Consider the following 576716-nt stretch of genomic DNA (forward strand, 5'->3'; position numbering starts at 1 on the left):
TCGTGGACCAGAAACGGAAAATTACCGTGAAACAGAAACACAAAATTATCGTGGACCAGAAACGGAACATTACCGTGAAACAGAAACAGAACATTAGCGTGGACCAGAGACAGAACATTACCGTGAAACAGAAAATTATCATGGACCAGAAACGGAACATTACCGTGAAACAGAAACACAACATTATCGTGGACCAGAGACGGAACATTACCATGAAACAGAAACAGAACATTATCGTGGACCAGAAACGGAACATTACCGTGAAACAGAAACACAAAATTATCGTGGACCAGAAACGGAACATTACCGTGAAACAGAAACAGAACATTATCGTGGACCAGAGACGGAACATTACCGTGAAACCGAACATTATCGTGGACCAGAGATCGAACATTACCGTGGACCAGAGACAGAACATTATCATGGACCAGAAACGGAACATTACAGTGAAACAGAAACAGAACATTAGCGTTGACCAGAGACAGAACATTACCGTGAAACAGAACATTACCGTGAAACAGAACATTATCATGGACCAGAAACGGAACATTACAGTGAAACAGAAAGAGAACATTACCGTGGACCAGAGACAGAACATTACCGTGAAACCGAAACAGAACATTATCGGGGACCAGAAACGGAAAATTACCGTGAAACAGAAACACAACATTATCGTGGACCAGAAACGGAACATTACCGTGAAACAGAAACAGAACATTAGCGTGGACCAGAGACAGAACATTACCGTGAAACAGAACATTACCGTGAAACAGAACATTATCATGGACCAGAAACGGAACATTACAGTGAAACAGAAACAGAACATTACCGTGGACCAGATACAGAACATTACCGTGAAACCGAAACAGAACATTATCGGGGACCAGAAACGGAAAATTACCGTGAAACAGAAACACAACATTATCGTGGACCAGAAACGGAACATTACCGTGAAACAGAAACAGAACATTAGCGTGGACCAGAGACAGAACATTACCGTGTAACAGAACATTACCGTGAAACAGAAACACAACAATATCGTGGACCAGAAACGGAACATTACCGTGAAACAGAAACAGAACATTAGCGTGGACCAGAGACAGAACATTACCGTGAAACAGAAAATTATCATGGACCAGAAACGGAACATTACCGTGAAACAGAAACAGAACATTATCGTGGACCAGAGACGGAACATTACCGTGGACCAGAGACGGAACATTACCGTGAAACCGAAAAAGAACATTATCGTGGACCAGAAACGGAACATTACCGTGAAACCGAAATACAACATTATCGTGGACCAGAAACGGAACATTACCGTGAAACAGAAACAGAACATTATCGTGGATCAGAAACGGAACATTACCGTGAAACAGAAACACAAAATTAATTTGGACCAGAAACGGAACATTACCGTGAAACAGAAACAGAACATTAGCGTGGACCAGAGACAGAACATTACCGTGAAACAGAAAATTATCATGGACCAGATACGGAACATTACCGTGAAACAGAAACAGAACATTATCGTGGACCAGAGACGGAACATTACCGTGGATCAGAGACGGAACAATATCTTGGACCAGAAACGGAACATTACCGTGAAACAGAAACACAAAATTATCGTGGACCAGAAACGGAACATTACCGTGAAACAGAAAAAGAACATTATCGTGGACCAGAGACGGAACATTACCGTGGACCAGAGACGGAACATTACCGTGAAACCGAAAAAGAACATTATCGTGGACCAGAAACGGAACATTACCGTGAAACCGAAACACAACATTATCGTGGACCAGAAACGGAAAATTACCGTGAAACAGAAACACAAAATTATCGTGGACCAGAAACGGAACATTACCGTGAAACAGAAACAGAACATTAGCGTGGACCAGAGACAGAACATTACCGTGAAACAGAAACACAACATTATCGTGGACCAGAGACGGAACATTACCATGAAACAGAAACAGAACATTATCGTGGACCAGAAACGGAACATTACCGTGAAACAGAAACACAAAATTATCGTGGACCAGAAACGGAACATTACCGTGAAACAGAAACAGAACATTATCGTGGACCAGAGACGGAACATTACCGTGAAACCGAACATTATCGTGGACCAGAGATCGAACATTACCGTGGACCAGAGACAGAACATTATCATGGACCAGAAACGGAACATTACAGTGAAACAGAAACAGAACATTAGCGTTGACCAGAGACAGAACATTACCGTGAAACAGAACATTACCGTGGACCAGAGATCGAACATTACCGTGGACCAGAGACAGAACATTATCATGGACCAGAAACGGAACATTACAGTGAAACAGAAAGAGAACATTACCGTGGACCAGAGACAGAACATTACCGTGAAACCGAAACAGAACATTATCGGGGACCAGAAACGGAAAATTACCGTGAAACAGAAACACAACATTATCGTGGACCAGAAACGGAACATTACCGTGAAACAGAAACAGAACATTAGCGTGGACCAGAGACAGAACATTACCGTGAAACAGAACATTACCGTGAAACAGAACATTATCATGGACCAGAAACGGAACATTACAGTGAAACAGAAACAGAACATTACCGTGGACCAGAGACAGAACATTACCGTGAAACCGAAACAGAACATTATCGGGGACCAGAAACGGAAAATTACCGTGAAACAGAAACACAAAATTATCGTGGACCAGAAACGGAACATTACCGTGAAACAGAAACAGAACACTAGCGTGGACCAGAGACAGAACATTACCGTGAAACAGAAAATTATCATGGACCAGAAACGGAACATTACCGTGAAACAGAAACACAACATTATCGTGGACCAGAGACGGAACATTACCATGAAACAGAAACAGAACATTATCGTGGACCAGAAACGGAACATTACCGTGAAACACAAACACAAAATTATCGTGGACCAGAAACGGAACATTACCGTGAAACAGAAACAGAACATTATCGTGGACCAGAAACGGAACATTACCGTGAAACAGAAACACAAAATTATCGTGGACCAGAAACGGAACATTACCGTGAAACAGAACATTATCATGGACCAGAAACGGAACATTACTGTGAAACAGAAACAGAACATTATCGTGGACCAGAAACGGAACATTACCGTGAAACAGAAAAAGAACATTATCGTGGACCAGAAACGGAACATTACCATGAAACAGAAACACAAAATTATCGTGAACCAGAAACGGAACATTACCGTGAAACAGAAACAGAACATTATCGTGGACCAGAGACGGAACATTACCGTGAAACAGAAACAGAACATTAGCGTGGACCAGAGACAGAACATTACCGTGTAACAGAACATTACCGTGAAACAGAAACACAACAATATCGTGGACCAGAAACGGAACATTACCGTGAAACAGAAACAGAACATTAGCGTGGACCAGAGACAGAACATTACCGTGAAACAGAAAATTATCATGGACCAGAAACGGAACATTACCGTGAAACAGAAACAGAACATTATCGTGGACCAGAGACGGAACATTACCGTGGACCAGAGACGGAACATTACCGTGAAACCGAAAAAGAACATTATCGTGGACCAGAAACGGAACATTACCGTGAAACAGAAACACAAAATTAATTTGGACCAGAAACGGAACATTACCGTGAAACAGAAACAGAACATTAGCGTGGACCAGAGACAGAACATTACCGTGAAACAGAAAATTATCATGGACCAGATACGGAACATTACCGTGAAACAGAAACAGAACATTATCGTGGACCAGAGACGGAACATTACCGTGGATCAGAGACGGAACAATATCTTGGACCAGAAACGGAACATTACCGTGAAACAGAAACACAAAATTATCGTGGACCAGAAACGGAACATTACCGTGAAACAGAAAAAGAACATTATCGTGGACCATAGACGGAACATTACCGTGGACCAGAGACGGAACATTACCGTGAAACCGAAAAAGAACATTATCGTGGACCAGAAACGGAACATTACCGTGAAACCGAAACACAACATTATCGTGGACCAGAAACGGAACATTACCGTGAAACAGAAACAGAACATTATCGTGGACCAGAAACGGAAAATTACCGTGAAACAGAAACACAAAATTATCATGGACCAGAAACGGAACATTACCGTGAAACAGAAACAGAACATTAGCGTGGACCAGAAACGGAACATTACCGTGAAACAGAACATTATCATGGACCAGAAACGGAACATTACCGTGAAACAGAAACAGAACATTATCGTGGACCAGAAACGGAACATTACCGTGAAACAGAAAAAGAACATTATCGTGGACCAGAAACGGAACATTACCATGAAACAGAAACACAAAATTATCGTGAACCAGAAACGGAACATTACCGTGAAACAGAAACAGAACATTATCGTGGACCACAGACGGAACATTACCGTGGACCAGAGACGGAACATTACCGTGAAACCGAAAAAGAACATTATCGTGGACCAGAAACGGAACATTACCGTGAAACCGAAACACAACATTATCGTGGACCAGAAACGGAACATTACCGTGAAACAGAAACAGAACATTATCGTGGACCAGAAACGGAAAATTACCGTGAAACAGAAACACAAAATTATCGTGGACCAGAAACGGAACATTACCGTGAAACAGAAACAGAATATTAGCGTGGACCAGAGACAGAACATTACCGTGAAACAGAAAATTATCATGGACCAGAAACGGAACATTACAATGAAACAGAAACACAAAATTATCGTGAACCAGAAACAGAACATTATCGTGGACCAGAGACGGAACATTACCGTGGACCAGAGACGGAACATTACCGTGAAACCGAAAAAGAACATTATCGTGGACCAGAAACGGAACATTACCGTGAAACCGAAACACAACATTATCGTGGACCAGAAACGGAACATTACCGTGAAACAGAAACAGAACATTATCGTGGACCAGAAACGGAAAATTACCGTGAAACAGAAACACAAAATTATCGTGGACCAGAAACGGAACATTACCGTGAAACAGAAACACAAAATTATCGTGGACCAGAAACGGAACATTACCGTGAAACAGAAACAGAACATTATCGTGGACCAGAAACGGAACATTACCGTGAAACAGAAACACAAAATTATCTTGGACCAGAAACGGAACATTACCGTGAAACAGAACATTATCATGGACCAGAAACGGAACATTACCGTGAAACAGAAAAAGAACATTATCGTGGACCAGAAACGGAACATTACCATGAAACAGAAACACAAAATTATCGTGAACCAGAAACGGAACATTACCGTGAAACAGAAACAGAACATTATCGTGGACCAGAGACGGAACATTACCGTGGACCAGAGACGGAACATTACCGTGAAACCGAAAAAGAACATTATCGTGGACCAGAAACGGAACATTATCGTGAAACCAAAACACAACATTATCGTGGACCAGAAACGGAACATTACCGTGAAACAGAAACAGAACATTATCGTGGACCAGAAACGGAAAATTACCGTGAAACAGAAACACAAAATTATCGTGGACCAGAAACGGAACATTACCGTGAAACAGAAACAGAACATTAGCGTGGACCAGAGACAGAACATTACCGTGAAACAGAAAATTATCATGTACCAGAAACGGAACATTACCATGAAACAGAAACACAAAATTATCGTGAACCAGAAACGGAACATTACCGTGAAACAGAAACAGAACATTATCGTGGACCAGAGACGGAACATTACCGTGGACCAGAGACGGAACATTACCGTGAAACCGAAAAAGAACATTATCGTGGACCAGAAACGGAACATTACCGTGAAACCGAAACACAACATTATCGTGGACCAGAAACGGAACATTACCGTGAAACAGAAACAGAACATTATCGTGGACCAGAAATGGAAAATTACCGTGAAACAGAAACACAAAATTATCGTGGACCAGAAACGGAACATTACCGTGAAACAGAAACAGAACATTAGCGTGGACCAGAGACAGAACATTACCGTGAAACAGAAAATTATCATGGACCAGAAACGGAACATTACCGTGAAACAGAAACACAACATTATCGTGGACCAGAAACGGAACATTACCATGAAACAGAAACAGAACATTATCGTGGACCAGAAACGGAACATTACCGTGAAACAGAAACACAAAATTATCGTGGACCAGAAACGGAACATTACCGTGAAACAGAAACAGAACATTATCGTGGACCAGAGACGGAACATTACCGTGAAACCGAACATTATCGTGGACCAGAGATTACCGTGGACCAGAGACAGAACATTATCATGGACCAGAAACGGAACATTACAGTGAAACAGAAACAGAACATTAGCGTTGACCAGAGACAGAACATTACCGTGAAACAGAACATTACCGTGAAACAAAACATTATCATGGACCAGAAACGGAACATTACAGTGAAACAGAAACAGAACATTACCGTGGACCAGAGACAGAACATTACCGTGAAACCGAAACAGAACATTATCGGGGACCAGAAACGGAAAATTACCGTGAAACAGAAACACAACATTATCGTGGACCAGAAATGGAACATTACCGTGAAACAGAAACAGAACATTAGCGTGGACCAGAGACAGAACATTACCGTGAAACAGAACATTACCGTGAAACAGAACATTATCATGGACCAGAAACGGAACATTACAGTGAAACAGAAACAGAACATTACCGTGGACCAGAGACAGAACATTACCGTGAAACCGAAACAGAACATTATCGGGGACCAGAAACGGAAAATTACCGTGAAACAGAAACACAACATTATCGTGGACCAGAAACGGAACATTACCGTGAAACAGAAACAGAACATTAGCGTGGACCAGAGACAGAACATTACCGTGTAACAGAACATTACCGTGAAACAGAAACACAACATTATCGTGGACCAGAAACGGAACATTACCGTGAAACAGAAACAGAACATTAGCGTGGACCAGAGACAGAACATTACCGTGAAACAGAAAATTATCATGGACCAGAAACGGAACATTACCGTGAAACAGAAACAGAACATTATCGTGGACCAGAGACGGAACATTACCGTGGACCAGAGACGGAACATTACCGTGAAACCGAAAAAGAACATTATCGTGGACCAGAAACGGAACATTACCGTGAAACCGAAATACAACATTATCGTGGACCAGAAACGGAACATTACCGTGAAACAGAAACAGAACATTATCGTGGACCAGAAACGGAACATTACCGTGAAATAGAAACACAAAATTAATTTGGACCAGAAACGGAACATTACCGTGAAACAGAAACAGAACATTAGCGTGGACCAGAGACAGAACATTACCGTGAAACAGAAAATTATCATGGACCAGATACGGAACATTACCGTGAAACAGAAACAGAACATTATCGTGGACCAGAGACGGAACATTACCGTGGATCAGAGACGGAACATTATCTTGGACCAGAAACGGAACATTACCGTGAAACAGAAACACAAAATTATCGTGGACCAGAAACGGAACATTACCGTGAAACAGAAACAGAACATTAGCGTGGACCAGAGACAGAACATTACCGTGAAACAGAAAATTATCATGGACCAGAAACGGAACATTACCGTGAAACAGAAACAGAACATTATCGTGGACCAGAAACGGAACATTACCGTGAAACAGAAACACAAAATTAGCGTGGACCAGAAACGGAACATTACCGTGAAACAGAAACAGAACATTAGCGTGGACCAGAGACAGAACATTACCGTGAAACAGAAAATTATCATGGACCAGAGACGGAACATTACCGTGAAACAGAAACAGAACATTATCGTGGACCAGAGACGGAACATTACCGTGGACCAGAGACGGAACATTACCGTGAAACCGAAAAAGAACATTATCGTGGACCAGAAACGGAACATTACCGTGAAACCGAAACACAACATTATCGTGGACCAGAAACGGAACATTACCGTGAAACAGAAACAGAACATTATCGTGGACCAGAAACGGAACATTACCGTGAAACAGAAACACAAAATTAATTTGGACCAGAAACGGAACATTACCGTGAAACAGAAACAGAACATTAGCGTGGACCAGAGACAGAACATTACCGTGAAACAGAAAATTATCATGGACCAGATACGGAACATTACCGTGATACAGAAACAGAAGATTATCGTGGACCAGAGACAGAACATTACCGTGGACCAGAGACGGAACATTATCGTGTACCAGAAACGGAACATTACCGTGAAACAGAAACACAAAATTATCGTGGACCAGAAACGGAACATTACCGTGAAACAGAAACAGAACATTAGCGTGGACCAGAGACAGAACATTACCGTGAAACAGAAAATTATCATGGACCAGAAACGGAACATTACCGTGAAACTGAAACAGAACATTTTGTGGACCAGAAACGGAACATTACCGTGAAACAGAAACACAAAATTATCGTGGACCAGAAACGGAACATTACCGTGAAACAGAAACAGAACATTAGCGTGGACCAGAGACAGAACATTACCGTGAAACAGAAAATTATCATGGACCAGAAACGGAACATTACCGTGAAACAGAAACACAACATTATCGTGGACCAGAGACGGAACATTACCATGAAACAGAAACAGAACATTATCGTGGACCAGAAACGGAACATTACCGTGAAACAGAAACAGAACATTATCGTGGACCAGAAACGGAACATTACCGTGAAACAGAAACACAAAATTAATTTGGACCAGAAACGGAACATTACCGTGAAACAGAAACAGAACATTAGCGTGGACCAGAGACAGAACATTACCGTGAAACAGAAAATTATCATGGACCAGATACGGAACATTACCGTGAAACAGAAACAGAACATTATCGTGGACCAGAGACGGAACATTACCGTGGATCAGAGACGGAACATTATCGTGGACAAGAAACGGAACATTACCGTGAAACAGAAACACAAAATTATCGTGGACCAGAAACGGAACATTACCGTGAAACAGAAACAGAACATTAGCGTGGACCAGAGACAGAACATTACCGTGAAAGAGAAAATTATCATGGACCAGAAACGGAACATTACCGTGAAACAGAAACAGAACATTATCGTGGACCAGAAACGGAACATTACCGTGAAACAGAAACACAAAATTATCGTGGACCAGAAAGGGAACATTACCGTGAAACAGAAACAGAACATTAGCGTGGACCAGAGACAGAACATTACCGTGAAACAGAAAATTATCATGGACCAGATACGGAACATTACCGTGAAACAGAAACAGAACATTATCGTGGACCAGAGACGGAACATTACCGTGGACCAGAGACGGAACATTACCGTGAAACCGAAAAAGAACATTATCGTGGACCAGAAACGGAACATTACCGTGAAACCGAAACACAACATTATCGTGGACCAGAAACGGAACATTACCGTGAAACAGAAACAGAACATTATCGTGAACCAGAAACGGAACATTACCGTGAAACCGAAACACAACATTATCGTGGACCAGAAACGGAACATTACCGTGAAACCGAAACACAACATTATCATGGACCAGAAACGGAACATTATCGTGGACCAGAGACAGAACATTATCGTGGACCAGAGACGGAACCTTATCGTGGACCAGAGACAGAACATTATCGTGGACCAGAAACGAAACATTACCGTGAACCAGAAACAGAACATTAGCGTGGACCAGAGACGGAACATTACCGTGAAACCGAACATTATCGTGGACCAGAGAATGAACATTACCGTGGACCAGAGACAGAACATTACCGTGTACCAGAGACAGAACATTACCGTGGACCAGAGACAGAACATTACCGTGGACCAGAGACAGAACATCACTGTGGACCAGAGACAGAACATTACTGTGGACCAGAGACCGAACTTTACCTTGAAACCGAACATTACCGTGGACCAGAGACAGAACATTACCATGGACCAGAAACAGAACATTACCGTGAAACAGAACATTATCATGGACCAGAAACGGAACATTACCGTGAAACAGAAACACAACATTATCGTGGACCAGAGACGGAACATTACCGTGGACCAAAGACGGAACATTACCGTGAAACCAAAACAGAACATTATCGTGGACCAGAAACGGAACATTACCGTGAAACCGAAACAGAACATTATCGTGGACCAGAAACGGAACATTACCGTGAAACAGAAACACAAAATTATCGTGGACCAGAAATGGAACATTACCGTGAAACAGAAACAGAACATTATCGTGGACCAGAGACGGAACATTACCGTGAAACCGAACATTATCGTGGACCAGAGATCGAACATTACCGTGGACCAGAGACAGAACATTACCGTGGACCAGAGACAGAACATTACCGTGGAACATAGATAGAACATTACCGTGGACCAGAGACAGAACATTACTGTGGACCAGAGACCGAACTTTACCTTGAAACCGAACATTACCGTGAACCAGAGACAGAACATTACCGTGGACCAGAGACAGAACATTACTGTGGACCAGAGACCGAACTTTACCTTGAAACCGAACATCACCGTGGACCAGAGACAGAACATTACCATGGACCAGAAACGGAACATTACCGTGAAACAGAAACACAACATTATCGTGTACCAGAGACGGAACATTACCGTGAAACCGAAACAGAACATTATCGTGAACCAGAAACGGAACATTACCGTGAAACCGAAACACAACATTATCGTGGACCAGAAACGGAACATTACCGTGAAACAGAAACACAACATTATCGTGGACCAGAAACGGAACATTACCGTGAAACAGAAACAGAACATTACCGTGGACCAGAGACAGAAGATTACCGTGAAACCAAAACAGAACATTATCATGGACCAGAAACGGAACATTATCGTGGACCAGAGACAGAACATTATCGTGGACCAGAGACGGAACCTTATCGTGGACCAGAGACAGAACATTATCGTGGACCAGAAACGGAACATTACCGTGAACCAGAAACAGAACATTAGCGTGGACCAGAGACGGAACATTACCGTGAAACCGAACATTATCGTGGACCAGAGAATGAACATTACCATGGACCAGAGACAGAACATTACCGTGTACCAGAGACAGAACATTACCATGGACCAGAGACAGAACATTACCGTGGACCAGAGACAGAACATCACTGTGGACCAGAGACCGAACTTTACCTTGAAACCGAACATTACCGTGGACCAGAGACAGAACATTACCATGGACCAGAAACAGAACATTACCGTGAAACAGAACATTATCATGGACCAGAAATGGAACATTACCGTGAAACAGAAACACAACATTATCGTGGACCAGAGACCGAACATTATCGTGGACCAGAGACCGAACATTATCGTGGACCAGAGACCGAACATTACCGTGAAACAGAAACAGAACATTATCGTGGACCAGAGACCGAACATTATCGTGAAAGCGAACATTATCATGGAACAGAGACAGAACATTACTGTGGACGAGAAACGGAACATTACCGTGAAACATAAAAAGGAACATTATCGTGGACCAGAGACCGAACATTACCGTGAAACAGAAACAGAACATTATCGTGGACCAGAGACCAAACATTATCGTGAAACCGAACATTATCATGGAACAGAGACAGAACAATACCGTGGACCAGAACATTACCGTGGACCAGAACATTACCGTGAAACCGAACATTACCGTGAAACAGAACATTACCGTGGACCAGAGACAGAACATTATCGTGAAACCGAAACAGAACATTATCGTGGACCAGAAACGGAACATTACCTTGAAACAGAAACACAACATTATCGTGGACCAGAGACGGAACATTACCGTGAAACAGAAACAGAACATTACCGTGGACAAGAGACAGAACATTACCGTGAACCAGAGACAGAACATTACCGTGAAACCGAAACAGAACATTATCGTGGACCAGAAACGGAACATTACCGTGAAACAGAAACACAACATTATCGTGGACCAGAAACGGAACATTACCGTGAAACAGAAACAGAACATTACCTTGGACCAGAGACAGAACATTACCGTGAACCAGAGACCGAACATTACCGTGAAACAGAAACAGAACATTATCGTGGACCAAAGACCGAACATTATCGTGAAACCGAACAGTAACGTGAAACCGAACATTAACGTGAAACCGAACATTACCGTGAAACCGAAACCGAACATTAACGTGAAACCGAACATTACCATGAAACCGAAACAGAACATTATCGTGGACCAGAAACAGAGCATTACCGTGAAAATGGAAACACAACATTATCGTGGACCAGAGACCGAACATTATCGTGAAACCGAACATTATCATGGAACAGAGACAGAACATTACTGTGGACCAGAAACGGAACATTACCGTGAAACAGAAACACAACATTATCGTTGACCAGAAACGGAACATTACCGTGAACCAGAAACACAACATTATCGTGGACCAGAGACGGAACATTACCATGAAACCGAAACAGAACATTACCGTGGACCAGAGACAGAACATTACCGTGAAACCGAAACAGAACATTATCGTGAAACAGAACATTATCGTGGACCAGAGACGGAACATTACCGTGAAACTGAACATTATCGTGGACCAGAGATCGAACATTACCGTGGACCAGAGACAGAACATTACCGTGGACCAGAGACAGAACATTACCGTGGACCAGAGACAGAACATTATCGTGGACCAGAGACAGAACATTACCGTTGACCAGAGACAGAACATTACCGTGAAACCGAAACAGAACATTATCGTGTACCAGAAACGGAACATTACGTGAAACAGAAACACAACATTATCGTGGACCAGAAACGGAACATTACCGTGAAACAGAAACAGAACATTAGCGTGGACCAGAAACGGAACATTACCGTGAACCAGAGACCGAACATTATCGTGGACCAGAAACGGAACATTATCGTGGACCAGAGACAGAACATTATCGTGGACCAGAGACGGAACATTATTGTGGACCAGAGACGGAACATTATCGTGGACCAGAGACAGAACATTACCGTGAAACCTAAACAGAACATTATCGTGGACCAGAAACCGAACATTATCGTGAAACCGAACATTATCGTGGACCAGAAACGGAACATTACCGTGAAACAGAAACAGAACATTACCGTGGACCAGAAACAGAACATTACCATGGACCAGAGACAGAACAATACCGTGAAACCGAAACAGAACATTATCGTGGACCAGAAACAGAACATTATCATGGACCAGAGACAGAACATTATTGTGGACCAAAGACGGAACATTATCATGGACCAGAGACGGAACATTACCGTGAAACAGAAAATTATCATGGACCAGAAACGGAACATTATTGTGGACCAGAAACGGAACATTATTGTGGACCAGAGACGGAACATTATCGTGAACCAGAGACAGAACATTACCGTGAAACCTAAACAGAACATTATCGTGGACCAGAAACGGAACATTATCGTGAAACCGAACATTATCGTGTACCAGAGACGGAACATTACCGTGAAACAGAAACACAACATTATCGTGGACCAGAAACGGAACATTACCGTGAAAAAGAAACACAACATTATCGTGGACCAGAAACGGAACATTACCGTGAAACAGAAACAGAACATTACCGTGGACCAGAGACAGAACATTACCGTGGACCAGAGACAGAACATTACCGTGAAACCGAAACAGAACATTATCGTGGACCAGAAACGGAACATTATCATGGACCAGAGACGGAACATTACCGTGAAACCGAACATTATCGTGGACCAGAGACAGAACATTACCGTGAAACCGAAACAGAACATTATCGTGGACCAGAAACGGAACATTACCGTGAAACAGAAACACAAAATTAACTTGGACCAGAAACACAACATTACCGTGAAACAGAAACAGAACATTATCGTGGACCAGAGACGGAACATTACCGTGAAACCGAACATTATCGTGGACCAGAGATCGAGCATTACCGTGAAACCGAACATTATCGTGGACCAGAGATCGAGCATTACCGTGGACCAGAGACAGAAAATTACCGTGGACCAGAGACAGAACATTACCGTGAAACCGAAACAGAACATTATAGTGGACCAGAAACGGAACATTACCGTGAAACAGAAACACAACATTATCGTAGACCAGAAACGGAACATTACCGTGAAACAGAAACAGAACATTACCTTGGACCAGAGACAGAACATTACCGTGAACCAGAGACCGAACATTACCGTGAAACAGAAACAGAACATTATCGTGGACCAAAGACCGAACATTATCGTGAAACCGAACATTAACGTGAAACCGAACATTACCGTGAAACCGAAACAGAACATTACCGTGGACCAGAGACAGAACATTACCATGAAACCGAAACAGAACATTATCGTGGACCAGAAACGGAACATTACCGTGAAACAGAAACACAACATTATCGTGGACCAGAGACCGAACATTATCGTGAAACCGAACATTATCATGGAACAGAGACAGAACATTACTGTGGACCAGAAACGGAACATTATCGTTGACCAGAAACGGAACATTACCGTGAAACAGAAACACAACATTATCGTGGACCAGAGACGGAACATTACCATGAAACCGAAACAGAACATTACCGTGGACCAGAGACAGAACATTACCGTGAAACCGAAACAGAACATTATCGTGAAACAGAAACAGAACATTATCGTGGACCAGAGACGGAACATTACCGTGAAACAGAAACACAACATTATCGTGGACCAGAGACGGAACATTACCGTGAAACAGAAACAGAACATTACCGTGGACAAGAGACAGAACATTACCGTGAACCAGAGACAGAACATTACCGTGAAACCGAAACAGAACATTATCGTGGACCAGAAACGGAACATTACCGTGAAACAGAAACACAACATTATCGTGGACCAGAAACGGAACATTACCGTGAAACAGAAACAGAACATTACCTTGGACCAGAGACAGAACATTACCGTGAACCAGAGACCGAACATTACCGTGAAACAGAAACAGAACATTATCGTGGACCAAAGACCGAACATTATCGTGAAACCGAACATTAACGTGAAACCGAACATTAACGTGAAACCGAACATTACCGTGAAACCGAAACCGAACATTAACGTGAAACCGAACATTACCATGAAACCGAAACAGAACATTATCGTGGACCAGAAACAGAGCATTACCGTGAAACAGAAACACAACATTATCGTGGACCAGAGACCGAACATTATCGTGAAACCGAACATTATCATGGAACAGAGACAGAACATTACTGTGGACCAGAAACGGAACATTACCGTGAAACAGAAACACAACATTATCGTTGACCAGAAACGGAACATTACCGTGAACCAGAAACACAACATTATCGTGGACCAGAGACGGAACATTACCATGAAACCGAAACAGAACATTACCGTGGACCAGAGACAGAACATTACCGTGAAACCGAAACAGAACATTATCGTGAAACAGAAACAGAACATTATCGTGGACCAGAGACGGAACATTACCGTGAAACTGAACATTATCGTGGACCAGAGATCGAACATTACCGTGGACCAGAGACAGAACATTACCGTGGACCAGAGACAGAACATTACCGTGGACCAGAGACAGAACATTATCGTGGACCAGAGACAGAACATTACCGTTGACCAGAGACAGAACATTACCGTGAAACCGAAACAGAACATTATCGTGTACCAGAAACGGAACATTACGTGAAACAGAAACACAACATTATCGTGGACCAGAAACGGAACATTACCGTGAAACAGAAACAGAACATTAGCGTGGACCAGAAACGGAACATTACCGTGAACCAGAGACGGAACATTATCGTGGACCAGAGACGGAACATTATCGTGGACCAGAGACAGAACATTATCGTGGACCAGAGACGGAACATTATTGTGGACCAGAGACGGAACATTATCGTGGACCAGAGACAGAACATTACCGTGAAACCTAAACAGAACATTATCGTGGACCAGAAACGGAACATTATCGTGAAACCGAACATTATCGTGGACCAGAAACGGAACATTACCGTGAAACAGAAACAGAACATTACCGTGGACCAGAAACAGAACATTACCATGGACCAGAGACAGAACAATACCGTGAAACCGAAACAGAACATTATCGTGGACCAGAAACAGAACATTATCATGGACCAGAGACAGAACATTATTGTGGACCAAAGACGGAACATTATCATGGACCAGAGACGGAACATTACCGTGAAACAGAAAATTATCATGGACCAGAAACGGAACATTATTGTGGACCAGAAACGGAACATTATTGTGGACCAGAGACGGAACATTATCGTGAACCAGAGACAGAACATTACCGTGAAACCTAAACAGAACATTATCGTGGACCAGAAACGGAACATTATCGTGAAACCGAACATTATCGTGTACCAGAGACGGAACATTACCGTGAAACAGAAACACAACATTATCGTGGACCAGAAACGGAACATTACCGTGAAAAAGAAAAACAACATTATCGTGGACCAGAAACGGAACATTACCGTGAAACAGAAACAGAACATTACCGTGGACCAGAGACAGAACATTACCGTGGACCAGAGACAGAACATTACCGTGAAACCGAAACAGAACATTATCGTGGACCAGAAACGGAACATTATCATGGACCAGAGACAGAACATTACCGTGAAACTGAACATTATCGTGGACCAGAGATCGAACATTACCGTGGACCAGAGACAGAACATTACCATGAAACCGAAACAGAACATTATCGTGGACCAGAAACGGAACATTACCGTGAAACAGAAACACAACATTATCGTGGACCAGAGACCGAACATTATCGTGAAACCGAACATTATCGTGAAACCGAACATTATCATGGAACAGAGACAGAACATTACTGTGGACCAGAAACGGAACATTATCGTTGACCAGAAACGGAACATTACCGTGAAACAGAAACACAACATTATCGTGGACCAGAGACGGAACATTACCATGAAACCGAAACAGAACATTACCGTGGACCAGAGACAGAACATTACCGTGAAACCGAAACAGAACATTATCGTGAAACAGAAACAGAACATTATCGTGGACCAGAGACGGAACATTACCGTGAAACTGAACATTATCGTGGACCAGAGATCGAACATTACCGTGGACCAGAGACAGAACATTACCGTGGACCAGAGACAGAACATTACCGTGGACCAGAGACAGAACATTACAGTGGACCAGAGACAGAACATTATCGTGGACCAGAGACAGAACATTACCGTTGACAAGAGACAGAACATTACCGTGAAACCGAAACAGAACATTATCGTGGACCAGAAACAGAACATTACGTGAAACAGAAACACAACATTATCGTGGACCAGAAACGGAACATTACCGTGAAACAGAAACAGAACATTAGCGTGGACCAGAAACGGAACATTACCGTGAACCAGAGACCGAACATTATCGTGGACCAGAAACGGAACATTATCGTGGACCAGAGACAGAACATTATCGTGGACCAGAGACGGAACATTATTGTGGACCAGAGACGGAACATTATCGTGGACCAGAGACAGAACATTACCGTGAAACCTAAACAGAACATTATCGTGGACCAGAAACGGAACATTATCGTGAAACCGAACATTATCGTGGACCAGAAACGGAACATTACCGTGAAACAGAAACAGAACATTACCTTGGACCAGAGACAGAACATTACCATGGACCAGAGACAGAACAATACCGTGAAACCGAAACAGAACATTATCGTGGACCAGAAACAGAACATTATCATGGACCAGAGACAGAACATTATCGCGGACCAAAGACGGAACATTTTCGTGGACCAGAGACGGAACATTACCGTGAAACCGAACATTATCGTGGACCAGAGACAGAACATTACCGTGAAACCGAAACAGAACATTATCGTGGACCAGAAACGGAACATTACCGTGAAACAGAAACACAAAATTAACTTCGACCAGAAACACAACATTACCGTGAAACAGAAACAGAACATTATCGTGGACCAGAGACGGAACATTACCGTGAAACCGAACATTATCGTGGACCAGAGATCGAGCATTACCGTGAAACCGAACATTATCGTGGACCAGAGATCGAGCATTACCGTGGACCAGAGACAGAACATTACCGTGGACCAGAGACAGAACATTACCGTGAAACCGAAACAGAACATTATAGTGGACCAGAAACGGAACATTACCGTGAAACAGAAACACAACATTATCGTGGACCAGAGACGGAACATTACCATGAAACCGAAACAGAACATTACCGTGGACCAGAGACAGAACATTACCGTGAAACCGAAACAGAACATTATCGTGAAACAGAAACAGAACATTATCGTGGACCAGAGACGGAACATTACCGTGAAACTGAACATTATCGTGGACCAGAGATCGAACATTACCGTGGACCAGAGACAGAACATTACCGTGGACCAGAGACAGAACATTACCGTGGACCAGAGACAGAACATTATCGTGGACCAGAGACGGAACATTACCGTGAAACAGAAAATTATCATGGACCAGAAACGGAACATTATTGTGGACCAGAAACGGAACATTATTGTGGACCAGAGACGGAACATTATTGTGAACCAGAGACAGAACATTACCGTGAAACCTAAACAAAACATTATCGTGGACCAGAAACGGAACATTACCGTGAAACAGAAACAGAACATTATCGTGGACCAGAGACGGAACATTACCGTGAAACAGAAAAAGAACATTATCGTGGACCAGAAACGGAACATTACCATGAAACAGAAACACAAAATTATCGTGAACCAGAAACGGAACATTACCGTGAAACAGAAACAGAACATTATCGTGGACCAGAGACGGAACATTACCGTGGACCAGAGACGGAACATTACCGTGAAACCGAAAAAGAACATTATCGTGGACCAGAAACGGAACATTACCGTGAAACCGAAACACAACATTATCGTGGACCAGAAACGGAACATTACCGTGAAACAGAAACAGAACATTATCGTGGACCAGAAACGGAAAATTACCGTGAAACAGAAACACAAAATTATCGTGGACCAGAAACGGAACATTACCGTGAAACAGAAACAGAACATTAGCGTGGACCAGAGACAGAACATTACCGTGAAACAGAAAATTATCATGGACCAGAAACGGAACATTACCATGAAACAGAAACACAAAATTATCGTGAACCAGAAACGGAACATTACCGTGAAACAGAAACAGAACATTATCGTGGACCAGAGACGGAACATTACCGTGGACCAGAGACGGAACATTACCGTGAAACCGAAAAAGAACATTATCGTGGACCAGAAACGGAACATTACCGTGGACCAGAAACGGAACATTACCGTGAAACAGAAACAGAACATTATCGTGGACCAGAAACGGAAAATTACCGTGAAACAGAAACACAAAATTATCGTGGACCAGAAACGGAACATTACCGTGAAACAGAAACAGAACATTAGCGTGGACCAGAGACAGAACATTACCGTGAAACAGAAAATTATCATGGACCAGAAACGGAACATTACCGTGAAACAGAAACACAACATTATCGTGGACCAGAGACGGAACATTACCATGAAACAGAAACAGAACATTATCGTGGACCAGAAACGGAACATTACCGTGAAACAGAAACACAAAATTATCGTGGACCAGAAACGGAACATTACCGTGAAACAGAAACAGAACATTATCGTGGACCAGAGACGGAACATTACCGTGAAACCGAACATTATCGTGGACCAGAGATCGAACATTACCGTGGACCAGAGACAGAATATTATCATGGACCAGAAACGGAACATTACAGTGAAACAGAAACAGAACATTAGCGTTGACCAGAGACAGAACATTACCGTGAAACAGAACATTACCGTGAAACAGAACATTATCATGGACCAGAAACGGAACATTACAGTGAAACAGAAAGAGAACATTACCGTGGACCAGAGACAGAACATTACCGTGAAACCGAAACAGAACATTATCGGGGACCAGAAACGGAAAATTACCGTGAAACAGAAACACAACATTATCGTGGACCAGAAACGGAACATTACCGTGAAACAGAAACAGAACATTAGCGTGGACCAGAGACAGAACATTACCGTGAAACAGAACATTACCGTGAAACAGAACATTATCATGGACCAGAAACGGAACATTACAGTGAAAAAGAAACAGAACATTACCGTGGACCAGAGACAGAACATTACCGTGAAACCGAAACAGAACATTATCGGGGACCAGAAACGGAAAATTACCGTGAAACAGAAACACAACATTATCGTGGACCAGAAACGGAACATTACCGTGAAACAGAAACAGAACATTAGCGTGGACCAGAGACAGAACATTACCGTGTAACAGAACATTACCGTGAAACAGAAACACAACAATATCGTGGACCAGAAACGGAACATTACCGTGAAACAGAAACAGAACATTAGCGTGGACCAGAGACAGAACATTACCGTGAAACAGAAAATTATCATGGACCAGAAACGGAACATTACCGTGAAACAGAAACAGAACATTATCGTGGACCAGAGACGGAACATTACCGTGGACCAGAGACGGAACATTACCGTGAAACCGAAAAAGAACATTATCGTGGACCAGAAACGGAACATTACCGTGAAACCGAAATACAACATTATCGTGGACCAGAAACGGAACATTACCGTGAAACAGAAACAGAACATTATCGTGGACCAGAAACGGAACATTACCGTGAAACAGAAACACAAAATTAATTTGGACCAGAAACGGAACATTACCGTGAAACAGAAACAGAACATTAGCGTGGACCAGAGACAGAACATTACCGTGAAACAGAAAATTATCATGGACCAGATACGGAACATTACCGTGAAACAGAAACAGAACATTATCGTGGACCAGAGACGGAACATTACCGTGGATCAGAGACGGAACAATATCTTGGACCAGAAACGGAACATTACCGTGAAACAGAAACACAAAATTATCGTGGACCAGAAACGGAACATTACCGTGAAACAGAAACAGAACATTATCGTGGACCAGAGACGGAACATTACCGTGGACCAGAGACGGAACATTACCGTGAAACCGAAAAAGAACATTATCGTGGACCAGAAACGGAACATTACCGTGAAACCGAAACACAACATTATCGTGGACCAGAAACGGAACATTACCGTGAAACAGAGACGGAACATTACCGTGGACCAGAGACGGAACATTACCGTGAAACAGAAACACAAAATTATCATGGACCAGAAACGGAACATTACCGTGAAACCGAAACACAACATTATCGTGGACCAGAAACGGAGCATTACCGTGAAACAGAAACAGAACATTATCGTGGACCAGAAACGGAAAATTACCGTGAAACAGAAACACAAAATTATCATGGACAAGAAACGGAACATTACCGTGAAACAGAAACAGAACATTAGCGTGGACCAGAAACGGAACATTACCGTGAAACAGAACATTATCATGGACCAGAAACGGAACATTACCGTGAAACAGAAACAGAACATTATCGTGGACCAGAAACGGAACATTACCGTGAAACAGAAAAAGAACATTATCGTGGACCAGAAACGGAACATTACCATGAAACAGAAACACAAAATTATCGTGAACCAGAAACGGAACATTACCGTGAAACAGAACATTATCCTGGACCAGAGACGGAACATTACCGTGGACCAGAGACGGAACTTTACCGTGAAACCGAAAAAGAACATTATCGTGGACCAGAAACGGAACATTACCGTGAAACTAAAACACAAAATTCTCGTGGACCAGAAACGGAACATTAGCGTGAAACAGAACATTATCATGGACCAGAAACGGAACATTACCGTGAAACAGAAACAGAACATTATCGTGGACCAGAAACAGAACATTACCGTGAAACAGAAACAGAACATTATCGTGGACCAGAAACGGAACATTACCGTGAAACAGAAACACAAAATTATCGTGGACCAGAAACGGAACATTACCGTGAAACAGAACATTATCATGGACCAGAAACGGAACATTACCGTGAAACAGAAACAGAACATTATCGTGGACCAGAAACGGAACATTACCGTGAAACAGAAACAGAACATTATCGTGGACCAGAAACGGAACATTACCGTGAAACAGAAACACAAAATTATCGTGGACCAGAAACGGAACATTACCGTGAAACAGAAACAGAACATTAGCGTGGACCAGAGACAGAACATTACCGTGAAACAGAAAATTATCATGGACCATAAACGGAACATTACCGTGAAACAGAAACAGAACATTATCGTGGACCAGAGACGGAACATTACCGTGGACCAGAGACGGAACATTACCGTGAAACCGAAAAAGAACATTATCGTGGACCAGAAACGGAACATTACCGTGAAACAGAAACAGAACATTATCGTGGACCAGAGACGGAACATTACCGTGAAACAAAAACACAAAATTATCGTTGACCAGAAACGGAACAGTACCGTAAAACCGAAACAGAACATTATCGTGGACCAGAAACGGAACATTAACGTGAAACTAAAACACAAAATTCTCGTGGACCAGAAACGGAACATTACCGTGAAACAGAACATTATCATGGACCAGAAACGGAACATTACCGTGAAACAGAAACAGAACATTAGCGTGGACCAGAAACGGAACATTACCGTGAAACAGAACATTATCATGGACCAGAAACGGAACATTACCGTGAAACAGAAACAGAACATTATCGTGGACCAGAAACGGAACATTACCGTGAAACAGAAAAAGAACATTATCGTGGACCAGAAACGGAACATTACCATGAAACAGAAACACAAAATTATCGTGAACCAGAAACGGAACATTACCGTGAAACAGAAACAGAACATTATCGTGGACCAGAGACGGAACATTACCGTGGACCAGAGACGGAACATTACCGTGAAACCGAAAAAGAACATTATCGTGGACCAGAAACGGAACATTACCGTGAAACCGAAACACAACATTATCGTGGACCAGAAACGGAACATTACCGTGAAACAGAAACAGAACATTATCGTGGACCAGAAACGGAAAATTACCGTGAAACAGAAACACAAAATTATCGTGGACCAGAAACGGAACATTACCGTGAAACAGAAACAGAACATTAGCGTGGACCAGAGACAGAACATTACCGTGAAACAGAAAATTATCATGGACCAGAAACGGAACATTACCATGAAACAGAAACACAAAATTATCGTGAACCAGAAACGGAACATTACCGTGAAACAGAAACAGAACATTATCGTGGACCAGAGACGGAACATTACCGTGGACCAGAGACGGAACATTACCGTGAAACCGAAAAAGAACATTATCGTGGACCAGAAACGGAACATTACCGTGGACCAGAAACGGAACATTACCGTGAAACAGAAACAGAACATTATCGTGGACCAGAAACGGAAAATTACCGTGAAACAGAAACACAAAATTATCGTGGACCAGAAACGGAACATTACCGTGAAACAGAAACAGAACATTAGCGTGGACCAGAGACAGAACATTACCGTGAAACAGAAAATTATCATGGACCAGAAACGGAACATTACCGTGAAACAGAAACACAACATTATCGTGGACCAGAGACGGAACATTACCATGAAACAGAAACAGAACATTATCGTGGACCAGAAACGGAACATTACCGTGAAACAGAAACACAAAATTATCGTGGACCAGAAACGGAACATTACCGTGAAACAGAAACAGAACATTATCGTGGACCAGAGACGGAACATTACCGTGAAACCGAACATTATCGTGGACCAGAGATCGAACATTACCGTGGACCAGAGACAGAACATTATCATGGACCAGAAACGGAACATTACAGTGAAACAGAAACAGAACATTAGCGTTGACCAGAGACAGAACATTACCGTGAAACATAACATTACCGTGAAACAGAACATTATCATGGACCAGAAACGGAACATTACAGTGAAACAGAAAGAGAACATTACCATGGACCAGAGACAGAACATTACCGTGAAACCGAAACAGAACATTATCGGGGACCAGAAACGGAAAATTACCGTGAAACAGAAACACAACATTATCGTGGACCAGAAACGGAACATTACCGTGAAACAGAAACAGAACATTAGCGTGGACCAGAGACAGAACATTACCTTGAAACAGAACATTACCGTGAAACAGAACATTATCATGGACCAGAAACGGAACATTACAGTGAAACAGAAACAGAACATTACCGTGGACCAGAGACAGAACATTACCGTGAAACCGAAACAGAACATTATCGGGGACCAGAAACGGAAAATTACCGTGAAACAGAAACACAACATTATCGTGGACCAGAAACGGAACATTACCGTGAAACAGAAACAGAACATTAGCGTGGACCAGAGACAGAACATTACCGTGTAACAGAACATTACCGTAAAACAGAAACACAACAATATCGTGGACCAGAAACGGAACATTACCGTGAAACAGAAACAGAACATTAGCGTGGACCAGAGACAGAACATTACCGTGAAACAGAAAATTATCATGGACCAGAAACGGAACATTACCGTGAAACAGAAACAGAACATTATCGTGGACCAGAGACGGAACATTACCGTGGACCAGAGACGGAACATTACCGTGAAACCGAAAAAGAACATTATCGTGGACCAGAAACGGAACATTACTGTGAAACCGAAATACAACATTATCGTGGACCAGAAACGGAACATTACCGTGAAACAGAAACAGAACATTATCGTGGACCAGAAACGGAACATTACCGTGAAACAGAAACACAAAATTAATTTGGACCAGAAACGGAACATTACCGTGAAACAGAAACAGAACATTAGCGTGGACCAGAGACAGAACATTACCGTGAAACAGAAAATTATCATGGACCAGATACGGAACATTACCGTGAAACAGAAACAGAACATTATCGTGGACCAGAGACGGAACATTACCGTGGATCAGAGACGGAACAATATCTTGGACCAGAAACGGAACATTACCGTGAAACAGAAACACAAAATTATCGTGGACCAGAAACGGAACATTACCGTGAAACAGAAACAGAACATTATCGTGGACCAGAGACGGAACATTACCGTGGACCAGAGACGGAACATTACCGCGAAACCGAAAAAGAACATTATCGTGGACCAGAAACGGAACATTACCGTGAAACCGAAACACAACATTATCGTGGACCAGAAACGGAACATTATCGTGAAACCGAACATTATCGTGGACCAGAAACGGAACATTACCGTGAAACAGAAACAGAACATTACCTTGGACCAGAGACAGAACATTACCATGGACCAGAGACAGAACAATACCGTGAAACCGAAACAGAACATTATCGTGGACCAGAAACAGAACATTATCATGGACCAGAGACAGAACATTATCGCGGACCAAAGACGGAACATTTTCGTGGACCAGAGACGGAACATTACCGTGAAACCGAACATTATCGTGGACCAGAGACAGAACATTACCGTGAAACCGAAACAGAACATTATCGTGGACCAGAAACGGAACATTACCGTGAAACAGAAACACAAAATTAACTTCGACCAGAAACACAACATTACCGTGAAACAGAAACAGAACATTATCGTGGACCAGAGACGGAACATTACCGTGAAACCGAACATTATCGTGGACCAGAGATCGAGCATTACCGTGAAACCGAACATTATCGTGGACCAGAGATCGAGCATTACCGTGGACCAGAGACAGAACATTACCGTGGACCAGAGACAGAACATTACCGTGAAACCGAAACAGAACATTATAGTGGACCAGAAACGGAACATTACCGTGAAACAGAAACACAACATTATCGTGGACCAGAGACGGAACATTACCATGAAACCGAAACAGAACATTACCGTGGACCAGAGACAGAACATTACCGTGAAACCGAAACAGAACATTATCGTGAAACAGAAACAGAACATTATCGTGGACCAGAGACGGAACATTACCGTGAAACTGAACATTATCGTGGACCAGAGATCGAACATTACCGTGGACCAGAGACAGAACATTACCGTGGACCAGAGACAGAACATTACCGTGGACCAGAGACAGAACATTATCGTGGACCAGAGACGGAACATTACCGTGAAACAGAAAATTATCATGGACCAGAAACGGAACATTATTGTGGACCAGAAACGGAACATTATTGTGGACCAGAGACGGAACATTATTGTGAACCAGAGACAGAACATTACCGTGAAACCTAAACAAAACATTATCGTGGACCAGAAACGGAACATTACCGTGAAACAGAAACAGAACATTATCGTGGACCAGAGACGGAACATTACCGTGAAACAGAAAAAGAACATTATCGTGGACCAGAAACGGAACATTACCATGAAACAGAAACACAAAATTATCGTGAACCAGAAACGGAACATTACCGTGAAACAGAAACAGAACATTATCGTGGACCAGAGACGGAACATTACCGTGGACCAGAGACGGAACATTACCGTGAAACCGAAAAAGAACATTATCGTGGACCAGAAACGGAACATTACCGTGAAACCGAAACACAACATTATCGTGGACCAGAAACGGAACATTACCGTGAAACAGAAACAGAACATTATCGTGGACCAGAAACGGAAAATTACCGTGAAACAGAAACACAAAATTATCGTGGACCAGAAACGGAACATTACCGTGAAACAGAAACAGAACATTAGCGTGGACCAGAGACAGAACATTACCGTGAAACAGAAAATTATCATGGACCAGAAACGGAACATTACCATGAAACAGAAACACAAAATTATCGTGAACCAGAAACGGAACATTACCGTGAAACAGAAACAGAACATTATCGTGGACCAGAGACGGAACATTACCGTGGACCAGAGACGGAACATTACCGTGAAACCGAAAAAGAACATTATCGTGGACCAGAAACGGAACATTACCGTGGACCAGAAACGGAACATTACCGTGAAACAGAAACAGAACATTATCGTGGACCAGAAACGGAAAATTACCGTGAAACAGAAACACAAAATTATCGTGGACCAGAAACGGAACATTACCGTGAAACAGAAACAGAACATTAGCGTGGACCAGAGACAGAACATTACCGTGAAACAGAAAATTATCATGGACCAGAAACGGAACATTACCGTGAAACAGAAACACAACATTATCGTGGACCAGAGACGGAACATTACCATGAAACAGAAACAGAACATTATCGTGGACCAGAAACGGAACATTACCGTGAAACAGAAACACAAAATTATCGTGGACCAGAAACGGAACATTACCGTGAAACAGAAACAGAACATTATCGTGGACCAGAGACGGAACATTACCGTGAAACCGAACATTATCGTGGACCAGAGATCGAACATTACCGTGGACCAGAGACAGAATATTATCATGGACCAGAAACGGAACATTACAGTGAAACAGAAACAGAACATTAGCGTTGACCAGAGACAGAACATTACCGTGAAACAGAACATTACCGTGAAACAGAACATTATCATGGACCAGAAACGGAACATTACAGTGAAACAGAAAGAGAACATTACCGTGGACCAGAGACAGAACATTACCGTGAAACCGAAACAGAACATTATCGGGGACCAGAAACGGAAAATTACCGTGAAACAGAAACACAACATTATCGTGGACCAGAAACGGAACATTACCGTGAAACAGAAACAGAACATTAGCGTGGACCAGAGACAGAACATTACCGTGAAACAGAACATTACCGTGAAACAGAACATTATCATGGACCAGAAACGGAACATTACAGTGAAAAAGAAACAGAACATTACCGTGGACCAGAGACAGAACATTACCGTGAAACCGAAACAGAACATTATCGGGGACCAGAAACGGAAAATTACCGTGAAACAGAAACACAACATTATCGTGGACCAGAAACGGAACATTACCGTGAAACAGAAACAGAACATTAGCGTGGACCAGAGACAGAACATTACCGTGTAACAGAACATTACCGTGAAACAGAAACACAACAATATCGTGGACCAGAAACGGAACATTACCGTGAAACAGAAACAGAACATTAGCGTGGACCAGAGACAGAACATTACCGTGAAACAGAAAATTATCATGGACCAGAAACGGAACATTACCGTGAAACAGAAACAGAACATTATCGTGGACCAGAGACGGAACATTACCGTGGACCAGAGACGGAACATTACCGTGAAACCGAAAAAGAACATTATCGTGGACCAGAAACGGAACATTACCGTGAAACCGAAATACAACATTATCGTGGACCAGAAACGGAACATTACCGTGAAACAGAAACAGAACATTATCGTGGACCAGAAACGGAACATTACCGTGAAACAGAAACACAAAATTAATTTGGACCAGAAACGGAACATTACCGTGAAACAGAAACAGAACATTAGCGTGGACCAGAGACAGAACATTACCGTGAAACAGAAAATTATCATGGACCAGATACGGAACATTACCGTGAAACAGAAACAGAACATTATCGTGGACCAGAGACGGAACATTACCGTGGATCAGAGACGGAACAATATCTTGGACCAGAAACGGAACATTACCGTGAAACAGAAACACAAAATTATCGTGGACCAGAAACGGAACATTACCGTGAAACAGAAACAGAACATTATCGTGGACCAGAGACGGAACATTACCGTGGACCAGAGACGGAACATTACCGTGAAACCGAAAAAGAACATTATCGTGGACCAGAAACGGAACATTACCGTGAAACCGAAACACAACATTATCGTGGACCAGAAACGGAACATTACCGTGAAACAGAGACGGAACATTACCGTGGACCAGAGACGGAACATTACCGTGAAACAGAAACACAAAATTATCATGGACCAGAAACGGAACATTACCGTGAAACCGAAACACAACATTATCGTGGACCAGAAACGGAGCATTACCGTGAAACAGAAACAGAACATTATCGTGGACCAGAAACGGAAAATTACCGTGAAACAGAAACACAAAATTATCATGGACAAGAAACGGAACATTACCGTGAAACAGAAACAGAACATTAGCGTGGACCAGAAACGGAACATTACCGTGAAACAGAACATTATCATGGACCAGAAACGGAACATTACCGTGAAACAGAAACAGAACATTATCGTGGACCAGAAACGGAACATTACCGTGAAACAGAAAAAGAACATTATCGTGGACCAGAAACGGAACATTACCATGAAACAGAAACACAAAATTATCGTGAACCAGAAACGGAACATTACCGTGAAACAGAACATTATCGTGGACCAGAGACGGAACATTACCGTGGACCAGAGACGGAACATTACCGTGAAACCGAAAAAGAACATTATCGTGGACCAGAAACGGAACATTACCGTGAAACTAAAACACAAAATTCTCGTGGACCAGAAACGGAACATTAGCGTGAAACAGAACATTATCATGGACCAGAAACGGAACATTACCGTGAAACAGAAACAGAACATTATCGTGGACCAGAAACAGAACATTACCGTGAAACAGAAACAGAACATTATCGTGGACCAGAAACGGAACATTACCGTGAAACAGAAACACAAAATTATCGTGGACCAGAAACGGAACATTACCGTGAAACAGAACATTATCATGGACCAGAAACGGAACATTACCGTGAAACAGAAACAGAACATTATCGTGGACCAGAAACGGAACATTACCGTGAAACAGAAACAGAACATTATCGTGGACCAGAAACGGAACATTACCGTGAAACAGAAACACAAAATTATCGTGGACCAGAAACGGAACATTACCGTGAAACAGAAACAGAACATTAGCGTGGACCAGAGACAGAACATTACCGTGAAACAGAAAATTATCATGGACCATAAACGGAACATTACCGTGAAACAGAAACAGAACATTATCGTGGACCAGAGACGGAACATTACCGTGGACCAGAGACGGAACATTACCGTGAAACCGAAAAAGAACATTATCGTGGACCAGAAACGGAACATTACCGTGAAACAGAAACAGAACATTATCGTGGACCAGAGACGGAACATTACCGTGAAACAAAAACACAAAATTATCGTTGACCAGAAACGGAACAGTACCGTAAAACCGAAACAGAACATTATCGTGGACCAGAAACGGAACATTACCGTGAAACTAAAACACAAAATTCTCGTGGACCAGAAACGGAACATTACCGTGAAACAGAACATTATCATGGACCAGAAACGGAACATTACCGTGAAACAGAAACAGAACATTAGCGTGGACCAGAAACGGAACATTACCGTGAAACAGAACATTATCATGGACCAGAAACGGAACATTACCGTGAAACAGAAACAGAACATTATCGTGGACCAGAAACGGAACATTACCGTGAAACAGAAAAAGAACATTATCGTGGACCAGAAACGGAACATTACCATGAAACAGAAACACAAAATTATCGTGAACCAGAAACGGAACATTACCGTGAAACAGAAACAGAACATTATCGTGGACCAGAGACGGAACATTACCGTGGACCAGAGACGGAACATTACCGTGAAACCGAAAAAGAACATTATCGTGGACCAGAAACGGAACATTACCGTGAAACCGAAACACAACATTATCGTGGACCAGAAACGGAACATTACCGTGAAACAGAAACAGAACATTATCGTGGACCAGAAACGGAAAATTACCGTGAAACAGAAACACAAAATTATCGTGGACCAGAAACGGAACATTACCGTGAAACAGAAACAGAACATTAGCGTGGACCAGAGACAGAACATTACCGTGAAACAGAAAATTATCATGGACCAGAAACGGAACATTACCATGAAACAGAAACACAAAATTATCGTGAACCAGAAACGGAACATTACCGTGAAACAGAAACAGAACATTATCGTGGACCAGAGACGGAACATTACCGTGGACCAGAGACGGAACATTACCGTGAAACCGAAAAAGAACATTATCGTGGACCAGAAACGGAACATTACCGTGGACCAGAAACGGAACATTACCGTGAAACAGAAACAGAACATTATCGTGGACCAGAAACGGAAAATTACCGTGAAACAGAAACACAAAATTATCGTGGACCAGAAACGGAACATTACCGTGAAACAGAAACAGAACATTAGCGTGGACCAGAGACAGAACATTACCGTGAAACAGAAAATTATCATGGACCAGAAACGGAACATTACCGTGAAACAGAAACACAACATTATCGTGGACCAGAGACGGAACATTACCATGAAACAGAAACAGAACATTATCGTGGACCAGAAACGGAACATTACCGTGAAACAGAAACACAAAATTATCGTGGACCAGAAACGGAACATTACCGTGAAACAGAAACAGAACATTATCGTGGACCAGAGACGGAACATTACCGTGAAACCGAACATTATCGTGGACCAGAGATCGAACATTACCGTGGACCAGAGACAGAACATTATCATGGACCAGAAACGGAACATTACAGTGAAACAGAAACAGAACATTAGCGTTGACCAGAGACAGAACATTACCGTGAAACATAACATTACCGTGAAACAGAACATTATCATGGACCAGAAACGGAACATTACAGTGAAACAGAAAGAGAACATTACCATGGACCAGAGACAGAACATTACCGTGAAACCGAAACAGAACATTATCGGGGACCAGAAACGGAAAATTACCGTGAAACAGAAACACAACATTATCGTGGACCAGAAACGGAACATTACCGTGAAACAGAAACAGAACATTAGCGTGGACCAGAGACAGAACATTACCTTGAAACAGAACATTACCGTGAAACAGAACATTATCATGGACCAGAAACGGAACATTACAGTGAAACAGAAACAGAACATTACCGTGGACCAGAGACAGAACATTACCGTGAAACCGAAACAGAACATTATCGGGGACCAGAAACGGAAAATTACCGTGAAACAGAAACACAACATTATCGTGGACCAGAAACGGAACATTACCGTGAAACAGAAACAGAACATTAGCGTGGACCAGAGACAGAACATTACCGTGTAACAGAACATTACCGTAAAACAGAAACACAACAATATCGTGGACCAGAAACGGAACATTACCGTGAAACAGAAACAGAACATTAGCGTGGACCAGAGACAGAACATTACCGTGAAACAGAAAATTATCATGGACCAGAAACGGAACATTACCGTGAAACAGAAACAGAACATTATCGTGGACCAGAGACGGAACATTACCGTGGACCAGAGACGGAACATTACCGTGAAACCGAAAAAGAACATTATCGTGGACCAGAAACGGAACATTACTGTGAAACCGAAATACAACATTATCGTGGACCAGAAACGGAACATTACCGTGAAACAGAAACAGAACATTATCGTGGACCAGAAACGGAACATTACCGTGAAACAGAAACACAAAATTAATTTGGACCAGAAACGGAACATTACCGTGAAACAGAAACAGAACATTAGCGTGGACCAGAGACAGAACATTACCGTGAAACAGAAAATTATCATGGACCAGATACGGAACATTACCGTGAAACAGAAACAGAACATTATCGTGGACCAGAGACGGAACATTACCGTGGATCAGAGACGGAACAATATCTTGGACCAGAAACGGAACATTACCGTGAAACAGAAACACAAAATTATCGTGGACCAGAAACGGAACATTACCGTGAAACAGAAACAGAACATTATCGTGGACCAGAGACGGAACATTACCGTGGACCAGAGACGGAACATTACCGCGAAACCGAAAAAGAACATTATCGTGGACCAGAAACGGAACATTACCGTGAAACCGAAACACAACATTATCGTGGACCAGAAACGGAACATTACCGTGAAACAGAGACGGAACATTACCGTGGACCAGAGACGGAACATTACCGTGAAATAAAAACACAAAATTATCATGGACCAGAAACGGAACATTACCGTGAAACCGAAACACAACATTATCGTGGACCAGAAACGGAACATTACCGTGAAACAGAAACAGAACATTATCGTGGACCAGAAACGGAAAATTACCGTGAAACAGAAACACAAAATTATCATGGACCAGAAACGGAACATTACCGTGAAACAGAAACAGAACATTAGCGTGGACCAGAAACGGAACATTACCGTGAAACAGAACATTATCATGGACCAGAAACGGAACATTACCGTGAAACAGAAACAGAACATTATCGTGGACCAGAAACGGAACATTACCGTGAAACAGAAAAAGAACATTATCGTGGACCAGAAACGGAATATTACCATGAAACAGAAACACAAAATTATCGTGAACCAGAAACGGAACATTACCGTGAAACAGAAACAGAACATTATCGTGGACCAGAGACGGAACATTACCGTGGACCAGAGACGGAACATTACCGTGAAACCGAAAAAGAACATTATCGTGGACCAGAAACGGAACATTACCGTGAAACCGAAACACAACATTATCGTGGACCAGAAACGGAACATTACCGTGAAACAGAAACAGAACATTATCGTGGACCAGAAACGGAAAATTACCGTGAAACAGAAACACAAAATTATCGTGGACCAGAAACGGAACATTACCGTGAAACAGAAACAGAACATTAGCGTGGACCAGAGACAGAACATTACCGTGAAACAGAAAATTATCATGGACCAGAAACGGAACATTACAATGAAACAGAAACACAAAATTATCGTGAACCAGAAACAGAACATTATCGTGGACCAGAGACGGAACATTACCGTGGACCAGAGACGGAACATTACCGTGAAACCGAAAAAGAACATTATCGTGGACCAGAAACGGAACATTACCGTGAAACCGAAACACAACATTATCGTGGACCAGAAACGGAACATTACCGTGAAACAGAAACAGAACATTATCGTGGACCAGAAACGGAAAATTACCGTGAAACAGAAACACAAAATTATCGTGGACCAGAAACGGAACATTACCGTGAAACAGAAACACAAAATTATCGTGGACCAGAAACGGAACATTACCGTGAAACAGAAACAGAACATTATCGTGGACCAGAAACGGAACATTACCGTGAAACAGAAACACAAAATTATCTTGGACCAGAAACGGAACATTACCGTGAAACAGAACATTATCATGGACCAGAAACGGAACATTACCGTGAAACAGAAACAGAACATTATCGTGGACCAGAAACGGAACATTACCGTGAAACAGAAACAGAACATTATCGTGGACCAGAAACGGAACATTACCGTGAAACAGAAACACAAAATTATCGTGGACCAGAAACGGAACATTACCGTGAAACAGAACATTATCATGGACCAGAAACGGAACATTACCGTGAAACAGAAACAGAACATTATCGTGGACCAGAAACGGAACATTACCGTGAAACAGAAAAAGAACATTATCGTGGACCAGAGACGGAACATTACCGTGGACCAGAGACGGAACATTACCGTGAAACCGAAAAAGAACATTATCGTGGACCAGAAACGGAACATTACCGTGAAACCGAAACACAACATTATCGTGGACCAGAAACGGAACATTACCGTGAAACAGAAACAGAACATTATCGTGGACCAGAAACGGAAAATTACCGTGAAACAGAAACACAAAATTATCGTGGACCAGAAACGGAACATTACCGTGAAACAGAAACAGAACATTAGCGTGGACCAGAGACAGAACATTACCGTGAAACAGAAAATTATCATGGACCAGAAACGGAACATTACCATGAAACAGAAACACAAAATTATCGTGAACCAGAAACGGAACATTACCGTGAAACAGAAACAGAACATTATCGTGGACCAGAGACGGAACATTACCGTGGACCAGAGACGGAACATTACCGTGAAACCGAAAAAGAACATTATCGTGGACCAGAAACGGAACATTACCGTGGACCAGAAACGGAACATTACCGTGAAACAGAAACAGAACATTATCGTGGACCAGAAACGGAAAATTACCGTGAAAAAGAAACACAAAATTATCGTGGACCAGAAACGGAACATTACCGTGAAACAGAAACAGAACATTAGCGTGGACCAGAGACAGAACATTACCGTGAAACAGAAAATTATCATGGACCAGAAACGGAACATTACCGTGAAACAGAAACACAACATTATCGTGGACCAGAGACGGAACATTACCATGAAACAGAAACAGAACATTATCGTGGACCAGAAATGGAACATTACCGTGAAACAGAAACACAAAATTATCGTGGACCAGAAACGGAACATTACCGTGAAACAGAAACAGAACATTATCGTGGACCAGAGACGGAACATTACCGTGAAACCGAACATTATCGTGGACCAGAGATCGAACATTACCGTGGACCAGAGACAGAACATTATCATGGACCAGAAACGGAACATTACAGTGAAACAGAAACAGAACATTAGCGTTGACCAGAGACAGAACATTACCGTGAAACCGAACATTACCGTGAAACAGAACATTATCATGGACCAGAAACGGAACATTACAGTGAAACAGAAAGAGAACATTATCGTGGACCAGAAACGGAACATTACCGTGAAACAGAAACACAAAATTATCGTGGACCAGAAACGGAACATTACCGTGAAACAGAAACAGAACATTATCGTGGACCAGAGACGGAACATTACCGTGAAACCGAACATTATCGTGGACCAGAAACGGAACATTACAGTGAAACAGAAACAGAACATTACCGTGGACCAGAGACAGAACATTACCGTGAAACCGAAACAGAACATTATCGGGGACCAGAAACGGAAAATTACCGTGAAACAGAAACACAACATTATCGTGGACCAGAAACGGAACATTACCGTGAAACCGAAACAGAACATTATCGGGGACCAGAAACGGAAAATTACCGTGAAACAGAAACACAACATTATCGTGGACCAGAAACGGAACATTACCGTGAAACAGAAACAGAACATTAGCGTGGACCAGAGACAGAACATTACCGTGTAACAGAACATTACCGTGAAACAGAAACACAACAATATCGTGGACCAGAAACGGAACATTACCGTGAAACAGAAACAGAACATTAGCGTGGACCAGAGACAGAACATTACCGTGAAACAGAAAATTATCATGGACCAGAAACGGAACATTACCGTGAAACAGAAACAGAACATTATCGTGGACCAGAGACGGAACATTACCGTGGACCAGAGACGGAACATTACCGTGAAACCGAAACAGAACATTATCGTGGACCAGAAACGGAAAATTACCGTGAAACAGAAACACAAAATTATCGTGGACCAGAAACGGAACATTACCGTGAAACAGAAACACAAAATTATCGTGGACCAGAAACGGAACATTACCGTGAAACAGAAACAGAACATTATCGTGGACCAGAAACGGAACATTACCGTGAAACAGAAACACAAAATTATCTTGGACCAGAAACGGAACATTACCGTGAAACAGAACATTATCATGGACCAGAAACGGAAAATTACCGTGAAACAGAAACAGAACATTATCGTGGACCAGAAACGGAACATTACCAGAACATTATCGTGGACCAGAAACGGAACATTACCGTGAAACAGAAACACAAAATTATCGTGGACCAGAAACGGAACATTACCGTGAAACAGAACATTATCATGGACCAGAAACGGAACATTACCGTGAAACAGAAACAGAACATTATCGTGGACCAGAAACGGAACATTACCGTGAAACAGAAAAAGAACATTATCGTGGACCAGAAATGGAACATTACCATGAAACAGAAACACAAAATTATCGTGAACCAGAAACGGAACATTACCGTGAAACAGAAACAGAACATTATCGTGGACCAGAGACGGAACATTACCGTGGACCAGAGACGGAACATTACCGTGAAACCGAAAAAGAACATTATCGTGGACCAGAAACGGAACATTACCGTGAAACCGAAACACAACATTATCTTGGACCAGAAACGGAACATTACCGTGAAACAGAAACAGAACATTATCGTGGACCAGAAACGGAAAATTACCGTGAAACAGAAACACAAAATTATCGTGGACCAGAAACGGAACATTACCGTGAAACAGAAACAGAACATTAGCGTGGACCAGAGACAGAACATTACCGTGAAACAGAAAATTATCATGGACCAGAAACGGAACATTACCATGAAACAGAAACACAAAATTATCGTGAACCAGAAACGGAACATTACCGTGAAACAGAAACAGAACATTATCGTGGACCAGAGACGGAACATTACCGTGGACCAGAGACGGAACATTACCGTGAAACCGAAAAAGAACATTATCGTGGACCAGAAACGGAACATTACCGTGGACCAGAAACGGAACATTACCGTGAAACAGAAACAGAACATTATCGTGGACCAGAAACGGAAAATTACCGTGAAACAGAAACACAAAATTATCGTGGACCAGAAACGGAACATTACCGTGAAACAGAAACAGAACATTAGCGTGGACCAGAGACAGAACATTACCGTGAAACAGAAAATTATCATGGACCAGAAACGGAACATTACCGTGAAACAGAAACACAACATTATCGTGGACCAGAGACGGAACATTACCATGAAACAGAAACAGAACATTATCGTGGACCAGAAACGGAACATTACCGTGAAACAGAAACACAAAATTATCGTGGACCAGAAACGGAACATTACCGTGAAACAGAAACAGAACATTATCGTGGACCAGAGACGGAACATTACCGTGAAACCGAACATTATCGTGGACCAGAGATCGAACATTACCGTGGACCAGAGACAGAACATTATCATGGACCAGAAACGGAACATTACAGTGAAACAGAAACAGAACATTAGCGTTGACCAGAGACAGAACATTACCGTGAAACAGAACATTACCGTGAAACAGAACATTATCATGGACCAGAAACGGAACATTACAGTGAAACAGAAAGAGAACATTACCGTGGACCAGAGACAGAACATTACCGTGAAACCGAAACAGAACATTATCGGGGACCAGAAACGGAAAATTACCGTGAAACAGAAACACAACATTATCGTGGACCAGAAACGGAACATTACCGTGAAACAGAAACAGAACATTAGCGTGGACCAGAGACAGAACATTACCGTGAAACAGAACATTACCGTGAAACAGAACATTATCATGGACCAGAAACGGAACATTACAGTGAAACAGAAACAGAACATTACCGTGGACCAGATACAGAACATTACCGTGAAACCGAAACAGAACATTATCGGGGACCAGAAACGGAAAATTACCGTGAAACAGAAACACAACATTATCGTGGACCAGAAACGGAACATTACCGTGAAACAGAAACAGAACATTAGCGTGGACCAGAGACAGAACATTACCGTGTAACAGAACATTACCGTGAAACAGAAACACAACAATATCGTGGACCAGAAACGGAACATTACCGTGAAACAGAAACAGAACATTAGCGTGGACCAGAGACAGAACATTACCGTGAAACAGAAAATTATCATGGACCAGAAACGGAACATTACCGTGAAACAGAAACAGAACATTATCGTGGACCAGAGACGGAACATTACCGTGGACCAGAGACGGAACATTACCGTGAAACCGAAAAAGAACATTATCGTGGACCAGAAACGGAACATTACCGTGAAACCGAAATACAACATTATCGTGGACCAGAAACGGAACATTACCGTGAAACAGAAACAGAACATTATCGTGGATCAGAAACGGAACATTACCGTGAAACAGAAACACAAAATTAATTTGGACCAGAAACGGAACATTACCGTGAAACAGAAACAGAACATTAGCGTGGACCAGAGACAGAACATTACCGTGAAACAGAAAATTATCATGGACCAGATACGGAACATTACCGTGAAACAGAAACAGAACATTATCGTGGACCAGAGACGGAACATTACCGTGGATCAGAGACGGAACAATATCTTGGACCAGAAACGGAACATTACCGTGAAACAGAAACACAAAATTATCGTGGACCAGAAACGGAACATTACCGTGAAACAGAAAAAGAACATTATCGTGGACCAGAGACGGAACATTACCGTGGACCAGAGACGGAACATTACCGTGAAACCGAAAAAGAACATTATCGTGGACCAGAAACGGAACATTACCGTGAAACCGAAACACAACATTATCGTGGACCAGAAACGGAAAATTACCGTGAAACAGAAACACAAAATTATCGTGGACCAGAAACGGAACATTACCGTGAAACAGAAACAGAACATTAGCGTGGACCAGAGACAGAACATTACCGTGAAACAGAAACACAACATTATCGTGGACCAGAGACGGAACATTACCATGAAACAGAAACAGAACATTATCGTGGACCAGAAACGGAACATTACCGTGAAACAGAAACACAAAATTATCGTGGACCAGAAACGGAACATTACCGTGAAACAGAAACAGAACATTATCGTGGACCAGAGACGGAACATTACCGTGAAACCGAACATTATCGTGGACCAGAGATCGAACATTACCGTGGACCAGAGACAGAACATTATCATGGACCAGAAACGGAACATTACAGTGAAACAGAAACAGAACATTAGCGTTGACCAGAGACAGAACATTACCGTGAAACAGAACATTACCGTGGACCAGAGATCGAACATTACCGTGGACCAGAGACAGAACATTATCATGGACCAGAAACGGAACATTACAGTGAAACAGAAAGAGAACATTACCGTGGACCAGAGACAGAACATTACCGTGAAACCGAAACAGAACATTATCGGGGACCAGAAACGGAAAATTACCGTGAAACAGAAACACAACATTATCGTGGACCAGAAACGGAACATTACCGTGAAACAGAAACAGAACATTAGCGTGGACCAGAGACAGAACATTACCGTGAAACAGAACATTACCGTGAAACAGAACATTATCATGGACCAGAAACGGAACATTACAGTGAAACAGAAACAGAACATTACCGTGGACCAGAGACAGAACATTACCGTGAAACCGAAACAGAACATTATCGGGGACCAGAAACGGAAAATTACCGTGAAACAGAAACACAAAATTATCGTGGACCAGAAACGGAACATTACCGTGAAACAGAAACAGAACACTAGCGTGGACCAGAGACAGAACATTACCGTGAAACAGAAAATTATCATGGACCAGAAACGGAACATTACCGTGAAACAGAAACACAACATTATCGTGGACCAGAGACGGAACATTACCATGAAACAGAAACAGAACATTATCGTGGACCAGAAACGGAACATTACCGTGAAACACAAACACAAAATTATCGTGGACCAGAAACGGAACATTACCGTGAAACAGAAACAGAACATTATCGTGGACCAGAAACGGAACATTACCGTGAAACAGAAACACAAAATTATCGTGGACCAGAAACGGAACATTACCGTGAAACAGAACATTATCATGGACCAGAAACGGAACATTACTGTGAAACAGAAACAGAACATTATCGTGGACCAGAAACGGAACATTACCGTGAAACAGAAAAAGAACATTATCGTGGACCAGAAACGGAACATTACCATGAAACAGAAACACAAAATTATCGTGAACCAGAAACGGAACATTACCGTGAAACAGAAACAGAACATTATCGTGGACCAGAGACGGAACATTACCGTGAAACAGAAACAGAACATTAGCGTGGACCAGAGACAGAACATTACCGTGTAACAGAACATTACCGTGAAACAGAAACACAACAATATCGTGGACCAGAAACGGAACATTACCGTGAAACAGAAACAGAACATTAGCGTGGACCAGAGACAGAACATTACCGTGAAACAGAAAATTATCATGGACCAGAAACGGAACATTACCGTGAAACAGAAACAGAACATTATCGTGGACCAGAGACGGAACATTACCGTGGACCAGAGACGGAACATTACCGTGAAACCGAAAAAGAACATTATCGTGGACCAGAAACGGAACATTACCGTGAAACAGAAACACAAAATTAATTTGGACCAGAAACGGAACATTACCGTGAAACAGAAACAGAACATTAGCGTGGACCAGAGACAGAACATTACCGTGAAACAGAAAATTATCATGGACCAGATACGGAACATTACCGTGAAACAGAAACAGAACATTATCGTGGACCAGAGACGGAACATTACCGTGGATCAGAGACGGAACAATATCTTGGACCAGAAACGGAACATTACCGTGAAACAGAAACACAAAATTATCGTGGACCAGAAACGGAACATTACCGTGAAACAGAAAAAGAACATTATCGTGGACCATAGACGGAACATTACCGTGGACCAGAGACGGAACATTACCGTGAAACCGAAAAAGAACATTATCGTGGACCAGAAACGGAACATTACCGTGAAACCGAAACACAACATTATCGTGGACCAGAAACGGAACATTACCGTGAAACAGAAACAGAACATTATCGTGGACCAGAAACGGAAAATTACCGTGAAACAGAAACACAAAATTATCATGGACCAGAAACGGAACATTACCGTGAAACAGAAACAGAACATTAGCGTGGACCAGAAACGGAACATTACCGTGAAACAGAACATTATCATGGACCAGAAACGGAACATTACCGTGAAACAGAAACAGAACATTATCGTGGACCAGAAACGGAACATTACCGTGAAACAGAAAAAGAACATTATCGTGGACCAGAAACGGAACATTACCATGAAACAGAAACACAAAATTATCGTGAACCAGAAACGGAACATTACCGTGAAACAGAAACAGAACATTATCGTGGACCACAGACGGAACATTACCGTGGACCAGAGACGGAACATTACCGTGAAACCGAAAAAGAACATTATCGTGGACCAGAAACGGAACATTACCGTGAAACCGAAACACAACATTATCGTGGACCAGAAACGGAACATTACCGTGAAACAGAAACAGAACATTATCGTGGACCAGAAACGGAAAATTACCGTGAAACAGAAACACAAAATTATCGTGGACCAGAAACGGAACATTACCGTGAAACAGAAACAGAATATTAGCGTGGACCAGAGACAGAACATTACCGTGAAACAGAAAATTATCATGGACCAGAAACGGAACATTACAATGAAACAGAAACACAAAATTATCGTGAACCAGAAACAGAACATTATCGTGGACCAGAGACGGAACATTACCGTGGACCAGAGACGGAACATTACCGTGAAACCGAAAAAGAACATTATCGTGGACCAGAAACGGAACATTACCGTGAAACCGAAACACAACATTATCGTGGACCAGAAACGGAACATTACCGTGAAACAGAAACAGAACATTATCGTGGACCAGAAACGGAAAATTACCGTGAAACAGAAACACAAAATTATCGTGGACCAGAAACGGAACATTACCGTGAAACAGAAACACAAAATTATCGTGGACCAGAAACGGAACATTACCGTGAAACAGAAACAGAACATTATCGTGGACCAGAAACGGAACATTACCGTGAAACAGAAACACAAAATTATCTTGGACCAGAAACGGAACATTACCGTGAAACAGAACATTATCATGGACCAGAAACGGAACATTACCGTGAAACAGAAAAAGAACATTATCGTGGACCAGAAACGGAACATTACCATGAAACAGAAACACAAAATTATCGTGAACCAGAAACGGAACATTACCGTGAAACAGAAACAGAACATTATCGTGGACCAGAGACGGAACATTACCGTGGACCAGAGACGGAACATTACCGTGAAACCGAAAAAGAACATTATCGTGGACCAGAAACGGAACATTATCGTGAAACCAAAACACAACATTATCGTGGACCAGAAACGGAACATTACCGTGAAACAGAAACAGAACATTATCGTGGACCAGAAACGGAAAATTACCGTGAAACAGAAACACAAAATTATCGTGGACCAGAAACGGAACATTACCGTGAAACAGAAACAGAACATTAGCGTGGACCAGAGACAGAACATTACCGTGAAACAGAAAATTATCATGTACCAGAAACGGAACATTACCATGAAACAGAAACACAAAATTATCGTGAACCAGAAACGGAACATTACCGTGAAACAGAAACAGAACATTATCGTGGACCAGAGACGGAACATTACCGTGGACCAGAGACGGAACATTACCGTGAAACCGAAAAAGAACATTATCGTGGACCAGAAACGGAACATTACCGTGAAACCGAAACACAACATTATCGTGGACCAGAAACGGAACATTACCGTGAAACAGAAACAGAACATTATCGTGGACCAGAAATGGAAAATTACCGTGAAACAGAAACACAAAATTATCGTGGACCAGAAACGGAACATTACCGTGAAACAGAAACAGAACATTAGCGTGGACCAGAGACAGAACATTACCGTGAAACAGAAAATTATCATGGACCAGAAACGGAACATTACCGTGAAACAGAAACACAACATTATCGTGGACCAGAAACGGAACATTACCATGAAACAGAAACAGAACATTATCGTGGACCAGAAACGGAACATTACCGTGAAACAGAAACACAAAATTATCGTGGACCAGAAACGGAACATTACCGTGAAACAGAAACAGAACATTATCGTGGACCAGAGACGGAACATTACCGTGAAACCGAACATTATCGTGGACCAGAGATTACCGTGGACCAGAGACAGAACATTATCATGGACCAGAAACGGAACATTACAGTGAAACAGAAACAGAACATTAGCGTTGACCAGAGACAGAACATTACCGTGAAACAGAACATTACCGTGAAACAAAACATTATCATGGACCAGAAACGGAACATTACAGTGAAACAGAAACAGAACATTACCGTGGACCAGAGACAGAACATTACCGTGAAACCGAAACAGAACATTATCGGGGACCAGAAACGGAAAATTACCGTGAAACAGAAACACAACATTATCGTGGACCAGAAATGGAACATTACCGTGAAACAGAAACAGAACATTAGCGTGGACCAGAGACAGAACATTACCGTGAAACAGAACATTACCGTGAAACAGAACATTATCATGGACCAGAAACGGAACATTACAGTGAAACAGAAACAGAACATTACCGTGGACCAGAGACAGAACATTACCGTGAAACCGAAACAGAACATTATCGGGGACCAGAAACGGAAAATTACCGTGAAACAGAAACACAACATTATCGTGGACCAGAAACGGAACATTACCGTGAAACAGAAACAGAACATTAGCGTGGACCAGAGACAGAACATTACCGTGTAACAGAACATTACCGTGAAACAGAAACACAACATTATCGTGGACCAGAAACGGAACATTACCGTGAAACAGAAACAGAACATTAGCGTGGACCAGAGACAGAACATTACCGTGAAACAGAAAATTATCATGGACCAGAAACGGAACATTACCGTGAAACAGAAACAGAACATTATCGTGGACCAGAGACGGAACATTACCGTGGACCAGAGACGGAACATTACCGTGAAACCGAAAAAGAACATTATCGTGGACCAGAAACGGAACATTACCGTGAAACCGAAATACAACATTATCGTGGACCAGAAACGGAACATTACCGTGAAACAGAAACAGAACATTATCGTGGACCAGAAACGGAACATTACCGTGAAATAGAAACACAAAATTAATTTGGACCAGAAACGGAACATTACCGTGAAACAGAAACAGAACATTAGCGTGGACCAGAGACAGAACATTACCGTGAAACAGAAAATTATCATGGACCAGATACGGAACATTACCGTGAAACAGAAACAGAACATTATCGTGGACCAGAGACGGAACATTACCGTGGATCAGAGACGGAACATTATCTTGGACCAGAAACGGAACATTACCGTGAAACAGAAACACAAAATTATCGTGGACCAGAAACGGAACATTACCGTGAAACAGAAACAGAACATTAGCGTGGACCAGAGACAGAACATTACCGTGAAACAGAAAATTATCATGGACCAGAAACGGAACATTACCGTGAAACAGAAACAGAACATTATCGTGGACCAGAAACGGAACATTACCGTGAAACAGAAACACAAAATTAGCGTGGACCAGAAACGGAACATTACCGTGAAACAGAAACAGAACATTAGCGTGGACCAGAGACAGAACATTACCGTGAAACAGAAAATTATCATGGACCAGAGACGGAACATTACCGTGAAACAGAAACAGAACATTATCGTGGACCAGAGACGGAACATTACCGTGGACCAGAGACGGAACATTACCGTGAAACCGAAAAAGAACATTATCGTGGACCAGAAACGGAACATTACCGTGAAACCGAAACACAACATTATCGTGGACCAGAAACGGAACATTACCGTGAAACAGAAACAGAACATTATCGTGGACCAGAAACGGAACATTACCGTGAAACAGAAACACAAAATTAATTTGGACCAGAAACGGAACATTACCGTGAAACAGAAACAGAACATTAGCGTGGACCAGAGACAGAACATTACCGTGAAACAGAAAATTATCATGGACCAGATACGGAACATTACCGTGATACAGAAACAGAAGATTATCGTGGACCAGAGACAGAACATTACCGTGGACCAGAGACGGAACATTATCGTGTACCAGAAACGGAACATTACCGTGAAACAGAAACACAAAATTATCGTGGACCAGAAACGGAACATTACCGTGAAACAGAAACAGAACATTAGCGTGGACCAGAGACAGAACATTACCGTGAAACAGAAAATTATCATGGACCAGAAACGGAACATTACCGTGAAACTGAAACAGAACATTTTGTGGACCAGAAACGGAACATTACCGTGAAACAGAAACACAAAATTATCGTGGACCAGAAACGGAACATTACCGTGAAACAGAAACAGAACATTAGCGTGGACCAGAGACAGAACATTACCGTGAAACAGAAAATTATCATGGACCAGAAACGGAACATTACCGTGAAACAGAAACACAACATTATCGTGGACCAGAGACGGAACATTACCATGAAACAGAAACAGAACATTATCGTGGACCAGAAACGGAACATTACCGTGAAACAGAAACAGAACATTATCGTGGACCAGAAACGGAACATTACCGTGAAACAGAAACACAAAATTAATTTGGACCAGAAACGGAACATTACCGTGAAACAGAAACAGAACATTAGCGTGGACCAGAGACAGAACATTACCGTGAAACAGAAAATTATCATGGACCAGATACGGAACATTACCGTGAAACAGAAACAGAACATTATCGTGGACCAGAGACGGAACATTACCGTGGATCAGAGACGGAACATTATCGTGGACAAGAAACGGAACATTACCGTGAAACAGAAACACAAAATTATCGTGGACCAGAAACGGAACATTACCGTGAAACAGAAACAGAACATTAGCGTGGACCAGAGACAGAACATTACCGTGAAAGAGAAAATTATCATGGACCAGAAACGGAACATTACCGTGAAACAGAAACAGAACATTATCGTGGACCAGAAACGGAACATTACCGTGAAACAGAAACACAAAATTATCGTGGACCAGAAAGGGAACATTACCGTGAAACAGAAACAGAACATTAGCGTGGACCAGAGACAGAACATTACCGTGAAACAGAAAATTATCATGGACCAGATACGGAACATTACCGTGAAACAGAAACAGAACATTATCGTGGACCAGAGACGGAACATTACCGTGGACCAGAGACGGAACATTACCGTGAAACCGAAAAAGAACATTATCGTGGACCAGAAACGGAACATTACCGTGAAACCGAAACACAACATTATCGTGGACCAGAAACGGAACATTACCGTGAAACAGAAACAGAACATTATCGTGGACCAGAAACGGAACATTACCGTGAAACAGAAACACAAAATTAATTTGGACCAGAAACGGAACATTACCGTGAAACAGAAACAGAATATTAGCGTGGACCAGAGACAGAACATTACCGTGAAACAGAAAATTATCATGGACCAGATACGGAACATTACCGTGAAACAGAAACAGAAGATTATCGTGGACCAGAGACAGAACATTACCGTGAACCAGAGACGGAACATTATCGTGTACCAGAAACGGAACATTACCGTGAAACAGAAACACAAAATTATCGTGGACCAGAAACGGAACATTACCGTGAAACAGAAACAGAACATTAGCGTGGATCAGAGACAGAACATTACCGTGAAACAGAAAATTATCATGGACCAGAAACGGAACATTACCGTGAAACAGAAACAGAACATTATCGTGGACCAGAAACGGAACATTACCGTGAAACAGAAACACAAAATTATCGTGGACCAGAAACGGAACATTACCGTGAAACAGAAACAGAACACTAGCGTGGACCAGAGACAGAACATTACCGTGAAACAGAAAATTATCATGGACCAGAAACGGAACATTACCGTGAAACAGAAACACAACATTATCGTGGACCAGAGACGGAACATTACCATGAAACAGAAACAGAACATTATCGTGGACCAGAAACGGAACATTACCGTGAAACACAAACACAAAATTATCGTGGACCAGAAACGGAACATTACCGTGAAACAGAAACAGAACATTATCGTGGACCAGAAACGGAACATTACCGTGAAACAGAAACACAACATTATCGTGGACCAGAAACGGAACATTACCGTGAAACAGAAACAGAACATTAGCGTGGACCAGAGACAGAACATTACCGTGAAACAGAAAATTATCATGGACCAGAAACGGAACATTACCGTGAAACAGAAACAGAACATTATCGTGGACCAGAGACGGAACATTACCGTGAAACCGAAATACAACATTATCGTGGACCAGAAACGGAACATTACCGTGAAACAGAAACAGAACATTATCGTGGACCAGAAACGGAACATTACCGTGAAACAGAAACACAAAATTAATTTGGACCAGAAACGGAACATTACCGTGAAACAGAAACAGAACATTAGCGTGGACCAGAGACAGAACATTACCGTGAAACAGAAAATTATCATGGACCAGATACGGAACATTACCGTGAAACAGAAACAGAACATTATCGTGGACCAGAGACGGAACATTACCGTGGATCAGAGACGGAACATTATCTTGGACCAGAAACGGAACATTACCGTGAAACAGAAACACAAAATTATCGTGGACCAGAAACGGAACATTACCGTGAAACAGAAACAGAACATTAGCGTGGACCAGAGACAGAACATTACCGTGAAACAGAAAATTATCATGGACCAGAAACGGAACATTACCGTGAAACTGAAACAGAACATTTTGTGGACCAGAAACGGAACATTACCGTGAAACAGAAACACAAAATTATCGTGGACCAGAAACGGAACATTACCGTGAAACAGAAACAGAACATTAGCGTGGACCAGAAACGGAACATTACCGTGAAACAGAAACAGAACATTATCGTGGACCAGAAACGGAACATTACCGTGAAACAGAAACACAAAATTAATTTGGACCAGAAACGGAACATTACCGTGAAACAGAAACAGAACATTAGCGTGGACCAGAGACAGAACATTACCGTGAAACAGAAAATTATCATGGACCAGATACGGAACATTACCGTGAAACAGAAACAGAACATTATCGTGGACCAGAAACGGAACATTACCGTGGATCAGAGACGGAACATTATCGTGGACAAGAAACGGAACATTACCGTGAAACAGAAACACAAAATTATCGTGGACCAGAAACGGAACATTACCGTGAAACAGAAACAGAACATTAGCGTGGACCAGAGACAGAACATTACCGTGAAAGAGAAAATTATCATGGACCAGAAACGGAACATTACCGTGAAACAGAAACAGAACATTATCGTGGACCAGAAACGGAACATTACCGTGAAACAGAAACACAAAATTATCGTGGACCAGAAAGGGAACATTACCGTGAAACAGAAACAGAACATTAGCGTGGACCAGAGACAGAACATTACCGTGAAACAGAAAATTATCATGGACCAGATACGGAACATTACCGTGAAACAGAAACAGAACATTATCGTGGACCAGAGACGGAACATTACCGTGGACCAGAGACGGAACATTACCGTGAAACCGAAAAAGAACATTATCGTGGACCAGAAACGGAACATTACCGTGAAACCGAAACACAACATTATCGTGGACCAGAAACGGAACATTACCGTGAAACAGAAACAGAACATTATCGTGGACCAGAAACGGAACATTACCGTGAAACAGAAACACAAAATTAATTTGGACCAGAAACGGAACATTACCGTGAAACAGAAACAGAATATTAGCGTGGACCAGAGACAGAACATTACCGTGAAACAGAAAATTATCATGGACCAGATACGGAACATTACCGTGAAACAGAAACAGAAGATTATCGTGGACCAGAGACAGAACATTACCGTGAACCAGAGACGGAACATTATCGTGTACCAGAAACGGAACATTACCGTGAAACAGAAACACAAAATTATCGTGGACCAGAAACGGAACATTACCGTGAAACAGAAACAGAACATTAGCGTGGATCAGAGACAGAACATTACCGTGAAACAGAAAATTATCATGGACCAGAAACGGAACATTACCGTGAAACAGAAACAGAACATTATCGTGGACCAGAAACGGAACATTACCGTGAAACAGAAACACAAAATTATCGTGGACCAGAAACGGAACATTACCGTGAAACAGAAACAGAACACTAGCGTGGACCAGAGACAGAACATTACCGTGAAACAGATAATTATCATGGACCAGAAACGGAACATTACCGTGAAACAGAAACACAACATTACCGTGGACCAGAGACGGAACATTACCATGAAACAGAAACAGAACATTATCGTGGACCAGAAACGGAACATTACCGTGAAACACAAACACAAAATTATCGTGGACCAGAAACGGAACATTACCGTGAAACAGAAACAGAACATTATCGTGGACCAGAAACGGAACATTACCGTGAAACAGAAACAGAACATTAGCGTGGACCAGAGACAGAACATTACCGTGAAACAGAAAATTATCATGGACCAGAAACGGAACATTACCGTGAAACAGAAACAGAACATTATCGTGGACCAGAGACGGAACATTACCGTGGACCAGAGACGGAACATTACCGTGAAACCGAAAAAGAACATTATCGTGGACCAGAAACGGAACATTACCGTGAAACCGAAATACAACATTATCGTGGACCAGAAACGGAACATTACCGTGAAACAGAAACAGAACATTATCGTGGACCAGAAACGGAACATTACCGTGAAACAGAAACACAAAATTAATTTGGACCAGAAACGGAACATTACCGTGAAACAGAAACAGAACATTAGCGTGGACCAGAGACAGAACATTACCGTGAAACAGAAACAGAACATTATCGTGGACCAGAGACGGAACATTACCGTGGACCAGAGACGGAACATTACCGTGAAACCGAAAAAGAACATTATCGTGGACCAGAAACGGAACATTACCGTGAAACCGAAATACAACATTATCGTGGACCAGAAACGGAACATTACCGTGAAACAGAAACAGAACATTATCGTGGACCAAAAACGGAACATTACCGTGAAACAGAAACACAAAATTAATTTGGACCAGAAACGGAACATTACCGTGAAACAGAAACAGAACATTAGCGTGGACCAGAGACAGAACATTACCGTGAAACAGAAAATTATCATGGACCAGATACGGAACATTACCGTGAAACAGAAACAGAACATTATCGTGGACCAGAGACGGAACATTACCGTGGATAAGAGACGGAACATTATCTTGGACCAGAAACGGAACATTACCGTGAAACAGAAACACAAAATTATCGTGGACCAGAAACGGAACATTACCGTGAAACAGAAACAGAACATTAGCGTGGACCAGAGACAGAACATTACCGTGAAACAGAAAATTATCATGGACCAGAAACGGAACATTACCGTGAAACAGAAACAGAACATTATCGTGGACCAGAAACGGAACATTACCGTGAAACAGAAACACAAAATTAGCGTGGACCAGAAACGGAACATTACCGTGAAACAGAAACAGAACATTAGCGTGGACCAGAGACAGAACATTACCGTGAAACAGAAAATTATCATGGACCAGATACGGAACATTACCGTGAAACAGAAACAGAACATTATCGTGGACCAGAGACGGAACATTACCGTGGACCAGAGACGGAACATTACCGTGAAACCGAAAAAGAACATTATCGTGGACCAGAAACGGAACATTACCGTGAAACCGAAACACAACATTATCGTGGACCAGAAACGGAACATTACCGTGAAACAGAAACAGAACATTATCGTGGACCAGAAACGGAACATTACCGTGAAACAGAAACACAAAATTAATTTGGACCAGAAACGGAACATTACCGTGAAACAGAAACAGAACATTAGCGTGGACCAGAGACAGAACATTACCGTGAAACAGAAAATTATCATGGACCAGATACAGAACATTACCGTGATACAGAAACAGAAGATTATCGTGGACCAGAGACAGAACATTACCGTGGACCAGAGACGGAACATTATCGTGTACCAGAAACGGAACATTACCGTGAAACAGAAACACAAAATTATCGTGGACCAGAAACGGAACATTACCGTGAAACAGAAACAGAACATTAGCGTGGACCAGAGACAGAACATTACCGTGAAACAGAAAATTATCATGGACCAGAAACGGAACATTACCGTGAAACTGAAACAGAACATTTTGTGGACCAGAAACGGAACATTACCGTGAAACAGAAACACAAAATTATCGTGGACCAGAAACGGAACATTACCGTGAAACAGAAACAGAACATTAGCGTGGACCAGAGACAGAACATTACCGTGAAACAGAAAATTATCATGGACCAGAAACGGAACATTACCGTGAAACAGAAACACAACATTATCGTGGACCAGAGACGGAACATTACCATGAAACAGAAACAGAACATTATCGTGGACCAGAAACGGAACATTACCGTGAAACAGAAACAGAACATTATCGTGGACCAGAAACGGAACATTACCGTGAAACAGAAACACAAAATTAATTTGGACCAGAAACGGAACATTACCGTGAAACAGAAACAGAACATTAGCGTGGACCAGAGACAGAACATTACCGTGAAACAGAAAATTATCATGGACCAGATACGGAACATTACCGTGAAACAGAAACAGAACATTATCGTGGACCAGAGACGGAACATTACCGTGGATCAGAGACGGAACATTATCGTGGACAAGAAACGGAACATTACCGTGAAACAGAAACACAAAATCATCGTGGACCAGAAACGGAACATTACCGTGAAATAGAAACAGAACATTAGCGTGGACCAGAGACAGAACATTACTGTGAAAGAGAAAATTATCATGGACCAGAAACGGAACATTACCGTGAAACAGAAACAGAACATTATCGTGGACCAGAAACGGAACATTACCGTGAAACAGAAACACAAAATTATCGTGGACCAGAAAGGGAACATTACCGTGAAACAGAAACAGAACATTAGCGTGGACCAGAGACAGAACATTACCGTGAAACAGAAAATTATCATGGACCAGATACGGAACATTACCGTGAAACAGAAACAGAACATTATCGTGGACCAGAGACGGAACATTACCGTGGACCAGAGACGGAACATTACCGTGAAACCGAAAAAGAACATTATCGTGGACCAGAAACGGAACATTACCGTGAAACCGAAACACAACATTATCGTGGACCAGAAACGGAACATTACCGTGAAACAGAAACAGAACATTATCGTGGACCAGAAACGGAACATTACCGTGAAACAGAAACACAAAATTAATTTGGACCAGAAACGGAACATTACCGTGAAACAGAAACAGAATATTAGCGTGGACCAGAGACAGAACATTACCGTGAAACAGAAAATTATCATGGACCAGATACGGAACATTACCGTGAAACAGAAACAGAAGATTATCGTGGACCAGAGACAGAACATTACCGTGAACCAGAGACGGAACATTATCGTGTACCAGAAACGGAACATTACCGTGAAACAGAAACACAAAATTATCGTGGACCAGAAACGGAACATTACCGTGAAACAGAAACAGAACATTAGCGTGGATCAGAGACAGAACATTACCGTGAAACAGAAAATTATCATGGACCAGAAACGGAACATTACCGTGAAACAGAAACAGAACATTATCGTGGACCAGAAACGGAACATTACCGTGAAACAGAAACACAAAATTATCGTGGACCAGAAACGGAACATTACCGTGAAACAGAAACAGAACACTAGCGTGGACCAGAGACAGAACATTACCGTGAAACAGAAAATTATCATGGACCAGAAACGGAACATTACCGTGAAACAGAAACACAACATTACCGTGGACCAGAGACGGAACATTACCATGAAACAGAAACAGAACATTATCGTGGACCAGAAACGGAACATTACCGTGAAACACAAACACAAAATTATCGTGGACCAGAAACGGAACATTACCGTGAAACAGAAACAGAACATTATCGTGGACCAGAAACGGAACATTACCGTGAAACAGAAACAGAACATTAGCGTGGACCAGAGACAGAACATTACCGTGAAACAGAAAATTATCATGGACCAGAAACGGAACATTACCGTGAAACAGAAACAGAACATTATCGTGGACCAGAGACGGAACATTACCGTGGACCAGAGACGGAACATTACCGTGAAACCGAAAAAGAACATTATCGTGGACCAGAAACGGAACATTACCGTGAAACCGAAATACAACATTATCGTGGACCAGAAACGGAACATTACCGTGAAACAGAAACAGAACATTATCGTGGACCAGAAACGGAACATTACCGTGAAACAGAAACACAAAATTAATTTGGACCAGAAACGGAACATTACCGTGAAACAGAAACAGAACATTAGCGTGGACCAGAGACAGAACATTACCGTGAAACAGAAACAGAACATTATCGTGGACCAGAGACGGAACATTACCGTGGACCAGAGACGGAACATTACCGTGAAACCGAAAAAGAACATTATCGTGGACCAGAAACGGAACATTACCGTGAAACCGAAATACAACATTATCGTGGACCAGAAACGGAACATTACCGTGAAACAGAAACAGAACATTATCGTGGACCAAAAACGGAACATTACCGTGAAACAGAAACACAAAATTAATTTGGACCAGAAACGGAACATTACCGTGAAACAGAAACAGAACATTAGCGTGGACCAGAGACAGAACATTACCGTGAAACAGAAAATTATCATGGACCAGATACGGAACATTACCGTGAAACAGAAACAGAACATTATCGTGGACCAGAGACGGAACATTACCGTGGATCAGAGACGGAACATTATCTTGGACCAGAAACGGAACATTACCGTGAAACAGAAACACAAAATTATCGTGGACCAGAAACGGAACATTACCGTGAAACAGAAACAGAACATTAGCGTGGACCAGAGACAGAACATTACCGTGAAACAGAAAATTATCATGGACCAGAAACGGAACATTACCGTGAAACAGAAACAGAACATTATCGTGGACCAGAAACGGAACATTACCGTGAAACAGAAACACAAAATTAGCGTGGACCAGAAACGGAACATTACCGTGAAACAGAAACAGAACATTAGCGTGGACCAGAGACAGAACATTACCGTGAAACAGAAAATTATCATGGACCAGATACGGAACATTACCGTGAAACAGAAACAGAACATTATCGTGGACCAGAGACGGAACATTACCGTGGACCAGAGACGGAACATTACCGTGAAACCGAAAAAGAACATTATCGTGGACCAGAAACGGAACATTACCGTGAAACCGAAACACAACATTATCGTGGACCAGAAACGGAACATTACCGTGAAACAGAAACAGAACATTATCGTGGACCAGAAACGGAACATTACCGTGAAACAGAAACACAAAATTAATTTGGACCAGAAACGGAACATTACCGTGAAACAGAAACAGAACATTAGCGTGGACCAGAGACAGAACATTACCGTGAAACAGAAAATTATCATGGACCAGATACGGAACATTACCGTGATACAGAAACAGAAGATTATCGTGGACCAGAGACAGAACATTACCGTGGACCAGAGACGGAACATTATCGTGTACCAGAAACGGAACATTACCGTGAAACAGAAACACAAAATTATCGTGGACCAGAAACGGAACATTACCGTGAAACAGAAACAGAACATTAGCGTGGACCAGAGACAGAACATTACCGTGAAACAGAAAATTATCATGGACCAGAAACGGAACATTACCGTGAAACTGAAACAGAACATTTTGTGGACCAGAAACGGAACATTACCGTGAAACAGAAACACAAAATTATCGTGGACCAGAAACGGAACATTACCGTGAAACAGAAACAGAACATTAGCGTGGACCAGAGACAGAACATTACCGTGAAACAGAAAATTATCATGGACCAGAAACGGAACATTACCGTGAAACAGAAACACAACATTATCGTGGACCAGAGACGGAACATTACCATGAAACAGAAACAGAACATTATCGTGGACCAGAAACGGAACATTACCGTGAAACAGAAACAGAACATTATCGTGGACCAGAAACGGAACATTACCGTGAAACAGAAACACAAAATTAATTTGGACCAGAAACGGAACATTACCGTGAAACAGAAACAGAACATTAGCGTGGACCAGAGACAGAACATTACCGTGAAACAGAAAATTATCATGGACCAGATACGGAACATTACCGTGAAACAGAAACAGAACATTATCGTGGACCAGAGACGGAACATTACCGTGGATCAGAGACGGAACATTATCGTGGACAAGAAACGGAACATTACCGTGAAACAGAAACACAAAATCATCGTGGACCAGAAACGGAACATTACCGTGAAATAGAAACAGAACATTAGCGTGGACCAGAGACAGAACATTACTGTGAAAGAGAAAATTATCATGGACCAGAAACGGAACATTACCGTGAAACAGAAACAGAACATTATCGTGGACCAGAAACGGAACATTACCGTGAAACAGAAACACAAAATTATCGTGGACCAGAAAGGGAACATTACCGTGAAACAGAAACAGAACATTAGCGTGGACCAGAGACAGAACATTACCGTGAAACAGAAAATTATCATGGACCAGATACGGAACATTACCGTGAAACAGAAACAGAACATTATCGTGGACCAGAGACGGAACATTACCGTGGACCAGAGACGGAACATTACCGTGAAACCGAAAAAGAACATTATCGTGGACCAGAAACGGAACATTACCGTGAAACCGAAACACAACATTATCGTGGACCAGAAACGGAACATTACCGTGAAACAGAAACAGAACATTATCGTGGACCAGAAACGGAACATTACCGTGAAACAGAAACACAAAATTAATTTGGACCAGAAACGGAACATTACCGTGAAACAGAAACAGAATATTAGCGTGGACCAGAGACAGAACATTACCGTGAAACAGAAAATTATCATGGACCAGATACGGAACATTACCGTGAAACAGAAACAGAAGATTATCGTGGACCAGAGACAGAACATTACCGTGAACCAGAGACGGAACATTATCGTGTACCAGAAACGGAACATTACCGTGAAACAGAAACACAAAATTATCGTGGACCAGAAACGGAACATTACCGTGAAACAGAAACAGAACATTAGCGTGGATCAGAGACAGAACATTACCGTGAAACAGAAAATTATCATGGACCAGAAACGGAACATTACCGTGAAACAGAAACAGAACATTATCGTGGACCAGAAACGGAACATTACCGTGAAACAGAAACACAAAATTATCGTGGACCAGAAACGGAACATTACCGTGAAACAGAAACAGAACACTAGCGTGGACCAGAGACAGAACATTACCGTGAAACAGAAAATTATCATGGACCAGAAACGGAACATTACCGTGAAACAGAAACACAACATTATCGTGGACCAGAGACGGAACATTACCATGAAACAGAAACAGAACATTATCGTGGACCAGAAACGGAACATTACCGTGAAACACAAACACAAAATTATCGTGGACCAGAAACGGAACATTACCGTGAAACAGAAACAGAACATTATCGTGGACCAGAAACGGAACATTACCGTGAAACAGAAACACAAAATTATCGTGGACCAGAAACGGAACATTACCGTGAAACAGAACATTATCATGGACCAGAAACGGAACATTACTGTGAAACAGAAACAGAACATTATCGTGGACCAGAAACGGAACATTACCGTGAAACAGAAAAAGAACATTATCGTGGACCAGAAACGGAACATTACCATGAAACAGAAACACAAAATTATCGTGAACCAGAAACGGAACATTACCGTGAAACAGAAACAGAACATTATCGTGGACCAGAGACGGAACATTACCGTGGACCAGAGACGGAACATTACCGTGAAACCGAAAAAGAACATTATCGTGGACCAGAAACGGAACATTACCGTGAAACAGAAACACAAAATTATCGTGGACCAGAAACGGAACATTACCGTGAAACAGAAAATTATCATGGACCAGAAACGGAACATTACCGTGAAACAGAAACAGAACATTATCGTGGACCAGAAACGGAACATTACCGTGAAACAGAAACACAAAATTATCGTGGACCAGAAACGGAACATTACCGTGAAACAGAAACAGAACACTAGCGTGGACCAGAGACAGAACATTACCGTGAAACAGAAAATTATCATGGACCAGAAACGGAACATTACCGTGAAACAGAAACACAAAATTATCGTGGACCAGAAACGGAACATTACCGTGAAACAGAAACAGAACATTAGCGTGGACCAGAGACAGAACATTACCGTGAAACAGAAAATTATCATGGACCAGAAACGGAACATTACCGTGAAACAGAAACAGAACATTATCGTGGACCAGAAACGGAACATTACCGTGAAACAGAAACACAAAATTAGCGTGGACCAGAAACGGAACATTACCGTGAAACAGAAACAGAACATTAGCGTGGACCAGAGACAGAACATTACCGTGAAACAGAAAATTATCATGGACCAGATACGGAACATTATCGTGGACCAGAAACGGAACATTACCGTGAAACAGAAACACAAAATTAATTTGGACCAGAAACGGAACATTACCGTGAAACAGAAACAGAATATTAGCGTGGACCAGAGACAGAACATTACCGTGAACCAGAGACGGAACATTATCGTGTACCAGAAACGGAACATTACCGTGAAACAGAAACACAAAATTATCGTGGACCAGAAACGGAACATTACCGTGAAACAGAAACAGAACATTAGCGTGGATCAGAGACAGAACATTACCGTGAAACAGAAAATTATCATGGACCAGAAACGGAACATTACCGTGAAACAGAAACAGAACATTATCGTGGACCAGAAACGGAACATTACCGTGAAACAGAAACACAAAATTATCGTGGACCAGAAACGGAACATTACCGTGAAACAGAAACAGAACACTAGCGTGGACCAGAGACAGAACATTACCGTGAAACAGAAAATTATCATGGACCAGAAACGGAACATTACCGTGAAACAGAAACACAACATTATCGTGGACCAGAGACGGAACATTACCATGAAACAGAAACAGAACATTATCGTGGACCAGAAACGGAACATTACCGTGAAACACAAACACAAAATTATCGTGGACCAGAAACGGAACATTACCGTGAAACAGAAACAGAACATTATCGTGGACCAGAAACGGAACATTACCGTGAAACAGAAACAGAACATTAGCGTGGACCAGAGACAGAACATTACCGTGAAACAGAAAATTATCATGGACCAGAAACGGAACATTACCGTGAAACAGAAAAAGAACATTATCGTGGACCAGAAACGGAACATTACCGTGAAACCGAAATACAACATTATCGTGGACCAGAAACGGAACATTACCGTGAAACAGAAACAGAACATTATCGTGGACCAGAAACGGAACATTACCGTGAAACAGAAACACAAAATTAATTTGGACCAGAAACGGAACATTACCGTGAAACAGAAACAGAACATTAGCGTGGACCAGAGACAGAACATTACCGTGAAACAGAAACAGAACATTATCGTGGACCAGAGACGGAACATTACCGTGGACCAGAGACGGAACATTACCGTGAAACCGAAAAAGAACATTATCGTGGACCAGAAACGGAACATTACCGTGAAACCGAAATACAACATTATCGTGGACCAGAAACGGAACATTATCGTGAAACAGAAACAGAACATTATCGTGGACCAGAAACGGAACATTACCGTGAAACAGAAACACAAAATTAATTTGGACCAGAAACGGAACATTACCGTGAAACAGAAACAGAACATTAGCGTGGACCAGAGACAGAACATTACCGTGAAACAGAAAATTATCATGGACCAGATACGGAACATTACCGTGAAACAGAAACAGAACATTATCGTGGACCAGAGACGGAACATTACCGTGGATCAGAGACGGAACATTATCTTGGACCAGAAACGGAACATTACCGTGAAACAGAAACACAAAATTATCGTGGACCAGAAACGGAACATTACCGTGAAACAGAAACAGAACATTAGCGTGGACCAGAGACAGAACATTACCGTGAAACAGAAAATTATCATGGACCAGAAACGGAACATTACCGTGAAACAGAAACAGAACATTATCGTGGACCAGAAACGGAACATTACCGTGAAACAGAAACACAAAATTAGCGTGGACCAGAAACGGAACATTACCGTGAAACAGAAACAGAACATTAGCGTGGACCAGAGACAGAACATTATCGTGAAACAGAAAATTATCATGGACCAGATACGGAACATTACCGTGAAACAGAAACAGAACATTATCGTGGACCAGAGACGGAACATTACCGTGGACCAGAGACGGAACATTACCGTGAAACCGAAAAAGAACATTATCGTGGACCAGAAACGGAACATTACCGTGAAACCGAAACACAACATTATCGTGGACCAGAAACGGAACATTACCGTGAAACAGAAACAGAACATTATCGTGGACCAGAAACGGAACATTACCGTGAAACAGAAACACAAAATTAATTTGGACCAGAAACGGAACATTACCGTGAAACAGAAACAGAACATTAGCGTGGACCAGAGACAAAACATTACCGTGAAACAGAAAATTATCATGGACCAGATACGGAACATTACCGTGATACAGAAACAGAAGATTATCGTGGACCAGAGACAGAACATTACCGTGGACCAGAGACGGAACATTATCGTGTACCAGAAACGGAACATTACCGTGAAACAGAAACACAAAATTATCGTGGACCAGAAACGGAACATTACCGTGAAACAGAAACAGAACATTAGCGTGGACCAGAGACAGAACATTACCGTGAAACAGAAAATTATCATGGACCAGAAACGGAACATTACCGTGAAACTGAAACAGAACATTTTGTGGACCAGAAACGGAACATTACCGTGAAACAGAAACACAAAATTATCGTGGACCAGAAACGGAACATTACCGTGAAACAGAAACAGAACATTAGCGTGGACCAGAGACAGAACATTACCGTGAAACAGAAAATTATCATGGACCAGAAACGGAACATTACCGTGAAACAGAAACACAACATTATCGTGGACCAGAGACGGAACATTACCATGAAACAGAAACAGAACATTATCGTGGACCAGAAACGGAACATTACCGTGAAACAGAAACAGAACATTATCGTGGACCAGAAACGGAACATTACCGTGAAACAGAAACACAAAATTAATTTGGACCAGAAACGGAACATTACCGTGAAACAGAAACAGAACATTAGCGTGGACCAGAGACAGAACATTACCGTGAAACAGAAAATTATCATGGACCAGATACGGAACATTACCGTGAAACAGAAACAGAACATTATCGTGGACCAGAGACGGAACATTACCGTGGATCAGAGACGGAACATTATCGTGGACAAGAAACGGAACATTACCGTGAAACAGAAACACAAAATTATCGTGGACCAGAAACGGAACATTACCGTGAAACAGAAACAGAACATTAGCGTGGACCAGAGACAGAACATTACTGTGAAAGAGAAAATTATCATGGACCAGAAACGGAACATTACCGTGAAACAGAAACAGAACATTATCGTGGACCAGAAACGGAACATTACCGTGAAACAGAAACACAAAATTATCGTGGACCAGAAAGGGAACATTACCGTGAAACAGAAACAGAACATTAGCGTGGACCAGAGACAGAACATTACCGTGAAACAGAAAATTATCATGGACCAGATACGGAACATTACCGTGAAACAGAAACAGAACATTATCGTGGACCAGAGACGGAACATTACCGTGGACCAGAGACGGAACATTACCGTGAAACCGAAAAAGAACATTATCGTGGACCAGAAACGGAACATTACCGTGAAACCGAAACACAACATTATCGTGGACCAGAAACGGAACATTACCGTGAAACAGAAACAGAACATTATCGTGGACCAGAAACGGAACATTACCGTGAAACAGAAACACAAAATTAATTTGGACCAGAAACGGAACATTACCGTGAAACAGAAACAGAATATTAGCGTGGACCAGAGACAGAACATTACCGTGAAACAGAAAATTATCATGGACCAGATACGGAACATTACCGTGAAACAGAAACAGAAGATTATCGTGGACCAGAGACAGAACATTACCGTGAACCAGAGACGGAACATTATCGTGTACCAGAAACGGAACATTACCGTGAAACAGAAACACAAAATTATCGTGGACCAGAAACGGAACATTACCGTGAAACAGAAACAGAACATTAGCGTGGATCAGAGACAGAACATTACCGTGAAACAGAAAATTATCATGGACCAGAAACGGAACATTACCGTGAAACAGAAACAGAACATTATCGTGGACCAGAAACGGAACATTACCGTGAAACAGAAACACAAAATTATCGTGGACCAGAAACGGAACATTACCGTGAAACAGAAACAGAACACTAGCGTGGACCAGAGACAGAACATTACCGTGAAACAGAAAATTATCATGGACCAGAAACGGAACATTACCGTGAAACAGAAACACAACATTATCGTGGACCAGAGACGGAACATTACCATGAAACAGAAACAGAACATTATCGTGGACCAGAAACGGAACATTACCGTGAAACACAAACACAAAATTATCGTGGACCAGAAACGGAACATTACCGTGAAACAGAAACAGAACATTATCGTGGACCAGAAACGGAACATTACCGTGAAACAGAAACACAAAATTATCGTGGACCAGAAACGGAACATTACCGTGAAACAGAACATTATCATGGACCAGAAACGGAACATTACTGTGAAACAGAAACAGAACATTATCGTGGACCAGAAACGGAACATTACCGTGAAACAGAAAAAGAACATTATCGTGGACCAGAAACGGAACATTACCATGAAACAGAAACACAAAATTATCGTGAACCAGAAACGGAACATTACCGTGAAACAGAAACAGAACATTATCGTGGACCAGAGACGGAACATTACCGTGGACCAGAGACGGAACATTACCGTGAAACCGAAAAAGAACATTATCGTGGACCAGAAACGGAACATTACCGTGAAACAGAAACACAAAATTATCGTGGACCAGAAACGGAACATTACCGTGAAACAGAAAATTATCATGGACCAGAAACGGAACATTACCGTGAAACAGAAACAGAACATTATCGTGGACCAGAAACGGAACATTACCGTGAAACAGAAACACAAAATTATCGTGGACCAGAAACGGAACATTACCGTGAAACAGAAACAGAACACTAGCGTGGACCAGAGACAGAACATTACCGTGAAACAGAAAATTATCATGGACCAGAAACGGAACATTACCGTGAAACAGAAACACAAAATTATCGTGGACCAGAAACGGAACATTACCGTGAAACAGAAACAGAACATTAGCGTGGACCAGAGACAGAACATTACCGTGAAACAGAAAATTATCATGGACCAGAAACGGAACATTACCGTGAAACAGAAACAGAACATTATCGTGGACCAGAAACGGAACATTACCGTGAAACAGAAACACAAAATTAGCGTGGACCAGAAACGGAACATTACCGTGAAACAGAAACAGAACATTAGCGTGGACCAGAGACAGAACATTACCGTGAAACAGAAAATTATCATGGACCAGATACGGAACATTACCGTGAAACAGAAACAGAACATTATCGTGGACCAGAGACGGAACATTACCGTGGACCAGAGACGGAACATTACCGTGAAACCGAAAAAGAACATTATCGTGGACCAGAAACGGAACATTACCGTGAAACCGAAACACAACATTATCGTGGACCAGAAACGGAACATTACCGTGAAACAGAAACAGAACATTATCGTGGACCAGAAACGGAACATTACCGTGAAACAGAAACACAAAATTAATTTGGACCAGAAACGGAACATTACCGTGAAACAGAAACAGAACATTAGCGTGGACCAGAGACAGAACATTACCGTGAAACAGAAAATTATCATGGACCAGATACGGAACATTACCGTGATACAGAAACAGAAGATTATCGTGGACCAGAGACAGAACATTACCGTGGACCAGAGACGGAACATTATCGTGTACCAGAAACGGAACATTACCGTGAAACAGAAACACAAAATTATCGTGGACCAGAAACGGAACATTACCGTGAAACAGAAACAGAACATTAGCGTGGACCAGAGACAGAACATTACCGTGAAACAGAAAATTATCATGGACCAGAAACGGAACATTACCGTGAAACTGAAACAGAACATTTTGTGGACCAGAAACGGAACATTACCGTGAAACAGAAACACAAAATTATCGTGGACCAGAAACGGAACATTACCGTGAAACAGAAACAGAACATTAGCGTGGACCAGAGACAGAACATTACCGTGAAACAGAAAATTATCATGGACCAGAAACGGAACATTACCGTGAAACAGAAACACAACATTATCGTGGACCAGAGACGGAACATTACCATGAAACAGAAACAGAACATTATCGTGGACCAGAAACGGAACATTACCGTGAAACAGAAACAGAACATTATCGTGGACCAGAAACGGAACATTACCGTGAAACAGAAACACAAAATTAATTTGGACCAGAAACGGAACATTACCGTGAAACAGAAACAGAACATTAGCGTGGACCAGAGACAGAACATTACCGTGAAACAGAAAATTATCATGGACCAGATACGGAACATTACCGTGAAACAGAAACAGAACATTATCGTGGACCAGAGACGGAACATTACCGTGGATCAGAGACGGAACATTATCGTGGACAAGAAACGGAACATTACCGTGAAACAGAAACACAAAATTATCGTGGACCAGAAACGGAACATTACCGTGAAACAGAAACAGAACATTAGCGTGGACCAGAGACAGAACATTACTGTGAAAGAGAAAATTATCATGGACCAGAAACGGAACATTACCGTGAAACAGAAACAGAACATTATCGTGGACCAGAAACGGAACATTACCGTGAAACAGAAACACAAAATTATCGTGGACCAGAAAGGGAACATTACCGTGAAACAGAAACAGAACATTAGCGTGGACCAGAGACAGAACATTACCGTGAAACAGAAAATTATCATGGACCAGATACGGAACATTACCGTGAAACAGAAACAGAACATTATCGTGGACCAGAAACGGAACATTACCGTGGACCAGAGACGCGACATTACCGTGAAACCGAAAAAGAACATTATCGTGGACCAGAAACGGAACATTACCGTGAAACCGAAACACAACATTATCGTGGACCAGAAACGGAACATTACCGTGAAACAGAAACAGAACATTATCGTGGACCAGAAACGGAACATTACCGTGAAACAGAAACACAAAATTAATTTGGACCAGAAACGGAACATTACCGTGAAACAGAAACAGAATATTAGCGTGGACCAGAGACAGAACATTACCGTGAAACAGAAAATTATCATGGACCAGATACGGAACATTACCGTGAAACAGAAACAGAAGATTATCGTGGACCAGAGACAGAACATTACCGTGAACCAGAGACGGAACATTATCGTGTACCAGAAACGGAACATTACCGTGAAACAGAAACACAAAATTATCGTGGACCAGAAACGGAACATTACCGTGAAACAGAAACAGAACATTAGCGTGGATCAGAGACAGAACATTACCGTGAAACAGAAAATTATCATGGACCAGAAACGGAACATTACCGTGAAACAGAAACAGAACATTATCGTGGACCAGAAACGGAACATTACCGTGAAACAGAAACACAAAATTATCGTGGACCAGAAACGGAACATTACCGTGAAACAGAAACAGAACACTAGCGTGGACCAGAGACAGAACATTACCGTGAAACAGAAAATTATCATGGACCAGAAACGGAACATTACCGTGAAACAGAAACACAACATTATCGTGGACCAGAGACGGAACATTACCATGAAACAGAAACAGAACATTATCGTGGACCAGAAACGGAACATTACCGTGAAACACAAACACAAAATTATCGTGGACCAGAAACGGAACATTACCGTGAAACAGAAACAGAACATTATCGTGGACCAGAAACGGAACATTACCGTGAAACAGAAACACAAAATTATCGTGGACCAGAAACGGAACATTACCGTGAAACAGAACATTATCATGGACCAGAAACGGAACATTACTGTGAAACAGAAACAGAACATTATCGTGGACCAGAAACGGAACATTACCGTGAAACAGAAAAAGAACATTATCGTGGACCAGAAACGGAACATTACCATGAAACAGAAACACAAAATTATCGTGAACCAGAAACGGAACATTACCGTGAAACAGAAACAGAACATTATCGTGGACCAGAGACGGAACATTACCGTGGACCAGAGACGGAACATTACCGTGAAACCGAAAAAGAACATTATCGTGGACCAGAAACGGAACATTACCGTGATACCGAAACACAACATTATCGTGGACCAGAAACGGAACATTACCGTGAAACAGAAACAGAACATTATCGTGGACCAGAAACGGAAAATTACCGTGAAACAGAAACACAAAATTATCGTGGACCAGAAACGGAACATTACCGTGAAACAGAAACAGAACATTAGCGTGGACCAGAGACAGAACATTACCGTGAAACAGAAAATTATCATGGACCAGAAACGGAACATTACCATGAAACAGAAACACAAAATTATCGTGAACCAGAAACGGAACATTACCGTGAAATAGAAACAGAACATTATCGTGGACCAGAAAGGGAACATTACCGTGGACCAGAGACGGAACATTACCGTGAAACCGAAAAAGAACATTATCGTGGACCAGAAACGGAACATTACCGTGAAACCGAAACAGAACATTATCGTGGACCAGAAACGGAAAATTACCGTGAAACAGAAACACAAAATTATCGTGGACCAGAAACGGAACATTACCGTGAAACAGAAACAGAACATTAGCGTGGACCAGAGACAGAACATTACCGTGAAACAGAAAATTATCATGGACCAGAAACGGAACATTACCGTGAAACAGAAACACAACATTATCGTGGACCAGAGACGGAACATTACCATGAAACAGAAACAGAACATTATCGTGGACCAGAAAGGGAACATTACCGTGAAACAGAAACACAAAATTATCGTGGACCAGAAACGGAACATTACCGTGAAACAGAAACAGAACATTATCGTGGACCAGAGACGGAACATTACCGTGAAACCGAACATTATCGTGGACCAGAGATCGAACATTACCGTGGACCAGAGACAGAACATTATCATGGACCAGAAACGGAACATTACAGTGAAACAGAAACAGAACATTAGCGTGGACCAGAGACGGAACATTATCTTGGACCAGAAACGGAACATTACCGTGAAACAGAAACACAAAATTATCGTGGACCAGAAACGGAACATTACCGTGAAACAGAAACAGAACATTAGCGTGGACCAGAGACAGAACATTACCGTGAAACAGAAAATTATCATGGACCAGAAACGGAACATTACCGTGAAACAGAAACAGAACATTATCGTGGACCAGAAACGGAACATTACCGTGAAACAGAAACACAAAATTAGCGTGGACCAGAAACGGAACATTACCGTGAAACAGAAACAGAACATTAGCGTGGACCAGAGACAGAACATTACCGTGAAACAGAAAATTATCATGGACCAGATACGGAACATTACCGTGAAACAGAAACAGAACATTATCGTGGACCAGAGACGGAACATTACCGTGGACCAGAGACGGAACATTACCGTGAAACCGAAAAAGAACATTATCGTGGACCAGAAACGGAACATTACCGTGAAACCGAAACACAACATTATCGTGGACCAGAAACGGAACATTACCGTGAAACAGAAACAGAACATTATCGTGGACCAGAAACGGAACATTACCGTGAAACAGAAACACAAAATTAATTTGGACCAGAAACGGAACATTACCGTGAAACAGAAACAGAACATTAGCGTGGACCAGAGACAAAACATTACCGTGAAACAGAAAATTATCATGGACCAGATACGGAACATTACCGTGATACAGAAACAGAAGATTATCGTGGACCAGAGACAGAACATTACCGTGGACCAGAGACGGAACATTATCGTGTACCAGAAACGGAACATTACCGTGAAACAGAAACACAAAATTATCGTGGACCAGAAACGGAACATTACCGTGAAACAGAAACAGAACATTAGCGTGGACCAGAGACAGAACATTACCGTGAAACAGAAAATTATCATGGACCAGAAACGGAACATTACCGTGAAACTGAAACAGAACATTTTGTGGACCAGAAACGGAACATTACCGTGAAACAGAAACACAAAATTATCGTGGACCAGAAACGGAACATTACCGTGAAACAGAAACAGAACATTAGCGTGGACCAGAGACAGAACATTACCGTGAAACAGAAAATTATCATGGACCAGAAACGGAACATTACCGTGAAACAGAAACACAACATTATCGTGGACCAGAGACGGAACATTACCATGAAACAGAAACAGAACATTATCGTGGACCAGAAACGGAACATTACCGTGAAACAGAAACAGAACATTATCGTGGACCAGAAACGGAACATTACCGTGAAACAGAAACACAAAATTAATTTGGACCAGAAACGGAACATTACCGTGAAACAGAAACAGAATATTAGCGTGGACCAGAGACAGAACATTACCGTGAAACAGAAAATTATCATGGACCAGATACGGAACATTACCGTGAAACAGAAACAGAAGATTATCGTGGACCAGAGACAGAACATTACCGTGAACCAGAGACGGAACATTATCGTGTACCAGAAACGGAACATTACCGTGAAACAGAAACACAAAATTATCGTGGACCAGAAACGGAACATTACCGTGAAACAGAAACAGAACATTAGCGTGGATCAGAGACAGAACATTACCGTGAAACAGAAAATTATCATGGACCAGAAACGGAACATTACCGTGAAACAGAAACAGAACATTATCGTGGACCAGAAACGGAACATTACCGTGAAACAGAAACACAAAATTATCGTGGACCAGAAACGGAACATTACCGTGAAACAGAAACAGAACACTAGCGTGGACCAGAGACAGAACATTACCGTGAAACAGAAAATTATCATGGACCAGAAACGGAACATTACCGTGAAACAGAAACACAACATTATCGTGGACCAGAGACGGAACATTACCATGAAACAGAAACAGAACATTATCGTGGACCAGAAACGGAACATTACCGTGAAACACAAACACAAAATTATCGTGGACCAGAAACGGAACATTACCGTGAAACAGAAACAGAACATTATCGTGGACCAGAAACGGAACATTACCGTGAAACAGAAACACAAAATTATCGTGGACCAGAAACGGAACATTACCGTGAAACAGAACATTATCATGGACCAGAAACGGAACATTACTGTGAAACAGAACATTATCATGGACCAGAAACGGAACATTACTGTGAAACAGAAACAGAACATTATCGTGGACCAGAAACGGAACATTACCGTGAAACAGAAAAAGAACATTATCGTGGACCAGAAACGGAACATTACCATGAAACAGAAACACAAAATTATCGTGAACCAGAAACGGAACATTACCGTGAAACAGAAACAGAACATTATCGTGGACCAGAGACGGAACATTACCGTGGACCAGAGACGGAACATTACCGTGAAACCGAAAAAGAACATTATCGTGGACCAGAAACGGAACATTACCGTGATACCGAAACACAACATTATCGTGGACCAGAAACGGAACATTACCGTGAAACAGAAACAGAACATTATCGTGGACCAGAAACGGAAAATTACCGTGAAACAGAAACACAAAATTATCGTGGACCAGAAACGGAACATTACCGTGAAACAGAAACAGAACATTAGCGTGGACCAGAGACAGAACATTACCGTGAAACAGAAAATTATCATGGACCAGAAACGGAACATTACCATGAAACAGAAACACAAAATTATCGTGAACCAGAAACGGAACATTACCGTGAAATAGAAACAGAACATTATCGTGGACCAGAAAGGGAACATTACCGTGGACCAGAGACGGAACATTACCGTGAAACCGAAAAAGAACATTATCGTGGACCAGAAACGGAACATTACCGTGAAACCGAAACAGAACATTATCGTGGACCAGAAACGGAAAATTACCGTGAAAGAGAAACACAAAATTATCGTGGACCAGAAACGGAACATTACCGTGAAACAGAAACAGAACATTAGCGTGGACCAGAGACAGAACATTACCGTGAAACAGAAAATTATCATGGACCAGAAACGGAACATTACCGTGAAACAGAAACACAACATTATCGTGGACCAGAGACGGAACATTACCATGAAACAGAAACAGAACATTATCGTGGACCAGAAAGGGAACATTACCGTGAAACAGAAACACAAAATTATCGTGGACCAGAAACGGAACATTACCGTGAAACAGAAACAGAACATTATCGTGGACCAGAGACGGAACATTACCGTGAAACCGAACATTATCGTGGACCAGAGATCGAACATTACCGTGGACCAGAGACAGAACATTATCATGGACCAGAAACGGAACATTACAGTGAAACAGAAACAGAACATTAGCGTGGACCAGAGACAGAACATTACCGTGAAACAGAAAATTATCATGGACCAGATACGGAACATTACCGTGAAACAGAAACAGAACATTATCGTGGACCAGAGACGGAACATTACCGTGGACCAGAGACGGAACATTACCGTGAAACCGAAAAAGAACATTATCGTGGACCAGAAACGGAACATTACCGTGAAACCGAAACACAACATTATCGTGGACCAGAAACGGAACATTACCGTGAAACAGAAACAGAACATTATCGTGGACCAGAAACGGAACATTACCGTGAAACAGAAACACAAAATTAATTTGGACCAGAAACGGATCATTACCGTGAAACAGAAACAGAACATTAGCGTGGACCAGAGACAGAACATTACCGTGAAACAGAAAATTATCATGGACCAGATACGGAACATTACCGTGATACAGAAACAGAAGATTATCGTGGACCAGAGACAGAACATTACCGTGGACCAGAGACGGAACATTATCGTGGACAAGAGACGGAACATTACCGTGAAACCGAAAAAGAACATTATCGTGGACCAGAAACGGAACATTACCGTGAAACCGAAACACAACATTATCGTGGACCAGAAACGGAACATTACCGTGAAACAGAAACAGAACATTATCGTGGACCAGAAACGGAACATTACCGTGAAACAGAAACACAAAATTAATTTGGACCAGAAACGGAACATTACCGTGAAACAGAAACAGAACATTAGCGTGGACCAGAGACAGAACATTACCGTGAAACAGAAAATTATCATGGACCAGATACGGAACATTACCGTGATACAGAAACAGAAGATTATCGTGGACCAGAGACAGAACATTACCGTGGACCAGAGACGGAACATTATCGTGTACCAGAAACGGAACATTACCGTGAAACAGAAACACAAAATTATCGTGGACCAGAAACGGAACATTACCGTGAAACAGAAACAGAACATTAGCGTGGACCAGAGACAGAACATTACCGTGAAACAGAAAATTATCATGGACCAGAAACGGAACATTACCGTGAAACTGAAACAGAACATTTTGTGGACCAGAAACGGAACATTACCGTGAAACAGAAACACAAAATTATCGTGGACCAGAAACGGAACATTACCGTGAAACAGAAACAGAACATTAGCGTGGACCAGAGACAGAACATTACCGTGAAACAGAAAATTATCATGGACCAGAAACGGAACATTACCGTGAAACAGAAACACAACATTATCGTGGACCAGAGACGGAACATTACCATGAAACAGAAACAGAACATTATCGTGGACCAGAAACGGAACATTACCGTGAAACAGAAACAGAACATTATAGTGGACCAGAAACGGAACATTACCGTGAAACAGAAACACAAAATTAATTTGGACCAGAAACGGAACATTACCGTGAAACAGAAACAGAACATTAGCGTGGACCAGAGACAGAACATTACCGTGAAACAGAAAATTATCATGGACCAGATACGGAACATTACCGTGAAACAGAAACAGAACATTATCGTGGACCAGAGACGGAACATTACCGTGGATCAGAGACGGAACATTATCGTGGACAAGAAACGGAACATTACCGTGAAACAGAAACACAAAATCATCGTGGACCAGAAACGGAACATTACCGTGAAACAGAAACAGAACATTAGCGTGGACCAGAGACAGAACATTACTGTGAAAGAGAAAATTATCATGGACCAGAAACGGAACATTACCGTGAAACAGAAACAGAACATTATCGTGGACCAGAAACGGAACATTACCGTGAAACAGAAACACAAAATTATCGTGGACCAGAAAGGGAACATTACCGTGAAACAGAAACAGAACATTAGCGTGGACCAGAGACAGAACATTACCGTGAAACAGAAAATTATCATGGACCAGATACGGAACATTACCGTGAAACAGAAACAGAACATTATCGTGGACCAGAGACGGAACATTACCGTGGACCAGAGACGGAACATTACCGTGAAACCGAAAAAGAACATTATCGTGGACCAGAAACGGAACATTACCGTGAAACAGAAACAGAACATTATCGTGGACCAGAAACGGAACATTACCGTGAAACAGAAACACAAAATTAATTTGGACCAGAAACGGAACATTACCGTGAAACAGAAACAGAATATTAGCGTGGACCAGAGACAGAACATTACCGTGAAACAGAAAATTATCATGGACCAGATACGGAACATTACCGTGAAACAGAAACAGAAGATTATCGTGGACCAGAGACAGAACATTACCGTGAACCAGAGACGGAACATTATCGTGTACCAGAAACGGAACATTACCGTGAAACAGAAACACAAAATTATCGTGGACCAGAAACGGAACATTACCGTGAAACAGAAACAGAACATTAGCGTGGATCAGAGACAGAACATTACCGTGAAACAGAAAATTATCATGGACCAGAAACGGAACATTACCGTGAAACAGAAACAGAACATTATCGTGGACCAGAAACGGAACATTACCGTGAAACAGAAACACAAAATTATCGTGGACCAGAAACGGAACATTACCGTGAAACAGAAACAGAACACTAGCGTGGACCAGAGACAGAACATTACCGTGAAACAGAAAATTATCATGGACCAGAAACGGAACATTACCGTGAAACAGAAACACAACATTATCGTGGACCAGAGACGGAACATTACCATGAAACAGAAACAGAACATTATCGTGGACCAGAAACGGAACATTACCGTGAAACACAAACACAAAATTATCGTGGACCAGAAACGGAACATTACCGTGAAACAGAAACAGAACATTATCGTGGACCAGAAACGGAACATTACCGTGAAACAGAAACACAAAATTATCGTGGACCAGAAACGGAACATTACCGTGAAACAGAACATTATCATGGACCAGAAACGGAACATTACTGTGAAACAGAAACAGAACATTATCGTGGACCAGAAACGGAACATTACCGTGAAACAGAAAAAGAACATTATCGTGGACCAGAAACGGAACATTACCATGAAACAGAAACACAAAATTATCGTGAACCAGAAACGGAACATTACCGTGAAACAGAAACAGAACATTATCGTGGACCAGAGACGGAACATTACCGTGGACCAGAGACGGAACATTACCGTGAAACCGAAAAAGAACATTATCGTGGACCAGAAACGGAACATTACCGTGAAACAGAAACACAAAATTATCGTGGACCAGAAACGGAACATTACCGTGAAACAGAAAATTATCATGGACCAGAAACGGAACATTACCGTGAAACAGAAACAGAACATTATCGTGGACCAGAAACGGAACATTACCGTGAAACAGAAACACAAAATTATCGTGGACCAGAAACGGAACATTACCGTGAAACAGAAACAGAACACTAGCGTGGACCAGAGACAGAACATTACCGTGAAACAGAAAATTATCATGGACCAGAAACGGAACATTACCGTGAAACAGAAACACAAAATTATCGTGGACCAGAAACGGAACATTACCGTGAAACAGAAACAGAACATTAGCGTGGACCAGAGACAGAACATTACCGTGAAACAGAAAATTATCATGGACCAGAAACGGAACATTACCGTGAAACAGAAACAGAACATTATCGTGGACCAGAAACGGAACATTACCGTGAAACAGAAACACAAAATTAGCGTGGACCAGAAACGGAACATTACCGTGAAACAGAAACAGAACATTAGCGTGGACCAGAGACAGAACATTACCGTGAAACAGAAAATTATCATGGACCAGATACGGAACATTATCGTGGACCAGAAACGGAACATTACCGTGAAACAGAAACACAAAATTAATTTGGACCAGAAACGGAACATTACCGTGAAACAGAAACAGAATATTAGCGTGGACCAGAGACAGAACATTACCGTGAAACAGAAAATTATCATGGACCAGATACGGAACATTACCGTGAAACAGAAACAGAAGATTATCGTGGACCAGAGACAGAACATTACCGTGAACCAGAGACGGAACATTATCGTGTACCAGAAACGGAACATTACCGTGAAACAGAAACACAAAATTATCGTGGACCAGAAACGGAACATTACCGTGAAACAGAAACAGAACATTAGCGTGGATCAGAGACAGAACATTACCGTGAAACAGAAAATTATCATGGACCAGAAACGGAACATTACCGTGAAACAGAAACAGAACATTATCGTGGACCAGAAACGGAACATTACCGTGAAACAGAAACACAAAATTATCGTGGACCAGAAACGGAACATTACCGTGAAACAGAAACAGAACACTAGCGTGGACCAGAGACAGAACATTACCGTGAAACAGAAAATTATCATGGACCAGAAACGGAACATTACCGTGAAACAGAAACACAACATTATCGTGGACCAGAGACGGAACATTACCATGAAACAGAAACAGAACATTATCGTGGACCAGAAACGGAACATTACCGTGAAACACAAACACAAAATTATCGTGGACCAGAAACGGAACATTACCGTGAAACAGAAACAGAACATTATCGTGGACCAGAAACGGAACATTACCGTGAAACAGAAACAGAACATTAGCGTGGACCAGAGACAGAACATTACCGTGAAACAGAAAATTATCATGGACCAGAAACGGAACATTACCGTGAAACAGAAACAGAACATTATCGTGGACCAGAGACGGAACATTACCGTGGACCAGAGACGGAACATTACCGTGAAACCGAAAAAGAACATTATCGTGGACCAGAAACGGAACATTACCGTGAAACCGAAATACAACATTATCGTGGACCAGAAACGGAACATTACCGTGAAACAGAAACAGAACATTATCGTGGACCAGAAACGGAACATTACCGTGAAACAGAAACACAAAATTAATTTGGACCAGAAACGGAACATTACCGTGAAACAGAAACAGAACATTAGCGTGGACCAGAGACAGAACATTACCGTGAAACAGAAACAGAACATTATCGTGGACCAGAGACGGAACATTACCGTGGACCAGAGACGGAACATTACCGTGAAACCGAAAAAGAACATTATCGTGGACCAGAAACGGAACATTACCGTGAAACCGAAATACAACATTATCGTGGACCAGAAACGGAACATTACCGTGAAACAGAAACAGAACATTATCGTGGACCAGAAACGGAACATTACCGTGAAACAGAAACACAAAATTAATTTGGACCAGAAACGGAACATTACCGTGAAACAGAAACAGAACATTAGCGTGGACCAGAGACAGAACATTACCGTGAAACAGAAAATTATCATGGACCAGATACGGAACATTACCGTGAAACAGAAACAGAACATTATCGTGGACCAGAGACGGAACATTACCGTGGATCAGAGACGGAACATTATCTTGGACCAGAAACGGAACATTACCGTGAAACAGAAACACAAAATTATCGTGGACCAGAAACGGAACATTACCGTGAAACAGAAACAGAACATTAGCGTGGACCAGAGACAGAACATTACCGTGAAACAGAAAATTATCATGGACCAGAAACGGAACATTACCGTGAAACAGAAACAGAACATTATCGTGGACCAGAAACGGAACATTACCGTGAAACAGAAACACAAAATTAGCGTGGACCAGAAACGGAACATTACCGTGAAACAGAAACAGAACATTAGCGTGGACCAGAGACAGAACATTACCGTGAAACAGAAAATTATCATGGACCAGATACGGAACATTACCGTGAAACAGAAACAGAACATTATCGTGGACCAGAGACGGAACATTACCGTGGACCAGAGACGGAACATTACCGTGAAACCGAAAAAGAACATTATCGTGGACCAGAAACGGAACATTACCGTGAAACCGAAACACAACATTATCGTGGACCAGAAACGGAACATTACCGTGAAACAGAAACAGAACATTATCGTGGACCAGAAACGGAACATTACCGTGAAACAGAAACACAAAATTAATTTGGACCAGAAACGGAACATTACCGTGAAACAGAAACAGAACATTAGCGTGGACCAGAGACAGAACATTACCGTGAAACAGAAAATTATCATGGACCAGATACGGAACATTACCGTGATACAGAAACAGAAGATTATCGTGGACCAGAGACAGAACATTACCGTGGACCAGAGACGGAACATTATCGTGTACCAGAAACGGAACATTACCGTGAAACAGAAACACAAAATTATCGTGGACCAGAAACGGAACATTACCGTGAAACAGAAACAGAACATTAGCGTGGACCAGAGACAGAACATTACCGTGAAACAGAAAATTATCATGGACCAGAAACGGAACATTACCGTGAAACTGAAACAGAACATTTTGTGGACCAGAAACGGAACATTACCGTGAAACAGAAACACAAAATTATCGTGGACCAGAAACGGAACATTACCGTGAAACAGAAACAGAACATTAGCGTGGACCAGAGACAGAACATTACCGTGAAACAGAAAATTATCATGGACCAGAAACGGAACATTACCGTGAAACAGAAACACAACATTATCGTGGACCAGAGACGGAACATTACCATGAAACAGAAACAGAACATTATCGTGGACCAGAAACGGAACATTACCGTGAAACAGAAACAGAACATTATCGTGGACCAGAAACGGAACATTACCGTGAAACAGAAACACAAAATTAATTTGGACCAGAAACGGAACATTACCGTGAAACAGAAACAGAACATTAGCGTGGACCACAGACAGAACATTACCGTGAAACAGAAAATTATCATGGACCAGATACGGAACATTACCGTGAAACAGAAACAGAACATTATCGTGGACCAGAGACGGAACATTACCGTGGATCAGAGACGGAACATTATCGTGGACAAGAAACGGAACATTACCGTGAAACAGAAACACAAAATTATCGTGGACCAGAAACGGAACATTACCGTGAAACAGAAACAGAACATTAGCGTGGACCAGAGACAGAACATTACTGTGAAAGAGAAAATTATCATGGACCAGAAACGGAACATTACCGTGAAACAGAAACAGAACATTATCGTGGACCAGAAACGGAACATTACCGTGAAACAGAAACACAAAATTATCGTGGACCAGAAAGGGAACATTACCGTGAAACAGAAACAGAACATTAGCGTGGACCAGAGACAGAACATTACCGTGAAACAGAAAATTATCATGGACCAGATACGGAACATTACCGTGAAACAGAAACAGAACATTATCGTGGACCAGAGACGGAACATTACCGTGGACCAGAGACGGAACATTACCGTGAAACCGAAAAAGAACATTATCGTGGACCAGAAACGGAACATTACCGTGAAACCGAAACACAACATTATCGTGGACCAGAAACGGAACATTACCGTGAAACAGAAACAGAACATTATCGTGGACCAGAAACGGAACATTACCGTGAAACAGAAACACAAAATTAATTTGGACCAGAAACGGAACATTACCGTGAAACAGAAACAGAATATTAGCGTGGACCAGAGACAGAACATTACCGTGAAACAGAAAATTATCATGGACCAGATACGGAACATTACCGTGAAACAGAAACAGAAGATTATCGTGGACCAGAGACAGAACATTACCGTGAACCAGAGACGGAACATTATCGTGTACCAGAAACGGAACATTACCGTGAAACAGAAACACAAAATTATCGTGGACCAGAAACGGAACATTACCGTGAAACAGAAACAGAACATTAGCGTGGATCAGAGACAGAACATTACCGTGAAACAGAAAATTATCATGGACCAGACACGGAACATTACCGTGAAACAGAAACAGAACATTATCGTGGACCAGAAACGGAACATTACCGTGAAACAGAAACACAAAATTATCGTGGACCAGAAACGGAACATTACCGTGAAACAGAAACAGAACACTAGCGTGGACCAGAGACAGAACATTACCGTGAAACAGAAAATTATCATGGACCAGAAACGGAACATTACCGTGAAACAGAAACACAACATTATCGTGGACCAGAGACGGAACATTACCATGAAACAGAAACAGAACATTATCGTGGACCAGAAACGGAACATTACCGTGAAACACAAACACAAAATTATCGTGGACCAGAAACGGAACATTACCGTGAAACAGAAACAGAACATTATCGTGGACCAGAAACGGAACATTACCGTGAAACAGAAACACAAAATTATCGTGGACCAGAAACGGAACATTACCGTGAAACAGAACATTATCATGGACCAGAAACGGAACATTACTGTGAAACAGAAACAGAACATTATCGTGGACCAGAAACGGAACATTACCGTGAAACAGAAAAAGAACATTATCGTGGACCAGAAACGGAACATTACCATGAAACAGAAACACAAAATTATCGTGAACCAGAAACGGAACATTACCGTGAAACAGAAACAGAACATTATCGTGGACCAGAGACGGAACATTACCGTGGACCAGAGACGGAACATTACCGTGAAACCGAAAAAGAACATTATCGTGGACCAGAAACGGAACATTACCGTGAAACAGAAACACAAAATTATCGTGGACCAGAAACGGAACATTACCGTGAAACAGAAAATTATCATGGACCAGAAACGGAACATTACCGTGAAACAGAAACAGAACATTATCGTGGACCAGAAACGGAACATTACCGTGAAACAGAAACACAAAATTATCGTGGACCAGAAACGGAACATTACCGTGAAACAGAAACAGAACACTAGCGTGGACCAGAGACAGAACATTACCGTGAAACAGAAAATTATCATGGACCAGAAACGGAACATTACCGTGAAACAGAAACACAAAATTATCGTGGACCAGAAACGGAACATTACCGTGAAACAGAAACAGAACATTAGCGTGGACCAGAGACAGAACATTACCGTGAAACAGAAAATTATCATGGACCAGAAACGGAACATTACCGTGAAACAGAAACAGAACATTATCGTGGACCAGAAACGGAACATTACCGTGAAACAGAAACACAAAATTAGCGTGGACCAGAAACGGAACATTACCGTGAAACAGAAACAGAACATTAGCGTGGACCAGAGACAGAACATTACCGTGAAACAGAAAATTATCATGGACCAGATACGGAACATTACCGTGAAACAGAAACAGAACATTATCGTGGACCAGAGACGGAACATTACCGTGGACCACAGACGGAACATTACCGTGAAACCGAAAAAGAACATTATCGTGGACCAGAAACGGAACATTACCGTGAAACCGAAACACAACATTATCGTGGACCAGAAACGGAACATTACCGTGAAACAGAAACAGAACATTATCGTGGACCAGAAACGGAACATTACCGTGAAACAGAAACACAAAATTAATTTGGACCAGAAACGGAACATTACCGTGAAACAGAAACAGAACATTAGCGTGGACCAGAGACAGAACATTACCGTGAAACAGAAAATTATCATGGACCAGATACGGAACATTACCGTGATACAGAAACAGAAGATTATCGTGGACCAGAGACAGAACATTACCGTGGACCAGAGACGGAACATTATCGTGTACCAGAAACGGAACATTACCGTGAAACAGAAACACAAAATTATCGTGGACCAGAAACGGAACATTACCGTGAAACAGAAACAGAACATTAGCGTGGACCAGAGACAGAACATTACCGTGAAACAGAAAATTATCATGGACCAGAAACGGAACATTACCGTGAAACTGAAACAGAACATTTTGTGGACCAGAAACGGAACATTACCGTGAAACAGAAACACAAAATTATCGTGGACCAGAAACGGAACATTACCGTGAAACAGAAACAGAACATTAGCGTGGACCAGAGACAGAACATTACCGTGAAACAGAAAATTATCATGGACCAGAAACGGAACATTACCGTGAAACAGAAACACAACATTATCGTGGACCAGAGACGGAACATTACCATGAAACAGAAACAGAACATTATCGTGGACCAGAAACGGAACATTACCGTGAAACAGAAACAGAACATTATCGTGGACCAGAAACGGAACATTACCGTGAAACAGAAACACAAAATTAATTTGGACCAGAAACGGAACATTACCGTGAAACAGAAACAGAACATTAGCGTGGACCAGAGACAGAACATTACCGTGAAACAGAAAATTATCATGGACCAGATACGGAACATTACCGTGAAACAGAAACAGAACATTATCGTGGACCAGAGACGGAACATTACCGTGGATCAGAGACGGAACATTATCGTGGACAAGAAACGGAACATTACCGTGAAACAGAAACACAAAATTATCGTGGACCAGAAACGGAACATTACCGTGAAACAGAAACAGAACATTAGCGTGGACCAGAGACAGAACATTACTGTGAAAGAGAAAATTATCATGGACCAGAAACGGAACATTACCGTGAAACAGAAACAGAACATTATCGTGGACCAGAAACGGAACATTACCGTGAAACAGAAACACAAAATTATCGTGGACCAGAAAGGGAACATTACCGTGAAACAGAAACAGAACATTAGCGTGGACCAGAGACAGAACATTACCGTGAAACAGAAAATTATCATGGACCAGATACGGAACATTACCGTGAAACAGAAACAGAACATTATCGTGGACCAGAGACGGAACATTACCGTGGACCAGAGACGCGACATTACCGTGAAACCGAAAAAGAACATTATCGTGGACCAGAAACGGAACATTACCGTGAAACCGAAACACAACATTATCGTGGACCAGAAACGGAACATTACCGTGAAACAGAAACAGAACATTATCGTGGACCAGAAACGGAACATTACCGTGAAACAGAAACACAAAATTAATTTGGACCAGAAACGGAACATTACCGTGAAACAGAAACAGAATATTAGCGTGGACCAGAGACAGAACATTACCGTGAAACAGAAAATTATCATGGACCAGATACGGAACATTACCGTGAAACAGAAACAGAAGATTATCGTGGACCAGAGACAGAACATTACCGTGAACCAGAGACGGAACATTATCGTGTACCAGAAACGGAACATTACCGTGAAACAGAAACACAAAATTATCGTGGACCAGAAACGGAACATTACCGTGAAACAGAAACAGAACATTAGCGTGGATCAGAGACAGAACATTACCGTGAAACAGAAAATTATCATGGACCAGAAACGGAACATTACCGTGAAACAGAAACAGAACATTATCGTGGACCAGAAACGGAACATTACCGTGAAACAGAAACACAAAATTATCGTGGACCAGAAACGGAACATTACCGTGAAACAGAAACAGAACACTAGCGTGGACCAGAGACAGAACATTACCGTGAAACAGAAAATTATCATGGACCAGAAACGGAACATTACCGTGAAACAGAAACACAACATTATCGTGGACCAGAGACGGAACATTACCATGAAACAGAAACAGAACATTATCGTGGACCAGAAACGGAACATTACCGTGAAACACAAACACAAAATTATCGTGGACCAGAAACGGAACATTACCGTGAAACAGAAACAGAACATTATCGTGGACCAGAAACGGAACATTACCGTGAAACAGAAACACAAAATTATCGTGGACCAGAAACGGAACATTACCGTGAAACAGAACATTATCATGGACCAGAAACGGAACATTACTGTGAAACAGAAACAGAACATTATCGTGGACCAGAAACGGAACATTACCGTGAAACAGAAAAAGAACATTATCGTGGACCAGAAACGGAACATTACCATGAAACAGAAACACAAAATTATCGTGAACCAGAAACGGAACATTACCGTGAAACAGAAACAGAACATTATCGTGGACCAGAGACGGAACATTACCGTGGACCAGAGACGGAACATTACCGTGAAACCGAAAAAGAACATTATCGTGGACCAGAAACGGAACATTACCGTGATACCGAAACACAACATTATCGTGGACCAGAAACGGAACATTACCGTGAAACAGAAACAGAACATTATCGTGGACCAGAAACGGAAAATTACCGTGAAACAGAAACACAAAATTATCGTGGACCAGAAACGGAACATTACCGTGAAACAGAAACAGAACATTAGCGTGGACCAGAGACAGAACATTACCGTGAAACAGAAAATTATCATGGACCAGAAACGGAACATTACCATGAAACAGAAACACAAAATTATCGTGAACCAGAAACGGAACATTACCGTGAAATAGAAACAGAACATTATCGTGGACCAGAAAGGGAACATTACCGTGGACCAGAGACGGAACATTACCGTGAAACCGAAAAAGAACATTATCGTGGACCAGAAACGGAACATTACCGTGAAACCGAAACAGAACATTATCGTGGACCAGAAACGGAAAATTACCGTGAAACAGAAACACAAAATTATCGTGGACCAGAAACGGAACATTACCGTGAAACAGAAACAGAACATTAGCGTGGACCAGAGACAGAACATTACCGTGAAACAGAAAATTATCATGGACCAGAAACGGAACATTACCGTGAAACAGAAACACAACATTATCGTGGACCAGAGACGGAACATTACCATGAAACAGAAACAGAACATTATCGTGGACCAGAAAGGGAACATTACCGTGAAACAGAAACACAAAATTATCGTGGACCAGAAACGGAACATTACCGTGAAACAGAAACAGAACATTATCGTGGACCAGAGACGGAACATTACCGTGAAACCGAACATTATCGTGGACCAGAGATCGAACATTACCGTGGACCAGAGACAGAACATTATCATGGACCAGAAACGGAACATTACAGTGAAACAGAAACAGAACATTAGCGTTGACCAGAGACAGAACATTACCGTGAAACTGAACATTACCGTGAATCAGAAAATTATCATGGACCAGATACGGAACATTACCGTGAAACAGAAACAGAACATTATCGTGGACCAGAGACGGAACATTACCGTGGACCAGAGACGGAACATTACCGTGAAACCGAAAAAGAACATTATCGTGGACCAGAAACGGAACATTACCGTGAAACCGAAACACAACATTATCGTGGACCAGAAACGGAACATTACCGTGAAACAGAAACAGAACATTATCGTGGACCAGAAACGGAACATTACCGTGAAACAGAAACACAAAATTAATTTGGACCAGAAACGGATCATTACCGTGAAACAGAAACAGAACATTAGCGTGGACCAGAGACAGAACATTACCGTGAAACAGAAAATTATCATGGACCAGATACGGAACATTACCGTGATACAGAAACAGAAGATTATCGTGGACCAGAGACAGAACATTACCGTGGACCAGAGACGGAACATTATCGTGTACCAGAAACGGAACATTACCGTGAAACAGAAACACAAAATTATCGTGGACCAGAAACGGAACATTACCGTGAAACAGAAACAGAACATTAGCGTGGACCAGAGACAGAACATTACCGTGAAACAGAACATTATCATGGACCAGAAACGGAACATTACCGTGAAACTGAAACACAACATTTTGTGGACCAGAAACGGAACATTACCGTGAAACAGAAACACAAAATTATCGTGGACCAGAAACGGAACATTACCGTGAAACAGAAACAGAACATTAGCGTGGACCAGAGACAGAACATTACCGTGAAACAGAAAATTATCATGGACCAGAAACGGAACATTACCGTGAAACAGAAACACAACATTATCGTGGACCAGAGACGGAACATTACCATGAAACAGAAACAGAACATTATCGTGGACCAGAAAGGGAACATTACCGTGAAACAGAAACACAAAATTATCGTGGACCAGAAACGGAACATTACCGTGAAACCGAAACACAACATTATCGTGGACCAGAAACGGAACATTACCGTGAAACATAAACAGAACATTATCGTGGACCAGAAACGGAACATTACCGTGAAACAGAAACACAAAATTAATTTGGACCAGAAACGGATCATTACCGTGAAACAGAAACAGAACATTAGCGTGGACCAGAGACAGAACATTACCGTGAAACAGAAAATTATCATGGACCAGATACGGAACATTACCGTGAAACAGAAACAGAACATTATCGTGGACCAGAGACGGAACATTACCGTGGACCAGAGACGGAACATTACCGTGAAACCGAAAAAGAACATTATCGTGGACCAGAAACGGAACATTACCGTGAAACCGAAACACAACATTATCGTGGACCAGAAACGGAACATTACCGTGAAACAGAAACAGAACATTATCGTGGACCAGAAACGGAACATTACCGTGAAACAGAAACACAAAATTAATTTGGACCAGAAACGGAACATTACCGTGAAACAGAAACAGAATATTAGCGTGGACCAGAGACAGAACATTACCGTGAAACAGAAAATTATCATGGACCAGATACGGAACATTACCGTGAAACAGAAACAGAAGATGATCGTGGACCAGAGACAGAACATTACCGTGAACCAGAGACGGAACATTATCGTGTACCAGAAACGGAACATTACCGTGAAACAGAAACACAAAATTATCGTGGACCAGAAACGGAACATTACCGTGAAACAGAAACAGAACATTAGCGTGGATCAGAGACAGAACATTACCGTGAAACAGAAAATTATCATGGACCAGAAACGGAACATTACCGTGAAACAGAAACAGAACATTATCGTGGACCAGAAACGGAACATTACCGTGAAACAGAAACACAAAATTATCGTGGACCAGAAACGGAACATTACCGTGAAACAGAAACAGAACATTATCGTGGACCAGAGACGGAACATTACCGTGAAACCGAACATTATCGTGGACCAGAGATCGAACATTACCGTGGACCAGAGACAGAACATTATCATGGACCAGAAACGGAACATTACAGTGAAACAGAAACAGAACATTAGCGTTGACCAGAGACAGAACATTACCGTGAAACTGAACATTACCGTGAAACAGAAAATTATCATGGACCAGATACGGAACATTACCGTGAAACAGAAACAGAACATTATCGTGGACCAGAGACGGAACATTACCGTGGACCAGAGACGGAACATTACCGTGAAACCGAAAAAGAACATTATCGTGGACCAGAAACGGAACATTACCGTGAAACCGAAACACAACATTATCGTGGACCAGAAACGGAACATTACCGTGAAACAGAAACAGAACATTATCGTGGACCAGAAACGGAACATTACCGTGAAACAGAAACACAAAATTAATTTGGACCAGAAACGGATCATTACCGTGAAACAGAAACAGAACATTAGCGTGGACCAGAGACAGAACATTACCGTGAAACAGAAAATTATCATGGACCAGATACGGAACATTACCGTGATACAGAAACAGAAGATTATCGTGGACCAGAGACAGAACATTACCGTGGACCAGAGACGGAACATTATCGTGTACCAGAAACGGAACATTACCGTGAAACAGAAACACAAAATTATCGTGGACCAGAAACGGAACATTACCGTGAAACAGAAACAGAACATTAGCGTGGACCAGAGACAGAACATTACCGTGCAACAGAACATTATCATGGACCAGAAACGGAACATTACCGTGAAACTGAAACACAACATTTTGTGGACCAGAAACGGAACATTACCGTGAAACAGAAACACAAAATTATCGTGGACCAGAAACGGAACATTACCGTGAAACAGAAACAGAACATTAGCGTGGACCAGAGACAGAACATTACCGTGAAACAGAAAATTATCATGGACCAGAAACGGAACATTACCGTGAAACAGAAACACAACATTATCGTGGACCAGAGACGGAACATTACCATGAAACAGAAACAGAACATTATCGTGGACCAGAAAGGGAACATTACCGTGAAACAGAAACACAAAATTATCGTGGACCAGAAACGGAACATTACCGTGAAACCGAAACACAACATTATCGTGGACCAGAAACGGAACATTACCGTGAAACATAAACAGAACATTATCGTGGACCAGAAACGGAACATTACCGTGAAACAGAAACACAAAATTAATTTGGACCAGAAACGGATCATTACCGTGAAACAGAAACAGAACATTAGCGTGGACCAGAGACAGAACATTACCGTGAAACAGAAAATTATCATGGACCAGATACGGAACATTACCGTGAAACAGAAACAGAACATTATCGTGGACCAGAGACGGAACATTACCGTGGACCAGAGACGGAACATTACCGTGAAACCGAAAAAGAACATTATCGTGGACCAGAAACGGAACATTACCGTGAAACCGAAACACAACATTATCGTGGACCAGAAACGGAACATTACCGTGAAACAGAAACAGAACATTATCGTGGACCAGAAACGGAACATTACCGTGAAACAGAAACACAAAATTAATTTGGACCAGAAACGGAACATTACCGTGAAACAGAAACAGAATATTAGCGTGGACCAGAGACAGAACATTACCGTGAAACAGAAAATTATCATGGACCAGATACGGAACATTACCGTGAAACAGAAACAGAAGATGATCGTGGACCAGAGACAGAACATTACCGTGAACCAGAGACGGAACATTATCGTGTACCAGAAACGGAACATTACCGTGAAACAGAAACACAAAATTATCGTGGACCAGAAACGGAACATTACCGTGAAACAGAAACAGAACATTAGCGTGGATCAGAGACAGAACATTACCGTGAAACAGAAAATTATCATGGACCAGAAACGGAACATTACCGTGAAACAGAAACAGAACATTATCGTGGACCAGAAACGGAACATTACCGTGAAACAGAAACACAAAATTATCGTGGACCAGAAACGGAACATTACCGTGAAACAGAAACAGAACACTAGCGTGGACCAGAGACAGAACATTACCGTGAAACAGAAAATTATCATGGACCAGAAACGGAACATTACCGTGAAACAGAAACAGAACATTATCGTGGACCAGAAACGGAACATTACCGTGAAACAGAAACACAAAATTAATTTGGACCAGAAACGGAACATTACCGTGAAACAGAAACAGAACATTAGCGTGGACCAGAGACAGAACATTACCGTGAAACAGAAAATTATCATGGACCAGATACGGAACATTACCGTGAAACAGAAACAGAACATTATCGTGGACCAGAGACGGAACATTACCGTGGATCAGAGACGGAACATTATCGTGGACAAGAAACGGAACATTACCGTGAAACAGAAACACAAAATTATCGTGGACCAGAAACGGAACATTACCGTGAAACAGAAACAGAACATTAGCGTGGACCAGAGACAGAACATTACTGTGAAAGAGAAAATTATCATGGACCAGAAACGGAACATTACCGTGAAACAGAAACAGAACATTATCGTGGACCAGAAACGGAACATTACCGTGAAACAGAAACACAAAATTATCGTGGACCAGAAAGGGAACATTACCGTGAAACAGAAACAGAACATTAGCGTGGACCAGAGACAGAACATTACCGTGAAACAGAAAATTATCATGGACCAGATACGGAACATTACCGTGAAACAGAAACAGAACATTATCGTGGACCAGAGACGGAACATTACCGTGGACCAGAGACGCGACATTACCGTGAAACCGAAAAAGAACATTATCGTGGACCAGAAACGGAACATTACCGTGAAACCGAAACACAACATTATCGTGGACCAGAAACGGAACATTACCGTGAAACAGAAACAGAACATTATCGTGGACCAGAAACGGAACATTACCGTGAAACAGAAACACAAAATTAATTTGGACCAGAAACGGAACATTACCGTGAAACAGAAACAGAATATTAGCGTGGACCAGAGACAGAACATTACCGTGAAACAGAAAATTATCATGGACCAGATACGGAACATTACCGTGAAACAGAAACAGAAGATTATCGTGGACCAGAGACAGAACATTACCGTGAACCAGAGACGGAACATTATCGTGTACCAGAAACGGAACATTACCGTGAAACAGAAACACAAAATTATCGTGGACCAGAAACGGAACATTACCGTGAAACAGAAACAGAACATTAGCGTGGATCAGAGACAGAACATTACCGTGAAACAGAAAATTATCATGGACCAGAAACGGAACATTACCGTGAAACAGAAACAGAACATTATCGTGGACCAGAAACGGAACATTACCGTGAAACAGAAACACAAAATTATCGTGGACCAGAAACGGAACATTACCGTGAAACAGAAACAGAACACTAGCGTGGACCAGAGACAGAACATTACCGTGAAACAGAAAATTATCATGGACCAGAAACGGAACATTACCGTGAAACAGAAACACAACATTATCGTGGACCAGAGACGGAACATTACCATGAAACAGAAACAGAACATTATCGTGGACCAGAAACGGAACATTACCGTGAAACACAAACACAAAATTATCGTGGACCAGAAACGGAACATTACCGTGAAACAGAAACAGAACATTATCGTGGACCAGAAACGGAACATTACCGTGAAACAGAAACACAAAATTATCGTGGACCAGAAACGGAACATTACCGTGAAACAGAACATTATCATGGACCAGAAACGGAACATTACTGTGAAACAGAAACAGAACATTATCGTGGACCAGAAACGGAACATTACCGTGAAACAGAAAAAGAACATTATCGTGGACCAGAAACGGAACATTACCATGAAACAGAAACACAAAATTATCGTGAACCAGAAACGGAACATTACCGTGAAACAGAAACAGAACATTATCGTGGACCAGAGACGGAACATTACCGTGGACCAGAGACGGAACATTACCGTGAAACCGAAAAAGAACATTATCGTGGACCAGAAACGGAACATTACCGTGATACCGAAACACAACATTATCGTGGACCAGAAACGGAACATTACCGTGAAACAGAAACAGAACATTATCGTGGACCAGAAACGGAAAATTACCGTGAAACAGAAACACAAAATTATCGTGGACCAGAAACGGAACATTACCGTGAAACAGAAACAGAACATTAGCGTGGACCAGAGACAGAACATTACCGTGAAACAGAAAATTATCATGGACCAGAAACGGAACATTACCATGAAACAGAAACACAAAATTATCGTGAACCAGAAACGGAACATTACCGTGAAATAGAAACAGAACATTATCGTGGACCAGAAAGGGAACATTACCGTGGACCAGAGACGGAACATTACCGTGAAACCGAAAAAGAACATTATCGTGGACCAGAAACGGAACATTACCGTGAAACCGAAACAGAACATTATCGTGGACCAGAAACGGAAAATTACCGTGAAACAGAAACACAAAATTATCGTGGACCAGAAACGGAACATTACCGTGAAACAGAAACAGAACATTAGCGTGGACCAGAGACAGAACATTACCGTGAAACAGAAAATTATCATGGACCAGAAACGGAACATTACCGTGAAACAGAAACACAACATTATCGTGGACCAGAGACGGAACATTACCATGAAACAGAAACAGAACATTATCGTGGACCAGAAAGGGAACATTACCGTGAAACAGAAACACAAAATTATCGTGGACCAGAAACGGAACATTACCGTGAAACAGAAACAGAACATTATCGTGGACCAGAGACGGAACATTACCGTGAAACCGAACATTATCGTGGACCAGAGATCGAACATTACCGTGGACCAGAGACAGAACATTATCATGGACCAGAAACGGAACATTACAGTGAAACAGAAACAGAACATTAGCGTTGACCAGAGACAGAACATTACCGTGAAACTGAACATTACCGTGAATCAGAAAATTATCATGGACCAGATACGGAACATTACCGTGAAACAGAAACAGAACATTATCGTGGACCAGAGACGGAACATTACCGTGGACCAGAGACGGAACATTACCGTGAAACCGAAAAAGAACATTATCGTGGACCAGAAACGGAACATTACCGTGAAACCGAAACACAACATTATCGTGGACCAGAAACGGAACATTACCGTGAAACAGAAACAGAACATTATCGTGGACCAGAAACGGAACATTACCGTGAAACAGAAACACAAAATTAATTTGGACCAGAAACGGATCATTACCGTGAAACAGAAACAGAACATTAGCGTGGACCAGAGACAGAACATTACCGTGAAACAGAAAATTATCATGGACCAGATACGGAACATTACCGTGATACAGAAACAGAAGATTATCGTGGACCAGAGACAGAACATTACCGTGGACCAGAGACGGAACATTATCGTGTACCAGAAACGGAACATTACCGTGAAACAGAAACACAAAATTATCGTGGACCAGAAACGGAACATTACCGTGAAACAGAAACAGAACATTAGCGTGGACCAGAGACAGAACATTACCGTGAAACAGAACATTATCATGGACCAGAAACGGAACATTACCGTGAAACTGAAACACAACATTTTGTGGACCAGAAACGGAACATTACCGTGAAACAGAAACACAAAATTATCGTGGACCAGAAACGGAACATTACCGTGAAACAGAAACAGAACATTAGCGTGGACCAGAGACAGAACATTACCGTGAAACAGAAAATTATCATGGACCAGAAACGGAACATTACCGTGAAACAGAAACACAACATTATCGTGGACCAGAGACGGAACATTACCATGAAACAGAAACAGAACATTATCGTGGACCAGAAAGGGAACATTACCGTGAAACAGAAACACAAAATTATCGTGGACCAGAAACGGAACATTACCGTGAAACCGAAACACAACATTATCGTGGACCAGAAACGGAACATTACCGTGAAACATAAACAGAACATTATCGTGGACCAGAAACGGAACATTACCGTGAAACAGAAACACAAAATTAATTTGGACCAGAAACGGATCATTACCGTGAAACAGAAACAGAACATTAGCGTGGACCAGAGACAGAACATTACCGTGAAACAGAAAATTATCATGGACCAGATACGGAACATTACCGTGAAACAGAAACAGAACATTATCGTGGACCAGAGACGGAACATTACCGTGGACCAGAGACGGAACATTACCGTGAAACCGAAAAAGAACATTATCGTGGACCAGAAACGGAACATTACCGTGAAACCGAAACACAACATTATCGTGGACCAGAAACGGAACATTACCGTGAAACAGAAACAGAACATTATCGTGGACCAGAAACGGAACATTACCGTGAAACAGAAACACAAAATTAATTTGGACCAGAAACGGAACATTACCGTGAAACAGAAACAGAATATTAGCGTGGACCAGAGACAGAACATTACCGTGAAACAGAAAATTATCATGGACCAGATACGGAACATTACCGTGAAACAGAAACAGAAGATGATCGTGGACCAGAGACAGAACATTACCGTGAACCAGAGACGGAACATTATCGTGTACCAGAAACGGAACATTACCGTGAAACAGAAACACAAAATTATCGTGGACCAGAAACGGAACATTACCGTGAAACAGAAACAGAACATTAGCGTGGATCAGAGACAGAACATTACCGTGAAACAGAAAATTATCATGGACCAGAAACGGAACATTACCGTGAAACAGAAACAGAACATTATCGTGGACCAGAAACGGAACATTACCGTGAAACAGAAACACAAAATTATCGTGGACCAGAAACGGAACATTACCGTGAAACAGAAACAGAACATTATCGTGGACCAGAGACGGAACATTACCGTGAAACCGAACATTATCGTGGACCAGAGATCGAACATTACCGTGGACCAGAGACAGAACATTATCATGGACCAGAAACGGAACATTACAGTGAAACAGAAACAGAACATTAGCGTTGACCAGAGACAGAACATTACCGTGAAACTGAACATTACCGTGAAACAGAAAATTATCATGGACCAGATACGGAACATTACCGTGAAACAGAAACAGAACATTATCGTGGACCAGAGACGGAACATTACCGTGGACCAGAGACGGAACATTACCGTGAAACCGAAAAAGAACATTATCGTGGACCAGAAACGGAACATTACCGTGAAACCGAAACACAACATTATCGTGGACCAGAAACGGAACATTACCGTGAAACAGAAACAGAACATTATCGTGGACCAGAAACGGAACATTACCGTGAAACAGAAACACAAAATTAATTTGGACCAGAAACGGATCATTACCGTGAAACAGAAACAGAACATTAGCGTGGACCAGAGACAGAACATTACCGTGAAACAGAAAATTATCATGGACCAGATACGGAACATTACCGTGATACAGAAACAGAAGATTATCGTGGACCAGAGACAGAACATTACCGTGGACCAGAGACGGAACATTATCGTGTACCAGAAACGGAACATTACCGTGAAACAGAAACACAAAATTATCGTGGACCAGAAACGGAACATTACCGTGAAACAGAAACAGAACATTAGCGTGGACCAGAGACAGAACATTACCGTGCAACAGAACATTATCATGGACCAGAAACGGAACATTACCGTGAAACTGAAACACAACATTTTGTGGACCAGAAACGGAACATTACCGTGAAACAGAAACACAAAATTATCGTGGACCAGAAACGGAACATTACCGTGAAACAGAAACAGAACATTAGCGTGGACCAGAGACAGAACATTACCGTGAAACAGAAAATTATCATGGACCAGAAACGGAACATTACCGTGAAACAGAAACACAACATTATCGTGGACCAGAGACGGAACATTACCATGAAACAGAAACAGAACATTATCGTGGACCAGAAAGGGAACATTACCGTGAAACAGAAACACAAAATTATCGTGGACCAGAAACGGAACATTACCGTGAAACCGAAACACAACATTATCGTGGACCAGAAACGGAACATTACCGTGAAACATAAACAGAACATTATCGTGGACCAGAAACGGAACATTACCGTGAAACAGAAACACAAAATTAATTTGGACCAGAAACGGAACATTACCGTGAAACAGAAACAGAACATTAGCGTGGACCAGAGACAGAACATTACCGTGAAACAGAAAATTATCATGGACCAGAAACGGAACATTACCGTGAAACAGAAACACAACATTATCGTGGACCAGAGACGGAACATTACCATGAAACAGAAACAGAACATTATCGTGGACCAGAAACGGAACATTACCGTGAAACAGAAACACAAAATTATCGTGGACCAGAAACGGAACATTACCGTGAAACAGAAACAGAACATTATCGTGGACCAGAGACGGAACATTACCGTGAAACCGAACATTATCGTGGACCAGAGATCGAACATTACCGTGGACCAGAGACAGAACATTATCATGGACCAGAAACGGAACATTACAGTGAAACAGAAACAGAACATTAGCGTTGACCAGAGACAGAACATTACCGTGAAACAGAACATTACCGTGAAACAGAAAATTATCATGGACCAGAAACGGAACATTACAGTGAAACAGAAACAGAACATTACCGTGGACCAGAGACAGAACATTACCGTGAAACCGAAAATTATCATGGACCAGATTCGGAACATTACCGTGAAACAGAAACAGAACATTATCGTGGACCAGAGACGGAACATTACCGTGGACCAGAGACGGAACATTACCGTGAAACCGAAAAAGAACATTATCGTGGACCAGAAACGGAACATTACCGTGAAACCGAAACACAACATTATCGTGGACCAGAAACGGAACATTACCGTGAAACAGAAACAGAACATTATCGTGGACCAGAAACGGAACATTACCGTGAAACAGAAACACAAAATTAATTTGGACCAGAAACGGAACATTACCGTGAAACAGAAACAGAACATTAGCGTGGACCAGAGACAGAACATTACCGTGAAACAGAAAATTATCATGGACCAGATACGGAACATTACCGTGAAACAGAAACACAAAATTATCGTGGACCAGAAACGGAACATTACCGTGAAACAGAAACAGAACATTAGCGTGGACCAGAGACAGAACATTACCGTGAAACAGAAAATTATCATGGACCAGAAACGGAACATTACCGTGAAACAGAAACAGAACATTATCGTGGACCAGAAACGGAACATTACCGTGAAACAGAAACACAAAATTATCGTGGACCAGAAACGGAACATTACCGTGAAACAGAAACAGAACATTAGCGTGGACCAGAGACAGAACATTACCGTGAAACAGAAAATTATCATGGACCAGAAACGGAACATTACCGTGAAACAGAAACACAACATTATCGTGGACCAGAGACGGAACATTACCATGAAACAGAAATGGAACATTATCGTGGACCAGAAACGGAACATTACCGTGAAACAGAAACAGAACATTATCGTGGACCAGAAACGGAACATTACCGTGAAACAGAAACAGAACATTAGCGTGGACCAGAGACAGAACATTACCGTGAAACAGAAAATTATCATGGACCAGAAACGGAACATTACCGTGAAACAGAAACAGAACATTATCGTGGACCAGAAACGGAACATTACCGTGAAACAGAAACACAAAATTATCGTGGACCAGAAACGGAACATTACCGTGAAACAGAAACAGAACATTAGCGTGGACCAGAGACAGAACATTACCGTGAAACAGAAAATTATCATGGACCAGATACGGAACATTACCGTGAAACAGAAACAGAACATTATCGTGGACCAGAGACGGAACATTACCGTGGACCAGAGACGGAACATTACCGTAAAACCGAAAAAGAACATTATCGTGGACCAGAAACGGAACATTACCGTGAAACCGAAACACAACATTATCGTGGACCAGAAATGGAACATTACCGTGAAAGAGAAACAGAACATTATCGTGGACCAGAAACGGAACATTACCGTGAAACAGAAACACAAAATTAATTTGGACCAGAAACGGAACATTACCGTGAAACAGAAACAGAACATTAGCGTGGACCAGAGACCGAACATTACCGTGAAACAGAAAATTATCATGGACCAGATACGGAACATTACCGTGAAACAGAAACAGAAGATTATCGTGGACCAGAGACAGAACATTACCGTGGACCAGAGACGGAACATTATCGTGTACCAGAAACGGAACATTACCGTGAAACAGAAACACAAAATTATCGTGGACCAGAAACGGAACATTACCGTGAAACAGAAACAGAACATTAGCGTGGACCAGAGACAGAACATTACCGTGAAACAGAAAATTATCATGGACCAGAAACGGAACATTACCGTGAAACAGAAACAGAACAGTATCGTGGACCAGAAACGGAACATTACCGTGAAACAGAAACACAAAATTATCGTGGACCAGAAACGGAACATTACCGTGAAACAGAAACAGAACACTAGCGTGGACCAGAGACAGAACATTACCGTGAAACAGAAAATTATCATGGACCAGAAACGGAACATTACCGTGAAACAGAAACACAACATTATCGTGGACCAGAGACGGAACATTACCATGAAACAGAAACAGAACATTATCGTGGACCAGAAACGGAACATTACCGTGAAACACAAACACAAAATTATCGTGGACCAGAAACGGAACATTACCGTGAAACAGAAACAGAACATTAGCATGGACCAGAGACAGAACATTACCGTGAAACAGAAAATTATCATGGACCAGAAACGGAACATTACCGTGAAACAGAAACACAACATTATCGTGGACCAGAGACGGAACATTACCATGAAACAGAAACAGAACATTATCGTGGACCAGAAACGGAACATTACCGTGAAACAGAAACACAAAATTATCGTGGACCAGAAACGGAACATTACCGTGAAACAGAAACAGAACATTATCGTGGACCAGAAACGGACTATTACCGTGAAACAGAAACACAAAATTATCGTGGACCAGAAACGGAACATTACCGTGACACAGAACATTATCATGGACCAGAAACGGAACATTACTGTGAAACAGAAACAGAACATTATCGTGGACCAGAAATGGAACATTACCGTGAAACAGAAAAAGAACATTATCGTGGACCAGAAACGGAACATTACCATGAAACAGAAACACAAAATTATCGTGAACCAGAAACGGAACATTACCGTGAAACAGAAACAGAACATTATCGTGGACCAGAGACGGAACATTACCGTGGACCAGAGACGGAACATTACCGTGAAACCGAAAAAGAACATTATCGTGGACCAGAAACGGAACATTACCGTGAAACAGAAACAGAACATTATCGTGGACCAGAAACGGAACATTACCGTGAAACAGAAACACAAAATTAATTTGGACCAGAAACGGAACATTACCGTGAAACAGAAACAGAACATTAGCGTGGACCAGAGACAGAACATTACCGTGAAACAGAAAATTATCATGGACCAGATACGGAACATTACCGTGAAAATGAAACAGAAGATTATCGTGGACCAGAGACAGAACATTACCGTGAACCAGAGACGGAACATTATCGTGTACCAGAAACGGAACATTACCGTGAAACAGAAACACAAAATTATCGTGTACCAGAAACGGAACATTACCGTGAAACAGAAACAGAACATTAGCGTGGACCAGAGACAGAACATTACCGTGAAACAGAAAATTATCATGGACCAGAAACGGAACATTACCGTGAAACAGAAACAGAACATCATCGTGGACCAGAAACGGAACATTACCGTGAAACAGAAACACAAAATTATCGTGGACCAGAAACGGAACATTACCGTGAAACAGAAACAGAACACTAGCGTGGACCAGAGACAGAACATTACCGTGAAACAGAAAATTATCATGGACCAGAAACGGAACATTACCGTGAAACAGAAACACAACATTATCGTGGACCAGAGACGGAACATTACCATGAAACAGAAACATAACATTATCGTGGACCAGAAACGGAACATTACCGTGAAACACAAACACAAAATTATCGTGGACCAGAAACGGAACATTACCGTGAAACAGAAACAGAACATTATCGTGGACCAGAGACGGAACATTACCGTGGACCAGAGACGGAACATTACCGTAAAACCGAAAAAGAACATTATCGTGGACCAGAAACGGAACATTACCGTGAAACCGAAACACAACATTATCGTGGACCAGAAACGGAACATTACCGTGAAACAGAAAAAGAACATTATCGTGGACCAGAAACGGAACATTACCGTGAAACAGAAACACAAAATTATCGTGGACCAGAAACGGAACATTACCGTGAAACAGAAACAGAACATTAGCGTGGACCAGAGACAGAACATTACCGTGAAACAGAAAATTATCATGGACCAGAAACGGAACATTACCGTGAAACAGAAACAGAACATTATCGTGGACCAGAAACGGAACATTACCGTGAAACAGAAACACAAAATTAATTTGGACCAGAAACGGAACATTACCGTGAAACAGAAACAGAACATTAGCGTGGACCAGAGACAGAACATTACCGTGAAACAGAAAATTATCATGGACCAGATACGGAACATTACCGTGAAACAGAAACAGAAGATTATCGTGGACCAGAGACAGAACATTACCGTGGACCAGAGACGGAACATTATCGTGTACCAGAAACGGAACATTACCGTGAAACAGAAACACAAAATTATCGTGGACCAGAAACGGAACATTACCGTGAAACAGAAACAGAACATTAGCGTGGACCAGAGACAGAACATTACCGTGAAACAGAAAATTATCATGGACCAGAAACGGAACATTACCGTGAAACAGAAACAGAACATTATCGTGGACCAGAGACGGAACATTACCGTGGACCAGAGACGGAACATTACAGTGAAACCGAAAAAGAACATTATCGTGGACCAGAAACGGAACATTACCGTGAAACCGAAACACAACATTATCGTGGACCAGAAACGGAACATTACCGTGAAACAGAAACAGAACAATATCGTGGACCAGAAACGGAAAATTACCGTGAAACAGAAACACAAAGTTATCGTGGACCAGAAACGGAACATTACCGTGAAACAGAAACAGAACATTAGCGTGGACCAGAGACAGAACATTACCGTGAAACAGAAAATTATCATGGACCAGAAACGGAACATTACCGTGAAACAGAAACACAACATTATCGTGGACCAGAGACGGAACATTACCATGAAACAGAAACAGAACATTATCGTGGACCAGAAACGGAACATTACCGTGAAACAGAAACACAAAATTATCGTGGACCAGAAACGGAACATTACCGTGAAACAGAAACAGAACATTATCGTGGACCAGAGGCGGAACATTACCGTGAAACCGAACATTATCGTGGACCAGAGATCGAACATTACCGTGGACCAGAGACAGAACATTATCATGGACCAGAAACGGAACATTACAGTGAAACAGAAACAGAACATTAGCGTTGACCAGAGACAGAACATTACCGTGAAACAGAACATTACCGTGAAATAGAAAATTATCATGGACCAGAAACGGAACATTACAGTGAAACAGAAACAGAACATTACCGTGGACCAGAGACAGAACATTACCGTGAAACCGAAAATTATCATGGACCAGATTCGGAACATTACTGTGAAACAGAAACAGAACATTATCGTGGACCAGAGACGGAACATTACCGTGGACCAGAGACGGAACATTACCGTGAAACCGAAAAAGAACATTATCGTGGACCAGAAACGGAACATTACCGTGAAACCGAAACACAACATTATCGTGGACCAGAAACGGAACATTACCGTGAAACAGAAACAGAACATTATCGTGGACCAGAAACGGAACATTACCGTGAAACAGAAACACAAAATTAATTTGGACCAGAAACGGAACATTACCGTGAAACAGAAACAGAACATTAGCGTGGACCAGAGACAGAAAATTACCGTGAAACAGAAAATTATCATGGACCAGATACGGAACATTACCGTGAAACAGAAACACAAAATTATCGTGGACCAGAAACGGAACATTACCGTGAAACAGAAACAGAACATTAGCGTGGACCAGAGACAGAACATTACCGTGAAACAGAAAATTATCATGGACCAGAAACGGAACATTACCGTGAAACAGAAACAGAACATTATCGTGGACCAGAAACGGAACATTACCGTGAAACAGAAACACAAAATTATCGTGGACCAGAAACGGAACATTACCGTGAAACAGAAACAGAACATTAGCGTGGACCAGAGACAGAACATTACCGTGAAACAGAAAATTATCATGGACCAGAAACGGAACATTACCGTGAAACAGAAACACAACATTATCGTGGACCAGAGACGGAACATTACCATGAAACAGAAACGGAACATTATCGTGGACCAGAAACGGAACATTACCGTGAAACAGAAACAGAACATTATCGTGGACCAGAAACGGAACATTACCGTGAAACAGAAAAAGAACATTAGCGTGGACCAGAGACAGAACATTACCGTGAAACAGAAAATTATCATGGACCAGAAACGGAACATTACCGTGAAACAGAAACAGAACATTATCGTGGACCAGAAACGGAACATTACCGTGAAACAGAAACACAAAATTATCGTGGACCAGAAACGGAACATTACCGTGAAACAGAAACAGAACATTAGCGTGGACCACAGACAGAACATTACCGTGAAACAGAAAATTATCATGGACCAGATACGGAACATTACCGTGAAACAGAAACAGAACATTATCGTGGACCAGAGACGGAACATTACCGTGGACCAGAGACGGAACATTACCGTAAAACCGAAAAAGAACATTATCGTGGACCAGAAACGGAACATTACCGTGAAACCGAAACACAACATTATCGTGGACCAGAAACGGAACATTACCGTGAAACAGAAACAGAACATTATCGTGGACCAGAAACGGAACATTACCGTGAAACAGAAACACAAAATTAATTTGGACCAGAAACGGAACATTACCGTGAAACAGAAACAGAACATTAGCGTGGACCAGAGACCGAACATTACCGTGAAACAGAAAATTATCATGGACCAGATACGGAACATTACCGTGAAACAGAAACAGAAGATTATCGTGGACCAGAGACAGAACATTACCGTGGACCAGAGACGGAACATTATCGTGTACCAGAAACGGAACATTACCGTGAAACAGAAACACAAAATTATCGTGGACCAGAAACGGAACATTACCGTGAAACAGAAACAGAACATTAGCGTGGACCAGAGACAGAACATTACCGTGAAACAGAAAATTATCATGGACCAGAAACGGAACATTACCGTGAAACAGAAACAGAACAGTATCGTGGACCAGAAACGGAACATTACCGTGAAACAGAAACACAAAATTATCGTGGACCAGAAACGGAACATTACCGTGAAACAGAAACAGAACACTAGCGTGGACCAGAGACAGAACATTACCGTGAAACAGAAAATTATCATGGACCAGAAACGGAACATTACCGTGAAACAGAAACACAACATTATCGTGGACCAGAGACGGAACATTACCATGAAACAGAAACAGAACATTATCGTGGACCAGAAACGGAACATTACCGTGAAACACAAACACAAAATTATCGTGGACCAGAAACGGAACATTACCGTGAAACAGAAACAGAACATTAGCATGGACCAGAGACAGAACATTACCGTGAAACAGAAAATTATCATGGACCAGAAACGGAACATTACCGTGAAACAGAAACACAACATTATCGTGGACCAGAGACGGAACATTACCATGAAACAGAAACAGAACATTATCGTGGACCAGAAACGGAACATTACCGTGAAACAGAAACAGAACATTATCGTGGACCAGAAACGGACTATTACCGTGAAACAGAAACACAAAATTATCGTGGACCAGAAACGGAACATTACCGTGACACAGAACATTATCATGGACCAGAAACGGAACATTACTGTGAAACAGAAACAGAACATTATCGTGGACCAGAAATGGAACATTACCGTGAAACAGAAAAAGAACATTATCGTGGACCAGAAACGGAACATTACCATGAAACAGAAACACAAAATTATCGTGAACCAGAAACGGAACATTACCGTGAAACAGAAACAGAACATTATCGTGGACCAGAGACGGAACATTACCGTGGACCAGAGACGGAACATTACCGTGAAACCGAAAAAGAACATTATCGTGGACCAGAAACGGAACATTACCGTGAAACAGAAACAGAACATTATCGTGGACCAGAAACGGAACATTACCGTGAAACAGAAACACAAAATTAATTTGGACCAGAAACGGAACATTACCGTGAAACAGAAACAGAACATTAGCGTGGACCAGAGACAGAACATTACCGTGAAACAGAAAATTATCATGGACCAGATACGGAACATTACCGTGAAAATGAAACAGAAGATTATCGTGGACCAGAGACAGAACATTACCGTGAACCAGAGACGGAACATTATCGTGTACCAGAAACGGAACATTACCGTGAAACAGAAACACAAAATTATCGTGTACCAGAAACGGAACATTACCGTGAAACAGAAACAGAACATTAGCGTGGACCAGAGACAGAACATTACCGTGAAACAGAAAATTATCATGGACCAGAAACGGAACATTACCGTGAAACAGAAACAGAACATTATCGTGGACCAGAAACGGAACATTACCGTGAAACAGAAACACAAAATTATCGTGGACCAGAAACGGAACATTACCGTGAAACAGAAACAGAACACTAGCGTGGACCAGAGACAGAACATTACCGTGAAACAGAAAATTATCATGGACCAGAAACGGAACATTACCGTGAAACAGAAACACAACATTATCGTGGACCAGAGACGGAACATTACCATGAAACAGAAACATAACATTATCGTGGACCAGAAACGGAACATTACCGTGAAACACAAACACAAAATTATCGTGGACCAGAAACGGAACATTACCGTGAAACAGAAACAGAACATTATCGTGGACCAGAGACGGAACATTACCGTGGACCAGAGACGGAACATTACCGTAAAACCGAAAAAGAACATTATCGTGGACCAGAAACGGAACATTACCGTGAAACCGAAACACAACATTATCGTGGACCAGAAACGGAACATTACCGTGAAACAGAAACAGAACATTATCGTGGACCAGAAACGGAACATTACCGTGAAACAGAAACACAAAATTAATTTGGACCAGAAACGGAACATTACCGTGAAACAGAAACAGAACATTAGCGTGGACCAGAGACAGAACATTACCGTGAAACAGAAAATTATCATGGACCAGATACGGAACATTACCGTGAAACAGAAACAGAAGATTATCGTGGACCAGAGACAGAACATTACCGTGGACCAGAGACGGAACATTATCGTGTACCAGAAACGGAACATTACCGTGAAACAGAAACACAAAATTATCGTGGACCAGAAACGGAACATTACCGTGAAACAGAAACAGAACATTAGCGTGGACCAGAGACAGAACATTACCGTGAAACAGAAAATTATCATGGACCAGAAACGGAACATTACCGTGAAACAGAAACAGAACATTATCGTGGACCAGAGACGGAACATTACCGTGGACCAGAGACGGAACATTACAGTGAAACCGAAAAAGAACATTATCGTGGACCAGAAACGGAACATTACCGTGAAACAGAAACACAACATTATCGTGGACCAGAGACGGAACATTACCATGAAACAGAAACAGAACATTATCGTGGACCAGAAACGGAACATTACCGTGAAACACAAACACAAAATTATCGTGGACCAGAAACGGAACATTACCGTGAAACAGAAACAGAACATTAGCATGGACCAGAGACAGAACATTACCGTGAAACAGAAAATTATCATGGACCAGAAACGGAACATTACCGTGAAACAGAAACACAACATTATCGTGGACCAGAGACGGAACATTACCATGAAACAGAAACAGAACATTATCGTGGACCAGAAACGGAACATTACCGTGAAACAGAAACACAAAATTATCGTGGACCAGAAACGGAACATTACCGTGAAACAGAAACAGAACATTATCGTGGACCAGAAACGGACTATTACCGTGAAACAGAAACACAAAATTATCGTGGACCAGAAACGGAACATTACCGTGACACAGAACATTATCATGGACCAGAAACGGAACATTACTGTGAAACAGAAACAGAACATTATCGTGGACCAGAAATGGAACATTACCGTGAAACAGAAAAAGAACATTATCGTGGACCAGAAACGGAACATTACCATGAAACAGAAACACAAAATTATCGTGAACCAGAAACGGAACATTACCGTGAAACAGAAACAGAACATTATCGTGGACCAGAGACGGAACATTACCGTGGACCAGAGACGGAACATTACCGTGAAACCGAAAAAGAACATTATCGTGGACCAGAAACGGAACATTACCGTGAAACAGAAACAGAACATTATCGTGGACCAGAAACGGAACATTACCGTGAAACAGAAACACAAAATTAATTTGGACCAGAAACGGAACATTACCGTGAAACAGAAACAGAACATTAGCGTGGACCAGAGACAGAACATTACCGTGAAACAGAAAATTATCATGGACCAGATACGGAACATTACCGTGAAAATGAAACAGAAGATTATCGTGGACCAGAGACAGAACATTACCGTGAACCAGAGACGGAACATTATCGTGTACCAGAAACGGAACATTACCGTGAAACAGAAACACAAAATTATCGTGTACCAGAAACGGAACATTACCGTGAAACAGAAACAGAACATTAGCGTGGACCAGAGACAGAACATTACCGTGAAACAGAAAATTATCATGGACCAGAAACGGAACATTACCGTGAAACAGAAACAGAACATTATCGTGGACCAGAAACGGAACATTACCGTGAAACAGAAACACAAAATTATCGTGGACCAGAAACGGAACATTACCGTGAAACAGAAACAGAACACTAGCGTGGACCAGAGACAGAACATTACCGTGAAACAGAAAATTATCATGGACCAGAAACGGAACATTACCGTGAAACAGAAACACAACATTATCGTGGACCAGAGACGGAACATTACCATGAAACAGAAACATAACATTATCGTGGACCAGAAACGGAACATTACCGTGAAACACAAACACAAAATTATCGTGGACCAGAAACGGAACATTACCGTGAAACAGAAACAGAACATTATCGTGGACCAGAGACGGAACATTACCGTGGACCAGAGACGGAACATTACCGTAAAACCGAAAAAGAACATTATCGTGGACCAGAAACGGAACATTACCGTGAAACCGAAACACAACATTATCGTGGACCAGAAACGGAACATTACCGTGAAACAGAAAAAGAACATTATCGTGGACCAGAAACGGAACATTACCGTGAAACAGAAACACAAAATTATCGTGGACCAGAAACGGAACATTACCGTGAAACAGAAACAGAACATTAGCGTGGACCAGAGACAGAACATTACCGTGAAACAGAAAATTATCATGGACCAGAAACGGAACATTACCGTGAAACAGAAACAGAACATTATCGTGGACCAGAAACGGAACATTACCGTGAAACAGAAACACAAAATTAATTTGGACCAGAAACGGAACATTACCGTGAAACAGAAACAGAACATTAGCGTGGACCAGAGACAGAACATTACCGTGAAACAGAAAATTATCATGGACCAGATACGGAACATTACCGTGAAACAGAAACAGAAGATTATCGTGGACCAGAGACAGAACATTACCGTGGACCAGAGACGGAACATTATCGTGTACCAGAAACGGAACATTACCGTGAAACAGAAACACAAAATTATCGTGGACCAGAAACGGAACATTACCGTGAAACAGAAACAGAACATTAGCGTGGACCAGAGACAGAACATTACCGTGAAACAGAAAATTATCATGGACCAGAAACGGAACATTACCGTGAAACAGAAACAGAACATTATCGTGGACCAGAGACGGAACATTACCGTGGACCAGAGACGGAACATTACAGTGAAACCGAAAAAGAACATTATCGTGGACCAGAAACGGAACATTACCGTGAAACCGAAACACAACATTATCGTGGACCAGAAACGGAACATTACCGTGAAACAGAAACAGAACAATATCGTGGACCAGAAACGGAAAATTACCGTGAAACAGAAACACAAAGTTATCGTGGACCAGAAACGGAACATTACCGTGAAACAGAAACAGAACATTAGCGTGGACCAGAGACAGAACATTACCGTGAAACAGAAAATTATCATGGACCAGAAACGGAACATTACCGTGAAACAGAAACACAACATTATCGTGGACCAGAGACGGAACATTACCATGAAACAGAAACAGAACATTATCGTGGACCAGAAACGGAACATTACCGTGAAACAGAAACACAAAATTATCGTGGACCAGAAACGGAACATTACCGTGAAACAGAAACAGAACATTATCGTGGACCAGAGGCGGAACATTACCGTGAAACCGAACATTATCGTGGACCAGAGATCGAACATTACCGTGGACCAGAGACAGAACATTATCATGGACCAGAAACGGAACATTACAGTGAAACAGAAACAGAACATTAGCGTTGACCAGAGACAGAACATTACCGTGAAACAGAACATTACCGTGAAATAGAAAATTATCATGGACCAGAAACGGAACATTACAGTGAAACAGAAACAGAACATTACCGTGGACCAGAGACAGAACATTACCGTGAAACCGAAAATTATCATGGACCAGATTCGGAACATTACTGTGAAACAGAAACAGAACATTATCGTGGACCAGAGACGGAACATTACCGTGGACCAGAGACGGAACATTACCGTGAAACCGAAAAAGAACATTATCGTGGACCAGAAACGGAACATTACCGTGAAACGGAAACACAACATTATCGTGGACCAGAAACGGAACATTACCGTGAAACAGAAACAGAACATTATCGTGGACCAGAAACGGAACATTACCGTGAAACAGAAACACAAAATTAATTTGGACCAGAAACGGAACATTACCGTGAAACAGAAACAGAACATTAGCGTGGACCAGAGACAGAAAATTACCGTGAAACAGAAAATTATCATGGACCAGATACGGAACATTACCGTGAAACAGAAACACAAAATTATCGTGGACCAGAAACGGAACATTACCGTGAAACAGAAACAGAACATTAGCGTGGACCAGAGACAGAACATTACCGTGAAACAGAAAATTATCATGGACCAGAAACGGAACATTACCGTGAAACAGAAACAGAACATTATCGTGGACCAGAAACGGAACATTACCGTGAAACAGAAACACAAAATTATCGTGGACCAGAAACGGAACATTACCGTGAAACAGAAACAGAACATTAGCGTGGACCAGAGACAGAACATTACCGTGAAACAGAAAATTATCATGGACCAGAAACGGAACATTACCGTGAAACAGAAACACAACATTATCGTGGACCAGAGACGGAACATTACCATGAAACAGAAACGGAACATTATCGTGGACCAGAAACGGAACATTACCGTGAAACAGAAACAGAACATTATCGTGGACCAGAAACGGAACATTACCGTGAAACAGAAAAAGAACATTAGCGTGGACCAGAGACAGAACATTACCGTGAAACAGAAAATTATCATGGACCAGAAACGGAACATTACCGTGAAACAGAAACAGAACATTATCGTGGACCAGAAACGGAACATTACCGTGAAACAGAAACACAAAATTATCGTGGACCAGAAACGGAACATTACCGTGAAACAGAAACAGAACATTAGCGTGGACCACAGACAGAACATTACCGTGAAACAGAAAATTATCATGGACCAGATACGGAACATTACCGTGAAACAGAAACAGAACATTATCGTGGACCAGAGACGGAACATTACCGTGGACCAGAGACGGAACATTACCGTAAAACCGAAAAAGAACATTATCGTGGACCAGAAACGGAACATTACCGTGAAACCGAAACACAACATTATCGTGGACCAGAAACGGAACATTACCGTGAAACAGAAACAGAACATTATCGTGGACCAGAAACGGAACATTACCGTGAAACAGAAACACAAAATTAATTTGGACCAGAAACGGAACATTACCGTGAAACAGAAACAGAACATTAGCGTGGACCAGAGACCGAACATTACCGTGAAACAGAAAATTATCATGGACCAGATACGGAACATTACCGTGAAACAGAAACAGAAGATTATCGTGGACCAGAGACAGAACATTACCGTGGACCAGAGACGGAACATTATCGTGTACCAGAAACGGAACATTACCGTGAAACAGAAACACAAAATTATCGTGGACCAGAAACGGAACATTACCGTGAAACAGAAACAGAACATTAGCGTGGACCAGAGACAGAACATTACCGTGAAACAGAAAATTATCATGGACCAGAAACGGAACATTACCGTGAAACAGAAACAGAACAGTATCGTGGACCAGAAACGGAACATTACCGTGAAACAGAAACACAAAATTATCGTGGACCAGAAACGGAACATTACCGTGAAACAGAAACAGAACACTAGCGTGGACCAGAGACAGAACATTACCGTGAAACAGAAAATTATCATGGACCAGAAACGGAACATTACCGTGAAACAGAAACACAACATTATCGTGGACCAGAGACGGAACATTACCATGAAACAGAAACAGAACATTATCGTGGACCAGAAACGGAACATTACCGTGAAACACAAACACAAAATTATCGTGGACCAGAAACGGAACATTACCGTGAAACAGAAACAGAACATTAGCATGGACCAGAGACAGAACATTACCGTGAAACAGAAAATTATCATGGACCAGAAACGGAACATTACCGTGAAACAGAAACACAACATTATCGTGGACCAGAGACGGAACATTACCATGAAACAGAAACAGAACATTATCGTGGACCAGAAACGGAACATTACCGTGAAACAGAAACACAAAATTATCGTGGACCAGAAACGGAACATTACCGTGAAACAGAAACAGAACATTATCGTGGACCAGAAACGGACTATTACCGTGAAACAGAAACACAAAATTATCGTGGACCAGAAACGGAACATTACCGTGACACAGAACATTATCATGGACCAGAAACGGAACATTACTGTGAAACAGAAACAGAACATTATCGTGGACCAGAAATGGAACATTACCGTGAAACAGAAAAAGAACATTATCGTGGACCAGAAACGGAACATTACCATGAAACAGAAACACAAAATTATCGTGAACCAGAAACGGAACATTACCGTGAAACAGAAACAGAACATTATCGTGGACCAGAGACGGAACATTACCGTGGACCAGAGACGGAACATTACCGTGAAACCGAAAAAGAACATTATCGTGGACCAGAAACGGAACATTACCGTGAAACAGAAACAGAACATTATCGTGGACCAGAAACGGAACATTACCGTGAAACAGAAACACAAAATTAATTTGGACCAGAAACGGAACATTACCGTGAAACAGAAACAGAACATTAGCGTGGACCAGAGACAGAACATTACCGTGAAACAGAAAATTATCATGGACCAGATACGGAACATTACCGTGAAAATGAAACAGAAGATTATCGTGGACCAGAGACAGAACATTACCGTGAACCAGAGACGGAACATTATCGTGTACCAGAAACGGAACATTACCGTGAAACAGAAACACAAAATTATCGTGTACCAGAAACGGAACATTACCGTGAAACAGAAACAGAACATTAGCGTGGACCAGAGACAGAACATTACCGTGAAACAGAAAATTATCATGGACCAGAAACGGAACATTACCGTGAAACAGAAACAGAACATTATCGTGGACCAGAAACGGAACATTACCGTGAAACAGAAACACAAAATTATCGTGGACCAGAAACGGAACATTACCGTGAAACAGAAACAGAACACTAGCGTGGACCAGAGACAGAACATTACCGTGAAACAGAAAATTATCATGGACCAGAAACGGAACATTACCGTGAAACAGAAATACAACATTATCGTGGACCAGAGACGGAACATTACCATGAAACAGAAACATAACATTATCGTGGACCAGAAACGGAACATTACCGTGAAACACAAACACAAAATTATCGTGGACCAGAAACGGAACATTACCGTGAAACAGAAACAGAACATTATCATGGACCAGAGACGGAACATTACCGTGGACCAGAGACGGAACATTACCGTAAAACCGAAAAAGAACATTATCGTGGACCAGAAACGGAACATTACCGTGAAACCGAAACACAACATTATCGTGGACCAGAAACGGAACATTACCGTGAAACAGAAACAGAACATTATCGTGGACCAGAAACGGAACATTACCGTGAAACAGAAACACAAAATTAATTTGGACCAGAAACGGAACATTACCGTGAAACAGAAACAGAACATTAGCGTGGACCAGAGACAGAACATTACCGTGAAACAGAAAATTATCATGGACCAGATACGGAACATTACCGTGAAACAGAAACAGAAGATTATCGTGGACCAGAGACAGAACATTACCGTGGACCAGAGACGGAACATTATCGTGTACCAGAAACGGAACATTACCGTGAAACAGAAACACAAAATTATCGTGGACCAGAAACGGAACATTACCGTGAAACAGAAACAGAACATTAGCGTGGACCAGAGACAGAACATTACCGTGAAACAGAAAATTATCATGGACCAGAAACGGAACATTACCGTGAAACAGAAACAGAACATTATCGTGGACCAGAGACGGAACATTACCGTGGACCAGAGACGGAACATTACAGTGAAACCGAAAAAGAACATTATCGTGGACCAGAAACGGAACATTACCGTGAAACCGAAACACAACATTATCGTGGACCAGAAACGGAACATTACCGTGAAACAGAAACAGAACAATATCGTGGACCAGAAACGGAAAATTACCGTGAAACAGAAACACAAAGTTATCGTGGACCAGAAACGGAACATTACCGTGAAACAGAAACAGAACATTAGCGTGGACCAGAGACAGAACATTACCGTGAAACAGAAAATTATCATGGACCAGAAACGGAACATTACCGTGAAACAGAAACACAACATTATCGTGGACCAGAGACGGAACATTACCATGAAACAGAAACAGAACATTATCGTGGACCAGAAACGGAACATTACCGTGAAACAGAAACACAAAATTATCGTGGACCAGAAACGGAACATTACCGTGAAACAGAAACAGAACATTATCGTGGACCAGAGGCGGAACATTACCGTGAAACCGAACATTATCGTGGACCAGAGATCGAACATTACCGTGTACCAGAGACAGAACATTATCATGGACCAGAAACGGAACATTACAGTGAAACAGAAACAGAACATTAGCGTTGACCAGAGACAGAACATTACCGTGAAACAGAACATTACCGTGAAATAGAAAATTATCATGGACCAGAAACGGAACATTACAGTGAAACAGAAACAGAACATTACCATGGACCAGAGACAGAACATTACCGTGAAACCGAAAATTATCATGGACCAGATTCGGAACATTACTGTGAAACAGAAACAGAACATTATCGTGGACCAGAGACGGAACATTACCGTTGACCAGAGACGGAACATTACCGTGAAACCGAAAAAGAACATTATCGTGGACCAGAAACGGAACATTACCGTGAAACCGAAACACAACATTATCGTGGACCAGAAACGGAACATTACCGTGAAACAGAAACAGAACATTATCGTGGACCAGAAACGGAACATTACCGTGAAACAGAAACACAAAATTAATTTGGACCAGAAACGGAACATTACCGTGAAACAGAAACAGAACATTAGCGTGGACCAGAGACAGAAAATTACCGTGAAACAGAAAATTATCATGGACCAGATACGGAACATTACCGTGAAACAGAAACACAAAATTATCGTGGACCAGAAACGGAACATTACCGTGAAACAGAAACAGAACATTAGCGTGGACCAGAGACAGAACATTACCGTGAAACAGAAAATTATCATGGACCAGAAACGGAACATTACCGTGAAACAGAAACAGAACATTATCGTGGACCAGAAACGGAACATTACCGTGAAACAGAAACACAAAATTATCGTGGACCAGAAACGGAACATTACCGTGAAACAGAAACAGAACATTAGCGTGGACCAGAGACAGAACATTACCGTGAAACAGAAAATTATCATGGACCAGAAACGGAACATTACCGTGAAACAGAAACACAACATTATCGTGGACCAGAGACGGAACATTACCATGAAACAGAAACGGAACATTATCGTGGACCAGAAACGGAACATTACCGTGAAACAGAAACAGAACATTATCGTGGACCAGAAACGGAACATTACCGTGAAACAGAAAAAGAACATTAGCGTGGACCAGAGACAGAACATTACCGTGAAACAGAAAATTATCATGGACCAGAAACGGAACATTACCGTGAAACAGAAACAGAACATTATCGTGGACCAGAAACGGAACATTACCGTGAAACAGAAACACAAAATTATCGTGGACCAGAAACGGAACATTACCGTGAAACAGAAACAGAACATTAGCGTGGACCACAGACAGAACATTACCGTGAAACAGAAAATTATCATGGACCAGATACGGAACATTACCGTGAAACAGAAACAGAACATTATCGTGGACCAGAGACGGAACATTACCGTGGACCAGAGACGGAACATTACCGTAAAACCGAAAAAGAACATTATCGTGGACCAGAAACGGAACATTACCGTGAAACCGAAACACAACATTATCGTGGACCAGAAACGGAACATTACCGTGAAACAGAAACAGAACATTATCGTGGACCAGAAACGGAACATTACCGTGAAACAGAAACACAAAATTAATTTGGACCAGAAACGGAACATTACCGTGAAACAGAAACAGAACATTAGCGTGGACCAGAGACCGAACATTACCGTGAAACAGAAAATTATCATGGACCAGATACGGAACATTACCGTGAAACAGAAACAGAAGATTATCGTGGACCAGAAACGGAACATTACCGTGAAACAGAAACACAAAATTAATTTGGACCAGAAACGGAACATTACCGTGAAACAGAAACAGAACATTAGCGTGGACCAGAGACAGAACATTACCGTGAAACAGAAAATTATCATGGACCAGATACGGAACATTACCGTGAAACAGAAACAGAAGATTATCGTGGACCAGAGACAGAACATTACCGTGAACCAGAGACGGAACATTATCGTGTACCAGAAACGGAACATTACCGTGAAACAGAAACACAAAATTATCGTGTACCAGAAACGGAACATTACCGTGAAACAGAAACAGAACATTAGCGTGGACCAGAGACAGAACATTACCGTGAAACAGAAAATTATCATGGACCAGAAACGGAACATTACCGTGAAACAGAAACAGAACATTATCGTGGACCAGAAACGGAACATTACCGTGAAACAGAAACACAAAATTATCGTGGACCAGAAACGGAACATTACCGTGAAACAGAAACAGAACACTAGCGTGGACCAGAGACAGAACATTACCGTGAAACAGAAAATTATCATGGACCAGAAACGGAACATTACCGTGAAACAGAAACACAACATTATCGTGGACCAGAGACGGAACATTACCATGAAACAGAAACATAACATTATCGTGGACCAGAAACGGAACATTACCGTGAAACACAAACACAAAATTATCGTGGACCAGAAACGGAACATTACCGTGAAACAGAAACAGAACATTATCGTGGACCAGAGACGGAACATTACCGTGGACCAGAGACGGAACATTACCGTGAAACAGAAACACAAAATTATCGTGGACCAGAAACGGAACATTACCGTGAAACAGAAACAGAACACTAGCGTGGACCAGAGACAGAACATTACCGTGAAACAGAAAATTATCATGGACCAGAAACGGAACATTACCGTGAAACAGAAACACAACATTATCGTGGACCAGAGACGGAACATTACCGTGAAACAGAAACAGAACATTATCGTGGACCAAAAACGGAACATTACCGTGAAACAGAAACACAAAATTAATTTGGACCAGAAACGGAACATTACCGTGAAACAGAAACAGAACATTAGCGTGGACCAGAGACAGAACATTACCGTGAAACAGAAAATTATCATGGACCAGAAACGGAACATTACCGTGAAACAGAAACACAACATTATCGTGGACCAGAGACGGAACATTACCATGAAACAGAAACAGAACATTATCGTGGACCAGAAACGGAACATTACCGTGAAACAGAAACACAAAATTATCGTGGACCAGAAACGGAACATTACCGTGAAAAAGAAACAGAACATTATCGTGGACCAGAAACGGACTATTACCGTGAAACAGAAACAGAACATTAGCGTTGACCAGAGACAGAACATTACCGTGAAACAGAAAATTATCATGGACCAGATACGGAACATTACCGTGAAACAGAAACAGAACATTATCGTGGACCAGAGACGGAACATTACCGTGGACCAGAGACGGAACATTACCGTAAAACCGAAAAAGAACATTATCGTGGACCAGAAACGGAACATTACCGTGAAACCGAAACACAACATTATCGTGGACCAGAAACGGAACATTACCGTGAAACAGAAACAGAACATTATCGTGGACCAGAAACGGAACATTACCGTGAAACAGAAACACAAAATTAATTTGGACCAGAAACGGAACATTACCGTGAAACAGAAACAGAACATTAGCGTGGACCAGAGACCGAACATTACCGTGAAACAGAAAATTATCATGGACCAGATACGGAACATTACCGTGAAACAGAAACAGAAGATTATCGTGGACCAGAGACAGAACATTACCGTGGACCAGAGACGGAACATTATCGTGTACCAGAAACGGAACATTACCGTGAAACAGAAACACAAAATTATCGTGGACCAGAAACGGAACATTACCGTGAAACAGAAACAGAACATTAGCGTGGACCAGAGACAGAACATTACCGTGAAACAGAAAATTATCATGGACCAGAAACGGAACATTACCGTGAAACAGAAACAGAACAGTATCGTGGACCAGAAACGGAACATTACCGTGAAACAGAAACACAAAATTATCGTGGACCAGAAACGGAACATTACCGTGAAACAGAAACAGAACACTAGCGTGGACCAGAGACAGAACATTACCGTGAAACAGAAAATTATCATGGACCAGAAACGGAACATTACCGTGAAACAGAAACACAACATTATCGTGGACCAGAGACGGAACATTACCATGAAACAGAAACAGAACATTATCGTGGACCAGAAACGGAACATTACCGTGAAACACAAACACAAAATTATCGTGGACCAGAAACGGAACATTACCGTGAAACAGAAACAGAACATTAGCATGGACCAGAGACAGAACATTACCGTGAAACAGAAAATTATCATGGACCAGAAACGGAACATTACCGTGAAACAGAAACACAACATTATCGTGGACCAGAGACGGAACATTACCATGAAACAGAAACAGAACATTATCGTGGACCAGAAACGGAACATTACCGTGAAACAGAAACAGAACATTATCGTGGACCAGAAACGGACTATTACCGTGAAACAGAAACACAAAATTATCGTGGACCAGAAACGGAACATTACCGTGACACAGAACATTATCATGGACCAGAAACGGAACATTACTGTGAAACAGAAACAGAACATTATCGTGGACCAGAAATGGAACATTACCGTGAAACAGAAAAAGAACATTATCGTGGACCAGAAACGGAACATTACCATGAAACAGAAACACAAAATTATCGTGAACCAGAAACGGAACATTACCGTGAAACAGAAACAGAACATTATCGTGGACCAGAGACGGAACATTACCGTGGACCAGAGACGGAACATTACCGTGAAACCGAAAAAGAACATTATCGTGGACCAGAAACGGAACATTACCGTGAAACAGAAACAGAACATTATCGTGGACCAGAAACGGAACATTACCGTGAAACAGAAACACAAAATTAATTTGGACCAGAAACGGAACATTACCGTGAAACAGAAACAGAACATTAGCGTGGACCAGAGACAGAACATTACCGTGAAACAGAAAATTATCATGGACCAGATACGGAACATTACCGTGAAAATGAAACAGAAGATTATCGTGGACCAGAGACAGAACATTACCGTGAACCAGAGACGGAACATTATCGTGTACCAGAAACGGAACATTACCGTGAAACAGAAACACAAAATTATCGTGTACCAGAAACGGAACATTACCGTGAAACAGAAACAGAACATTAGCGTGGACCAGAGACAGAACATTACCGTGAAACAGAAAATTATCATGGACCAGAAACGGAACATTACCGTGAAACAGAAACAGAACATTATCGTGGACCAGAAACGGAACATTACCGTGAAACAGAAACACAAAATTATCGTGGACCAGAAACGGAACATTACCGTGAAACAGAAACAGAACACTAGCGTGGACCAGAGACAGAACATTACCGTGAAACAGAAAATTATCATGGACCAGAAACGGAACATTACCGTGAAACAGAAACACAACATTATCGTGGACCAGAGACGGAACATTACCATGAAACAGAAACATAACATTATCGTGGACCAGAAACGGAACATTACCGTGAAACACAAACACAAAATTATCGTGGACCAGAAACGGAACATTACCGTGAAACAGAAACAGAACATTATCGTGGACCAGAGACGGAACATTACCGTGGACCAGAGACGGAACATTACCGTAAAACCGAAAAAGAACATTATCGTGGACCAGAAACGGAACATTACCGTGAAACCGAAACACAACATTATCGTGGACCAGAAACGGAACATTACCGTGAAACAGAAACAGAACATTATCGTGGACCAGAAACGGAACATTACCGTGAAACAGAAACACAAAATTAATTTGGACCAGAAACGGAACATTACCGTGAAACAGAAACAGAACATTAGCGTGGACCAGAGACAGAACATTACCGTGAAACAGAAAATTATCATGGACCAGATACGGAACATTACCGTGAAACAGAAACAGAAGATTATCGTGGACCAGAGACAGAACATTACCGTGGACCAGAGACGGAACATTATCGTGTACCAGAAACGGAACATTACCGTGAAACAGAAACACAAAATTATCGTGGACCAGAAACGGAACATTACCGTGAAACAGAAACAGAACATTAGCGTGGACCAGAGACAGAACATTACCGTGAAACAGAAAATTATCATGGACCAGAAACGGAACATTACCGTGAAACAGAAACAGAACATTATCGTGGACCAGAGACGGAACATTACCGTGGACCAGAGACGGAACATTACAGTGAAACCGAAAAAGAACATTATCGTGGACCAGAAACGGAACATTACCGTGAAACAGAAACACAACATTATCGTGGACCAGAGACGGAACATTACCATGAAACAGAAACAGAACATTATCGTGGACCAGAAACGGAACATTACCGTGAAACACAAACACAAAATTATCGTGGACCAGAAACGGAACATTACCGTGAAACAGAAACAGAACATTAGCATGGACCAGAGACAGAACATTACCGTGAAACAGAAAATTATCATGGACCAGAAACGGAACATTACCGTGAAACAGAAACACAACATTATCGTGGACCAGAGACGGAACATTACCATGAAACAGAAACAGAACATTATCGTGGACCAGAAACGGAACATTACCGTGAAACAGAAACACAAAATTATCGTGGACCAGAAACGGAACATTACCGTGAAACAGAAACAGAACATTATCGTGGACCAGAAACGGACTATTACCGTGAAACAGAAACACAAAATTATCGTGGACCAGAAACGGAACATTACCGTGACACAGAACATTATCATGGACCAGAAACGGAACATTACTGTGAAACAGAAACAGAACATTATCGTGGACCAGAAATGGAACATTACCGTGAAACAGAAAAAGAACATTATCGTGGACCAGAAACGGAACATTACCATGAAACAGAAACACAAAATTATCGTGAACCAGAAACGGAACATTACCGTGAAACAGAAACAGAACATTATCGTGGACCAGAGACGGAACATTACCGTGGACCAGAGACGGAACATTACCGTGAAACCGAAAAAGAACATTATCGTGGACCAGAAACGGAACATTACCGTGAAACAGAAACAGAACATTATCGTGGACCAGAAACGGAACATTACCGTGAAACAGAAACACAAAATTAATTTGGACCAGAAACGGAACATTACCGTGAAACAGAAACAGAACATTAGCGTGGACCAGAGACAGAACATTACCGTGAAACAGAAAATTATCATGGACCAGATACGGAACATTACCGTGAAAATGAAACAGAAGATTATCGTGGACCAGAGACAGAACATTACCGTGAACCAGAGACGGAACATTATCGTGTACCAGAAACGGAACATTACCGTGAAACAGAAACACAAAATTATCGTGTACCAGAAACGGAACATTACCGTGAAACAGAAACAGAACATTAGCGTGGACCAGAGACAGAACATTACCGTGAAACAGAAAATTATCATGGACCAGAAACGGAACATTACCGTGAAACAGAAACAGAACATTATCGTGGACCAGAAACGGAACATTACCGTGAAACAGAAACACAAAATTATCGTGGACCAGAAACGGAACATTACCGTGAAACAGAAACAGAACACTAGCGTGGACCAGAGACAGAACATTACCGTGAAACAGAAAATTATCATGGACCAGAAACGGAACATTACCGTGAAACAGAAACACAACATTATCGTGGACCAGAGACGGAACATTACCATGAAACAGAAACATAACATTATCGTGGACCAGAAACGGAACATTACCGTGAAACACAAACACAAAATTATCGTGGACCAGAAACGGAACATTACCGTGAAACAGAAACAGAACATTATCGTGGACCAGAGACGGAACATTACCGTGGACCAGAGACGGAACATTACCGTAAAACCGAAAAAGAACATTATCGTGGACCAGAAACGGAACATTACCGTGAAACCGAAACACAACATTATCGTGGACCAGAAACGGAACATTACCGTGAAACAGAAAAAGAACATTATCGTGGACCAGAAACGGAACATTACCGTGAAACAGAAACACAAAATTATCGTGGACCAGAAACGGAACATTACCGTGAAACAGAAACAGAACATTAGCGTGGACCAGAGACAGAACATTACCGTGAAACAGAAAATTATCATGGACCAGAAACGGAACATTACCGTGAAACAGAAACAGAACATTATCGTGGACCAGAAACGGAACATTACCGTGAAACAGAAACACAAAATTAATTTGGACCAGAAACGGAACATTACCGTGAAACAGAAACAGAACATTAGCGTGGACCAGAGACAGAACATTACCGTGAAACAGAAAATTATCATGGACCAGATACGGAACATTACCGTGAAACAGAAACAGAAGATTATCGTGGACCAGAGACAGAACATTACCGTGGACCAGAGACGGAACATTATCGTGTACCAGAAACGGAACATTACCGTGAAACAGAAACACAAAATTATCGTGGACCAGAAACGGAACATTACCGTGAAATAGAAACAGAACATTAGCGTGGACCAGAGACAGAACATTACCGTGAAACAGAAAATTATCATGGACCAGAAACGGAACATTACCGTGAAACAGAAACAGAACATTATCGTGGACCAGAGACGGAACATTACCGTGGACCAGAGACGGAACATTACAGTGAAACCGAAAAAGAACATTATCGTGGACCAGAAACGGAACATTACCGTGAAACCGAAACACAACATTATCGTGGACCAGAAACGGAACATTACCGTGAAACAGAAACAGAACAATATCGTGGACCAGAAACGGAAAATTACCGTGAAACAGAAACACAAAGTTATCGTGGACCAGAAACGGAACATTACCGTGAAACAGAAACAGAACATTAGCGTGGACCAGAGACAGAACATTACCGTGAAACAGAAAATTATCATGGACCAGAAACGGAACATTACCGTGAAACAGAAACACAACATTATCGTGGACCAGAGACGGAACATTACCATGAAACAGAAACAGAACATTATCGTGGACCAGAAACGGAACATTACCGTGAAACAGAAACACAAAATTATCGTGGACCAGAAACGGAACATTACCGTGAAACAGAAACAGAACATTATCGTGGACCAGAGGCGGAACATTACCGTGAAACCGAACATTATCGTGGACCAGAGATCGAACATTACCGTGGACCAGAGACAGAACATTATCATGGACCAGAAACGGAACATTACAGTGAAACAGAAACAGAACATTAGCGTTGACCAGAGACAGAACATTACCGTGAAACAGAACATTACCGTGAAATAGAAAATTATCATGGACCAGAAACGGAACATTACAGTGAAACAGAAACAGAACATTACCGTGGACCAGAGACAGAACATTACCGTGAAACCGAAAATTATCATGGACCAGATTCGGAACATTACTGTGAAACAGAAACAGAACATTATCGTGGACCAGAGACGGAACATTACCGTGGACCAGAGACGGAACATTACCGTGAAACCGAAAAAGAACATTATCGTGGACCAGAAACGGAACATTACCGTGAAACCGAAACACAACATTATCGTGGACCAGAAACGGAACATTACCGTGAAACAGAAACAGAACATTATCGTGGACCAGAAACGGAACATTACCGTGAAACAGAAACACAAAATTAATTTGGACCAGAAACGGAACATTACCGTGAAACAGAAACAGAACATTAGCGTGGACCAGAGACAGAAAATTACCGTGAAACAGAAAATTATCATGGACCAGATACGGAACATTACCGTGAAACAGAAACACAAAATTATCGTGGACCAGAAACGGAACATTACCGTGAAACAGAAACAGAACATTAGCGTGGACCAGAGACAGAACATTACCGTGAAACAGAAAATTATCATGGACCAGAAACGGAACATTACCGTGAAACAGAAACAGAACATTATCGTGGACCAGAAACGGAACATTACCGTGAAACAGAAACACAAAATTATCGTGGACCAGAAACGGAACATTACCGTGAAACAGAAACAGAACATTAGCGTGGACCAGAGACAGAACATTACCGTGAAACAGAAAATTATCATGGACCAGAAACGGAACATTACCGTGAAACAGAAACACAACATTATCGTGGACCAGAGACGGAACATTACCATGAAACAGAAACGGAACATTATCGTGGACCAGAAACGGAACATTACCGTGAAACAGAAACAGAACATTATCGTGGACCAGAAACGGAACATTACCGTGAAACAGAAAAAGAACATTAGCGTGGACCAGAGACAGAACATTACCGTGAAACAGAAAATTATCATGGACCAGAAACGGAACATTACCGTGAAACAGAAACAGAACATTATCGTGGACCAGAAACGGAACATTACCGTGAAACAGAAACACAAAATTATCGTGGACCAGAAACGGAACATTACCGTGAAACAGAAACAGAACATTAGCGTGGACCACAGACAGAACATTACCGTGAAACAGAAAATTATCATGGACCAGATACGGAACATTACCGTGAAACAGAAACAGAACATTATCGTGGACCAGAGACGGAACATTACCGTGGACCAGAGACGGAACATTACCGTAAAACCGAAAAAGAACATTATCGTGGACCAGAAACGGAACATTACCGTGAAACCGAAACACAACATTATCGTGGACCAGAAACGGAACATTACCGTGAAACAGAAACAGAACATTATCGTGGACCAGAAACGGAACATTACCGTGAAACAGAAACACAAAATTAATTTGGACCAGAAACGGAACATTACCGTGAAACAGAAACAGAACATTAGCGTGGACCAGAGACCGAACATTACCGTGAAACAGAAAATTATCATGGACCAGATACGGAACATTACCGTGAAACAGAAACAGAAGATTATCGTGGACCAGAGACAGAACATTACCGTGGACCAGAGACGGAACATTATCGTGTACCAGAAACGGAACATTACCGTGAAACAGAAACACAAAATTATCGTGGACCAGAAACGGAACATTACCGTGAAACAGAAACAGAACATTAGCGTGGACCAGAGACAGAACATTACCGTGAAACAGAAAATTATCATGGACCAGAAACGGAACATTACCGTGAAACAGAAACAGAACAGTATCGTGGACCAGAAACGGAACATTACCGTGAAACAGAAACACAAAATTATCGTGGACCAGAAACGGAACATTACCGTGAAACAGAAACAGAACACTAGCGTGGACCAGAGACAGAACATTACCGTGAAACAGAAAATTATCATGGACCAGAAACGGAACATTACCGTGAAACAGAAACACAACATTATCGTGGACCAGAGACGGAACATTACCATGAAACAGAAACAGAACATTATCGTGGACCAGAAACGGAACATTACCGTGAAACACAAACACAAAATTATCGTGGACCAGAAACGGAACATTACCGTGAAACAGAAACAGAACATTAGCATGGACCAGAGACAGAACATTACCGTGAAACAGAAAATTATCATGGACCAGAAACGGAACATTACCGTGAAACAGAAACACAACATTATCGTGGACCAGAGACGGAACATTACCATGAAACAGAAACAGAACATTATCGTGGACCAGAAACGGAACATTACCGTGAAACAGAAACACAAAATTATCGTGGACCAGAAACGGAACATTACCGTGAAACAGAAACAGAACATTATCGTGGACCAGAAACGGACTATTACCGTGAAACAGAAACACAAAATTATCGTGGACCAGAAACGGAACATTACCGTGACACAGAACATTATCATGGACCAGAAACGGAACATTACTGTGAAACAGAAACAGAACATTATCGTGGACCAGAAATGGAACATTACCGTGAAACAGAAAAAGAACATTATCGTGGACCAGAAACGGAACATTACCATGAAACAGAAACACAAAATTATCGTGAACCAGAAACGGAACATTACCGTGAAACAGAAACAGAACATTATCGTGGACCAGAGACGGAACATTACCGTGGACCAGAGACGGAACATTACCGTGAAACCGAAAAAGAACATTATCGTGGACCAGAAACGGAACATTACCGTGAAACAGAAACAGAACATTATCGTGGACCAGAAACGGAACATTACCGTGAAACAGAAACACAAAATTAATTTGGACCAGAAACGGAACATTACCGTGAAACAGAAACAGAACATTAGCGTGGACCAGAGACAGAACATTACCGTGAAACAGAAAATTATCATGGACCAGATACGGAACATTACCGTGAAAATGAAACAGAAGATTATCGTGGACCAGAGACAGAACATTACCGTGAACCAGAGACGGAACATTATCGTGTACCAGAAACGGAACATTACCGTGAAACAGAAACACAAAATTATCGTGTACCAGAAACGGAACATTACCGTGAAACAGAAACAGAACATTAGCGTGGACCAGAGACAGAACATTACCGTGAAACAGAAAATTATCATGGACCAGAAACGGAACATTACCGTGAAACAGAAACAGAACATTATCGTGGACCAGAAACGGAACATTACCGTGAAACAGAAACACAAAATTATCGTGGACCAGAAACGGAACATTACCGTGAAACAGAAACAGAACACTAGCGTGGACCAGAGACAGAACATTACCGTGAAACAGAAAATTATCATGGACCAGAAACGGAACATTACCGTGAAACAGAAACACAACATTATCGTGGACCAGAGACGGAACATTACCATGAAACAGAAACATAACATTATCGTGGACCAGAAACGGAACATTACCGTGAAACACAAACACAAAATTATCGTGGACCAGAAACGGAACATTACCGTGAAACAGAAACAGAACATTATCATGGACCAGAGACGGAACATTACCGTGGACCAGAGACGGAACATTACCGTAAAACCGAAAAAGAACATTATCGTGGACCAGAAACGGAACATTACCGTGAAACCGAAACACAACATTATCGTGGACCAGAAACGGAACATTACCGTGAAACAGAAACAGAACATTATCGTGGACCAGAAACGGAACATTACCGTGAAACAGAAACACAAAATTAATTTGGACCAGAAACGGAACATTACCGTGAAACAGAAACAGAACATTAGCGTGGACCAGAGACAGAACATTACCGTGAAACAGAAAATTATCATGGACCAGATACGGAACATTACCGTGAAACAGAAACAGAAGATTATCGTGGACCAGAGACAGAACATTACCGTGGACCAGAGACGGAACATTATCGTGTACCAGAAACGGAACATTACCGTGAAACAGAAACACAAAATTATCGTGGACCAGAAACGGAACATTACCGTGAAACAGAAACAGAACATTAGCGTGGACCAGAGACAGAACATTACCGTGAAACAGAAAATTATCATGGACCAGAAACGGAACATTACCGTGAAACAGAAACAGAACATTATCGTGGACCAGAGACGGAACATTACCGTGGACCAGAGACGGAACATTACAGTGAAACCGAAAAAGAACATTATCGTGGACCAGAAACGGAACATTACCGTGAAACCGAAACACAACATTATCGTGGACCAGAAACGGAACATTACCGTGAAACAGAAACAGAACAATATCGTGGACCAGAAACGGAAAATTACCGTGAAACAGAAACACAAAGTTATCGTGGACCAGAAACGGAACATTACCGTGAAACAGAAACAGAACATTAGCGTGGACCAGAGACAGAACATTACCGTGAAACAGAAAATTATCATGGACCAGAAACGGAACATTACCGTGAAACAGAAACACAACATTATCGTGGACCAGAGACGGAACATTACCATGAAACAGAAACAGAACATTATCGTGGACCAGAAACGGAACATTACCGTGAAACAGAAACACAAAATTATCGTGGACCAGAAACGGAACATTACCGTGAAACAGAAACAGAACATTATCGTGGACCAGAGGCGGAACATTACCGTGAAACCGAACATTATCGTGGACCAGAGATCGAACATTACCGTGTACCAGAGACAGAACATTATCATGGACCAGAAACGGAACATTACAGTGAAACAGAAACAGAACATTAGCGTTGACCAGAGACAGAACATTACCGTGAAACAGAACATTACCGTGAAATAGAAAATTATCATGGACCAGAAACGGAACATTACAGTGAAACAGAAACAGAACATTACCATGGACCAGAGACAGAACATTACCGTGAAACCGAAAATTATCATGGACCAGATTCGGAACATTACTGTGAAACAGAAACAGAACATTATCGTGGACCAGAGACGGAACATTACCGTTGACCAGAGACGGAACATTACCGTGAAACCGAAAAAGAACATTATCGTGGACCAGAAACGGAACATTACCGTGAAACCGAAACACAACATTATCGTGGACCAGAAACGGAACATTACCGTGAAACAGAAACAGAACATTATCGTGGACCAGAAACGGAACATTACCGTGAAACAGAAACACAAAATTAATTTGGACCAGAAACGGAACATTACCGTGAAACAGAAACAGAACATTAGCGTGGACCAGAGACAGAAAATTACCGTGAAACAGAAAATTATCATGGACCAGATACGGAACATTACCGTGAAACAGAAACACAAAATTATCGTGGACCAGAAACGGAACATTACCGTGAAACAGAAACAGAACATTAGCGTGGACCAGAGACAGAACATTACCGTGAAACAGAAAATTATCATGGACCAGAAACGGAACATTACCGTGAAACAGAAACAGAACATTATCGTGGACCAGAAACGGAACATTACCGTGAAACAGAAACACAAAATTATCGTGGACCAGAAACGGAACATTACCGTGAAACAGAAACAGAACATTAGCGTGGACCAGAGACAGAACATTACCGTGAAACAGAAAATTATCATGGACCAGAAACGGAACATTACCGTGAAACAGAAACACAACATTATCGTGGACCAGAGACGGAACATTACCATGAAACAGAAACGGAACATTATCGTGGACCAGAAACGGAACATTACCGTGAAACAGAAACAGAACATTATCGTGGACCAGAAACGGAACATTACCGTGAAACAGAAAAAGAACATTAGCGTGGACCAGAGACAGAACATTACCGTGAAACAGAAAATTATCATGGACCAGAAACGGAACATTACCGTGAAACAGAAACAGAACATTATCGTGGACCAGAAACGGAACATTACCGTGAAACAGAAACACAAAATTATCGTGGACCAGAAACGGAACATTACCGTGAAACAGAAACAGAACATTAGCGTGGACCACAGACAGAACATTACCGTGAAACAGAAAATTATCATGGACCAGATACGGAACATTACCGTGAAACAGAAACAGAACATTATCGTGGACCAGAGACGGAACATTACCGTGGACCAGAGACGGAACATTACCGTAAAACCGAAAAAGAACATTATCGTGGACCAGAAACGGAACATTACCGTGAAACCGAAACACAACATTATCGTGGACCAGAAACGGAACATTACCGTGAAACAGAAACAGAACATTATCGTGGACCAGAAACGGAACATTACCGTGAAACAGAAACACAAAATTAATTTGGACCAGAAACGGAACATTACCGTGAAACAGAAACAGAACATTAGCGTGGACCAGAGACCGAACATTACCGTGAAACAGAAAATTATCATGGACCAGATACGGAACATTACCGTGAAACAGAAACAGAAGATTATCGTGGACCAGAGACAGAACATTACCGTGGACCAGAGACGGAACATTATCGTGTACCAGAAACGGAACATTACCGTGAAACAGAAACACAAAATTATCGTGGACCAGAAACGGAACATTACCGTGAAACAGAAACAGAACATTAGCGTGGACCAGAGACAGAACATTACCGTGAAAAAGAAAATTATCATGGACCAGAAACGGAACATTACCGTGAAACAGAAACAGAACAGTATCGTGGACCAGAAACGGAACATTACCGTGAAACAGAAACACAAAATTATCGTGGACCAGAAACGGAACATTACCGTGAAACAGAAACAGAACATTAGCGTGGACCAGAGACAGAACATTACCGTGAAACAGAAAATTATCATAGACCAGAAACGGAACATTACCGTGAAACAGAAACACAACATTATCGTGGACCAGAGACGGAACATTACCATGAAACAGAAACAGAACATTATCGTGGACCAGAAACGGAACATTACCGTGAAACACAAACACAAAATTATCGTGGACCAGAGACGGAACATTACCATGAAACAGAAACAGAACATTATCGTGGACCAGAAACGGAACATTACCGTGAAACACAAACACAAAATTATCGTGGACCAGAAACGGAACATTACCGTGAAACAGAAACAGAACATTAGCGTGGACCAGAGACAGAACATTACCGTGAAACAGAAAATTATCATGGACCAGAAACGGAACATTACCGTGAAACAGAAACACAACATTATCGTGGACCAGAGACGGAACATTACCATGAAACAGAAACAGAACATTATCGTGGACCAGAAACGGAACATTACCGTGAAACAGAAACACAAAATTATCGTGGACCAGAAACGGAACATTACCGTGAAACAGAAACAGAACATTATCGTGGACCAGAAACGGACTATTACCGTGAAACAGAAACACAAAATTATCGTGGACCAGAAACGGAACATTACCGTGACACAGAACATTATCATGGACCAGAAACGGAACATTACTGTGAAACAGAAACAGAACATTATCGTGGACCAGAAATGGAACATTACCGTGAAACAGAAAAAGAACATTATCGTGGACCAGAAACGGAACATTACCATGAAACAGAAACACAAAATTATCGTGAACCAGAAACGGAACATTACCGTGAAACAGAAACAGAACATTATCGTGGACCAGAGACGGAACATTACCGTGGACCAGAGACGGAACATTACCGTGAAACCGAAAAAGAACATTATCGTGGACCAGAAACGGAACATTACCGTGAAACAGAAACAGAACATTATCGTGGACCAGAAACGGAACATTACCGTGAAACAGAAACACAAAATTAATTTGGACCAGAAACGGAACATTACCGTGAAACAGAAACAGAACATTAGCGTGGACCAGAGACAGAACATTACCGTGAAACAGAAAATTATCATGGACCAGATACGGAACATTACCGTGAAACAGAAACAGAAGATTATCGTGGACCAGAGACAGAACATTACCGTGAACCAGAGACGGAACATTATCGTGTACCAGAAACGGAACATTACCGTGAAACAGAAACACAAAATTATCGTGTACCAGAAACGGAACATTACCGTGAAACAGAAACAGAACATTAGCGTGGACCAGAGACAGAACATTACCGTGAAACAGAAAATTATCATGGACCAGAAACGGAACATTACCGTGAAACAGAAACAGAACATTACCGTGGACCAGAGACGGAACATTATCGTGTACCAGAAACGGAACATTACCGTGAAACAGAAACACAAAATTATCGTGGACCAGAAACGGAACATTACCGTGAAACAGAAACAGAACATTAGCGTGGACCAGAGACAGAACATTACCGTGAAACAGAAAATTATCATGGACCAGAAACGGAACATTACCGTGAAACAGAAACAGAACAGTATCGTGGACCAGAAACGGAACATTACCGTGAAACAGAAACACAAAATTATCGTGGACCAGAAACGGAACATTACCGTGAAACAGAAACAGAACACTAGCGTGGACCAGAGACAGAACATTACCGTGAAACAGAAAATTATCATGGACCAGAAACGGAACATTACCGTGAAACAGAAACACAACATTATCGTGGACCAGAGACGGAACATTACCATGAAACAGAAACAGAACATTATCGTGGACCAGAAACGGAACATTACCGTGAAACACAAACACAAAATTATCGTGGACCAGAAACGGAACATTACCGTGAAACAGAAACAGAACATTAGCATGGACCAGAGACAGAACATTACCGTGAAACAGAAAATTATCATGGACCAGAAACGGAACATTACCGTGAAACAGAAACACAACATTATCGTGGACCAGAGACGGAACATTACCATGAAACAGAAACAGAACATTATCGTGGACCAGAAACGGAACATTACCGTGAAACAGAAACACAAAATTATCGTGGACCAGAAACGGAACATTACCGTGAAACAGAAACAGAACATTATCGTGGACCAGAAACGGACTATTACCGTGAAACAGAAACACAAAATTATCGTGGACCAGAAACGGAACATTACCGTGACACAGAACATTATCATGGACCAGAAACGGAACATTACTGTGAAACAGAAACAGAACATTATCGTGGACCAGAAATGGAACATTACCGTGAAACAGAAAAAGAACATTATCGTGGACCAGAAACGGAACATTACCATGAAACAGAAACACAAAATTATCGTGAACCAGAAACGGAACATTACCGTGAAACAGAAACAGAACATTATCGTGGACCAGAGACGGAACATTACCGTGGACCAGAGACGGAACATTACCGTGAAACCGAAAAAGAACATTATCGTGGACCAGAAACGGAACATTACCGTGAAACAGAAACAGAACATTATCGTGGACCAGAAACGGAACATTACCGTGAAACAGAAACACAAAATTAATTTGGACCAGAAACGGAACATTACCGTGAAACAGAAACAGAACATTAGCGTGGACCAGAGACAGAACATTACCGTGAAACAGAAAATTATCATGGACCAGATACGGAACATTACCGTGAAAATGAAACAGAAGATTATCGTGGACCAGAGACAGAACATTACCGTGAACCAGAGACGGAACATTATCGTGTACCAGAAACGGAACATTACCGTGAAACAGAAACACAAAATTATCGTGTACCAGAAACGGAACATTACCGTGAAACAGAAACAGAACATTAGCGTGGACCAGAGACAGAACATTACCGTGAAACAGAAAATTATCATGGACCAGAAACGGAACATTACCGTGAAACAGAAACAGAACATTATCGTGGACCAGAAACGGAACATTACCGTGAAACAGAAACACAAAATTATCGTGGACCAGAAACGGAACATTACCGTGAAACAGAAACAGAACACTAGCGTGGACCAGAGACAGAACATTACCGTGAAACAGAAAATTATCATGGACCAGAAACGGAACATTACCGTGAAACAGAAACACAACATTATCGTGGACCAGAGACGGAACATTACCATGAAACAGAAACATAACATTATCGTGGACCAGAAACGGAACATTACCGTGAAACACAAACACAAAATTATCGTGGACCAGAAACGGAACATTACCGTGAAACAGAAACAGAACATTATCATGGACCAGAGACGGAACATTACCGTGGACCAGAGACGGAACATTACCGTAAAACCGAAAAAGAACATTATCGTGGACCAGAAACGGAACATTACCGTGAAACCGAAACACAACATTATCGTGGACCAGAAACGGAACATTACCGTGAAACAGAAACAGAACATTATCGTGGACCAGAAACGGAACATTACCGTGAAACAGAAACACAAAATTAATTTGGACCAGAAACGGAACATTACCGTGAAACAGAAACAGAACATTAGCGTGGACCAGAGACAGAACATTACCGTGAAACAGAAAATTATCATGGACCAGATACGGAACATTACCGTGAAACAGAAACAGAAGATTATCGTGGACCAGAGACAGAACATTACCGTGGACCAGAGACGGAACATTATCGTGTACCAGAAACGGAACATTACCGTGAAACAGAAACACAAAATTATCGTGGACCAGAAACGGAACATTACCGTGAAACAGAAACAGAACATTAGCGTGGACCAGAGACAGAACATTACCGTGAAACAGAAAATTATCATGGACCAGAAACGGAACATTACCGTGAAACAGAAACAGAACATTATCGTGGACCAGAGACGGAACATTACCGTGGACCAGAGACGGAACATTACAGTGAAACCGAAAAAGAACATTATCGTGGACCAGAAACGGAACATTACCGTGAAACCGAAACACAACATTATCGTGGACCAGAAACGGAACATTACCGTGAAACAGAAACAGAACAATATCGTGGACCAGAAACGGAAAATTACCGTGAAACAGAAACACAAAGTTATCGTGGACCAGAAACGGAACATTACCGTGAAACAGAAACAGAACATTAGCGTGGACCAGAGACAGAACATTACCGTGAAACAGAAAATTATCATGGACCAGAAACGGAACATTACCGTGAAACAGAAACACAACATTATCGTGGACCAGAGACGGAACATTACCATGAAACAGAAACAGAACATTATCGTGGACCAGAAACGGAACATTACCGTGAAACAGAAACACAAAATTATCGTGGACCAGAAACGGAACATTACCGTGAAACAGAAACAGAACATTATCGTGGACCAGAGGCGGAACATTACCGTGAAACCGAACATTATCGTGGACCAGAGATCGAACATTACCGTGTACCAGAGACAGAACATTATCATGGACCAGAAACGGAACATTACAGTGAAACAGAAACAGAACATTAGCGTTGACCAGAGACAGAACATTACCGTGAAACAGAACATTACCGTGAAATAGAAAATTATCATGGACCAGAAACGGAACATTACAGTGAAACAGAAACAGAACATTACCATGGACCAGAGACAGAACATTACCGTGAAACCGAAAATTATCATGGACCAGATTCGGAACATTACTGTGAAACAGAAACAGAACATTATCGTGGACCAGAGACGGAACATTACCGTTGACCAGAGACGGAACATTACCGTGAAACCGAAAAAGAACATTATCGTGGACCAGAAACGGAACATTACCGTGAAACCGAAACACAACATTATCGTGGACCAGAAACGGAACATTACCGTGAAACAGAAACAGAACATTATCGTGGACCAGAAACGGAACATTACCGTGAAACAGAAACACAAAATTAATTTGGACCAGAAACGGAACATTACCGTGAAACAGAAACAGAACATTAGCGTGGACCAGAGACAGAAAATTACCGTGAAACAGAAAATTATCATGGACCAGATACGGAACATTACCGTGAAACAGAAACACAAAATTATCGTGGACCAGAAACGGAACATTACCGTGAAACAGAAACAGAACATTAGCGTGGACCAGAGACAGAACATTACCGTGAAACAGAAAATTATCATGGACCAGAAACGGAACATTACCGTGAAACAGAAACAGAACATTATCGTGGACCAGAAACGGAACATTACCGTGAAACAGAAACACAAAATTATCGTGGACCAGAAACGGAACATTACCGTGAAACAGAAACAGAACATTAGCGTGGACCAGAGACAGAACATTACCGTGAAACAGAAAATTATCATGGACCAGAAACGGAACATTACCGTGAAACAGAAACACAACATTATCGTGGACCAGAGACGGAACATTACCATGAAACAGAAACGGAACATTATCGTGGACCAGAAACGGAACATTACCGTGAAACAGAAACAGAACATTATCGTGGACCAGAAACGGAACATTACCGTGAAACAGAAAAAGAACATTAGCGTGGACCAGAGACAGAACATTACCGTGAAACAGAAAATTATCATGGACCAGAAACGGAACATTACCGTGAAACAGAAACAGAACATTATCGTGGACCAGAAACGGAACATTACCGTGAAACAGAAACACAAAATTATCGTGGACCAGAAACGGAACATTACCGTGAAACAGAAACAGAACATTAGCGTGGACCACAGACAGAACATTACCGTGAAACAGAAAATTATCATGGACCAGATACGGAACATTACCGTGAAACAGAAACAGAACATTATCGTGGACCAGAGACGGAACATTACCGTGGACCAGAGACGGAACATTACCGTAAAACCGAAAAAGAACATTATCGTGGACCAGAAACGGAACATTACCGTGAAACCGAAACACAACATTATCGTGGACCAGAAACGGAACATTACCGTGAAACAGAAACAGAACATTATCGTGGACCAGAAACGGAACATTACCGTGAAACAGAAACACAAAATTAATTTGGACCAGAAACGGAACATTACCGTGAAACAGAAACAGAACATTAGCGTGGACCAGAGACCGAACATTACCGTGAAACAGAAAATTATCATGGACCAGATACGGAACATTACCGTGAAACAGAAACAGAAGATTATCGTGGACCAGAGACAGAACATTACCGTGGACCAGAGACGGAACATTATCGTGTACCAGAAACGGAACATTACCGTGAAACAGAAACACAAAATTATCGTGGACCAGAAACGGAACATTACCGTGAAACAGAAACAGAACATTAGCGTGGACCAGAGACAGAACATTACCGTGAAAAAGAAAATTATCATGGACCAGAAACGGAACATTACCGTGAAACAGAAACAGAACAGTATCGTGGACCAGAAACGGAACATTACCGTGAAACAGAAACACAAAATTATCGTGGACCAGAAACGGAACATTACCGTGAAACAGAAACAGAACACTAGCGTGGACCAGAGACAGAACATTACCGTGAAACAGAAAATTATCATAGACCAGAAACGGAACATTACCGTGAAACAGAAACACAACATTATCGTGGACCAGAGACGGAACATTACCATGAAACAGAAACAGAACATTATCGTGGACCAGAAACGGAACATTACCGTGAAACACAAACACAAAATTATCGTGGACCAGAGACGGAACATTACCATGAAACAGAAACAGAACATTATCGTGGACCAGAAACGGAACATTACCGTGAAACACAAACACAAAATTATCGTGGACCAGAAACGGAACATTACCGTGAAACAGAAACAGAACATTAGCGTGGACCAGAGACAGAACATTACCGTGAAACAGAAAATTATCATGGACCAGAAACGGAACATTACCGTGAAACAGAAACACAACATTATCGTGGACCAGAGACGGAACATTACCATGAAACAGAAACAGAACATTATCGTGGACCAGAAACGGAACATTACCGTGAAACAGAAACACAAAATTATCGTGGACCAGAAACGGAACATTACCGTGAAACAGAAACAGAACATTATCGTGGACCAGAAACGGACTATTACCGTGAAACAGAAACACAAAATTATCGTGGACCAGAAACGGAACATTACCGTGACACAGAACATTATCATGGACCAGAAACGGAACATTACTGTGAAACAGAAACAGAACATTATCGTGGACCAGAAATGGAACATTACCGTGAAACAGAAAAAGAACATTATCGTGGACCAGAAACGGAACATTACCATGAAACAGAAACACAAAATTATCGTGAACCAGAAACGGAACATTACCGTGAAACAGAAACAGAACATTATCGTGGACCAGAGACGGAACATTACCGTGGACCAGAGACGGAACATTACCGTGAAACCGAAAAAGAACATTATCGTGGACCAGAAACGGAACATTACCGTGAAACAGAAACAGAACATTATCGTGGACCAGAAACGGAACATTACCGTGAAACAGAAACACAAAATTAATTTGGACCAGAAACGGAACATTACCGTGAAACAGAAACAGAACATTAGCGTGGACCAGAGACAGAACATTACCGTGAAACAGAAAATTATCATGGACCAGATACGGAACATTACCGTGAAACAGAAACAGAAGATTATCGTGGACCAGAGACAGAACATTACCGTGAACCAGAGACGGAACATTATCGTGTACCAGAAACGGAACATTACCGTGAAACAGAAACACAAAATTATCGTGTACCAGAAACGGAACATTACCGTGAAACAGAAACAGAACATTAGCGTGGACCAGAGACAGAACATTACCGTGAAACAGAAAATTATCATGGACCAGAAACGGAACATTACCGTGAAACAGAAACAGAACATTATCGTGGACCAGAAACGGAACATTACCGTGAAACAGAAACACAAAATTATCGTGGACCAGAAACGGAACATTACCGTGAAACAGAAACAGAACACTAGCGTGGACCAGAGACAGAACATTACCGTGAAACAGAAAATTATCATGGACCAGAAACGGAACATTACCGTGAAACAGAAACACAACATTATCGTGGACCAGAGACGGAACATTACCATGAAACAGAAACATAACATTATCGTGGACCAGAAACGGAACATTACCGTGAAACACAAACACAAAATTATCGTGGACCAGAAACGGAACATTACCGTGAAACAGAAACAGAACATTATCGTGGACCAGAGACGGAACATTACCGTGGACCAGAGACGGAACATTACCGTGAAACAGAAACACAAAATTATCGTGGACCAGAAACGGAACATTACCGTGAAACAGAAACAGAACACTAGCGTGGACCAGAGACAGAACATTACCGTGAAACAGAAAATTATCATGGACCAGAAACGGAACATTACCGTGAAACAGAAACACAACATTATCGTGGACCAGAGACGGAACATTACCGTGAAACAGAAACAGAACATTATCGTGGACCAGAAACGGAACATTACCGTGAAACAGAAACACAAAATTAATTTGGACCAGAAACGGAACATTACCGTGAAACAGAAACAGAACATTAGCGTGGACCAGAGACAGAACATTACCGTGAAACAGAAAATTATCATGGACCAGAAACGGAACATTACCGTGAAACAGAAACACAACATTATCGTGGACCAGAGACGGAACATTACCATGAAACAGAAACAGAACATTATCGTGGACCAGAAACGGAACATTACCGTGAAACAGAAACACAAAATTATCGTGGACCAGAAACGGAACATTACCGTGAAAAAGAAACAGAACATTATCGTGGACCAGAAACGGACTATTACCGTGAAACAGAAACAGAACATTAGCGTTGACCAGAGACAGAACATTACCGTGAAACAGAACATTACCGTGAAATAGAAAATTATCATGGACCAGAAACGGAACATTACAGTGAAACAGAAACAGAACATTACCGTGGACCAGAGACAGAACATTACCGTGAAACCGAAAATTATCATGGACCAGATTCGGAACATTACCGTGAAACAGAAACAGAACATTATCGTGGACCAGAGACGGAACATTACCGTGGACCAGAGACGGAACATTACCGTGAAACCGAAAAAGAACATTATCGTGGACCAGAAACGGAACATTACCGTGAAACCGAAACACAACATTATCGTGGACCAGAAACGGAACATTACCGTGAAACAGAAACAGAACATTATCGTGGACCAGAAACGGAACATTACCGTGAAACAGAAACACAAAATTAATTTGGACCAGAAACGGAACATTACCGTGAAACAGAAACAGAACATTAGCGTGGACCAGAGACAGAACATTACCGTGAAACAGAAAATTATCATGGACCAGAAACGGAACATTACCGTGAAACAGAAACAGAACATTATCGTGGACCAGAAACGGAACATTACCGTGAAACAGAAACACAAAATTATCGTGGACCAGAAACGGAACATTACCGTGAAACAGAAACAGAACATTAGCGTGGACCAGAGACAGAACATTACCGTGAAACAGAAAATTATCATGGACCAGAAACGGAACATTACCGTGAAACAGAAACACAACATTATCGTGGACCAGAGACGGAACATTACCATGAAACAGAAACACAAAATTATCGTGGACCAGAAACGGAACATTACCGTGAAACAGAAACAGAACACTAGCGTGGACCAGAGACAGAACATTACCGTGAAACAGAAAATTATCATAGACCAGAAACGGAACATTACCGTGAAACAGAAACACAACATTATCGTGGACCAGAGACGGAACATTACCATGAAACAGAAACAGAACATTATCGTGGACCAGAAACGGAACATTACCGTGAAACACAAACACAAAATTATCGTGGACCAGAGACGGAACATTACCATGAAACAGAAACAGAACATTATCGTGGACCAGAAACGGAACATTACCGTGAAACACAAACACAAAATTATCGTGGACCAGAAACGGAACATTACCGTGAAACAGAAACAGAACATTAGCGTGGACCAGAGACAGAACATTACCGTGAAACAGAAAATTATCATGGACCAGAAACGGAACATTACCGTGAAACAGAAACACAACATTATCGTGGACCAGAGACGGAACATTACCATGAAACAGAAACAGAACATTATCGTGGACCAGAAACGGAACATTACCGTGAAACAGAAACACAAAATTATCGTGGACCAGAAACGGAACATTACCGTGAAACAGAAACAGAACATTATCGTGGACCAGAAACGGACTATTACCGTGAAACAGAAACACAAAATTATCGTGGACCAGAAACGGAACATTACCGTGACACAGAACATTATCATGGACCAGAAACGGAACATTACTGTGAAACAGAAACAGAACATTATCGTGGACCAGAGACAGAACATTACCGTGAAACAGAAAATTATCATGGACCAGAAACGGAACATTACCGTGAAACAGAAACACAACATTATCGTGGACCAGAGACGGAACATTACCATGAAACAGAAACACAAAATTATCGTGGACCAGAAACGGAACATTACCGTGAAACAGAAACAGAACACTAGCGTGGACCAGAGACAGAACATTACCGTGAAACAGAAAATTATCATAGACCAGAAACGGAACATTACCGTGAAACAGAAACACAACATTATCGTGGACCAGAGACGGAACATTACCATGAAACAGAAACAGAACATTATCGTGGACCAGAAACGGAACATTACCGTGAAACACAAACACAAAATTATCGTGGACCAGAGACGGAACATTACCATGAAACAGAAACAGAACATTATCGTGGACCAGAAACGGAACATTACCGTGAAACACAAACACAAAATTATCGTGGACCAGAAACGGAACATTACCGTGAAACAGAAACAGAACATTAGCGTGGACCAGAGACAGAACATTACCGTGAAACAGAAAATTATCATGGACCAGAAACGGAACATTACCGTGAAACAGAAACACAACATTATCGTGGACCAGAGACGGAACATTACCATGAAACAGAAACAGAACATTATCGTGGACCAGAAACGGAACATTACCGTGAAACAGAAACACAAAATTATCGTGGACCAGAAACGGAACATTACCGTGAAACAGAAACAGAACATTATCGTGGACCAGAAACGGACTATTACCGTGAAACAGAAACACAAAATTATCGTGGACCAGAAACGGAACATTACCGTGACACAGAACATTATCATGGACCAGAAACGGAACATTACTGTGAAACAGAAACAGAACATTATCGTGGACCAGAAATGGAACATTACCGTGAAACAGAAAAAGAACATTATCGTGGACCAGAAACGGAACATTACCATGAAACAGAAACACAAAATTATCGTGAACCAGAAACGGAACATTACCGTGAAACAGAAACAGAACATTATCGTGGACCAGAGACGGAACATTACCGTGGACCAGAGACGGAACATTACCGTGAAACCGAAAAAGAACATTATCGTGGACCAGAAACGGAACATTACCGTGAAACAGAAACAGAACATTATCGTGGACCAGAAACGGAACATTACCGTGAAACAGAAACACAAAATTAATTTGGACCAGAAACGGAACATTACCGTGAAACAGAAACAGAACATTAGCGTGGACCAGAGACAGAACATTACCGTGAAACAGAAAATTATCATGGACCAGATACGGAACATTACCGTGAAACAGAAACAGAAGATTATCGTGGACCAGAGACAGAACATTACCGTGAACCAGAGACGGAACATTATCGTGTACCAGAAACGGAACATTACCGTGAAACAGAAACACAAAATTATCGTGTACCAGAAACGGAACATTACCGTGAAACAGAAACAGAACATTAGCGTGGACCAGAGACAGAACATTACCGTGAAACAGAAAATTATCATGGACCAGAAACGGAACATTACCGTGAAACAGAAACAGAACATTATCGTGGACCAGAAACGGAACATTACCGTGAAACAGAAACACAAAATTATCGTGGACCAGAAACGGAACATTACCGTGAAACAGAAACAGAACACTAGCGTGGACCAGAGACAGAACATTACCGTGAAACAGAAAATTATCATGGACCAGAAACGGAACATTACCGTGAAACAGAAACACAACATTATCGTGGACCAGAGACGGAACATTACCATGAAACAGAAACATAACATTATCGTGGACCAGAAACGGAACATTACCGTGAAACACAAACACAAAATTATCGTGGACCAGAAACGGAACATTACCGTGAAACAGAAACAGAACATTATCGTGGACCAGAGACGGAACATTACCGTGGACCAGAGACGGAACATTACCGTGAAACAGAAACACAAAATTATCGTGGACCAGAAACGGAACATTACCGTGAAACAGAAACAGAACACTAGCGTGGACCAGAGACAGAACATTACCGTGAAACAGAAAATTATCATGGACCAGAAACGGAACATTACCGTGAAACAGAAACACAACATTATCGTGGACCAGAGACGGAACATTACCGTGAAACAGAAACAGAACATTATCGTGGACCAGAAACGGAACATTACCGTGAAACAGAAACACAAAATTAATTTGGACCAGAAACGGAACATTACCGTGAAACAGAAACAGAACATTAGCGTGGACCAGAGACAGAACATTACCGTGAAACAGAAAATTATCATGGACCAGAAACGGAACATTACCGTGAAACAGAAACACAACATTATCGTGGACCAGAGACGGAACATTACCATGAAACAGAAACAGAACATTATCGTGGACCAGAAACGGAACATTACCGTGAAACAGAAACACAAAATTATCGTGGACCAGAAACGGAACATTACCGTGAAAAAGAAACAGAACATTATCGTGGACCAGAAACGGACTATTACCGTGAAACAGAAACAGAACATTAGCGTTGACCAGAGACAGAACATTACCGTGAAACAGAACATTACCGTGAAATAGAAAATTATCATGGACCAGAAACGGAACATTACAGTGAAACAGAAACAGAACATTACCGTGGACCAGAGACAGAACATTACCGTGAAACCGAAAATTATCATGGACCAGATTCGGAACATTACCGTGAAACAGAAACAGAACATTATCGTGGACCAGAGACGGAACATTACCGTGGACCAGAGACGGAACATTACCGTGAAACCGAAAAAGAACATTATCGTGGACCAGAAACGGAACATTACCGTGAAACCGAAACACAACATTATCGTGGACCAGAAACGGAACATTACCGTGAAACAGAAACAGAACATTATCGTGGACCAGAAACGGAACATTACCGTGAAACAGAAACACAAAATTAATTTGGACCAGAAACGGAACATTACCGTGAAACAGAAACAGAACATTAGCGTGGACCAGAGACAGAACATTACCGTGAAACAGAAAATTATCATGGACCAGAAACGGAACATTACCGTGAAACAGAAACAGAACATTATCGTGGACCAGAAACGGAACATTACCGTGAAACAGAAACACAAAATTATCGTGGACCAGAAACGGAACATTACCGTGAAACAGAAACAGAACATTAGCGTGGACCAGAGACAGAACATTACCGTGAAACAGAAAATTATCATGGACCAGAAACGGAACATTACCGTGAAACAGAAACACAACATTATCGTGGACCAGAGACGGAACATTACCATGAAACAGAAATGGAACATTATCGTGGACCAGAAACGGAACATTACCGTGAAACAGAAACAGAACATTATCGTGGACCAGAAACGGAACATTACCGTGAAACAGAAACAGAACATTAGCGTGGACCAGAGACAGAACATTACCGTGAAACAGAAAATTATCATGGACCAGAAACGGAACATTACCGTGAAACAGAAACAGAACATTATCGTGGACCAGAAACGGAACATTACCGTGAAACAGAAACACAAAATTATCGTGGACCAGAAACGGAACATTACCGTGAAAAAGAAACAGAACATTAGCGTGGACCAGAGACAGAACATTACCGTGAAACAGAAAATTATCATGGGCCAGATACGGAACATTACCGTGAAACAGAAACAGAACATTATCGTGGACCAGAGACGGAACATTACCGTGGACCAGAGACGGAACATTACCGTAAAACCGAAAAAGAACATTATCGTGGACCAGAAACGGAACATTACCGTGAAACCGAAACACAACATTATCGTGGACCAGAAACGGAACATTACCGTGAAACAGAAACAGAACATTATCGTGGACCAGAAACGGAACATTACCGTGAAACAGAAACACAAAATTAATTTGGACCAGAAACGGAACATTACCGTGAAACAGAAACAGAACATTAGCGTGGACCAGAGACCGAACATTACCGTGAAACAGAAAATTATCATGGACCAGATACGGAACATTACCGTGAAACAGAAACAGAAGATTATCGTGGACCAGAGACAGAACATTACCGTGGACCAGAGACGGAACATTATCGTGTACCAGAAACGGAACATTACCGTGAAACAGAAACACAAAATTATCGTGGACCAGAAACGGAACATTACCGTGAAACAGAAACAGAACATTAGCGTGGACCAGAGACAGAACATTACCGTGAAACAGAAAATTATCATGGACCAGAAACGGAACATTACCGTGAAACAGAAACAGAACAGTATCGTGGACCAGAAACGGAACATTACCGTGAAACAGAAACACAAAATTATCGTGGACCAGAAACGGAACATTACCGTGAAACAGAAACAGAACACTAGCGTGGACCAGAGACAGAACATTACCGTGAAACAGAAAATTATCATGGACCAGAAACGGAACATTACCGTGAAACAGAAACACAACATTATCGTGGACCAGAGACGGAACATTACCATGAAACAGAAACAGAACATTATCGTGGACCAGAAACGGAACATTACCGTGAAACACAAACACAAAATTATCGTGGACCAGAAACGGAACATTACCGTGAAACAGAAACAGAACATTAGCATGGACCAGAGACAGAACATTACCGTGAAACAGAAAATTATCATGGACCAGAAACGGAACATTACCGTGAAACAGAAACACAACATTATCGTGGACCAGAGACGGAACATTACCATGAAACAGAAACAGAACATTATCGTGGACCAGAAACGGAACATTACCGTGAAACAGAAACACAAAATTATCGTGGACCAGAAACGGAACATTACCGTGAAACAGAAACAGAACATTATCGTGGACCAGAAACGGAACATTACCGTGAAACAGAAACACAAAATTATCGTGGACCAGAAACGGAACATTACCGTGAAACAGAAACAGAACATTATCGTGGACCAGAAACGGACTATTACCGTGAAACAGAAACACAAAATTATCGTGGACCAGAAACGGAACATTACCGTGACACAGAACATTATCATGGACCAGAAACGGAACATTACTGTGAAACAGAAACAGAACATTATCGTGGACCAGAAATGGAACATTACCGTGAAACAGAAAAAGAACATTATCGTGGACCAGAAACGGAACATTACCATGAAACAGAAACACAAAATTATCGTGAACCAGAAACGGAACATTACCGTGAAACAGAAACAGAACATTATCGTGGACCAGAGACGGAACATTACCGTGGACCAGAGACGGAACATTACCGTGAAACCGAAAAAGAACATTATCGTGGACCAGAAACGGAACATTACCGTGAAACAGAAACAGAACATTATCGTGGACCAGAAACGGAACATTACCGTGAAACAGAAACACAAAATTAATTTGGACCAGAAACGGAACATTACCGTGAAACAGAAACAGAACATTAGCGTGGACCAGAGACAGAACATTACCGTGAAACAGAAAATTATCATGGACCAGATACGGAACATTACCGTGAAACAGAAACAGAAGATTATCGTGGACCAGAGACAGAACATTACCGTGAACCAGAGACGGAACATTATCGTGTACCAGAAACGGAACATTACCGTGAAACAGAAACACAAAATTATCGTGTACCAGAAACGGAACATTACCGTGAAACAGAAACAGAACATTAGCGTGGACCAGAGACAGAACATTACCGTGAAACAGAAAATTATCATGGACCAGAAACGGAACATTACCGTGAAACAGAAACAGAACATTATCGTGGACCAGAAACGGAACATTACCGTGAAACAGAAACACAAAATTATCGTGGACCAGAAACGGAACATTACCGTGAAACAGAAACAGAACACTAGCGTGGACCAGAGACAGAACATTACCGTGAAACAGAAAATTATCATGGACCAGAAACGGAACATTACCGTGAAACAGAAACACAACATTATCGTGGACCAGAGACGGAACATTACCATGAAACAGAAACATAACATTATCGTGGACCAGAAACGGAACATTACCGTGAAACACAAACACAAAATTATCGTGGACCAGAAACGGAACATTACCGTGAAACAGAAACAGAACATTATCGTGGACCAGAGACGGAACATTACCGTGGACCAGAGACGGAACATTACCGTAAAACCGAAAAAGAACATTATCGTGGACCAGAAACGGAACATTACCGTGAAACCGAAACACAACATTATCGTGGACCAGAAACGGAACATTACCGTGAAACAGAAACAGAACATTATCGTGGACCAGAAACGGAACATTACCGTGAAACAGAAACACAAAATTAATTTGGACCAGAAACGGAACATTACCGTGAAACAGAAACAGAACATTAGCGTGGACCAGAGACAGAACATTACCGTGAAACAGAAAATTATCATGGACCAGATACGGAACATTACCGTGAAACAGAAACAGAAGATTATCGTGGACCAGAGACAGAACATTACCGTGGACCAGAGACGGAACATTATCGTGTACCAGAAACGGAACATTACCGTGAAACAGAAACACAAAATTATCGTGGACCAGAAACGGAACATTACCGTGAAACAGAAACAGAACATTAGCGTGGACCAGAGACAGAACATTACCGTGAAACAGAAAATTATCATGGACCAGAAACGGAACATTACCGTGAAACAGAAACAGAACATTATCGTGGACCAGAGACGGAACATTACCGTGGACCAGAGACGGAACATTACAGTGAAACCGAAAAAGAACATTATCGTGGACCAGAAACGGAACATTACCGTGAAACCGAAACACAACATTATCGTGGACCAGAAACGGAACATTACCGTGAAACAGAAACAGAACAATATCGTGGACCAGAAACGGAAAATTACCGTGAAATAGAAACACAAAGTTATCGTGGACCAGAAACGGAACATTACCGTGAAACAGAAACAGAACATTAGCGTGGACCAGAGACAGAACATTACCGTGAAACAGAAAATTATCATGGACCAGAAACGGAACATTACCGTGAAACAGAAACACAACATTATCGTGGACCAGAGACGGAACATTACCATGAAACAGAAACAGAACATTATCGTGGACCAGAAACGGAACATTACCGTGAAACAGAAACACAAAATTATCGTGGACCAGAAACGGAACATTACCGTGAAATAGAAACAGAACATTATCGTGGACCAGAGGCGGAACATTACCGTGAAACCGAACATTATCGTGGACCAGAGATCGAACATTACCGTGGACCAGAGACAGAACATTATCATGGACCAGAAACGGAACATTACAGTGAAACAGAAACAGAACATTAGCGTTGACCAGAGACAGAACATTACCGTGAAACAGAACATTACCGTGAAATAGAAAATTATCATGGACCAGAAACGGAACATTACAGTGAAACAGAAACAGAACATTACCGTGGACCAGAGACAGAACATTACCGTGAAACCGAAAATTATCATGGACCAGATTCGGAACATTACTGTGAAACAGAAACAGAACATTATCGTGGACCAGAGACGGAACATTACCGTGGACCAGAGACGGAACATTACCGTGAAACCGAAAAAGAACATTATCGTGGACCAGAAACGGAACATTACCGTGAAACCGAAACACAACATTATCGTGGACCATAAACGGAACATTACCGTGAAACAGAAACAGAACATTATCGTGGACCAGAAACGGAACATTACCGTGAAACAGAAACACAAAATTAATTTGGACCAGAAACGGAACATTACCGTGAAACAGAAACAGAACATTAGCGTGGACCAGAGACAGAAAATTACCGTGAAACAGAAAATTATCATGGACCAGATACGGAACATTACCGTGAAACAGAAACACAAAATTATCGTGGACCAGAAACGGAACATTACCGTGAAACAGAAACAGAACATTAGCGTGGACCAGAGACAGAACATTACCGTGAAACAGAAAATTATCATGGACCAGAAACGGAACATTACCGTGAAACAGAAACAGAACATTATCGTGGACCAGAAACGGAACATTACCGTGAAACAGAATCACAAAATTATCGTGGACCAGAAACGGAACATTACCGTGAAACAGAAACAGAACATTAGCGTGGACCAGAGACAGAACATTACCGTGAAACAGAAAATTATCATGGACCAGAAACGGAACATTACCGTGAAACAGAAACACAACATTATCGTGGACCAGAGACGGAACATTACCATGAAACAGAAACGGAACATTATCGTGGACCAGAAACGGAACATTACCGTGAAACAGAAACAGAACATTATCGTGGACCAGAAACGGAACATTACCGTGAAACAGAAAAAGAACATTAGCGTGGACCAGAGACAGAACATTACCGTGAAACAGAAAATTATCATGGACCAGAAACGGAACATTACCGTGAAACAGAAACAGAACATTATCGTGGACCAGAAACGGAACATTACCGTGAAACAGAAACACAAAATTATCGTGGACCAGAAACGGAACATTACCGTGAAACAGAAACAGAACATTAGCGTGGACCACAGACAGAACATTACCGTGAAACAGAAAATTATCATGGACCAGATACGGAACATTACCGTGAAACAGAAACAGAACATTATCGTGGACCAGAGACGGAACATTACCGTGAAACCGAAACACAACATTATCGTGGACCAGAAACGGAACATTACCGTGAAACAGAAACAGAACATTATCGTGGACCAGAAACGGAACATTACCGTGAAACAGAAACACAAAATTAATTTGGACCAGAAACGGAACATTACCGTGAAACAGAAACAGAACATTAGCGTGGACCAGAGACCGAACATTACCGTGAAACAGAAAATTATCATGGACCAGATACGGAACATTACCGTGAAACAGAAACAGAAGATTATCGTGGACCAGAGACAGAACATTACCGTGGACCAGAGACGGAACATTATCGTGTACCAGAAACGGAACATTACCGTGAAACAGAAACACAAAATTATCGTGGACCAGAAACGGAACATTACCGTGAAACAGAAACAGAACATTAGCGTGGACCAGAGACAGAACATTACCGTGAAAAAGAAAATTATTATGGACCAGAAACGGAACATTACCGTGAAACAGAAACAGAACAGTATCGTGGACCAGAAACGGAACATTACCGTGAAACAGAAACACAAAATTATCGTGGACCAGAAACGGAACATTACCGTGAAACAGAAACAGAACACTAGCGTGGACCAGAGACAGAACATTACCGTGAAACAGAAAATTATCATGGACCAGAAACGGAACATTACCGTGAAACAGAAACACAACATTATCGTGGACCAGAGACGGAACATTACCATGAAACAGAAACAGAACATTATCGTGGACCAGAAACGGAACATTACCGTGAAACACAAACACAAAATTATCGTGGACCAGAGACGGAACATTACCATGAAACAGAAACAGAACATTATCGTGGACCAGAAACGGAACATTACCGTGAAACACAAACACAAAATTATCGTGGACCAGAAACGGAACATTACCGTGAAACAGAAACAGAACATTAGCGTGGACCAGAGACAGAACATTACCGTGAAACAGAAAATTATCATGGACCAGAAACGGAACATTACCGTGAAACAGAAACACAACATTATCGTGGACCAGAGACGGAACATTACCATGAAACAGAAACAGAACATTATCGTGGACCAGAAACGGAACATTACCGTGAAACAGAAACAGAACACTAGCGTGGACCAGAGACAGAACATTACCGTGAAACAGAAAATTATCATGGACCAGAAACGGAACATTACCGTGAAACAGAAACACAACATTATCGTGGACCAGAGACGGAACATTACCATGAAACAGAAACAGAACATTATCGTGGACCAGAAACGGAACATTACCGTGAAACAGAAACAGAAAAGTATCGTGGACCAGAAACGGAACATTACCGTGAAACAGAAACACAAAATTATCGTGGACCAGAAACGGAACATTACCGTGAAACAGAAACAGAACACTAGCGTGGACCAGAGACAGAACATTACCGTGAAACAGAAAATTATCATGGACCAGAAACGGAACATTACCGTGAAACAGAAACACAACATTATCGTGGACCAGAGACGGAACATTACCATGAAACAGAAACAGAACATTATCGTGGACCAGAAACGGAACATTACCGTGAAACACAAACACAAAATTATCGTGGACCAGAAACGGAACATTACCGTGAAACAGAAACAGAACATTAGCATGGACCAGAGACAGAACATTACCGTGAAACAGAAAATTATCATGGACCAGAAACGGAACATTACCGTGAAACAGAAACACAACATTATCGTGGACCAGAGACGGAACATTACCATGAAACAGAAACAGAACATTATCGTGGACCAGAAACGGAACATTACCGTGAAACAGAAACACAAAATTATCGTGGACCAGAAACGGAACATTACCGTGAAACAGAAACAGAACATTATCGTGGACCAGAAACGGACTATTACCGTGAAACAGAAACACAAAATTATCGTGGACCAGAAACGGAACATTACCGTGACACAGAACATTATCATGGACCAGAAACGGAACATTACTGTGAAACAGAAACAGAACATTATCGTGGACCAGAAATGGAACATTACCGTGAAACAGAAAAAGAACATTATCGTGGACCAGAAACGGAACATTACCATGAAACAGAAACACAAAATTATCGTGAACCAGAAACGGAACATTACCGTGAAACAGAAACAGAACATTATCGTGGACCAGAGACGGAACATTACCGTGGACCAGAGACGGAACATTACCGTGAAACCGAAAAAGAACATTATCGTGGACCAGAAACGGAACATTACCGTGAAACAGAAACAGAACATTATCGTGGACCAGAAACGGAACATTACCGTGAAACAGAAACACAAAATTAATTTGGACCAGAAACGGAACATTACCGTGAAACAGAAACAGAACATTAGCGTGGACCAGAGACAGAACATTACCGTGAAACAGAAAATTATCATGGACCAGATACGGAACATTACCGTGAAACAGAAACAGAAGATTATCGTGGACCAGAGACAGAACATTACCGTGAACCAGAGACGGAACATTATCGTGTACCAGAAACGGAACATTACCGTGAAACAGAAACACAAAATTATCGTGTACCAGAAACGGAACATTACCGTGAAACAGAAACAGAACATTAGCGTGGACCAGAGACAGAACATTACCGTGAAACAGAAAATTATCATGGACCAGAAACGGAACATTACCGTGAAACAGAAACAGAACATTATCGTGGACCAGAAACGGAACATTACCGTGAAACAGAAACACAAAATTATCGTGGACCAGAAACGGAACATTACCGTGAAACAGAAACAGAACACTAGCGTGGACCAGAGACAGAACATTACCGTGAAACAGAAAATTATCATGGACCAGAAACGGAACATTACCGTGAAACAGAAACACAACATTATCGTGGACCAGAGACGGAACATTACCATGAAACAGAAACATAACATTATCGTGGACCAGAAACGGAACATTACCGTGAAACACAAACACAAAATTATCGTGGACCAGAAACGGAACATTACCGTGAAACAGAAACAGAACATTATCGTGGACCAGAGACGGAACATTACCGTGGACCAGAGACGGAACATTACCGTAAAACCGAAAAAGAACATTATCGTGGACCAGAAACGGAACATTACCGTGAAACCGAAACACAACATTATCGTGGACCAGAAACGGAACATTACCGTGAAACAGAAACAGAACATTATCGTGGACCAGAAACGGAACATTACCGTGAAACAGAAACACAAAATTAATTTGGACCAGAAACGGAACATTACCGTGAAACAGAAACAGAACATTAGCGTGGACCAGAGACAGAACATTACCGTGAAACAGAAAATTATCATGGACCAGATACGGAACATTACCGTGAAACAGAAACAGAAGATTATCGTGGACCAGAGACAGAACATTACCGTGGACCAGAGACGGAACATTATCGTGTACCAGAAACGGAACATTACCGTGAAACAGAAACACAAAATTATCGTGGACCAGAAACGGAACATTACCGTGAAACAGAAACAGAACATTAGCGTGGACCAGAGACAGAACATTACCGTGAAACAGAAAATTATCATGGACCAGAAACGGAACATTACCGTGAAACAGAAACAGAACATTATCGTGGACCAGAGACGGAACATTACCGTGGACCAGAGACGGAACATTACAGTGAAACCGAAAAAGAACATTATCGTGGACCAGAAACGGAACATTACCGTGAAACCGAAACACAACATTATCGTGGACCAGAAACGGAACATTACCGTGAAACAGAAACAACAATATCGTGGACCAGAAACGGAAAATTACCGTGAAACAGAAACACAAAGTTATCGTGGACCAGAAACGGAACATTACCGTGAAACAGAAACAGAACATTAGCGTGGACCAGAGACAGAACATTACCGTGAAACAGAAAATTATCATGGACCAGAAACGGAACATTACCGTGAAACAGAAACACAACATTATCGTGGACCAGAGACGGAACATTACCATGAAACAGAAACAGAACATTATCGTGGACCAGAAACGGAACATTACCGTGAAACAGAAACACAAAATTATCGTGGACCAGAAACGGAACATTACCGTGAAATAGAAACAGAACATTATCGTGGACCAGAGGCGGAACATTACCGTGAAACCGAACATTATCGTGGACCAGAGATCGAACATTACCGTGGACCAGAGACAGAACATTATCATGGACCAGAAACGGAACATTACAGTGAAACAGAAACAGAACATTAGCGTTGACCAGAGACAGAACATTACCGTGAAACAGAACATTACCGTGAAATAGAAAATTATCATGGACCAGAAACGGAACATTACAGTGAAACAGAAACAGAACATTACCGTGGACCAGAGACAGAACATTACCGTGAAACCGAAAATTATCATGGACCAGATTCGGAACATTACTGTGAAACAGAAACAGAACATTATCGTGGACCAGAGACGGAACATTACCGTGGACCAGAGACGGAACATTACCGTGAAACCGAAAAAGAACATTATCGTGGACCAGAAACGGAACATTACCGTGAAACCGAAACACAACATTATCGTGGACCAGAAACGGAACATTACCGTGAAACAGAAACAGAAAATTATCATGGACCAGAGACGGAACATTACCATGAAACAGAAACGGAACATTATCGTGGACCAGAAACGGAACATTACCGTGAAACAGAAACAGAACATTATCGTGGACCAGAAACGGAACATTACCGTGAAACAGAAAAAGAACATTAGCGTGGACCAGAGACAGAACATTACCGTGAAACAGAAAATTATCATGGACCAGAAACGGAACATTACCGTGAAACAGAAACAGAACATTATCGTGGACCAGAAACGGAACATTACCGTGAAACAGAAACACAAAATTATCGTGGACCAGAAACGGAACATTACCGTGAAACAGAAACAGAACATTAGCGTGGACCAGAAACGGAACATTACCGTGAAACAGAAACAGAACATTAGCGTGGACCAGAGACAGAAAATTACCGTGAAACAGAAAATTATCATGGACCAGATACGGAACATTACCGTGAAACAGAAACACAAAATTATCGTGGACCAGAAACGGAACATTACCGTGAAACAGAAACAGAACATTAGCGTGGACCAGAGACAGAACATTACCGTGAAACAGAAAATTATCATGGACCAGAAACGGAACATTACCGTGAAACAGAAACAGAACATTATCGTGGACCAGAAACGGAACATTACCGTGAAACAGAAACACAAAATTATCGTGGACCAGAAACGGAACATTACCGTGAAACAGAAACAGAACTTTAGCGTGGACCAGAGACAGAACATTACCGTGAAACAGAAAATTATCATGGACCAGAAACGGAACATTACCGTGAAACAGAAACACAACATTATCGTGGACCAGAGACGGAACATTACCATGAAACAGAAACGGAACATTATCGTGGACCAGAAACGGAACATTACCGTGAAACAGAAACAGAACATTATCGTGGACCAGAAACGGAACATTACCGTGAAACAGAAAAAGAACATTAGCGTGGACCAGAGACAGAACATTACCGTGAAACAGAAAATTATCATGGACCAGAAACGGAACATTACCGTGAAACAGAAACAGAACATTATCGTGGACCAGAAACGGAACATTACCGTGAAACAGAAACACAAAATTATCGTGGACCAGAAACGGAACATTACCGTGAAACAGAAACAGAACATTAGCGTGGACCACAGACAGAACATTACCGTGAAACAGAAAATTATCATGGACCAGATACGGAACATTACCGTGAAACAGAAACAGAACATTATCGTGGACCAGAGACGGAACATTACCGTGGACCAGAGACGGAACATTACCGTAAAACCGAAAAAGAACATTATCGTGGACCAGAAACGGAACATTACCGTGAAACCGAAACACAACATTATCGTGGACCAGAAACGGAACATTACCGTGAAACAGAAACAGAACATTATCGTGGACCAGAAACGGAACATTACCGTGAAACAGAAACACAAAATTAATTTGGACCAGAAACGGAACATTACCGTGAAACAGAAACAGAACATTAGCGTGGACCAGAGACCGAACATTACCGTGAAACAGAAAATTATCATGGACCAGATACGGAACATTACCGTGAAACAGAAACAGAAGATTATCGTGGACCAGAGACAGAACATTACCGTGGACCAGAGACGGAACATTATCGTGTACCAGAAACGGAACATTACCGTGAAACAGAAACACAAAATTATCGTGGACCAGAAACGGAACATTACCGTGAAACAGAAACAGAACATTAGCGTGGACCAGAGACAGAACATTACCGTGAAAAAGAAAATTATCATGGACCAGAAACGGAACATTACCGTGAAACAGAAACAGAACAGTATTGTGGACCAGAAACGGAACATTACCGTGAAACAGAAACACAAAATTATCGTGGACCAGAAACGGAACATTACCGTGAATCAGAAACAGAACACTAGCGTGGACCAGAGACAGAACATTACCGTGAAACAGAAAATTATCATGGACCAGAAACGGAACATTACCGTGAAACAGAAACACAACATTATCGTGGACCAGAGACGGAACATTACCATGAAACAGAAACAGAACATTATCGTGGACCAGAAACGGAACATTACCGTGAAACACAAACACAAAATTATCGTGGACCAGAGACGGAACATTACCATGAAACAGAAACAGAACATTATCGTGGACCAGAAACGGAACATTACCGTGAAACACAAACACAAAATTATCGTGGACCAGAAACGGAACATTACCGTGAAACAGAAACAGAACATTAGCGTGGACCAGAGACAGAACATTACCGTGAAACAGAAAATTATCATGGACCAGAAACGGAACATTACCGTGAAACAGAAACACAACATTATCGTGGACCAGAGACGGAACATTACCATGAAACAGAAACAGAACATTATCGTGGACCAGAAACGGAACATTACCGTGAAACAGAAACACAAAATTATCGTGGACCAGAAACGGAACATTACCGTGAAACAGAAACAGAACATTATCGTGGACCAGAAACGGACTATTACCGTGAAACAGAAACACAAAATTATCGTGGACCAGAAACGGAACATTACCGTGACACAGAACATTATCATGGACCAGAAACGGAACATTACTGTGAAACAGAAACAGAACATTATCGTGGACCAGAAATGGAACATTACCGTGAAACAGAAAAATAACATTATCGTGGACCAGAAACGGAACATTACCATGAAACAGAAACACAAAATTATCGTGAACCAGAAACGGAACATTACCGTGAAACAGAAACAGAACATTATCGTGGACCAGAGACGGAACATTACCGTGGACCAGAGACGGAACATTACCGTGAAACCGAAAAAGAACATTATCGTGGACCAGAAACGGAACATTACCGTGAAACAGAAACAGAACATTATCGTGGACCAGAAACGGAACATTACCGTGAAACAGAAACACAAAATTAATTTGGACCAGAAACGGAACATTACCGTGAAACAGAAACAGAACATTAGCGTGGACCAGAGACAGAACATTACCGTGAAACAGAAAATTATCATGGACCAGATACGGAACATTACCGTGAAACAGAAACAGAAGATTATCGTGGACCAGAGACAGAACATTACCGTGAACCAGAGACGGAACATTATCGTGTACCAGAAACGGAACATTACCGTGAAACAGAAACACAAAATTATCGTGTACCAGAAACGGAACATTACCGTGAAACAGAAACAGAACATTAGCGTGGACCAGAGACAGAACATTACCGTGAAACAGAAAATTATCATGGACCAGAAACGGAACATTACCGTGAAACAGAAACAGAACATTATCGTGGACCAGAAACGGAACATTACCGTGAAACAGAAACACAAAATTATCGTGGACCAGAAACGGAACATTACCGTGAAACAGAAACAGAACACTAGCGTGGACCAGAGACAGAACATTACCGTGAAACAGAAAATTATCATGGACCAGAAACGGAACATTACCGTGAAACAGAAACACAACATTATCGTGGACCAGAGACGGAACATTACCATGAAACAGAAACATAACATTATCGTGGACCAGAAACGGAACATTACCGTGAAACACAAACACAAAATTATCGTGGACCAGAAACGGAACATTACCGTGAAACAGAAACAGAACATTATCGTGGACCAGAGACGGAACATTACCGTGGACCAGAGACGGAACATTACCGTGAAACAGAAACACAAAATTATCGTGGACCAGAAACGGAACATTACCGTGAAACAGAAACAGAACACTAGCGTGGACCAGAGACAGAACATTACCGTGAAACAGAAAATTATCATGGACCAGAAACGGAACATTACCGTGAAACAGAAACACAACATTATCGTGGACCAGAGACGGAACATTACCGTGAAACAGAAACAGAACATTATCGTGGACCAGAAACGGAACATTACCGTGAAACAGAAACACAAAATTAATTTGGACCAGAAACGGAACATTACCGTGAAACAGAAACAGAACATTAGCGTGGACCAGAGACAGAACATTACCGTGAAACAGAAAATTATCATGGACCAGAAACGGAACATTACCGTGAATCAGAAACACAACATTATCGTGGACCAGAGACGGAACATTACCATGAAACAGAAACAGAACATTATCGTGGACCAGAAACGGAACATTACCGTGAAACAGAAACACAAAATTATCGTGGACCAGAAACGGAACATTACCGTGAAAAAGAAACAGAACATTATCGTGGACCAGAAACGGACTATTACCGTGAAACAGAAACAGAACATTAGCGTTGACCAGAGACAGAACATTACCGTGAAACAGAACATTACCGTGAAATAGAAAATTATCATGGACCAGAAACGGAACATTACAGTGAAACAGAAACAGAACATTACCGTGGACCAGAGACAGAACATTACCGTGAAACCGAAAATTATCATGGACCAGATTCGGAACATTACTGTGAAACAGAAACAGAACATTATCGTGGACCAGAGACGGAACATTACCGTGGACCAGAGACGGAACATTACCGTGAAACAGAAAAAGAACATTATCGTGGACCAGAAACGGAACATTACCGTGAAACCGAAACACAACATTATCGTGGACCAGAAACGGAACATTACCGTGAAACAGAAACAGAACATTATCGTGGACCAGAAACGGAACATTACCGTGAAACAGAAACACAAAATTAATTTGGACCAGAAACGGAACATTACCGTGAAACAGAAACAGAACATTAGCGTGGACCAGAGACAGAAAATTACCGTGAAACAGAAAATTATCATGGACCAGATACGGAACATTACCGTGAAACAGAAACACAAAATTATCGTGGACCAGAAACGGAACATTACCGTGAAACAGAAACAGAACATTAGCGTGGACCAGAGACAGAACATTACCGTGGACCAGAGACGGAACATTACCGTGAAACCGAAAAAGAACATTATCGTGGACCAGAAACGGAACATTACCGTGAAACAGAAACAGAACATTATCGTGGACCAGAAACGGAACATTACCGTGAAACAGAAACACAAAATTAATTTTGACCAGAAACGGAACATTACCGTGAAACAGAAACAGAACATTAGCGTGGACCAGAGACAGAACATTACCGTGAAACAGAAAATTATCATGGACCAGATACGGAACATTACCGTGAAACAGAAACAGAAGATTATCGTGGACCAGAGACAGAACATTACCGTGAACCAGAGACGGAACATTATCGTGTACCAGAAACGGAACATTACCGTGAAACAGAAACACAAAATTATCGTGTACCAGAAACGGAACATTACCGTGAAACAGAAACAGAACATTAGCGTGGACCAGAGACAGAACATTACCGTGAAACAGAAAATTATCATGGACCAGAAACGGAACATTACCGTGAAACAGAAACAGAACATTATCGTGGACCAGAAACGGAACATTACCGTGAAACAGAAACACAAAATTATCGTGGACCAGAAACGGAACATTACCGTGAAACAGAAACAGAACACTAGCGTGGACCAGAGACAGAACATTACCGTGAAACAGAAAATTATCATGGACCAGAAACGGAACATTACCGTGAAACAGAAACACAACATTATCGTGGACCAGAGACGGAACATTACCATGAAACAGAAACATAACATTATCGTGGACCAGAAACGGAACATTACCGTGAAACACAAACACAAAATTATCGTGGACCAGAAACGGAACATTACCGTGAAACAGAAACAGAACATTATCGTGGACCAGAGACGGAACATTACCGTGGACCAGAGACGGAACATTACCGTGAAACAGAAACACAAAATTATCGTGGACCAGAAACGGAACATTACCGTGAAACAGAAACAGAACACTAGCGTGGACCAGAGACAGAACATTACCGTGAAACAGAAAATTATCATGGACCAGAAACGGAACATTACCGTGAAACAGAAACACAACATTATCGTGGACCAGAGACGGAACATTACCGTGAAACAGAAACAGAACATTATCGTGGACCAGAAACGGAACATTACCGTGAAACAGAAACACAAAATTAATTTGGACCAGAAACGGAACATTACCGTGAAACAGAAACAGAACATTAGCGTGGACCAGAGACAGAACATTACCGTGAAACAGAAAATTATCATGGACCAGAAACGGAACATTACCGTGAAACAGAAACACAACATTATCGTGGACCAGAGACGGAACATTACCATGAAACAGAAACAGAACATTATCGTGGACCAGAAACGGAACATTACCGTGAAACAGAAACACAAAATTATCGTGGACCAGAAACGGAACATTACAGTGAAACAGAAACAGAACATTACCGTGGACCAGAGACAGAACATTACCGTGAAACCGAAAATTATCATGGACCAGATTCGGAACATTACTGTGAAACAGAAACAGAACATTATCGTGGACCAGAGACGGAACATTACCGTGGACCAGAGACGGAACATTACCGTGAAACAGAAAAAGAACATTATCGTGGACCAGAAACGGAACATTACCGTGAAACCGAAACACAACATTATCGTGGACCAGAAACGGAACATTACCGTGAAACAGAAACAGAACATTATCGTGGACCAGAAACGGAACATTACCGTGAAACAGAAACACAAAATTAATTTGGACCAGAAACGGAACATTACCGTGAAACAGAAACAGAACATTAGCGTGGACCAGAGACAGAAAATTACCGTGAAACAGAAAATTATCATGGACCAGATACGGAACATTACCGTGAAACAGAAACACAAAATTATCGTGGACCAGAAACGGAACATTACCGTGAAACAGAAACAGAACATTAGCGTGGACCAGAGACAGAACATTACCGTGAAACAGAAAATTATCATGGACCAGAAACGGAACATTACCGTGAAACAGAAACAGAACATTATCGTGGACCAGAAACGGAACATTACCGTGAAACAGAAACACAAAATTATCGTGGACCAGAAACGGAACATTACCGTGAAACAGAAACAGAACATTAGCGTGGACCAGAGACAGAACATTACCGTGAAACAGAAAATTATCATGGACCAGAAACGGAACATTACCGTGAAACAGAAACACAACATTATCGTGGACCAGAGACGGAACATTACCATGAAACAGAAACGGAACATTATCGTGGACCAGAAACGGAACATTACCGTGAAACAGAAACAGAACATTATCGTGGACCAGAAACGGAACATTACCGTGAAACAGAAACAGAACATTAGCGTGGACCAGAGACAGAACATTACCGTGAAACAGAAAATTATCATGGACCAGAAACGGAACATTACCGTGAAACAGAAACAGAACATTATCATGGACCAGAAACGGAACATTACCGTGAAACAGAAACACAAAATTATCGTGGACCAGAAACGGAACATTACCGTGAAACAGAAACAGAACATTAGCGTGGACCACAGACAGAACATTACCGTGAAACAGAAAATTATCATGGACCAGATACGGAACATTACCGTGAAACAGAAACAGAACATTAGCGTTGACCAGAGACAGAACATTACCGTGGACCAGAGACGGAACATTACCGTAAAACCGAAAAAGAACATTATCGTGGACCAGAAACGGAACATTACCGTGAAACCGAAACACAACATTATCGTGGACCAGAAACGGAACATTACCGTGAAACAGAAACAGAACATTATCGTGGACCAGAAACGGAACATTACCGTGAAACAGAAACACAAAATTAATTTGGACCAGAAACGGAACATTACCGTGAAACAGAAACAGAACATTAGCGTGGACCAGAGACCGAACATTACCGTGAAACAGAAAATTATCATGGACCAGATACGGAACATTACCGTGAAACAGAAACAGAAGATTATCGTGGACCAGAGACAGAACATTACCGTGGACCAGAGACGGAACATTATCGTGTACCAGAAACGGAACATTACCGTGAAACAGAAACACAAAATTATCGTGGACCAGAAACGGAACATTACCGTGAAACAGAAACAGAACACTAGCGTGGACCAGAGACAGAACATTACCGTGAAACAGAAAATTATCATGGACCAGAAACGGAACATTACCGTGAAACAGAAACACAACATTATCGTGGACCAGAGACGGAACATTACCATGAAACAGAAACAGAACATTATCGTGGACCAGAAACGGAACATTACCGTGAAACACAAACACAAAATTATCGTGGACCAGAGACGGAACATTACCATGAAACAGAAACAGAACATTATCGTGGACCAGAAACGGAACATTACCGTGAAACACAAACACAAAATTATCGTGGACCAGAAACGGAACATTACCGTGAAACAGAAACAGAACATTAGCGTGGACCAGAGACAGAACATTACCGTGAAACAGAAAATTATCATGGACCAGAAACGGAACATTACCGTGAAACAGAAACACAACATTATCGTGGACCAGAGACGGAACATTACCATGAAACAGAAACAGAACATTATCGTGGACCAGAAACGGAACATTACCGTGAAACAGAAACACAAAATTATCGTGGACCAGAAACGGAACATTACCGTGAAACAGAAACAGAACATTATCGTGGACCAGAAACGGACTATTACCGTGAAACAGAAACACAAAATTATCGTGGACCAGAAACGGAACATTACCGTGACACAGAACATTATCATGGACCAGAAACGGAACATTACTGTGAAACAGAAACAGAACATTATCGTGGACCAGAAATGGAACATTACCGTGAAACAGAAAAAGAACATTATCGTGGACCAGAAACGGAACATTACCATGAAACAGAAACACAAAATTATCGTGAACCAGAAACGGAACATTACCGTGAAACAGAAACAGAACATTATCGTGGACCAGAGACGGAACATTACCGTGGACCAGAGACGGAACATTACCGTGAAACCGAAAAAGAACATTATCGTGGACCAGAAAAGGAACATTACCGTGAAACAGAAACAGAACATTATCGTGGACCAGAAACGGAACATTACCGTGAAACAGAAACACAAAATTAATTTGGACCAGAAACGGAACATTACCGTGAAACAGAAACAGAACATTAGCGTGGACCAGAGACAGAACATTACCGTGAAACAGAAAATTATCATGGACCAGATACGGAACATTACCGTGAAACAGAAACAGAAGATTATCGTGGACCAGAGACAGAACATTACCGTGAACCAGAGACGGAACATTATCGTGTACCAGAAACGGAACATTACCGTGAAACAGAAACACAAAATTATCGTGTACCAGAAACGGAACATTACCGTGAAACAGAAACAGAACATTAGCGTGGACCAGAGACAGAACATTACCGTGAAACAGAAAATTATCATGGACCAGAAACGGAACATTACCGTGAAACAGAAACAGAACATTATCGTGGACCAGAAACGGAACATTACCGTGAAACAGAAACACAAAATTATCGTGGACCAGAAACGGAACATTACCGTGAAACAGAAACAGAACACTAGCGTGGACCAGAGACAGAACATTACCGTGAAACAGAAAATTATCATGGACCAGAAACGGAACATTACCGTGAAACAGAAACACAACATTATCGTGGACCAGAGACGGAACATTACCATGAAACAGAAACATAACATTATCGTGGACCAGAAACGGAACATTACCGTGAAACACAAACACAAAATTATCGTGGACCAGAAACGGAACATTACCGTGAAACAGAAACAGAACATTATCGTGGACCAGAGACGGAACATTACCGTGGACCAGAGACGGAACATTACCGTGAAACAGAAACAGAACACTAGCGTGGACCAGAGACAGAACATTACCGTGAAAGAGAAAATTATCATGGACCAGAAACGGAACATTACCGTGAAACAGAAACACAACATTATCGTGGACCAGAGACGGAACATTACCGTGAAACAGAAACAGAACATTATCGTGGACCAGAAACGGAACATTACCGTGAAACAGAAACACAAAATTAATTTGGACCAGAAACGGAACATTACCGTGAAACAGAAACAGAACATTAGCGTGGACCAGAGACAGAACATTACCGTGAAACAGAAAATTATCATGGACCAGAAACGGAACATTACCGTGAAACAGAAACACAACATTATCGTGGACCAGAGACGGAACATTACCATGAAACAGAAACAGAACATTATCGTGGACCAGAAACGGAACATTACCGTGAAACAGAAACACAAAATTATCGTGGACCAGAAACGGAACATTACCGTGAAAAAGAAACAGAACATTATCGTGGACCAGAAACGGACTATTACCGTGAAACAGAAACAGAACATTAGCGTTGACCAGAGACAGAACATTACCGTGAAACAGAACATTACCGTGAAATAGAAAATTATCATGGACCAGAAACGGAACATTACAGTGAAACAGAAACAGAACATTACCGTGGACCAGAGACAGAACATTACCGTGAAACCGAAAATTATCATGGACCAGATTCGGAACATTACTGTGAAACAGAAACAGAACATTATCGTGGACCAGAGACGGAACATTACCGTGGACCAGAGACGGAACATTACCGTGAAACAGAAAAAGAACATTATCGTGGACCAGAAACGGAACATTACCGTGAAACCGAAACACAACATTATCGTGGACCAGAAACGGAACATTACCGTGAAACAGAAACAGAACATTATCGTGGACCAGAAACGGAACATTACCGTGAAACAGAAACACAAAATTAATTTGGACCAGAAACGGAACATTACCGTGAAACAGAAACAGAACATTAGCGTGGACCAGAGACAGAAAATTACCGTGAAACAGAAAATTATCATGGACCAGATACGGAACATTACCGTGAAACAGAAACACAAAATTATCGTGGACCAGAAACGGAACATTACCGTGAAACAGAAACAGAACATTAGCGTGGACCAGAGACAGAACATTACCGTGAAACAGAAAATTATCATGGACCAGAAACGGAACATTACCGTGAAACAGAAACAGAACATTATCGTGGACCAGAAACGGAACATTACCGTGAAACAGAAACACAAAATTATCGTGGACCAGAAACGGAACATTACCGTGAAACAGAAACAGAACATTAGCGTGGACCAGAGACAGAACATTACCGTGAAACAGAAAATTATCATGGACCAGAAACGGAACATTACCGTGAAACAGAAACACAACATTATCGTGGACCAGAGACGGAACATTACCATGAAACAGAAACGGAACATTATCGTGGACCAGAAACGGAACATTACCGTGAAACAGAAACAGAACATTATCGTGGACCAGAAACGGAACATTACCGTGAAACAGAAACAGAACATTAGCGTGGACCAGAGACAGAACATTACCGTGAAACAGAAAATTATCATGGACCAGAAACGGAACATTACCGTGAAACAGAAACAGAACATTATCGTGGACCAGAAACGGAACATTACCGTGAAACAGAAACACAAAATTATCGTGGACCAGAAACGGAACATTACCGTGAAACAGAAACAGAACATTAGCGTGGACCACAGACAGAACATTACCGTGAAACAGAAAATTATCATGGACCAGATACGGAACATTACCGTGAAACAGAAACAGAACATTATCGTGGACCAGTGACGGAACATTACCGTGGACCAGAGACGGAACATTACCGTAAAACCGAAAAAGAACATTATCGTGGACCAGAAACGGAACATTACCGTGAAACCGAAACACAACATTATCGTGGACCAGAAACGGAACATTACCGTGAAACAGAAACAGAACATTATCGTGGACCAGAAACGGAACATTACCGTGAAACAGAAAATTATCATGGACCAGATACGGAACATTACCGTGAAACAGAAACAGAAGATTATCGTGGACCAGAGACAGAACATTACCGTGGACCAGAGACGGAACATTATCGTGTACCAGAAACGGAACATTACCGTGAAACAGAAACACAAAATTATCGTGGACCAGAAACGGAACATTACCGTGAAACAGAAACAGAACATTAGCGTGGACCAGAGACAGAACATTACTGTGAAAAAGAAAATTATCATGGACCAGAAACGGAACATTACCGTGAAACAGAAACAGAACAGTATCGTGGACCAGAAACGGAACATTACCGTGAAACAGAAACACAAAATTATCGTGGACCAGAAACGGAACATTACCGTGAAACAGAAACAGAACATTAGCGTGGACCAGAGACAGAACATTACCGTGAAACAGAAAATTATCATGGACCAGAAATGGAACATTACCGTGAAACAGAAACACAACATTATCGTGGACCAGAGACGGAACATTACCATGAAACAGAAATGGAACATTATCGTGGACCAGAAACGGAACATTACCGTGAAACAGAAACAGAACATTATCGTGGACCAGAAACGGAACATTACCGTGAAACAGAAACAGAACATTAGCGTGGACCAGAGACAGAACATTACCGTGAAACAGAAAATTATCATGGACCAGAAACGGAACATTACCGTGAAACAGAAACAGAACATTATCGTGGACCAGAAACGGAACATTACCGTGAAACAGAAACACAAAATTATCGTGGACCAGAAACGGAACATTACCGTGAAACAGAAACAGAACATTAGCGTGGACCAGAGACAGAACATTACCGTGAAACAGAAAATTATCATGGGCCAGATACGGAACATTACCGTGAAACAGAAACAGAACATTATCGTGGACCAGAGACGGAACATTACCGTGGACCAGAGACGGAACATTACCGTAAAACCGAAAAAGAACATTATCGTGGACCAGAAACGGAACATTACCGTGAAACCGAAACACAACATTATCGTGGACCAGAAACGGAACATTACCGTGAAACAGAAACAGAACATTATCGTGGACCAGAAACGGAACATTACCGTGAAACAGAAACACAAAATTAATTTGGACCAGAAACGGAACATTACCGTGAAACAGAAACAGAACATTAGCGTGGACCAGAGACCGAACATTACCGTGAAACAGAAAATTATCATGGACCAGATACGGAACATTACCGTGAAACAGAAACAGAAGATTATCGTGGACCAGAGACAGAACATTACCGTGGACCAGAGACGGAACATTATCGTGTACCAGAAACGGAACATTACCGTGAAACAGAAACACAAAATTATCGTGGACCAGAAACGGAACATTACCGTGAAACAGAAACAGAACATTAGCGTGGACCAGAGACAGAACATTACCGTGAAACAGAAAATTATCATGGACCAGAAACGGAACATTACCGTGAAACAGAAACAGAACAGTATCGTGGACCAGAAACGGAACATTACCGTGAAACAGAAACACAAAATTATCGTGGACCAGAAACGGAACATTACCGTGAAACAGAAACAGAACACTAGCGTGGACCAGAGACAGAACATTACCGTGAAACAGAAAATTATCATGGACCAGAAACGGAACATTACCGTGAAACAGAAACACAACATTATCGTGGACCAGAGACGGAACATTACCATGAAACAGAAACAGAACATTATCGTGGACCAGAAACGGAACATTACCGTGAAACACAAACACAAAATTATCGTGGACCAGAAACGGAACATTACCGTGAAACAGAAACAGAACATTATCGTGGACCAGAGACGGAACATTACCGTGGACCAGAGACGGAACATTACCGTGAAACAGAAACACAAAATTATCGTGGACCAGAAACGGAACATTACCGTGAAACAGAAACAGAACACTAGCGTGGACCAGAGACAGAACATTACCGTGAAAGAGAAAATTATCATGGACCAGAAACGGAACATTACCGTGAAACAGAAACACAACATTATCGTGGACCAGAGACGGAACATTACCGTGAAACAGAAACAGAACATTATCGTGGACCAGAAACGGAACATTACCGTGAAACAGAAACACAAAATTAATTTGGACCAGAAACGGAACATTACCGTGAAACAGAAACAGAACATTAGCGTGGACCAGAGACAGAACATTACCGTGAAACAGAAAATTATCATGGACCAGAAACGGAACATTACCGTGAAACAGAAACACAACATTATCGTGGACCAGAGACGGAACATTACCATGAAACAGAAACAGAACATTATCGTGGACCAGAAACGGAACATTACCGTGAAACAGAAACACAAAATTATCGTGGACCAGAAACGGAACATTACCGTGAAAAAGAAACAGAACATTATCGTGGACCAGAAACGGACTATTACCGTGAAACAGAAACAGAACATTAGCGTTGACCAGAGACAGAACATTACCGTGAAACAGAACATTACCGTGAAATAGAAAATTATCATGGACCAGAAACGGAACATTACAGTGAAACAGAAACAGAACATTACCGTGGACCAGAGACAGAACATTACCGTGAAACCGAAAATTATCATGGACCAGATTCGGAACATTACTGTGAAACAGAAACAGAACATTATCGTGGACCAGAGACGGAACATTACCGTGGACCAGAGACGGAACATTACCGTGAAACAGAAAAAGAACATTATCGTGGACCAGAAACGGAACATTACCGTGAAACCGAAACACAACATTATCGTGGACCAGAAACGGAACATTACCGTGAAACAGAAACAGAACATTATCGTGGACCAGAAACGGAACATTACCGTGAAACAGAAACACAAAATTAATTTGGACCAGAAACGGAACATTACCGTGAAACAGAAACAGAACATTAGCGTGGACCAGAGACAGAAAATTACCGTGAAACAGAAAATTATCATGGACCAGATACGGAACATTACCGTGAAACAGAAACACAAAATTATCGTGGACCAGAAACGGAACATTACCGTGAAACAGAAACAGAACATTAGCGTGGACCAGAGACAGAACATTACCGTGAAACAGAAAATTATCATGGACCAGAAACGGAACATTACCGTGAAACAGAAACAGAACATTATCGTGGACCAGAAACGGAACATTACCGTGAAACAGAAACACAAAATTATCGTGGACCAGAAACGGAACATTACCGTGAAACAGAAACAGAACATTAGCGTGGACCAGAGACAGAACATTACCGTGAAACAGAAAATTATCATGGACCAGAAACGGAACATTACCGTGAAACAGAAACACAACATTATCGTGGACCAGAGACGGAACATTACCATGAAACAGAAACGGAACATTATCGTGGACCAGAAACGGAACATTACCGTGAAACAGAAACAGAACATTATCGTGGACCAGAAACGGAACATTACCGTGAAACAGAAACAGAACATTAGCGTGGACCAGAGACAGAACATTACCGTGAAACAGAAAATTATCATGGACCAGAAACGGAACATTACCGTGAAACAGAAACAGAACATTATCGTGGACCAGAAACGGAACATTACCGTGAAACAGAAACACAAAATTATCGTGGACCAGAAACGGAACATTACCGTGAAACAGAAACAGAACATTAGCGTGGACCACAGACAGAACATTACCGTGAAACAGAAAATTATCATGGACCAGATACGGAACATTACCGTGAAACAGAAACAGAACATTATCGTGGACCAGTGACGGAACATTACCGTGGACCAGAGACGGAACATTACCGTAAAACCGAAAAAGAACATTATCGTGGACCAGAAACGGAACATTACCGTGAAACCGAAACACAACATTATCGTGGACCAGAAACGGAACATTACCGTGAAACAGAAACAGAACATTATCGTGGACCAGAAACGGAACATTACCGTGAAACAGAAAATTATCATGGACCAGATACGGAACATTACCGTGAAACAGAAACAGAAGATTATCGTGGACCAGAGACAGAACATTACCGTGGACCAGAGACGGAACATTATCGTGTACCAGAAACGGAACATTACCGTGAAACAGAAACACAAAATTATCGTGGACCAGAAACGGAACATTACCGTGAAACAGAAACAGAACATTAGCGTGGACCAGAGACAGAACATTACTGTGAAAAAGAAAATTATCATGGACCAGAAACGGAACATTACCGTGAAACAGAAACAGAACAGTATCGTGGACCAGAAACGGAACATTACCGTGAAACAGAAACACAAAATTATCGTGGACCAGAAACGGAACATTACCGTGAAACAGAAACAGAACATTAGCGTGGACCAGAGACAGAACATTACCGTGAAACAGAAAATTATCATGGACCAGAAACGGAACATTACCGTGAAACAGAAACACAACATTATCGTGGACCAGAGACGGAACATTACCATGAAACAGAAATGGAACATTATCGTGGACCAGAAACGGAACATTACCGTGAAACAGAAAATTATCATGGACCAGATACGGAACATTACCGTGAAACAGAAACAGAAGATTATCGTGGACCAGAGACAGAACATTACCGTGGACCAGAGACGGAACATTATCGTGTACCAGAAACGGAACATTACCGTGAAACAGAAACACAAAATTATCGTGGACCAGAAACGGAACATTACCGTGAAACAGAAACAGAACATTACCGTGGACCAGAGACAGAACATTACCGTGAAACCGAAAATTATCATGGACCAGATTCGGAACATTACTGTGAAACAGAAACAGAACATTATCGTGGACCAGAGACGGAACATTACCGTGGACCAGAGACGGAACATTACCGTGAAACAGAAAAAGAACATTATCGTGGACCAGAAACGGAACATTACCGTGAAACCGAAACACAACATTATCGTGGACCAGAAACGGAACATTACCGTGAAACAGAAACACAAAATTAATTTGGACCAGAAACGGAACATTACCGTGAAACAGAAACAGAACATTAGCGTGGACCAGAGACAGAAAATTACCGTGAAACAGAAAATTATCATGGACCAGATACGGAACATTACCGTGAAACAGAAACACAAAATTATCGTGGACCAGAAACGGAACATTACCGTGAAACAGAAACAGAACATTAGCGTGGACCAGAGACAGAACATTACCGTGGACCAGAGACGGAACATTACCGTGAAACCGAAAAAGAACATTATCGTGGACCAGAAACGGAACATTACCGTGAAACAGAAACAGAACATTATCGTGGACCAGAAACGGAACATTACCGTGAAACAGAAACACAAAATTAATTTTGACCAGAAACGGAACATTACCGTGAAACAGAAACAGAACATTAGCGTGGACCAGAGACAGAACATTACCGTGAAACAGAAAATTATCATGGACCAGATACGGAACATTACCGTGAAACAGAAACAGAAGATTATCGTGGACCAGAGACAGAACATTACCGTGAACCAGAGACGGAACATTATCGTGTACCAGAAACGGAACATTACCGTGAAACAGAAACACAAAATTATCGTGTACCAGAAACGGAACATTACCGTGAAACAGAAACAGAACATTAGCGTGGACCAGAGACAGAACATTACCGTGAAACAGAAAATTATCATGGACCAGAAACGGAACATTACCGTGAAACAGAAACAGAACATTATCGTGGACCAGAAACGGAACATTACCGTGAAACAGAAACACAAAATTATCGTGGACCAGAAACGGAACATTACCGTGAAACAGAAACAGAACACTAGCGTGGACCAGAGACAGAACATTACCGTGAAACAGAAAATTATCATGGACCAGAAACGGAACATTACCGTGAAACAGAAACACAACATTATCGTGGACCAGAGACGGAACATTACCATGAAACAGAAACATAACATTATCGTGGACCAGAAACGGAACATTACCGTGAAACACAAACACAAAATTATCGTGGACCAGAAACGGAACATTACCGTGAAACAGAAACAGAACATTATCGTGGACCAGAGACGGAACATTACCGTGGACCAGAGACGGAACATTACCGTGAAACAGAAACACAAAATTATCGTGGACCAGAAACGGAACATTACCGTGAAACAGAAACAGAACACTAGCGTGGACCAGAGACAGAACATTACCGTGAAACAGAAAATTATCATGGACCAGAAACGGAACATTACCGTGAAACAGAAACACAACATTATCGTGGACCAGAGACGGAACATTACCGTGAAACAGAAACAGAACATTATCGTGGACCAGAAACGGAACATTACCGTGAAACAGAAACACAAAATTAATTTGGACCAGAAACGGAACATTACCGTGAAACAGAAACAGAACATTAGCGTGGACCAGAGACAGAACATTACCGTGAAACAGAAAATTATCATGGACCAGAAACGGAACATTACCGTGAAACAGAAACACAACATTATCGTGGACCAGAGACGGAACATTACCATGAAACAGAAACGGAACATTATCGTGGACCAGAAACGGAACATTACCGTGAAACAGAAACAGAACATTATCGTGGACCAGAAACGGAACATTACCGTGAAACAGAAACAGAACATTAGCGTGGACCAGAGACAGAACATTACCGTGAAACAGAAAATTATCATGGACCAGAAACGGAACATTACCGTGAAACAGAAACAGAACATTATCGTGGACCAGAAACGGAACATTACCGTGAAACAGAAACACAAAATTATCGTGGACCAGAAACGGAACATTACCGTGAAACAGAAACAGAACATTAGCGTGGACCACAGACAGAACATTACCGTGAAACAGAAAATTATCATGGACCAGATACGGAACATTACCGTGAAACAGAAACAGAACATTATCGTGGACCAGTGACGGAACATTACCGTGGACCAGAGACGGAACATTACCGTAAAACCGAAAAAGAACATTATCGTGGACCAGAAACGGAACATTACCGTGAAACCGAAACACAACATTATCGTGGACCAGAAACGGAACATTACCGTGAAACAGAAACAGAACATTATCGTGGACCAGAAACGGAACATTACCGTGAAACAGAAAATTATCATGGACCAGATACGGAACATTACCGTGAAACAGAAACAGAAGATTATCGTGGACCAGAGACAGAACATTACCGTGGACCAGAGACGGAACATTATCGTGTACCAGAAACGGAACATTACCGTGAAACAGAAACACAAAATTATCGTGGACCAGAAACGGAACATTACCGTGAAACAGAAACAGAACATTAGCGTGGACCAGAGACAGAACATTACTGTGAAAAAGAAAATTATCATGGACCAGAAACGGAACATTACCGTGAAACAGAAACAGAACAGTATCGTGGACCAGAAACGGAACATTACCGTGAAACAGAAACACAAAATTATCGTGGACCAGAAACGGAACATTACCGTGAAACAGAAACAGAACATTAGCGTGGACCAGAGACAGAACATTACCGTGAAACAGAAAATTATCATGGACCAGAAACGGAACATTACCGTGAAACAGAAACACAACATTATCGTGGACCAGAGACGGAACATTACCATGAAACAGAAATGGAACATTATCGTGGACCAGAAACGGAACATTACCGTGAAACAGAAAATTATCATGGACCAGATACGGAACATTACCGTGAAACAGAAACAGAAGATTATCGTGGACCAGAGACAGAACATTACCGTGGACCAGAGACGGAACATTATCGTGTACCAGAAACGGAACATTACCGTGAAACAGAAACACAAAATTATCGTGGACCAGAAACGGAACATTACCGTGAAACAGAAACAGAACATTACCGTGGACCAGAGACAGAACATTACCGTGAAACCGAAAATTATCATGGACCAGATTCGGAACATTACTGTGAAACAGAAACAGAACATTATCGTGGACCAGAGACGGAACATTACCGTGGACCAGAGACGGAACATTACCGTGAAACAGAAAAAGAACATTATCGTGGACCAGAAACGGAACATTACCGTGAAACCGAAACACAACATTATCGTGGACCAGAAACGGAACATTACCGTGAAACAGAAACAGAACATTATCGTGGACCAGAAACGGAACATTACCGTGAAACAGAAACACAAAATTAATTTGGACCAGAAACGGAACATTACCGTGAAACAGAAACAGAACATTAGCGTGGACCAGAGACAGAAAATTACCGTGAAACAGAAAATTATCATGGACCAGATACGGAACATTACCGTGAAACAGAAACACAAAATTATCGTGGACCAGAAACGGAACATTACCGTGAAACAGAAACAGAACATTAGCGTGGACCAGAGACAGAACATTACCGTGGACCAGAGACGGAACATTACCGTGAAACCGAAAAAGAACATTATCGTGGACCAGAAACGGAACATTACCGTGAAACAGAAACAGAACATTACCGTGGACCAGAGACGGAACATTACCGTGAAACAGAAACACAAAATTATCGTGGACCAGAAACGGAACATTACCGTGAAACAGAAACAGAACACTAGCGTGGACCAGAGACAGAACATTACCGTGAAACAGAAAATTATCATGGACCAGAAACGGAACATTACCGTGAAACAGAAACACAACATTATCGTGGACCAGAGACGGAACATTACCGTGAAACAGAAACAGAACATTATCGTGGACCAGAAACGGAACATTACCGTGAAACAGAAACACAAAATTAATTTGGACCAGAAACGGAACATTACCGTGAAACAGAAACAGAACATTAGCGTGGACCAGAGACAGAACATTACCGTGAAACAGAAAATTATCATGGACCAGAAACGGAACATTACCGTGAAACAGAAACACAACATTATCGTGGACCAGAGACGGAACATTACCATGAAACAGAAACGGAACATTATCGTGGACCAGAAACGGAACATTACCGTGAAACAGAAACAGAACATTATCGTGGACCAGAAACGGAACATTACCGTGAAACAGAAACAGAACATTAGCGTGGACCAGAGACAGAACATTACCGTGAAACAGAAAATTATCATGGACCAGAAACGGAACATTACCGTGAAACAGAAACAGAACATTATCGTGGACCAGAAACGGAACATTACCGTGAAACAGAAACACAAAATTATCGTGGACCAGAAACGGAACATTACCGTGAAACAGAAACAGAACATTAGCGTGGACCACAGACAGAACATTACCGTGAAACAGAAAATTATCATGGACCAGATACGGAACATTACCGTGAAACAGAAACAGAACATTATCGTGGACCAGTGACGGAACATTACCGTGGACCAGAGACGGAACATTACCGTAAAACCGAAAAAGAACATTATCGTGGACCAGAAACGGAACATTACCGTGAAACCGAAACACAACATTATCGTGGACCAGAAACGGAACATTACCGTGAAACAGAAACAGAACATTATCGTGGACCAGAAACGGAACATTACCGTGAAACAGAAAATTATCATGGACCAGATACGGAACATTACCGTGAAACAGAAACAGAAGATTATCGTGGACCAGAGACAGAACATTACCGTGGACCAGAGACGGAACATTATCGTGTACCAGAAACGGAACATTACCGTGAAACAGAAACACAAAATTATCGTGGACCAGAAACGGAACATTACCGTGAAACAGAAACAGAACATTAGCGTGGACCAGAGACAGAACATTACTGTGAAAAAGAAAATTATCATGGACCAGAAACGGAACATTACCGTGAAACAGAAACAGAACAGTATCGTGGACCAGAAACGGAACATTACCGTGAAACAGAAACACAAAATTATCGTGGACCAGAAACGGAACATTACCGTGAAACAGAAACAGAACATTAGCGTGGACCAGAGACAGAACATTACCGTGAAACAGAAAATTATCATGGACCAGAAACGGAACATTACCGTGAAACAGAAACACAACATTATCGTGGACCAGAGACGGAACATTACCATGAAACAGAAATGGAACATTATCGTGGACCAGAAACGGAACATTACCGTGAAACAGAAAATTATCATGGACCAGATACGGAACATTACCGTGAAACAGAAACAGAAGATTATCGTGGACCAGAGACAGAACATTACCGTGGACCAGAGACGGAACATTATCGTGTACCAGAAACGGAACATTACCGTGAAACAGAAACACAAAATTATCGTGGACCAGAAACGGAACATTACCGTGAAACAGAAACAGAACATTACCGTGGACCAGAGACAGAACATTACCGTGAAACCGAAAATTATCATGGACCAGATTCGGAACATTACTGTGAAACAGAAACAGAACATTATCGTGGACCAGAGACGGAACATTACCGTGGACCAGAGACGGAACATTACCGTGAAACAGAAAAAGAACATTATCGTGGACCAGAAACGGAACATTACCGTGAAACCGAAACACAACATTATCGTGGACCAGAAACGGAACATTACCGTGAAACAGAAACAGAACATTATCGTGGACCAGAAACGGAACATTACCGTGAAACAGAAACACAAAATTAATTTGGACCAGAAACGGAACATTACCGTGAAACAGAAACAGAACATTAGCGTGGACCAGAGACAGAAAATTACCGTGAAACAGAAAATTATCATGGACCAGATACGGAACATTACCGTGAAACAGAAACACAAAATTATCGTGGACCAGAAACGGAACATTACCGTGAAACAGAAACAGAACATTAGCGTGGACCAGAGACAGAACATTACCGTGGACCAGAGACGGAACATTACCGTGAAACCGAAAAAGAACATTATCGTGGACCAGAAACGGAACATTACCGTGAAACAGAAACAGAACATTATCGTGGACCAGAAACGGAACATTACCGTGAAACAGAAACACAAAATTAATTTTGACCAGAAACGGAACATTACCGTGAAACAGAAACAGAACATTAGCGTGGACCAGAGACAGAACATTACCGTGAAACAGAAAATTATCATGGACCAGATACGGAACATTACCGTGAAACAGAAACAGAAGATTATCGTGGACCAGAGACAGAACATTACCGTGAACCAGAGACGGAACATTATCGTGTACCAGAAACGGAACATTACCGTGAAACAGAAACACAAAATTATCGTGTACCAGAAACGGAACATTACCGTGAAACAGAAACAGAACATTAGCGTGGACCAGAGACAGAACATTACCGTGAAACAGAAAATTATCATGGACCAGAAACGGAACATTACCGTGAAACAGAAACAGAACATTATCGTGGACCAGAAACGGAACATTACCGTGAAACAGAAACACAAAATTATCGTGGACCAGAAACGGAACATTACCGTGAAACAGAAACAGAACACTAGCGTGGACCAGAGACAGAACATTACCGTGAAACAGAAAATTATCATGGACCAGAAACGGAACATTACCGTGAAACAGAAACACAACATTATCGTGGACCAGAGACGGAACATTACCATGAAACAGAAACATAACATTATCGTGGACCAGAAACGGAACATTACCGTGAAACACAAACACAAAATTATCGTGGACCAGAAACGGAACATTACCGTGAAACAGAAACAGAACATTATCGTGGACCAGAGACGGAACATTACCGTGGACCAGAGACGGAACATTACCGTGAAACAGAAACACAAAATTATCGTGGACCAGAAACGGAACATTACCGTGAAACAGAAACAGAACACTAGCGTGGACCAGAGACAGAACATTACCGTGAAACAGAAAATTATCATGGACCAGAAACGGAACATTACCGTGAAACAGAAACACAACATTATCGTGGACCAGAGACGGAACATTACCGTGAAACAGAAACAGAACATTATCGTGGACCAGAAACGGAACATTACCGTGAAACAGAAACACAAAATTAATTTGGACCAGAAACGGAACATTACCGTGAAACAGAAACAGAACATTAGCGTGGACCAGAGACAGAACATTACCGTGAAACAGAAAATTATCATGGACCAGAAACGGAACATTACCGTGAAACAGAAACACAACATTATCGTGGACCAGAGACGGAACATTACCATGAAACAGAAACAGAACATTATCGTGGACCAGAAACGGAACATTACCGTGAAACAGAAACACAAAATTATCGTGGACCAGAAACGGAACATTACCGTGAAAAAGAAACAGAACATTATCGTGGACCAGAAACGGACTATTACCGTGAAACAGAAACAGAACATTAGCGTTGACCAGAGACAGAACATTACCGTGAAACAGAACATTACCGTGAAATAGAAAATTATCATGGACCAGAAACGGAACATTACAGTGAAACAGAAACAGAACATTACCGTGGACCAGAGACAGAACATTACCGTGAAACCGAAAATTATCATGGACCAGATTCGGAACATTACTGTGAAACAGAAACAGAACATTATCGTGGACCAGAGACGGAACATTACCGTGGACCAGAGACGGAACATTACCGTGAAACAGAAAAAGAACATTATCGTGGACCAGAAACGGAACATTACCGTGAAACCGAAACACAACATTATCGTGGACCAGAAACGGAACATTACCGTGAAACAGAAACAGAACATTATCGTGGACCAGAAACGGAACATTACCGTGAAACAGAAACACAAAATTAATTTGGACCAGAAACGGAACATTACCGTGAAACAGAAACAGAACATTAGCGTGGACCAGAGACAGAAAATTACCGTGAAACAGAAAATTATCATGGACCAGATACGGAACATTACCGTGAAACAGAAACACAAAATTATCGTGGACCAGAAACGGAACATTACCGTGAAACAGAAACAGAACATTAGCGTGGACCAGAGACAGAACATTACCGTGAAACAGAAAATTATCATGGACCAGAAACGGAACATTACCGTGAAACAGAAACAGAACATTATCGTGGACCAGAAACGGAACATTACCGTGAAACAGAAACACAAAATTATCGTGGACCAGAAACGGAACATTACCGTGAAACAGAAACAGAACATTAGCGTGGACCAGAGACAGAACATTACCGTGAAACAGAAAATTATCATGGACCAGAAACGGAACATTACCGTGAAACAGAAACACAACATTATCGTGGACCAGAGACGGAACATTACCATGAAACAGAAACGGAACATTATCGTGGACCAGAAACGGAACATTACCGTGAAACAGAAACAGAACATTATCGTGGACCAGAAACGGAACATTACCGTGAAACAGAAACAGAACATTAGCGTGGACCAGAGACAGAACATTACCGTGAAACAGAAAATTATCATGGACCAGAAACGGAACATTACCGTGAAACAGAAACAGAACATTATCATGGACCAGAAACGGAACATTACCGTGAAACAGAAACACAAAATTATCGTGGACCAGAAACGGAACATTACCGTGAAACAGAAACAGAACATTAGCGTGGACCACAGACAGAACATTACCGTGAAACAGAAAATTATCATGGACCAGATACGGAACATTACCGTGAAACAGAAACAGAACATTAGCGTTGACCAGAGACAGAACATTACCGTGGACCAGAGACGGAACATTACCGTAAAACCGAAAAAGAACATTATCGTGGACCAGAAACGGAACATTACCGTGAAACCGAAACACAACATTATCGTGGACCAGAAACGGAACATTACCGTGAAACAGAAACAGAACATTATCGTGGACCAGAAACGGAACATTACCGTGAAACAGAAACACAAAATTAATTTGGACCAGAAACGGAACATTACCGTGAAACAGAAACAGAACATTAGCGTGGACCAGAGACCGAACATTACCGTGAAACAGAAAATTATCATGGACCAGATACGGAACATTACCGTGAAACAGAAACAGAAGATTATCGTGGACCAGAGACAGAACATTACCGTGGACCAGAGACGGAACATTATCGTGTACCAGAAACGGAACATTACCGTGAAACAGAAACACAAAATTATCGTGGACCAGAAACGGAACATTACCGTGAAACAGAAACAGAACACTAGCGTGGACCAGAGACAGAACATTACCGTGAAACAGAAAATTATCATGGACCAGAAACGGAACATTACCGTGAAACAGAAACACAACATTATCGTGGACCAGAGACGGAACATTACCATGAAACAGAAACAGAACATTATCGTGGACCAGAAACGGAACATTACCGTGAAACACAAACACAAAATTATCGTGGACCAGAGACGGAACATTACCATGAAACAGAAACAGAACATTATCGTGGACCAGAAACGGAACATTACCGTGAAACACAAACACAAAATTATCGTGGACCAGAAACGGAACATTACCGTGAAACAGAAACAGAACATTAGCGTGGACCAGAGACAGAACATTACCGTGAAACAGAAAATTATCATGGACCAGAAACGGAACATTACCGTGAAACAGAAACACAACATTATCGTGGACCAGAGACGGAACATTACCATGAAACAGAAACAGAACATTATCGTGGACCAGAAACGGAACATTACCGTGAAACAGAAACACAAAATTATCGTGGACCAGAAACGGAACATTACCGTGAAACAGAAACAGAACATTATCGTGGACCAGAAACGGACTATTACCGTGAAACAGAAACACAAAATTATCGTGGACCAGAAACGGAACATTACCGTGACACAGAACATTATCATGGACCAGAAACGGAACATTACTGTGAAACAGAAACAGAACATTATCGTGGACCAGAAATGGAACATTACCGTGAAACAGAAAAAGAACATTATCGTGGACCAGAAACGGAACATTACCATGAAACAGAAACACAAAATTATCGTGAACCAGAAACGGAACATTACCGTGAAACAGAAACAGAACATTATCGTGGACCAGAGACGGAACATTACCGTGGACCAGAGACGGAACATTACCGTGAAACCGAAAAAGAACATTATCGTGGACCAGAAAAGGAACATTACCGTGAAACAGAAACAGAACATTATCGTGGACCAGAAACGGAACATTACCGTGAAACAGAAACACAAAATTAATTTGGACCAGAAACGGAACATTACCGTGAAACAGAAACAGAACATTAGCGTGGACCAGAGACAGAACATTACCGTGAAACAGAAAATTATCATGGACCAGATACGGAACATTACCGTGAAACAGAAACAGAAGATTATCGTGGACCAGAGACAGAACATTACCGTGAACCAGAGACGGAACATTATCGTGTACCAGAAACGGAACATTACCGTGAAACAGAAACACAAAATTATCGTGTACCAGAAACGGAACATTACCGTGAAACAGAAACAGAACATTAGCGTGGACCAGAGACAGAACATTACCGTGAAACAGAAAATTATCATGGACCAGAAACGGAACATTACCGTGAAACAGAAACAGAACATTATCGTGGACCAGAAACGGAACATTACCGTGAAACAGAAACACAAAATTATCGTGGACCAGAAACGGAACATTACCGTGAAACAGAAACAGAACACTAGCGTGGACCAGAGACAGAACATTACCGTGAAACAGAAAATTATCATGGACCAGAAACGGAACATTACCGTGAAACAGAAACACAACATTATCGTGGACCAGAGACGGAACATTACCATGAAACAGAAACATAACATTATCGTGGACCAGAAACGGAACATTACCGTGAAACACAAACACAAAATTATCGTGGACCAGAAACGGAACATTACCGTGAAACAGAAACAGAACATTATCGTGGACCAGAGACGGAACATTACCGTGGACCAGAGACGGAACATTACCGTGAAACAGAAACACAAAATTATCGTGGACCAGAAACGGAACATTACCGTGAAACAGAAACAGAACACTAGCGTGGACCAGAGACAGAACATTACCGTGAAAGAGAAAATTATCATGGACCAGAAACGGAACATTACCGTGAAACAGAAACACAACATTATCGTGGACCAGAGACGGAACATTACCGTGAAACAGAAACAGAACATTATCGTGGACCAGAAACGGAACATTACCGTGAAACAGAAACACAAAATTAATTTGGACCAGAAACGGAACATTACCGTGAAACAGAAACAGAACATTAGCGTGGACCAGAGACAGAACATTACCGTGAAACAGAAAATTATCATGGACCAGAAACGGAACATTACCGTGAAACAGAAACACAACATTATCGTGGACCAGAGACGGAACATTACCATGAAACAGAAACAGAACATTATCGTGGACCAGAAACGGAACATTACCGTGAAACAGAAACACAAAATTATCGTGGACCAGAAACGGAACATTACCGTGAAAAAGAAACAGAACATTATCGTGGACCAGAAACGGACTATTACCGTGAAACAGAAACAGAACATTAGCGTTGACCAGAGACAGAACATTACCGTGAAACAGAACATTACCGTGAAATAGAAAATTATCATGGACCAGAAACGGAACATTACAGTGAAACAGAAACAGAACATTACCGTGGACCAGAGACAGAACATTACCGTGAAACCGAAAATTATCATGGACCAGATTCGGAACATTACTGTGAAACAGAAACAGAACATTATCGTGGACCAGAGACGGAACATTACCGTGGACCAGAGACGGAACATTACCGTGAAACAGAAAAAGAACATTATCGTGGACCAGAAACGGAACATTACCGTGAAACCGAAACACAACATTATCGTGGACCAGAAACGGAACATTACCGTGAAACAGAAACAGAACATTATCGTGGACCAGAAACGGAACATTACCGTGAAACAGAAACACAAAATTAATTTGGACCAGAAACGGAACATTACCGTGAAACAGAAACAGAACATTAGCGTGGACCAGAGACAGAAAATTACCGTGAAACAGAAAATTATCATGGACCAGATACGGAACATTACCGTGAAACAGAAACACAAAATTATCGTGGACCAGAAACGGAACATTACCGTGAAACAGAAACAGAACATTAGCGTGGACCAGAGACAGAACATTACCGTGAAACAGAAAATTATCATGGACCAGAAACGGAACATTACCGTGAAACAGAAACAGAACATTATCGTGGACCAGAAACGGAACATTACCGTGAAACAGAAACACAAAATTATCGTGGACCAGAAACGGAACATTACCGTGAAACAGAAACAGAACATTAGCGTGGACCAGAGACAGAACATTACCGTGAAACAGAAAATTATCATGGACCAGAAACGGAACATTACCGTGAAACAGAAACACAACATTATCGTGGACCAGAGACGGAACATTACCATGAAACAGAAACGGAACATTATCGTGGACCAGAAACGGAACATTACCGTGAAACAGAAACAGAACATTATCGTGGACCAGAAACGGAACATTACCGTGAAACAGAAACAGAACATTAGCGTGGACCAGAGACAGAACATTACCGTGAAACAGAAAATTATCATGGACCAGAAACGGAACATTACCGTGAAACAGAAACAGAACATTATCGTGGACCAGAAACGGAACATTACCGTGAAACAGAAACACAAAATTATCGTGGACCAGAAACGGAACATTACCGTGAAACAGAAACAGAACATTAGCGTGGACCACAGACAGAACATTACCGTGAAACAGAAAATTATCATGGACCAGATACGGAACATTACCGTGAAACAGAAACAGAACATTATCGTGGACCAGTGACGGAACATTACCGTGGACCAGAGACGGAACATTACCGTAAAACCGAAAAAGAACATTATCGTGGACCAGAAACGGAACATTACCGTGAAACCGAAACACAACATTATCGTGGACCAGAAACGGAACATTACCGTGAAACAGAAACAGAACATTATCGTGGACCAGAAACGGAACATTACCGTGAAACAGAAAATTATCATGGACCAGATACGGAACATTACCGTGAAACAGAAACAGAAGATTATCGTGGACCAGAGACAGAACATTACCGTGGACCAGAGACGGAACATTATCGTGTACCAGAAACGGAACATTACCGTGAAACAGAAACACAAAATTATCGTGGACCAGAAACGGAACATTACCGTGAAACAGAAACAGAACATTAGCGTGGACCAGAGACAGAACATTACTGTGAAAAAGAAAATTATCATGGACCAGAAACGGAACATTACCGTGAAACAGAAACAGAACAGTATCGTGGACCAGAAACGGAACATTACCGTGAAACAGAAACACAAAATTATCGTGGACCAGAAACGGAACATTACCGTGAAACAGAAACAGAACATTAGCGTGGACCAGAGACAGAACATTACCGTGAAACAGAAAATTATCATGGACCAGAAACGGAACATTACCGTGAAACAGAAACACAACATTATCGTGGACCAGAGACGGAACATTACCATGAAACAGAAATGGAACATTATCGTGGACCAGAAACGGAACATTACCGTGAAACAGAAACAGAACATTATCGTGGACCAGAAACGGAACATTACCGTGAAACAGAAACAGAACATTAGCGTGGACCAGAGACAGAACATTACCGTGAAACAGAAAATTATCATGGACCAGAAACGGAACATTACCGTGAAACAGAAACAGAACATTATCGTGGACCAGAAACGGAACATTACCGTGAAACAGAAACACAAAATTATCGTGGACCAGAAACGGAACATTACCGTGAAACAGAAACAGAACATTAGCGTGGACCAGAGACAGAACATTACCGTGAAACAGAAAATTATCATGGGCCAGATACGGAACATTACCGTGAAACAGAAACAGAACATTATCGTGGACCAGAGACGGAACATTACCGTGGACCAGAGACGGAACATTACCGTAAAACCGAAAAAGAACATTATCGTGGACCAGAAACGGAACATTACCGTGAAACCGAAACACAACATTATCGTGGACCAGAAACGGAACATTACCGTGAAACAGAAACAGAACATTATCGTGGACCAGAAACGGAACATTACCGTGAAACAGAAACACAAAATTAATTTGGACCAGAAACGGAACATTACCGTGAAACAGAAACAGAACATTAGCGTGGACCAGAGACCGAACATTACCGTGAAACAGAAAATTATCATGGACCAGATACGGAACATTACCGTGAAACAGAAACAGAAGATTATCGTGGACCAGAGACAGAACATTACCGTGGACCAGAGACGGAACATTATCGTGTACCAGAAACGGAACATTACCGTGAAACAGAAACACAAAATTATCGTGGACCAGAAACGGAACATTACCGTGAAACAGAAACAGAACATTAGCGTGGACCAGAGACAGAACATTACCGTGAAACAGAAAATTATCATGGACCAGAAACGGAACATTACCGTGAAACAGAAACAGAACAGTATCGTGGACCAGAAACGGAACATTACCGTGAAACAGAAACACAAAATTATCGTGGACCAGAAACGGAACATTACCGTGAAACAGAAACAGAACACTAGCGTGGACCAGAGACAGAACATTACCGTGAAACAGAAAATTATCATGGACCAGAAACGGAACATTACCGTGAAACAGAAACACAACATTATCGTGGACCAGAGACGGAACATTACCATGAAACAGAAACAGAACATTATCGTGGACCAGAAACGGAACATTACCGTGAAACACAAACACAAAATTATCGTGGACCAGAAACGGAACATTACCGTGAAACAGAAACAGAACATTATCGTGGACCAGAGACGGAACATTACCGTGGACCAGAGACGGAACATTACCGTGAAACAGAAACACAAAATTATCGTGGACCAGAAACGGAACATTACCGTGAAACAGAAACAGAACACTAGCGTGGACCAGAGACAGAACATTACCGTGAAAGAGAAAATTATCATGGACCAGAAACGGAACATTACCGTGAAACAGAAACACAACATTATCGTGGACCAGAGACGGAACATTACCGTGAAACAGAAACAGAACATTATCGTGGACCAGAAACGGAACATTACCGTGAAACAGAAACAGAACATTAGCGTGGACCAGAGACAGAACATTACCGTGAAACAGAAACAGAACATTAGCGTGGACCAGAGACAGAACATTACCGTGAAACAGAAAATTATCATGGACCAGAAACGGAACATTACCGTGAAACAGAAACACAACATTATCGTGGACCAGAGACGGAACATTACCATGAAACAGAAACGGAACATTATCGTGGACCAGAAACGGAACATTACCGTGAAACAGAAACAGAACATTATCGTGGACCAGAAACGGAACATTACCGTGAAACAGAAACAGAACATTAGCGTGGACCAGAGACAGAACATTACCGTGAAACAGAAAATTATCATGGACCAGAAACGGAACATTACCGTGAAACAGAAACAGAACATTATCGTGGACCAGAAACGGAACATTACCGTGAAACAGAAACACAAAATTATCGTGGACCAGAAACGGAACATTACCGTGAAACAGAAACAGAACATTAGCGTGGACCACAGACAGAACATTACCGTGAAACAGAAAATTATCATGGACCAGATACGGAACATTACCGTGAAACAGAAACAGAAGATTATCGTGGACCAGAGACAGAACATTACCGTGAACCAGAGACGGAACATTATCGTGTACCAGAAACGGAACATTACCGTGAAACAGAAACACAAAATTATCGTGTACCAGAAACGGAACATTACCGTGAAACAGAAACAGAACATTAGCGTGGACCAGAGACAGAACATTACCGTGAAACAGAAAATTATCATGGACCAGAAACGGAACATTACCGTGAAACAGAAACAGAACAGTATCGTGGACCAGAAACGGAACATTACCGTGAAACAGAAACACAAAATTATCGTGGACCAGAAACGGAACATTACCGTGAAACAGAAACAGAACACTAGCGTGGACCAGAGACAGAACATTACCGTGAAACAGAAAATTATCATGGACCAGAAACGGAACATTACCGTGAAACAGAAACACAACATTATCGTGGACCAGAGACGGAACATTACCATGAAACAGAAACAGAACATTATCGTGGACCAGAAACGGAACATTACCGTGAAACACAAACACAAAATTATCGTGGACCAGAGACGGAACATTACCATGAAACAGAAACAGAACATTATCGTGGACCAGAAACGGAACATTACCGTGAAACACAAACACAAAATTATCGTGGACCAGAAACGGAACATTACCGTGAAACAGAAACAGAACATTAGCGTGGACCAGAGACAGAACATTACCGTGAAACAGAAAATTATCATGGACCAGAAACGGAACATTACCGTGAAACAGAAACACAACATTATCGTGGACCAGAGACGGAACATTACCATGAAACAGAAACAGAACATTATCGTGGACCAGAAACGGAACATTACCGTGAAACAGAAACACAAAATTATCGTGGACCAGAAACGGAACATTACCGTGAAACAGAAACAGAACATTATCGTGGACCAGAAACGGACTATTACCGTGAAACAGAAACACAAAATTATCGTGGACCAGAAACGGAACATTACCGTGACACAGAACATTATCATGGACCAGAAACGGAACATTACTGTGAAACAGAAACAGAACATTATCGTGGACCAGAAATGGAACATTACCGTGAAACAGAAAAAGAACATTATCGTGGACCAGAAACGGAACATTACCATGAAACAGAAACACAAAATTATCGTGAACCAGAAACGGAACATTACCGTGAAACAGAAACAGAACATTATCGTGGACCAGAGACGGAACATTACCGTGGACCAGAGACGGAACATTACCGTGAAACCGAAAAAGAACATTATCGTGGACCAGAAACGGAACATTACCGTGAAACAGAAACAGAACATTATCGTGGACCAGAAACGGAACATTACCGTGAAACAGAAACACAAAATTAATTTGGACCAGAAACGGAACATTACCGTGAAACAGAAACAGAACATTAGCGTGGACCAGAGACAGAACATTACCGTGAAACAGAAAATTATCATGGACCAGATACGGAACATTACCGTGAAACAGAAACAGAAGATTATCGTGGACCAGAGACAGAACATTACCGTGAACCAGAGACGGAACATTATCGTGTACCAGAAACGGAACATTACCGTGAAACAGAAACACAAAATTATCGTGTACCAGAAACGGAACATTACCGTGAAACAGAAACAGAACATTAGCGTGGACCAGAGACAGAACATTACCGTGAAACAGAAAATTATCATGGACCAGAAACGGAACATTACCGTGAAACAGAAACAGAACATTATCGTGGACCAGAAACGGAACATTACCGTGAAACAGAAACACAAAATTATCGTGGACCAGAAACGGAACATTACCGTGAAACAGAAACAGAACACTAGCGTGGACCAGAGACAGAACATTACCGTGAAACAGAAAATTATCATGGACCAGAAACGGAACATTACCGTGAAACAGAAACACAACATTATCGTGGACCAGAGACGGAACATTACCATGAAACAGAAACATAAAATTATCGTGGACCAGAAACGGAACATTACCGTGAAACACAAACACAAAATTATCGTGGACCAGAAACGGAACATTACCGTGAAACAGAAACAGAACATTATCGTGGACCAGAGACGGAACATTACCGTGGACCAGAGACGGAACATTACCGTGAAACAGAAACACAAAATTATCGTGGACCAGAAACGGAACATTACCGTGAAACAGAAACAGAACACTAGCGTGGACCAGAGACAGAACATTACCGTGAAACAGAAAATTATCATGGACCAGAAACGGAACATTACCGTGAAACAGAAACACAACATTATCGTGGACCAGAGACGGAACATTACCGTGAAACAGAAACAGAACATTATCGTGGACCAGAAACGGAACATTACCTTGAAACAGAAACACAAAATTAATTTGGACCAGAAACGGAACATTACCGTGAAACAGAAACAGAACATTAGCGTGGACCAGAGACAGAACATTACCGTGAAACAGAAAATTATCATGGACCAGAAACGGAACATTACCGTGAAACAGAAACACAACATTATCGTGTACCAGAAACGGAACATTACCGTGAAACAGAAACACAAAATTATCGTGGACAAGAAACGGAACATTACCGTGAAACAGAAACAGAACATTATCGTGGACCAGAAACGGAACATTACCGTGAAACAGAAACACAAAATTAATTTGGACCAGAAACGGAACATTACCGTGAAACAGAAACAGAACATTAGCGTGGACCAGAGACAGAACATTACCGTGAAACAGAAAATTATCATGGACCAGATACGGAACATTACCGTGAAACAGAAACAGAACATTATCGTGGACCAGAGACGGAACATTACCGTGGATCAGAGACGGAACATTATCTTGGACCAGAAACGGAACATTACCGTGAAACAGAAACACAAAATTATCGTGGACCAGAAACGGAACATTACCGTGAAACAGAAACAGAACATTAGCGTGGACCAGAGACAGAACATTACCGTGAAACAGAAACAGAACATTAGCGTGGACCAGAGACAGAACATTACCGTGAAACAGAAAATTATCATGGACCAGATACGGAACATTACCGTGAAACAGAAACAGAACATTATCGTGGACCAGAGACGGAACATTACCGTGGACCAGAGACGGAACATTACCGTGAAACCGAAAAAGAACATTATCGTGGACCAGAAACGGAACATTACCGTGAAACCGAAACACAACATTATCGTGGACCAGAAACGGAACATTACCGTGAAACAGAAACAGAACATTATCGTGGACCAGAAACGGAACATTACCGTGAAACAGAAACACAAAATTAATTTGGACCAGAAACGGAACATTACCGTGAAACAGAAACAGAACATTAGCGTGGACCAGAGACAGAACATTACCGTGAAACAGAAAATTATCATGGACCAGATACGGAACATTACCGTGATACAGAAACAGAAGATTATCGTGGACCAGAGACAGAACATTACCGTGGACCAGAGACGGAACATTATCGTGTACCAGAAACGGAACATTACCGTGAAACAGAAACACAAAATTATCGTGGACCAGAAACGGAACATTACCGTGAAACAGAAACAGAACATTTTGTGGACCAGAAACGGAACATTACCGTGAAACAGAAACACAAAATTATCGTGGACCAGAAACGGAACATTACCGTGAAACAGAAACAGAACATTAGCGTGGACCAGAGACAGAACATTACCGTGAAACAGAAAATTATCATGGACCAGAAACGGAACATTACCGTGAAACAGAAACACAACATTATCGTGGACCAGAGACGGAACATTACCATGAAACAGAAACAGAACATTATCGTGGACCAGAAACGGAACATTACCGTGAAACAGAAACAGAACATTATCGTGGACCAGAAACGGAACATTACCGTGAAACAGAAACACAAAATTAATTTGGACCAGAAACGGAACATTACCGTGAAACAGAAACAGAACATTAGCGTGGACCAGAGACAGAACATTACCGTGAAACAGAAAATTATCATGGACCAGATACGGAACATTACCGTGAAACAGAAACAGAACATTATCGTGGACCAGAGACGGAACATTACCGTGGATCAGAGACGGAACATTATCGTGGACAAGAAACGGAACATTACCGTGAAACAGAAACACAAAATTATCGTGGACCAGAAACGGAACATTACCGTGAAACAGAAACAGAACATTAGCGTGGACCAGAGACAGAACATTACTGTGAAAGAGAAAATTATCATGGACCAGAAACGGAACATTACCGTGAAACAGAAACAGAACATTATCGTGGACCAGAGACGGAACATTACCGTGGACCAGAGACGGAACATTACCGTGAAACCGAAAAAGAACATTATCGTGGACCAGAAACGGAACATTACCGTGAAACAGAAACAGAACATTATCGTGGACCAGAAACGGAACATTACCGTGAAACAGAAACACAAAATTAATTTGGACCAGAAACGGAACATTACCGTGAAACAGAAACAGAACATTAGCGTGGACCAGAGACAGAACATTACCGTGAAACAGAAAATTATCATGGACCAGATACGGAACATTACCGTGAAACAGAAACAGAAGATTATCGTGGACCAGAGACAGAACATTACCGTGAACCAGAGACGGAACATTATCGTGTACCAGAAACGGAACATTACCGTGAAACAGAAACACAAAATTATCGTGTACCAGAAACGGAACATTACCGTGAAACAGAAACAGAACATTAGCGTGGACCAGAGACAGAACATTACCGTGAAACAGAAAATTATCATGGACCAGAAACGGAACATTACCGTGAAACAGAAACAGAACATTATCGTGGACCAGAAACGGAACATTACCGTGAAACAGAAACACAAAATTATCGTGGACCAGAAACGGAACATTACCGTGAAACAGAAACAGAACACTAGCGTGGACCAGAGACAGAACATTACCGTGAAACAGAAAATTATCATGGACCAGAAACGGAACATTACCGTGAAACAGAAACACAACATTATCGTGGACCAGAGACGGAACATTACCATGAAACAGAAACATAACATTATCGTGGACCAGAAACGGAACATTACCGTGAAACACAAACACAAAATTATCGTGGACCAGAAACGGAACATTACCGTGAAACAGAAACAGAACATTATCGTGGACCAGAGACGGAACATTACCGTGGACCAGAGACGGAACATTACCGTGAAACAGAAACACAAAATTATCGTGGACCAGAAACGGAACATTACCGTGAAACAGAAACAGAACACTAGCGTGGACCAGAGACAGAACATTACCGTGAAACACAAAATTATCGTGGACCAGAAACGGAACATTACCGTGAAACAGAAACAGAACATTAGCGTGGACCAGAGACAGAACATTACCGTGAAACAGAAAATTATCATGGACCAGAAACGGAACATTACCGTGAAACTGAAACAGAACATTTTGTGGACCAGAAACGGAACATTACCGTGAAACAGAAACACAAAATTATCGTGGACCAGAAACGGAACATTACCGTGAAACAGAAACAGAACATTAGCGTGGACCAGAAACGGAACATTACCGTGAAACAGAAACAGAACATTATCGTGGACCAGAAACGGAACATTACCGTGAAACAGAAACACAAAATTAATTTGGACCAGAAACGGAACATTACCGTGAAACAGAAACAGAACATTAGCGTGGACCAGAGACAGAACATTACCGTGAAACAGAAAATTATCATGGACCAGATACGGAACATTACCGTGAAACAGAAACAGAACATTATCGTGGACCAGAGACGGAACATTACCGTGGATCAGAGACGGAACATTATCGTGGACAAGAAACGGAACATTACCGTGAAACAGAAACACAAAATTATCGTGGACCAGAAACGGAACATTACCGTGAAACAGAAACAGAACATTAGCGTGGACCAGAGACAGAACATTACCGTGAAAGAGAAAATTATCATGGACCAGAAACGGAACATTACCGTGAAACAGAAACAGAACATTATCGTGGACCAGAAACGGAACATTACCGTGAAACAGAAACACAAAATTATCGTGGACCAGAAAGGGAACATTACCGTGAAACAGAAACAGAACATTAGCGTGGACCAGAGACAGAACATTACCGTGAAACAGAAAATTATCATGGACCAGATACGGAACATTACCGTGAAACAGAAACAGAACATTATCGTGGACCAGAGACGGAACATTACCGTGGACCAGAGACGGAACATTACCGTGAAACCGAAAAAGAACATTATCGTGGACCAGAAACGGAACATTACCGTGAAACCGAAACACAACATTATCGTGGACCAGAAACGGAACATTACCGTGAAACAGAAACAGAACATTATCGTGGACCAGAAACGGAACATTACCGTGAAACAGAAACACAAAATTAATTTGGACCAGAAACGGAACATTACCGTGAAACAGAAACAGAATATTAGCGTGGACCAGAGACAGAACATTACCGTGAAACAGAAAATTATCATGGACCAGATACGGAACATTACCGTGAAACAGAAACAGAAGATTATCGTGGACCAGAGACAGAACATTACCGTGAACCAGAGACGGAACATTATCGTGTACCAGAAACGGAACATTACCGTGAAACAGAAACACAAAATTATCGTGGACCAGAAACGGAACATTACCGTGAAACAGAAACAGAACATTAGCGTGGATCAGAGACAGAACATTACCGTGAAACAGAAAATTATCATGGACCAGAAACGGAACATTACCGTGAAACAGAAACAGAACATTATCGTGGACCAGAAACGGAACATTACCGTGAAACAGAAACACAAAATTATCGTGGACCAGAAACGGAACATTACCGTGAAACAGAAACAGAACACTAGCGTGGACCAGAGACAGAACATTACCGTGAAACAGAAAATTATCATGGACCAGAAACGGAACATTACCGTGAAACAGAAACACAACATTATCGTGGACCAGAGACGGAACATTACCATGAAACAGAAACAGAACATTATCGTGGACCAGAAACGGAACATTACCGTGAAACACAAACACAAAATTATCGTGGACCAGAAACGGAACATTACCGTGAAACAGAAACAGAACATTATCGTGGACCAGAAACGGAACATTACCGTGAAACAGAAACAGAACATTAGCGTGGACCAGAGACAGAACATTACCGTGAAACAGAAAATTATCATGGACCAGAAACGGAACATTACCGTGAAACAGAAACAGAACATTATCGTGGACCAGAGACGGAACATTACCGTGGACCAGAGACGGAACATTACCGTGAAACCGAAAAAGAACATTATCGTGGACCAGAAACGGAACATTACCGTGAAACCGAAATACAACATTATCGTGGACCAGAAACGGAACATTACCGTGAAACAGAAACAGAACATTATCGTGGACCAGAAACGGAACATTACCGTGAAACAGAAACACAAAATTAATTTGGACCAGAAACGGAACATTACCGTGAAACAGAAACAGAACATTAGCGTGTACCAGAGACAGAACATTACCGTGAAACAGAAACAGAACATTATCGTGGACCAGAGACGGAACATTACCGTGGACCAGAGACGGAACATTACCGTGAAACCGAAAAAGAACATTATCGTGGACCAGAAACGGAACATTACCGTGAAACCGAAATACAACATTATCGTGGACCAGAAACGGAACATTACCGTGAAACAGAAACAGAACATTATCGTGGACCAGAAACGGAACATTACCGTGAAACAGAAACACAAAATTAATTTGGACCAGAAACGGAACATTACCGTGAAACAGAAACAGAACATTAGCGTGGACCAGAGACAGAACATTACCGTGAAACAGAAAATTATCATGGACCAGATACGGAACATTACCGTGAAACAGAAACAGAACATTATCGTGGACCAGAGACGGAACATTACCGTGGATCAGAGACGGAACATTATCTTGGACCAGAAACGGAACATTACCGTGAAACAGAAACACAAAATTATCGTGGACCAGAAACGGAACATTACCGTGAAACAGAAACAGAACATTAGCGTGGACCAGAGACAGAACATTACCGTGAAACAGAAAATTATCATGGACCAGAAACGGAACATTACCGTGAAACAGAAACAGAACATTATCGTGGACCAGAAACGGAACATTACCGTGAAACAGAAACACAAAATTAGCGTGGACCAGAAACGGAACATTACCGTGAAACAGAAACAGAACATTAGCGTGGACCAGAGACAGAACATTACCGTGAAACAGAAAATTATCATGGACCAGATACGGAACATTACCGTGAAACAGAAACAGAACATTATCGTGGACCAGAGACGGAACATTACCGTGGACCAGAGACGGAACATTACCGTGAAACCGAAAAAGAACATTATCGTGGACCAGAAACGGAACATTACCGTGAAACCGAAACACAACATTATCGTGGACCAGAAACGGAACATTACCGTGAAACAGAAACAGAACATTATCGTGGACCAGAAACGGAACATTACCGTGAAACAGAAACACAAAATTAATTTGGACCAGAAACGGAACATTACCGTGAAACAGAAACAGAACATTAGCGTGGACCAGAGACAGAACATTACCGTGAAACAGAAAATTATCATGGACCAGATACGGAACATTACCGTGATACAGAAACAGAAGATTATCGTGGACCAGAGACAGAACATTACCGTGGACCAGAGACGGAACATTATCGTGTACCAGAAACGGAACATTACCGTGAAACAGAAACACAAAATTATCGTGGACCAGAAACGGAACATTACCGTGAAACAGAAACAGAACATTAGCGTGGACCAGAGACAGAACATTACCGTGAAACAGAAAATTATCATGGACCAGAAACGGAACATTACCGTGAAACTGAAACAGAACATTTTGTGGACCAGAAACGGAACATTACCGTGAAACAGAAACACAAAATTATCGTGGACCAGAAACGGAACATTACCGTGAAACAGAAACAGAACATTAGCGTGGACCAGAGACAGAACATTACCGTGAAACAGAAAATTATCATGGACCAGAAACGGAACATTACCGTGAAACAGAAACACAACATTATCGTGGACCAGAGACGGAACATTACCATGAAACAGAAACAGAACATTATCGTGGACCAGAAACGGAACATTACCGTGAAACAGAAACAGAACATTATCGTGGACCAGAAACGGAACATTACCGTGAAACAGAAACACAAAATTAATTTGGACCAGAAACGGAACATTACCGTGAAACAGAAACAGAACATTAGCGTGGACCAGAGACAGAACATTACCGTGAAACAGAAAATTATCATGGACCAGATACGGAACATTACCGTGAAACAGAAACAGAACATTATCGTGGACCAGAGACGGAACATTACCGTGGATCAGAGACGGAACATTATCGTGGACAAGAAACGGAACATTACCGTGAAACAGAAACACAAAATTATCGTGGACCAGAAACGGAACATTACCGTGAAACAGAAACAGAACATTAGCGTGGACCAGAGACAGAACATTACTGTGAAAGAGAAAATTATCATGGACCAGAAACGGAACATTACCGTGAAACAGAAACAGAACATTATCGTGGACCAGAAACGGAACATTACCGTGAAACAGAAACACAAAATTATCGTGGACCAGAAAGGGAACATTACCGTGAAACAGAAACAGAACATTAGCGTGGACCAGAGACAGAACATTACCGTGAAACAGAAAATTATCATGGACCAGATACGGAACATTACCGTGAAACAGAAACAGAACATTATCGTGGACCAGAGACGGAACATTACCGTGGACCAGAGACGGAACATTACCGTGAAACCGAAAAAGAACATTATCGTGGACCAGAAACGGAACATTACCGTGAAACCGAAACACAACATTATCGTGGACCAGAAACGGAACATTACCGTGAAACAGAAACAGAACATTATCGTGGACCAGAAACGGAACATTACCGTGAAACAGAAACACAAAATTAATTTGGACCAGAAACGGAACATTACCGTGAAACAGAAACAGAATATTAGCGTGGACCAGAGACAGAACATTACCGTGAAACAGAAAATTATCATGGACCAGATACGGAACATTACCGTGAAACAGAAACAGAAGATTATCGTGGACCAGAGACAGAACATTACCGTGAACCAGAGACGGAACATTATCGTGTACCAGAAACGGAACATTACCGTGAAACAGAAACACAAAATTATCGTGGACCAGAAACGGAACATTACCGTGAAACAGAAACAGAACATTAGCGTGGATCAGAGACAGAACATTACCGTGAAACAGAAAATTATCATGGACCAGAAACGGAACATTACCGTGAAACAGAAACAGAACATTATCGTGGACCAGAAACGGAACATTACCGTGAAACAGAAACACAAAATTATCGTGGACCAGAAACGGAACATTACCGTGAAACAGAAACAGAACACTAGCGTGGACCAGAGACAGAACATTACCGTGAAACAGAAAATTATCATGGACCAGAAACGGAACATTACCGTGAAACAGAAACACAACATTATCGTGGACCAGAAACGGAACATTACCATGAAACAGAAACAGAACATTATCGTGGACCAGAAACGGAACATTACCGTGAAACACAAACACAAAATTATCGTGGACCAGAAACGGAACATTACCGTGAAACAGAAACAGAACATTATCGTGGACCAGAAACGGAACATTACCGTGAAACAGAAACACAAAATTATCGTGGACCAGAAACGGAACATTACCGTGAAACAGAACATTATCATGGACCAGAAACGGAACATTACTGTGAAACAGAAACAGAACATTATCGTGGACCAGAAACGGAACATTACCGTGAAACAGAAAAAGAACATTATCGTGGACCAGAAACGGAACATTACCATGAAACAGAAACACAAAATTATCGTGAACCAGAAACGGAACATTACCGTGAAACAGAAACAGAACATTATCGTGGACCAGAGACGGAACATTACCGTGGACCAGAGACGGAACATTACCGTGAAACCGAAAAAGAACATTATCGTGGACCAGAAACGGAACATTACCGTGAAACAGAAACACAAAATTATCGTGGACCAGAAAGGGAACATTACCGTGAAACAGAAAATTATCATGGACCAGAAACGGAACATTACCGTGAAACAGAAACAGAACATTATCGTGGACCAGAAACGGAACATTACCGTGAAACAGAAACACAAAATTATCGTGGACCAGAAACGGAACATTACCGTGAAACAGAAACAGAACACTAGCGTGGACCAGAGACAGAACATTACCGTGAAACAGAAAATTATCATGGACCAGAAACGGAACATTACCGTGAAACAGAAACACAAAATTATCGTGGACCAGAAACGGAACATTACCGTGAAACAGAAACAGAACATTAGCGTGGACCAGAGACAGAACATTACCGTGAAACAGAAAATTATCATGGACCAGAAACGGAACATTACCGTGAAACAGAAACAGAACATTATCGTGGACCAGAAACGGAACATTACCGTGAAACAGAAACACAAAATTAGCGTGGACCAGAAACGGAACATTACCGTGAAACAGAAACAGAACATTAGCGTGGACCAGAGACAGAACATTACCGTGAAACAGAAAATTATCATGGACCAGATACGGAACATTACCGTGAAACAGAAACAGAACATTATCGTGGACCAGAGACGGAACATTACCGTGAAACCGAAAAAGAACATTATCGTGGACCAGAAACGGAACATTACCGTGAAACCGAAGCACAACATTATCGTGGACCAGAAACGGAACATTACCGTGAAACAGAAACAGAACATTATCGTGGACCAGAAACGGAACATTACCGTGAAACAGAAACACAAAATTAATTTGGACCAGAAACGGAACATTACCGTGAAACAGAAACAGAACATTAGCGTGGACCAGAGACAGAACATTACCGTGAAACAGAAAATTATCATGGACCAGATACGGAACATTACCGTGATACAGAAACAGAAGATTATCGTGGACCAGAGACAGAACATTACCGTGGACCAGAGACGGAACATTATCGTGTACCAGAAACGGAACATTACCGTGAAACAGAAACACAAAATTATCGTGGACCAGAAACGGAACATTACCGTGAAACAGAAACAGAACATTAGCGTGGACCAGAGACAGAACATTACCGTGAAACAGAAAATTATCATGGACCAGAAACGGAACATTACCGTGAAACTGAAACAGAACATTTTGTGGACCAGAAACGGAACATTACCGTGAAACAGAAACACAAAATTATCGTGGACCAGAAACGGAACATTACCGTGAAACAGAAACAGAACATTAGCGTGGACCAGAGACAGAACATTACCGTGAAACAGAAAATTATCATGGACCAGAAACGGAACATTACCGTGAAACAGAAACACAACATTATCGTGGACCAGAGACGGAACATTACCATGAAACAGAAACAGAACATTATCGTGGACCAGAAACGGAACATTACCGTGAAACAGAAACAGAACATTATCGTGGACCAGAAACGGAACATTACCGTGAAACAGAAACACAAAATTAATTTGGACCAGAAACGGAACATTACCGTGAAACAGAAACAGAACATTAGCGTGGACCAGAGACAGAACATTACCGTGAAACAGAAAATTATCATGGACCAGATACGGAACATTACCGTGAAACAGAAACAGAACATTATCGTGGACCAGAGACGGAACATTACCGTGGATCAGAGACGGAACATTATCGTGGACAAGAAACGGAACATTACCGTGAAACAGAAACACAAAATTATCGTGGACCAGAAACGGAACATTACCGTGAAACAGAAACAGAACATTAGCGTGGACCAGAGACAGAACATTACTGTGAAAGAGAAAATTATCATGGACCAGAAACGGAACATTACCGTGAAACAGAAACAGAACATTATCGTGGACCAGAAACGGAACATTACCGTGAAACAGAAACACAAAATTATCGTGGACCAGAAAGGGAACATTACCGTGAAACAGAAACAGAACATTAGCGTGGACCAGAGACAGAACATTACCGTGAAACAGAAAATTATCATGGACCAGATACGGAACATTACCGTGAAACAGAAACAGAACATTATCGTGGACCAGAGACGGAACATTACCGTGGACCAGAGACGGAACATTACCGTGAAACCGAAAAAGAACATTATCGTGGACCAGAAACGGAACATTACCGTGAAACCGAAACACAACATTATCGTGGACCAGAAACGGAACATTACCGTGAAACAGAAACAGAACATTATCGTGGACCAGAAACGGAACATTACCGTGAAACAGAAACACAAAATTAATTTGGACCAGAAACGGAACATTACCGTGAAACAGAAACAGAATATTAGCGTGGACCAGAGACAGAACATTACCGTGAAACAGAAAATTATCATGGACCAGATACGGAACATTACCGTGAAACAGAAACAGAAGATTATCGTGGACCAGAGACAGAACATTACCGTGAACCAGAGACGGAACATTATCGTGTACCAGAAACGGAACATTACCGTGAAACAGAAACACAAAATTATCGTGGACCAGAAACGGAACATTACCGTGAAACAGAAACAGAACATTAGCGTGGATCAGAGACAGAACATTACCGTGAAACAGAAAATTATCATGGACCAGAAACGGAACATTACCGTGAAACAGAAACAGAACATTATCGTGGACCAGAAACGGAACATTACCGTGAAACAGAAACACAAAATTATCGTGGACCAGAAACGGAACATTACCGTGAAACAGAAACAGAACACTAGCGTGGACCAGAGACAGAACATTACCGTGAAACAGAAAATTATCATGGACCAGAAACGGAACATTACCGTGAAACAGAAACACAACATTATCGTGGACCAGAGACGGAACATTACCATGAAACAGAAACAGAACATTATCGTGGACCAGAAACGGAACATTACCGTGAGACACAAACACAAAATTATCGTGGACCAGAAACGGAACATTACCGTGAAACAGAAACAGAACATTATCGTGGACCAGAAACGGAACATTACCGTGAAACAGAAACACAAAATTATCGTGGACCAGAAACGGAACATTACCGTGAAACAGAACATTATCATGGACCAGAAACGGAACATTACTGTGAAACAGAAACAGAACATTATCGTGGACCAGAAACGGAACATTACCGTGAAACAGAAAAAGAACATTATCGTGGACCAGAAACGGAACATTACCATGAAACAGAAACACAAAATTATCGTGAACCAGAAACGGAACATTACCGTGAAACAGAAACAGAACATTATCGTGGACCAGAGACGGAACATTACCGTGGACCAGAGACGGAACATTACCGTGAAACCGAAAAAGAACATTATCGTGGACCAGAAACGGAACATTACCGTGATACCGAAACACAACATTATCGTGGACCAGAAACGGAACATTACCGTGAAACAGAAACAGAACATTATCGTGGACCAGAAACGGAAAATTACCGTGAAACAGAAACACAAAATTATCGTGGACCAGAAACGGAACATTACCGTGAAACAGAAACAGAACATTAGCGTGGACCAGAGACAGAACATTACCGTGAAACAGAAAATTATCATGGACCAGAAACGGAACATTACCATGAAACAGAAACACAAAATTATCGTGAACCAGAAACGGAACATTACCGTGAAATAGAAACAGAACATTATCGTGGACCAGAAAGGGAACATTACCGTGGACCAGAGACGGAACATTACCGTGAAACCGAAAAAGAACATTATCGTGGACCAGAAACGGAACATTACCGTGAAACCGAAACAGAACATTATCGTGGACCAGAAACGGAAAATTACCGTGAAACAGAAACACAAAATTATCGTGGACCAGAAACGGAACATTACCGTGAAACAGAAACAGAACATTAGCGTGGACCAGAGACAGAACATTACCGTGAAACAGAAAATTATCATGGACCAGAAACGGAACATTACCGTGAAACAGAAACACAACATTATCGTGGACCAGAGACGGAACATTACCATGAAACAGAAACAGAACATTATCGTGGACCAGAAAGGGAACATTACCGTGAAACAGAAACACAAAATTATCGTGGACCAGAAACGGAACATTACCGTGAAACAGAAACAGAACATTATCGTGGACCAGAGACGGAACATTACCGTGAAACCGAACATTATCGTGGACCAGAGATCGAACATTACCGTGGACCAGAGACAGAACATTATCATGGACCAGAAACGGAACATTACAGTGAAACAGAAACAGAACATTAGCGTTGACCAGAGACAGAACATTACCGTGAAACTGAACATTACCGTGAAACAGAAAATTATCATGGACCAGATACGGAACATTACCGTGAAACAGAAACAGAACATTATCGTGGACCAGAGACGGAACATTACCGTGGACCAGAGACGGAACATTACCGTGAAACCGAAAAAGAACATTATCGTGGACCAGAAACGGAACATTACCGTGAAACCGAAACACAACATTATCGTGGACCAGAAACGGAACATTACCGTGAAACAGAAACAGAACATTATCGTGGACCAGAAACGGAACATTACCGTGAAACAGAAACACAAAATTAATTTGGACCAGAAACGGATCATTACCGTGAAACAGAAACAGAACATTAGCGTGGACCAGAGACAGAACATTACCGTGAAACAGAAAATTATCATGGACCAGATACGGAACATTACCGTGATACAGAAACAGAAGATTATCGTGGACCAGAGACAGAACATTACCGTGGACCAGAGACGGAACATTATCGTGTACCAGAAACGGAACATTACCGTGAAACAGAAACACAAAATTATCGTGGACCAGAAACGGAACATTACCGTGAAACAGAAACAGAACATTAGCGTGGACCAGAGACAGAACATTACCGTGAAACAGAACATTATCATGGACCAGAAACGGAACATTACCGTGAAACTGAAACACAACATTTTGTGGACCAGAAACGGAACATTACCGTGAAACAGAAACACAAAATTATCGTGGACCAGAAACGGAACATTACCGTGAAACAGAAACAGAACATTAGCGTGGACCAGAGACAGAACATTACCGTGAAACAGAAAATTATCATGGACCAGAAACGGAACATTACCGTGAAACAGAAACACAACATTATCGTGGACCAGAGACGGAACATTACCATGAAACAGAAACAGAACATTATCGTGGACCAGAAAGGGAACATTACCGTGAAACAGAAACACAAAATTATCGTGGACCAGAAACGGAACATTACCGTGAAACCGAAACACAACATTATCGTGGACCAGAAACGGAACATTACCGTGAAACATAAACAGAACATTATCGTGGACCAGAAACGGAACATTACCGTGAAACAGAAACACAAAATTAATTTGGACCAGAAACGGATCATTACCGTGAAACAGAAACAGAACATTAGCGTGGACCAGAGACAGAACATTACCGTGAAACAGAAAATTATCATGGACCAGATACGGAACATTACCGTGAAACAGAAACAGAACATTATCGTGGACCAGAGACGGAACATTACCGTGGACCAGAGACGGAACATTACCGTGAAACCGAAAAAGAACATTATCGTGGACCAGAAACGGAACATTACCGTGAAACCGAAACACAACATTATCGTGGACCAGAAACGGAACATTACCGTGAAACAGAAACAGAACATTATCGTGGACCAGAAACGGAACATTACCGTGAAACAGAAACACAAAATTAATTTGGACCAGAAACGGAACATTACCGTGAAACAGAAACAGAATATTAGCGTGGACCAGAGACAGAACATTACCGTGAAACAGAAAATTATCATGGACCAGATACGGAACATTACCGTGAAACAGAAACAGAAGATTATCGTGGACCAGAGACAGAACATTACCGTGAACCAGAGACGGAACATTATCGTGTACCAGAAACGGAACATTACCGTGAAACAGAAACACAAAATTATCGTGGACCAGAAACGGAACATTACCGTGAAACAGAAACAGAACATTAGCGTGGATCAGAGACAGAACATTACCGTGAAACAGAAAATTATCATGGACCAGAAACGGAACATTACCGTGAAACAGAAACAGAACATTATCGTGGACCAGAAACGGAACATTACCGTGAAACAGAAACACAAAATTATCGTGGACCAGAAACGGAACATTACCGTGAAACAGAAACAGAACACTAGCGTGGACCAGAGACAGAACATTACCGTGAAACAGAAAATTATCATGGACCAGAAACGGAACATTACCGTGAAACAGAAACACAACATTATCGTGGACCAGAGACGGAACATTACCATGAAACAGAAACAGAACATTATCGTGGACCAGAAACGGAACATTACCGTGAAACACAAACACAAAATTATCGTGGACCAGAAACGGAACATTACCGTGAAACAGAAACAGAACATTATCGTGGACCAGAAACGGAACATTACCGTGAAACAGAAACACAAAATTATCGTGGACCAGAAACGGAACATTACCGTGAAACAGAACATTATCATGGACCAGAAACGGAACATTACTGTGAAACAGAAACAGAACATTATCGTGGACCAGAAACGGAACATTACCGTGAAACAGAAAAAGAACATTATCGTGGACCAGAAACGGAACATTACCATGAAACAGAAACACAAAATTATCGTGAACCAGAAACGGAACATTACCGTGAAACAGAAACAGAACATTATCGTGGACCAGAGACGGAACATTACCGTGGACCAGAGACGGAACATTACCGTGAAACCGAAAAAGAACATTATCGTGGACCAGAAACGGAACATTACCGTGATACCGAAACACAACATTATCGTGGACCAGAAACGGAACATTACCGTGAAACAGAAACAGAACATTATCGTGGACCAGAAACGGAAAATTACCGTGAAACAGAAACACAAAATTATCGTGGACCAGAAACGGAACATTACCGTGAAACAGAAACAGAACATTAGCGTGGACCAGAGACAGAACATTACCGTGAAACAGAAAATTATCATGGACCAGAAACGGAACATTACCATGAAACAGAAACACAAAATTATCGTGAACCAGAAACGGAACATTACCGTGAAATAGAAACAGAACATTATCGTGGACCAGAAAGGGAACATTACCGTGGACCAGAGACGGAACATTACCGTGAAACCGAAAAAGAACATTATCGTGGACCAGAAACGGAACATTACCGTGAAACCGAAACAGAACATTATCGTGGACCAGAAACGGAAAATTACCGTGAAACAGAAACACAAAATTATCGTGGACCAGAAACGGAACATTACCGTGAAACAGAAACAGAACACTAGCGTGGACCAGAGACAGAACATTACCGTGAAACAGAAAATTATCATGGACCAGAAACGGAACATTACCGTGAAACAGAAACACAACATTATCGTGGACCAGAGACGGAACATTACCATGAAACAGAAACAGAACATTATCGTGGACCAGAAAGGGAACATTACCGTGAAACAGAAACACAAAATTATCGTGGACCAGAAACGGAACATTACCGTGAAACAGAAACAGAACATTATCGTGGACCAGAGACGGAACATTACCGTGAAACCGAACATTATCGTGGACCAGAGATCGAACATTACCGTGGACCAGAGACAGAACATTATCATGGACCAGAAACGGAACATTACAGTGAAACAGAAACAGAACATTAGCGTTGACCAGAGACAGAACATTACCGTGAAACTGAACATTACCGTGAAACAGAAAATTATCATGGACCAGATACGGAACATTACCGTGAAACAGAAACAGAACATTATCGTGGACCAGAGACGGAACATTACCGTGGACCAGAGACGGAACATTACCGTGAAACCGAAAAAGAACATTATCGTGGACCAGAAACGGAACATTACCGTGAAACCGAAACACAACATTATCGTGGACCAGAAACGGAACATTACCGTGAAACAGAAACAGAACATTATCGTGGACCAGAAACGGAACATTACCGTGAAACAGAAACACAAAATTAATTTGGACCAGAAACGGATCATTACCGTGAAACAGAAACAGAACATTAGCGTGGACCAGAGACAGAACATTACCGTGAAACAGAAAATTATCATGGACCAGATACGGAACATTACCGTGATACAGAAACAGAAGATTATCGTGGACCAGAGACAGAACATTACCGTGGACCAGAGACGGAACATTATCGTGTACCAGAAACGGAACATTACCGTGAAACAGAAACACAAAATTATCGTGGACCAGAAACGGAACATTACCGTGAAACAGAAACAGAACATTAGCGTGGACCAGAGACAGAACATTACCGTGAAACAGAACATTATCATGGACCAGAAACGGAACATTACCGTGAAACTGAAACACAACATTTTGTGGACCAGAAACGGAACATTACCGTGAAACAGAAACACAAAATTATCGTGGACCAGAAACGGAACATTACCGTGAAACAGAAACAGAACATTAGCGTGGACCAGAGACAGAACATTACCGTGAAACAGAAAATTATCATGGACCAGAAACGGAACATTACCGTGAAACAGAAACACAACATTATCGTGGACCAGAGACGGAACATTACCATGAAACAGAAACAGAACATTATCGTGGACCAGAAAGGGAACATTACCGTGAAACAGAAACACAAAATTATCGTGGACCAGAAACGGAACATTACCGTGAAACCGAAACACAACATTATCGTGGACCAGAAACGGAACATTACCGTGAAACATAAACAGAACATTATCGTGGACCAGAAACGGAACATTACCGTGAAACAGAAACACAAAATTAATTTGGACCAGAAACGGATCATTACCGTGAAACAGAAACAGAACATTAGCGTGGACCAGAGACAGAACATTACCGTGAAACAGAAAATTATCATGGACCAGATACGGAACATTACCGTGATACAGAAACAGAAGATTATCGTGGACCAGAGACAGAACATTACCGTGGACCAGAGACGGAACATTATCGTGTACCAGAAACGGAACATTACCGTGAAACAGAAACACAAAATTATCGTGGACCAGAAACGGAACATTACCGTGAAACAGAAACAGAACATTAGCGTGGACCAGAGACAGAACATTACCGTGAAACAGAACATTATCATGGACCAGAAACGGAACATTACCGTGAAACTGAAACACAACATTTTGTGGACCAGAAACGGAACATTACCGTGAAACAGAAACACAAAATTATCGTGGACCAGAAACGGAACATTACCGTGAAACAGAAACAGAACATTAGCGTGGACCAGAGACAGAACATTACCGTGAAACAGAAAATTATCATGGACCAGAAACGGAACATTACCGTGAAACAGAAACACAACATTATCGTGGACCAGAGACGGAACATTACCATGAAACAGAAACAGAACATTATCGTGGACCAGAAACGGAACATTACCGTGAAACAGAAACAGAACATTATCGTGGACCAGAAACGGAACATTACCGTGAAACAGAAACACAAAATTAATTTGGACCAGAAACGGAATATTACCGTGAAACAGAAACAGAACATTAGCGTGGACCAGAGACAGAACATTACCGTGAAACAGAAAATTATCATGGACCAGATACGGAACATTACCGTGAAACAGAAACAGAACATTATCGTGGACCAGAGACGGAACATTACCGTGGATCAGAGACGGAACATTATCGTGGACAAGAAACGGAACATTACCGTGAAACAGAAACACAAAATTATCGTGGACCAGAAACGGAACATTACCGTGAAACAGAAACAGAACATTAGCGTGGACCAGAGACAGAACATTACCGTGAAAGAGAAAATTATCATGGACCAGAAACGGAACATTACCGTGAAACAGAAACAGAACATTATCGTGGACCAGAAACGGAACATTACCGTGAAACAGAAACACAAAATTATCGTGGACCAGAAACGGAACATTACCGTGAAACAGAAACAGAACATTAGCGTGGACCAGAGACAGAACATTACCGTGGACCAGAGACGGAACATTACCGTGAAACCGAAAAAGAACATTATCGTGGACCAGAAACGGAACATTACCGTGATACCGAAACACAACATTATCGTGGACCAGAAACGGAACATTACCGTGAAACAGAAACAGAACATTATCGTGGACCAGAAACGGAAAATTACCGTGAAACAGAAACACAAAATTATCGTGGACCAGAAACGGAACATTACCGTGAAACAGAAACAGAACATTAGCGTGGACCAGAGACAGAACATTACCGTGAAACAGAAAATTATCATGGACCAGAAACGGAACATTACCATGAAACAGAAACACAAAATTATCGTGAACCAGAAACGGAACATTACCGTGAAACAGAAACAGAACATTATCGTGGACCAGAGACGGAACATTACCGTGGACCAGAGACGGAACATTACCGTGAAACCGAAAAAGAACATTATCGTGGACCAGAAACGGAACATTACCGTGAAACCGAAACACAACATTATCGTGGACCAGAAACGGAACATTACCGTGAAACAGAAACAGAACATTATCGTGGACCAGAAACGGAAAATTACCGTGAAACAGAAACACAAAGTTATCGTGGACCAGAAACGGAACATTACCGTGAAACAGAAACAGAACATTAGCGTGGACCAGAGACAGAACATTACCGTGAAACAGAAAATTATCATGGACCAGAAACGGAACATTACCGTGAAACAGAAACAGAACATTATCGTGGACCAGAAACGGAACATTACCGTGAAACAGAAACACAAAATTAATTTGGACCAGAAACGGAACATTACCGTGAAACAGAAACAGAACATTAGCGTGGACCAGAGACAGAACATTACCGTGAAACAGAAAATTATCATGGACCAGATACGGAACATTACCGTGAAACAGAAACAGAACATTATCGTGGACCAGAGACGGAACATTACCGTGGATCAGAGACGGAACATTATCGTGGACAAGAAACGGAACATTACCGTGAAACAGAAACACAAAATTATCGTGGACCAGAAACGGAACATTACCGTGAAACAGAAACAGAACATTAGCGTGGACCAGAGACAGAACATTACTGTGAAAGAGAAAATTATCATGGACCAGAAACGGAACATTACCGTGAAACAGAAACAGAACATTATCGTGGACCAGAAACGGAACATTACCGTGAAACAGAAACACAAAATTATCGTGGACCAGAAAGGGAACATTACCGTGAAACAGAAACAGAACATTAGCGTGGACCAGAGACAGAACATTACCGTGAAACAGAAAATTATCATGGACCAGATACGGAACATTACCGTGAAACAGAAACAGAACATTATCGTGGACCAGAGACGGAACATTACCGTGGACCAGAGACGGAACATTACCGTGAAACCGAAAAAGAACATTATCGTGGACCAGAAACGGAACATTACCGTGAAACCGAAACACAACATTATCGTGGACCAGAAACGGAACATTACCGTGAAACAGAAACAGAACATTATCGTGGACCAGAAACGGAACATTACCGTGAAACAGAAACACAAAATTAATTTGGACCAGAAACGGAACATTACCGTGAAACAGAAACAGAATATTAGCGTGGACCAGAGACAGAACATTACCGTGAAACAGAAAATTATCATGGACCAGATACGGAACATTACCGTGAAACAGAAACAGAAGATTATCGTGGACCAGAGACAGAACATTACCGTGAACCAGAGACGGAACATTATCGTGTACCAGAAACGGAACATTACCGTGAAACAGAAACACAAAATTATCGTGGACCAGAAACGGAACATTACCGTGAAACAGAAACAGAACATTAGCGTGGATCAGAGACAGAACATTACCGTGAAACAGAAAATTATCATGGACCAGAAACGGAACATTACCGTGAAACAGAAACAGAACATTATCGTGGACCAGAAACGGAACATTACCGTGAAACAGAAACACAAAATTATCGTGGACCAGAAACGGAACATTACCGTGAAACAGAAACAGAACACTAGCGTGGACCAGAGACAGAACATTACCGTGAAACAGAAAATTATCATGGACCAGAAACGGAACATTACCGTGAAACAGAAACACAACATTATCGTGGACCAGAGACGGAACATTACCATGAAACAGAAACAGAACATTATCGTGGACCAGAAACGGAACATTACCGTGAGACACAAACACAAAATTATCGTGGACCAGAAACGGAACATTACCGTGAAACAGAAACAGAACATTATCGTGGACCAGAAACGGAACATTACCGTGAAACAGAAACACAAAATTATCGTGGACCAGAAACGGAACATTACCGTGAAACAGAACATTATCATGGACCAGAAACGGAACATTACTGTGAAACAGAAACAGAACATTATCGTGGACCAGAAACGGAACATTACCGTGAAACAGAAAAAGAACATTATCGTGGACCAGAAACGGAACATTACCATGAAACAGAAACACAAAATTATCGTGAACCAGAAACGGAACATTACCGTGAAACAGAAACAGAACATTATCGTGGACCAGAGACGGAACATTACCGTGGACCAGAGACGGAACATTACCGTGAAACCGAAAAAGAACATTATCGTGGACCAGAAACGGAACATTACCGTGATACCGAAACACAACATTATCGTGGACCAGAAACGGAACATTACCGTGAAACAGAAACAGAACATTATCGTGGACCAGAAACGGAAAATTACCGTGAAACAGAAACACAAAATTATCGTGGACCAGAAACGGAACATTACCGTGAAACAGAAACAGAACATTAGCGTGGACCAGAGACAGAACATTACCGTGAAACAGAAAATTATCATGGACCAGAAACGGAACATTACCATGAAACAGAAACACAAAATTATCGTGAACCAGAAACGGAACATTACCGTGAAATAGAAACAGAACATTATCGTGGACCAGAAAGGGAACATTACCGTGGACCAGAGACGGAACATTACCGTGAAACCGAAAAAGAACATTATCGTGGACCAGAAACGGAACATTACCGTGAAACCGAAACAGAACATTATCGTGGACCAGAAACGGAAAATTACCGTGAAACAGAAACACAAAATTATCGTGGACCAGAAACGGAACATTACCGTGAAACAGAAACAGAACATTAGCGTGGACCAGAGACAGAACATTACCGTGAAACAGAAAATTATCATGGACCAGAAACGGAACATTACCGTGAAACAGAAACACAACATTATCGTGGACCAGAGACGGAACATTACCATGAAACAGAAACAGAACATTATCGTGGACCAGAAAGGGAACATTACCGTGAAACAGAAACACAAAATTATCGTGGACCAGAAACGGAACATTACCGTGAAACAGAAACAGAACATTATCGTGGACCAGAGACGGAACATTACCGTGAAACCGAACATTATCGTGGACCAGAGATCGAACATTACCGTGGACCAGAGACAGAACATTATCATGGACCAGAAACGGAACATTACAGTGAAACAGAAACAGAACATTAGCGTTGACCAGAGACAGAACATTACCGTGAAACTGAACATTACCGTGAAACAGAAAATTATCATGGACCAGATACGGAACATTACCGTGAAACAGAAACAGAACATTATCGTGGACCAGAGACGGAACATTACCGTGGACCAGAGACGGAACATTACCGTGAAACCGAAAAAGAACATTATCGTGGACCAGAAACGGAACATTACCGTGAAACCGAAACACAACATTATCGTGGACCAGAAACGGAACATTACCGTGAAACAGAAACAGAACATTATCGTGGACCAGAAACGGAACATTACCGTGAAACAGAAACACAAAATTAATTTGGACCAGAAACGGATCATTACCGTGAAACAGAAACAGAACATTAGCGTGGACCAGAGACAGAACATTACCGTGAAACAGAAAATTATCATGGACCAGATACGGAACATTACCGTGATACAGAAACAGAAGATTATCGTGGACCAGAGACAGAACATTACCGTGGACCAGAGACGGAACATTATCGTGTACCAGAAACGGAACATTACCGTGAAACAGAAACACAAAATTATCGTGGACCAGAAACGGAACATTACCGTGAAACAGAAACAGAACATTAGCGTGGACCAGAGACAGAACATTACCGTGAAACAGAACATTATCATGGACCAGAAACGGAACATTACCGTGAAACTGAAACACAACATTTTGTGGACCAGAAACGGAACATTACCGTGAAACAGAAACACAAAATTATCGTGGACCAGAAACGGAACATTACCGTGAAACAGAAACAGAACATTAGCGTGGACCAGAGACAGAACATTACCGTGAAACAGAAAATTATCATGGACCAGAAACGGAACATTACCGTGAAACAGAAACACAACATTATCGTGGACCAGAGACGGAACATTACCATGAAACAGAAACAGAACATTATCGTGGACCAGAAAGGGAACATTACCGTGAAACAGAAACACAAAATTATCGTGGACCAGAAACGGAACATTACCGTGAAACCGAAACACAACATTATCGTGGACCAGAAACGGAACATTACCGTGAAACATAAACAGAACATTATCGTGGACCAGAAACGGAACATTACCGTGAAACAGAAACACAAAATTAATTTGGACCAGAAACGGATCATTACCGTGAAACAGAAACAGAACATTAGCGTGGACCAGAGACAGAACATTACCGTGAAACAGAAAATTATCATGGACCAGATACGGAACATTACCGTGAAACAGAAACAGAACATTATCGTGGACCAGAGACGGAACATTACCGTGGACCAGAGACGGAACATTACCGTGAAACCGAAAAAGAACATTATCGTGGACCAGAAACGGAACATTACCGTGAAACCGAAACACAACATTATCGTGGACCAGAAACGGAACATTACCGTGAAACAGAAACAGAACATTATCGTGGACCAGAAACGGAACATTACCGTGAAACAGAAACACAAAATTAATTTGGACCAGAAACGGAACATTACCGTGAAACAGAAACAGAATATTAGCGTGGACCAGAGACAGAACATTACCGTGAAACAGAAAATTATCATGGACCAGATACGGAACATTACCGTGAAACAGAAACAGAAGATTATCGTGGACCAGAGACAGAACATTACCGTGAACCAGAGACGGAACATTATCGTGTACCAGAAACGGAACATTACCGTGAAACAGAAACACAAAATTATCGTGGACCAGAAACGGAACATTACCGTGAAACAGAAACAGAACATTAGCGTGGATCAGAGACAGAACATTACCGTGAAACAGAAAATTATCATGGACCAGAAACGGAACATTACCGTGAAACAGAAACAGAACATTATCGTGGACCAGAAACGGAACATTACCGTGAAACAGAAACACAAAATTATCGTGGACCAGAAACGGAACATTACCGTGAAACAGAAACAGAACACTAGCGTGGACCAGAGACAGAACATTACCGTGAAACAGAAAATTATCATGGACCAGAAACGGAACATTACCGTGAAACAGAAACACAACATTATCGTGGACCAGAGACGGAACATTACCATGAAACAGAAACAGAACATTATCGTGGACCAGAAACGGAACATTACCGTGAAACACAAACACAAAATTATCGTGGACCAGAAACGGAACATTACCGTGAAACAGAAACAGAACATTATCGTGGACCAGAAACGGAACATTACCGTGAAACAGAAACACAAAATTATCGTGGACCAGAAACGGAACATTACCGTGAAACAGAACATTATCATGGACCAGAAACGGAACATTACTGTGAAACAGAAACAGAACATTATCGTGGACCAGAAACGGAACATTACCGTGAAACAGAAAAAGAACATTATCGTGGACCAGAAACGGAACATTACCATGAAACAGAAACACAAAATTATCGTGAACCAGAAACGGAACATTACCGTGAAACAGAAACAGAACATTATCGTGGACCAGAGACGGAACATTACCGTGGACCAGAGACGGAACATTACCGTTAAACCGAAAAAGAACATTATCGTGGACCAGAAACGGAACATTACCGTGATACCGAAACACAACATTATCGTGGACCAGAAACGGAACATTACCGTGAAACAGAAACAGAACATTATCGTGGACCAGAAACGGAAAATTACCGTGAAACAGAAACACAAAATTATCGTGGACCAGAAACGGAACATTACCGTGAAACAGAAACAGAACATTAGCGTGGACCAGAGACAGAACATTACCGTGAAACAGAAAATTATCATGGACCAGAAACGGAACATTACCATGAAACAGAAACACAAAATTATCGTGAACCAGAAACGGAACATTACCGTGAAATAGAAACAGAACATTATCGTGGACCAGAAAGGGAACATTACCGTGGACCAGAGACGGAACATTACCGTGAAACCGAAAAAGAACATTATCGTGGACCAGAAACGGAACATTACCGTGAAACCGAAACAGAACATTATCGTGGACCAGAAACGGAAAATTACCGTGAAACAGAAACACAAAATTATCGTGGACCAGAAACGGAACATTACCGTGAAACAGAAACAGAACACTAGCGTGGACCAGAGACAGAACATTACCGTGAAACAGAAAATTATCATGGACCAGAAACGGAACATTACCGTGAAACAGAAACACAACATTATCGTGGACCAGAGACGGAACATTACCATGAAACAGAAACAGAACATTATCGTGGACCAGAAAGGGAACATTACCGTGAAACAGAAACACAAAATTATCGTGGACCAGAAACGGAACATTACCGTGAAACAGAAACAGAACATTATCGTGGACCAGAGACGGAACATTACCGTGAAACCGAACATTATCGTGGACCAGAGATCGAACATTACCGTGGACCAGAGACAGAACATTATCATGGACCAGAAACGGAACATTACAGTGAAACAGAAACAGAACATTAGCGTTGACCAGAGACAGAACATTACCGTGAAACTGAACATTACCGTGAAACAGAAAATTATCATGGACCAGATACGGAACATTACCGTGAAACAGAAACAGAACATTATCGTGGACCAGAGACGGAACATTACCGTGGACCAGAGACGGAACATTACCGTGAAACCGAAAAAGAACATTATCGTGGACCAGAAACGGAACATTACCGTGAAACCGAAACACAACATTATCGTGGACCAGAAACGGAACATTACCGTGAAACAGAAACAGAACATTATCGTGGACCAGAAACGGAACATTACCGTGAAACAGAAACACAAAATTAATTTGGACCAGAAACGGATCATTACCGTGAAACAGAAACAGAACATTAGCGTGGACCAGAGACAGAACATTACCGTGAAACAGAAAATTATCATGGACCAGATACGGAACATTACCGTGATACAGAAACAGAAGATTATCGTGGACCAGAGACAGAACATTACCGTGGACCAGAGACGGAACATTATCGTGTACCAGAAACGGAACATTACCGTGAAACAGAAACACAAAATTATCGTGGACCAGAAACGGAACATTACCGTGAAACAGAAACAGAACATTAGCGTGGACCAGAGACAGAACATTACCGTGAAACAGAACATTATCATGGACCAGAAACGGAACATTACCGTGAAACTGAAACACAACATTTTGTGGACCAGAAACGGAACATTACCGTGAAACAGAAACACAAAATTATCGTGGACCAGAAACGGAACATTACCGTGAAACAGAAACAGAACATTAGCGTGGACCAGAGACAGAACATTACCGTGAAACAGAAAATTATCATGGACCAGAAACGGAACATTACCGTGAAACAGAAACACAACATTATCGTGGACCAGAGACGGAACATTACCATGAAACAGAAACAGAACATTATCGTGGACCAGAAAGGGAACATTACCGTGAAACAGAAACACAAAATTATCGTGGACCAGAAACGGAACATTACCGTGAAACCGAAACACAACATTATCGTGGACCAGAAACGGAACATTACCGTGAAACATAAACAGAACATTATCGTGGACCAGAAACGGAACATTACCGTGAAACAGAAACACAAAATTAATTTGGACCAGAAACGGATCATTACCGTGAAACAGAAACAGAACATTAGCGTGGACCAGAGACAGAACATTACCGTGAAACAGAAAATTATCATGGACCAGATACGGAACATTACCGTGATACAGAAACAGAAGATTATCGTGGACCAGAGACAGAACATTACCGTGGACCAGAGACGGAACATTATCGTGTACCAGAAACGGAACATTACCGTGAAACAGAAACACAAAATTATCGTGGACCAGAAACGGAACATTACCGTGAAACAGAAACAGAACATTAGCGTGGACCAGAGACAGAACATTACCGTGAAACAGAACATTATCATGGACCAGAAACGGAACATTACCGTGAAACTGAAACACAACATTTTGTGGACCAGAAACGGAACATTACCGTGAAACAGAAACACAAAATTATCGTGGACCAGAAACGGAACATTACCGTGAAACAGAAACAGAACATTAGCGTGGACCAGAGACAGAACATTACCGTGAAACAGAAAATTATCATGGACCAGAAACGGAACATTACCGTGAAACAGAAACACAACATTATCGTGGACCAGAGACGGAACATTACCATGAAACAGAAACAGAACATTATCGTGGACCAGAAACGGAACATTACCGTGAAACAGAAACAGAACATTATCGTGGACCAGAAACGGAACATTACCGTGAAACAGAAACACAAAATTAATTTGGACCAGAAACGGAATATTACCGTGAAACAGAAACAGAACATTAGCGTGGACCAGAGACAGAACATTACCGTGAAACAGAAAATTATCATGGACCAGATACGGAACATTACCGTGAAACAGAAACAGAACATTATCGTGGACCAGAGACGGAACATTACCGTGGATCAGAGACGGAACATTATCGTGGACAAGAAACGGAACATTACCGTGAAACAGAAACACAAAATTATCGTGGACCAGAAACGGAACATTACCGTGAAACAGAAACAGAACATTAGCGTGGACCAGAGACAGAACATTACCGTGAAAGAGAAAATTATCATGGACCAGAAACGGAACATTACCGTGAAACAGAAACAGAACATTATCGTGGACCAGAAACGGAACATTACCGTGAAACAGAAACACAAAATTATCGTGGACCAGAAACGGAACATTACCGTGAAACAGAAACAGAACATTAGCGTGGACCAGAGACAGAACATTACCGTGGACCAGAGACGGAACATTACCGTGAAACCGAAAAAGAACATTATCGTGGACCAGAAACGGAACATTACCGTGATACCGAAACACAACATTATCGTGGACCAGAAACGGAACATTACCGTGAAACAGAAACAGAACATTATCGTGGACCAGAAACGGAAAATTACCGTGAAACAGAAACACAAAATTATCGTGGACCAGAAACGGAACATTACCGTGAAACAGAAACAGAACATTAGCGTGGACCAGAGACAGAACATTACCGTGAAACAGAAAATTATCATGGACCAGAAACGGAACATTACCATGAAACAGAAACACAAAATTATCGTGAACCAGAAACGGAACATTACCGTGAAACAGAAACAGAACATTATCGTGGACCAGAGACGGAACATTACCGTGGACCAGAGACGGAACATTACCGTGAAACCGAAAAAGAACATTATCGTGGACCAGAAACGGAACATTACCGTGAAACCGAAACACAACATTATCGTGGACCAGAAACGGAACATTACCGTGAAACAGAAACAGAACATTATCGTGGACCAGAAACGGAAAATTACCGTGAAACAGAAACACAAAGTTATCGTGGACCAGAAACGGAACATTACCGTGAAACAGAAACAGAACATTAGCGTGGACCAGAGACAGAACATTACCGTGAAACAGAAAATTATCATGGACCAGAAACGGAACATTACCGTGAAACAGAAACACAACATTATCGTGGACCAGAGACGGAACATTACCATGAAACAGAAACAGAACATTATCGTGGACCAGAAACGGAACATTACCGTGAAACAGAAACACAAAATTATCGTGGACCAGAAACGGAACATTACCGTGAAACAGAAACAGAACATTATCGTGGACCAGAGACGGAACATTACCGTGAAACCGAACATTATCGTGGACCAGAGATCGAACATTACCGTGGACCAGAGACAGAACATTATCATGGACCAGAAACGGAACATTACAGTGAAACAGAAACAGAACATTAGCGTTGACCAGAGACAGAACATTACCGTGAAACAGAACATTACCGTGAAACAGAAAATTATCATGGACCAGAAACGGAACATTACAGTGAAACAGAAACAGAACATTACCGTGGACCAGAGACAGAACATTACCGTGAAACCGAAAATTATCATGGACCAGATTCGGAACATTACCGTGAAACAGAAACAGAACATTATCGTGGACCAGAGACGGAACATTACCGTGGACCAGAGACGGAACATTACCGTGAAACCGAAAAAGAACATTATCGTGGACCAGAAACGGAACATTACCGTGAAACCGAAACACAACATTATCGTGGACCAGAAACGGAACATTACCGTGAAACAGAAACAGAACATTATCGTGGACCAGAAACGGAACATTACCGTGAAACAGAAACACAAAATTAATTTGGACCAGAAACGGAACATTACCGTGAAACAGAAACAGAACATTAGCGTGGACCAGAGACAGAACATTACCGTGAAACAGAAAATTATCATGGACCAGATACGGAACATTACCGTGAAACAGAAACACAAAATTATCGTGGACCAGAAACGGAACATTACCGTGAAACAGAAACAGAACATTAGCGTGGACCAGAGACAGAACATTACCGTGAAACAGAAAATTATCATGGACCAGAAACGGAACATTACCGTGAAACAGAAACAGAACATTATCGTGGACCAGAAACGGAACATTACCGTGAAACAGAAACAGAACATTAGCGTGGACCAGAGACAGAACATTACCGTGAACCAGAGACGGAACATTATTGTGTACCAGAAACGGAACATTACCGTGAAACAGAAACACAAAATTATCGTGGACCAGAAACGGAACATTACCGTGAAACAGAAACAGAACATTAGCGTGGATCAGAGACAGAACATTACCGTGAAACAGAAAATTATCATGGACCAGAAACGGAACATTACCGTGAAACAGAAACAGAACATTATCGTGGACCAGAAACGGAACATTACCGTGAAACAGAAACACAAAATTATCGTGGACCAGAAACGGAACATTACCGTGAAACAGAAACAGAACACTAGCGTGGACCAGAGACAGAACATTACCGTGAAACAGAAAATTATCATGGACCAGAAACGGAACATTACCGTGAAACAGAAACACAACATTATCGTGGACCAGAGACGGAACATTACCATGAAACAGAAACAGAACATTATCGTGGACCAGAAACGGAACATTACCGTGAAACACAAACACAAAATTATCGTGGACCAGAAACGGAACATTACCGTGAAACAGAAACAGAACATTATCGTGGACCAGAAACGGAACATTACCGTGAAACAGAAACACAAAATTATCGTGGACCAGAAACGGAACATTACCGTAAAACAGAATATTATCATGGACCAGAAACGGAACATTACTGTGAAACAGAAACAGAACATTATCGTGGACCAGAAACGGAACATTACCGTGAAACAGAAAAAGAACATTATCGTGGACCAGAAACGGAACATTACCATGAAACAGAAACACAAAATTATCGTGAACCAGAAACGGAACATTACCGTGAAACAGAAACAGAACATTATCGTGGACCAGAGACGGAACATTACCGTGGACCAGAGACGGAACATTACCGTGAAACCGAAAAAGAACATTATCGTGGACCAGAAACGGAACATTACCGTGATACCGAAACACAACATTATCGTGGACCAGAAACGGAACATTACCGTGAAACAGAAACAGAACATTATCGTGGACCAGAAACGGAAAATTACCGTGAAACAGAAACACAAAATTATCGTGGACCAGAAACGGAACATTACCGTGAAACAGAAACAGAACATTAGCGTGGACCAGAGACAGAACATTACCGTGAAACAGAAAATTATCATGGACCAGAAACGGAACATTACCATGAAACAGAAACACAAAATTATCGTGAACCAGAAACGGAACATTACCGTGAAATAGAAACAGAACATTATCGTGGACCAGAAAGGGAACATTACCGTGGACCAGAGACGGAACATTACCGTGAAACCGAAAAAGAACATTATCGTGGACCAGAAACGGAACATTACCGTGAAACCGAAACAGAACATTATCGTGGACCAGAAACGGAAAATTACCGTGAAACAGAAACACAAAATTATCGTGGACCAGAAACGGAACATTACCGTGAAACAGAAACAGAACACTAGCATGGACCAGAGACAGAACATTACCGTGAAACAGAAAATTATCATGGACCAGAAACGGAACATTACCGTGAAACAGAAACACAACATTATCGTGGACCAGAGACGGAACATTACCATGAAACAGAAACAGAACATTATCGTGGACCAGAAAGGGAACATTACCGTGAAACAGAAACACAAAATTATCGTGGACCAGAAACGGAACATTACCGTGAAACAGAAACAGAACATTATCGTGGACCAGAGACGGAACATTACCGTGAAACCGAACATTATCGTGGACCAGAGATCGAACATTACCGTGGACCAGAGACAGAACATTATCATGGACCAGAAACGGAACATTACAGTGAAACAGAAACAGAACATTAGCGTTGACCAGAGACAGAACATTACCGTGAAACTGAACATTACCGTGAAACAGAAAATTATCATGGACCAGATACGGAACATTACCGTGAAACAGAAACAGAACATTATCGTGGACCAGAGACGGAACATTACCGTGGACCAGAGACGGAACATTACCGTGAAACCGAAAAAGAACATTATCGTGGACCAGAAACGGAACATTACCGTGAAACCGAAACACAACATTATCGTGGACCAGAAACGGAACATTACCGTGAAACAGAAACAGAACATTATCGTGGACCAGAAACGGAACATTACCGTGAAACAGAAACACAAAATTAATTTGGACCAGAAACGGATCATTACCGTGAAACAGAAACAGAACATTAGCGTGGACCAGAGACAGAACATTACCGTGAAACAGAAAATTATCATGGACCAGATACGGAACATTACCGTGATACAGAAACAGAAGATTATCGTGGACCAGAGACAGAACATTACCGTGGACCAGAGACGGAACATTATCGTGTACCAGAAACGGAACATTACCGTGAAACAGAAACACAAAATTATCGTGGACCAGAAACGGAACATTACCGTGAAACAGAAACAGAACATTAGCGTGGACCAGAGACAGAACATTACCGTGAAACAGAACATTATCATGGACCAGAAACGGAACATTACCGTGAAACTGAAACACAACATTTTGTGGACCAGAAACGGAACATTACCGTGAAACAGAAACACAAAATTATCGTGGACCAGAAACGGAACATTACCGTGAAACAGAAACAGAACATTAGCGTGGACCAGAGACAGAACATTACCGTGAAACAGAAAATTATCATGGACCAGAAACGGAACATTACCGTGAAACAGAAACACAACATTATCGTGGACCAGAGACGGAACATTACCATGAAACAGAAACAGAACATTATCGTGGACCAGAAAGGGAACATTACCGTGAAACAGAAACACAAAATTATCGTGGACCAGAAACGGAACATTACCGTGAAACCGAAACACAACATTATCGTGGACCAGAAACGGAACATTACCGTGAAACATAAACAGAACATTATCGTGGACCAGAAACGGAACATTACCGTGAAACAGAAACACAAAATTAATTTGGACCAGAAACGGATCATTACCGTGAAACAGAAACAGAACATTAGCGTGGACCAGAGACAGAACATTACCGTGAAACAGAAAATTATCATGGACCAGATACGGAACATTACCGTGATACAGAAACAGAAGATTATCGTGGACCAGAGACAGAACATTACCGTGAAACTGAAACACAACATTTTGTGGACCAGAAACGGAACATTACCGTGAAACAGAAACACAAAATTATCGTGGACCAGAAACGGAACATTACCGTGAAACAGAAACAGAACATTAGCGTGGACCAGAGACAGAACATTACCGTGAAACAGAAAATTATCATGGACCAGAAACGGAACATTACCGTGAAACAGAAACACAACATTATCGTGGACCAGAGACGGAACATTACCATGAAACAGAAACAGAACATTATCGTGGACCAGAAACGGAACATTACCGTGAAACAGAAACAGAACATTATCGTGGACCAGAAACGGAACATTACCGTGAAACAGAAACACAAAATTAATTTGGACCAGAAACGGAATATTACCGTGAAACAGAAACAGAACATTAGCGTGGACCAGAGACAGAACATTACCGTGAAACAGAAAATTATCATGGACCAGATACGGAACATTACCGTGAAACAGAAACAGAACATTATCGTGGACCAGAGACGGAACATTACCGTGGATCAGAGACGGAACATTATCGTGGACAAGAAACGGAACATTACCGTGAAACAGAAACACAAAATTATCGTGGACCAGAAACGGAACATTACCGTGAAACAGAAACAGAACATTAGCGTGGACCAGAGACAGAACATTACCGTGAAAGAGAAAATTATCATGGACCAGAAACGGAACATTACCGTGAAACAGAAACAGAACATTATCGTGGACCAGAAACGGAACATTACCGTGAAACAGAAACACAAAATTATCGTGGACCAGAAACGGAACATTACCGTGAAACAGAAACAGAACATTAGCGTGGACCAGAGACAGAACATTACCGTGGACCAGAGACGGAACATTACCGTGAAACCGAAAAAGAACATTATCGTGGACCAGAAACGGAACATTACCGTGATACCGAAACACAACATTATCGTGGACCAGAAACGGAACATTACCGTGAAACAGAAACAGAACATTATCGTGGACCAGAAACGGAAAATTACCGTGAAACAGAAACACAAAATTATCGTGGACCAGAAACGGAACATTACCGTGAAACAGAAACAGAACATTAGCGTGGACCAGAGACAGAACATTACCGTGAAACAGAAAATTATCATGGACCAGAAACGGAACATTACCATGAAACAGAAACACAAAATTATCGTGAACCAGAAACGGAACATTACCGTGAAACAGAAACAGAACATTATCGTGGACCAGAGACGGAACATTACCGTGGACCAGAGACGGAACATTACCGTGAAACCGAAAAAGAACATTATCGTGGACCAGAAACGGAACATTACCGTGAAACCGAAACACAACATTATCGTGGACCAGAAACGGAACATTACCGTGAAACAGAAACAGAACATTATCGTGGACCAGAAACGGAAAATTACCGTGAAACAGAAACACAAAGTTATCGTGGACCAGAAACGGAACATTACCGTGAAACAGAAACAGAACATTAGCGTGGACCAGAGACAGAACATTACCGTGAAACAGAAAATTATCATGGACCAGAAACGGAACATTACCGTGAAACAGAAACACAACATTATCGTGGACCAGAGACGGAACATTACCATGAAACAGAAACAGAACATTATCGTGGACCAGAAACGGAACATTACCGTGAAACAGAAACACAAAATTATCGTGGACCAGAAACGGAACATTACCGTGAAACAGAAACAGAACATTATCGTGGACCAGAGACGGAACATTACCGTGAAACCGAACATTATCGTGGACCAGAGATCGAACATTACCGTGGACCAGAGACAGAACATTATCATGGACCAGAAACGGAACATTACAGTGAAACAGAAACAGAACATTAGCGTTGACCAGAGACAGAACATTACCGTGAAACAGAACATTACCGTGAAACAGAAAATTATCATGGACCAGAAACGGAACATTACAGTGAAACAGAAACAGAACATTACCGTGGACCAGAGACAGAACATTACCGTGAAACCGAAAATTATCATGGACCAGATTCGGAACATTACCGTGAAACAGAAACAGAACATTATCATGGACCAGAGACGGAACATTACCGTGGACCAGAGACGGAACATTACCGTGAAACCGAAAAAGAACATTATCGTGGACCAGAAACGGAACATTACCGTGAAACCGAAACACAACATTATCGTGGACCAGAAACGGAACATTACCGTGAAACAGAAACAGAACATTATCGTGGACCAGAAACGGAACATTACCGTGAAACAGAAACACAAAATTAATTTGGACCAGAAACGGAACATTACCGTGAAACAGAAACAGAACATTAGCGTGGACCAGAGACAGAACATTACCGTGAAACAGAAAATTATCATGGACCAGATACGGAACATTACCGTGAAACAGAAACACAAAATTATCGTGGACCAGAAACGGAACATTACCGTGAAACAGAAACAGAACATTAGCGTGGACCAGAGACAGAACATTACCGTGAAACAGAAAATTATCATGGACCAGAAACGGAACATTACCGTGAAACAGAAACAGAACATTATCGTGGACCAGAAACGGAACATTACCGTGAAACAGAAACAGAACATTAGCGTGGACCAGAGACAGAACATTACCGTGAAACAGAAAATTATCATGGACCAGAAACGGAACATTACCGTGAAACAGAAACACAACATTATCGTGGACCAGAAACGGAACATTACCGTGAAACAGAAACACAAAATTATCGTGGACCAGAAACGGAACATTACCGTGAAACAGAAACAGAACATTAGCGTGGACCAGAGACAGAACATTACCGTGAAACAGAAAATTATCATGGACCAGATACGGAACATTACCGTGAAACAGAAACAGAACATTATCGTGGACCAGAGACGGAACATTACCGTGGACCAGAGACGGAACATTACCGTAAAACCGAAAAAGAACATTATCGTGGACCAGAAACGGAACATTACCGTGAAACCGAAACACAACATTATCGTGGACCAGAAACGGAACATTACCGTGAAAGAGAAACAGAACATTATCGTGGACCAGAAACGGAACATTACCGTGAAACAGAAACACAAAATTAATTTGGACCAGAAACGGAACATTACCGTGAAACAGAAACAGAACATTAGCGTGGACCAGAGACCGAACATTACCGTGAAACAGAAAATTATCATGGACCAGATACGGAACATTACCGTGAAACAGAAACAGAAGATTATCGTGGACCAGAGACAGAACATTACCGTGGACCAGAGACGGAACATTATCGTGTACCAGAAACGGAACATTACCGTGAAACAGAAACACAAAATTATCGTGGACCAGAAACGGAACATTACCGTGAAACAGAAACAGAACATTAGCGTGGACCAGAGACAGAACATTACCGTGAAACAGAAAATTATCATGGACCAGAAACGGAACATTACCGTGAAACAGAAACAGAACAGTATCGTGGACCAGAAACGGAACATTACCGTGAAACAGAAACACAAAATTATCGTGGACCAGAAACGGAACATTACCGTGAAACAGAAACAGAACACTAGCGTGGACCAGAGACGGAACATTACCGTGAAACAGAAAATTATCATGGACCAGAAACGGAACATTACCGTGAAACAGAAACACAACATTATCGTGGACCAGAGACGGAACATTACCATGAAACAGAAACAGAACATTATCGTGGACCAGAAACGGAACATTACCGTGAAACACAAACACAAAATTATCGTGGACCAGAAACGGAACATTACCGTGAAACAGAAACAGAACATTAGCATGGACCAGAGACAGAACATTACCGTGAAACAGAAAATTATCATGGACCAGAAACGGAACATTACCGTGAAACAGAAACACAACATTATCGTGGACCAGAGACGGAACATTACCATGAAACAGAAACAGAACATTATCGTGGACCAGAAACGGAACATTACCGTGAAACAGAAACACAAAATTATCGTGGACCAGAAACGGAACATTACCGTGAAACAGAAACAGAACATTATCGTGGACCAGAAACGGACTATTACCGTGAAACAGAAACACAAAATTATCGTGGACCAGAAACGGAACATTACCGTGACACAGAACATTATCATGGACCAGAAACGGAACATTACTGTGAAACAGAAACAGAACATTATCGTGGACCAGAAATGGAACATTACCGTGAAACAGAAAAAGAACATTATCGTGGACCAGAAACGGAACATTACCATGAAACAGAAACACAAAATTATCGTGAACCAGAAACGGAACATTACCGTGAAACAGAAACAGAACATTATCGTGGACCAGAGACGGAACATTACCGTGGACCAGAGACGGAACATTACCGTGAAACCGAAAAAGAACATTATCGTGGACCAGAAACGGAACATTACCGTGAAACAGAAACAGAACATTATCGTGGACCAGAAACGGAACATTACCGTGAAACAGAAACACAAAATTAATTTGGACCAGAAACGGAACATTACCGTGAAACAGAAACAGAACATTAGCGTGGACCAGAGACAGAACATTACCGTGAAACAGAAAATTATCATGGACCAGATACGGAACATTACCGTGAAAATGAAACAGAAGATTATCGTGGACCAGAGACAGAACATTACCGTGAACCAGAGACGGAACATTATCGTGTACCAGAAACGGAACATTACCGTGAAACAGAAACACAAAATTATCGTGTACCAGAAACGGAACATTACCGTGAAACAGAAACAGAACATTAGCGTGGACCAGAGACAGAACATTACCGTGAAACAGAAAATTATCATGGACCAGAAACGGAACATTACCGTGAAACAGAAACAGAACATTATCGTGGACCAGAAACGGAACATTACCGTGAAACAGAAACACAAAATTATCGTGGACCAGAAACGGAACATTACCGTGAAACAGAAACAGAACACTAGCGTGGACCAGAGACAGAACATTACCGTGAAACAGAAAATTATCATGGACCAGAAACGGAACATTACCGTGAAACAGAAACACAACATTATCGTGGACCAGAGACGGAACATTACCATGAAACAGAAACATAACATTATCGTGGACCAGAAACGGAACATTACCGTGAAACACAAACACAAAATTATCGTGGACCAGAAACGGAACATTACCGTGAAACAGAAACAGAACATTATCGTGGACCAGAGACGGAACATTACCGTGGACCAGAGACGGAACATTACCGTAAAACCGAAAAAGAACATTATCGTGGACCAGAAACGGAACATTACCGTGAAACCGAAACACAACATTATCGTGGACCAGAAACGGAACATTACCGTGAAACAGAAACAGAACATTATCGTGGACCAGAAACGGAACATTACCGTGAAACAGAAACACAAAATTATCGTGGACCAGAAACGGAACATTACCGTGAAACAGAAACAGAACATTAGCGTGGACCAGAGACAGAACATTACCGTGAAACAGAAAATTATCATGGACCAGAAACGGAACATTACCGTGAAACAGAAACAGAACATTATCGTGGACCAGAAACGGAACATTACCGTGAAACAGAAACACAAAATTAATTTGGACCAGAAACGGAACATTACCGTGAAACAGAAACAGAACATTAGCGTGGACCAGAGACAGAACATTACCGTGAAACAGAAAATTATCATGGACCAGATACGGAACATTACCGTGAAACAGAAACAGAAGATTATCGTGGACCAGAGACAGAACATTACAGTGGACCAGAGACGGAACATTATCGTGTACCAGAAACGGAACATTACCGTGAAACAGAAACACAAAATTATCGTGGACCAGAAACGGAACATTACCGTGAAACAGAAACAGAACATTAGCGTGGACCAGAGACAGAACATTACCGTGAAACAGAAAATTATCATGGACCAGAAATGGAACATTACCGTGAAACAGAAACAGAACATTATCGTGGACCAGAGACGGAACATTACCGTGGACCAGAGACGGAACATTACAGTGAAACCGAAAAAGAACATTATCGTGGACCAGAAACGGAACATTACCGTGAAACCGAAACACAACATTATCGTGGACCAGAAACGGAACATTACCGTGAAACAGAAACAGAACAATATCGTGGACCAGAAACGGAAAATTACCGTGAAACAGAAACACAAAGTTATCGTGGACCAGAAACGGAACATTACCGTGAAACAGAAACAGAACATTAGCGTGGACCAGAGACAGAACATTACCGTGAAACAGAAAATTATCATGGACCAGAAACGGAACATTACCGTGAAACAGAAACACAACATTATCGTGGACCAGAGACGGAACATTACCATGAAACAGAAACAGAACATTATCGTGGACCAGAAACGGAACATTACCGTGAAACAGAAACACAAAATTATCGTGGACCAGAAACGGAACATTACCGTGAAACAGAAACAGAACATTATCGTGGACCAGAGGCGGAACATTACCGTGAAACCGAACATTATCGTGGACCAGAGATCGAACATTACCGTGGACCAGAGACAGAACATTATCATGGACCAGAAACGGAACATTACAGTGAAACAGAAACAGAACATTAGCGTTGACCAGAGACAGAACATTACCGTGAAACAGAACATTACCGTGAAATAGAAAATTATCATGGACCAGAAACGGAACATTACAGTGAAACAGAAACAGAACATTACCGTGGACCAGAGACAGAACATTACCGTGAAACCGAAAATTATCATGGACCAGATTCGGAACATTACTGTGAAACAGAAACAGAACATTATCGTGGACCAGAGACGGAACATTACCGTGGACCAGAGACGGAACATTACCGTGAAACAGAAAATTATCATGGACCAGAAACGGAACATTACCGTGAAACAGAAACACAACATTATCGTGGACCAGAGACGGAACATTACCATGAAACAGAAACAGAACATTATCGTGGACCAGAAACGGAACATTACCGTGAAACACAAACACAAAATTATCGTGGACCAGAAACGGAACATTACCGTGAAACAGAAACAGAACATTAGCATGGACCAGAGACAGAACATTACCGTGAAACAGAAAATTATCATGGACCAGAAACGGAACATTACCGTGAAACAGAAACACAACATTATCGTGGACCAGAGACGGAACATTACCATGAAACAGAAACAGAACATTATCGTGGACCAGAAACGGAACATTACCGTGAAACAGAAACACAAAATTATCGTGGACCAGAAACGGAACATTACCGTGAAACAGAAACAGAACATTATCGTGGACCAGAAACGGACTATTACCGTGAAACAGAAACACAAAATTATCGTGGACCAGAAACGGAACATTACCGTGACACAGAACATTATCATGGACCAGAAACGGAACATTACTGTGAAACAGAAACAGAACATTATCGTGGACCAGAAATGGAACATTACCGTGAAACAGAAAAAGAACATTATCGTGGACCAGAAACGGAACATTACCATGAAACAGAAACACAAAATTATCGTGAACCAGAAACGGAACATTACCGTGAAACAGAAACAGAACATTATCGTGGACCAGAGACGGAACATTACCGTGGACCAGAGACGGAACATTACCGTGAAACCGAAAAAGAACATTATCGTGGACCAGAAACGGAACATTACCGTGAAACAGAAACAGAACATTATCGTGGACCAGAAACGGAACATTACCGTGAAACAGAAACACAAAATTAATTTGGACCAGAAACGGAACATTACCGTGAAACAGAAACAGAACATTAGCGTGGACCAGAGACAGAACATTACCGTGAAACAGAAAATTATCATGGACCAGATACGGAACATTACCGTGAAAATGAAACAGAAGATTATCGTGGACCAGAGACAGAACATTACCGTGAACCAGAGACGGAACATTATCGTGTACCAGAAACGGAACATTACCGTGAAACAGAAACACAAAATTATCGTGTACCAGAAACGGAACATTACCGTGAAACAGAAACAGAACATTAGCGTGGACCAGAGACAGAACATTACCGTGAAACAGAAAATTATCATGGACCAGAAACGGAACATTACCGTGAAACAGAAACAGAACATTATCGTGGACCAGAGGCGGAACATTACCGTGAAACCGAACATTATCGTGGACCAGAGATCGAACATTACCGTGGACCAGAGACAGAACATTATCATGGACCAGAAACGGAACATTACAGTGAAACAGAAACAGAACATTAGCGTTGACCAGAGACAGAACATTACCGTGAAACAGAACATTACCGTGAAATAGAAAATTATCATGGACCAGAAACGGAACATTACAGTGAAACAGAAACAGAACATTACCGTGGACCAGAGACAGAACATTACCGTGAAACCGAAAATTATCATGGACCAGATTCGGAACATTACTGTGAAACAGAAACAGAACATTATCGTGGACCAGAGACGGAACATTACCGTGGACCAGAGACGGAACATTACCGTGAAACAGAAAATTATCATGGACCAGAAACGGAACATTACCGTGAAACAGAAACACAACATTATCGTGGACCAGAGACGGAACATTACCATGAAACAGAAACAGAACATTATCGTGGACCAGAAACGGAACATTACCGTGAAACAGAAACACAAAATTATCGTGGACCAGAAACGGAACATTACCGTGAAACAGAAACAGAACATTATCGTGGACCAGAGGCGGAACATTACCGTGAAACCGAACATTATCGTGGACCAGAGATCGAACATTACCGTGGACCAGAGACAGAACATTATCATGGACCAGAAACGGAACATTACAGTGAAACAGAAACAGAACATTAGCGTTGACCAGAGACAGAACATTACCGTGAAACAGAACATTACCGTGAAATAGAAAATTATCATGGACCAGAAACGGAACATTACAGTGAAACAGAAACAGAACATTACCGTGGACCAGAGACAGAACATTACCGTGAAACCGAAAATTATCATGGACCAGATTCGGAACATTACTGTGAAACAGAAACAGAACATTATCGTGGACCAGAGACGGAACATTACCGTGGACCAGAGACGGAACATTACCGTGAAACAGAAACAGAACATTATCGTGGACCAGAGACGGAACATTATCGTGGACCAGAAACGGAACATTACCGTGAAACCGAAACACAACATTATCGTGGACCAGAAACGGAACATTACCGTGAAACAGAAACAGAACATTATCGTGGACCAGAAACGGAACATTACCGTGAAACAGAAACACAAAATTAATTTGGACCAGAAACGGAACATTACCGTGAAACAGAAACAGAACATTAGCGTGGACCAGAGACAGAAAATTACCGTGAAACAGAAAATTATCATGGACCAGATACGGAACATTACCGTGAAACAGAAACACAAAATTATCGTGGACCAGAAACGGAACATTACCGTGAAACAGAAACAGAACATTAGCGTGGACCAGAGACAGAACATTACCGTGAAACAGAAAATTATCATGGACCAGAAACGGAACATTACCGTGAAACAGAAACAGAACATTATCATGGACCAGAAACGGAACATTACCGTGAAACAGAAACACAAAATTATCGTGGACCAGAAACGGAACATTACCGTGAAACAGAAACAGAACATTAGCGTGGACCAGAGACAGAACATTACCGTGAAACAGAAAATTATCATGGACCAGAAACGGAACATTACCGTGAAACAGAAACACAACATTATCGTGGACCAGAGACGGAACATTACCATGAAACAGAAACGGAACATTATCGTGGACCAGAAACGGAACATTACCGTGAAACAGAAACAGAACATTATCGTGGACCAGAAACGGAACATTACCGTGAAACAGAAAAAGAACATTAGCGTGGACCAGAGACAGAACATTACCGTGAAACAGAAAATTATCATGGACCAGAAACGGAACATTACCGTGAAACAGAAACAGAACATTATCGTGGACCAGAAACGGAACATTACCGTGAAACAGAAACACAAAATTATCGTGGACCAGAAACGGAACATTACCGTGAAACAGAAACAGAACATTAGCGTGGACCACAGACAGAACATTACCGTGAAACAGAAAATTATCATGGACCAGATACGGAACATTACCGTGAAACAGAAACAGAACATTATCGTGGACCAGAGACGGAACATTACCGTGGACCAGAGACGGAACATTACCGTAAAACCGAAAAAGAACATTATCGTGGACCAGAAACGGAACATTACCGTGAAACCGAAACACAACATTATCGTGGACCAGAAACGGAACATTACCGTGAAACAGAAACAGAACATTATCGTGGACCAGAAACGGAACATTACCGTGAAACAGAAACACAAAATTAATTTGGACCAGAAACGGAACATTACCGTGAAACAGAAACAGAACATTAGCGTGGACCAGAGACCGAACATTACCGTGAAACAGAAAATTATCATGGACCAGATACGGAACATTACCGTGAAACAGAAACAGAAGATTATCGTGGACCAGAGACAGAACATTACCGTGGACCAGAGACGGAACATTATCGTGTACCAGAAACGGAACATTACCGTGAAACAGAAACACAAAATTATCGTGGACCAGAAACGGAACATTACCGTGAAACAGAAACAGAACATTAGCGTGGACCAGAGACAGAACATTACCGTGAAACAGAAAATTATCATGGACCAGAAACGGAACATTACCGTGAAACAGAAACAGAACAGTATCGTGGACCAGAAACGGAACATTACCGTGAAACAGAAACACAAAATTATCGTGGACCAGAAACGGAACATTACCGTGAAACAGAAACAGAACACTAGCGTGGACCAGAGACAGAACATTACCGTGAAACAGAAAATTATCATGGACCAGAAACGGAACATTACCGTGAAACAGAAACACAACATTATCGTGGACCAGAGACGGAACATTACCATGAAACAGAAACAGAACATTATCGTGGACCAGAAACGGAACATTACCGTGAAACAGAAACACAAAATTATCGTGGACCAGAAACGGAACATTACCGTGAAACAGAAACAGAACATTATCGTGGACCAGAGACGGAACATTACCGTGAAACCGAACATTATCGTGGACCAGAGATCGAACATTACCGTGGACCAGAGACAGAACATTATCATGGACCAGAAACGGAACATTACAGTGAAACAGAAACAGAACATTAGCGTTGACCAGAGACAGAACATTACCGTGAAACAGAACATTACCGTGAAACAGAAAATTATCATGGACCAGAAACGGAACATTACAGTGAAACAGAAACAGAACATTACCGTGGACCAGAGACAGAACATTACCGTGAAACCGAAAATTATCATGGACCAGATTCGGAACATTACCGTGAAACAGAAACAGAACATTATCGTGGACCAGAGACGGAACATTACCGTGGACCAGAGACGGAACATTACCGTGAAACCGAAAAAGAACATTATCGTGGACCAGAAACGGAACATTACCGTGAAACCGAAACACAACATTATCGTGGACCAGAAACGGAACATTACCGTGAAACAGAAACAGAACATTATCGTGGACCAGAAACGGAACATTACCGTGAAACAGAAACACAAAATTAATTTGGACCAGAAACGGAACATTACCGTGAAACAGAAACAGAACATTAGCGTGGACCAGAGACAGAACATTACCGTGAAACAGAAAATTATCATGGACCAGATACGGAACATTACCGTGAAACAGAAACACAAAATTATCGTGGACCAGAAACGGAACATTACCGTGAAACAGAAACAGAACATTAGCGTGGACCAGAGACAGAACATTACCGTGAAACAGAAAATTATCATGGACCAGAAACGGAACATTACCGTGAAACAGAAACAGAACATTATCGTGGACCAGAAACGGAACATTACCGTGAAACAGAAACAGAACATTAGCGTGGACCAGAGACAGAACATTACCGTGAAACAGAAAATTATCATGGACCAGAAACGGAACATTACCGTGAAACAGAAACACAACATTATCGTGGACCAGAGACGGAACATTACCATGAAACAGAAATGGAACATTATCGTGGACCAGAAACGGAACATTACCGTGAAACAGAAACAGAACATTATCGTGGACCAGAAACGGAACATTACCGTGAAACAGAAACAGAACATTAGCGTGGACCAGAGACAGAACATTACCGTGAAACAGAAAATTATCATGGACCAGAAACGGAACATTACCGTGAAACAGAAACAGAACATTATCGTGGACCAGAAACGGAACATTACCGTGAAACAGAAACACAAAATTATCGTGGACCAGAAACGGAACATTACCGTGAAACAGAAACAGAACATTAGCGTGGACCAGAGACAGAACATTACCGTGAAACAGAAAATTATCATGGACCAGATACGGAACATTACCGTGAAACAGAAACAGAACATTATCGTGGACCAGAGACGGAACATTACCGTGGACCAGAGACGGAACATTACCGTAAAACCGAAAAAGAACATTATCGTGGACCAGAAACGGAACATTACCGTGAAACCGAAACACAACATTATCGTGGACCAGAAACGGAACATTACCGTGAAAGAGAAACAGAACATTATCGTGGACCAGAAACGGAACATTACCGTGAAACAGAAACACAAAATTAATTTGGACCAGAAACGGAACATTACCGTGAAACAGAAACAGAACATTAGCGTGGACCAGAGACCGAACATTACCGTGAAACAGAAAATTATCATGGACCAGATACGGAACATTACCGTGAAACAGAAACAGAAGATTATCGTGGACCAGAGACAGAACATTACCGTGGACCAGAGACGGAACATTATCGTGTACCAGAAACGGAACATTACCGTGAAACAGAAACACAAAATTATCGTGGACCAGAAACGGAACATTACCGTGAAACAGAAACAGAACATTAGCGTGGACCAGAGACAGAACATTACCGTGAAACAGAAAATTATCATGGACCAGAAACGGAACATTACCGTGAAACAGAAACAGAACAGTATCGTGGACCAGAAACGGAACATTACCGTGAAACAGAAACACAAAATTATCGTGGACCAGAAACGGAACATTACCGTGAAACAGAAACAGAACACTAGCGTGGACCAGAGACAGAACATTACCGTGAAACAGAAAATTATCATGGACCAGAAACGGAACATTACCGTGAAACAGAAACACAACATTATCGTGGACCAGAGACGGAACATTACCATGAAACAGAAACAGAACATTATCGTGGACCAGAAACGGAACATTACCGTGAAACACAAACACAAAATTATCGTGGACCAGAAACGGAACATTACCGTGAAACAGAAACAGAACATTAGCATGGACCAGAGACAGAACATTACCGTGAAACAGAAAATTATCATGGACCAGAAACGGAACATTACCGTGAAACAGAAACACAACATTATCGTGGACCAGAGACGGAACATTACCATGAAACAGAAACAGAACATTATCGTGGACCAGAAACGGAACATTACCGTGAAACAGAAACACAAAATTATCGTGGACCAGAAACGGAACATTACCGTGAAACAGAAACAGAACATTATCGTGGACCAGAAACGGACTATTACCGTGAAACAGAAACACAAAATTATCGTGGACCAGAAACGGAACATTACCGTGACACAGAACATTATCATGGACCAGAAACGGAACATTACTGTGAAACAGAAACAGAACATTATCGTGGACCAGAAATGGAACATTACCGTGAAACAGAAAAAGAACATTATCGTGGACCAGAAACGGAACATTACCATGAAACAGAAACACAAAATTATCGTGAACCAGAAACGGAACATTACCGTGAAACAGAAACAGAACATTATCGTGGACCAGAGACGGAACATTACCGTGGACCAGAGACGGAACATTACCGTGAAACCGAAAAAGAACATTATCGTGGACCAGAAACGGAACATTACCGTGAAACAGAAACAGAACATTATCGTGGACCAGAAACGGAACATTACCGTGAAACAGAAACACAAAATTAATTTGGACCAGAAACGGAACATTACCGTGAAACAGAAACAGAACATTAGCGTGGACCAGAGACAGAACATTACCGTGAAACAGAAAATTATCATGGACCAGATACGGAACATTACCGTGAAAATGAAACAGAAGATTATCGTGGACCAGAGACAGAACATTACCGTGAACCAGAGACGGAACATTATCGTGTACCAGAAACGGAACATTACCGTGAAACAGAAACACAAAATTATCGTGTACCAGAAACGGAACATTACCGTGAAACAGAAACAGAACATTAGCGTGGACCAGAGACAGAACATTACCGTGAAACAGAAAATTATCATGGACCAGAAACGGAACATTACCGTGAAACAGAAACAGAACATTATCGTGGACCAGAAACGGAACATTACCGTGAAACAGAAACACAAAATTATCGTGGACCAGAAACGGAAAATTACCGTGAAACAGAAACAGAACACTAGCGTGGACCAGAGACAGAACATTACCGTGAAACAGAAAATTATCATGGACCAGAAACGGAACATTACCGTGAAACAGAAACACAACATTATCGTGGACCAGAGACGGAACATTACCATGAAACAGAAACATAACATTATCGTGGACCAGAAACGGAACATTACCGTGAAACACAAACACAAAATTATCGTGGACCAGAAACGGAACATTACCGTGAAACAGAAACAGAACATTATCGTGGACCAGAGACGGAACATTACCGTGGACCAGAGACGGAACATTACCGTAAAACCGAAAAAGAACATTATCGTGGACCAGAAACGGAACATTACCGTGAAACCGAAACACAACATTATCGTGGACCAGAAACGGAACATTACCGTGAAACAGAAACAGAACATTATCGTGGACCAGAAACGGAACATTACCGTGAAACAGAAACACAAAATTATCGTGGACCAGAAACGGAACATTAAAGTGAAACAGAAACAGAACATTAGCGTGGACCAGAGACAGAACATTACCGTGAAACAGAAAATTATCATGGACCAGAAACGGAACATTACCGTGAAACAGAAACAGAACATTATCGTGGACCAGAAACGGAACATTACCGTGAAACAGAAACACAAAATTAATTTGGACCAGAAACGGAACATTACCGTGAAACAGAAACAGAACATTAGCGTGGACCAGAGACAGAACATTACCGTGAAACAGAAAATTATCATGGACCAGATACGGAACATTACCGTGAAACAGAAACAGAAGATTATCGTGGACCAGAGACAGAACATTACCGTGGACCAGAGACGGAACATTATCGTGTACCAGAAACGGAACATTACCGTGAAACAGAAACACAAAATTATCGTGGACCAGAAACGGAACATTACCGTGAAACAGAAACAGAACATTAGCGTGGACCAGAGACAGAACATTACCGTGAAACAGAAAATTATCATGGACCAGAAACGGAACATTACCGTGAAACAGAAACAGAACATTATCGTGGACCAGAGACGGAACATTACCGTGGACCAGAGACGGAACATTACAGTGAAACCGAAAAAGAACATTATCGTGGACCAGAAACGGAACATTACCGTGAAACCGAAACACAACATTATCGTGGACCAGAAACGGAACATTACCGTGAAACAGAAACAGAACAATATCGTGGACCAGAAACGGAAAATTACCGTGAAACAGAAACACAAAGTTATCGTGGACCAGAAACGGAACATTACCGTGAAACAGAAACAGAACATTAGCGTGGACCAGAGACAGAACATTACCGTGAAACAGAAAATTATCATGGACCAGAAACGGAACATTACCGTGAAACAGAAACACAACATTATCGTGGACCAGAGACGGAACATTACCATGAAACAGAAACAGAACATTATCGTGGACCAGAAACGGAACATTACCGTGAAACAGAAACACAAAATTATCGTGGACCAGAAACGGAACATTACCGTGAAACAGAAACAGAACATTATCGTGGACCAGAGGCGGAACATTACCGTGAAACCGAACATTATCGTGGACCAGAGATCGAACATTACCGTGGACCAGAGACAGAACATTATCATGGACCAGAAACGGAACATTACAGTGAAACAGAAACAGAACATTAGCGTTGACCAGAGACAGAACATTACCGTGAAACAGAACATTACCGTGAAATAGAAAATTATCATGGACCAGAAACGGAACATTACAGTGAAACAGAAACAGAACATTACCGTGGACCAGAGACAGAACATTACCGTGAAACCGAAAATTATCATGGACCAGATTCGGAACATTACTGTGAAACAGAAACAGAACATTATCGTGGACCAGAGACGGAACATTACCGTGGACCAGAGACGGAACATTACCGTGAAACCGAAAAAGAACATTATCGTGGACCAGAAACGGAACATTACCGTGAAACCGAAACACAACATTATCGTGGACCAGAAACGGAACATTACCGTGAAACAGAAACAGAACATTATCGTGGACCAGAAACGGAACATTACCGTGAAACAGAAACAGAACATTAGCGTGGACCAGAGACAGAAAATTACCGTGAAACAGAAAATTATCATGGACCAGATACGGAACATTACCGTGAAACAGAAACACAAAATTATCGTGGACCAGAAACGGAACATTACCGTGAAACAGAAACAGAACATTAGCGTGGACCAGAGACAGAACATTACCGTGAAACAGAAAATTATCATGGACCAGAAACGGAACATTACCGTGAAACAGAAACAGAACATTATCGTGGACCAGAAACGGAACATTACCGTGAAACAGAAACACAAAATTATCGTGGACCAGAAACGGAACATTACCGTGAAACAGAAACAGAACATTAGCGTGGACCAGAGACAGAACATTACCGTGAAACAGAAAATTATCATGGACCAGAAACGGAACATTACCGTGAAACAGAAACACAACATTATCGTGGACCAGAGACGGAACATTACCATGAAACAGAAACGGAACATTATCGTGGACCAGAAACGGAACATTACCGTGAAACAGAAACAGAACATTATCGTGGACCAGAAACGGAACATTACCGTGAAACAGAAAAAGAACATTAGCGTGGACCAGAGACAGAACATTACCGTGAAACAGAAAATTATCATGGACCAGAAACGGAACATTACCGTGAAACAGAAACAGAACATTATCGTGGACCAGAAACGGAACATTACCGTGAAACAGAAACACAAAATTATCGTGGACCAGAAACGGAACATTACCGTGAAACAGAAAGAGAACATTAGCGTGGACCACAGACAGAACATTACCGTGAAACAGAAAATTATCATGGACCAGATACGGAACATTACCGTGAAACAGAAACAGAACATTATCGTGGACCAGAGACGGAACATTACCGTGGACCAGAGACGGAACATTACCGTAAAACCGAAAAAGAACATTATCGTGGACCAGAAACGGAACATTACCGTGAAACCGAAACACAACATTATCGTGGACCAGAAACGGAACATTACCGTGAAACAGAAACAGAACATTATCGTGGACCAGAAACGGAACATTACCGTGAAACAGAAACAGAACATTAGCGTGGACCAGAGACTGAACATTACCGTGAAACAGAAAATTATCATGGACCAGATACGGAACATTACCGTGAAACAGAAACAGAAGATTATCGTGGACCAGAGACAGAACATTACCGTGGACCAGAGACGGAACATTATCGTGTACCAGAAACGGAACATTACCGTGAAACAGAAACACAAAATTATCGTGGACCAGAAACGGAACATTACCGTGAAACAGAAACAGAACATTAGCGTGGACCAGAGACAGAACATTACCGTGAAACAGAAAATTATCATGGACCAGAAACGGAACATTACCGTGAAACAGAAACAGAACAGTATCGTGGACCAGAAACGGAACATTACCGTGAAACAGAAACACAAAATTATCGTGGACCAGAAACGGAACATTACCGTGAAACAGAAACAGAACACTAGCGTGGACCAGAGACAGAACATTACCGTGAAACAGAAAATTATCATGGACCAGAAACGGAACATTACCGTGAAACAGAAACACAACATTATCGTGGACCAGAGACGGAACATTACCATGAAACAGAAACAGAACATTATCGTGGACCAGAAACGGAACATTACCGTGAAACACAAACACAAAATTATCGTGGACCAGAAACGGAACATTACCGTGAAACAGAAACAGAACATTAGCATGGACCAGAGACAGAACATTACCGTGAAACAGAAAATTATCATGGACCAGAAACGGAACATTACCGTGAAACAGAAACACAACATTATCGTGGACCAGAGACGGAACATTACCATGAAACAGAAACAGAACATTATCGTGGACCAGAAACGGAACATTACCGTGAAACAGAAACACAAAATTATCGTGGACCAGAAACGGAACATTACCGTGAAACAGAAACAGAACATTATCGTGGACCAGAAACGGACTATTACCGTGAAACAGAAACACAAAATTATCGTGGACCAGAAACGGAACATTACCGTGACACAGAACATTATCATGGACCAGAAACGGAACATTACTGTGAAACAGAAACAGAACATTATCGTGGACCAGAAATGGAACATTACCGTGAAACAGAAAAAGAACATTATCGTGGACCAGAAACGGAACATTACCATGAAACAGAAACACAAAATTATCGTGAACCAGAAACGGAACATTACCGTGAAACAGAAACAGAACATTATCGTGGACCAGAGACGGAACATTACCGTGGACCAGAGACGGAACATTACCGTGAAACCGAAAAAGAACATTATCGTGGACCAGAAACGGAACATTACCGTGAAACAGAAACAGAACATTATCGTGGACCAGAAACGGAACATTACCGTGAAACAGAAACACAAAATTAATTTGGACCAGAAACGGAACATTACCGTGAAACAGAAACAGAACATTAGCGTGGACCAGAGACAGAACATTACCGTGAAACAGAAAATTATCATGGACCAGATACGGAACATTACCGTGAAAATGAAACAGAAGATTATCGTGGACCAGAGACAGAACATTACCGTGAACCAGAGACGGAACATTATCGTGTACCAGAAACGGAACATTACCGTGAAACAGAAACACAAAATTATCGTGTACCAGAAACGGAACATTACCGTGAAACAGAAACAGAACATTAGCGTGGACCAGAGACAGAACATTACCGTGAAACAGAAAATTATCATGGACCAGAAACGGAACATTACCGTGAAACAGAAACAGAACATTATCGTGGACCAGAAACGGAACATTACCGTGAAACAGAAACACAAAATTATCGTGGACCAGAAACGGAACATTACCGTGAAACAGAAACAGAACAATATCGTGGACCAGAAACGGAACATTACCGTGAAACAGAAACACAAAATTAATTTGGACCAGAAACGGAACATTACCGTGAAACAGAAACAGAACATTAGCGTGGACCAGAGACAGAAAATTACCGTGAAACAGAAACAGAACATTAGCGTGGACCAGAGACAGAACATTACCGTGAAACAGAAAATTATCATGGACCAGAAACGGAACATTACCGTGAAACAGAAACACAACATTATCGTGGACCAGAGACGGAACATTACCATGAAACAGAAACATAACATTATCGTGGACCAGAAACGGAACATTACCGTGAAACACAAACACAAAATTATCGTGGACCAGAAACGGAACATTACCGTGAAACAGAAACAGAACATTATCGTGGACCAGAGACGGAACATTACCGTGGACCAGAGACGGAACATTACCGTAAAACCGAAAAAGAACATTATCGTGGACCAGAAACGGAACATTACCGTGAAACCGAAACACAACATTATCGTGGACCAGAAACGGAACATTACCGTGAAACAGAAACAGAACATTATCGTGGACCAGAAACGGAACATTACCGTGAAACAGAAACACAAAATTAATTTGGACCAGAAACGGAACATTACCGTGAAACAGAAACAGAACATTAGCGTGGACCAGAGACAGAACATTACCGTGAAACAGAAAATTATCATGGACCAGATACGGAACATTACCGTGAAACAGAAACAGAAGATTATCGTGGACCAGAGACAGAACATTACCGTGGACCAGAGACGGAACATTATCGTGTACCAGAAACGGAACATTACCGTGAAACAGAAACACAAAATTATCGTGGACCAGAAACGGAACATTACCGTGAAACAGAAACAGAACATTAGCGTGGACCAGAGACAGAACATTACCGTGAAACAGAAAATTATCATGGACCAGAAACGGAACATTACCGTGAAACAGAAACAGAACATTATCGTGGACCAGAGACGGAACATTACCGTGGACCAGAGACGGAACATTACAGTGAAACCGAAAAAGAACATTATCGTGGACCAGAAACGGAACATTACCGTGAAACCGAAACACAACATTATCGTGGACCAGAAACGGAACATTACCGTGAAACAGAAACAGAACAATATCGTGGACCAGAAACGGAAAATTACCGTGAAACAGAAACACAAAGTTATCGTGGACCAGAAACGGAACATTACCGTGAAACAGAAACAGAACATTAGCGTGGACCAGAGACAGAACATTACCGTGAAACAGAAAATTATCATGGACCAGAAACGGAACATTACCGTGAAACAGAAACACAACATTATCGTGGACCAGAGACGGAACATTACCATGAAACAGAAACAGAACATTATCGTGGACCAGAAACGGAACATTACCGTGAAACAGAAACAGAACATTATCGTGGACCAGAGGCGGAACATTACCGTGAAACCGAACATTATCGTGGACCAGAGATCGAACATTACCGTGGACCAGAGACAGAACATTATCATGGACCAGAAACGGAACATTACAGTGAAACAGAAACAGAACATTAGCGTTGACCAGAGACAGAACATTACCGTGAAACAGAACATTACCGTGAAATAGAAAATTATCATGGACCAGAAACGGAACATTACAGTGAAACAGAAACAGAACATTACCATGGACCAGAGACAGAACATTACCGTGAAACCGAAAATTATCATGGACCAGATTCGGAACATTACTGTGAAACAGAAACAGAACATTATCGTGGACCAGAGACGGAACATTACCGTGGACCAGAGACGGAACATTACCGTGAAACCGAAAAAGAACATTATCGTGGACCAGAAACGGAACATTACCGTGAAACCGAAACACAACATTATCGTGGACCAGAAACGGAACATTACCGTGAAACAGAAACAGAACATTATCGTGGACCAGAAACGGAACATTACCGTGAAACAGAAACACAAAATTAATTTGGACCAGAAACGGAACATTACCGTGAAACAGAAACAGAACATTAGCGTGGACCAGAGACAGAAAATTACCGTGAAACAGAAAATTATCATGGACCAGATACGGAACATTACCGTGAAACAGAAACACAAAATTATCGTGGACCAGAAACGGAACATTACCGTGAAACAGAAACAGAACATTAGCGTGGACCAGAGACAGAACATTACCGTGAAACAGAAAATTATCATGGACCAGAAACGGAACATTACCGTGAAACAGAAACAGAACATTATCGTGGACCAGAAACGGAACATTACCGTGAAACAGAAACACAAAATTATCGTGGACCAGAAACGGAACATTACCGTGAAACAGAAACAGAACATTAGCGTGGACCAGAGACAGAACATTACCGTGAAACAGAAAATTATCATGGACCAGAAACGGAACATTACCGTGAAACAGAAACACAACATTATCGTGGACCAGAGACGGAACATTACCATGAAACAGAAACGGAACATTATCGTGGACCAGAAACGGAACATTACCGTGAAACAGAAACAGAACATTATCGTGGACCAGAAACGGAACATTACCGTGAAACAGAAAAAGAACATTAGCGTGGACCAGAGACAGAACATTACCGTGAAACAGAAAATTATCATGGACCAGAAACGGAACATTACCGTGAAACAGAAACAGAACATTATCGTGGACCAGAAACGGAACATTACCGTGAAACAGAAACACAAAATTATCGTGGACCAGAAACGGAACATTACCGTGAAACAGAAACAGAACATTAGCGTGGACCACAGACAGAACATTACCGTGAAACAGAAAATTATCATGGACCAGATACGGAACATTACCGTGAAACAGAAACAGAACATTATCGTGGACCAGAGACGGAACATTACCGTGGACCAGAGACGGAACATTACCGTAAAACCGAAAAAGAACATTATCGTGGACCAGAAACGGAACATTACCGTGAAACCGAAACACAACATTATCGTGGACCAGAAACGGAACATTACCGTGAAACAGAAACAGAACATTATCGTGGACCAGAAACGGAACATTACCGTGAAACAGAAACACAAAATTAATTTGGACCAGAAACGGAACATTACCGTGAAACAGAAACAGAACATTAGCGTGGACCAGAGACCGAACATTACCGTGAAACAGAAAATTATCATGGACCAGATACGGAACATTACCGTGAAACAGAAACAGAAGATTATCGTGGACCAGAGACAGAACATTACCGTGGACCAGAGACGGAACATTATCGTGTACCAGAAACGGAACATTACCGTGAAACAGAAACACAAAATTATCGTGGACCAGAAACGGAACATTACCGTGAAACAGAAACAGAACATTAGCGTGGACCAGAGACAGAACATTACCGTGAAAAAGAAAATTATCATGGACCAGAAACGGAACATTACCGTGAAACAGAAACAGAACAGTATCGTGGACCAGAAACGGAACATTACCGTGAAACAGAAACACAAAATTATCGTGGACCAGAAACGGAACATTACCGTGAAACAGAAACAGAACACTAGCGTGGACCAGAGACAGAACATTACCGTGAAACAGAAAATTATCATAGACCAGAAACGGAACATTACCGTGAAACAGAAACACAACATTATCGTGGACCAGAGACGGAACATTACCATGAAACAGAAACAGAACATTATCGTGGACCAGAAACGGAACATTACCGTGAAACACAAACACAAAATTATCGTGGACCAGAGACGGAACATTACCATGAAACAGAAACAGAACATTATCGTGGACCAGAAACGGAACATTACCGTGAAACAGAAACAGAACATTAGCGTGGACCAGAGACAGAACATTACCGTGAAACAGAAAATTATCATGGACCAGAAACGGAACATTACCGTGAAACAGAAACACAACATTATCGTGGACCAGAGACGGAACATTACCATGAAACAGAAACAGAACATTATCGTGGACCAGAAACGGAACATTACCGTGAAACAGAAACACAAAATTATCGTGGACCAGAAACGGAACATTACCGTGAAACAGAAACAGAACATTATCGTGGACCAGAAACGGACTATTACCGTGAAACAGAAACACAAAATTATCGTGGACCAGAAACGGAACATTACCGTGACACAGAACATTATCATGGACCAGAAACGGAACATTACTGTGAAACAGAAACAGAACATTATCGTGGACCAGAAATGGAACATTACCGTGAAACAGAAAAAGAACATTATCGTGGACCAGAAACGGAACATTACCATGAAACAGAAACACAAAATTATCGTGAACCAGAAACGGAACATTACCGTGAAACAGAAACAGAACATTATCGTGGACCAGAGACGGAACATTACCGTGGACCAGAGACGGAACATTACCGTGAAACCGAAACACAACATTATCGTGGACCAGAAACGGAACATTACCGTGAAAGAGAAACAGAACATTATCGTGGACCAGAAACGGAACATTACCGTGAAACAGAAACACAAAATTAATTTGGACCAGAAACGGAACATTACCGTGAAACAGAAACAGAACATTAGCGTGGACCAGAGACCGAACATTACCGTGAAACAGAAAATTATCATGGACCAGATACGGAACATTACCGTGAAACAGAAACAGAAGATTATCGTGGACCAGAGACAGAACATTACCGTGGACCAGAGACGGAACATTATCGTGTACCAGAAACGGAACATTACCGTGAAACAGAAACACAAAATTATCGTGGACCAGAAACGGAACATTACCGTGAAACAGAAACAGAACATTAGCGTGGACCAGAGACAGAACATTACCGTGAAACAGAAAATTATCATGGACCAGAAACGGAACATTACCGTGAAACAGAAACAGAACAGTATCGTGGACCAGAAACGGAACATTACCGTGAAACAGAAACACAAAATTATCGTGGACCAGAAACGGAACATTACCGTGAAACAGAAACAGAACACTAGCGTGGACCAGAGACAGAACATTACCGTGAAACAGAAAATTATCATGGACCAGAAACGGAACATTACCGTGAAACAGAAACACAACATTATCGTGGACCAGAGACGGAACATTACCATGAAACAGAAACAGAACATTATCGTGGACCAGAAACGGAACATTACCGTGAAACACAAACACAAAATTATCGTGGACCAGAAACGGAACATTACCGTGAAACAGAAACAGAACATTAGCATGGACCAGAGACAGAACATTACCGTGAAACAGAAAATTATCATGGACCAGAAACGGAACATTACCGTGAAACAGAAACACAACATTATCGTGGACCAGAGACGGAACATTACCATGAAACAGAAACAGAACATTATCGTGGACCAGAAACGGAACATTACCGTGAAACAGAAACACAAAATTATCGTGGACCAGAAACGGAACATTACCGTGAAACAGAAACAGAACATTATCGTGGACCAGAAACGGACTATTACCGTGAAACAGAAACACAAAATTATCGTGGACCAGAAACGGAACATTACCGTGACACAGAACATTATCATGGACCAGAAACGGAACATTACTGTGAAACAGAAACAGAACATTATCGTGGACCAGAAATGGAACATTACCGTGAAACAGAAAAAGAACATTATCGTGGACCAGAAACGGAACATTACCATGAAACAGAAACACAAAATTATCGTGAACCAGAAACGGAACATTACCGTGAAACAGAAACAGAACATTATCGTGGACCAGAGACGGAACATTACCGTGGACCAGAGACGGAACATTACCGTGAAACCGAAAAAGAACATTATCGTGGACCAGAAACGGAACATTACCGTGAAACAGAAACATAACATTATCGTGGACCAGAAACGGAACATTACCGTGAAACACAAACACAAAATTATCGTGGACCAGAAACGGAACATTACCGTGAAACAGAAACAGAACATTATCGTGGACCAGAGACGGAACATTACCGTGGACCAGAGACGGAACATTACCGTAAAACCGAAAAAGAACATTATCGTGGACCAGAAACGGAACATTACCGTGAAACCGAAACACAACATTATCGTGGACCAGAAACGGAACATTACCGTGAAACAGAAACAGAACATTATCGTGGACCAGAAACGGAACATTACCGTGAAACAGAAACACAAAATTAATTTGGACCAGAAACGGAACATTACCGTGAAACAGAAACAGAACATTAGCGTGGACCAGAGACAGAACATTACCGTGAAACAGAAAATTATCATGGACCAGATACGGAACATTACCGTGAAACAGAAACAGAAGATTATCGTGGACCAGAGACAGAACATTACCGTGGACCAGAGACGGAACATTATCGTGTACCAGAAACGGAACATTACCGTGAAACAGAAACACAAAATTATCGTGGACCAGAAACGGAACATTACCGTGAAACAGAAACAGAACATTAGCGTGGACCAGAGACAGAACATTACCGTGAAACAGAAAATTATCATGGACCAGAAACGGAACATTACCGTGAAACAGAAACAGAACATTATCGTGGACCAGAGACGGAACATTACCGTGGACCAGAGACGGAACATTACAGTGAAACCGAAAAAGAACATTATCGTGGACCAGAAACGGAACATTACCGTGAAACCGAAACACAACATTATCGTGGACCAGAAACGGAACATTACCGTGAAACAGAAACAGAACAATATCGTGGACCAGAAACGGAAAATTACCGTGAAACAGAAACACAAAGTTATCGTGGACCAGAAACGGAACATTACCGTGAAACAGAAACAGAACATTAGCGTGGACCAGAGACAGAACATTACCGTGAAAAAGAAAATTATCATGGACCAGAAACGGAACATTACCGTGAAACAGAAACACAACATTATCGTGGACCAGAGACGGAACATTACCATGAAACAGAAACAGAACATTATCGTGGACCAGAAACGGAACATTACCGTGAAACAGAAACAGAACATTATCGTGGACCAGAGGCGGAACATTACCGTGAAACCGAACATTATCGTGGACCAGAGATCGAACATTACCGTGGACCAGAGACAGAACATTATCATGGACCAGAAACGGAACATTACAGTGAAACAGAAACAGAACATTAGCGTTGACCAGAGACAGAACATTACCGTGAAACAGAACATTACCGTGAAATAGAAAATTATCATGGACCAGAAACGGAACATTACAGTGAAACAGAAACAGAACATTACCATGGACCAGAGACAGAACATTACCGTGAAACCGAAAATTATCATGGACCAGATTCGGAACATTACTGTGAAACAGAAACAGAACATTATCGTGGACCAGAGACGGAACATTACCGTGGACCAGAGACGGAACATTACCGTGAAACCGAAAAAGAACATTATCGTGGACCAGAAACGGAACATTACCGTGAAACCGAAACACAACATTATCGTGGACCAGAAACGGAACATTACCGTGAAACAGAAACAGAACATTATCGTGGACCAGAAACGGAACATTACCGTGAAACAGAAACACAAAATTAATTTGGACCAGAAACGGAACATTACCGTGAAACAGAAACAGAACATTAGCGTGGACCAGAGACAGAAAATTACCGTGAAACAGAAAATTATCATGGACCAGATACGGAACATTACCGTGAAACAGAAACACAAAATTATCGTGGACCAGAAACGGAACATTACCGTGAAACAGAAACAGAACATTAGCGTGGACCAGAGACAGAACATTACCGTGAAACAGAAAATTATCATGGACCAGAAACGGAACATTACCGTGAAACAGAAACAGAACATTATCGTGGACCAGAAACGGAACATTACCGTGAAACAGAAACACAAAATTATCGTGGACCAGAAACGGAACATTACCGTGAAACAGAAACAGAACATTAGCGTGGACCAGAGACAGAACATTACCGTGAAACAGAAAATTATCATGGACCAGAAACGGAACATTACCGTGAAACAGAAACACAACATTATCGTGGACCAGAGACGGAACATTACCATGAAACAGAAACGGAACATTATCGTGGACCAGAAACGGAACATTACCGTGAAACAGAAACAGAACATTATCGTGGACCAGAAACGGAACATTACCGTGAAACAGAAACAGAACATTAGCGTGGACCAGAGACCGAACATTACCGTGAAACAGAAAATTATCATGGACCAGATACGGAACATTACCGTGAAACAGAAACAGAAGATTATCGTGGACCAGAGACAGAACATTACCGTGGACCAGAGACGGAACATTATCGTGTACCAGAAACGGAACATTACCGTGAAACAGAAACACAAAATTATCGTGGACCAGAAACGGAACATTACCGTGAAACAGAAACAGAACATTAGCGTGGACCAGAGACAGAACATTACCGTGAAAAAGAAAATTATCATGGACCAGAAACGGAACATTACCGTGAAACAGAAACAGAACAGTATCGTGGACCAGAAACGGAACATTACCGTGAAACAGAAACACAAAATTATCGTGGACCAGAAACGGAACATTACCGTGAAACAGAAACAGAACACTAGCGTGGACCAGAGACAGAACATTACCGTGAAACAGAAAATTATCATAGACCAGAAACGGAACATTACCGTGAAACAGAAACACAACATTATCGTGGACCAGAGACGGAACATTACCATGAAACAGAAACAGAACATTATCGTGGACCAGAAACGGAACATTACCGTGAAACACAAACACAAAATTATCGTGGACCAGAGACGGAACATTACCATGAAACAGAAACAGAACATTATCGTGGACCAGAAACGGAACATTACCGTGAAACAGAAACAGAACATTAGCGTGGACCAGAGACAGAACATTACCGTGAAACAGAAAATTATCATGGACCAGAAACGGAACATTACCGTGAAACAGAAACACAACATTATCGTGGACCAGAGACGGAACATTACCATGAAACAGAAACAGAACATTATCGTGGACCAGAAACGGAACATTACCGTGAAACAGAAACACAAAATTATCGTGGACCAGAAACGGAACATTACCGTGAAACAGAAACAGAACATTATCGTGGACCAGAAACGGACTATTACCGTGAAACAGAAACACAAAATTATCGTGGACCAGAAACGGAACATTACCGTGACACAGAACATTATCATGGACCAGAAACGGAACATTACTGTGAAACAGAAACAGAACATTATCGTGGACCAGAAATGGAACATTACCGTGAAACAGAAAAAGAACATTATCGTGGACCAGAAACGGAACATTACCATGAAACAGAAACACAAAATTATCGTGAACCAGAAACGGAACATTACCGTGAAACAGAAACAGAACATTATCGTGGACCAGAGACGGAACATTACCGTGGACCAGAGACGGAACATTACCGTGAAACCGAAACACAACATTATCGTGGACCAGAAACGGAACATTACCGTGAAAGAGAAACAGAACATTATCGTGGACCAGAAACGGAACATTACCGTGAAACAGAAACACAAAATTAATTTGGACCAGAAACGGAACATTACCGTGAAACAGAAACAGAACATTAGCGTGGACCAGAGACCGAACATTACCGTGAAACAGAAAATTATCATGGACCAGATACGGAACATTACCGTGAAACAGAAACAGAAGATTATCGTGGACCAGAGACAGAACATTACCGTGGACCAGAGACGGAACATTATCGTGTACCAGAAACGGAACATTACCGTGAAACAGAAACACAAAATTATCGTGGACCAGAAACGGAACATTACCGTGAAACAGAAACAGAACATTAGCGTGGACCAGAGACAGAACATTACCGTGAAACAGAAAATTATCATGGACCAGAAACGGAACATTACCGTGAAACAGAAACAGAACAGTATCGTGGACCAGAAACGGAACATTACCGTGAAACAGAAACACAAAATTATCGTGGACCAGAAACGGAACATTACCGTGAAACAGAAACAGAACACTAGCGTGGACCAGAGACAGAACATTACCGTGAAACAGAAAATTATCATGGACCAGAAACGGAACATTACCGTGAAACAGAAACACAACATTATCGTGGACCAGAGACGGAACATTACCATGAAACAGAAACAGAACATTATCGTGGACCAGAAACGGAACATTACCGTGAAACACAAACACAAAATTATCGTGGACCAGAAACGGAACATTACCGTGAAACAGAAACAGAACATTAGCATGGACCAGAGACAGAACATTACCGTGAAACAGAAAATTATCATGGACCAGAAACGGAACATTACCGTGAAACAGAAACACAACATTATCGTGGACCAGAGACGGAACATTACCATGAAACAGAAACAGAACATTATCGTGGACCAGAAACGGAACATTACCGTGAAACAGAAACACAAAATTATCGTGGACCAGAAACGGAACATTACCGTGAAACAGAAACAGAACATTATCGTGGACCAGAAACGGACTATTACCGTGAAACAGAAACACAAAATTATCGTGGACCAGAAACGGAACATTACCGTGACACAGAACATTATCATGGACCAGAAACGGAACATTACTGTGAAACAGAAACAGAACATTATCGTGGACCAGAAATGGAACATTACCGTGAAACAGAAAAAGAACATTATCGTGGACCAGAAACGGAACATTACCATGAAACAGAAACACAAAATTATCGTGAACCAGAAACGGAACATTACCGTGAAACAGAAACAGAACATTATCGTGGACCAGAGACGGAACATTACCGTGGACCAGAGACGGAACATTACCGTGAAACCGAAAAAGAACATTATCGTGGACCAGAAACGGAACATTACCGTGAAACAGAAACATAACATTATCGTGGACCAGAAACGGAACATTACCGTGAAACACAAACACAAAATTATCGTGGACCAGAAACGGAACATTACCGTGAAACAGAAACAGAACATTATCGTGGACCAGAGACGGAACATTACCGTGGACCAGAGACGGAACATTACCGTAAAACCGAAAAAGAACATTATCGTGGACCAGAAACGGAACATTACCGTGAAACCGAAACACAACATTATCGTGGACCAGAAACGGAACATTACCGTGAAACAGAAACAGAACATTATCGTGGACCAGAAACGGAACATTACCGTGAAACAGAAACACAAAATTAATTTGGACCAGAAACGGAACATTACCGTGAAACAGAAACAGAACATTAGCGTGGACCAGAGACAGAACATTACCGTGAAACAGAAAATTATCATGGACCAGATACGGAACATTACCGTGAAACAGAAACAGAAGATTATCGTGGACCAGAGACAGAACATTACCGTGGACCAGAGACGGAACATTATCGTGTACCAGAAACGGAACATTACCGTGAAACAGAAACACAAAATTATCGTGGACCAGAAACGGAACATTACCGTGAAACAGAAACAGAACATTAGCGTGGACCAGAGACAGAACATTACCGTGAAACAGAAAATTATCATGGACCAGAAACGGAACATTACCGTGAAACAGAAACAGAACATTATCGTGGACCAGAGACGGAACATTACCGTGGACCAGAGACGGAACATTACAGTGAAACCGAAAAAGAACATTATCGTGGACCAGAAACGGAACATTACCGTGAAACCGAAACACAACATTATCGTGGACCAGAAACGGAACATTACCGTGAAACAGAAACAGAACAATATCGTGGACCAGAAACGGAAAATTACCGTGAAACAGAAACACAAAGTTATCGTGGACCAGAAACGGAACATTACCGTGAAACAGAAACAGAACATTAGCGTGGACCAGAGACAGAACATTACCGTGAAACAGAAAATTATCATGGACCAGAAACGGAACATTACCGTGAAACAGAAACACAACATTATCGTGGACCAGAGACGGAACATTACCATGAAACAGAAACAGAACATTATCGTGGACCAGAAACGGAACATTACCGTGAAACAGAAACAGAACATTATCGTGGACCAGAGGCGGAACATTACCGTGAAACCGAACATTATCGTGGACCAGAGATCGAACATTACCGTGGACCAGAGACAGAACATTATCATGGACCAGAAACGGAACATTACAGTGAAACAGAAACAGAACATTAGCGTTGACCAGAGACAGAACATTACCGTGAAACAGAACATTACCGTGAAATAGAAAATTATCATGGACCAGAAACGGAACATTACAGTGAAACAGAAACAGAACATTACCATGGACCAGAGACAGAACATTACCGTGAAACCGAAAATTATCATGGACCAGATTCGGAACATTACTGTGAAACAGAAACAGAACATTATCGTGGACCAGAGACGGAACATTACCGTGGACCAGAGACGGAACATTACCGTGAAACCGAAAAAGAACATTATCGTGGACCAGAAACGGAACATTACCGTGAAACCGAAACACAACATTATCGTGGACCAGAAACGGAACATTACCGTGAAACAGAAACAGAACATTATCGTGGACCAGAAACGGAACATTACCGTGAAACAGAAACACAAAATTAATTTGGACCAGAAACGGAACATTACCGTGAAACAGAAACAGAACATTAGCGTGGACCAGAGACAGAAAATTACCGTGAAACAGAAAATTATCATGGACCAGATACGGAACATTACCGTGAAACAGAAACACAAAATTATCGTGGACCAGAAACGGAACATTACCGTGAAACAGAAACAGAACATTAGCGTGGACCAGAGACAGAACATTACCGTGAAACAGAAAATTATCATGGACCAGAAACGGAACATTACCGTGAAACAGAAACAGAACATTATCGTGGACCAGAAACGGAACATTACCGTGAAACAGAAACACAAAATTATCGTGGACCAGAAACGGAACATTACCGTGAAACAGAAACAGAACATTAGCGTGGACCAGAGACAGAACATTACCGTGAAACAGAAAATTATCATGGACCAGAAACGGAACATTACCGTGAAACAGAAACACAACATTATCGTGGACCAGAGACGGAACATTACCATGAAACAGAAACGGAACATTATCGTGGACCAGAAACGGAACATTACCGTGAAACAGAAACAGAACATTATCGTGGACCAGAAACGGAACATTACCGTGAAACAGAAAAAGAACATTAGCGTGGACCAGAGACAGAACATTACCGTGAAACAGAAAATTATCATGGACCAGAAACGGAACATTACCGTGAAACAGAAACAGAACATTATCGTGGACCAGAAACGGAACATTACCGTGAAACAGAAACACAAAATTATCGTGGACCAGAAACGGAACATTACCGTGAAACAGAAACAGAACATTAGCGTGGACCACAGACAGAACATTACCGTGAAACAGAAAATTATCATGGACCAGATACGGAACATTACCGTGAAACAGAAACAGAACATTATCGTGGACCAGAGACGGAACATTACCGTGGACCAGAGACGGAACATTACCGTAAAACCGAAAAAGAACATTATCGTGGACCAGAAACGGAACATTACCGTGAAACCGAAACACAACATTATCGTGGACCAGAAACGGAACATTACCGTGAAACAGAAACAGAACATTATCGTGGACCAGAAACGGAACATTACCGTGAAACAGAAACACAAAATTAATTTGGACCAGAAACGGAACATTACCGTGAAACAGAAACAGAACATTAGCGTGGACCAGAGACCGAACATTACCGTGAAACAGAAAATTATCATGGACCAGATACGGAACATTACCGTGAAACAGAAACAGAAGATTATCGTGGACCAGAGACAGAACATTACCGTGGACCAGAGACGGAACATTATCGTGTACCAGAAACGGAACATTACCGTGAAACAGAAACACAAAATTATCGTGGACCAGAAACGGAACATTACCGTGAAACAGAAACAGAACATTAGCGTGGACCAGAGACAGAACATTACCGTGAAAAAGAAAATTATCATGGACCAGAAACGGAACATTACCGTGAAACAGAAACAGAACAGTATCGTGGACCAGAAACGGAACATTACCGTGAAACAGAAACACAAAATTATCGTGGACCAGAAACGGAACATTACCGTGAAACAGAAACAGAACACTAGCGTGGACCAGAGACAGAACATTACCGTGAAACAGAAAATTATCATAGACCAGAAACGGAACATTACCGTGAAACAGAAACACAACATTATCGTGGACCAGAGACGGAACATTACCATGAAACAGAAACAGAACATTATCGTGGACCAGAAACGGAACATTACCGTGAAACACAAACACAAAATTATCGTGGACCAGAGACGGAACATTACCATGAAACAGAAACAGAACATTATCGTGGACCAGAAACGGAACATTACCGTGAAACAGAAACAGAACATTAGCGTGGACCAGAGACAGAACATTACCGTGAAACAGAAAATTATCATGGACCAGAAACGGAACATTACCGTGAAACAGAAACACAACATTATCGTGGACCAGAGACGGAACATTACCATGAAACAGAAACAGAACATTATCGTGGACCAGAAACGGAACATTACCGTGAAACAGAAACACAAAATTATCGTGGACCAGAAACGGAACATTACCGTGAAACAGAAACAGAACATTATCGTGGACCAGAAACGGACTATTACCGTGAAACAGAAACACAAAATTATCGTGGACCAGAAACGGAACATTACCGTGACACAGAACATTATCATGGACCAGAAACGGAACATTACTGTGAAACAGAAACAGAACATTATCGTGGACCAGAAATGGAACATTACCGTGAAACAGAAAAAGAACATTATCGTGGACCAGAAACGGAACATTACCATGAAACAGAAACACAAAATTATCGTGAACCAGAAACGGAACATTACCGTGAAACAGAAACAGAACATTATCGTGGACCAGAGACGGAACATTACCGTGGACCAGAGACGGAACATTACCGTGAAACCGAAACACAACATTATCGTGGACCAGAAACGGAACATTACCGTGAAAGAGAAACAGAACATTATCGTGGACCAGAAACGGAACATTACCGTGAAACAGAAACACAAAATTAATTTGGACCAGAAACGGAACATTACCGTGAAACAGAAACAGAACATTAGCGTGGACCAGAGACCGAACATTACCGTGAAACAGAAAATTATCATGGACCAGATACGGAACATTACCGTGAAACAGAAACAGAAGATTATCGTGGACCAGAGACAGAACATTACCGTGGACCAGAGACGGAACATTATCGTGTACCAGAAACGGAACATTACCGTGAAACAGAAACACAAAATTATCGTGGACCAGAAACGGAACATTACCGTGAAACAGAAACAGAACATTAGCGTGGACCAGAGACAGAACATTACCGTGAAACAGAAAATTATCATGGACCAGAAACGGAACATTACCGTGAAACAGAAACAGAACAGTATCGTGGACCAGAAACGGAACATTACCGTGAAACAGAAACACAAAATTATCGTGGACCAGAAACGGAACATTACCGTGAAACAGAAACAGAACACTAGCGTGGACCAGAGACAGAACTTTACCGTGAAACAGAAAATTATCATGGACCAGAAACGGAACATTACCGTGAAACAGAAACACAACATTATCGTGGACCAGAGACGGAACATTACCATGAAACAGAAACAGAACATTATCGTGGACCAGAAACGGAACATTACCGTGAAACACAAACACAAAATTATCGTGGACCAGAAACGGAACATTACCGTGAAACAGAAACAGAACATTAGCATGGACCAGAGACAGAACATTACCGTGAAACAGAAAATTATCATGGACCAGAAACGGAACATTACCGTGAAACAGAAACACAACATTATCGTGGACCAGAGACGGAACATTACCATGAAACAGAAACAGAACATTATCGTGGACCAGAAACGGAACATTACCGTGAAACAGAAACACAAAATTATCGTGGACCAGAAACGGAACATTACCGTGAAACAGAAACAGAACATTATCGTGGACCAGAAACGGAACATTACCGTGACACAGAACATTATCATGGACCAGAAACGGAACATTACTGTGAAACAGAAACAGAACATTATCGTGGACCAGAAATGGAACATTACCGTGAAACAGAAAAAGAACATTATCGTGGACCAGAAACGGAACATTACCATGAAACAGAAACACAAAATTATCGTGAACCAGAAACGGAACATTACCGTGAAACAGAAACAGAACATTATCGTGGACCAGAGACGGAACATTACCGTGGACCAGAGACGGAACATTACCGTGAAACCGAAAAAGAACATTATCGTGGACCAGAAACGGAACATTACCGTGAAACAGAAACAGAACATTATCGTGGACCAGAAACGGAACATTACCGTGAAACAGAAACACAAAATTAATTTGGACCAGAAACGGAACATTACCGTGAAACAGAAACAGAACATTAGCGTGGACCAGAGACAGAACATTACCGTGAAACAGAAAATTATCATGGACCAGATACGGAACATTACCGTGAAAATGAAACAGAAGATTATCGTGGACCAGAGACAGAACATTACCGTGAACCAGAGACGGAACATTATCGTGTACCAGAAACGGAACATTACCGTGAAACAGAAACACAAAATTATCGTGTACCAGAAACGGAACATTACCGTGAAACAGAAACAGAACATTAGCGTGGACCAGAGACAGAACATTACCGTGAAACAGAAAATTATCATGGACCAGAAACGGAACATTACCGTGAAACAGAAACAGAACATTATCGTGGACCAGAAACGGAACATTACCGTGAAACAGAAACACAAAATTATCGTGGACCAGAAACGGAAAATTACCGTGAAACAGAAACAGAACACTAGCGTGGACCAGAGACAGAACATTACCGTGAAACAGAAAATTATCATGGACCAGAAACGGAACATTACCGTGAAACAGAAACACAACATTATCGTGGACCAGAGACGGAACATTACCATGAAACAGAAACATAACATTATCGTGGACCAGAAACGGAACATTACCGTGAAACACAAACACAAAATTATCGTGGACCAGAAACGGAACATTACCGTGAAACAGAAACAGAACATTATCGTGGACCAGAGACGGAACATTACCGTGGACCAGAGACGGAACATTACCGTAAAACCGAAAAAGAACATTATCGTGGACCAGAAACGGAACATTACCGTGAAACCGAAACACAACATTATCGTGGACCAGAAACGGAACATTACCGTGAAACAGAAACAGAACATTATCGTGGACCAGAAACGGAACATTACCGTGAAACAGAAACACAAAATTATCGTGGACCAGAAACGGAACATTACCGTGAAACAGAAACAGAACATTAGCGTGGACCAGAGACAGAACATTACCGTGAAACAGAAAATTATCATGGACCAGAAACGGAACATTACCGTGAAACAGAAACAGAACATTATCGTGGACCAGAAACGGAACATTACCGTGAAACAGAAACACAAAATTAATTTGGACCAGAAACGGAACATTACCGTGAAACAGAAACAGAACATTAGCGTGGACCAGAGACAGAACATTACCGTGAAACAGAAAATTATCATGGACCAGATACGGAACATTACCGTGAAACAGAAACAGAAGATTATCGTGGACCAGAGACAGAACATTACCGTGGACCAGAGACGGAACATTATCGTGTACCAGAAACGGAACATTACCGTGAAACAGAAACACAAAATTATCGTGGACCAGAAACGGAACATTACCGTGAAACAGAAACAGAACATTAGCGTGGACCAGAGACAGAACATTACCGTGAAACAGAAAATTATCATGGACCAGAAACGGAACATTACCGTGAAACAGAAACAGAACATTATCGTGGACCAGAGACGGAACATTACCGTGGACCAGAGACGGAACATTACAGTGAAACCGAAAAAGAACATTATCGTGGACCAGAAACGGAACATTACCGTGAAACCGAAACACAACATTATCGTGGACCAGAAACGGAACATTACCGTGAAACAGAAACAGAACAATATCGTGGACCAGAAACGGAAAATTACCGTGAAACAGAAACACAAAGTTATCGTGGACCAGAAACGGAACATTACCGTGAAACAGAAACAGAACATTAGCGTGGACCAGAGACAGAACATTACCGTGAAACAGAAAATTATCATGGACCAGAAACGGAACATTACCGTGAAACAGAAACACAACATTATCGTGGACCAGAGACGGAACATTACCGTGAAACAGAAACACAAAATTATCGTGGACCAGAAACGGAACATTACCGTGAAACAGAAACACAAAATTATCGTGGACCATAAACGGAACATTACCGTGAAACAGAAACAGAACATTATCGTGGACCAGAGGCGGAACATTACCGTGAAACCGAACATTATCGTGGACCAGAGATCGAACATTACCGTGGACCAGAGACAGAACATTATCATGGACCAGAAACGGAACATTACAGTGAAACAGAAACAGAACATTAGCGTTGACCAGAGACAGAACATTACCGTGAAACAGAACATTACCGTGAAATAGAAAATTATCATGGACCAGAAACGGAACATTACAGTGAAACAGAAACAGAACATTACCGTGGACCAGAGACAGAACATTACCGTGAAACCGAAAATTATCATGGACCAGATTCGGAACATTACTGTGAAACAGAAACAGAACATTATCGTGGACCAGAGACGGAACATTACCGTGGACCAGAGACGGAACATTACCGTGAAACCGAAAAAGAACATTATCGTGGACCAGAAACGGAACATTACCGTGAAACCGAAACACAACATTATCGTGGACCAGAAACGGAACATTACCGTGAAACAGAAACAGAACATTATCGTGGACCAGAAACGGAACATTACCGTGAAACAGAAACAGAACATTAGCGTGGACCAGAGACAGAAAATTACCGTGAAACAGAAAATTATCATGGACCAGATACGGAACATTACCGTGAAACAGAAACACAAAATTATCGTGGACCAGAAACGGAACATTACCGTGAAACAGAAACAGAACATTAGCGTGGACCAGAGACAGAACATTACCGTGAAACAGAAAATTATCATGGACCAGAAACGGAACATTACCGTGAAAAAGAAACAGAACATTATCGTGGACCAGAAACGGAACATTACCGTGAAACAGAAACACAAAATTATCGTGGACCAGAAACGGAACATTACCGTGAAACAGAAACAGAACATTAGCGTGGACCAGAGACAGAACATTACCGTGAAACAGAAAATTATCATGGACCAGAAACGGAACATTACCGTGAAACAGAAACACAACATTATCGTGGACCAGAGACGGAACATTACCATGAAACAGAAACGGAACATTATCGTGGACCAGAAACGGAACATTACCGTGAAACAGAAACAGAACATTATCGTGGACCAGAAACGGAACATTACCGTGAAACAGAAAAAGAACATTAGCGTGGACCAGAGACAGAACATTACCGTGAAACAGAAAATTATCATGGACCAGAAACGGAACATTACCGTGAAACAGAAACAGAACATTATCGTGGACCAGAAACGGAACATTACCGTGAAACAGAAACACAAAATTATCGTGGACCAGAAACGGAACATTACCGTGAAACAGAAAGAGAACATTAGCGTGGACCACAGACAGAACATTACCGTGAAACAGAAAATTATCATGGACCAGATACGGAACATTACCGTGAAACAGAAACAGAACATTATCGTGGACCAGAGACGGAACATTACCGTGGACCAGAGACGGAACATTACCGTAAAACCGAAAAAGAACATTATCGTGGACCAGAAACGGAACATTACCGTGAAACCGAAACACAACATTATCGTGGACCAGAAACGGAACATTACCGTGAAACAGAAACAGAACATTATCGTGGACCAGAAACGGAACATTACCGTGAAACAGAAACACAAAATTAATTTGGACCAGAAACGGAACATTACCGTGAAACAGAAACAGAACATTAGCGTGGACCAGAGACTGAACATTACCGTGAAACAGAAAATTATCATGGACCAGATACGGAACATTACCGTGAAACAGAAACAGAAGATTATCGTGGACCAGAGACAGAACATTACCGTGGACCAGAGACGGAACATTATCGTGTACCAGAAACGGAACATTACCGTGAAACAGAAACACAAAATTATCGTGGACCAGAAACGGAACATTACCGTGAAACAGAAACAGAACATTAGCGTGGACCAGAGACAGAACATTACCGTGAAACAGAAAATTATCATGGACCAGAAACGGAACATTACCGTGAAACAGAAACAGAACAGTATCGTGGACCAGAAACGGAACATTACCGTGAAACAGAAACACAAAATTATCGTGGACCAGAAACGGAACATTACCGTGAAACAGAAACAGAACACTAGCGTGGACCAGAGACAGAACATTACCGTGAAACAGAAAATTATCATGGACCAGAAACGGAACATTACCGTGAAACAGAAACACAACATTATCGTGGACCAGAGACGGAACATTACCATGAAACAGAAACAGAACATTATCGTGGACCAGAAACGGAACATTACCGTGAAACACAAACACAAAATTATCGTGGACCAGAAACGGAACATTACCGTGAAACAGAAACAGAACATTAGCATGGACCAGAGACAGAACATTACCGTGAAACAGAAAATTATCATGGACCAGAAACGGAACATTACCGTGAAACAGAAACACAACATTATCGTGGACCAGAGACGGAACATTACCATGAAACAGAAACAGAACATTATCGTGGACCAGAAACGGAACATTACCGTGAAACAGAAACACAAAATTATCGTGGACCAGAAACGGAACATTACCGTGAAACAGAAACAGAACATTATCGTGGACCAGAAACGGACTATTACCGTGAAACAGAAACACAAAATTATCGTGGACCAGAAACGGAACATTACCGTGACACAGAACATTATCATGGACCAGAAACGGAACATTACTGTGAAACAGAAACAGAACATTATCGTGGACCAGAAATGGAACATTACCGTGAAACAGAAAAAGAACATTATCGTGGACCAGAAACGGAACATTACCATGAAACAGAAACACAAAATTATCGTGAACCAGAAACGGAACATTACCGTGAAACAGAAACAGAACATTATCGTGGACCAGAGACGGAACATTACCGTGGACCAGAGACGGAACATTACCGTGAAACCGAAAAAGAACATTATCGTGGACCAGAAACGGAACATTACCGTGAAACAGAAACAGAACATTATCGTGGACCAGAAACGGAACATTACCGTGAAACAGAAACACAAAATTAATTTGGACCAGAAACGGAACATTACCGTGAAACAGAAACAGAACATTAGCGTGGACCAGAGACAGAACATTACCGTGAAACAGAAAATTATCATGGACCAGATACGGAACATTACCGTGAAAATGAAACAGAAGATTATCGTGGACCAGAGACAGAACATTACCGTGAACCAGAGACGGAACATTATCGTGTACCAGAAACGGAACATTACCGTGAAACAGAAACACAAAATTATCGTGTACCAGAAACGGAACATTACCGTGAAACAGAAACAGAACATTAGCGTGGACCAGAGACAGAACATTACCGTGAAACAGAAAATTATCATGGACCAGAAACGGAACATTACCGTGAAACAGGTAAGAGCCCCATTCTTTGCCAGGATGCTGACGGTCTGACGGCTTTGCTTTGCGGTAAGACGTATTGCATCACTTCCTGTTGCTTTGTGTGTGTGCACTGTGACAGTTCTCGCTCTTCTTGAACTACTAATAATCACCTTATTTCTCCCTATAATTTACACATCTTGCATAGTTAACTCTATCCCATACTTGTTATATTCTAACGCTCACTCTTACAGATCTTTAGTTTTTATTTTTCACTTTTTAGCGTTGTGTCTGGTTCTCTAGCTTAGCATGGCTACCAGTTCTCTTCCTCTATCTCCTGCTTTCACCTGCTCCTTGTGTCAGATGTTTAGTTACTCCTCTGCCTCCTTTAGTGGTAATGGTACATGTAACAAATGTAGTCTTTTTGTAGTTTTGGAGGCAAGGTTATCTGAATTGGAAGCTCGGCTCTGCACTGTTGAAAACCACCCGATAGCGAGCCAGGCCCCTTTAGTCAGTGCGGAGCCACCTAGCGTAGCTAGCTCTGTTAGTCGTCCCCGAGCAGATCCCGAGCAGCCGGGACTTAAGAGTGGCTGGGTGACTGTCAGGAAGAGGAGTCATAGTCCTAAAGTCAAGCCCGTGGTTCACCATCAACCTGTCCACGTTTCTAATAGATTTTCTCCACTCAGCGACACACCCGCTGAGGACAAAACCCTGGTAATTGGCAGCTCTATAGTCAGAAACGTGGCATTAGAGACACCAGCGACCATAGTCAAATGCATTCCAGGGGCCAGAGCGGGCGACATAGAATCCTATTTAAAACTGCTGGCTAAGGATAAGCGTAAATACGGTAAAATAGTTATTCACGTCGGCGGTAATGACACCCGGTTACGCCAATCGGAGGTCACTAAAATTAATGTTGCATCGGTGTGTAATTTTGCCAAAACAATGTCGGACTCCGTAGTTTTCTCTGGACCCCTGCCAAATCTGACCAGTGATGACATATTTAGCCGCATGTCCTCATTCAATCGCTGGTTGTCTAGATGGTGTCCAGCAAACAACGTGGGCTACATAGATAATTGGCAATCTTTCTGGAGAAAACCTGGTCTGATGAGGAGAGACGGCATCCATCCCACTTTGGAAGGAGCGGCTCTCATTTCTAGAAATATGGACGAATTTATTAGTCATCCAAAAACATGACATCCCAGGGTTGAGACCAGGATGCAGAGTTGTAGTCTTACACACTTCTCTGCGGCTTCCCACCTGATGCTGCCCCCCCCTCAATCAAAAAACACAAAAGGAGCAAATCCTCTTGTGCAAAAAAAAAATTAAAACAAAAACTTTAACTGAACAAAAACATCAAACTATTAAATGTGGTTTGCTGAATATTAGATCTCTCCCTTTGAAGTCTCTGTTAGTGAATGATTTGATTTGTGATCATCATATTGATATATTTTGTCTTACAGAAACCTGGCTGCAGCAGGAGGATCATGTTAGTATTAATGAATCAACTCCCTCTGACTATTTAAATGTTCATGTTCCTAGAACCACAGGCAGAGGAGGAGGAGTGGCAGCTATCTTCAGATCAGGGTTACTAATCAGTCCTAGACCCAAGATTAGTTTTAGCTCTTTTGAATCTCTGATTCTCAGTTTTTCCCACCCAAAGTGGAAATCACAAAAACCTCTTGTGTTTGTTGTTGTGTATCGTCCGCCTGGCCCTTATTCTGAGTTTCTGTCTGAATTCTCAGAGTTTTTATCCCAGTTAGTGGTGAGTACAGATAAAGTCATTGTAGTGGGTGACTTTAATATTCATGTAGATGTTGAAAATGACAGCCTAAATATTAACTTTAATTCTATATTAGACTCTATTGGATTTTCTCAAAGTGTTCACAGACCTACTCACTGCCTTAATCATACCCTTGACCTTGTGCTGACTTATGGCATTGAGAGTGAACAGTTAACAGTGTTCCCTCATAACCCTGTCTTGTCTGACCATTTTTTAATAACTTTTGAATTTACATTACTTGACTACACGGTTTCTGAGAAGAATTCTACATATAGAAGGTGTCTGTCAGAGAATGCTGTAACCAGATTTAAAGAGTTGATTTCATCATCCTTTTCTTCACTGCCATGTGCTGATATGACACAGGATGGCTACCTAAATTTTACTCCAGTAGAACTTGACTCTCTTGTTGACAGCACTACAGCTTCAATGCGTACAACACTGGACAATGTTGCCCCTCTGAAAAGGAAGGTAATCAGTCAGAAGAGGTTGGCTCCTTGGTATAATTCACAGCTGCGTGCGTTAAAGCAGACTGCAAGAAAGCTGGAGAGACAGTGGCGTTCCTCTAATTTAGAAGAGTCTCAATTAGTCTGGAAAGATAGTTTAATAACGTATAAGAAAGCACTTCGTAAAGCTAGAACTGCGTATTATTCATTATTGATAGAAGAGAATAAGAATAATCCCAGGTTTCTTTTCAGCACTGTTGCCAGGCTGACAAAGAGTCCGAGCTCTGTTGAGCCATGTATTCCTTTAACTCTCAGCAGTGATGATTTCATGAGATTCTTCATCAATAAAATTGTTTCTATCAGAGAGAAGATTAATGGAATCCTTCCCATTATTATCACTGATGTATCATCAAGTAGAGCAGCTTTAGAAGTATCTTTCGAACCTGAATTGTATTTAGACAGCTTCTGTCCAGTTGATCTTTCTGAGCTAACAACAGCAATAGTCTCTTCTAAACCATCAACTTGTATGTTAGACCCAATCCCAACCAGACTGTTCAAGGAGGTTTTCCCCTTAATTGACACTTCCATATTGGATTTGATCAATCGGTCTTTGTTGACAGGATATGTACCTCAGACTTTTAAGGTTGCTGTAATTAAACCTTTACTTAAAAAACTTACTCTTGATTCAGAAGTGTTGGCTAATTATCGACCTATATCCAATCTCCCTTTTTTGTCCAAAGTTCTTGAAAAAATAGTTGCAGTTCAACTTTGTGATCATTTACATAGAAATAATCTGTTTGAAGAGTTTCAGTCAGGATTCAGAGTGCATCATAGCACAGAAACAGCACTGGTGAAAGTTACCAATGATCTCCTGTTAGCCTCTGATAGCGGACTTGTTTCTGTGCTTGTCCTGTTGGATCTCAGTGCTGCATTTGATACGATCGATCACAGCATTCTGTTACAGAGACTTGAACATGTTATTGGGATTAAAGGAACTGCATTAGGCTGGTTTAAGTCATATTTATCTGATAGATTCCAGTTTGTTCTTGTAAATGAGGAATCTTCCTCACACGTTGGAGTAAGTCATGGAGTTCCTCAGGGTTCTGTGCTTGGACCGATTCTTTTTACTTTATACATGCTTCCATTAGGTAACATTATCAGACAGCATGGCATAAATTTCCATTGTTATGCTGATGATACTCAGCTGTACTTATCTATGAAACCAGATGAAACCTACAGGTTGGTCAGGCTACAAGCCTGTCTTAAAGACATAAAGACCTGGATGACTCAGAACTGTCTGCTTTTAAATTCAGACAAAACTGAAGTTGTTCTCTTTGGACCTGAGCGCTTCAGGGAGAAATTGTCTAGTTATATAGTTACTCTAGATGGTATTTCCTTGGCTTCTAGTTCTACAGTGAGGAACCTTGGAGTTATTTTTGACCAGAATTTATCATTTGACGCACATATAAAACTGGTTTCTAGGACTGCCTTCTTTCACCTTCGTAATATTGCTAAAATCAGGAACATCCTGTCTCAGGGTGATGCAGAGAAACTAGTTCATGCATTTGTTACTTCAAGATTGGACTACTGTAATTCCTTATTATTGGGCTGTCCCACATATTCTCTGAAAAGCCTCCAGCTGATCCAAAATGCTGCAGCCAGAGTTCTGATGAGAACTAACAGGAGAGATCATGTTTCTCCAGTTTTAGCTTCTCTTCATTGGCTCCCTGTTAAATTCAGAATAGAATTTAAGATTCTTCTTCTGACATATAAAGTTCTTAATGACCGAGCTCCATCATATCTTAAAGATTTAATTGTAAGATATTTTCCTAACAGAGCACTTCGCTCCCAAACTGCAGGTTTACTTGTTGTTCCCAGAGTTTCTAAAAGTAGAATGGGAGGTAGAGCCTTCAGTTATCAGGCCCCTCTCTTGTGGAATAAGCTGCCAGTAAATGTCCGGGAAGCAGACACCCTTTCCACTTTTAAGATTAGGCTTAAAACTTTTCTTTTCGATAAAGCTTACAGTTAGGGATGGCTCAGGTAATCCTGAAACATCCCATAGTTAAGCTGCTATAGGCTTAGACTGCTGGGGGACCTCATCTGTCACACCTTTCCTCACTTTGCTCTCTTTTTCCCCCTGTTTAATTTCAAAATTGATTTTATGTACATGTGACATTATTGTGGTTATTAACCTATGTTTCCCTGTTCCAACAGATATCCTTTGAATGGCGTTATGGTGTTTTTCCCCCCTCTTTTCCCTCTTTTCTGTCTTCTCAAACCCCAGCTGGTCGAGGCGGATGGCCACCCTTCCTGAGTCTGGTTCTGCCAGAGGTTTCTTCCTGTTAAAAGGGAGTCGTTCCTTTCCACAGTTGCCACAGGCACGCTCAGGACGGGAGATTGGACTGAAGACACATTTCGGTGCAATCTGTTGGTTTCCTTAGCTAGGATATTAATTTTTTGAATTAGCTCTATATGAATTAATTGGATTATGATTACAATGAATTGAATTCCAATTGGCTTGAATTGGACTATATTACTTAAGTGCCTTGAGATGACAATTGTTGTAATCTGGCGCTATATAAATAAAATTGAATTGAATTGAATTGAATTGAATTGAACAGAAACAGAACATTATCGTGGACCAGAAACGGAACATTACCGTGAAACAGAAACACAAAATTATCGTGGACCAGAAACGGAACATTACCGTGAAACAGAAACAGAACACTAGCGTGGACCAGAGACAGAACATTACCGTGAAACAGAAAATTATCATGGACCAGAAACGGAACATTACCGTGAAACAGAAACACAACATTATCGTGGACCAGAGACGGAACATTACCATGAAACAGAAACATAACATTATCGTGGACCAGAAACGGAACATTACCGTGAAACACAAACACAAAATTATCGTGGACCAGAAACGGAACATTACCGTGAAACAGAAACAGAACATTATCGTGGACCAGAGACGGAACATTACCGTGGACCAGAGACGGAACATTACCGTAAAACCGAAAAAGAACATTATCGTGGACCAGAAACGGAACATTACCGTGAAACCGAAACACAACATTATCGTGGACCAGAAACGGAACATTACCGTGAAACAGAAACAGAACATTATCGTGGACCAGAAACGGAACATTACCGTGAAACAGAAACACAAAATTAATTTGGACCAGAAACGGAACATTACCGTGAAACAGAAACAGAACATTAGCGTGGACCAGAGACAGAACATTACCGTGAAACAGAAAATTATCATGGACCAGAAACGGAACATTACCGTGAAACAGAAACAGAACATTATCGTGGACCAGAGACGGAACATTACCGTGGACCAGAGACGGAACATTACAGTGAAACCGAAAAAGAACATTATCGTGGACCAGAAACGGAACATTACCGTGAAACCGAAACATAACATTATCGTGGACCAGAAACGGAACATTACCGTGAAACAGAAACAGAACAATATCGTGGACCAGAAACGGAAAATTACCGTGAAACAGAAACACAAAGTTATCGTGGACCAGAAACGGAACATTACCGTGAAACAGAAACAGAACATTAGCGTGGACCAGAGACAGAACATTACCGTGAAACAGAAAATTATCATGGACCAGAAACGGAACATTACCGTGAAACAGAAACACAACATTATCGTGGACCAGAGACGGAACATTACCATGAAACAGAAACAGAACATTATCGTGGACCAGAAACGGAACATTACCGTGAAACAGAAACACAAAATTATCGTGGACCAGAAACGGAACATTACCGTGAAACAGAAACAGAACATTATCGTGGACCAGAGGCGGAACATTACCGTGAAACCGAACATTATCGTGGACCAGAGATCGAACATTACCGTGGACCAGAGACAGAACATTATCATGGACCAGAAACGGAACATTACAGTGAAACAGAAACAGAACATTAGCGTTGACCAGAGACAGAACATTACCGTGAAACAGAACATTACCGTGAAATAGAAAATTATCATGGACCAGAAACGGAACATTACAGTGAAACAGAAACAGAACATTACCGTGGACCAGAGACAGAACATTACCGTGAAACCGAAAATTATCATGGACCAGATTCGGAACATTACTGTGAAACAGAAACAGAACATTATCGTGGACCAGAGACGGAACATTACCGTGGACCAGAGACGGAACATTACCGTGAAACCGAAAAAGAACATTATCGTGGACCAGAAACGGAACATTACCGTGAAACCGAAACACAACATTATCGTGGACCAGAAACGGAACATTACCGTGAAACAGAAACAGAACATTATCGTGGACCAGAAACGGAACATTACCGTGAAACAGAAACAGAACATTAGCGTGGACCAGAGACAGAAAATTACCGTGAAACAGAAAATTATCATGGACCAGATACGGAACATTACCGTGAAACAGAAACACAAAATTATCGTGGACCAGAAACGGAACATTACCGTGAAACAGAAACAGAACATTAGCGTGGACCAGAGACAGAACATTACCGTGAAACAGAAAATTATCATGGACCAGAAACGGAACATTACCGTGAAACAGAAACAGAACATTATCGTGGACCAGAAACGGAACATTACCGTGAAACAGAAACACAAAATTATCGTGGACCAGAAACGGAACATTACCGTGAAACAGAAACAGAACATTAGCGTGGACCAGAGACAGAACATTACCGTGAAACAGAAAATTATCATGGACCAGAAACGGAACATTACCGTGAAACAGAAACACAACATTATCGTGGACCAGAGACGGAACATTACCATGAAACAGAAACGGAACATTATCGTGGACCAGAAACGGAACATTACCGTGAAACAGAAACAGAACATTATCGTGGACCAGAAACGGAACATTACCGTGAAACAGAAAAAGAACATTAGCGTGGACCAGAGACAGAACATTACCGTGAAACAGAAAATTATCATGGACCAGAAACGGAACATTACCGTGAAACAGAAACAGAACATTATCGTGGACCAGAAACGGAACATTACCGTGAAACAGAAACACAAAATTATCGTGGACCAGAAACGGAACATTACCGTGAAACAGAAAGAGAACATTAGCGTGGACCACAGACAGAACATTACCGTGAAACAGAAAATTATCATGGACCAGATACGGAACATTACCGTGAAACAGAAACAGAACATTATCGTGGACCAGAGACGGAACATTACCGTGGACCAGAGACGGAACATTACCGTAAAACCGAAAAAGAACATTATCGTGGACCAGAAACGGAACATTACCGTGAAACCGAAACACAACATTATCGTGGACCAGAAACGGAACATTACCGTGAAACAGAAACAGAACATTATCGTGGACCAGAAACGGAACATTACCGTGAAACAGAAACACAAAATTAATTTGGACCAGAAACGGAACATTACCGTGAAACAGAAACAGAACATTAGCGTGGACCAGAGACTGAACATTACCGTGAAACAGAAAATTATCATGGACCAGATACGGAACATTACCGTGAAACAGAAACAGAAGATTATCGTGGACCAGAGACAGAACATTACCGTGGACCAGAGACGGAACATTATCGTGTACCAGAAACGGAACATTACCGTGAAACAGAAACACAAAATTATCGTGGACCAGAAACGGAACATTACCGTGAAACAGAAACAGAACATTAGCGTGGACCAGAGACAGAACATTACCGTGAAACAGAAAATTATCATGGACCAGAAACGGAACATTACCGTGAAACAGAAACAGAACAGTATCGTGGACCAGAAACGGAACATTACCGTGAAACAGAAACACAAAATTATCGTGGACCAGAAACGGAACATTACCGTGAAACAGAAACAGAACACTAGCGTGGACCAGAGACAGAACATTACCGTGAAACAGAAAATTATCATGGACCAGAAACGGAACATTACCGTGAAACAGAAACACAACATTATCGTGGACCAGAGACGGAACATTACCATGAAACAGAAACAGAACATTATCGTGGACCAGAAACGGAACATTACCGTGAAACACAAACACAAAATTATCGTGGACCAGAAACGGAACATTACCGTGAAACAGAAACAGAACATTAGCATGGACCAGAGACAGAACATTACCGTGAAACAGAAAATTATCATGGACCAGAAACGGAACATTACCGTGAAACAGAAACACAACATTATCGTGGACCAGAGACGGAACATTACCATGAAACAGAAACAGAACATTATCGTGGACCAGAAACGGAACATTACCGTGAAACAGAAACACAAAATTATCGTGGACCAGAAACGGAACATTACCGTGAAACAGAAACAGAACATTATCGTGGACCAGAAACGGACTATTACCGTGAAACAGAAACACAAAATTATCGTGGACCAGAAACGGAACATTACCGTGACACAGAACATTATCATGGACCAGAAACGGAACATTACTGTGAAACAGAAACAGAACATTATCGTGGACCAGAAATGGAACATTACCGTGAAACAGAAAAAGAACATTATCGTGGACCAGAAACGGAACATTACCATGAAACAGAAACACAAAATTATCGTGAACCAGAAACGGAACATTACCGTGAAACAGAAACAGAACATTATCGTGGACCAGAGACGGAACATTACCGTGGACCAGAGACGGAACATTACCGTGAAACCGAAAAAGAACATTATCGTGGACCAGAAACGGAACATTACCGTGAAACAGAAACAGAACATTATCGTGGACCAGAAACGGAACATTACCGTGAAACAGAAACACAAAATTAATTTGGACCAGAAACGGAACATTACCGTGAAACAGAAACAGAACATTAGCGTGGACCAGAGACAGAACATTACCGTGAAACAGAAAATTATCATGGACCAGATACGGAACATTACCGTGAAAATGAAACAGAAGATTATCGTGGACCAGAGACAGAACATTACCGTGAACCAGAGACGGAACATTATCGTGTACCAGAAACGGAACATTACCGTGAAACAGAAACACAAAATTATCGTGTACCAGAAACGGAACATTACCGTGAAACAGAAACAGAACATTAGCGTGGACCAGAGACAGAACATTACCGTGAAACAGAAAATTATCATGGACCAGAAACGGAACATTACCGTGAAACAGAAACAGAACATTATCGTGGACCAGAAACGGAACATTACCGTGAAACAGAAACACAAAATTATCGTGGACCAGAAACGGAACATTACCGTGAAACAGAAACAGAACAATATCGTGGACCAGAAACGGAACATTACCGTGAAACAGAAACACAAAATTAATTTGGACCAGAAACGGAACATTACCGTGAAACAGAAACAGAACATTAGCGTGGACCAGAGACAGAAAATTACCGTGAAACAGAAACAGAACATTAGCGTGGACCAGAGACAGAACATTACCGTGAAACAGAAAATTATCATGGACCAGAAACGGAACATTACCGTGAAACAGAAACACAACATTATCGTGGACCAGAGACGGAACATTACCATGAAACAGAAACATAACATTATCGTGGACCAGAAACGGAACATTACCGTGAAACACAAACACAAAATTATCGTGGACCAGAAACGGAACATTACCGTGAAACAGAAACAGAACATTATCGTGGACCAGAGACGGAACATTACCGTGGACCAGAGACGGAACATTACCGTAAAACCGAAAAAGAACATTATCGTGGACCAGAAACGGAACATTACCGTGAAACCGAAACACAACATTATCGTGGACCAGAAACGGAACATTACCGTGAAACAGAAACAGAACATTATCGTGGACCAGAAACGGAACATTACCGTGAAACAGAAACACAAAATTAATTTGGACCAGAAACGGAACATTACCGTGAAACAGAAACAGAACATTAGCGTGGACCAGAGACAGAACATTACCGTGAAACAGAAAATTATCATGGACCAGATACGGAACATTACCGTGAAACAGAAACAGAAGATTATCGTGGACCAGAGACAGAACATTACCGTGGACCAGAGACGGAACATTATCGTGTACCAGAAACGGAACATTACCGTGAAACAGAAACACAAAATTATCGTGGACCAGAAACGGAACATTACCGTGAAACAGAAACAGAACATTAGCGTGGACCAGAGACAGAACATTACCGTGAAACAGAAAATTATCATGGACCAGAAACGGAACATTACCGTGAAACAGAAACAGAACATTATCGTGGACCAGAGACGGAACATTACCGTGGACCAGAGACGGAACATTACAGTGAAACCGAAAAAGAACATTATCGTGGACCAGAAACGGAACATTACCGTGAAACCGAAACACAACATTATCGTGGACCAGAAACGGAACATTACCGTGAAACAGAAACAGAACAATATCGTGGACCAGAAACGGAAAATTACCGTGAAACAGAAACACAAAGTTATCGTGGACCAGAAACGGAACATTACCGTGAAACAGAAACAGAACATTAGCGTGGACCAGAGACAGAACATTACCGTGAAACAGAAAATTATCATGGACCAGAAACGGAACATTACCGTGAAACAGAAACACAACATTATCGTGGACCAGAGACGGAACATTACCATGAAACAGAAACAGAACATTATCGTGGACCAGAAACGGAACATTACCGTGAAACAGAAACAGAACATTATCGTGGACCAGAGGCGGAACATTACCGTGAAACCGAACATTATCGTGGACCAGAGATCGAACATTACCGTGGACCAGAGACAGAACATTATCATGGACCAGAAACGGAACATTACAGTGAAACAGAAACAGAACATTAGCGTTGACCAGAGACAGAACATTACCGTGAAACAGAACATTACCGTGAAATAGAAAATTATCATGGACCAGAAACGGAACATTACAGTGAAACAGAAACAGAACATTACCATGGACCAGAGACAGAACATTACCGTGAAACCGAAAATTATCATGGACCAGATTCGGAACATTACTGTGAAACAGAAACAGAACATTATCGTGGACCAGAGACGGAACATTACCGTGGACCAGAGACGGAACATTACCGTGAAACCGAAAAAGAACATTATCGTGGACCAGAAACGGAACATTACCGTGAAACCGAAACACAACATTATCGTGGACCAGAAACGGAACATTACCGTGAAACAGAAACAGAACATTATCGTGGACCAGAAACGGAACATTACCGTGAAACAGAAACACAAAATTAATTTGGACCAGAAACGGAACATTACCGTGAAACAGAAACAGAACATTAGCGTGGACCAGAGACAGAAAATTACCGTGAAACAGAAAATTATCATGGACCAGATACGGAACATTACCGTGAAACAGAAACACAAAATTATCGTGGACCAGAAACGGAACATTACCGTGAAACAGAAACAGAACATTAGCGTGGACCAGAGACAGAACATTACCGTGAAACAGAAAATTATCATGGACCAGAAACGGAACATTACCGTGAAACAGAAAAAGAACATTATCGTGGACCAGAAACGGAACATTACCGTGAAACAGAAACACAAAATTATCGTGGACCAGAAACGGAACATTACCGTGAAACAGAAACAGAACATTAGCGTGGACCAGAGACAGAACATTACCGTGAAACAGAAAATTATCATGGACCAGAAACGGAACATTACCGTGAAACAGAAACACAACATTATCGTGGACCAGAGACGGAACATTACCATGAAACAGAAACGGAACATTATCGTGGACCAGAAACGGAACATTACCGTGAAACAGAAACAGAACATTATCGTGGACCAGAAACGGAACATTACCGTGAAACAGAAAAAGAACATTAGCGTGGACCAGAGACAGAACATTACCGTGAAACAGAAAATTATCATGGACCAGAAACGGAACATTACCGTGAAACAGAAACAGAACATTATCGTGGACCAGAAACGGAACATTACCGTGAAACAGAAACACAAAATTATCGTGGACCAGAAACGGAACATTACCGTGAAACAGAAACAGAACATTAGCGTGGACCACAGACAGAACATTACCGTGAAACAGAAAATTATCATGGACCAGATACGGAACATTACCGTGAAACAGAAACAGAACATTATCGTGGACCAGAGACGGAACATTACCGTGGACCAGAGACGGAACATTACCGTAAAACCGAAAAAGAACATTATCGTGGACCAGAAACGGAACATTACCGTGAAACCGAAACACAACATTATCGTGGACCAGAAACGGAACATTACCGTGAAACAGAAACAGAACATTATCGTGGACCAGAAACGGAACATTACCGTGAAACAGAAACACAAAATTAATTTGGACCAGAAACGGAACATTACCGTGAAACAGAAACAGAACATTAGCGTGGACCAGAGACCGAATATTACCGTGAAACAGAAAATTATCATGGACCAGATACGGAACATTACCGTGAAACAGAAACAGAAGATTATCGTGGACCAGAGACAGAACATTACCGTGGACCAGAGACGGAACATTATCGTGTACCAGAAACGGAACATTACCGTGAAACAGAAACACAAAATTATCGTGGACCAGAAACGGAACATTACCGTGAAACAGAAACAGAACATTAGCGTGGACCAGAGACAGAACATTACCGTGAAAAAGAAAATTATCATGGACCAGAAACGGAACATTACCGTGAAACAGAAACAGAACAGTATCGTGGACCAGAAACGGAACATTACCGTGAAACAGAAACACAAAATTATCGTGGACCAGAAACGGAACATTACCGTGAAACAGAAACAGAACACTAGCGTGGACCAGAGACAGAACATTACCGTGAAACAGAAAATTATCATAGACCAGAAACGGAACATTACCGTGAAACAGAAACACAACATTATCGTGGACCAGAGACGGAACATTACCATGAAACAGAAACAGAACATTATCGTGGACCAGAAACGGAACATTACCGTGAAACACAAACACAAAATTATCGTGGACCAGAGACGGAACATTACCATGAAACAGAAACAGAACATTATCGTGGACCAGAAACGGAACATTACCGTGAAACAGAAACAGAACATTAGCGTGGACCAGAGACAGAACATTACCGTGAAACAGAAAATTATCATGGACCAGAAACGGAACATTACCGTGAAACAGAAACACAACATTATCGTGGACCAGAGACGGAACATTACCATGAAACAGAAACAGAACATTATCGTGGACCAGAAACGGAACATTACCGTGAAACAGAAACACAAAATTATCGTGGACCAGAAACGGAACATTACCGTGAAACAGAAACAGAACATTATCGTGGACCAGAAACGGACTATTACCGTGAAACAGAAACACAAAATTATCGTGGACCAGAAACGGAACATTACCGTGACACAGAACATTATCATGGACCAGAAACGGAACATTACTGTGAAACAGAAACAGAACATTATCGTGGACCAGAAATGGAACATTACCGTGAAACAGAAAAAGAACATTATCGTGGACCAGAAACGGAACATTACCATGAAACAGAAACACAAAATTATCGTGAACCAGAAACGGAACATTACCGTGAAACAGAAACAGAACATTATCGTGGACCAGAGACGGAACATTACCGTGGACCAGAGACGGAACATTACCGTGAAACCGAAACACAACATTATCGTGGACCAGAAACGGAACATTACCGTGAAAGAGAAACAGAACATTATCGTGGACCAGAAACGGAACATTACCGTGAAACAGAAACACAAAATTAATTTGGACCAGAAACGGAACATTACCGTGAAACAGAAACAGAACATTAGCGTGGACCAGAGACCGAACATTACCGTGAAACAGAAAATTATCATGGACCAGATACGGAACATTACCGTGAAACAGAAACAGAAGATTATCGTGGACCAGAGACAGAACATTACCGTGGACCAGAGACGGAACATTATCGTGTACCAGAAACGGAACATTACCGTGAAACAGAAACACAAAATTATCGTGGACCAGAAACGGAACATTACCGTGAAACAGAAACAGAACATTAGCGTGGACCAGAGACAGAACATTACCGTGAAACAGAAAATTATCATGGACCAGAAACGGAACATTACCGTGAAACAGAAACAGAACAGTATCGTGGACCAGAAACGGAACATTACCGTGAAACAGAAACACAAAATTATCGTGGACCAGAAACGGAACATTACCGTGAAACAGAAACAGAACACTAGCGTGGACCAGAGACAGAACATTACCGTGAAACAGAAAATTATCATGGACCAGAAACGGAACATTACCGTGAAACAGAAACACAACATTATCGTGGACCAGAGACGGAACATTACCATGAAACAGAAACAGAACATTATCGTGGACCACAAACGGAACATTACCGTGAAACACAAACACAAAATTATCGTGGACCAGAAACGGAACATTACCGTGAAACAGAAACAGAACATTAGCATGGACCAGAGACAGAACATTACCGTGAAACAGAAAATTATCATGGACCAGAAACGGAACATTACCGTGAAACAGAAACACAACATTATCGTGGACCAGAGACGGAACATTACCATGAAACAGAAACAGAACATTATCGTGGACCAGAAACGGAACATTACCGTGAAACAGAAACACAAAATTATCGTGGACCAGAAACGGAACATTACCGTGAAACCGAAACACAACATTATCGTGGACCAGAAACGGAACATTACCGTGAAAGAGAAACAGAACATTATCGTGGACCAGAAACGGAACATTACCGTGAAACAGAAACACAAAATTAATTTGGACCAGAAACGGAACATTACCGTGAAACAGAAACAGAACATTATCGTGGACCAGAGACCGAACATTACCGTGAAACAGAAAATTATCATGGACCAGATACGGAACATTACCGTGAAACAGAAACAGAAGATTATCGTGGACCAGAGACAGAACATTACCGTGGACCAGAGACGGAACATTATCGTGTACCAGAAACGGAACATTACCGTGAAACAGAAACACAAAATTATCGTGGACCAGAAACGGAACATTACCGTGAAACAGAAACAGAACATTAGCGTGGACCAGAGACAGAACATTACCGTGAAACAGAAAATTATCATGGACCAGAAACGGAACATTACCGTGAAACAGAAACAGAACAGTATCGTGGACCAGAAACGGAACATTACCGTGAAACAGAAACACAAAATTATCGTGGACCAGAAACGGAACATTACCGTGAAACAGAAACAGAACACTAGCGTGGACCAGAGACAGAACATTACCGTGAAACAGAAAATTATCATGGACCAGAAACGGAACATTACCGTGAAACAGAAACACAACATTATCGTGGACCAGAGACGGAACATTACCATGAAACAGAAACAGAACATTATCGTGGACCAGAAACGGAACATTACCGTGAAACACAAACACAAAATTATCGTGGACCAGAAACGGAACATTACCGTGAAACAGAAACAGAACATTAGCATGGACCAGAGACAGAACATTACCGTGAAACAGAAAATTATCATGGACCAGAAACGGAACATTACCGTGAAACAGAAACACAACATTATCGTGGACCAGAGACGGAACATTACCATGAAACAGAAACAGAACATTATCGTGGACCAGAAACGGAACATTACCGTGAAACAGAAACACAAAATTATCGTGGACCAGAAACGGAACATTACCGTGAAACAGAAACAGAACATTATCGTGGACCAGAAACGGACTATTACCGTGAAACAGAAACACAAAATTATCGTGGACCAGAAACGGAACATTACCGTGACACAGAACATTATCATGGACCAGAAACGGAACATTACTGTGAAACAGAAACAGAACATTATCGTGGACCAGAAATGGAACATTACCGTGAAACAGAAAAAGAACATTATCGTGGACCAGAAACGGAACATTACCATGAAACAGAAACACAAAATTATCGTGAACCAGAAACGGAACATTACCGTGAAACAGAAACAGAACATTATCGTGGACCAGAGACGGAACATTACCGTGGACCAGAGACGGAACATTACCGTGAAACCGAAAAAGAACATTATCGTGGACCAGAAACGGAACATTACCGTGAAACAGAAACAGAACATTATCGTGGACCAGAAACGGAACATTACCGTGAAACAGAAACACAAAATTAATTTGGACCAGAAACGGAACATTACCGTGAAACAGAAACAGAACATTAGCGTGGACCAGAGACAGAACATTACCGTGAAACAGAAAATTATCATGGACCAGATACGGAACATTACCGTGAAAATGAAACAGAAGATTATCGTGGACCAGAGACAGAACATTACCGTGAACCAGAGACGGAACATTATCGTGTACCAGAAACGGAACATTACCGTGAAACAGAAACACAAAATTATCGTGTACCAGAAACGGAACATTACCGTGAAACAGAAACAGAACATTAGCGTGGACCAGAGACAGAACATTACCGTGAAACAGAAAATTATCATGGACCAGAAACGGAACATTACCGTGAAACAGAAACAGAACATTATCGTGGACCAGAAACGGAACATTACCGTGAAACAGAAACACAAAATTATCGTGGACCAGAAACGGAAAATTACCGTGAAACAGAAACAGAACACTAGCGTGGACCAGAGACAGAACATTACCGTGAAACAGAAAATTATCATGGACCAGAAACGGAACATTACCGTGAAACAGAAACACAACATTATCGTGGACCAGAGACGGAACATTACCATGAAACAGAAACATAACATTATCGTGGACCAGAAACGGAACATTACCGTGAAACACAAACACAAAATTATCGTGGACCAGAAACGGAACATTACCGTGAAACAGAAACAGAACATTATCGTGGACCAGAGACGGAACATTACCGTGGACCAGAGACGGAACATTACCGTAAAACCGAAAAAGAACATTATCGTGGACCAGAAACGGAACATTACCGTGAAACCGAAACACAACATTATCGTGGACCAGAAACGGAACATTACCGTGAAACAGAAACAGAACATTATCGTGGACCAGAAACGGAACATTACCGTGAAACAGAAACACAAAATTATCGTGGACCAGAAACGGAACATTACCGTGAAACAGAAACAGAACATTAGCGTGGACCAGAGACAGAACATTACCGTGAAACAGAAAATTATCATGGACCAGAAACGGAACATTACCGTGAAACAGAAACAGAACATTATCGTGGACCAGAAACGGAACATTACCGTGAAACAGAAACACAAAATTAATTTGGACCAGAAACGGAACATTACCGTGAAACAGAAACAGAACATTAGCGTGGACCAGAGACAGAACATTACCGTGAAACAGAAAATTATCATGGACCAGATACGGAACATTACCGTGAAACAGAAACAGAAGATTATCGTGGACCAGAGACAGAACATTACCGTGGACCAGAGACGGAACATTATCGTGTACCAGAAACGGAACATTACCGTGAAACAGAAACACAAAATTATCGTGGACCAGAAACGGAACATTACCGTGAAACAGAAACAGAACATTAGCGTGGACCAGAGACAGAACATTACCGTGAAACAGAAAATTATCATGGACCAGAAACGGAACATTACCGTGAAACAGAAACAGAACATTATCGTGGACCAGAGACGGAACATTACCGTGGACCAGAGACGGAACATTACAGTGAAACCGAAAAAGAACATTATCGTGGACCAGAAACGGAACATTACCGTGAAACCGAAACACAACATTATCGTGGACCAGAAACGGAACATTACCGTGAAACAGAAACAGAACAATATCGTGGACCAGAAACGGAAAATTACCGTGAAACAGAAACACAAAGTTATCGTGGACCAGAAACGGAACATTACCGTGAAACAGAAACAGAACATTAGCGTGGACCAGAGACAGAACATTACCGTGAAACAGAAAATTATCATGGACCAGAAACGGAACATTACCGTGAAACAGAAACACAACATTATCGTGGACCAGAGACGGAACATTACCGTGAAACAGAAACACAAAATTATCGTGGACCAGAAACGGAACATTACCGTGAAACAGAAACACAAAATTATCGTGGACCAGAAACGGAACATTACCGTGAAACAGAAACAGAACATTATCGTGGACCAGAGGCGGAACATTACCGTGAAACCGAACATTATCGTGGACCAGAGATCGAACATTACCGTGGACCAGAGACAGAACATTATCATGGACCAGAAACGGAACATTACAGTGAAACAGAAACAGAACATTAGCGTTGACCAGAGACAGAACATTACCGTGAAACAGAACATTACCGTGAAATAGAAAATTATCATGGACCAGAAACGGAACATTACAGTGAAACAGAAACAGAACATTACCGTGGACCAGAGACAGAACATTACCGTGAAACCGAAAATTATCATGGACCAGATTCGGAACATTACTGTGAAACAGAAACAGAACATTATCGTGGACCAGAGACGGAACATTACCGTGGACCAGAGACGGAACATTACCGTGAAACCGAAAAAGAACATTATCGTGGACCAGAAACGGAACATTACCGTGAAACCGAAACACAACATTATCGTGGACCAGAAACGGAACATTACCGTGAAACAGAAACAGAACATTATCGTGGACCAGAAACGGAACATTACCGTGAAACAGAAACAGAACATTAGCGTGGACCAGAGACAGAAAATTACCGTGAAACAGAAAATTATCATGGACCAGATACGGAACATTACCGTGAAACAGAAACACAAAATTATCGTGGACCAGAAACGGAACATTACCGTGAAACAGAAACAGAACATTAGCGTGGACCAGAGACAGAACATTACCGTGAAACAGAAAATTATCATGGACCAGAAACGGAACATTACCGTGAAACAGAAACAGAACATTATCGTGGACCAGAAACGGAACATTACCGTGAAACAGAAACACAAAATTATCGTGGACCAGAAACGGAACATTACCGTGAAACAGAAACAGAACATTAGCGTGGACCAGAGACAGAACATTACCGTGAAACAGAAAATTATCATGGACCAGAAACGGAACATTACCGTGAAACAGAAACACAACATTATCGTGGACCAGAGACGGAACATTACCATGAAACAGAAACGGAACATTATCGTGGACCAGAAACGGAACATTACCGTGAAACAGAAACAGAACATTATCGTGGACCAGAAACGGAACATTACCGTGAAACAGAAAAAGAACATTAGCGTGGACCAGAGACAGAACATTACCGTGAAACAGAAAATTATCATGGACCAGAAACGGAACATTACCGTGAAACAGAAACAGAACATTATCGTGGACCAGAAACGGAACATTACCGTGAAACAGAAACACAAAATTATCGTGGACCAGAAACGGAACATTACCGTGAAACAGAAAGAGAACATTAGCGTGGACCACAGACAGAACATTACCGTGAAACAGAAAATTATCATGGACCAGATACGGAACATTACCGTGAAACAGAAACAGAACATTATCGTGGACCAGAGACGGAACATTACCGTGGACCAGAGACGGAACATTACCGTAAAACCGAAAAAGAACATTATCGTGGACCAGAAACGGAATATTACCGTGAAACCGAAACACAACATTATCGTGGACCAGAAACGGAACATTACCGTGAAACAGAAACAGAACATTATCGTGGACCAGAAACGGAACATTACCGTGAAACCGAAACACAACATTATCGTGGACCAGAAACGGAACATTACCGTGAAACAGAAACACAAAATTATCGTGGACCAGAAACGGAACATTACCGTGAAACAGAAACAGAACACTAGCGTGGACCAGAGACAGAACATTACCGTGAAACAGAAAATTATCATGGACCAGAAACGGAACATTACCGTGAAACAGAAACACAACATTATCGTGGACCAGAGACGGAACATTACCATGAAACAGAAACAGAACATTATCGTGGACCAGAAACGGAACATTACCGTGAAACACAAACACAAAATTATCGTGGACCAGAAACGGAACATTACCGTGAAACAGAAACAGAACATTAGCATGGACCAGAGACAGAACATTACCGTGAAACAGAAAATTATCATGGACCAGAAACGGAACATTACCGTGAAACAGAAACACAACATTATCGTGGACCAGAGACGGAACATTACCATGAAACAGAAACAGAACATTATCGTGGACCAGAAACGGAACATTACCGTGAAACAGAAACACAAAATTATCGTGGACCAGAAACGGAACATTACCGTGAAACAGAAACAGAACATTATCGTGGACCAGAAACGGACTATTACCGTGAAACAGAAACACAAAATTATCGTGGACCAGAAACGGAACATTACCGTGACACAGAACATTATCATGGACCAGAAACGGAACATTACTGTGAAACAGAAACAGAACATTATCGTGGACCAGAAATGGAACATTACCGTGAAACAGAAAAAGAACATTATCGTGGACCAGAAACGGAACATTACCATGAAACAGAAACACAAAATTATCGTGAACCAGAAACGGAACATTACCGTGAAACAGAAACAGAACATTATCGTGGACCAGAGACGGAACATTACCGTGGACCAGAGACGGAACATTACCGTGAAACCGAAAAAGAACATTATCGTGGACCAGAAACGGAACATTACCGTGAAACAGAAACAGAACATTATCGTGGACCAGAAACGGAACATTACCGTGAAACAGAAACACAAAATTAATTTGGACCAGAAACGGAACATTACCGTGAAACAGAAACAGAACATTAGCGTGGACCAGAGACAGAACATTACCGTGAAACAGAAAATTATCATGGACCAGATACGGAACATTACCGTGAAAATGAAACAGAAGATTATCGTGGACCAGAGACAGAACATTACCGTGAACCAGAGACGGAACATTATCGTGTACCAGAAACGGAACATTACCGTGAAACAGAAACACAAAATTATCGTGTACCAGAAACGGAACATTACCGTGAAACAGAAACAGAACATTAGCGTGGACCAGAGACAGAACATTACCGTGAAACAGAAAATTATCATGGACCAGAAACGGAACATTACCGTGAAACAGAAACAGAACATTATCGTGGACCAGAAACGGAACATTACCGTGAAACAGAAACACAAAATTATCGTGGACCAGAAACGGAACATTACCGTGAAACAGAAACAGAACACTAGCGTGGACCAGAGACAGAACATTACCGTGAAACAGAAAATTATCATGGACCAGAAACGGAACATTACCGTGAAACAGAAACACAACATTATCGTGGACCAGAGACGGAACATTACCATGAAACAGAAACATAACATTATCGTGGACCAGAAACGGAACATTACCGTGAAACACAAACACAAAATTATCGTGGACCAGAAACGGAACATTACCGTGAAACAGAAACAGAACATTATCGTGGACCAGAGACGGAACATTACCGTGGACCAGAGACGGAACATTACCGTAAAACCGAAAAAGAACATTATCGTGGACCAGAAACGGAACATTACCGTGAAACCGAAACACAACATTATCGTGGACCAGAAACGGAACATTACCGTGAAACAGAAACAGAACATTATCGTGGACCAGAAACGGAACATTACCGTGAAACAGAAACACAAAATTAATTTGGACCAGAAACGGAACATTACCGTGAAACAGAAACAGAACATTAGCGTGGACCAGAGACAGAACATTACCGTGAAACAGAAAATTATCATGGACCAGATACGGAACATTACCGTGAAACAGAAACAGAAGATTATCGTGGACCAGAGACAGAACATTACCGTGGACCAGAGACGGAACATTATCGTGTACCAGAAACGGAACATTACCGTGAAACAGAAACACAAAATTATCGTGGACCAGAAACGGAACATTACCGTGAAACAGAAACAGAACATTAGCGTGGACCAGAGACAGAACATTACCGTGAAACAGAAAATTATCATGGACCAGAAACGGAACATTACCGTGAAACAGAAACAGAACATTATCGTGGACCAGAGACGGAACATTACCGTGGACCAGAGACGGAACATTACAGTGAAACCGAAAAAGAACATTATCGTGGACCAGAAACGGAACATTACCGTGAAACCGAAACACAACATTATCGTGGACCAGAAACGGAACATTACCGTGAAACAGAAACAGAACAATATCGTGGACCAGAAACGGAAAATTACCGTGAAACAGAAACACAAAGTTATCGTGGACCAGAAACGGAACATTACCGTGAAACAGAAACAGAACATTAGCGTGGACCAGAGACAGAACATTACCGTGAAACAGAAAATTATCATGGACCAGAAACGGAACATTACCGTGAAACAGAAACACAACATTATCGTGGACCAGAGACGGAACATTACCATGAAACAGAAACAGAACATTATCGTGGACCAGAAACGGAACATTACCGTGAAACAGAAACAGAACATTATCGTGGACCAGAGGCGGAACATTACCGTGAAACCGAACATTATCGTGGACCAGAGATCGAACATTACCGTGGACCAGAGACAGAACATTATCATGGACCAGAAACGGAACATTACAGTGAAACAGAAACAGAACATTAGCGTTGACCAGAGACAGAACATTACCGTGAAACAGAACATTACCGTGAAATAGAAAATTATCATGGACCAGAAACGGAACATTACAGTGAAACAGAAACAGAACATTACCATGGACCAGAGACAGAACATTACCGTGAAACCGAAAATTATCATGGACCAGATTCGGAACATTACTGTGAAACAGAAACAGAACATTATCGTGGACCAGAGACGGAACATTACCGTGGACCAGAGACGGAACATTACCGTGAAACCGAAAAAGAACATTATCGTGGACCAGAAACGGAACATTACCGTGAAACCGAAACACAACATTATCGTGGACCAGAAACGGAACATTACCGTGAAACAGAAACAGAACATTATCGTGGACCAGAAACGGAACATTACCGTGAAACAGAAACACAAAATTAATTTGGACCAGAAACGGAACATTACCGTGAAACAGAAACAGAACATTAGCGTGGACCAGAGACAGAAAATTACCGTGAAACAGAAAATTATCATGGACCAGATACGGAACATTACCGTGAAACAGAAACACAAAATTATCGTGGACCAGAAACGGAACATTACCGTGAAACAGAAACAGAACATTAGCGTGGACCAGAGACAGAACATTACCGTGAAACAGAAAATTATCATGGACCAGAAACGGAACATTACCGTGAAACAGAAACAGAACATTATCGTGGACCAGAAACGGAACATTACCGTGAAACAGAAACACAAAATTATCGTGGACCAGAAACGGAACATTACCGTGAAACAGAAACAGAACATTAGCGTGGACCAGAGACAGAACATTACCGTGAAACAGAAAATTATCATGGACCAGAAACGGAACATTACCGTGAAACAGAAACACAACATTATCGTGGACCAGAGACGGAACATTACCATGAAACAGAAACGGAACATTATCGTGGACCAGAAACGGAACATTACCGTGAAACAGAAACAGAACATTATCGTGGACCAGAAACGGAACATTACCGTGAAACAGAAAAAGAACATTAGCGTGGACCAGAGACAGAACATTACCGTGAAACAGAAAATTATCATGGACCAGAAACGGAACATTACCGTGAAACAGAAACAGAACATTATCGTGGACCAGAAACGGAACATTACCGTGAAACAGAAACACAAAATTATCGTGGACCAGAAACGGAACATTACCGTGAAACAGAAACAGAACATTAGCGTGGACCACAGACAGAACATTACCGTGAAACAGAAAATTATCATGGACCAGATACGGAACATTACCGTGAAACAGAAACAGAACATTATCGTGGACCAGAGACGGAACATTACCGTGGACCAGAGACGGAACATTACCGTAAAACCGAAAAAGAACATTATCGTGGACCAGAAACGGAACATTACCGTGAAACCGAAACACAACATTATCGTGGACCAGAAACGGAACATTACCGTGAAACAGAAACAGAACATTATCGTGGACCAGAAACGGAACATTACCGTGAAACAGAAACACAAAATTAATTTGGACCAGAAACGGAACATTACCGTGAAACAGAAACAGAACATTAGCGTGGACCAGAGACCGAACATTACCGTGAAACAGAAAATTATCATGGACCAGATACGGAACATTACCGTGAAACAGAAACAGAAGATTATCGTGGACCAGAGACAGAACATTACCGTGGACCAGAGACGGAACATTATCGTGTACCAGAAACGGAACATTACCGTGAAACAGAAACACAAAATTATCGTGGACCAGAAACGGAACATTACCGTGAAACAGAAACAGAACATTAGCGTGGACCAGAGACAGAACATTACCGTGAAAAAGAAAATTATCATGGACCAGAAACGGAACATTACCGTGAAACAGAAACAGAACAGTATCGTGGACCAGAAACGGAACATTACCGTGAAACAGAAACACAAAATTATCGTGGACCAGAAACGGAACATTACCGTGAAACAGAAACAGAACACTAGCGTGGACCAGAGACAGAACATTACAGTGAAACAGAAAATTATCATAGACCAGAAACGGAACATTACCGTGAAACAGAAACACAACATTATCGTGGACCAGAGACGGAACATTACCATGAAACAGAAACAGAACATTATCGTGGACCAGAAACGGAACATTACCGTGAAACACAAACACAAAATTATCGTGGACCAGAGACGGAACATTACCATGAAACAGAAACAGAACATTATCGTGGACCAGAAACGGAACATTACCGTGAAACAGAAACAGAACATTAGCGTGGACCAGAGACAGAACATTACCGTGAAACAGAAAATTATCATGGACCAGAAACGGAACATTACCGTGAAACAGAAACACAACATTATCGTGGACCAGAGACGGAACATTACCATGAAACAGAAACAGAACATTATCGTGGACCAGAAACGGAACATTACCGTGAAACAGAAACACAAAATTATCGTGGACCAGAAACGGAACATTACCGTGAAACAGAAACAGAACATTATCGTGGACCAGAAACGGACTATTACCGTGAAACAGAAACACAAAATTATCGTGGACCAGAAACGGAACATTACCGTGACACAGAACATTATCATGGACCAGAAACGGAACATTACTGTGAAACAGAAACAGAACATTATCGTGGACCAGAAATGGAACATTACCGTGAAACAGAAAAAGAACATTATCGTGGACCAGAAACGGAACATTACCATGAAACAGAAACACAAAATTATCGTGAACCAGAAACGGAACATTACCGTGAAACAGAAACAGAACATTATCGTGGACCAGAGACGGAACATTACCGTGGACCAGAGACGGAACATTACCGTGAAACCGAAAAAGAACATTATCGTGGACCAGAAACGGAACATTACCGTGAAACAGAAACAGAACATTATCGTGGACCAGAAACGGAACATTACCGTGAAACAGAAACACAAAATTAATTTGGACCAGAAACGGAACATTACCGTGAAACAGAAACAGAACATTAGCGTGGACCAGAGACAGAACATTACCGTGAAACAGAAAATTATCATGGACCAGATACGGAACATTACCGTGAAACAGAAACAGAAGATTATCGTGGACCAGAGACAGAACATTACCGTGAACCAGAGACGGAACATTATCGTGTACCAGAAACGGAACATTACCGTGAAACAGAAACACAAAATTATCGTGTACCAGAAACGGAACATTACCGTGAAACAGAAACAGAACATTAGCGTGGACCAGAGACAGAACATTACCGTGAAACAGAAAATTATCATGGACCAGAAACGGAACATTACCGTGAAACAGAAACAGAACATTATCGTGGACCAGAAACGGAACATTACCGTGAAACAGAAACACAAAATTATCGTGGACCAGAAACGGAACATTACCGTGAAACAGAAACAGAACACTAGCGTGGACCAGAGACAGAACATTACCGTGAAACAGAAAATTATCATGGACCAGAAACGGAACATTACCGTGAAACAGAAACACAACATTATCGTGGACCAGAGACGGAACATTACCATGAAACAGAAACATAACATTATCGTGGACCAGAAACGGAACATTACCGTGAAACACAAACACAAAATTATCGTGGACCAGAAACGGAACATTACCGTGAAACAGAAACAGAACATTATCGTGGACCAGAGACGGAACATTACCGTGGACCAGATACGGAACATTACCGTGAAACAGAAACACAAAATTATCGTGGACCAGAAACGGAACATTACCGTGAAACAGAAACAGAACACTAGCGTGGACCAGAGACAGAACATTACCGTGAAACAGAAAATTATCATGGACCAGAAACGGAACATTACCGTGAAACAGAAACACAACATTATCGTGGACCAGAGACGGAACATTACCGTGAAACAGAAACAGAACATTATCGTGGACCAGAAACGGAACATTACCGTGAAACAGAAACACAAAATTAATTTGGACCAGAAACGGAACATTACCGTGAAACAGAAACAGAACATTAGCGTGGACCAGAGACAGAACATTACCGTGAAACAGAAAATTATCATGGACCAGAAACGGAACATTACCGTGAAACAGAAACACAACATTATCGTGGACCAGAGACGGAACATTACCGTGAAACAGAAACAGAACATTATCGTGGACCAGAAACGGAACATTACCGTGAAACAGAAACACAAAATTATCGTGGACCAGAAACGGAACATTACCGTGAAAAAGAAACAGAACATTATCGTGGACCAGAAACGGACTATTACCGTGAAACAGAAACAGAACATTAGCGTTGACCAGAGACAGAACATTACCGTGAAACAGAACATTACCGTGAAATAGAAAATTATCATGGACCAGAAACGGAACATTACAGTGAAACAGAAACAGAACATTACCGTGGACCAGAGACAGAACATTACCGTGAAACCGAAAATTATCATGGACCAGATTCGGAACATTACCGTGAAACAGAAACAGAACATTATCGTGGACCAGAGACGGAACATTACCGTGGACCAGAGACGGAACATTACCGTGAAACCGAAAAAGAACATTATCGTGGACCAGAAACGGAACATTACCGTGAAACCGAAACACAACATTATCGTGGACCAGAAACGGAACATTACCGTGAAACAGAAACAGAACATTATCGTGGACCAGAAACGGAACATTACCGTGAAACAGAAACACAAAATTAATTTGGACCAGAAACGGAACATTACCGTGAAACAGAAACAGAACATTAGCGTGGACCAGAGACAGAACATTACCGTGAAACAGAAAATTATCATGGACCAGATACGGAACATTACCGTGAAACAGAAACACAAAATTATCGTGGACCAGAAACGGAACATTACCGTGAAACAGAAACAGAACATTAGCGTGGACCAGAGACAGAACATTACCGTGAAACAGAAAATTATCATGGACCAGAAACGGAACATTACCGTGAAACAGAAACACAACATTATCGTGGACCAGAGACGGAACATTACCATGAAACAGAAATGGAACATTATCGTGGACCAGAAACGGAACATTACCGTGAAACAGAAACAGAACATTATCGTGGACCAGAAACGGAACATTACCGTGAAACAGAAACAGAACATTAGCGTGGACCAGAGACAGAACATTACCGTGAAACAGAAAATTATCATGGACCAGAAACGGAACATTACCGTGAAACAGAAACAGAACATTATCGTGGACCAGAAACGGAACATTACCGTGAAACAGAAACACAAAATTATCGTGGACCAGAAACGGAACATTACCGTGAAACAGAAACAGAACATTAGCGTGGACCAGAGACAGAACATTACCGTGAAACAGAAAATTATCATGGACCAGATACGGAACATTACCGTGAAACAGAAACAGAACATTATCGTGGACCAGAGACGGAACATTACCGTGGACCAGAGACGGAACATTACCGTAAAACCGAAAAAGAACATTATCGTGGACCAGAAACGGAACATTACCGTGAAACCGAAACACAACATTATCGTGGACCAGAAACGGAACATTACCGTGAAACAGAAACAGAACATTATCGTGGACCAGAAACGGAACATTACCGTGAAACAGAAACACAAAATTATCGTGGACCAGAAACGGAACATTACCGTGAAACAGAAACAGAACATTAGCGTGGACCAGAGACAGAACATTACCGTGAAACAGAAAATTATCATGGACCAGAAACGGAACATTACCGTGAAACAGAAACAGAACATTATCGTGGACCAGAAACGGAACATTACCGTGAAACAGAAACACAAAATTATCGTGGACCAGAAACGGAACATTACCGTGAAACAGAAACAGAACATTAGCGTGGACCAGAGACAGAACATTACCGTGAAACAGAAAATTATCATGGACCAGAAACGGAACATTACCGTGAAACAGAAACACAACATTATCGTGGACCAGAGACGGAACATTACCATGAAACAGAAACGGAACATTATCGTGGACCAGAAACGGAACATTACCGTGAAACAGAAACAGAACATTATCGTGGACCAGAAACGGAACATTACCGTGAAACAGAAAAAGAACATTAGCGTGGACCAGAGACAGAACATTACCGTGAAACAGAAAATTATCATGGACCAGAAACGGAACATTACCGTGAAACAGAAACAGAACATTATCGTGGACCAGAAACGGAACATTACCGTGAAACAGAAACACAAAATTATCGTGGACCAGAAACGGAACATTACCGTGAAACAGAAACAGAACATTAGCGTGGACCACAGACAGAACATTACCGTGAAACAGAAAATTATCATGGACCAGATACGGAACATTACCGTGAAACAGAAACAGAACATTATCGTGGACCAGAGACGGAACATTACCGTGGACCAGAGACGGAACATTACCGTAAAACCGAAAAAGAACATTATCGTGGACCAGAAACGGAACATTACCGTGAAACCGAAACACAACATTATCGTGGACCAGAAACGGAACATTACCGTGAAACAGAAACAGAACATTATCGTGGACCAGAAACGGAACATTACCGTGAAACAGAAACACAAAATTAATTTGGACCAGAAACGGAACATTACCGTGAAACAGAAACAGAACATTAGCGTGGACCAGAGACCGAACATTACCGTGAAACAGAAAATTATCATGGACCAGATACGGAACATTACCGTGAAACAGAAACAGAAGATTATCGTGGACCAGAGACAGAACATTACCGTGGACCAGAGACGGAACATTATCGTGTACCAGAAACGGAACATTACCGTGAAACAGAAACACAAAATTATCGTGGACCAGAAACGGAACATTACCGTGAAACAGAAACAGAACATTAGCGTGGACCAGAGACAGAACATTACCGTGAAAAAGAAAATTATCATGGACCAGAAACGGAACATTACCGTGAAACAGAAACAGAACAGTATCGTGGACCAGAAACGGAACATTACCGTGAAACAGAAACACAAAATTATCGTGGACCAGAAACGGAACATTACCGTGAAACAGAAACAGAACACTAGCGTGGACCAGAGACAGAACATTACCGTGAAACAGAAAATTATCATGGACCAGAAACGGAACATTACCGTGAAACAGAAACACAACATTATCGTGGACCAGAGACGGAACATTACCATGAAACAGAAACAGAACATTATCGTGGACCAGAAACGGAACATTACCGTGAAACACAAACACAAAATTATCGTGGACCAGAGACGGAACATTACCATGAAACAGAAACAGAACATTATCGTGGACCAGAAACGGAACATTACCGTGAAACACAAACACAAAATTATCGTGGACCAGAAACGGAACATTACCGTGAAACAGAAACAGAACATTAGCGTGGACCAGAGACAGAACATTACCGTGAAACAGAAAATTATCATGGACCAGAAACGGAACATTACCGTGAAACAGAAACACAACATTATCGTGGACCAGAGACGGAACATTACCATGAAACAGAAACAGAACATTATCGTGGACCAGAAACGGAACATTACCGTGAAACAGAAACACAAAATTATCGTGGATCAGAAACGGAACATTACCGTGAAACAGAAACAGAACATTATCGTGGACCAGAAACGGACTATTATCGTGAAACAGAAACACAAAATTATCGTGGACCAGAAACGGAACATTACCGTGACACAGAACATTATCATGGACCAGAAACGGAACATTACTGTGAAACAGAAACAGAACATTATCGTGGACCAGAAATGGAACATTACCGTGAAACAGAAAAAGAACATTATCGTGGACCAGAAACGGAACATTACCATGAAACAGAAACACAAAATTATCGTGAACCAGAAACGGAACATTACCGTGAAACAGAAACAGAACATTATCGTGGACCAGAGACGGAACATTACCGTGGACCAGAGACGGAACATTACCGTGAAACCGAAAAAGAACATTATCGTGGACCAGAAACGGAACATTACCGTGAAACAGAAACAGAACATTATCGTGGACCAGAAACGGAACATTACCGTGAAACAGAAACACAAAATTAATTTGGACCAGAAACGGAACATTACCGTGAAACAGAAACAGAACATTAGCGTGGACCAGAGACAGAACATTACCGTGAAACAGAAAATTATCATGGACCAGATACGGAACATTACCGTGAAACAGAAACAGAAGATTATCGTGGACCAGAGACAGAACATTACCGTGAACCAGAGACGGAACATTATCGTGTACCAGAAACGGAACATTACCGTGAAACAGAAACACAAAATTATCGTGTACCAGAAACGGAACATTACCGTGAAACAGAAACAGAACATTAGCGTGGACCAGAGACAGAACATTACCGTGAAACAGAAAATTATCATGGACCAGAAACGGAACATTACCGTGAAACAGAAACAGAACATTATCGTGGACCAGAAACGGAACATTACCGTGAAACAGAAACACAAAATTATCGTGGACCAGAAACGGAACATTACCGTGAAACAGAAACAGAACACTAGCGTGGACCAGAGACAGAACATTACCGTGAAACAGAAAATTATCATGGACCAGAAACGGAACATTACCGTGAAACAGAAACACAACATTATCGTGGACCAGAGACGGAACATTACCATGAAACAGAAACATAACATTATCGTGGACCAGAAACGGAACATTACCGTGAAACACAAACACAAAATTATCGTGGACCAGAAACGGAACATTACCGTGAAACAGAAACAGAACATTATCGTGGACCAGAGACGGAACATTACCGTGGACCAGAGACGGAACATTACCGTAAAACCGAAAAAGAACATTATCGTGGACCAGAAACGGAACATTACCGTGAAACCGAAACACAACATTATCGTGGACCAGAAACGGAACATTACCGTGAAACAGAAACAGAACATTATCGTGGACCAGAAACGGAAAATTACCGTGAAACAGAAACACAAAGTTATCGTGGACCAGAAACGGAACATTACCGTGAAACAGAAACAGAACATTAGCGTGGACCAGAGACAGAACATTACCGTGAAACAGAAAATTATCATGGACCAGAAACGGAACATTACCGTGAAACAGAAACACAACATTATCGTGGACCAGAAACGGAACATTACCGTGAAACAGAAACACAACATTATCGTGGACCAGAGACGGAACATTACCATGAAACAGAAACAGAACATTATCGTGGACCAGAAACGGAACATTACCGTGAAACAGAAACACAAAATTATCGTGGACCAGAAACGGAACATTACCGTGAAACAGAAACAGAACATTATCGTGGACCAGAAACGGACTATTACCGTGAAACAGAAACACAAAATTATCGTGGACCAGAAACGGAACATTACCGTGACACAGAACATTATCATGGACCAGAAACGGAACATTACTGTGAAACAGAAACAGAACATTATCGTGGACCAGAAATGGAACATTACCGTGAAACAGAAAAAGAACATTATCGTGGACCAGAAACGGAACATTACCATGAAACAGAAACACAAAATTATCGTGAACCAGAAACGGAACATTACCGTGAAACAGAAACAGAACATTATCGTGGACCAGAGACGGAACATTACCGTGGACCAGAGACGGAACATTACCGTGAAACCGAAAAAGAACATTATCGTGGACCAGAAACGGAACATTACCGTGAAACAGAAACAGAACATTATCGTGGACCAGAAACGGAACATTACCGTGAAACAGAAACACAAAATTAATTTGGACCAGAAACGGAACATTACCGTGAAACAGAAACAGAACATTAGCGTGGACCAGAGACAGAACATTACCGTGAAACAGAAAATTATCATGGACCAGATACGGAACATTACCGTGAAACAGAAACAGAAGATTATCGTGGACCAGAGACAGAACATTACCGTGAACCAGAGACGGAACATTATCGTGTACCAGAAACGGAACATTACCGTGAAACAGAAACACAAAATTATCGTGTACCAGAAACGGAACATTACCGTGAAACAGAAACAGAACATTAGCGTGGACCAGAGACAGAACATTACCGTGAAACAGAAAATTATCATGGACCAGAAACGGAACATTACCGTGAAACAGAAACAGAACATTATCGTGGACCAGAAACGGAACATTACCGTGAAACAGAAACACAAAATTATCGTGGACCAGAAACGGAACATTACCGTGAAACAGAAACAGAACACTAGCGTGGACCAGAGACAGAACATTACCGTGAAACAGAAAATTATCATGGACCAGAAACGGAACATTACCGTGAAACAGAAACACAACATTATCGTGGACCAGAGACGGAACATTACCATGAAACAGAAACATAACATTATCGTGGACCAGAAACGGAACATTACCGTGAAACACAAACACAAAATTATCGTGGACCAGAAACGGAACATTACCGTGAAACAGAAACAGAACATTATCGTGGACCAGAGACGGAACATTACCGTGGACCAGAGACGGAACATTACCGTGAAACAGAAACACAAAATTATCGTGGACCAGAAACGGAACATTACCGTGAAACAGAAACAGAACACTAGCGTGGACCAGAGACAGAACATTACCGTGAAACAGAAAATTATCATGGACCAGAAACGGAACATTACCGTGAAACAGAAACACAACATTATCGTGGACCAGAGACGGAACATTACCATGAAACAGAAACATAACATTATCGTGGACCAGAAACGGAACATTACCGTGAAACACAAACACAAAATTATCGTGGACCAGAAACGGAACATTACCGTGAAACAGAAACAGAACATTATCGTGGACCAGAGACGGAACATTACCGTGGACCAGAGACGGAACATTACCGTGAAACAGAAACACAAAATTATCGTGGACCAGAAACGGAACATTACCGTGAAACAGAAACAGAACACTAGCGTGGACCAGAGACAGAACATTACCGTGAAACAGAAAATTATCATGGACCAGAAACGGAACATTACCGTGAAACAGAAACACAACATTATCGTGGACCAGAGACGGAACATTACCGTGAAACAGAAACAGAACATTATCGTGGACCAGAAACGGAACATTACCGTGAAACAGAAACACAAAATTAATTTGGACCAGAAACGGAACATTACCGTGAAACAGAAACAGAACATTAGCGTGGACCAGAGACAGAACATTACCGTGAAACAGAAAATTATCATGGACCAGAAACGGAACATTACCGTGAAACAGAAACACAACATTATCGTGGACCAGAGACGGAACATTACCATGAAACAGAAACAGAACATTATCGTGGACCAGAAACGGAACATTACCGTGAAACAGAAACACAAAATTATCGTGGACCAGAAACGGAACATTACCGTGAAAAAGAAACAGAACATTATCGTGGACCAGAAACGGACTATTACCGTGAAACAGAAACAGAACATTAGCGTTGACCAGAGACAGAACATTACCGTGAAACAGAACATTACCGTGAAATAGAAAATTATCATGGACCAGAAACGGAACATTACAGTGAAACAGAAACAGAACATTACCGTGGACCAGAGACAGAACATTACCGTGAAACCGAAAATTATCATGGACCAGATTCGGAACATTACTGTGAAACAGAAACAGAACATTATCGTGGACCAGAGACGGAACATTACCGTGGACCAGAGACGGAACATTACCGTGAAACAGAAAAAGAACATTATCGTGGACCAGAAACGGAACATTACCGTGAAACCGAAACACAACATTATCGTGGACCAGAAACGGAACATTACCGTGAAACAGAAACAGAACATTATCGTGGACCAGAAACGGAACATTACCGTGAAACAGAAACACAAAATTAATTTGGACCAGAAACGGAACATTACCGTGAAACAGAAACAGAACATTAGCGTGGACCAGAGACAGAAAATTACCGTGAAACAGAAAATTATCATGGACCAGATACGGAACATTACCGTGAAACAGAAACACAAAATTATCGTGGACCAGAAACGGAACATTACCGTGAAACAGAAACAGAACATTAGCGTGGACCAGAGACAGAACATTACCGTGGACCAGAGACGGAACATTACCGTGAAACCGAAAAAGAACATTATCGTGGACCAGAAACGGAACATTACCGTGAAACAGAAACAGAACATTATCGTGGACCAGAAACGGAACATTACCGTGAAACAGAAACACAAAATTAATTTGGACCAGAAACGGAACATTACCGTGAAACAGAAACAGAACATTAGCGTGGACCAGAGACAGAACATTACCGTGAAACAGAAAATTATCATGGACCAGATACGGAACATTACCGTGAAACAGAAACAGAAGATTATCGTGGACCAGAGACAGAACATTACCGTGAACCAGAGACGGAACATTATCGTGTACCAGAAACGGAACATTACCGTGAAACAGAAACACAAAATTATCGTGTACCAGAAACGGAACATTACCGTGAAACAGAAACAGAACATTAGCGTGGACCAGAGACAAAACATTACCGTGAAACAGAAAATTATCATGGACCAGAAACGGAACATTACCGTGAAACAGAAACAGAACATTATCGTGGACCAGAAACGGAACATTACCGTGAAACAGAAACACAAAATTATCGTGGACCAGAAACGGAACATTACCGTGAAACAGAAACAGAACACTAGCGTGGACCAGAGACAGAACATTACCGTGAAACAGAAAATTATCATGGACCAGAAACGGAACATTACCGTGAAACAGAAACACAACATTATCGTGGACCAGAGACGGAACATTACCATGAAACAGAAACATAACATTATCGTGGACCAGAAACGGAACATTACCGTGAAACACAAACACAAAATTATCGTGGACCAGAAACGGAACATTACCGTGAAACAGAAACAGAACATTATCGTGGACCAGAGACGGAACATTACCGTGGACCAGAGACGGAACATTACCGTGAAACAGAAAATTATCATGGACCAGAAACGGAACATTACCGTGAAACAGAAACACAACATTATCGTGGACCAGAGACGGAACATTACCGTGAAACAGAAACAGAACATTATCGTGGACCAGAAACGGAACATTACCGTGAAACAGAAACACAAAATTAATTTGGACCAGAAACGGAACATTACCGTGAAACAGAAACAGAACATTAGCGTGGACCAGAGACAGAACATTACCGTGAAACAGAAAATTATCATGGACCAGAAACGGAACATTACCGTGAAACAGAAACACAACATTATCGTGGACCAGAGACGGAACATTACCATGAAACAGAAACAGAACATTATCGTGGACCAGAAACGGAACATTACCGTGAAACAGAAACACAAAATTATCGTGGACCAGAAACGGAACATTACAGTGAAAAAGAAACAGAACATTATCGTGGACCAGAAACGGACTATTACCGTGAAACAGAAACAGAACATTAGCGTTGACCAGAGACAGAACATTACCGTGAAACAGAACATTACCGTGAAATAGAAAATTATCATGGACCAGAAACGGAACATTACAGTGAAACAGAAACAGAACATTACCGTGGACCAGAGACAGAACATTACCGTGAAACCGAAAATTATCATGGACCAGATTCGGAACATTACTGTGAAACAGAAACAGAACATTATCGTGGACCAGAGACGGAACATTACCGTGGACCAGAGACGGAACATTACCGTGAAACAGAAAAAGAACATTATCGTGGACCAGAAACGGAACATTACCGTGAAACCGAAACACAACATTATCGTGGACCAGAAACGGAACATTACCGTGAAACAGAAACAGAACATTATCGTGGACCAGAAACGGAACATTACCGTGAAACAGAAACACAAAATTAATTTGGACCAGAAACGGAACATTACCGTGAAACAGAAACAGAACATTAGCGTGGACCAGAGACAGAAAATTACCGTGAAACAGAAAATTATCATGGACCAGATACGGAACATTACCGTGAAACAGAAACACAAAATTATCGTGGACCAGAAACGGAACATTACCGTGAAACAGAAACAGAACATTAGCGTGGACCAGAGACAGAACATTACCGTGAAACAGAAAATTATCATGGACCAGAAACGGAACATTACCGTGAAAAAGAAACAGAACATTATCGTGGACCAGAAACGGAACATTACCGTGAAACAGAAACACAAAATTATCGTGGACCAGAAACGGAACATTACCGTGAAACAGAAACAGAACATTAGCGTGGACCAGAGACAGAACATTACCGTGAAACAGAAAATTATCATGGACCAGAAACGGAACATTACCGTGAAACAGAAACACAACATTATCGTGGACCAGAGACGGAACATTACCATGAAACAGAAACGGAACATTATCGTGGACCAGAAACGGAACATTACCGTGAAACAGAAACAGAACATTATCGTGGACCAGAAACGGAACATTACCGTGAAACAGAAACAGAACATTAGCGTGGACCAGAGACAGAACATTACCGTGAAACAGAAAATTATCATGGACCAGAAACGGAACATTACCGTGAAACAGAAACAGAACATTATCATGGACCAGAAACGGAACATTACCGTGAAACAGAAACACAAAATTATCGTGGACCAGAAACGGAACATTACCGTGAAACAGAAACAGAACATTAGCGTGGACCACAGACAGAACATTACCGTGAAACAGAAAATTATCATGGACCAGATACGGAACATTACCGTGAAACAGAAACAGAACATTAGCGTTGACCAGAGACAGAACATTACCGTGGACCAGAGACGGAACATTACCGTAAAACCGAAAAAGAACATTATCGAGGACCAGAAACGGAACATTACCGTGAAACCGAAACACAACATTATCGTGGACCAGAAACGGAACATTACCGTGAAACAGAAACAGAACATTATCATGGACCAGAAACGGAACATTACCGTGAAACAGAAACACAAAATTAATTTGGACCAGAAACGGAACATTACCGTGAAACAGAAACAGAACATTAGCGTGGACCAGAGACCGAACATTACCGTGAAACAGAAAATTATCATGGACCAGATACGGAACATTACCGTGAAACAGAAACAGAAGATTATCGTGGACCAGAGACAGAACATTACCGTGGACCAGAGACGGAACATTATCGTGTACCAGAAACGGAACATTACCGTGAAACAGAAACACAAAATTATCGTGGACCAGAAACGGAACATTACCGTGAAACAGAAACAGAACACTAGCGTGGACCAGAGACAGAACATTACCGTGAAACAGAAAATTATCATGGACCAGAAACGGAACATTACCGTGAAACAGAAACACAACATTATCGTGGACCAGAGACGGAACATTACCATGAAACAGAAACAGAACATTATCGTGGACCAGAAACGGAACATTACCGTGAAACACAAACACAAAATTATCGTGGACCAGAGACGGAACATTACCATGAAACAGAAACAGAACATTATCGTGGACCAGAAACGGAACATTACCGTGAAACACAAACACAAAATTATCGTGGACCAGAAACGGAACATTACCGTGAAACAGAAACAGAACATTAGCGTGGACCAGAGACAGAACATTACCGTGAAACAGAAAATTATCATGGACCAGAAACGGAACATTACCGTGAAACAGAAACACAACATTATCGTGGACCAGAGACGGAACATTACCATGAAACAGAAAAAGAACATTATCGTGGACCAGAAACGGAACATTACCGTGAAACAGAAACACAAAATTATCGTGGACCAGAAACGGAACATTACCGTGAAACAGAAACAGAACATTATCGTGGACCAGAAACGGACTATTACCGTGAAACAGAAACACAAAATTATCGTGGACCAGAAACGGAACATTACCGTGACACAGAACATTATCATGGACCAGAAACGGAACATTACTGTGAAACAGAAACAGAACATTATCGTGGACCAGAAATGGAACATTACCGTGAAACAGAAAAAGAACATTATCGTGGACCAGAAACGGAACATTACCATGAAACAGAAACACAAAATTATCGTGAACCAGAAACGGAACATTACCGTGAAACAGAAACAGAACATTATCGTGGACCAGAGACGGAACATTACCGTGGACCAGAGACGGAACATTACCGTGAAACCGAAAAAGAACATTATCGTGGACCAGAAACGGAACATTACCGTGAAACAGAAACAGAACATTATCGTGGACCAGAAACGGAACATTACCGTGAAACAGAAACACAAAATTAATTTGGACCAGAAACGGAACATTACCGTGAAACAGAAACAGAACATTAGCGTGGACCAGAGACAGAACATTACCGTGAAACAGAAAATTATCATGGACCAGATACGGAACATTACCGTGAAACAGAAACAGAAGATTATCGTGGACCAGAGACAGAACATTACCGTGAACCAGAGACGGAACATTATCGTGTACCAGAAACGGAACATTACCGTGAAACAGAAACACAAAATTATCGTGTACCAGAAACGGAACATTACCGTGAAACAGAAACAGAACATTAGCGTGGACCAGAGACAGAACATTACCGTGAAACAGAAAATTATCATGGACCAGAAACGGAACATTACCGTGAAACAGAAACAGAACATTATCGTGGACCAGAAACGGAACATTACCGTGAAACAGAAACACAAAATTATCGTGGACCAGAAACGGAACATTACCGTGAAACAGAAACAGAACACTAGCGTGGACCAGAGACAGAACATTACCGTGAAACAGAAAATTATCATGGACCAGAAACGGAACATTACCGTGAAACAGAAACACAACATTATCGTGGACCAGAGACGGAACATTACCATGAAACAGAAACATAACATTATCGTGGACCAGAAACGGAACATTACCGTGAAACACAAACACAAAATTATCGTGGACCAGAAACGGAACATTACCGTGAAACAGAAACAGAACATTATCGTGGACCAGAGACGGAACATTACCGTGGACCAGAGACGGAACATTACCGTGAAACAGAAACACAAAATTATCGTGGACCAGAAACGGAACATTACCGTGAAACAGAAACAGAACACTAGCGTGGACCAGAGACAGAACATTACCGTGAAACAGAAAATTATCATGGACCAGAAACGGAACATTACCGTGAAACAGAAACACAACATTATCGTGGACCAGAGACGGAACATTACCGTGAAACAGAAACAGAACATTATCGTGGACCAGAAACGGAACATTACCGTGAAACAGAAACACAAAATTAATTTGGACCAGAAACGGAACATTACCGTGAAACAGAAACAGAACATTAGCGTGGACCAGAGACAGAACATTACCGTGAAACAGAAAATTATCATGGACCAGAAACGGAACATTACCGTGAAACAGAAACACAACATTATCGTGGACCAGAGACGGAACATTACCATGAAACAGAAACAGAACATTATCGTGGACCAGAAACGGAACATTACCGTGAAACAGAAACACAAAATTATCGTGGACCAGAAACGGAACATTACCGTGAAAAAGAAACAGAACATTATCGTGGACCAGAAACGGACTATTACCGTGAAACAGAAACAGAACATTAGCGTTGACCAGAGACAGAACATTACCGTGAAACAGAACATTACCGTGAAATAGAAAATTATCATGGACCAGAAACGGAACATTACAGTGAAACAGAAACAGAACATTACCGTGGACCAGAGACAGAACATTACCGTGAAACCGAAAATTATCATGGACCAGATTCGGAACATTACTGTGAAACAGAAACAGAACATTATCGTGGACCAGAGACGGAACATTACCGTGGACCAGAGACGGAACATTACCGTGAAACAGAAAAAGAACATTATCGTGGACCAGAAACGGAACATTACCGTGAAACCGAAACACAACATTATCGTGGACCAGAAACGGAACATTACCGTGAAACAGAAACAGAACATTATCGTGGACCAGAAACGGAACATTACCGTGAAACAGAAACACAAAATTAATTTGGACCAGAAACGGAACATTACCGTGAAACAGAAACAGAACATTAGCGTGGACCAGAGACAGAAAATTACCGTGAAACAGAAAATTATCATGGACCAGATACGGAACATTACCGTGAAACAGAAACACAAAATTATCGTGGACCAGAAACGGAACATTACCGTGAAACAGAAACAGAACATTAGCGTGGACCAGAGACAGAACATTACCGTGAAACAGAAAATTATCATGGACCAGAAACGGAACATTACCGTGAAACAGAAACAGAACATTATCGTGGACCAGAAACGGAACATTACCGTGAAACAGAAACACAAAATTATCGTGGACCAGAAACGGAACATTACCGTGAAACAGAAACAGAACATTAGCGTGGACCAGAGACAGAACATTACCGTGAAACAGAAAATTATCATGGACCAGAAACGGAACATTACCGTGAAACAGAAACACAACATTATCGTGGACCAGAGACGGAACATTACCATGAAACAGAAACGGAACATTATCGTGGACCAGAAACGGAACATTACCGTGAAACAGAAACAGAACATTATCGTGGACCAGAAACGGAACATTACCGTGAAACAGAAACAGAACATTAGCGTGGACCAGAGACAGAACATTACCGTGAAACAGAAAATTATCATGGACCAGAAACGGAACATTACCGTGAAACAGAAACAGAACATTATCGTGGACCAGAAACGGAACATTACCGTGAAACAGAAACACAAAATTATCGTGGACCAGAAACGGAACATTACCGTGAAACAGAAACAGAACATTAGCGTGGACCACAGACAGAACATTACCGTGAAACAGAAACAGAACATTAGCGTGGACCAGAGACAGAACATTACCGTGAAACAGAAAATTATCATGGACCAGATACGGAACATTACCGTGAAACAGAAACAGAACATTATCGTGGACCAGAGACGGAACATTACCGTGGACCAGAGACGGAACATTACCGTGAAACCGAAAAAGAACATTATCGTGGACCAGAAACGGAACATTACCGTGAAACCGAAACACAACATTATCGTGGACCAGAAACGGAACATTACCGTGAAACAGAAACAGAACATTATCGTGGACCAGAAACGGAACATTACCGTGAAACAGAAACACAAAATTAATTTGGACCAGAAACGGAACATTACCGTGAAACAGAAACAGAACATTAGCGTGGACCAGAGACAGAACATTACCGTGAAACAGAAAATTATCATGGACCAGATACGGAACATTACCGTGATACAGAAACAGAAGATTATCGTGGACCAGAGACAGAACATTACCGTGGACCAGAGACGGAACATTATCGTGTACCAGAAACGGAACATTACCGTGAAACAGAAACACAAAATTATCGTGGACCAGAAACGGAACATTACCGTGAAACAGAAACAGAACATTAGCGTGGACCAGAGACAGAACATTACCGTGAAACAGAAAATTATCATGGACCAGAAACGGAACATTACCGTGAAACAGAAACACAACATTATCGTGGACCAGAGACGGAACATTACCATGAAACAGAAACAGAACATTATCGTGGACCAGAAACGGAACATTACCGTGAAACAGAAACAGAACATTATCGTGGACCAGAAACGGAACATTACCGTGAAACAGAAACACAAAATTAATTTGGACCAGAAACGGAACATTACCGTGAAACAGAAACAGAACATTAGCGTGGACCAGAGACAGAACATTACCGTGAAACAGAAAATTATCATGGACCAGATACGGAACATTACCGTGAAACAGAAACAGAACATTATCGTGGACCAGAGACGGAACATTACCGTGGATCAGAGACGGAACATTATCGTGGACAAGAAACGGAACATTACCGTGAAACAGAAACACAAAATTATCGTGGACCAGAAACGGAACATTACCGTGAAACAGAAACAGAACATTAGCGTGGACCAGAGACAGAACATTACTGTGAAAGAGAAAATTATCATGGACCAGAAACGGAACATTACCGTGAAACAGAAACAGAACATTATCGTGGACCAGAGACGGAACATTACCGTGGACCAGAGACGGAACATTACCGTGAAACCGAAAAAGAACATTATCGTGGACCAGAAACGGAACATTACCGTGAAACAGAAACAGAACATTATCGTGGACCAGAAACGGAACATTACCGTGAAACAGAAACACAAAATTAATTTGGACCAGAAACGGAACATTACCGTGAAACAGAAACAGAACATTAGCGTGGACCAGAGACAGAACATTACCGTGAAACAGAAAATTATCATGGACCAGATACGGAACATTACCGTGAAACAGAAACAGAAGATTATCGTGGACCAGAGACAGAACATTACCGTGAACCAGAGACGGAACATTATCGTGTACCAGAAACGGAACATTACCGTGAAACAGAAACACAAAATTATCGTGTACCAGAAACGGAACATTACCGTGAAACAGAAACAGAACATTAGCGTGGACCAGAGACAGAACATTACCGTGAAACAGAAAATTATCATGGACCAGAAACGGAACATTACCGTGAAACAGAAACAGAACATTATCGTGGACCAGAAACGGAACATTACCGTGAAACAGAAACACAAAATTATCGTGGACCAGAAACGGAACATTACCGTGAAACAGAAACAGAACACTAGCGTGGACCAGAGACAGAACATTACCGTGAAACAGAAAATTATCATGGACCAGAAACGGAACATTACCGTGAAACAGAAACACAACATTATCGTGGACCAGAGACGGAACATTACCATGAAACAGAAACATAACATTATCGTGGACCAGAAACGGAACATTACCGTGAAACACAAACACAAAATTATCGTGGACCAGAAACGGAACATTACCGTGAAACAGAAACAGAACATTATCGTGGACCAGAGACGGAACATTACCGTGGACCAGAGACGGAACATTACCGTGAAACAGAAACACAAAATTAATTTGGACCAGAAACGGAACATTACCGTGAAACAGAAACAGAACATTAGCGTGGACCAGAGACCGAACATTACCGTGAAACAGAAAATTATCATGGACCAGATACGGAACATTACCGTGAAACAGAAACAGAAGATTATCGTGGACCAGAGACAGAACATTACCGTGGACCAGAGACGGAACATTATCGTGTACCAGAAACGGAACATTACCGTGAAACAGAAACACAAAATTATCGTGGACCAGAAACGGAACATTACCGTGAAACAGAAACAGAACACTAGCGTGGACCAGAGACAGAACATTACCGTGAAACAGAAAATTATCATGGACCAGAAACGGAACATTACCGTGAAACAGAAACACAACATTATCGTGGACCAGAGACGGAACATTACCATGAAACAGAAACAGAACATTATCGTGGACCAGAAACGGAACATTACCGTGAAACACAAACACAAAATTATCGTGGACCAGAGACGGAACATTACCATGAAACAGAAACAGAACATTATCGTGGACCAGAAACGGAACATTACCGTGAAACACAAACACAAAATTATCGTGGACCAGAAACGGAACATTACCGTGAAACAGAAACAGAACATTAGCGTGGACCAGAGACAGAACATTACCGTGAAACAGAAAATTATCATGGACCAGAAACGGAACATTACCGTGAAACAGAAACACAACATTATCGTGGACCAGAGACGGAACATTACCATGAAACAGAAAAAGAACATTATCGTGGACCAGAAACGGAACATTACCGTGAAACAGAAACACAAAATTATCGTGGACCAGAAACGGAACATTACCGTGAAACAGAAACAGAACATTATCGTGGACCAGAAACGGACTATTACCGTGAAACAGAAACACAAAATTATCGTGGACCAGAAACGGAACATTACCGTGACACAGAACATTATCATGGACCAGAAACGGAACATTACTGTGAAACAGAAACAGAACATTATCGTGGACCAGAAATGGAACATTACCGTGAAACAGAAAAAGAACATTATCGTGGACCAGAAACGGAACATTACCATGAAACAGAAACACAAAATTATCGTGAACCAGAAACGGAACATTACCGTGAAACAGAAACAGAACATTATCGTGGACCAGAGACGGAACATTACCGTGGACCAGAGACGGAACATTACCGTGAAACCGAAAAAGAACATTATCGTGGACCCGAAACGGAACATTACCGTGAAACAGAAACAGAACATTATCGTGGACCAGAAACGGAACATTACCGTGAAACAGAAACACAAAATTAATTTGGACCAGAAACGGAACATTACCGTGAAACAGAAACAGAACATTAGCGTGGACCAGAGACAGAACATTACCGTGAAACAGAAAATTATCATGGACCAGATACGGAACATTACCGTGAAACAGAAACAGAAGATTATCGTGGACCAGAGACAGAACATTACCGTGAACCAGAGACGGAACATTATCGTGTACCAGAAACGGAACATTACCGTGAAACAGAAACACAAAATTATCGTGTACCAGAAACGGAACATTACCGTGAAACAGAAACAGAACATTAGCGTGGACCAGAGACAGAACATTACCGTGAAACAGAAAATTATCATGGACCAGAAACGGAACATTACCGTGAAACAGAAACAGAACATTATCGTGGACCAGAAACGGAACATTACCGTGAAACAGAAACACAAAATTATCGTGGACCAGAAACGGAACATTACCGTGAAACAGAAACAGAACACTAGCGTGGACCAGAGACAGAACATTACCGTGAAACAGAAAATTATCATGGACCAGAAACGGAACATTACCGTGAAACAGAAACACAACATTATCGTGGACCAGAGACGGAACATTACCATGAAACAGAAACATAACATTATCGTGGACCAGAAACGGAACATTACCGTGAAACACAAACACAAAATTATCGTGGACCAGAAACGGAACATTACCGTGAAACAGAAACAGAACATTATCGTGGACCAGAGACGGAACATTACCGTGGACCAGAGACGGAACATTACCGTGAAACAGAAACACAAAATTATCGTGGACCAGAAACGGAACATTACCGTGAAACAGAAACAGAACACTAGCGTGGACCAGAGACAGAACATTACCGTGAAACAGAAAATTATCATGGACCAGAAACGGAACATTACCGTGAAACAGAAACACAACATTATCGTGGACCAGAGACGGAACATTACCGTGAAACAGAAACAGAACATTATCGTGGACCAGAAACGGAACATTACCGTGAAACAGAAACACAAAATTAATTTGGACCAGAAACGGAACATTACCGTGAAACAGAAACAGAACATTAGCGTGGACCAGAGACAGAACATTACCGTGAAACAGAAAATTATCATGGACCAGAAACGGAACATTACCGTGAAACAGAAACACAACATTATCGTGTACCAGAAACGGAACATTACCGTGAAACAGAAACACAAAATTATCGTGGACAAGAAACGGAACATTACCGTGAAACAGAAACAGAACATTATCGTGGACCAGAAACGGAACATTACCGTGAAACAGAAACACAAAATTAATTTGGACCAGAAACGGAACATTACCGTGAAACAGAAACAGAACATTAGCGTGGACCAGAGACAGAACATTACCGTGAAACAGAAAATTATCATGGACCAGATACGGAACATTACCGTGAAACAGAAACAGAACATTATCGTGGACCAGAGACGGAACATTACCGTGGATCAGAGACGGAACATTATCTTGGACCAGAAACGGAACATTACCGTGAAACAGAAACACAAAATTATCGTGGACCAGAAACGGAACATTACCGTGAAACAGAAACAGAACATTAGCGTGGACCAGAGACAGAACATTACCGTGAAACAGAAACAGAACATTAGCGTGGACCAGAGACAGAACATTACCGTGAAACAGAAAATTATCATGGACCAGATACGGAACATTACCGTGAAACAGAAACAGAACATTATCGTGGACCAGAGACGGAACATTACCGTGGACCAGAGACGGAACATTACCGTGAAACCGAAAAAGAACATTATCGTGGACCAGAAACGGAACATTACCGTGAAACCGAAACACAACATTATCGTGGACCAGAAACGGAACATTACCGTGAAACAGAAACAGAACATTATCGTGGACCAGAAACGGAACATTACCGTGAAACAGAAACACAAAATTAATTTGGACCAGAAACGGAACATTACCGTGAAACAGAAACAGAACATTAGCGTGGACCAGAGACAGAACATTACCGTGAAACAGAAAATTATCATGGACCAGATACGGAACATTACCGTGATACAGAAACAGAAGATTATCGTGGACCAGAGACAGAACATTACCGTGGACCAGAGACGGAACATTATCGTGTACCAGAAACGGAACATTACCGTGAAACAGAAACACAAAATTATCGTGGACCAGAAACGGAACATTACCGTGAAACAGAAACAGAACATTAGCGTGGACCAGAGACAGAACATTACCGTGAAACAGAAAATTATCATGGACCAGAAACGGAACATTACCATGAAACTGAAACAGAACATTTTGTGGACCAGAAACGGAACATTACCGTGAAACAGAAACACAAAATTATCGTGGACCAGAAACGGAACATTACCGTGAAACAGAAACAGAACATTAGCGTGGACCAGAGACAGAACATTACCGTGAAACAGAAAATTATCATGGACCAGAAACGGAACATTACCGTGAAACAGAAACACAACATTATCGTGGACCAGAGACGGAACATTACCATGAAACAGAAACAGAACATTATCGTGGACCAGAAACGGAACATTACCGTGAAACAGAAACAGAACATTATCGTGGACCAGAAACGGAACATTACCGTGAAACAGAAACACAAAATTAATTTGGACCAGAAACGGAACATTACCGTGAAACAGAAACAGAACATTAGCGTGGACCAGAGACAGAACATTACCGTGAAACAGAAAATTATCATGGACCAGATACGGAACATTACCGTGAAACAGAAACAGAACATTATCGTGGACCAGAGACGGAACATTACCGTGGATCAGAGACGGAACATTATCGTGGACAAGAAACGGAACATTACCGTGAAACAGAAACACAAAATTATCGTGGACCAGAAACGGAACATTACCGTGAAACAGAAACAGAACATTAGCGTGGACCAGAGACAGAACATTACTGTGAAAGAGAAAATTATCATGGACCAGAAACGGAACATTACCGTGAAACAGAAACAGAACATTATCGTGGACCAGAGACGGAACATTACCGTGGACCAGAGACGGAACATTACCGTGAAACCGAAAAAGAACATTATCGTGGACCAGAAACGGAACATTACCGTGAAACAGAAACAGAACATTATCGTGGACCAGAAACGGAACATTACCGTGAAACAGAAACACAAAATTAATTTGGACCAGAAACGGAACATTACCGTGAAACAGAAACAGAACATTAGCGTGGACCAGAGACAGAACATTACCGTGAAACAGAAAATTATCATGGTCCAGATACGGAACATTACCGTGAAACAGAAACAGAAGATTATCGTGGACCAGAGACAGAACATTACCGTGAACCAGAGACGGAACATTATCGTGTACCAGAAACGGAACATTACCGTGAAACAGAAACACAAAATTATCGTGTACCAGAAACGGAACATTACCGTGAAACAGAAACAGAACATTAGCGTGGACCAGAGACAGAACATTACCGTGAAACAGAAAATTATCATGACCAGAAACGGAACATTACCGTGAAACAGAAACAGAACATTATCGTGGACCAGAAACGGAACATTACCGTGAAACAGAAACACAAAATTATCGTGGACCAGAAACGGAACATTACCGTGAAACAGAAACAGAACACTAGCGTGGACCAGAGACAGAACATTACCGTGAAACAGAAAATTATCATGGACCAGAAACGGAACATTACCGTGAAACAGAAACACAACATTATCGTGGACCAGAGACGGAACATTACCATGAAACAGAAACATAACATTATCGTGGACCAGAAACGGAACATTACCGTGAAACACAAACACAAAATTATCGTGGACCAGAAACGGAACATTACCGTGAAACAGAAACAGAACATTATCGTGGACCAGAGACGGAACATTACCGTGGACCAGAGACGGAACATTACCGTGAAACAGAAACACAAAATTATCGTGGACCAGAAACGGAACATTACCGTGAAACAGAAACAGAACACTAGCGTGGACCAGAGACAGAACATTACCGTGAAACAGAAAATTATCATGGACCAGAAACGGAACATTACCGTGAAACAGAAACACAACATTATCGTGGACCAGAGACGGAACATTACCGTGAAACAGAAACAGAACATTATCGTGGACCAGAAACGGAACATTACCGTGAAACAGAAACACAAAATTAATTTGGACCAGAAACGGAACATTACCGTGAAACAGAAACAGAACATTAGCGTGGACCAGAGACAGAACATTACCGTGAAACAGAAAATTATCATGGACCAGAAACGGAACATTACCGTGAAACAGAAACACAACATTATCGTGTACCAGAAACGGAACATTACCGTGAAACAGAAACACAAAATTATCGTGGACAAGAAACGGAACATTACCGTGAAACAGAAACAGAACATTATCGTGGACCAGAAACGGAACATTACCGTGAAACAGAAACACAAAATTAATTTGGACCAGAAACGGAACATTACCGTGAAACAGAAACAGAACATTAGCGTGGACCAGAGACAGAACATTACCGTGAAACAGAAAATTATCATGGACCAGATACGGAACATTACCGTGAAACAGAAACAGAACATTATCGTGGACCAGAGACAGAACATTACCGTGGACCAGAGACGGAACATTATCGTGTACCAGAAACGGAACATTACCGTGAAACAGAAACACAAAATTATCGTGGACCAGAAACGGAACATTACCGTGAAACAGAAACAGAACATTAGCGTGGACCAGAGACAGAACATTACTGTGAAAAAGAAAATTATCATGGACCAGAAACGGAACATTACCGTGAAACAGAAACAGAACAGTATCGTGGACCAGAAACGGAACATTACCGTGAAACAGAAACACAAAATTATCGTGGACCAGAAACGGAACATTACCGTGAAACAGAAACAGAACACTAGCGTGGACCAGAGACAGAACATTACCGTGAAACAGAAAATTATCATGGACCAGAAACGGAACATTACCGTGAAACAGAAACACAACATTATCGTGGACCAGAGACGGAACATTACCATGAAACAGAAACAGAACATTATCGTGGACCAGAAACGGAACATTACCGTGAAACACAAACACAAAATTATCGTGGACCAGAGACGGAACATTACCATGAAACAGAAACAGAACATTATCGTGGACCAGAAACGGAACATTACCGTGAAACACAAACACAAAATTATCGTGGACCAGAAACGGAACATTACCGTGAAACAGAAACAGAACATTAGCGTGGACCAGAGACAGAACATTACCATGAAACAGAAAATTATCATGGACCAGAAACGGAACATTACCGTGAAACAGAAACACAACATTATCGTGGACCAGAGACGGAACATTACCATGAAACAGAAACAGAACATTATCGTGGACCAGAAACGGAACATTACCGTGAAACAGAAACACAAAATTATCGTGGACCAGAAACGGAACATTACCGTGAAACAGAAACAGAACATTATCGTGGACCAGAAACGGACTATTACCGTGAAACAGAAACACAAAATTATCGTGGACCAGAAACGGAACATTACCGTGACACAGAACATTATCATGGACCAGAAACGGAACATTACTGTGAAACAGAAACAGAACATTATCGTGGACCAGAAATGGAACATTACCGTGAAACAGAAAAAGAACATTATCGTGGACCAGAAACGGAACATTACCATGAAACAGAAACACAAAATTATCGTGAACCAGAAACGGAACATTACCGTGAAACAGAAACAGAACATTATCGTGGACCAGAGACGGAACATTACCGTGGACCAGAGACGGAACATTACCGTGAAACCGAAAAAGAACATTATCGTGGACCAGAAACGGAACATTACCGTGAAACAGAAACAGAACATTATCGTGGACCAGAAACGGAACATTACCGTGAAACAGAAACACAAAATTAATTTGGACCAGAAACGGAACATTACCGTGAAACAGAAACAGAACATTAGCGTGGACCAGAGACAGAACATTACCGTGAAACAGAAAATTATCATGGACCAGATACGGAACATTACCGTGAAACAGAAACAGAAGATTATCGTGGACCAGAGACAGAACATTACCGTGAACCAGAGACGGAACATTATCGTGTACCAGAAACGGAACATTACCGTGAAACAGAAACACAAAATTATCGTGTACCAGAAACGGAACATTACCGTGAAACAGAAACAGAACATTAGCGTGGACCAGAGACAGAACATTACCGTGAAACAGAAAATTATCATGGACCAGAAACGGAACATTACCGTGAAACAGAAACAGAACATTATCGTGGACCAGAAACGGAACATTACCGTGAAACAGAAACACAAAATTATCGTGGACCAGAAACGGAACATTACCGTGAAACAGAAACAGAACACTAGCGTGGACCAGAGACAGAACATTACCGTGAAACAGAAAATTATCATGGACCAGAAACGGAACATTACCGTGAAACAGAAACACAACATTATCGTGGACCAGAGACGGAACATTACCATGAAACAGAAACATAACATTATCGTGGACCAGAAACGGAACATTACCGTGAAACACAAACACAAAATTATCGTGGACCAGAAACGGAACATTACCGTGAAACAGAAACAGAACATTATCGTGGACCAGAGACGGAACATTACCGTGGACCAGAGACGGAACATTACCGTGAAACAGAAACACAAAATTATCGTGGACCAGAAACGGAACATTACCGTGAAACAGAAACAGAACACTAGCGTGGACCAGAGACAGAACATTACCGTGAAACAGAAAATTATCATGGACCAGAAACGGAACATTACCGTGAAACAGAAACACAACATTATCGTGGACCAGAGACGGAACATTACCGTGAAACAGAAACAGAACATTATCGTGGACCAGAAACGGAACATTACCGTGAAACAGAAACACAAAATTAATTTGGACCAGAAACGGAACATTACCGTGAAACAGAAACAGAACATTAGCGTGGACCAGAGACAGAACATTACCGTGAAACAGAAAATTATCATGGACCAGAAACGGAACATTACCGTGAAACAGAAACACAACATTATCGTGTACCAGAAACGGAACATTACCGTGAAACAGAAACACAAAATTATCGTGGACAAGAAACGGAACATTACCGTGAAACAGAAACAGAACATTATCGTGGACCAGAAACGGAACATTACCGTGAAACAGAAACACAAAATTAATTTGGACCAGAAACGGAACATTACCGTGAAACAGAAACAGAACATTAGCGTGGACCAGAGACAGAACATTACCGTGAAACAGAAAATTATCATGGACCAGATACGGAACATTACCGTGAAACAGAAACAGAACATTATCGTGGACCAGAGACGGAACATTACCGTGGATCAGAGACGGAACATTATCTTGGACCAGAAACGGAACATTACCGTGAAACAGAAACACAAAATTATCGTGGACCAGAAACGGAACATTACCGTGAAACAGAAACAGAACATTAGCGTGGACCAGAGACAGAACATTACCGTGAAACAGAAACAGAACATTAGCGTGGACCAGAGACAGAACATTACCGTGAAACAGAAAATTATCATGGACCAGATACGGAACATTACCGTGAAACAGAAACAGAACATTATCGTGGACCAGAGACGGAACATTACCGTGGACCAGAGACGGAACATTACCGTGAAACCGAAAAAGAACATTATCGTGGACCAGAAACGGAACATTACCGTGAAACCGAAACACAACATTATCGTGGACCAGAAACGGAACATTACCGTGAAACAGAAACAGAACATTATCGTGGACCAGAAACGGAACATTACCGTGAAACAGAAACACAAAATTAATTTGGACCAGAAACGGAACATTACCGTGAAACAGAAACAGAACATTAGCGTGGACCAGAGACAGAACATTACCGTGAAACAGAAAATTATCATGGACCAGATACGGAACATTACCGTGATACAGAAACAGAAGATTATCGTGGACCAGAGACAGAACATTACCGTGGACCAGAGACGGAACATTATCGTGTACCAGAAACGGAACATTACCGTGAAACAGAAACACAAAATTATCGTGGACCAGAAACGGAACATTACCGTGAAACAGAAACAGAACATTAGCGTGGACCAGAGACAGAACATTACCGTGAAACAGAAAATTATCATGGACCAGAAACGGAACATTACCATGAAACTGAAACAGAACATTTTGTGGACCAGAAACGGAACATTACCGTGAAACAGAAACACAAAATTATCGTGGACCAGAAACGGAACATTACCGTGAAACAGAAACAGAACATTAGCGTGGACCAGAGACAGAACATTACCGTGAAACAGAAAATTATCATGGACCAGAAACGGAACATTACCGTGAAACAGAAACACAACATTATCGTGGACCAGAGACGGAACATTACCATGAAACAGAAACAGAACATTATCGTGGACCAGAAACGGAACATTACCGTGAAACAGAAACAGAACATTATCGTGGACCAGAAACGGAACATTACCGTGAAACAGAAACACAAAATTAATTTGGACCATAAACGGAACATTACCGTGAAACAGAAACAGAACATTAGCGTGGACCAGAGACAGAACATTACCGTGAAACAGAAAATTATCATGGACCAGATACGGAACATTACCGTGAAACAGAAACAGAACATTATCGTGGACCAGAGACGGAACATTACCGTGGATCAGAGACGGAACATTATCGTGGACAAGAAACGGAACATTACCGTGAAACAGAAACACAAAATTATCGTGGACCAGAAACGGAACATTACCGTGAAACAGAAACAGAACATTAGCGTGGACCAGAGACAGAACATTACTGTGAAAGAGAAAATTATCATGGACCAGAAACGGAACATTACCGTGAAACAGAAACAGAACATTATCGTGGACCAGAGACGGAACATTACCGTGGACCAGAGACGGAACATTACCGTGAAACCGAAAAAGAACATTATCGTGGACCAGAAACGGAACATTACCGTGAAACAGAAACAGAACATTATCGTGGACCAGAAACGGAACATTACCGTGAAACAGAAACACAAAATTAATTTGGACCAGAAACGGAACATTACCGTGAAACAGAAACAGAACATTAGCGTGGACCAGAGACAGAACATTACCGTGAAACAGAAAATTATCATGGACCAGATACGGAACATTACCGTGAAACAGAAACAGAAGATTATCGTGGACCAGAGACAGAACATTACCGTGAACCAGAGACGGAACATTATCGTGTACCAGAAACGGAACATTACCGTGAAACAGAAACACAAAATTATCGTGTACCAGAAACGGAACATTACCGTGAAACAGAAACAGAACATTAGCGTGGACCAGAGACAGAACATTACCGTGAAACAGAAAATTATCATGGACCAGAAACGGAACATTACCGTGAAACAGAAACAGAACATTATCGTGGACCAGAAACGGAACATTACCGTGAAACAGAAACACAAAATTATCGTGGACCAGAAACGGAACATTACCGTGAAACAGAAACAGAACACTAGCGTGGACCAGAGACAGAACATTACCGTGAAACAGAAAATTATCATGGACCAGAAACGGAACATTACCGTGAAACAGAAACACAACATTATCGTGGACCAGAGACGGAACATTACCATGAAACAGAAACATAACATTATCGTGGACCAGAAACGGAACATTACCGTGAAACACAAACACAAAATTATCGTGGACCAGAAACGGAACATTACCGTGAAACAGAAACAGAACATTATCGTGGACCAGAGACGGAACATTACCGTGGACCAGAGACGGAACATTACCGTGAAACAGAAACACAAAATTATCGTGGACCAGAAACGGAACATTACCGTGAAACAGAAACAGAACACTAGCGTGGACCAGAGACAGAACATTACCGTGAAACAGAAAATTATCATGGACCAGAAACGGAACATTACCGTGAAACAGAAACACAACATTATCGTGGACCAGAGACGGAACATTACCGTGAAACAGAAACAGAACATTATCGTGGACCAGAAACGGAACATTACCGTGAAACAGAAACACAAAATTAATTTGGACCAGAAACGGAACATTACCGTGAAACAGAAACAGAACATTAGCGTGGACCAGAGACAGAACATTACCGTGAAACAGAAAATTATCATGGACCAGAAACGGAACATTACCGTGAAACAGAAACACAACATTATCGTGTACCAGAAACGGAACATTACCGTGAAACAGAAACACAAAATTATCGTGGACCAGAAACGGAACATTACCGTGAAACAGAAACAGAACATTATCGTGGACCAGAAACGGAACATTACCGTGAAACAGAAACACAAAATTAATTTGGACCAGAAACGGAACATTACCGTGAAACAGAAACAGAACATTAGCGTGGACCAGAGACAGAACATTACCGTGAAACAGAAAATTATCATGGACCAGATACGGAACATTACCGTGAAACAGAAACAGAACATTATCGTGGACCAGAGACGGAACATTACCGTGGATCAGAGACGGAACATTATCTTGGACCAGAAACGGAACATTACCGTGAAACAGAAACACAAAATTATCGTGGACCAGAAACGGAACATTACCGTGAAACAGAAACAGAACATTAGCGTGGACCAGAGACAGAACATTACCGTGAAACAGAAACAGAACATTAGCGTGGACCAGAGACAGAACATTACCGTGAAACAGAAAATTATCATGGACCAGATACGGAACATTACCGTGAAACAGAAACAGAACATTATCGTGGACCAGAGACGGAACATTACCGTGGACCAGAGACGGAACATTACCGTGAAACCGAAAAAGAACATTATCGTGGACCAGAAACGGAACATTACCGTGAAACCGAAACACAACATTATCGTGGACCAGAAACGGAACATTACCGTGAAACAGAAACAGAACATTATCGTGGACCAGAAACGGAACATTACCGTGAAACAGAAACACAAAATTAATTTGGACCAGAAACGGAACATTACCGTGAAACAGAAACAGAACATTAGCGTGGACCAGAGACAGAACATTACCGTGAAACAGAAAATTATCATGGACCAGATACGGAACATTACCGTGATACAGAAACAGAAGATTATCGTGGACCAGAGACAGAACATTACCGTGGACCAGAGACGGAACATTATCGTGTACCAGAAACGGAACATTACCGTGAAACAGAAACACAAAATTATCGTGGACCAGAAACGGAACATTACCGTGAAACAGAAACAGAACATTAGCGTGGACCAGAGACAGAACATTACCGTGAAACAGAAAATTATCATGGACCAGAAACGGAACATTACCGTGAAACTGAAACAGAACATTTTGTGGACCAGAAACGGAACATTACCGTGAAACAGAAACACAAAATTATCGTGGACCAGAAACGGAACATTACCGTGAAACAGAAACAGAACATTAGCGTGGACCAGAGACAGAACATTACCGTGAAACAGAAATTTATCATGGACCAGAAACGGAACATTACCGTGAAACAGAAACACAACATTATCGTGGACCAGAGACGGAACATTACCATGAAACAGAAACAGAACATTATCGTGGACCAGAAACGGAACATTACCGTGAAACAGAAACAGAACATTATCGTGGACCAGAAACGGAACATTACCGTGAAACAGAAACACAAAATTAATTTGGACCAGAAACGGAACATTACCGTGAAACAGAAACAGAACATTAGCGTGGACCAGAGACAGAACATTACCGTGAAACAGAAAATTATCATGGACCAGATACGGAACATTACCGTGAAACAGAAACAGAACATTATCGTGGACCAGAGACGGAACATTACCGTGGATCAGAGACGGAACATTATCGTGGACAAGAAACGGAACATTACCGTGAAACAGAAACACAAAATTATCGTGGACCAGAAACGGAACATTACCGTGAAACAGAAACAGAACATTAGCGTGGACCAGAGACAGAACATTACTGTGAAAGAGAAAATTATCATGGACCAGAAACGGAACATTACCGTGAAACAGAAACAGAACATTATCGTGGACCAGAAACGGAACATTACCGTGAAACAGAAACACAAAATTATCGTGGACCAGAAAGGGAACATTACCGTGAAACAGAAACAGAACCTTAGCGTGGACCAGAGACAGAACATTACCGTGAAACAGAAAATTATCATGGACCAGATACGGAACATTACCGTGAAACAGAAACAGAACATTATCGTGGACCAGAGACGGAACATTACCGTGGACCAGAGACGGAACATTACCGTGAAACCGAAAAAGAACATTATCGTGGACCAGAAACGGAACATTACCGTGAAACCGAAACACAACATTATCGTGGACCAGAAACGGAACATTACCGTGAAACAGAAACAGAACATTATCGTGGACCAGAAACGGAACATTACCGTGAAACAGAAACACAAAATTAATTTGGACCAGAAACGGAACATTACCGTGAAACAGAAACAGAATATTAGCGTGGACCAGAGACAGAACATTACCCTGAAACAGAAAATTATCATGGACCAGATACGGAACATTACCGTGAAACAGAAACAGAAGATTATCGTGGACCAGAGACAGAACATTACCGTGAACCAGAGACGGAACATTATCGTGTACCAGAAACGGAACATTACCGTGAAACAGAAACACAAAATTATCGTGGACCAGAAACGGAACATTACCGTGAAACAGAAACAGAACATTAGCGTTGATCAGAGACAGAACATTACCGTGAAACAGAAAATTATCATGGACCAGAAACGGAACATTACCGTGAAACAGAAACAGAACATTATCGTGGACCAGAAACGGAACATTACCGTGAAACAGAAACACAAAATTATCGTGGACCAGAAACGGAACATTACCGTGAAACAGAAACAGAACACTAGCGTGGACCAGAGACAGAACATTACCGTGAAACAGAAAATTATCATGGACCAGAAACGGAACATTACCGTGAAACAGAAACACAACATTATCGTGGACCAGAGACGGAACATTACCATGAAACAGAAACAGAACATTATCGTGGACCAGAAACGGAACATTACCGTGAAACACAAACACAAAATTATCGTGGACCAGAAACGGAACATTACCGTGAAACAGAAACAGAACATTATCGTGGACCAGAAACGGAACATTACCGTGAAACAGAAACACAAAATTATCGTGGACCAGAAACGGAACATTACCGTGAAACAGAACATTATCATGGACCAGAAACGGAACATTACTGTGAAACAGAAACAGAACATTATCGTGGACCAGAAACGGAACATTACCGTGAAACAGAAAAAGAACATTATCGTGGACCAGAAACGGAACATTACCATGAAACAGAAACACAAAATTATCGTGAACCAGAAACGGAACATTACCGTGAAACAGAAACAGAACATTATCGTGGACCAGAGACGGAACATTACCGTGGACCAGAGACGGAACATTACCGTGAAACCGAAAAAGAACATTATCGTGGACCAGAAACGGAACATTACCGTGATACCGAAACACAACATTATCGTGGACCAGAAACGGAACATTACCGTGAAACAGAAACAGAACATTATCGTGGACCAGAAACGGAAAATTACCGTGAAACAGAAACACAAAATTATCGTGGACCAGAAACGGAACATTACCGTGAAACAGAAACAGAACATTAGCGTGGACCAGAGACAGAACATTACCGTGAAACAGAAAATTATCATGGACCAGAAACGGAACATTACCATGAAACAGAAACACAAAATTATCGTGAACCAGAAACGGAACATTACCGTGAAATAGAAACAGAACATTATCGTGGACCAGAAAGGGAACATTACCGTGGACCAGAGACGGAACATTACCGTGAAACCGAAAAAGAACATTATCGTGGACCAGAAACGGAACATTACCGTGAAACCGAAACAGAACATTATCGTGGACCAGAAACGGAAAATTACCGTGAAACAGAAACACAAAATTATCGTGGACCAGAAACGGAACATTACCGTGAAACAGAAACAGAACACTAGCGTGGACCAGAGACAGAACATTACCGTGAAACAGAAAATTATCATGGACCAGAAACGGAACATTACCGTGAAACAGAAACACAACATTATCGTGGACCAGAGACGGAACATTACCATGAAACAGAAACTGAACATTATCGTGGACCAGAAACGGAACATTACCGTGAAACACAAACACAAAATTATCGTGGACCAGAAACGGAACATTACCGTGAAACAGAAACAGAACATTATCGTGGACCAGAAACGGAACATTACCGTGAAACAGAAACACAAAATTATCGTGGACCAGAAACGGAACATTACCGTGAAACAGAACATTATCATGGACCAGAAACGGAACATTACTGTGAAACAGAAACAGAACATTATCGTGGACCAGAAACGGAACATTACCGTGAAACAGAAAAAGAACATTATCGTGGACCAGAAACGGAACATTACCATGAAACAGAAACACAAAATTATCGTGAACCAGAAACGGAACATTACCGTGAAACAGAAACAGAACATTATCGTGGACCAGAGACGGAACATTACCGTGGACCAGAGACGGAACATTACCGTGAAACCGAAAAAGAACATTATCGTGGACCAGAAACGGAACATTACCGTGATACCGAAACACAACATTATCGTGGACCAGAAACGGAACATTACCGTGAAACAGAAACAGAACATTATCGTGGACCAGAAACGGAAAATTACCGTGAAACAGAAACACAAAATTATCGTGGACCAGAAACGGAACATTACCGTGAAACAGAAACAGAACATTAGCGTGGACCAGAGACAGAACATTACCGTGAAACAGAAAATTATCATGGACCAGAAACGGAACATTACCATGAAACAGAAACACAAAATTATCGTGAACCAGAAACGGAACATTACCGTGAAATAGAAACAGAACATTATCGTGGACCAGAAAGGGAACATTACCGTGGACCAGAGACGGAACATTACCGTGAAACCGAAAAAGAACATTATCGTGGACCAGAAACGGAACATTACCGTGAAACCGAAACAGAACATTATCGTGGACCAGAAACGGAAAATTACCGTGAAACAGAAACACAAAATTATCGTGGACCAGAAACGGAACATTACCGTGAAACAGAAACAGAACACTAGCGTGGACCAGAGACAGAACATTACCGTGAAACAGAAAATTATCATGGACCAGAAACGGAACATTACCGTGAAACAGAAACACAACATTATCGTGGACCAGAGACGGAACATTACCATGAAACAGAAACTGAACATTATCGTGGACCAGAAAGGGAACATTACCGTGAAACAGAAACACAAAATTATCGTGGACCAGAAACGGAACATTACCGTGAAACAGAAACAGAACATTATCGTGGACCAGAGACGGAACATTACCGTGAAACCGAACATTATCGTGGACCAGAGATCGAACATTACCGTGGACCAGAGACAGAACATTATCATGGACCAGAAACGGAACATTACCGTGAAACAGAAACAGAACATTATCGTGGACCAGAGACGGAACATTACCGTGAAACCGAACATTATCGTGGACCAGAGATCGAACATTACCGTGGACCAGAGACAGAACATTATCATGGACCAGAAACGGAACATTACAGTGAAACAGAAACAGAACATTAGCGTTGACCAGAGACAGAACATTACCGTGAAACTGAACATTACCGTGAAACAGAAAATTATCATGGACCAGATACGGAACATTACCGTGAAACAGAAACAGAACATTATCGTGGACCAGAGACGGAACATTACCGTGGACCAGAGACGGAACATTACCGTGAAACCGAAAAAGAACATTATCGTGGACCAGAAACGGAACATTACCGTGAAACCGAAACACAACATTATCGTGGACCAGAAACGGAACATTACCGTGAAACAGAAACAGAACATTATCGTGGACCAGAAACGGAACATTACCGTGAAACAGAAACACAAAATTAATTTGGACCAGAAACGGATCATTACCGTGAAACAGAAACAGAACATTAGCGTGGACCAGAGACAGAACATTACCGTGAAACAGAAAATTATCATGGACCAGATACGGAACATTACCGTGATACAGAAACAGAAGATTATCGTGGACCAGAGACAGAACATTACCGTGGACCAGAGACGGAACATTATCGTGTACCAGAAACGGAACATTACCGTGAAACAGAAACACAAAATTATCGTGGACCAGAAACGGAACATTACCGTGAAACAGAAACAGAACATTAGCGTGGACCAGAGACAGAACATTACCGTGAAACAGAACATTATCATGGACCAGAAACGGAACATTACCGTGAAACTGAAACACAACATTTTGTGGACCAGAAACGGAACATTACCGTGAAACAGAAACACAAAATTATCGTGGACCAGAAACGGAACATTACCGTGAAACAGAAACAGAACATTAGCGTGGACCAGAGACAGAACATTACCGTGAAACAGAAAATTATCATGGACCAGAAACGGAACATTACCGTGAAACAGAAACACAACATCATCGTGGACCAGAGACGGAACATTACCATGAAACAGAAACAGAACATTATCGTGGACCAGAAAGGGAACATTACCGTGAAACAGAAACACAAAATTATCGTGGACCAGAAACGGAACATTACCGTGAAACCGAAACACAACATTATCGTGGACCAGAAACGGAACATTACCGTGAAACAGAAACAGAACATTATCGTGGACCAGAAAGGGAACATTACCGTGAAACAGAAACACAAAATTAATTTGGACCAGAAACGGATCATTACCGTGAAACAGAAACAGAACATTATCGTGGACCAGAAACGGAACATTACCGTGAAACAGAAACAGAACATTATCGTGGACCAGAAACGGAACATTACCGTGAAACAGAAACACAAAATTAATTTTGTACCAGAAACGGATCATTACCGTGAAACAGAAACAGAACATTATCGTGGACCAGAAACGGAACATTACCGTGAAACAGAAACAGAACATTATCGTGGACCAGAGACGGAACATTACCGTGGATCAGAGACGGAACATTATCGTGGACAAGAAACGGAACATTACCGTGAAACAGAAACACAAAATTATCGTGGACCAGAAACGGAACATTACCGTGAAACAGAAACAGAACATTAGCGTGGACCAGAGACAGAACATTACCGTGAAAGAGAAAATTATCATGGACCAGAAACGGAACATTACCGTGAAACAGAAACAGAACATTATCGTGGACCAGAAACGGAACATTACCGTGAAACAGAAACACAAAATTATCGTGGACCAGAAACGGAACATTACCGTGAAACAGAAACAGAACATTAGCGTGGACCAGAGACAGAACATTACCGTGGACCAGAGACGGATCATTACCGTGAAACCGAAAAAGAACATTATCGTGGACCAGAAACGGAACATTACCGTGAAACAGAAACAGAACATTATCGTGGACCAGAGACGGAACATTACCGTGGACCAGAGACGGAACATTACCGTGAAACCGAAAAAGAACAATATCGTGGACCAGAAACGGAACATTACCGTGAAACCGAAACACAACATTATCGTGGACCAGAAACGGAACATTACCGTGAAACAGAAACAGAACATTATCGTGGACCAGAAACGGAAAATTACCGTGAAACAGAAACACAAAGTTATCGTGGACCAGAAACGGAACATTACCGTGAAACAGAAACAGAACATTAGCGTGGACCAGAGACAGAACATTACCGTGAAACAGAAAATTATCATGGACCAGAAACGGAACATTACCGTGAAACAGAAACACAACATTATCGTGGACCAGAGATCGAACATTACCGTGGACCAGAGACAGAACATTATCATGGACCAGAAACGGAACATTACAGTGAAACAGAAACAGAACATTAGCGTTGACCAGAGACAGAACATTACCGTGAAACAGAACATTACCATGAAACAGAAAATTATCATGGACCAGAAACGGAACATTACAGTGAAACAGAAACAGAACATTACCGTGGACCAGAGACAGAACATTACCGTGAAACCGAAAATTATCATGGACCAGATTCGGAACATTACCGTGAAACAGAAACAGAACATTATCGTGGACCAGAGACGGAACATTATCTTGGACCAGAAACGGAACATTACCGTGAAACAGAAACACAAAATTATCGTGGACCAGAAACGGAACATTACCGTGAAACAGAAACAGAACATTAGCGTGGACCAGAGACAGAACATTACCGTGAAACAGAAACAGAACATTAGCGTGGACCAGAGACAGAACATTACCGTGAAACAGAAAATTATCATGGACCAGAAACGGAACATTACCGTGAAACTGAAACAGAACATTTTGTGGACCAGAAACGGAACATTACCGTGAAACAGAAACACAAAATTATCGTGGACCAGAAACGGAACATTACCGTGAAACAGAAACAGAACATTAGCGTGGACCAGAGACAGAACATTACCGTGAAACAGAAATTTATCATGGACCAGAAACGGAACATTACCGTGAAACAGAAACACAACATTATCGTGGACCAGAGACGGAACATTACCATGAAACAGAAACAGAACATTATCGTGGACCAGAAACGGAACATTACCGTGAAACAGAAACAGAACATTATCGTGGACCAGAAACGGAACATTACCGTGAAACAGAAACACAAAATTAATTTGGACCAGAAACGGAACATTACCGTGAAACAGAAACAGAACATTAGCGTGGACCAGAGACAGAACATTACCGTGAAACAGAAAATTATCATGGACCAGATACGGAACATTACCGTGAAACAGAAACAGAACATTATCGTGGACCAGAGACGGAACATTACCGTGGATCAGAGACGGAACATTATCGTGGACAAGAAACGGAACATTACCGTGAAACAGAAACACAAAATTATCGTGGACCAGAAACGGAACATTACCGTGAAACAGAAACAGAACATTAGCGTGGACCAGAGACAGAACATTACTGTGAAAGAGAAAATTATCATGGACCAGAAACGGAACATTACCGTGAAACAGAAACAGAACATTATCGTGGACCAGAAACGGAACATTACCGTGAAACAGAAACACAAAATTATCGTGGACCAGAAAGGGAATATTACCGTGAAACAGAAACAGAACATTAGCGTGGACCAGAGACAGAACATTACCGTGAAACAGAAAATTATCATGGACCAGATACGGAACATTACCGTGAAACAGAAACAGAACATTATCGTGGACCAGAGACGGAACATTACCGTGGACCAGAGACGGAACATTACCGTGAAACCGAAAAAGAACATTATCGTGGACCAGAAACGGAACATTACCGTGAAACCGAAACACAACATTATCGTGGACCAGAAACGGAACATTACCGTGAAACAGAAACAGAACATTATCGTGGACCAGAAACGGAACATTACCGTGAAACAGAAACACAAAATTAATTTGGACCAGAAACGGAACATTACCGTGAAACAGAAACAGAATATTAGCGTGGACCAGAGACAGAACATTACCCTGAAACAGAAAATTATCATGGACCAGATACGGAACATTACCGTGAAACAGAAACAGAAGATTATCGTGGACCAGAGACGGAACATTACCGTGGACCAGAGACGGAACATTACCGTGAAACCGAAAAAGAACATTATCGTGGACCAGAAACGGAACATTACCGTGAAACCGAAACACAACATTATCGTGGACCAGAAACGGAACATTACCGTGAAACAGAAACAGAACATTATCGTGGACCAGAAACGGAAAATTACCGTGAAACAGAAACACAAAGTTATCGTGGACCAGAAACGGAACATTACCGTGAAACAGAAACAGAACATTAGCGTGGACCAGAGACAGAACATTACCGTGAAACAGAAAATTATCATGGACCAGAAACGGAACATTACCGTGAAACAGAAACACAACATTATCGTGGACCAGAGATCGAACATTACCGTGGACCAGAGACAGAACATTATCATGGACCAGAAACGGAACATTACAGTGAAACAGAAACAGAACATTAGCGTTGACCAGAGACAGAACATTACCGTGAAACAGAACATTACCATGAAACAGAAAATTATCATGGACCAGAAACGGAACATTACAGTGAAACAGAAACAGAACATTACCGTGGACCAGAGACAGAACATTACCGTGAAACCGAAAATTATCATGGACCAGATTCGGAACATTACCGTGAAACAGAAACAGAACATTATCGTGGACCAGAGACGGAACATTATCTTGGACCAGAAACGGAACATTACCGTGAAACAGAAACACAAAATTATCGTGGACCAGAAACGGAACATTACCGTGAAACAGAAACAGAACATTAGCGTGGACCAGAGACAGAACATTACCGTGAAACAGAAACAGAACATTAGCGTGGACCAGAGACAGAACATTACCGTGAAACAGAAAATTATCATGGACCAGATACGGAACATTACCGTGAAACAGAAACAGAACATTATCGTGGACCAGAGACGGAACATTACCGTGGACCAGAGACGGAACATTACCGTGAAACCGAAAAAGAACATTATCGTGGACCAGAAACGGAACATTACCGTGAAACCGAAACACAACATTATCGTGGACCAGAAACGGAACATTACCGTGAAACAGAAACAGAACATTATCGTGGACCAGAAACGGAACATTACCGTGAAACAGAAACACAAAATTAATTTGGACCAGAAACGGAACATTACCGTGAAACAGAAACAGAACATTAGCGTGGACCAGAGACAGAACATTACCGTGAAACAGAAAATTATCATGGACCAGATACGGAACATTACCGTGATACAGAAACAGAAGATTATCGTGGACCAGAGACAGAACATTACCGTGGACCAGAGACGGAACATTATCGTGTACCAGAAACGGAACATTACCGTGAAACAGAAACACAAAATTATCGTGGACCAGAAACGGAACATTACCGTGAAACAGAAACAGAACATTAGCGTGGACCAGAGACAGAACATTACCGTGAAACAGAAAATTATCATGGACCAGAAACGGAACATTACCGTGAAACTGAAACAGAACATTTTGTGGACCAGAAACGGAACATTACCGTGAAACAGAAACACAAAATTATCGTGGACCAGAAACGGAACATTACCGTGAAACAGAAACAGAACATTAGCGTGGACCAGAGACAGAACATTACCGTGAAACAGAAATTTATCATGGACCAGAAACGGAACATTACCGTGAAACAGAAACACAACATTATCGTGGACCAGAGACGGAACATTACCATGAAACAGAAACAGAACATTATCGTGGACCAGAAACGGAACATTACCGTGAAACAGAAACAGAACATTATCGTGGACCAGAAACGGAACATTACCGTGAAACAGAAACACAAAATTAATTTGGACCAGAAACGGAACATTACCGTGAAACAGAAACAGAACATTAGCGTGGACCAGAGACAGAACATTACCGTGAAACAGAAAATTATCATGGACCAGATACGGAACATTACCGTGAAACAGAAACAGAACATTATCGTGGACCAGAGACGGAACATTACCGTGGATCAGAGACGGAACATTATCGTGGACAAGAAACGGAACATTACCGTGAAACAGAAACACAAAATTATCGTGGACCAGAAACGGAACATTACCGTGAAACAGAAACAGAACATTAGCGTGGACCAGAGACAGAACATTACTGTGAAAGAGAAAATTATCATGGACCAGAAACGGAACATTACCGTGAAACAGAAACAGAACATTATCGTGGACCAGAAACGGAACATTACCGTGAAACAGAAACACAAAATTATCGTGGACCAGAAAGGGAATATTACCGTGAAACAGAAACAGAACATTAGCGTGGACCAGAGACAGAACATTACCGTGAAACAGAAAATTATCATGGACCAGATACGGAACATTACCGTGAAACAGAAACAGAACATTATCGTGGACCAGAGACGGAACATTACCGTGGACCAGAGACGGAACATTACCGTGAAACCGAAAAAGAACATTATCGTGGACCAGAAACGGAACATTACCGTGAAACCGAAACACAACATTATCGTGGACCAGAAACGGAACATTACCGTGAAACAGAAACAGAACATTATCGTGGACCAGAAACGGAACATTACCGTGAAACAGAAACACAAAATTAATTTGGACCAGAAACGGAACATTACCGTGAAACAGAAACAGAATATTAGCGTGGACCAGAGACAGAACATTACCCTGAAACAGAAAATTATCATGGACCAGATACGGAACATTACCGTGAAACAGAAACAGAAGATTATCGTGGACCAGAGACGGAACATTACCGTGGACCAGAGACGGAACATTACCGTGAAACCGAAAAAGAACATTATCGTGGACCAGAAACGGAACATTACCGTGAAACCGAAACACAACATTATCGTGGACCAGAAACGGAACATTACCGTGAAACAGAAACAGAACATTATCGTGGACCAGAAACGGAAAATTACCGTGAAACAGAAACACAAAGTTATCGTGGACCAGAAACGGAACATTACCGTGAAACAGAAACAGAACATTAGCGTGGACCAGAGACAGAACATTACCGTGAAACAGAAAATTATCATGGACCAGAAACGGAACATTACCGTGAAACAGAAACACAACATTATCGTGGACCAGAGATCGAACATTACCGTGGACCAGAGACAGAACATTATCATGGACCAGAAACGGAACATTACAGTGAAACAGAAACAGAACATTAGCGTTGACCAGAGACAGAACATTACCGTGAAACAGAACATTACCATGAAACAGAAAATTATCATGGACCAGAAACGGAACATTACAGTGAAACAGAAACAGAACATTACCGTGGACCAGAGACAGAACATTACCGTGAAACCGAAAATTATCATGGACCAGATTCGGAACATTACCGTGAAACAGAAACAGAACATTATCGTGGACCAGAGACGGAACATTATCTTGGACCAGAAACGGAACATTACCGTGAAACAGAAACACAAAATTATCGTGGACCAGAAACGGAACATTACCGTGAAACAGAAACAGAACATTAGCGTGGACCAGAGACAGAACATTACCGTGAAACAGAAACAGAACATTAGCGTGGACCAGAGACAGAACATTACCGTGAAACAGAAAATTATCATGGACCAGATACGGAACATTACCGTGAAACAGAAACAGAACATTATCGTGGACCAGAGACGGAACATTACCGTGGACCAGAGACGGAACATTACCGTGAAACCGAAAAAGAACATTATCGTGGACCAGAAACGGAACATTACCGTGAAACCGAAACACAACATTATCGTGGACCAGAAACGGAACATTACCGTGAAACAGAAACAGAACATTATCGTGGACCAGAAACGGAACATTACCGTGAAACAGAAACACAAAATTAATTTGGACCAGAAACGGAACATTACCGTGAAACAGAAACAGAACATTAGCGTGGACCAGAGACAGAACATTACCGTGAAACAGAAAATTATCATGGACCAGATACGGAACATTACCGTGATACAGAAACAGAAGATTATCGTGGACCAGAGACAGAACATTACCGTGGACCAGAGACGGAACATTATCGTGTACCAGAAACGGAACATTACCGTGAAACAGAAACACAAAATTATCGTGGACCAGAAACGGAACATTACCGTGAAACAGAAACAGAACATTAGCGTGGACCAGAGACAGAACATTACCGTGAAACAGAAAATTATCATGGACCAGAAACGGAACATTACCGTGAAACTGAAACAGAACATTTTGTGGACCAGAAACGGAACATTACCGTGAAACAGAAACACAAAATTATCGTGGACCAGAAACGGAACATTACCGTGAAACAGAAACAGAACATTAGCGTGGACCAGAGACAGAACATTACCGTGAAACAGAAATTTATCATGGACCAGAAACGGAACATTACCGTGAAACAGAAACACAACATTATCGTGGACCAGAGACGGAACATTACCATGAAACAGAAACAGAACATTATCGTGGACCAGAAACGGAACATTACCGTGAAACAGAAACAGAACATTATCGTGGACCAGAAACGGAACATTACCGTGAAACAGAAACACAAAATTAATTTGGACCAGAAACGGAACATTACCGTGAAACAGAAACAGAACATTAGCGTGGACCAGAGACAGAACATTACCGTGAAACAGAAAATTATCATGGACCAGATACGGAACATTACCGTGAAACAGAAACAGAACATTATCGTGGACCAGAGACGGAACATTACCGTGGATCAGAGACGGAACATTATCGTGGACAAGAAACGGAACATTACCGTGAAACAGAAACACAAAATTATCGTGGACCAGAAACGGAACATTACCGTGAAACAGAAACAGAACATTAGCGTGGACCAGAGACAGAACATTACTGTGAAAGAGAAAATTATCATGGACCAGAAACGGAACATTACCGTGAAACAGAAACAGAACATTATCGTGGACCAGAAACGGAACATTACCGTGAAACAGAAACACAAAATTATCGTGGACCAGAAAGGGAACATTACCGTGAAACAGAAACAGAACATTAGCGTGGACCAGAGACAGAACATTACCGTGAAACAGAAAATTATCATGGACCAGATACGGAACATTACCGTGAAACAGAAACAGAACATTATCGTGGACCAGAGACGGAACATTACCGTGGACCAGAGACGGAACATTACCGTGAAACCGAAAAAGAACATTATCGTGGACCAGAAACGGAACATTACCGTGAAACCGAAACACAACATTATCGTGGACCAGAAACGGAACATTACCGTGAAACAGAAACAGAACATTATCGTGGACCAGAAACGGAACATTACCGTGAAACAGAAACACAAAATTAATTTGGACCAGAAACGGAACATTACCGTGAAACAGAAACAGAATATTAGCGTGGACCAGAGACAGAACATTACCCTGAAACAGAAAATTATCATGGACCAGATACGGAACATTACCGTGAAACAGAAACAGAAGATTATCGTGGACCAGAGACAGAACATTACCGTGAACCAGAGACGGAACATTATCGTGTACCAGAAACGGAACATTACCGTGAAACAGAAACACAAAATTATCGTGGACCAGAAACGGAACATTACCGTGAAACAGAAACAGAACATTAGCGTGGATCAGAGACAGAACATTACCGTGAAACAGAAAATTATCATGGACCAGAAACGGAACATTACCGTGAAACAGAAACAGAACATTATCGTGGACCAGAAACGGAACATTACCGTGAAACAGAAACACAAAATTATCGTGGACCAGAAACGGAACATTACCGTGAAACAGAAACAGAACACTAGCGTGGACCAGAGACAGAACATTACCGTGAAACAGAAAATTATCATGGACCAGAAACGGAACATTACCGTGAAACAGAAACACAACATTATCGTGGACCAGAGACGGAACATTACCATGAAACAGAAACAGAACATTATCGTGGACCAGAAACGGAACATTACCGTGAAACACAAACACAAAATTATCGTGGACCAGAAACGGAACATTACCGTGAAACAGAAACAGAACATTATCGTGGACCAGAAACGGAACATTACCGTGAAACAGAAACACAAAATTATCGTGGACCAGAAACGGAACATTACCGTGAAACAGAACATTATCATGGACCAGAAACGGAACATTACTGTGAAACAGAAACAGAACATTATCGTGGACCAGAAACGGAACATTACCGTGAAACAGAAAAAGAACATTATCGTGGACCAGAAACGGAACATTACCATGAAACAGAAACACAAAATTATCGTGAACCAGAAACGGAACATTACCGTGAAACAGAAACAGAACATTATCGTGGACCAGAGACGGAACATTACCGTGGACCAGAGACGGAACATTACCGTGAAACCGAAAAAGAACATTATCGTGGACCAGAAACGGAACATTACCGTGATACCGAAACACAACATTATCGTGGACCAGAAACGGAACATTACCGTGAAACAGAAACAGAACATTATCGTGGACCAGAAACGGAAAATTACCGTGAAACAGAAACACAAAATTATCGTGGACCAGAAACGGAACATTACCGTGAAACAGAAACAGAACATTAGCGTGGACCAGAGACAGAACATTACCGTGAAACAGAAAATTATCATGGACCAGAAACGGAACATTACCATGAAACAGAAACACAAAATTATCGTGAACCAGAAACGGAACATTACCGTGAAATAGAAACAGAACATTATCGTGGACCAGAAAGGGAACATTACCGTGGACCAGAGACGGAACATTACCGTGAAACCAAAAAAGAACATTATCGTGGACCAGAAACGGAACATTACCGTGAAACCGAAACAGAACATTATCGTGGACCAGAAACGGAAAATTACCGTGAAACAGAAACACAAAATTATCGTGGACCAGAAACGGAACATTACCGTGAAACAGAAACAGAACACTAGCGTGGACCAGAGACAGAACATTACCGTGAAACAGAAAATTATCATGGACCAGAAACGGAACATTACCGTGAAACAGAAACACAACATTATCGTGGACCAGAGACGGAACATTACCATGAAACAGAAACTGAACATTATCGTGGACCAGAAAGGGAACATTACCGTGAAACAGAAACACAAAATTATCGTGGACCAGAAACGGAACATTACCGTGAAACAGAAACAGAACATTATCGTGGACCAGAGACGGAACATTACCGTGAAACCGAACATTATCGTGGACCAGAGATCGAACATTACCGTGGACCAGAGACAGAACATTATCATGGACCAGAAACGGAACATTACCGTGAAACAGAAACAGAACATTATCGTGGACCAGAGACGGAACATTACCGTGAAACCGAACATTATCGTGGACCAGAGATCGAACATTACCGTGGACCAGAGACAGAACATTATCATGGACCAGAAACGGAACATTACAGTGAAACAGAAACAGAACATTAGCGTTGACCAGAGACAGAACATTACCGTGAAACTGAACATTACCGTGAAACAGAAAATTATCATGGACCAGATACGGAACATTACCGTGAAACAGAAACAGAACATTATCGTGGACCAGAGACGGAACATTACCGTGGACCAGAGACGGAACATTACCGTGAAACCGAAAAAGAACATTATCGTGGACCAGAAACGGAACATTACCGTGAAACCGAAACACAACATTATCGTGGACCAGAAACGGAACATTACCGTGAAACAGAAACAGAACATTATCGTGGACCAGAAACGGAACATTACCGTGAAACAGAAACACAAAATTAATTTGGACCAGAAACGGATCATTACCGTGAAACAGAAACAGAACATTAGCGTGGACCAGAGACAGAACATTACCGTGAAACAGAAAATTATCATGGACCAGATACGGAACATTACCGTGATACAGAAACAGAAGATTATCGTGGACCAGAGACAGAACATTACCGTGGACCAGAGACTGAACATTATCGTGTACCAGAAACGGAACATTACCGTGAAACAGAAACACAAAATTATCGTGGACCAGAAACGGAACATTACCGTGAAACAGAAACAGAACATTAGCGTGGACCAGAGACAGAACATTACCGTGAAACAGAACATTATCATGGACCAGAAACGGAACATTACCGTGAAACTGAAACACAACATTTTGTGGACCAGAAACGGAACATTACCGTGAAACAGAAACACAAAATTATCGTGGACCAGAAACGGAACATTACCGTGAAACAGAAACAGAACATTAGCGTGGACCAGAGACAGAACATTACCGTGAAACAGAAAATTATCATGGACCAGAAACGGAACATTACCGTGAAACAGAAACACAACATTATCGTGGACCAGAGACGGAACATTACCATGAAACAGAAACAGAACATTATCGTGGACCAGAAAGGGAACATTACCGTGAAACAGAAACACAAAATTATCGTGGACCAGAAACGGAACATTACCGTGAAACCGAAACACAACATTATCGTGGACCAGAAACGGAACATTACCGTGAAACAGAAACAGAACATTATCGTGGACCAGAAAGGGAACATTACCGTGAAACAGAAACACAAAATTAATTTGGACCAGAAACGGATCATTACCGTGAAACAGAAACAGAACATTATCGTGGACCAGAAACGGAACATTACCGTGAAACAGAAACAGAACATTATCGTGGACCAGAAACGGAACATTACCGTGAAACAGAAACACAAAATTAATTTGGACCAGAAACGGATCATTACCGTGAAACAGAAACAGAACATTATCGTGGACCAGAAACGGAACATTACCGTGAAACAGAAACAGAACATTATCGTGGACCAGAGACGGAACATTACCGTGGATCAGAGACGGAACATTATCGTGGACAAGAAACGGAACATTACCGTGAAACAGAAACACAAAATTATCGTGGACCAGAAACGGAACATTACCGTGAAACAGAAACAGAACATTAGCGTGGACCAGAGACAGAACATTACCGTGAAAGAGAAAATTATCATGGACCAGAAACGGAACATTACCGTGAAACAGAAACAGAACATTATCGTGGACCAGAAACGGAACATTACCGTGAAACAGAAACACAAAATTATCGTGGACCAGAAACGGAACATTACCGTGAAACAGAAACAGAACATTAGCGTGGACCAGAGACAGAACATTACCGTGGACCAGAGACGGATCATTACCGTGAAACCGAAAAAGAACATTATCGTGGACCAGAAACGGAACATTACCGTGAAACAGAAACAGAACATTATCGTGGACCAGAGACGGAACATTACCGTGGACCAGAGACGGAACATTACCGTGAAACCGAAAAAGAACATTATCGTGGACCAGAAACGGAACATTACCGTGAAACCGAAACACAACATTATCGTGGACCAGAAACGGAACATTACCGTGAAACAGAAACAGAACATTATCGTGGACCAGAAACGGAAAATTACCGTGAAACAGAAACACAAAGTTATCGTGGACCAGAAACGGAACATTACCGTGAAACAGAAACAGAACATTAGCGTGGACCAGAGACAGAACATTACCGTGAAACAGAAAATTATCATGGACCAGAAACGGAACATTACCGTGAAACAGAAACACAACATTATCGTGGACCAGAGACGGAACATTACCATGAAACAGAAACAGAACATTATCGTGGACCAGAAACGGAACATTACCGTGAAACAGAAACACAAAATTATCGTGGACCAGAAACGGAACATTACCGTGAAACAGAAACAGAACATTATCGTGGACCAGAGACGGAACATTACCGTGAAACCGAACATTATCGTGGACCAGAGATCGAACATTACCGTGGACCAGAGACAGAACATTATCATGGACCAGAAACGGAACATTACAGTGAAACAGAAACAGAACATTAGCGTTGACCAGAGACAGAACATTACCGTGAAACAGAACATTACCATGAAACAGAAAATTATCATGGACCAGAAACGGAACATTACAGTGAAACAGAAACAGAACATTACCGTGGACCAGAGACAGAACATTACCGTGAAACCGAAAATTATCATGGACCAGATTCGGAACATTACCGTGAAACAGAAACAGAACATTATCGTGGACCAGAGACGGAACATTAGCGTGGACCAGAGACGGAACATTACCGTGAAACCGAAAAAGAACATTATCGTGGACCAGAAACGGAACATTACCGTGAAACCGAAACACAACATTATCGTGGACCAGAAACGGAACATTACCGTGAAACAGAAACAGAACATTATCGTGGACCAGAAACGGAACATTACCGTGAAACAGAAACACAAAATTAATTTGGACCAGAAACGGAACATTACCGTGAAACAGAAACAGAACATTAGCGTGGACCAGAGACAGAACATTACCGTGAAACAGAAAATTATCATGGACCAGATACGGAACATTACCGTGAAACAGAAACACAAAATTATCGTGGACCAGAAACGGAACATTACCGTGAAACAGAAACAGAACATTAGCGTGGACCAGAGACAGAACATTACCGTGAAACAGAAAATTATCATGGACCAGAAACGGAACATTACCGTGAAACAGAAACAGAACATTATCGTGGACCAGAAACGGAACATTACCGTGAAACAGAAACACAAAATTATCGTGGACCAGAAACGGAACATTACCGTGAAACAGAAACAGAACATTAGCGTGGACCAGAGACAGAACATTACCGTGAAACAGAAAATTATCATGGACCAGAAACGGAACATTACCGTGAAACAGAAACACAACATTATCGTGGACCAGAGACGGAACATTACCATGAAACAGAAATGGAACATTATCGTGGACCAGAAACGGAACATTACCGTGAAACAGAAACAGAACATTATCGTGGACCAGAAACGGAACATTACCGTGAAACAGAAACAGAACATTAGCGTGGACCAGAGACAGAACATTACCGTGAAACAGAAAATTATCATGGACCAGAAACAGAACATTACCGTGAAACAGAAACAGAACATTATCGTGGACCAGAAACGGAACATTACCGTGAAACAGAAACACAAAATTATCGTGGACCAGAAACGGAACATTACCGTGAAACAGAAACAGAACATTAGCGTGGACCAGAGACAGAACATTACCGTGAAACAGAAAATTATCATGGACCAGATACGGAACATTACCGTGAAACAGAAACACAAAATTATCGTGGACCAGAAACGGAACATTACCGTGAAACAGAAACAGAACATTACCGTAAAACCGAAAAAGAACATTATCGTGGACCAGAAACGGAACATTACCGTGAAACCGAAACACAACATTATCGTGGACCAGAAACGGAACATTACCGTGAAACAGAAACAGAACATTATCGTGGACCAGAAACGGAACATTACCGTGAAACAGAAACACAAAATTAATTTGGACCAGAAACGGAACATTACCGTGAAACAGAAACAGAACATTAGCGTGGACCAGAGACCGAACATTACCGTGAAACAGAAAATTATCATGGACCAGATACGGAACATTACCGTGAAACAGAAACAGAAGATTATCGTGGACCAGAGACAGAACATTACCGTGGACCAGAGACGGAACATTATCGTGGACCAGAGACGGAACATTATCGTGTACCAGAAACGGAACATTACCGTGAAACAGAAACACAAAATTATCGTGGACCAGAAACGGAACATTACCGTGAAACAGAAACAGAACATTAGCGTGGACCAGAGACAGAACATTACCGTGAAACAGAAAATTATCATGGACCAGAAACGGAACATTACCGTGAAACAGAAACAGAACAGTATCGTGGACCAGAAACGGAACATTACCGTGAAACAGAAACACAAAATTATCGTGGACCAGAAACGGAACATTACCGTGAAACAGAAACAGAACACTAGCGTGGACCAGAGACAGAACATTACCGTGAAACAGAAAATTATCATGGACCAGAAACGGAACATTACCGTGAAACAGAAACACAACATTATCGTGGACCAGAGACGGAACATTACCATGAAACAGAAACAGAACATTATCGTGGACCAGAAACGGAACATTACCGTGAAACACAAACACAAAATTATCGTGGACCAGAAACGGAACATTACCGTGAAACAGAAACAGAACATTAGCATGGACCAGAGACAGAACATTACCGTGAAACAGAAAATTATCATGGACCAGAAACGGAACATTACCGTGAAACAGAAACACAACATTATCGTGGACCAGAGACGGAACATTACCATGAAACAGAAACAGAACATTATCGTGGACCAGAAACGGAACATTACCGTGAAACAGAAACACAAAATTATCGTGGACCAGAAACGGAACATTACCGTGAAACAGAAACAGAACATTATCGTGGACCAGAAACGGACTATTACCGTGAAACAGAAACACAAAATTATCGTGGACCAGAAACGGAACATTACCGTGACACAGAACATTATCATGGACCAGAAACGGAACATTACTGTGAAACAGAAACAGAACATTATCGTGGACCAGAAATGGAACATTACCGTGAAACAGAAAAAGAACATTATCGTGGACCAGAAACGGAACATTACCATGAAACAGAAACACAAAATTATCGTGAACCAGAAACGGAACATTACCGTGAAACAGAAACAGAACATTATCGTGGACCAGAGACGGAACATTACCGTGGACCAGAGACGGAACATTACCGTGAAACCGAAAAAGAACATTATCGTGGACCAGAAACGGAACATTACCGTGAAACAGAAACAGAACATTATCGTGGACCAGAAACGGAACATTACCGTGAAACAGAAACACAAAATTAATTTGGACCAGAAACGGAACATTACCGTGAAACAGAAACAGAACATTAGCGTGGACCAGAGACAGAACATTACCGTGAAACAGAAAATTATCATGGACCAGATACGGAACATTACCGTGAAACAGAAACAGAAGATTATCGTGGACCAGAGACAGAACATTACCGTGAACCAGAGACGGAACATTATCGTGTACCAGAAACGGAACATTACCGTGAAACAGAAACACAAAATTATCGTGTACCAGAAACGGAACATTACCGTGAAACAGAAACAGAACATTAGCGTGGACCAGAGACAGAACATTACCGTGAAACAGAAAATTATCATGGACCAGAAACGGAACATTACCGTGAAACAGAAACAGAACATTATCGTGGACCAGAAACGGAACATTACCGTGAAACAGAAACACAAAATTATCGTGGACCAGAAACGGAACATTACCGTGAAACAGAAACAGAACACTAGCGTGGACCAGAGACAGAACATTACCGTGAAACAGAAAATTATCATGGACCAGAAACGGAACATTACCGTGAAACAGAAACACAACATTATCGTGGACCAGAGACGGAACATTACCATGAAACAGAAACATAACATTATCGTGGACCAGAAACGGAACATTACCGTGAAACACAAACACAAAATTATCGTGGACCAGAAACGGAACATTACCGTGAAACAGAAACAGAACATTATCGTGGACCAGAGACGGAACATTACCGTGGACCAGAGACGGAACATTACCGTAAAACCGAAAAAGAAAATTATCGTGGACCAGAAACGGAACATTACCGTGAAACCGAAACACAACATTATCGTGGACCAGAAACGGAACATTACCGTGAAACAGAAACAGAACATTATCGTGGACCAGAAACGGAACATTACCGTGAAACAGAAACACAAAATTAATTTGGACCAGAAACGGAACATTACCGTGAAACAGAAACAGAACATTAGCGTGGACCAGAGACAGAACATTACCGTGAAACAGAAAATTATCATGGACCAGATACGGAACATTACCGTGAAACAGAAACACAAAATTATCGTGGACCAGAAACGGAACATTACCGTGAAACAGAAACAGAACATTAGCGTGGACCAGAGACAGAACATTACCGTGAAACAGAAAATTATCATGGACCAGAAACGGAACATTACCGTGAAACAGAAACAGAACATTATCGTGGACCAGAAACGGAACATTACCGTGAAACAGAAACACAAAATTATCGTGGACCAGAAACGGAACATTACCGTGAAACAGAAACAGAACATTAGCGTGGACCAGAGACAGAACATTACCGTGAAACAGAAAATTATCATGGACCAGAAACGGAACATTACCGTGAAACAGAAACACAACATTATCGTGGACCAGAGACGGAACATTACCATGAAACAGAAATGGAACATTATCGTGGACCAGAAACGGAACATTACCGTGAAACAGAAACAGAACATTATCGTGGACCAGAAACGGAACATTACCGTGAAACAGAAACAGAACATTAGCGTGGACCAGAGACAGAACATTACCGTGAAACAGAAAATTATCATGGACCAGAAATGGAACATTACCGTGAAACAGAAACAGAACATTATCGTGGACCAGAAACGGAACATTACCGTGAAACAGAAACACAAAATTATCGTGGACCAGAAACGGAACATTACCGTGAAACAGAAACAGAACATTAGCGTGGACCAGAGACAGAACATTACCGTGAAACAGAAAATTATCATGGACCAGATACGGAACATTACCGTGAAACAGAAACAGAACATTATCGTGGACCAGAGACGGAACATTACCGTGGACCAGAGACGGAACATTACCGTAAAACCGAAAAAGAACATTATCGTGGACCAGAAACGGAACATTACCGTGAAACCGAAACACAACATTATCGTGGACCAGAAACGGAACATTACCGTGAAACAGAAACAGAACATTATCGTGGACCAGAAACGGAACATTACCGTGAAACAGAAACACAAAATTAATTTGGACCAGAAACGGAACATTACCGTGAAACAGAAACAGAACATTAGCGTGGACCAGAGACCGAACATTACCGTGAAACAGAAAATTATCATGGACCAGATACGGAACATTACCGTGAAACAGAAACAGAAGATTATCGTGGACCAGAGACAGAACATTACCGTGGACCAGAGACGGAACATTATCGTGTACCAGAAACGGAACATTACCGTGAAACAGAAACACAAAATTATCGTGGACCAGAAACGGAACATTACCGTGAAACAGAAACAGAACATTAGCGTGGACCAGAGACAGAACATTACCGTGAAACAGAAAATTATCATGGACCAGAAACGGAACATTACCGTGAAACAGAAACAGAACAGTATCGTGGACCAGAAACGGAACATTACCGTGAAACAGAAACAGAACATTATCGTGGACCAGAAACGGAACATTACCGTGAAACAGAAACACAAAATTAATTTGGACCAGAAACGGAACATTACCGTGAAACAGAAACAGAACATTAGCGTGGACCAGAGACCGAACATTACCGTGAAACAGAAAATTATCATGGACCAGATACGGAACATTACCGTGAAACAGAAACAGAAGATTATCGTGGACCAGAGACAGAACATTACCGTGGACCAGAGACGGAACATTATCGTGGACCAGAGACGGAACATTATCGTGTACCAGAAACGGAACATTACCGTGAAACAGAAACACAAAATTATCGTGGACCAGAAACGGAACATTACCGTGAAACAGAAACAGAACATTAGCGTGGACCAGAGACAGAACATTACCGTGAAACAGAAAATTATCATGGACCAGAAACGGAACATTACCGTGAAACAGAAACAGAACAGTATCGTGGACCAGAAACGGAACATTACCGTGAAACAGAAACACAAAATTATCGTGGACCAGAAACGGAACATTACCGTGAAACAGAAACAGAACACTAGCGTGGACCAGAGACAGAACATTACCGTGAAACAGAAAATTATCATGGACCAGAAACGGAACATTACCGTGAAACAGAAACACAACATTATCGTGGACCAGAGACGGAACATTACCATGAAACAGAAACAGAACATTATCGTGGACCAGAAACGGAACATTACCGTGAAACACAAACACAAAATTATCGTGGACCAGAAACGGAACATTACCGTGAAACAGAAACAGAACATTAGCATGGACCAGAGACAGAACATTACCGTGAAACAGAAAATTATCATGGACCAGAAACGGAACATTACCGTGAAACAGAAACACAACATTATCGTGGACCAGAGACGGAACATTACCATGAAACAGAAACAGAACATTATCGTGGACCAGAAACGGAACATTACCGTGAAACAGAAACACAAAATTATCGTGGACCAGAAACGGAACATTACCGTGAAACAGAAACAGAACATTATCGTGGACCAGAAACGGACTATTACCGTGAAACAGAAACACAAAATTATCGTGGACCAGAAACGGAACATTACCGTGACACAGAACATTATCATGGACCAGAAACGGAACATTACTGTGAAACAGAAACAGAACATTATCGTGGACCAGAAATGGAACATTACCGTGAAACAGAAAAAGAACATTATCGTGGACCAGAAACGGAACATTACCATGAAACAGAAACACAAAATTATCGTGAACCAGAAACGGAACATTACCGTGAAACAGAAACAGAACATTATCGTGGACCAGAGACGGAACATTACCGTGGACCAGAGACGGAACATTACCGTGAAACCGAAAAAGAACATTATCGTGGACCAGAAACGGAACATTACCGTGAAACAGAAACAGAACATTATCGTGGACCAGAAACGGAACATTACCGTGAAACAGAAACACAAAATTAATTTGGACCAGAAACGGAACATTACCGTGAAACAGAAACAGAACATTAGCGTGGACCAGAGACAGAACATTACCGTGAAACAGAAAATTATCATGGACCAGATACGGAACATTACCGTGAAACAGAAACAGAAGATTATCGTGGACCAGAGACAGAACATTACCGTGAACCAGAGACGGAACATTATCGTGTACCAGAAACGGAACATTACCGTGAAACAGAAACACAAAATTATCGTGTACCAGAAACGGAACATTACCGTGAAACAGAAACAGAACATTAGCGTGGACCAGAGACAGAACATTACCGTGAAACAGAAAATTATCATGGACCAGAAACGGAACATTACCGTGAAACAGAAACAGAACATTATCGTGGACCAGAAACGGAACATTACCGTGAAACAGAAACACAAAATTATCGTGGACCAGAAACGGAACATTACCGTGAAACAGAAACAGAACACTAGCGTGGACCAGAGACAGAACATTACCGTGAAACAGAAAATTATCATGGACCAGAAACGGAACATTACCGTGAAACAGAAACACAACATTATCGTGGACCAGAGACGGAACATTACCATGAAACAGAAACATAACATTATCGTGGACCAGAAACGGAACATTACCGTGAAACACAAACACAAAATTATCGTGGACCAGAAACGGAACATTACCGTGAAACAGAAACAGAACATTATCGTGGACCAGAGACGGAACATTACCGTGGACCAGAGACGGAACATTACCGTAAAACCGAAAAAGAAAATTATCGTGGACCAGAAACGGAACATTACCGTGAAACCGAAACACAACATTATCGTGGACCAGAAACGGAACATTACCGTGAAACAGAAACAGAACATTATCGTGGACCAGAAACGGAACATTACCGTGAAACAGAAACACAAAATTAATTTGGACCAGAAACGGAACATTACCGTGAAACAGAAACAGAACATTAGCGTGGACCAGAGACAGAACATTACCGTGAAACAGAAAATTATCATGGACCAGATACGGAACATTACCGTGAAACAGAAACACAAAATTATCGTGGACCAGAAACGGAACATTACAATGAAACAGAAACAGAACATTAGCGTGGACCAGAGACAGAACATTACCGTGAAACAGAAAATTATCATGGACCAGAAACGGAACATTACCGTGAAACAGAAACAGAACATTATCGTGGACCAGAAACGGAACATTACCGTGAAACAGAAACACAAAATTATCGTGGACCAGAAACGGAACATTACCGTGAAACAGAAACAGAACATTAGCGTGGACCAGAGACAGAACATTACCGTGAAACAGAAAATTATCATGGACCAGAAACGGAACATTACCGTGAAACAGAAACACAACATTATCGTGGACCAGAGACGGAACATTACCATGAAACAGAAATGGAACATTATCGTGGACCAGAAACGGAACATTACCGTGAAACAGAAACAGAACATTATCGTGGACCAGAAACGGAACATTACCGTGAAACAGAAACAGAACATTAGCGTGGACCAGAGACAGAACATTACCGTGAAACAGAAAATTATCATGGACCAGAAATGGAACATTACCGTGAAACAGAAACAGAACATTATCGTGGACCAGAAACGGAACATTACCGTGAAACAGAAACACAAAATTATCGTGGACCAGAAACGGAACATTACCGTGAAACAGAAACAGAACATTAGCGTGGACCAGAGACAGAACATTACCGTGAAACAGAAAATTATCATGGACCAGATACGGAACATTACCGTGAAACAGAAACAGAACATTATCGTGGACCAGAGACGGAACATTACCGTGGACCAGAGACGGAACATTACCGTAAAACCGAAAAAGAACATTATCGTGGACCAGAAACGGAACATTACCGTGAAACCGAAACACAACATTATCGTGGACCAGAAACGGAACATTACCGTGAAACAGAAACAGAACATTATCGTGGACCAGAAACGGAACATTACCGTGAAACAGAAACACAAAATTAATTTGGACCAGAAACGGAACATTACCGTGAAACAGAAACAGAACATTAGCGTGGACCAGAGACCGAACATTACCGTGAAACAGAAAATTATCATGGACCAGATACGGAACATTACCGTGAAACAGAAACAGAAGATTATCGTGGACCAGAGACAGAACATTACCGTGGACCAGAGACGGAACATTATCGTGTACCAGAAACGGAACATTACCGTGAAACAGAAACACAAAATTATCGTGGACCAGAAACGGAACATTACCGTGAAACAGAAACAGAACATTAGCGTGGACCAGAGACAGAACATTACCGTGAAACAGAAAATTATCATGGACCAGAAACGGAACATTACCGTGAAACAGAAACAGAACAGTATCGTGGACCAGAAACGGAACATTACCGTGAAACAGAAACACAAAATTATCGTGGACCAGAAACGGAACATTACCGTGAAACAGAAACAGAACACTAGCGTGGACCAGAGACAGAACATTACCGTGAAACAGAAAATTATCATGGACCAGAAACGGAACATTACCGTGAAACAGAAACACAACATTATCGTGGACCAGAGACGGAACATTACCATGAAACAGAAACAGAACATTATCGTGGACCAGAAACGGAACATTACCGTGAAACACAAACACAAAATTATCGTGGACCAGAAACGGAACATTACCGTGAAACAGAAACAGAACATTAGCATGGACCAGAGACAGAACATTACCGTGAAACAGAAAATTATCATGGACCAGAAACGGAACATTACCGTGAAACAGAAACACAACATTATCGTGGACCAGAGACGGAACATTACCATGAAACAGAAACAGAACATTATCGTGGACTAGAAACGGAACATTACCGTGAAACAGAAACACAAAATTATCGTGGACCAGAAACGGAACATTACCGTGAAACAGAAACAGAACATTATCGTGGACCAGAAACGGACTATTACCGTGAAACAGAAACACAAAATTATCGTGGACCAGAAACGGAACATTACCGTGACACAGAACATTATCATGGACCAGAAACGGAACATTACTGTGAAACAGAAACAGAACATTATCGTGGACCAGAAATGGAACATTACCGTGAAACAGAAAAAGAACATTATCGTGGACCAGAAACGGAACATTACCATGAAACAGAAACACAAAATTATCGTGAACCAGAAACGGAACATTACCGTGAAACAGAAACAGAACATTATCGTGGACCAGAGACGGAACATTACCGTGGACCAGAGACGGAACATTACCGTGAAACCGAAAAAGAACATTATCGTGGACCAGAAACGGAACATTACCGTGAAACAGAAACAGAACATTATCGTGGACCAGAAACGGAACATTACCGTGAAAAAGAAACACAAAATTAATTTGGACCAGAAACGGAACATTACCGTGAAACAGAAACAGAACATTAGCGTGGACCAGAGACAGAACATTACCGTGAAACAGAAAATTATCATGGACCAGATACGGAACATTACCGTGAAACAGAAACAGAAGATTATCGTGGACCAGAGACAGAACATTACCGTGAACCAGAGACGGAACATTATCGTGTACCAGAAACGGAACATTACCGTGAAACAGAAACACAAAATTATCGTGTACCAGAAACGGAACATTACCGTGAAACAGAAACAGAACATTAGCGTGGACCAGAGACAGAACATTACCGTGAAACAGAAAATTATCATGGACCAGAAACGGAACATTACCGTGAAACAGAAACAGAACATTATCGTGGACCAGAAACGGAACATTACCGTGAAACAGAAACACAAAATTATCGTGGACCAGAAACGGAACATTACCGTGAAACAGAAACAGAACACTAGCGTGGACCAGAGACAGAACATTACCGTGAAACAGAAAATTATCATGGACCAGAAACGGAACATTACCGTGAAACAGAAACACAACATTATCGTGGACCAGAGACGGAACATTACCATGAAACAGAAACATAACATTATCGTGGACCAGAAACGGAACATTACCGTGAAACACAAACACAAAATTATCGTGGACCAGAAACGGAACATTACCGTGAAACAGAAACAGAACATTATCGTGGACCAGAGACGGAACATTACCGTGGACCAGAGACGGAACATTACCGTAAAACCGAAAAAGAACATTATCGTGGACCAGAAACGGAACATTACCGTGAAACCGAAACACAACATTATCGTGGACCAGAAACGGAACATTACCGTGAAACAGAAACAGAACATTATCGTGGACCAGAAACGGAACATTACCGTGAAACAGAAACACAAAATTAATTTGGACCAGAAACGGAACATTACCGTGAAACAGAAACAGAACATTAGCGTGGACCAGAGACAGAACATTACCGTGAAACAGAAAATTATCATGGACCAGATACGGAACATTACTTTTAAACAGAAACAGAAGATTATCGTGGACCAGAGACAGAACATTACCGTGGACCAGAGACGGAACATTATCGTGTACCAGAAACGGAACATTACCGTGAAACAGAAACACAAAATTATCGTGGACCAGAAACGGAACATTACCGTGAAACAGAAACAGAACATTAGCGTGGACCAGAGACAGAACATTACCGTGAAACAGAAAATTATCATGGACCAGAAACGGAACATTACCGTGAAACAGAAACAGAACATTATCGTGGACCAGAGATCGAACATTACCGTGGACCAGAGACAGAACATTATCATGGACCAGAAACGGAACATTACAGTGAAACAGAAACAGAACATTAGCGTTGACCAGAGACAGAACATTACCGTGAAACAGAACATTACCGTGAAATAGAAAATTATCATGGACCAGAAACGGAACATTACAGTGAAACAGAAACAGAACATTATCGTGGACCAGAAACGGAACATTACCGTGAAACAGAAACAGAACATTATCGTGGACCAGAGACGGAACATTACCGTGGACCAGAGACGGAACATTACCGTGAAACCGAAAAAGAACATTATCGTGGACCAGAAACGGAACATTACCGTGAAACCGAAACACAACATTATCGTGGACCAGAAACGGAACATTACCGTGAAACAGAAACAGAACATTATCGTGGACCAGAAACGGAACATTACCGTGAAACAGAAACACAAAATTAATTTGGACCAGAAACGGAACATTACCGTGAAACAGAAACAGAACATTAGCGTGGACCAGAGACACAAAATTACCGTGAAACAGAAAATTATCATGGACCAGATACGGAACATTACCGTGAAACAGAAACACAAAATTATCGTGGACCAGAAACGGAACATTACCGTGAAACAGAAACAGAACATTAGCGTGGACCAGAGACAGAACATTACCGTGAAACAGAAAATTATCATGGACCAGAAACGGAACATTACCGTGAAACAGAAACAGAACATTATCGTGGACCAGAAACGGAACATTACCGTGAAACAGAAACACAAAATTATCGTGGACCAGAAACGGAACATTACCGTGAAACAGAAACAGAACATTAGCGTGGACCAGAGACAGAACATTACCGTGAAACAGAAAATTATCATGGACCAGAAACGGAACATTACCGTGACACAGAACATTATCATGGACCAGAAACGGAACATTACTGTGAAACAGAAACAGAACATTATCGTGGACCAGAAATGGAACATTACCGTGAAACAGAAAAAGAACATTATCGTGGACCAGAAACGGAACATTACCATGAAACAGAAACACAAAATTATCGTGAACCAGAAACGGAACATTACCGTGAAACAGAAACAGAACATTATCGTGGACCAGAGACGGAACATTACCGTGGACCAGAGACGGAACATTACCGTGAAACCGAAAAAGAACATTATCGTGGACCAGAAACGGAACATTACCGTGAAACAGAAACAGAACATTATCGTGGACCAGAAACGGAACATTACCGTGAAACAGAAACACAAAATTAATTTGGACCAGAAACGGAACATTACCGTGAAACAGAAACAGAACATTAGCGTGGACCAGAGACAGAACATTACCGTGAAACAGAAAATTATCATGGACCAGATACGGAACATTACCGTGAAACAGAAACAGAAGATTATCGTGGACCAGAGACAGAACATTACCGTGAACCAGAGACGGAACATTATCGTGTACCAGAAACGGAACATTACCGTGAAACAGAAACACAAAATTATCGTGTACCAGAAACGGAACATTACCGTGAAACAGAAACAGAACATTAGCGTGGACCAGAGACAGAACATTACCGTGAAACAGAAAATTATCATGGACCAGAAACGGAACATTACCGTGAAACAGAAACAGAACATTATCGTGGACCAGAAACGGAACATTACCGTGAAACAGAAACACAAAATTATCGTGGACCAGAAACGGAACATTACCGTGAAACAGAAACAGAACACTAGCGTGGACCAGAGACAGAACATTACCGTGAAACAGAAAATTATCATGGACCAGAAACGGAACATTACCGTGAAACAGAAACACAACATTATCGTGGACCAGAGACGGAACATTACCATGAAACAGAAACATAACATTATCGTGGACCAGAAACGGAACATTACCGTGAAACACAAACACAAAATTATCGTGGACCAGAAACGGAACATTACCGTGAAACAGAAACAGAACATTATCGTGGACCAGAGACGGAACATTACCGTGGACCAGAGACGGAACATTACCGTAAAACCGAAAAAGAACATTATCGTGGACCAGAAACGGAACATTACCGTGAAACCGAAACACAACATTATCGTGGACCAGAAACGGAACATTACCGTGAAACTGAAACACAACATTATCGTGGACCAGAAACGGAACATTACCGTGAAACAGAAACAGAACATTATCGTGGACCAGAAACGGAACATTACCGTGAAACAGAAACACAAAATTAATTTGGACCAGAAACGGAACATTACCGTGAAACAGAAACAGAACATTAGCGTGGACCAGAGACAGAACATTACCGTGAAACAGAAAATTATCATGGACCAGATACGGAACATTACTGTGAAACAGAAACAGAAGATTATCGTGGACCAGAGACAGAACATTACCGTGGACCAGAGACGGAACATTATCGTGTACCAGAAACGGAACATTACCGTGAAACAGAAACACAAAATTATCGTGGACCAGAAACGGAACATTACCGTGAAACAGAAACAGAACATTAGCGTGGACCAGAGACAGAACATTACCGTGAAACAGAAAATTATCATGGACCAGAAACGGAACATTACCGTGAAACAGAAACAGAACATTATCGTGGACCAGAGATCGAACATTACCGTGGACCAGAGACAGAACATTATCATGGACCAGAAACGGAACATTACAGTGAAACAGAAACAGAACATTAGCGTTGACCAGAGACAGAACATTACCGTGAAACAGAACATTACCGTGAAATAGAAAATTATCATGGACCAGAAACGGAACATTACAGTGAAACAGAAACAGAACATTATCGTGGACCAGAAACGGAACATTACCGTGAAACAGAAACAGAACATTATCGTGGACCAGAGACGGAACATTACCGTGGACCAGAGACGGAACATTACCGTGAAACCGAAAAAGAACATTATCGTGGACCAGAAACGGAACATTACCGTGAAACCGAAACACAACATTATCGTGGACCAGAAACGGAACATTACCGTGAAACAGAAACAGAACATTATCGTGGACCAGAAACGGAACATTACCGTGAAACAGAAACACAAAATTAATTTGGACCAGAAACGGAACATTACCGTGAAACAGAAACAGAACATTAGCGTGGACCAGAGACAGAAAATTACCGTGAAACAGAAAATTATCATGGACCAGATACGGAATATTACCGTGAAACAGAAACACAAAATTATCGTGGACCAGAAACGGAACATTACCGTGAAACAGAAACAGAACATTAGCGTGGACCAGAGACAGAACATTACCGTGAAACAGAAAATTATCATGGACCAGAAACGGAACATTACCGTGAAACAGAAACAGAACATTATCGTGGACCAGAAACGGAACATTACCGTGAAACAGAAACACAAAATTATCGTGGACCAGAAACGGAACATTACCGTGAAACAGAAACAGAACATTAGCGTGGACCAGAGACAGAACATTACCGTGAAACAGAAAATTATCATGGACCAGAAACGGAACATTACCGTGACACAGAACATTATCATGGACCAGAAACGGAACATTACTGTGAAACAGAAACAGAACATTATCGTGGACCAGAAATGGAACATTACCGTGAAACAGAAAAAGAACATTATCGTGGACCAGAAACGGAACATTACCATGAAACAGAAACACAAAATTATCGTGAACCAGAAACGGAACATTACCGTGAAACAGAAACAGAACATTATCGTGGACCAGAGACGGAACATTACCGTGGACCAGAGACGGAACATTACCGTGAAACCGAAAAAGAACATTATCGTGGACCAGAAACGGAACATTACCGTGAAACAGAAACAGAACATTATCGTGGACCAGAAACGGAACATTACCGTGAAACAGAAACACAAAATTAATTTGGACCAGAAACGGAACATTACCGTGAAACAGAAACAGAACATTAGCGTGGACCAGAGACAGAACATTACCGTGAAACAGAAAATTATCATGGACCAGATACGGAACATTACCGTGAAACAGAAACAGAAGATTATCGTGGACCAGAGACAGAACATTACCGTGAACCAGAGACGGAACATTATCGTGTACCAGAAACGGAACATTACCGTGAAACAGAAACACAAAATTATCGTGTACCAGAAACGGAACATTACCGTGAAACAGAAACAGAACATTAGCGTGGACCAGAGACAGAACATTACCGTGAAACAGAAAATTATCATGGACCAGAAACGGAACATTACCGTGAAACAGAAACAGAACATTATCGTGGACCAGAAACGGAACATTACCGTGAAACAGAAACACAAAATTATCGTGGACCAGAAACGGAACATTACCGTGAAACAGAAACAGAACACTAGCGTGGACCAGAGACAGAACATTACCGTGAAACAGAAAATTATCATGGACCAGAAACGGAACATTACCGTGAAACAGAAACACAACATTATCGTGGACCAGAGACGGAACATTACCATGAAACAGAAACATAACATTATCGTGGACCAGAAACGGAACATTACCGTGAAACACAAACACAAAATTATCGTGGACCAGAAACGGAACATTACCGTGAAACAGAAACAGAACATTATCGTGGACCAGAGACGGAACATTACCGTGGACCAGAGACGGAACATTACCGTAAAACCGAAAAAGAACATTATCGTGGACCAGAAACGGAACATTACCGTGAAACCGAAACACAACATTATCGTGGACCAGAAACGGAACATTACCGTGAAACTGAAACACAACATTATCGTGGACCAGAAACGGAACATTACCGTGAAACAGAAACAGAACATTATCGTGGACCAGAAACGGAACATTACCGTGAAACAGAAACACAAAATTAATTTGGACCAGAAACGGAACATTACCGTGAAACAGAAACAGAACATTAGCGTGGACCAGAGACCGAACATTACCGTGAAACAGAAACAGAACATTAGCGTGGACCAGAGACAGAACATTACCGTGAAAAAGAAAATTATCATGGACCAGAAACGGAACATTACCGTGAAACAGAAACAGAACAGTATCGTGGACCAGAAACGGAACATTACCGTGAAACAGAAACACAAAATTATCGTGGACCAGAAACGGAACATTACCGTGAAACAGAAACAGAACACTAGCGTGGACCAGAGACAGAACATTACCGTGAAACAGAAAATAATGATGGACCAGAAACGGAACATTACCGTGAAACAGAAACACAACATTATCGTGGACCAGAGACGGAACATTACCATGAAACAGAAACAGAACATTATCGTGGACCAGAAACGGAACATTACCGTGAAACACAAACACAAAATTATCGTGGACCAGAGACGGAACATTACCATGAAACAGAAACAGAACATTATCGTGGACCAGAAACGGAACATTACCGTGAAACACAAACACAAAATTATCGTGGACCAGAAACGGAACATTACCGTGAAACAGAAACAGAACATTAGCGTGGACCAGACACAGAACATTACCGTGAAACAGAAAATTATCATGGACCAGAAACGGAACATTACCGTGAAACAGAAACACAACATTATCGTGGACCAGAGACGGAACATTACCATGAAACAGAAACAGAACATTATCGTGGACCAGAAACGGAACATTACCGTGAAACAGAAACACAAAATTATCGTGGACCAGAAACGGAACATTACCGTGACACAGAACATTATCATGGACCAGAAACGGAACATTACTGTGAAACAGAAACAGAACATTATCGTGGACCAGAAATGGAACATTACCGTGAAACAGAAAAAGAACATTATCGTGGACCAGAAACGGAACATTACCATGAAACAGAAACACAAAATTATCGTGAACCAGAAACGGAACATTACCGTGAAACAGAAACAGAACATTATCGTGGACCAGAGACGGAACATTACCGTGGACCAGAGACGGAACATTACCGTGAAACCGAAAAAGAACATTATCGTGGACCAGAAACGGAACATTACCGTGAAACAGAAACAGAACATTATCGTGGACCAGAAACGGAACATTACCGTGAAACAGAAACACAAAATTAATTTGGACCAGAAACGGAACATTACCGTGAAACAGAAACAGAACATTAGCGTGGACCAGAGACGGAACATTACCGTGAAACCGAAAAAGAACATTATCGTGGACCAGAAACGGAACATTACCGTGAAACAGAAACAGAACATTATCGTGGACCAGAAACGGAACATTACCGTGAAACAGAAACACAAAATTAATTTGGACCAGAAACGGAACATTACCGTGAAACAGAAACAGAACATTAGCGTGGACCAGAGACAGAACATTACCGTGAAACAGAAAATTATCATGGACCAGATACGGAACATTACCGTGAAACAGAAACAGAAGATTATCGTGGACCAGAGACAGAACATTACCGTGAACCAGAGACGGAACATTATCGTGTACCAGAAACGGAACATTACCGTGAAACAGAAACACAAAATTATCGTGTACCAGAAACGGAACATTACCGTGAAACAGAAACAGAACATTAGCGTGGACCAGAGACAGAACATTACCGTGAAACAGAAAATTATCATGGACCAGAAACGGAACATTACCGTGAAACAGAAACAGAACATTATCGTGGACCAGAAACGGAACATTACCGTGAAACAGAAACACAAAATTATCGTGGACCAGAAACGGAACATTACCGTGAAACAGAAACAGAACACTAGCGTGGACCAGAGACAGAACATTACCGTGAAACAGAAAATTATCATGGACCAGAAACGGAACATTACCGTGAAACAGAAACACAACATTATCGTGGACCAGAGACGGAACATTACCATGAAACAGAAACATAACATTATCGTGGACCAGAAACGGAACATTACCGTGAAACACAAACACAAAATTATCGTGGACCAGAAACGGAACATTACCGTGAAACAGAAACAGAACATTATCGTGGACCAGAGACGGAACATTACCGTGGACCAGAGACGGAACATTACCGTAAAACCGAAAAAGAACATTATCGTGGACCAGAAACGGAACATTACCGTGAAACCGAAACACAACATTATCGTGGACCAGAAACGGAACATTACCGTGAAACTGAAACACAACATTATCGTGGACCAGAAACGGAACATTACCGTGAAACAGAAACAGAACATTATCGTGGACCAGAAACGGAACATTACCGTGAAACAGAAACACAAAATTAATTTGGACCAGAAACGGAACATTACCGTGAAACAGAAACAGAACATTAGCGTGGACCAGAGACAGAACATTACCGTGAAACAGAAAATTATCATGGACCAGATACGGAACATTACTGTGAAACAGAAACAGAAGATTATCGTGGACCAGAGACAGAACATTACCGTGGACCAGAGACGGAACATTATCGTGTACCAGAAACGGAACATTACCGTGAAACAGAAACACAAAATTATCGTGGACCAGAAACGGAACATTACCGTGAAACAGAAACAGAACATTAGCGTGGACCAGAGACAGAACATTACCGTGAAACAGAAAATTATCATGGACCAGAAACGGAACATTACCGTGAAACAGAAACAGAACATTATCGTGGACCAGAGATCGAACATTACCGTGGACCAGAGACAGAACATTATCATGGACCAGAAACGGAACATTACAGTGAAACAGAAACAGAACATTAGCGTTGACCAGAGACAGAACATTACCGTGAAACAGAACATTACCGTGAAATAGAAAATTATCATGGACCAGAAACGGAACATTACAGTGAAACAGAAACAGAACATTATCGTGGACCAGAAACGGAACATTACCGTGAAACAGAAACAGAACATTATCGTGGACCAGAGACGGAACATTACCGTGGACCAGAGACGGAACATTACCGTGAAACCGAAAAAGAACATTATCGTGGACCAGAAACGGAACATTACCGTGAAACCGAAACACAACATTATCGTGGACCAGAAACGGAACATTACCGTGAAACAGAAACAGAACATTATCGTGGACCAGAAACGGAACATTACCGTGAAACAGAAACACAAAATTAATTTGGACCAGAAACGGAACATTACCGTGAAACAGAAACAGAACATTAGCGTGGACCAGAGACAGAAAATTACCGTGAAACAGAAAATTATCATGGACCAGATACGGAACATTACCGTGAAACAGAAACACAAAATTATCGTGGACCAGAAACGGAACATTACCGTGAAACAGAAACAGAACATTAGCGTGGACCAGAGACAGAACATTACCGTGAAACAGAAAATTATCATGGACCAGAAACGGAACATTACCGTGAAACAGAAACAGAACATTATCGTGGACCAGAAACGGAACATTACCGTGAAACAGAAACACAAAATTATCGTGGACCAGAAACGGAACATTACCGTGAAACAGAAACAGAACATTAGCGTGGACCAGAGACAGAACATTACCGTGAAACAGAAAATTATCATGGACCAGAAACGGAACATTACCGTGACACAGAACATTATCATGGACCAGAAACGGAACATTACTGTGAAACAGAAACAGAACATTATCGTGGACCAGAAATGGAACATTACCGTGAAACAGAAAAAGAACATTATCGTGGACCAGAAACGGAACATTACCATGAAACAGAAACACAAAATTATCGTGAACCAGAAACGGAACATTACCGTGAAACAGAAACAGAACATTATCGTGGACCAGAGACGGAACATTACCGTGGACCAGAGACGGAACATTACCGTGAAACCGAAAAAGAACATTATCGTGGACCAGAAACGGAACATTACCGTGAAACAGAAACAGAACATTATCGTGGACCAGAAACGGAACATTACCGTGAAACAGAAACACAAAATTAATTTGGACCAGAAACGGAACATTACCGTGAAACAGAAACAGAACATTAGCGTGGACCAGAGACAGAACATTACCGTGAAACAGAAAATTATCATGGACCAGATACGGAACATTACCGTGAAACAGAAACAGAAGATTATCGTGGACCAGAGACAGAACATTACCGTGAACCAGAGACGGAACATTATCGTGTACCAGAAACGGAACATTACCGTGAAACAGAAACACAAAATTATCGTGTACCAGAAACGGAACATTACCGTGAAACAGAAACAGAACATTAGCGTGGACCAGAGACAGAACATTACCGTGAAACAGAAAATTATCATGGACCAGAAACGGAACATTACCGTGAAACAGAAACAGAACATTATCGTGGACCAGAAACGGAACATTACCGTGAAACAGAAACACAAAATTATCGTGGACCAGAAACGGAACATTACCGTGAAACAGAAACAGAACACTAGCGTGGACCAGAGACAGAACATTACCGTGAAACAGAAAATTATCATGGACCAGAAACGGAACATTACCGTGAAACAGAAACACAACATTATCGTGGACCAGAGACGGAACATTACCATGAAACAGAAACATAACATTATCGTGGACCAGAAACGGAACATTACCGTGAAACACAAACACAAAATTATCGTGGACCAGAAACGGAACATTACCGTGAAACAGAAACAGAACATTATCGTGGACCAGAGACGGAACATTACCGTGGACCAGAGACGGAACATTACCGTAAAACCGAAAAAGAACATTATCGTGGACCAGAAACGGAACATTACCGTGAAACCGAAACACAACATTATCGTGGACCAGAAACGGAACATTACCGTGAAACTGAAACACAACATTATCGTGGACCAGAAACGGAACATTACCGTGAAACAGAAACAGAACATTATCGTGGACCAGAAACGGAACATTACCGTGAAACAGAAACACAAAATTAATTTGGACCAGAAACGGAACATTACCGTGAAACAGAAACAGAACATTAGCGTGGACCAGAGACAGAACATTACCGTGAAACAGAAAATTATCATGGACCAGATACGGAACATTACTGTGAAACAGAAACAGAAGATTATCGTGGACCAGAGACAGAACATTACCGTGGACCAGAGACGGAACATTATCGTGTACCAGAAACGGAACATTACCGTGAAACAGAAACACAAAATTATCGTGGACCAGAAACGGAACATTACCGTGAAACAGAAACAGAACATTAGCGTGGACCAGAGACAGAACATTACCGTGAAACAGAAAATTATCATGGACCAGAAACGGAACATTACCGTGAAACAGAAACAGAACATTATCGTGGACCAGAGATCGAACATTACCGTGGACCAGAGACAGAACATTATCATGGACCAGAAACGGAACATTACAGTGAAACAGAAACAGAACATTAGCGTTGACCAGAGACAGAACATTACCGTGAAACAGAACATTACCGTGAAATAGAAAATTATCATGGACCAGAAACGGAACATTACAGTGAAACAGAAACAGAACATTATCGTGGACCAGAAACGGAACATTACCGTGAAACAGAAACAGAACATTATCGTGGACCAGAGACGGAACATTACCGTGGACCAGAGACGGAACATTACCGTGAAACCGAAAAAGAACATTATCGTGGACCAGAAACGGAACATTACCGTGAAACCGAAACACAACATTATCGTGGACCAGAAACGGAACATTACCGTGAAACAGAAACAGAACATTATCGTGGACCAGAAACGGAACATTACCGTGAAACAGAAACACAAAATTAATTTGGACCAGAAACGGAACATTACCGTGAAACAGAAACAGAACATTAGCGTGGACCAGAGACAGAAAATTACCGTGAAACAGAAAATTATCATGGACCAGATACGGAACATTACCGTGAAACAGAAACACAAAATTATCGTGGACCAGAAACGGAACATTACCGTGAAACAGAAACAGAACATTAGCGTGGACCAGAGACAGAACATTACCGTGAAACAGAAAATTATCATGGACCAGAAACGGAACATTACCGTGAAACAGAAACAGAACATTATCGTGGACCAGAAACGGAACATTACCGTGAAACAGAAACACAAAATTATCGTGGACCAGAAACGGAACATTACCGTGAAACAGAAACAGAACATTAGCGTGGACCAGAGACAGAACATTACCGTGAAACAGAAAATTATCATGGACCAGAAACGGAACATTACCGTGACACAGAACATTATCATGGACCAGAAACGGAACATTACTGTGAAACAGAAACAGAACATTATCGTGGACCAGAAATGGAACATTACCGTGAAACAGAAAAAGAACATTATCGTGGACCAGAAACGGAACATTACCATGAAACAGAAACACAAAATTATCGTGAACCAGAAACGGAACATTACCGTGAAACAGAAACAGAACATTATCGTGGACCAGAGACGGAACATTACCGTGGACCAGAGACGGAACATTACCGTGAAACCGAAAAAGAACATTATCGTGGACCAGAAACGGAACATTACCGTGAAACAGAAACAGAACATTATCGTGGACCAGAAACGGAACATTACCGTGAAACAGAAACACAAAATTAATTTGGACCAGAAACGGAACATTACCGTGAAACAGAAACAGAACATTAGCGTGGACCAGAGACAGAACATTACCGTGAAACAGAAAATTATCATGGACCAGATACGGAACATTACCGTGAAACAGAAACAGAAGATTATCGTGGACCAGAGACAGAACATTACCGTGAACCAGAGACGGAACATTATCGTGTACCAGAAACGGAACATTACCGTGAAACAGAAACACAAAATTATCGTGTACCAGAAACGGAACATTACCGTGAAACAGAAACAGAACATTAGCGTGGACCAGAGACAGAACATTACCGTGAAACAGAAAATTATCATGGACCAGAAACGGAACATTACCGTGAAACAGAAACAGAACATTATCGTGGACCAGAAACGGAACATTACCGTGAAACAGAAACACAAAATTATCGTGGACCAGAAACGGAACATTACCGTGAAACAGAAACAGAACACTAGCGTGGACCAGAGACAGAACATTACCGTGAAACAGAAAATTATCATGGACCAGAAACGGAACATTACCGTGAAACAGAAACACAACATTATCGTGGACCAGAGACGGAACATTACCATGAAACAGAAACATAACATTATCGTGGACCAGAAACGGAACATTACCGTGAAACACAAACACAAAATTATCGTGGACCAGAAACGGAACATTACCGTGAAACAGAAACAGAACATTATCGTGGACCAGAGACGGAACATTACCGTGGACCAGAGACGGAACATTACCGTAAAACCGAAAAAGAACATTATCGTGGACCAGAAACGGAACATTACCGTGAAACCGAAACACAACATTATCGTGGACCAGAAACGGAACATTACCGTGAAACAGAAACAGAACATTATCGTGGACCAGAAACGGAACATTACCGTGAAACAGAAACACAAAATTAATTTGGACCAGAAACGGAACATTACCGTGAAACAGAAACAGAACATTAGCGTGGACCAGAGACAGAACATTACCGTGAAACAGAAAATTATCATGGACCAGATACGGAACATTACTTTTAAACAGAAACAGAAGATTATCGTGGACCAGAGACAGAACATTACCGTGGACCAGAGACGGAACATTATCGTGTACCAGAAACGGAACATTACCGTGAAACAGAAACACAAAATTATCGTGTACCAGAAACGGAACATTACCGTGAAACAGAAACAGAACATTAGCGTGGACCAGAGACAGAACATTACCGTGAAACAGAAAATTATCATGGACCAGAAACGGAACATTACCGTGAAACAGAAACAGAACATTATCGTGGACCAGAAACGGAACATTACCGTGAAACAGAAACACAAAATTATCGTGGACCAGAAACGGAACATTACCGTGAAACAGAAACAGAACACTAGCGTGGACCAGAGACAGAACATTACCGTGAAACAGAAAATTATCATGGACCAGAAACGGAACATTACCGTGAAACAGAAACACAACATTATCGTGGACCAGAGACGGAACATTACCATGAAACAGAAACATAACATTATCGTGGACCAGAAACGGAACATTACCGTGAAACACAAACACAAAATTATCGTGGACCAGAAACGGAACATTACCGTGAAACAGAAACAGAACATTATCGTGGACCAGAGACGGAACATTACCGTGGACCAGAGACGGAACATTACCGTAAAACCGAAAAAGAACATTATCGTGGACCAGAAACGGAACATTACCGTGAAACCGAAACACAACATTATCGTGGACCAGAAACGGAACATTACCGTGAAACTGAAACACAACATTATCGTGGACCAGAAACGGAACATTACCGTGAAACAGAAACAGAACATTATCGTGGACCAGAAACGGAACATTACCGTGAAACAGAAACACAAAATTAATTTGGACCAGAAACGGAACATTACCGTGAAACAGAAACAGAACATTAGCGTGGACCAGAGACAGAACATTACCGTGAAACAGAAAATTATCATGGACCAGATACGGAACATTACTGTGAAACAGAAACAGAAGATTATCGTGGACCAGAGACAGAACATTACCGTGGACCAGAGACGGAACATTATCGTGTACCAGAAACGGAACATTACCGTGAAACAGAAACACAAAATTATCGTGGACCAGAAACGGAACATTACCGTGAAACAGAAACAGAACATTAGCGTGGACCAGAGACAGAACATTACCGTGAAACAGAAAATTATCATGGACCAGAAACGGAACATTACCGTGAAACAGAAACAGAACATTATCGTGGACCAGAGATCGAACATTACCGTGGACCAGAGACAGAACATTATCATGGACCAGAAACGGAACATTACAGTGAAACAGAAACAGAACATTAGCGTTGACCAGAGACAGAACATTACCGTGAAACAGAACATTACCGTGAAATAGAAAATTATCATGGACCAGAAACGGAACATTACAGTGAAACAGAAACAGAACATTATCGTGGACCAGAAACGGAACATTACCGTGAAACAGAAACAGAACATTATCGTGGACCAGAGACGGAACATTACCGTGGACCAGAGACGGAACATTACCGTGAAACCGAAAAAGAACATTATCGTGGACCAGAAACGGAACATTACCGTGAAACCGAAACACAACATTATCGTGGACCAGAAACGGAACATTACCGTGAAACAGAAACAGAACATTATCGTGGACCAGAAACGGAACATTACCGTGAAACAGAAACACAAAATTAATTTGGACCAGAAACGGAACATTACCGTGAAACAGAAACAGAACATTAGCGTGGACCAGAGACAGAAAATTACCGTGAAACAGAAAATTATCATGGACCAGATACGGAACATTACCGTGAAACAGAAACACAAAATTATCGTGGACCAGAAACGGAACATTACCGTGAAACAGAAACAGAACATTAGCGTGGACCAGAGACAGAACATTACCGTGAAACAGAAAATTATCATGGACCAGAAACGGAACATTACCGTGAAACAGAAACAGAACATTATCGTGGACCAGAAACGGAACATTACCGTGAAACAGAAACACAAAATTATCGTGGACCAGAAACGGAACATTACCGTGAAACAGAAACAGAACATTAGCGTGGACCAGAGACAGAACATTACCGTGAAACAGAAAATTATCATGGACCAGAAACGGAACATTACCGTGACACAGAACATTATCATGGACCAGAAACGGAACATTACTGTGAAACAGAAACAGAACATTATCGTGGACCAGAAATGGAACATTACCGTGAAACAGAAAAAGAACATTATCGTGGACCAGAAACGGAACATTACCATGAAACAGAAACACAAAATTATCGTGAACCAGAAACGGAACATTACCGTGAAACAGAAACAGAACATTATCGTGGACCAGAGACGGAACATTACCGTGGACCAGAGACGGAACATTACCGTGAAACCGAAAAAGAACATTATCGTGGACCAGAAACGGAACATTACCGTGAAACAGAAACAGAACATTATCGTGGACCAGAAACGGAACATTACCGTGAAACAGAAACACAAAATTAATTTGGACCAGAAACGGAACATTACCGTGAAACAGAAACAGAACATTAGCGTGGACCAGAGACAGAACATTACCGTGAAACAGAAAATTATCATGGACCAGATACGGAACATTACCGTGAAACAGAAACAGAAGATTATCGTGGACCAGAGACAGAACATTACCGTGAACCAGAGACGGAACATTATCGTGTACCAGAAACGGAACATTACCGTGAAACAGAAACACAAAATTATCGTGTACCAGAAACGGAACATTACCGTGAAACAGAAACAGAACATTAGCGTGGACCAGAGACAGAACATTACCGTGAAACAGAAAATTATCATGGACCAGAAACGGAACATTACCGTGAAACAGAAACAGAACATTATCGTGGACCAGAAACGGAACATTACCGTGAAACAGAAACACAAAATTATCGTGGACCAGAAACGGAACATTACCGTGAAACAGAAACAGAACACTAGCGTGGACCAGAGACAGAACATTACCGTGAAACAGAAAATTATCATGGACCAGAAACGGAACATTACCGTGAAACAGAAACACAACATTATCGTGGACCAGAGACGGAACATTACCATGAAACAGAAACATAACATTATCGTGGACCAGAAACGGAACATTACCGTGAAACACAAACACAAAATTATCGTGGACCAGAAACGGAACATTACCGTGAAACAGAAACAGAACATTATCGTGGACCAGAGACGGAACATTACCGTGGACCAGAGACGGAACATTACCGTAAAACCGAAAAAGAACATTATCGTGGACCAGAAACGGAACATTACCGTGAAACCGAAACACAACATTATCGTGGACCAGAAACGGAACATTACCGTGAAACAGAAACAGAACATTATCGTGGACCAGAAACGGAACATTACCGTGAAACAGAAACACAAAATTAATTTGGACCAGAAACGGAACATTACCGTGAAACAGAAACAGAACATTAGCGTGGACCAGAGACAGAACATTACCGTGAAACAGAAAATTATCATGGACCAGATACGGAACATTACTTTTAAACAGAAACAGAAGATTATCGTGGACCAGAGACAGAACATTACCGTGGACCAGAGACGGAACATTATCGTGTACCAGAAACGGAACATTACCGTGAAACAGAAACACAAAATTATCGTGGACCAGAAACGGAACATTACCGTGAAACAGAAACAGAACATTAGCGTGGACCAGAGACAGAACATTACCGTGAAACAGAAAATTATCATGGACCAGAAACGGAACATTACCGTGAAACAGAAACAGAACATTATCGTGGACCAGAGATCGAACATTACCGTGGACCAGAGACAGAACATTATCATGGACCAGAAACGGAACATTACAGTGAAACAGAAACAGAACATTAGCGTTGACCAGAGACAGAACATTACCGTGAAACAGAACATTACCGTGAAATAGAAAATTATCATGGACCAGAAACGGAACATTACAGTGAAACAGAAACAGAACATTATCGTGGACCAGAAACGGAACATTACCGTGAAACAGAAACAGAACATTATCGTGGACCAGAGACGGAACATTACCGTGGACCAGAGACGGAACATTACCGTGAAACCGAAAAAGAACATTATCGTGGACCAGAAACGGAACATTACCGTGAAACCGAAACACAACATTATCGTGGACCAGAAACGGAACATTACCGTGAAACAGAAACAGAACATTATCGTGGACCAGAAACGGAACATTACCGTGAAACAGAAACACAAAATTAATTTGGACCAGAAACGGAACATTACCGTGAAACAGAAACAGAACATTAGCGTGGACCAGAGACAGAAAATTACCGTGAAACAGAAAATTATCATGGACCAGATACGGAACATTACCGTGAAACAGAAACACAAAATTATCGTGGACCAGAAACGGAACATTACCGTGAAACAGAAACAGAACATTAGCGTGGACCAGAGACAGAACATTACCGTGAAACAGAAAATTATCATGGACCAGAAACGGAACATTACCGTGAAACAGAAACAGAACATTATCGTGGACCAGAAACGGAACATTACCGTGAAACAGAAACACAAAATTATCGTGGACCAGAAACGGAACATTACCGTGAAACAGAAACAGAACATTAGCGTGGACCAGAGACAGAACATTACCGTGAAACAGAAAATTATCATGGACCAGAAACGGAACATTACCGTGACACAGAACATTATCATGGACCAGAAACGGAACATTACTGTGAAACAGAAACAGAACATTATCGTGGACCAGAAATGGAACATTACCGTGAAACAGAAAAAGAACATTATCGTGGACCAGAAACGGAACATTACCATGAAACAGAAACACAAAATTATCGTGAACCAGAAACGGAACATTACCGTGAAACAGAAACAGAACATTATCGTGGACCAGAGACGGAACATTACCGTGGACCAGAGACGGAACATTACCGTGAAACCGAAAAAGAACATTATCGTGGACCAGAAACGGAACATTACCGTGAAACAGAAACAGAACATTATCGTGGACCAGAAACGGAACATTACCGTGAAACAGAAACACAAAATTAATTTGGACCAGAAACGGAACATTACCGTGAAACAGAAACAGAACATTAGCGTGGACCAGAGACAGAACATTACCGTGAAACAGAAAATTATCATGGACCAGATACGGAACATTACCGTGAAACAGAAACAGAAGATTATCGTGGACCAGAGACAGAACATTACCGTGAACCAGAGACGGAACATTATCGTGTACCAGAAACGGAACATTACCGTGAAACAGAAACACAAAATTATCGTGTACCAGAAACGGAACATTACCGTGAAACAGAAACAGAACATTAGCGTGGACCAGAGACAGAACATTACCGTGAAACAGAAAATTATCATGGACCAGAAACGGAACATTACCGTGAAACAGAAACAGAACATTATCGTGGACCAGAAACGGAACATTACCGTGAAACAGAAACACAAAATTATCGTGGACCAGAAACGGAACATTACCGTGAAACAGAAACAGAACACTAGCGTGGACCAGAGACAGAACATTACCGTGAAACAGAAAATTATCATGGACCAGAAACGGAACATTACCGTGAAACAGAAACACAACATTATCGTGGACCAGAGACGGAACATTACCATGAAACAGAAACATAACATTATCGTGGACCAGAAACGGAACATTACCGTGAAACACAAACACAAAATTATCGTGGACCAGAAACGGAACATTACCGTGAAACAGAAACAGAACATTATCGTGGACCAGAGACGGAACATTACCGTGGACCAGAGACGGAACATTACCGTGAAACAGAAACACAAAATTATCGTGGACCAGAAACGGAACATTACCGTGAAACAGAAACAGAACACTAGCGTGGACCAGAGACAGAACATTACCGTGAAACAGAAAATTATCATGGACCAGAAACGGAACATTACCGTGAAACAGAAACACAACATTATCGTGGACCAGAGACGGAACATTACCGTGAAACAGAAACAGAACATTATCGTGGACCAGAAACGGAACATTACCGTGAAACAGAAACACAAAATTAATTTGGACCAGAAACGGAACATTACCGTGAAACAGAAACAGAACATTAGCGTGGACCAGAGACAGAACATTACCGTGAAACAGAAAATTATCATGGACCAGAAACGGAACATTACCGTGAAACAGAAACACAACATTATCGTGGACCAGAGACGGAACATTACCATGAAACAGAAACAGAACATTATCGTGGACCAGAAACGGAACATTACCGTGAAACAGAAACACAAAATTATCGTGGACCAGAAACGGAACATTACCGTGAAAAAGAAACAGAACATTATCGTGGACCAGAAACGGACTATTACCGTGAAACAGAAACACAAAATTATCGTGGACCAGAAACGGAACATTACCGTGACACAGAACATTATCATGGACCAGAAACGGAACATTACTGTGAAACAGAAACAGAACATTATCGTGGACCAGAAATGGAACATTACCGTGAAACAGAAAAAGAACATTATCGTGGACCAGAAACGGAACATTACCATGAAACAGAAACACAAAATTATCGTGAACCAGAAACGGAACATTACCGTGAAACAGAAACAGAACATTATCGTGGACCAGAGACGGAACATTACCGTGGACCAGAGACGGAACATTACCGTGAAACCGAAAAAGAACATTATCGTGGACCAGAAACGGAACATTACCGTGAAACAGAAACAGAACATTATCGTGGACCAGAAACGGAACATTACCGTGAAACAGAAACACAAAATTAATTTGGACCAGAAACGGAACATTACCGTGAAACAGAAACAGAACATTAGCGTGGACCAGAGACAGAACATTACCGTGAAACAGAAAATTATCATGGACCAGATACGGAACATTACCGTGAAACAGAAACAGAAGATTATCGTGGACCAGAGACAGAACATTACCGTGAACCAGAGACGGAACATTATCGTGTACCAGAAACGGAACATTACCGTGAAACAGAAACACAAAATTATCGTGTACCAGAAACGGAACATTACCGTGAAACAGAAACAGAACATTAGCGTGGACCAGAGACAGAACATTACCGTGAAACAGAAAATTATCATGGACCAGAAACGGAACATTACCGTGAAACAGAAACAGAACATTATCGTGGACCAGAAACGGAACATTACCGTGAAACAGAAACACAAAATTATCGTGGACCAGAAACGGAACATTACCGTGAAACAGAAACAGAACACTAGCGTGGACCAGAGACAGAACATTACCGTGAAACAGAAAATTATCATGGACCAGAAACGGAACATTACCGTGAAACAGAAACACAACATTATCGTGGACCAGAGACGGAACATTACCATGAAACAGAAACATAACATTATCGTGGACCAGAAACGGAACATTACCGTGAAACACAAACACAAAATTATCGTGGACCAGAAACGGAACATTACCGTGAAACAGAAACAGAACATTATCGTGGACCAGAGACGGAACATTACCGTGGACCAGAGACGGAACATTACAGTGAAACCGAAAAAGAACATTATCGTGGACCAGAAACGGAACATTACCGTGAAACCGAAACACAACATTATCGTGGACCAGAAACGGAACATTACCGTGAAACAGAAACAGAACATTATCGTGGACCAGAAACGGAAAATTACCGTGAAACAGAAACACAAAGTTATCGTGGACCAGAAACGGAACATTACCATGAAACAGAAACGGAACATTATCGTGGACCAGAAACGGAACATTACCGTGAAACAGAAACATAACATTATCGTGGACCAGAAACGGAACATTACCGTGAAACCGAAACACAACATTATCGTGGACCAGAAACGGAACATTACCGTGAAACAGAAACAGAACATTATCGTGGACCAGAAACGGAACATTACCGTGAAACAGAAACACAAAATTAATTTGGACCAGAAACGGAACATTACCGTGAAACAGAAAATTATCATGGACCAGAAACGGAACATTACCGTGAAACAGAAACAGAACATTATCGTGGACCAGAAACGGAACATTACCGTGAAACAGAAACACAAAATTATCGTGGACCAGAAACGGAACATTACCGTGAAACAGAAACAGAACATTAGCGTGGACCACAGACAGAACATTACCGTGAAACAGAAAATTATCATGGACCAGATACGGAACATTACCGTGAAACAGAAACAGAACATTATCGTGGACCAGAGACGGAACATTACCGTGGACCAGAGACGGAACATTACCGTAAAACCGAAAAAGAACATTATCGTGGACCAGAAACGGAACATTACCGTGAAACCGAAACACAACATTATCGTGGACCAGAAACGGAACATTACCGTGAAACAGAAACAGAACATTATCGTGGACCAGAAACGGAACATTACCGTGAAACAGAAACACAAAATTAATTTGGACCAGAAACGGAACATTACCGTGAAACAGAAACAGAACATTAGCGTGGACCAGAGACCGAACATTACCGTGAAACAGAAAATTATCATGGACCAGATACGGAACATTACCGTGAAACAGAAACAGAAGATTATCGTGGACCAGAGACAGAACATTACCGTGGACCAGAGACGGAACATTATCGTGTACCAGAAACGGAACATTACCGTGAAACAGAAACACAAAATTATCGTGGACCAGAAACGGAACATTACCGTGAAACAGAAACAGAACATTAGCGTGGACCAGAGACAGAACATTACCGTGAAAAAGAAAATTATCATGGACCAGAAACGGAACATTACCGTGAAACAGAAACAGAACAGTATCGTGGACCAGAAACGGAACATTACCGTGAAACAGAAACACAAAATTATCGTGGACCAGAAACGGAACATTACCGTGAAACAGAAACAGAACACTAGCGTGGACCAGAGACAGAACATTACCGTGAAACAGAAAATAATGATGGACCAGAAACGGAACATTACCGTGAAACAGAAACACAACATTATCGTGGACCAGAGACGGAACATTACCATGAAACAGAAACAGAACATTATCGTGGACCAGAAACGGAACATTACCGTGAAACACAAACACAAAATTATCGTGGACCAGAGACGGAACATTACCATGAAACAGAAACAGAACATTATCGTGGACCAGAAACGGAACATTACCGTGAAACACAAACACAAAATTATCGTGGACCAGAAACGGAACATTACCGTGAAACAGAAACAGAACATTAGCGTGGACCAGACACAGAACATTACCGTGAAACAGAAAATTATCATGGACCAGAAACGGAACATTACCGTGAAACAGAAACACAACATTATCGTGGACCAGAGACGGAACATTACCATGAAACAGAAACAGAACATTATCGTGGACCAGAAACGGAACATTACCGTGAAACAGAAACACAAAATTATCGTGGACCAGAAACGGAACATTACCGTGAAACAGAAACAGAACATTATCGTGGACCAGAAACGGACTATTACCGTGAAACAGAAACACAAAATTATCGTGGACCAGAAACGGAACATTACCGTGACACAGAACATTATCATGGACCAGAAACGGAACATTACTGTGAAACAGAAACAGAACATTATCGTGGACCAGAAATGGAACATTACCGTGAAACAGAAAAAGAACATTATCGTGGACCAGAAACGGAACATTACCATGAAACAGAAACACAAAATTATCGTGAACCAGAAACGGAACATTACCGTGAAACAGAAACAGAACATTATCGTGGACCAGAGACGGAACATTACCGTGGACCAGAGACGGAACATTACCGTGAAACCGAAAAAGAACATTATCGTGGACCAGAAACGGAACATTACCGTGAAACAGAAACAGAACATTATCGTGGACCAGAAACGGAACATTACCGTGAAACAGAAACACAAAATTAATTTGGACCAGAAACGGAACATTACCGTGAAACAGAAACAGAACATTAGCGTGGACCAGAGACAGAACATTACCGTGAAACAGAAAATTATCATGGACCAGATACGGAACATTACCGTGAAACAGAAACAGAAGATTATCGTGGACCAGAGACAGAACATTACCGTGAACCAGAGACGGAACATTATCGTGTACCAGAAACGGAACATTACCGTGAAACAGAAACACAAAATTATCGTGTACCAGAAACGGAACATTACCGTGAAAAATAAACAGAACATTAGCGTGGACCAGAGACAGAACATTACCGTGAAACAGAAAATTATCATGGACCAGAAACGGAACATTACCGTGAAACAGAAACAGAACATTATCGTGGACCAGAAACGGAACATTACCGTGAAACAGAAACACAAAATTATCGTGGACCAGAAACGGAACATTACCGTGAAACAGAAACAGAACACTAGCGTGGACCAGAGACAGAACATTACCGTGAAACAGAAAATTATCATGGACCAGAAACGGAACATTACCGTGAAACAGAAACACAACATTATCGTGGACCAGAGACGGAACATTACCATGAAACAGAAACATAACATTATCGTGGACCAGAAACGGAACATTACCGTGAAACACAAACACAAAATTATCGTGGACCAGAAACGGAACATTACCGTGAAACAGAAACAGAACACTAGCGTGGACCAGAGACAGAACATTACCGTGAAACAGAAAATTATCATGGACCAGAAACGGAACATTACCGTGAAACAGAAACACAACATTATCGTGGACCAGAGACGGAACATTACCATGAAACAGAAACATAACATTATCGTGGACCAGAAACGGAACATTACCGTGAAACACAAACACAAAATTATCGTGGACCAGAAACGGAACATTACCGTGAAACAGAAACAGAACATTATCGTGGACCAGAGACGGAACATTACCGTGGACCAGAGACGGAACATTACCGTGAAACAGAAACACAAAATTATCGTGGACCAGAAACGGAACATTACCGTGAAACAGAAACAGAACACTAGCGTGGACCAGAGACAGAACATTACCGTGAAACAGAAAATTATCATGGACCAGAAACGGAACATTACCGTGAAACAGAAACACAACATTATCGTGGACCAGAGACGGAACATTACCGTGAAACAGAAACAGAACATTATCGTGGACCAGAAACGGAACATTACCGTGAAACAGAAACACAAAATTAATTTGGACCAGAAACGGAACATTACCGTGAAACAGAAACAGAACATTAGCGTGGACCAGAGACAGAACATTACCGTGAAACAGAAAATTATCATGGACCAGAAACGGAACATTACCGTGAAACAGAAACACAACATTATCGTGGACCAGAGACGGAACATTACCATGAAACAGAAACAGAACATTATCGTGGACCAGAAACGGAACATTACCGTGAAACAGAAACACAAAATTATCGTGGACCAGAAACGGAACATTACCGTGAAAAAGAAACAGAACATTATCGTGGACCAGAAACGGACTATTACCGTGAAACAGAAACAGAACATTAGCGTTGACCAGAGACAGAACATTACCGTGAAACAGAACATTACCGTGAAATAGAAAATTATCATGGACCAGAAACGGAACATTACAGTGAAACAGAAACAGAACATTACCGTGGACCAGAGACAGAACATTACCGTGAAACCGAAAATTATCATGGACCAGATTCGGAACATTACTGTGAAACAGAAACAGAACATTATCGTGGACCAGAGACGGAACATTACCGTGGACCAGAGACGGAACATTACCGTGAAACCGAAAAAGAACATTATCGTGGACCAGAAACGGAACATTACCGTGAAACCGAAACACAACATTATCGTGGACCAGAAACGGAACATTACCGTGAAACAGAAACAGAACATTATCGTGGACCAGAAACGGAACATTACCGTGAAACAGAAACACAAAATTAATTTGGACCAGAAACGGAACATTACCGTGAAACAGAAACAGAACATTAGCGTGGACCAGAGACAGAAAATTACCGTGAAACAGAAAATTATCATGGACCAGATACGGAACATTACCGTGAAACAGAAACACAAAATTATCGTGGACCAGAAACGGAACATTACCGTGAAACAGAAACAGAACATTAGCGTGGACCAGAGACAGAACATTACCGTGAAACAGAAAATTATCATGGACCAGAAACGGAACATGACCGTGAAACAGAAACAGAACATTATCGTGGACCAGAAACGGAACATTACCGTGAAACAGAAACACAAAATTATCGTGGACCAGAAACGGAACATTACCGTGAAACAGAAACAGAACATTAGCGTGGACCAGAGACAGAACATTACCGTGAAACAGAAAATTATCATGGACCAGAAACGGAACATTACCGTGAAACAGAAACACAACATTATCGTGGACCAGAGACGGAACATTACCATGAAACAGAAACGGAACATTATCGTGGACCAGAAACGGAACATTACCGTGAAACAGAAACAGAACATTATCGTGGACCAGAAACGGAACATTACCGTGAAACAGAAACAGAACATTAGCGTGGACCAGAGACAGAACATTACCGTGAAACAGAAAATTATCATGGACCAGAAACGGAACATTACCGTGAAACAGAAACAGAACATTATCGTGGACCAGAAACGGAACATTACCGTGAAACAGAAACACAAAATTATCTTGGACCAGAAACGGAACATTACCGTGAAACAGAAACAGAACATTAGCGTGGACCACAGACAGAACATTACCGTGAAACAGAAAATTATCATGGACCAGATACGGAACATTACCGTGAAACAGAAACAGAACATTATCGTGGACCAGAGACGGAACATTACCGTGGACCAGAGACGGAACATTACCGTAAAACCGAAAAAGAACATTATCGTGGACCAGAAACGGAACATTACCGTGAAACCGAAACACAACATTATCGTGGACCAGAAACGGAACATTACCGTGAAACAGAAACAGAACATTATCGTGGACCAGAAACGGAACATTACCGTGAAACAGAAACACAAAATTAATTTGGACCAGAAACGGAACATTACCGTGAAACAGAAACAGAACATTAGCGTGGACCAGAGACCGAACATTACCGTGAAACAGAAAATTATCATGGACCAGATACCGAACATTACCGTGAAACAGAAACAGAAGATTATCGTGGACCAGAGACAGAACATTACCGTGGACCAGAGACGGAACATTATCGTGTACCAGAAACGGAACATTACCGTGAAACAGAAACACAAAATTATCGTGGACCAGAAACGGAACATTACCGTGAAACAGAAACAGAACATTAGCGTGGACCAGAGACAGAACATTACCGTGAAAAAGAAAATTATCATGGACCAGAAACGGAACATTACCGTGAAACAGAAACAGAACAGTATCGTGGACCAGAAACGGAACATTACCGTGAAACAGAAACACAAAATTATCGTGGACCAGAAACGGAACATTACCGTGAAACAGAAACAGAACACTAGCGTGGACCAGAGACAGAACATTACCGTGAAACAGAAAATTATCATGGACCAGAAACGGAACATTACCGTGAAACAGAAACACAACATTATCGTGGACCAGAGACGGAACATTACCATGAAACAGAAACAGAACATTATCGTGGACCAGAAACGGAACATTACCGTGAAACACAAACACAAAATTATCGTGGACCAGAGACGGAACATTACCATGAAACAGAAACAGAACATTATCGTGGACCAGAAACGGAACATTACCGTGAAACACAAACACAAAATTATCGTGGACCAGAAACGGAACATTACCGTGAAACAGAAACAGAACATTAGCGTGGACCAGAGACAGAACATTACCGTGAAACAGAAAATTATCATGGACCAGAAACGGAACATTACCGTGAAACAGAAACACAACATTATCGTGGACCAGAGACGGAACATTACCATGAAACAGAAACAGAACATTATCGTGGACCAGAAACGGAACATTACCGTGAAACAGAAACACAAAATTATCGTGGACCAGAAACGGAACATTACCGTGAAACAGAAACAGAACATTATCGTGGACCAGAAACGGACTATTACCGTGAAACAGAAACACAAAATTATCGTGGACCAGAAACGGAACATTACCGTGACACAGAACATTATCATGGACCAGAAACGGAACATTACTGTGAAACAGAAACAGAACATTATCGTGGACCAGAAATGGAACATTGCCGTGAAACAGAAAAAGAACATTATCGTGGACCAGAAACGGAACATTACCATGAAACAGAAACACAAAATTATCGTGAACCAGAAACGGAACATTACCGTGAAACAGAAACAGAACATTATCGTGGACCAGAGACGGAACATTACCGTGGACCAGAGACGGAACATTACCGTGAAACCGAAAAAGAACATTATCGTGGACCAGAAACGGAACATTACCGTGAAACAGAAACAGAACATTATCGTGGACCAGAAACGGAACATTACCGTGAAACAGAAACACAAAATTAATTTGGACCAGAAACGGAACATTACCGTGAAACAGAAACAGAACATTAGCGTGGACCAGAGACAGAACATTACCGTGAAACAGAAAATTATCATGGACCAGATACGGAACATTACCGTGAAACAGAAAATTATCATGGACCAGAAACGGAACATTACAGTGAAACAGAGACGGAACATTATCGTGGACCAGAAACGGAACATTACCGTGAAACAGAAACACAAAATTATCGTGTACCAGAAACGGAACATTACCGTGAAACAGAAACAGAACATTAGCGTGGACCAGAGACAGAACATTACCGTGAAACAGAAAATTATCATGGACCAGAAACGGAACATTACCGTGAAACAGAAACAGAACATTATCGTGGACCAGAAACGGAACATTACCGTGAAACAGAAACACAAAATTATCGTGGACCAGAAACGGAACATTACCGTGAAACAGAAACAGAACACTAGCGTGGACCAGAGACAGAACATTACCGTGAAACAGAAAATTATCATGGACCAGAAACGGAACATTACCGTGAAACAGAAACACAACATTATCGTGGACCAGAGACGGAACATTACCATGAAACAGAAACATAACATTATCGTGGACCAGAAACGGAACATTACCGTGAAACACAAACACAAAATTATCGTGGACCAGAAACGGAACATTACCGTGAAACAGAAACAGAACATTATCGTGGACCAGAGACGGAACATTACCGTGGACCAGAGACGGAACATTACCGTGAAACAGAAACACAAAATTATCGTGGACCAGAAACGGAACATTACCGTGAAACAGAAACAGAACACTAGCGTGGACCAGAGACAGAACATTACCGTGAAACAGAAAATTATCATGGACCAGAAACGGAACATTACCGTGAAACAGAAACACAACATTATCGTGGACCAGAGACGGAACATTACCGTGAAACAGAAACAGAACATTATCGTGGACCAGAAACGGAACATTACCGTGAAACAGAAACACAAAATTAATTTGGACCAGAAACGGAACATTACCGTGAAACAGAAACAGAACATTAGCGTGAAACCGAAAAAGAACATTATCGTGGACCAGAAACGGAACATTACCGTGAAACCGAAACACAACATTATCGTGGACCAGAAACGGAACATTACCGTGAAACAGAAACAGAACATTATCGTGGACCAGAAACGGAAAATTACCGTGAAACAGAAACACAAAGTTATCGTGGACCAGAAACGGAACATTACCGTGAAACAGAAACAGAACATTAGCGTGGACCAGAGACAGAACATTACCGTGAAACAGAAAATTATCATGGACCAGAAACGGAACATTACCGTGAAACAGAAACACAACATTATCGTGGACCAGAGACGGAACATTACCATGAAACAGAAACAGAACATTATCGTGGACCAGAAACGGAACATTACCGTGAAACAGAAACACAAAATTATCGTGGACCAGAAACGGAACATTACCGTGAAACAGAAACAGAACATTATCGTGGACCAGAGGCGGAACATTACCGTGAAACAGAAACAGAACATTAGCGTTGACCAGAGACAGAACATTACCGTGAAACAGAACATTACCGTGAAACAGAAACAGAAGATTATCGTGGACCAGAGATAGAACATTACCGTGAACCAGAGACGGAACATTATCGTGTACCAGAAACGGAACATTACCGTGAAACAGAAACACAAAATTATCGTGTACCAGAAACGGAACATTACCGTGAAACAGAAACAGAACATTAGCGTGGACCAGAGACAGAACATTACCGTGAAACAGAAAATTATCATGGACCAGAAACGGAACATTACCGTGAAACAGAAACAGAACATTATCGTGGACCAGAAACGGAACATTACCGTGAAACAGAAACACAAAATTATCGTGGACCAGAAACGGAACATTACCGTGAAACAGAAACAGAACACTAGCGTGGACCAGAGACAGAACATTACCGTGAAACAGAAAATTATCATGGACCAGAAACGGAACATTACCGTGAAACAGAAACACAACATTATCGTGGACCAGAGACGGAACATTACCATGAAACAGAAACATAACATTATCGTGGACCAGAAACGGAACATTACCGTGAAACACAAACACAAAAATATCGTGGACCAGAAACGGAACATTACCGTGAAACAGAAACAGAACATTATCGTGGACCAGAGACGGAACATTACCGTGGACCAGAGACGGAACATTACCGTGAAACAGAAACACAAAATTATCGTGGACCAGAAACGGAACATTACCGTGAAACAGAAACAGAACACTAGCGTGGACCAGAGACAGAACATTACCGTGAAACAGAAAATTATCATGGACCAGAAACGGAACATTACCGTGAAACAGAAACACAACATTATCGTGGACCAGAGACGGAACATTACCGTGAAACAGAAACAGAACATTATCGTGGACCAGAAACGGAACATTACCGTGAAACAGAAACACAAAATTAATTTGGACCAGAAACGGAACATTACCGTGAAACAGAAACAGAACATTAGCGTGGACCAGAGACAGAACATTACCGTGAAACAGAAAATTATCATGGACCAGAAACGGAACATTACCGTGAAACAGAAACACAACATTATCGTGGACCAGAGACGGAACATTACCATGAAACAGAAACAGAACATTATCGTGGACCAGAAACGGAACATTACCGTGAAACAGAAACACAAAATTATCGTGGACCAGAAACGGAACATTACCGTGAAAAAGAAACAGAACATTATCGTGGACCAGAAACGGACTATTACCGTGAAACAGAAACACAAAATTATCGTGGACCAGAAACGGAACATTACCGTGACACAGAACATTATCATGGACCAGAAACGGAACATTACTGTGAAACAGAAACAGAACATTATCGTGGACCAGAAATGGAACATTACCGTGAAACAGAAAAAGAACATTATCGTGGACCAGAAACGGAACATTACCATGAAACAGAAACACAAAATTATCGTGAACCAGAAACGGAACATTACCGTGAAACAGAAACAGAACATTATCGTGGACCAGAGACGGAACATTACCGTGGACCAGAGACGGAACATTACCGTGAAACCGAAAAAGAACATTATCGTGGACCAGAAACGGAACATTACCGTGAAACAGAAACAGAACATTATCGTGGACCAGAAACGGAACATTACCGTGAAACAGAAACACAAAATTAATTTGGACCAGAAACGGAACATTACCGTGAAACAGAAACAGAACATTAGCGTGGACCAGAGACAGAACATTACCGTGAAACAGAAAATTATCATGGACCAGATACGGAACATTACCGTGAAACAGAAACAGAAGATTATCGTGGACCAGAGACAGAACATTACCGTGAACCAGAGACGGAACATTATCGTGTACCAGAAACGGAACATTACCGTGAAACAGAAACACAAAATTATCGTGTACCAGAAACGGAACATTACCGTGAAACAGAAACAGAACATTAGCGTGGACCAGAGACAGAACATTACCGTGAAACAGAAAATTATCATGGACCAGAAACGGAACATTACCGTGAAACAGAAACAGAACATTATCGTGGACCAGAAACGGAACATTACCGTGAAACAGAAACACAAAATTATCGTGGACCAGAAACGGAACATTACCGTGAAACAGAAACAGAACACTAGCGTGGACCAGAGACAGAACATTACCGTGAAACAGAAAATTATCATGGACCAGAAACGGAACATTACCGTGAAACAGAAACACAACATTATCGTGGACCAGAGACGGAACATTACCATGAAACAGAAACATAACATTATCGTGGACCAGAAACGGAACATTACCGTGAAACACAAACACAAAATTATCGTGGACCAGAAACGGAACATTACCGTGAAACAGAAACAGAACATTATCGTGGACCAGAGACGGAACATTACCGTGGACCAGAGACGGAACATTACAGTGAAACCGAAAAAGAACATTATCGTGGACCAGAAACGGAACATTACCGTGAAACCGAAACACAACATTATCGTGGACCAGAAACGGAACATTACCGTGAAACAGAAACAGAACATTATCGTGGACCAGAAACGGAAAATTACCGTGAAACAGAAACACAAAGTTATCGTGGACCAGAAACGGAACATTACCATGAAACAGAAACGGAACATTATCGTGGACCAGAAACGGAACATTACCGTGAAACAGAAACAGAACATTATCGTGGACCAGAAACGGAACATTACCGTGAAACAGAAACAGAACATTAGCGTGGACCAGAGACAGAACATTACCGTGAAACAGAAAATTATCATGGACCAGAAACGGAACATTACCGTGAAACAGAAACAGAACATTATCGTGGACCAGAAACGGAACATTACCGTGAAACAGAAACACAAAATTATCGTGGACCAGAAACGGAACATTACCGTGAAACAGAAACAGAACATTAGCGTGGACCACAGACAGAACATTACCGTGAAACAGAAAATTATCATGGACCAGATACGGAACATTACCGTGAAACAGAAACAGAACATTATCGTGGACCAGAGACGGAACATTACCGTGGACCAGAGACGGAACATTACCGTAAAACCGAAAAAGAACATTATCGTGGACCAGAAACGGAACATTACCGTGAAACCGAAACACAACATTATCGTGGACCAGAAACGGAACATTACCGTGAAACAGAAACAGAACATTATCGTGGACCAGAAACGGAACATTACCGTGAAACAGAAACACAAAATTAATTTGGACCAGAAACGGAACATTACCGTGAAACAGAAACAGAACATTAGCGTGGACCAGAGACCGAACATTACCGTGAAACAGAAAATTATCATGGACCAGATACGGAACATTACCGTGAAACAGAAACAGAAGATTATCGTGGACCAGAGACAGAACATTACCGTGGACCAGAGACGGAACATTATCGTGTACCAGAAACGGAACATTACCGTGAAACAGAAACACAAAATTATCGTGGACCAGAAACGGAACATTACCGTGAAACAGAAACAGAACATTAGCGTGGACCAGAGACAGAACATTACCGTGAAAAAGAAAATTATCATGGACCAGAAACGGAACATTACCGTGAAACAGAAACAGAACAGTATCGTGGACCAGAAACGGAACATTACCGTGAAACAGAAACACAAAATTATCGTGGACCAGAAACGGAACATTACCGTGAAACAGAAACAGAACACTAGCGTGGACCAGAGACAGAACATTACCGTGAAACAGAAAATTATGATGGACCAGAAACGGAACATTACCGTGAAACAGAAACACAACATTATCGTGGACCAGAGACGGAACATTACCATGAAACAGAAACAGAACATTATCGTGGACCAGAAACGGAACATTACCGTGAAACACAAACACAAAATTATCGTGGACCAGAGACGGAACATTACCATGAAACAGAAACAGAACATTATCGTGGACCAGAAACGGAACATTACCGTGAAACACAAACACAAAATTATCGTGGACCAGAAACGGAACATTACCGTGAAACAGAAACAGAACATTAGCGTGGACCAGACACAGAACATTACCGTGAAACAGAAAATTATCATGGACCAGAAACGGAACATTACCGTGAAACAGAAACACAACATTATCGTGGACCAGAGACGGAACATTACCATGAAACAGAAACAGAACATTATCGTGGACCAGAAACGGAACATTACCGTGAAACAGAAACACAAAATTATCGTGGACCAGAAACGGAACATTACCGTGAAACAGAAACAGAACATTATCGTGGACCAGAAACGGACTATTACCGTGAAACAGAAACACAAAATTATCGTGGACCAGAAACGGAACATTACCGTGACACAGAACATTATCATGGACCAGAAACGGAACATTACTGTGAAACAGAAACAGAACATTATCGTGGACCAGAAATGGAACATTACCGTGAAACAGAAAAAGAACATTATCGTGGACCAGAAACGGAACATTACCATGAAACAGAAACACAAAATTATCGTGAACCAGAAACGGAACATTACCGTGAAACAGAAACAGAACATTATCGTGGACCAGAGACGGAACATTACCGTGGACCAGAGACGGAACATTACCGTGAAACCGAAAAAGAACATTATCGTGGACCAGAAACGGAACATTACCGTGAAACAGAAACAGAACATTATCGTGGACCAGAAACGGAACATTACCGTGAAACAGAAACACAAAATTAATTTGGACCAGAAACGGAACATTACCGTGAAACAGAAACAGAACATTAGCGTGGACCAGAGACAGAACATTACCGTGAAACAGAAAATTATCATGGACCAGATACGGAACATTACCGTGAAACAGAAACAGAAGATTATCGTGGACCAGAGACAGAACATTACCGTGAACCAGAGACGGAACATTATCGTGTACCAGAAACGGAACATTACCGTGAAACAGAAACACAAAATTATCGTGTACCAGAAACGGAACATTACCGTGAAAAATAAACAGAACATTAGCGTGGACCAGAGACAGAACATTACCGTGAAACAGAAAATTATCATGGACCAGAAACGGAACATTACCGTGAAACAGAAACAGAACATTATCGTGGACCAGAAACGGAACATTACCGTGAAACAGAAACACAAAATTATCGTGGACCAGAAACGGAACATTACCGTGAAACAGAAACAGAACACTAGCGTGGACCAGAGACAGAACATTACCGTGAAACAGAAAATTATCATGGACCAGAAACGGAACATTACCGTGAAACAGAAACACAACATTATCGTGGACCAGAGACGGAACATTACCATGAAACAGAAACATAACATTATCGTGGACCAGAAACGGAACATTACCGTGAAACACAAACACAAAATTATCGTGGACCAGAAACGGAACATTACCGTGAAACAGAAACAGAACATTATCGTGGACCAGAGACGGAACATTACCGTGGACCAGAGACGGAACATTACCGTGAAACAGAAACACAAAATTATCGTGGACCAGAAACGGAACATTACCGTGAAACAGAAACAGAACACTAGCGTGGACCAGAGACAGAACATTACCGTGAAACAGAAAATTATCATGGACCAGAAACGGAACATTACCGTGAAACAGAAACACAACATTATCGTGGACCAGAGACGGAACATTACCGTGAAACAGAAACAGAACATTATCGTGGACCAGAAACGGAACATTACCGTGAAACAGAAACACAAAATTAATTTGGACCAGAAACGGAACATTACCGTGAAACAGAAACAGAACATTAGCGTGGACCAGAGACAGAACATTACCGTGAAACAGAAAATTATCATGGACCAGATACGGAACATTACCGTGAAACAGAAAATTATCATGGACCAGAAACGGAACATTACAGTGAAACAGAGACGGAACATTATCGTGGACCAGAAACGGAACATTACCGTGAAACAGAAACACAAAATTATCGTGTACCAGAAACGGAACATTACCGTGAAACAGAAACAGAACATTAGCGTGGACCAGAGACAGAACATTACCGTGAAACAGAAAATTATCATGGACCAGAAACGGAACATTACCGTGAAACAGAAACAGAACATTATCGTGGACCAGAAACGGAACATTACCGTGAAACAGAAACACAAAATTATCGTGGACCAGAAACGGAACATTACCGTGAAACAGAAACAGAACACTAGCGTGGACCAGAGACAGAACATTACCGTGAAACAGAAAATTATCATGGACCAGAAACGGAACATTACCGTGAAACAGAAACACAACATTATCGTGGACCAGAGACGGAACATTACCATGAAACAGAAACATAACATTATCGTGGACCAGAAACGGAACATTACCGTGAAACACAAACACAAAATTATCGTGGACCAGAAACGGAACATTACCGTGAAACAGAAACAGAACATTATCGTGGACCAGAGACGGAACATTACCGTGGACCAGAGACGGAACATTACCGTGAAACAGAAACACAAAATTATCGTGGACCAGAAACGGAACATTACCGTGAAACAGAAACAGAACACTAGCGTGGACCAGAGACAGAACATTACCGTGAAACAGAAAATTATCATGGACCAGAAACGGAACATTACCGTGAAACAGAAACACAACATTATCGTGGACCAGAGACGGAACATTACCGTGAAACAGAAACAGAACATTATCGTGGACCAGAAACGGAACATTACCGTGAAACAGAAACACAAAATTAATTTGGACCAGAAACGGAACATTACCGTGAAACAGAAACAGAACATTAGCGTGAAACCGAAAAAGAACATTATCGTGGACCAGAAACGGAACATTACCGTGAAACCGAAACACAACATTATCGTGGACCAGAAACGGAACATTACCGTGAAACAGAAACAGAACATTATCGTGGACCAGAAACGGAAAATTACCGTGAAACAGAAACACAAAGTTATCGTGGACCAGAAACGGAACATTACCGTGAAACAGAAACAGAACATTAGCGTGGACCAGAGACAGAACATTACCGTGAAACAGAAAATTATCATGGACCAGAAACGGAACATTACCGTGAAACAGAAACACAACATTATCGTGGACCAGAGACGGAACATTACCATGAAACAGAAACAGAACATTATCGTGGACCAGAAACGGAACATTACCGTGAAACAGAAACACAAAATTATCGTGGACCAGAAACGGAACATTACCGTGAAACAGAAACAGAACATTATCGTGGACCAGAGGCGGAACATTACCGTGAAACAGAAACAGAACATTAGCGTTGACCAGAGACAGAACATTACCGTGAAACAGAACATTACCGTGAAACAGAAACAGAAGATTATCGTGGACCAGAGATAGAACATTACCGTGAACCAGAGACGGAACATTATCGTGTACCAGAAACGGAACATTACCGTGAAACAGAAACACAAAATTATCGTGTACCAGAAACGGAACATTACCGTGAAACAGAAACAGAACATTAGCGTGGACCAGAGACAGAACATTACCGTGAAACAGAAAATTATCATGGACCAGAAACGGAACATTACCGTGAAACAGAAACAGAACATTATCGTGGACCAGAAACGGAACATTACCGTGAAACAGAAACACAAAATTATCGTGGACCAGAAACGGAACATTACCGTGAAACAGAAACAGAACACTAGCGTGGACCAGAGACAGAACATTACCGTGAAACAGAAAATTATCATGGACCAGAAACGGAACATTACCGTGAAACAGAAACACAACATTATCGTGGACCAGAGACGGAACATTACCATGAAACAGAAACATAACATTATCGTGGACCAGAAACGGAACATTACCGTGAAACACAAACACAAAAATATCGTGGACCAGAAACGGAACATTACCGTGAAACAGAAACAGAACATTATCGTGGACCAGAGACGGAACATTACCGTGGACCAGAGACGGAACATTACCGTGAAACAGAAACACAAAATTATCGTGGACCAGAAACGGAACATTACCGTGAAACAGAAACAGAACACTAGCGTGGACCAGAGACAGAACATTACCGTGAAACAGAAAATTATCATGGACCAGAAACGGAACATTACCGTGAAACAGAAACACAACATTATCGTGGACCAGAGACGGAACATTACCGTGAAACAGAAACAGAACATTATCGTGGACCAGAAACGGAACATTACCGTGAAACAGAAACACAAAATTAATTTGGACCAGAAACGGAACATTACCGTGAAACAGAAACAGAACATTAGCGTGGACCAGAGACAGAACATTACCGTGAAACAGAAAATTATCATGGACCAGAAACGGAACATTACCGTGAAACAGAAACACAACATTATCGTGGACCAGAGACGGAACATTACCATGAAACAGAAACAGAACATTATCGTGGACCAGAAACGGAACATTACCGTGAAACAGAAACACAAAATTATCGTGGACCAGAAACGGAACATTACCGTGAAAAAGAAACAGAACATTATCGTGGACCAGAAACGGACTATTACCGTGAAACAGAAACACAAAATTATCGTGGACCAGAAACGGAACATTACCGTGACACAGAACATTATCATGGACCAGAAACGGAACATTACTGTGAAACAGAAACAGAACATTATCGTGGACCAGAAATGGAACATTACCGTGAAACAGAAAAAGAACATTATCGTGGACCAGAAACGGAACATTACCATGAAACAGAAACACAAAATTATCGTGAACCAGAAACGGAACATTACCGTGAAACAGAAACAGAACATTATCGTGGACCAGAGACGGAACATTACCGTGGACCAGAGACGGAACATTACCGTGAAACCGAAAAAGAACATTATCGTGGACCAGAAACGGAACATTACCGTGAAACAGAAACAGAACATTATCGTGGACCAGAAACGGAACATTACCGTGAAACAGAAACACAAAATTAATTTGGACCAGAAACGGAACATTACCGTGAAACAGAAACAGAACATTAGCGTGGACCAGAGACAGAACATTACCGTGAAACAGAAAATTATCATGGACCAGATACGGAACATTACCGTGAAACAGAAACAGAAGATTATCGTGGACCAGAGACAGAACATTACCGTGAACCAGAGACGGAACATTATCGTGTACCAGAAACGGAACATTACCGTGAAACAGAAACACAAAATTATCGTGTACCAGAAACGGAACATTACCGTGAAACAGAAACAGAACATTAGCGTGGACCAGAGACAGAACATTACCGTGAAACAGAAAATTATCATGGACCAGAAACGGAACATTACCGTGAAACAGAAACAGAACATTATCGTGGACCAGAAACGGAACATTACCGTGAAACAGAAACACAAAATTATCGTGGACCAGAAACGGAACATTACCGTGAAACAGAAACAGAACACTAGCGTGGACCAGAGACAGAACATTACCGTGAAACAGAAAATTATCATGGACCAGAAACGGAACATTACCGTGAAACAGAAACACAACATTATCGTGGACCAGAGACGGAACATTACCATGAAACAGAAACATAACATTATCGTGGACCAGAAACGGAACATTACCGTGAAACACAAACACAAAATTATCGTGGACCAGAAACGGAACATTACCGTGAAACAGAAACAGAACATTATCGTGGACCAGAGACGGAACATTACCGTGGACCAGAGACGGAACATTACAGTGAAACCGAAAAAGAACATTATCGTGGACCAGAAACGGAACATTACCGTGAAACCGAAACACAACATTATCGTGGACCAGAAACGGAACATTACCGTGAAACAGAAACAGAACATTATCGTGGACCAGAAACGGAAAATTACCGTGAAACAGAAACACAAAGTTATCGTGGACCAGAAACGGAACATTACCATGAAACAGAAACGGAACATTATCGTGGACCAGAAACGGAACATTACCGTGAAACAGAAACAGAACATTATCGTGGACCAGAAACGGAACATTACCGTGAAACAGAAACAGAACATTAGCGTGGACCAGAGACAGAACATTACCGTGAAACAGAAAATTATCATGGACCAGAAACGGAACATTACCGTGAAACAGAAACAGAACATTATCGTGGACCAGAAACGGAACATTACCGTGAAACAGAAACACAAAATTATCGTGGACCAGAAACGGAACATTACCGTGAAACAGAAACAGAACATTAGCGTGGACCACAGACAGAACATTACCGTGAAACAGAAAATTATCATGGACCAGATACGGAACATTACCGTGAAACAGAAACAGAACATTATCGTGGACCAGAGACGGAACATTACCGTGGACCAGAGACGGAACATTACCGTAAAACCGAAAAAGAACATTATCGTGGACCAGAAACGGAACATTACCGTGAAACCGAAACACAACATTATCGTGGACCAGAAACGGAACATTACCGTGAAACAGAAACAGAACATTATCGTGGACCAGAAACGGAACATTACCGTGAAACAGAAACACAAAATTAATTTGGACCAGAAACGGAACATTACCGTGAAACAGAAACAGAACATTAGCGTGGACCAGAGACCGAACATTACCGTGAAACAGAAAATTATCATGGACCAGATACGGAACATTACCGTGAAACAGAAACAGAAGATTATCGTGGACCAGAGACAGAACATTACCGTGGACCAGAGACGGAACATTATCGTGTACCAGAAACGGAACATTACCGTGAAACAGAAACACAAAATTATCGTGGACCAGAAACGGAACATTACCGTGAAACAGAAACAGAACATTAGCGTGGACCAGAGACAGAACATTACCGTGAAAAAGAAAATTATCATGGACCAGAAACGGAACATTACCGTGAAACAGAAACAGAACAGTATCGTGGACCAGAAACGGAACATTACCGTGAAACAGAAACACAAAATTATCGTGGACCAGAAACGGAACATTACCGTGAAACAGAAACAGAACACTAGCGTGGACCAGAGACAGAACATTACCGTGAAACAGAAAATTATGATGGACCAGAAACGGAACATTACCGTGAAACAGAAACACAACATTATCGTGGACCAGAGACGGAACATTACCATGAAACAGAAACAGAACATTATCGTGGACCAGAAACGGAACATTACCGTGAAACACAAACACAAAATTATCGTGGACCAGAGACGGAACATTACCATGAAACAGAAACAGAACATTATCGTGGACCAGAAACGGAACATTACCGTGAAACACAAACACAAAATTATCGTGGACCAGAAACGGAACATTACCGTGAAACAGAAACAGAACATTAGCGTGGACCAGACACAGAACATTACCGTGAAACAGAAAATTATCATGGACCAGAAACGGAACATTACCGTGAAACAGAAACACAACATTATCGTGGACCAGAGACGGAACATTACCATGAAACAGAAACAGAACATTATCGTGGACCAGAAACGGAACATTACCGTGAAACAGAAACACAAAATTATCGTGGACCAGAAACGGAACATTACCGTGAAACAGAAACAGAACATTATCGTGGACCAGAAACGGACTATTACCGTGAAACAGAAACACAAAATTATCGTGGACCAGAAACGGAACATTACCGTGACACAGAACATTATCATGGACCAGAAACGGAACATTACTGTGAAACAGAAACAGAACATTATCGTGGACCAGAAATGGAACATTACCGTGAAACAGAAAAAGAACATTATCGTGGACCAGAAACGGAACATTACCATGAAACAGAAACACAAAATTATCGTGAACCAGAAACGGAACATTACCGTGAAACAGAAACAGAACATTATCGTGGACCAGAGACGGAACATTACCGTGGACCAGAGACGGAACATTACCGTGAAACCGAAAAAGAACATTATCGTGGACCAGAAACGGAACATTACCGTGAAACAGAAACAGAACATTATCGTGGACCAGAAACGGAACATTACCGTGAAACAGAAACACAAAATTAATTTGGACCAGAAACGGAACATTACCGTGAAACAGAAACAGAACATTAGCGTGGACCAGAGACAGAACATTACCGTGAAACAGAAAATTATCATGGACCAGATACGGAACATTACCGTGAAACAGAAACAGAAGATTATCGTGGACCAGAGACAGAACATTACCGTGAACCAGAGACGGAACATTATCGTGTACCAGAAACGGAACATTACCGTGAAACAGAAACACAAAATTATCGTGTACCAGAAACGGAACATTACCGTGAAAAATAAACAGAACATTAGCGTGGACCAGAGACAGAACATTACCGTGAAACAGAAAATTATCATGGACCAGAAACGGAACATTACCGTGAAACAGAAACAGAACATTATCGTGGACCAGAAACGGAACATTACCGTGAAACAGAAACACAAAATTATCGTGGACCAGAAACGGAACATTACCGTGAAACAGAAACAGAACACTAGCGTGGACCAGAGACAGAACATTACCGTGAAACAGAAAATTATCATGGACCAGAAACGGAACATTACCGTGAAACAGAAACACAACATTATCGTGGACCAGAGACGGAACATTACCATGAAACAGAAACATAACATTATCGTGGACCAGAAACGGAACATTACCGTGAAACACAAACACAAAATTATCGTGGACCAGAAACGGAACATTACCGTGAAACAGAAACAGAACATTATCGTGGACCAGAGACGGAACATTACCGTGGACCAGAGACGGAACATTACCGTGAAACAGAAACACAAAATTATCGTGGACCAGAAACGGAACATTACCGTGAAACAGAAACAGAACACTAGCGTGGACCAGAGACAGAACATTACCGTGAAACAGAAAATTATCATGGACCAGAAACGGAACATTACCGTGAAACAGAAACACAACATTATCGTGGACCAGAGACGGAACATTACCGTGAAACAGAAACAGAACATTATCGTGGACCAGAAACGGAACATTACCGTGAAACAGAAACACAAAATTAATTTGGACCAGAAACGGAACATTACCGTGAAACAGAAACAGAACATTAGCGTGGACCAGAGACAGAACATTACCGTGAAACAGAAAATTATCATCGACCAGAAACGGAACATTACCGTGAAACAGAAACACAACATTATCGTGGACCAGAGACGGAACATTACCATGAAACAGAAACAGAACATTATCGTGGACCAGAAACGGAACATTACCGTGAAACAGAAACACAAAATTATCGTGGACCAGAAACGGAACATTACCGTGAAAAAGAAACAGAACATTATCGTGGACCAGAAACGGACTATTACCGTGAAACAGAAACAGAACATTAGCGTTGACCAGAGACAGAACATTACCGTGAAACAGAACATTACCGTGAAATAGAAAATTATCATGGACCAGAAACGGAACATTACAGTGAAACAGAAACAGAACATTACCGTGGACCAGAGACAGAACATTACCGTGAAACCGAAAATTATCATGGACCAGATTCGGAACATTACTGTGAAACAGAAACAGAACATTATCGTGGACCAGAGACGGAACATTACCGTGGACTAGAGACGGAACATTACCGTGAAACCGAAAAAGAACATTATCGTGGACCAGAAACGGAACATTACCGTGAAACCGAAACACAACATTATCGTGGACCAGAAACGGAACATTACCGTGAAACAGAAACAGAACATTATCGTGGACCAGAAACGGAACATTACCGTGAAACAGAAACACAAAATTAATTTGGACCAGAAACGGAACATTACCGTGAAACAGAAACAGAACATTAGCGTGGACCAGAGACAGAAAATTACCGTGAAACAGAAAATTATCATGGACCAGATACGGAACATTACCGTGAAACAGAAACACAAAATTATCGTGGACCAGAAACGGAACATTACCGTGAAACAGAAACAGAACATTAGCGTGGACCAGAGACAGAACATTACCGTGAAACAGAAAATTATCATGGACCAGAAACGGAACATGACCGTGAAACAGAAACAGAACATTATCGTGGACCAGAAACGGAACATTACCGTGAAACAGAAACACAAAATTATCGTGGACCAGAAACGGAACATTACCGTGAAACAGAAACAGAACATTAGCGTGGACCAGAGACAGAACATTACCGTGAAACAGAAAATTATCATGGACCAGAAACGGAACATTACCGTGAAACAGAAACACAACATTATCGTGGACCAGAGACGGAACATTACCATGAAACAGAAACGGAACATTATCGTGGACCAGAAACGGAACATTACCGTGAAACAGAAACAGAACATTATCGTGGACCAGAAACGGAACATTACCGTGAAACAGAAACAGAACATTAGCGTGGACCAGAGACAGAACATTACCGTGAAACAGAAAATTATCATGGACCAGAAACGGAACATTACCGTGAAACAGAAACAGAACATTATCGTGGACCAGAAACGGAACATTACCGTGAAACAGAAACACAAAATTATTTTGGACCAGAAACGGAACATTACCGTGAAACAGAAACAGAACATTAGCGTGGACCACAGACAGAACATTACCGTGAAACAGAAAATTATCATGGACCAGATACGGAACATTACCGTGAAACAGAAACAGAACATTATCGTGGACCAGAGACGGAACATTACCGTAAAACCGAAAAAGAACATTATCGTGGACCAGAAACGGAACATTACCGTGAAACCGAAACACAACATTATCGTGGACCAGAAACGGAACATTACCGTGAAACAGAAACAGAACATTATCGTGGACCAGAAACGGAACATTACCGTGAAACAGAAACACAAAATTAATTTGGACCAGAAACGGAACATTACCGTGAAACAGAAACAGAACATTAGCGTGGACCAGAGACCGAACATTACCGTGAAACAGAAAATTATCATGGACCAGATACGGAACATTACCGTGAAACAGAAACAGAAGATTATCGTGGACCAGAGACAGAACATTACCGTGGACCAGAGACGGAACATTATCGTGTACCAGAAACGGAACATTACCGTGAAACAGAAACACAAAATTATCGTGGACCAGAAACGGAACATTACCGTGAAACAGAAACAGAACATTAGCGTGGACCAGAGACAGAACATTACCGTGAAAAAGAAAATTATCATGGACCAGAAACGGAACATTACCGTGAAACAGAAACAGAACAGTATCGTGGACCAGAAACGGAACATTACCGTGAAACAGAAACAGAACACTAGCGTGGACCAGAGACAGAACATTACCGTGAAACAGAAAATTATCATGGACCAGAAACGGAACATTACCGTGAAACAGAAACACAACATTATCGTGGACCAGAGACGGAACATTACCATGAAACAGAAACAGAACATTATCGTGGACCAGAAACGGAACATTACCGTGAAACACAAACACAAAATTATCGTGGACCAGAGACGGAACATTACCATGAAACAGAAACAGAACATTATCGTGGACCAGAAACGGAACATTACCGTGAAACACAAACACAAAATTATCGTGGACCAGAAACGGAACATTACCGTGAAACAGAAACAGAACATTAGCGTGGACCAGAGACAGAACATTACCGTGAAACAGAAAATTATCATGGACCAGAAACGGAACATTACCGTGAAACAGAAACACAACATTATCGTGGACCAGAGACGGAACATTACCATGAAACAGAAACAGAACATTATCGTGGACCAGAAACGGAACATTACCGTGAAACAGAAACACAAAATTATCGTGGACCAGAAACGGAACATTACCGTGAAACAGAAACAGAACATTATCGTGGACCAGAAACGGACTATTACCGTGAAACAGAAACACAAAATTATCGTGGACCAGAAACGGAACATTACCGTGACACAGAACATTATCATGGACCAGAAACGGAACATTACCGTGAAACAGAAACAGAACATTATCGTGGACCAGAAACGGAACATTACCGTGAAACAGAAACAGAACATTATCGTGGACCAGAAACGGAACATTACCGTGAAACAGAAACAGAACATTATCGTGGACCAGAGACGGAACATTACCGTGGACCAGAGACGGAACATTACAGTGAAACCGAAAAAGAACATTATCGTGGACCAGAAACGGAACATTACCGTGAAACCGAAACACAACATTATCGTGGACCAGAAACGGAACATTACCGTGAAACAGAAACAGAACATTATCGTGGACCAGAAACGGAAAATTACCGTGAAACAGAAACACAAAGTTATCGTGGACCAGAAACGGAACATTACCGTGAAACAGAAACAGAACATTAGCGTGGACCAGAGACAGAACATTACCGTGAAACAGAAAATTATCATGGACGAGAAACGGAACATTACCGTGAAACAGAAACACAACATTATCGTGGACCACAGACGGAACATTACCATGAAACAGAAACAGAACATTATCGTGGACCAGAAACGGAACATTACCGTGAAACAGAAACACAAAATTATCGTGGACCAGAAACGGAACATTACCGTGAAACAGAAACAGAACATTATCGTGGACCAGAGGCGGAACATTACCGTGAAACAGAAACAGAACATTAGCGTTGACCAGAGACAGAACATTACCGTGAAACAGAACATTACCGTGAAACAGAAAATTATCATGGACCAGAAACGGAACATTACAGTGAAACAGAAACAGAACATTACCGTGGACCAGAGACAGAACATTACCGTGAAACCGAAAATTATCATGGACCAGATTCGGAACATTACTGTGAAACAGAAACAGAACATTATCGTGGACCAGAGACGGAACATTACCGTGGACCAGAGACGGAACATTACCGTGAAACCGAAAAAGAACATTATCGTGGACCAGAAACGGAACATTACCGTGAAACCGAAACACAACATTATCGTGGACCAGAAACGGAACATTACCGTGAAACAGAAACAGAACATTATCGTGGACCAGAAACGGAACATTACCGTGAAACAGAAACACAAAATTAATTTGGACCAGAAACGGAACATTACCGTGAAACAGAAACAGAACATTAGCGTGGACCAGAGACAAAACATTACCGTGAAACAGAAAATTATCATGGACCAGATACGGAACATTACCGTGAAACAGAAACACAAAATTATCGTGGACCAGAAACGGAACATTACCGTGAAACAGAAACAGAACATTAGCGTGGACCAGAGACAGAACATTACCGTGAAACAGAAAATTATCATGGACCAGAAACGGAACATTACCGTGAAACAGAAACAGAACATTATCGTGGACCAGAAACGGAACATTACCGTGAAACAGAAACACAAAATTATCGTGGACCAGAAACGGAACATTACCGTGAAACAGAAACAGAACATTAGCGTGGACCAGAGACAGAACATTACCGTGAAACAGAAAATTATCATGGACCAGAAACGGAACATTACCGTGAAACAGAAACACAACATTATCGTGGACCAGAGACGGAACATTACCATGAAACAGAAACGGAACATTATCGTGGACCAGAAACGGAACATTACCGTGAAACAGAAACAGAACATTATCGTGGACCAGAAACGGAACATTACCGTGAAACAGAAACAGAACATTAGCGTGGACCAGAGACAGAACATTACCGTGAAACAGAAAATTATCATGGACCAGAAACGGAACATTACCGTGAAACAGAAACAGAACATTATCGTGGACCAGAAACGGAACATTACCGTGAAACAGAAACACAAAATTATCGTGGACCAGAAACGGAACATTACCGTGAAACAGAAACAGAACATTAGCGTGGACCAGAGACAGAACATTACCGTGAAACAGAAAATTATCATGGACCAGAAACGGAACATTACCGTGACACAGAACATTATCATGGACCAGAAACGGAACATTACTGTGAAACAGAAACAGAACATTATCGTGGACCAGAAATGGAACATTACCGTGAAACAGAAAAAGAACATTATCGTGGACCAGAAACGGAACATTACCATGAAACAGAAACACAAAATTATCGTGAACCAGAAACGGAACATTACCGTGAAACAGAAACAGAACATTATCGTGGACCAGAGACGGAACATTACCGTGGACCAGAGACGGAACATTACCGTGAAACCGAAAAAGAACATTATCGTGGACCAGAAACGGAACATTACCGTGAAACAGAAACAGAACATTATCGTGGACCAGAAACGGAACATTACCGTGAAACAGAAACACAAAATTAATTTGGACCAGAAACGGAACATTACCGTGAAACAGAAACAGAACATTAGCGTGGACCAGAGACAGAACATTACCGTGAAACAGAAAATTATCATGGACCAGATACGGAACATTACCGTGAAACAGAAACAGAAGATTATCGTGGACCAGAGACAGAACATTACCGTGAACCAGAGACGGAACATTATCGTGTACCAGAAACGGAACATTACCGTGAAACAGAAACACAAAATTATCGTGTACCAGAAACGGAACATTACCGTGAAACAGAAACAGAACATTAGCGTGGACCAGAGACAGAACATTACCGTGAAACAGAAAATTATCATGGACCAGAAACGGAACATTACCGTGAAACAGAAACAGAACATTATCGTGGACCAGAAACGGAACATTACCGTGAAACAGAAACACAAAATTATCGTGGACCAGAAACGGAACATTACCGTGAAACAGAAACAGAACATTATCGTGGACCAGAGGCGGAACATTACCGTGAAACAGAAACAGAACATTAGCGTTGACCAGAGACAGAACATTACCGTGAAACAGAACATTACCGTGAAACAGAAAATTATCATGGACCAGAAACGGAACATTACAGTGAAACAGAAACAGAACATTACCGTGGACCAGAGACAGAACATTACCGTGAAACCGAAAATTATCATGGACCAGATTCGGAACATTACTGTGAAACAGAAACAGAACATTATCGTGGACCAGAGACGGAACATTACCGTGGACCAGAGACGGAACATTACCGTGAAACCGAAAAAGAACATTATCGTGGACCAGAAACGGAACATTACCGTGAAACCGAAACACAACATTATCGTGGACCAGAAACGGAACATTACCGTGAAACAGAAACAGAACATTATCGTGGACCAGAAACGGAACATTACCGTGAAACAGAAACACAAAATTAATTTGGACCAGAAACGGAACATTACCGTGAAACAGAAACAGAACATTAGCGTGGACCAGAGACAAAACATTACCGTGAAACAGAAAATTATCATGGACCAGATACGGAACATTACCGTGAAACAGAAACACAAAATTATCGTGGACCAGAAACGGAACATTACCGTGAAACAGAAACAGAACATTAGCGTGGACCAGAGACAGAACATTACCGTGAAACAGAAAATTATCATGGACCAGAAACGGAACATTACCGTGAAACAGAAACAGAACATTATCGTGGACCAGAAACGGAACATTACCGTGAAACAGAAACACAAAATTATCGTGGACCAGAAACGGAACATTACCGTGAAACAGAAACAGAACATTAGCGTGGACCAGAGACAGAACATTACCGTGAAACAGAAAATTATCATGGACCAGAAACGGAACATTACCGTGAAACAGAAACACAACATTATCGTGGACCAGAGACGGAACATTACCATGAAACAGAAACGGAACATTATCGTGGACCAGAAACGGAACATTACCGTGAAACAGAAACAGAACATTATCGTGGACCAGAAACGGAACATTACCGTGAAACAGAAACAGAACATTAGCGTGGACCAGAGACAGAACATTACCGTGAAACAGAAAATTATCATGGACCAGAAACGGAACATTACCGTGAAACAGAAACAGAACATTATCGTGGACCAGAAACGGAACATTACCGTGAAACAGAAACACAAAATTATCGTGGACCAGAAACGGAACATTACCGTGAAACAGAAACAGAACATTAGCGTGGACCAGAGACAGAACATTACCGTGAAACAGAAAATTATCATGGACCAGAAACGGAACATTACCGTGACACAGAACATTATCATGGACCAGAAACGGAACATTACTGTGAAACAGAAACAGAACATTATCGTGGACCAGAAATGGAACATTACCGTGAAACAGAAAAAGAACATTATCGTGGACCAGAAACGGAACATTACCATGAAACAGAAACACAAAATTATCGTGAACCAGAAACGGAACATTACCGTGAAACAGAAACAGAACATTATCGTGGACCAGAGACGGAACATTACCGTGGACCAGAGACGGAACATTACCGTGAAACCGAAAAAGAACATTATCGTGGACCAGAAACGGAACATTACCGTGAAACAGAAACAGAACATTATCGTGGACCAGAAACGGAACATTACCGTGAAACAGAAACACAAAATTAATTTGGACCAGAAACGGAACATTACCGTGAAACAGAAACAGAACATTAGCGTGGACCAGAGACAGAACATTACCGTGAAACAGAAAATTATCATGGACCAGATACGGAACATTACCGTGAAACAGAAACAGAAGATTATCGTGGACCAGAGACAGAACATTACCGTGAACCAGAGACGGAACATTATCGTGTACCAGAAACGGAACATTACCGTGAAACAGAAACACAAAATTATCGTGTACCAGAAACGGAACATTACCGTGAAACAGAAACAGAACATTAGCGTGGACCAGAGACAGAACATTACCGTGAAACAGAAAATTATCATGGACCAGAAACGGAACATTACCGTGAAACAGAAACAGAACATTATCGTGGACCAGAAACGGAACATTACCGTGAAACAGAAACACAAAATTATCGTGGACCAGAAACGGAACATTACCGTGAAACAGAAACAGAACACTAGCGTGGACCAGAGACAGAACATTACCGTGAAACAGAAAATTATCATGGACCAGAAACGGAACATTACCGTGAAACAGAAACACAACATTATCGTGGACCAGAGACGGAACATTACCATGAAACAGAAACATAACATTATCGTGGACCAGAAACGGAACATTACCGTGAAACACAAACACAAAATTATCGTGGACCAGAAACGGAACATTACCGTGAAACAGAAACAGAACATTATCGTGGACCAGAGACGGAACATTACCGTGGACAAGAGACGGAACATTACAGTGAAACCGAAAAAGAACATTATCGTGGACCAGAAACGGAACATTACCGTGAAACCGAAACACAACATTATCGTGGACCAGAAACGGAACATTACCGTGAAACAGAAACAGAACATTATCGTGGACCAGAAACGGAATATTACCGTGAAACAGAAACACAAAGTTATCGTGGACCAGAAACGGAACATTACCGTGAAACAGAAACAGAACATTAGCGTGGACCAGAGACAGAACATTACCGTGAAACAGAAAATTATCATGGACCAGAAACGGAACATTACCGTGAAACAGAAACACAACATTATCGTGGACCAGAGACGGAACATTACCATGAAACAGAAACAGAACATTATCGTGGACCAGAAACGGAACATTACCGTGAAACAGAAACACAAAATTATCGTGGACCAGAAACGGAACATTACCGTGAAACAGAAACAGAACATTATCGTGGACCAGAGGCGGAACATTACCGTGAAACCGAACATTATCGTGGACCAGAGATCGAACATTACCGTGGACCAGAGACAGAACATTACCGTGAAACAGAAAATTATCATGGACCAGAAACGGAACATTACCGTGAAACAGAAACAGAACATTATCGTGGACCAGAAACGGAACATTACCGTGAAACAGAAACAGAACATTATCGTGGACCAGAAACGGAACATTACCGTGAAACAGAAACAGAACATTATCGTGGACCAGAGACGGAACATTACCGTGGACCAGAGACGGAACATTACAGTGAAACCGAAAAAGAACATTATCGTGGACCAGAAACGGAACATTACCGTGAAACCGAAACACAACATTATCGTGGACCAGAAACGGAACATTACCGTGAAACAGAAACAGAACATTATCGTGGACCAGAAACGGAAAATTACCGTGAAACAGAAACACAAAGTTATCGTGGACCAGAAACGGAACATTACCGTGAAACAGAAACAGAACATTAGCGTGGACCAGAGACAGAACATTACCGTGAAACAGAAAATTATCATGGACGAGAAACGGAACATTACCGTGAAACAGAAACACAACATTATCGTGGACCAGAGACGGAACATTACCATGAAACAGAAACAGAACATTATCGTGGACCAGAAACGGAACATTACCGTGAAACAGAAACACAAAATTATCGTGGACCAGAAACGGAACATTACCGTGAAACAGAAACAGAACATTATCGTGGACCAGAGGCGGAACATTACCGTGAAACAGAAACAGAACATTAGCGTTGACCAGAGACAGAACATTACCGTGAAACAGAACATTACCGTGAAACAGAAAATTATCATGGACCAGAAACGGAACATTACAGTGAAACAGAAACAGAACATTACCGTGGACCAGAGACAGAACATTACCGTGAAACCGAAAATTATCATGGACCAGATTCGGAACATTACTGTGAAACAGAAACAGAACATTATCGTGGACCAGAGACGGAACATTACCGTGGACCAGAGACGGAACATTACCGTGAAACCGAAAAAGAACATTATCGTGGACCAGAAACGGAACATTACCGTGAAACCGAAACACAACATTATCGTGGACCTGAAACGGAACATTACCGTGAAACAGAAACAGAACATTATCGTGGACCAGAAACGGAACATTACCGTGAAACAGAAACACAAAATTAATTTGGACCAGAAACGGAACATTACCGTGAAACAGAAACAGAACATTAGCGTGGACCAGAGACAAAACATTACCGTGAAACAGAAAATTATCATGGACCAGATACGGAACATTACCGTGAAACAGAAACACAAAATTATCGTGGACCAGAAACGGAACATTACCGTGAAACAGAAACAGAACATTAGCGTGGACCAGAGACAGAACATTACCGTGAAACAGAAAATTATCATGGACCAGAAACGGAACATTACCGTGAAACAGAAACAGAACATTATCGTGGACCAGAAACGGAACATTACCGTGAAACAGAAACACAAAATTATCGTGGACCAGAAACGGAACATTACCGTGAAACAGAAACAGAACATTAGCGTGGACCAGAGACAGAACATTACCGTGAAACAGAAAATTATCATGGACCAGAAACGGAACATTACCGTGAAACAGAAACACAACATTATCGTGGACCAGAGACGGAACATTACCATGAAACAGAAACGGAACATTATCGTGGACCAGAAACGGAACATTACCGTGAAACAGAAACAGAACATTATCGTGGACCAGAAACGGAACATTACCGTGAAACAGAAACAGAACATTAGCGTGGACCAGAGACAGAACATTACCGTGAAACAGAAAATTATCATGGACCAGAAACGGAACATTACCGTGAAACAGAAACAGAACATTATCGTGGACCAGAAACGGAACATTACCGTGAAACAGAAACACAAAATTATCGTGGACCAGAAACGGAACATTACCGTGAAACAGAAACAGAACATTAGCGTGGACCACAGACAGAACATTACCGTGAAACAGAAAATTATCATGGACCAGATACGGAACATTACCGTGAAACAGAAACAGAACATTATCGTGGACCAGAGACGGAACATTACCGTGGACCAGAGACGGAACATTACCGTAAAACCGAAAAAGAACATTATCGTGGACCAGAAACGGAACATTACCGTGAAACCGAAACACAACATTATCGTGGACCAGAAACGGAACATTACCGTGAAACAGAAACAGAACATTATCGTGGACCAGAAACGGAACATTACCGTGAAACAGAAACACAAAATTAATTTGGACCAGAAACGGAACATTACCGTGAAACAGAAACAGAACATTAGCGTGGACCAGAGACCGAACATTACCGTGAAACAGAAAATTATCATGGACCAGATACGGAACATTACCGTGAAACAGAAACAGAAGATTATCGTGGACCAGAGACAGAACATTACCGTGAAACAGAAACACAAAATTATCGTGGACCAGAAACGGAACATTACCGTGAAACAGAAACAGAACATTAGCGTGGACCAGAGACAGAACATTACCGTGAAAAAGAAAATTATCATGGACCAGAAACGGAACATTACCGTGAAACAGAAACAGAACAGTATCGTGGACCAGAAACGGAACATTACCGTGAAACAGAAACACAAAATTCTCGTGGACCAGAAACGGAACATTACCGTGAAACAGAAACAGAACACTAGCGTGGACCAGAGACAGAACATTACCGTGAAACAGAAAATTATCATGGACCAGAAACGGAACATTACCGTGAAACAGAAACACAACATTATCGTGGACCAGAGACGGAACATTACCATGAAACAGAAACAGAACATTATCGTGGACCAGAAACGGAACATTACCGTGAAACACAAACACAAAATTATCGTGGACCAGAAACGGAACATTACCGTGAAACAGAAACAGAACATTAGCGTGGACCAGAGACAGAACATTACCGTGAAACAGAAAATTATCATGGACCAGAAACGGAACATTACCGTGAAACAGAAACACAACATTATCGTGGACCAGAGACGGAACATTACCATGAAACAGAAACACAAAATTATCGTGGACCAGAAACGAAACATTACCGTGAAACAGAAACAGAACATTATCGTGGACCAGAAACGGACTATTACCGTGAAACAGAAACACAAAATTATCGTGGACCAGAAACGGAACATTACCGTGACACAGAACATTATCATGGACCAGAAACGGAACATTACTGTGAAACAGAAACAGAACATTATCGTGGACCAGAAATGGAACATTACCGTGAAACAGAAAAAGAACATTATCGTGGACCAGAAACGGAACATTACCATGAAACAGAAACAAAAAATTATCGTGAACCAGAAACGGAACATTACCGTGAAACAGAAACAGAACATTATCGTGGACCAGAGACGGAACATTACCGTGGACCAGAGACGGAACATTACCGTGAAACCGAAAAAGAACATTATCGTGGACCAGAAACGGAACATTACCGTGAAACAGAAACAGAACATTATCGTGGACCAGAAACGGAACATTACCGTGAAACAGAAACACAAAATTAATTTGGACCAGAAACGGAACATTACCGTGAAACAGAAACAGAACATTAGCGTGGACCAGAGACAGAACATTACCGTGAAACAGAAAATTATCATGGACCAGATACGGAACATTACCGTGAAACAGAAACAGAAGATTATCGTGGACCAGAAACGGAACATTACCGTGAAACAGAGACGGAACATTATCGTGTACCAGAAACGGAACATTACCGTGAAACAGAAACACAAAATTATCGTGTACCAGAAACGGAACATTACCGTGAAACAGAGACAGAACATTAGCGTGGACCAGAGACAGAACATTACCGTGAAACAGAAAATTATCATGGACCAGAAACGGAACATTACCGTGAAACAGAAACAGAACATTATCGTGGACCAGAAACGGAACATTACCGTGAAACAGAAACACAAAATTATCGTGGACCAGAAACGGAACATTACCGTGAAACAGAAACAGAACACTAGCGTGGACCAGAGACAGAACATTACCGTGAAACAGAAAATTATCATGGACCAGAAACGGAACATTACCGTGAAACAGAAACACAACATTATCGTGGACCAGAGACGGAACATTACCGTGAAACAGAAACAGAACATTATCGTGGACCAGAAACGGAACATTACCGTGAAACAGAAACACAAAATTAATTTGGACCAGAAACGGAACATTACCGTGAAACAGAAACAGAACATTAGCGTGGACCAGAGACAGAACATTACCGTGAAACAGAAAATTATCATGGACCAGAAACGGAACATTACCGTGAAACAGAAACACAACATTATCGTGGACCAGAGACGGAACATTACCATGAAACAGAAACAGAACATTATCGTGGACCAGAAACGGAACATTACCGTGAAAAGAGAAACACAAAATTATCGTGGACCAGAAACGGAACATTACCGTGAAAAAGAAACAGAACATTATCGTGGACCAGAAACGGACTATTACCGTGAAACAGAAACACAAAATTATCGTGGACCAGAAACGGAACATTACCGTGACACAGAACATTATCATGGACCAGAAACGGAACATTACTGTGAAACAGAAACACAAAATTATCGTGGACCAGAAACGGAACATTACCGTGAAACAGAAACAGAACACTAGCGTGGACCAGAGACAGAACATTACCGTGAAACAGAAAATTATCATGGACCAGAAACGGAACATTACCGTGAAACAGAAACACAACATTATCGTGGACCAGAGACGGAACATTACCATGAAACAGAAACAGAACATTATCGTGGACCAGAAACGGAACATTACCGTGAAACACAAACACAAAATTATCGTGGACCAGAAACGGAACATTACCGTGAAACAGAAACAGAACATTAGCTTGGACCAGAGACAGAACATTACCGTGAAACAGAAAATTATCATGGACCAGAAACGGAACATTACCGTGAAACAGAAACACAACATTATCGTGGACCAGAGACGGAACATTACCATGAATTAGAAACAGAACATTATCGTGGACCAGAAACGGAACATTACCGTGAAACAGAAACACAAAATTATCGTGGACCAGAAACGGAACATTACCGTGAAACAGAAACAGAACATTATCGTGGACCAGAAACGGACTATTACCGTGAAACAGAAACACAAAATTATCGTGGACCAGAAACGGAACATTACCGTGACACAGAACATTATCATGGACCAGAAACGGAACATTACTGTGAAACAGAAACAGAACATTATCGTGGACCAGAAATGGAACATTACCGTGAAACAGAAAAAGAACATTATCGTGGACCAGAAACGGAACATTACCATGAAACAGAAACACAAAATTATCGTGAACCAGAAACGGAACATTACCGTGAAACAGAAACAGAACATTATCGTGGACCAGAGACGGAACATTACCGTGGACCAGAGACGGAACATTACCGTGAAACCGAAAAAGAACATTATCGTGGACCAGAAACGGAACATTACCGTGAAACAGAAACAGAACATTATCGTGGACCAGAAACGGAACATTACCGTGAAACAGAAACACAAAATTAATTTGGACCAGAAACGGAACATTACCGTGAAACAGAAACAGAACATTAGCGTGGACCAGAGACAGAACATTACCGTGAAACAGAAAATTATCATGGACCAGATATGGAACATTACCGTGAAACAGAAACAGAAGATTATCGTGGACCAGAGACAGAACATTACCGTGAACCAGAGACGGAACATTATCGTGTACCAGAAACGGAACATTACCGTGAAACAAAAACACAAAATTATCGTGTACCAGAAACGGAACATTACCGTGAAACAGAAACAGAACATTAGCGTGGACCAGAGACAGAACATTACCGTGAAACAGAAAATTATCATGGACCAGAAACGGAACATTACCGTGAAACAGAAACAGAACATTATCGTGGACCAGAAACGGAACATTACCGTGAAACAGAAACACAAAATTATCGTGGACCAGAAACGGAACATTACCGTGAAACAGAAACAGAACACTAGCGTGGACCAGAGACAGAACATTACCGTGAAACAGAAAATTATCATGGACCAGAAACGGAACATTACCGTGAAACAGAAACACAACATTATCGTGGACCAGAGACGGAACATTACCATGAAACAGAAACATAACATTATCGTGGACCAGAAACGGAACATTACCGTGAAACACAAACACAAAATTATCGTGGACCAGAAACGGAACATTACCGTGAAACAGAAACAGAACATTATCGTGTACCAGAGACGGAACATTACCGTGGACCAGAGACGGAACATTACCGTGAAACAGAAACACAAAATTATCGTGGACCAGAAACGGAACATTACCGTGAAACAGAAACAGAACACTAGCGTGGACCAGAGACAGAACATTACCGTGAAACAGAAAATTATCATGGACCAGAAACGGAACATTACCGTGAAACAGAAACACAACATTATCGTGGACCAGAGACGGAACATTACCGTGAAACAGAAACAGAACATTATCGTGGACCAGAAACGGAACATTACCGTGAAACAGAAACACAAAATTAATTTGGACCAGAAACGGAACATTACCGTGAAACAGAAACAGAACATTAGCGTGGACCAGAGACAGAACATTACCGTGAAACAGAAAATTATCATGGACCAGAAACGGAACATTACCGTGAAACAGAAACACAACATTATCGTGGACCAGAGACGGAACATTACCATGAAACAGAAACAGAACATTATCGTGGACCAGAAACGGAACATTACCGTGAAAAGAGAAACACAAAATTATCGTGGACCAGAAACGGAACATTACCGTGAAAAAGAAACAGAACATTATCGTGGACCAGAAACGGACTATTACCGTGAAACAGAAACACAAAATTATCGTGGACCAGAAACGGAACATTACCGTGACACAGAACATTATCATGGACCAGAAACGGAACATTACTGTGAAACAGAAACAGAACATTATCGTGGACCAGAAATGGAACATTACCGTGAAACAGAAAAAGAACATTATCGTGGACCAGAAACGGAACATTACCATGAAACAGAAAAACAAAATTATTGTGAACCAGAAACGGAACATTACCGTGAAACAGAAACAGAACATTATCGTGGACCAGAGACGGAACATTACCGTGGACCAGAGACGGAACATTACCGTGAAACCGAAAAAGAACATTATCGTGGACCAGAAACGGAACATTACCGTGAAACAGAAACAGAACATTATCGTGGACCAGAAACGGAACATTACCGTGAAACAGAAACACAAAATTAATTTGGACCAGAAACGGAACATTACCGTGAAACAGAAACAGAACATTAGCGTGGACCAGAGACAGAACATTACCGTGAAACAGAAAATTATCATGGACCAGATACGGAACATTACCGTGAAACAGAAACAGAAGATTATCGTGGACCAGAGACAGAACATTACCGTGGACCAGAGACGGAACATTATCGTGTACCAGAAACGGAACATTACCGTGAAACAGAAACACAAAATTATCGTGTACCAGAAACGGAACATTACCGTGAAACCGAAACACAACATTATCGTGGACCAGAAACGGAACATTACCGTGAAACAGAAACAGAACATTATCGTGGACCAGAAACGGAACATTACCGTGAAACAGAAACACAAAATTAATTTGGACCAGAAACGGAACATTACCGTGAAACAGAAACAGAACATTAGCGTGGACCAGAGACAGAACATTACCGTGAAACAGAAACACAAAATTATCGTGTACCAGAAACGGAACATTACCGTGAAACAGAAACAGAACATTAGCGTGGACCAGAGACAGAACATTACCGTGAAACAGAAAATTATCATGGACCAGAAACGGAACATTACCGTGAAACAGAAACAGAACATTATCGTGGACCAGAAACGGAACATTACCGTGAAACAGAAACACAAAATTATCGTGGACCAGAAACGGAACATTACCGTGAAACAGAAACAGAACACTAGCGTGGACCAGAGACAGAACATTACCGTGAAACAGAAAATTATCATGGACCAGAAACGGAACATTACCGTGAAACAGAAACACAACATTATCGTGGACCAGAGACGGAACATTACCATGAAACAGAAACATAACATTATCGTGGACCAGAAACGGAACATTACCGTGAAACACAAACACAAAATTATCGTGGACCAGAAACGGAACATTACCGTGAAACAGAAACAGAACATTATCGTGGACCAGAGACGGAACATTACCGTGGACCAGAGACGGAACATTACCGTAAAACCGAAAAAGAACATTATCGTGGACCAGAAACGGAACATTACCGTGAAACCGAAACACAACATTATCGTGGACCAGAAACGGAACATTACCGTGAAACAGAAACAGAACATTATCGTGGACCAGAAACGGAACATTACCGTGAAACAGAAACACAAAATTAATTTGGACCAGAAACGGAACATTACCGTGAAACAGAAACAGAACATTAGCGTGGACCAGAGACAGAACATTACCGTGAAACAGAAAATTATCATGGACCAGATACGGAACATTACCGTGAAACAGAAACAGAAGATTATCGTGGACCAGAGACAGAACATTACCGTGGACCAGAGACGGAACATTATCGTGTACCAGAAACGGAACATTACCGTGAAACAGAAACACAAAATTATCGTGGACCAGAAACGGAACATTACCGTGAAACAGAAACAGAACATTAGCGTGGACCAGGGACAGAACATTACCGTGAAACAGAAAATCATCATGGACCAGAAACGGAACATTACCGTGAAACAGAAACAGAACATTATCGTGGACCAGAAACGGAACATTACCGTGAAACAGAAACACAAAATTATCGTGGACCAGAAACGGAACATTACCGTGAAACAGAAACAGAACACTAGCGTGGACCAGAGACAGAACATTACCGTGAAACAGAAAATTATCATGGACCAGAAACGGAACATTACCGTGAAACAGAAACACAACATTATCGTGGACCAGAAACGGAACATTACCGTGAAACAGAAACAGAACATTACCATGAAACAGAAACAGAACATTATCGTGGACCAGAAACGGAACATTACCGTGAAACACAAACACAAAATTATCGTGGACCAGAAACGGAACATTACCGTGAAACAGAAACAGAACATTATCGTGGACCAGAGACGGAACATTACCGTGGACCAGAGACGGAACATTACCGTAAAACCGAAAAAGAACATTATCGTGGACCAGAAACGGAACATTACCGTGAAACCGAAACACAACATTATCGTGGACCAGAAACGGAACATTACCGTGAAACAGAAACAGAACATTATCGTGGACCAGAAACGGAACATTACCGTGAAACAGAAACACAAAATTATCGTGGACCAGAAACGGAACATTACCGTGAAACAGAAACAGAACACTAGCGTGGACCAGAGACAGAACATTACCGTGAAACAGAAAATTATCATGGACCAGAAACGGAACATTACCGTGAAACAGAAACAACATTATCGTGGACCAGAGACGGAACATTACCATGAAACAGAAACATAACATTATCGTGGACCAGAAACGGAACATTACCGTGAAACACAAACACAAAATTATCGTGGACCAGAAACGGAACATTACCGTGAAACAGAAACAGAACATTATCGTGGACCAGAGACGGAACATTACCGTGGACCAGAGACGGAACATTACCGTAAAACCGAAAAAGAACATTATCGTGGACCAGAAACGGAACATTACCGTGAAACCGAAACACAACATTATCGTGGACCAGAAACGGAACATTACCGTGAAACAGAAACAGAACATTATCGTGGACCAGAAACGGAACATTACCGTGAAACAGAAACACAAAATTAATTTGGACCAGAAACGGAACATTACCGTGAAACAGAAACAGAACATTAGCGTGGACCAGAGACAGAACATTACCGTGAAACAGAAAATTATCATGGACCAGATACGGAACATTACCGTGAAACAGAAACAGAAGATTATCGTGGACCAGAGACAGAACATTACCGTGGACCAGAGACGGAACATTATCGTGTACCAGAAACGGAACATTACCGTGAAACAGAAACACAAAATTATCGTGGACCAGAAACGGAACATTACCGTGAAACAGAAACAGAACATTAGCGTGGACCAGAGACAGAACATTACCGTGAAACAGAAAATCATCATGGACCAGAAACGGAACATTACCGTGAAACAGAAACAGAACATTATCGTGGACCAGAAACGGAACATTACCGTGAAACAGAAACACAAAATTATCGTGGACCAGAAACGGAACATTACCGTGAAACAGAAACAGAACATTATCGTGGACCAGAGACGGAACATTACCGTGGACCAGAGACGGAACATTACCGTAAAACCGAAAAAGAACATTATCGTGGACCAGAAACGGAACATTACCGTGAAACCGAAACACAACATTATCGTGGACCAGAAACGGAACATTACCGTGAAACAGAAAAAGAAAATTATCATGGACCAGAAACGGAACATTACCGTGAAACAGAAACAGAACAGTATCGTGGACCAGAAACGGAACATTACCGTGAAACAGAAACACAAAATTATCGTGGACCAGAAACGGAACATTACCGTGAAACAGAAACAGAACACTAGCGTGGACCAGAGACAGAACATTACCGTGAAACAGAAAATTATCATGGACCAGAAACGGAACATTACCGTGAAACAGAAACACAACATTATCGTGGACCAGAGACGGAACATTACCATGAAACAGAAACAGAACATTATCGTGGACCAGAAACGGAACATTACCGTGAAACACAAACACAAAATTATCGTGGACCAGAAACGGAACATTACCGTGAAACAGAAACAGAACATTAGCTTGGACCAGAGACAGAACATTACCGTGAAACAGAAAATTATCATGGACCAGAAACGGAACATTACCATGAAACAGAAACAGAACATTATCGTGGACCAGAAACGGAACATTACCGTGAAACAGAAACACAAAATTATCGTGGACCAGAAACGGAACATTACCGTGAAACAGAAACAGAACATTATCGTGGACCAGAAACGGACTATTACCGTGAAACAGAAACACAAAATTATCGTGGACCAGAAACGGAACATTACCGTGACACAGAACATTATCATGGACCAGAAACGGAACATTACTGTGAAACAGAAACAGAACATTATCGTGGACCAGAAATGGAACATTACCGTGAAACAGAAAAAGAACATTATCGTGGACCAGAAACGGAACATTACCGTGAAACAGAAACACAACATTATCGTGGACCAGAGACGGAACATTACCATGAAACAGAAACAGAACATTATCGTGGACCAGAAACGGAACATTACCGTGAAACACAAACACAAAATTATCGTGGACCAGAAACGGAACATTACCGTGAAACAGAAACAGAACATTATCGTGGACCAGAGACGGAACATTACCGTGGACCAGAGACGGAACATTACCGTAAAACCGAAAAAGAACATTATCGTGGACCAGAAACGGAACATTACCGTGAAACCGAAACACAACATTATCGTGGACCAGAAACGGAACATTACCGTGAAACAGAAACAGAACATTATCGTGGACCAGAAACGGAACATTACCGTGAAACAGAAACACAAAATTATCGTGGACCAGAAACGGAACATTACCGTGAAACAGAAACAGAACACTAGCGTGGACCAGAGACAGAACATTACCGTGAAACAGAAAATTATCATGGACCAGAAACGGAACATTACCGTGAAACAGAAACACAACATTATCGTGGACCAGAGACGGAACATTACCATGAAACAGAAACATAACATTATCGTGGACCAGAAACGGAACATTACCGTGAAACACAAACACAAAATTATCGTGGACCAGAAACGGAACATTACCGTGAAACAGAAACAGAACATTATCGTGGACCAGAGACGGAACATTACCGTGGACCAGAGACGGAACATTACCGTAAAACCGAAAAAGAACATTATGGTGGACCAGAAACGGAACATTACCGTGAAACCGAAACACAACATTATCGTGGACCAGAAACGGAACATTACCGTGAAACAGAAACAGAACATTATCGTGGACCAGAAACGGAACATTACCGTGAAACAGAAACACAAAATTAATTTGGACCAGAAACGGAACATTACCGTGAAACAGAAACAGAACATTAGCGTGGACCAGAGACAGAACATTACCGTGAAACAGAAAATTATCATGGACCAGATACGGAACATTACCGTGAAACAGAAACAGAAGATTATCGTGGACCAGAGACAGAACATTACCGTGGACCAGAGACGGAACATTATCGTGTACCAGAAACGGAACATTACCGTGAAACAGAAACACAAAATTATCGTGGACCAGAAACGGAACATTACCGTGAAACAGAAACAGAACATTAGCGTGGACCAGAGACAGAACATTACCGTGAAACAGAAAATCATCATGGACCAGAAACGGAACATTACCGTGAAACAGAAACAGAACATTATCGTGGACCAGAAACGGAACATTACCGTGAAACAGAAACACAAAATTATCGTGGACCAGAAACGGAACATTACCGTGAAACAGAAACAGAACACTAGCGTGGACCAGAGACAGAACATTACCGTGAAACAGAAAATTATCATGGACCAGAAACGGAACATTACCGTGAAACAGAAACACAACATTATCGTGGACCAGAGACGGAACATTACCATGAAACAGAAACAGAACATTATCGTGGAGCAGAAACGGAACATTACCGTGAAACACAAACACAAAATTATCGTGGACCAGAAACGGAACATTACCGTGAAACAGAAACAGAACATTATCGTGGACCAGAGACGGAACATTACCGTGGACCAGAGACGGAACATTACCGTAAAACCGAAAAAGAACATTATCGTGGACCAGAAACGGAACATTACCGTGAAACCGAAACACAACATTATCGTGGACCAGAAACGGAACATTACCGTGAAACAGAAACAGAACATTATCGTGGACCAGAAACGGAACATTACCGTGAAACAGAAACACAAAATTAATTTGGACCAGAAACGGAACATTACCGTGAAACAGAAACAGAACATTAGCGTGGACCAGAGACAGAACATTACCGTGAAACAGAAACAGAACATTAGCGTGGACCAGAGACAGAACATTACCGTGAAACAGAAAATTATCATGGACCAGAAACGGAACATTACCGTGAAACAGAAACAGAACAGTATCGTGGACCAGAAACGGAACATTACCGTGAAACAGAAACACAAAATTATCGTGGACCAGAAACGGAACATTACCGTGAAACAGAAACAGAACACTAGCGTGGACCAGAGACAGAACATTACCGTGAAACAGAAAATTATCATGGACCAGAAACGGAACATTACCGTGAAACAGAAACACAACATTATCGTGGACCAGAGACGGAACATTACCATGAAACAGAAACAGAACATTATCGTGGACCAGAAACGGAACATTACCGTGAAACACAAACACAAAATTATCGTGGACCAGAAACGGAACATTACCGTGAAACAGAAACAGAACATTAGCGTGGACCAGAAACAGAACATTACCGTGAAACAGAAAATTATCATGGACCAGAAACGGAACATTACCGTGAAACAGAAACACAACATTATCGTGGACCAGAGACGGAACATTACCATGAAACAGAAACAGAACATTATCGTGGACCAGAAACGGAACATTACCGTGAAACAGAAACACAAAATTATCGTGGACCAGAAACGGAACATTACCGTGAAACAGAAACAGAACATTATCGTGGACCAGAAACGGACTATTACCGTGAAACAGAAACACAAAATTATCGTGGACCAGAAACGGAACATTACCGTGACACAGAACATTATCATGGACCAGAAACGGAACATTACTGTGAAACAGAGACAGAACATTATCGTGGACCAGAAATGGAACATTACCGTGAAACAGAAAAAGAACATTATCGTGGACCAGAAACGGAACATTACCATGAAACAGAAACACAAAATTATCGTGAACCAGAAACGGAACATTACCGTGAAACAGAAACAGAACATTATCGTGGACCAGAGACGGAACATTACCGTGGACCAGAGACGGAACATTACCGTGAAACCGAAAAAGAACATTATCGTGGACCAGAAACGGAACATTACCGTGAAACAGAAACAGAACTTTATCGTGGACCAGAAACGGAACATTACCGTGAAACAGAAACACAAAATTAATTTGGACCAGAAACGGAACATTACCGTGAAACAGAAACAGAACATTAGCGTGGACCAGAGACAGAACATTACCGTGAAACAGAAACAGAACATTAGCGTGGACCAGAGACAGAACATTACCGTGAAACAGAAAATTATCATGGACCAGAAACGGAACATTACCGTGAAACAGAAACAGAACAGTATCGTGGACCAGAAACGGAACATTACCGTGAAACAGAAACACAAAATTATCGTGGACCAGAAACGGAACATTACCGTGAAACAGAAACAGAACATTAGCGTGGACCAGAGACAGAACATTACCGTGAAACAGAAAATTATCATGGACCAGAAACGGAACATTACCGTGAAACAGAAACACAACATTATCGTGGACCAGAGACGGAACATTACCATGAAACAGAAACAGAACATTATCGTGGACCAGAAACGGAACATTACCGTGAAACAGAAACACAAAATTATCGTGGACCAGAAACGGAACATTACCGTGAAACAGAAACAGAACATTATCGTGGACCAGAAACGGACTATTACCGTGAAACAGAAACACAAAATTATCGTGGACCAGAAACGGAACATTACCGTGACACAGAACATTATCATGGACCAGAAACGGAACATTACTGTGAAACAGAAACAGAACATTATCGTGGACCAGAAATGGAACATTACCGTGAAACAGAAAAAGAACATTATCGTGGACCAGAAACGGAACATTACCATGAAACAGAAACACAAAATTATCGTGAACCAGAAACGGAACATTACCGTGAAACAGAAACAGAACATTATCGTGGACCAGAGACGGAACATTACCGTGGACCAGAGACGGAACATTACCGTGAAACCGAAAAAGAACATTATCGTGGACCAGAAACGGAACATTACCGTGAAACAGAAACAGAACATTATCGTGGACCAGAAACGGAACATTACCGTGAAACAGAAACACAAAATTAATTTGGACCAGAAACGGAACATTACCGTGAAACAGAAACAGAACATTAGCGTGGACCAGAGACAGAACATTACCGTGAAACAGAAAATTATCATGGACCAGATACGGAACATTACCGTGAAACAGAAACAGAAGATTATCGTGGACCAGAGACAGAACATTACCGTGAACCAGAGACGGAACATTATCGTGTACCAGAAACGGAACATTACCGTGAAACAGAAACACAAAATTATCGTGTACCAGAAACGGAACATTACCGTGAAACCGAAACACAACATTATCGTGGACCAGAAACGGAACATTACCGTGAAACAGAAACAGAACATTATCGTGGACCAGAAACGGAACATTACCGTGAAACAGAAACACAAAATTAATTTGGACCAGAAACGGAACATTACCGTGAAACAGAAACAGAACATTAGCGTGGACCAGAGACAGAACATTACCGTGAAACAGAAACACAAAATTATCGTGTACCAGAAACGGAACATTACCGTGAAACAGAAACAGAACATTAGCGTGGACCAGAGACAGAACATTACCGTGAAACAGAAAATTATCATGGACCAGAAACGGAACATTACCGTGAAACAGAAACAGAACATTATCGTGGACCAGAAACGGAACATTACCGTGAAACAGAAACACAAAATTATCGTGGACCAGAAACGGAACATTACCGTGAAACAGAAACAGAACACTAGCGTGGACCAGAGACAGAACATTACCGTGAAACAGAAAATTATCATGGACCAGAAACGGAACATTACCGTGAAACAGAAACACAACATTATCGTGGACCAGAGACGGAACATTACCATGAAACAGAAACATAACATTATCGTGGACCAGAAACGGAACATTACCGTGAAACACAAACACAAAATTATCGTGGACCAGAAACGGAACATTACCGTGAAACAGAAACAGAACATTATCGTGGACCAGAGACGGAACATTACCGTGGACCAGAGACGGAACATTACCGTAAAACCGAAAAAGAACATTATCGTGGACCAGAAACGGAACATTACCGTGAAACAGAAACAGAAGATTATCGTGGACCAGAGACAGAACATTACCGTGGACCAGAGACGGAACATTATCGTGTACCAGAAACGGAACATTACCGTGAAACAGAAACACAAAATTATCGTGGACCAGAGACGGAACATTACCATGAAACAGAAACATAACATTATCGTGGACCAGAAACGGAACATTACCGTGAAACACAAACACAAAATTATCGTGGACCAGAAACGGAACATTACCGTGAAACAGAAACAGAACATTATCGTGTACCAGAGACGGAACATTACCGTGGACCAGAGACGGAACATTACCGTGAAACAGAAACACAAAATTATCGTGGACCAGAAACGGAACATTACCGTGAAACAGAAACAGAACACTAGCGTGGACCAGAGACAGAACATTACCGTGAAACAGAAAATTATCATGGACCAGAAACGGAACATTACCGTGAAACAGAAACACAACATTATCGTGGACCAGAGACGGAACATTACCGTGAAACAGAAACAGAACATTATCGTGGACCAGAAACGGAACATTACCGTGAAACAGAAACACAAAATTAATTTGGACCAGAAACGGAACATTACCGTGAAACAGAAACAGAACATTAGCGTGGACCAGAGACAGAACATTACCGTGAAACAGAAAATTATCATGGACCAGAAACGGAACATTACCGTGAAACAGAAACACAACATTATCGTGGACCAGAGACGGAACATTACCATGAAACAGAAACAGAACATTATCGTGGACCAGAAACGGAACATTACCGTGAAAAGAGAAACACAAAATTATCGTGGACCAGAAACGGAACATTACCGTAAAAAAGAAACAGAACATTATCGTGGACCAGAAACGGACTATTACCGTGAAACAGAAACACAAAATTATCGTGGACCAGAAACGGAACATTACCGTGACACAGAACATTATCATGGACCAGAAACGGAACATTACTGTGAAACAGAAACAGAACATTATCGTGGACCAGAAATGGAACATTACCGTGAAACAGAAAAAGAACATTATCGTGGACCAGAAACGGAACATTACCATGAAACAGAAAAACAAAATTATCGTGAACCAGAAACGGAACATTACCGTGAAACAGAAACAGAACATTATCGTGGACCAGAGACGGAACATTACCGTGGACCAGAGACGGAACATTACCGTGAAACCGAAAAAGAACATTATCGTGGACCAGAAACGGAACATTACCGTGAAACAGAAACAGAACATTATCGTGGACCAGAAACGGAACATTACCGTGAAACAGAAACACAAAATTAATTTGGACCAGAAACGGAACATTACCGTGAAACAGAAACAGAACATTAGCGTGGACCAGAGACAGAACATTACCGTGAAACAGAAAATTATCATGGACCAGATACGGAACATTACCGTGAAACAGAAACAGAAGATTATCGTGGACCAGAGACAGAACATTACCGTGGACCAGAGACGGAACATTATCGTGTACCAGAAACGGAACATTACCGTGAAACAGAAACACAAAATTATCGTGTACCAGAAACGGAACATTACCGTGAAACCGAAACACAACATTATCGTGGACCAGAAACGGAACATTACCGTGAAACAGAAACAGAACATTATCGTGGACCAGAAACGGAACATTACCGTGAAACAGAAACACAAAATTAATTTGGACCAGAAACGGAACATTACCGTGAAACAGAAACAGAACATTAGCGTGGACCAGAGACAGAACATTACCGTGAAACAGAAACACAAAATTATCGTGTACCAGAAACGGAACATTACCGTGAAACAGAAACAGAACATTAGCGTGGACCAGAGACAGAACATTACCGTGAAACAGAAAATTATCATGGACCAGAAACGGAACATTACCGTGAAACAGAAACAGAACATTATCGTGGACCAGAAACGGAACATTACCGTGAAACAGAAACACAAAATTATCGTGGACCAGAAACGGAACATTACCGTGAAACAGAAACAGAACACTAGCGTGGACCAGAGACAGAACATTACCGTGAAACAGAAAATTATCATGGACCAGAAACGGAACATTACCGTGAAACAGAAACACAACATTATCGTGGACCAGAGACGGAACATTACCATGAAACAGAAACATAACATTATCGTGGACCAGAAACGGAACATTACCGTGAAACACAAACACAAAATTATCGTGGACCAGAAACGGAACATTACCGTGAAACAGAAACAGAACATTATCGTGGACCAGAGACGGAACATTACCGTGGACCAGAGACGGAACATTACCGTAAAACCGAAAAAGAACATTATCGTGGACCAGAAACGGAACATTACCGTGAAACCGAAACACAACATTATCGTGGACCAGAAACGGAACATTACCGTGAAACAGAAACAGAACATTATCGTGGACCAGAAACGGAACATTACCGTGAAACAGAAACACAAAATTAATTTGGACCAGAAACGGAACATTACCGTGAAACAGAAACAGAACATTAGCGTGGACCAGAGACAGAACATTACCGTGAAACAGAAAATTATCATGGACCAGATACGGAACATTACCGTGAAACAGAAACAGAAGATTATCGTGGACCAGAGACAGAACATTACCGTGGACCAGAGACGGAACATTATCGTGTACCAGAAACGGAACATTACCGTGAAACAGAAACACAAAATTATCGTGGACCAGAAACGGAACATTACCGTGAAACAGAAACAGAACATTAGCGTGGACCAGGGACAGAACATTACCGTGAAACAGAAAATCATCATGGACCAGAAACGGAACATTACCGTGAAACAGAAACAGAACATTATCGTGGACCAGAAACGGAACATTACCGTGAAACAGAAACACAAAATTATCGTGGACCAGAAACGGAACATTACCGTGAAACAGAAACAGAACACTAGCGTGGACCAGAGACAGAACATTACCGTGAAACAGAAAATTATCATGGACCAGAAACGGAACATTACCGTGAAACAGAAACACAACATTATCGTGGACCAGAGACGGAACATTACCATGAAACAGAAACAGAACATTATCGTGGACCAGAAACGGAACATTACCGTGAAACACAAACACAAAATTATCGTGGACCAGAAACGGAACATTACCGTGAAACAGAAACAGAACATTATCGTGGACCAGAGACGGAACATTACCGTGGACCAGAGACGGAACATTACCGTAAAACCGAAAAAGAACATTATCGTGGACCAGAAACGGAACATTACCGTGAAACCGAAACACAACATTATCGTGGACCAGAAACGGAACATTACCGTGAAACAGAAACAGAACATTATCGTGGACCAGAAACGGAACATTACCGTGAAACAGAAACACAAAATTATCGTGGACCAGAAACGGAACATTACCGTGAAACAGAAACAGAACACTAGCGTGGACCAGAGACAGAACATTACCGTGAAACAGAAAATTATCATGGACCAGAAACGGAACATTACCGTGAAACAGAAACAACATTATCGTGGACCAGAGACGGAACATTACCATGAAACAGAAACATAACATTATCGTGGACCAGAAACGGAACATTACCGTGAAACACAAACACAAAATTATCGTGGACCAGAAACGGAACATTACCGTGAAACAGAAACAGAACATTATCGTGGACCAGAGACGGAACATTACCGTGGACCAGAGACGGAACATTACCGTAAAACCGAAAAAGAACATTATCGTGGACCAGAAACGGAACATTACCGTGAAACCGAAACACAACATTATCGTGGACCAGAAACGGAACATTACCGTGAAACAGAAACAGAACATTATCGTGGACCAGAAACGGAACATTACCGTGAAACAGAAACACAAAATTAATTTGGACCAGAAACGGAACATTACCGTGAAACAGAAACAGAACATTAGCGTGGACCAGAGACAGAACATTACCGTGAAACAGAAAATTATCATGGACCAGATACGGAACATTACCGTGAAACAGAAACAGAAGATTATCGTGGACCAGAGACAGAACATTACCGTGGACCAGAGACGGAACATTATCGTGTACCAGAAACGGAACATTACCGTGAAACAGAAACACAAAATTATCGTGGACCAGAAACGGAACATTACCGTGAAACAGAAACAGAACATTAGCGTGGACCAGAGACAGAACATTACCGTGAAACAGAAAATCATCATGGACCAGAAACGGAACATTACCGTGAAACAGAAACAGAACATTATCGTGGACCAGAAACGGAACATTACCGTGAAACAGAAACACAAAATTATCGTGGACCAGAAACGGAACATTACCGTGAAACAGAAACAGAACATTATCGTGGACCAGAGACGGAACATTACCGTGGACCAGAGACGGAACATTACCGTAAAACCGAAAAAGAACATTATCGTGGACCAGAAACGGAACATTACCGTGAAACCGAAACACAACATTATCGTGGACCAGAAACGGAACATTACCGTGAAACAGAAAAAGAAAATTATCATGGACCAGAAACGGAACATTACCGTGAAACAGAAACAGAACAGTATCGTGGACCAGAAACGGAACATTACCGTGAAACAGAAACACAAAATTATCGTGGACCAGAAACGGAACATTACCGTGAAACAGAAACAGAACACTAGCGTGGACCAGAGACAGAACATTACCGTGAAACAGAAAATTATCATGGACCAGAAACGGAACATTACCGTGAAACAGAAACACAACATTATCGTGGACCAGAGACGGAACATTACCATGAAACAGAAACAGAACATTATCGTGGACCAGAAACGGAACATTACCGTGAAACACAAACACAAAATTATCGTGGACCAGAAACGGAACATTACCGTGAAACAGAAACAGAACATTAGCTTGGACCAGAGACAGAACATTACCGTGAAACAGAAAATTATCATGGACCAGAAACGGAACATTACCGTGAAACAGAAACACAACATTATCGTGGACCAGAGACGGAACATTACCATGAAACAGAAACAGAACATTATCGTGGACCAGAAACGGAACATTACCGTGAAACAGAAACACAAAATTATCGTGGACCAGAAACGGAACATTACCGTGAAACAGAAACACAAAATTATCGTGGACCAGAAACGGAACATTACCGTGACACAGAACATTATCATGGACCAGAAACGGAACATTACTGTGAAACAGAAACAGAACATTATCGTGGACCAGAAATGGAACATTACCGTGAAACAGAAAAAGAACATTATCGTGGACCAGAAACGGAACATTACCATGAAACAGAAACACAAAATTATCGTGAACCAGAAACGGAACATTACCGTGAAACAGAAACAGAACATTATCGTGGACCAGAGACGGAACATTACCGTGGACCAGAGACGGAACATTACCGTGAAACCGAAAAAGAACATTATCGTGGACCAGAAACGGAACATTACCGTGAAACAGAAACAGAACATTATCGTGGACCAGAAACGGAACATTACCGTGAAACAGAAACACAAAATTAATTTGGACCAGAAACGGAACATTACCGTGAAACAGAAACAGAACATTAGCGTGGACCAGAGACAGAACATTACCGTGAAACAGAAAATTATCATGGACCAGATATGGAACATTACCGTGAAACAGAAACAGAAGATTATCGTGGACCAGAGACAGAACATTACCGTGAACCAGAGACGGAACATTATCGTGTACCAGAAACGGAACATTACCGTGAAACAGAAACACAAAATTATCGTGTACCAGAAACGGAACATTACCGTGAAACAGAAACAGAACATTAGCGTGGACCAGAGACAGAACATTACCGTGAAACAGAAAATTATCATGGACCAGAAACGGAACATTACCGTGAAACAGAAACAGAACATTATCGTGGACCAGAAACGGAACATTACCGTGAAACAGAAACACAAAATTATCATGGACCAGAAACGGAACATTACCGTGAAACAGAAACACAACATTATCGTGGACCAGAGACGGAACATTACCATGAAACAGAAACAGAACATTATCGTGGACCAGAAACGGAACATTACCGTGAAACACAAACACAAAATTATCGTGGACCAGAAACGGAACATTACCGTGAAACAGAAACAGAACATTATCGTGGACCAGAGACGGAACATTACCGTGGACCAGAGACGGAACATTACCGTAAAACCGAAAAAGAACATTATCGTGGACCAGAAACGGAACATTACCGTGAAACCGAAACACAACATTATCGTGGACCAGAAACGGAACATTACCGTGAAACAGAAACAGAACATTATCGTGGACCAGAAACGGAACATTACCGTGAAACAGAAACACAAAATTATCGTGGACCAGAAACGGAACATTACCGTGAAACAGAAACAGAACACTAGCGTGGACCAGAGACAGAACATTACCGTGAAACAGAAAATTATCATGGACCAGAAACGGAACATTACCGTGAAACAGAAACAACATTATCGTGGACCAGAGACGGAACATTACCATGAAACAGAAACATAACATTATCGTGGACCAGAAACGGAACATTACCGTGAAACACAAACACAAAATTATCGTGGACCAGAAACGGAACATTACCGTGAAACAGAAACAGAACATTATCGTGGACCAGAGACGGAACATTACCGTGGACCAGAGACGGAACATTACCGTAAAACCGAAAAAGAACATTATCGTGGACCAGAAACGGAACATTACTGTGAAACCGAAACACAACATTATCGTGGACCAGAAACGGAACATTACCGTGAAACAGAAACAGAACATTATCGTGGACCAGAAACGGAACATTACCGTGAAACAGAAACACAAAATTAATTTGGACCAGAAACGGAACATTACCGTGAAACAGAAACAGAACATTAGCGTGGACCAGAGACAGAACATTACCGTGAAACAGAAAATTATCATGGACCAGATACGGAACATTACCGTGAAACAGAAACAGAAGATTATCCTGGACCAGAGACAGAACATTACCGTGGACCAGAGACGGAACATTATCGTGTACCAGAAACGGAACATTACCGTGAAACAGAAACACAAAATTATCGTGGACCAGAAACGGAACATTACCGTGAAACAGAAACAGAACATTAGCGTGGACCAGAGACAGAACATTACCGTGAAACAGAAAATCATCATGGACCAGAAACGGAACATTACCGTGAAACAGAAACAGAACATTATCGTGGACCAGAAACGGAACATTACCGTGAAACAGAAACACAAAATTATCGTGGACCAGAAACGGAACATTACCGTGAAACAGAAACAGAACATTATCGTGGACCAGAGACGGAACATTACCGTGGACCAGAGACGGAACATTACCGTAAAACCGAAAAAGAACATTATCGTGGACCAGAAACGGAACATTACCGTGAAACCGAAACACAACATTATCGTGGACCAGAAACGGAACATTACCGTGAAACAGAAAAAGAAAATTATCATGGACCAGAAACGGAACATTACCGTGAAACAGAAACAGAACAGTATCGTGGACCAGAAACGGAACATTACCGTGAAACAGAAACACAAAATTATCGTGGACCAGAAACGGAACATTACCGTGAAACAGAAACAGAACACTAGCGTGGACCAGAGACAGAACATTACCGTGAAACAGAAAATTATCATGGACCAGAAACGGAACATTACCGTGAAACAGAAACACAACATTATCGTGGACCAGAGACGGAACATTACCATGAAACAGAAACAGAACATTATCGTGGACCAGAAACGGAACATTACCGTGAAACACAAACACAAAATTATCGTGGACCAGAAACGGAACATTACCGTGAAACAGAAACAGAACATTAGCTTGGACCAGAGACAGAACATTACCGTGAAACAGAAAATTATCATGGACCAGAAACGGAACATTACCGTGAAACAGAAACACAACATTATCGTGGACCAGAGACGGAACATTACCATGAAACAGAAACAGAACATTATCGTGGACCAGAAACGGAACATTACCGTGAAACAGAAACACAAAATTATCGTGGACCAGAAACGGAACATTACCGTGAAACAGAAACAGAACATTATCGTGGACCAGAAACGGACTATTACCGTGAAACAGAAACACAAAATTATCGTGGACCAGAAACGGAACATTACCGTGACACAGAACATTATCATGGACCAGAAACGGAACATTACTGTGAAACAGAAACAGAACATTATCGTGGACCAGAAATGGAACATTACCGTGAAACAGAAAAAGAACATTATCGTGGACCAGAAACGGAACATTACCATGAAACAGAAACACAAAATTATCGTGAACCAGAAACGGAACATTACCGTGAAACAGAAACAGAACATTATCGTGGACCAGAGACGGAACATTACCGTGGACCAGAGACGGAACATTACCGTGAAACCGAAAAAGAACATTATCGTGGACCAGAAACGGAACATTACCGTGAAACAGAAACAGAACATTATCGTGGACCAGAAACGGAACATTACCGTGAAACAGAAACACAAAATTAATTTGGACCAGAAACGGAACATTACCGTGAAACAGAAACAGAACATTAGCGTGGACCAGAGACAGAACATTACCGTGAAACAGAAAATTATCATGGACCAGATATGGAACATTACCGTGAAACAGAAACAGAAGATTATCGTGGACCAGAGACAGAACATTACCGTGAACCAGAGACGGAACATTATCGTGTACCAGAAACGGAACATTACCGTGAAACAGAAACACAAAATTATCGTGTACCAGAAACGGAACATTACCGTGAAACAGAAACAGAACATTAGCGTGGACCAGAGACAGAACATTACCGTGAAACAGAAAATTATCATGGACCAGAAACGGAACATTACCGTGAAACAGAAACAGAACATTATCGTGGACCAGAAACGGAACATTACCGTGAAACAGAAACACAAAATTATCGTGGACCAGAAACGGAACATTACCGTGAAACAGAAACAGAACACTAGCGTGGACCAGAGACAGAACATTACCGTGAAACAGAAAATTATCATGGACCAGAAACGGAACATTACCGTGAAACAGAAACACAACATTATCGTGGACCAGAGACGGAACATTACCATGAAACAGAAACATAACATTATCGTGGACCAGAAACGGAACATTACCGTGAAACACAAACACAAAATTATCGTGGACCAGAAACGGAACATTACCGTGAAACAGAAACAGAACATTATCGTGTACCAGAGACGGAACATTACCGTGAAACAGAAACAGAACATTATCGTGGACCAGAAACGGAACATTACCGTGAAACAGAAACACAAAATTAATTTGGACCAGAAACGGAACATTACCGTGAAACAGAAACAGAACATTAGCGTGGACCAGAGACAGAACATTACCGTGAAACAGAAAATTATCATGGACCAGAAACGGAACATTACCGTGAAACAGAAACACAACATTATCGTGGACCAGAGACGGAACATTACCATGAAACAGAAACAGAACATTATCGTGGACCAGAAACGGAACATTACCGTGAAAAGAGAAACACAAAATTATCGTGGACCAGAAACGGAACATTACCGTGAAAAAGAAACAGAACATTATCGTGGACCAGAAACGGACTATTACCGTGAAACAGAAACACAAAATTATCGTGGACCAGAAACGGAACATTACCGTGACACAGAACATTATCATGGACCAGAAACGGAACATTACTGTGAAACAGAAACAGAACATTATCGTGGACCAGAAATGGAACATTACCGTGAAACAGAAAAAGAACATTATCGTGGACCAGAAACGGAACATTACCATGAAACAGAAAAACAAAATTATCGTGAACCAGAAACGGAACATTACCGTGAAACAGAAACAGAACATTATCGTGGACCAGAGACGGAACATTACCGTGAAACCGAAAAAGAACATTATCGTGGACCAGAAACGGAACATTACCGTGAAACAGAAACAGAACATTATCGTGGACCAGAAACGGAACATTACCGTGAAACAGAAACACAAAATTAATTTGGACCAGAAACGGAACATTACCGTGAAACAGAAACAGAACATTAGCGTGGACCAGAGACAGAACATTACCGTGAAACAGAAAATTATCATGGACCAGATACGGAACATTACCGTGAAACAGAAACAGAAGATTATCGTGGACCAGAGACAGAACATTACCGTGGACCAGAGACGGAACATTATCGTGTACCAGAAACGGAACATTACCGTGAAACAGAAACACAAAATTATCGTGTACCAGAAACGGAACATTACCGTGAAACCGAAACACAACATTATCGTGGACCAGAAACGGAACATTACCGTGAAACAGAAACAGAACATTATCGTGGACCAGAAACGGAACATTACCGTGAAACAGAAACACAAAATTAATTTGGACCAGAAACGGAACATTACCGTGAAACAGAAACAGAACATTAGCGTGGACCAGAGACAGAACATTACCGTGAAACAGAAACACAAAATTATCGTGTACCAGAAACGGAACATTACCGTGAAACAGAAACAGAACATTAGCGTGGACCAGAGACAGAACATTACCGTGAAACAGAAAATTATCATGGACCAGAAACGGAACATTACCGTGAAACAGAAACAGAACATTATCGTGGACCAGAAACGGAACATTACCGTGAAACAGAAACACAAAATTATCGTGGACCAGAAACGGAACATTACCGTGAAACAGAAACAGAACACTAGCGTGGACCAGAGACAGAACATTACCGTGAAACAGAAAATTATCATGGACCAGAAACGGAACATTACCGTGAAACAGAAACACAACATTATCGTGGACCAGAGACGGAACATTACCATGAAACAGAAACATAACATTATCGTGGACCAGAAACGGAACATTACCGTGAAACACAAACACAAAATTATCGTGGACCAGAAACGGAACATTACCGTGAAACAGAAACAGAACATTATCGTGGACCAGAGACGGAACATTACCGTGGACCAGAGACGGAACATTACCGTAAAACCGAAAAAGAACATTATCGTGGACCAGAAACGGAACATTACCGTGAAACCGAAACACAACATTATCGTGGACCAGAAACGGAACATTACCGTGAAACAGAAACAGAACATTATCGTGGACCAGAAACGGAACATTACCGTGAAACAGAAACACAAAATTAATTTGGACCAGAAACGGAACATTACCGTGAAACAGAAACAGAACATTAGCGTGGACCAGAGACAGAACATTACCGTGAAACAGAAAATTATCATGGACCAGATACGGAACATTACCGTGAAACAGAAACAGAAGATTATCGTGGACCAGAGACAGAACATTACCGTGGACCAGAGACGGAACATTATCGTGTACCAGAAACGGAACATTACCGTGAAACAGAAACACAAAATTATCGTGGACCAGAAACGGAACATTACCGTGAAACAGAAACAGAACATTAGCGTGGACCAGGGACAGAACATTACCGTGAAACAGAAAATCATCATGGACCAGAAACGGAACATTACCGTGAAACAGAAACAGAACATTATCGTGGACCAGAAACGGAACATTACCGTGAAACAGAAACACAAAATTATCGTGGACCAGAAACGGAACATTACCGTGAAACAGAAACAGAACACTAGCGTGGACCAGAGACAGAACATTACCGTGAAACAGAAAATTATCATGGACCAGAAACGGAACATTACCGTGAAACAGAAACACAACATTATCGTGGACCAGAGACGGAACATTACCATGAAACAGAAACAGAACATTATCGTGGACCAGAAACGGAACATTACCGTGAAACACAAACACAAAATTATCGTGGACCAGAAACGGAACATTACCGTGAAACAGAAACAGAACATTATCGTGGACCAGAGACGGAACATTACCGTGGACCAGAGACGGAACATTACCGTGAAACCGAAAAAGAACATTATCGTGGACCAGAAACGGAACATTACCGTGAAACCGAAACACAACATTATCGTGGACCAGAAACGGAACATTACCGTGAAACAGAAACAGAACATTATCGTGGACCAGAAACGGAACATTACCGTGAAACAGAAACACAAAATTATCGTGGACCAGAAACGGAACATTACCGTGAAACAGAAACAGAACACTAGCGTGGACCAGAGACAGAACATTACCGTGAAACAGAAAATTATCATGGACCAGAAACGGAACATTACCGTGAAACAGAAACAACATTATCGTGGACCAGAGACGGAACATTACCATGAAACAGAAACATAACATTATCGTGGACCAGAAACGGAACATTACCGTGAAACACAAACACAAAATTATCGTGGACCAGAAACGGAACATTACCGTGAAACAGAAACAGAACATTATCGTGGACCAGAGACGGAACATTACCGTGGACCAGAGACGGAACATTACCGTAAAACCGAAAAAGAACATTATCGTGGACCAGAAACGGAACATTACCGTGAAACCGAAACACAACATTATCGTGGACCAGAAACGGAACATTACCGTGAAACAGAAACAGAACATTATCGTGGACCAGAAACGGAACATTACCGTGAAACAGAAACACAAAATTAATTTGGACCAGAAACGGAACATTACCGTGAAACAGAAACAGAACATTAGCGTGGACCAGAGACAGAACATTACCGTGAAACAGAAAATTATCATGGACCAGATACGGAACATTACCGTGAAACAGAAACAGAAGATTATCGTGGACCAGAGACAGAACATTACCGTGGACCAGAGACGGAACATTATCGTGTACCAGAAACGGAACATTACCGTGAAACAGAAACACAAAATTATCGTGGACCAGAAACGGAACATTACCGTGAAACAGAAACAGAACATTAGCGTGGACCAGAGACAGAACATTACCGTGAAACAGAAAATCATCATGGACCAGAAACGGAACATTACCGTGAAACAGAAACAGAACATTATCGTGGACCAGAAACGGAACATTACCGTGAAACAGAAACACAAAATTATCGTGGACCAGAAACGGAACATTACCGTGAAACAGAAACAGAACACTAGCGTGGACCAGAGACAGAACATTACCGTGAAACAGAAAATTATCATGGACCAGAAACGGAACATTACCGTGAAACAGAAACACAACATTATCGTGGACCAGAGACGGAACATTACCATGAAACAGAAACAGAACATTATCGTGGAGCAGAAACGGAACATTACCGTGAAACACAAACACAAAATTATCGTGGACCAGAAACGGAACATTACCGTGAAACAGAAACAGAACATTATCGTGGACCAGAGACGGAACATTACCGTGGACCAGAGACGGAACATTACCGTAAAACCGAAAAAGAACATTATCGTGGACCAGAAACGGAACATTACCGTGAAACCGAAACACAACATTATCGTGGACCAGAAACGGAACATTACCGTGAAACAGAAACAGAACATTATCGTGGACCAGAAACGGAACATTACCGTGAAACAGAAACACAAAATTAATTTGGACCAGAAACGGAACATTACCGTGAAACAGAAACAGAACATTAGCGTGGACCAGAGACAGAACATTACCGTGAAACAGAAACAGAACATTAGCGTGGACCAGAGACAGAACATTACCGTGAAACAGAAAATTATCATGGACCAGAAACGGAACATTACCGTGAAACAGAAACAGAACAGTATCGTGGACCAGAAACGGAACATTACCGTGAAACACAAACACAAAATTATCGTGGACCAGAAACGGAACATTACCGTGAAACAGAAACAGAACACTAGCGTGGACCAGAGACAGAACATTACCGTGAAACAGAAAATTATCATGGACCAGAAACGGAACATTACCGTGAAACAGAAACACAACATTATCGTGGACCAGAGACGGAACATTACCATGAAACAGAAACAGAACATTATCGTGGACCAGAAACGGAACATTACCGTGAAACACAAACACAAAATTATCGTGGACCAGAAACGGAACATTACCGTGAAACAGAAACAGAACATTAGCGTGGACCAGAAACAGAACATTACCGTGAAACAGAAAATTATCATGGACCAGAAACGGAACATTACCGTGAAACAGAAACACAACATTATCGTGGACCAGAGACGGAACATTACCATGAAACAGAAACAGAACATTATCGTGGACCAGAAACGGAACATTACCGTGAAACAGAAACACAAAATTATCGTGGACCAGAAACGGAACATTACCGTGAAACAGAAACAGAACATTATCGTGGACCAGAAACGGACTATTACCGTGAAACAGAAACACAAAATTATCGTGGACCAGAAACGGAACATTACCGTGACACAGAACATTATCATGGACCAGAAACGGAACATTACTGTGAAACAGAGACAGAACATTATCGTGGACCAGAAATGGAACATTACCGTGAAACAGAAAAAGAACATTATCGTGGACCAGAAACGGAACATTACCATGAAACAGAAACACAAAATTATCGTGAACCAGAAACGGAACATTACCGTGAAACAGAAACAGAACATTATCGTGGACCAGAGACGGAACATTACCGTGGACCAGAGACGGAACATTACCGTGAAACCGAAAAAGAACATTATCGTGGACCAGAAACGGAACATTACCGTGAAACAGAAACAGAACTTTATCGTGGACCAGAAACGGAACATTACCGTGAAACAGAAACACAAAATTAATTTGGACCAGAAACGGAACATTACCGTGAAACAGAAACAGAACATTAGCGTGGACCAGAGACAGAACATTACCGTGAAACAGAAACAGAACATTAGCGTGGACCAGAGACAGAACATTACCGTGAAACAGAAAATTATCATGGACCAGAAACGGAACATTACCGTGAAACAGAAACAGAACAGTATCGTGGACCAGAAACGGAACATTACCGTGAAACAGAAACACAAAATTATCGTGGACCAGAAACGGAACATTACCGTGAAACAGAAACAGAACACTAGCGTGGACCAGAGACAGAACATTACCGTGAAACAGAAAATTATCATGGACCAGAAACGGAACATTACCGTGAAACAGAAACACAACATTATCGTGGACCAGAGACGGAACATTACCATGAAACAGAAACAGAACATTATCGTGGACCAGAAACGGAACATTACCGTGAAACACAAACACAAAATTATCGTGGACCAGAAACGGAACATTACCGTGAAACAGAAACAGAACATTAGCGTGGACCAGAGACAGAACATTACCGTGAAACAGAAAATTATCATGGACCAGAAACGGAACATTACCGTGAAACAGAAACACAACATTATCGTGGACCAGAGACGGAACATTACCATGAAACAGAAACAGAACATTATCGTGGACCAGAAACGGAACATTACCGTGAAACAGAAACACAAAATTATCGTGGACCAGAAACGGAACATTACCGTGAAACAGAAACAGAACATTATCGTGGACCAGAAACGGACTATTACCGTGAAACAGAAACACAAAATTATCGTGGACCAGAAACGGAACATTACCGTGACACAGAACATTATCATGGACCAGAAACGGAACATTACTGTGAAACAGAAACAGAACATTATCGTGGACCAGAAATGGAACATTACCGTGAAACAGAAAAAGAACATTATCGTGGACCAGAAACGGAACATTACCATGAAACAGAAACACAAAATTATCGTGAACCAGAAACGGAACATTACCGTGAAACAGAAACAGAACATTATCGTGGACCAGAGACGGAACATTACCGTGGACCAGAGACGGAACATTACCGTGAAACCGAAAAAGAACATTATCGTGGACCAGAAACGGAACATTACCGTGAAACAGAAACAGAACATTATCGTGGACCAGAAACGGAACATTACCATGAAACAGAAACAGAACATTATCGTGGACCAGAAACGGAACATTACCGTGAAACAGAAACACAAAATTATCGTGGACCAGAAACGGAACATTACCGTGAAACAGAAACAGAACATTATCGTGGACCAGAAACGGACTATTACCGTGAAACAGAAACACAAAATTATCGTGGACCAGAAACGGAACATTACCGTGACACAGAACATTATCATGGACCAGAAACGGAACATTACTGTGAAACAGAAACAGAACATTATCGTGGACCAGAAATGGAACATTACCGTGAAACAGAAAAAGAACATTATCGTGGACCAGAAACGGAACATTACCATGAAACAGAAACACAAAATTATCGTGAACCAGAAACGGAACATTACCGTGAAACAGAAACAGAACATTATCGTGGACCAGAGACGGAACATTACCGTGGACCAGAGACGGAACATTACCGTGAAACCGAAAAAGAACATTATCGTGGACCAGAAACGGAACATTACCGTGAAACAGAAACAGAACATTATCGTGGACCAGAAACGGAACATTACCGTGAAACAGAAACACAAAATTAATTTGGACCAGAAACGGAACATTACCGTGAAACAGAAACAGAACATTAGCGTGGACCAGAGACAGAACATTACCGTGAAACAGAAAATTATCATGGACCAGATATGGAACATTACCGTGAAACAGAAACAGAAGATTATCGTGGACCAGAGACAGAACATTACCGTGAACCAGAGACGGAACATTATCGTGTACCAGAAACGGAACATTACCGTGAAACAGAAACACAAAATTATCGTGTACCAGAAACGGAACATTACCGTGAAACAGAAACAGAACATTAGCGTGGACCAGAGACAGAACATTACCGTGAAACAGAAAATTATCATGGACCAGAAACGGAACATTACCGTGAAACAGAAACAGAACATTATCGTGGACCAGAAACGGAACATTACCGTGAAACAGAAACACAAAATTATCGTGGACCAGAAACGGAACATTACCGTGAAACAGAAACAGAACACTAGCGTGGACCAGAGACAGAACATTACCGTGAAACAGAAAATTATCATGGACCAGAAACGGAACATTACCGTGAAACAGAAACACAACATTATCGTGGACCAGAGACGGAACATTACCATGAAACAGAAACATAACATTATCGTGGACCAGAAACGGAACATTACCGTGAAACACAAACACAAAATTATCGTGGACCAGAAACGGAACATTACCGTGAAACAGAAACAGAACATTATCGTGTACCAGAGACGGAACATTACCGTGAAACAGAAACAGAACATTATCGTGGACCAGAAACGGAACATTACCGTGAAACAGAAACACAAAATTAATTTGGACCAGAAACGGAACATTACCGTGAAACAGAAACAGAACATTAGCGTGGACCAGAGACAGAACATTACCGTGAAACAGAAAATTATCATGGACCAGAAACGGAACATTACCGTGAAACAGAAACACAACATTATCGTGGACCAGAGACGGAACATTACCATGAAACAGAAACAGAACATTATCGTGGACCAGAAACGGAACATTACCGTGAAAAGAGAAACACAAAATTATCGTGGACCAGAAACGGAACATTACCGTGAAAAAGAAACAGAACATTATCGTGGACCAGAAACGGACTATTACCGTGAAACAGAAACACAAAATTATCGTGGACCAGAAACGGAACATTACCGTGACACAGAACATTATCATGGACCAGAAACGGAACATTACTGTGAAACAGAAACAGAACATTATCGTGGACCAGAAATGGAACATTACCGTGAAACAGAAAAAGAACATTATCGTGGACCAGAAACGGAACATTACCATGAAACAGAAAAACAAAATTATCGTGAACCAGAAACGGAACATTACCGTGAAACAGAAACAGAACATTATCGTGGACCAGAGACGGAACATTACCGTGAAACCGAAAAAGAACATTATCGTGGACCAGAAACGGAACATTACCGTGAAACAGAAACAGAACATTATCGTGGACCAGAAACGGAACATTACCGTGAAACAGAAACACAAAATTAATTTGGACCAGAAACGGAACATTACCGTGAAACAGAAACAGAACATTAGCGTGGACCAGAGACAGAACATTACCGTGAAACAGAAAATTATCATGGACCAGATACGGAACATTACCGTGAAACAGAAACAGAAGATTATCGTGGACCAGAGACAGAACATTACCGTGGACCAGAGACGGAACATTATCGTGTACCAGAAACGGAACATTACCGTGAAACAGAAACACAAAATTATCGTGTACCAGAAACGGAACATTACCGTGAAACCGAAACACAACATTATCGTGGACCAGAAACGGAACATTACCGTGAAACAGAAACAGAACATTATCGTGGACCAGAAACGGAACATTACCGTGAAACAGAAACACAAAATTAATTTGGACCAGAAACGGAACATTACCGTGAAACAGAAACAGAACATTAGCGTGGACCAGAGACAGAACATTACCGTGAAACAGAAACACAAAATTATCGTGTACCAGAAACGGAACATTACCGTGAAACAGAAACAGAACATTAGCGTGGACCAGAGACAGAACATTACCGTGAAACAGAAAATTATCATGGACCAGAAACGGAACATTACCGTGAAACAGAAACAGAACATTATCGTGGACCAGAAACGGAACATTACCGTGAAACAGAAACACAAAATTATCGTGGACCAGAAACGGAACATTACCGTGAAACAGAAACAGAACACTAGCGTGGACCAGAGACAGAACATTACCGTGAAACAGAAAATTATCATGGACCAGAAACGGAACATTACCGTGAAACAGAAACACAACATTATCGTGGACCAGAGACGGAACATTACCATGAAACAGAAACATAACATTATCGTGGACCAGAAACGGAACATTACCGTGAAACACAAACACAAAATTATCGTGGACCAGAAACGGAACATTACCGTGAAACAGAAACAGAACATTATCGTGGACCAGAGACGGAACATTACCGTGGACCAGAGACGGAACATTACCGTAAAACCGAAAAAGAACATTATCGTGGACCAGAAACGGAACATTACCGTGAAACCGAAACACAACATTATCGTGGACCAGAAACGGAACATTACCGTGAAACAGAAACAGAACATTATCGTGGACCAGAAACGGAACATTACCGTGAAACAGAAACACAAAATTAATTTGGACCAGAAACGGAACATTACCGTGAAACAGAAACAGAACATTAGCGTGGACCAGAGACAGAACATTACCGTGAAACAGAAAATTATCATGGACCAGATACGGAACATTACCGTGAAACAGAAACAGAAGATTATCGTGGACCAGAGACAGAACATTACCGTGGACCAGAGACGGAACATTATCGTGTACCAGAAACGGAACATTACCGTGAAACAGAAACACAAAATTATCGTGGACCAGAAACGGAACATTACCGTGAAACAGAAACAGAACATTAGCGTGGACCAGGGACAGAACATTACCGTGAAACAGAAAATCATCATGGACCAGAAACGGAACATTACCGTGAAACAGAAACAGAACATTATCGTGGACCAGAAACGGAACATTACCGTGAAACAGAAACACAAAATTATCGTGGACCAGAAACGGAACATTACCGTGAAACAGAAACAGAACACTAGCGTGGACCAGAGACAGAACATTACCGTGAAACAGAAAATTATCATGGACCAGAAACGGAACATTACCGTGAAACAGAAACACAACATTATCGTGGACCAGAGACGGAACATTACCATGAAACAGAAACAGAACATTATCGTGGACCAGAAACGGAACATTACCGTGAAACACAAACACAAAATTATCGTGGACCAGAAACGGAACATTACCGTGAAACAGAAACAGAACATTATCGTGGACCAGAGACGGAACATTACCGTGGACCAGAGACGGAACATTACCGTGAAACCGAAAAAGAACATTATCGTGGACCAGAAACGGAACATTACCGTGAAACCGAAACACAACATTATCGTGGACCAGAAACGGAACATTACCGTGAAACAGAAACAGAACATTATCGTGGACCAGAAACGGAACATTACCGTGAAACAGAAACACAAAATTATCGTGGACCAGAAACGGAACATTACCGTGAAACAGAAACAGAACACTAGCGTGGACCAGAGACAGAACATTACCGTGAAACAGAAAATTATCATGGACCAGAAACGGAACATTACCGTGAAACAGAAACAACATTATCGTGGACCAGAGACGGAACATTACCATGAAACAGAAACATAACATTATCGTGGACCAGAAACGGAACATTACCGTGAAACACAAACACAAAATTATCGTGGACCAGAAACGGAACATTACCGTGAAACAGAAACAGAACATTATCGTGGACCAGAGACGGAACATTACCGTGGACCAGAGACGGAACATTACCGTAAAACCGAAAAAGAACATTATCGTGGACCAGAAACGGAACATTACCGTGAAACCGAAACACAACATTATCGTGGACCAGAAACGGAACATTACCGTGAAACAGAAACAGAACATTATCGTGGACCAGAAACGGAACATTACCGTGAAACAGAAACACAAAATTAATTTGGACCAGAAACGGAACATTACCGTGAAACAGAAACAGAACATTAGCGTGGACCAGAGACAGAACATTACCGTGAAACAGAAAATTATCATGGACCAGATACGGAACATTACCGTGAAACAGAAACAGAAGATTATCGTGGACCAGAGACAGAACATTACCGTGGACCAGAGACGGAACATTATCGTGTACCAGAAACGGAACATTACCGTGAAACAGAAACACAAAATTATCGTGGACCAGAAACGGAACATTACCGTGAAACAGAAACAGAACATTAGCGTGGACCAGAGAAAGAACATTACCGTGAAACAGAAAATCATCATGGACCAGAAACGGAACATTACCGTGAAACAGAAACAGAACATTATCGTGGACCAGAAACGGAACATTACCGTGAAACAGAAACACAAAATTATCGTGGACCAGAAACGGAACATTACCGTGAAACAGAAACAGAACACTAGCGTGGACCAGAGACAGAACATTACCGTGAAACAGAAAATTATCATGGACCAGAAACGGAACATTACCGTGAAACAGAAACACAACATTATCGTGGACCAGAGACGGAACATTACCATGAAACAGAAACAGAACATTATCGTGGAGCAGAAACGGAACATTACCGTGAAACACAAACACAAAATTATCGTGGACCAGAAACGGAACATTACCGTGAAACAGAAACAGAACATTATCGTGGACCAGAGACGGAACATTACCGTGGACCAGAGACGGAACATTACCGTAAAACCGAAAAAGAACATTATCGTGGACCAGAAACGGAACATTACCGTGAAACCGAAACACAACATTATCGTGGACCAGAAACGGAACATTACCGTGAAACAGAAACAGAACATTATCGTGGACCAGAAACGGAACATTACCGTGAAACAGAAACACAAAATTAATTTGGACCAGAAACGGAACATTACCGTGAAACAGAAACAGAACATTAGCGTGGACCAGAGACAGAACATTACCGTGAAACAGAAACAGAACATTAGCGTGGACCAGAGACAGAACATTACCGTGAAACAGAAAATTATCATGGACCAGAAACGGAACATTACCGTGAAACAGAAACAGAACAGTATCGTGGACCAGAAACGGAACATTACCGTGAAACACAAACACAAAATTATCGTGGACCAGAAACGGAACATTACCGTGAAACAGAAACAGAACACTAGCGTGGACCAGAGACAGAACATTACCGTGAAACAGAAAATTATCATGGACCAGAAACGGAACATTACCGTGAAACAGAAACACAACATTATCGTGGACCAGAGACGGAACATTACCATGAAACAGAAACAGAACATTATCGTGGACCAGAAACGGAACATTACCGTGAAACACAAACACAAAATTATCGTGGACCAGAAACGGAACATTACCGTGAAACAGAAACAGAACATTAGCGTGGACCAGAAACAGAACATTACCGTGAAACAGAAAATTATCATGGACCAGAAACGGAACATTACCGTGAAACAGAAACACAACATTATCGTGGACCAGAGACGGAACATTACCATGAAACAGAAACAGAACATTATCGTGGACCAGAAACGGAACATTACCGTGAAACAGAAACACAAAATTATCGTGGACCAGAAACGGAACATTACCGTGAAACAGAAACAGAACATTATCGTGGACCAGAAACGGACTATTACCGTGAAACAGAAACACAAAATTATCGTGGACCAGAAACGGAACATTACCGTGACACAGAACATTATCATGGACCAGAAACGGAACATTACTGTGAAACAGAGACAGAACATTATCGTGGACCAGAAATGGAACATTACCGTGAAACAGAAAAAGAACATTATCGTGGACCAGAAACGGAACATTACCATGAAACAGAAACACAAAATTATCGTGAACCAGAAACGGAACATTACCGTGAAACAGAAACAGAACATTATCGTGGACCAGAGACGGAACATTACCGTGGACCAGAGACGGAACATTACCGTGAAACCGAAAAAGAACATTATCGTGGACCAGAAACGGAACATTACCGTGAAACAGAAACAGAACTTTATCGTGGACCAGAAACGGAACATTACCGTGAAACAGAAACACAAAATTAATTTGGACCAGAAACGGAACATTACCGTGAAACAGAAACAGAACATTAGCGTGGACCAGAGACAGAACATTACCGTGAAACAGAAACAGAACATTAGCGTGGACCAGAGACAGAACATTACCGTGAAACAGAAAATTATCATGGACCAGAAACGGAACATTACCGTGAAACAGAAACAGAACAGTATCGTGGACCAGAAACGGAACATTACCGTGAAACAGAAACACAAAATTATCGTGGACCAGAAACGGAACATTACCGTGAAACAGAAACAGAACACTAGCGTGGACCAGAGACAGAACATTACCGTGAAACAGAAAATTATCATGGACCAGAAACGGAACATTACCGTGAAACAGAAACACAACATTATCGTGGACCAGAGACGGAACATTACCATGAAACAGAAACAGAACATTATCGTGGACCAGAAACGGAACATTACCGTGAAACACAAACACAAAATTATCGTGGACCAGAAACGGAACATTACCGTGAAACAGAAACAGAACATTAGCGTGGACCAGAGACAGAACATTACCGTGAAACAGAAAATTATCATGGACCAGAAACGGAACATTACCGTGAAACAGAAACACAACATTATCGTGGACCAGAGACGGAACATTACCATGAAACAGAAACAGAACATTATCGTGGACCAGAAACGGAACATTACCGTGAAACAGAAACACAAAATTATCGTGGACCAGAAACGGAACATTACCGTGAAACAGAAACAGAACATTATCGTGGACCAGAAACGGACTATTACCGTGAAACAGAAACACAAAATTATCGTGGACCAGAAACGGAACATTACCGTGACACAGAACATTATCATGGACCAGAAACGGAACATTACTGTGAAACAGAAACAGAACATTATCGTGGACCAGAAATGGAACATTACCGTGAAACAGAAAAAGAACATTATCGTGGACCAGAAACGGAACATTACCATGAAACAGAAACACAAAATTATCGTGAACCAGAAACGGAACATTACCGTGAAACAGAAACAGAACATTATCGTGGACCAGAGACGGAACATTACCGTGGACCAGAGACGGAACATTACCGTGAAACCGAAAAAGAACATTATCGTGGACCAGAAACGGAACATTACCGTGAAACAGAAACAGAACATTATCGTGGACCAGAAACGGAACATTACCGTGAAACAGAAACACAAAATTAATTTGGACCAGAAACGGAACATTACCGTGAAACAGAAACAGAACATTAGCGTGGACCAGAGACAGAACATTACCGTGAAACAGAAAATTATCATGGACCAGATACGGAACATTACCGTGAAACAGAAACAGAAGATTATCGTGGACCAGAGACAGAACATTACCGTGAACCAGAGACGGAACATTATCGTGTACCAGAAACGGAACATTACCGTGAAACAGAAACACAAAATTATCGTGGACCAGAAACGGAACATTACCGTGAAACAGAAACAGAAGATTATCGTGGACCAGAGACAGAACATTACCGTGGACCAGAGACGGAACATTATCGTGTACCAGAAACGGAACATTACCGTGAAACAGAAACACAAAATTATCGTGGACCAGAAACGGAACATTACCGTGAAACAGAAACAGAACATTAGCGTGGACCAGAGACAGAACATTACCGTGAAACAGAAAATCATCATGGACCAGAAACGGAACATTACCGTGAAACAGAAACAGAACATTATCGTGGACCAGAAACGGAACATTACCGTGAAACAGAAACACAAAATTATCGTGGACCAGAAACGGAACATTACCGTGAAACAGAAACAGAACACTAGCGTGGACCAGAGACAGAACATTACCGTGAAACAGAAAATTATCATGGACCAGAAACGGAACATTACCGTGAAACAGAAACACAACATTATCGTGGACCAGAGACGGAACATTACCATGAAACAGAAACAGAACATTATCGTGGACCAGAAACGGAACATTACCGTGAAACACAAACACAAAATTATCGTGGACCAGAAACGGAACATTACCGTGAAACAGAAACAGAACATTATCGTGGACCAGAGACGGAACATTACCGTGGACCAGAGACGGAACATTACCGTAAAACCGAAAAAGAACATTATCGTGGACCAGAAACGGAACATTACCGTGAAACCGAAACACAACATTATCGTGGACCAGAAACGGAACATTACCGTGAAACAGAAACAGAACATTATCGTGGACCAGAAACGGAACATTACCGTGAAACAGAAACACAAAATTATCGTGGACCAGAAACGGAACATTACCGTGAAACAGAAACAGAACACTAGCGTGGACCAGAGACAGAACATTACCGTGAAACAGAAAATTATCATGGACCAGAAACGGAACATTACCGTGAAACAGAAACACAACATTATCGTGGACCAGAGACGGAACATTACCATGAAACAGAAACATAACATTATCGTGGACCAGAAACGGAACATTACCGTGAAACACAAACACAAAATTATCGTGGACCAGAAACGGAACATTACCGTGAAACAGAAACAGAACATTATCGTGGACCAGAGACGGAACATTACCGTGGACCAGAGACGGAACATTACCGTAAAACCGAAAAAGAACATTATCGTGGACCAGAAACGGAACATTACCGTGAAACCGAAACACAACATTATCGTGGACCAGAAACGGAACATTACCGTGAAACAGAAACAGAACATTATCGTGGACCAGAAACGGAACATTACCGTGAAACAGAAACACAAAATTAATTTGGACCAGAAACGGATCATTACCGTGAAACAGAAACAGAACATTAGCATGGACCAGAGACAGAACATTACCGTGAAACAGAAAATTATCATGGACCAGATACGGAACATTACCGTGAAACAGAAACAGAAGATTATCGTGGACCAGAGACAGAACATTACCGTGGACCAGAGACGGAACATTATCGTGTACCAGAAACGGAACATTACCGTGAAACAGAAACACAAAATTATCGTGGACCAGAAACGGAACATTACCGTGAAACAGAAACAGAACATTAGCGTGGACCAGAGACAGAACATTACCGTGAAACAGAAAATCATCATGGACCAGAAACGGAACATTACCGTGAAACAGAAACAGAACATTATCGTGGACCAGAAACGGAACATTACCGTGAAACAGAAACACAAAATTATCGTGGACCAGAAACGGAACATTACCGTGAAACAGAAACAGAACACTAGCGTGGACCAGAGACAGAACATTACCGTGAAACAGAAAATTATCATGGACCAGAAACGGAACATTACCGTGAAACAGAAACACAACATTATCGTGGACCAGAGACGGAACATTACCATGAAACAGAAACAGAACATTATCGTGGAGCAGAAACGGAACATTACCGTGAAACACAAACACAAAATTATCGTGGACCAGAAACGGAACATTACCGTGAAACAGAAACAGAACATTATCGTGGACCAGAGACGGAACATTACCGTGGACCAGAGACGGAACATTACCGTAAAACCGAAAAAGAACATTATCGTGGACCAGAAACGGAACATTACCGTGAAACCGAAACACAACATTATCGTGGACCAGAAACGGAACATTACCGTGAAACAGAAACAGAACATTATCGTGGACCAGAAACGGAACATTACCGTGAAACAGAAACACAAAATTAATTTGGACCAGAAACGGAACATTACCGTGAAACAGAAACAGAACATTAGCGTGGACCAGAGACAGAACATTACCGTGAAACAGAAACAGAACATTAGCGTGGACCAGAGACAGAACATTACCGTGAAACAGAAAATTATCATGGACCAGAAACGGAACATTACCGTGAAACAGAAACAGAACAGTATCGTGGACCAGAAACGGAACATTACCGTGAAACAGAAATACAAAATTATCGTGGACCAGAAACGGAACATTACCGTGAAACAGAAACAGAACACTAGCGTGGACCAGAGACAGAACATTACCGTGAAACAGAAAATTATCATGGACCAGAAACGGAACATTACCGTGAAACAGAAACACAACATTATCGTGGACCAGAGACGGAACATTACCATGAAACAGAAACAGAACATTATCGTGGACCAGAAACGGAACATTACCGTGAAACACAAACACAAAATTATCGTGGACCAGAAACGGAACATTACCGTGAAACAGAAACAGAACATTAGCGTGGACCAGAAACAGAACATTACCGTGAAACAGAAAATTATTATGGACCAGAAACGGAACATTACCGTGAAACAGAAACACAACATTATCGTGGACCAGAGACGGAACATTACCATGAAACAGAAACAGAACATTATCGTGGACCAGAAACGGAACATTACCGTGAAACAGAAACACAAAATTATCGTGGACCAGAAACGGAACATTACCGTGAAACAGAAACAGAACATTATCGTGGACCAGAAACGGACTATTACCGTGAAACAGAAACACAAAATTATCGTGGACCAGAAACGGAACATTACCGTGACACAGAACATTATCATGGACCAGAAACGGAACATTACTGTGAAACAGAGACAGAACATTATCGTGGACCAGAAATGGAACATTACCGTGAAACAGAAAAAGAACATTATCGTGGACCAGAAACGGAACATTACCATGAAACAGAAACACAAAATTATCGTGAACCAGAAACGGAACATTACCGTGAAACAGAAACAGAACATTATCGTGGACCAGAGACGGAACATTACCGTGGACCAGAGACGGAACATTACCGTGAAACCGAAAAAGAACATTATCGTGGACCAGAAACGGAACATTACCGTGAAACAGAAACAGAACTTTATCGTGGACCAGAAACGGAACATTACCGTGAAACAGAAACACAAAATTAATTTGGACCAGAAACGGAACATTACCGTGAAACAGAAACAGAACATTAGCGTGGACCAGAGACAGAACATTACCGTGAAACAGAAACAGAACATTAGCGTGGACCAGAGACAGAACATTACCGTGAAACAGAAAATTATCATGGACCAGAAACGGAACATTACCGTGAAACAGAAACAGAACAGTATCGTGGACCAGAAACGGAACATTACCGTGAAACAGAAACACAAAATTATCGTGGACCAGAAACGGAACATTACCGTGAAACAGAAACAGAACACTAGCGTGGACCAGAGACAGAACATTACCGTGAAACAGAAAATTATCATGGACCAGAAACGGAACATTACCGTGAAACAGAAACACAACATTATCGTGGACCAGAGACGGAACATTACCATGAAACAGAAACAGAACATTATCGTGGACCAGAAACGGAACATTACCGTGAAACACAAACACAAAATTATCGTGGACCAGAAACGGAACATTACCGTGAAACAGAAACAGAACATTAGCGTGGACCAGAGACAGAACATTACCGTGAAACAGAAAATTATCATGGACCAGAAACGGAACATTACCGTGAAACAGAAACACAACATTATCGTGGACCAGAGACGGAACATTACCATGAAACAGAAACAGAACATTATCGTGGACCAGAAACGGAACATTACCGTGAAACAGAAACACAAAATTATCGTGGACCAGAAACGGAACATTACCGTGAAACAGAAACAGAACATTATCGTGGACCAGAAACGGACTATTACCGTGAAACAGAAACACAAAATTATCGTGGACCAGAAACGGAACATTACCGTGACATAGAACATTATCATGGACCAGAAACGGAACATTACTGTGAAACAGAAACAGAACATTATCGTGGACCAGAAATGGAACATTACCGTGAAACAGAAAAAGAACATTATCGTGGACCAGAAACGGAACATTACCATGAAACAGAAACACAAAATTATCGTGAACCAGAAACGGAACATTACCGTGAAACAGAAACAGAACATTATCGTGGACCAGAGACGGAACATTACCGTGGACCAGAGACGGAACATTACCGTGAAACCGAAAAAGAACATTATCGTGGACCAGAAACGGAACATTACCGTGAAACAGAAACAGAACATTATCGTGGACCAGAAACGGAACATTACCGTGAAACAGAAACACAAAATTAATTTGGACCAGAAACGGAACATTACCGTGAAACAGAAACAGAACATTAGCGTGGACCAGAGACAGAACATTACCGTGAAACAGAAAATTATCATGGACCAGATACGGAACATTACCGTGAAACAGAAACAGAAGATTATCGTGGACCAGAGACAGAACATTACCGTGAACCAGAGACGGAACATTATCGTGTACCAGAAACGGAACATTACCGTGAAACAGAAACACAAAATTATCGTGGACCAGAAACGGAACATTACCGTGAAACAGAAACAGAAGATTATCGTGGACCAGAGACAGAACATTACCGTGGACCAGAGACGGAACATTATCGTGTACCAGAAACGGAACATTACCGTGAAACAGAAACACAAAATTATCGTGGACCAGAAACGGAACATTACCGTGAAACAGAAACAGAACATTAGCGTGGACCAGAGACAGAACATTACCGTGAAACAGAAAATCATCATGGACCAGAAACGGAACATTACCGTGAAACAGAAACAGAACATTATCGTGGACCAGAAACGGAACATTACCGTGAAACAGAAACACAAAATTATCGTGGACCAGAAACGGAACATTACCGTGAAACAGAAACAGAACACTAGCGTGGACCAGAGACAGAACATTACCGTGAAACAGAAAATTATCATGGACCAGAAACGGAACATTACCGTGAAACAGAAACACAACATTATCGTGGACCAGAGACGGAACATTACCATGAAACAGAAACAGAACATTATCGTGGACCAGAAACGGAACATTACCGTGAAACACAAACACAAAATTATCGTGGACCAGAAACGGAACATTACCGTGAAACAGAAACAGAACATTATCGTGGACCAGAGACGGAACATTACCGTGGACCAGAGACGGAACATTACCGTAAAACCGAAAAAGAACATTATCGTGGACCAGAAACGGAACATTACCGTGAAACCGAAACACAACATTATCGTGGACCAGAAACGGAACATTACCGTGAAACAGAAACAGAACTTTATCGTGGACCAGAAACGGAACATTACCGTGAAACAGAAACACAAAATTAATTTGGACCAGAAACGGAACATTACCGTGAAACAGAAACAGAACATTAGCGTGGACCAGAGACAGAACATTACCGTGAAACAGAAACAGAACATTAGCGTGGACCAGAGACAGAACATTACCGTGAAACAGAAAATTATCATGGACCAGAAACGGAACATTACCGTGAAACAGAAACAGAACAGTATCGTGGACCAGAAACGGAACATTACCGTGAAACAGAAACACAAAATTATCGTGGACCAGAAACGGAACATTACCGTGAAACAGAAACAGAACACTAGCGTGGACCAGAGACAGAACATTACCGTGAAACAGAAAATTATCATGGACCAGAAACGGAACATTACCGTGAAACAGAAACACAACATTATCGTGGACCAGAGACGGAACATTACCATGAAACAGAAACAGAACATTATCGTGGACCAGAAACGGAACATTACCGTGAAACACAAACACAAAATTATCGTGGACCAGAAACGGAACATTACCGTGAAACAGAAACAGAACATTAGCGTGGACCAGAGACAGAACATTACCGTGAAACAGAAAATTATCATGGACCAGAAACGGAACATTACCGTGAAACAGAAACACAACATTATCGTGGACCAGAGACGGAACATTACCATGAAACAGAAACAGAACATTATCGTGGACCAGAAACGGAACATTACCGTGAAACACAAACACAAAATTATCGTGGACCAGAAACGGAACATTACCGTGAAACAGAAACAGAACATTAGCGTGGACCAGAGACAGAACATTACCGTGAAACAGAAAATTATCATGGACCAGAAACGGAACATTACCGTGAAACAGAAACACAACATTATCGTGGACCAGAGACGGAACATTACCATGAAACAGAAACAGAACATTATCGTGGACCAGAAACGGAACATTACCGTGAAACAGAAACACAAAATTATCGTGGACCAGAAACGGAACATTACCGTGAAACAGAAACAGAACATTATCGTGGACCAGAAACGGACTATTACCGTGAAACAGAAACACAAAATTATCGTGGACCAGAAACGGAATATTACCGTGACACAGAACATTATCATGGACCAGAAACGGAACATTACTGTGAAACAGAAACAGAACATTATCGTGGACCAGAAATGGAACATTACCGTGAAACAGAAAAAGAACATTATCGTGGACCAGAAACGGAACATTACCATGAAACAGAAACACAAAATTATCGTGAACCAGAAACGGAACATTACCGTGAAACAGAAACAGAACATTATCGTGGACCAGAGACGGAACATTACCGTGGACCAGAGACGGAACATTACCGTGAAACCGAAAAAGAACATTATCGTGGACCAGAAACGGAACATTACCGTGAAACAGAAACAGAACTTTATCGTGGACCAGAAACGGAACATTACCGTGAAACAGAAACACAAAATTAATTTGGACCAGAAACGGAACATTACCGTGAAACAGAAACAGAACATTAGCGTGGACCAGAGACAGAACATTACCGTGAAACAGAAACAGAACATTAGCGTGGACCAGAGACAGAACATTACCGTGAAACAGAAAATTATCATGGACCAGAAACGGAACATTACCGTGAAACAGAAACAGAACAGTATCGTGGACCAGAAACGGAACATTACCGTGAAACAGAAACACAAAATTATCGTGGACCAGAAACGGAACATTACCGTGAAACAGAAACAGAACACTAGCGTGGACCAGAGACAGAACATTACCGTGAAACAGAAAATTATCATGGACCAGAAACGGAACATTACCGTGAAACAGAAACACAACATTATCGTGGACCAGAGACGGAACATTACCATGAAACAGAAACAGAACATTATCGTGGACCAGAAACGGAACATTACCGTGAAACACAAACACAAAATTATCGTGGACCAGAAACGGAACATTACCGTGAAACAGAAACAGAACATTAGCGTGGACCAGAGACAGAACATTACCGTGAAACAGAAAATTATCATGGACCAGAAACGGAACATTACCGTGAAACAGAAACACAACATTATCGTGGACCAGAGACGGAACATTACCATGAAACAGAAACAGAACATTATCGTGGACCAGAAACGGAACATTACCGTGAAACACAAACACAAAATTATCGTGGACCAGAAACGGAACATTACCGTGAAACAGAAACAGAACATTAGCGTGGACCAGAGACAGAACATTACCGTGAAACAGAAAATTATCATGGACCAGAAACGGAACATTACCGTGAAACAGAAACACAACATTATCGTGGACCAGAGACGGAACATTACCATGAAACAGAAACAGAACATTATCGTGGACCAGAAACGGAACATTACCGTGAAACAGAAACACAAAATTATCGTGGACCAGAAACGGAACATTACCGTGAAACAGAAACAGAACATTATCGTGGACCAGAAACGGACTATTACCGTGAAACAGAAACACAAAATTATCGTGGACCAGAAACGGAACATTACCGTGACACAGAACATTATCATGGACCAGAAACGGAACATTACTGTGAAACAGAAACAGAACATTATCGTGGACCAGAAATGGAACATTACCGTGAAACAGAAAAAGAACATTATCGTGGACCAGAAACGGAACATTACCATGAAACAGAAACACAAAATTATCGTGAACCAGAGACGGAACATTATCGTGTACCAGAAACGGAACATTACCGTGAAACAGAAACACAAAATTATCGTGGACCAGAAACGGAACATTAACGTGAAACAGAAACAGAACATTAGCGTGGACCAGAGACAGAACATTACCGTGAAACAGAAAATTATCATGGACCAGAAACGGAACATTACCGTGAAACAGAAACAGAACATTATCGTGGACCAGAAACGGAACATTACCGTGAAACAGAAACACAAAATTATCGTGGACCAGAAACGGAACATTACCGTGAAACAGAAACAGAACATTAGCGTGGACCAGAGACAGAACATTACCGTGAAACAGAAAATTATCATGGACCAGATACGGAACATTACCGTGAAACAGAAACAGAACATTATCGTGGACCAGAGACGGAACATTACCGTGGACCAGAGACGGAACATTACCGTGAAACCGAAAAAGAACATTATCGTGGACCAGAAACGGAACATTACCGTGAAACCGAAACACAACATTATCGTGGACCAGAAACGGAACATTACCGTGAAACAGAAACAGAACATTATCGTGGACCAGAAACGGAACATTACCGTGAAACAGAAACACAAAATTAATTTGGACCAGAAACTGAACATTACCGTGAAACAGAAACAGAACATTAGCGTGGACCAGAGACAGAACATTACCGTGAAACAGAAAATTATCATGGACCAGATACGGAACATTACCGTGATACAGAAACAGAAGATTATCGTGGACCAGAGACAGAACATTACCGTGGACCAGAGACGGAACATTATCGTGTACCAGAAACGGAACATTACCGTGAAACAGAAACACAAAATTATCGTGGACCAGAAACGGAACATTACCGTGAAACAGAAACAGAACATTAGCGTGGACCAGAGACAGAACATTACCGTGAAACAGAACATTATCATGGACCAGAAACGGAACATTACCGTGAAACTGAAACACAACATTTTGTGGACCAGAAACGGAACATTACCGTGAAACAGAAACACAAAATTATCGTGGACCAGAAACGGAACATTACCGTGAAACAGAAACAGAACATTAGCGTGGACCAGAGACAGAACATTACCGTGAAACAGAAAATTATCATGGACCAGAAACGGAACATTACCGTGAAACAGAAACACAACATTATCGTGGACCAGAGACGGAACATTACCATGAAACAGAAACAGAACATTATCGTGGACCAGAAACGGAACATTACCGTGAAACAGAAACAGAACATTATAGTGGACCAGAAACGGAACATTACCGTGAAACAGAAACACAAAATTAATTTGGACCAGAAACGGAACATTACCGTGAAACAGAAACAGAACATTAGCGTGGACCAGAGACAGAACATTACCGTGAAACAGAAAATTATCATGGACCAGATACGGAACATTACCGTGAAACAGAAACAGAACATTATCGTGGACCAGAGACGGAACATTACCGTGGATCAGAGACGGAACATTATCGTGGACAAGAAACGGAACATTACCGTGAAACAGAAACACAAAATTATCGTGGACCAGAAACGGAACATTACCGTGAAACAGAAACAGAACATTAGCGTGGACCAGAGACAGAACATTACCGTGAAAGAGAAAATTATCATGGACCAGAAACGGAACATTACCGTGAAACAGAAACAGAACATTATCGTGGACCAGAAACGGAACATTACCGTGAAACAGAAACACAAAATTATCGTGGACCAGAAACGGAACATTACCGTGAAACAGAAACAGAACACTAGCGTGGACCAGAGACAGAACATTACCGTGAAACAGAAAATTATCATGGACCAGATACGGAACATTACCGTGAAACAGAAACAGAACATTATCGTGGACCAGAGACGGAACATTACCGTGGACCAGAGACGGAACATTACCGTGAAACCGAAAAAGAACATTATCGTGGACCAGAAACGGAACATTACCGTGAAACCGAAACACAACATTATCGTGGACCAGAAACGGAACATTACCGTGAAACAGAAACAGAACATTATCGTGGACCAGAAACGGAACATTACCGTGAAACAGAAACACAAAATTAATTTGGACCAGAAACGGAACATTACCGTGAAACAGAAACAGAACATTAGCGTGGACCAGAGACAGAACATTACCGTGAAACAGAAAATTATCATGGACCAGATACGGAACATTACCGTGAAACAGAAACAGAATATTATCGTGGACCAGAGACAGAACATTACCGTGAACCAGAGACGGAACATTATCGTGTACCAGAAACGGAACATTACCGTGAAACAGAAACACAAAATTATCGTGGACCAGAAACGGAACATTACCTTGAAACAGAAACAGAACATTAGCGTGGACCAGAGACAGAACATTACCGTGAAACAGAAAATTATCATGGACCAGAAACGGAACATTACCGTGAAACAGAAACAGAACATTATCGTGGACCAGAAACGGAACATTACCGTGAAACAGAAACACAAAATTATCGTGGACCAGAAACGGAACATTACCGTGAAACAGAAACAGAACACTAGCGTGGACCAGAAACGGAACATTACCGTGAAACAGAAACAGAACATTATCGTGGACCAGAAACGGAACATTACCGTGAAACAGAAACACAAAATTATCGTGGACCAGAAACGGAACATTACCGTGAAACAGAACATTATCATGGACCAGAAACGGAACATTACTGTGAAACAGAAACAGAACATTATCGTGGACCAGAAACGGAACATTACCGTGAAACAGAAAAAGAACATTATCGTGGACCAGAAACGGAACATTACCATGAAACAGAAACACAAAATTATCGTGAACCAGAAACGGAACATTACCGTGAAACAGAAACACAAAATTATCGTGAACCAGAAACGGAACATTACCGTGAAACAGAAACAGAACATTATCGTGGACCAGAGACGGAACATTACCGTGGACCAGAGACGGAACATTACCGTGAAACCGAAAAAGAACATTATCGTGGACCAGAAACGGAACATTACCGTGAAACCGAAACACAACATTATCGTGGACCAGAAACGGAACATTACCGTGAAACAGAAACAGAACATTATCGTGGACCAGAAACGGAAAATTACCGTGAAACAGAAACACAAAATTATCGTGGACCAGAAACGGAACATTACCGTGAAACAGAAACAGAACATTAGCGTGGACCAGAGACAGAACATTACCGTGAAACAGAAAATTATCACGGACCAGAAACGGAACATTACCGTGAAACAGAAACACAACATTATCGTGGACCAGAGACGGAACATTACCATGAAACAGAAACAGAACATTATCGTGGACCAGAAACGGAACATTACCGTGAAACAGAAACACAAAATTATCGTGGACCAGAAACGGAACATTACCGTGAAACAGAAACAGAACATTATCGTGGACCAGAGACGGAACATTACCGTGAAACCGAACATTATCGTGGACCAGAGATCGAACATTATCGTGGACCAGAGACGGAACATTACCGTGAAACCGAACATTATCGTGGACCAGAGATCGAACATTACCGTGGACCAGAGACAGAACATTATCATGGACCAGAAACGGAACATTACACTGAAACAGAAACAGAACATTAGCGTTGACCAGAGACAGAACATTACCGTGAAACAGAACATTACCGTGAAACAGAAAATTATCATGGACCAGATACGGAACATTACCGTGAAACAGAAACAGAACATTATCGTGGACCAGAGACGGAACATTACCGTGGACCAGAGACGGAACATTACCGTGAAACCGAAAAAGAACATTATCGTGGACCAGAAACGGAACATTACCGTGAAACCGAAACACAACATTATCGTGGACCAGAAACGGAACATTACCGTGAAACAGAAACAGAACATTATCGTGGACCAGAAACGGAACATTACCGTGAAACAGAAACACAAAATTAATTTGGACCAGAAACGGAACATTACCGTGAAACAGAAACAGAACATTAGCGTGGACCAGAGACAGAACATTACCGTGAAACAGAAAATTATCATGGACCAGATACGGAACATTACCGTGATACAGAAACAGAAGATTATCGTGGACCAGAGACAGAACATTACCGTGGACCAGAGACGGAACATTATCGTGTACCAGAAACGGAACATTACCGTGAAACAGAAACACAAAATTATCGTGGACCAGAAACGGAACATTACCGTGAAACCGAAACAGAACATTAGCGTGGACCAGAGACAGAACATTACCGTGAAACAGAACATTATCATGGACCAGAAACGGAACATTACCTAGAAACTGAAACACAACATTTTGTGGACCAGAAACGGAACATTACCGTGAAACAGAAACACAAAATTATCGTGGAGCAGAAACGGAACATTACCGTGAAACAGAAACAGAACATTAGCGTGGACCAGAGACAGAACATTACCGTGAAACAGAAAATTATCATGGACCAGAAACGGAACATTACCGTGAAACAGAAACACAACATTATCGTGGACCAGAGACGGAACATTACCATGAAACAGAAACAGAACATTATCGTGGACCAGAAACGGAACATTACCGTGAAACAGAAACAGAACATTATCGTGGACCAGAAACGGAACATTACCGTGAAACAGAAACACAAAATTAATTTGGACCAGAAACGGAACATTACCGTGAAACAGAAACAGAACATTAGCGTGGACCAGAGACAGAACATTACCGTGAAACAGAAAATTATCATGGACCAGATACGGAACATTACCGTGAAACAGAAACAGAACATTATCGTGGACCAGAGACGGAACATTACCGTGGATCAGAGACGGAACATTATCGTGGACAAGAAACGGAACATTACCGTGAAACAGAAACACAAAATTATCGTGGACCAGAAACGGAACATTACCGTGAAACAGAAACAGAACATTAGCGTGGTCCAGAGACAGAACATTACCGTGAAAGAGAAAATTATCATGGACCAGAAACGGAACATTACCGTGAAACAGAAAAAGAACATTATCGTGGACCAGAAACGGAACATTACCGTGAAACAGAAACACAAAATTATCGTGGACCAGAAACGGAACATTACCGTGAAACAGAAACAGAACATTAGCGTGGACCAGAGACAGAACATTACCGTGAAACAGAAAATTATCATGGACCAGATACGGAACATTACCGTGAAACAGAAACAGAACATTATCGTGGACCAGAGACGGAACATTACCGTGGACCAGAGACGGAACATTACCGTGAAACCGAAAAAGAACATTATCGTGGACCAGAAACGGAACATTACCGTGAAACAGAAACACAACATTATCGTGGACCAGAAACGGAACATTACCGTGAAAAAGAAACAGAACATTATCGTGGACCAGAAACGGAACATTACCGTGAAACAGAAACACAATATTAATTTGGACCAGAAACGGAACATTACCGTGAAACAGAAACAGAACATTAGCGTGGACCAGAGACAGAACATTACCGTGAAACAGAAAATTATCATGGACCAGATACGGAACATTACCGTGAAACAGAAACAGAAGATTACCGTGAACCAGAGACAGAACATTACCGTGAACCAGAGACGGAACATTATCGTGTACCAGAAACGGAACATTACCGTGAAACAGAAACACAAAATTATCGTGGACCAGAAACGGAACATTACCTTGAAACAGAAACAGAACATTAGCGTGGACCAGAGACAGAACATTACCGTGAAACAGAAAATTATCATGGACCAGAAACGGAACATTACCGTGAAACAGAAACAGAACATTATCGTGGACCAGAAACGGAACATTACCGTGAAACAGAAACACAAAATTATCGTGGACCAGAAACGGAACATTACCGTGAAACAGAAACAGAACACTAGCGTGGACCAGAGACAGAACATTACCGTGAAACAGAAAATTATCATGGACCAGAAACGGAACATTACCGTGAAACAGAAACACAACATTATCGTGGACCAGAGACGGAACATTACCATGAAACAGAAACAGAACATTATCGTGGACCAGAAACGGAACATTACCGTGAAACACAAACACAAAATTATCGTGGACCAGAAACGGAACATTACCGTGAAACAGAAACAGAACAGTATCGTGGACCAGAAACGGAACATTACCGTGAAACAGAAACACAAAATTATCGTGGACCAGAAACGGAACATTACCGTGAAACAGAAACAGAACACTAGCGTGGACCAGAGACAGAACATTACCGTGAAACAGAAAATTATCATGGACCAGAAACGGAACATTACCGTGAAACAGAAACACAACATTATCGTGGACCAGAGACGGAACATTACCATGAAACAGAAACAGAACATTATCGTGGACCAGAAACGGAACATTACCGTGAAACACAAACACAAAATTATCGTGGACCAGAAACGGAACATTACCGTGAAACAGAAACAGAACATTAGCGTGGACCAGAGACAGAACATTACCGTGAAACAGAAAATTATCATGGACCAGAAACGGAACATTACCGTGAAACAGAAACACAACATTATCGTGGACCAGAGACGGAACATTACCATGAAACAGAAACAGAACATTATCGTGGACCAGAAACGGAACATTACCGTGAAACAGAAACACAAAATTATCGTGGACCAGAAACGGAACATTACCGTGAAACAGAAACAGAACATTATCGTGGACCAGAAACGGACTATTACCGTGAAACAGAAACACAAAATTATCGTGGACCAGAAACGGAACATTACCGTGACACAGAACATTATCATGGACCAGAAACGGAACATTACTGTGAAACAGAAACAGAACATTATCGTGGACCAGAAATGGAACATTACCGTGAAACAGAAAAAGAACATTATCGTGGACCAGAAACGGAACATTACCATGAAACAGAAACACAAAATTATCGTGAACCAGAAACGGAACATTACCGTGAAACAGAAACAGAACATTATCGTGGACCAGAGACGGAACATTACCGTGGACCAGAGACGGAACATTACCGTGAAACCGAAAAAGAACATTATCGTGGACCAGAAACGGAACATTACCGTGAAACAGAAACAGAACATTATCGTGGACCAGAAACGGAACATTACCGTGAAACAGAAACACAAAATTAATTTGGACCAGAAACGGAACATTACCGTGAAACAGAAACAGAACATTAGCGTGGACCAGAGACAGAACATTACCGTGAAACAGAAAATTATCATGGACCAGATACGGAACATTACCGTGATACAGAAACAGAAGATTATCGTGGACCAGAGACAGAACATTACCGTGGACCAGAGACGGAACATTATCGTGTACCAGAAACGGAACATTACCGTGAAACAGAAACACAAAATTATCGTGGACCAGAAACGGAACATTACCGTGAAACAGAAACAGAACATTAGCGTGGACCAGAGACAGAACATTACCGTGAAACAGAACATTATCATGGACCAGAAACGGAACATTACCGTGAAACTGAAACACAACATTTTGTGGACCAGAAACGGAACATTACCGTGAAACAGAAACACAAAATTATCGTGGACCAGAAACGGAACATTACCGTGAAACAGAAACACAAAATTATCGTGGACCAGAAACGGAACATTACCGTGACACAGAACATTATCATGGACCAGAAACGGAACATTACTGTGAAACAGAAACAGAACATTATCGTGGACCAGAAATGGAACATTACCGTGAAACAGAAAAAGAACATTATCGTGGACCAGAAACGGAACATTACCATGAAACAGAAACACAAAATTATCGTGAACCAGAAACGGAACATTACCGTGAAACAGAAACAGAACATTATCGTGGACCAGAGACGGAACATTACCGTGGACCAGAGACGGAACATTACCGTGAAACCGAAAAAGAACATTATCGTGGACCAGAAACGGAACATTACCGTGAAACAGAAACAGAACATTATCGTGGACCAGAAACGGAACATTACCGTGAAACAGAAACACAAAATTAATTTGGACCAGAAACGGAACATTACCGTGAAACAGAAACAGAACATTAGCGTGGACCAGAGACAGAACATTACCGTGAAACAGAAAATTATCATGGACCAGATACGGAACATTACCGTGAAACAGAAACAGAAGATTATCGTGGACCAGAGACAGAACATTACCGTGAACCAGAGACGGAACATTATCGTGTACCAGAAACGGAACATTACCGTGAAACAGAAACACAAAATTATCGTGGACCAGAAACGGAACATTAACGTGAAACAGAAACAGAACATTAGCGTGGACCAGAGACAGAACATTACCGTGAAACAGAAAATTATCATGGACCAGAAACGGAACATTACCGTGAAACAGAAACAGAACATTATCGTGGACCAGAAACGGAACATTACCGTGAAACAGAAACACAAAATTATCGTGGACCAGAAACGGAACATTACCGTGAAACAGAAACAGAACATTAGCGTGGACCAGAGACAGAACATTACCGTGAAACAGAAAATTATCATGGACCAGATACGGAACATTACCGTGAAACAGAAACAGAACATTATCGTGGACCAGAGACGGAACATTACCGTGGACCAGAGACGGAACATTACCGTGAAACCGAAAAAGAACATTATCGTGGACCAGAAACGGAACATTACCGTGAAACCGAAACACAACATTATCGTGGACCAGAAACGGAACATTACCGTGAAACAGAAACAGAACATTATCGTGGACCAGAAACGGAACATTACCGTGAAACAGAAACACAAAATTAATTTGGACCAGAAACGGAACATTACCGTGAAACAGAAACAGAACATTAGCGTGGACCAGAGACAGAACATTACCGTGAAACAGAAAATTATCATGGACCAGATACGGAACATTACCGTGATACAGAAACAGAAGATTATCGTGGACCAGAGACAGAACATTACCGTGGACCAGAGACGGAACATTATCGTGTACCAGAAACGGAACATTACCGTGAAACAGAAACACAAAATTATCGTGGACCAGAAACGGAACATTACCGTGAAACAGAAACAGAACATTAGCGTGGACCAGAGACAGAACATTACCGTGAAACAGAACATTATCATGGACCAGAAACGGAACATTACCGTGAAACTGAAACACAACATTTTGTGGACCAGAAACGGAACATTACCGTGAAACAGAAACACAAAATTATCGTGGACCAGAAACGGAACATTACCGTGAAACAGAAACAGAACATTAGCGTGGACCAGAGACAGAACATTACCGTGAAACAGAAAATTATCATGGACCAGAAACGGAACATTACCGTGAAACAGAAACACAACATTATCGTGGACCAGAGACGGAACATTACCATGAAACAGAAACAGAACATTATCGTGGACCAGAAACGGAACATTACCGTGAAACAGAAACAGAACATTATAGTGGACCAGAAACGGAACATTACCGTGAAACAGAAACACAAAATTAATTTGGACCAGAAACGGAACATTACCGTGAAACAGAAACAGAACATTAGCGTGGACCAGAGACAGAACATTACCGTGAAACAGAAAATTATCATGGACCAGATACGGAACATTACCGTGAAACAGAAACAGAACATTATCGTGGACCAGAGACGGAACATTACCGTGGATCAGAGACGGAACATTATCGTGGACAAGAAACGGAACATTACCGTGAAACAGAAACACAAAATTATCGTGGACCAGAAACGGAACATTACCGTGAAACAGAAACAGAACATTAGCGTGGACCAGAGACAGAACATTACCGTGAAAGAGAAAATTATCATGGACCAGAAACGGAACATTACCGTGAAACAGAAACAGAACATTATCGTGGACCAGAAACGGAACATTACCGTGAAACAGAAACACAAAATTATCGTGGACCAGAAACGGAACATTACCGTGAAACAGAAACAGAACACTAGCGTGGACCAGAGACAGAACATTACCGTGAAACAGAAAATTATCATGGACCAGATACGGAACATTACCGTGAAACAGAAACAGAACATTATCGTGGACCAGAGACGGAACATTACCGTGGACCAGAGACGGAACATTACCGTGAAACCGAAAAAGAACATTATCGTGGACCAGAAACGGAACATTACCGTGAAACCGAAACACAACATTATCGTGGACCAGAAACGGAACATTACCGTGAAACAGAAACAGAACATTATCGTGGACCAGAAACGGAACATTACCGTGAAACAGAAACACAAAATTAATTTGGACCAGAAACGGAACATTACCGTGAAACAGAAACAGAACATTAGCGTGGACCAGAGACAGAACATTACCGTGAAACAGAAAATTATCATGGACCAGATACGGAACATTACCGTGAAACAGAAACAGAAGATTATCGTGGACCAGAGACAGAACATTACCGTGAACCAGAGACGGAACATTATCGTGTACCAGAAACGGAACATTACCGTGAAACAGAAACACAAAATTATCGTGGACCAGAAACGGAACATTACCTTGAAACAGAAACAGAACATTAGCGTGGACCAGAGACAGAACATTACCGTGAAACAGAAAATTATCATGGACCAGAAACGGAACATTACCGTGAAACAGAAACAGAACATTATCGTGGACCAGAAACGGAACATTACCGTGAAACAGAAACACAAAATTATCGTGGACCAGAAACGGAACATTACCGTGAAACAGAAACAGAACACTAGCGTGGACCAGAAACGGAACATTACCGTGAAACAGAAACAGAACATTATCGTGGACCAGAAACGGAACATTACCGTGAAACAGAAACACAAAATTATCGTGGACCAGAAACGGAACATTACCGTGAAACAGAACATTATCATGGACCAGAAACGGAACATTACTGTGAAACAGAAACAGAACATTATCGTGGACCAGAAACGGAACATTACCGTGAAACAGAAAAAGAACATTATCGTGGACCAGAAACGGAACATTACCATGAAACAGAAACACAAAATTATCGTGAACCAGAAACGGAACATTACCGTGAAACAGAAACACAAAATTATCGTGAACCAGAAACGGAACATTACCGTGAAACAGAAACAGAACATTATCGTGGACCAGAAACGGAACATTACCGTGAAACAGAAACAGAACATTATCGTGGACCAGAAACGGAAAATTACCGTGAAACAGAAACACAAAATTATCGTGGACCAGAAACGGAACATTACCGTGAAACAGAAACAGAACATTAGCGTGGACCAGAGACAGAACATTACCGTGAAACAGAAACAGAACATTAGCGTGGACCAGAGACAGAACATTACCGTGAAACAGAAAATTATCATGGACCAGAAACGGAACATTACCGTGAAACAGAAACACAACATTATCGTGGACCAGAGACGGAACATTACCATGAAACAGAAACAGAACATTATCGTGGACCAGAAACGGAACATTACCGTGAAACAGAAACACAAAATTATCGTGGACCAGAAACGGAACATTACCGTGAAACAGAAACAGAACATTATCGTGGACCAGAGACGGAACATTACCGTGAAACCGAACATTATCGTGGACCAGAGATCGAACATTACCGTGGACCAGAGACAGAACATTATCATGGACCAGAAACGGAACATTACAGTGAAACAGAAACAGAACATTAGCGTTGACCAGAGACAGAACATTACCGTGAAACAGAACATTACCGTGAAACAGAAAATTATCATGGACCAGATACGGAACATTACCGTGAAACAGAAACAGAACATTATCGTGGACCAGAGACGGAACATTACCGTGGACCAGAGACGGAACATTACCGTGAAACCGAAAAAGAACATTATCGTGGACCAGAAACGGAACATTACCGTGAAACCGAAACACAACATTATCGTGGACCAGAAACGGAACATTACCGTGAAACAGAAACAGAACATTATCGTGGACCAGAAACGGAACATTACCGTGAAACAGAAACACAAAATTAATTTGGACCAGAAACGGAACATTACCGTGAAACAGAAACAGAACATTAGCGTGGACCAGAGACAGAACATTACCGTGAAACAGAAAATTATCATGGACCAGATACGGAACATTACCGTGATACAGAAACAGAAGATTATCGTGGACCAGAGACAGAACATTACCGTGGACCAGAGACGGAACATTATCGTGTACCAGAAACGGAACATTACCGTGAAACAGAAACACAAAATTATCGTGGACCAGAAACGGAACATTACCGTGAAACAGAAACAGAACATTAGCGTGGACCAGAGACAGAACATTACCGTGAAACAGAACATTATCATGGACCAGAAACGGAACATTACCGTGAAACTGAAACACAACATTTTGTGGACCAGAAACGGAACATTACCGTGAAACAGAAACACAAAATTATCGTGGACCAGAAACGGAACATTACCGTGAAACAGAAACAGAACATTAGCGTGGACCAGAGACAGAACATTACCGTGAAACAGAAAATTATCATGGACCAGAAACGGAACATTACCGTGAAACAGAAACACAACATTATCGTGGACCAGAGACGGAACATTACCATGAAACAGAAACAGAACATTATCGTGGACCAGAAACGGAACATTACCGTGAAACAGAAACAGAACATTATCGTGGACCAGAAACGGAACATTACCGTGAAACAGAAACACAAAATTAATTTGGACCAGAAACGGAACATTACCGTGAAACAGAAACAGAACATTAGCGTGGACCAGAGACAGAACATTACCGTGAAACAGAAAATTATCATGGACCAGATACGGAACATTACCGTGAAACAGAAACAGAACATTATCGTGGACCAGAGACGGAACATTACCGTGGATCAGAGACGGAACATTATCGTGGACAAGAAACGGAACATTACCGTGAAACAGAAACACAAAATTATCGTGGACCAGAAACGGAACATTACCGTGAAACAGAAACAGAACATTAGCGTGGTCCAGAGACAGAACATTACCGTGAAAGAGAAAATTATCATGGACCAGAAACGGAACATTACCGTGAAACAGAAACAGAACATTATCGTGGACCAGAAACGGAACATTACCGTGAAACAGAAACACAAAATTATCGTGGACCAGAAACGGAACATTACCGTGAAACAGAAACAGAACATTAGCGTGGACCAGAGACAGAACATTACCGTGAAACAGAAAATTATCATGGACCAGATACGGAACATTACCGTGAAACAGAAACAGAACATTATCGTGGACCAGAGACGGAACATTACCGTGGACCAGAGACGGAACATTACCGTGAAACCGAAAAAGAACATTATCGTGGACCAGAAACGGAACATTACCGTGAAACCGAAACACAACATTATCGTGGACCAGAAACGGAACATTACCGTGAAAAAGAAACAGAACATTATCGTGGACCAGAAACGGAACATTACCGTGAAACAGAAACACAAAATTAATTTGGACCAGAAACGGAACATTACCGTGAAACAGAAACAGAACATTAGCGTGGACCAGAGACAGAACATTACCGTGAAACAGAAAATTATCATGGACCAGATACGGAACATTACCGTGAAACAGAAACAGAAGATTATCGTGGACCAGAGACAGAACATTACCGTGAACCAGAGACGGAACATTATCGTGTACCAGAAACGGAACATTACCGTGAAACAGAAACACAAAATTATCGTGGACCAGAAACGGAACATTACCTTGAAACAGAAACAGAACATTAGCGTGGACCAGAGACAGAACATTACCGTGAAACAGAAAATTATCATGGACCAGAAACGGAACATTACCGTGAAACAGAAACAGAACATTATCGTGGACCAGAAACGGAACATTACCGTGAAACAGAAACACAAAATTATCGTGGACCAGAAACGGAACATTACCGTGAAACAGAAACAGAACACTAGCGTGGACCAGAGACAGAACATTACCGTGAAACAGAAAATTATCATGGACCAGAAACGGAACATTACCGTGAAACAGAAACACAACATTATCGTGGACCAGAGACGGAACATTACCATGAAACAGAAACAGAACATTATCGTGGACCAGAAACGGAACATTACCGTGAAACAGAAACACAAAATTATCGTGGACCAGAAACGGAACATTACCGTGAAACAGAAACAGAACATTATCGTGGACCAGAAACGGACTATTACCGTGAAACAGAAACACAAAATTATCGTGGACCAGAAACGGAACATTACCGTGACACAGAACATTATCATGGACCAGAAACGGAACATTACTGTGAAACAGAAACAGAACATTATCGTGGACCAGAAATGGAACATTACCGTGAAACAGAAAAAGAACATTATCGTGGACCAGAAACGGAACATTACCATGAAACAGAAACACAAAATTATCGTGAACCAGAAACGGAACATTACCGTGAAACAGAAACAGAACATTATCGTGGACCAGAGACGGAACATTACCGTGGACCAGAGATGGAACATTACCGTGAAACCGAAAAAGAACATTATCGTGGACCAGAAACGGAACATTACCGTGAAACAGAAACAGAACATTATCGTGGACCAGAAACGGAACATTACCGTGAAACAGAAACACAAAATTAATTTGGACCAGAAACGGAACATTACCGTGAAACAGAAACAGAACATTAGCGTGGACCAGAGACAGAACATTACCGTGAAACAGAAAATTATCATGGACCAGATACGGAACATTACCGTGATACAGAAACAGAAGATTATCGTGGACCAGAGACAGAACATTACCGTGGACCAGAGACGGAACATTATCGTGTACCAGAAACGGAACATTACCGTGAAACAGAAACACAAAATTATCGTGGACCAGAAACGGAACATTACCGTGAAACAGAAACAGAACATTAGCGTGGACCAGAGACAGAACATTACCGTGAAACAGAACATTATCATGGACCAGAAACGGAACATTACCGTGAAACTGAAACACAACATTTTGTGGACCAGAAACGGAACATTACCGTGAAACAGAAACACAAAATTATCGTGGACCAGAAACGGAACATTACCGTGAAACAGAAACAGAACATTAGCGTGGACCAGAGACAGAACATTACCGTGAAACAGAAAATTATCATGGACCAGAAACGGAACATTACCGTGAAACAGAAACACAACATTATCGTGGACCAGAGACGGAACATTACCATGAAACAGAAACAGAACATTATCGTGGACCAGAAACGGAACATTACCGTGAAACAGAAACAGAACATTATAGTGGACCAGAAACGGAACATTACCGTGAAACAGAAACACAAAATTAATTTGGACCAGAAACGGAACATTACCGTGAAACAGAAACAGAACATTAGCGTGGACCAGAGACAGAACATTACCGTGAAACAGAAAATTATCATGGACCAGATACTGAACATTACCGTGAAACAGAAACACAACATTATCGTGGACCAGAGACGGAACATTACCATGAAACAGAAACAGAACATTATCGTGGACCAGAAACGGAACATTACCGTGAAACAGAAACACAAAATTATCGTGGACCAGAAACGGAACATTACCGTGAAACAGAAACAGAACATTATCGTGGACCAGAGACGGAACATTACCGTGAAACCGAACATTATCGTGGACCAGAGATCGAACATTACCGTGGACCAGAGACAGAACATTATCATGGACCAGAAACGGAACATTACAGTGAAACAGAAACAGAACATTAGCGTTGACCAGAGACAGAACATTACCGTGAAACAGAACATTACCGTGAAACAGAAAATTATCATGGACCAGATACGGAACATTACCGTGAAACAGAAACAGAACATTATCGTGGACCAGAGACGGAACATTACCGTGGACCAGAGACGGAACATTACCGTGAAACCGAAAAAGAACATTATCGTGGACCAGAAACGGAACATTACCGTGAAACCGAAACACAACATTATCGTGGACCAGAAACGGAACATTACCGTGAAACAGAAACAGAACATTATCGTGGACCAGAAACGGAACATTACCGTGAAACAGAAACACAAAATTAATTTGGACCAGAAACGGAACATTACCGTGAAACAGAAACAGAACATTAGCGTGGACCAGAGACAGAACATTACCGTGAAACAGAAAATTATCATGGACCAGATACGGAACATTACCGTGATACAGAAACAGAAGATTATCGTGGACCAGAGACAGAACATTACCGTGGACCAGAGACGGAACATTATCGTGTACCAGAAACGGAACATTACCGTGAAACAGAAACACAAAATTATCGTGGACCAGAAACGGAACATTACCGTGAAACAGAAACAGAACATTAGCGTGGACCAGAGACAGAACATTACCGTGAAACAGAACATTATCATGGACCAGAAACGGAACATTACCGTGAAACTGAAACACAACATTTTGTGGACCAGAAACGGAACATTACCGTGAAACAGAAACACAAAATTATCGTGGACCAGAAACGGAACATTACCGTGAAACAGAAACAGAACATTAGCGTGGACCAGAGACAGAACATTACCGTGAAACAGAAAATTATCATGGACCAGAAACGGAACATTACCGTGAAACAGAAACACAACATTATCGTGGACCAGAGACGGAACATTACCATGAAACAGAAACAGAACATTATCGTGGACCAGAAACGGAACATTACCGTGAAACAGAAACAGAACATTATCGTGGACCAGAAACGGAACATTACCGTGAAACAGAAACACAAAATTAATTTGGACCAGAAACGGAACATTACCGTGAAACAGAAACAGAACATTAGCGTGGACCAGAGACAGAACATTACCGTGAAACAGAAAATTATCATGGACCAGATACGGAACATTACCGTGAAACAGAAACAGAACATTATCGTGGACCAGAGACGGAACATTACCGTGGATCAGAGACGGAACATTATCGTGGACAAGAAACGGAACATTACCGTGAAACAGAAACACAAAATTATCGTGGACCAGAAACGGAACATTACCGTGAAACAGAAACAGAACATTAGCGTGGTCCAGAGACAGAACATTACCGTGAAAGAGAAAATTATCATGGACCAGAAACGGAACATTACCGTGAAACAGAAACAGAACATTATCGTGGACCAGAAACGGAACATTACCGTGAAACAGAAACACAAAATTATCGTGGACCAGAAACGGAACATTACCGTGAAACAGAAACAGAACATTAGCGTGGACCAGAGACAGAACATTACCGTGAAACAGAAAATTATCATGGACCAGATACGGAACATTACCGTGAAACAGAAACAGAACATTATCGTGGACCAGAGACGGAACATTACCGTGGACCAGAGACGGAACATTACCGTGAAACCGAAAAAGAACATTATCGTGGACCAGAAACGGAACATTACCGTGAAACCGAAACACAACATTATCGTGGACCAGAAACGGAACATTACCGTCAAAAAGAAACAGAACATTATCGTGGACCAGAAACGGAACATTACCGTGAAACAGAAACACAAAATTAATTTGGACCAGAAACGGAACATTACCGTGAAACAGAAACAGAACATTAGCGTGGACCAGAGACAGAACATTACCGTGAAACAGAAAATTATCATGGACCAGATACGGAACATTACCGTGAAACAGAAACAGAAGATTATCGTGGACCAGAGACAGAACATTACCGTGAACCAGAGACGGAACATTATCGTGTACCAGAAACGGAACATTACCGTGAAACAGAAACACAAAATTATCGTGGACCAGAAACGGAACATTACCTTGAAACAGAAACAGAACATTAGCGTGGACCAGAGACAGAACATTACCGTGAAACAGAAAATTATCATGGACCAGAAACGGAACATTACCGTGAAACAGAAACAGAACATTATCGTGGACCAGAAACGGAACATTACCGTGAAACAGAAACACAAAATTATCGTGGACCAGAAACGGAACATTACCGTGAAACAGAAACAGAACACTAGCGTGGACCAGAGACAGAACATTACCGTGAAACAGAAAATTATCATGGACCAGAAACGGAACATTACCGTGAAACAGAAACACAACATTATCGTGGACCAGAGACGGAACATTACCATGAAACAGAAACAGAACATTATCGTGGACCAGAAACGGAACATTACCGTGAAACACTAACACAAAATTATCGTGGACCAGAAACGGAACATTACCGTGAAACAGAAACAGAACAGTATCGTGGACCAGAAACGGAACATTACCGTGAAACAGAAACACAAAATTATCGTGGACCAGAAACGGAACATTACCGTGAAACAGAAACAGAACACTAGCGTGGACCAGAGACAGAACATTACCGTGAAACAGAAAATTATCATGGACCAGAAACGGAACATTACCGTGAAACAGAAACACAACATTATCGTGGACCAGAGACGGAACATTACCATGAAACAGAAACAGAACATTATCGTGGACCAGAAACGGAACATTACCGTGAAACACAAACACAAAATTATCGTGGACCAGAAACGGAACATTACCGTGAAACAGAAACAGAACATTAGCGTGGACCAGAGACAGAACATTACCGTGAAACAGAAAATTATCATGGACCAGAAACGGAACATTACCGTGAAACAGAAACACAACATTATCGTGGACCAGAGACGGAACATTACCGTGAAACAGAAACAGAACATTATCGTGGACCAGAGACGGAACATTACCGTGGACCAGAGACGGAACATTACCGTGAAACCGAAAAAGAACATTATCGTGGACCAGAAACGGAACATTACCGTGAAACCGAAACACAACATTATCGTGGACCAGAAACGGAACATTACCGTGAAACAGAAACAGAACATTATCGTGGACCAGAAACGGAACATTACCGTGAAACAGAAACACAAAATTAATTTGGACCAGAAACGGAACATTACCGTGAAACAGAAACAGAACATTAGCGTGGACCAGAGACAGAACATTACCGTGAAACAGAAAATTATCATGGACCAGATACGGAACATTACCGTGATACAGAAACAGAAGATTATCGTGGACCAGAGACAGAACATTACCGTGGACCAGAGACGGAACATTATCGTGTACCAGAAACGGAACATTACCGTGAAACAGAAACACAAAATTATCGTGGACCAGAAACGGAACATTACCGTGAAACAGAAACAGAACATTAGCGTGGACCAGAGACAGAACATTACCGTGAAACAGAACATTATCATGGACCAGAAACGGAACATTACCGTGAAACTGAAACACAACATTTTGTGGACCAGAAACGGAACATTACCGTGAAACAGAAACACAAAATTATCGTGGACCAGAAACGGAACATTACCGTGAAACAGAAACAGAACATTAGCGTGGACCAGAGACAGAACATTACCGTGAAACAGAAAATTATCATGGACCAGAAACGGAACATTACCGTGAAACAGAAACACAACATTATCGTGGACCAGAGACGGAACATTACCATGAAACAGAAACAGAACATTATCGTGGACCAGAAACGGAACATTACCGTGAAACAGAAACAGAACATTATCGTGGACCAGAAACGGAACATTACCGTGAAACAGAAACAGAACATTAGCGTGGACCAGAGACAGAACATTACCGTGAAACAGAAAATTATCATGGACCAGATACGGAACATTACCGTGAAACAGAAACAGAACATTATCGTGGACCAGAGACGGAACATTACCGTGGATCAGAGACGGAACATTATCGTGGACAAGAAACGGAACATTACCGTGAAACAGAAACACAAAATTATCGTGGACCAGAAACGGAACATTACCGTGAAACAGAAACAGAACATTAGCGTGGTCCAGAGACAGAACATTACCGTGAAAGAGAAAATTATCATGGACCAGAAACGGAACATTACCGTGAAACAGAAACAGAACATTATCGTGGACCAGAAACGGAACATTACCGTGAAACAGAAACACAAAATTATCGTGGACCAGAAACGGAACATTACCGTGAAACAGAAACAGAACATTAGCGTGGACCAGAGACAGAACATTACCGTGAAACAGAAAATTATCATGGACCAGATACGGAACATTACCGTGAAACAGAAACAGAACATTATCGTGGACCAGAGACGGAACATTACCGTGGACCAGAGACGGAACATTACCGTGAAACCGAAAAAGAACATTATCGTGGACCAGAAACGGAACATTACCGTGAAACCGAAACACAACATTATCGTGGACCAGAAACGGAACATTACCGTGAAAAAGAAACAGAACATTATCGTGGACCAGAAACGGAACATTACCGTGATACAGAAACAGAAGATTATCGTGGACCAGAGACAGAACATTACCGTGGACCAGAGACGGAACATTATCGTGTACCAGAAACGGAACATTACCGTGAAACAGAAACACAAAATTATCGTGGACCAGAAACGGAACATTACCGTGAAACAGAAACAGAACATTAGCGTGGACCAGAGACAGAACATTACCGTGAAACAGAACATTATCATGGACCAGAAACGGAACATTACCGTGAAACTGAAACACAACATTTTGTGGACCAGAAACGGAACATTACCGTGAAACAGAAACACAAAATTATCGTGGACCAGAAACGGAACATTACCGTGAAACAGAAACAGAACATTAGCGTGGACCAGAGACAGAACATTACCGTGAAACAGAAAATTATCATGGACCAGAAACGGAACATTACCGTGAAACAGAAACACAACATTATCGTGGACCAGAGACGGAACATTACCATGAAACAGAAACAGAACATTATCGTGGACCAGAAACGGAACATTACCGTGAAACAGAAACAGAACATTATAGTGGACCAGAAACGGAACATTACCGTGAAACAGAAACACAAAATTAATTTGGACCAGAAACGGAACATTACCGTGAAACAGAAACAGAACATTAGCGTGGACCAGAGACAGAACATTACCGTGAAACAGAAAATTATCATGGACCAGATACGGAACATTACCGTGAAACAGAAACAGAACATTATCGTGGACCAGAGACGGAACATTACCGTGGATCAGAGACGGAACATTATCGTGGACAAGAAACGGAACATTACCGTGAAACAGAAACACAAAATTATCGTGGACCAGAAACGGAACATTACCGTGAAACAGAAACAGAACATTAGCGTGGACCAGAGACAGAACATTACCGTGAAAGAGAAAATTATCATGGACCAGAAACGGAACATTACCGTGAAACAGAAACAGAACATTATCGTGGACCAGAAACGGAACATTACCGTGAAACAGAAACACAAAATTATCGTGGACCAGAAACGGAACATTACCGTGAAACAGAAACAGAACACTAGCGTGGACCAGAGACAGAACATTACCGTGAAACAGAAAATTATCATGGACCAGATACGGAACATTACCGTGAAACAGAAACAGAACATTATCGTGGACCAGAGACGGAACATTACCATGAAACAGAAACAGAACATTATCGTGGACCAGAAACGGAACATTACCGTGAAACAGAAACAGAACATTATAGTGGACCAGAAACGGAACATTACCGTGAAACAGAAACACAAAATTAATTTGGACCAGAAACGGAACATTACCGTGAAACAGAAACAGAACATTAGCGTGGACCAGAGACAGAACATTACCGTGAAACAGAAAATTATCATGGACCAGATACGGAACATTACCGTGAAACAGAAACAGAACATTATCGTGGACCAGAGACGGAACATTACCGTGGATCAGAGACGGAACATTATCGTGGACAAGAAACGGAACATTACCGTGAAACAGAAACACAAAATTATCGTGGACCAGAAACGGAACATTACCGTGAAACAGAAACAGAACATTAGCGTGGACCAGAGACAGAACATTACCGTGAAAGAGAAAATTATCATGGACCAGAAACGGAACATTACCGTGAAACAGAAACAGAACATTATCGTGGACCAGAAACGGAACATTACCGTGAAACAGAAACACAAAATTATCGTGGACCAGAAACGGAACATTACCGTGAAACAGAAACAGAACACTAGCGTGGACCAGAGACAGAACATTACCGTGAAACAGAAAATTATCATGGACCAGATACGGAACATTACCGTGAAACAGAAACAGAACATTATCGTGGACCAGAGACGGAACATTACCGTGGACCAGAGACGGAACATTACCGTGAAACCGAAAAAGAACATTATCGTGGACCAGAAACGGAACATTACCGTGAAACCGAAACACAACATTATCGTGGACCAGAAACGGAACATTACCGTGAAACAGAAACAGAACATTATCGTGGACCAGAAACGGAACATTACCGTGAAACAGAAACACAAAATTAATTTGGACCAGAAACGGAACATTACCGTGAAACAGAAACAGAACATTAGCGTGGACCAGAGACAGAACATTACCGTGAAACAGAAAATTATCATGGACCAGATACGGAACATTACCGTGAAACAGAAACAGAAGATTATCGTGGACCAGAGACAGAACATTACCGTGAACCAGAGACGGAACATTATCGTGTACCAGAAACGGAACATTACCGTGAAACAGAAACACAAAATTATCGTGGACCAGAAACGGAACATTACCGTGAAACAGAAACACAACATTATCGTGGACCAGAGACGGAACATTACCATGAAACAGAAACAGAACATTATCGTGGACCAGAAACGGAACATTACCGTGAAACACAAACACAAAATTATCGTGGACCAGAAACGGAACATTACCGTGAAACAGAAACAGAACATTAGCGTGGACCAGAGACAGAACATTACCGTGAAACAGAAAATTATCATGGACCAGAAACGGAACATTACCGTGAAACAGAAACACAACATTATCGTGGACCAGAGACGGAACATTACCATGAAACAGAAACAGAACATTATCGTGGACCAGAAACGGAACATTACCGTGAAACAGAAACACAAAATTATCGTGGACCAGAAACGGAACATTACCGTGAAACAGAAACAGAACATTATCGTGGACCAGAAACGGACTATTACCGTGAAACAGAAACACAAAATTATCGTGGACCAGAAACGGAACATTACCGTGACACAGAACATTATCATGGACCAGAAACGGAACATTACTGTGAAACAGAAACAGAACATTATCGTGGACCAGAAATGGAACATTACCGTGAAACAGAAAAAGAACATTATCGTGGACCAGAAACGGAACATTACCATGAAACAGAAACACAAAATTATCGTGAACCAGAAACGGAACATTACCGTGAAACAGAAACAGAACATTATCGTGGACCAGAGACGGAACATTACCGTGGACCAGAGACGGAACATTACCGTGAAACCGAAAAAGAACATTATCGTGGACCAGAAACGGAACATTACCGTGAAACAGAAACAGAACATTATCGTGGACCAGAAACGGAACATTACCGTGAAACAGAAACACAAAATTAATTTGGACCAGAAACGGAACATTACCGTGAAACAGAAACAGAACATTAGCGTGGACCAGAGACAGAACATTACCGTGAAACAGAAAATTATCATGGACCAGATACGGAACATTACCGTGATACAGAAACAGAAGATTATCGTGGACCAGAGACAGAACATTACCGTGGACCAGAGACGGAACATTATCGTGTACCAGAAACGGAACATTACCGTGAAACAGAAACACAAAATTATCGTGGACCAGAAACGGAACATTACCGTGAAACAGAAACAGAACATTAGCGTGGACCAGAGACAGAACATTACCGTGAAACAGAACATTATCATGGACCAGAAACGGAACATTACCGTGAAACTGAAACACAACATTTTGTGGACCAGAAACGGAACATTACCGTGAAACAGAAACACAAAATTATCGTGGACCAGAAACGGAACATTACCGTGAAACAGAAACAGAACATTAGCGTGGACCAGAGACAGAACATTACCGTGAAACAGAAAATTATCATGGACCAGAAACGGAACATTACCGTGAAACAGAAACACAACATTATCGTGGACCAGAGACGGAACATTACCATGAAACAGAAACAGAACATTATCGTGGACCAGAAACGGAACATTACCGTGAAACAGAAACAGAACATTATAGTGGACCAGAAACGGAACATTACCGTGAAACAGAAACACAAAATTAATTTGGACCAGAAACGGAACATTACCGTGAAACAGAAACAGAACATTAGCGTGGACCAGAGACAGAACATTACCGTGAAACAGAAAATTATCATGGACCAGATACTGAACATTACCGTGAAACAGAAACACAACATTATCGTGGACCAGAGACGGAACATTACCATGAAACAGAAACAGAACATTATCGTGGACCAGAAACGGAACATTACCGTGAAACAGAAACACAAAATTATCGTGGACCAGAAACGGAACATTACCGTGAAACAGAAACAGAACATTATCGTGGACCAGAGACGGAACATTACCGTGAAACCGAACATTATCGTGGACCAGAGATCGAACATTACCGTGGACCAGAGACAGAACATTATCATGGACCAGAAACGGAACATTACAGTGAAACAGAAACAGAACATTAGCGTTGACCAGAGACAGAACATTACCGTGAAAGAGAACATTACCGTGAAACAGAAAATTATCATGGACCAGATACGGAACATTACCGTGAAACAGAAACAGAACATTATCGTGGACCAGAGACGGAACATTACCGTGGACCAGAGACGGAACATTACCGTGAAACCGAAAAAGAACATTATCGTGGACCAGAAACGGAACATTACCGTGAAACCGAAACACAACATTATCGTGGACCAGAAACGGAACATTACCGTGAAACAGAAACAGAACATTATCGTGGACCAGAAACGGAACATTACCGTGAAACAGAAACACAAAATTAATTTGGACCAGAAACGGAACATTACCGTGAAACAGAAACAGAACATTAGCGTGGACCAGAGACAGAACATTACCGTGAAACAGAAAATTATCATGGACCAGATACGGAACATTACCGTGATACAGAAACAGAAGATTATCGTGGACCAGAGACAGAACATTACCGTGGACCAGAGACGGAACATTATCGTGTACCAGAAACGGAACATTACCGTGAAACAGAAACACAAAATTATCGTGGACCAGAAACGGAACATTACCGTGAAACAGAAACAGAACATTAGCGTGGACCAGAGACAGAACATTACCGTGAAACAGAACATTATCATGGACCAGAAACGGAACATTACCGTGAAACTGAAACACAACATTTTGTGGACCAGAAACGGAACATTACCGTGAAACAGAAACACAAAATTATCGTGGACCAGAAACGGAACATTACCGTGAAACAGAAACAGAACATTAGCGTGGACCAGAGACAGAACATTACCGTGAAACAGAAAATTATCATGGACCAGAAACGGAACATTACCGTGAAACAGAAACACAACATTATCGTGGACCAGAGACGGAACATTACCATGAAACAGAAACAGAACATTATCGTGGACCAGAAACGGAACATTACCGTGAAACAGAAACAGAACATTATCGTGGACCAGAAACGGAACATTACCGTGAAACAGAAACACAAAATTAATTTGGACCAGAAACGGAACATTACCGTGAAACAGAAACAGAACATTAGCGTGGACCAGAGACAGAACATTACCGTGAAACAGAAAATTATCATGGACCAGATACGGAACATTACCGTGAAACAGAAACAGAACATTATCGTGGACCAGAGACGGAACATTACCGTGGATCAGAGACGGAACATTATCGTGGACAAGAAACGGAACATTACCGTGAAACAGAAACACAAAATTATCGTGGACCAGAAACAGAACATTACCGTGAAACAGAAACAGAACATTAGCGTGGTCCAGAGACAGAACATTACCGTGAAAGAGAAAATTATCATGGACCAGAAACGGAACATTACCGTGAAACAGAAACAGAACATTATCGTGGACCAGAAACGGAACATTACCGTGAAACAGAAACACAAAATTATCGTGGACCAGAAACGGAACATTACCGTGAAACAGAAACAGAACATTAGCGTGGACCAGAGACAGAACATTACCGTGAAACAGAAAATTATCATGGACCAGATACGGAACATTACCGTGAAACAGAAACAGAACATTATCGTGGACCAGAGACGGAACATTACCGTGGACCAGAGACGGAACATTACCGTGAAACCGAAAAAGAACATTATCGTGGACCAGAAACGGAACATTACCGTGAAACCGAAACACAACATTATCGTGGACCAGAAACGGAACATTACCGTGAAAAAGAAACAGAACATTATCGTGGACCAGAAACGGAACATTACCGTGAAACAGAAACACAAAATTAATTTGGACCAGAAACGGAACATTACCGTGAAACAGAAACAGAACATTAGCGTGGACCAGAGACAGAACATTACCGTGAAACAGAAAATTATCATGGACCAGATACGGAACATTACCGTGAAACAGAAACAGAAGATTATCGTGGACCAGAGACAGAACATTACCGTGAACCAGAGACGGAACATTATCGTGTACCAGAAACGGAACATTACCGTGAAACAGAAACACAAAATTATCGTGGACCAGAAACGGAACATTACCTTGAAACAGAAACAGAACATTAGCGTGGACCAGAGACAGAACATTACCGTGAAACAGAAAATTATCATGGACCAGAAACGGAACATTACCGTGAAACAGAAACAGAACATTATCGTGGACCAGAGACGGAACATTACCATGAAACAGAAACAGAACATTATCGTGGACCAGAAACGGAACATTACCGTGAAACACAAACACAAAATTATCGTGGACCAGAAACGGAACATTACCGTGAAACAGAAACAGAACAGTATCGTGGACCAGAAACGGAACATTACCGTGAAACAGAAACACAAAATTATCGTGGACCAGAAACGGAACATTACCGTGAAACAGAAACAGAACACTAGCGTGGACCAGAGACAGAACATTACCGTGAAACAGAAAATTATCATGGACCAGAAACGGAACATTACCGTGAAACAGAAACACAACATTATCGTGGACCAGAGACGGAACATTACCATGAAACAGAAACAGAACATTATCGTGGACCAGAAACGGAACATTACCGTGAAACACAAACACAAAATTATCGTGGACCAGAAACGGAACATTACCGTGAAACAGAAACAGAACATTAGCGTGGACCAGAGACAGAACATTACCGTGAAACAGAAAATTATCATGGACCAGAAACGGAACATTACCGTGAAACAGAAACACAACATTATCGTGGACCAGAGACGGAACATTACCGTGAAACAGAAACAGAACATTATCGTGGACCAGAGACGGAACATTACCGTGGACCAGAGACGGAACATTACCGTGAAACCGAAAAAGAACATTATCGTGGACCAGAAACGGAACATTACCGTGAAACCGAAACACAACATTATCGTGGACCAGAAACGGAACATTACCGTGAAACAGAAACAGAACATTATCGTGGACCAGAAACGGAACATTACCGTGAAACAGAAACACAAAATTAATTTGGACCAGAAACGGAACATTACCGTGAAACAGAAACAGAACATTAGCGTGGACCAGAGACAGAACATTACCGTGAAACAGAAAATTATCATGGACCAGATACGGAACATTACCGTGATACAGAAACAGAAGATTATCGTGGACCAGAGACAGAACATTACCGTGGACCAGAGACGGAACATTATCGTGTACCAGAAACGGAACATTACCGTGAAACAGAAACACAAAATTATCGTGGACCAGAAACGGAACATTACCGTGAAACAGAAACAGAACATTAGCGTGGACCAGAGACAGAACATTACCGTGAAACAGAACATTATCATGGACCAGAAACGGAACATTACCGTGAAACTGAAACACAACATTTTGTGGACCAGAAACGGAACATTACCGTGAAACAGAAACACAAAATTATCGTGGACCAGAAACGGAACATTACCGTGAAACAGAAACAGAACATTAGCGTGGACCAGAGACAGAACATTACCGTGAAACAGAAAATTATCATGGACCAGAAACGGAACATTACCGTGAAACAGAAACACAACATTATCGTGGACCAGAGACGGAACATTACCATGAAACAGAAACAGAACATTATCGTGGACCAGAAACGGAACATTACCGTGAAACAGAAACAGAACATTATCGTGGACCAGAAACGGAACATTACCGTGAAACAGAAACAGAACATTAGCGTGGACCAGAGACAGAACATTACCGTGAAACAGAAAATTATCATGGACCAGATACGGAACATTACCGTGAAACAGAAACAGAACATTATCGTGGACCAGAGACGGAACATTACCGTGGATCAGAGACGGAACATTATCGTGGACAAGAAACGGAACATTACCGTGAAACAGAAACACAAAATTATCGTGGACCAGAAACGGAACATTACCGTGAAACAGAAACAGAACATTAGCGTGGTCCAGAGACAGAACATTACCGTGAAAGAGAAAATTATCATGGACCAGAAACGGAACATTACCGTGAAACAGAAACAGAACATTATCGTGGACCAGAAACGGAACATTACCGTGAAACAGAAACACAAAATTATCGTGGACCAGAAACGGAACATTACCGTGAAACAGAAACAGAACATTAGCGTGGACCAGAGACAGAACATTACCGTGAAACAGAAAATTATCATGGACCAGATACGGAACATTACCGTGAAACAGAAACAGAACATTATCGTGGACCAGAGACGGAACATTACCGTGGACCAGAGACGGAACATTACCGTGAAACCGAAAAAGAACATTATCGTGGACCAGAAACGGAACATTACCGTGAAACCGAAACACAACATTATCGTGGACCAGAAACGGAACATTACCGTGAAAAAGAAACAGAACATTATCGTGGACCAGAAACGGAACATTACCGTGAAACAGAAACACAAAATTAATTTGGACCAGAAACGGAACATTACCGTGAAACAGAAACAGAACATTAGCGTGGACCAGAGACAGAACATTACCGTGAAACAGAAAATTATCATGGACCAGATACGGAACATTACCGTGAAACAGAAACAGAAGATTATCGTGGACCAGAGACAGAACATTACCGTGAACCAGAGACGGAACATTATCGTGTACCAGAAACGGAACATTACCGTGAAACAGAAACACAAAATTATCGTGGACCAGAAACGGAACATTACCTTGAAACAGAAACAGAACATTAGCGTGGACCAGAGACAGAACATTACCGTGAAACAGAAAATTATCATGGACCAGAAACGGAACATTACCGTGAAACAGAAACAGAACATTATCGTGGACCAGAAACGGAACATTACCGTGAAACAGAAACACAAAATTATCGTGGACCAGAAACGGAACATTACCGTGAAACAGAAACAGAACACTAGCGTGGACCAGAGACAGAACATTACCGTGAAACAGAAAATTATCATGGACCAGAAACGGAACATTACCGTGAAACAGAAACACAACATTATCGTGGACCAGAAACGGAACATTACCGTGAAACAGAAACAGAACACTAGCGTGGACCAGAGACAGAACATTACCGTGAAACAGAAAATTATCATGGACCAGAAACGGAACATTACCGTGAAACAGAAACAGAACATTAGCGTGGACCAGAGACAGAACATTACCGTGAAACAGAAAATTATCATGGACCAGATACGGAACATTACCGTGAAACAGAAACAGAACATTATCGTGGACCAGAGACGGAACATTACCGTGGACCAGAGACGGAACATTACCGTGAAACCGAAAAAGAACATTATCGTGGACCAGAAACGGAACATTACCGTGAAACCGAAACACAACATTATCGTGGACCAGAAACGGAACATTACCGTGAAAAAGAAACAGAACATTATCGTGGACCAGAAACGGAACATTACCGTGAAACAGAAACACAAAATTAATTTGGACCAGAAACGGAACATTACCGTGAAACAGAAACAGAACATTAGCGTGGACCAGAGACAGAACATTACCGTGAAACAGAAAATTATCATGGACCAGATACGGAACATTACCGTGAAACAGAAACAGAAGATTATCGTGGACCAGAGACAGAACATTACCGTGAACCAGAGACGGAACATTATCGTGTACCAGAAACGGAACATTACCGTGAAACAGAAACACAAAATTATCGTGGACCAGAAACGGAACATTACCTTGAAACAGAAACAGAACATTAGCGTGGACCAGAGACAGAACATTACCGTGAAACAGAAAATTATCATGGACCAGAAACGGAACATTACCGTGAAACAGAAACAGAACATTATCGTGGACCAGAAACGGAACATTACCGTGAAACAGAAACACAAAATTATCGTGGACCAGAAACGGAACATTACCGTGAAACAGAAACAGAACACTAGCGTGGACCAGAGACAGAACATTACCGTGAAACAGAAAATTATCATGGACCAGAAACGGAACATTACCGTGAAACAGAAACACAACATTATCGTGGACCAGAAACGGAACATTACCGTGAAACAGAAACAGAACACTAGCGTGGACCAGAGACAGAACATTACCGTGAAACAGAAAATTATCATGGACCAGAAACGGAACATTACCGTGAAACAGAAACACAACATTATCGTGGACCAGAAACGGAACATTACCGTGAAACAGAAACAGAACACTAGCGTGGACCAGAAACGGAACATTACCGTGAAACAGAAACACAAAATTATCGTGGACCAGAAACGGAACATTACCGTGAAACAGAAACAGAACATTATCGTGGACCAGAAACGGACTATTACCGTGAAACAGAAACACAAAATTATCGTGGACCAGAAACGGAACATTACCGTGACACAGAACATTATCATGGACCAGAAACGGAACATTACTGTGAAACAGAAACAGAACATTATCGTGGACCAGAAATGGAACATTACCGTGAAACAGAAAAAGTACATTATCGTGGACCAGAAACGGAACATTACCGTGAAACAGAAACACAAAATTATCGTGAACCAGAAACGGAACATTACCGTGAAACAGAAACAGAACATTATCGTGGACCAGAGACGGAACATTACCGTGGACCAGAGACGGAACATTACCGTGAAACCGAAAAAGAACATTATCGTGGACCAGAAACGGAACATTACCGTGAAACAGAAACAGAACATTATCGTGGACCAGAAACGGAACATTACCGTGAAACAGAAACACAAAATTAATTTGGACCAGAAACGGAACATTACCGTGAAACAGAAACAGAACATTAGCGTGGACCAGAGACAGAACATTACCGTGAAACAGAAAATTATCATGGACCAGATACGGAACATTACCGTGATACAGAAACAGAAGATTATCGTGGACCAGAGACAGAACATTACCGTGGACCAGAGACGGAACATTATCGTGTACCAGAAACGGAACATTACCGTGAAACAGAAACACAAAATTATCGTGGACCAGAAACGGAACATTACCGTGAAACAGAAACAGAACATTAGCGTGGACCAGAGACAGAACATTACCGTGAAACAGAAAATTATCATGGACCAGAAACGGAACATTACCGTGAAACAGAAACACAACATTATCGTGGACCAGAGACGGAACATTACCATGAAACAGAAACAGAACATTATCGTGGACCAGAAACGGAACATTACCGTGAAACAGAAACAGAACATTATAGTGGACCAGAAACGGAACATTACCGTGAAACAGAAACACAAAATTAATTTGGACCAGAAACGGAACATTACCGTGAAACAGAAACAGAACATTAGCGTGGACCAGAGACAGAACATTACCGTGAAACAGAAAATTATCATGGACCAGATACGGAACATTACCGTGAAACAGAAACAGAACATTATCGTGGACCAGAGACGGAACATTACCGTGGATCAGAGACGGAACATTATCGTGGACAAGAAACGGAACATTACCGTGAAACAGAAACACAAAATTATCGTGGACCAGAAACGGAACATTACCGTGAAACAGAAACAGAACATTAGCGTGGACCAGAGACAGAACATTACCGTGAAAGAGAAAATTATCATGGACCAGAAACGGAACATTACCGTGAAACAGAAACAGAACATTATCGTGGACCAGAAACGGAACATTACCGTGAAACAGAAACACAAAATTATCGTGGACCAGAAACGGAACATTACCGTGAAACAGAAACAGAACACTAGCGTGGACCAGAGACAGAACATTACCGTGAAACAGAAAATTATCATGGACCAGATACGGAACATTACCGTGAAACAGAAACAGAACATTATCGTGGACCAGAGACGGAACATTACCGTGGACCAGAGACGGAACATTACCGTGAAACCGAAAAAGAACATTATCGTGGACCAGAAACGGAACATTACCGTGAAACCGAAACACAACATTATCGTGGACCAGAAACGGAACATTACCGTGAAACAGAAACAGAACATTATCGTGGACCAGAAACGGAACATTACCGTGAAACAGAAACACAAAATTAATTTGGACCAGAAACGGAACATTACCGTGAAACAGAAACAGAACATTAGCGTGGACCAGAGACAGAACATTACCGTGAAACAGAAAATTATCATGGACCAGATACGGAACATTACCGTGAAACAGAAACAGAAGATTATCGTGGACCAGAGACAGAACATTACCGTGAACCAGAGACGGAACATTATCGTGTACCAGAAACGGAACATTACCGTGAAACAGAAACACAAAATTATCGTGGACCAGAAACGGAACATTACCTTGAAACAGAAACAGAACATTAGCGTGGACCAGAGACAGAACATTACCGTGAAACAGAAAATTATCATGGACCAGAAACGGAACATTACCGTGAAACAGAAACAGAACATTATCGTGGACCAGAAACGGAACATTACCGTGAAACAGAAACACAAAATTATCGTGGACCAGAAACGGAACATTACCGTGAAACAGAAACAGAACACTAGCGTGGACCAGAAACGGAACATTACCGTGAAACAGAAACAGAACATTATCGTGGACCAGAAACGGAACATTACCGTGAAACAGAAACACAAAATTATCGTGGACCAGAAACGGAACATTACCGTGAAACAGAACATTATCATGGACCAGAAACGGAACATTACTGTGAAACAGAAACAGAACATTATCGTGGACCAGAAACGGAACATTACCGTGAAACAGAAAAAGAACATTATCGTGGACCAGAAACGGAACATTACCATGAAACAGAAACACAAAATTATCGTGAACCAGAAACGGAACATTACCGTGAAACAGAAACACAAAATTATCGTGAACCAGAAACGGAACATTACCGTGAAACAGAAACAGAACATTATCGTGGACCAGAGACGGAACATTACCGTGGACCAGAGACGGAACATTACCGTGAAACCGAAAAAGAACATTATCGTGGACCAGAAACGGAACATTACCGTGAAACCGAAACACAACATTATCGTGGACCAGAAACGGAACATTACCGTGAAACAGAAACAGAACATTATCGTGGACCAGAAACGGAAAATTACCGTGAAACAGAAACACAAAATTATCGTGGACCAGAAACGGAACATTACCGTGAAACAGAAACAGAACATTAGCGTGGACCAGAGACAGAACATTACCGTGAAACAGAAAATTATCATGGACCAGAAACGGAACATTACCGTGAAACAGAAACACAACATTATCGTGGACCAGAGACGGAACATTACCATGAAACAGAAACAGAACATTATCGTGGACCAGAAACGGAACATTACCGTGAAACAGAAACACAAAATTATCGTGGACCAGAAACGGAACATTACCGTGAAACAGAAACAGAACATTATCGTGGACCAGAGACGGAACATTACCGTGAAACCGAACATTATCGTGGACCAGAGATCGAACATTACCGTGGACCAGAGACAGAACATTATCATGGACCAGAAACGGAACATTACAGTGAAACAGAAACAGAACATTAGCGTTGACCAGAGACAGAACATTACCGTGAAACAGAACATTACCGTGAAACAGAAAATTATCATGGACCAGATACGGAACATTACCGTGAAACAGAAACAGAACATTATCGTGGACCAGAGACGGAACATTACCGTGGACCAGAGACGGAACATTACCGTGAAACCGAAAAAGAACATTATCGTGGACCAGAAACGGAACATTACCGTGAAACCGAAACACAACATTATCGTGGACCAGAAACGGAACATTACCGTGAAACAGAAACAGAACATTATCGTGGACCAGAAACGGAACATTACCGTGAAACAGAAACACAAAATTAATTTGGACCAGAAACGGAACATTACCGTGAAACAGAAACAGAACATTAGCGTGGACCAGAGACAGAACATTACCGTGAAACAGAAAATTATCATGGACCAGATACGGAACATTACCGTGATACAGAAACAGAAGATTATCGTGGACCAGAGACAGAACATTACCGTGGACCAGAGACGGAACATTATCGTGTACCAGAAACGGAACATTACCGTGAAACAGAAACACAAAATTATCGTGGACCAGAAACGGAACATTACCGTGAAACAGAAACAGAACATTAGCGTGGACCAGAGACAGAACATTACCGTGAAACAGAACATTATCATGGACCAGAAACGGAACATTACCGTGAAACTGAAACACAACATTTTGTGGACCAGAAACGGAACATTACCGTGAAACAGAAACACAAAATTATCGTGGACCAGAAACGGAACATTACCGTGAAACAGAAACAGAACATTAGCGTGGACCAGAGACAGAACATTACCGTGAAACAGAAAATTATCATGGACCAGAAACGGAACATTACCGTGAAACAGAAACACAACATTATCGTGGACCAGAGACGGAACATTACCATGAAACAGAAACAGAACATTATCGTGAACCAGAAACGGAACATTACCGTGAAACAGAAACAGAACATTATCGTGGACCAGAAACGGAACATTACCGTGAAACAGAAACACAAAATTAATTTGGACCAGAAACGGAACATTACCGTGAAACAGAAACAGAACATTAGCGTGGACCAGAGACAGAACATTACCGTGAAACAGAAAATTATCATGGACCAGATACGGAACATTACCGTGAAACAGAAACAGAACATTATCGTGGACCAGAGACGGAACATTACCGTGGATCAGAGACGGAACATTATCGTGGACAAGAAACGGAACATTACCGTGAAACAGAAACACAAAATTATCGTGGACCAGAAACGGAACATTACCGTGAAACAGAAACAGAACATTAGCGTGGTCCAGAGACAGAACATTACCGTGAAAGAGAAAATTATCATGGACCAGAAACGGAACATTACCGTGAAACAGAAACAGAACATTATCGTGGACCAGAAACGGAACATTACCGTGAAACAGAAACACAAAATTATCGTGGACCAGAAACGGAACATTACCGTGAAACAGAAACAGAACATTAGCGTGGACCAGAGACAGAACATTACCGTGAAACAGAAAATTATCATGGACCAGATACGGAACATTACCGTGAAACAGAAACAGAACATTATCGTGGACCAGAGACGGAACATTACCGTGGACCAGAGACGGAACATTACCGTGAAACCGAAAAAGAACATTATCGTGGACCAGAAACGGAACATTACCGTGAAACCGAAACACAACATTATCGTGGACCAGAAACGGAACATTACCGTGAAAAAGAAACAGAACATTATCGTGGACCAGAAACGGAACATTACCGTGAAACAGAAACACAAAATTAATTTGGACCAGAAACGGAACATTACCGTGAAACAGAAACAGAACATTAGCGTGGACCAGAGACAGAACATTACCGTGAAACAGAAAATTATCATGGACCAGATACGGAACATTACCGTGAAACAGAAACAGAAGATTATCGTGGACCAGAGACAGAACATTACCGTGAACCAGAGACGGAACATTATCGTGTACCAGAAACGGAACATTACCGTGAAACAGAAACACAAAATTATCGTGGACCAGAAACGGAACATTACCTTGAAACAGAAACAGAACATTAGCGTGGACCAGAGACAGAACATTACCGTGAAACAGAAAATTATCATGGACCAGAAACGGAACATTACCGTGAAACAGAAACAGAACATTATCGTGGACCAGAAACGGAACATTACCGTGAAACAGAAACACAAAATTATCGTGGACCAGAAACGGAACATTACCGTGAAACAGAAACAGAACACTAGCGTGGACCAGAGACAGAACATTACCGTGAAACAGAAAATTATCATGGACCAGAAACGGAACATTACCGTGAAACAGAAACACAACATTATCGTGGACCAGAGACGGAACATTACCATGAAACAGAAACAGAACATTATCGTGGACCAGAAACGGAACATTACCGTGAAACACAAACACAAAATTATCGTGGACCAGAAACGGAACATTACCGTGAAACAGAAACAGAACAGTATCGTGGACCAGAAACGGAACATTACCGTGAAACAGAAACACAAAATTATCGTGGACCAGAAACGGAACATTACCGTGAAACAGAAACAGAACACTAGCGTGGACCAGAGACAGAACATTACCGTGAAACAGAAAATTATCATGGACCAGAAACGGAACATTACCGTGAAACAGAAACACAACATTATCGTGGACCAGAGACGGAACATTACCATGAAACAGAAACAGAACATTATCGTGGACCAGAAACGGAACATTACCGTGAAACACAAACACAAAATTATCGTGGACCAGAAACGGAACATTACCGTGAAACAGAAACAGAACATTAGCGTGGACCAGAGACAGAACATTACCGTGAAACAGAAAATTATCATGGACCAGAAACGGAACATTACCGTGAAACAGAAACACAACATTATCGTGGACCAGAGACGGAACATTACCATGAAACAGAAACAGAACATTATCGTGGACCAGAAACGGAACATTACCGTGAAACAGAAACACAAAATTATCGTGGACCAGAAACGGAACATTACCGTGAAACAGAAACAGAACATTATCGTGGACCAGAAACGGACTATTACCGTGAAACAGAAACACAAAATTATCGTGGACCAGAAACGGAACATTACCGTGACACAGAACATTATCATGGACCAGAAACGGAACATTACTGTGAAACAGAAACAGAACATTATCGTGGACCAGAAATGGAACATTACCGTGAAACAGAAAAAGAACATTATCGTGGACCAGAAACGGAACATTACCATGAAACAGAAACACAAAATTATCGTGAACCAGAAACGGAACATTACCGTGAAACAGAAACAGAACATTATCGTGGACCAGAGACGGAACATTACCGTGGACCAGAGACGGAACATTACCGTGAAACCGAAAAAGAACATTATCGTGGACCAGAAACGGAACATTACCGTGAAACAGAAACAGAACATTATCGTGGACCAGAAACGGAACATTACCGTGAAACAGAAACACAAAATTAATTTGGACCAGAAACGGAACATTACCGTGAAACAGAAACAGAACATTAGCGTGGACCAGAGACAGAACATTACCGTGAAACAGAAAATTATCATGGACCAGATACGGAACATTACCGTGATACAGAAACAGAAGATTATCGTGGACCAGAGACAGAACATTACCGTGGACCAGAGACGGAACATTATCGTGTACCAGAAACGGAACATTACCGTGAAACAGAAACACAAAATTATCGTGGACCAGAAACGGAACATTACCGTGAAACAGAAACAGAACATTAGCGTGGACCAGAGACAGAACATTACCGTGAAACAGAACATTATCATGGACCAGAAACGGAACATTACCGTGAAACTGAAACACAACATTTTGTGGACCAGAAACGGAACATTACCGTGAAACAGAAACACAAAATTATCGTGGACCAGAAACGGAACATTACCGTGAAACAGAAACAGAACATTAGCGTGGACCAGAGACAGAACATTACCGTGAAACAGAAAATTATCATGGACCAGAAACGGAACATTACCGTGAAACAGAAACACAACATTATCGTGGACCAGAGACGGAACATTACCATGAAACAGAAACAGAACATTATCGTGGACCAGAAACGGAACATTACCGTGAAACAGAAACAGAACATTATAGTGGACCAGAAACGGAACATTACCGTGAAACAGAAACACAAAATTAATTTGGACCAGAAACGGAACATTACCGTGAAACAGAAACAGAACATTAGCGTGGACCAGAGACAGAACATTACCGTGAAACAGAAAATTATCATGGACCAGATACTGAACATTACCGTGAAACAGAAACACAACATTATCGTGGACCAGAGACGGAACATTACCATGAAACAGAAACAGAACATTATCGTGGACCAGAAACGGAACATTACCGTGAAACAGAAACACAAAATTATCGTGGACCAGAAACGGAACATTACCGTGAAACAGAAACAGAACATTATCGTGGACCAGAGACGGAACATTACCGTGAAACCGAACATTATCGTGGACCAGAGATCGAACATTACCGTGGACCAGAGACAGAACATTATCATGGACCAGAAACGGAACATTACAGTGAAACAGAAACAGAACATTAGCGTTGACCAGAGACAGAACATTACCGTGAAACAGAACATTACCGTGAAACAGAAAATTATCATGGACCAGATACGGAACATTACCGTGAAACAGAAACAGAACATTATCGTGGACCAGAGACGGAACATTACCGTGGACCAGAGACGGAACATTACCGTGAAACCGAAAAAGAACATTATCGTGGACCAGAAACGGAACATTACCGTGAAACCGAAACACAACATTATCGTGGACCAGAAACGGAACATTACCGTGAAACAGAAACAGAACATTATCGTGGACCAGAAACGGAACATTACCGTGAAACAGAAACACAAAATTAATTTGGACCAGAAACGGAACATTACCGTGAAACAGAAACAGAACATTAGCGTGGACCAGAGACAGAACATTACCGTGAAACAGAAAATTATCATGGACCAGATACGGAACATTACCGTGATACAGAAACAGAAGATTATCGTGGACCAGAGACAGAACATTACCGTGGACCAGAGACGGAACATTATCGTGTACCAGAAACGGAACATTACCGTGAAACAGAAACACAAAATTATCGTGGACCAGAAACGGAACATTACCGTGAAACAGAAACAGAACATTAGCGTGGACCAGAGACAGAACATTACCGTGAAACAGAACATTATCATGGACCAGAAACGGAACATTACCGTGAAACTGAAACACAACATTTTGTGGACCAGAAACGGAACATTACCGTGAAACAGAAACACAAAATTATCGTGGACCAGAAACGGAACATTACCGTGAAACAGAAACAGAACATTAGCGTGGACCAGAGACAGAACATTACCGTGAAACAGAAAATTATCATGGACCAGAAACGGAACATTACCGTGAAACAGAAACACAACATTATCGTGGACCAGAGACGGAACATTACCATGAAACAGAAACAGAACATTATCGTGGACCAGAAACGGAACATTACCGTGAAACAGAAACAGAACATTATCGTGGACCAGAAACGGAACATTACCGTGAAACAGAAACACAAAATTAATTTGGACCAGAAACGGAACATTACCGTGAAACAGAAACAGAACATTAGCGTGGACCAGAGACAGAACATTACCGTGAAACAGAAAATTATCATGGACCAGATACGGAACATTACCGTGAAACAGAAACAGAACATTATCGTGGACCAGAGACGGAACATTACCGTGGATCAGAGACGGAACATTATCGTGGACAAGAAACGGAACATTACCGTGAAACAGAAACACAAAATTATCGTGGACCAGAAACGGAACATTACCGTGAAACAGAAACAGAACATTAGCGTGGTCCAGAGACAGAACATTACCGTGAAAGAGAAAATTATCATGGACCAGAAACGGAACATTACCGTGAAACAGAAACAGAACATTATCGTGGACCAGAAACGGAACATTACCGTGAAACAGAAACACAAAATTATCGTGGACCAGAAACGGAACATTACCGTGAAACAGAAACAGAACATTAGCGTGGACCAGAGACAGAACATTACCGTGAAACAGAAAATTATCATGGACCAGATACGGAACATTACCGTGAAACAGAAACAGAACATTATCGTGGACCAGAGACGGAACATTACCGTGGACCAGAGACGGAACATTACCGTGAAACCGAAAAAGAACATTATCGTGGACCAGAAACGGAACATTACCGTGAAACCGAAACACAACATTATCGTGGACCAGACACGGAACATTACCGTGAAAAAGAAACAGAACATTATCGTGGACCAGAAACGGAACATTACCGTGAAACAGAAACACAAAATTAATTTGGACCAGAAACGGAACATTACCGTGAAACAGAAACAGAACATTAGCGTGGACCAGAGACAGAACATTACCGTGAAACAGAAAATTATCATGGACCAGATACGGAACATTACCGTGAAACAGAAACAGAAGATTATCGTGGACCAGAGACAGAACATTACCGTGAACCAGAGACGGAACATTATCGTGTACCAGAAACGGAACATTACCGTGAAACAGAAACACAAAATTATCGTGGACCAGAAACGGAACATTACCTTGAAACAGAAACAGAACATTAGCGTGGACCAGAGACAGAACATTACCGTGAAACAGAAAATTATCATGGACCAGAAACGGAACATTACCGTGAAACAGAAACAGAACATTATCGTGGACCAGAAACGGAACATTACCGTGAAACAGAAACACAAAATTATCGTGGACCAGAAACGGAACATTACCGTGAAACAGAAACAGAACACTAGCGTGGACCAGAGACAGAACATTACCGTGAAACAGAAAATTATCATGGACCAGAAACGGAACATTACCGTGAAACAGAAACACAACATTATCGTGGACCAGAGACGGAACATTACCATGAAACAGAAACAGAACATTATCGTGGACCAGAAACGGAACATTACCGTGAAACACAAACACAAAATTATCGTGGACCAGAAACGGAACATTACCGTGAAACAGAAACAGAACAGTATCGTGGACCAGAAACGGAACATTACCGTGAAACAGAAACACAAAATTATCGTGGACCAGAAACGGAACATTACCGTGAAACAGAAACAGAACACTAGCGTGGACCAGAGACAGAACATTACCGTGAAACAGAAAATTATCATGGACCAGAAACGGAACATTACCGTGAAACAGAAACACAACATTATCGTGGACCAGAGACGGAACATTACCATGAAACAGAAACAGAACATTATCGTGGACCAGAAACGGAACATTACCGTGAAACACAAACACAAAATTATCGTGGACCAGAAACGGAACATTACCGTGAAACAGAAACAGAACATTAGCGTGGACCAGAGACAGAACATTACCGTGAAACAGAAAATTATCATGGACCAGAAACGGAACATTACCGTGAAACAGAAACACAACATTATCGTGGACCAGAGACGGAACATTACCGTGAAACAGAAACAGAACATTATCGTGGACCAGAGACGGAACATTACCGTGGACCAGAGACGGAACATTACCGTGAAACCGAAAAAGAACATTATCGTGGACCAGAAACGGAACATTACCGTGAAACCGAAACACAACATTATCGTGGACCAGAAACGGAACATTACCGTGAAACAGAAACAGAACATTATCGTGGACCAGAAACGGAACATTACCGTGAAACAGAAACACAAAATTAATTTGGACCAGAAACGGAACATTACCGTGAAACAGAAACAGAACATTAGCGTGGACCAGAGACAGAACATTACCGTGAAACAGAAAATTATCATGGACCAGATACGGAACATTACCGTGATACAGAAACAGAAGATTATCGTGGACCAGAGACAGAACATTACCGTGGACCAGAGACGGAACATTATCGTGTACCAGAAACGGAACATTACCGTGAAACAGTCACACAAAATTATCGTGGACCAGAAACGGAACATTACCGTGAAACAGAAACAGAACATTAGCGTGGACCAGAGACAGAACATTACCGTGAAACAGAACATTATCATGGACCAGAAACGGAACATTACCGTGAAACTGAAACACAACATTTTGTGGACCAGAAACGGAACATTACCGTGAAACAGAAACACAAAATTATCGTGGACCAGAAACGGAACATTACCGTGAAACAGAAACAGAACATTAGCGTGGACCAGAGACAGAACATTACCGTGAAACAGAAAATTATCATGGACCAGAAACGGAACATTACCGTGAAACAGAAACACAACATTATCGTGGACCAGAGACGGAACATTACCATGAAACAGAAACAGAACATTATCGTGGACCAGAAACGGAACATTACCGTGAAACAGAAACAGAACATTATCGTGGACCAGAAACGGAACATTACCGTGAAACAGAAACAGAACATTAGCGTGGACCAGAGACAGAACATTACCGTGAAACAGAAAATTATCATGGACCAGATACGGAACATTACCGTGAAACAGAAACAGAACATTATCGTGGACCAGAGACGGAACATTACCGTGGATCAGAGACGGAACATTATCGTGGACAAGAAACGGAACATTACCGTGAAACAGAAACACAAAATTATCGTGGACCAGAAACGGAACATTACCGTGAAACAGAAACAGAACATTAGCGTGGTCCAGAGACAGAACATTACCGTGAAAGAGAAAATTATCATGGACCAGAAACGGAACATTACCGTGAAACAGAAACAGAACATTATCGTGGACCAGAAACGGAACATTACCGTGAAACAGAAACACAAAATTATCGTGGACCAGAAACGGAACATTACCGTGAAACAGAAACAGAACATTAGCGTGGACCAGAGACAGAACATTACCGTGAAACAGAAAATTATCATGGACCAGATACGGAACATTACCGTGAAACAGAAACAGAACATTATCGTGGACCAGAGACGGAACATTACCGTGGACCAGAGACGGAACATTACCGTGAAACCGAAAAAGAACATTATCGTGGACCAGAAACGGAACATTACCGTGAAACCGAAACACAACATTATCGTGGACCAGAAACGGAACATTACCGTGAAAAAGAAACAGAACATTATCGTGGACCAGAAACGGAACATTACCGTGAAACAGAAACACAAAATTAATTTGGACCAGAAACGGAACATTACCGTGAAACAGAAACAGAACATTAGCGTGGACCAGAGACAGAACATTACCGTGAAACAGAAAATTATCATGGACCAGATACGGAACATTACCGTGAAACAGAAACAGAAGATTATCGTGGACCAGAGACAGAACATTACCGTGAACCAGAGACGGAACATTATCGTGTACCAGAAACGGAACATTACCGTGAAACAGAAACACAAAATTATCGTGGACCAGAAACGGAACATTACCTTGAAACAGAAACAGAACATTAGCGTGGACCAGAGACAGATAATTACCGTGAAACAGAAAATTATCATGGACCAGAAACGGAACATTACCGTGAAACAGAAACAGAACATTATCGTGGACCAGAAACGGAACATTACCGTGAAACAGAAACACAAAATTATCGTGGACCAGAAACGGAACATTACCGTGAAACAGAAACAGAACACTAGCGTGGACCAGAGACAGAACATTACCGTGAAACAGAAAATTATCATGGACCAGAAACGGAACATTACCGTGAAACAGAAACACAACATTATCGTGGACCAGAAACGGAACATTACCGTGAAACAGAAACAGAACACTAGCGTGGACCAGAGACAGAACATTACCGTGAAACAGAAAATTATCATGGACCAGAAACGGAACATTACCGTGAAACAGAAACACAACATTATCGTGGACCAGAAACGGAACATTACCGTGAAACAGAAACAGAACACTAGCGTGGACCAGAAACGGAACATTACCGTGAAACAGAAACACAAAATTATCGTGGACCAGAAACGGAACATTACCGTGAAACAGAAACAGAACATTATCGTGGACCAGAAACGGACTATTACCGTGAAACAGAAACACAAAATTATCGTGGACCAGAAACGGAACATTACCGTGACACAGAACATTATCATGGACCAGAAACGGAACATTACTGTGAAACAGAAACAGAACATTATCGTGGACCAGAAATGGAACATTACCGTGAAACAGAAAAAGAACATTATCGTGGACCAGAAACGGAACATTACCGTGAAACAGAAACACAAAATTATCGTGAACCAGAAACGGAACATTACCGTGAAACAGAAACAGAACATTATCGTGGACCAGAGACGGAACATTACCGTGGACCAGAGACGGAACATTACCGTGAAACCGAAAAAGAACATTATCGTGGACCAGAAACGGAACATTACCGTGAAACAGAAACAGAACATTATCGTGGACCAGAAACGGAACATTACCGTGAAACAGAAACACAAAATTAATTTGGACCAGAAACGGAACATTACCGTGAAACAGAAACAGAACATTAGCGTGGACCAGAGACAGAACATTACCGTGAAACAGAAAATTATCATGGACCAGATACGGAACATTACCGTGATACAGAAACAGAAGATTATCGTGGACCAGAGACAGAACATTACCGTGGACCAGAGACGGAACATTATCGTGTACCAGAAACGGAACATTACCGTGAAACAGAAACACAAAATTATCGTGGACCAGAAACGGAACATTACCGTGAAACAGAAACAGAACATTAGCGTGGACCAGAGACAGAACATTACCGTGAAACAGAACATTATCATGGACCAGAAACGGAACATTACCGTGAAACTGAAACACAACATTTTGTGGACCAGAAACGGAACATTACCGTGAAACAGAAACACAAAATTATCGTGGACCAGAAACGGAACATTACCGTGAAACAGAAACAGAACATTAGCGTGGACCAGAGACAGAACATTACCGTGAAACAGAAAATTATCATGGACCAGAAACGGAACATTACCGTGAAACAGAAACACAACATTATCGTGGACCAGAGACGGAACATTACCATGAAACAGAAACAGAACATTATCGTGGACCAGAAACGGAACATTACCGTGAAACAGAAACAGAACATTATAGTGGACCAGAAACGGAACATTACCGTAAAACAGAAACACAAAATTAATTTGGACCAGAAACGGAACATTACCGTGAAACAGAAACAGAACATTAGCGTGGACCAGAGACAGAACATTACCGTGAAACAGAAAATTATCATGGACCAGATACTGAACATTACCGTGAAACAGAAACACAACATTATCGTGGACCAGAGACGGAACATTACCATGAAACAGAAACAGAACATTATCGTGGACCAGAAACGGAACATTACCGTGAAACAGAAACACAAAATTATCGTGGACCAGAAACGGAACATTACCGTGAAACAGAAACAGAACATTATCGTGGACCAGAGACGGAACATTACCGTGAAACCGAACATTATCGTGGACCAGAGATCGAACATTACCGTGGACCAGAGACAGAACATTATCATGGACCAGAAACGGAACATTACAGTGAAACAGAAACAGAACATTAGCGTTGACCAGAGACAGAACATTACCGTGAAACAGAACATTACCGTGAAACAGAAAATTATCATGGACCAGATACGGAACATTACCGTGAAACAGAAACAGAACATTATCGTGGACCAGAGACGGAACATTACCGTGGACCAGAGACGGAACATTACCGTGAAACCGAAAAAGAACATTATCGTGGACCAGAAACGGAACATTACCGTGAAACCGAAACACAACATTATCGTGGACCAGAAACGGAACATTACCGTGAAACAGAAACAGAACATTATCGTGGACCAGAAACGGAACATTACCGTGAAACAGAAACACAAAATTAATTTGGACCAGAAACGGAACATTACCGTGAAACAGAAACAGAACATTAGCGTGGACCAGAGACAGAACATTACCGTGAAACAGAAAATTATCATGGACCAGATACGGAACATTACCGTGATACAGAAACAGAAGATTATCGTGGACCAGAGACAGAACATTACCGTGGACCAGAGACGGAACATTATCGTGTACCAGAAACGGAACATTACCGTGAAACAGAAACACAAAATTATCGTGGACCAGAAACGGAACATTACCGTGAAACAGAAACAGAACATTATCGTGGACCAGAGACGGAACATTACCGTGGACCAGAGACGGAACATTACCGTGAAACCGAAAAAGAACATTATCGTGGACCAGAAACGGAACATTACCGTGAAACCGAAACACAACATTATCGTGGACCAGAAACGGAACATTACCGTGAAACAGAAACAGAACATTATCGTGGACCAGAAACGGAACATTACCGTGAAACAGAAACACAAAATTAATTTGGACCAGAAACGGAACATTACCGTGAAACAGAAACAGAACATTAGCGTGGACCAGAGACAGAACATTACCGTGAAACAGAAAATTATCATGGACCAGATACGGAACATTACCGTGATACAGAAACAGAAGATTATCGTGGACCAGAGACAGAACATTACCGTGGACCAGAGACGGAACATTATCGTGTACCAGAAACGGAACATTACCGTGAAACAGAAACACAAAATTATCGTGGACCAGAAACGGAACATTACCGTGAAACAGAAACAGAACATTAGCGTGGACCAGAGACAGAACATTACCGTGAAACAGAACATTATCATGGACCAGAAACGGAACATTACCGTGAAACTGAAACACAACATTTTGTGGACCAGAAACGGAACATTACCGTGAAACAGAAACACAAAATTATCGTGGACCAGAAACGGAACATTACCGTGAAACAGAAACAGAACATTAGCGTGGACCAGAGACAGAACATTACCGTGAAACAGAAAATTATCATGGACCAGAAACGGAACATTACCGTGAAACAGAAACACAACATTATCGTGGACCAGAGACGGAACATTACCATGAAACAGAAACAGAACATTATCGTGGACCAGAAACGGAACATTACCGTTAAACAGAAACAGAACATTATCGTGGACCAGAAACGGAACATTACCGTGAAACAGAAACACAAAATTAATTTGGACCAGAAACGGAACATTACCGTGAAACAGAAACAGAACATTAGCGTGGACCAGAGACAGAACATTACCGTGAAACAGAAAATTATCATGGACCAGATACGGAACATTACCGTGAAACAGAAACAGAACATTATCGTGGACCAGAGACGGAACATTACCGTGGATCAGAGACGGAACATTATCGTGGACAAGAAACGGAACATTACCGTGAAACAGAAACACAAAATTATCGTGGACCAGAAACGGAACATTACCGTGAAACAGAAACAGAACATTAGCGTGGTCCAGAGACAGAACATTACCGTGAAAGAGAAAATTATCATGGACCAGAAACGGAACATTACCGTGAAACAGAAACAGAACATTATCGTGGACCAGAAACGGAACATTACCGTGAAACAGAAACACAAAATTATCGTGGACCAGAAACGGAACATTACCGTGAAACAGAAACAGAACATTAGCGTGGACCAGAGACAGAACATTACCGTGAAACAGAAAATTATCATGGACCAGATACGGAACATTACCGTGAAACAGAAACAGAACATTATCGTGGACCAGAGACGGAACATTACCGTGGACCAGAGACGGAACATTACCGTGAAACCGAAAAAGAACATTATCGTGGACCAGAAACGGAACATTACCGTGAAACCGAAACACAACATTATCGTGGACCAGAAACGGAACATTACCGTGAAAAAGAAACAGAACATTATCGTGGACCAGAAACGGAACATTACCGTGAAACAGAAACACAAAATTAATTTGGACCAGAAACGGAACATTACCGTGAAACAGAAACAGAACATTAGCGTGGACCAGAGACAGAACATTACCGTGAAACAGAAAATTATCATGGACCAGATACGGAACATTACCGTGAAACAGAAACAGAAGATTATCGTGGACCAGAGACAGAACATTACCGTGAACCAGAGACGGAACATTATCGTGTACCAGAAACGGAACATTACCGTGAAACAGAAACACAAAATTATCGTGGACCAGAAACGGAACATTACCTTGAAACAGAAACAGAACATTAGCGTGGACCAGAGACAGAACATTACCGTGAAACAGAAAATTATCATGGACCAGAAACGGAACATTACCGTGAAACAGAAACAGAACATTATCGTGGACCAGAAACGGAACATTACCGTGAAACAGAAACACAAAATTATCGTGGACCAGAAACGGAACATTACCGTGAAACAGAAACAGAACACTAGCGTGGACCAGAGACAGAACATTACCGTGAAACAGAAAATTATCATGGACCAGAAACGGAACATTACCGTGAAACAGAAACACAACATTATCGTGGACCAGAGACGGAACATTACCATGAAACAGAAACAGAACATTACCGTGAAACACAAACACAAAATTATCGTGGACCAGAAACGGAACATTACCGTGAAACAGAAACAGAACAGTATCGTGGACCAGAAACGGAACATTACCGTGAAACAGAAACACAAAATTATCGTGGACCAGAAACGGAACATTACCGTGAAACAGAAACAGAACACTAGCGTGGACCAGAGACAGAACATTACCGTGAAACAGAAAATTATCATGGACCAGAAACGGAACATTACCGTGAAACAGAAACACAACATTATCGTGGACCAGAGACGGAACATTACCATGAAACAGAAACAGAACATTATCGTGGACCAGAAACGGAACATTACCGTGAAACACAAACACAAAATTATCGTGGACCAGAAACGGAACATTACCGTGAAACAGAAACAGAACATTAGCGTGAACCAGAGACAGAACATTACCGTGAAACAGAAAATTATCATGGACCAGAAACGGAACATTACCGTGAAACAGAAACACAACATTATCGTGGACCAGAGACGGAACATTACCATGAAACAGAAACAGAACATTATCGTGGACCAGAAACGGAACATTACCGTGAAACAGAAACACAAAATTATCGTGGACCAGAAACGGAACATTACCGTGACACAGAACATTATCATGGACCAGAAACGGAACATTACTGTGAAACAGAAACAGAACATTATCGTGGACCAGAAATGGAACATTACCGTGAAACAGAAAAAGAACATTATCGTGGACCAGAAACGGAACATTACCATGAAACAGAAACACAAAATTATCGTGAACCAGAAACGGAACATTACCGTGAAACAGAAACAGAACATTATCGTGGACCAGAGACGGAACATTACCGTGGACCAGAGACGGAACATTACCGTGAAACCGAAAAAGAACATTATCGTGGACCAGAAACGGAACATTACCGTGAAACAGAAACAGAACATTATCGTGGACCAGAAACGGAACATTACCGTGAAACAGAAACACAAAATTAATTTGGACCAGAAACGGAACATTACCGTGAAACAGAAACAGAACATTAGCGTGGACCAGAGACAGAACATTACCGTGAAACAGAAAATTATCATGGACCAGATACGGAACATTACCGTGATACAGAAACAGAAGATTATCGTGGACCAGAGACAGAACATTACCGTGGACCAGAGACGGAACATTATCGTGTACCAGAAACGGAACATTACCGTGAAACAGAAACACAAAATTATCGTGGACCAGAAACGGAACATTACCGTGAAACAGAAACAGAACATTAGCGTGGACCAGAGACAGAACATTACCGTGAAACAGAACATTATCATGGACCAGAAACGGAACATTACCGTGAAACTGAAACACAACATTTTGTGGACCAGAAACGGAACATTACCGTGAAACAGAAACACAAAATTATCGTGGACCAGAAACGGAACATTACCGTGAAACAGAAACAGAACATTAGCGTGGACCAGAGACAGAACATTACCGTGAAACAGAAAATTATCATGGACCAGAAACGGAACATTACCGTGAAACAGAAACACAACATTATCGTGGACCAGAGACGGAACATTACCATGAAACAGAAACAGAACATTATCGTGGACCAGAAACGGAACATTACCATGAAACAGAAACAGAACATTATAGTGGACCAGAAACGGAACATTACCGTGAAACAGAAACACAAAATTAATTTGGACCAGAAACGGAACATTACCGTGAAACAGAAACAGAACATTAGCGTGGACCAGAGACAGAACATTACCGTGAAACAGAAAATTATCATGGACCAGATACTGAACATTACCGTGAAAAAGAAACAGAACATTATCGTGGACCAGAGACGGAACATTACCGTGGATCAGAGACGGAACATTATCGTGGACAAGAAACGGAACATTACCGTGAAACAGAAACACAAAATTATCGTGGACCAGAAACGGAACATTACCGTGAAACAGAAACAGAACATTAGCGTGGACCAGAGACAGAACATTACCGTGAAAGAGAAAATTATCATGGACCAGAAACGGAACATTACCGTGAAACAGAAACAGAACATTATCGTGGACCAGAAACGGAACATTACCGTGAAACAGAAACACAAAATTATCGTGGACCAGAAACGGAACATTACCGTGAAACAGAAACAGAACATTAGCGTGGACCAGAGACAGAACATTACCGTGAAACAGAAAATTATCATGGACCAGATACGGAACATTACCGTGAAACAGAAACAGAACATTATCGTGGACCAGAGACGGAACATTACCGTGGACCAGAGACGGAACATTACCGTGAAACCGAAAAAGAACATTATCGTGGACCAGAAACGGAACATTACCGTGAAACCGAAACACAACATTATCGTGGACCAGAAACGGAACATTACCGTGAAACAGAAACAGAACATTATCGTGGACCAGAAACGGAACATTACCGTGAAACAGAAACACAAAATTAATTTGGACCAGAAACGGAACATTACCGTGAAACAGAAACAGAACATTAGCGTGGACCAGAGACAGAACATTACCGTGAAACAGAAAATTATCATGGACCAGATACGGAACATTACCGTGAAACAGAAACAGAAGATTATCGTGGACCAGAGACAGAACATTACCGTGAACCAGAGACGGAACATTATCGTGTACCAGAAACGGAACATTACCGTGAAACAGAAACACAAAATTATCGTGGACCAGAAACGGAACATTACCTTGAAACAGAAACAGAACATTAGCGTGGACCAGAGACAGAACATTACCGTGAAACAGAAAATTATCATGGACCAGAAACGGAACATTACCGTGAAACAGAAACAGAACATTATCGTGGACCAGAAACGGAACATTACCGTGAAACAGAAACACAAAATTATCGTGGACCAGAAACGGAACATTACCGTGAAACAGAAACAGAACACTAGCGTGGACCAGAGACAGAACATTACCGTGAAACAGAAAATTATCATGGACCAGAAACGGAACATTACCGTGAAACAGAAACACAACATTATCGTGGACCAGAGACGGAACATTACCATGAAACAGAAACAGAACATTATCGTGGACCAGAAACGGAACATTACCGTGAAACAAAAACACAAAATTATCGTGGACCAGAAACGGAACATTACCGTGAAACAGAAACAGAACATTATCGTGGACCAGAAACGGAACATTACCGTGAAACAGAAACACAAAATTATCGTGGACCAGAAACGGAACATTACCGTGAAACAGAACATTATCATGGACCAGAAACGGAACATTACTGTGAAACAGAAACAGAACATTATCGTGGACCAGAAACGGAACATTACCGTGAAACAGAAAAAGAACATTATCGTGGACCAGAAACGGAACATTACCATGAAACAGAAACACAAAATTATCGTGAACCAGAAACGGAACATTACCGTGAAACAGAAACACAAAATTATCGTGAACCAGAAACGGAACATTACCGTGAAACAGAAACAGAACATTATCGTGGACCAGAGACGGAACATTACCGTGGACCAGAGACGGAACATTACCGTGAAACCGAAAAAGAACATTATCGTGGACCAGAAACGGAACATTACCGTGAAACCGAAACACAACATTATCGTGGACCAGAAACGGAACATTACCGTGAAACAGAAACAGAACATTATCGTGGACCAGAAACGGAAAATTACCGTGAAACAGAAACACAAAATTATCGTGGACCAGAAACGGAACATTACCGTGAAACAGAAACAGAACATTAGCGTGGACCAGAGACAGAACATTACCGTGAAACAGAAAATTATCATGGACCAGAAACGGAACATTACCGTGAAACAGAAACACAACATTATCGTGGACCAGAGACGGAACATTACCATGAAACAGAAACAGAACATTATCGTGGACCAGAAACGGAACATTACCGTGAAACAGAAACACAAAATTATCGTGGACCAGAAACGGAACATTACCGTGAAACAGAAACAGAACATTATCGTGGACCAGAGACGGAACATTACCGTGAAACCGAACATTATCGTGGACCAGAGATCGAACATTACCGTGGACCAGAGACAGAACATTATCATGGACCAGAAACGGAACATTACAGTGAAACAGAAACAGAACATTAGCGTTGACCAGAGACAGAACATTACCGTGAAACAGAACATTACCGTGAAACAGAAAATTATCATGGACCAGATACGGAACATTACCGTGAAACAGAAACAGAACATTATCGTGGACCAGAGACGGAACATTACCGTGGACCAGAGACGGAACATTACCGTGAAACCGAAAAAGAACATTATCGTGGACCAGAAACGGAACATTACCGTGAAACCGAAACACAACATTATCGTGGACCAGAAACGGAACATTACCGTGAAACAGAAACAGAACATTATCGTGGACCAGAAACGGAACATTACCGTGAAACAGAAACACAAAATTAATTTGGACCAGAAACGGAACATTACCGTGAAACAGAAACAGAACATTAGCGTGGACCAGAGACAGAACATTACCGTGAAACAGAAAATTATCATGGACCAGATACGGAACATTACCGTGATACAGAAACAGAAGATTATCGTGGACCAGAGACAGAACATTACCGTGGACCAGAGACGGAACATTATCGTGTACCAGAAACGGAACATTACCGTGAAACAGAAACACAAAATTATCGTGGACCAGAAACGGAACATTACCGTGAAACAGAAACAGAACATTAGCGTGGACCAGAGACAGAACATTACCGTGAAACAGAACATTATCGTGGACCAGAGACGGAACATTAACGTGGACCAGAGACGGAACATTACCGTGAAACCGAAAAAGAACATTATCGTGGACCAGAAACGGAACATTACCGTGAAACCGAAACACAACATTATCGTGGACCAGAAACGGAACATTACCGTGAAACAGAAACAGAACATTATCGTGGACCAGAAACGGAAAATTACCGTGAAACAGAAACACAAAATTATCGTGGACCAGAAACGGAACATTACCGTGAAACAGAAACAGAACATTAGCGTGGACCAGAGACAGAACATTACCGTGAAACAGAAAATTATCATGGACCAGAAACGGAACATTACCGTGAAACAGAAACACAACATTATCGTGGACCAGAGACGGAACATTACCATGAAACAGAAACAGAACATTATCGTGGACCAGAAACGGAACATTACCGTGAAACAGAAACACAAAATTATCGTGGACCAGAAACGGAACATTACCGTGAAACAGAAACAGAACATTATCGTGGACCAGAGACGGAACATTACCGTGAAACCGAACATTATCGTGGACCAGAGATCGAACATTACCGTGGACCAGAGACAGAACATTATCATGGACCAGAAACGGAACATTACAGTGAAACAGAAACAGAACATTAGCGTTGACCAGAGACAGAACATTACCGTGAAACAGAACATTACCGTGAAACAGAAAATTATCATGGACCAGATACGGAACATTACCGTGAAACAGAAACAGAACATTATCGTGGACCAGAGACGGAACATTACCGTGGACCAGAGACGGAACATTACCGTGAAACCGAAAAAGAACATTATCGTGGACCAGAAACGGAACATTACCGTGAAACCGAAACACAACATTATCGTGGACCAGAAACGGAACATTACCGTGAAACAGAAACAGAACATTATCGTGGACCAGAAACGGAACATTACCGTGAAACAGAAACACAAAATTAATTTGGACCAGAAACGGAACATTACCGTGAAACAGAAACAGAACATTAGCGTGGACCAGAGACAGAACATTACCGTGAAACAGAAAATTATCATGGACCAGATACGGAACATTACCGTGATACAGAAACAGAAGATTATCGTGGACCAGAGACAGAACATTACCGTGGACCAGAGACGGAACATTATCGTGGACCAGAAACGGAACATTACCGTGAAACAGAAACACAAAATTATCGTGGACCAGAAACGGAACATTACCGTGAAACAGAAACAGAACATTAGCGTGGACCAGAGACAGAACATTACCGTGAAACAGAACATTATCATGGACCAGAAACGGAACATTACCGTGAAACTGAAACACAACATTTTGTGGACCAGAAACGGAACATTACCGTGAAACAGAAACACAAAATTATCGTGGACCAGAAACGGAACATTACCGTGAAACAGAAACAGAACATTAGCGTGGACCAGAGACAGAACATTACCGTGAAACAGAAAATTATCATGGACCAGAAACGGAACATTACCGTGAAACAGAAACACAACATTATCGTGGACCAGAGACGGAACATTACCATGAAACAGAAACAGAACATTATCGTGGACCAGAAACGGAACATTACCGTGAAACAGAAACAGAACATTATAGTGGACCAGAAACGGAACATTACCGTGAAACAGAAACACAAAATTAATTTGGACCAGAAACGGAACATTACCGTGAAACAGAAACAGAACATTAGCGTGGACCAGAGACAGAACATTACCGTGAAACAGAAAATTATCATGGACCAGATACTGAACATTACCGTGAAACAGAAACACAACATTATCGTGGACCAGAGACGGAACATTACCATGAAACAGAAACAGAACATTATCGTGGACCAGAAACGGAACATTACCGTGAAACAGAAACACAAAATTATCGTGGACCAGAAACGGAACATTACCGTGAAACAGAAACAGAACATTATCGTGGACCAGAGACGGAACATTACCGTGAAACCGAACATTATCGTGGACCAGAGATCGAACATTACCGTGGACCAGAAACGGAACATTACAGTGAAACAGAAACAGAACATTAGCGTTGACCAGAGACAGAACATTACCGTGAAACAGAACATTACCGTGAAACAGAAAATTATCATGGACCAGATACGGAACATTACCGTGAAACAGAAACAGAACATTATCGTGGACCAGAGACGGAACATTACCGTGGACCAGAGACGGAACATTACCGTGAAACCGAAAAAGAACATTATCGTGGACCAGAAACGGAACATTACCGTGAAACCGAAACACAACATTATCATGGACCAGAAACGGAACATTACCGTGAAACAGAAACAGAACATTATCGTGGACCAGAAACGGAACATTACCGTGAAACAGAAACACAAAATTAATTTGGACCAGAAACGGAACATTACCGTGAAACAGAAACAGAACATTAGCGTGGACCAGAGACAGAACATTACCGTGAAACAGAAAATTATCATGGACCAGATACGGAACATTACCGTGATACAGAAACAGAAGATTATCGTGGACCAGAGACAGAACATTACCGTGGACCAGAGACGGAACATTATCGTGTACCAGAAACGGAACATTACCGTGAAACAGAAACACAAAATTATCGTGGACCAGAAACGGAACATTACCGTGAAACAGAAACAGAACATTAGCGTGGACCAGAGACAGAACATTACCGTGAAACAGAACATTATCATGGACCAGAAACGGAACATTACCGTGAAACTGAAACACAACATTTTGTGGACCAGAAACGGAACATTACCGTGAAACAGAAACACAAAATTATCGTGGACCAGAAACGGAACATTACCGTGAAACAGAAACAGAACATTAGCGTGGACCAGAGACAGAACATTACCGTGAAACAGAAAATTATCATGGACCAGAAACGGAACATTACCGTGAAACAGAAACACAACATTATCGTGGACCAGAGACGGAACATTACCATGAAACAGAAACAGAACATTATCGTGGACCAGAAACGGAACATTACCGTGAAACAGAAACAGAACATTATCGTGGACCAGAAACGGAACATTACCGTGAAACAGAAACACAAAATTAATTTGGACCAGAAACGGAACATTACCGTGAAACAGAAACAGAACATTAGCGTGGACCAGAGACAGAACATTACCGTGAAACAGAAAATTATCATGGACCAGATACGGAACATTACCGTGAAACAGAAACAGAACATTATCGTGGACCAGAGACGGAACATTACCGTGGATCAGAGACGGAACATTATCGTGGACAAGAAACGGAACATTACCGTGAAACAGAAACACAAAATTATCGTGGACCAGAAACGGAACATTACCGTGAAACAGAAACACAACATTATCGTGGACCAGAGACGGAACATTACCATGAAACAGAAACAGAACATTATCGTGGACCAGAAACGGAACATTACCGTGAAACACAAACACAAAATTATCGTGGACCAGAAACGGAACATTACCGTGAAACAGAAACAGAACATTAGCGTGGACCAGAGACAGAACATTACCGTGAAACAGAAAATTATCATGGACCAGAAACGGAACATTACCGTGAAACAGAAACACAACATTATCGTGGACCAGAGACGGAACATTACCATGAAACAGAAACAGAACATTATCGTGGACCAGAAACGGAACATTACCGTGAAACAGAAACACAAAATTATCGTGGACCAGAAACGGAACATTACCGTGAAACAGAAACAGAACATTATCGTGGACCAGAAACGGACTATTACCGTGAAACAGAAACACAAAATTATCGTGGACCAGAAACGGAACATTACCGTGACACAGAACATTATCATGGACCAGAAACGGAACATTACTGTGAAACAGAAACAGAACATTATCGTGGACCAGAAATGGAACATTACCGTGAAACAGAAAAAGAACATTATCGTGGACCAGAAACGGAACATTACCATGAAACAGAAACACAAAATTATCGTGAACCAGAAACGGAACATTACCGTGAAACAGAAACAGAACATTATCGTGGACCAGAGACGGAACATTACCGTGGACCAGAGACGGAACATTACCGTGAAACCGAAAAAGAACATTATCGTGGACCAGAAACGGAACATTACCGTGAAACAGAAACAGAACATTATCGTGGACCAGAAACGGAACATTACCGTGAAACAGAAACACAAAATTAATTTGGACCAGAAACGGAACATTACCGTGAAACAGAAACAGAACATTAGCGTGGACCAGAGACAGAACATTACCGTGAAACAGAAAATTATCATGGACCAGATACGGAACATTACCGTGATACAGAAACAGAAGATTATCGTGGACCAGAGACAGAACATTACCGTGGACCAGAGACGGAACATTATCGTGTACCAGAAACGGAACATTACCGTGAAACAGAAACACAAAATTATCGTGGACCAGAAACGGAACATTACCGTGAAACAGAAACAGAACATTAGCGTGGACCAGAGACAGAACATTACCGTGAAACACAAAATTATCATGGACCAGAAACGGAACATTACCGTGAAACAGAAACACAACATTATCGTGGACCAGAGACGGAACATTACCATGAAACAGAAACAGAACATTATCGTGGACCAGAAACGGAACATTACCGTGAAACAGAAACAGAACATTATAGTGGACCAGAAACGGAACATTACCGTGAAACAGAAACACAAAATTAATTTGGACCAGAAACGGAACATTACCGTGAAACAGAAACAGAACATTAGCGTGGACCAGAGACAGAACATTACCGTGAAACAGAAAATTATCATGGACCAGATACTGAACATTACCGTGAAAAAGAAACAGAACATTATCGTGGACCAGAGACGGAACATTACCGTGGATCAGAGACGGAACATTATCGTGGACAAGAAACGGAACATTACCGTGAAACAGAAACACAAAATTATCGTGGACCAGAAACGGAACATTACCGTGAAACAGAAACAGAACATTAGCGTGGACCAGAGACAGAACATTACCGTGAAAGAGAAAATTATCATGGACCAGAAACGGAACATTACCGTGAAACAGAAACAGAACATTATCGTGGACCAGAAACGGAACATTACCGTGAAACAGAAACACAAAATTATCGTGGACCAGAAACGGAACATTACCGTGAAACAGAAACAGAACATTAGCGTGGACCAGAGACAGAACATTACCGTGAAACAGAAAATTATCATGGACCAGATACGGAACATTACCGTGAAACAGAAACAGAACATTATCGTGGACCAGAGACGGAACATTACCGTGGACCAGAGACGGAACATTACCGTGAAACCGAAAAAGAACATTATCGTGGACCAGAAACGGAACATTACCGTGAAACCGAAACACAACATTATCGTGGACCAGAAACGGAACATTACCGTGAAACAGAAACAGAACATTATCGTGGACCAGAAACGGAACATTACCGTGAAACAGAAACACAAAATTAATTTGGACCAGAAACGGAACATTACCGTGAAACAGAAACAGAACATTAGCGTGGACCAGAGACAGAACATTACCGTGAAACAGAAAATTATCATGGACCAGATACGGAACATTACCGTGAAACAGAAACAGAAGATTATCGTGGACCAGAGACAGAACATTACCGTGAACCAGAGACGGAACATTATCGTGTACCAGAAACGGAACATTACCGTGAAACAGAAACACAAAATTATCGTGGACCAGAAACGGAACATTACCTTGAAACAGAAACAGAACATTAGCGTGGACCAGAGACAGAACATTACCGTGAAACAGAAAATTATCATGGACCAGAAACGGAACATTACCGTGAAACAGAAACAGAACATTATCGTGGACCAGAAACGGAACATTACCGTGAAACAGAAACACAAAATTATCGTGGACCAGAAACGGAACATTACCGTGAAACAGAAACAGAACACTAGCGTGGACCAGAGACAGAACATTACCGTGAAACAGAAAATTATCATGGACCAGAAACGGAACATTACCGTGAAACAGAAACACAACATTATCGTGGACCAGAGACGGAACATTACCATGAAACAGAAACAGAACATTATCGTGGACCAGAAACGGAACATTACCGTGAAACACAAACACAAAATTATCGTGGACCAGAAACGGAACATTACCGTGAAACAGAAACAGAACATTATCGTGGACCAGAAACGGAACATTACCGTGAAACAGAAACACAAAATTATCGTGGACCAGAAACGGAACATTACCGTGAAACAGAACATTATCATGGACCAGAAACGGAACATTACTGTGAAACAGAAACAGAACATTATCGTGGACCAGAAACGGAACATTACCGTGAAACAGAAAAAGAACATTATCGTGGACCAGAAACGGAACATTACCGTGAAACAGAAACACAACATTATCGTGGACCAGAGACGGAACATTACCATGAAACAGAAACAGAACATTATCGTGGACCAGAAACGGAACATTACCGTGAAACAGAAACACAAAATTATCGTGGACCAGAAACGGAACATTACCGTGAAACAGAAACAGAACATTATCGTGGACCAGAGACGGAACATTACCGTGAAACCGAACATTATCGTGGACCAGAGATCGAACATTACCGTGGACCAGAGACAGAACATTATCATGGACCAGAAACGGAACATTACAGTGAAACAGAAACAGAACATTAGCGTTGACCAGAGACAGAACATTACCGTGAAACAGAACATTACCGTGAAACAGAAAATTATCATGGACCAGATACGGAACATTACCGTGAAACAGAAACAGAACATTATCGTGGACCAGAGACGGAACATTACCGTGGACCAGAGACGGAACATTACCGTGAAACCGAAAAAGAACATTATCGTGGACCAGAAACGGAACATTACCGTGAAACCGAAACACAACATTATCGTGGACCAGAAACGGAACATTACCGTGAAACAGAAACAGAACATTATCGTGGACCAGAAACGGAACATTACCGTGAAACAGAAACACAAAATTAATTTGGACCAGAAACGGAACATTACCGTGAAACAGAAACAGAACATTAGCGTGGACCAGAGACAGAACATTACCGTGAAACAGAAAATTATCATGGACCAGATACGGAACATTACCGTGATACAGAAACAGAAGATTATCGTGGACCAGAGACAGAACATTACCGTGGACCAGAGACGGAACATTATCGTGGACCAGAAACGGAACATTACCGTGAAACAGAAACACAAAATTATCGTGGACCAGAAACGGAACATTACCGTGAAACAGAAACAGAACATTAGCGTGGACCAGAGACAGAACATTACCGTGAAACAGAACATTATCATGGACCAGAAACGGAACATTACCGTGAAACTGAAACACAACATTTTGTGGACCAGAAACGGAACATTACCGTGAAACAGAAACACAAAATTATCGTGGACCAGAAACGGAACATTACCGTGAAACAGAAACAGAACATTAGCGTGGACCAGAGACAGAACATTACCGTGAAACAGAAAATTATCATGGACCAGAAACGGAACATTACCGTGAAACAGAAACACAACATTATCGTGGACCAGAGACGGAACATTACCATGAAACAGAAACAGAACATTATCGTGGACCAGAAACGGAACATTACCGTGAAACAGAAACAGAACATTATAGTGGACCAGAAACGGAACATTACCGTGAAACAGAAACACAAAATTAATTTGGACCAGAAACGGAACATTACCGTGAAACAGAAACAGAACATTAGCGTGGACCAGAGACAGAACATTACCGTGAAACAGAAAATTATCATGGACCAGATACTGAACATTACCGTGAAACAGAAACACAACATTATCGTGGACCAGAGACGGAACATTACCATGAAACAGAAACAGAACATTATCGTGGACCAGAAACGGAACATTACCGTGAAACAGAAACACAAAATTATCGTGGACCAGAAACGGAACATTACCGTGAAACAGAAACAGAACATTATCGTGGACCAGAGACGGAACATTACCGTGAAACCGAACATTATCGTGGACCAGAGATCGAACATTACCGTGGACCAGAGACAGAACATTATCATGGACCAGAAACGGAACATTACAGTGAAACAGAAACAGAACATTAGCGTTGACCAGAGACAGAACATTACCGTGAAACAGAACATTACCGTGAAACAGAAAATTATCATGGACCAGATACGGAACATTACCGTGAAACAGAAACAGAACATTATCGTGGACCAGAGACGGAACATTACCGTGGACCAGAGACGGAACATTACCGTGAAACCGAAAAAGAACATTATCGTGGACCAGAAACGGAACATTACCGTGAAACCGAAACACAACATTATCATGGACCAGAAACGGAACATTACCGTGAAACAGAAACAGAACATTATCGTGGACCAGAAACGGAACATTACCGTGAAACAGAAACACAAAATTAATTTGGACCAGAAACGGAACATTACCGTGAAACAGAAACAGAACATTAGCGTGGACCAGAGACAGAACATTACCGTGAAACAGAAAATTATCATGGACCAGATACGGAACATTACCGTGATACAGAAACAGAAGATTATCGTGGACCAGAGACAGAACATTACCGTGGACCAGAGACGGAACATTATCGTGTACCAGAAACGGAACATTACCGTGAAACAGAAACACAAAATTATCGTGGACCAGAAACGGAACATTACCGTGAAACAGAAACAGAACATTAGCGTGGACCAGAGACAGAACATTACCGTGAAACAGAACATTATCATGGACCAGAAACGGAACATTACCGTGAAACTGAAACACAACATTTTGTGGACCAGAAACGGAACATTACCGTGAAACAGAAACACAAAATTATCGTGGACCAGAAACGGAACATTACCGTGAAACAGAAACAGAACATTAGCGTGGACCAGAGACAGAACATTACCGTGAAACAGAAAATTATCATGGACCAGAAACGGAACATTACCGTGAAACAGAAACACAACATTATCGTGGACCAGAGACGGAACATTACCATGAAACAGAAACAGAACATTATCGTGGACCAGAAACGGAACATTACCGTGAAACAGAAACAGAACATTATCGTGGACCAGAAACGGAACATTACCGTGAAACAGAAACACAAAATTAATTTGGACCAGAAACGGAACATTACCATGAAACAGAAACAGAACATTAGCGTGGACCAGAGACAGAACATTACCGTGAAACAGAAAATTATCATGGACCAGATACGGAACATTACCGTGAAACAGAAACAGAACATTATCGTGGACCAGAGACGGAACATTACCGTGGATCAGAGACGGAACATTATCGTGGACAAGAAACGGAACATTACCGTGAAACAGAAACACAAAATTATCGTGGACCAGAAACGGAACATTACCGTGAAACAGAAACAGAACATTAGCGTGGTCCAGAGACAGAACATTACCGTGAAAGAGAAAATTATCATGGACCAGAAACGGAACATTACCGTGAAACAGAAACAGAACATTATCGTGGACCAGAAACGGAACATTACCGTGAAACAGAAACACAAAATTATCGTGGACCAGAAACGGAACATTACCGTGAAACAGAAACAGAACATTAGCGTGGACCAGAGACAGAACATTACCGTGAAACAGAAAATTATCATGGACCAGATACGGAACATTACCGTGAAACAGAAACAGAACATTATCGTGGACCAGAGACGGAACATTACCGTGGACCAGAGACGGAACATTACCGTGAAACCGAAAAAGAACATTATCGTGGACCAGAAACGGAACATTACCGTGAAACCGAAACACAACATTATCGTGGACCAGAAACGGAACATTACCGTGAAAAAGAAACAGAACATTATCGTGGACCAGAAACGGAACATTACCGTGAAACAGAAACACAAAATTAATTTGGACCAGAAACGGAACATTACCGTGAAACAGAAACAGAACATTAGCGTGGACCAGAGACAGAACATTACCGTGAAACAGAAAATTATCATGGACCAGATACGGAACATTACCGTGAAACAGAAACAGAAGATTATCGTGGACCAGAGACAGAACATTACCGTGAACCAGAGACGGAACATTATCGTGTACCAGAAACGGAACATTACCGTGAAACAGAAACACAAAATTATCGTGGACCAGAAACGGAACATTACCTTGAAACAGAAACAGAACATTAGCGTGGACCAGAGACAGAACATTACCGTGAAACAGAAAATTATCATGGACCAGAAACGGAACATTACCGTGAAACAGAAACAGAACATTATCGTGGACCAGAAACGGAACATTACCGTGAAACAGAAACACAAAATTATCGTGGACCAGAAACGGAACATTACCGTGAAACAGAAACAGAACACTAGCGTGGACCAGAGACAGAACATTACCGTGAAACAGAAAATTATCATGGACCAGAAACGGAACATTACCGTGAAACAGAAACACAACATTATCGTGGACCAGAGACGGAACATTACCATGAAACAGAAACAGAACATTATCGTGGACCAGAAACGGAACATTACCGTGAAACACAAACACAAAATTATCGTGGACCAGAAACGGAACATTACCGTGAAACAGAAACAGAACAGTATCGTGGACCAGAAACGGAACATTACCGTGAAACAGAAACACAAAATTATCGTGGACCAGAAACGGAACATTACCGTGAAACAGAAACAGAACACTAGCGTGGACCAGAGACAGAACATTACCGTGAAACAGAAAATTATCATGGACCAGAAACGGAACATTACCGTGAAACAGAAACACAACATTATCGTGGACCAGAGACGGAACATTACCATGAAACAGAAACAGAACATTATCGTGGACCAGAAACGGAACATTACCGTGAAACACAAACACAAAATTATCGTGGACCAGAAACGGAACATTACCGTGAAACAGAAACAGAACATTAGCGTGGACCAGAGACAGAACATTACCGTGAAACAGAAAATTATCATGGACCAGAAACGGAACATTACCGTGAAACAGAAACACAACATTATCGTGGACCAGAGACGGAACATTACCATGAAACAGAAACAGAACATTATCGTGGACCAGAAACGGAACATTACCGTGAAACAGAAACACAAAATTATCGTGGACCAGAAACGGAACATTACCGTGAAACAGAAACAGAACATTATCGTGGACCAGAAACGGACTATTACCGTGAAACAGAAACACAAAATTATCGTGGACCAGAAACGGAACATTACCGTGACACAGAACATTATCATGGACCAGAAACGGAACATTACTGTGAAACAGAAACAGAACATTATCGTGGACCAGAAATGGAACATTACCGTGAAACAGAAAAAGAACATTATCGTGGACCAGAAACGGAACATTACCATGAAACAGAAACACAAAATTATCGTGAACCAGAAACGGAACATTACCGTGAAACAGAAACAGAACATTATCGTGGACCAGAGACGGAACATTACCGTGGACCAGAGACGGAACATTACCTTGAAACCGAAAAAGAACATTATCGTGGACCAGAAACGGAACATTACCGTGAAACAGAAACAGAACATTATCGTGGACCAGAAACGGAACATTACCGTGAAACAGAAACACAAAATTAATTTGGACCAGAAACGGAACATTACCGTGAAACAGAAACAGAACATTAGCGTGGACCAGAGACAGAACATTACCGTGAAACAGAAAATTATCATGGACCAGATACGGAACATTACCGTGATACAGAAACAGAAGATTATCGTGGACCAGAGACAGAACATTACCGTGGACCAGAGACGGAACATTATCGTGTACCAGAAACGGAACATTACCGTGAAACAGAAACACAAAATTATCGTGGACCAGAAACGGAACATTACCGTGAAACAGAAACAGAACATTAGCGTGGACCAGAGACAGAACATTACCGTGAAACAGAACATTATCATGGACCAGAAACGGAACATTACCGTGAAACTGAAACACAACATTTTGTGGACCAGAAACGGAACATTACCGTGAAACAGAAACACAAAATTATCGTGGACCAGAAACGGAACATTACCGTGAAACAGAAACAGAACATTAGCGTGGACCAGAGACAGAACATTACCGTGAAACAGAAAATTATCATGGACCAGAAACGGAACATTACCGTGAAACAGAAACACAACATTATCGTGGACCAGAGACGGAACATTACCATGAAACAGAAACAGAACATTATCGTGGACCAGAAACGGAACATTACCGTGAAACAGAAACAGAACATTATAGTGGACCAGAAACGGAACATTACCGTGAAACAGAAACACAAAATTAATTTGGACCAGAAACGGAACATTACCGTGAAACAGAAACAGAACATTAGCGTGGACCAGAGACAGAACATTACCGTGAAACAGAAAATTATCATGGACCAGATACTGAACATTACCGTGAAAAAGAAACAGAACATTATCGTGGACCAGAGACGGAACATTACCGTGGATCAGAGACGGAACATTATCGTGGACAAGAAACGGAACATTACCGTGAAACAGAAACACAAAATTATCGTGGACCAGAAACGGAACATTACCGTGAAACAGAAACAGAACATTAGCGTGGACCAGAGACAGAACATTACCGTGAAAGAGAAAATTATCATGGACCAGAAACGGAACATTACCGTGAAACAGAAACAGAACATTATCGTGGACCAGAAACGGAACATTACCGTGAAACAGAAACACAAAATTATCGTGGACCAGAAACGGAACATTACCGTGAAACAGAAACAGAACATTAGCGTGGACCAGAGACAGAACATTACCGTGAAACAGAAAATTATCATGGACCAGATACGGAACATTACCGTGAAACAGAAACAGAACATTATCGTGGACCAGAGACGGAACATTACCGTGGACCAGAGACGGAACATTACCGTGAAACCGAAAAAGAACATTATCGTGGACCAGAAACGGAACATTACCGTGAAACCGAAACACAACATTATCGTGGACCAGAAACGGAACATTACCGTGAAACAGAAACAGAACATTATCGTGGACCAGAAACGGAACATTACCGTGAAACAGAAACACAAAATTAATTTGGACCAGAAACGGAACATTACCGTGAAACAGAAACAGAACATTAGCGTGGACCAGAGACAGAACATTACCGTGAAACAGAAAATTATCATGGACCAGATACGGAACATTACCGTGAAACAGAAACAGAAGATTATCGTGGACCAGAGACAGAACATTACCGTGAACCAGAGACGGAACATTATCGTGTACCAGAAACGGAACATTACCGTGAAACAGAAACACAAAATTATCGTGGACCAGAAACGGAACATTACCTTGAAACAGAAACAGAACATTAGCGTGGACCAGAGACAGAACATTACCGTGAAACAGAAAATTATCATGGACCAGAAACGGAACATTACCGTGAAACAGAAACAGAACATTATCGTGGACCAGAAACGGAACATTACCGTGAAACAGAAACACAAAATTATCGTGGACCAGAAACGGAACATTACCGTGAAACAGAAACAGAACACTAGCGTGGACCAGAGACAGAACATTACCGTGAAACAGAAAATTATCATGGACCAGAAACGGAACATTACCGTGAAACAGAAACACAACATTATCGTGGACCAGAGACGGAACATTACCATGAAACAGAAACAGAACATTATCGTGGACCAGAAACGGAACATTACCGTGAAACACAAACACAAAATTATCGTGGACCAGAAACGGAACATTACCGTGAAACAGAAACAGAACATTATCTTGGACCAGAAACGGAACATTACCGTGAAACAGAAACACAAAATTATCGTGGACCAGAAACGGAACATTACCGTGAAACAGAACATTATCATGGACCAGAAACGGAACATTACTGTGAAACAGAAACAGAACATTATCGTGGACCAGAAACGGAACATTACCGTGAAACAGAAAAAGAACATTATCGTGGACCAGAAACGGAACATTACCATGAAACAGAAACACAAAATTATCGTGAACCAGAAACGGAACATTACCGTGAAACAGAAACACAAAATTATCGTGAACCAGAAACGGAACATTACCGTGAAACAGAAACAGAACATTATCGTGGACCAGAGACGGAACATTACCGTGGACCAGAGACGGAACATTACCGTGAAACCGAAAAAGAACATTATCGTGGACCAGAAACGGAACATTACCGTGAAACCGAAACACAACATTATCGTGGACCAGAAACGGAACATTACCGTGAAACAGAAACAGAACATTATCGTGGACCAGAAACGGAAAATTACCGTGAAACAGAAACACAAAATTATCGTGGACCAGAAACGGAACATTACCGTGAAACAGAAACAGAACATTAGCGTGGACCAGAGACAGAACATTACCGTGAAACAGAAAATTATCATGGACCAGAAACGGAACATTACCGTGAAACAGAAACACAACATTATCGTGGACCAGAGACGGAACATTACCATGAAACAGAAACAGAACATTATCGTGTACCAGAAACGGAACATTACCGTGAAACAGAAACACAAAATTATCGTGGACCAGAAACGGAACATTACCGTGAAACAGAAACAGAACATTATCGTGGACCAGAGACGGAACATTACCGTGAAACCGAACATTATCGTGGACCAGAGATCGAACATTACCGTGGACCAGAGACAGAACATTATCATGGACCAGAAACGGAACATTACAGTGAAACAGAAACAGAACATTAGCGTTGACCAGAGACAGAACATTACCGTGAAACAGAACATTACCGTGAAACAGAAAATTATCATGGACCAGATACGGAACATTACCGTGAAACAGAAACAGAACATTATCGTGGACCAGAGACGGAACATTACCGTGGACCAGAGACGGAACATTACCGTGAAACCGAAAAAGAACATTATCGTGGACCAGAAACGGAACATTACCGTGAAACCGAAACACAACATTATCGTGGACCAGAAACGGAACATTACCGTGAAACAGAAACAGAACATTATCGTGGACCAGAAACGGAACATTACCGTGAAACAGAAACACAAAATTAATTTGGACCAGAAACGGAACATTACCGTGAAACAGAAACAGAACATTAGCGTGGACCAGAGACAGAACATTACCGTGAAACAGAAAATTATCATGGACCAGATACGGAACATTACCGTGATACAGAAACAGAAGATTATCGTGGACCAGAGACAGAACATTACCGTGGACCAGAGACGGAACATTATCGTGTACCAGAAACGGAACATTACCGTGAAACAGAAACACAAAATTATCGTGGACCAGAAACGGAACATTACCGTGAAACAGAAACAGAACATTAGCGTGGACCAGAGACAGAACATTACCGTGAAACAGAAAATTATCATGGACCAGAAACGGAACATTACCGTGAAACAGAAACACAACATTATCGTGGACCAGAGACGGAACATTACCATGAAACAGAAACAGAACATTATCGTGGACCAGAAACGGAACATTACCGTGAAACAGAAACAGAACATTATAGTGGACCAGAAACGGAACATTACCGTGAAACAGAAACACAAAATTAATTTGGACCAGAAACGGAACATTACCGTGAAACAGAAACAGAACATTAGCGTGGACCAGAGACAGAACATTACCGTGAAACAGAAAATTATCATGGACCAGATACTGAACATTACCGTGAAACAGAAACACAACATTATCGTGGACCAGAGACGGAACATTACCATGAAACAGAAACAGAACATTATCGTGGACCAGAAACGGAACATTACCGTGAAACAGAAACACAAAATTATCGTGGACCAGAAACGGAACATTACCGTGAAACAGAAACAGAACATTATCGTGGACCAGAGACGGAACATTACCGTGAAACCGAACATTATCGTGGACCAGAGATCGAACATTACCGTGGACCAGAGACAGAACATTATCATGGACCAGAAACGGAACATTACAGTGAAACAGAAACAGAACATTAGCGTTGACCAGAGACAGAACATTACCGTGAAACAGAACATTACCGTGAAACAGAAAATTATCATGGACCAGATACGGAACATTACCGTGAAACAGAAACAGAACATTATCGTGGACCAGAGACGGAACATTACCGTGGACCAGAGACGGAACATTACCGTGAAACCGAAAAAGAACATTATCGTGGACCAGAAACGGAACATTACCGTGAAACCGAAACACAACATTATCATGGACCAGAAACGGAACATTACCGTGAAACAGAAACAGAACATTATCGTGGACCAGAAACGGAACATTACCGTGAAACAGAAACACAAAATTAATTTGGACCAGAAACGGAACATTACCGTGAAACAGAAACAGAACATTAGCGTGGACCAGAGACAGAACATTACCGTGAAACAGAAAATTATCATGGACCAGATACGGAACATTACCGTGATACAGAAACAGAAGATTATCGTGGACCAGAGACAGAACATTACCGTGGACCAGAGACGGAACATTATCGTGTACCAGAAACGGAACATTACCGTGAAACAGAAACACAAAATTATCGTGGACCAGAAACGGAACATTACCGTGAAACAGAAACAGAACATTAGCGTGGACCAGAGACAGAACATTACCGTGAAACAGAACATTATCATGGACCAGAAACGGAACATTACCGTGAAACTGAAACACAACATTTTGTGGACCAGAAACGGAACATTACCGTGAAACAGAAACACAAAATTATCGTGGACCAGAAACGGAACATTACCGTGAAACAGAAACAGAACATTAGCGTGGACCAGAGACAGAACATTACCGTGAAACAGAAAATTATCATGGACCAGAAACGGAACATTACCGTGAAACAGAAACACAACATTATCGTGGACCAGAGACGGAACATTACCATGAAACAGAAACAGAACATTATCGTGGACCAGAAACGGAACATTACCGTGAAACAGAAACAGAACATTATCGTGGACCAGAAACGGAACATTACCGTGAAACAGAAACACAAAATTAATTTGGACCAGAAACGGAACATTACCGTGAAACAGAAACAGAACATTAGCGTGGACCAGAGACAGAACATTACCGTGAAACAGAAAATTATCATGGACCAGATACGGAACATTACCGTGAAACAGAAACAGAACATTATCGTGGACCAGAGACGGAACATTACCGTGGATCAGAGACGGAACATTATCGTGGACAAGAAACGGAACATTACCGTGAAACAGAAACACAAAATTATCGTGGACCAGAAACGGAACATTACCGTGAAACAGAAACAGAACATTAGCGTGGTCCAGAGACAGAACATTACCGTGAAAGAGAAAATTATCATGGACCAGAAACGGAACATTACCGTGAAACAGAAACAGAACATTATCGTGGACCAGAAACGGAACATTACCGTGAAACAGAAACACAAAATTATCGTGGACCAGAAACGGAACATTACCGTGAAACAGAAACAGAACATTAGCGTGGACCAGAGACAGAACATTACCGTGAAACAGAAAATTATCATGGACCAGATACGGAACATTACCGTGAAACAGAAACAGAACATTATCGTGGACCAGAGACGGAACATTACCGTGGACCAGAGACGGAACATTACCGTGAAACCGAAAAAGAACATTATCGTGGACCAGAAACGGAACATTACCGTGAAACCGAAACACAACATTATCGTGGACCAGAAACGGAACATTACCGTGAAAAAGAAACAGAACATTATCGTGGACCAGAAACGGAACATTACCGTGAAACAGAAACACAAAATTAATTTGGACCAGAAACGGAACATTACCGTGAAACAGAAACAGAACATTAGCGTGGACCAGAGACAGAACATTACCGTGAAACAGAAAATTATCATGGACCAGATACGGAACATTACCGTGAAACAGAAACAGAAGATTATCGTGGACCAGAGACAGAACATTACCGTGAACCAGAGACGGAACATTATCGTGTACCAGAAACGGAACATTACCGTGAAACAGAAACACAAAATTATCGTGGACCAGAAACGGAACATTACCTTGAAACAGAAACAGAACATTAGCGTGGACCAGAGACAGAACATTACCGTGAAACAGAAAATTATCATGGACCAGAAACGGAACATTACCGTGAAACAGAAACAGAACATTATCGTGGACCAGAAACGGAACATTACCGTGAAACAGAAACACAAAATTATCGTGGACCAGAAACGGAACATTACCGTGAAACAGAAACAGAACACTAGCGTGGACCAGAGACAGAACATTACCGTGAAACAGAAAATTATCATGGACCAGAAACGGAACATTACCGTGAAACAGAAACACAACATTATCGTGGACCAGAGACGGAACATTACCATGAAACAGAAACAGAACATTATCGTGGACCAGAAACGGAACATTACCGTGAAACACAAACACAAAATTATCGTGGACCAGAAACGGAACATTACCGTGAAACAGAAACAGAACAGTATCGTGGACCAGAAACGGAACATTACCGTGAAACAGAAACACAAAATTATCGTGGACCAGAAACGGAACATTACCGTGAAACAGAAACAGAACACTAGCGTGGACCAGAGACAGAACATTACCGTGAAACAGAAAATTATCATGGACCAGAAACGGAACATTACCGTGAAACAGAAACACAACATTATCGTGGACCAGAGACGGAACATTACCATGAAACAGAAACAGAACATTATCGTGGACCAGAAACGGAACATTACCGTGAAAGACAAACACAAAATTATCGTGGACCAGAAACGGAACATTACCGTGAAACAGAAACAGAACATTAGCGTGGACCAGAGACAGAACATTACCGTGAAACAGAAAATTATCATGGACCAGAAACGGAACATTACCGTGAAACAGAAACACAACATTATCGTGGACCAGAGACGGAACATTACCATGAAACAGAAACAGAACATTATCGTGGACCAGAAACGGAACATTACCGTGAAACAGAAACACAAAATTATCGTGGACCAGAAACGGAACATTACCGTGAAACAGAAACAGAACATTATCGTGGACCAGAAACGGACTATTACCGTGAAACAGAAACACAAAATTATCGTGGACCAGAAACGGAACATTACCGTGACACAGAACATTATCATGGACCAGAAACGGAACATTACTGTGAAACAGAAACAGAACATTATCGTGGACCAGAAATGGAACATTACCGTGAAACAGAAAAAGAACATTATCGTGGACCAGAAACGGAACATTACCATGAAACAGAAACACAAAATTATCGTGAACCAGAAACGGAACATTACCGTGAAACAGAAACAGAACATTATCGTGGACCAGAGACGGAACATTACCGTGGACCAGAGACGGAACATTACCGTGAAACCGAAAAAGAACATTATCGTGGACCAGAAACGGAACATTACCGTGAAACAGAAACAGAACATTATCGTGGACCAGAAACGGAACATTACCGTGAAACAGAAACACAAAATTAATTTGGACCAGAAACGGAACATTACCGTGAAACAGAAACAGAACATTAGCGTGGACCAGAGACAGAACATTACCGTGAAACAGAAAATTATCATGGACCAGATACGGAACATTACCGTGATACAGAAACAGAAGATTATCGTGGACCAGAGACAGAACATTACCGTGGACCAGAGACGGAACATTATCGTGTACCAGAAACGGAACATTACCGTGAAACAGAAACACAAAATTATCGTGGACCAGAAACGGAACATTACCGTGAAACAGAAACAGAACATTAGCGTGGACCAGAGACAGAACATTACCGTGAAACAGAACATTATCATGGACCAGAAACGGAACATTACCGTGAAACTGAAACACAACATTTTGTGGACCAGAAACGGAACATTACTGTGAAACAGAAACACAAAATTATCGTGGACCAGAAACGGAACATTACCGTGAAACAGAAACAGAACATTAGCGTGGACCAGAGACAGAACATTACCGTGAAACAGAAAATTATCATGGACCAGAAACGGAACATTACCGTGAAACAGAAACACAACATTATCGTGGACCAGAGACGGAACATTACCATGAAACAGAAACAGAACATTATCGTGGACCAGAAACGGAACATTACCGTGAAACAGAAACAGAACATTATAGTGGACCAGAAACGGAACATTACCGTGAAACAGAAACACAAAATTAATTTGGACCAGAAACGGAACATTACCGTGAAACAGAAACAGAACATTAGCGTGGACCAGAGACAGAACATTACCGTGAAACAGAAAATTATCATGGACCAGATACTGAACATTACCGTGAAAAAGAAACAGAACATTATCGTGGACCAGAGACGGAACATTACCGTGGATCAGAGACGGAACATTATCGTGGACAAGAAACGGAACATTACCGTGAAACAGAAACACAAAATTATCGTGGACCAGAAACGGAACATTACCGTGAAACAGAAACAGAACATTAGCGTGGACCAGAGACAGAACATTACCGTGAAAGAGAAAATTATCATGGACCAGAAACGGAACATTACCGTGAAACAGAAACAGAACATTATCGTGGACCAGAAACGGAACATTACCGTGAAACAGAAACACAAAATTATCGTGGACCAGAAACGGAACATTACCGTGAAACAGAAACAGAACATTAGCGTGGACCAGAGACAGAACATTACCGTGAAACAGAAAATTATCATGGACCAGATACGGAACATTACCGTGAAACAGAAACAGAACATTATCGTGGACCAGAGACGGAACATTACCGTGGACCAGAGACGGAACATTACCGTGAAACCGAAAAAGAACATTATCGTGGACCAGAAACGGAACATTACCGTGAAACCGAAACACAACATTATCGTGGACCAGAAACGGAACATTACCGTGAAACAGAAACAGAACATTATCGTGGACCAGAAACGGAACATTACCGTGAAACAGAAACACAAAATTAATTTGGACCAGAAACGGAACATTACCGTGAAACAGAAACAGAACATTAGCGTGGACCAGAGACAGAACATTACCGTGAAACAGAAAATTATCATGGACCAGATACGGAACATTACCGTGAAACAGAAACAGAAGATTATCGTGGACCAGAGACAGAACATTACCGTGAACCAGAGACGGAACATTATCGTGTACCAGAAACGGAACATTACCGTGAAACAGAAACACAAAATTATCGTGGACCAGAAACGGAACATTACCTTGAAACAGAAACAGAACATTAGCGTGGACCAGAGACAGAACATTACCGTGAAACAGAAAATTATCATGGACCAGAAACGGAACATTACCGTGAAACAGAAACAGAACATTATCGTGGACCAGAAACGGAACATTACCGTGAAACAGAAACACAAAATTATCGTGGACCAGAAACGGAACATTACCGTGAAACAGAAACAGAACACTAGCGTGGACCAGAGACAGAACATTACCGTGAAACAGAAAATTATCATGGACCAGAAACGGAACATTACCGTGAAACAGAAACACAACATTATCGTGGACCAGAGACGGAACATTACCATGAAACAGAAACAGAACATTATCGTGGACCAGAAACGGAACATTACCGTGAAACAGAAACAGAACATTAGCGTGGACCAGAGACAGAACATTACCGTGAAACAGAAAATTATCATGGACCAGAAACGGAACATTACCGTGAAACAGAAACACAACATTATCGTGGACCAGAGACGGAACATTACCGTGAAACAGAAACAGAACATTATCGTGGACCAGAGACGGAACATTACCGTGGACCAGAGACGGAACATTACCGTGAAACCGAAAAAGAACATTATCGTGGACCAGAAACGGAACATTACCGTGAAACCGAAACACAACATTATCGTGGACCAGAAACGGAACATTACCGTGAAACAGAAACAGAACATTATCGTGGACCAGAAACGGAACATTACCGTGAAACAGAAACACAAAATTAATTTGGACCAGAAACGGAACATTACCGTGAAACAGAAACAGAACATTAGCGTGGACCAGAGACAGAACATTACCGTGAAACAGAAAATTATCATGGACCAGATACGGAACATTACCGTGATACAGAAACAGAAGATTATCGTGGACCAGAGACAGAACATTACCGTGGACCAGAGACGGAACATTATCGTGTACCAGAAACGGAACATTACCGTGAAACAGAAACACAAAATTATCGTGGACCAGAAACGGAACATTACCGTGAAACAGAAACAGAACATTAGCGTGGACCAGAGACAGAACAATACCGTGAAACAGAACATTATCGTGGACCAGAGACGGAACATTAACGTGGACCAGAGACGGAACATTACCGTGAAACCGAAAAAGAACATTATCGTGGACCAGAAACGGAACATTACCGTGAAACCGAAACACAACATTATCGTGGACCAGAAACGGAACATTACCGTGAAACAGAAACAGAACATTATCGTGGACCAGAAACGGAAAATTACCGTGAAACAGAAACACAAAATTATCGTGGACCAGAAACGGAACATTACCGTGGACCAGAGACGGAACATTATCGTGTACCAGAAACGGAACATTACCGTGAAACAGAAACACAAAATTATCGTGGACCAGAAACGGAACATTACCGTGAAACAGAAACAGAACATTAGCGTGGACCAGAGACAGAACATTACCGTGAAACAGAACCTTATCATGGACCAGAAACGGAACATTACCGTGAAACTGAAACACAACATTTTGTGGACCAGAAACGGAACATTACCGTGAAACAGAAACACAAAATTATCGTGGACCAGAAACGGAACATTACCGTGAAACAGAAACAGAACATTAGCGTGGACCAGAGACAGAACATTACCGTGAAACAGAAAATTATCATGGACCAGAAACGGAACATTACCGTGAAACAGAAACACAACATTATCGTGGACCAGAGACGGAACATTACCATGAAACAGAAACAGAACATTATCGTGGACCAGAAACGGAACATTACCGTGAAACAGAAACAGAACATTATAGTGGACCAGAAACGGAACATTACCGTGAAACAGAAACACAAAATTAATTTGGACCAGAAACGGAACATTACCGTGAAACAGAAACAGAACATTAGCGTGGACCAGAGACAGAACATTACCGTGAAACAGAAAATTATCATGGACCAGATACTGAACATTACCGTGAAACAGAAACACAACATTATCGTGGACCAGAGACGGAACATTACCATGAAACAGAAACAGAACATTATCGTGGACCAGAAACGGAACATTACCGTGAAACAGAAACACAAAATTATCGTGGACCAGAAACGGAACATTACCGTGAAACAGAAACAGAACATTATCGTGGACCAGAGACGGAACATTACCGTGAAACCGAACATTATCGTGGACCAGAGATCGAACATTACCGTGGACCAGAGACAGAACATTATCATGGACCAGAAACGGAACATTACAGTGAAACAGAAACAGAACATTAGCGTTGACCAGAGACAGAACATTACCGTGAAACAGAACATTACCGTGAAACAGAAAATTATCATGGACCAGATACGGAACATTACCGTGAAACAGAAACAGAACATTATCGTGGACCAGAGACGGAACATTACCGTGGACCAGAGACGGAACATTACCGTGAAACCGAAAAAGAACATTATCGTGGACCAGAAACGGAACATTACCGTGAAACCGAAACACAACATTATCATGGACCAGAAACGGAACATTACCGTGAAACAGAAACAGAACATTATCGTGGACCAGAAACGGAACATTACCGTGAAACAGAAACACAAAATTAATTTGGACCAGAAACGGAACATTACCGTGAAACAGAAACAGAACATTAGCGTGGACCAGAGACAGAACATTACCGTGAAACAGAAAATTATCATGGACCAGATACGGAACATTACCGTGATACAGAAACAGAAGATTATCGTGGACCAGAGACAGAACATTACCGTGGACCAGAGACGGAACATTATCGTGTACCAGAAACGGAACATTACCGTGAAACAGAAACACAAAATTATCGTGGACCAGAAACGGAACATTACCGTGAAACAGAAACAGAACATTAGCGTGGACCAGAGACAGAACATTACCGTGAAACAGAAAATTATCATGGACCAGAAACGGAACATTACCGTGAAACAGAAACACAACATTATCGTGGACCAGAGACGGAACATTACCATGAAACAGAAACAGAACATTATCGTGGACCAGAAACGGAACATTACCGTGAAACAGAAACAGAACATTATCGTGGACCAGAAACGGAACATTACCGTGAAACAGAAACACAAAATTAATTTGGACCAGAAACGGAACATTACCGTGAAACAGAAACAGAACATTAGCGTGGACCAGAGACAGAACATTACCGTGAAACAGAAAATTATCATGGACCAGATACGGAACATTACCGTGAAACAGAAACAGAACATTATCGTGGACCAGAGACGGAACATTACCGTGGATCAGAGACAGAACATTATCGTGGACAAGAAACGGAACATTACCGTGAAACAGAAACACAAAATTATCGTGGACCAGAAACGGAACATTACCGTGAAACAGAAACAGAACATTAGCGTGGTCCAGAGACAGAACATTACCGTGAAAGAGAAAATTATCATGGACCAGAAACGGAACATTACCGTGAAACAGAAACAGAACATTATCGTGGACCAGAAACGGAACATTACCGTGAAACAGAAACACAAAATTATCGTGGACCAGAAACGGAACATTACCGTGAAACAGAAACAGAACATTAGCGTGGACCAGAGACAGAACATTACCGTGAAACAGAAAATTATCATGGACCAGATACGGAACATTACCGTGAAACAGAAACAGAACATTATCGTGGACCAGAGACGGAACATTACCGTGGACCAGAGACGGAACATTACCGTGAAACCGAAAAAGAACATTATCGTGGACCAGAAACGGAACATTACCGTGAAACCGAAACACAACATTATCGTGGACCAGAAACGGAACATTACCGTGAAAAAGAAACAGAACATTATCGTGGACCAGAAACGGAACATTACCGTGAAACAGAAACACAAAATTAATTTGGACCAGAAACGGAACATTACCGTGAAACAGAAACAGAACATTAGCGTGGACCAGAGACAGAACATTACCGTGAAACAGAAAATTATCATGGACCAGATACGGAACATTACCGTGAAACAGAAACAGAAGATTATCGTGGACCAGAGACAGAACATTACCGTGAACCAGAGACGGAACATTATCGTGTACCAGAAACGGAACATTACCGTGAAACAGAAACACAAAATTATCTTGGACCAGAAACGGAACATTACCTTGAAACAGAAACAGAACATTAGCGTGGACCAGAGACAGAACATTACCGTGAAACAGAAAATTATCATGGACCAGAAACGGAACATTACCGTGAAACAGAAACAGAACATTATCGTGGACCAGAAACGGAACATTACCGTGAAACAGAAACACAAAATTATCGTGGACCAGAAACGGAACATTACCGTGAAACAGAAACAGAACACTAGCGTGGACCAGAGACAGAACATTACCGTGAAACAGAAAATTATCATGGACCAGAAACGGAACATTACCGTGAAACAGAAACACAACATTATCGTGGACCAGAGACGGAACATTACCATGAAACAGAAACAGAACATTATCGTGGACCAGAAACGGAACATTACCGTGAAACACAAACACAAAATTATCGTGGACCAGAAACGGAACATTACCGTGAAACAGAAACAGAACAGTATCGTGGACCAGAAACGGAACATTACCGTGAAACAGAAACACAAAATTATCGTGGACCAGAAACGGAACATTACCGTGAAACAGAAACAGAACACTAGCGTGGACCAGAGACAGAACATTACCGTGAAACAGAAAATTATCATGGACCAGAAACGGAACATTACCGTGAAACAGAAACACAACATTATCGTGGACCAGAGACGGAACATTACCATGAAACAGAAACAGAACATTATCGTGGACCAGAAACGGAACATTACCGTGAAACACAAACACAAAATTATCGTGGACCAGAAACGGAACATTACCGTGAAACAGAAACAGAACATTAGCGTGGACCAGAGACAGAACATTACCGTGAAACAGAAAATTATCATGGACCAGAAACGGAACATTACCGTGAAACAGAAACACAACATTATCGTGGACCAGAGACGGAACATTACCATGAAACAGAAACAGAACATTATCGTGGACCAGAAACGGAACATTACCGTGAAACAGAAACACAAAATTATCGTGGACCAGAAACGGAACATTACCGTGAAACAGAAACAGAACATTATCGTGGACCAGAAACGGACTATTACCGTGAAACAGAAACACAAAATTATCGTGGACCAGAAACGGAACATTACCGTGACACAGAACATTATCATGGACCAGAAACGGAACATTACTGTGAAACAGAAACAGAACATTATCGTGGACCAGAAATGGAACATTACCGTGAAACAGAAAAAGAACATTATCGTGGACCAGAAACGGAACATTACCATGAAACAGAAACACAAAATTATCGTGAACCAGAAACGGAACATTACCGTGAAACAGAAACAGAACATTATCGTGGACCAGAGACGGAACATTACCGTGGACCAGAGACGGAACATTACCGTGAAACCGAAAAAGAACATTATCGTGGACCAGAAACGGAACATTACCGTGAAACAGAAACAGAACATTATCGTGGACCAGAAACGGAACATTACCGTGAAACAGAAACACAAAATTAATTTGGACCAGAAACGGAACATTACCGTGAAACAGAAACAGAACATTAGCGTGGACCAGAGACAGAACATTACCGTGAAACAGAAAATTATCATGGACCAGATACGGAACATTACCGTGATACAGAAACAGAAGATTATCGTGGACCAGAGACAGAACATTACCGTGGACCAGAGACGGAACATTATCGTGTACCAGAAACGGAACATTACCGTGAAACAGAAACACAAAATTATCGTGGACCAGAAACGGAACATTACCGTGAAACAGAAACAGAACATTAGCGTGGACCAGAGACAGAACATTACCGTGAAACAGAACATTATCATGGACCAGAAACGGAACATTACCGTGAAACTGAAACACAACATTTTGTGGACCAGAAACGGAACATTACCGTGAAACAGAAACACAAAATTATCGTGGACCAGAAACGGAACATTACCGTGAAACAGAAACAGAACATTAGCGTGGACCAGAGACAGAACATTACCGTGAAACAGAAAATTATCATGGACCAGAAACGGAACATTACCGTGAAACAGAAACACAACATTATCGTGGACCAGAGACGGAACATTACCATGAAACAGAAACAGAACATTATCGTGGACCAGAAACAGAACATTACCGTGAAACAGAAACAGAACATTATAGTGGACCAGAAACGGAACATTACCGTGAAACAGAAACACAAAATTAATTTGGACCAGAAACGGAACATTACCGTGAAACAGAAACAGAACATTAGCGTGGACCAGAGACAGAACATTACCGTGAAACAGAAAATTATCATGGACCAGATACTGAACATTACCGTGAAAAAGAAACAGAACATTATCGTGGACCAGAGACGGAACATTACCGTGGATCAGAGACGGAACATTATCGTGGACAAGAAACGGAACATTACCGTGAAACAGAAACACAAAATTATCGTGGACCAGAAACGGAACATTACCGTGAAACAGAAACAGAACATTAGCGTGGACCAGAGACAGAACATTACCGTGAAAGAGAAAATTATCATGGACCAGAAACGGAACATTACCGTGAAACAGAAACAGAACATTATCGTGGACCAGAAACGGAACATTACCGTGAAACAGAAACACAAAATTATCGTGGACCAGAAACGGAACATTACCGTGAAACAGAAACAGAACATTAGCGTGGACCAGAGACAGAACATTACCGTGAAACAGAAAATTATCATGGACCAGATACGGAACATTACCGTGAAACAGAAACAGAACATTATCGTGGACCAGAGACGGAACATTACCGTGGACCAGAGACGGAACATTACCGTGAAACCGAAAAAGAACATTATCGTGGACCAGAAACGGAACATTACCGTGAAACCGAAACACAACATTATCGTGGACCAGAAACGGAACATTACCGTGAAACAGAAACAGAACATTATCGTGGACCAGAAACGGAACATTACCGTGAAACAGAAACACAAAATTAATTTGGACCAGAAACGGAACATTACCGTGAAACAGAAACAGAACATTAGCGTGGACCAGAGACAGAACATTACCGTGAAACAGAAAATTATCATGGACCAGATACGGAACATTACCGTGAAACAGAAACAGAAGATTATCGTGGACCAGAGACAGAACATTACCGTGAACCAGAGACGGAACATTATCGTGTACCAGAAACGGAACATTACCGTGAAACAGAAACACAAAATTATCGTGGACCAGAAACGGAACATTACCTTGAAACAGAAACAGAACATTAGCGTGGACCAGAGACAGAACATTACCGTGAAACAGAAAATTATCATGGACCAGAAACGGAACATTACCGTGAAACAGAAACAGAACATTATCGTGGACCAGAAACGGAACATTACCGTGAAACAGAAACACAAAATTATCGTGGACCAGAAACGGAACATTACCGTGAAACAGAAACAGAACACTAGCGTGGACCAGAGACAGAACATTACCGTGAAACAGAAAATTATCATGGACCAGAAACGGAACATTACCGTGAAACAGAAACACAACATTATCGTGGACCAGAGACGGAACATTACCATGAAACAGAAACAGAACATTATCGTGGACCAGAAACGGAACATTACCGTGAAACACAAACACAAAATTATCGTGGACCAGAAACGGAACATTACCGTGAAACAGAAACAGAACATTATCGTGGACCAGAAACGGAACATTACCGTGAAACAGAAACACAAAATTATCGTGGACCAGAAACGGAACATTACCGTGAAACAGAACATTATCATGGACCAGAAACGGAACATTACTGTGAAACAGAAACAGAACATTATCGTGGACCAGAAACGGAACATTACCGTGAAACAGAAAAAGAACATTATCGTGGACCAGAAACGGAACATTACCATGAAACAGAAACACAAAATTATCGTGAACCAGAAACGGAACATTACCGTGAAACAGAAACACAAAATTATCGTGAACCAGAAACGGAACATTACCGTGAAACAGAAACAGAACATTATCGTGGACCAGAGACGGAACATTACCGTGGACCAGAGACGGAACATTACCGTGAAACCGAAAAAGAACATTATCGTGGACCAGAAACGGAACATTACCGTGAAACCGAAACACAACATTATCGTGGACCAGAAACGGAACATTACCGTGAAACAGAAACAGAACATTATCGTGGACCAGAAACGGAAAATTACCGTGAAACAGAAACACAAAATTATCGTGGACCAGAAACGGAACATTACCGTGAAACAGAAACAGAACATTAGCGTGGACCAGAGACAGAACATTACCGTGAAACAGAAAATTATCATGGACCAGAAACGGAACATTACCGTGAAACAGAAACACAACATTATCGTGGACCAGAGACGGAACATTACCATGAAACAGAAACAGAACATTATCGTGGACCAGAAACGGAACATTACCGTGAAACAGAAACACAAAATTATCGTGGACCAGAAACGGAACATTACCGTGAAACAGAAACAGAACATTAGCGTGGACCAGAGACAGAACATTACCGTGAAACAGAAAATTATCATGGACCAGAAACGGAACATTACCGTGAAACAGAAACACAACATTATCGTGGACCAGAGACGGAACATTACCATGAAACAGAAACAGAACATTATCGTGGACCAGAAACGGAACATTACCGTGAAACAGAAACACAAAATTATCGTGGACCAGAAACGGAACATTACCGTGAAACAGAAACAGAACATTATCGTGGACCAGAGACGGAACATTACCGTGAAACCGAACATTATCGTGGACCAGAGATCGAACATTACCGTGGACCAGAGACAGAACATTATCATGGACCAGAAACGGAACATTACAGTGAAACAGAAACAGAACATTAGCGTTGACCAGAGACAGAACATTACCGTGAAACAGAACATTACCGTGAAACAGAAAATTATCATGGACCAGATACGGAACATTACCGTGAAACAGAAACAGAACATTATCGTGGACCAGAGACGGAACATTACCGTGGACCAGAGACGGAACATTACCGTGAAACCGAAAAAGAACATTATCGTGGACCAGAAACGGAACATTACCGTGAAACCGAAACACAACATTATCGTGGACCAGAAACGGAACATTACCGTGAAACAGAAACAGAACATTATCGTGGACCAGAAACGGAACATTACCGTGAAACAGAAACACAAAATTAATTTGGACCAGAAACGGAACATTACCGTGAAACAGAAACAGAACATTAGCGTGGACCAGAGACAGAACATTACCGTGAAACAGAAAATTATCATGGACCAGATACGGAACATTACCGTGATACAGAAACAGAAGATTATCGTGGACCAGAGACAGAACATTACCGTGGACCAGAGACGGAACATTATCGTGTACCAGAAACGGAACATTACCGTGAAACAGAAACACAAAATTATCGTGGACCAGAAACGGAACATTACCGTGAAACAGAAACAGAACATTAGCGTGGACCAGAGACAGAACATTACCGTGAAACAGAACATTATCGTGGACCAGAGACGGAACATTAACGTGGACCAGAGACGGAACATTACCGTGAAACCGAAAAAGAACATTATCGTGGACCAGAAACGGAACATTACCGTTAAACCGAAACACAACATTATCGTGGACCAGAAACGGAACATTACCGTGAAACAGAAACAGAACATTATCGTGGACCAGAAACGGAAAATTACCGTGAAACAGAAACACAAAATTATCGTGGACCAGAAACGGAACATTACCGTGAAACAGAAACAGAACATTAGCGTGGACCAGAGACAGAACATTACCGTGAAACAGAAAATTATCATGGACCAGAAACGGAACATTACCGTGAAACAGAAACACAACATTATCGTGGACCAGAGACGGAACATTACCATGAAACAGAAACAGAACATTATCGTGGACCAGAAACGGAACATTACCGTGAAACAGAAACACAAAATTATCGTGGACCAGAAACGGAACATTACCGTGAAACAGAAACAGAACATTATCGTGGACCAGAGACGGAACATTACCGTGAAACCGAACATTATCGTGGACCAGAGATCGAACATTACCGTGGACCAGAGACAGAACATTATCATGGACCAGAAACGGAACATTACAGTGAAACAGAAACAGAACATTAGCGTTGACCAGAGACAGAACATTACCGTGAAACAGAACATTACCGTGAAACAGAAAATTATCATGGACCAGATACGGAACATTACCGTGAAACAGAAACAGAACATTATCGTGGACCAGAGACGGAACATTACCGTGGACCAGAGACGGAACATTACCGTGAAACCGAAAAAGAACATTATCGTGGACCAGAAACGGAACATTACCGTGAAACCGAAACACAACATTATCGTGGACCAGAAACGGAACATTACCGTGAAACAGAAACAGAACATTATCGTGGACCAGAAACGGAACATTACCGTGAAACAGAAACACAAAATTAATTTGGACCAGAAACGGAACATTACCGTGAAACAGAAACAGAACATTAGCGTGGACCAGAGACAGAACATTACCGTGAAACAGAAAATTATCATGGACCAGATACGGAACATTACCGTGATACAGAAACAGAAGATTATCGTGGACCAGAGACAGAACATTACCGTGGACCAGAGACGGAACATTATCGTGTACCAGAAACGGAACATTACCGTGAAACAGAAACACAAAATTATCGTGGACCAGAAACGGAACATTACCGTGAAACAGAAACAGAACATTAGCGTGGACCAGAGACAGAACATTACCGTGAAACAGAACATTATCATGGACCAGAAACGGAACATTACCGTGAAACTGAAACACAACATTTTGTGGACCAGAAACGGAACATTACCGTGAAACAGAAACACAAAATTATCGTGGACCAGAAACGGAACATTACCGTGAAACAGAAACAGAACATTAGCGTGGACCAGAGACAGAACATTACCGTGAAACAGAAAATTATCATGGACCAGAAACGGAACATTACCGTGAAACAGAAACACAACATTATCGTGGACCAGAGACGGAACATTACCATGAAACAGAAACAGAACAATATCGTGGACCAGAAACGGAACATTACCGTGAAACAGAAACAGAACATTATCGTGGACCAGAAACGGAACATTACCGTGAAACAGAAACACAAAATTAATTTGGACCAGAAACGGAACATTACCGTGAAACAGAAACAGAACATTAGCGTGGACCAGAGACAGAACATTACCGTGAAACAGAAAATTATCATGGACCAGATACGGAACATTACCGTGAAACAGAAACAGAACATTATCGTGGACCAGAGACGGAACATTACCGTGGATCAGAGACGGAACATTATCGTGGACAAGAAACGGAACATTACCGTGAAACAGAAACACAAAATTATCGTGGACCAGAAACGGAACATTACCGTGAAACAGAAACAGAACATTAGCGTGGTCCAGAGACAGAACATTACCGTGAAAGAGAAAATTATCATGGACCAGAAACGGAACATTACCGTGAAACAGAAACAGAACATTATCGTGGACCAGAAACGGAACATTACCGTGAAACAGAAACACAAAATTATCGTGGACCAGAAACGGAACATTACCGTGAAACAGAAACAGAACATTAGCGTGGACCAGAGACAGAACATTACCGTGAAACAGAAAATTATCATGGACCAGATACGGAACATTACCGTGAAACAGAAACAGAACATTATCGTGGACCAGAGACGGAACATTACCGTGGACCAGAGACGGAACATTACCGTGAAACCGAAAAAGAACATTATCGTGGACCAGAAACGGAACATTACCGTGAAACAGAAACAGAACATTATCGTGGACCAGAAACGGAACATTACCGTGAAACAGAAACACAAAATTAATTTGGACCAGAAACGGAACATTACCGTGAAACAGAAACAGAACATTAGCGTGGACCAGAGACAGAACATTACCGTGAAACAGAAAATTATCATGGACCAGATACGGAACATTACCGTGAAACAGAAACAGAAGATTATCGTGGACCAGAGACAGAACATTACCGTGAACCAGAGACGGAACATTATCGTGTACCAGAAACGGAACATTACCGTGAAACAGAAACACAAAATTATCGTGGACCAGAAACGGAACATTACCTTGAAACAGAAACAGAACATTAGCGTGGACCAGAGACAGAACATTACCGTGAAACAGAAAATTATCATGGACCAGAAACGGAACATTACCGTGAAACAGAAACAGAACATTATCGTGGACCAGAAACAGAACATTACCGTGAAACAGAAACACAAAATTATCGTGGACCAGAAACGGAACATTACCGTGAAACAGAAACAGAACACTAGCGTGGACCAGAGACAGAACATTACCGTGAAACAGAAAATTATCATGGACCAGAAACGGAACATTACCGTGAAACAGAAACACAACATTATCGTGGACCAGAGACGGAACATTACCATGAAACAGAAACAGAACATTATCGTGGACCAGAAACGGAACATTACCGTGAAACACAAACACAAAATTATCGTGGACCAGAAACGGAACATTACCGTGAAACAGAAACAGAACAGTATCGTGGACCAGAAACGGAACATTACCGTGAAACAGAAACACAAAATTATCGTGGACCAGAAACGGAACATTACCGTGAAACAGAAACAGAACACTAGCGTGGACCAGAGACAGAACATTACCGTGAAACAGAAAATTATCATGGACCAGAAACGGAACATTACCGTGAAACAGAAACACAACATTATCGTGGACCAGAGACGGAACATTACCATGAAACAGAAACAGAACATTATGGTGGACCAGAAACGGAACATTACCGTGAAACACAAACACAAAATTATCGTGGACCAGAAACGGAACATTACCGTGAAACAGAAACAGAACATTATCGTGGACCAGAGACAGAACATTACCGTGAAACAGAAAATTATCATGGACCAGAAACGGAACATTACCGTGAAACAGAAACACAACATTATCGTGGACCAGAGACGGAACATTACCATGAAACAGAAACAGAACATTATCGTGGACCAGAAACGGAACATTACCGTGAAACAGAAACACAAAATTATCGTGGACCAGAAACGGAACATTACCGTGAAACAGAAACAGAACATTATCGTGGACCAGAAACGGACTATTACCGTGAAACAGAAACACAAAATTATCGTGGACCAGAAACGGAACATTACCGTGACACAGAACATTATCATGGACCAGAAACGGAACATTACTGTGAAACAGAAACAGAACATTATCGTGGACCAGAAATGGAACATTACCGTGAAACAGAAAAAGAACATTATCGTGGACCAGAAACGGAACATTACCATGAAACAGAAACACAAAATTATCGTGAACCAGAAACGGAACATTACCGTGAAACAGAAACAGAACATTATCGTGGACCAGAGACGGAACATTACCGTGGACCAGAGACGGAACATTACCGTGAAACCGAAAAAGAACATTATCGTGGACCAGAAACGGAACATTACCGTGAAACAGAAACAGAACATTATCGTGGACCAGAAACGGAACATTACCGTGAAACAGAAACACAAAATTAATTTGGACCAGAAACGGAACATTACCGTGAAACAGAAACAGAACATTAGCGTGGACCAGAGACAGAACATTACCGTGAAACAGAAAATTATCATGGACCAGATACGGAACATTACCGTGAAACAGAAACAGAAGATTATCGTGGACCAGAGACAGAACATTACCGTGAACCAGAGACGGAACATTATCGTGTACCAGAAACGGAACATTACCGTGAAACAGAAACACAAAATTATCGTGGACCAGAAACGGAACATTAACGTGAAACAGAAACAGAACATTAGCGTGGACCAGAGACAGAACATTACCGTGAAAGAGAAAATTATCATGGACCAGAAACGGAACATTACCGTGAAACAGAAACAGAACATTATCGTGGACCAGAAACGGAACATTACCGTGAAACAGAAACACAAAATTATCGTGGACCAGAAACGGAACATTACCGTGAAACAGAAACAGAACATTAGCGTGGACCAGAGACAGAACATTACCGTGAAACAGAAAATTATCATGGACCAGATACGGAACATTACCGTGGACCAGAGACGGAACATTACCGTGAAACCGAAAAAGAACATTATCGTGGACCAGAAACGGAACATTACCGTGAAACCGAAACACAACATTATCGTGGACCAGAAACGGAACATTACCGTGAAACAGAAACAGAACATTATCGTGGACCAGAAACGGAACATTACCGTGAAACAGAAACACAAAATTAATTTGGACCAGAAACGGAACATTACCGTGAAACAGAAACAGAATATTAGCGTGGACCAGAGACAGAACATTACCGTGAAACAGAAAATTATCATGGACCAGATACGGAACATTACCGTGAAACAGAAACAGAAGATTATCGTGGACCAGAGACAGAACATTACCGTGAACCAGAGACGGAACATTATCGTGTACCAGAAACGGAACATTACCGTGAAACAGAAACACAAAATTATCGTGGACCAGAAACGGAACATTACCGTGAAACAGAAACAGAACATTAGCGTGGATCAGAGACAGAACATTACCGTGAAACAGAAAATTATCATGGACCAGAAACGGAACATTACCGTGAAACAGAAACAGAACATTATCGTGGACCAGAAACGGAACATTACCGTGAAACAGAAACACAAAATTATCGTGGACCAGAAACGGAACATTACCGTGAAACAGAAACAGAACACTAGCGTGGACCAGAGACAGAACATTACCGTGAAACAGAAAATTATCATGGACCAGAAACGGAACATTACCGTGAAACAGAAACACAACATTATCGTGGACCAGAGACGGAACATTACCATGAAACAGAAACAGAACATTATCGTGGACCAGAAACGGAACATTACCGTGAAACACAAACACAAAATTATCGTGGACCAGAAACGGAACATTACCGTGAAACAGAAACAGAACATTATCGTGGACCAGAAACGGAACATTACCGTGAAACAGAAACACAAAATTATCGTGGACCAGAAACGGAACATTACCGTGAAACAGAACATTATCATGGACCAGAAACGGAACATTACTGTGAAACAGAAACAGAACATTATCGTGGACCAGAAACGGAACATTACCGTGAAACAGAAAAAGAACATTATCGTGGACCAGAAACGGAACATTACCATGAAACAGAAACACAAAATTATCGTGAACCAGAAACGGAACATTACCGTGAAACAGAAACAGAACATTATCGTGGACCAGAGACGGAACATTACCGTGAAACCGAAAAAGAACATTATCGTGGACCAGAAACGGAACATTACCGTGATACCGAAACACAATATTATCGTGGACCAGAAACGGAACATTACCGTGAAACAGAAACAGAACATTATCGTGGACCAGAAACGGAAAATTACCGTGAAACAGAAACACAAAATTATCGTGGACCAGAAACGGAACATTACCGTGAAACAGAAACAGAACATTAGCGTGGACCAGAGACAGAACATTACCGTGAAACAGAAAATTATCATGGACCAGAAACGGAACATTACCATGAAACAGAAACACAAAATTATCGTGAACCAGAAACGGAACATTACCGTGAAACAGAAACAGAACATTATCGTGGACCAGAGACGGAACATTACCGTGGACCAGAGACGGAACATTACCGTGAAACCGAAAAAGAACATTATCGTGGACCAGAAACGGAACATTACCGTGAAACCGAAACAGAACATTATCGTGGACCAGAAACGGAAAATTACCGTGAAACAGAAACACAAAATTATCGTGGACCAGAAACGGAACATTACCGTGAAACAGAAACACAACATTATCGTGGACCAGAGACGGAACATTACCATGAAACAGAAACAGAACATTATCGTGGACCAGAAACGGAACATTACCGTGAAACACAAACACAAAATTATCGTGGACCAGAAACGGAACATTACCGTGAAACAGAAACAGAACATTATCGTGGACCAGAAACGGAACATTACCGTGAAACAGAAACACAAAATTATCGTGGACCAGAAACGGAACATTACCGTGAAACAGAACATTATCATGGACCAGAAACGGAACATTACTGTGAAACAGAAACAGAACATTATCGTGGACCAGAAACGGAACATTACCGTGAAACAGAAAAAGAACATTATCGTGGACCAGAAACGGAACATTACCATGAAACAGAAACACAAAATTATCGTGAACCAGAAACGGAACATTACCGTGAAACAGAAACAGAACATTATCGTGGACCAGAGACGGAACATTACCGTGAAACCGAAAAAGAACATTATCGTGGACCAGAAACGGAACATTACCGTGATACCGAAACACAATATTATCGTGGACCAGAAACGGAACATTACCGTGAAACAGAAACAGAACATTATCGTGGACCAGAAACGGAAAATTACCGTGAAACAGAAACACAAAATTATCGTGGACCAGAAACGGAACATTACCGTGAAACAGAAACAGAACATTAGCGTGGACCAGAGACAGAACATTACCGTGAAACAGAAAATTATCATGGACCAGAAACGGAACATTACCATGAAACAGAAACACAAAATTATCGTGAACCAGAAACGGAACATTACCGTGAAACAGAAACAGAACATTATCGTGGACCAGAGACGGAACATTACCGTGGACCAGAGACGGAACATTACCGTGAAACCGAAAAAGAACATTATCGTGGACCAGAAACGGAACATTACCGTGAAACCGAAACAGAACATTATCGTGGACCAGAAACGGAAAATTACCGTGAAACAGAAACACAAAATTATCGTGGACCAGAAACGGAACATTACCGTGAAACAGAAACAGAACATTAGCGTGGACCAGAGACAGAACATTACCGTGAAACAGAAAATTATCATGGACCAGAAACGGAACATTACCGTGAAACAGAAACACAACATTATCGTGGACCAGAGACGGAACATTACCATGAAACAGAAACAGAACATTATCGTGGACCAGAAAGGGAACATTACCGTGAAACAGAAACACAAAATTATCGTGAACCAGAAACGGAACATTACCGTGAAACAGAAACAGAACATTATCGTGGACCAGAGACGGAACATTACCGTGAAACCGAACATTATCGTGGACCAGAGATCGAACATTACCGTGGACCAGAGACAGAACATTATCATGGACCAGAAACGGAACATTACAGTGAAACAGAAACAGAACATTAGCGTTGACCAGAGACAGAACATTACCGTGAAACAGAACATTACCGTGAAACAGAAAATTATCATGGACCAGATACGGAACATTACCGTGAAACAGAAACAGAACATTATCGTGGACCAGAGACGGAACATTACCGTGGACCAGAGACGGAACATTACCGTGAAACCGAAAAAGAACATTATCGTGGACCAGAAACGGAACATTACCGTGAAACCGAAACACAACATTATCGTGGACCAGAAACGGAACATTACCGTGAAACAGAAACAGAACATTATCGTGGACCAGAAACGGAACATTACCGTGAAACAGAAACAGAAAATTAATTTGGACCAGAAACGGAACATTACCGTGAAACAGAAACAGAACATTAGCGTGGACCAGAGACAGAACATTACCGTGAAACAGAAAATTATCATGGACCAGATACGGAACATTACCGTGATACAGAAACAGAAGATTATCGTGGACCAGAGACAGAACATTACCGTGGACCAGAGACGGAACATTATCGTGTACCAGAAACGGAACATTACCGTGAAACAGAAACACAAAATTATCGTGGACCAGAAACGGAACATTACCGTGAAACAGAAACAGAACATTAGCGTGGACCAGAGACAGAACATTACCGTGAAACAGAACATTATCATGGACCAGAAACGGAACATTACCGTGAAACTGAAACACAACATTTTGTGGACCAGAAACGGAACATTACCGTGAAACAGAAACACAAAATTATCGTGGACCAGAAACGGAACATTACCGTGAAACAGAAACAGAACATTAGCGTGGACCAGAGACAGAACATTACCGTGAAACAGAAAATTATCATGGACCAGAAACGGAACATTACCGTGAAACAGAAACACAACATTATCGTGGACCAGAGACGGAACATTACCATGAAACAGAAACAGAACATTATCGTGGACCAGAAACGGAACATTACCGTGAAACAGAAACAGAACATTATAGTGGACCAGAAACGGAACATTACCGTGAAACAGAAACACAAAATTAATTTGGACCAGAAACGGAACATTACCGTGAAACAGAAACAGAACATTAGCGTGGACCAGAGACAGAACATTACCGTGAAACAGAAAATTATCATGGACCAGATACGGAACATTACCGTGAAACAGAAACAGAACATTATCGTGGACCAGAGACGGAACATTACCGTGGATCAGAGACGGAACATTATCGTGGACAAGAAACGGAACATTACCGTGAAACAGAAACACAAAATTATCGTGGACCAGAAACGGAACATTACCGTGAAACAGAAACAGAACATTAGCGTGGACCAGAGACAGAACATTACCGTGAAAGAGAAAATTATCATGGACCAGAAACGGAACATTACCGTGAAACAGAAACAGAACATTATCGTGGACCAGAAACGGAACATTACCGTGAAACAGAAACACAAAATTATCGTGGACCAGAAACGGAACATTACCGTGAAACAGAAACAGAACATTAGCGTGGACCAGAGATAGAACATTACCGTGAAACAGAAAATTATCATGGACCAGATACGGAACATTACCGTGAAACAGAAACAGAACATTATCGTGGACCAGAGACGGAACATTACCGTGGACCAGAGACGGAACATTACCGTGAAACCGAAAAAGAACATTATCGTGGACCAGAAACGGAACATTACCGTGAAACCGAAACACAACATTATCGTGGACCAGAAACGGAACATTACCGTGAAACAGAAACAGAACATTATCGTGGACCAGAAACGGAACATTACCGTGAAACAGAAACACAAAATTAATTTGGACCAGAAACGGAACATTACCGTGAAACAGAAACAGAACATTAGCGTGGACCAGAGACAGAACATTACCGTGAAACAGAAAATTATCATGGACCAGATACGGAACATTACCGTGAAACAGAAACAGAAGATTATCGTGGACCAGAGACAGAACATTACCGTGAACCAGAGACGGAACATTATCGTGTACCAGAAACGGAACATTACCGTGAAACAGAAACACAAAATTATCGTGGACCAGAAACGGAACATTACCTTGAAACAGAAACAGAACATTAGCGTGGACCAGAGACAGAACATTACCGTGAAACAGAAAATTATCATGGACCAGAAACGGAACATTACCGTGAAACAGAAACAGAACATTATCGTGGACCAGAAACGGAACATTACCGTGAAACAGAAACACAAAATTATCGTGGACCAGAAACGGAACATTACCGTGAAACAGAAACAGAACACTAGCGTGGACCAGAGACAGAACATTACCGTGAAACAGAAAATTATCATGGACCAGAAACGGAACATTACCGTGAAACAGAAACACAACATTATCGTGGACCAGAGACGGAACATTACCATGAAACAGAAACAGAACATTATCGTGGACCAGAAACGGAACATTACCGTGAAACACAAACACAAAATTATCGTGGACCAGAAACGGAACATTACCGTGAAACAGAAACAGAACATTATCGTGGACCAGAAACGGAACATTACCGTGAAACAGAAACACAAAATTATCGTGGACCAGAAACGGAACATTACCTTGAAACAGAAACGGAACATTACCGTGAAACAGAAACAGAACATTATCGTGGACCAGAAACGGAACATTACCGTGAAACAGAAACACAAAATTAATTTGGACCAGAAACGGAACATTACCGTGAAACAGAAACAGAACATTAGCGTGGACCAGAGACAGAACATTACCGTGAAACAGAAAATTATCATGGACCAGAAACGGAACATTACCGTGAAACAGAAACAGAACATTATCGTGGACCAGAAACGGAACATTACCGTGAAACAGAAACACAAAATTATCGTGGACCAGAAACGGAACATTACCGTGAAACAGAAACAGAACACTAGCGTGGACCAGAGACAGAACATTACCGTGAAACAGAAAATTATCATGGACCAGAAACGGAACATTACCGTGAAACAGAAACACAACATTATCGTGGACCAGAGACGGAACATTACCATGAAACAGAAACAGAACATTATCGTGGACCAGAAACGGAACATTACCGTGAAACACAAACACAAAATTATCGTGGACCAGAAACGGAACATTACCGTGAAACAGAAACAGAACATTATCGTGGACCAGAAACGGAACATTACCGTGAAACAGAAACACAAAATTATCGTGGACCAGAAACGGAACATTACCGTGAAACAGAACATTATCATGGACCAGAAACGGAACATTACTGTGAAACAGAAACAGAACATTATCGTGGACCAGAAACGGAACATTACCGTGAAACAGAAAAAGAACATTATCGTGGACCAGAAACGGAACATTACCATGAAACAGAAACACAAAATTATCGTGAACCAGAAACGGAACATTACCGTGAAACAGAAACACAAAATTATCGTGAACCAGAAACGGAACATTACCGTGAAACAGAAACAGAACATTATCGTGGACCAGAGACGGAACATTACCGTGGACCAGAGACGGAACATTACCGTGAAACCGAAAAAGAACATTATCGTGGACCAGAAACGGAACATTACCGTGAAACCGAAACACAACATTATCGTGGACCAGAAACGGAACATTACCGTGAAACAGAAACAGAACATTATCGTGGACCAGAAACGGAAAATTACCGTGAAACAGAAACACAAAATTATCGTGGACCAGAAACGGAACATTACCGTGAAACAGAAACAGAACATTAGCGTGGACCAGAGACAGAACATTACCGTGAAACAGAAAATTATCATGGACCAGAAACGGAACATTACCGTGAAACAGAAACACAACATTATCGTGGACCAGAGACGGAACATTACCATGAAACAGAAACAGAACATTATCGTGGACCAGAAACGGAACATTACCGTGAAACAGAAACACAAAATTATCGTGGACCAGAAACGGAACATTACCGTGAAACAGAAACAGAACATTATCGTGGACCAGAGACGGAACATTACCGTGAAACCGAACATTATCGTGGACCAGAGATCGAACATTACCGTGGACCAGAGACAGAACATTATCATGGACCAGAAACGGAACAGTACAGTGAAACAGAAACAGAACATTAGCGTTGACCAGAGACAGAACATTACCGTGAAACAGAACATTACCGTGAAACAGAAAATTATCATGGACCAGATACGGAACATTACCGTGAAACAGAAACAGAACATTATCGTGGACCAGAGACGGAACATTACCGTGGACCAGAGACGGAACATTACCGTGAAACCGAAAAAGAACATTATCGTGGACCAGAAACGGAACATTACCGTGAAACCGAAACACAACATCATCGTGGACCAGAAACGGAACATTACCGTGAAACAGAAACAGAACATTATCGTGGACCAGAAACGGAACATTACCGTGAAACAGAAACACAAAATTAATTTGGACCAGAAACGGAACATTACCGTGAAACAGAAACAGAACATTAGCGTGGACCAGAGACAGAACATTACCGTGAAACAGAAAATTATCATGGACCAGATACGGAACATTACCGTGATACAGAAACAGAAGATTATCGTGGACCAGAGACAGAACATTACCGTGGACCAGAGACGGAACATTATCGTGTACCAGAAACGGAACATTACCGTGAAACAGAAACACAAAATTATCGTGGACCAGAAACGGAACATTACCGTGAAACAGAAACAGAACATTAGCGTGGACCAGAGACAGAACATTACCGTGAAACAGAACATTATCATGGACCAGAAACGGAACATTACCGTGAAACTGAAACACAACATTTTGTGGACCAGAAACGGAACATTACCGTGAAACAGAAACACAAAATTATCGTGGACCAGAAACGGAACATTACCGTGAAACAGAAACAGAACATTAGCGTGGACCAGAGACAGAACATTACCGTGAAACAGAAAATTATCATGGACCAGAAACGGAACATTACCGTGAAACAGAAACACAACATTATCGTGGACCAGAGACGGAACATTACCATGAAACAGAAACAGAACATTATCGTGGACCAGAAACGGAACATTACCGTGAAACAGAAACAGAACATTATCGTGGACCAGAAAAGGAACATTACCGTGAAACAGAAACACAAAATTAATTTGGACCAGAAACGGAACATTACCGTGAAACAGAAACAGAACATTAGCGTGGACCAGAGACAGAACATTACCGTGAAACAGAAAATTATCATGGACCAGATACGGAACATTACCGTGAAACAGAAACAGAACATTATCGTGGACCAGAGACGGAACATTACCGTGGATCAGAGACGGAACATTATCGTGGACAAGAAACGGAACATTACCGTGAAACAGAAACACAAAATTATCGTGGACCAGAAACGGAACATTACCGTGAAACAGAAACAGAACATTAGCGTGGTCCAGAGACAGAACATTACCGTGAAAGAGAAAATTATCATGGACCAGAAACGGAACATTACCGTGAAACAGAAACAGAACATTATCGTGGACCAGAAACGGAACATTACCGTGAAACAGAAACACAAAATTATCGTGGACCAGAAACGGAACATTACCGTGAAACAGAAACAGAACATTAGCGTGGACCAGAGACAGAACATTACCGTGAAACAGAAAATTATCATGGACCAGATACGGAACATTACCGTGAAACAGAAACAGAACATTATCGTGGACCAGAGACGGAACATTACCGTGGACCAGAGACGGAACATTACCGTGAAACCGAAAAAGAACATTATCGTGGACCAGAAACGGAACATTACCGTGAAACCGAAACACAACATTATCGTGGACCAGAAACGGAACATTACCGTGAAACAGAAACAGAACATTATCGTGGACCAGAAACGGAACATTACCGTGAAACAGAAACACAAAATTAATTTGGACCAGAAACGGAACATTACCGTGAAACAGAAACAGAACATTAGCGTGGACCAGAGACAGAACATTACCGTGAAACAGAAAATTATCATGGACCAGATACGGAACATTACCGTGAAACAGAAACAGAAGATTATCGTGGACCAGAGACAGAACATTACCGTGAACCAGAGACGGAACATTATCGTGTACCAGAAACGGAACATTACCGTGAAACAGAAACACAAAATTATCGTGGACCAGAAACGGAACATTACCTTGAAACAGAAACAGAACATTAGCGTGGACCAGAGACAGAACATTACCGTGAAACAGAAAATTATCATGGACCAGAAACGGAACATTACCGTGAAACAGAAACAGAACATTATCGTGGACCAGAAACGGAACATTACCGTGAAACAGAAACACAAAATTATCGTGGACCAGAAACGGAACATTACCGTGAAACAGAAACAGAACACTAGCGTGGACCAGAGACGGAACATTACCGTGAAACCGAAAAAGAACATTATCGTGGACCAGAAACGGAACATTACCGTGAAACCGAAACACAACATTATCGTGGACCAGAAACGGAACATTACCGTGAAACAGAAACAGAACATTATCGTGGACCAGAAACGGAACATTACCGTGAAACAGAAACACAAAATTAATTTGGACCAGAAACGGAACATTACCGTGAAACAGAAACAGAACATTAGCGTGGACCAGAGACAGAACATTACCGTGAAACAGAAAATTATCATGGACCAGATACGGAACATTACCGTGAAACAGAAACAGAAGATTATCGTGGACCAGAGACAGAACATTACCGTGAACCAGAGACGGAACATTATCGTGTACCAGAAACGGAACATTACCGTGAAACAGAAACACAAAATTATCGTGGACCAGAAACGGAACATTACCTTGAAACAGAAACAGAACATTAGCGTGGACCAGAGACAGAACATTACCGTGAAACAGAAAATTATCATGGACCAGAAACGGAACATTACCGTGAAACAGAAACAGAACATTATCGTGGACCAGAAACGGAACATTACCGTGAAACAGAAACACAAAATTATCGTGGACCAGAAACGGAACATTACCGTGAAACAGAAACAGAACACTAGCGTGGACCAGAGACAGAACATTACCGTGAAACAGAAAATTATCATGGACCAGAAACGGAACATTACCGTGAAACAGAAACACAACATTATCGTGGACCAGAGACGGAACATTACCATGAAACAGAAACAGAACATTATCGTGGACCAGAAACGGAACATTACCGTGAAACACAAACACAAAATTATCGTGGACCAGAAACGGAACATTACCGTGAAACAGAAACAGAACATTATCGTGGACCAGAAACGGAACATTACCGTGAAACAGAAACACAAAATTATCGTGGACCAGAAACGGAACATTACCGTGAAACAGAACATTATCATGGACCAGAAACGGAACATTACTGTGAAACAGAAACAGAACATTATCGTGGACCAGAAACGGAACATTACCGTGAAACAGAAAAAGAACATTATCGTGGACCAGAAACGGAACATTACCATGAAACAGAAACACAAAATTATCGTGAACCAGAAACGGAACATTACCGTGAAACAGAAACAGAACATTATCGTGGACCAGAGACGGAACATTACCGTGGACCAGAAACGGAACATTACCGTGAAACAGAAACACAAAATTATCGTGGACCAGAAACGGAACATTACCGTGAAACAGAAACAGAACATTAGCGTGGACCAGAGACAGAACATTACCGTGAAACAGAAAATTATCATGGACCAGAAACGGAACATTACCGTGAAACAGAAACACAACATTATCGTGGACCAGAGACGGAACATTACCATGAAACAGAAACAGAACATTATCGTGGACCAGAAACGGAACATTACCGTGAAACAGAAACAGAACATTATAGTGGACCAGAAACGGAACATTACCGTGAAACAGAAACACAAAATTAATTTGGACCAGAAACGGAACATTACCGTGACACAGAAACAGAACATTAGCGTGGACCAGAGACAGAACATTACCGTGAAACAGAAAAAGAACATTATCGTGGACCAGAAACGGAACATTACCATGAAACAGAAACACAAAATTATCGTGAACCAGAAACGGAACATTACCGTGAAACAGAAACAGAACATTATCGTGGACCAGAGACGGAACATTACCGTGGACCAGAAACGGAACATTACCGTGAAACAGAAACACAAAATTATCGTGGACCAGAAACGGAACATTACCGTGAAACAGAAACAGAACATTAGCGTGGACCAGAGACAGAACATTACCGTGAAACAGAAAATTATCATGGACCAGAAACGGAACATTACCGTGAAACAGAAACACAACATTATCGTGGACCAGAGACGGAACATTACCATGAAACAGAAACAGAACATTATCGTGGACCAGAAACGGAACATTACCGTGAAACAGAAACAGAACATTATAGTGGACCAGAAACGGAACATTACCGTGAAACAGAAACACAAAATTAATTTGGACCAGAAACGGAACATTACCGTGACACAGAAACAGAACATTAGCGTGGACCAGAGACAGAACATTACCGTGAAACAGAAAATTATCATGGACCAGATACGGAACATTACCGTGAAACAGAAACAGAACATTATCGTGGACCAGAGACGGAACATTACCGTGGATCAGAGACGGAACATTATCGTGGACAAGAAACGGAACATTACCGTGAAACAGAAACACAAAATTATCGTGGACCAGAAACGGAACATTACCGTGAAACAGAAACAGAACATTAGCGTGGACCAGAGACAGAACATTACCGTGAAAGAGAAAATTATCATGGACCAGAAACGGAACATTACCGTGAAACAGAAACAGAACATTATCGTGGACCAGAAACGGAACATTACCGTGAAACAGAAACACAAAATTATCGTGGACCAGAAACGGAACATTACCGTGAAACAGAAACAGAACATTAGCGTTGACCAGAGACAGAACATTACCGTGAAACAGAAAATTATCATGGACCAGATACGGAACATTACCGTGAAACAGAAACAGAACATTATCGTGAACCAGAAACGGAACATTATCGTGAAACAAAAACACAAAATTCTCGTGGACAAGAAACGGAACATTACCGTGAAACAGAACATTATCATGGACCAGAAACGGAACATTACCGTGAAACCGAAACACAACATTATCGTGGACCAGAAACGGAACATTACCGTGAAACCGAACATTACCGTGAAACCGAACATTATCGTGGACCAGAGACGGAACATTACCGTGAAACAGAAACAGAACATTACCGTTGACCAGAGACAGAACATTACCGTGAAACGGAAACAGAACATTATCGTGGACCAGAAATGGAACATTGCCGTGAAAAAGAAACACAACATTATCGTGGACCAGAGACAGAACATTACCGTGGACCAGAGACAGAACATTACCGTGGACCAGAGAAAGAACATTAACGTGAAACCGAAACAGAACATTATCGTGGACCAGAAACGGAACATTATCATGGACCAGAGACAGAACATTATCGTGGACCAGAAACGGAACATTACCGTGAAACAGATACACAAAATTATCGTGGACCAGAAACGGAACATTACCGTGAAACAGAACATTATCATGGACCAGAAACGGAACATTACCGTTAAACAGAAACAGAACATTATCGTGGACCAGAAACGGAACATTGCCGTGAAACAGAAACAGAACATTATCGTGGACCAGAAACGGAACATTACCCTGAAAAAGAAACAGAACATTAGCGTGGACCAGAGACAGAAAAATTATCATGGACCAGAAACGGTACATTACCGTGAAACAGTAACAGAACATTATCGTGGACCAGAGACGGAACATTACCGTGGACCAGAGACGGAACATTACCGTGAAACCAAAAAAGGACATTATCGTGGACCAGAAACGGAACATTACCGTGAAACCGAAACACAACATTATCGTGGACCAGAAACGGAACATTACCGTGAAACAGAAACAGAACATTAGCGTGGACCAGAGACAGAACATTACCGTGAAACAGAAAATTATCATGGACCAGAAACGGAACATTACCGTGAAACAGAAACAGAACATTATCGTGGACCAGAGACGGAACATTACCGTGGCCCAGAGACGGAACATTACCGTGAAACCGAAAAAGAACATTATCGTGGACCAGAAACGTAACATTACCGTGAAACAGAAACAGAACATTATCGTGGACCAGAAACGGAACATTACCGTGAAACAGAAACACAAAATTATCGTGGACCAGAAACGGAACATTACCGTGAAACAGAAACAGAACATTATCGTGGACCAGAGACGGAACATTACCGTGAAACCGAACAATATCGTGGACCAGAGATCGAACATTACCGTGGACCAGAGACAGAACATTATCATGGACCAGAAACGGAACATTACAGTGAAACAGAAACAGAACATTAGCGTTGACCAGAGACAGAACATTACCGTGAAACAGAAACAGAACATTATCGTGGACAAGAAACGGAACATTACCGTGAAACAGAAACAGAACATTATCGTGGACCAGAAACGGAACATTACCGTGAAACAGAAACACAAAATTATCGTGGACCAGAAACGGAACATTACCCTGAAAAAGAAACAGAACATTAGCGTGGACCAGAGACAGAACATTACCCTGAAAAAGAAAATTATCATGGACCAGAAACGGAACATTACCGTGAAACAGAAACAGAACATTATCGTGGACCAGAGACGGAACATTACCGTGGCCCAGAGACGGAACATTACCGTGAAACCGAAAAAGAACATTATCGTGGACCAGAAACGTAACATTACCTTGAAACCGAAACAGAACATTATCCAGGACCAGAAACGGAACATTACCGTGAAACAGAAACAGAACATTATCGTGGACCAGAGACGGAACATTACCGTAGCCCAGAGACGGAACATTACCGTGAAACCGAAAAAGAACATTATCGTGGACCAGAAACGTAACATTACCTTGAAACCGAAACAGAACATTATCCAGGACCAGAAACGGAACATTACCGTGAAACAGAAACACAACATTATCGTGTACCAGAAACGGAACATTACCGTGAAACAGAAACAGAACATTAGCGTGGACCAGAGACAGAACATTACCGTGGACCAGAGACAGAACATTACCGTGGACCAGAGACAGAACATTAACGTGAAACCGAAACAGAACATTATCGTGGACCAGAAACGGAACATTATCGTGAAACCGAACATTACCGTTGACCAGAGACAGAACATTACCGTGGACCAGAGACAGAACATTACCGTGAAACCGAACATTACCGTGAAACCGAACATTATCGTGGACCAGAGACGGAACATTACCGTGAAACAGAAACAGAACATTACCGTTGACCAGAGACAGAACATTACCGTGAAACGGAAACAGAACATTATCGTGGACCAGAAATGGAACATTGCCGTGAAAAAGAAACACAACATTATCGTGGACCAGAGACAGAACATTACCGTGGACCAGAGACAGAACATTACCGTGGACCAGAGACAGAACATTACCGTGGACCAGAGACAGAACATTAACGTGAAACCGAAACAGAACATTATCGTGGACCAGAAACGGAACATTATCATGGACCAGAGACAGAACATTATCGTGGACCAGAGACGGAACATTACCGTGGACCAGAAACAGAACATTATCGTGGACCAAAAACGGAACATTATTGTGAAACAAAAACACAAAATTATCGTGGACCAGAAACGGAACATTACCGTGAAACAGAACATTATCATGGACCAGAAACGGAACATTACCGTGAAACAGAAACAGAACATTATCGTGGACCAGAAACGGAACATTACCGTGAAACAGAAACAGAACATTATCGTGGACCAGAGACGGAACATTAACGTGGACCAGAGACGGAACATTACCGTGAAACAGAAACACAGCATTATCGTGGACCAGATACGGAACATTACCGTGAAACCGAGCATTATCGTGGACCAGAGATCGAACATTACCGTGGACCAGAGACAGAACATTATCATGGACCAGAAACGGAACAATACAGGGAAACAGAAACAGAACATTAGCGTTGACCAGAGACAGAACATTACCGTGAAACAGAAACAGAACATTATCGTGGACCAGAAACGGAACATTACCGTGAAACAAAAACACAAAATTATCGTGGACCAGAAACGGAACATTACCGTGAAACAGAACATTATCATGGACCAGAAACGGAACATTACCGTGAAACAGAAACAGAACATTATCGTGGACCAGAAACGGAACATTACCGTGAAACAGAAACAGAACATTATCGTGGACCAGAGACGGAACATTACCGTGAAACCGAACATTATCGTGGACCAGAGATCGAACATTACCGTGGACTAGAGACAGAACATTATCATGGACCAGAAACGGAACAATACAGTGAAACAGAAACAGAACATTAGCGTTGACCAGAGACAGAACATTACCGTGAAACAGAAACAGAACATTATCGTGAACCAGAAACGGAACATTATCGTGAAACAAAAACACAAAATTCTCGTGGACAAGAAACGGAACATTACCGTGAAACAGAACATTATCATGGACCAGAAACGGAACATTACCGTGAAACCGAAACACAACATTATCGTGTACCAGAAACGGAACATTACCGTGAAACAGAAACAGAACATTATCGTGGACCAGAAACGGAACATTACCGTGAAACAGAAACACAACATTATCGTGGACCAGAAACGGAACATTACCAAGAAACAGAACATTATCATGGACCAGAAACGGAACATTACCGTGAAACAGAAACAGAACATTATCGTGGACCAGAAACGGAACATTACCGTGAAACAGAAAAAGAACATTATCGTGGACCAGAAACGGAAAATTACCGTGAAACAGAAACAGAACATTATCGTGGACCAGAAACGGAACATTACCGTGAAACAGAAACACAAAATTATCGTGGACCAGAAACGGAACATTACCGTGAAACAGAAACAGAACATTATCGTGGACCAGAGACGGAACATTACCGTGGACCAGAGACGGAACATTACCGTGAAACCGAAAAAGAACATTATCGTGGACAAGAAACGGAACATTACCATGAAACCGAAACACAACATTATCGTGGACCAGAGACGGAACATTACCGTGAAACCGAACATTATCGTGGACCAGAGATGGAACATTACCGTGGACTAGAGACAGAACATTATCATGGACCAGAAACGGAACAATACAGTGAAACAGAAACAGAACATTAGCGTTGACCAGAGACAGAACATTACCGTGAAACAGAAACAGAACATTATCGTGAACCAGAAACGGAACATTATCGTGAAACAAAAACACAAAATTCTCGTGGACAAGAAACGGAACATTACCGTGAAACAGAACATTATCATGGACCAGAAACGGAACATTACCGTGAAACCGAAACACAACATTATCGTGGACCAGAAACGGAACATTACCGTGAAACAGAAACAGAACATTATCGTGGACCAGAAACGGAACATTACCGTGAAACAGAAACACAACATTATCGTGGACCAGAAACAGAACATTACCGTGAAACAGAACATTATCATGGTTCAGAAAGGAACATTACCGTGAAACAGAAACAGAACATTATCGTGGACCAGAAACGGAACATTACCGTGAAACAGAAACAGAACATTATCGTGGACCAGAAACGGAACATTACCGTGAAACAGAAACAGAACATTACCGCGGACCAGAGACGGAACATTACCGTGAAACCGAAAAAGAACATTATCGTGGACAAGAAACGGAACATTACCATGAAACCGAAACACAACATTATCGTGGACCAGAAACGGAACATTACCGTGAAACAGAAAAAGAACATTATCGTGGACCAGAAACGGAAAATTACCGTGAAACAGAAACACAACATTATCGTGGACCAGAAACGGAACATTACCGTGAAACAGAAACAGAACATTAGCGTGGACCAGAGACAGAACATTACCGTGAAACAGAAAATTATCATGGACCAGAAACGGAACATTACCGTGAAACAGAAACAGAACATTAGCGTGGACCAGAGACAGAACATGACCGTGAAACAGAAAATTATCATGGACCAGAAACGGAACATTACCGTGAAACAGAAACACAACATTATCATGGACCAGAGACGGAACATTACCGTGAAACCGAAAAAGAACATTATCGTGGACCAGAAACGGAACATTACCGTGAAACCGAAACAAAACATTATCGTGGACCAGAAACGGAACATTACCGTGAAACAGAAACAGAACATTATCGTGGACCAGAGACGGAACATTACCGTGGACCAGAGACGGAACATTACCGTGAAACCGAAAAAGAACATTATCGTGGACAAGAAACGGAACATTACCATGAAACCGAAACACAACATTATCGTGGACCAGAGACGGAACATTACCGTGAAACCGAACATTATCGTGGACCAGAGATCGAACATTACCGTGGACTAGAGACAGAACATTATCATGGACCAGAAACGGAACAATACAGTGAAACAGAAACAGAACATTAGCGTTGACCAGAGACAGAACATTACCGTGAAACAGAAACAGAACATTATCGTGAACCAGAAACGGAACATTATCGTGAAACAAAAACACAAAATTCTCGTGGACAAGAAACTGAACATTACCGTGAAACAGAACATTATCATGGACCAGAAACGGAACATTACCGTGAAACCGAAACACAACATTATCGTGGACCAGAAACGGAACATTACCGTGAAACAGAAACAGAACATTATCGTGGACCAGAAACGGAACATTACCGTGAAACAGAAACACAACATTATCGTGGACCAGAAACAGAACATTACCGTGAAACAGAACATTATCATGGTTCAGAAAGGAACATTACCGTGAAACAGAAACAGAACATTATCGTGGACCAGAAACGGAACATTACCGTGAAACAGAAACAGAACATTATCGTGGACCAGAAACGGAACATTACCGTGAAACAGAAACAGAACATTACCGCGGACCAGAGACGGAACATTACCGTGAAACCGAAAAAGAACATTATCGTGGACAAGAAACGGAACATTACCATGAAACCGAAACACAACATTATCGTGGACCAGAAACGGAACATTACCGTGAAACAGAAAAAGAACATTATCGTGGACCAGAAACGGAAAATTACCGTGAAACAGAAACACAACATTATCGTGGACCAGAAACGGAACATTACCGTGAAACAGAAACAGAACATTAGCGTGGACCAGAGACAGAACATTACCGTGAAACAGAAAATTATCATGGACCAGAAACGGAACATTACCGTGAAACAGAAACAGAACATTAGCGTGGACCAGAGACAGAACATTACCGTGAAACAGAAAATGATCATGGACCAGAAACGGAACATTACCGTGAAACAGAAACACAACATTATCATGGACCAGAGACGGAACATTACCGTGAAACCGAAAAAGAACATTATCGTGGACCAGAAACGGAACATTACCGTGAAACCGAAACAAAACATTATCGTGGACCAGAAACGGAACATTACCGTGAATTAGAAACAGAACATTATCGTGGACCAGAAACGGAACATTACCGTGAAACAAAAACACAAATTTATCGTGGACCAGAAACGGAACATTACCGTGAAACAGAACATTATCATGGACCAGAAACGGAACATTACCGTTAAACAGAAACAGAACATTATCGTGGACCAGAAACGGAACATTGCCGTGAAACAGAAACAGAACATTATCGTGGACCAGAAACGGAACATTACCCTGAAAAAGAAACAGAACATTAGCGTGGACCAGAGACAGAAAAATTATCATGGACAAGAAACGGTACATTACCGTGAAACAGTAACAGAACATTATCGTGGACCAGAGACGGAACATTACCGTGGACCAGAGACGGAACATTACCGTGAAACCAAAAAAGGACATTATCGTGGACCAGAAACGGAACATTACCGTGAAACCGAAACACAACATTATCGTGGACCAGAAACGGAACATTACCGTGAAACAGAAACAGAACATTAGCGTGGACCAGAGACAGAACATTACAGTGAAACAGAAAATTATCATGGACCAGAAACGGAACATTACCGTGAAACAGAAACAGAACATTATCGTGGACCAGAGACGGAACATTACCGTGGCCCAGAGACGGAACATTACCGTGAAACCGAAAAAGAACATTATCGTGGACCAGAAACGTAACATTACCGTGAAACAGAAACAGAACATTATCGTGGACCAGAAACGGAACATTACCGTGAAACAGATACACAAAATTATCGAGGACCAGAAACGGAACATTACCGTGAAACAGAACATTATCATGGACCAGAAACGGAACATTACCGTTAAACAGAAACAGAACATTATCGTGGACCAGAAACGGAACATTGCCGTGAAACAGAAACAGAACATTATCGTGGACCAGAAACGGAACATTACCCTGAAAAAGAAACAGAACATTAGCGTGGACCAGAGACAGAAAAATTATCATGGACCAGAAACGGTACATTACCGTGAAACAGTAACAGAACATTATCGTGGACCAGAGACGGAACATTACCGTGGACCAGAGACGGAACATTACCGTGAAACCAAAAAAGGACATTATCGTGGACCAGAAACGGAACATTACCGTGAAACCGAAACACAACATTATCGTGGACCAGAAACGGAACATTACCGTGAAACAGAAACAGAACATTAGCGTGGACCAGAGACAGAACATTACCGTGAAACAGAAAATTATCATGGACCAGAAACGGAACATTACCGTGAAACAGAAACAGAACATTATCGTGGACCAGAGACGGAACATTACCGTGGCCCAGAGACGGAACATTACCGTGAAACCGAAAAAGAACATTATCGTGGACCAGAAACGTAACATTACCGTGAAACAGAAACAGAACATTATCGTGGACCAGAAACGGAACATTACCGTGAAACAGAAACACAAAATTATCGTGGACCAGAAACGGAACATTACCGTGAAACAGAAACAGAACATTATCGTGGACCAGAGACGGAACATTACCGTGAAACCGAACAATATCGTGGACCAGAGATCGAACATTACCGTGGACCAGAGACAGAACATTATCATGGACCAGAAACGGAACATTACAGTGAAACAGAAACAGAACATTAGCGTTGACCAGAGACAGAACATTACCGTGAAACAGAAACAGAACATTATCGTGGACAAGAAACGGAACATTACCGTGAAACAGAAACAGAACATTATCGTGGACCAGAAACGGAACATTACCGTGAAACAGAAACACAAAATTATCGTGGACCAGAAACGGAACATTACCCTGAAAAAGAAACAGAACATTAGCGTGGACCAGAGACAGAACATTACCCTGAAAAAGAAAATTATCATGGACCAGAAACGGAACATTACCGTGAAACAGAAACAGAACATTATCGTGGACCAGAGACGGAACATTACCGTGGCCCAGAGACGGAACATTACCGTGAAACCGAAAAAGAACATTATCGTGGACCAGAAACGTAACATTACCTTGAAACCGAAACAGAACATTATCCAGGACCAGAAACGGAACATTACCGTGAAACAGAAACAGAAAATTATCGTGGACCAGAGACGGAACATTACCGTAGCCCAGAGACGGAACATTACCGTGAAACCGAAAAAGAACATTATCGTGGACCAGAAACGTAACATTACCTTGAAACCGAAACAGAACATTATCCAGGACCAGAAACGGAACATTACCGTGAAACAGAAACACAACATTATCGTGTACCAGAAACGGAACATTACCGTGAAACAGAAACAGAACATTAGCGTGGACCAGAGACAGAACATTACCGTGAAACAGAACATTATGATGGACCAGAAACGGAACATTACCCTGAAACAGATACACAACATTATCGTGGACCAGAAACGGAACATTACCGTGAAACAGATACACAACATTATCGTGGACCAGAAACGGAACATTACCGTGAAACCGAACATTATCTTGGACCAGAGACAGAACATTACCGTGGACCAGAGACAGAACATTACCGTGAAACCGAAAAGGAACATTATCGTGGACCAGAAACGGAACATTATTGTGGACCAGAGAAAGAACATTATCGTGGACCAGAGACGGAACATTATCGTGGACCAGAGACGGAACATTATTGTGGACCAGAGACAGAACATTACCATGAAACCTAAACAGAACATTATCATGGAACAGAAACGGAACATTATCGTGAAACCGAACATTATCGTGGACCAGAGACGGAACATTACCGTGAAACCGAAACAGAATATTATCGTGGACCAGAAACGGAACATTACCGTGAAACAGAAACGGAACATTACCGTGAAACCGAAAAAGAACATTATCGTGGACCAGAAACGGAACATTACCGTGAAACAGAAACACAAAATTATCGTGGACCAGAGACGGAACATTACCGTGAAACCGAACATTATCGTGGACCAGAGACAGAACATTACCGTGAAACCGAAACAGAATATTATCGTGGACCAGAAACGGAACATTACCGTGAAACAGAAACGGAACATTACCGTGGACCAGAGACAGAACATTATCGTGGACAAGAGACAGAACATTACCGTGAAACCGAAACAGAACATTATCGTGGACCAGAAACGGAACATTACCGTGAAACAGAAACACAACATTAGCGTGGACCAGAGACAGAACATTACCGTGAAACAGAACATTATCATGGACCAGAAACGGAACATTACCGTGAAACAGAGACGGAACATTACCGTGGACCAGAGACGGAACGTTACCATGAAGCCGAAACAGAACATTATCGTGGACCAAAAACGGAACATTACCGTGGACCAAAGACAGAACATTATCGTGGACCAGAGACAGAACATTACCGTGAAACCTAAACAGAACATTATCGTGGACCAGAAACGGAACATTATCGTGAAACCGAACATTACCGTGGACCAGAGACAGAACATTACCGTGGACCAGAGACAGAACATTACCGTGAAACCGAACATTACCGTGAAACCGAACATTCTCGTGGACCAGAGACGGAACATTACCGTGAAACAGAAACAGAACATTACCGTTGACCAGAGACAGAACATTACCGTGAAACGGAAACAGAACATTATCGTGGACCAGAAATGGAACATTGCCGTGAAAAAGAAACACAACATTATCGTGGACCAGAGACAGAACATTACCGTGGACCAGAGACAGAACATTACCGTGAAACCGAAACAGAACATTATCGTGGACCAGAAACGGAACATTATTGTGGACCAGAGACAGAACATTATCGTGGACCAGACACGGAACATTATCGTGGACCAGAGACGGAACATTATCGTGGACCAGAGACAGAACATTACCGTGAAACCTAAACAGAACATTATCATGGAACAGAAACGGAACATTATCGTGAAACCGAACATTATCGTGGACCAGAGACGGAACATTACCGTGAAACAGAAACACAACATTATCGTGGACCAGAAACGGAACATTACCGTGAAAAAGAAACACAACATTATCGTGGACCAGAAACGGAACATTACCGTGAAACAGAAACACAACATTATCGTGGACCAGAAACAGAACATTACCGTGAAACAGAACATTATCATGGTTCAGAAAGGAACATTACCGTGAAACAGAAACAGAACATTATCGTGGACCAGAAACGGAACATTACCGTGAAACAGAAACAGAACATTATCGTGGACCAGAAACGGAACATTACCGTGAAACAGAAACAGAACATTACCGCGGACCAGAGACGGAACATTACCGTGAAACCGAAAAAGAACATTATCGTGGACAAGAAACGGAACATTACCATGAAACCGAAACACAACATTATCGTGGACCAGAAACGGAACATTACCGTGAAACAGAAAAAGAACATTATCGTGGACCAGAAACGGAAAATTACCGTGAAACAGAAACACAACATTATCGTGGACCAGAAACGGAACATTACCGTGAAACAGAAACAGAACATTAGCGTGGACCAGAGACAGAACATTACCGTGAAACAGAAAATTATCATGGACCAGAAACGGAACATTACCGTGAAACAGAAACAGAACATTAGCGTGGACCAGAGACAGAACATTACCGTGAAACAGAAAATTATCATGGACCAGAAACGGAACATTACCGTGAAACAGAAACACAACATTATCATGGACCAGAGACGGAACATTACCGTGAAACCGAAAAAGAACATTATCGTGGACCAGAAACGGAACATTACCGTGAAACAAAAACACAAATTTATCGTGGACCAGAAACGGAACATTACCGTGAAACAGAACATTATCATGGACCAGAAACGGAACATTACCGTTAAACAGAAACAGAACATTATCGTGGACCAGAAACGGAACATTGCCGTGAAACAGAAACAGAACATTATCGTGGACCAGAAACGGAACATTACCCTGAAAAAGAAACAGAACATTAGCGTGGACCAGAGACAGAAAAATTATCATGGACAAGAAACGGTACATTACCGTGAAACAGTAACAGAACATTATCGTGGACCAGAGACGGAACATTACCGTGGACCAGAGACGGAACATTACCGTGAAACCAAAAAAGGACATTATCGTGGACCAGAAACAGAACATTACCGTGAAACCGAAACACAACATTATCGTGGACCAGAAACGGAACATTACCGTGAAACAGAAACAGAACATTAGCGTGGACCAGAGACAGAACATTACCGTGAAACAGAAAATTATCATGGACCAGAAACGGAACATTACCGTGAAACAGAAACAGAACATTATCGTGGACCAGAGACGGAACATTACCGTGGCCCAGAGACGGAACATTACCGTGAAACCGAAAAAGAACATTATCGTGGACCAGAAACGTAACATTACCGTGAAACAGAAACAGAACATTATCGTGGACCAGAAACGGAACATTACCGTGAAACAGATACACAAAATTATCGTGGACCAGAAATGGAACATTACCGTGAAACAGAACATTATCATGGACCAGAAACGGAACATTACCGTTAAACAGAAACAGAACATTATCGTGGACCAGAAACGGAACATTGCCGTGAAACAGAAACAGAACATTATCGTGGACCAGAAACGGAACATTACCCTGAAAAAGAAACAGAACATTAGCGTGGACCAGAGACAGAAAAATTATCATGGACCAGAAACGGTACATTACCGTGAAACAGTAACATAACATTATCGTGGACCAGAGACGGAACATTACCGTGGACCAGAGACGGAACATTACCGTGAAACCAAAAAAGGACATTATCGTGGACCAGAAACGGAACATTACCGTGAAACCGAAACACAACATTATCGTGGACCAGAAACGGAACATTACCGTGAAACAGAAACAGAACATTAGCGTGGACCAGAGACAGAACATTACCGTGAAACAGAAAATTATCATGGACCAGAAACGGAACATTACCGTGAAACAGAAACAGAACATTATCGTGGACCAGAGACGGAACATTACCGTGGCCCAGAGACGGAACATTACCGTGAAACCGAAAAAGAACATTATCGTGGACCAGAAACGTAACATTACCGTGAAACAGAAACAGAACATTATCGTGGACCAGAAACGGAACATTACCGTGAAACAGAAACACAAAATTATCGTGGACCAGAAACGGAACATTACCGTGAAACAGAAACAGAACATTATCGTGGACCAGAGACGGAACATTACCGTGAAACCGAACAATATCGTGGACCAGAGATCGAACATTACCGTGGACCAGAGACAGAACATTATCATGGACCAGAAACGGAACATTACAGTGAAACAGAAACAGAACATTAGCGTTGACCAGAGACAGAACATTACCGTGAAACAGAAACAGAACATTATCGTGGACAAGAAACGGAACATTACCGTGAAACAGAAACAGAACATTATCGTGGACCAGAAACGGAACATTACCGTGAAACAGAAACACAAAATTATCGTGGACCAGAAACGGAACATTACCCTGAAAAAGAAACAGAACATTAGCGTGCACCAGAGACAGAACATTACCCTGAAAAAGAAAATTATCATGGACCAGAAACGGAACATTACCGTGAAACAGAAACAGAACATTATCGTGGACCAGAGACGGAACATTACCGTGGCCCAGAGACGGAACATTACCGTGAAACCGAAAAAGAACATTATCGTGGACCAGAAACGTAACATTACCTTGAAACCGAAACAGAACATTATCCAGGACCAGAAACGGAACATTACCGTGAAACAGAAACAGAACATTATCGTGGACCAGAGACGGAACATTACCGTAGCCCAGAGACGGAACATTACCGTGAAACCGAAAAAGAACATTATCGTGGACCAGAAACGTAACATTACCTTGAAACCGAAACAGAACATTATCCAGGAACAGAAACGGAACATTACCGTGAAACAGAAACACAACATTATCGTGTACCAGAAACGGAACATTACCGTGAAACAGAAACAGAACATTAGCGTGGACCAGAGACAGAACATTACCGTGAAACAGAACATTATGATGGACCAGAAACGGAACATTACCCTGAAACAGATACACAACATTATCGTGGACCAGAAACGGAACATTACCGTGAAACAGATACACAACATTATCGTGGACCAGAAACGGAACATTACCGTGAAACCGAACATTATCTTGGACCAGAGACAGAACATTACCGTGGACCAGAGACAGAACATTACCGTGAAACCGAAAAGGAACATAATCGTGGACCAGAAACGGAACATTATTGTGGACCAGAGAAAGAACATTATCGTGGACCAGAGACGGAACATTATCGTGGACCAGAGACGGAACATTATTGTGGACCAGAGACAGAACATTACCATGAAACCTAAACAGAACATTATCATGGAACAGAAACGGAACATTATCGTGAAACCGAACATTATCGTGGACCAGAGACGGAACATTACCGTGAAACCGAAACAGAATATTATCGTGGACCAGAAACGGAACATTACCGTGAAACAGAAACTGAACATTACCGTGAAACCGAAACAGAACATTATCGTGGACCAGAAACGGAACATTACCGTGAAACAGAAACACAAAATTATCGTGGACCAGAGACGGAACATTACCGTGAAACCGAACATTATCGTGGACCAGAGACAGAACATTACCGTGAAACCGAAACAGAATATTATCGTGGACCAGAAACGGAACATTACCGTGAAACAGAAACGGAACATTACCGTGGACCAGAGACAGAACATTATCGTGGACAAGAGACAGAACATTACCGTGAAACCGAAACAGAACATTATCGTGGACCAGAAACGGAACATTACCGTGAAACAGAAACACAACATTAGCGTGGACCAGAGACAGAACATTACCGTGAAACAGAACATTATCATGGACCAGAAACGGAACATTACCGTGAAACAGAGACGGAACATTACCGTGGACCAGAGACGGAACGTTACCATGAAGCCGAAACAGAACATTATCGTGGACCAAAAACGGAACATTACCGTGGACCAAAGACAGAACATTACCGTGAAACCGAAACAGAACATTATCGTGGACCAGAAACGGAACATTATTGTGGACCAGAGACAGAACATTATCGTGGACCAGACACGGAACATTATCGTGGACCAGAGACGGAACATTATCGTGGACCAGAGACAGAACATTACCGTGAAACCTAAACAGAACATTATCATGGAACAGAAACGGAACATTATCGTGAAACCGAACATTATCGTGGACCAGAGACGGAACATTACCGTGAAACAGAAACACAACATTATCGTGGACCAGAAACGGAACATTACCGTGAAAAAGAAACACAACATTATCGTGGACCAGAAACGGAACATTACCGTGAAACAGAAACACAACATTATCGTGGACCAGAAACAGAACATTACCGTGAAACAGAACATTATCATGGTTCAGAAAGGAACATTACCGTGAAACAGAAACAGAACATTATCGTGGACCAGAAACGGAACATTACCGTGAAACAGAAACAGAACATTATCGTGGACCAGAAACGGAACATTACCGTGAAACAGAAACAGAACATTACCGCGGACCAGAGACGGAACATTACCGTGAAACCGAAAAAGAACATTATCGTGGACAAGAAACGGAACATTACCATGAAACCGAAACACAACATTATCGTGGACCAGAAACGGAACATTACCGTGAAACAGAAAAAGAACATTATCGTGGACCAGAAACGGAAAATTACCGTGAAACAGAAACACAACATTATCGTGGACCAGAAACGGAACATTACCGTGAAACAGAAACAGAACATTAGCGTGGACCAGAGACAGAACATTACCGTGAAACAGAAAATTATCATGGACCAGAAACGGAACATTACCGTGAAACAGAAACAGAACATTAGCGTGGACCAGAGACAGAACATTACCGTGAAACAGAAAATTATCATGGACCAGAAACGGAACATTACCGTGAAACAGAAACACAACATTATCATGGACCAGAGACGGAACATTACCGTGAAACCGAAAAAGAACATTATCGTGGACCAGAAACGGAACATTACCGTGAAACAAAAACACAAATTTATCGTGGACCAGAAACGGAACATTACCGTGAAACAGAACATTATCATGGACCAGAAACGGAACATTACCGTTAAACAGAAACAGAACATTATCGTGGACCAGAAACGGAACATTGCCGTGAAACAGAAACAGAACATTATCGTGGACCAGAAACGGAACATTACCCTGAAAAAGAAACAGAACATTAGCGTGGACCAGAGACAGAAAAATTATCATGGACAAGAAACGGTACATTACCGTGAAACAGTAACAGAACATTATCGTGGACCAGAGACGGAACATTACCGTGGACCAGAGACGGAACATTACCGTGAAACCAAAAAAGGACATTATCGTGGACCAGAAACAGAACATTACCGTGAAACCGAAACACAACATTATCGTGGACCAGAAACGGAACATTACCGTGAAACAGAAACAGAACATTAGCGTGGACCAGAGACAGAACATTACCGTGAAACAGAAAATTATCATGGACCAGAAACGGAACATTACCGTGAAACAGAAACAGAACATTATCGTGGACCAGAGACGGAACATTACCGTGGCCCAGAGACGGAACATTACCGTGAAACCGAAAAAGAACATTATCGTGGACCAGAAACGTAACATTACCGTGAAACAGAAACAGAACATTATCGTGGACCAGAAACGGAACATTACCGTGAAACAGATACACAAAATTATCGTGGACCAGAAATGGAACATTACCGTGAAACAGAACATTATCATGGACCAGAAACGGAACATTACCGTTAAACAGAAACAGAACATTATCGTGGACCAGAAACGGAACATTGCCGTGAAACAGAAACAGAACATTATCGTGGACCAGAAACGGAACATTACCCTGAAAAAGAAACAGAACATTAGCGTGGACCAGAGACAGAAAAATTATCATGGACCAGAAACGGTACATTACCGTGAAACAGTAACATAACATTATCGTGGACCAGAGACGGAACATTACCGTGGACCAGAGACGGAACATTACCGTGAAACCAAAAAAGGACATTATCGTGGACCAGAAACGGAACATTACCGTGAAACCGAAACACAACATTATCGTGGACCAGAAACGGAACATTACCGTGAAACAGAAACAGAACATTAGCGTGGACCAGAGACAGAACATTACCGTGAAACAGAAAATTATCATGGACCAGAAACGGAACATTACCGTGAAACAGAAACAGAACATTATCGTGGACCAGAGACGGAACATTACCGTGGCCCAGAGACGGAACATTACCGTGAAACCGAAAAAGAACATTATCGTGGACCAGAAACGTAACATTACCGTGAAACAGAAACAGAACATTATCGTGGACCAGAAACGGAACATTACCGTGAAACAGAAACACAAAATTATCGTGGACCAGAAACGGAACATTACCGTGAAACAGAAACAGAACATTATCGTGGACCAGAGACGGAACATTACCGTGAAACCGAACAATATCGTGGACCAGAGATCGAACATTACCGTGGACCAGAGACAGAACATTATCATGGACCAGAAACGGAACATTACAGTGAAACAGAAACAGAACATTAGCGTTGACCAGAGACAGAACATTACCGTGAAACAGAAACAGAACATTATCGTGGACAAGAAACGGAACATTACCGTGAAACAGAAACAGAACATTATCGTGGACCAGAAACGGAACATTACCGTGAAACAGAAACACAAAATTATCGTGGACCAGAAACGGAACATTACCCTGAAAAAGAAACAGAACATTAGCGTGCACCAGAGACAGAACATTACCCTGAAAAAGAAAATTATCATGGACCAGAAACGGAACATTACCGTGAAACAGAAACAGAACATTATCGTGGACCAGAGACGGAACATTACCGTGGCCCAGAGACGGAACATTACCGTGAAACCGAAAAAGAACATTATCGTGGACCAGAAACGTAACATTACCTTGAAACCGAAACAGAACATTATCCAGGACCAGAAACGGAACATTACCGTGAAACAGAAACAGAACATTATCGTGGACCAGAGACGGAACATTACCGTAGCCCAGAGACGGAACATTACCGTGAAACCGAAAAAGAACATTATCGTGGACCAGAAACGTAACATTACCTTGAAACCGAAACAGAACATTATCCAGGACCAGAAACGGAACATTACCGTGAAACAGAAACACAACATTATCGTGTACCAGAAACGGAACATTACCGTGAAACAGAAACAGAACATTAGCGTGGACCAGAGACAGAACATTACCGTGAAACAGAACATTATGATGGACCAGAAACGGAACATTACCCTGAAACAGATACACAACATTATCGTGGACCAGAAACGGAACATTACCGTGAAACAGATACACAACATTATCGTGGACCAGAAACGGAACATTACCGTGAAACCGAACATTATCTTGGACCAGAGACAGAACATTACCGTGGACCAGAGACAGAACATTACCGTGAAACCGAAAAGGAACATAATCGTGGACCAGAAACGGAACATTATTGTGGACCAGAGAAAGAACATTATCGTGGACCAGAGACGGAACATTATCGTGGACCAGAGACGGAACATTATTGTGGACCAGAGACAGAACATTACCATGAAACCTAAACAGAACATTATCATGGAACAGAAACGGAACATTATCGTGAAACCGAACATTATCGTGGACCAGAGACGGAACATTACCGTGAAACCGAAACAGAATATTATCGTGGACCAGAAACGGAACATTACCGTGAAACAGAAACTGAACATTACCGTGAAACCGAAACAGAACATTATCGTGGACCAGAAACGGAACATTACCGTGAAACAGAAACACAAAATTATCGTGGACCAGAGACGGAACATTACCGTGAAACCGAACATTATCGTGGACCAGAGACAGAACATTACCGTGAAACCGAAACAGAATATTATCGTGGACCAGAAACGGAACATTACCGTGAAACAGAAACGGAACATTACCGTGGACCAGAGACAGAACATTATCGTGGACAAGAGACAGAACATTACCGTGAAACCGAAACAGAACATTATCGTGGACCAGAAACGGAACATTACCGTGAAACAGAAACACAACATTAGCGTGGACCAGAGACAGAACATTACCGTGAAACAGAACATTATCATGGACCAGAAACGGAACATTACCGTGAAACAGAGACGGAACATTACCGTGGACCAGAGACGGAACGTTACCATGAAGCCGAAACAGAACATTATCGTGGACCAAAAACGGAACATTACCGTGGACCAAAGACAGAACATTATCGTGGACCAGAGACAGAACATTACCGTGAAACCTAAACAGAACATTATCGTGGACCAGAAACGGAACATTATCGTGAAACCGAACATTACCGTGGACCAGAGACAGAACATTACCGTGGACCAGAGACAGAACAGTACCGTGAAACCGAACATTACCGTGAAACCGAACATTATCGTGGACCAGAGACGGAACATTACCGTGAAACAGAAACAGAACATTACCGTTGACCAGAGACAGAACATTACCGTGAAACGGAAACAGAACATTATCGTGGACCAGAAATGGAACATTGCCGTGAAAAAGAAATACAACATTATCGTGGACCAGCGACAGAACATTACCGTGGACCAGAGACAGAACATTACCGTGAAACCGAAACAGAACATTATCGTGGACCAGAAACGGAACATTATTGTGGACCAGAGACAGAACATTATCGTGGACCAGACACGGAACATTATCGTGGACCAGAGACGGAACATTATCGTGGACCAGAGACAGAACATTACCGTGAAACCTAAACAGAACATTATCATGGAACAGAAACGGAACATTATCGTGAAACCGAACATTATCGTGGACCAGAGACGGAACATTACCGTGAAACAGAAACACAACATTATCGTGGACCAGAAACGGAACATTACCGTGAAAAAGAAACACAACATTATCGTGGACCAGAAACGGAACATTACCGTGAAACAGAAACAGAACATTACCGTGGACCAGAGACAGAACATTACCGTGGACCAGAGACAGAACATTACCGTGAAACCGAAACAGAACATTATCGTGGACCAGAAACGGAACATTATCATGGACCAGAGACAGAACATTATCGCGGACCAAAGACGGAACATTATCGTGGACCAGAGACGGAACATTACCGTGAAACCGAACATCATCGTGGACCAGAGACAGAACATTACCTCGGACCAGACACAGAACATTACCGTGAAACCGAAACAGAACATTATCGTGGACCAGAAACGGAACATTACCGTGAAACAGAAACACAAAATTATCGTGGACCAGAGACGGAACATTACCGTGAAACCGAACATTATCGTGGACCAGAGACAGAACATTACCGTGAAACCGAAACAGAATATTATCGTGGACCAGAAAGGGAACATTACCGTGAAACAGAAACGGAACATTACCGTGGACCAGAGACAGAACATTATCGTGGACAAGAGACAGAACATTACCGTGAAACCGAAACAGAACATTATCGTGGACCAGAAACGGAACATTATCGTGAAACAGAAACACAACATTAGCGTGGACCAGAGACAGAACATTACCGTGAAACAGAACATTATCATGGACCAGAAACGGAATATTACCGTGAAAGAGAGACGGAACATTACCGTGGACCAGAGACGGAACGTTACCATGAAGCCGAAACAGAACATTATCGTGGACCAAAAACGGAACATTACCGTGGACCAAAGACAGAACATTATCGTGGACCAGAGACAGAACATTACCGTGAAACCTAAACAGAACATTATCGTGGACCAGAAACGGAACATTATCGTGAAACCGAACATTACCGTGGACCAGAGACAGAACATTACCGTGAAACCGAACATTACCGTGAAACCGAACATTATCGTGGACCAGAGACGGAACATTACCGTGAAACAGAAACAGAACATTACCGTTGACCAGAGACAGAACATTACCGTGAAACGGAAACAGAACATTATCGTGGACCAGAAATGGAACATTGCCGTGAAAAAGAAACACAACATTATCGTGGACCAGAAACGGAACATTACTGTGGACCAGAGACAGAACATTACCGTGAAACCGAAACAGAACATTACCGTGGACCAGAGACAGAACATTAACGTGAAATCGAAACAGAACATTATCGTGGACCAGAAACGGAACATTACCGTGAAACAGAAACGGAACATTACCGTGGACCAGAGACAGAACATTATCGTGGACAAGAGACAGAACATTACCGTGAAACCGAAACAGAACATTATCGTGGACCAGAAACGGAACATTACCGTGAAACAGAAACACAACATTAGCGTGGACCAGAGACAGAACATTACCGTGAAACAGAACATTATCATGGACCAGAAACGGAACATTACCGTGAAACAGAGATGGAACATTACCGTGGACCAGAGACGGAACGTTACCATGAAGCCGAAACAGAACATTATCGTGGACCAAAAACGGAACATTACCGTGGACCAAAGACAGAACATTATCGTGGACCAGAGACAGAACATTACCGTGAAACCTAAACAGAACATTATCGTGGACCAGAAACGGAACATTATCGTGAAACCGAACATTACCGTGGACCAGAGACAGAACATTACCGTGGACCAGAGACAGAACATTACCGTGAAACCGAACATTACCGTGAAACCGAACATTATCGTGGACCAGAGACGGAACATTACCGTGAAACAGAAACAGAACATTACCGTTGACCAGAGACAGAACATTACCGTGAAACGGAAACAGAACATTATCGTGGACCAGAAATGGAACATTGCCGTGAAAAAGAAACACAACATTATCGTGGACCAGAAACGGAACATTACTGTGGACCAGAGACAGAACATTACCGTGGACCAGAGACAGAACATTACCGTGGACCAGAGACAGAACATTAACGTGAAACCGAAACAGAACATTATCGTGGACCAGAAACGGAACATTATCATGGACCAGAGACAGAACATTATCGTGGACCAGAGACGGAACATTACCGTGGACCAGAAACAGAACATTATCGTGTACCAGAAACGGAACATTACCGTGAAACAAAAACACAAAATTATCGTGGACCAGAAACGGAACATTACCGTGAAACAGAACATTATCATGGACCAGAAACGGAACATTACCGTGAAACAGAAACAGAACATTATCGTGGACCAGAAACGGAACATTACCGTGAAACAGAAACAGAACATTATCGTGGACCAGAGACGGAACATTAACGTGGACCAGAGACGGAACATTACCGTGAAACCGAAAAAGAACATTATCGTGGACCAGAAATGGAACATTGCCGTGAAACAGAAACACAGCATTATCGTGGACCAGATACGGAACATTACCGTGAAACCGAGCATTATCGTGGACCAGAGATCGAACATTACCGTGGACCAGAGACAGAACATTATCATGGACCAGAAACGGAACAATACAGGGAAACAGAAACAGAACATTAGCGTTGACCAGAGACAGAACATTACCGTGAAACAGAAACAGAACATTATCGTGGACCAGAAACGGAACATTACCGTGAAACAGAAAAAGAACATTATCGTGGACCAGAAACGGAAAATTACCGTGAAACAGAAACAGAACATTATCGTGGACCAGAAACGGAACATTACCGTGAAACAGAAACACAAAATTATCGTGGACCAGAAACGGAACATTACCGTGAAACAGAAACAGAACATTATCGTGGACCAGAGACGGAACATTACCGTGGACCAGAGACGGAACATTACCGTGAAACCGAAAAAGAACATTATCGTGGACAAGAAACGGAACATTACCATGAAACCGAAACACAACATTATCGTGGACCAGAGACGGAACATTACCGTGAAACCGAACATTATCGTGGACCAGAGATCGAACATTACCGTGGACTAGAGACAGAACATTATCATGGACCAGAAACGGAACAATACAGTGAAACAGAAACAGAACATTAGCGTTGACCAGAGACAGAACATTACCGTGAAACAGAAACAGAACATTATCGTGAACCAGAAACGGAACATTATCGTGAAACAAAAACACAAAATTCTCGTGGACAAGAAACGGAACATTACCGTGAAACAGAACATTATCATGGAACAGAAACGGAACATTACCGTGAAACCGAAACACAACATTATCGTGGACCAGAAACGGAACATTACCGTGAAACAGAACATTATCATGGACCAGAAACGGAACATTATCGTGAAACAGAAACAGAACATTATCGTGGACCAGAAACGGAACATTACCGTGAAACAGAAAAAGAACATTATCGTGGACCAGAAACGGAAAATTACCGTGAAACAGAAACACAACATTATCGTGGACCAGAAACGGAACATTACCGTGAAACAGAAACAGAACATTAGCGTGGACAAGAGACAGAACATTACCGTGAAACAGAAAATTATCATGGACCAGAAACGGAACATTACCGTGAAACAGAAACAGAACATTAGCGTGGACCAGAGACAGAACATTACCGTGAAACAGAAAATTATCATGGACCAGAAACGGAACATTACCGTGAAACAGAAACACAACATTATCGTGGACCAGAGACGGAACATTACCGTGAAACCGAAAAAGAACATTATCGTGGACCAGAAACGGAACATTACCGTGAAACCGAAACAAAACATTATCGTGGACCAGAAACGGAACATTACCGTGAATTAGAAACAGAACATTATCGTGGACCAGAAACGGAACATTACCGTGAAACAAAAACACAAATTTATCGTGGACCAGAAACGGAACATTACCGTGAAACAGAACATTATCATGGAACAGAAACGGAACATTACCGTGAAACCGAAACACAACATTATCGTGGACCAGAAACGGAACATTACCGTGGACCAGAGACGGAACATTACCGTGAAACCGAAACACAACATTATCGTGGACCAGAAACGGAACATTACCGTGAAACAGAACATTATCATGGACCAGAAACGGAACATTATCGTGAAACAGAAACAGAACATTATCGTGGACCAGAAACGGAACATTACCGTGAAACAGAAAAAGAACATTATCGTGGACCAGAAACGGAAAATTACCGTGAAACAGAAACACAACATTATCGTGGACCAGAAACGGAACATTACCGTGAAACAGAAACAGAACATTAGCGTGGACAAGAGACAGAACATTACCGTGAAACAGAAAATTATCATGGACCAGAAACGGAACATTACCGTGAAACAGAAACAGAACATTAGCGTGGACCAGAGACAGAACATTACCGTGAAACAGAAAATTATCATGGACCAGAAACGGAACATTACCGTGAAACAGAAACACAACATTATCGTGGACCAGAGACGGAACATTACCGTGAAACCGAAAAAGAACATTATCGTGGACCAGAAACGGAACATTACCGTGAAACCGAAACAAAACATTATCGTGGACCAGAAACGGAACATTACCGTGAATTAGAAACAGAACATTATCGTGGACCAGAAACGGAACATTACCGTGAAACAAAAACACAAATTTATCGTGGACCAGAAACGGAACATTACCGTGAAACAGAACATTATCATGGACCAGAAACGGAACATTACCGTTAAACAGAAACAGAACATTATCGTGGACCAGAAACAGAACATTGCCGTGAAACAGAAACAGAACATTATCGTGGACCAGAAACGGAACATTACCCTGAAAAAGAAACAGAACATTAGCGTGGACCAGAGACAGAAAAATTATCATGGACCAGAAACGGTACATTACCGTGAAACAGTAACAGAACATTATTGTGGACCAGAGACAGAACATTACCGTGGACCAGAGACGGAACATTACCGTGAAACCAAAAAAGGACATTATCGTGGACCAGAAACGGAACATTACCGTGAAACCGAAACACAACATTATCGTGGACCAGAAACGGAACATTACCGTGAAACAGAAACAGAACATTAGCGTGGACCAGAGACAGAACATTACCGTGAAACAGAAAATTATCATGGACCAGAAACGGAACATTACCGTGAAACAGAAAAAGAACATTACCGTGGCCCAGAGACGGAACATTACCGTGAAACCGAAAAAGAACATTATCGTGGACCAGAAACGTAACATTACCGTGAAACAGAAACAGAACATTATCGTGGACCAGAAACGGAACATTACCGTGAAACAGAAACACAAAATTATCGTGGACCAGAAACGGAACATTACCGTGAAACAGAACATTATCATGGACCAGAAACGGAACATTACCGTTAAACAGAAACAGAACATTATCGTGGACCAGAAACGGAACATTGCCGTGAAACAGAAACAGAACATTATCGTGGACCAGAAACGGAACATTACCCTGAAAAAGAAACAGAACATTAGCGTGGACCAGAGACAGAAAAATTATCATGGACCAGAAACGGTACATTACCGTGAAACAGTAACAGAACATTATCGTGGACCAGAGACGGAACATTACCGTGGACCAGAGACGGAACATTACCGTGAAACCAAAAAAGGACATTATCGTGGACCAGAAACGGAACATTACCGTGAAACCGAAACACAACATTATCGTGGACCAGAAACGGAACATTACCGTGAAACAGAAACAGAACATTAGCGTGGACCAGAGACAGAACATTACCGTGAAACAGAAAATTATCATGGACCAGAAACGGAACATTACCGTGAAACAGAAACAGAACATTATCGTGGACCAGAGACGGAACATTACCGTGGCCCAGAGACGGAACATTACCGTGAAACCGAAAAAGAACATTATCGTGGACCAGAAACGTAACATTACCGTGAAACAGAAACAGAACATTATCGTGGACCAGAAACGGAACATTACCGTGAAACAGAAACACAAAATTATCGTGGACCAGAAACGGAACATTACCGTGAAACAGAAACAGAACATTATCGTGGACCAGAGACGGAACATTACCGTGAAACCGAACAATATCGTGGACCAGAGATCGAACATTACCGTGGACCAGAGACAGAACATTATCATGGACCAGAAACGGAACATTACAGTGAAACAGAAACAGAACATTAGCGTTGACCAGAGACAGAACATTACCGTGAAACAGAAACAGAACATTATCGTGGACAAGAAACGGAACATTACCGTGAAACAGAAACAGAACATTATCGTGGACCAGAAACGGAACATTACCGTGAAACAGAAACACAAAATTATCGTGGACCAGAAACGGAACATTACCGTGAAACAGAAACAGAACATTAGCGTGGACAAGAGACAGAACATTACCGTGGACCAGAGACAGAACATTACCGTGAAACCGAACATTACCGTGAAACCGAACATTATCGTGGACCAGAGACGGAACATTACCGTGAAACAGAAACAGAACATTACCGTTGACCAGAGACAGAACATTACCGTGAAACGGAAACAGAACATTATCGTGGACCAGAAATGGAACATTGCCGTGAAAAAGAAACACAACATTATCGTGGACCAGAGACAGAACATTACCGTGGACCAGAGACAGAACATTACCGTGAAACCGAAACAGAACATTATCGTGGACCAGAAACGGAACATTATTGTGGACCAGAGACAGAACATTATCGTGGACCAGAGACGGAACATTATCGTGGACCAGAGACGGAACATTATCGTGGACCAGAGACAGAACATTACCGTGAAACCTAAACAGAACATTATCATGGAACAGAAACGGAACATTATCGTGAAACCGAACATTATCGTGGACCAGAGACGGAACATTACCGTGAAACAGAAACACAACATTATCGTGGACCAGAAACGGAACATTACCGTGAAAAAGAAACACAACATTATCGTGGACCAGAAACGGAACATTACCGTGAAACAGAAACAGAACATTACCGTGGACCAGAGACAGAACATTACCGTGGACCAGAGAAAGAACATTACCGTGAAACCGAAAAAGAACATTATCGTGGACCAGAAACGGAACATTATCATGTACCAGAGACAGAACATTATCGCGGACCAAAGACGGAACATTATCGTGGACCAGAGACGGAACATTACCGTGAAACCGAACATCATCGTGGACCAGAGACAGAACATTACCTCGGACCAGACACAGAACATTACCGTGAAACCGAAACAGAACATTATCGTGGACCAGAAACGGAACATTACCGTGAAACAGAAACACAAAATTATCGTGGACCAGAGACGGAACATTACCGTGAAACCGAACATTATCGTGGACCAGAGACAGAACATTACCGTGAAACCGAAACAGAACATTATCGTGGACCAGAAACAGAACATTACCGTGAAACAGAAACGGAACATTACCGTGGACCAGAGACAGAACATTATCGTGGACAAGAGACAGAACATTACCGTGAAACCGAAACAGAACATTATCGTGGACCAGAAACGGAACATTACCGTGAAACAGAAACACAACATTAGCGTGGACCAGAGACAGAACATTACCGTGAAACAGAACATTATCATGGACCAGAAACGGAACATTACCGTGAAACAGAGACGGAACATTACCGTGGACCAGAGACGGAACGTTACCATGAAGCCGAAACAGAACATTATCGTGGACCAAAAACGGAACATTACCGTGGACCAAAGACAGAACATTATCGTGGACCAGAGACAGAACATTACCGTGAAACCTAAACAGAACATTATCGTGGACCAGAAACGGAACATTATCGTGAAACCGAACATTACCGTGGACCAGAGACAGAACATTACCGTGGACCAGAGACAGAACATTACCGTGAAACCGAACATTACCGTGAAACCGAACATTATCGTGGACCAGAGACGGAACATTACCGTGAAACAGAAACAGAACATTACCGTTGACCAGAGACAGAACATTACCGTGAAACGGAAACAGAACATTATCGTGGACCAGAAATGGAACATTGCCGTGAAAAAGAAACACAACATTATCGTGGACCAGAAACGGAACATTACTGTGGACCAGAGACAGAACATTACCGTGGACCAGAGACAGAACATTACCGTGGACCAGAGACAGAACATTAACGTGAAACCGAAACAGAACATTATCGTGGACCAGAAACGGAACATTATCATGGACCAGAGACAGAACATTATCGTGGACCAGAGACGGAACATTACCGTGGACCAGAAACAGAACATTATCGTGGACCAGAAACGGAACATTACCGTGAAACAAAAACACAAAATTATTGTGGACCAGAAACGGAACATTACCGTGAAACAGAACATTATCATGGACCAGAAACGGAACATTACCGTGAAACAGAAACAGAACATTATCGTGGACCAGAAACGGAACATTACCGTGAAACAGAAACAGAACATTATCGTGGACCAGAGACGGAACATTAACGTGGACCAGAGACGGAACATTACCGTGAAACCGAAAAAGAACATTATCGTGGACCAGAAATGGAACATTGCCGTGAAACAGAAACACAGCATTATCGTGGACCAGATACGGAACATTACCGTGAAACCGAGCATTATCGTGGACCAGAGATCGAACATTACCGTGGACCAGAGACAGAACATTATCATGGACCAGAAACGGAACAATACAGGGAAACAGAAACAGAACATTAGCGTTGACCAGAGACAGAACATTACCGTGAAACAAAAACAGAACATTATCGTGGACCAGAAACGGAACATTACCGTGAAACAAAAACACAAAATTATCGTGGACCAGAAACGGAACATTACCGTGAAACAGAACATTATCATGGACCAGAAACGGAACATTACCGTGAAACAGAAACAGAACATTATCGTGGACCAGAAACGGAACATTACCGTGAAACAGAAACAGAACATTATCGTGGACCAGAGACGGAACATTACCGTGAAACCGAACATTATCGTGGACCAGAGATCGAACATTACCGTGGACTAGAGACAGAACATTATCATGGACCAGAAACGGAACAATACAGTGAAACAGAAACAGAACATTAGCGTTGACCAGAGACAGAACATTACCGTGAAACAGAAACAGAACATTATCGTGAACCAGAAACGGAACATTATCGTGAAACAAAAACACAAAATTCTCGTGGACAAGAAACGGAACATTACCGTGAAACAGAACATTATCATGGACCAGAAACGGAACATTACCGTGAAACCGAAACACAACATTATCGTGGACCAGAAACGGAACATTACCGTGAAACAGAAACAGAACATTATCGTGGACCAGAGACGGAACATTACCGTGAAACCGAACAATATCGTGGACCAGAGATCGAACATTACCGTGGACCAGAGACAGAACATTATCATGGACCAGAAACGGAACATTACAGTGAAACAGAAACAGAACATTAGCGTTGACCAGAGACAGAACATTACCGTGAAACAGAAACAGAACATTATCGTGGACAAGAAACGGAACATTACCGTGAAACAGAAACAGAACATTATCGTGGACCAGAAACGGAACATTACCGTGAAACAGAAACACAAAATTATCGTGGACCAGAAACGGAACATTACCGTGAAACAGAAACAGAACATTAGCGTGGACAAGAGACAGAACATTACCGTGGACCAGAGACAGAACATTACCGTGAAACCGAACATTACCGTGAAACCGAACATTATCGTGGACCAGAGACGGAACATTACCGTGAAACAGAAACAGAACATTACCGTTGACCAGAGACAGAACATTACCGTGAAACGGAAACAGAACATTATCGTGGACCAGAAATGGAACATTGCCGTGAAAAAGAAACACAACATTATCGTGGACCAGAGACAGAACATTACCGTGAAACCGAAAAAGAACATTATCGTGGACCAGAAACGGAACATTATCATGTACCAGAGACAGAACATTATCGCGGACCAAAGACGGAACATTATCGTGGACCAGAGACGGAACATTACCGTGAAACCGAACATCATCGTGGACCAGAGACAGAACATTACCTCGGACCAGACACAGAACATTACCGTGAAACCGAAACAGAACATTATCGTGGACCAGAAACGGAACATTAACGTGAAACAGAAACACAAAATTATCGTGGACCAGAGACGGAACATTACCGTGAAACCGAACATTATCGTGGACCAGAGACAGAACATTACCGTGAAACCGAAACAGAACATTATCGTGGACCAGAAACAGAACATTACCGTGAAACAGAAACGGAACATTACCGTGGACCAGAGACAGAACATTATCGTGGACAAGAGACAGAACATTACCGTGAAACCGAAACAGAACATTATCGTGGACCAGAAACGGAACATTACCGTGAAACAGAAACACAACATTAGCGTGGACCAGAGACAGAACATTACCGTGAAACAGAACATTATCATGGACCAGAAACGGAACATTACCGTGAAACAGAGACGGAACATTACCGTGGACCAGAGACGGAACGTTACCATGAAGCCGAAACAGAACATTATCGTGGACCAAAAACGGAACATTACCGTGGACCAAAGACAGAACATTATCGTGGACCAGAGACAGAACATTACCGTGAAACCTAAACAGAACATTATCGTGGACCAGAAACGGAACATTATCGTGAAACCGAACATTACCGTGGACCAGAGACAGAACATTACCGTGGACCAGAGACAGAACATTACCGTGAAACCGAACATTACCGTGAAACCGAACATTATCGTGGACCAGAGACGGAACATTACCGTGAAACAGAAACAGAACATTACCGTTGACCAGAGACAGAACATTACCGTGAAACGGAAACAGAACATTATCGTGGACCAGAAATGGAACATTGCCGTGAAAAAGAAACACAACATTATCGTGGACCAGAAACGGAACATTACTGTGGACCAGAGACAGAACATTACCGTGGACCAGAGACAGAACATTACCGTGGACCAGAGACAGAACATTACCGTGAAACCGAACATTACCGTGAAACCGAACATTATCGTGGACCAGAGACGGAACATTACCGTGAAACAGAAACAGAACATTACCGTTGACCAGAGACAGAACATTACCGTGAAACGGAAACAGAACATTATCGTGGACCAGAAATGGAACATTGCCGTGAAAAAGAAACACAACATTATCGTGGACCAGAAACGGAACATTACTGTGGACCAGAGACAGAACATTACCGTGGACCAGAGACAGAACATTACCGTGGACCAGAGACAGAACATTAACGTGAAACCGAAACAGAACATTATCGTGGACCAGAAACGGAACATTATCATGGACC

The sequence above is a fragment of the Leuresthes tenuis genome, unplaced genomic scaffold (assembly GCF_036924035.1).
Source record: "Leuresthes tenuis unplaced genomic scaffold, fLeuTen1.0.hap1 SCAF_1, whole genome shotgun sequence".
Lineage (NCBI taxonomy): Eukaryota > Metazoa > Chordata > Actinopteri > Atheriniformes > Atherinopsidae > Leuresthes > Leuresthes tenuis.